Source organism: Ambystoma mexicanum, chromosome 2q, assembly GCF_040938575.1.
Source record: "Ambystoma mexicanum isolate Mex_15411 chromosome 2q, UKY_AmexF1_1, whole genome shotgun sequence".
Lineage (NCBI taxonomy): Eukaryota > Metazoa > Chordata > Amphibia > Caudata > Ambystomatidae > Ambystoma > Ambystoma mexicanum.
The window spans coordinates 621,018,608-621,595,323 of NC_090924.1; the positions used below are offsets into that span (position 1 = coordinate 621,018,608).

A 576,716-nucleotide genomic window follows, 5' to 3' on the forward strand; every position below is an offset into this window, starting at 1 on the left:
TAATTGCTGTAGGACAACCAACTGGTGATGGGAATTCCTCTCCATTTCTGAAAATCAACCTTCCTTCTAGGTTCAAGTTGCAGTCCACACTGGAAGGAAATACTCTGAAGTTCTATACGAATTTGCAATTGGAAAATCCCAACTCCATAGTCAAGAGTGATGAGACCAGCTCAAAGTTTAGCTGACATTCAGAAGAGTAGAGAACAGTTATTCATCCATATTCAGTGTTAAATGAGGGGAAGGAATCGGTTTTCGCCCGAGTGTGCGTGAACAGCGGTAAGAGCTTCATCAGCGAAGCCATGTTCCGAAAACTCCCAAAAGAGCCAGCCATTCTCACATTTAAATTGATTAATTAATGGGAAATGGGCCTGGAAACTCCCAATTCCAAACATCTCCTGCCTAGCAGGTGTATGCTCAAAATGTCTATAGGCAACAAAAGCATAGTACATAATTGTTGGGTTGTGCGAGATGTCCTGCTGCATTCTACTTAGGCAGTCACAGTCTCAATCGTTTTGCCATTCATTTGGACCTGATAAATTACAAAGTCTGGTCCCGCTTAGGGGGTAATCCCATGGACTTTGATGATTCAGAAAAAGCATTTTGGTCAGCCCAATTGCTGCCGTATGCAGTTGAAGTTAAAATTGGAGAGGAAGTCACCATCCCAGGATGGACCCGACTATTCCCACTTGAATTCAAAATTTAAGAGGACAGAAACTGCAAAAGCCTGACGCATATGTTCACCTCAATGCCCATCTCCAACAGCAAGGGTTGGGGTTAAACCCAACACCATTAGTCAATGTAGAACACAACACCATTCAAATATTGATGGATAACGGCGACTTTAGGATTATAACTCTGTGCGCAGGCATCATTATTGGAATGGCGGTTGATGACTGACATTTTTCCATAGATTTAGGTAATGAACTGATAGGACCAATCCCCAATGACTGTTTTCACAGTGATAACAACAATGACATAACACCAGACAGGATCTTCACCCGGCAAGGGGGGAATTTCCTGGTGTACTCTTCCTGCCCTTATGGTAAGGAAGAGGTGACCTGTGACTTCAGGAGGGATGAAGTGATCTTCCAGGTCCACGACTGCCTCCCCTGCCTGGAACCCTCTGTCCAGGTCAATACTTTAACCAGCGACCTCTCCACCGAGCTGGAGGAGGCCGCTGAAATAGCCAGAACAGAGGTCTTTCCGGGCTTCAGGCAAATGGTTGAAGAGAGAGTCAACCTAGCTGATGCCTGTGAGACTTTGGAGCAAAAGCAAAAGTTGAAACAAGTTTTATTAGATTTTCAGGATCTCTTTGCGGTGGACTCATGACTGGTCGCACCGAAATCCATACAACAATTCCCACGGACCCTGGTATGACTCCAGTGTTTGTAAAGCAATACCGCTTGCCTCTAGCATCCATGGATTCCCTCACAGAAATAATCAAAAACCTGGAGTCGCGTGTGATAATTCGTCCAGTCCACAGCACCTTCAATAATCCGGTGCTGGGGATTTTAAAACCCAACAGCCAGTGGAGACTCTGTGCTGACCTAAGGGAGCTAAACAAACGGGTCAACATGTCCCGATGGCATCTCCCCTACATTGACCAGGGGCTGGCCCAGATCCAGGGGTCAAAAGGTATACACTGCCATTGACATGACCAATGGGTGCTGGACCGTACCTGTCAGTAGGGAGGACCAATACAAGCTGGCCTTTACCATCGGGGGGCAGCAATACACTTGGACCTGGACCCCTTTCGGATCCATCGACTCTGGCAATGAATTTAACATATTCTTACATAAGGCCATGCCCGACTTGGGTAAAAGGGGTAACCTGGCCTATGTAGATGATGTTCTGATCAAAAGCTCAACTGTGAGCTTAAAGCTTAACAGCAGCATGCTACAAGCTCCGTGTTTTACGGCTGCTCTCTTGGTGACTTTTGCACTACATTACACAACCCCAACTACTTAAATCTCTCTAGTTCTTCCCTTAGCTCCTTCTGTCCAGTGGACTCCCCCAAAGTGTCTACAGCTGCCTGCAAGCACTGAATACACCCTTGACTATCTGGCAGTTCTTCCAGATTTGTTTCAATAACCCATAATCCTTCGAAATGCATTACCCCCCTCATCCCATTGAAAGGTTTCCCACAGTACTGACTAGGAGGTAATTGAGCCCACGTTTCCTCCAAAAATGTATCAATGACTTGTGTTATCCCAGAGCTAAACACCTCATCAGACAATCCCTCTCTTAAATACCCAGGTCGGTCTTCCACCCAGTCACACGGGTACCTCCAGACTCATCACTATTGGCATATGGTCTGATAGCGTGCGTGCCAAAATTGTGGGCTCAGCTACCCACCCCACTATCCTGTCCGAGATCAAGAAGAAATCCACTCGAGATGCTGATTGGTGGACCCTGGAACTGAATTTATAGCCCCTTTCCACCCCATGTCTGGTCCTGCAAATATCATTCAGCTCCCAAGACCAGCTAATTTCTTGCATCTTACAAGTCGACTTAGAACTGTAGGGGTCGATAGGCCACATTTGATCTAGTTCTGGTTCCATCAACGCATTAAAGTCACCCACCCAAATAAACACTCCCATGGAACTCCTATCAAGTTGGCGGGCTATCCACTCCATCGTGTCTAGTGCATCTTGATTAGGACCATAATAGTTACTGAGGGTAACCACTTGGCCATGAATAACCCCTGTCACCAACAGCATCTTTACATCTTGGTCTTTAACCATCCCAGCCAGGTGAAAACCAACAAGCTATGTATTAGTTTACACACCCCCCTGGAGTAATAAGAAAAATAACAAGGACAACCCCATCCACAGCCAAATTGTGCTTCCCCAGACAAGACCAAGTGTGTCTCCTGAATAAAGTCTATATCATCAATCTATAAATAAATATATCAATCTGGTGACGTTTCATATATAATTTAGCATAATGGGGTCTTGGGATATCAACTTAATGTGCTCTGCGCCCAATTTTCAAATGTGTCGCATAGCCGTGAGACTACGGAGACTTCCCCCTGCTCTGTGAAAATGAATAAAACTATGATTCTCGCAAGTGCGCTGCGCCACTTATGTAGGTAAACTTCAGCCACAAATGGTTTAGATCTTCGTACTCCTTTATTAAATCACAAAGCCCATTACTGAGACACTTGTTTCGGCACGTACTGTGCCTTTTTCAATCGGGGCTAGTTTCAAATAAGATTTTATGGTTAGACAGAAAAATCAAAAGTTTCCAAATTAGTGAAAATGAACAGTATTAACAGAACAAAGTGTATGGTCAAATGTCCACAATTTAAAAATTAAATTAAAAGCCAAAAGTCAGAGTTATAAAAAACGGTTTTTGAAAACAAATTGAACACAATATTGCACAGAGATTGAGGAATTTGGGGATGGCGGGTGGATATTTAAGGGATTATGGAAAAATATAAGCATTAAAACAAAAAAGACAGAACGAGAGAGAAGAAAAGAAAAAAATACACAATTAGCAATGTCGGATTAATAAGGTAATACAATAACTCTTACTTAACATTACTGCTGGTTCCTTACCAGTCTTGGTTCGTTTGTTCATTTACATATGACCTGAAAGGCCTACATTCTCTGGTCTCATTGATGTCAAGGGTTAAAGCCCATCCCTTATTAATCCAACATTGCTAATTGTGTATTTCTGTCTTTTCCTCTCTCTCTCTTTCTTGTTTTAATACTCATATTTTTCCATAATCCCTTAAATATCCACACGCCATCCCTGAATTCCTCAATCTCTGTGCAATATTGTGTTCAATTTGTTTTCACAAACTGTTTTTATAACTCTGACTTTCGGCTTTTAATTTAATTTTTAAATTGTGGGCATTTGACCATACACTTTGATTGTTCTGTTAATACTGTTAATTTTCACTAATTTGGAAACTTTTGGTTTTTCTGTCCAATCATAAAATCTTATTTGAAACTAGCCCTGATTGAAAAAGGCACGGTACGTGCCGAAACAAGTGGCTTAGTAATGGGGTTTGTGATTTAATAAAGGAGTACGAAGATATAAACCATTTGTGGCTGAAGTTTACATATTGAAGTGGCGCAGCACTCTTGTGAGAATCATAGTTTTCTACGTTTCATATATAGTATCACCTTACAAGATTTAGACTGACAGTTTAGACACCTAACATTCCATATCATACATTTAATACCTTTAGCCATGTTCATACAAGACATTCACATCAATTTCCAAGCATGTAGCTGTGTACCCAAGTCTGCAGCACCACCGTAGCCCATTGCAATGGGGAGTTCGAGATTGGACGAGGATGATCCCCCAAATCACTGCCACCCCTCTCTGGCATCTCTAAAATGCTAGTATATTCCACCCACCCAAAAACGATGCCGGTCATGTGCTTCCACTCGAGGGGGGTGTTCTAGCACCCAGCCATCTTGGCAAACCAAAAATAATATTGTGCTCCTCTCTCACCACCTCTAGCAGAAACAACACGGATTATCACTAGTCATCAATATATAAGCATAATTCACAGGGAGTTAACCCCTGAGAGTTCACTCATTATGCCCCCTGCACCTCAGAGCTCTGTGCAGCCTCTTAATACAAGTAGTGGCTTCATCTAGCATTTTGAAGAACAGCACTTGACCCTCATGCTCCACCCCGAGTCAAGCAGGAAATAGCATGGCATACTTCATGCCCCTCTCCCTGAGACTTTTCTTGACTTTGATGTATGTCCTCCTGCACGCCTGCACCTTATCAGAGAAATCTGGAAAAAGTCTGATGGAGTACCTTTTATACATCCGTGAACCTTTGTCCCTGGCCTTCCCAAGGTCAAGATCTGTCTCGTTAGTTCTACATGCAAGCTAGAATTCGTCTGGCTGGTGCCCCGGGAATTGGTCTCTTTCTAAGACTTGATGTGCTCTTTCCACAATGAAAACTGCCAAAAAGTCTTCACTGCCATTTGCCTCCCACAGGATGGATTCTACCAATGGTTCCATAAATCGTTAGTCCACTGATTCAGGGACACCCACTATCCTCAGGTTATTCCTCCTGGACAGCGACTAAAGGTCCTCCTGTTTATCAGCCAGTTCTTTAAGAGCTTTCTAACCTTGGACCAGCTCCTGTGATATGGCTGAGGATTCATTTTCAACTGTGGACACCCGCAATTCCACCTCATCCAATCTCTCTCTGTGCTTGTCTTTCACTTTATACGTTAGAGTATCCATCTTTCCATCCACTGATTTTATACCACCCAGTAACTGAATTAACCTTTCCTTGATATCATTAAATGCACCACTGGGATCCAGGGTCAAAGATTGAGAACTCCTTCCTGGAGAGTTCATAATTTGATTGCTGTTGGTCTGGCTGGGTGTCTCAAATTGTAGTTTTGATTGCTGCGTTCCTGCCTTGTTGGATTTAGATATGGTGCCACACATCAGATTACCACATCTGCTCTGTCCTGCCAGCACTCCCTGATCCCACTATCACAGTGATAACAATAAAGTCATGCAAAATGTGTCGTATTTCCTGCAATTGCTCTTACGTTGATCCAGCTCAACCCTCACCTGCAACCAATCCCACCCCTCTGAGCAATAGGGTTGCAGCAAGATCAAGGTCTCCCTAGCAACAGCCATCCCGTCCACCAATCACCGCCTCTACACAGTATTTCCTGGCAATTGACAGCGTTAACGCCACTTCCCCTATGGTCGGGGGATGTGGTTAGTCTCTCCTCCCACTCCTGAATGCTAGTCCAGCCAGGCGATCAGTCTCACATTTCAATACACTGATCATGGCTCCTATGCAGAACTTAGTCCAGCTTATTCAGGTACGTCACCCGCTGCACACATGACAGTAGTGTATTGACTGAGCAACCAGCTATGTCCCCCAACAAGATTTCAACAGCCACTCCCTCAGTACATGGGTGTCCGCATACAGTTCAGAAGTGTAGAGCACACCCACTTGTCATATGAAACCAAAATTGTCCTCCCTGTGCAAGCCGCAAACCATCCCTCAGGGGCCAATGTCACAGCGGAAAGCAAGCCACCATCAAGGGGCTAGCGCTGCCCTCCAACACCCCTTTCACCAGCTTGCCTCCAGTATCTCACAGAGCGATAACATATATGTCTCTGGATCCCACTGGCAGACTTCACCAGTACCACCAATGTTCTTCATGCAGCGGAGTGTCCCCACCAATGTGGTTGTTGCCTCCTTCCACACAGGAGCCAAAAGATATGGGGGGCACCTGACACAATGTGCTCACAGGCTTGACTTAGTGTCTTGCTGGTGCCTGGCAGCCTCCACTCTGCCCCTCATCACAGAATTGCACCACAGGGAATGTGGATCAGCACCACGTGTCTGCCGATGTGCGCTGGAACGCCGTAGGCCACTGCTGTATGCCTGTTCCCCAGCTGCTGGCCGAGAGCCTGTGTGCGCTCCACTGCTCCATGTAACCGCCACTGCAGGTAGGTTTCACACGCTGTGTCTCAGTGCAGATTTCACCACCTCTAACAGCTGTGTCTTCTCTAAAGTGTCACAGTGAGCAACCTCAGAGGGCTCGCGCTTCGATCCCTACATGTCGCCAGCAGGGGCTGAGGCCGAAACAGGCATGCAGTCTGCATGCCCTGAAGCAGGCCCTGAGGCTGTTGGGTGCACTTGCCTTCCCTTTTCCGCCACAGCGCGGGAGGTCCTAAAGTCGCATCTCTGTGCCGTATGCCATCAACACACAGGAACAGATCTTCAAACTCCCCAGAAGTGTGCCTGAGATATTCATACAACTGGTGCACTTCAAATTTTAGCGGTGGCCAGAGCAGCGGCATCAGTATCTGTTGGAGTGATCAGAGTGCTCGGAGATTATAGGCCCATTGCCATCATGGCTGGACTCGCTAGTACCCCCTTATTAGCATAATATCTAACAGAAGCAAAAAGCGGTTGAGACTTTGGCCCAAAAAAGCTCTTCAGCTTATTGGCTTGGTATCTGTGTTCAAGATCTTTTCAGGGAAGCAAAAAGCTGGTTTCTCTTAAAAGCAAGGCTGCAAAGCTGATGCAGTCTGCCAATACCCTTCACCTAAGTATACAGGCGGCTCGGCAACTGCAAGCTTCGCAGGATGTTCTGTAGTTCTTTCAATTATATGTATTTTCAGTTTTATTTACTATTACCGGCGTACTTGAAACACTTCCAAGAAAGTCAGGAATACACTCAGAGACTGGTGTTAAACCCGGGAATCCAAACCCAATGTTATTCTCAGCATTTAATTGTGAATCCTACTCTTTGCCTGAATGTATGAAATGCATTACATTAGTTGCCTATGTTAATGACTACATGGCTGATTATTACGCTTAGACAGAATACCCCAAACATGGTTAAACGTAAAACTACATAATAGAAGATCTATTTTGTGATGGTGGTTTAGAGCAACTCAGGAATTGAGAGAAATGGTGGCACATTGCCTAAACATGTTACTATACTTTAGCATGAAGGGTGAGCTAGCAGAGGTACTGCCTACATTCACTTCAGCCCCAAAAGCACATCCCTTAATGGCACGGTCAGATGGCACCCCAAAACACCTAGTCTCAATCCTGTGAAAAATGTCTAATGCACCTGGAGGGTAATGAAGGATGGCAAAGGGAAGATGGGAAAATGTTTGAACTTGGATCACACAGGGGACATGTGGCTAAAAGTATGTAAGCAGACAAAAAATATTCAAACGTTACGTACACAAGCTTTTCCATGTTGACTGATATATTTTACATCAATGAAAATTCACTCTTTTGATCCTACAAAATCAAACTTGACCCCAAAAGTGGCGGGTCACAGGCTGATTTTATCCATAGGTCCTGGACTTGCAGCAAAAAAAAGTGTAATTCTGGTTTTAGGTAACCACAAAGTAATCGACAATTGTCAAAATAGATTTCCCTTGCCCACCGAATACCTTGTTGGGGAATGTCAACAAGTTCCCCAAAAATACTCAGGTTCTTGGGCTTGAGTTCATTGCTTGCAAAAATTAAAATCCCTGTTAAATGGATGGACAAGACAGATCACAACATGCCTGCACGGTACAAAGACCTGGTCTGGTGCAATAAACAGGAACACACATACAGGGAGCTTATCGCAAATGGCTCCAAGGACTAATGGTCTGTATTTACTACCTATCTGCACAGGAAAGAGTGCCTCAAAATCCATTTTAATACCCTTGATGTGCTGTCGATTGCACCCCCACCCCCAATACACATCCATCGTCCTGGATTCAGCACTTTGTGGTGCATGGGTGTACTTGTTTACACGCTATTCTACTTACCTTTGTGCAATTTGTCATCCCTTATTGACCGGAGAAATGCCCAGACTATGTAGACCAGGTTTTAATAAAAATGGGCTGTGCATCTGTAGGTGAATGACCCAAAACCAGAACGATAAAAACAATCCCAAGTAAGGCCAAATAATCAATGCACCGTTTGCAAGGAATTAAATGGTTTATTACATGCAAATACATATCACAGTCCTGTAGAACTGAACTAATACAGAGTTCTTCCACTCAAAGAAGTTACAGCTTTTATAGCAGAAACCCACATATTAACATAACTATGCATAATAAGTATTACAACATGACCCTGCACGCCCCTTTGGCCAACACCTATATACATTTCTAAGTGTCGCAAATAGTCCATTACCCTATTGGTTACACATTATCTAAAACATATTCCCCCAAACAAATTACCTGTTAAATCGTCATTGGGAAACTTAGAAGCGGATTGACTACCAGGTACATTGTTGCCATAGTACATTGCTTTAATGAGTACATTTGCAGGACCATTTCCTGATGTGCACCCCTCTGTCGAAGCCTGATCAAAGTATGAATAACAGGCCAGCTCTGCTTGGCTCTCCTCATTTTACCAGACACTTGTACACACAGACAGATCCCTTGCCTTTGTAGATCAATAATCAGATGTATTGGCTTCACTGCTGCTTCTCCCATCCCAAATCACAGGGCAGCCACGCCTCCTCCCTTTTCTCTCTGGGAACCCAGGTGCCCATGAATGATGTGATCAGGACACCACTCTTATGTTTGAATTTTGCTTATGTATTTGTCCCTAGGGTGCAGCGCCTGCAGTTCAAATAGGATGACTGCTCTTCGGGTGAGGGCAGTAGATCTCCAAATCTTCACCAAGCCTTTTGGCATCAAAAGACCCCATGCCCTACTCACATGAATTCAGCCTTCAAAGGGTGCATCCCCACCCTTCCTTTCGGGACTTGGCATAACTTTCTCAGCTCTCCTGAGCTCTGCAGCTACACCAAATTAGCAGTTATTGGCACAGCATGGCTGTCTGTGACCTAGCCAGCATAACTACTCTCTGGGAGATGGAATGCGGACTAGTCTTTGAATAAACTGGACATAGCCGCAGCTATACGGTAGGCCTGTTTCTCCTACTTTTAAAAACACATCTTGTAATGTGCCCTCCTGCTACCTTGGCCCCTCGACCTTGCCTCTACCACAACACTTCTCTGACTCCATCTCACATGCCTACCTACGTCTGCTACCTACTAGCACATATCTTGAAATGTAGCATCGTACACTATTGCTAAATAAACCACAGGGTCTTTAACCTCTGCAACCGCAACGTGAATACATTCTTACTCTTTCTGTATTGCTATACAGTGCTTCTAATATGGGTCAAAGCCAACTACAATCAAATTTGTGCGCGTTCTGCCACGCCCAACAAGTACTGCAAGCACTAGGGCACATGCTAATGTGTCTTGCACAGCCTAAATCTCTTCACCTGCTTAGTATGTTGCACTTGCATCCAAACACTCTCCCCTTTAGTTAATACTCCATTAATTAGCCCAGCAGCTTCCCTTCTTCTATTATCACCATCTTTGGACACCCACACTTTGCACACATGATGTAAACTTTCACCCATGCAGGCATATTCTTCTGGGGTACAAGTCATAAAACAGACTCTCCTGCCAAACCTACCCACTGCTCCACATAATTCTCTGGATGCAGTGGCAGGGAAGGGACAGGGTCCCCAGGGGACCAACTGGTTGTTCTACTCTTGCCATCCTGTGCCTATTTCACCATTCCACTCATCAGTCTGAGTGTACACTTGTTTTGTGAGGGGAGCAGTTTTACCCGTTATAGACACTGACATCATAGCAATCTTAGGCAGTGTCTTGGAGCAGCACCATAGAATCATTTAACAGGAACAAAAAAATTACAAGAAAAAATACCACAATAGGAACCAGCACCTTTACAGCTATCCCAAACCAATACAGGGCCATGAAAACATTGAATCGAACCAGTCTTCAGCACTCACTCGAGCTTCCTTTTCCAGGGCAATACTTAAGTTGTGGAGGGTCCCCACGTCATGGATTAAAGATCCATTGTTCACATCATTTGGGGGTATGTATGTGCTTCAAGAAACTCCTATCTTTTTGCTCACTGGCCCTTCCATTGCTGTAAGAAAATCCAAAACATATCGGTTCTAGAGGGTCATGAGGCGAATAGCCCATAATTTCTTTTTTATTGAATTGAGAATCCTGCTCTGTCTGGTACGTTATCTGGAGCATCTCCCATCTGGTTATCTGCAACCACTTGGCTTCCATCTTTGATCTCTTGTCTTCAAATTCTTAGTGAGCAGTGACCACACTGATGGGGAGGGGGTTCAGTTGGGACTGGGGGTGGCACATTTATGCTAGTCCGAGACTACAAGGACAGGTGAATGCAAGGTGGTGAGCAAACAGACGCCCCTCCAGAATGGGGGGGGGGTGGAGAGAAGTGCATTGCCCACACACCCAGTAGAAATCCATTAATGCAGAGGTGCCATTAGTCAGGTCGGGAAGGAACAAAGTGTTATTGCACCTTTCATTTGTACCTACGAGTATAGTGCCATTTCCTCTGCGGCAAAAGGAAAAGTGTGCCAGTATTTGTACCTTGGCTGGCTTTTCATTCAATTTGATCCAGGTAAGTTTGGACACTAAGGTGCTCCAAGTTTTAGAACATTTCTTGTTGAAACGTGCCTCTACATCATTGGAAAACCCCAGTAGGCCCCCTACTGCACAGCTCACCAGTCATTTCTCCCATCTGTCATTCGAAAACAGCGCACCTTCCAATTTCAGTAATGGCAGTATTTGGCATTGCGCTCGCTCTTTCTTCTAGGCACACTCACTTCGATCTCTGTCCATTATGATTACCTGGACCAACTGCCCTTGAAAACACGCTTTGAATTCTGCAGAGGGCCAGATGCACTAAACGATTGGCTATAAGAGGTGACATTCTTTGCAGGATAAACAGTTTGCATGTGCCTGTGGCATGGGGGTATAACAATGCAAATGTAACAGCTCTCATTTGACTTCGCTCTTCCAACCTCCAACATGTGGTTGTACCAAATATTGTCTGTCTAGGTGGCCAGTAATATTGTCCACCAAAAAAAACCCTGATTAAAAAAATTAAGCGAAAAATAACATCGATTTTGGTGAATAAAGAGGGTATAAAATGTCAATATGCAGGTATGAATGTTGAATTACAGTGTTGATATGTATTAATTAGAAAATTATAAATTAATTTAAGGAAAACTATGTTTAAAAATGGGATTAGGAAATCGAAGCTTCAGGGATAGAAGAGGGAAGGAGATTCAGGAGGTATCCCCCAACCCCCGTTAGAGGTTATTTGTTAGGCTATTGGAGTCTAAATGTATTTTTGGTTAGGGGAATGTCAATTTACAAACATAAAACTTGTATTCGAAAGAGTGAAAGCGCCACTAGATGGCACTTTGACACTAAAGCCATTTCCGTTTCATTAAATATCCTTCTCGTTCCGACAGCAGTAAAATCGCATACAACCGTCTGTCTCAGGGTGGTGCACATCCGCAACTTTATCCAAGATGACCCCCCCTTATATTCATTGTACTCAATCTCATTTTCCATGTCGCTCTTATTTCTTGCCATTCCTATACTTAATGGTCAGTGTTCTTACTATACTCATATCCCACTTTTATATGCACAACCCGTATAAAATTACCTACAATAAAAGGAAAGAAAAAGACAGACCCTATACAATTGCATTACTTCTCAATTTTGAATGCTGTGGGAAAGAAGAAAAGTGTCATGGGGTGCAACTGTCACAGAAATGTCACTAGAAAAATGACTCCATTAATTTTAGCAATATCACCTAGCTTCAGTGTCTGCAGGAGGTGGTGCTGTACCCGCCGCTTTTCAGAAGTCGGATAGATGGATCCAATGTTTGAGCTCATTTACTCACGCTGCAGATGGGGTAGCGTGAACTTCCCTGTAAGGACCTTGGAGCTTACAGTTCTTCCATTTGCACACAAAAGAACACATAAATAAGACCTAGGGGGTAAAGCCAAGGTGCCTGTAGAGATGTTGGATCAACCATAGACATGGCAGCTAATTTCTTTTCTCCAACGGGCAAGCTGTTGGGAGAGTGAGAGATTTAACAAGATACATAAAAAAATATGCACCTGAAATGCCTCCCCCACAATCCCAGCTGCCCTGTGTGCATCTGATGCAGTGGGTGCAAGTGGTGTATGCAGCCCTTTCCTTGTCAGTATCTCATTCAGGGACTGGTGATCCTTTTCTGGCTGTTTCCTAAGATGAAATTGATCCAAAAGGAAGATGGTGCAGCCAGTTTCTCCGCAATGTGTGACAAAACTGACAGCCTTAGTCTCAAAGACTATTAAAAAGTTCTACAATGATCCACCAGGGGGCGCCGAGATGCACTGACGCATCCGCACTGGTCTCCTCCAAAGGGCGCCGTAAGTGGGACCTGAGCCCCCCCCAGACCATCAGGAGTGCAGTGTCGACCCCCCCGCGGATCATTGACACAGCGGAGCCCCCGCGGACCCCAACTCCGATCTTCCGGCGTGGAGATTTCGCTGAGATCGGACCCTTGGAAAGAGGGGGGAGAAGGAGCTCCGGCTTCCCCCGCGGCTCCGCAGGAAGTAACGGAGAGCCGCGGCTCGGGTAGGCCCCGCGGGTGCTGCCCCCTCCACACCGAACTTCTCTGGGGCGGATCCCGCCTCCCCCGGGCCCCGAGCGGGGCCACATAAGGCCTGGAGCAGAACACGGCTCAGAACCAGGAGGGAGAGTGAGCCCAGCCTTCCCCAGCACCGCGACCCCTTGCGCGGGGCGCCGGCGAGCCGTGGCCTACGTGAGGCCTACAACACAGCCGGACGGCGCGGAAGAGCGCCCCCCCGCTTCTCCCTGGACCCTGTAGCGGGGGCTTACGAGTCCTTCTGAATCCGGATGAGACCATGCAGTGCTCCGGGCTGCTCCCCGCTTCGCTAAGGAGCTGCGTGTTGGGCCCGGCGGATTGAGCTTCCCCCGAGCCCACCGCTGGACTGTGGAGCTGGCGCAGGAGCGCACTCAAGAGGCACGGCCTGCCCCCCCAAGATCTTCAACCCCATTGACGCCCGCGGGGCCAGTCCTCATCGGGGACTCCCAGAGGCGGAGGCCCCCGCAAAGGTGCCCACGACAACCCCTCCACCCCTCCCCCGGCGAGCCTTCCCTGGATCCCACACAGCTTGGGAGACGCACGACGAGAGCTCAGGGGCCCCCCACGGACGAGGGTGCCCCAAATCAACAACCAGCATCACGGATAAAGGGGTACCCCCCCGGGCCAACCACAGCAATTATTGTATGACCCCAAAATAGTGACCACAAAGACCGCCAGTACATAGGCAGCTTAATTCAATGCTGGGACGAGGAGTGATAGGCCCGTATCGGCTGTGCCTTGGAGACTCGGCCTGAGCAACCTCCCGCCCCAACAGTGAGTACAACGCCGAGGCCGTATACAGGGAAGACCCCCTGCTGCCCTCCCCCTGGCGTAGTCTGGTGACCCGGCGGTACTGCCCATAGGGCCTGGGGCATTAGGGAGAAGATCCCATGGAGATGGTCAGGGGAGGCCTATGAACTGGAAGGAATCCCTGCAGAGATTTCGACCCAAACCCTCAGGCTCGCCAACCCGCCCGGAGATGGCGGCCCCGGCACACCTGGACATGTCTGACACTAGCACGGTCACCAAAGGCATGGCGGCCCTCCTGGAGGAAATAAGAGGCTTAAGAGCTGACATAACGCTACGGCTGGATACCCTGGATAAAAAAGTGGACAACATAGACGACAGGGTCCAAGCGCTTGAAAACAACACAGCCTCGAATGACATTTTCGAGACGCAATTTGACATGCGCCTATCGGAACTCGAGAGGAGAGAAGAGAAATGCTCCCTAAAGCTGGATGACCTAGAAAACGCAACGTGAATACATTCTTACTCTTTCTGTATTGCTATACAGTGCTTCTAATATGGGTCAAAGCCAACTACAATCAAATTTGTGCGCGTTCTGCCACGCCCAACAAGTACTGCAAGCACTAGGGCACATGCTAATGTGTCTTGCACAGCCTAAATCTCTTCACCTGCTTAGTATGTTGCACTTGCATCCAAACACTCTCCCCTTTAGTTAATACTCCATTAATTAGCCCAGCAGCTTCCCTTCTTCTATTATCACCATCTTTGGACACCCACACTTTGCACACATGATGTAAACTTTCACCCATGCAGGCATATTCTTCTGGGGTACAAGTCATAAAACAGACTCTCCTGCCAAACCTACCCACTGCTCCACATAATTCTCTGGATGCAGTGGCAGGGAAGGGACAGGGTCCCCAGGGGACCAACTGGTTGTTCTACTCTTGCCATCCTGTGCCTATTTCACCATTCCACTCATCAGTCTGAGTGTACACTTGTTTTGTGAGGGGAGCAGTTTTACCCGTTATAGACACTGACATCATAGCAATCTTAGGCAGTGTCTTGGAGCAGCACCATAGAATCATTTAACAGGAACAAAAAAATTACAAGAAAAAATACCACAATAGGAACCAGCACCTTTACAGCTATCCCAAACCAATACAGGGCCATGAAAACATTGAATCGAACCAGTCTTCAGCACTCACTCGAGCTTCCTTTTCCAGGGCAATACTTAAGTTGTGGAGGGTCCCCACGTCATGGATTAAAGATCCATTGTTCACATCATTTGGGGGTATGTATGTGCTTCAAGAAACTCCTATCTTTTTGCTCACTGGCCCTTCCATTGCTGTAAGAAAATCCAAAACATATCGGTTCTAGAGGGTCATGAGGCGAATAGCCCATAATTTCTTTTTTATTGAATTGAGAATCCTGCTCTGTCTGGTACGTTATCTGGAGCATCTCCCATCTGGTTATCTGCAACCACTTGGCTTCCATCTTTGATCTCTTGTCTTCAAATTCTTAGTGAGCAGTGACCACACTGATGGGGAGGGGGTTCAGTTGGGACTGGGGGTGGCACATTTATGCTAGTCCGAGACTACAAGGACAGGTGAATGCAAGGTGGTGAGCAAACAGACGCCCCTCCAGAATGGGGGGGGGGGTGGAGAGAAGTGCATTGCCCACACACCCAGTAGAAATCCATTAATGCAGAGGTGCCATTAGTCAGGTCGGGAAGGAACAAAGTGTTATTGCACCTTTCATTTGTACCTACGAGTATAGTGCCATTTCCTCTGCGGCAAAAGGAAAAGTGTGCCAGTATTTGTACCTTGGCTGGCTTTTCATTCAATTTGATCCAGGTAAGTTTGGACACTAAGGTGCTCCAAGTTTTAGAACATTTCTTGTTGAAACGTGCCTCTACATCATTGGAAAACCCCAGTAGGCCCCCTACTGCACAGCTCACCAGTCATTTCTCCCATCTGTCATTCGAAAACAGCGCACCTTCCAATTTCAGTAATGGCAGTATTTGGCATTGCGCTCGCTCTTTCTTCTAGGCACACTCACTTCGATCTCTGTCCATTATGATTACCTGGACCAACTGCCCTTGAAAACACGCTTTGAATTCTGCAGAGGGCCAGATGCACTAAACGATTGGCTATAAGAGGTGACATTCTTTGCAGGATAAACAGTTTGCATGTGCCTGTGGCATGGGGGTATAACAATGCAAATGTAACAGCTCTCATTTGACTTCGCTCTTCCAACCTCCAACATGTGGTTGTACCAAATATTGTCTGTCTAGGTGGCCAGTAATATTGTCCACCAAAAAAAACCCTGATTAAAAAAATTAAGCGAAAAATAACATCGATTTTGGTGAATAAAGAGGGTATAAAATGTCAATATGCAGGTATGAATGTTGAATTACAGTGTTGATATGTATTAATTAGAAAATTATAAATTAATTTAAGGAAAACGATGTTTAAAAATGGGATTAGGAAATCGAAGCTTCAGGGATAGAAGAGGGAAGGAGATTCAGGAGGTATCCCCCAACCCCCGTTAGAGGTTATTTGTTAGGCTATTGGAGTCTAAATGTATTTTTGGTTAGGGGAATGTCAATTTACAAACATAAAACTTGTATTCGAAAGAGTGAAAGCGCCACTAGATGGCACTTTGACACTAAAGCCATTTCCGTTTCATTAAATATCCTTCTCGTTCCGACAGCAGTAAAATCGCATACAACCGTCTGTCTCAGGGTGGTGCACATCCGCAACTTTATCCAAGATGACCCCCCCTTATATTCATTGTACTCAATCTCATTTTCCATGTCGCTCTTATTTCTTGCCATTCCTATACTTAATGGTCAGTGTTCTTACTATACTCATATCCCACTTTTATATGCACAACCCGTATAAAATTACCTACAATAAAAGGAAAGAAAAAGACAGACCCTATACAATTGCATTACTTCTCAATTTTGAATGCTGTGGGAAAGAAGAAAAGTGTCATGGGGTGCAACTGTCACAGAAATGTCACTAGAAAAATGACTCCATTAATTTTGGCAATATCACCTAGCTTCAGTGTCTGCAGGAGGTGGTGCTGTACCCGCCGCTTTTCAGAAGTCGGATAGATGGATGGATCCAATGTTTGAGCTCATTTACTCACGCTGCAGATGGGGTAGCGTGAACTTCCCTGTAAGGACCTTGGAGCTTACAGTTCTTCCATTTGCACACAAAAGAACACATAAATAAGACCTAGGGGGTAAAGCCAAGGTGCCTGTAGAGATGTTGGATCAACCATAGACATGGCAGCTAATTTCTTTTCTCCAACGGGCAAGCTGTTGGGAGAGTGAGAGATTTAACAAGATACATAAAAAAATATGCACCTGAAATGCCTCCCCCACAATCCCAGCTGCCCTGTGTGCATCTGATGCAGTGGGTGCAAGTGGTGTATGCAGCCCTTTCCTTGTCAGTATCTCATTCAGGGACTGGTGATCCTTTTCTGGCTGTTTCCTAAGATGAAATTGATCCAAAAGGAAGATGGTGCAGCCAGTTTCTCCGCAATGTGTGACAAAACTGACAGCCTTAGTCTCAAAGACTATTAAAAAGTTCTACAATGATCCACCAGGGGGCGCCGAGATGCACTGACGCATCCGCACTGGTCTCCTCCAAAGGGCGCCGTAAGTGGGACCTGAGCCCCCCCCAGACCATCAGGAGTGCAGTGTCGACCCCCCCGCGGATCATTGACACAGCGGAGCCCCCGCGGACCCGAACTCCGATCTTCCGGCGTGGAGATTTCGCTGAGATCGGACCCTTGGAAAGAGGGGGGAGAAGGAGCTCCGGCTTCCCCCGCGGCTCCGCAGGAAGTAACGGAGAGCCGCGGCTCGGGTAGGCCCCGCGGGTGCTGCCCCCTCCACACCGAACTTCTCTGGGGCGGATCCCGCCTCCCCCGGGCCCCGAGCGGGGCCACATAAGGCCTGGAGCAGAACACGGCTCAGAACCAGGAGGGAGAGTGAGCCCAGCCTTCCCCAGCACCGCGACCCCTTGCGCGGGGCGCCGGCGAGCCGTGGCCTACGTGAGGCCTACAACACAGCCGGACGGCGCGGAAGAGCGCCCCCCCGCTTCTCCCTGGACCCTGTAGCGGGGGCTTACGAGTCCTTCTGAATCCGGATGAGACCATGCAGTGCTCCGGGCTGCTCCCCGCTTCGCTAAGGAGCTGCGTGTTGGGCCCGGCGGATTGAGCTTCCCCCGAGCCCACCGCTGGACTGTGGAGCTGGCGCAGGAGCGCACTCAAGAGGCACGGCCTGCCCCCCCAAGATCTTCAACCCCATTGACGCCCGCGGGGCCAGTCCTCATCGGGGACTCCCAGAGGCGGAGGCCCCCGCAAAGGTGCCCACGACAACCCCTCCACCCCTCCCCCGGCGAGCCTTCCCTGGATCCCACACAGCTTGGGAGACGCACGACGAGAGCTCAGGGGCCCCCCACGGACGAGGGTGCCCCAAATCAACAACCAGCATCACGGATAAAGGGGTACCCCCCCGGGCCAACCACAGCAATTATTGTATGACCCCAAAATAGTGACCACAAAGACCGCCAGTACAGAGGCAACTTGATTCAAAGCTGGGACGAGGAGTGATAGGCCCGTATCGGCTGTGCCTTGGAGACTCGGCCTGAGCAACCTCCCGCCCCAACAGTGAGTACAACGCCGAGGCCGTATACAGGGAAGACCCCCTGCTGCCCTCCCCCTGGCATAGTCTGGTGACCCGGCGGTACTGCCCATAGGGCCTGGGGCATTAGGGAGAAGATCCCATGGAGATGGTCAGGGGAGGCCTATGAACTGGAAGGAATCCCTGCAGAGATTTCGACCCAAACCCTCAGGCTCGCCAACCCGCCCGGAGATGGCGGCCCCAGCACACCTGGACATGTCTGACACTAGCACGGTCACCAAAGGCATGGCGGCCCTCCTGGAGGAAATAAGAGGCTTAAGAGCTGACATAACGCTACGGCTGGATACCCTGGATAAAAAAGTGGACAACATAGACGACAGGGTCCAAGCGCTTGAAAACAACACAGCCTCGAATGACATTTTCGAGACGCAATTTGACATGCGCCTATCGGAACTCGAGAGGAGAGAAGAGAAATGCTCCCTAAAGCTGGATGACCTAGAAAATAGGGAACGACGCTGTAATCTTCGCTTTTTGGGGTTCCCGGAGCGGGAAGGTGAAACGCAAATGGACATAATCAAAGCTGTGAACGCAGTGGTGGGATCTCTCTTTGAGGGGGCGAACACGAATGAACCCACTATTGATAGAGCTCACAGGGCGGGAGCGATCAACAGAGGCCCCAGGTCCATTCTCGTGCGTTTCCACTACTTCGCGGAGAAGAACAAAATACTGGAACTGGCACGTAAGAGGGGCCCGGTGGACTGGGAGGGAGCCCGGATTTTGGTGTACCAGGATCTGTCCGCCTTCACCCTGGCAAGACGTCGTCTCTGTTCCCCGCTGACGAAAATGCTCCAAACCAAGGGGGTCCGATACAGGTGGGGATACCCTTTTTCGCTTTCCTTTGAACTGGAAGGGTACAAATATGCCCTGGTCACGGAGGATGACATTCGCAGGGTGTCGGGCGAACTTCTTGGAGAACCAAACGTGGAAGGGGAAGACCAAGAGCGTGGAAGAGAGCCCGTCGGACCCGGGAGAATTAAGGCTTCTCAGGAGAGACGTAAAGTCCGAGGCCCCAGGAATTTCAGAAGAGTGGCTCCGACATCCCCTGGGCAACCTGACACCTGAAGAACCCCAGGAAGCTTCACGGTCTAGTTTGATTTCCATGTCATTGGGGGAAGCACTGTGATCATTTGTATTCTGAACATGATAGGGGGGGGGCTCAAGTTGGGGTTGTTGAAGAGTTTAAGAGCCCGGAGAAGGGAGACAATGGTGGCCTGGCTCAGCGACAGGATGAAGCCGCTGGTCTACCAGGCGTTCAGGGGGGAGGTGGAAGGGGGGAGGGAAAGGTCGGGGTTAGTTCGAGAGGATTCTAATGGGGCCAAGCCAAGTTTTCTGGTCTGTTTTGTAACTGTGGTTTTGATATTTGACTATAGCGGGGGGTGGAAGCACTGCGGGAGCGCTGGAATTAGTCGTCCCGAGAAGGGAGACATGAGCTCCTACCATTGCTATGATGGATGATTCCTTGCAATATTTGACAGTGGGTTCGCTAAATGTGCGGGGACTCAACTCTCCCACCAAAAGGTTGTTGCTGGTGAGGGAATTCACAAGGCTCCGGCTCCAATTCTTATTTGTACAAGAAACACATTGGGTTCGGGACAGGGAACCAAAGCTGAGACCTAAAGCTATTGAACAAGTCTATGCAGCGTCCTTCCAGGCCAAGAAACGGGGAGTGGCCCTATTGGTTTCCCCCGGGGCTCACTTCGTTCTCAAAGCCCAGAGGTCAGACCCGGAAGGACGATATATCATGGTTAAAGGGGAGGTGAGGGGTCGGCTGTTCACCCTGGTCTGTATTTATGCTCCGAATGAGGCGCAAGATGGCTTCTGGATGGGGATGAGAGAGAAAATTGTAGCTTTTTCCGAGGGTACTTTACTGGTCGGGGGGGACTTTAATATGGTTCTTTGCCCTGACAGAGACAGGAGCTCGCCCAATCCATGCCCTAATCAACGCCTCCAAAAAAAACTGGCCGAGACATTTCAATCAGTTGACGACGATCTGGGCTTGAGCGACACACACCACACAGAAAAAGATCGAGACCCCGACTTCACTTTTTTCTCGAGACCCCATGCTACTTTCTCCCGTATTGATTATATCTTGGTTGACGCCACGATCCGGGGCGAGGTCACGGAATCAGGGGTTGTGGTGGTTCCCTGGACAGACCACGACATGGTTAGAATAAAAATGGGTGTGCCCCCGGCCCCGCCACCTGGGTCCTTATGGAGGTGTAACGACCTCCTTCTGCATGACAAAGAGGTGCGACAATCCCTCCTTACAGCTATCACCGAATACTTCTCTATCAACGACAATGGGGAGGTCGGAGTTATGGGTGTTTGGGAGGCATTCAAGGCGATCATTAGAGGCATTCTCATCGAGACAGGTTCAAGAAAAAAGAGGGAGAGGGGCCAGGAGGAGACACGGTTGAGGAAAAAGATAGAGGCTATCCAACCGGGTGGGAAACTAAAAACACAAATGTTCCCCGGGAAGTGGGAGGAACTCCTAAGGTTGCGCTCAAGCCAGGCAGACCTCCAGGTGGGACAAACAGAAAAAAAGCTGTCCTTCCTGAAACAGAAGTACATGGAAAAGGGGGAAAAGGCTGATAAAATACTTGCTTGGAGGCTCCGGGAGCTCAGAAATAGTAGGAGGGTTAACTCCATCCGGCCACCGGGAGGGGAGCCAACTGTAAGAGATAGCAACATAGCTGAACACTTTCGGCACTATTATGAACGCTTATACAGCTCAGAATACGCTGGGGACGGAACCGAGATCGACAATTTCTTGGACTCTCTCCCGATTCCCAGCCTCTCACCTGAAAAAGCAGACATACTGGATCTCCCCGTATCTCCAGAGGAGATAATAGATACCATATCCTCCCTGAAGAGTGGAACAGCCCCAGTCGACGATGGGTTCACAGTCAAATTCTATAAGACCTACCGGTCATCGCTAGCCCCGTTTATGGCCAAAATGTTCAACTCGGCACTTGATCAGGGCACCCTCCCACCTTCGATGATGTCAGCACTGATAGTAGTAATCCCCAAAGAGGGGAAGGACCCTTCCCAGTGTCAATCATATCGCCCCATTTCCCTTCTTAACGTGGATGTCAAGATCCTGTCCAAACTTCTGGCGAACAGACTGGCGAAACTCCTCCCCTCACTTATACACGGAGATCAGGTAGGGTTCATCCTGGGACGCCAGGGGTCCGATAACATACGAAAGACCCTAGGCCTCATGTACGAGGCCTCGAGGCAGGGGAAAGAGGGCTACCTGCTAGCTTTAGATTCTGAAAAGGCCTTTGACCGAGTCGAGTGGCCTTATATGGGCAAAGTTCTCCAGAAAATGGGCCTAGGGGAGAATTTTTGTAGATGGGTCTCGACACTATACAATACTCCCACGGCAAGAGTTTTGGTTAACGGCGGCACGTCAGAACCCTTGCTCTATCTAGAGGAACCCGGCAAGGCTGTCCCCTTTCCCCCCTTCTATACGCTCTGGCAATGGAGCCCCTGGCCATAGCGATCAGAGCGGACCGTGAAATCACGGGGATACGCTGTGGCGACTTTGATTTTAAACTCTCACTATTTGCTGACAATATCTTGGGGTACCTAACCTGTAACGCTCACCTGGTTCCCACAGAGGCGCGGCGTCGAAAGCGCAGAACTCTGAAGATGGACAGGAAGGGCCCCTCTATTCTGGCTTCCCTGGCTCGTTGGATACCCTCCTGTGCGTGAAAAGGGAGTATTACCAACTGTGGAACAATGCTCAAGCCTCCCACTCCCTTCCAACCCTCCACGATGCCTCCTCCACGATTCCCCGTGAAGCCTCACCTTAGGGTTTGGAAGGATGAGCTCTCCATCCTGCTTCGGATGCAGGGGCGCGTTGAAACCCAGTTACTTCACTGGATTGAGGATTGATGGGAGTTCAGGTAAGCTTGACTGTTCAGGTAAGGCGATGTAAAAGTTCTGTTCAAAAGTTCAAGCTTAATAATAATGTTCGTTGTCTAATTGCAGCAAGCGCTAATGCTTATGTCTTTTTCCCCTTAGGGGCCGGGGTTCGGAGTGCCGGAGATATGGCGCCGACCCGAAGTGAAACAGTTCTGGATGAGCGCTCAGGTAATGTCTTTGCATTCGCTCATTCAATGTCTTTGTCTTTTTTCCCCATAGGGGCCGGGGTCCGGAGATGCCAGGAAGCGGCAGGACCCGAAATGCAGTGGGAATAATCCAACAGGTAAGACTTAAAAGGAAACTGAGCTTTCCTTATTCCTTTTCTCCCTCTCACCTTTGTTCTTGTCTTTTTTCCACTAGGCGCCGGGGCTTAGCTGAATCCGGAAGATCGCTGCTGAAGATGGAAGCGCCTTGCAAAGGTGAGTAAAATGCAGCGCTGCAGCGATCGAAACGAAATGCCTTTAAAATGATGTCTTCCTTTTCAGGGCCGTTGGAGAAATGACTCCGGGATGCAGATTTAGCAGGTAAGGGCTTTTCTTCTCCTATTCTCTTCCTTTCTCCCCTTGCAGGTGTTCCAGGGTGCTGGCAGGCGTGGCTGAAGTCAGGATGCAGGAGCTGACACGGTGAGCGTCCAGCTGCTAGGTGCAGAACGCCGCGAAGCATGTGTTGCTGTTCGGGTGGGGTTTAAATAGCCTTGGAAGAAGTTCCTGGTATGTATCCTTCCACCAATCAGGTATGTATCCTTCCCCGACCACACCCGGGTGGTGAAGTAGTCCTACAGGTTAAGTAGTCCCATTCAGGCCTCAAGGGGGCCTGGATGAAGCAGCAAGGTCTGCATCAGGTAAGTGTGCACCCAAGCACTTAAACACATATCCTCCTCTATGAGCCTGGCGCCTAAGGCGCCAGGACTGGGGTCCGCTATGACCCTGGCGCCTAAGGCGCCAGGACTGAGTCCAAAGGGCCCCGACTTGGGCCCGCTGAGACTTCCCTGGGGAAAATGATGTCTGCCTCTGGGGTTGCTGGGCCCGGCCTGGCTCCTTAGAGGTAGGCATCATGACAGTACCCCCCCCCCCGCCCCCAAGGCCCCTCCCAAGGTCTTTTCCTCCGGGGGTTTTGGTTTGTGCGGGAATCTTCGATGGAATCTTTGAATTAATCGTGGTGCGTGAACATAGTTACTGGGTTCCCAAGATCTTTCCTGAGGTCCATATCCTTTCCAATCAACAAGATAGAAGAGTTTCGACTTAACTATCTTGGAATCTAAAATGTCTTTCACTTCGAATTCTAATTCTCCATCAATTTGGACAGGGCCTGGGGGCTCAGACAGTCTGGTCCCAGGTTGTACTGGTTTTAGAAGAGATGCGTGAAAAACGGGATGAATCCGCATGTTGGATGGTAAATCGAGTTTAAAGGCCACTGGGTTGATAATAGCTTTGATGGGGTAAGGCCCAATGAATCTGGGATTAAAAGTTCGCTGACCCTTGAGGGGTAGATGTTTAGTTGCTAGCCATACCTGATCTCCTACTTGGTAAGGAGGAGTTTTACTTCGGTGCAAATCAGCGTTTTCTTTATACTTTTTCTTGGCTTGCTGTAAGTGGGTTGTAGCATCTTTGAAGGCTTGGGTTATTGTGGAATGTAGGTGATTTACTGCAGGCATCTCCAGGGTCAGAGGTGGATCTAGGTCAGAGGTCCGAGGATGGTGACCATACAGGGTAGAAAAAGGAGTCTGTCCGGTTCCAGAATGCACTGAATTGTTGTATGCATATTCTGCAATCCAAAGGATGTCCTTCCAATTCAACTCGGATTGGTGTAAAATGCACCGCAGATATTGCTCGAGAGTCTGATTGGTTCTCTCGGTTTGTCCGTCGGTCTGGGGGTGGTGGCTGGTGGATAACCGCACGTCTATTTGTGCTAGTTGGCAACATTTCTTCCAAAAGTGGGAGATAAATTGACTTCCACGGTCTGAGACTAATATGGAAGGGAAACCATGTAACCGCACTATATTTTCCATAAATTCCTTGGCCAAGGTGGAAGCTGACGGCAATCCTTTTAAAGGGATAAAATGGGCCATTTTGGAGAATAGATCCACTATTACGAGAATCGTGTTGTAACCACCACAAGGAGGCAGGTCAGTTATAAAGTCCATTGACAAGGTGTGCCAAGGTGCTGGTGAATGTCCAAAGGTTGAAGTAGGCCGGCTGGCCTTTTCTTTTGACTCTTATTTTGGGCACAGATTCCACAAGACAACACAAATGACTTTGTCTTTTCTCCAAGAAGGCCACCAGAAGTGGCGTTTGATCTTTTCTTCTGTTTTCGCGATACCGGGGTGTCCTTCCATTAATGATTCATGATGACGGGTAATGACAAGTTCCTGCAATTCTTTACTTGGCAGAAATAACCGCTCTTGGAAGTAGGGTAAATCATCCTTAACGGTGTAGTGAGGACCCTTTTGACTCCATTCCAGTAAGGCAGAAGAGTCAAAAAGCTGTTTTACTTGAGCTTGGATGTCCTCAACGGTTTGCAATGAAGTCAAGCCCAGAATTCTTTGTTCCGGTATGATTGGCACAGGTTCTAAACTCGAATTGGGTTCTTCCATGCCTATCCGGGATAAGGCATCTGCCTTACCATTCTTGCAGCCAGGGCGATAGGTAATTACAAAAGCAAATTCCGCAAAGAATAAAGCCCATCGGAGCTGTTGCGAAGATTGGGCTTTGGCCGTCTTTAAATACTGCAAATTTCTGTGGTCCGTAATTACGGTGATGGTGTGTCTTGCACCGAGAAGATAGCGACGCCAAGCCTTGAAAGCTGATTTAATAGCCAGTAGTTCTTTGTCGGTAATTGCGTAATTGAGTTCAGGTGGAGAGAATTTTCTGGACCAAAAGGCTACAGGGTGTAGTTGGTTAGTTTCTGGGTCTCTTTGCGACAGGACAGCTCCCATGGCCGAACTGGATGCATCGGTTTCCACGATGCAAGGGAGATCTGAGCATGGGTGCTTCAATACAGGTGCAGAGGTGAATTTGGTTTTCAGGTCCTGAAAGGCTTGTTCAGCCTCAAGAGTCCATTCAAAGCGTTTATTTTTCTTTAGGAGAGCTGTGATGGGTTGAACAGTTTGAGAAAATTCCGGGATGAACCTTCGATAGAAATTGGCAAAGCCAAGCATGCTTTGCACTCCCTTCACAGAGCTAGGAGATGGCCATTTGAGAATGGCGTCCACTTTCCGCGAGTCCATTCGGATTCCTTGAGGTGTCAGGATGAATCCGAGAAACTCCACTTCTGTGGTATGAAAAACGCATTTTTCGAGCTTGGCAAATAATTTGTGCTGGCGCAATTTCTCAAGAACTGCCCTAACATGGTTTCTGTGATCAGATTCTGAGGAGGAATACACCAGGATGTCGTCAATATAAACGATGACACAAACATCGATAAGTTCCCGAAGAACATCATTCATGAAGTACTGAAAGGCGGCAGGTGCGTTGCACAAACGGAAGGGCATTACTTGATATTCGAAGAGCCCAAATTTGGTGCGGAATGCAGTCTTCTACTCGTCACCCTCTTTTATACGTACCAGGTGGTAAGCTCCTCAGAGATCTAGCTTGGTGTACACACGAGCATCTTTTACTTGGTCGATAAGCTCAGGTATCAGGGGCAAAGGGTAACGATTCTTAATCGTTATCTGATTTAGGGCGCGGTAGTCAATACAGGCCCTAAGGTCTCCTTCCTTTTTAGGTACGAAGAACAAAGCGGAAGAGACTGGTGACTTTGATGGGCGAATGAAACCATTGGCCAGGTATTGATCCAAATACTGGCGCAAATGCAGGTTCTCCGGTTCAGTAAGAGCATAAATCCTACTACAAGGTAGTTGTGCATTGGGTACCAAGTCGATTTGGCAATCGTAAGATCGATGGGGAGGTAAGGTGTTAGCCTGCTCTTTCTGAAAAATGTCTTGGAATTCTTGGTATTCAGATGGTAGCTGTACAGGGGTGGAAGTTACAGAGGCTAGACCCATAGCTGGATTCCTTGGGTAACAGGCTGGTTCACAATCAGGAAAAGTTATCTTCTTTGCTCGCCAGTCTATTCTCGGATTATGTGTTTCTAACCAAGGGATTCCAAGAAGTACTTGAAATTGTGGGGCCTTGATCACATCAAACTCGATTGCTTCCCGATGTCCGTCCTGACCCACCAGAGTGATTTCAACTGTGGAATGCGTTACAGGCCCTGAGGCTATTTCGGTTCCATCAACTGTAGTAATTACATCTTGGGTTACTTTCGGGCGGAGAGGAAGCTTAATCCTGGAAGCCAATTCACGGTCTATGTAATTTCCAATAGCTCCACTGTCTATGTATGCTTTTATAGCATGCAACTGCTGAGGCTGTTTTGGGTTCACAAGCACCATTGGCATGACAAAATGCGAGGTCAAAGAGTTTGTTTTCAAGCTCGGCAAGTGGACCCCTACGCTTGTCGGGCTAGGTCGTTTCCCGAACCAGGTGTCAATAACTCGTTATCAGTGGCTCCAACCACCTTCTTGGGTAGTTTAACTGGACAACTTTGAAGAAAGTGACCGGAAGTTCTGCAATACAGACAAAGTTGCATTTGTCGCCTTCTCTCTCGTTCCTTCTGCGTTAATGGTCCTTTAATACTGCCAATTTGCATAGGTTCGGAAACGTCAGCACTCTTGGAGTTAACGTGGGTCTTGATAGGTACTCTGGTTTCATACTTGAGCCGATCTGCTTTTCTATTTTGAAGTCTGTGATCAAGTTGAACCACTAAGTCTATGTAGTCTGCGCAGGCCTGGGGTGGATCTACTACCTGAGCTATAACATCTTTAAGCTCTCCGCGCAGGCCTCGATGAAACAATGTGATCCTTTTATTTTCAGGCCATCCGGTTCCCACAACTAGTCTATTAAAGGTGGCGATATAGGACAAAAGATCCTGATTACCTTGTCATAAGGATAGCAGTTCGTTGTCAAGGGCCTGTCCCTGCGAGTGTCGAGCGAACAATCTTTCCATGCTGGCCTGGAAGCCCTGGAAATCCCGGAGATTGGGATCATCCTGATTTACCAATGGAATAGACCAATCGGCAGCACAGCCACTGAGGTAAGATAGTACAAAGGCTACTTTGGTCTGGTCGTTGGGGAAGGCCCCGGGCCTGCATAAAAAGTGTAAACGGCATTGGTTCATAAAAACGGCATATTTCTTGGGATCCCCCGCAAAACGTTCCGGCGGGGCCAAAGGCATGTGTCCAGGTAGATTGATTTGTACCGGGTTATTCGAACCCATTGTTGTAGAAATATCTCCGGAAACAGGTAAAGGAGTGTGCTCTGCCTGGCCCTGCAATAACCTTTTGGCCAGATCATCAGTTCTTTCCTTGGATAGGATTAGTTCCCTTCTGAGAGCATTAGTCTCCTGGCGGGCTGAGTGCACTTCTGCCTGTAATTCCCCTAAAAGATGGGCCAGCTGATCTGTCTCGGAAGTCTCCATAGCGCCCAGGTGGGAAATTGTGGTAAGGCTTCGCGTTCTGTAACGCTCACCTGGTTCCCACGGAGGCGCGGCATCAAAAGCGCAGAACTCTGAAGATGGACAGGAAGGGCCCCTCTATTCTGGCTTCCCTGGCTCGTTGGATACCCTCCTGTGCGTGAAAAGGGAGTATTACCAACTGTGGAACAATGCTCAAGCCTCCCACTCCCTTCCAACCCTCCACGATACCTCCTCCACGATTCCCCGTGAAGCCTCACCTTAGGGTTTGGAAGGATGAGCTCTCCATCCTGCTTCGGATGCAGGGGCGCGTTGAAACCCAGTTACTTCACTGTATAGAGGATTGATGGGAGTTCAGGTAAGCTTGACTGTTCAGGTAAGGCGCTGTAAAAGTTCTGTTCAAAAGTTCAAGCTTAATAATAATGTTCGTTGTCTAATTGCAGCAAGCGCTAATGCTTATGTCTTTTTCCCCTTAGGGGCCGGGGTTCGGAGTGCCGGAGATATGGCGCCGACCCGAAGTGAAACAGTTCTGGATGAGCGCTCAGGTAATGTCTTTGCATTCGCTCATTCAATGTCTTTGTCTTTTTTCCCCATAGGGGCCGGGGTCCGGAGATGCCAGGAAGCGGCAGGACCCGAAATGCAGTGGGAATAATCCAACAGGTAAGACTTAAAAGGAAACTGAGCTTTCTCCAGCATTGGATCTTTCATAGATTCAGATGCTTGAATATTCCCCGTCGTCAGACTGGGAATCCTCGGTGATAAATTAAATAATATATATATATATTTTTTTATCTGGATATCTTCTATATATGTCCAGTACGTCCTCATATCCTCTCGCATGTGCTCCATCATCACCCGGAGCTGAGCTGCTTTATAGTATAATCTGAAGTCGGGGAGGGCGAATCCACCGTGAGACTTCAGCAGGGTCAAGGTGGAAAATTTGACACTTGGTCTCCTCCCGTCCCATATAAACTGGAGGACTCGGGCCTGTAAAACCTCGAAGAAGGATTCAGGAATGACCACAGGGAGGGCTGCGAAGAGATACAGGAGGCGAGGTAATATATTTATTTTAATCGTCACCATACGGCCAAACCAGGAGAGTGTAAGGGGCGCCCAGCGTTTGAGATCGCTGCTGATTTTGGCCAAGATCTCCGGGAAGTTAAACTGATATAGTAGCGAAAGGTTCCTAGGAATGCAGGTGCCCAGATACTTGGTGGACACACGTTCTATCCTCACTCCCAAGAATTCCGAGCGATCCCCAATGTCTTTGTCCCCGGGACCCATTGGCATAATACTAGACTTGGAGGCGTTTATCTTAAGCCCCGAGAAGGCCCCGTAGAGGTTTATAAGATCAAATAATCTAGGTAGTGAGACCTGGAGGTTGGTTATGTCATGATGCCTACCTCTAAGGAGCCAGGCCGGGCCCAGCAACCCCAGAGGCAGACATCATTTTCCCCAGGGAAGTCTCAGCGGGCCCAAGTCGGGGCCCTTTGGACTCAGTCCTGGCACCTTAGGCGCCAGGCTCATAGCGGACCCCAGTCCTGGCGCCAGGCTCATAGAAGAGGATATGTGTTTAAGTGCTTGGGTGCACACTTACCTGATGCAGACCTTGCTGCTTCATCCAGGCCCTCTTGAGGCCTGAATGGGACTACTTAACCTGTAGGACTACTTCACCACCCGGGTGTGGTCGGGGAAGGATACATACCTGATTGGTGGAAGGATACATACCAGGAACTTCTTCCAAGGCTATTTAAACCCCACCCGAACAGCAACACATGCTTCGCGTTGTTCTGCACCTAGCAGCTGGACGCTCACCGTGTCAGCTCCTGCATCCTGACTTCAGCCACGCCTGCCAGCACCCTGGAACACCTGCAAGGGGAGAAAGGAAGAGAATAGGAGAAGAAAAGCCCTTACCTGCTAAATCTGCATCCCGGAGTCATTTCTCCAACGGCCCTGAAAAGGAAGACATCATTTTAAAGGCATTTCGTTTCGATCGCTGCAGCGCTGCATTTTACTCACCTTTGCAAGGCGCTTCCATCTTCAGCAGCGATCTTCCGGATTCAGCTACGCCCCGGCGCCTAGAGGAAAAAAGACAAGAACAAAGGTGAGAGGGAGAAAAGGAATAAGGAAGTCTTAGTTACTTACCTGTAACTGTATTTCTCCAGCATTGGTATCTTTCATAGATTCAGATGCTTGAATATTCCCCGTCGTCAGACTGGGAATCCTCGGTGATAAATTAAATAATAATATATTTTTAAAAAAAAAAAAAAATATATATATATATATATATATACACAGCCACCTAGCAGTGCATGTACATAGCCCATTATAGCCTATGAGCCACTTCATTGTGTAGTCCCTCCACCTCACTTTGGTCCTTTATGGCCCCAGCCAATGAGGTGGCAGGGCTTAAGCTCCGCCCCCGGCAGCCATCTTCAGATTTTTCACCGCAGTCTATCAGACACAGGGAATCCTCAAGCTCTCTGAGCTTTCTCAAATTCTTTCTACTTTTGTGTGGAATATATTTGTAAAATATATTCCATCTTGTTCCCCTTCTTAGGGGCTTTCTTTCCAATTAACCTTGGTGGCAAAACTTGTTGTTTTCCTCTCAAAATCGTCGACTGAACTTCTCTTCAGAAATGGAGGCACCTCAGGCTGTCAGGAAGCCTTCCCTGTTCAGGGACTGCATGAGGTGCAAGAAGAAATTGGTTTACTACAAGGACCCCCACGAGCATTGCATTTATTGTCTGTACCCACATGACATTAAAAAATGCGAGATTTGTAAAACCTTTTCCACTAAGACCCTTCATGACAGGCATAGAAGACTTCTTTCATACCTGGAATCCAGGGATCAATCTTCGGACGAAGAGTCTGTCAGAACAGCTCCTGTCCAATCCAGCATTCCATCTGAGAGGCAAACTTCAAAGAGAAGGGCCTCTTCAGTGGAAAGGAGTTCCTCTCCCAAATCCAAAAAGAGGAAGCTGGAATTGATACCCTTTCTGCCTCCAGTTGACCTATCAAGCCAGAAAAAGTCAGCAAAATCTGCCTCCAGAGGTAAGGAGGAGTTTGCAAAAAACGGGGGGGGGGGCAGTCGTCGGCGGGTAAACCGCCCACGAATGAAGGGAAAGGTAAAGGCCCGTCATCGGCCATACCGTCGACGAAACCAGCATCCACGACGACGACGCTTAAGACATCGTCGACAGTTAGATCATGGTCATCGGACATGTCGACCGCGAAGCAATCGTCGACGAGCAAGAAACACCACTCGTCCACGAAGCATTCCTCCATGACGCAGTCATCCACGGAACACACTCCACATTCGTCAACGAAGCCCTCGTCGACGGGAAAAGGTCAGTCGTCGACGACGAATCCCTCGTCGACGGGAAAAGCTCAGTCGACAGCGAAGCCTCCGTCGACGGGACAATCTCTGTCGTCGACGGGAAAAGCTCAGTCGACAGCGAAGCCTCCGTCGACGGTACAATCTCTGTCGTCGACGGCGAAGCCCTCGTCGACGGGAAAATCTCAGTCGTCGACGAGGATAACATCATCCATAACGCCTTCAGAGGCACCGCAAATTTCGGCAGTTACAGAGGAATTACTGCCTCTCACTCTTGAAGCTCCTGTCATTACAAGCAATATCATTGAGAAGAATACTGTAACTGAGCCTCTGGTACAGCAATTTTCACCTTTGGGGCACATGGCAGAACTTCCGGATATAATTCTTCAGGAAGAATTCTCCGATGCGGAAGTGGTGGAAGAGTCCATCGGTCCCTTACCGAAGCAATACAGCCCTCCTTGGCACCAGTCCACGGGAGAATCCGAATATCCTCATGACCCGGTGCTCATGTTATCCGTGCAGAGGATTGTAGAAGAATTTTACAAACGGCAAAGGGAGAAGCAAATTCCGATTAATCCCATTCCTAGAGAGTCATCCCCGATTCCAGGCACATCGGGTTGCTCTCCTTACAGGAGTAGACCACAAAAACGGATGAGATCACCTGCTCGAAGACCGAGGAGCAGCACCCACAGTGCTTCACCTACAAGAGTCCCGTCACCAACCGCGATCTCCGGACGTAGATCCCACCATGGTACCGTCCACCATCTCGGTATCAGACTGGCAGGAGGATCCTTTTGGTGAATTTTCAGAACCAGAAGAAGGAGAAATTACTCAGGAGCCAGACGATTGGGATGACTACGTCGTCGAGAAGCCCAGGAGGAGAGACTCGCCGGGCAAGGCCTCACCACCGGATGATCTCGTCTCTTTCCACACCATAATAGGTAAAGCCGCAGAACTGTTTAAAATTCAGGTTTCTTCGGAGGAAAGGCAATCAGTGCTCTACGAGCACAGGGACAAACGAAGGAGGACAGTGACCACAATTCCCCTCCTCGATACCATCTGGGATTCCGGATCCAAGATCCTATCTACGCCCTTATCGACTCCGGCGTTGGTGTCCAGGCCAGAAAAGAAATATAAAGCTCCGGATTCGGCACCGCTTTGTTTAAGGGGTCATACGAAACCGGACTCAGTTATTACAGTGGCGGCCAGAAAGAAACTCGCCAACCCCTCCTCACCGTTGTCGGCCCCACCGGATAAGGACGGACGTAAATTGGAAGCCATGGGCAGGAAAGTATCATCTTCTGCATCACTTACAATCAGAGCGGGTAATGCACTGGCCATGTCCGCAAGATTCGATCGCGAGCTTTGGCTCCGCATGTCTAACTTGGCGAAACAATTACCACCGGAGCTCCAGGAGGAGGCAAAATCCATAATCGCGGATGGTGAAGCAACATCGGATCACATGATCGACGCAGCAGTTGATGTGGCCGAATCAGGCTTCAGACAGATGGCGCACGGCACAGTGCTCAGAAGGCAGGCCTGGATGAAGGCTACTAACTTTAGACCTGAAGTTCAGGCGCAGATACTGGACATGCCATTTGACGGCCAAGATCTCTTTGGGAAAAAGATAGATGACCATTTGAAGGCAATCAAGACAGACACTGACACAGCCAGAGCCATCAGTTCATTAAAGGACAAAAGTAAGGACCATCGGTCTTTTCGTCCCTTTAGAGGTTCATCTTCCAAGTTCAGGGGATACAGTTGTTCCTCCTATGGTCAAAAAGCACAAGGCGGCACACGTACCAAGCCAATAAATATCAGTCATCCAACAGATACGCCCATAGAGGCAGACGTGGCTCCGCCCAAGGGAAGTCGCAAGGCAAGCAGAACTGACGACCAATCTCCCCCCCCCTTCGCCACGCCCCGGTGGGGGGAAGGGTGAGCCAGTTTTTCCAGCGCTGGCGGTCAATTACATCGGACAAATGGGTGTTACAGGTGATCCGAAAGGGTCACACCTTGGAATTTCTGGACCAACCTCCTTCCCTGCCTCCAACTCCCCGCAGAGTGCATATGCTAAGACAGGTCATGTCCGAAGTGCAAAAACTGCTCCAGAAGGCAGCAGTAGAGGCAGTACCCTATTCTCAGAGGGGAAAAGGTTTCTACTCCCGATTTTTCCTCGTCAGAAAGAAAAACGGTCAATGGAGGCCCATCTTGGACCTGAGGGCTCTCAACAAGTTCATCAAGCGCATAACTTTCAAGATGGTAGCTCTACAAGGGGTGCTACCTTGGTTAAACTAGCACGACTTCTTGGCCACTTTAGACTTGGAGGATGCATACTTCCACATTCCGATCCATCCAGCACACAGGCAGTTCCTCAGGTTCACAGTGGGAGGGCTCCACTTTCAGTTTCAAGTGCTTCCGTTCGGTCTAAAATCGGCGCCAAGAGTTTTCACGAAGTGCCTGGCACCGGTAGCGGCAAGTCTCAGGAGAGCAGGAACGGACGTTTTTCCATACCTGGACGATTGGCTGATAAAGGCAAGTTCAGCTGCAAAGGCTCGTTCGGCAGTGTCGAGGACGGTCAACCTTCTAAAAGAGTTAGGTTTCTCCATCAACCAGACGAAGTCCTGCCTCGTTCCCAGCAAGGTAGCTCTCTTCCTGGGAGCCGAGCTCGACTCCAGCATTCCCAGAGTGAGACCATCCACAGAGAGAATAGCAGCGATTCTACGCTCAACTTCGAACTTCCTACAGAAAGAGACAACATCTGTACGCTCTTACAAATCCCTATTGGGCATGATGTCATCATGCATATTCCTCATACCGAACTGCAGGCTTCGCATGAGGCCGGTTCAGGAAGCTCTGGACCACCAATGGAAACAAGCTTTCGGATGCTGGGAAGACATTGTCCAGATTCCATCGACATTGCACAAGGCCCTTCGATGGTGGAACGTTCTGAGGAATCTTCTACAGGGAATGCCGTTTCAAGCACCGACATCGACCCTCCTGCTGCGGACGGACGTTTCCTTATCAGGCTGGGGCGCTCATCTTGCGGACCTCCAAACCAAGGGATCTTGGTCGGCACAAGAGTCCCAGCTCCACATCAACGTGTTGGAGCTCAGGGCCGTAAGGTTGGCGCTGAAAGCCTTCCTACCGGTTATAGCTGGTCAAGTTCTTACGGTCCAGACAGACAACACAACCTCCATGCACTATACAAACAAGCAGGGAGGCACGAGGTCTCAGATTCTGTCGCAAGAAGCCCAACAGCTATGGGCATGGGCCTTGCGCTACAGGATACAGATCAGGGCAGAGCACCTTCCAGGAGTAGACAATGTCCTAGCGGACAGATTAAGCAGAGAATACACAGCGTCACACGAGTGGGAGTTGGACGACAGAGAAACCTGACGGATATTTGCCTTATGGGGCCATCCACAGATCGACCTTTTCGCCACCAGGAACAACAAAAAATGCAAGAGATTTGCGTCAAGATACCCCGAGCACCAATCGCTGGGAGACGCGTTCTCAGTGGATTGGTCGGGGAAGCTCCTCTACGCCTTCCGACCCATTCCCCTCATGTCGAGGGTACTTCGCAGGGTGAAAGAACAGGATTGTTCCTTGATTCTTATTGCACCCGATTGGGCACGGCAAGTCTGGTACCCGATGCTGAGACATCTATCCTGCAAAACCCCGATTCGTCTCAAATCACATCAATATCTGCTGACACAACAGAACTGCAAGGTCCTCCACCACGACCCGAGGAGCCTGTCCCTCAAAGCATGGTTCCTGAGCAGCGTAAACTAATGCACCTAAAGTTACCATCAGAATGCTGGGATATCATCAGGGCCGCTAGAGCCCCATCCACGCAACTCACCTACACCAGAAAATGGACCAGGTTTTCCAAATGGTGCGAGACCTCTGCGATCGATCCCCTCACGGCCTCGGTTGATCAAATTCTGCCTTACTTGTTGCACCTGGCTAAATCAGGGCTCTCACTGTCCTCTATCAAGGTCCATCTGTCAGCCATAGCGGCCTACACAGTAACCGCGGAGACGCAAGCCTTACTCTCCTTACCAGCGATCAAGATCTTCCTGAAAGGGCTGATGCGTACTTATCCGCCTACACCTACACCAGTTCCGGACTGGAGCCTCAACACCGTTTTAACAGCCCTCATGCAACCTCCCTTCGAGCCCATACATAGATGCGATATGAAATTCTTGTCCTGGAAGACATCCTTCCTGGTAGCCATCACATCGGCCAGAAGGATCAGTGAGTTGCAAGCTTTGTCTTCGGAACCTCCATTTACCTTGTTCCAGAAGGACCGCGTCATCTTAAGGCCTCACCCGAAGTTCCTCCCCAAGGTACTTTCGGAGATGTCGTTCACTGAGCGCATTGTTTTACCAACCTTCTTCCAGAATCACGCTTCGGAAGCGGAAAGGACATTACACTCTCTAGACGTTTCTAGGGTGTTGAAGTTTTACTTGCAAAGAACCAAGGAGTTCCGCTCCTCAAACCGGCTATTCATTTCCTTCTCTGGCCATACCAAGGGCCAACATATATCCAAACAAAGCCTGGCACGCTGGGTATCGTCCTGCATTACCCACTGTCATCAGTTGAAAGGCGACCCTTTAACTAGACCGCCGTCTGCGCACTCCACCAGAGGAAGGGCGGCGTCAACAGCATTCCACGCAGGGGTGGCCTTGAAAGACATATGCAGAGCTGCCACGTGGAGCACTCTCCATACTTTCGCGAAACACTACTGCCTGACTGAAGATACCAACAAAGAAACTGCAGTTGGACGGGCAGTGCTCCGCCATCTCTTTGTGTAAGGTAGGACCAGCCTCCTTTAGCACCTTTCCCGAAGTATGTAACCGTTGTGTTGCTGCATGGTAAAGGTTTGATCAGAAATATGTTTTTTCTGTAATTATGCATATCTGTTTATAATGGTGGCATGTTTTAACTGCTTGGTATTCTATTCAAGCATCTGAATCTATGAAAGATCCAATGCTGGAGAAGTCTTAGTTACTTACCTGTAACTGTATTTCTCCAGCATTGGTATCTTTCATAGATTCACATGCGCCCGCCCGCCTCCCCTGAGAGGCTGCTCCTATGCTCGGCATCCATCATACTGTAATCTCTACGGTTCAAAATCTGAAGATGGCTGCCGGGGGCGGAGCTTAAGCCCTGCCACCTCATTGGCTGGGGCCATAAAGGACCAAAGTGAGGTGGAGGGACTACACAATGAAGTGGCTCATAGGCTATAATGGGCTATGTACATGCACTGCTAGGTGGCAGTGTATATATATATATATATATATATATATATATATTTTTTTTTTTTTTTTTAAAATTATTATTATTTAATTTATCACCGAGGATTCCCAGTCTGACGACGGGGAATATTCAAGCATCTGAATCTATGAAAGATACCAATGCTGGAGAAATACAGTTACAGGTAAGTAACTAAGACTTCCTTATTCCTTTTCTCCCTCTCACCTTTGTTCTTGTCTTTTTTCCTCTAGGCGCCGGGGCGTAGCTGAATCCGGAAGATCGCTGCTGAAGATGGAAGCGCCTTGCAAAGGTGAGTAAAATGCAGCGCTGCAGCGATCGAAACGAAATGCCTTTAAAATGATGTCTTCCTTTTCAGGGCCGTTGGAGAAATGACTCCGGGATGCAGATTTAGCAGGTAAGGGCTTTTCTTCTCCTATTCTCTTCCTTTCTCCCCTTGCAGGTGTTCCAGGGTGCTGGCAGGCGTGGCTGAAGTCAGGATGCAGGAGCTGACACGGTGAGCGTCCAGCTGCTAGGTGCAGAACAACACGAAGCATGTGTTGCTGTTCGGGTGGGGTTTAAATAGCCTTGGAAGAAGTTCCTGGTATGTATCCTTCCACCAATCAGGTATGTATCCTTCCCCGACCACACCCGGGTGGTGAAGTAGTCCTACAGGTTAAGTAGTCCCATTCAGGCCTCAAGAGGGCCTGGATGAAGCAGCAAGGTCTGCATCAGGTAAGTGTGCACCCAAGCACTTAAACACATATCCTCTTCTATGAGCCTGGCGCCAGGACTGGGGTCCGCTATGAGCCTGGCGCCTAAGGCGCCAGGACTGAGTCCAAAGGGCCCCGACTTGGGCCCGCTGAGACTTCCCTGGGGAAAATGATGTCTGCCTCTGGGGTTGCTGGGCCCGGCCTGGCTCCTTAGAGGTAGGCATCATGACATAACCAACCTCTAGGTCTCACTACCTAGATTATTTGATCTTATAAACCTCTACGGGGCCTTCTCGGGGCTTAAGATAAACGCCTCCAAGTCTAGTATTATGCCAATGGGTCCCGGGGACAAAGACATTGGGGATCGCTCGGAATTCTTGGGAGTGAGGATAGAACGTGCGTCCACCAAGTACCTGGGCACCTGCATTCCTAGGAACCTTTCGCTACTATATCAGTTTAACTTCCCGGAGATCTTGGCCAAAATAAGCAGCGATCTCAAACGCTGGGCGCCCCTTACACTCTCCTGGTTTGGCCGTATGGTGACGGTTAAAATGAATATATTACCTCGCCTCCTGTATCTTTTCGCAGCCCTCCCTGTGGTCATTCCTGAATCCTTCTTCGAGGTTTTACAGGCCCGAGTCCTCCAGTTTATATGGGACAGGAGGAGACCAAGTGTCAAATTTTCCACCTTGACCCTGCTGAAGTCTCACGGTGGATTCGCCCTCCCCGACTTCAGATTATACTATAAAGCAGCTCAGCTCCGGGTGATGATGGAGCACATGCGAGAGGATATGAGGACGTACTGGACATATATAGAAGATATCCACACCCACCCTAAAAAAGTTAGAGATCTACTATGGGCCTCTCCTAAAACCATCCCCTCCTATCTTAGAGAACACCCCACACTGGCAGTCCTATGGGCACTCTGGAAACCGAATAAAGATAATAAAATGATGTCGTCCTGGCCGTCCCCTTTACCATCGCTATGGGGTCCCCCTATCAACCTAGACACCAGAGGCTTCCGCGACACGCAAGCTTGGTCAGACATGGGGTTGGAGAGAGTTTCCCAGCTCTCCCGCGAGGAGGGCTTCATAGATTACGAACAATTGACCGAAGCACTGGGTGATAAACCACCATCGATCTTTGAGTACTTGCGTTTGAAGGGAATTCTGACTCACCCTCGGTGGACTGACAACCTAACCCGCCCCCTCACCCCCTTTGAAGAAGTAATAGCTAAAAGTGTCTCTCGAAAGGGCTCCCTGTCCAAGTTCTATAGTACCTTGATAACGGCTTATTTGGAGGGTAGGCAACCCTTCAAACGTATATGGGAAGAAAGGCTGGGCATGGCGTTGGATGACCATACATGGAGGGCAGTTTTCAAAACCATATTTACCGGTACTCTGTACACCGCAGCCATGGAGCACAGCTTCAAGATTCTCCACTCCTGGCATCGCCCCCCAGCCACCCTCTCCAAAATGTTCGCAGAAGTATCCCCCTACTGTCCTAGGCTATGTCACCAAAGAGGCACATGGTTCCATATGTGGTGGGGATGCCCGGTTATTCAGGTGTACTGGTCGGAGCTTCTCAGCTGGATTAAGGATATAGAGGGATTCTGTCCATCGCTTCTCCCCTTAGAAATCCTCCTGGGTACTCCTATGCCGGAAACGGAAGAGAGTGCATTCCCGAGGGTCATCGGGGCCATGCTGAGGGCGGGGAGGCTAGCATTGGCCCAAAAATGGAAAAGCGCCTTAGCACCAACCAAGGAGGAATGGCTTTGTAAAGTAAGGGCCATATTTACTTATGAAAAACTTACGGCAGTGGAAAACGATAAAGTCTCGGAGATCTCACAGGAATGGACAGCAGTTCTCCTCCCCGACGAATGTGTCTCTATGCGACTATAAGGATAGGTCTCAATATGTATCCTCCGGGCTTACCCCAGCACCGGCCCTAGAACTGGAGACTGTCCATCATTTTGCTCCCACGATGTCAAATTGTATAACAAGTGCATATAACGATGTTCGAAAGTTCTCACTGCAGCTTCTGTAACCTGCAAAAACCTCAAAACTTGGTATGTTGCAACGTTGGGGGGGAGGGGATTTAAAGATATATAAAAAAAAAAAAACGTTGAAAAAACTTGCTATGTTGAAAAGTTGGGGGGTGGGGCAGGAGGGGGCAGGCGGGATGGGAGTAAAAAGTAAAAATACCGTCATCTATGTTTGTTTGATGTATTGCTGGCAGGGATTGCTCGCGCACCCTACCTTATGTGTATTATGTCAATAAAAACAAAGATTAAAAAAAAAAAAAAAGGTCTACAATTCCGTTGGCTTGAGCGTGGTAAATCAAGCACAATTTAGGTTTAATCCCATGTAAGGATGCAATCTCTTCAAATAATTTGTTGAAAAAGTGAGTCCCATCATCTGACTTTCGGACATCACATACCATATGTATTAAAAATGTAGCTGCCGATTTAGCATCTGGTTGTGTAGAGGGACCCGCCTCAATCCATCAGGAAAATGGACACAACTATAAGATAACGATAATTACTGCACCTGTTAATCATGTCCACAAGCTATGTGGAGTTCCCAAAATGGTCCTGTTGGACAGGGCAATGTGCCTTGCAACGTGCTGAGGGCATGTCCGATGCGGTTGAGGTGGCAGTGCAATTTGCCACAAATGTATTGACATATTCTTCAAGGTTGGGGACAAACCAGTCCTCCTGGATATCTGCTGAAACATACTGTAAACAGTATGCGTTGGGTAATGCAGCTTTTCCAGAACAACCGAAGGAAGTTCCCACGGCATTACTACTTTACCTGTAACATTTTGTCTCCAAATTAGATCCATCAGTGACAGTGAGCACATCCTTTTCACCCACAAATCCTTCTACTTCTTTGGGTGCCTCACTTTGCAATTCAATTATTTTAGTGAGTGGGACCGCTGTGTAAGGTACTGCTAGTTGAAACTGTTGCATTGCTCCCTCAGGATATGCTGTGACATCTGGCTCTTAGATACACCCCTTCTTTGGCAACCATATCTGCGACATTACGAAGTGAACCAAAGTCTTTGTCTCGGGTGTACACAGCGCATTTTACCACTGCTACTAATGATGGGCAGGATAAGGCATTTATTAATCTATCCAGTAATGCTTCACAGGTGTCCCATCGGCCCTCTTGAACACTCTCCTTCGCCATCTGGACAACCCTGCTACTTCGTACTCCCAGTCCATGAGGTACAGTACTGCAGCACCTGTATGCATTTGGCCAGTCTCCTGATCAATCATCAATGACCCACCAAAAAGAGCATCTCCCCCTTTTCAAGTGCATCTTCCATCACATGAATTAGGTCATCCTCGGGTGCCTCATATGCAACACACTCATGCAGCACTTCCCCTGGCTCAACGGGTATTGCCATCAATGTAGCAATGTTCACTGTGCGACACCTTACAATGTCAATGGAAGAATTTGATAGTAGGACCTCATGCCCTCTGGGTAGTGAGGGTTGATTTGGACCGTTCCAGAATGTCGAAAGCTGCATGCTCCACACAGGTCACCGAGCACCCCATAGTTATGGCGGATGATTTTTCAATCGCGAAAGCTACTTACGCTAGCACTTGCTCGCAAGGGAACTGACCTGCATTACTGAGTCCAGAATCCCACTGTAACAGGCCAACGGCTTGTGCTCCATAGATATTGCCCGAGTCAACACTGCTGTCATTACTTCCCCATTGGAATGTGAAAACAAAAATAATTGTTGTGTGTAATCAGGGGTTGCTAACACTGGAGCTTTACTTGTAGGATCCTTAGGTTCTTGGAAACATGTGATCATTTCTCCTGTCCATGTGAATGACCCTTTAACCTTCTGTGCTTCTTTAAGTCCTTGCAACAAGGGTTTAGAGTAGCTAGAGTAGTAATGAATCCAAGATGTACATTAAATAAAAATCCTAGAAACTGTTGCATTTCTTTAACAGTGGTAGATTGTGGTGCATTTTGTATTGAGGCTGCTCTCTGGGGTTACCCTTTCTTCTGCCAAGGATAGAATTTGCCCCAAGTATACCACTTCCTTCTGTCAATACTGGATCTTATTTTTGACCACTTAGTGGCACTATGGATATTGCTTGCAGAAAAGGGATACAGAGTCCTTTCTGCACACTTGGTTATCTACGTACTAAATGATAGTACTCTGAACCTGTATGTTGCCTAAATCCATATGTAAAACTCTGTTAAAGCTACTGGTGGACTCTCAGTACCCCTGAGGGAGCCTTGTGTGTTGAAATTGCTGCCCGCAATACATAAATGCAGTGAGGTACTGAGAATCGGGGTGCAAAAGGAAGGAGAAGGCAGGATTTTTCCAATCAATGACTGTAAAATGTGTGGCTTCAGTGAGTATGTTACATAGTATCATGACTGGATTTGGTACTACTGAGAACTCATCTGCCACAATATTGTTCAAAGGGCAGGTATCCTGCATCATTCTCCAACTTGAACCCTTTGCTTTTTTGACAAGATATGTCACCATGTTGCAAAGGGATTGTGATGGTACTATACTGCGTTGCTGCCATAATGCTATGATAGTGTGATAGAGCCCATCTGCCTGCCTGGATAATGGGTATTGTCATACTCTAGGTAACACGGTACCCAGCTTCAGCTTTATGTGGACAGCCCCTATGCTCTTCAAACCTACATGGTGGGGGTTACTGGTCCGCTAGGTGCTGGGTATTTTTGCTGTGTCTTCCTGTAAGTGAGTGTGTACTTCTCTAACAATAAGTGTTGTGTGTGGTCCTTCTATGTGCTGCACCATGACCCAACAAGAGATCGTCAAACTCCTCCTCTTGGATAATCCCCTTAATGGTTGTGTAGGATCTATACACAACTGTGCGCCACTCACCTCCTTTCTAGTTAGCCCCTACCATGATCACCTTATCCTTTTTGATTCGTGCCACCTCTAAATCCAGTGTAAGGTTGGTACCTGGAGCATACTCTTGAGGGACTGATCACCTAAACAAAAATTCCACTGGTACACTCCACATTTTGTCTTTCATTCCTGGCACCCATCCCACCAACACTGTTACTCCGTATAAGAACACATCTGGATGTATCAGCCCACCTCTGGTAGCGCCATGACTATAAAGTGCTCATATAATAACAGCAGCCCTAGCATAACAGATTTATGGGGTTGAGTTTACTACATCGTCCTCAGTAGTCATGGTTAACTTGCTCAGGAGGGCCCTATCAAGCAAGTTCACTGGGGTTTCTTTTGGCAATAATAACAGCTACCACCTTTTTGGGTACCTACCTTAATAGGCAAGTCTTCTGTAAAAAGAACCAATATTATTGCCCCAGTGAACACCTGCATGTCCATCGCTTTTCCTGATAAGGGAAAAGGCCCTTCCTTAATACAGGACTTCGTAGATCCCATGTGTACCATGAAGGTTAATGTTTTACTACCTATCCTCACAACTACCGGCGGACCCTTCTTCCGTTTCGGTAGTGACCAACAGGACTGGGCACATCAGGACTTTCTGTGGGCTCTCCTATTGGGGTTAGGTGTTCGACCCCAGGAGTGGAAAAATGCTCTCTCCTAGTACACTTGCTCCGGTGTAAGGGGTAACCGTACTCTGTCACGGGGATCTTGTTCCAGGACTGAGATTGGAGCTGTGGGGATTTCTGCTATATATACGCTGGTACCGTATTTAGACATGTGCTCTGTGCTTGCTGGCATGGAGGTGGCAGATACTCATACTGTGGTGGTTGTCTAAGGTCAGCTGCCATTGTGGGTCTCATCTTTGATGGTGGTGATATGCAAGAGCATACACGGGCCCATTGGGATAAATGCAGGGATCGTAAGAATATACTGGTCTGCTCCTACACTGTCATGTCTTGCAACAGGCCCAACACGGTCCACATTAACGCTATCTTCGCTTTCAGCTACCTGCACATCCTTGATCACTTTACAATCAATTCAAAACAGAATGTCACCTGCTCTCCATTCGTCTGCACCCATCGTCATTGTCCGTCCTTCCCCCTCCGATGCTCAAGCCAGCTCGGTCCTATGGAGTGCCATTTCTAATTATCTGTACCCTACTTTCTATTTCCAAAACCCATAAGTCTCTGGTAGCATTAGCCACTGGCAGCAGGAGCTCCCTGCCTTGGTGCAGGTTGGGGTGCATACTGGGGGTTGGTATAACCTGCTGCAGGTTATAAGGGGAAACACCCATATGGAGGCAGGCTGTGGGGACAACACTAGGTATAGGTATGACAGATTTGTTTTCCTTCAATTGCTCTAGGGCATCTTCTAAATCCTCGACCGTTCTCCAAAGTTCAATGATAACCTGCCGATTTTTCAACATTCTCCCTTTATACTTCGCAGCTAGATATGTATACATATGACCCAACACATCCTTGTTATTCGAACCGTCTTTGGGCCATGGCTTGTCCATTCCCCCTTTTGTATCCACAACCCACTCACGATAATTGAGGATATTTTCCTGGTACCATAGAAGTGTGCAGCACATATATTCAAGTGGAGTAGGGGGGTACTTATGCCTCTCCCACTTCTCCCGTTGACAAAAATTATTGTTCCTCAAATAGCTGTTCTACCACACTCTTCCAGTGCTGCGCACAGTTCCTGTGTCCCTTCAACCCAAACCACACACACCCTCCCGTTCACACTCACCACTATACACCCTTGTTCATACAGCTGGGCAACCATCACCCCATACCACAATAATTCTATATACACATCAAACTACAATATATACCAAAAACACTGTCACAAAAAAGAAAACTAGTTTATTTACTCAATGGTGTAGACCCTTCCTCCGTCTCCTTGCCTCAAGACTAGAGAATTTCCCCTCCTCACGCCCCCTTGTGCCAGGATCCCTGGCCCTCTACATAATGGACCACTACTCTACTTGCAGCACTGCCTTCCCTCTTGAATGAGGGAATCCCTTTTTCCTCTCTTCTCTTTTACACCACTTAGAACGTCCTCTTTCCTCAGAGGAGACCCCTCTGGCCCCTACTATACAACCAAAATATCGCCACATGGACTGCTCACTCCACACACATACACAAACATTCAACCTCACACTTCATCCAACCCCCATTTTCTTCCACAAAGGTGCACCTAGGTCTATGCATTCTCCTGAGCACCTCCAATGCGGGAGCAGCCTGCACCAAGGAACAGGCAGGTCTTCTGGCAATATGGCGCCTGCAAACCTCAAGTTGTGCATCTGGGACCTGTCACTGCAATCCAGGATGTGGGGGGGATTTGGGGGGGTTGCAGCCTCACAGAGTCTGGGATCCTGTCAGGGTCACCAGTTTTGTAGGTAAATGACACAAAACCTGAATAATAAAAACAATCCCAAGTAAGGTCAAATAATAAATGCACTGTTTGCAAAGAAAACAAAAGGTGTATTACATTAATTTCATTTATGGGATATTTGTAACAACAAATGTTTCAAGGCGGCACAAGACAAAAAAAAGGGGGGGGGGCAGGCGAGAAAGTTAGCAATAACGGTCCTACTAGGCCCTGTGACTTTTAGATTGTGCAAGTGCAGTAACAAGAAGTGGAAGGGGGGGGGGGGCAGGGTGGAGTGCTGGTTTTCACACAATGCGAAGTGCTAGGGTGGGAAGGGGGGTGCAGAGCAAGAGGAGAGAGTGCAAGTGAGAAGGTGTCCGGGGGGCATTCTCACAGAAATTCAAGGTCTCCAGAGCTCTGGTCCTCTCTAGGCTGGACTATTGCAACAGCCTCTTCCTTAATATTCCTTTATCCTCACTTCGCCCCCTTCAACTAATCCAGAATGGGACCGTGAGACTTATCCTTGGCCTCAAGCCTAGGGATTTCAGCTGTAAAATCTATCCACTGGCTCCCGGTTGCTGATAGGATCAGGTTCAAGACCCTCTGCATCAACCGCAAAGCTTTGTGGGGCTTAGGACCAGGCTAAATACAAATCCCACCCTAAATACCGCTGTGCTAGAGCCCTTCGGTCTTCTAGCTCTCCGCAGATCAGACGCTTCTAAGCAGATAATGGGTGTAGATGGGTGTTGAGTTTCTGGGAGAATGCCTCTGAGGAGGTGCAACTGATAGTGGGCCTTCTCTGCAAAGTCTGCGATCAGAGGAGAGAGAGTGGAGTCAAAGATGACACAAAGGTTCCCCCCCTCACAAGAGGGTGAGGGGACGAGACCCATTAAGGGCAGTCAGAGGGTAGTAGGGAGCTGGGGTGCCAATGAAAAGGAGCTCAGTCTTACTGGCATTAAGGCAGTGATCATTGGCAGCACACCATTCCTGAAAAGCAGTCGGGATGAGAGAGGAGGCAGAGGAGGGAAGCTCGGAGAGCTGCCATAACACTGGAAGTGAGGAGAGGAGGAGATCAGGTGGACCAGAGGGGTAAGGTAGATGTTGAAGAGCCACGGCGAGAATATAAGGCCTTGAGGGACACCGCAGGTGGGGTGTGAGATAGGGTCAAAAAAAGGGCCGTATTGAACCTGGCAAGGTCAGAGAGGTCAACCAGTTCAATGATGCCAAGGATGTCACGTAGCTGATTTGTCGGGTGGCATGATTGACTGTGTTGAAGGCAGATGAAAGATCCAGGAGGATAAGAAGGGATGGAGAGTTGGAATCGAGATTTGAGAGCAAGTCATCACGGGTGTTCAGGGGAGCAGTGTCCATGCCTCTGGCTGCTCTGAAGCCAGACTTGTGGTCCTTGAGACAGCCAACACATTCAGTGTGTTGCGTCAGTTGGGAGATGGGAGAAGCAGGGGAACACCTGTTTGGATCAGACTTTTATAGAGGAGGACTTCTCTAGAAACCTCATCTTGTGTTATGGCCGAGTAGAGAGTAGGAGGGAATAGAGTAGAGTGGGGGCCAAATGGGGCCTGGGAGCTGGGGTAGGAGGAAGGAGGGGAGTGAATACAGGATGTCCTGAGTTTGTTAGAAAGTGGGAGGCCATTGAAGTACAGATCATCAGGGATGGCAAGAGAGAAGTGGAGACTGCAGTAGGATTGGCGGGTTGTGGATTTTAAACACTTTACCTGTGTTGTTAGTGACCCCAGAGATGTGGGTTGGATATGGGTCCTCATCTTCGAGCAGATAGAGTCTGTATTGTCTTTGGAGCAGGCAGCAGGCCAGTCTGTCAGAGGATGTGCCTGAAGCTCGCCACTTCCACTCAGCACCTCTGCACTTACGTTTCAGAGTCAAACCAGGTGTTACGATTGGAGACAGGCTTCATGCAGATCCCGATGACAGGGGCAAGGATGTTCTAATGATTTGGTGATCGAGAGGAGAAGGTTAGCAAGGGAAGAGTCAGTGTAAGTCCATGGCAGGGGGAATGAAAGTGGTGGCAAAAGCAACAGACACTCCCTTCTACGGTTGAATGATGGAGAAGGAGACAGAGTGAATGCCGAGGCTTAGCGGAGGGGCCCAAGAGATCCAGGTGAGAGGACCTGAGCGCATGGTCAGACCAGAAGAGAGGTGTAGTAAGAGGGTTGGAGATGGGGATGTCTGCTGAGATGAGGGCCTCCAATGTGTCTCTGGCTTAGCATGTCGGAGTGGAGGGAAGAATGGTGTGGTAAAGAATGTCAGAGGCTGTGGAAGAGTCCAGTGACCGAATCAGGAGAGTCAAGGTGAATATTGAATTCTCGGAGGAGAAAAAACTTGGTGGTAGAGGCGAGAAGAGGTTAAGTCAGACCACTGCGAGAGGGAGACCAGACCAGGGGTCCTGGAGATGGTGGCAAAAGTCAACAAGAGGGTTGGAGAGATATCAAGCCTGCAGACGAGGCATTTGAGGGAAGAGTAGGTCTAAGTGGGAATGATGGTAGCAGGGACCCATTCAGGGATGATCAAGGGCACCCTGCCTCCAGACCGGTTAGCCCTGGGCTTAGAGAGGATCATGTAGCCCTCAGGGAGGAGTGTGTCAAAAGCAATCACAGAGCTGGCAGTGAACCACGTCTCAGTGAGAGCGAGAATGTCAAGGCCAAAGTCTTTCCTTTCCTTCCCCCAGAGGCTCACTGTCTCCAGAGCTCTGGTTCTCTAGGCTGGACTACTGCAACAGCCCCTTTCTAAATCTGCCCGCTTCTACTCTCCGCCCTCTGCAACTCATCCAGAAAAGGACTGCGTGACTTGTCCTTGGCCTCAAGCCCAAGGATCGTATCTCTCCAGGACTGAAATATATGCACTGGATCACAGTGGCTGTGAGGATTAAGTTCAAAACCCTCTGCATTGTCCACAAGGCCTTCTGGGGCCTGGGGCCTCAATACATCCAACTCTCTCTTCCTAAATATCTTACCTCTCGAGCCCTTCACTCATCCACCTCCAACTTCCTCAGGGTCAGTCTCTTCTCCAAGCAACTAGTTTGTGGTAGATCTCTTACTTCTCTTACCTGCCTCCCAGAAACGAGGAGAACCATCTCCGGTTCCGGAAACACCTTAAGACCTTCCTCTTTGCTTCTGCTTTCTCTCCTCTTCTCCCCTGCTGAACTCCTGACTGGTACTGCACTGGTTATCTGGCTACCCCCCGCCAGTTGCACACCTGCACTGCCTCCTGGGCAATTCCTGCACTTGGGGGAAGTTTCTGTATCCCTACAGTCCTCCCAGCTCATGACACTTAATGTCTGCACTGCCCCCTCCCACGCTCTTTCCCTCCCCCCCCCCCTCCCCTGCACTTGCACGATCTCAATGTCACCTGGCCTAGTAAGATAGTTGGCTTTGTCTTCCCTCTGTTCCCCCTCCCTTGCCTCGTCGCCCCTTGAAACACTTGTGTATAGGCAAGTTATAAATGCCATATCAAAGTCTTCAAGAAGGAGACATATCAGATGAGTGTTTAACAGCAGAGCCAGAATTGAGGGTAGCTAGGTGAAGCTGGTTGTCACCTTTGAAGGTCTTCCAAGAAGGTGTATAGATATGGGGTACGCCAGTCGGTGCTGGAGAAGGGGCAAGAAGGGTGGCGATGGAGGAGAGGGGGGGAGTTGATGAGAGACAGAAGACGCCTATCAAGAAGAAGGAGGAGGAGGAGGAGGGGGTTGGGCTGAGAGCCCTGGGCCATGACAGTGCTTTTCTGATGGACATTAATGATGCACCTAGTGGATGGAAAGCATGCAAAAAGTAAAAAAAGTATAAGACAGCCCCATAGAACAGAGCTCTCCCAACCAATGAAGTTACCAATTTTATAATGTAAAAACTGCATATTAACAACCATGCATAGTAAGGATTACAACATGACCCTGCACTCCCAATTGTCTAACACCCAATGCATTTCTAATTGCCCCCTATTGTCCACATCATGCAATGGTCAGGAATATTTACTCACTAAAGCAACATATTATGGCAACAATGTACCTGGTAGATAATGTGTGACCAATAGAGATTACCCTATTAGTCACACATTATCTACCAGATACATTGTTGCCATCATAAGTTGCTTTAATGAGTAAATATTCCTGACCATTGCATGATATGAACCCCTGTCAGTCGGAGCCTGATCCAAACATGAATAGCGAGGTCAACTCTGCTTGGAAAATACAATGGCTCTCCACATTATAACATACACTGTGGTATACACCGACAGCCCCCTGCCTTTGTAGCTAAATATATTGGCTTCACCTCTGCTTCTCCCATCCCAAATTACGGTTCAGCCCCGACATATCTCCTCCCTTATCTTTCTGGGAACCCAGGTTCCCATGAATGACGTGATCGGGGCACCACTCTTGTTTGCATTTCGCCTATTTATTGGTCCCTAGGGTGCAGCACCTTTAGTTCAAATAGGATGATCGCTCTTTGGGTGAGGGCAGTAGTGCTCCAAATCTTCACCAGGCCACTTGGAATCACAGGAGCCCATGCCCTACTCACATGAATTCAGCCTTCAAAGGACACATGCCCACCCTTCCTCCTGGGACCTAGCATTCTTTTTCCAGCTCTGCAGCTGCACCAAATTAGCAGTTATCCGCACAACACGGCTGTGACCTTGGCAACATAACCTCTCTCTCTGGTGGATGAAAGGGGAACTTGTATTTGAATCAGCTAGACAGACCCACAGCTCCACATTAGACCTGTTTCTTGTACTTTCAAACACATCCTGTAATGTGCCCTGAAATCCAACATGGCTGAACTTCTGCTACTTTAGACCCTGGACCGCGCCTCTACCACACTTCCCCAACGCCATCTCACATGCCTACCTTCATTCACTACCTACTAGCAGATCTCTAGAAATAGGACATTGTATACAATCGTTAAATACAAATTACATCACCCTGTCTTTTAACCTCTGCAACCCCAATGTGAATACCTTGCTGCTCTTTCTGTGTTGCTATATAGTGCTTCTGATATATGTCAAAGCTATCTACAACTGAATAGGTGTGTATTCTACCATGCCCAATAAGAACTACCAGCACTAGGCCGCATGCTAATATCTTGCACAGCCTAAATCTCTTCACCTGCCTAGGACGTTACTTGCATCCCAACACATCAAATAAATAAAAAAGGGAAATATAAATACCGGGCAGAATAAATGTTGAATCCCCATGCAGTGACATGGCAGCTGGTTAAGCATTCCATAGGATTGGCTGCCAAAAGAGAATTGCAAGATGAATCACTGCTTTTCTCAATGCTGTACACTAACCATCAGAGCCATAAGAGGATTATTGTATGCATTAACATAATAACACATTAGGAAATGATTTCTTGTGTGGGTGGAACGGTTCCAGTGAAAGCAGTAGAGAAGGCGGAAGAGCAGTGGAGAGCCTGGAGCATGGGTTCAAACATGATACTTATTAAATTACCTGTCCAAACCCTTATCACTATGAAGTGTTGTAACTTATACAATCTTGGCCACCATCCCAATAATAACCGTTCTAAAGATAAATAAGCCTAGCATTTAAATAAAGCGGTTATCTCCAAAACACAGAAACCCACACCTAATAATCCATTAAAGACTAAGGGCCTCATCACGAGTTGGGCGGTACTGCTGGCGGTATTACCGCTGGCGGTATTAGCCCTACCGCCAACCCCCCGGCGCTATTAGCGCCGGATCAAGGGTTTAGCGGTAATGGAATTCCCCATTCCCCACTGAGCCCATTCGGGAATGCCCCATTCCCCATTGGGCTCAATGGGGAATTTTCTCGCTGTTACCGCCGGCAGATTTCCCACCGGCGGTAATAGCGCAAATTTTCAGCAGATTTCCCCACCAGCTCAGAGCTGGGGAGAAATCCACCGAAGCCCTGATTTGACGGACCCTTAAATCCGGTGGTAATAGCACGACCCCCGGATTTAAGGGTTACCGCCAAACTCGTGATGAGGCCCTAAATCTAGTTCATCCATACATATGAACACCCAGAATCTCAATAACTTTACGAAAATCAACACTGCCCTAATAAATGCTAGATCTCCAGTGGCACATGCCTTGGAAATAGCTGACCCGATTACCATGAATAACCTTGACATCCTAGCAGTCACAGAGTCATGGCTACACGTAGCAGCTGGTCTGGCCCTTGCACTAGCAGTCCCTGAAAACTTCCAAATTCTCAGAGCTGACAGACCTGACGCTGGAAGAGGCGGCATCATCCTTATCGCTAAATCGCAGCTAGCAATTAGATTAGTACCTTCGCCATCAATTACATCCTGTGAAATTCTCACAGCCTAAGTACCAATCTCTAACTCTAGCACCCTAATGATCTATCTAGTATATAGACCTCCTGGACCTATTGGCTCCTTTGAAGAGGACATCTCAAGTATTCTTTCAAACAATACTAAAGAAACATCACAGGTACTATTGCTAGGAGACTTTAACCTAGGCTTTAACGAACAAGCAGACAAAAAAGCTCTAGCAATATCTAACATGCTCTCAGAACAGGGACTTACCCAAAAAGTGGCACAGCCGACCCATGCCGAAGGCAGGACTCTTGACTCGGTGGCTGATATGAACTGTGAACTATTTATTAACTCGTTAACACCACAACTATGGGCAGACCACCTTTGGATTGCCTTTACGGTGGCAATAAATAAGCAACCACAAACTGACAAGGACATAGCTCCTCCTCAGCCCACAAGGAATACAAATAAATATCACGGCAGACAGGTTACTACCACACATCCTCCCATCCTTGAACTCACTTCAGACTATTTCTGACCCTAAAATCCTAGTTGATGCTTACAACAACACTATGTCTAAAGCCTTAGACGCCATTGCACCCATCAAATTGTGGAAAAGCAAACAACGGGCACACTTGAATGCCTGGTTTACTCCACATCTAAAAGCCCTTTGACTAGAAAAAAGAAAACTAGAAGCTATATGGCGACATACCCCTTCAGGAGAAAATAAGACCATTCTGATTAACTTCTCTGATAATTATAAAAAAGCAATAATGGGGGGATGGCTCCATGGATCCTCCTGGTCAATCTCGCTGTCAAACTGAATTTTGGCAATTTGGAGACTACGATGGACTCTAGAAACTCCCCATCTGAAGCATGAACACCTGCCCCTCCATTTCGCTGGGTCGGGAGAGGAGTAATCGGCTTCCTGAATCAATATTTCTCTCCGAAAAGTGTGCCCGGTTGGCGAGAGAGAAACCAAGATGGCGATCGGCTGACTAGAACACCCGCAACCACGGAGGGGGAGGGGCTGTGCTCTCTCAGGCGGCCCGAACCTTCCCTAAACGGCCTAGACTGACTGAGTATCAAAGTGCAGGCTGCAGGGACTCTCGCCCTGACAGGAGGGGCCTATCAGTGGTGCCTTAAATACAGAGACTTCAGCAGACCCTGTCTCACCTCCATAGGGCATCCGCCTGCCGGTGGGTTTCCCGCTGCTGAGCTGTGCCGGCTGATGGGGCACTCCCGGGGCCGCAACACCGGCACCCCCTGACAGCACCATCTCATGCTGCCTCTCCGCCGGCTGGGGCACATCATCTGCGGGTGCGGCACCCCCCAGGCGCCTGATCAGCAGTGCAGGACATTCAAGTAAGCAGCACGCTGGGACGCATTTCCCCACTCCACGGGCTGCAGAAGCCGGGCATGCTGCCTGGTGAGACATGCTATGAAAAGTCTCCGGACAGACCGCAACGAGCGGGGACTCCCTGGGGCTCTGTCTGACCTTCCCACCTGCAACAAGTGCATGCCTGGAACAGCCGAAGCCAGACGGAAGCATGAGGAATTCGGCAGCACTAACTGGCCGTTCGGAGTGCCCTTACTGCCACGACACCGGCTCTAACAACCTGCATTGGGTCTGGGAGCGAACAACAGGCAGCTCCTCTCGACCCCAACGGAACTCGACCAGAGGCTGGTGGGCTAGGGTGCTGCAGGCACATGCATCCTTTGAGTGAAGGATTGAGGTATGGCACCATAACTCAGCCGTGCCTGTGACGCAGGGGCCTGCACAATCAACCCAGAGGAAGGCCAGAGAGGCTATGACTGAGCAGCAGCCCACACCCAGCTAGATTGGAGGGGGAACTGGTATAGTGCCAGATTGATACACACTGGACAACCTCCCAACATCATCACAGAATTGGCTTCTGCCTAGGGCATGCCACGACCACACTAGTACAAAGAGGGAACAACTTCGATCCACCACTAGTGGCGCCTGTGGACCTCTATCACCAAGAAGAACAAGTTACTCTCTTACCTGGTAACGTTCTTTCGATGGGATGGTCTGATGACGTATTCCATATCTATGACAGGTAATCACCCCAGCTGTACTGCTTCGGAAAATTTTCTGCATCAATGACGTCGATACACTGTCCTCGAGGGCCTCCATCGAGCCAACATCATCCGGATGTTATAAGTAGGACGCATGACGCCCGTAGCCTCAGTTGTAGTTTTTTTCCCCAGAACGTGTGGCACCAATCGTCTGCCAGTATGACCACAGAAAGCCTTGCGGAAACGTAAGCCGCAATCGTATAAGAAATTCTGTAGGGGGGCAGGTAGGGAGGGAGCGATATGGAATACGTCGTCGGACCATCCCATCGAAAGAACGTTACCAGGTAAGAGAGTAACTTGTTCTTCGAGGGGATTGGGTCCTCCGACGTATTCCATATCTATGGCAGACTCCCAAAGCAGTACCAACGTATGGAGGAGGGAAAAGAATTTAGAAATTTAGAATGTCCAATCAAATTGCAGAGTAAAGGACCGCCTTGCCAAAGGCCAGATCCTGCCCATGGATGGAATCTAGGGAGTAGTGTCGTAAAAAAGTATAGACCGAAGCCCAAGTGGCTGCTTCACAGATGTTTCGAATAGGAACGCCCCTCTGTATGGCAGTAGAGGCATCCATACCCCTAGTAGAATGGGCCCGTAAGCCAACCGGAGGGTCCTTACCCGCCAAGCGTTAACATTCAGAAATTGCCAAGATAATCCATCTAGACAAAGTCTGATTAGTAACAGCTTGTCCCAAACACCTTCCGGCGTAACCTATAAAGAGCTGATCATCCACTCTGACCCGGGACATCCGTGAAATGTAGAAACTTAAAGCTCTCCTAGGATCCAACCTATGGAGCCTCTCCTCTTCCTTACCAGGATGCGCAGGAGGATAAAATACCGGAAGAATGACCTTCTGGCTTAAATGAAATTCCGAGACAACTTTCGGAAGAAAAGAAGGACATATTCTAAGGACAACCCTGTCCTTATGAAACACAGTGAAGGGTGGCTTAACTGAAAGTGCCTGCAACTCACTCACTCTGCGAGCGGCAGTGACCGCAACTAAAAATACAGTTTTAAGGGTTAACAGTCTCAGAGGACAGGAATGTAAAGGCTCAAATGGAACACCCATTAGGAATTTTAGAACAAGGTTCAAATCCCAACCAGGCACCTGGAAAGGTGATGGCGGAAACACATTAGTGAGCCATCTGAGAAACTGAGAAATTAAAGGAATTTTGAAAACAAGAACACTCCTCCGATCAGCGCTTAAATATGGACAGCGCCGCCAGGTAACCTTTAATGGTACCCACTTGCAGGCCCTTGTGGGCTAAAGAAAGCAAAAAATACAGAAGCACAGCAATGTCACATGAAAAAGGATCCACATTCTTACCCCTGCACCAGTCGCAGAACTTTCTCCAACGGCAACGGTACAGGGGCTTGGTTGTAGGCCGCCTGGCCGAAAGCAACACCTCCATCACGTCTTCAGGGAGGTCCCAATCCTTATACCTCAACCTTTCAGAAGCCAAGCGTGAAGGTTGAGGGATCTGACCTCTGGATGGAGAACCTGACCCCCCCCCCTCCCGTGAGAGCAGATCGTCTCGGTAGGGAAGATGACGTGGAGGGCAGATGGACAAGTTGAGAAGGTCCGGGTCCCACTTTCTCCGGGCCCATGCCAGAGCAATGAGGATCATCCGGGAACCGAACCTCCGTAACCTCCGCAGCACTTGCGGGATGACAGGGCACAGAGGAAACGTGTACAGCAGTGGGAAGGACCACTCCACCACAAATGCGTCTCCTAAGGCTCCTCTTGGAGGAAATTCCCACAAGCAGAATCTTTCGCACTTCCGGTTGACACTAGAGGCAAAGAGATCCACTTGAGGGGTCCCCCAAAAGGCAAAGATCCCAGGGGAATCTCCTGAGCCACCTCTCACTCTTGAGAGATCATGCACTGCCTGCTCAGAGCGTCTGCCGTCTCGTTTTCGTCTCCGGCCAGATGAACCGCTGAGATTGAAATTTCCTGCTGGATGGCCCAGAACCAGAGCTGCATCGCCTCCCTGCACAGAGGCAGTGACCCTGCCACCCCCTTTTTGTTGAGGTAGTGCATGGCCACTGTGTTGTCCGTCAGAATCGGGACATTCTTTCCTCGCACAGTCGGCAGAAAAGCCTTCAGGGCAAGCCTGACGGCCCTCAGCTCAAACAGATTGATATGGAGTCTGGACTCCAACGACCACTGTCAACTCGTTGGCATGAGCTCCCTATCCCATGAGGGATGCATCCGTCACGATAGTCACCTCCGACCAGGGTAGCCAAAATGGAGCCCCCCGCATCAGATTGCCATTGACGGCCCACCACAGAATTTCTGGGCGACCGACAGCGGCACCTGAACGGGGTCCGACATCCTGCCAGAGGCTTCTGACCACTGCATCTTGAGAGCCCATTGCAGAGATCTCATCCGCAACCTGGCCTCTGGCACCAGAAGAATGCAGGATGCCATGAGGCCGAGCAACCTCAAGAACACGAACGCCGGGAGACTCTGGGCATGCTGAAACTTGTGCACCAACTGCTGAATGTGATGAGCCCTCACCTGGGGAGGAAAACACTGCCACAGGGACGTGTCAAGCACTGCTCCGATGTACTGGAGCTGCTGAGTTGGTGTCAAGTGGGACTTCTTTAAGTTGAGGGAGAAGCCCAGCTTGTGAAGGGAGTGGCAGGTGATGGACAGATGATCCAGGACTTGCTCGGGACAGCGCGCCCTGATCAACCAATCGTCCAGGTAGGGTTAGACTTGAATCCCCCCTTTCCTGAGATACACTGCCACCACCACCACCAGGAGCTTGGTGAAGACCCTCGGGCGGAGGTCAATCCAAATGGCAGGACCAGAAACTGAAAGTGCGAGTCACCAACCGCGAACCTCAGGTACTTCTTGTGCTTGGAATGGATCGGCACATGAAAGTAAGCGTCCTTGAGGTTGAGAGACACCAACCAGTCCTGAAGTTGAAGGGCCTGGAGGACTTGAGAAAGAGTAACCATCTTGAACTTGTCCTTCCTGAGGAGCTTGTTCAAACCGCGCAAGTCCATGATGGGTCTCAATCCCCAGTCTTTCTTCGAAATCAAAAAATAAGGGGAATACCATCCCTTGTTCCTCTCCGCTAGAGGCACCAGTTCTATGGCGCCTTTCTCCAGCAGGGATTCTATTTCCTGCGCAAGGAGCGGATCCGAACTCTTCAAAGAGAGATTCCCTGGTGGATTGTCGTGAGGCCTCTGCTGGAAAGGAAGACAGTAGATGTGGGCTATGATCTCCAGAACCCACACATCTGAAGTAATGGCACGCCACTCTACAAGATGCTGCACCAGCCTACCCCCAACCGGCAAACCATGGGACATGGCCTCATGACTGAGCTGAAGCGGCTGCGGCAGAGCCTGAGGGCAAAGGGGCAACTGCCCGAGCGGCTTTGGCACCTAGAGTACCCTGTTTCCACCTCTGGTACCCCTACGGTGGCCCCTTTGACCTGCAGCTCCTCTCGATTTACCAAAGGATGAGTAATATCGAAAGGAACCTCCAACCTCCTAGGACGAAAAGGCGGAGGTTGGTGAACTGCAGCACTCAACGACTTAGCTGCAGCTTTGGAGGCCTGCAACCTCTCAAGGCTCTCGTCAGCCTTGCTGCCAAAAAGATGATCACCATCAAAGGGCATGTTGAGGAGCCGGGCTTGCACATCCGGAGCATTATTACAGTGCTCGCCGCCATGGACCGGCTGACACAATCTGCCATGTCCAGACCCGACTGAACGGACTCACACATGGCATCCTTGCCATCCTGCACAATAGCAAGAAAATCATCCCGTTCCTCCCCTTTGTGAGCATGTTCAGCTGCTAACGAAATACAGTTTCACAGAGTGTGCGTGAAACGTGACAAGGCACACACGGAGTTGGCTGCCTGCAAAGCCATATCCCCCGAAGAAAACACTTTCTTCGCCCAGCCATCAAAACGTTTGTCGTTCCTATCAGGAGGAATGGTAGGGTACGACGCCTGCTTCGCTGGGGCCATAGCCGCCTGCACCACCAAACTCTCCGGAGTGGGGTGCGTGGTCAAGTAGCAGGGGTCGCTACCGGCTGGGCGGTATTTTCGCGCCAAAGACTTGCTCACTGCCAGGAGACTCTCTGGAGCAGTCCAAGCTGCTGCCACCCTTCTCTCCAAGGCCATATGGAATGGCAGTACCGGTTTAGTTGGTGGAACTTGATCGAGGATATCCGTCAGGTCATCCTGCAGAAAATCCACTGGTGGCGCCGACCACCCCAAGTATTCCGTGACCCTCGACATAAGGCGCCGGTACGAGGACTTGGCATGGGTGCCAGGCTCAGGCCTACAGAACTCCACCTCCGGAGAGGTGTCCAGACCACTGGCGTCGTGCAACGACTGACGCAGGTCTTTAATCTGGCTATGACCAGACAAAATCTCGTCAGTTACATCCTCAGGAACCATACCTTCCTCAGACCCTTCATCCACCTCAGAAATATAATGCAGAGGCTGGAATGAGGGCATAGAAAAAGGGACAAAGACATTCTTAAGCCTTGGCCAGAGCCTTTCTAGGGGGTTCCACCGTGCCACGGGTTACCTCCGACAAAGCAGCCTCGAAAGGTGTCGAGGGCGTCGATGGAATTGGCGTCGAGTGTGGCGCGGACGGCTTCGACACAGTCCTTGAAGGCGGAGCCTCGAGAGAGTCCCTCGACGACCTTGGCGCCAAAGGCGTCTATGTCTTCTTCAAAGACCTCACAGGCTCGGACGGTCTCAAGGGCATTGAGGACGGGGACCTGGAACGGGCATGTCTAGAGCGACCATCCTTGTCCGACCGGGACCTCGAAGGTGCCCGGTGATCACGACGACCGCTCCAGCCCCGAGGCATGCGAGCGGCGTCTCTAGCGTGGTCACGGCCGGCGTCTTTTGACAGCGTGGACGGACCCGAGCCCTGCGACTGAAAAATCGGCATCATCTCCTGCCGAAATGAATCCCATTCCGCAGGAGTGGAATGCTTGTTGGGACAAGCTACCCGCCGACGGGCGGAGTCCTCAGATGAGGACGGGGAAGGTGACCGATGCCGGTGCTTCCGCGAGTGCCTCGAAGAGGCAGAGGAATGGCAGGACCTACTCCTGGACCGAGACCCCCCCCGGACTTACGCCGACGATGCGGAGAGTCACCCCTCGAATAGTCAGTCGAAAGACCAGTGGATCTCGCCTTCCGGGGCTTGGCCACCTTACCTACAGAAAGCTTCTTCTTACGTTCCTGCAAGGTCTTCGATGTAAGCGACTGGCAGTCTACACAGTCATCCGTGTCGTGGGCCTCACGAGGCACCAGAGGCAGACTTTGTGCGAATCCGTCAACGACATCTTGGACCCGTAGTCCCGACACTTCTTAAAACCCAGCCACGGGGTGGAAGAACACGAAGACATCAAGGAAATCTCCACAACGAACAGGTTCAAAAAACCGAAAGAACAGAACTCAGAAGAACCGAGGCGCGCCGAGATCTCCGAAGCAAACACGTTCATGGAAAAAACGGAACTGATGCTACGGGCGCCGTGCGTCCTACTTACAACATCCGGTGACGTCGGCTCGACGGAGGCCCTCAAGGACAGCGTATCGATGTCATCAACACAGGATGCAGACGCCAACATTTTTCCAAAGCAGCACAGCTGTGGTCATTACCCGTCAGATATGGAATATGTTGGAGGACCCAATCCCCTCGAAGCAAAACGCAGAGTAAGTGGCCTCCACTGGGGTTAGTCGGAGCCCAGGGAGCAGTCCTCCGGAAAGGGCAGGAGCTCCCGGACCAAAGCCTGCACCCAGTGCAGACCCACGTCCGACAGCACTACCGGCCCTCTTGGTGGGCCAAAGACCCCAGGGGGTAATCAGCCCCTTTCCAGGAGTTGCAGTGCCAAAACCAGCGTGCACAGTGAGCAGCACCCACACACCCTTCCAAAGTCGGGCGGATCCAGCATGCGCAGAGGCCCCTGCCTTCCACCCTGAGACAGCCGGAGCATTATCGGAGGGTGAGCGGGAGAGCCCTACTGCAGGAGGTGCAACCAGTAGTGCCTGAGAATACACCTCGCCTAGGTGTCCCCGAGGCCTGAGCACAAATCGGGAGCCCTATCCAGTCACAGCTGCCTTTCTTCTCTCTTACTGGGAGCACCATGGCGAAAAGTGGTAAAGCTGCAAAGCAAGCGGACATTGCGACAATGAAACAATCCTACTCAGGGTAAAGCAGGAATGTCCAATCAAGCAGCGGGAACGGTGCCCAGGAGCATCACGCAGCACAGGAGCCGCAGGCTGGCCAATTTGCCACTAAATCGGATCTCAAAGACTTATTACTGCACTCAGCAAGGAGATCCAAATAGGCACGGATGAGGTAACCAGGAAAATCGTGACACTGGACAATCCAGTAGAGGAAGTGGAAAAGCGCACAGAGGGGGTCGAGAACAGCCTATGTGGCAACACATTTGAGCTGGAGAGCGGCCTGACCAGAACAGCGGCCTTAGAAGCCAGATGTGATGCACTCAAAACCAAGCAGAAGGATGCAGAGAATCGTTCACGCCAGAATAATATCCAACTTCGCGGGATCCCTACCACGATAACTGACCCCGAGCTGGAGGGCTTCACCAAAGACCTGTTCAGGTTCATAATAACACTACCGGATAGCGCCCCCTTAGAGATTGACAGAGTCCATATCACTGCACCGAGACAAGCAACAACTTCACCGCCGGACGTCCTTGCCCGAATTCATTTCTTTAAAGTCAAGGAGGAGATCATGAGGGAGGCTAGATCCTCGAAGCAAATCATTTTCAGAAGCACAACCATCTCCCTATATCAGGACTTAGCGAGTATAACTCTCCAGAAATGCAGAGCTCTCCGAAACCTAACATAATGGCTGCAAGAATAGAAAGTGCAATACAGATGGAGCTTCCCAACAGCCCTAAACTTCACATGGGAAGCAACCCGCAGGCATATCCGCAACCCAAAGGAGGCGGACTGCTTCCTGCGGAAAGGATCTATTGACGAGGGCTCCGAGCCAGACATTCAATCTCAGTTCCAGACGGGTCACCATCTTCCGGCCCTTGGCCACAAGCCAGACGATGCTGCAAGCTTCGTGGCCCTCGGAAGCGGCCTGACCCGAGCTGACTCGGCAGGACTTGTCGATCTTTCCTGGGTCGATATGGAAGGTCAGTGCCACACCTCTCTGCACACCCTTGGGACACACGAGTGCTTCTCCCACAGTGCCCAATTCCTGTCACAGTATGGGGGGGCTATCTTGTACCCAGGGGAGGGCCTCCACGTGTACAGCTGGGAGCATAAAACCACACTATTCTCAACCGAGCGCTCCCCAAGCCCAGGGCATTGAACAAATTGTCTCTCGCCCCTACTGGGGCCCCAGAGGTGATCTCCATTACTTTCAAACCGCAATTAGTCGACATCAGGGTTAACAAGCAACCCCGCGGATCAGCTTTGTGGTCTCATCCCGACAGTTTTTTGGGGAGTGATGGGGGAATAGTTAAGGGGGCCGGGGACAGTTCAGAGACGGGGATCTCCCAGTTAATAATTAGGTTTTACATACTGACATCAGTATGCACGGCACAACGACACATATACGGGAACCCCTTCAAGGTCCCTCTCCTACTGCACAGCGCTAACGCTCCGAATCAAGCGATTTCCTATAGCAAATAGGCCCGGACAACACTAGAGGTGGCCGCATCCTAACCTTGAACATCCAAGGTCTTAACTCCCCTAGGAAGCGCAAATTGGTGGAGAATAGGCTAGCGGCACTAAATGGGGACATAGTAATTCTTCAAGAAACTCACCTCCTGACGACGGATGAGCACCAAAACAAATTTAATCAATTTAAACAGGCTTTCTTCTCCTCCGGAGGCGAGAAAAAATGGGGGATGGCAATCCCCTTAAGCGATAAGTTCCCTCTGAGCAATCCCTCAGTCAAAAAAGATCCAACAGGCAGATATCTTCTCTTACGAGGGCAAATCAACGAACAACCAATTACGATTGCAGGGATTTTAGCCCCTAATACAAACCGGGACAAGTTCCTTCTGGGGCTACTCCCGACATTACTAACATTCACTACGGGATACCTTCTCATGGGGGGGGGATTTTAACACAGTTCCTGACCCCTTAAGGGATAAGACGCTGCCCCCATCTAATTCAGACTTCATCTGGGTGCTGGCCTTATCTAGACTATTGAGAGAATCGGGCACGGTTGACACCTGGAGAGTTGCTGACCCAGAGAGCCGCGATTACAACTACTACTCAAACGTACATGGGAGACACTCCCGGATTGATGATCTACTAGCCACAAGTGCATTATTTCCCTGCCTCAGTAAGGTCGAAAATTCCCACACGTATGGTATCTGACCATGCACCAGTCTCGGCTAACCTCTCGATCCTGGGAGGCCCCAACCCACCCCCTAGGTACTGGAAGCTTAGTGATTCCCTTCTGTTGGACCAGGTGATTAGGGGGAGGGGGGAGATGGAAGACGCTCTGTTCAACTATTTCAAGGATAACACCAACCCCGAAACTACAATAGGGATAGTATGGGAGGCTATGAAGCAGGTAATAAGGGGAGTGCTCATTAGCTCTGCCTCCGAACAATTTAGAATTTCTAAGCTCCACACACTTGCCATGTAATCTAAGGTTGCCACACTAGAAAACGAATGACTGCACTGCTAAGGCCCTCGCATACACGAAGCAATTCTATTATCACAAAAGCAGCAAGGCAAACCGAATACTGGCATATAAACTTCAGAAGACACACAACAGGAACAATATTGTCTGTTTCAAAGGGCTGGATGGGAAAGCCAAATACACCACCTCAGACATAACAGATTTTAGTAAGCCATCACAGATCCATTATGCAAGGACTGCCCTCTTCTCCAGACGAAATAGCCCTGCAGCGCCACCATCTTCAACCATTCTGCACCCCGGCTGTCACCACTCCCCCTCGACTCCCTGGAGGCCCCCATCTCCTCAGAGGAGATCCTAGAAGCGATAAAATCCTTAAAGATTACTGCCCCAGACCCGGACGGGCTGACAACTAAATTCTATAAAATGTTCACACATGTCCTAACCCCCCTCATCTAACATTGCTGTTCAACTCCTTCCCGATTACTGAGAAAGTAACAAAATCCATGGCCGAATCAACAACTATCCTACTTCAGAAACCAGGGAAGGACCCCGAACAGGCGGCCTCATACAGGCCAATAACGCTCATGAAAAACAGAGGGGAACATTTACTCCAAGCTGCCAGAAGCCAGACTGGGAGGCGTTCTCCCAGAACTAATATATAAAGATCAATCAGGCTTTATACCGGGCAGAGGCACACAATAATATCAGGAGAACACCAAATATTATAGAATCTGCCAATAGAATGGGGGTAGAGCTACTGAGCATTTCCTTAGACGCACATAAAGCGTTTGACTTGGTAAAGTGGGACTACATTCAAAATCCTCTTACACGCATGGGTCTGGGCCACAACTTTATAAAATGGACTATGGCGAATTACGCAATTCCATTGACACAGCTTCAAATTAATGGCACGAAATCAGAGCCCATTCCCATATCCAGAGGTACCCATCAGGGCTGCCAGCTGTCCCCCCCTGGTGTTCGCCCCGTCTATGGAGCCATTCGCGGAGAGGGTCCGGCAAAACCCAAATATCAAGGGGATTACCGTGGGAGGGATAGAATATAAAACCGCACTCTATGCGGACAATGTCCTCCTAACCATCACTAACCCGGACACATCTCTGCAACCCCTGTTAGAGGAGCTAGAAGCATTTGGGTCAGTCTCCGGTTTTAGGGTGAACTACGATAAGTCCTCAGCCTTGCCGATCAACCTAACAAAGCGACAGAGGGACTTCCTTAGCCCTGAACTCCCCATCCCATGGGCTGGGCCCACAATTGAATACCTCGGGGTCCACATCCCTAAAGCCAGTGCCCTGATCTACAAACACAATTTTCCACGACTAAGACTTCAGAGTAGACCTAAAGCGTTGGAATGATCAGGAAATCTCCTGGTTGGGCCGAGTAGCGGCAGTAAAGATTAACCTGCTCCCCAGGCTGCTTTATCAATGCCTAGCGCTCCCAACCCACATTTCAGATGGGGATCTCAACTATCTACAGCGGGAATTCATGAAGTTTATATGGAGGGGGAAAAGACCCCACATCGCAAAGAAAATTATGACCCGAAGCCATCTTCTGGGCGGACTGGGAGCCCCGGATATATCTGGATACAGGCAAGGGGCCCAACTATCAAACTATCACACGCCTTCGCCTGGTCCCGCACCGAAGACCACCCATGTTGGCCTCAACTAGAGGAAGTGTGGTGCAAGCCATCCCTGTCCGACCTACCACATATCCAATCGTGGAGAAGCCCCCCCTCCCCTAAACCCACTACCAGCAACATGTAATACGGTGGAAAATTGGAAAGCAGCCGCTAGGAAATGGGAAATTAAGAGTTCACGGGCCCACTGACACCAATATGGGACAACCCGGGATTCTCCTCAGGCCTTTATAACCGTAGCTTCACTATTTGGAAGGTGGGCGGCATCCGAAAGATCTCAGACTTCCTGGAGGGAGGCCAGCCCATTTCGTTCGAGGACTGCAAGGTGAAGTTCAAAGTCCCGGAGGGGGACATATTTAATTACTCACAGATCCGCCATTGGATCTCCCAGCGAAGCATTAAAGAGCGAGGCTCCAGGAACTTAGTACCCCCTAGAGCTCACACTGCCAACATCTTCTCCGCCCTCTACAAACTTCTGGAAAAAAAAATCAAATCAATCGAACCCAGAAGCAAATGAAAGTTACATGGCCAACTGGGAAAAAGACCTGGGGCGCCCTCTGGACCTAGCGGCATGGAATAGAATATGGACGAAGCTGCACAAAAGTACCCAGTGCATCACCAATAAGGAGGAGGATATAAGTTGTGCTACAGGTATTATATCACGCCGGCTCAGCTGCACAAATCCGGCTCCATCCCCTCCCCGAACTGCTGGAGAGGATGTCCCCAAGTGGGATCGCTATTCCATCTACTCTGGGAATGTCCAAAAGCGGCACACTACTGGAGAGGCGTACTGAGCCATATCCAAGCAATCACTGGTCTTTCTATACCATGGGACCCCTGAATTATCCTACTGGGGGACGTGGCGGACGGGGACATGCCCTTGATGGGCAACATGGCCAGTCTGTGTACTGTTAACAGCGGCCAAGATAGCCCTCGCCAGACTTGGAAACACCCAGAGGGACCTCCATACGGCTATGGTGGGCTAAGTGTTGGGACATTGTCACAGCTGAAAAGATCACAGCACTTTGCATGGGTAACCCAAGCCCTTTCCGGAATACACAGGCCCTTTCCATGGATTATGCAGAACACTTCCCAGTACTCAGAGGCCCCCAATCGTCTCAAAGGTCAGTCCAGCCAACGGGTGGAGAACTGCCGCCACGCAGGGACCACAGCGCCCCCAAGAGGGACATTACTCCTCCTCCAATCCCCAAATAATCCAAGCACCATGCTATGCAAAGATTGAATTGTGCTGTATTATGATTTTTTGTTAATGCTGACATTGATTATTTTCTTGTTAAAAAACTAATAAAACATCAATGTTGAAAGAAAAAAAAAGAAATAATCCAGACAAAAAAAGATTTATACAATGACAGGATTACCAAAGGAAGATCAAATACTAAAGAGTTATTCACAGTCCTACATGAAATGGAAGATCCGATCTCCCCGGCAGACATCGTAAGAGATAAACTTTGGTGTACTAACATACAGAACGCTTTGGCAAACAAAATAGTACTTCTCCAAAACAAGATTGCCAACAACAAATCCACTCTACCCAACCAGGACACGCAAGTCCTAATCCCTAAAGGATTGACTAATTTAAAAGATCAATTCAACTTCTTCAAAGTCTCCACTCTTGAAGTTGAGAAAATGATTTCCTCGCTGAAACCATCAAGGTGCCAGGGCGACAACTGCCTGGCACAAACAATTAAAGATGCAGCCAGAGACCTGGCATCATTCATTTCCAAATTTATCAACGCGTCCTTCTCAACCAACATTGTCCCAAGTAACTTAAAATAATCATGTGTCCTACCTTTGCGCAAAAAGCAAACATTGGACCCTTCCATTCCAACTAATTACAGGCCAATCACAACAGTGAATTTTTTACTTAAAATACTCGACAAAGTAGTGTATCTCCAAATACAGCAGTACATTGAAACTAACCACCTCCTCCACCAGGTGTTCGTCAATCAGATTTCAGGCCACAACATGGCACTGAAACAGCACTTATTGACTTAAAGACTCAAATTGAGGAGCTTAAAGACAAAAGGGAAAACAGCCATGCTACTCCTCCTTGACCGGTCAGCCGCCTTTGACTTGGTGGACCATGAAGTCTTACGTAAATACCTTACTTCGGCGGCTCACTTCTCCAAGGACGCAATAGCATGGGTCAAATCCTTCTTAAACATTAGGACTATGATATTCTTCTCCCCCTCAGCAGACCCCATCCCCATAATCTGTGGCGTACCACAAGGCTCTTGTGTTTCAACCACTATGTAAACATATGTACAAAGCCACTATTCGACAAATTGGATAATCTGGGTGTCACCTGCACTAACTATGCAAATGATACTCAGATCCTCATACCCCTTTCGGGCAATTACCTCAGAGACACAGCTCCTGTGAATAAAATCTACCTCCTCATTTAGGCATGGATGGCAACCCATGGCCTCTGCCTGAATGATGACAAAACCGAGCTCTTGATTCTCTGAACCACGGCCAACCTAAAAAAACGTAACACTGACTACTCTACTTTCCACATGATGTTAACACCATCAAGGTCGTAAAGGAAGTAAAAACCTTAGGCTTTAACTCGACTCTACCCTAACCTTGAGCAAACAAGTAAACTCAATGGCATCGGCAACAGCCTACACATGTAAATTAATTAGGGCTTGCAGGCCGTACCTATCGAAAACAAGCTGTATTACCTTAGCTAATGCACTCATACTTTCGAAACTGGACTACTGCAATGCCCTTTACACGGGAGCCAGCAAGTACATCCTAAACAAAATTCAAACCTTACAGAATAATGTTCTAAGAATGGCGCTAAATATTCCAAACAGAGAGCAGATATCCGAGCTAAGGAGAAAAAAAATCAATGGCTAACAATCAACGACAGAATCCTGCCCAAAACAGCATCTTTGACTTTCAAATGCCGCCCCACGATACCTTACTGAACGTATAGTCAGGCAAACCTCCAGCCGCCCCTCTAGGACTGCCAACTCCTTCTGTCTTAATATACCTAGATTTAATTTAACTAAGTCTGGTGGTAGCAGCTTCCCAGTTAAGGCTGCACAAACTTGGAACTCACTCCCTCTTGCACTAAGAGTTGAACAAACTTATTTCAGTTTCAGACGTAACATTGTGAACCAGCTGAGAACCAACGATTTTTAACATCACTGCTCCATATTACCGCATATCAATAGAGAATAACGTTACTGTTTGCCTCTACTTATTTAAGCAATATGACCCTCGCGGCGGGGGCATTACCAACTCAGGTAATGCCCCAGGGCCCATAGTTATAGGCCTGAGCGAAGCGAGGGCCTCAACGAAGGCCCCGGGGCATTACCTGAGTCGGTAATGCCCCTGCCGCGAGGGTCATATTGCTATTAGTACCCCGGCCTGCATTATGTGCATGACTGGGGCATTAAAAGCATTTTTTTTCTCTCCCGAAATGCCACAGCATTTCAAAAAAAAAAAGACCAAGAAAATGGCCGCCGGGAGCGGACGCACTGGGAAGTGTTCCCAGCGCGTCCGCTCCCGAAAAAAAAAAGAAGCAGAAGCCTCCAGTGTCTCTCCACACGGCTGGAGCCTGCTATCGTTCCCCAGCGGGGACGCAGCAGCAGCAAAAGGTAAGTGGGGCGGGGAGGCAGGGAGGGTAGGAAAAAAAAAAAAAGAAAAAGCTTACCCGAGTCCCCAGCGGCCTCTCAGCCGTGGGGAGGCTCGGAGCGCGGATGGCCCCGCTTCGAGCCTCCTCATTGGCTGAGGGGCTGCCATGCCCCCCGCCGGGGACAAAGGCCGTGGAATCCCGACAGACTCCCAGCCTGGTAATGACTCGGCGAGGGCCAATCAGAATGGCTCTTGCATTCTGATTGCGCCCTCGTCGGGTACTAATACATGTAAAAGACTCATTATCTAACGATAATCCTGCTGATTGTATTTGTGTACTTCTCATCTTGTCTACGTTACTTATTTTGACACATTCCTATCTTGTGAATACTGTGATACTGTGAATACTTACCTAGTAACTTGCACTATGCAAACCACCCTGGTAACTTGTATTATTTAAACTAAGCCTAAAGTTTTCTTGTACTGCTTGTACCCAGTTACCTTCGGGTTCAATGCACCATACAAATAATAAACAAACAAAACAAACAAGCACATTTCACAAATTGATGAGTGAGTGCCTGCTGCCAAACTGCACTGGTCCACATCATGCTACAGAGTCCTCTGCTGCCTGATTGCAAACTGTTACTTAGACGAAGACTGGGAAAGTGGCCGGCAGCACCTCTGCATACCTCACACTGAAGTGATGAGAGTACGGGGTGGAAGGGCACAGGCCTTATGAAAGAGCGCAGCTAGAGGAAGAGGGAGTGCTAACAACCCAAAGAAGACCAGCAGTGCGCTCATGCTCCAAAGAATGATGGGTCGAGTGCATGCAACTTCCACGTCCAACTGTCATGTGAAGTGACGAGAGGGAGGGAGAAATTGATAGAAACGAGAACCCTGTGACGTAAAGACAGACAGTGGTAACCAAGGGAGCACACAAGGAATAAGTAATTAGGGAAATGGTGTCAGACACTTTCTCTGCAAAAGCATCACCTGCAACTGGAACTTACAAAAAAAAACTAAAACTAAAAAAAAATGTGCAGAGCATGTGGAGAAGGAAATAAAGGAAAAACGACAGCGTTAAGCAGCAAGTTGGATAAGGTTCATTGTGCAAAATGTGCCAGGTCCCACTGTGTTCATGGCACACCCAGGACCATCCAAAGTTAAATGGGGCGCCTGTTAAAAGTAATTTCAACACCATTTAAAAGCCACACGGGGAGGAAATTTAGGGATGGACAAGGTTTCCCTAATGAGGCACTGTCTGAGCTCTGAGGAGCAACGTGTGTATTATACATTGCTTGAACTTGAAGATCTTGAAGCGGTGAATGAGTTGATTTATGCCTTTCCACCCCAAGATGAACACTATACTGGAACAATACAATGCACTAACAAACATCAAGTGAGTGTTCAGAGCTTTCAGAGAACTTGCAGTGACATGCAATTTTGGGGACAAGTTTGATGAGCACATCAGGGATCAGGTTATGGTGAAATGTAACCAGGACAAGATCAGAGAAGAGCTACGGCTCAAGGATGATCCATCTCTATACGGGGTGATTATGATAGCTAAGAAGATAGAACACTCCTTGAACAGTTTGGCAAAGCTAGCGAAAGGGAAAGTACCTGAGAGAGAGACAGTTATGGAGATGATGAAAATATGAGACCGGTGCACGTGCAAAAAAACATTAAAGAAGAAAGGATAGAAAAGAAACACAAGGAGAGTAGTTGGAAGGTAGATGAAGGTGTTGTGAATGACAAACATGCTAGAGATATGGTAGCAAGGTGCGCCAAATTGTCCTGGGAGCAAGGTGATCTGCCAGAAATGCAACCGTTGGGGACACTTTTCTTATTCACTTTGAAATTCTGACAATAATTCACAAAGTATTAACCTAGTGAATGAAGAAGCACAAATGGAATAGGATTCCAATGAGAGTGATAGTGTGGTAGGGGCTGACATATGCCCCTTAAGTGTTGTAGAGGAAGAATGTGACTGACAAGTATCCCATTACTGAGGTGGAAGTTAACGGTCTACACACATGATGGCCATCTAAGTGGCAAATATATCACTAATTTCTAAGGATGTTGGGGGGGTCAGGGGTGGGTCACCGTTGGGAGGGAGGACAAGCTGATGCCTTCGGGCATCACTCTGGGAGAGTACAACATGGATTCAAATAGGGAGGCAATGGGAAGGATTTATGTGACGAGGAAAGGAGCTGCGTTATTGAGCTGTAAAGAACAGAAAAAGAAAATTAAAGTTAGATCCTAACACGTGGAAAAGTGCTAGCAGTAGCGGACAATGTTGATGCTGCACCTGTATTCTTTTCGTATCCCAAAGTATTTTTTAGTGCTGTGGGAAAATTAAAAGGGATGGTGCACAAAATCATTTCATAGGAAAAGGATGTACCTGTAGCGGCGAAGTTGAGATCAGTAGCAATGGCATTAAGAGAAATAGTGAAGAATGAACAATACCGTGAGATAGTGGAATAATAGAACGTATAGGAGCAGTGGAATGGGTACCCCCATCAGTAGTTGCAAAGAAACCTAATGGCAATGTGCGGCTATATGTGTGGATTTGTGTCAGGTGAACAAATGCATGGTAGTAGAATGGCATCCGTTACGGAATATGGGAGCATTATTAAGTATAATTGGAGATGGAAGATATTCTCAAAACAAGATTTGACATCCATGCATCATCAAGTTGAGTTGCATTCTAAATCAAGGAAATATACAGTGTTCATATTTCATGAAGAGGTATTTTCAGTTTCAAAGCATGCCTTTTGGACTGCTGTCCGCTGCATCTGTGTTCAAAAAGTGATGTTCACATTATTTAGGGATGTTAGAAATGCTTTCTGCTTCCAGGACAATATTTTGGTTTGTGGACGAGATGTGAAAGAACATGAGATGCTGGCAGATGTTTTGAGGATATTGAATGAAAAGTCTCAAGGTGAAGAGGGAGAAGTGTATCCTTAGAAGGGAAGAAGTAGAGTATCTAGGACACATTATATCCAAGGAGGGTGTGAGGCCAAAGGAACAGTTTGAACACTAAAGGAGATTTCTTGGACTTTTAGTATTCTACCAGAAATTCATAAGGAATTTTGAGAGGAAAGTAGAAGGGATGGGGATGTGTTGAGAGGCAGAGGGCGAGATGATACCAGTTTAGGTGCTGTTTTGTCACAAATCAGGAAAGATGGCAAGGAAGTAGTTATTGCACACACATCAAGGGTTTCGAAGGGCACAGAGTGCAGGTATTCTGTGAGATAAGGAGGCTCTAGGTTGTGTTTAGGGAGTAGAGACATTTTGAAGTTTTGTGTGGGGTGAAAATGTCACTGAAAACAGAACATAAACAGCTGAAAGCAGTTTTTGAGAGCAAAGGTTTGGAAAAAGTTTCCAGGACACTGGCAGGGTGGTTGTCACCTATGCTAAATCACAATTTTAATGTAGAGGGTAATGCCTGGTAGGCAAAATATATTTGCTGACCACCTATCAAGGGTAAAAGCGGAAATGAAATGGAGATGATGGCGAGTGGAATGAACAGGTCTATGCCACACACAATGGAATTATAGGAAGACGTGAGTGGGAGGATGAATGTAAAAATTACATGTGTTAAAGAGGTAAATGAGTATGGGAAGGGAAAGTGGCCCAAAAAAGCTAGATTGCATGAAGAAGAAAAAAGTGAGAGATGGACTTAGTGTGGAGAACAACTTGTTATATAGATCTGGTAGGGTGGTGACTCTGAATGGGTAAAGGGAGAGATTGATCGAAATGAGTGGCTTATAGGAGTGACAAAAACCAAAGAGGTTTTGAAGGCAGATTAGTGGTGGGCAAGTTTGAACCAACATGTGGAGAATAGACTTAAATTGTGTGTGGAGTGTAATGATTCTGGAAAGAAGCTTGGGACTAGAGAGCAACCCTTTTGTGGGGACGAGATCTCGCGGACCCGTGCCCCGCGAGAGAACGTTGCCGCCAGAAGTTGGCGGAGTGCCAGACTAGCGGTCTGGTAACAGTGCTGCTCCTGATAAGGAGCCACCATAACTAGGGCCCAGAGGAGCCCATGCAGCCAGCTTCCAGGGCATAAGTCCAGTGCCACAGGAGGCCTCATGGGGGCCCTGGAAGCTTACAGTGTGCCATCCATGAGTACACCCTGTCTCCAGTGAAGTAACTGGGAGGCCATGACTGAACTGTGAGTAGTTGCCCCTGCCCTGCATATGGACGATTTATGCCCATCCTGTTATTTCCTTTAAATAAAGGTGGTTAGAAGCAACCCAAGCGTCCTGTCGTCCTTGAGGGCCACAACACCATTGTCATCCCAATGCACCCAAAGGGCTCATGGGAGGATCTTAGTTTAGGACCTGTAGGAAAAGGGTCTCAGAGTTTAGTGGATTTTTTTTCTTATTGGGTGGAAATCAAAGTTGTAAAGGAGACAACTGTGTGGGGGTGTGGAAAGGTTCCTAGAATTTGTGTTTGCAAAGGAAGGAATTCAGAGTAGTATCTTGTCCAACAACGAAGAGCAATTTGTTGGGGATGGGATGAGGGTGTACTTGGAGAGGAATGGAATTAAACACAAATGAAATGCTATGTATCACCCTCTGACTAATGGAGCAGTGGAAAGGACCAATGGGTGAGTCATGGAAGGGGTGCATACGGCGGAAGGAAGTGGTAACAGTTGGAAAGAAAAAATGTATGACAAGGGGTCAAGACCAGTGTTCCCTCTAATTTCAAGTACAGAAATGGTTGGCTTTCATGCACACATTAATTTCGATGTGCACAACTGACTAACAAGGTAAACCACTTTGTGAGTGTGTGTAGTAGGAATGTCCCCTTCCCAACCACTGCAATTCTTTACAAATCATCAGTTTAAGGGGTGTCCCTTGGAACACTTTCCAATGATACAAGCTAGAAATACAAACATTTTGTATGGGATTATAATGAGAGCACATCAACCAGTCCAAGACTTCAAGATCTGCCACAGTACCTAGAAAAAGTATTCCTGTGCAATGAAAAAACATTGTATGCTCAATATAAATAGGTTTAGTTTTAGCTATTCATTTGATGCCACTGCTCAGACTATACAGAAAGTATTGTATGCCACTGGAAAAGAATGCATTACAAAAAACAAATATTGCTTACCTTAATTGATATGGCTGGCAAATAATTCAGACAAGATACAGTTCTGTTTTTCCCTCCCAGTGTATCAGAAACACCCATAAATATGGGCAGGACATTACTCAGCCTTGTGGGAACGACAGCTGCAATAGCATGGGAAATTCTACAGAGGGGTAGGTTGGAGGGAACATCCTGAGCGTGAGAAGTATCCAGAGAGTAATGCCTAGTAAACGTGTGTATAGATGACCATGTTGCCTCAGGGATCCCTCTCTGCAGGGCAGCCGAGGTGGCCATGCCCCTGGTGGATGGGCATGCAAACCCTCAGGAGGGGTCGTTGCCCGCCAGCCTGTAGCATTCAGAAATAGTGCGGATGATCCACCTAGCCAGGGTCTGCTTGGAAACAGCATGGCCCAGTCTGTGTCTGGTATACCCTACAAAGAGCTGGTCGTCCACTATCAATTTGGACATCCTGGAAATATAAAATCTCAGCGCTCTCCTAGGGTCCAACCGATGTAGCCTTTCCTCCTCCTTACTAGGATGCAGAGGAGGGCAGAATGCCGGCAGCACAATTTTCTGCCGTAGGTGAAAGTCCAAAACCACCTTAGGCAAGAAGGAGGGTTTCACCCTCAAAACAACCCTGTCCTTGTAGAATATAGTAAAGGGTGGCTTGGAAGAAATCGCTTGCAACTCGCTCACTCTTCTTGCAGATGTAAGAGCAACTAACAATATAGTCTTAAAGGCCAAAAACCTCAATGGGCATGAGTGCAAGGGTTCAAAAGGAGCATCTATCAAATTTTAAAAACCAGGTTGAGGTCCTACACTGGAAACTGAAATGTAGAAGGTGGGAACTCATTTGCAAGCCCTTTTAGAAACTGAGTGACCAGAGGGATCTTAAAATAGGAAAATTCCTCTGAAGAGCACTTAAAAATTTAAAGTGCTGCCAGGTAACCCTTAATGGTACCAACCTGAAGACCTTTGTGTGCCAATGAGAGCAGAAAGGAGAAAACATCCGGTGTTGTACACTGAAAAGGATCAACATTCTTGTCTCTGCACCAATCACAAAACGTATTCCAAAGGCAACGGTACAGAGACTTCGTTGCTGGCCGTCTTGCCAAAAGCAACGCCTCCATCACTTCATCCGGGAGGTCCCAATCCTTGTACCTCAACCTTTCAGAAACCAAGTGTAAAGGTTGAGACATTTGACCTCTAGATGGAGAACCCGACCCTCATCTCGCGAGAGAAGATTCTCCCTTTGTAGAAGACGTATCGGAGGACAGATGGGCATGTCTACCACATGCTCCTGGCCCAATCTGGGGCAATGAGGATCATGCAGTTTCCCAACCTCCTTAGCCTCCTGATTACTTGAGGAATGACGGGGACTGGAGGAAACACGTACAGCAGTGGGAATTCCCAATCCACCACAAACGCATCTCCTAGAGTGCCTCTCTGAGGAAATTTCCTTGGGCAGTACAGTTCGCACTTCTGATTGACACTGGTCGCAAACCGATCCACTTGAGGGGTTTGCCAAAGGGGGAAGATCTCTTGAAGGACTTCCTGAGCTAGTTCCCACTCATGGGAGACTGTGCTCTGCCTGCTCAGAGAGTCTACCGCTGTGTTCTCCTCCCCAGCCAGGTGAACTGGCGAGAGGGAGAGTCCTTCTTGAATAGCCCAATACCAGAGCTGCATTGCCTCTCTGCACAGTGCTAGTCACCCTATGCCTCTCCTCTTGTTGAGTTAGTGCATGGCCACTGTATTGTCCGTCATTATGAGGACATTCTTTCCCCGTATAGATGGCAGAAAAGCCTTCGGCGCTAGTCTGATCGCTCTCAGCTCCAAAAGATTGTAGCTTGATGTGTAGCTTGGACACCGGAGACCAACGATCATGGACAGTCAACTCGTTGGCGTGAGCTCCCCACCCTGTGAGTGAGGCATCCATCACTACAGTGATCTCTGGCCATGCTTGCCAAAAGTGTTTGCCTTTCAGAACATTGTCCTCGCAGGCCCACCACAGAAGATCCTGTGAGACTCTGGGCGGAATCTGAAGGCAGTCCAACAACTGTCCGGAGAACTGGGACCATTGCAATCAGAGAGCCCATTGAAGTGATTGCATTTGCAAGCGGACCTCTGGCACCAAGAAAATGCAGGATGCCATGAGGCTGAGCAACCTCAAGAACTCAAAAGCCGGAAGATTCTGGGCATTCTGGAATTTCGTTACCATCTGGAGAATGTCTTGAGCCCTCACCTTGGGAGGCAAGCACTTTCCCAAGGAAGTATCTAAAACAGCCCCGATGTACAGGAGCTGTTGGGAAGGTGTCATTTGGGACTTCTTGAAATTGAGGAAGACACCCAGTCTGTGACGGGAATGGCAGGTAATGTTGAGATGATCCAAGGTTTGTTCAGGAGAACGGGCCCTGATCAGCCAATCGTCCAGGTAGGGGTAGACGTGAATCCCCCCTCTCCTGAGATGCGCTGCCACCACCACCATCAGTTCGGTGAATACCGTCGGGCCAGAGGTCAAACCAAATGGCAGGACTCAAAACTGATAGTGCGAGCCACCAAAGCGAACCTCAGGTATTTCCTGTGATTGAGATGGATCGGCACATGAAAATAAGCATCCTGAAGGTCCACTGACACCAACCAATCCTGATGTTGGAGGGCCTGAAGGATCTGAGAAAGAGTGAACAACTTGAATTTGTTTTTCCTGAGGAACTTGTTCAAGTATCTCAAGTTCAAGATGGGTCTCAGTCCCCCGTCCTTTTTGGGAATCAACAAATATGGGGAATACCAACCCTTGTTCCTCTTCGCCACAGGCACTGGTTCTATAGTACCTTTCTCCAGGAGGGTTAAAATCTTATGCACAAGGAGCAGATCCAGAATCCTCAAAGAGTATTTTTCCGGTGGATTGGTCTGAGGATTCTTTAGAAAGGGAAGGCAGTAGCCGTGGGCTATTGTTTACAGAGCCCACACATCTGAAGTAATGGCTTGCCACTTTGAGATGCTAAGACAGTCTGCCCCGCCCTGGAGAAATGTGACTAACGCCTTCAGAGTGGTTTGGATTTGTCTGTTGCAGGGGACGATGGTAAAGAGGCTGCTGTTGGAACGGACTTGGCACCTCTACCTTGTCCACAACGAGGGAACTTTCGCTGGCCTCTTTGACTGCCAATTCCTCTCGCCCTTCCAAATGAGTAGTAGCGAAAAGATCTAGCCCTCTACGGTTGTTCGATGGAACAAAAAGGCTGAGGTTGCTTAACAGCGGCACCTAAACGGCATGTTGAAAAGACGAGCCTGCACATCCGGTGCAAAACCCGACTTCCGCAACCACTCGAACCTGCGTATTACGGTGCTCATAGCCATGGATCTGCTGATACTATCTGCAGAATCCAATCCAGACTGGAGTGACCCGCACATGGCTTCCTTGCCGTCCTTAATAGCCGGAAAGCCGTCCCTCTCATCCCATTCTGGAATGTGCTCCGCCACCATTGATATGCACTCCTAGAGAGGGTACAAAAAGTTTGCAAGCACACAGGTGGAGTTGGCTGATTTCAATGACATACTCCCCACCGAAAATACCTTCCTCACCCATCCGCCTACGCACTCATCGTCCCCATCAGCAGGGATGGAAGGTTACACGGCCTGCTTTGAGGTAGCCATAGCTGCCTGGATCACCAGACTCTCGTGAGTGGGGTATTGGGACAGGTAGCCGGGGTCGCTACTGGAGGGGAGGTATTTTCTTGTAAGAGACTTGTCCACCCCTGGATTGGTCTCCAGGGTCTCCCAATTCCTGGCCACCCTCTTTTGAAGAGCCACATGGAACAGTAATACAGGATCCATAGGCGGACCCTTGTCCAAAATATCTGTAAAATCATCCTGATCATAATGCGCTGGAGGCCTGGACCAGCCCAAGTACTCCACCACCTTAGACATAAAGTGCCTATATGAAGAGTCGGCATGCTGCGCAGGTTCCAGCTTGCCGAACTCCCAACTGCGGAGAGGCATCAATACCACTTGCATTATGTTATGCAAAGTGTGACAGGTCCTGCATCCTGCTCTCCTGTGAAATGAGGCACTCCGGTACATTTGGAGTCCCTTACTGGAGCCCAAAGGGGGCATCCTCTCCCCTCCGAAAGTTGCTCCTCCTCAAAAATGAAGAGGTTCCTAAAAAAAAATCCTTTTTAGGAAGGGGGACAAAAGACTTCTGTGACAGCCCAGGGGCTTGGACGGCATCGACGATGTCAACTTAGACTAAGCCAGAGCCTTCCTTAGCAGGTCAACTGGACCAGAGGGCTGAGCCGGCAAACTAGGCTCCACCGGTGTCGACGGCTTCGGCATTGAAGGCACCGATGGCTTAACTGGCAAAGACCCAATGGGCACCAACGACAGCGTTGAGGGCTTCGAAGACTTTGATGGTGACGGAGATCTTGTTTTCTCCCTCCGTCACGAGGGATCCCTCGGGACCGCGAGGGCTCTCGATGTGGATCACGCTGTGAACCCAGGCTCGAGGGCGCGCGAGTATCAGGCCGAGACCGCTGCTTTCCTGGCTTCCTCAGAAGGTGCGGATGGAGCCTTGCCCTGCTTTTCAAAAAGCATAACCATCTCCAACTGGAAAGCTTCCCACTCCGCCAAGAAGTACCCCTGAGAAGGTGACATGCCTATCCAAAACATCAACGCTGGCAAAGAGGAAGGTGACAGGGTGGTGCCTTTGCTTCGAACACCTCAACGCGGAGGAAGAGTGGCGGGAACCACGACGGGACAGCGAGCGCTTGGATTTCTTCTGACTGGGAGAGTTGACCTTCAAGTCGTCAGTCGGAAGCCCAGCCAGTCAGGATTTTCGAGGCTTGGACACCTTGCCTACCTTTAACTTTGCCCGTCATTCTCGCAAGACCTTCCCCATCATGGACTGACATTTTGAGCAGTTATCCATCTTGTGGCCCTCACCCAGCCACCACAGACAGACCCGATACAGATCCGTTATCGACATCTTGGAGCCGCACTCCTTACATTTCTTAAACCTGGGGTTGGAGCAAGAGGAGTCGTCGGGGTAGAAGGCGAAAAGAGATGACAGCAGTTCTTCAGAGGTATGAGGTGCGCCGAGTTTCTCCAAGCAAGCACGGTCACCGTGCGTGCTACTTATAACATCGGATGACGTCTCCCTCGACGGAGAGACGACATTGACACAAAGCGCCATCTAATGAAAAAATTTACAAAGCAGCCGAAGCTGGACATTACATGTCAAAGATGAGGAATACATTGGAGGACACAATCCATTTGAATGACACTGCAAAGGCATTTTCACTATCTCTTATTTAAAGTAAAATAAGGCCCATCTTTCCCTATGTCTACGGAGTGTTCCCTACCCATTTTATTAACTAAGGTGCTCATCAGTCAGTGTGAATGTCCAAAACAAGTCCGTCCACATCTAACCTATCTGACCCCACCACCTATATAACTAACACCAGGAGAAAGACTGCCTTATCCTGGTGCTGTGTTTTCTCAAAGGGTTTTCTCGCTTCTATTGTTCCACTCAATAGAGCATACATAAACAGTCTCTGGTTATCATCTGGATTAAGTTCTGTAGTTTTTAGGGGACCAACATTTTACCCTTCCTCTTAGAGATTGTCTTAGTTCTGCTCAGTTATAAAGATAAGTTTGGGTTATTCAGGGAGATTCTCTCTGCGCCTGGGTTGTTAATCAGTGAAGCTGCTAGTAGTATAGGCTATGTCGCATCTGAAGTTTCAAAGGAGTGATCACCTTACTCCGTGTGTAAATAAAGAATTCAACTGACACTTGTTCCAGATGCGCCATACCATTTTAATTATTGATTGTGCCCTTCGGTTAACACGTTTTTCGTCCGTGAGGCCTTTTTCAAAACCAGCACATGCACTAAACAATAAGCAACAGATAAATGTGTGTGCGCAAGACAGACAAAAAGGGGGTTGGAGCAAGGTAGGATTGGGAGGTTTTGAGAAAAATATGAACAAAAAAAGGGAACAAAAAGAAAGGTCAGTTTAGAAATAACTGTAATAACAGTGTAAACATAACTTCTTGAAGTCTTCATGACCAGGCTCTGTCATGGTACAAATATAATTTTTTTTTTTTTATCTACCCACAAACTGGATTAGTAACGTCAGAGCACTCTTTAATCCAAGGATTGTATTCTACCCAAGAAGCTTTGAGCTTGCTTCTTGCAAGTACATGAGATAGATCTCAGCAAAGAATTGTTTGAAAAATTAACAAACATGTCCCAGTTTACATAAACATCAAAACAAATACATTTTTCGGCATTGAACATATACCTCAAACTTGTATCCAAGAATCTTGGCTTAACTAGAGTCCTGGATTCCAAAAAATTGTTAATACAAAATTGGTACTCACCCCAAAAAAGTATAAATTAACGTCATGCACATGGGTGAGACAATTCTCAGCGATGTCAGTTCTGGGTTTAATCCATGTAGTGTTCTGCTTAAGTTTACATGTTCCAGTTGCTTATACTTAGATGTAGCATGGTGTAATGTTCTCACTCATGTTATTTAAAGTGCTTAGAATTCGCCATTTCACTAAATGTGTCTTGTGAATTATCGCGGGTTACTCTTAGTGAACTTAAAAATTTGCTACAAGCCGCCATTGTTACAATATTCCATTTTTTCAGATATAGCTCACACTCAGTCTATTCAAAGATCGAATAGTAAATGCAAAGGCTATGACCTCTTAATCGATTATAATTATGTCATTAAGTATTTATCCTCCTCACCCAGAACTAGCTATGAACTCCCAATGTGTAAGTAAATATTTGATGGTGCATATTAAAGGTGAAAGATATTTCGGCACTCAAAGTGCAACACTATATTATGTCATGTTACTTATTAATTTCCATTATTGCACAGGACCGAGTAGTGTAAAAGTTCCATGAACTTACCAGTGTTCACGGAGCTTAGATATCCTTGCGGCCACGATCCATGTAAGAATCACGGCAGTTATTTGAACAGCGTTTATATCTAATTCCCAGAGCCTTAAACCCCTCCCACTAGTCGAACGTACCAACGGCTGGGGTAATTTATCATCCTCTGCACTCACAAGTTGTTTGTAGCATGAAACTTATGTCAGCTGTTTGTGCTCCTACCCCTACGTGCCTTGAATAGTTACTTGTTTGAATAAACTGGACTCAAGCAATACTATTGTAATACTATAATGCGAAGCAGTTCGCTTGTTGGCGTTATGATTTTTTTTAAATAATAACTAATGTAAAACTGGTTAAGTCCCTATGACTACATGCCCGATTAATTGCTTACATGCATAAACACATGCATAAACACAGCTAGAGAACGTGAATTTGGCAAATGTAAACTTTCTAGACCTGACTCCATCTTTACTAATATGAGTTGGATGTCAGAGTAGTGTAAAAGAAGTTGGGAGCACCATCTGAACGACATCCCATTACTCACTCAGTAAAAGAGTTCCGCTTGATCTGTTTTATTGAAGTATATCGAAGCAGACTGAAAAATATATAACATTCACATATGCGATAAGACATGAGCTATCTTATCAACTCCCCCCCCCCCCCCCCCCAAGTCAGTAAAGTGAATCAACTCTCCTGATAATTAGAAGAAATTTGGTATTCTTGCTAATCACGCACTTACATCAAGTACTAATCCTTACACCCAATGAAATGTTAATTGTTCCTATGTACATACAAGCTTTCCCCTTTAACTGAACCGTTAGGTTCCCAAGTAATGATTTGACATAGCGGTATCAATATAGCTGAACATCTGAACTGCACCAATTTCTAATTATGCATAGCAATGCCTGTTCCGAAATGTACCTAACAGAAATTAACTGAATTCATGGTCAGAATTCAAATCAGATTTCTGTTGCCCTAAAATGACAGATTATTCTTGCCTCCGTTTGTCTGATGAAACTTTCCTTGTTACCCCCTAGTTTACTGAATGTAATTCTTTTCAAACCTGTGAACCTGATGTTTTTGTCCTCCAGTTGATGATTCTTCTGCCAATGTATGGACAATGGGAGTTTAAGGTCCTGGCTGCTGATGGATGATAGGAGTTTCCTTATTCCAGTTCGGAGAGTTCGTATCGTGCTTCCTATATAGATCTTACCATGCACACAAGTAATTGCATGAACAAATGTTGACGGACAATTGATAAAGTCTGTCACTGGCCATGAAAGGCCTGTGGGGTCTGTGAATCGTTTTTTTAAAATCTTGTGCGTAGTTGCACATTGTACAATTCCGCATTTGGGAAAACCGTTTCTTTTAGGATTTAGCCAGGTGACACTTGATTCCGTCGTTGGACTCGATAGAAAAGATGGACTGAGTATTTCCCAATGTTTGAGCTTTCTTAAAAACCATTTGTGGCTTGTTGCCCAAATATCCTGCCAAGTCTTTGTCCAATCGTAGCAAATGCCAATGCTGAGTGATTATTTGTCTAATTTTGAAATGGATTTGGCAGTATTTGGTTATAAATTTAATTTCAAACGGTTGTGTATTTTGTTCTGTCTTCTTGCTTTGTTTTAGGGTATCCTCCCTTTTAATAACTTTGTCTTTGGCAATGCCTTTTGCCCACGAGTCTTTGCAAAACCTCTTTCATGAAATCAGTTTAATAGATCACATTCCTTGTCAAAGATCTGGTCTTGACAATTCCACCTGGCCCCAACAAATTCACCCACGGGTATATTCTGTATCACTGCGTCATGGTGACAACTTGAATTGACCTCCGTCGGTTCCCTGAATGTCCTACTTTTCAATTCGTTACCCGTTACATAAATCTGAAAATCTAGAAAACTGATCTCCTTTGGACTGTGTGTCCCCGTGAATGAGATACCAAAGTCATTGATGCTAATGTCCCTAATAATTTAATTGAGATGCTGATCATTTCCCTTCCAGATCAATTAGATATCAATGTATCTTGCCCACAGCATTACGGGTTTTGGATATTTAGTGTTTGTATAGATGACTGTCTTCAACTAGCCCCATGAAAAGGTTGGCCAAGGATGGGGCATACTTTGTGCCCATTGGCATGCCTTGAAATTGTTGGTAATAGCGGTCATTGAAGATGAACTTGTTGAAGTAGCGTGGCCTCCAACATCTCTAGTAGCATGTTGATATGGTGATAGTGTGAGGCTGATCTGTCTCTGGATATGTATTGGATTGTTCTGAGTGCCAGTTTGTGCCTGATGGATGTGTATAATGCTTGCACATCAAGTGTATCCAGCAGGTATTCTTCGTCCCAATGGTATTCTTTGATCATATTAAGTACACTGGTAGTGTCCTTTAAGTATGATCCAAGTAGGATAACATGGGTCTTAGCATAGTATTGATTTATTCCAATAGCGTTTCAATGGCTCACCCAATCCCACTCATAATAGGTCTTGCTTCTGGTATTGTTTCAAACTATGCATTTTAGGCAAAAAATACATCATAGGAAGTGTGGGTTCCTTAATGGCCAGAAACGCTTTTTCTGCATCGGTCAGAAGACCCTGCGCCTGTGCCAGTTGGTGATCGGTTCTGTTAGAAGGTGCACGCACCACTTCGGTCTTGGGATTTTCTTTAAGTATTTTGTAGCAGCCGGGGGTGTATAGATGTTGCATGGCAATTGATATATCTTTTTGCAAGACGTGCAATGGGAAAGGTTGCCCCTTTGGATGATTTAAGTTTGTCTTTTATAAAGTTATAGCATTCTTTGTTGATGTCATTGATAATTGCTTTCCAAAAAGTATCTATAATGTTGTCTTGCGCTAGTTGAAGTACAAATCTTGATTTCGTTAAAATGAATATTAGCTGGTTTAATTCTTAGCAGTTGGTACATTCGACTAGTGGGCGGGGCTTAAGGCTCTAGGAATTAGATATCAACAGTTCAAATGGCGGCCGTGATTCTTACATGAATCATGGCCACGAGGAGATCTAAGCTCTGTGAACTCGGGTAAGTTCATGTAACTTTTGCACTACTCGGTTCTGTTCATTATTGGAAATTAATAAGCAGCATGACATAACGTAGTATTGAACTGAGTGCTGAAATATTTTTCATCTTTAATATGCGCCATCACATTTTTACTTACCCTAGGGAGCTCTTAGCTAGCTCTGGGTGAAGAGGATAAATACTCAATGACCTAATTATAATCAATTAAGAGGTGTTAAAAAGATCAAATAGTAAAGGCAAAGTGTGAGTATGAGCTACATCTAAAAAACGTAATATTGTAACGGCCCTTGTAGCTAATTTTGAAATTCACTAAGAGGAACCCGTGTAATTCACTATGGGATACATTCAGTGAAATGGCGAATTCGAAGTCCTTTAAATAACATGAGTGAAGACATTACAACAGGCTACATCTAAGTATAAGCAACTCGTACATGATGTTCATCTCTGCAGAACACTACAGGGATTAAACGCAGAACTGACATCACTGAGAATTGTCTCACCCAAGTGCATGATGTAAATTTATACTTTTTTGGGGGTGAGTACCCATTTTCTATTAACGATCGTTTGGAATCCAGGACTCTAGTTAGGCCAAGATTCTTGGATAAAAGTTTGAGGTATATGTTCAATGACAAAAAAATGTATTAGTTTTGATATTTATGTGAACTATGACAACAGGTACATGATGTTGATGTTTCAGAAAATTCTTTGCTGAGATCTATTTCATATACTTGCAAGAAGCAAGCTCAATGCTTCTTGAGTAGAATACCATTTTTGGATTAATGAGTGCTTTGACGTTAATACTCCAGTTTGTGAATAGATATATAAAAATGTCAAAAAGTTATGATTATACTGGGTTATTCCAGTTATTTCAAAATGTTTTGTATTTTTTTCCGTTTTTTTGTTCATATTCTTCTCAAAATCTCACAATGCTAGCTTGCGCCAACCCCCTTTTTGTCCGTCTTGCACGCACACATGTTTCTGTTGCTTATCGTTTGATTATGTAGTGTATGTTAACACTTCTTATTTCTTAACTGTCCTCTTTGGTGTTTTCCCTTTTTTGTTCATATTTTTCTCAAAACCTCCCAATCCTACCTTGCTGCAACCCCCTTTTTGTCTGTCTTGCACACACACATTTATCTGTTGCTTATTGTTTAGTGCATGTCCGGTTTTGAAAAAGGCCTCAATGCCAAACAACTTGTTAACCGAAGGGCGCAATCAATAATTAGAAATGTATGGCACATCTGGAACAAGTGTCAATTGAATTCTTTATTAGTTCTGTTCAGGTTCCTTCTCTCTTGTGGGGAGAGAGACTTTTTCCAGGGTTCTGTTTCCTATATGAGGCTCACCATTCTGAGCTCAAGGGTCTTTATTCCCCAAATCTCTAAGTTTGTATAGTCCCTTTCTTATTGTCAGGATAAGAGTTAACCTTTCCCTTTTCCCTGGGTAACAAGTTTCCAACTTTGCTTCTCTCCCCCTTAATGGTTCTCATGTTTCACCTGATCTTGTTAAAACAGTTCTGGTTTATCAGATTATTTCCACTTCTTTATGCATTATTACTGGTTCGAGTTCAGTTTAACTTATAACTAGTCCCTGTTCACCTTCTGGTATTCCTGTTCCCCATATAACCCCTTTCCAGTGGTAACAGCACTGGTACCCATAGGAGGTTGGACTCTTGCTTTCTTCATATCTCTGCAGCGTACTTTCTGCTGTATCCCGCTCTCATCTTCCAGATAGCACCGATGCTGGGACTCAGATCGGGAGTTCCTTCCTTACGCTGGTGGGGTCGGCGTCGCTGTAGTGACTGTCTGCCCATCACGATTGCTTTGTGGTCACGCCATCACTGAACTCCCTCTTCCACCAAGTTCGTATTTCCTCCCTTTTCATACACCGGTTCTCCAGCGTTTTTAGCTCTGTGGCAGAGCTGCTCCAGTTAATGTGGGCTCTGCGTTCTGCGATAGTACCACCACATTCCGTTCTGCTACATACGGGGGCTACCTCTGGTTCTCTAGGCCTCTCGCTCTCAGCTATCTGCCCCTTCTCTCTGGTTCTTTGGCATGTCATCCCTCTTCAGTATCCTCGGCAGTCCATTGGAGACTGATTTAAAGGATAATTCATTATTTGTATTTATTTTTTGCATTTATATAGCGCACATTAGCCTCAGGTTCTTGTTGCTGATGGTGTAGGTTCTCTTTATCTTCATGAAAATTATAACATTCTGATGTATTACACAAATTCATACAAGCTATAACTTGGCGGGCAACAGGGAGTTCCTCACAAGAACAGGAGTCCTTGTCCCCAATGGGGGAAAGTCTCTCCTAGTGAGTTCCCACTTGCCTCAACCCTTAGGGATGGTGTTGCGAAGCGGGCTTAACTCCCTAGCCTCACAGAAGGGATGAATTCTCAATTCGTTACAACAAAACATATTTGCGGTTTATAACGTGTCAACTTGCAAGGCTCTCTTCACAGCTCTTATGTGGCATGTGTACAAAGAAAAGGAAGCATGGGATGGGTTGATGGGATTACACATCCAAGTAGCCTACGTACGTACTTAGTGTCAGATATTTGGGTGGGCAGCAAATGTGTCACCCATACTATGTAAACAAACTAAGACAATAGGAGTAACAGAAATTCTGGTACTTAATGGTTATTCATATTTCAATAAACAAAGCAAATGGATGTAGGTACACGCCTGGTATCCTTTCTCAGGACAAGGTTATCCAAGATACCATTCCATTGTTTAACCTTTCTCAAAGCCAAGGTAGGCAGAGTCAAGGTGGTCTGGTAATGTCCAAATGTGGCCTGGGGTGGAAGCTAGAATCATAAGGTACACGTGTGGTAGAGTCAAGTATAAGTCATGGGTGGGGAGGGCAAGTTTGGTTCCTGTGTGCAGCATATCTTAGATCTGTTAATGGAGCCACAACATTTGTTCTTAACCTCTTGAGGGTGTATTCGGATTTTAGGGTTAAAGGTCATGCTTCCATCATAGGGTAATGTAAATAGGTTCGACCAGAATATCAAAACTAGGTATTATAATCTAGCTTTATTAAAGTAACTGCTGTGGTAAGTGCCTTATTAATTCTTCAGAAGGTGGCATTTTTGGTGTGCATTGCTAAAACTCTTTTTAGCGGCACTCAGAATAAAGCTGGGAAAGCACACAGCTTAGATGTAACATAGGTCAAGACACAAACAAATACCACATGCTGTGGTGAGAATGGTGCCTTGAGTTAATGATGGGGAAAAGAAAGCAAACCCAAATGTCTGTCCTTTTTGGTTCAGAGGTCGGGGTCAAACGGCTGGATGAGAATGCGATGGAGAGGCGAACGGTGCATCTTAAGGAAATATCCAGGAAATTAATGACAAGATAAAATGTGTCAAGAGGATGTTGGTCAAAGAAGGAGATTCGGGGCGAGTGAAAAATTAGATGGGAGTAAAACATGGTATCCAAAAGCAAGTTAAAGTGGTGCATTCAGGTTGGAGACTGGACATGTCTAGAACTTGAGAAGGGTAGTGAAGGTGTGATGAAAACTGGTGATAGCCAAGAGTGAGCACGTATGAAAGGAACTCTCAATTAAAGAAACTAAAAAAGTTGAACTACAAGGTTACATACAAATAAAAAAATAGAATACTTGTATAAGGAATGTTGTTGTGTTGTAGCTCATATTGGGGGGTGCATGTTCATGCTCCATGGTTACATAGCATGTCATGTAAAATGTGTGGGTAGAAGGGTTCCAGTGAAAGCAGCTAAGGCGGCAGAAGAGCAGTGGACAGCTCATCCATGACAAACATTTGCCTGAACCCTCCTCTGTATCGTGTTGTGACTTCACGCAATTCAGTTTGCAGACTGGTGTTCCAGCCCCTGACGAAGTCCCAGTGATCTTTCTTTCACACTGCTCAATAGGAACGAAGCATGTAGGGCAGGCTCTGAGGAACTGTACACCTCTACTTTTCATACAATTGAATTTGTTGGTAAACCCATTTCTTAAAATAATTATCCTGGGTACGACATAGTGCCCAGCATATATTACATCAAAAATGATTTTTCTCCCTTCTGTTTATGCACTAGACATTGTCAGACTGAATGCATGTATGCACTAGACACTGCATGTGCGTGAGTGAAGTTTAGAAAGTTGATCTAGTAGCATAATTGCTGTTTGTACATGTCTGTTTTTGAATATGTAGTAAAAAACATTTTTATATGTTTGTTTATACACCTAGTTGTATCATATACAGGGTCTTTGACTTTCTATAATTTGATTATTTAATGAATAAGTACGTTACTAATAATAAAGTTGTGTGGTACTAACTTTGTGGTATTTAACACACTCATTGTTTTGTGGTTCATACAGTACTATAATCCACAGTCACCCACCTGTGTTAAACCTTGGGGTGGGGGGAGGGAGGTGGGTGGAGTGTGGTGTGTGTGTGTTAGACAATTTCCGGCATTACACCACACAATCTATTGAGGACATTCTTGGTGGGGTAGTGATGGACAAGGGAGTACACCACCAGCAGTCCATCCCGTTCCAACAAGTGACTCAAGGATAGGGTAGACTTTTAGTCCATGTTGTGTTATTTCAACGTTGGAGCACTAGCCACTCATTTCATCCAGGAGTCAACACTGAAGTGTTTTAACTTGAAAAGAAAAACAGCAAAAAAAGACGTGTAAAAGTTTAATTTCCCCTCCATAAGCTTCAGAAACACTGAATTGAAATGTACAGCATACCAAACTTGAATAGTCTTAAAACTAACCACTAGTTCCCTTTCTGGAGTAATCCAGTTTAGTCCATTTGAGAAATATCAGTGTCCAACATATTTGTGAGGCCGCATCTTCTCCTTTGTGACTTTAGGCAATTACTGTAGAAATGAAATCCCTCAAATGTGTCACCCAAGCGTAACCAAACGATATCCTCCCCTATATACAAACCAGGGAGTCCAAACAGCTGAAGGGGAAAGTCCAAAAAGTCATGCAAACCACTAGAATGTGCAGGCAGGGAAATTGAACAGTTGTCGGTAATTGCAACATCAAGAATCAACTGCATGCAGGCATTTTAAAATACTAAAATAGTCCCATATTTAACAAAAAAGCAATTTTGCTTTTCTAAAATAAAAAATCCTCACCTCTCCTTCAAATCCATATTTAAAAAACGACAGTAAAAGTGCATGATTCATTTGAAAGTACAATATGGGATTGAGATTCCAGTTATGGGTGTGTGGTAGGCCAGTACTTTGAGGCATTAAAAGGCCTACGTGTGGACTGTCCACAAATACTTTCCAAACTCCCTCAAATTAAATGTGCTCATTTTGTACTTTTTATAGAGTTAAAACAAAAAATACAACATTTTTTTGGGGGGTACAAAGGGCTGCGGATTAGATTTAGCTTGTAACGCTTATAATCTGTTATTGTTTGATCTAAAGGATCACATTTGCAGGTGGCTGTGCCTGGTTTTTCTGGTACCTTCATCCCAGGGCACAGATTTACGTATACGAGATAAAGCAGCGGTTTTTTCAAGGTCAACTTCAGCATATAACTGGTTTGTGGTGGACTGTGAAGCCGGACTTTGCGGTGTCTGGGGGTTGTCGGAGTCACAGCCACTTTCCAATTCTACCTGGATGTAGTTTAGCTGCTTGCCCTCAATGTCTGCTTGCCGGATGTCAAAGTTGAAGTATATGGGAGCACATGCCCGATTGATGAATGAATCTCGGCCAGAGGAATTCCTCTTTAGAGCATTGTGCCGTGAATTGTGGCAGTCATGTGCAGGTGAGGGGGGCTTCAGTACCAATTGGTGCTTTTCTTCAAATATAGATGGAGAAGAAGGTAGACTATCATCACTGAGCAGGGCAGACTGACGTTGAGCAAGGCTGTAACTTTGCGAGTCTGAGCTGCTGACAGAGGCCTTGCAGGTTCTTCTGGATCTTGAACCAGGAATGTTTTCATACCCCATCCTTTGGCTGTATGGTACCTCTCTGCGGTCATCACTGTCATAACCAGTGTCCCAAAATGTGCAACTTGAGTCTCTTTGGGTGGTTCTGCATTCAAGGGTCTCCCGTTCCTCCCTTTCAGGCTGGTGTCTTGGAGAACATGTCGGCCTAAGGTACTGCTCTTGAAATGACAGGTCTTCAGAAGGATATGCACCAGAATTGGATGATCTTTGCAGCACTGGTGTCAGTGTACCTTCTTTTCTTAGTGTCTGTACAGAAAATAAAGTGGAAAGAATAAACACGGATCAAACAAATTATTCATCGTTGCATGTACCAATTTTATTTTTTAAACTTTGTTTATTTCACTTGACAACGCACCAGAGACCAAAAGGAGCCACATGGCAACAGCAATAAAAAACAAGCAATATACATATTAAGCAGTACATCCTGAGTCAACTGAAGCATGCTGGGGGCAAGGCAGTAGACAAGGTATTAACTGTATCGAGGGGGACAACATTTACGGGGAACCTTCAGGGGAGGTCGAGAGAGAGTTTGACGGTGAAGCCATGGCAGACATATACTCCCGGAATTTCCACCAGATGTCTCTTGGCCTTGAATGTGGGTATTGCATTGCGTTCCAGGACTCCTCAGTATCATGAGCCCATGTGATTGTCCTGAGCTACTGTGTGTAGGTAGGCGCCCTAGGGCAGAGCCAACATAACAATATGCAGCGGACTGCCAACAGCATGCAGAGACCTAGCAGTTTCTTAGAGTCGCTGGCCAACTGAGGGAGGTCATGGAACAGGCAGTGCAGCGGGGTGGGGACAATAGTGTGTTCCAAAATGTCCAAAAGTGTGGAACAGATGTCCAACCAAAATTGGGTCAGGCGGGGACAGTACCATAGCATACGGATATAGGAAGCTTGATCCGTGCCACACCTGGGGCAACTGGGAGGGACGCTGCAGAACATGCAATGAAGTCTCATTGGTGTATGATGGTATCTGTGTAGCACCTTGAATTGGATTAATTTAAATTTAGTGTTGTAGGACACATCGTGGGTGCGGGCACACATTCGGGACCATCTCTCGTCAATGAGATTGACACCGAGATCATCCTCCCATTTGCTTTTCAGCTTGGTGAAGGGGGGGGCTGCTCTAGTCTGCAATAAGAAGTAAAGTCTTGACGCCTTACCCCTGAAGGAGAAGAAGGAGCAGAGCTCCGCAACTATAGGCTCGTCAGGCGGTAAGGCGGGGAAATCAGGGTATCTGGATTTGAGGTTCTCCCAGAGCGAGGCGTACTGTAGCCACACTGAGGGCCGGCGTTTGAGGGAGGGAGGGAGATCAGGCCACTCAATAGTTTCCCTGTACGTAGGCATCACGGAGTGTCAGAAAGACGGCATCCGCCCAGCACGATCCCACTGATTGTGGAATATGTGGGACATCAGGGAAGAAGTTCCATAATGGCAGGCCCCGTGGAATGGGTGAAGTGCGTCAACCATTGTCCAGAGTTTGGTCAAGGCTAAGGATGTACTAGCTACGGGGTCTGCGGAATCTGAGTCCGGGGGGATTGGCTTGATGATCAGGGAGCCAATCACTCGGTCACAGACCGTTAGGTTTCTCCAGGCAAACATGTGGGGGAGGGGGAATCAATGGTGTTAAAAACCAATGAGCGGTGAACTGAGATTGGGCTACCACCCAGTATCTGATGAAATCCGGGGCGCTGAACCCACCCAATTCCTTGGGGGCGGTAAGCGTAGACAGTTTGAGGCGGACTGCTCCTGAATATCAGAGGAAGGTTTTTCTTATACGGCATAGTGTTTGGAAAAAAGCGTCCCCAGGCCACACAGGCAGATTGGTGAATCGGTAAAGTAATTGAGGTAATACAACCATTTTAAGTATTCCAATTCTGCAAGCCAGTGAGATGGGGAGTCTGGCCCAGCTGGAGGTCTTTGCAGCCAGGTTAGTTAGGTAATTCTGGTAATTGTCCTCGCGCAGCTGCCCCTGTGACGGGCGACCACCACCCCCAGGTAAGTGACACTAGACGGAGACCGGTTGAACCCACATATGTCCAAGGGGGGTTGTGTGGAGTCTGTAAGTGGGAATAAGGCAGACTTGGAGCAGTTTACTTTCAAGCCAGATATGTCCCCAAAACGGGCAACATCTGCTAGTATAGCTAGTTTAGGGGCAAGGTTGGATTCAGGGGAATGGATGTACAGAAGGGCATCGTCAGCATAGAGGGAGATTATATCGGATTGGCCGGCTGTGCGCAATCCCCTATGCGAGTGTGACTGCCGTACCATGTCAGCGAAGGGCTCCATGGCTATGGTGAAAATGAGCGGGGAGAAGGGGCATCCTTGACGTGTGCCTCTGGATATCTGAAAGGCAGTGGAACACCTGTCCTCCGTGCGAACTCTGGCCGATGGAGCGGTGCAAAGCAGCTTTATCCAGGTTCAGAATTTAAGTCCGAACTTACATTTCTCGAGAACTCGCCATAGGTATTTCCACGAGACCGAGTCAAATGCCTTCTGCGTGTCCAGAGTGGCTGCTACCGCCTGTGTGGCCGGGCTGATCCTGTTGATCACATTGAAGAGCCTTCTTAAATTCAGGGATGTGGACCTACCCGGGACAAATCCCGCCTGGTCGGGGTGGATGATGTGGGGCATGTATGGGGCTAAGCGGTTGGCTAGCAGTTTAGCGTATATTTTAACATCACTGTTAATCAACGAGAGTGGTCGGTATGAGCCGCACTGAGTAGGGGGATTACCAGGTTTGAGGAGCACTCCCGGAGAGATGGGGGAAGTATCCCCCTATCGCATGATTCTTCCCATAGGGCCAGTAGGTGTGGGACCAGGTGAGACTTGTATCGTTTATAAAACTCCATGGTGAGCCCATCCGGACCAGGGGCCTTCCCTGACGCCAGCGACTCAATGGCCTCGATAAGTTCCTCCGAGGTGAAAGGCCTCTCCAGGAAGATGCTGGCGTCGGCTGACAGGACTGATAGGGGAATATTCTCTAAATAGGAGTCAATTTCTGGTATCTGGGGGCCATCGGCCTCAGAGTACAGGGAGGTGTAGAACGAGAGGAACTCAGAATTGATATCCTGTGGGGAGGTGGCGAGTGAGCCGTTCGGTCTCACTATGGCCGGAATATTGGGGGCTCTGAGTTCACGGCGCAGCAGTCTAGCTAGCATCCGACCGGGTCGCTCTCCCTCACCGACTGAGGGGAGTCCAGGAATTTAACCTCACGCTCGGCAAGGCCACGGAACCTGTCCAGCTCTGATCCCAGTGCCGCTAGAGTCGTTGGGGAGTGATCTTAAGCATATTGGGACTCGAGGACAGCCAGGGCGGATTCTCTAGTGGCAATATCTGCGCAGATTCCCTTCAGGATGCCACAACCTTTGGAAATGGCCATTCCTCTTGTGTGCGCCTTAAAGGATTCCCAGAGGACAGCTTTCGGTTGATACAGAGTTTGTGTTGATCTCAAAGAATTCCTCAATGGAGGATTCGAGTTCGGTCGTGAAGCCCTCGTCGAGAAGCGAATGAGGGCTCATCCTCCACTGCCTAGTTTTATTGACGTCCAGTCCCCAGTTTAAGGAAATAAGTACCGGTGAATGGTCTGATAGCGTCCTGGGGAGGATAGCCAGGTGAGACAGGCATCTGACCAGCATGTCCGTGTTCAGCCATCTGTCTATTCTAGAATGCAAATCGCGTACTGAAGAATAAAAGGAGTATGTACGAGAATCGGGGTTCATTAGACGCCAGGCATCCACTAGTGCCAGACGGGGAAGCGTAAGGACAGTATAGGCTGCTTTGGATAGTTGGCAAGGCCTAGAGCCCGATCTATCTAGGGTGACATCCAGTATTGTGTTAAAATCACCTCCCCATAAAATAGGAATAAGGGGGTAGCCTTCAAGTAGAGAGGCCAGGTGTAGGTAGAAATCGGGGTCGTCGACATTGGGGCCATATATATTCAGGATGGCTACCTCCTGGTGTTGCTATTTGCCAATGATCAGTACATGTCTGCCAAGAGGATCTATGTGGGAGTGATGACATGTGAACTTCAGGCTCTTGTGTTTTTAACGTGAGAGTGCCACGGCTTTGAGTGGAATAGTTGGTATAGTATCTCTGGGGTCCCCATTGCTTAGCAAAACGCTCACATTGCTCTGAGCGAGCATGGGTTTCTTGTAAACATAAGATTTTAACCCAGTGGTGTTCAGCATGCAGCTGTATCTGCCGCATCTTTTTGTAACTGCCCAACCCCCGGACATTCCTGCTCATAAAGGTCAGGTCGGTATTAGCCATACCTCTGAGGGTATTGATTGTATTTCTGCAAAGGGGCTATCAGCAAAGTTGAGCGAACTGGATGTATGTGGTCCCCTATCTATATGTACAAGATGTTCTGCTGTGGTGCATGTGGCACCTCCGGCGGCTGTCAATGCTTTTTTAACCATAACATCCCATCCCCCCTCCCTCACCCACATTCCTCCCCCAATCAGAGGGACGAAACCCAAACAGAACCATAACAACCACGAACTTCTAGGCATCAACGCCTGGGGGTCTGTTAGAAAGCCGGGCGATGGTGCACCAGACTGGGGAGAGTGTGAGGAGATTATGCAATACAATAGGATTAACCAGAGCATTCGAAGTAGGTACGAGGTGCAGAGGGGCCATGGCAGAAAGGAGGACAAGTGGGACCATAGGGATGTAGCCACGGACCCTGACGCACCATCGAGGACAAAATGTAGACCCAGGTCAGGATCCCGAGGTCTAGTCACCGGGGTCCCAGCTGTAGTAATAGTATAGTTACCAAACTGGGATCCCATCAGGAAGTCTTACGACTCTGAACACAATGAGACAGTGTGGCGAACAGGGCCACATTTGCGGAGGATTAATGGAGCAACATGAACAAAACAGCAACCAATGAACTTCATGTGATGGGTGGCCATCATAGGGGGGCCTCGCCAATGGTGGTCCCATATGTGGCTTAAGTGCAGCAATAACCATAGTAGACGTGAATCTCGTATTGACGGTGAGTGGATCAACCGGGAATGTGTTTGTCTATGAATTTTGAGGCCTCTTCTGGAATAGTGAAGAAGAAGGTTTGGTTGGAGTGTTCGATCCTTAGCTTTGCGGGAAAGAGCATGGAGTATTTAACTCCCAAGTCTCGAAGTCTTTACCGCCAGGAAGGTTTTGCGCTCTTGTTGCACAGCAACGGAAAAATCTGGGTACAGGTGTATCCTCGCTGCTCCAAGAAGTAGCTCCCCCTTGGCCCTGGCCACTCGTAGGAGGGCGTCCCGATTGCGGAAGTTTAGGATTCTGGCTATGATGGGATGAGGTGGTGCCCCAGGTCTGGGCTTCGCCGTCAGGGAGCGGTGAGCCCTTTCCACTGCAAATTGTGCCGAGAGCTTAGGGTTATCAAGGAGTGTTAGAAGGATGCGTTCCACATAATCCTCCATGGGCTCCTTGATGTTGTCCTCGGGTACGCCGACAATGCAGAGGTTATTCCGCCTAGAGCGAGATCGTCATTTTTCTTCTCCACTGCCGAGACCCGACTGGTGAGAGTAGTCACAGCGGCGTGTAGGGAACCCAGGTCATCCTCCGCAGTACCAACCCTTGTTTCGATCTCGGCAACCCTGCTGTCCGTTGTTTCGATATAAACTTTATAGATGAGATGGTGCCATTCATATCGTCCAATTTAGTATGCAGCGTGGTGAAGCCTTCGCGCATGTACTCCAGCATTTCCTGCAAGTCATCAGGGGTTAAGGATTTCGAGAAGGTTGGTGGTTCCTCTGGGGGCTCGGTCAGAGGCCTGGAGGGTGTTTTGGCGAACATGTTTAGTGAGCTTTGCTTCTTCCCATCCCCAGCTCTCTTGGTCATGGTGACGAATAGAGTATGATTCCCAGGATCCTAAAAGGAAACAGCGATCAGGGATATCAAGTTCCATGTTGATGGATGCCCTGGGAGGGGTTGACAAGGATAACGATAAGGTACGCTGGGTGCAGCGTTAGGGTGATCTCTCTCGTGGTCCAGTAAGGCCCAAGGCGTGCCACACGCAGCCGTAGGGGAGCTTCGGTGTGATGATGCCAAAGGGCGCTGCTTCACTAAAGTGGTACAGGAAGAAATGGCTCGGATCGATGGCAGATGGGGTCCACAAGAGTCAGCCCAATGAGGCACAAGGTATGGTCAACTCAGTCACTGTGGGGAGGGCAATACAGGTGCCAAGGGGGGACTCAACCCCTAGGTAGGAGGGTGTAGAGAGCTTATACAGTGCAGCGCAACCAGAGGATTGTGAGGTTGGGCCAGCGGATTTAATTAGGCACAGTGAGGCAGCGGGGACCCACAGGATCTAACTCAACAGTTCCTGGTGATTAGTACAGTGGCTGGTGAGGCCCCGCAAGTTAGCCCAGTCGTGTAACTGCCCAGCTGTGAGGGCAAGGAGAGCCAAATGTCCATAGCACATGAGTGGAGGCGTGCAGTAGGGTGTTTTTCCAGTGTGTCGCCCAGCGCAGGCTCGAGATCCACAGCAAATGTACTTGGGATCACCCAATATGCGTACAGGGGAGCGGGACGCCAGCAGGAGAGAACAATGGTGCCGTGTGGGCTAGGCACAATCAAAGTAGGCGCCCTCAAGGACCACGGGCGCGGATCTCTGCACCAGGGGCCCAGCGCCAGCCCGGACCGTCCAGATCAGGCCAAGGCACAGCCGTGACAGCAGGGGTGAAGGATGTGGGCTGCGAGGCACGCAAGCGGCAGACTAGGGTGGCCGCAAGGACCGCGGGAGCCGATCACACCCATCCCCCCGCTCCCCCTACCTTGCAGCAGTCCAGATCCAGCGTTCATGAGAAGGGGGCGGCAGGAGGAGAGGAGAGACCAGGTGCAGGCAGTAGGGTCAGCAGCGGCACACAGGCAAGCGGCGCAGGGAATCCGAAGCCTCTGGATGCCGCAGATGCAGGAGGCAGCGGCCTCACACGGAAGGGGCCAGAAGTCCAAGGTAGTCTGTAGTATGGTGGCGAGAGGAGCAGGGGGCAACCCCGTCAGCCACAGCAGCCCGGCGCCCCTCCCCCACAGCAGGCCACAGCGCCGCGCCCTCAGGTAGTCGAGAGAGCCGCGGTCTTTGGAGCCGCGGGGCAGGGAGAGCAGGCAGCAGCAGCCCCAGCTCGATCCGGAGGCACAGCTCGGCGCCCAGGGCGCGTTCAACCCCGAAATTTTGCAGGGATGCAGCAGAGAGGTTCCTGAAGAGGCACCAGCAGTGTTATAGGGATTAGGCGGAGTTGTAAGTGCACAAGCGAGGATTATTCGCTCTCCCCGTCCGGAGCGTTACACTTAGGCGGCCATCTTGCTTCGGTGCAACAGCGCCCCCCCGCATGTCCCATCTTTGATGAAGACAAACAAGGGATTACCCTTATATTTTAGCAAAGCTAAACAGATGGCTTGCAAGTAGGGGAAGATTGAGTAAGTAATGTATACAGTTATATTTAAGGTGCAAAGTAGGTGTTAGTAAACCTGTCAGCCCACTTTATATGTGGAAGGAATTATTTAGGCAATAATGCCACCTCCTGACTCAGTTGGTAGCACTTTAACAATTGCAACAGGATGTTCCTATCCCATTGTGGCATGGCACAGAAGGCATGAGCACCACAGGATGACTGCATATCGCATCCAGAGTAAAAAGCTCATCAGTCAAACCACCCCCTCTCCTTCCCTCCAACCACCATGAACATGGCACAATGGAAACAGACAAGGCAGTTGTATGAATAAGCCTTTCATCCAGGTCCATGAATAGTCCATGAGAAAATTCAAGAGACCGGCATATGCCAGAGGGCTGGCAAAGCAGACTGGTAATGACAAAGTTTAATTTAGGGATGGCAGTTGTGGTGCAGGGGATGTGGGTGAGTGTTGTTCTGGAAGCAGGGTGACAGCCGAGCAGTCAACCGCTTCCTCAGAATGTGGGCCTTGACTTGACGATATAGCCAGTGATCAGAGCAACAGGATTGTCTCCCCTCAACTTTTACCCCACCTTTTCCCCCTGCACCCACAGTTTCCAATTTAAAGAGCAAAAAAAGCACCACTGCTAGAATCAAACATGCAAAGCAAATTTGAACTATTGAAATTTGTAAGAGGTCTGAAATGAGAGCCGGACCCAAGGTTGCCATGTTTTCATAAAAAGATAAAACGTTACAAGGCAAATTGTTGGGACAATGCCTCCGACCCTATGTTAATGAGAGGTTTATCTGCCTATAAACCAAAACTAAGGATCTGTCCATCAGGATGTCAATAACTGCAAAACCATAATTGTGTCCAAAACATCCTAATCCCGACCATCGCGCTATAAACAAATGAAAATGTGCAGGGAAAATATCATTAGCTGGCCAAAAAATGTTCACAACTAAAATAAGTATAATTCCAACAAACATACTTTCCAAGGAGGCAGTCCTTGGTTCCAGAGGGTGGATTTCCTCCCCTGGATTCTCAATTGTAAGAAGAATAGTCACTTGCATAAAACAGTTCCTTGGTATCTCGCTTGGACTCCCACGAATGCTGTTTAGGCAACCAAGTCTTTAATGGCATCTTTAATGCAACTTTCTCTGTGGCCCCGATAGCAATGTCTTTTCTTTAAGATCAAAATTTCCAGGGTTGAATACAATCTTTTTTGGGGTTTGCAAGTTGCCCGGTTTACTCTCAGTTAGGAAATATTTCCTAATATGTGTAATTTTCCCTCCAGTTGTGCACACACCCCCCACCCCCCATCTTTTTGCTGTGGTCTGACCATCCGAGCCTGACTTTTTCCAGTGGAGACCAGCCTTCTGCTTGGCTTTTGCTCCTTTTGTTATGGGGAAACTGACATGCCCTTAAGACAGTCAGTACTAGGAGACTGTTTCCCTTAGTCTTTCACTTTGTTGCTATTCTTTAGCAACATTTTATCAGTGCACCAAGTACCTTACAGTACAAGTGTGCTGGGGTTCCTTTTTCATTCTTAAGGCCCTAGACACGCTCAAAGGATTTTTCAGTGAATGTGCCTTGGACAGCGCTGGTGGCAGCTGTTACTCTTCATGTATTTTTAACTTTTTTCTATGGTCCAAACCGTGTTTACCGCGTTTGGCCCAGGACAGTGGCAGTGCCTAAAATGGCCATACCACAAGGTCCTTTGTTTTGTCTTTTGGCCATCTTGTCACTTTGCATTCCCCAGGTCGAGCACACCTGGTAGATTCCTTATTTGGTAATGCAGTCCCCCAAACAAACCAAAGCTTGTGCGGGCTTCTGCATGCATTGTGTGTGCCTCCAGGATGTGGGCTGTACTGTCTAGTTCCAATACACATCCAGGGTGCCAGGATGTCTGGTGTGATGAGAATGACTGGGAACAATGGTCCGTGATTGGTCCACGTCTGGGATGGCTGTATGTGAGCAGCTCTCTCATTGGGTCCTCTTTGTTTTGGCGCAAAGGAGATTATGGATAAGAGAAAGCATCTTGTACCCATTCCAGGTCGATCTCTTCAGTTTACAATGAACTTAAGAAAGGAGCCAAGTATCCTGAAACCAAGAAGCAGAGCAGAGGAACCGCTGGTGACTGTGGGATATATTGAACCACTTAATGCATTGCCCCACATCACTGTGCTGCATTGGTGCAAGAAACAGCAAAATGGCTGCGCTGACTCCTGTGCGCGCCAGGATCTCAAAAGAGCGTTTTTACAACTATCAGAAAAATGGCTGCACCACCCTGCCACACACACACACTTCAGGCTGGGGGGGGACAGAGTACACACTGCAGGAATGTGCAGTGTGCTCTGCAACATTTAACATGGAATTAAGTAATAGGCATCATTGCCTTGCTGAAAACCCCCAAAATTCCATATTAAATGAAACTTTTTCACTCTTTGCAAAAGCTGCCTTGACGCTAATTCCATCCATTCATTCATTCACTTTGAAACCACTGTGATTAAAACGGCCATGTCATGCCCAGGATCATCCATTGTGTCTCAGCAAAACCGGGCCTAATTCCTGAATGACAGCCCCTGTCAAAAGTAACTTTGAAAAAGTAACCAAGAACTCTCATTTTACTTGCACGGGAAAGCGTGCATATTTCTCCACAATGTATCAAACATTAGCTGTCTTCAAAAGAATTTCAACTATCTGAGCCTAGTCAGTTTCATATACCAGTGTTCAGATAAAACTCATGCATTCAAAGAAAAATGACTTTAGCTGTAAGGACATTGTGGAAATCTGAGCGAGCTGCCCAAAACCGAATTAAAGAAAGAAATGTCAGTTTGCACCACGTGTGAAAATAGGCTACTTACAAAATAAGGAAAAATGAATGCTGTGTTTTAAAACAATACACTGGTAAATGCAAGTTTTACTCGTCTTTAAAAATGTAAAGGGATTTGTTACTGTTGAGACTATATAACAGGGATTATTTAATGCCATAGGCTTGTTTTAATTCTGGTTTTAAGAGCATAAGTGAAAGATGTCAGGGTGGCTTGAGTTACAAAGTTGAAAAACAGGTTTTCTGCTTGGAGGAGGGCTCTCTCTCTTAGCAACTCCCTGATAATTACAGGGTTGGACAGACTTCCGTCTCTATTGAGCCCATGGACAATGGATCTCCCAGGGCAAGGAAGTTGGAAGTGTGACAGGGTAATACAATCAAGCTGAAACCCCCCCATCCTGCTTTGAAGGAAATGGCAGCTGTCAGCTGACAAGAAAAAAATGGGCCAGCCCCTGCCATTTGCTTTTAAAGAGTATTTCATGAAGAAACTTTAAAGACTTCTATCGCTGCAGCAAGACTTTGAAAAATTTCAAAACTTGCCAGTTTAATATTGATCGTGTGTGCTTTATTTTGAATCTTGGTAGAATGTCTTGACACACTCTAGACAGCAATGGTGAAATAGTGAGGATTAAAAGAAAAGTATAAATGTTGCAAACATACATTTTTGTACATACATCACTCATGACAGTACCCACATATGTATAAAATTATGGAATTTTAGACTGAACTTTTCATGCCTAAAATGATGAAAAAGTAGTAGGTCTCACAAATTGCAGGATTTGACGGCTTTACTTTACATACAATATATGACCTGATTATGCAATTTATTAAGGTGCTAGCATTGTACAAGTGCCTAAATACTGATATGACAGATTTTTGGCACAAAGGTCTGTGGGAACTCTTACCTCATAAAAATACAACCTCCTAAACTGGGTACTGCCCAGGGGATGCAGTTAACATTGATTGCCCAATCCAGTTGTTTAAAGGTGTGCTTAGCTAAGCCAGCCCAGCAATAAAGGCAATGATGTCACTATGCTCTATATAAAGGGTCCCCGACATTCCCAATTTCCTGCACGGCGTCCTGTCTGTTCCTGTCTTCTTGCAACTATCCATCTAGAATTCAGAATCCTGGTTAATTTCAGGCAGGAATGAGCATTTTTGCAAAGTTTTACACGTGTTATTTTTACTATCAATTGTTTTAAACCTTCCATTCATTTTCGTATTGTATGCTTTTGCTCAATCTATTGCTTATAACTTTTCAGTGTTGCTCCAGTAAAGATGTGTACTGATTTAGGGATTTTTGCACACATTCATTGTTTTTTGTTCAGCCATTTCCGAGTGTCATTTTAACCTTGCAAGGGTTCAAATCCATTTTTCTCTCTTGTTTGGGTAGGGAAGGTTGGATTTGAATTTTGTTTCCTATTCCTCATTCCTGATTACCTGCTGCTTCCTTATATCTATTTAGAATAGATTATTTGTAGGTTGAGGAATATTGCAGGAGGAAATCCTAACTTGAGTGCTGGGCTTTCCAAAAGCCAAAAGTGTTTCTATTCTCGGGTGTTTTTTATCTGTGTTGTTAAAGGGTTAATTTAAGTGCCTTGTTCACATTCCTATTTGTTATTGTCACCCCATTGGTGATTGCTGCCCAATATTAAAAAGTATATGATTTCTTGAATTTTAAATAAATAAATATTGCCTTCATCAACTAGCCTGGTTCCTGGTCCATCGTGACACAGCTGGACAGATCAACACAGCTAAAGGATACCAGTATTGAATAACTAGATTATATTCTGTGGTGAAAAACTGTGTTCTTGTTTTGATTTATACATGTGACCAAGTGGTCTATTTTTAAATATGTTTTGTACTGAATAACTTGTGATATATTTTTGTTACACCCAACCATTTCATCTTTAATATATGTTGACTAAGATGATTTTCAAATCTTACCTGGGTTCAGGCTACCTCTACAACTTGTAGTGTAACATCAAACGGTAGCTTGTTGCGGAATCCCTCCTTTTTGCATTTGTTATATAGTCCTTTCCCAACAAGCACCCAACATAAACAAGAGGATATCTATAATTGTGCTCGTTGAGTATTTAACTGATACCCAAATGTTAGGGCTGATATCTCCGACAAGGAAGACTCCTACGAGGGGAGGGTCAGGGAATTAGATCCACTAAAATACCAACTTCCAAGGGACCAGTTTGTCAAATTTGGTGGGGAACTCAAGCAAATAAAGCCAAAAAAGAGTATTCTGAAGACCTCTACCCAGTTAGGGCAGTGGGGGGGATACTGCGCCAATCCTGGGAGCAGGGAAGAGTCCGAAGACTCTGAGCGCCCCAGGAGTAGGGAAACTAGGCCCCAACATTCTGCAAGCCCTTCTCAAGCTCGCAGAATCAAGGAGTGCCTAGAGGATCAAGAAGCCACCTCCAGTAGCAGCGCCTCTGAGTCTGAGGACGAGTGGCATCAGGTGACTAAAACAAAGAAGGCAAACAAACTTAAGAGAGCTATAAAAAAAGATCCAATTAGGCAGATCAAGGCCATTAGGAGTGTTATAACTCCATATCATAAAAATGCTAAGTACTCTGTCTGGGAACACCTACAATTATATGAGTAAATGATGGATACTTTTCATATGAAGGACAGCCAGAATCGCATAGAGTATGTGAAATGAACATTCTCCTGTGAATACTCCAGCTTATTTGCGGGACTGGAGGATCAGAACCACTCAAGATGGTCCACCTACAGGGCGGCCATCTTAAAACATTTCTCTGCCCACAGAAACCCCCAAGAGGCCCGCAAGGCGGCCTACAATCTGCAGTGCAGGGAAAATCAGGCCCCACAAGAATTTGTGCAGGAGCTCAAACACGCACAGATAGTCAGGAGTTCATCACCACCTTCATTCATGCCCTCCCAAAATATACAACGACCGAGCTGGTGAGGGACTTTCATGAGAAAAGATCACTGGACTGGGTCATAAAGCATGCAACCAGCATTTATGAGGTACAAAAACCGGCGGATAATAAAAATCCAAACGAAAACACTAAACAAGCCAACACCCCTGCTGCTGCTAAGGTGGCAGAGGTGAAGGTTGCCCCCATTCTAGATCTGGAGATGGGGGGCCTAAAAATATACCTGTACCAAATCCATCCAATCAAAGACCCAGAAGGCCCTCGGACCAATCCCAGACAGGTGGTAGTCAGGGAGGTAGTCCCACAAATGGGACCTCTAACTCCCCCGATTACATTAGTCCCCGATACAAGGGTAACAGACACATCCTGGGGTATGTATGGACTCCCCCAACCCAAGGGGGAGATCCAACCAGGTAGGTACTGCCCCAGGAAACTTCCCTCCTAACTTTCTCCAAGAGGGCAGCAATCCCCCAAATGCCGGGTTTAGTTTCTTTCCCCGGTACCCACAAAACCCCAACCTGCAGGACAACCCTCCTTTCCCCGCGTTCAGGAGCCCAGACAGCCCAATCCGGGAGAGGGGAGGCCAAGGGTGGAGGGTTACCAAAATTCTCCATACCATAACCCTGGGTACTATGGGAGAAGGGATAGTTACCCTTCCCGTGAGTCAACCAGGGTTGACCAGCCCAGGTCCAGAATCTGTCCCAAGATCTGGGTCGCATGTTGAGGGCTCAACAGAACCCTCAGACGAACATGGTGGCTCAGAACCCCACAAACCAAGGGTCTGGTACTCCAGAACAATGACGGGGAGAGCACCTCGACAAAGCAGCGATTCCAGGGGAGGTGGGACGGGGTAAGGGAGGTGTAAAGCCCTAGAGGAAGCTTCCTTCCTCACTCGTGGTAAACCCCTGGACACCCAGGAACCGGAACTAAACTCTCCTGCCCCAAAAGTCTGCAACCCAGGGAACAGAGGGTGGGTAGGAGAAATAAAGAACCCAAAAAGGCCCATTTTGTGGAGGAAATCAGTGTTCACCAATTTGAAGGGGAAGAATCCTTAGAGGATTCTGGGAAAAAAGATCTCCTTGAGGGATGGGGGGGGGAACTCCTCACTAAGAAAAATGGGTCCCAAGAGATCCAAATGAAGACTGGGTGAATGTGGGGACAGTCAGAATCGCCCATCATTGAACCCCAGAATGAGCATGAAGGAAACCACACTGTCCAAACCAAGTCTGGGGACTGCCTCCAAAAAAGGGGGGGGCGGCCCATAATCAGAAAAGGGGGAGCCCAAAACTCCCCACATATCCCAATGTCAAATTCTTCTTTCAGATCCCCAAACTCCAACACAGAATCATGACCAAACTACCCATGTATCGGTGTCGAAAATCAGGAAATTGACCAACCAACTTGCCCAAAATGCACATTCTCTTTGCCCCCTTGAGGAGAAGGAGGGAAGATTTTATGCCCCGGTCGAAGTACAAGGGCAGTGTACATTTTCGGCACTGGTGGGCACTGGATCCCAAGCCACTCTTCTGTCAAAGAGGGCCTTTGATCAGCTGAATTCAGGATTGGGGGGGGGGGGAGATACCAGATCCCTCTCACCCCTCTTCCTGGACAACTTCAGAACTTCGATGGGAATTAAATTCCTGTCGAGGGGATTTGGAAACAAAAATTGGGCGACATAAGGTGAAACACCACGTCATAGTCGTAACTCCAGAGGGCACACCCTGTCTACTAGGGAATGACATCCTGCGAAGGTTGTCCCCCTTAATAGACTGTGTGAACAAGGTCCTCTGGACCCAGACTAGCAGGCCGATAAAATTAAAACCGTGTCAACCAGGTTAGTTTAAATGGCACATGATTGAACAAAAACCTGATCACATTGAGTTTCATTTCTAGAATAACCAAGTACCTGACGTGACAGTAATTGCTGTAGGGTAACAAACTGGTGATGGGAACTCCTCTCCATTTCTGAAAATCAACCTTCCAGTTTCAAGTGGCATTCCACTTACTTTGAAATAATATACCAATTCACAATCTGAAAATCCCAATTCCATAGTCAAAAAGGATGAGAAACCAGCTCAAAGTTTAGCTGACATTCAGAAAATTAGAGAACAGTTATTCATCCTTATTCAGTTAAATGAGGGGAAGAAATCTGTTCTCGCCCGAGTGTGCGAGAACTACGGTAAGAGCTTCATAAGTGAAGCCATGTTCCGGAAACTCCCAAAAGATCCAGCCATTCCCACATTTAAATTGATTAATGGGAAATGGACCTGGAAACTCACAATTCCAAACATCTCCTGCCTAGCAGGGGTATGCTCAAAATTTCTATAGGCAACAGAAGCATGGTACATAATTGTTGGGTCGTGCGAGATGTCCCTGCTGCATTCTATTTAGGCAGTGTCATTCTCAATTATTTTGCCATTAATTTGGACCTGATAAATCACAGAGCCTGGTCCCGATTAGGGGGCAATCCCATGGACTTTGAGGTTTCAGAAAAAGCATTTTGGTGAGCCCAATTGCTGATGTATGCAGTTGAAGTTCAAATTGGAGGAGGTCACCATCCCAGGACGGACACGACTATTCCCACTTGAATTAAAAGAGGATAGAAACTGCAAAATCCTGATGCATATGTTCACCTCAACGCCCATCTCCAAAAGCAAGGGTTGAGGTTAAACCCAACACCATTAGTCAATGTAGAAAACAACACCATTCCAATATTGATAGATAACAGCGACCTTAGGAGTATCACTCTGGGCGCAGGCACCATTATTGGAATGCCGGCTGATGACAACATTTTGCCATAGATCAAGGTAATAAACTGATGGGACCAATCCCCAATGACTGTTTTGACAGTGATAGTGCCAATGACATATCACCAGAAAGGATCTTCACCCGGCAAGGGGGGGGGGGAATTTCCTGGTGTACTCTTCCTGCCCTTACGGTGAGGAAGAGGTGACCTGTGACATCAGGCAGAATGAAGTGATCTTCCAGGTCCACAAGGACCGCCTCCCTTGCCTAAAACCCCCTGTCCAGGTCAATACTTTAACCAAGGACCTCTCCACTCAGCTGGAGTAGCCCGCTGAAATAGCTAAACTGGAAGTCTTTCCAGGCTTCAGGCAAATGGTTGAAGAGCGAGTCAACCTAGCTGATGCCTGCAAGACCCCGGACCAAAAGCAAAAACACGTTTTCTTAGATTTTCAAGATCTCTTTGCGGTGGACTCATGACTGGTCGCACCGAAATCCATACAAAAACAATTCCCACGGACCCTGGTATGACTCCAGTGTTTGAAGCAATACCGCTTGCCTCTCGCATCCATGGAGTCCCTGAACGAAATAATCAAAAACCTTGAGTCCCGTGGGATAATCCGTCCAGTCCACAGCACCTTCAATAATCCGGTGGTCGGGATTTTAAAACCCAACGTCCAGTGGAGACTCTGTGCTGACCTAAGGGAGCTGAACAAACGGCTCCACATGTCCCAATGGCCTCTCCCCTACATTGACCAGGGGCTGGCCCAGATCCAAGGGTCAAAGGTATACACTGCCATTGACCTGACCAATGGGTACTGGACCGTACCCGTCAGTAGGGAGGACCAATACAAGCTGGTCTTTACCTTCGGGGGCAGCATTACACATGGACCCGGACTCCCTTCGGATACATCAACTCTGGCAACCAATTTAACATCTTCTTACATAAGGCCATGCTTGTCTTGGGTAAAAGGGGTAACCTGGCCTATGTAGATGATGTCCTGATCAAAAGCTCAATGTGGAGAAACACATAGCGGAAATCCGTTATGTTATGACACAGTTGAGGTTTCCCGGAGCAAAACTATCCTTCCAAAAGGCACAGTGGTGCAGGACCCGTGTCAATTTCCTGGGGCATGAGAACTCCCGAGGGTCTCTGTCCCCAGGAAAAGAAAGTGGAAGCACTCCTAAAACTGAAAGACCCCACAACTATGCATGAGCTTAGGAGCCTCCTTAGACTGACTAATTACATTAGGAAGCTCATTGAGGATGAGACAGAGATCACAAGACCCCTTATCCATCTGTTGAAGGGGGGGGGGTCAAGAACAAGCCGAGGCAGTAAAGCAACTCAAAAGAAGCCTCTCACAAGCGCCTTGTCTAGCTTATGCTGTCAAAAACAACAAGTTCTTCTTGGAGACAGGGTTCTCGAATACATGCTTGACAGCAGTATTATATCAAAAGCATGACAAGGTCAATAAAGTCATCTCATATGAAAGTAAGACTTTATTCTCTGTGGAGGAAAAATGCAACGATTGTGAGAAGGCACTCCTGGCAATGGTATGGGCATTGAAAAATTACCGACAAGTCATCCAGGGTAAACACATCATAGTGGAGACTCCACACCAGCGTTTGAAATATCTTCAAAGTGATAGAATCCGGGCTGGAAATGTGAGTAATTCCAGAATTACTTCCTGGATTCTGTCAATGCAAGGCTTTCCTGTGGAGGTCAGATATGGCCAAAACAAAAAGAGTCCCCTTGTGCAAGGTCTGGCTGACTTGCATGATTGTGCCAGAGAAAACTGTCTTGAAGACGAAAGTCTTAAATCCCAGGACAACATGGAGGCGTACCTCAATTCCCTGCACAAAGTCTATGAAGAAGAGAAGTGCGCGGGAATGCCAACAGTTTATGTGGACGGGTGCTCCTACCATTGGACAAAAACAGGGAAAAGGAACTGGTGGGCGGCATGGGGAATGCTTGAGTGAATGATGCCCTGCAACCCTCCGCTAGGTACAAAATAGGTCCCCGTAGTAGTCAGGTGGCAGAGTTGATGGCAGTTCATCAAGCCATCCTCACTGCTGTCCAACACCAACTCCATTGGAAAACTAGAGGCATGCTATGTGTTAATAATAAACCACTTAAACCTGGCAAACTGATCCAAAATATTGATGATCTGGTCACCTCTAGTGGGATGACCATCTATTGGAAAAAGATTAAGGGTCATTCCAGAATAGAGGGGCCAGATAAAACTGGAAACGACCTAGTTGATCAACTGGCCAAGAGCCATCCAGGGGGATCTCCTCGAGATCGAGTCCCTGTTGGGGGAAATCCAGGTCACTGCTATCACTAGGTCCCAGACTAATGCTCACAATGAACTCTCAATTGCCCAATGGCGTAAGGAGACCCCAGATGCGGATTTAATCACGGCACAAAAAGGGGAATCCAATTATTGGTAAATTTTATCAACACATTGAAAACCCTGAGAACTTTCCCGTGATGGGTACCGATTACATTGGGAAAGAGGACCTCAGGGTGTTGATGAAATGTCCAAAAAAGTTCAGAATCCAAGACAGTTTGTTGGTAAGGAGATCCATATCTGGCTGTGACCAGTGGGTGGTCCCTACCTCATTCCGAAGCCTGATGCTAAGTCACGCCCATGATGCGGCCATAGGCGGTGATCGGGGGTTTCACACTACTTTAGAAATCTTGCGAGAGTTTACCTACTGGCCACACATGGGGCCGGACCTCGACTGTTAGGCAGAAACCTGTGCAGTTCCCACTGGGACCACTGCAAAAGATTTAGGACTACAGGTGTTTGGCAGTAAACCGACTTGGTAGCAGTCTGTACCACACAGATTCACTTGGTAGCTGTGGCTGAGCAGTCAGACTTCCCTCAAGAAGAGTTAGGCAGTATACAGAGTATTCACAATAGGTCAAGAGAACACAATAGAACAAGTAAACACTGACCAGGGCTTGGTGTAAAAGAGATAAATATTTATTTAAAACCACATCTAGAAAAACGCACAGACACTAATAGTAAGCAATTCAAAAACACGGTCACTAAAAGATATACACTCCCTTAGAAGAATATTAGACAAGTCTTAAGTAAAGCCCCACTAATTTTCAGACAGCGGTGAGCGCTTAACGCAGATGGCACTGTAATAATTCGTTTTAAAAGGGAGGGAAAAAGCAGAGAATAAATTGAAACAGATCCCAACACTTTTTCATGAACACAACGAGAGAGGAAGGCAAAGTAACACCGTGAATTTAGAGTCAGTAGGCCGGATCCGCTTTAAGAGGATCAAAATGAAATGTGTCCAAGGTCAAACGGTTGCAGTGCACATAAGTCTTGTAACGGTTCAAAAAGGAGTTGGACCAAAGAAAGGGACCAGCTAGAGGGTCAAGGCAGCCAGCCCAGTAAAGAAGGTTAAGGGGTTATTATTACCTTGTAGCAATCTTTAGAAAGGGAGGCCTGGCGGACACGGTACCTTAAAGTGGTGAGAATACTCCAGCGGGGGCAGTTGTTCCTGGCAGCGGATGCAAGTCGGTGCTTCGTCCGGGGGAAGAGAGGATCTCGTCGGGGAGGAAGACAGGAGTCAGTTGCACTGCCAGGGAAGAAACCGGCCGCGGAGTTTCTCAGGTACAAGGAGCGGTCCGTTGATTTGCGGTCCAGTGTTAAGTGGCTATCCGGCTGCCGGGGTGCTTGGCACGGGCAATTCGACCACAAACCGGTCTGGAGTGCGAAGAGAAGAAGGTAAACTGGTTGTGCCCACCAGTCAGGGGAAGAAGCCTCTCCAGCCGGGAGATCTTCTCTGTCGTCGGGAAGTGGTGAGTCGGTTCCGCAGGGCTCCACCGGTGGTGTCGTTGCGATAGGTCAGCTCAGCTACTCCCTCGTCGGATTCTCAGGTCCTGTGGCGACTTCTGAAGTTCCAGTCCCCAAAGCCCTGCTTTTATGCAGCATACCCCCATTCACATAGCCTAGCTGTCAAACAAACATGCTAAGTGGTGAGGCGGCCGGCTCACCACTTGGGCCAATCACACAAGAGTGCGACTTGAGTTACCAAGGTAACTCGGTCCAGGGTGCCTAAATCCCTCCCACACCCCCTGTGGTACCCAGACAGAGTGGCACCACTTTTGGAGGCTTCTGTGGAGAAGCCCGCCAAAAAGTGGAACAAAGGGCTCGACTTGGGTTGGAGACACAGAAGAGAACACAAACGCCATTTTAGAATAGAGTCCTGGCAAAAAATACCAACCAGCGAATTAATATTAATTAAATAAACCGGCGGTATGTTCGAGGCTATGAGAATTAAATAATTAAAGTTGGTAGACTCGAACAATGGGAAAATCCCATAGGGATATATTCGCGGTTGAATATAAAAAGTAGTATCCACTGCCACCAGCCAAAACTCGATCAGGGGGGACGGAGACGTGCCCCTCGAGTAACAGACCCCGGGGCAATCGAATTGCCCCGACCAGTACGTCGACAATATGATGGTTTGTACCGGTTTCGGTTAATAATTTGGGACTAGTAAAGCCAATGGTGACTTTGCCCTGGGAGACAGTAGTCAGTCAGTCAGTCAGTCAGTCCCAGGGTATGGAGTCTATGGTGGGGTGTCACTATGACACCCCTGTGTCACTGCACGGAGGGTGCTTTGTAACACACATAGTAAAAACACATGAGACCCTATGGAGTAAAGGACCCCATAGCCCATAAAACACATTAACAGTCAAAGGAACACCATAAATCATGTCCAAGAGTGGGTGAAAAAGAGTCTCACTCTTGGCAGGAGAAAAAAACAAACTCCAGAAATCCAGCAAAGCTGCTGGGGACTCACTAGGTTAGGAAATTCAGCCTAAAGAGAATTCTCCCTAACATCAACCAATACTTCAAGGGGTGTCTTGTGTGTGCACAATTTCAGCCAGCTTCACTCACACACCGATCTCCCCTCCAGAAGAGGGGGGGGAGGACACTGCCTTGGTCAGATTTACAAGTAGATTTCATCAGGCCCGTGATTCGCTCCTCTAAGGGGAACAAGTACATGTTAACCGTAACATGCTTGTTTACCAAATGGGTGGAATGTCTCCCAGCCCCAAATATCAAGGCAGAAACAGCAGCTGCCTTGATGATCAATCACATCTTCTCGCGTTTTGGCCTACCCCAAAGGATTGAGTCAGACCGAGGTAGTCACTTCACCAGCGAAGTGATGTCTAAGATGTGGGAGACACCCACATCACTGTGCTGCATGGTGCAAGAAGAAGCAAAATGGCTGCGCTGACTCATGTGCGCACCAGGATCTCAAAATTGCGTTTTTTTCAACCACCAGAAAAATGGCTGCATCACCCTGCCACACATATTTCTGGCGGGGGGAACAGAGTACACACTGCAGGAATGTGCCAGTATACTCTGCAACATTTAACATGGAATTAAGTAAATAGGCAGCATTGGTTTGCTGAAAAACCCCAAAATTCCCTTTTAAAATGAAACTTTTTCACTCTTTGTAAAAGCTGCTTTGACGTCAATTCCATCCATTCATTTTGAAACCACTGTGATTAAAAAGGCCATGCCATGCCCAGAATCATCCACTGTGTCTAAGCAAAACCGGGCCTAATTCCTGAATAACAGCCCCTGTCAAAAGTAACTTTGAAAAAGTAACCAAGAACTCTGCTTTTACTCGCACAGGAAAGTGCGCATATTTCTCCACAATGCATCAAGCATTAGCGGTCTTCAAAACAATTTCAACTATCTGTGCCTAGTCAGTTTCATATGCCAGTGTTCAGATAAAACTCATGCATTCAGAGAAAAATTACTTTAGCTGCAAGGACATTGTGGAAATCTGAGTGAGCTGCCCAAAACCGAATTAAAGAAATGTCAGTATGCACCACGTGTGAAAGTAGGCGGTTTACAAAATTAGGAAAAATGAATGCTGTGTTTTAAAACAGTACACTGCTAAATAAAAGTTTTACTTGTCTTTAGAAATGTAAATGGATTTGTTACTGTTGAGACTATATAACAGGGATTATTTAATGCCATAGGCTGGATTTAAGAGCATAAGTGAAAGATGTTAAACCCAGGGTGGCTTCAGTTACCAAGTTGAAAAACAGGCTTTTGTCTTGGAGGGGGGCGCCCTCTCTCTGAGCAGCTCCTGGCAACTCCCTGATAATTACATGGTTGGACAGACTTTCGGCTCTAGTGAGCCCATGGACAATGGAGCTCCCAGGGCAAGGACGTTGGAAGTCTGAAAGGGCAATAAAATCTACAACCAAGCTGAAACCCCCCAATCCTGCTTTGAAGGTAATGCCAGTTGGGGTCAGCTGACAAGAAAAGAAAATGGTCCAGCCCCTGCCATTTGCTTTTAAAGAGTATTTCATGAAGAAACTTTAAAGACTTCTATCGCTGCAGCAAGACTTTGAAAAATTGTGAAAACTTCCCAGTTTAAAATTGATCGTGTGTGCTTTATTTTGAATCTTGGTAGAATGTCTTGACACACTCTAGACAGCAATGGTGAAATGGTGATGATTTAAAGAAAAGTATAAATGTTGCAAACATACATTTTTGTACATACATCCCTCATGACCGTACCCACATATGTATAAAATTATGGAATTTTAGACTGAACTTTTCATGCCTAAAATGAAAAAGTAGTAACCAGCCAAAATAAGGTCTCACAGATTGCAGGATTGGACGGCTGTACTTTACATACCATACATGACCTGACACAGCAATTTATTAAGGTGCCAGCATTGTACAAGTGCTTAAACACCGATATTCGATTTTTGGCAAAAAGGTCTGTGGGAAGTCTTACCTCATAAAAATACAACCTCCTAAACTGGAGAGGCCGCTAACATGGATTGCCCAATCCAGTTTTTTTTAAAGGCATGCTTAGCTAAGCCAGCCCAGCAATATAGTCAATGGTGTCACTATGCTCTATATGCTCTATATAAAGGGTCCCTGACAACAAACTCAGGACACACCGATTCCTGACCGATTCCTGATTTCCTGCCCGGCGTCCTGTCTGTTCCTGTCTTCTTGCAATTATCCATCTAGAATTCAGAATCCAACTACAAGGCCAAGCATTGCTGCTCCTACCTTAGGGTCCCCTGCAAAACAAGCAGTGCTGACACCATTCCAAGCAAGGCCTCAAATTCTGAAAACCACTAAATCTATCGGGAAAGGAGAAAACTAGTATTTTTGGCGTCCTGATCCAGCCTGGCTTGCTGCCACTCACTGCATGCTGCTGTTATCCTACCCTGATCTGTAGTATCCAGTAGCCAGAAGTGCTACCCAGTAACAAGTCTATACCCGCCGATTTTGTCCGGCTGTCTTGCGTTAGACCAGATCCATGTGGTGATCCAGAGCGCTGACTGTCCAAAATCCAAATTAACTGTGGACTGTGAGTATCAATAGGAACCATAGAACCATAGCATAACTTGCCTTGTCCTATCCCAATCTCTGAACCATCCTATCCTTACCTTAATAACTTGTAACATTGTCAGAATACTTATTGCAACCCTGTCATTGATTTATCTTGCTAAATGCCATTTCTTTAGTCATTTTTATCTTGTCTTGTAAATCCTAAACTATCAATCCTATTACAAGTGATCGGACTGGTTCCGCCAGGGCAGGCGCTGGGGAACTAGGGTTGAACTCATGAATCAACCCTGGAGCTTACTGTGTCCCTCTTTGGTATTCTAGCCTGAATGCTATAGTATAGAGTAAAACTATTTTTGTTCAAATTTATTTTCTTTCTGTTTTCACTACCCGATTTTTCCGAAAATGCCTCTTATTCTACATTGCACATCTCTCTCAGTTTAATAGCTTGAGACTTAATTTCACCTCAAGATTGTAACCCAGATCTATAGCTACACCCTGCCCCAACCATCAAATCAGTGTATTTCACCCGTTTTTATCAAAAACCGTTTGGTTAATTTCAGGCGGGAATGAGCGTTTTTGCAAAGTTTCACACGTGTTATTTTTACTATCAATTGTTTTAAACCTTCCATTCATTTTTTTAATTGTATGCTTTTGCTCAATCTATTGCTTATGATAGCTTGTAACTTTCCAGTGTTGCTCCAGTAAAGATGTGTACTGATTTAGGGATTTTTGCACACATTCATTGTTTTCTTCAGCCATTTCAGAGTGTCATTTTAACCTTGCAAAAGATTCAAATCCGTTTTCCTCTCTTGTTTGGGGAGGGAAGGTTGGATTTGAATTTTGTTTCTTATTCCTCACGCCTGATTACCTGCTGCTTCCTTATATCTATTTAGAATTGATTATTTGTGGGTTGAGGAATATTGCAGGGGGAAATCCTAACTTGAGTGCTATCTTTCCAAAAGCGTTTCTATTCTCGGGTGTTTTTTAACTGTGTTGCAAAATGGTTAATTTAAGTGCCTTGTTCACATTCCTATTTGTTATTGTTACCCCATTGGTGAACGCTGCCCCATAAGTAAATGATTCCTTGAATTTTAAATAAATAAATAAATATTGCCTTTATCAAGCAGCCTGGTTCATCGTGACCCGGGGTATTTGAAAAAGGGGTGCGATATGAGTGGTTTATCTCTCAAATATTGAATCTATATATATAACAAAATATGCATTTCAGTTGTGTGCTGCATACTAGGCTGAGACCAGAGTGTATCGCCTGATTGAAATACTTAAGATGACCCACTGTAAGGTTTGGCACCCTGCACCCGCTGTCTTCCCGTTGTACCCCCTGTTTCTGTTTGATCCTTGATGGTCTGCAAAGGCACTTCGACCCATTGGAATAGTGGGACTAACTATTCTCGGCACCTCCAATTTAACCTGTAAGCGAGCCTTCTCTAAGTGATCCTGGACCACCCAGTGAACTGACCAGCTTGCAGAGGACCTTTGTCCTGGAACCGCCGTTGTCTCAAGTTGACACTTGGCATTTGGAGACTGTAAGCTCTGGGTATAAGACACTCTCCCGCCGAGTTTCGTACACCTAGGATTCCTAGGTCTGGAATTAGGAGAGTACACCTGAACCAGAGCATACACGGTCATAGTGTCTCCCAGATGTGGTGACAAACTTCGTGGATACCTTGCTGCTGTGCCCCTCTGTGCCCGCAAAACCGCTGTTGTGGAATTGGCGTGATCCCTTCATCGGGAGTGGTGAAATAGCCACTGTACCACCACAGAATCATCCCTGAAACGCAGCCCCTGAAAGCCGCAGAACTGCAGGATTTGAACCTGCGACTGAAGTGGGCTCGACTGCCAAAGTTTGGTCCGTAGTGCGCCAAGCGTCGCTGAGTACTTGCAACCCTTACTAGTGGCCCCTGGCGCATCCATTCGTTTTTACACGAGTGTCCCCTGAGGGCCTCTTTTCTTTATCAAGGTAGCCTGTGCTACCAAGCTATTCCCAACTCTTGGATCCTGTTCTGCCCTCTTGGGGAGACCCTCCTTGAATAGTGGGAACCTATTCTTCACTGCCTCACCCACCTGCCCGAGTCACTACAGCCCCTGCAAGAGACACAGTTTTGGCTCAACCGCACGATCGCACACGAAAATACTTTTGAGCACAAGGCTCCACACATCTTGGGGATTGGAATGCCTCTCAGTTAGGGTTTGAACAGTGAAGGACTGTCTAAACGAGATTTGCACTGTATGCTCCCTTTCTCTGCAGGTTGTGGACCCTTACTGTGTACTATTCCTTTAGGCCATTAGTGACTGTATATATGTGTAATAGTAGTGTTGTGTTGGTTTAGTTATTACTGCTGAGATTGGCTTTGTGTATGATTTAAAAGGCCTTTGATAAATGTGTATATATTTTTGATATACAACTTACAGAGTAATTTGTAGTTTCATTTACGGTGTGTGCTCATTGTGGGCTTTTGATCACCCTCACCCCTCCTGAGACCTAGTCTTCACTGCCGTCAGTGCTACCTTGATTGGTCTGGCTTGTCCTGAAGGTTACCCTGTTGCAAGAAACTAGGCTGGCCTTCTGATCCTCTGTCCACCAGCTAAGAGTTCAGAAATCCATTTTAACAAATTGGTGTACAGCGGTGGGATAGGATCGAAGGTACCCAGTGTTGTGCAATGGTATATGTACTCAGATTACACCTACCCAGGACACCGCGATATTAGTAGTAATATAACAGTAAAGGCTAACGACCTATCTTAAAACATGGAAACAATAACCAACATAACCTTGAACTCTTCCAAGTCAAACATTGAGAATGATGTGTACTGAGAGAGGCTTGCCTGCTCATGCTACAAAGAGTGAAATGATCCAAATGCTCATGGATTGGCAAGAGGTGCAACTCAATGAAAATACCTCAGATTAAAGTGCACAAGGTGGTGGCGCTGCTCTCACTGACAGATCGGTCGCTGATCCATGGGGCCCAGGAGGACAGGGATGATGTGTTGTCCCAAGTTTCCTCTTCCAGCTCTGATGCCATGCTTGAATTCAAGAAGCAAGAACTGCTGTTTAAGCAGAAGGAGCTCCAGTTCAACATGGCAAAGCTGAAAGTTGAGCAGGCAGAAAAACAGAAGGACAGGGATCACCAGTTGGAACTGGTAGAGATTCAGGTTTAACAAATGCATCCTCCCAGGGATCTGGACATGGGTCTGGGTCCTCCTCTCAACCACAGTTTACTAAAGATATGCTCAGTGTATATGATGAGAAGAATGACATTATGGACTGGTTGACTGCATCTGAGTATGCATGCGAAGTTCAAGAGGTTGTGGATGCTGACAAGATTGCATGGTTGCTCAGTCGTTTCCCCCATTCTGGCTGCAGTGCCATTGTGGATAGGTCTAAGGCTGAAAGAGTAGACGTTGCGTAATTAAAGCAACATTTTAAAGTTTGGGAAGACTCCTGCCCAATACTTAAAAAGATTCAGAGAGTACAAAAAGAAAGTAGGTAACACTTGGGTGTCCTATGCTACAGATTCCTCGAACAACTTGACTGAATGGGTTGAAGGCTATGAGGTCTCCAGCTTTGAGGGTATGATATGTTTAGCCATTCTTGAACATATTTTTGCATCTTGTTCCCGAGCTTCAGCAGCACTTGGCTGATTCAAATGAGTTCGAGCCTAAGAAGCTGGCCATTGCAGCAGATTTATGGGTGTCACACAGTGTCCCATAAAGGACAAAACTACGCCTGGAAAGCAGGCGGAAGGGGAAAAAATACACACAAATATAAAGAGCATGGGGTATCTGATAAAAACTTCCCCCTAAAAGAGCCACAAAAAGAAATTCAAGGGTAAGTCTCAAGAACATGTTCAGGGTAGTGGGTGGTATACACCCAGACAGAACTCTGGTTATAGTAAACATCCCTATGCCCCAAGACCCAGTGGATCCTGTGTGGCTTGTGGAGCAAACGACCATGTGAAGGTAGACCCCAGATGTAAGGTCAAAACCTTGGGGGTCCACTCTGAATCTCTGCCTTCCCCTCCTATGAGGAAGAGATCACAGGGGGATCATTCTCCTCAGATGCCTTCCCCAGTGGGATAGAATCAGAGGTAATACTAGTTTCCCTGGGTTCCTGGGAGTTTAAAATCTCAGAGGCTTATGCTAGCATTCCAGGTAACACCAAGCACTACTTTAAGGACAGTGTGCTCTTCAATGGAGTAGATACTCCTGTCTTTAGGGATAGTTCGGCCAGCAGAACTGTGGTGGATTCCACATTGGTAAATCCAGAGGAACTTGCCAGAGATCCTTTGATGCCCACCGAGCTAGCTGATGACACCCTCTCAAGTTCCCAGTAATGCCTGTAAATCTTACTATTAATGGTATTATGGTTAGGATTCCAGTGAGCATACAGAGGCAAGTCCCAGGTAAGGTCTGGCTGGGGAACGATCTCAGAGACTTGGATCTTGTGGGGGACACAAAGGAGAAACCATGCACAGGGTCACAAACAAGGGCTGCATTGGCCAACACCAAAGCCAAGCCAAAGGGGAAACCCAAGGCTAAAGGAGTCAAGAAAGACAAGAGAGGGGGAAAAACATCCCCCTAACTCACCTACCACTGAGGTGGAGTTTGTTGGCCAAACACCTGAACCTGACGAGGAAGAGGTGTTGCATGAAATTCTTAATCCACATGACCATCCTTAACTCCAAAGTGTATTGGTGGAAAGTGTTCCTAATAGGGTTGAGTTCAGTAATGGCCAACTTGAGTGCCCATCTTTGGAAGGCCTAAGGAGACATGCCTGCTTCCAGCTTGAGGGGGAACCTCCTGGGATGCACAGGAGGTATTAGGAAGGTGGACCCCTCTACCATGAGCCAACAGAGTCTACAGAAGGAAACCATAGGAGGTTGGTGGTTCCCCTTCATGTAAGGCCCTTCCTCTTGACGCTGGCGCATGAAGTCCCCCTGGCTGGTTACCTGGGCATCAAGAGAACCAAGCAAAGGTTAGCCATGTACTTCTAATGGCCCAAGATGGGGGACCAAGTAGAAGGTACAGCAGGAGTTGTGCCACATGCCAGTTATCTGGAAAAGGTGGCACAACAATCCAAGCTCCTTTGGCACCACTCCCAGTTGTGGAGGTACCATTTCAAAGGGTAAGGATTGACATAGTTGGTCCCCTTGACCCTCAAACAATAGTTTTATCCTGGTGCTGGTCTACCATGCCACCAGGAATCCAGAGGCCATCCCATTGAAAACTAACTGCCAAGTAAGTTGCAAAAGATGTGTTTGGCATATTCACTAGGGTTGGCTTCTCTAAAGAAGTTGTGTCTGATGGGGGCAGCAACTTTATGTCCAAGTATTTGCAAGCCATGTGGAAGGAGTGTTGGGTTACCCATACGTTTTCCTCAGCATATCACCCCCAAACCAATGGCTTCAACAGAAGCCACAGAAGCATGATTGGGACTCTGGAAGGGCCCCAGAGGAGAACACTGGATCTCCTTTGACCAGGCTTGTTGTTTGGCTACAGAGAGGTACCTCAAGAGGGGGGTTGGCTTTATCGCCTATGAACTTCTTTTTGGTCACCCTGTAAGGGGACCCTTGGCTATAGTCAAGGAGAGCAGGAGATGCCTACTCCCCCCAGGCTATTGAGAAATTGAAGGCTGGGCAAGCTCTGGTCTGGTCAGGTGAAACACTGATTTGACCAAAAGGCATCCCTGATCAGCAAGTACTGATAATGTACCCTAGAAGACCGAGAGCTTTACAGGATAAATGGTCAGGCCCTTACACAGTGGTGGGAGTCACTGGGGGAGGTTAACTATTTAGTGAACCTTGGAAGGGCTGGACAGGTTTCAAAAGTGTTACATGTTAATAGGCTGAAGGCTTTCATCCCAAGAGCTGAAATAGCTGCACTGCTATTGGCTTCAGATGTAGAGGAGGAAGAGTCAGAACCTCTTCCTGATCTTTTCCAGGACAATTCGTCAGAAAGCTCCATTGAGGGTGTCAAAGGCGCCCCTCACCTGACTTCTGTTCAACAAGAGGTGAGAAGTTTGCTGAGGCAATTCTCCCCCTTGCTTTCCCTAGCTCCTGGTTTGACACTTGGTGCAAACATGATAATGACACAGGAGATAGCGTACCTACCAAACGTAGGGGATACAGGGTGTCAGATGAGGTGAGCTCTTGCACCAAGACAGAGGTCAACAAGTTATTAGATCTTGGGGTGATTGATCCCTCTAGTAGTCTTTGGTCCAGTCCTGTGGTTCCGGTTCAAAAAGCAGGTTCCTCTGAGTCGAGGTTCTGTGTGGATTACAGGGCTCTGAATGCTGTCGCCAAGACAGATGCACACCCCTTAGCTAGAACTGATGAGCTGGTGGATACTTTGAGTGCCTTCAAGTACCTCAGCACATTTGACCTCACTGCAGTCCATTGGCAAATAGCCCTAGCAGAACATGCCAAGGAGATGACCACATTCTCAACTCCAGAAGGCCTTTACTAATTCAGGATAATGCCATTTGGATTGAAAAATGCACCTGCCAATTTTCAGAGGCTTGTGAATCATGTCCTTAATGGGTTAGATGAATTCTGTCTAGCATATCTGGATTATATAGCAGATTTGAGTGCCACCTGGGAGGAACATGTGAAACACCTTAGAATTGTGTTGCAGGCTCTTCAGAAGGCCCACTTGACTATAAAGGCCAGTAAATGCCAGATTGGTCAAGGTTCAGTGGTCTACCTTGGGCATGAAGTAGGTGGGAGGAAGCAGCCTCTACCCAGTAAAGTACAAGCAGTACAACACTGGACTACCCCCAGTACACAGACCCAAGTGAGAGCCTTTTTAGGTCTTGCAGGGTACTCTAGAAACTGTATGGCAGACTATAGCACCATAGCTGCTCTCAACTCCAAAGAAGCCCAAGAAAGTCTCTTGGTGTGAGGATTGTGGGAAGGCATTCAATGGCTTAAATGACTCCTTGTGCAGGCCCCTGTTCTCAGGGCCCCGATTACCAAAGACCTTTTATTCAGTAGGAAACCTGTGTCTTTAAAGATCCAGGGTGCCATGCATTAGACTACATTGCCACTGTGGCAGGGAGAAACTCCTGCCACCCACTCAAGACCCTAAAGTAACCATGCCACTCACCCTACTTAAACAAGTAATAACAAACATGCCCAAAACCCTTCGGGAGATGCTACTCTAGATTTTATTCTGCATTCTGAAACTTTAATCTTGGAATTATAATGAAGAAATCCAGTACAGAAACAAAAGAAAAGAAAAAACCAGGTATGGACTTTTATTTCCCTAATGGAATGGAGCATTTTGGCATTTATGTAACATGATCACAGCTTCTCCACACTGTCTGGGAGGATTCCACATACTTGCCTCTTAACAAAAAGACTCCACGGTTTTCCTGAGCTAACTCCACCCTCCCCATTTGTGCTCATTCAGTTAACAGGAAACAGATTCCAAGCTTCTTGTCTTTAGTTTCTCTCTCCCAAGCTGCTCCTCCAGTACAGATTGAGGTTACTAAAGGGTGTGAACAAGTTTGGCAGAAGACAGGGCATGCTCCTTAGGAAGCTCTATTGTGCACCAAAGGGCGACAGTGATGAAACCGTACAGTTTCCGTTACACTAGGGAAACAATGGCCCATCAACTGGCGGTACTAACAGTTCAACTATTGCTAATCAACATCGCAATCTCTGGACATGGGGAAAACCCAGATAACCCAATTTTCAGCAATTGAGACCAGATTTAGTAGTGGTGATTGATGTTCACCTCGGTCATTAGGTTTCCTGGCCTGCGCCGACATCTCCTCACCCACTGAGATCATGAGATCATTACTGACAGTTCTTGATCATTTAAACAAACTATGAGCATTCAATTAAAGACCCCAGCAGTTGCTGGAAGATACAGTTAACGCATCAGCAATGTACCGTATAACTAAATTCATTCCAGATCTTTAACTCGCCAATGTCCCCAGGATTCAATAAAACAATGAAATCCTGCTGAATTTGTTGTGGCAGGGTTATTGGGAGAGGTGAACAAACCTTAGTATGCATTTGATGCATTTAGATCAAGTAGTACTGTGGCACACCAATTCCAAGAATCGGAGCATGCAAAAATAAACGCGGCATGAGATTTAGTAGCCATTGGACATCAATCTTGCTAACAGAGATATTGTGAAAGGACCTGCCAAATACTTATGTATTGGCAAAAATGTTTTCGTTTTTATAAATTTAAATACACGTAACTAGTCTCAGCTGAAGCAGTAGTTTATGCCAAATCAAAACTCACTGAACCAACTATCCCCCCAAACCCATATGTGGAAACAAAATTGAATCTAGGGGTTAATAGCAAATGGATGGATGTAGAACGGAGTCCTACTAGCTTTAGGAGACAAATCTAGACCAAGTAGTTTGGGGCATTGCAGAAAAAGTTTGGGTGTGCTAGATTAAGCTGGTGAGATAGCTCAGCGACTTAAGCACTCACCGCAGAGATTTGTGTATTATGTAGGTCACACAGACTTCTGGCAAGCCAGACCACATCTTTCCTTCTTCCGAGATTGATAAAAAAAAAAACTAAAAAAAAAATAAGTGTACCAATTTCAGGTGGATACTAAAATAGAAGATTGGTAGATTAAAGAGGATTCTGCCTCAGACAGGAGGCCAGTGTAATTCTGGCTCAGATAGGAGGCCAGTGTAATTAACCAGAATAGGCGAGGCATGCTCAATGGGGCCCGGGGCAGGGGGGTTGGCATACTACTATTCAGTAAAATGTTGAGACCATGGTCAGTGTTCTTGGGAGCACCAAATAGTGATCAGGCAGATATGTTCAACTGCTCCAATGAAGACCAGTTTTGATGCCAAACAAAGGATTGCATTGGCTAAAACATTACCTACGTGTTGGACGATGAAACAAGCGGAAGGAAATGGTCATATACATAAATATGGCATGTTTGAATGGGGAGCAAGCTGGCAGTTGGACTTGTGGGACATCAAAGCCTAACCAACAAACAGTAGAAATAAGTATTTGCTTACTTGTGAGATGGTGGACATCAGCGAGGAAGACGCAGAGCGATTCTCCCCTCCTATTGGTTCTGGCCTTCTTGAACAAGCCGCATTGGCAAAAGAAGGATACTGCCCAGAGCGATATGGTAATCTTGTTGCTAAAAGCGATACACCAGAAGACATAAGATTAGGGAGGTAATTTATTAAAACCATTTTGATTTGAGAAAATATATTTCAAATTCTACATGATAGCAATACATTTCATAACATGCTGTAAAAATACCAGTGTTTCTCTACACTTCCATCGTTGCAGCCCCATTACAAATCCTAGGTACATGCTCAGAGTGGGCAAACCCCAGCAGCTCGAACATTTTGCATGTAGGTGTTGCTCATGTAATGTGGAGAACCCGAAAAAAACAATTTTGGCGACTCCCCGCCCTGCTGATAGGCAGCTTGCGCCTCCACTACTGTAGCCACTAAATCCAAAGGACAAGCTCCTAAAAGCAGGAATGAAGAACAGAAGCGTAGTAGCACAAGCACTATTGCATCTCAACTCTCGTCATAAGAGTGTTGCGCATCAGTCACACCATCAGACAATTGGTAGACCCATTTGGTTGACAACTATAAACCCTATTAAACAATGGTGTGTGACTTGAAGACAACAAGTCCTCGTCAGAGATGGTGGATTGGCTGTGGCTGGATGTCTTGCAATTGTTTGCCTTAACGTGGAGCTGGTTCATTTTCAGTCGGCGCTCACAGAAGATGGGTCAGGCTGTGTAGGTGACAAGAGCAATGTATTCACTGTTGATGAAGAAAACTGAATTATATAAATGTCATCAGCAGTAAATGCTGCTATGTTCGAGACCAAGCAAACACTATGGCATACAATACTGGTACATTTATTGCATGAAAATAGTTTAATATGTTCAAAAGCATGAACTCAAGTGCAAAGATTTTTTATACAAATATAGTGTGTTTTTCCATTTCTGGACAAAAGCTAAAATAATGTGCCCAAAGGAGTGAAATTAAAATAAATCTAGCTCCACTTCCCCCGTGTGACTACTATTTACATCAATGCAACAGATCAGGTGAATGTATTGAAGATAGTCATGTACTGAAAATAACTAATTTACTCAATTATCCTTGGTGTAGGTGTCTAGATGTCCATCTAAGGACACCATGCAATATTTGTGATGAAGACTACGTTCTTGACAATTCTGGCGGTGGTGTGTTGAGCACAAGGGTTATTGCATTTTCTTCCTGGCTGTTGATCAGGCAATTTCATTTCCAACCACTGCATCAGTGCATTGTTGCACTCAACGTGCCTCATTCTGCTGGGTTCGCATTATTCCCACTCAGTTGAAAAGTATACATTTTTATCTTGAAATGTGGACCAGAAAACCATGCCAGCAGGTATTTGGCATCATTCATTTACGCTCCGCGTGGATGTACACAAAGTTGAGGAGCGCATTTGCGTTCTCCAAATTCAAACGTAAGTGATGCAAAATGGAAGGGGCCAGAGCATGCAGGGATACAAGAGGAAGGAGAGTTGGAGGCTGGTTGCGTTAGTTTGGATGGCATGCTAGCGGGGTGCCATCTGTTTATTCAGTTTGCAAACGTTTGGACTAAATGTCTCACTTTATTTATGTCCTTTCTTTATAATACTACTGAGTGTTTTATTTGATTATGAAATGTATAGGTGGTGGCTGCGAGTTGGATCCTGTAGCGTAACGCTGCAGCCCCCGGCTCCCAAGGACATACACCCCGACACCCCCATGAGCGCTCAAGACGATAAAGTCGGAGACCTACTTGCAAATCTCCATAGGGGGTTTACGGAGGAGGATATAAGTGAGGGTGCATGCGGGGGTTGTACCAAGGACCATGGGTACTGATTGGGCAGGTCAATTGGGGGTTGCAATTGCATCCCCTGGCAACTACTGAGTGACCCCCGACTCTGCCTCTGCGACCCCTGGGGTCTGCAGAGCCAGAGATCAACAGAATGTAAACAAGGATCTCAGACTGTCAAACTGGATATTAAATTATGCCTCCTATTGTAACGATTGTATGTATATTGGCCTACGCCAAGTTGCTTAAAACTGTACGCGAATAACTATACGGCAAGGTCTTGATCTTAGAAATTGATGCAAGCCGCCATCTTGAATCAAACCGCCATTTTAGGTTCTCTTGCTGTGTAAAAGTCACCCTGTACATCAAAATGGTGGACGATGCCATTCCGAACAGAATCTGGTCGACATGACCTCCGTACAGCTAATGTATAACTTGCCTGCAAGCCACTTGTTAGGGTCGTGAACTGAGACCTTGTCCTGCTGTTGACCTGCATGTAAATGGATTACCTGTATCAACGGAACTGATCTATGCGCATACTGATGTATGTATTAGAAGATTGACCTGGCAGAGACCCTAGACCAGTAATAAATTCATGGAATGGTTAACCCGCGAAGGGGTTGGACAACAGGCTGGAGAAATGTATAAAAGTCTGAATGTCCCAATGTACAGTCTCTCACTGAATACATCGAACCCCGTTGAAGTTTGTTGTGTTGTACTGAGGGCCGATAGCTATCTGACCTGTCATTGACTTTGTCATTGCGTGACCTTAAAATAAAGTACTTTGTATGTTCCTTTGTAAACAGTGTTTGGTGAGTTTCCTTTGGGTTTCCCGGCCTCATATTATTTTCCTCTTTTCACAGTTGGCGCCCGAATAGGTACCCTCAAGATTGATGCTGGACCATTGAAGGTTGACGCATGCCATCAGACCGGGATCGGACGGTGTGATACTACGGGCCCGACTGAACGAGACGCAACACCTCTACAGCGCTGCACGATCTGATCCTTGGACGATAGCCGTGCGGTCTGAGACGGCATCTTGACGAGGGTCCACTTTTGAGGCGGGCAGATTTGCCGAAATCACCAAACACAAGGTAAAAATTTGTTAGGTAAGTTCTTTGATAAACCGTACGGTCCTCCTTAGGTTTGGTCAGGTGAGTCGTGACCCGACTCTGACAATTTGAATTTGGCGCATTGTATCTGCAGACACAATTATTGACCAGGTAACACCAAGTTTTTGAGAAATGCCTGGGAAATTGTCTAGCTGCTTTAGGGCATTATTACGCAGCAATCGACAATCTTTGGAATTTAGCCGCCCGGCACCACAGCAGGGGTCGCCGGCGTTTACTATGTATTGTAAACATGGCATTGGAAGTGTAGTATTTAATGATATTTGGCACAGACAAACCAGACATGCCTCCGAACTTCAGTGGCCAATCAAAGGTAGTTTTGAGATCCCTCGTATTGAATGCTTAGAGTCGGTCTTGTTAAAGAAAAAAGCCAGACCCGCAGCATTTGATGTTCTACAGAATTGGAAAAAAGAAGTGTTGCAACAGCTTAAGAGTAGGGAAAAACATGCGCGCCGTCATAAAACGAACGCTGAAAAGGTGTTGTTATATGATCATGACAAACAGTCTGAGTCAGTTAAGAATACGGATAGGGCTTTCTCAGTCGGTATTCAGAAAAACTATCCTTCTAAAGACCTTCATGGTTCTGACGAGTTTCTCGACAAATTGTTAAACGAGCGAAGGTCTGGTGCATCTGCACCACCTCCGTACGATCCTCTTCCTGTTGCTTTGCCTCTTCCTGCTGTTATTCCTGCTCTCCCTGCTCAACCTGTTGCTCCTATTATTCCGGCTGTTCCTCCGCCTGCTCTACTACCTCTTGCCATTGCACCATTAATAACACCTCCATTGAATCTGCCTGCACCTCCACTCCCGAGTGGTTCTGTACCGACTAAAGTTGATCGGGGTGCGGGGTCGAAGGTCGTTACTCGTAATACTGTCCCTACAGATAAAAAGCAGGATTTGTTTGCATGGGCTAAGCATTGTATGGAGAGAGATGATCGAGCTAATGTTTTTGCCACACTGTCTAATATGGATAATTTTCCTGAGAACATTTTTTTTATTGAAGGTTTAGGGATTCATTTATGCGTAATGTGGGGTAAATTAAATAATGTGGATCTCCCACAGGGGCTGAGGGATCTGAATACTTTAGCACTATCAAGAGATACTGTGGAGAAAGTACATGAGCATGTCGAGAGGTTGTTTGAGTATAGGAGAGATTTGGAGAAGTTACGAAATGAGGATGACGAAGAGGAGAGTATGTATGTACAGAAACGATTTCTTCGGTGTCGTAAATGGGCATCTGAGGAAGCACAAATTTGTACAAAAGATGCGATTAGATGGATTTCGGATTTATCGATAACTCTGGTTGAGGTATATGACACATATAGTCAATATACGCCAGAAATGCAGAGGAAGGTGATTCAGGTAATGGTAGAGTACCTGCAGGATGAATGTGTGAGGAAGAAGGTTAGTTGTCCCACAGAGTTACTGGGTATTTATAAGAGAGCTTTTTCACTTGACACTTCTTCGACTGCTTTAGCGCTCGACTTAGCTCTGTTGCTTAGCAAGCGTTTGGAGTTGCCTATATCTCAGTTGCCTATGAGAGAGGTACCTCTGACATTTGTCCCAAAAGTTGAGATTGCCGCTAATGCTGCAGCAGGTATAGCTGCTGTGGACATTCCTGCACATTATGTATCACAGTTTGTTCACGTCCCGTTTTCGCGACAGGAAGTGAACACTATTAGGCAATCTATTCCCAACATTAGGAAAAATCAGACAGGATTCTATAAAGAGATAGAGTCCGTCTTGCAGTCCTCAGTGTTCACCCTAGGCGATATTGACTTGTTATTCCCTGTACTCCTGCCCGTAGATTTGTGGAAGCAGGTTAGAACAATAGATGATGCACCTGGGTTGGTAGATACGTGGGCTAATATAACTAGGCTTGACGGGGAAAGGATAGCTGGTGAGAGACCGCCTCAGGTGATACTCACTTTGCCTGACAGAATCATTGCGAAATTAAAAACCATAATTCCCGAAAAAAGAATTAGGGACAAGTTTACGGCCTGTGTCCAGGGAAAATCTGAGGGTGCCACCGAGTTCTTTAATCGGTTCGAACAAGTATTCTCGGACTTCAGTGGACAGGATTTAGGCACAGAATCTGGGAAAAGGTTATTTGTGGACAAATTTGTGCGTGGACTGCTGCCTGACATCCAGTCACAGATTATGTCTTCCGAGAGCGCTTGGCAGGCGAAATCCCAATCAGAAGTACTGCACATGGCTCAGTACTACAAGAACCATGTCAATAATGAAAAAGATAGAGTAGAAAAGAGAAAAGGAGACTTAAAGACTAAAGTATTGTTACAACAAATTGTTAGAGGCCCCAGAGGGGGTAGTTCGCAGATTAGAGGTCAGTATGTTCCACAAGGGAATGTGCCCTTGGGTCCTATGAACGTTAACCAGTGTGCCTATTGTCACCAGGAGGGTCATTGGCGTGTACAATGCCCAGTCCTTCGACAGAAGTCGAATAACACATTTGGGAGTATGGGTAGATGACCCAGAGGTTGCCCCAGGGTGGGGGCCCTGGTAGAGATCAGTTTTCGCAGGATCCTCAGCAACCTTTTTCACAGGACAATCAGACTTAGAGTGTGGATACTAGAAACATATTCGATCACCCTTCTGCTGCTTACCTCTCTGAGGAGCTTCCTTCTGATGATATTCTGTTTCGTTAGGATTGCCTGATGCAGGGTTTGGAACCTACACCTATTCCCGTTAGTCAGAAAGGTCCCTACGTTGAAATGGTAGTGGGAAATAGGAAACATCAGTTCTTGATAGACACTGGAGCACAGAAGTGCTCCATTGATCATTCTCGGGTTCCAAACATTCCACTGTCAAGGCAAACCAATGTCTCCGTAGGGTTTTCTGGCACACCAGTCATTTGTCCGGTTTCTTCGCCGGTACCCATTTCTTTGGGTCCCTTTACGGACCATTGTCCCTTTCTTTTGACTTTGAATTGTGGAGAGAATTTGTTGGGGTTGAATCTGAAGGAATTAAATGCGGTAATTCATTGTTCATCTGATGGAGTGCGTTTGACGATTTCACCACAGCAGTTTTCTGTTTCACAATTTTTGACTAGAACTTTGCCACCAGAATTCAGTAATGTCCCGGAGTGTTTGTGGGCGGCTGACAATGATGTTGTTGTTCTACAGATTGAGCCTGTTAGAATAGTCTTGAAACTTGGTATTAAGCTGCCACGTATTCCGCAGTATAACATCTCGGTTGAAGGTGAGCGAGCTTTGAAGAGCATTGTTTCCGATTTTGTGCATCGTGGAGTGATTGAGAAGATTACAGGAAGTTTGAGCAATAGTCCGATCCTACCCATGTACAAAAAAGGCGATAATGCTATTCCGTTTCGTTTTATAATTGATTTGCGTGCCATTAATAGAGTTGTCGCTCCACAATTTCCAATTGTGCCTGATGCGACGACGATATTAACTATGATTCCCGCTACGGCTACTTACTTTAGTGTTGTGGACCTGAAGAATGCTTTCTTCAGTATTCCTATACACAAAGACAGTAGATATTTGTTCGCGTTCACCTTAGGGGGACGCTCGTTCACATTTACTCGTGCACCTCAAGGTTACACCGAGTCCTAGCATTTATAGTAGGGCCTTGAAAGAACAGCTTGATACTCTTGAATTACACCCCACTTGATCGCTGCTTCAGTACGTTGACGACTTGCTTTTAGCAGCAGATTCTGAGAGCTCTTGTAAAAAGGGCACTGTATTGTTGCTCATCCATCTAGCTAAGCATGGTCACAAAGCTTTGCTTAAAAAGTTTCAATGTTGTTGCCAGGAGGTCGCCTATTTAGGCTACCGCCTGACAAAGGAGGGAAGAAGATTGACACCTGAAAGAATAAAACACATTTCTGGCATGTCTTTCCCAAATACACAGAAGGAAGTCAGAGCCTTAATAGGTATGGCTTCTTACTGTAGGTTATGGATCCCAAACTTTTCACTAGTGATAAAACCGATGTTGCTTTGACAAAGAAGGCCATTTCTTCGTCATTGCCATGGAAATCGGAACATCAACAATCATTTGAGCTTCTCAAGACTGCATTATGCTCTGCACCGGTTTTGGGTACACCAAATTACAGCAAGGCCTTTGTGTTGTTTACGCATGAATGTGATGGATGTGCTTTTGCTGTATTAACGCAGGAACATAGAGGGAAGAATAGGCCATGCAGTTACTACTCTTCCGCCCTTGATCCTGTCGCATGCGCTTTGCAAAGATGTTGGCGAGCTGTCGCTGATGCTGCCACGTCTGTAAAACAGAGTGAGGGAATGGTCCTAGGCCATGATCTAACCCTGATGGTGCCTCACTCTGTAGATGTTCTATTGAACAAAACTCAAACGCAACACCTCACTTTCGCAAGATTGACGAGATATGAATTAATTTTGTTTGCTCCCCACATACAAATTAGGAGGTGTTGTGTTCTTAATCCGGCTGAACTCCTACCTTTCCCGCAAAATATTGTTTGCGGTGATGAGTCACATGACTGCCTGTATACTACTGAACAAGAAACGAAGGACAGAATTGATCTTAAGGACACTCCTTTGGATAATGCGCAAGGGGAGCTATTTTGTGATGGCTCCTGTTTAAACTTCCGGATTGTACATCCACAGCTGCTTATGCAGTCACTAAATTGAGCACGGTTGTAGAGACCAAGCAAATTACACATAACTCTGCGCAGGCCGCAGAGATTATAGCATTAACCCCAGCTTGTGAGCTTTCCGAAGGGCTAAGAGTATATATATATACTGACAGTCAGTATGCTTTTGGGGTGGCTCACAACTTTGGGAGACTTTGGTCAGAGAGAGGGTTTCTAAATTCACATGGGAGCAATATTCAGCATGGCCCCCTGATAGTACAATTGCTCTCGGAGCCTGCGCTCCCTAGTCAGTTCGCGATCATGAAATGCGCAGCGCATCGAAAGATCACAGACGATGTAGGGAAAGGGAATGCTTTCGCTGATCAGATAGCCAGACAAACTGCCACAGATCTTTGCACAGAAATGTATGCTCTAAGAGAAACTAGGGATGTCTATGTAATGGACGAGGATATTGGGTCTGTGCGGGATATCCAAGCTGATGCCACAATGGAAGAATCTAAGAAATGGGCTGAAGGCTTGGGGAAATTAGATGACGGGTGTTGGGTGGACACAGTTGAAGGGAAATGGTTACTTCCTAATGCCTACATAGTCATGATGGTTACCATGGCACACGGTCCCACACGTGTGTGCTCAACAGATTACGAAAATATTAGAGAAAGTCTGGGTAAATGATAAGATTTCGAAAATTGCTCAGCATTATGTCCAGAATTGCATGATTTGCCTACAGCACAATGTGGGGAAGGGGACGTGAACTCCAAGGGGTAGCTTTGGGCCTCCTTCTGTCCCGTTTGAAGTGATTCATTTTGATTTTATTGAGATGGAGCGGTGCAATAATTTAAAATATGTCCTTGTGGTCATTTGTGCCTTCAGTAAATGGGTTGAGGCTTTCCCCGTCAAAGATGCTACAGCGATGACCACTGCAAAAATTATGATAAAGGAGTACTTCCCGCGGTTTGGGTTGCCAGAGTCATCTGGTCGGACAATGGTCCACATTTTGTTGCTGCTGTAATTTTACAGATATGTACGGCACTACGTATTGATAAGCGATTTCATTCGGCTAGACATCCTCAAAGTTCCGGGTTGGTGGAGAGACATAACGGTATCCTAAAGAACAAACTCGCTAAGACGTGTGCCGGTACCAAACTAAATTGGCTGGACGCCTTACCGATCATGTTATTAGCCATGCGCACTACCCCTCAAACTAAGACTGGGCTCTCTCCATTTTAGGTGGTGATGGGGTGGCCTGCCAATATTTGGGGTCTTCCGAAACCTAAAGCACTGAGAAATGTTGAGAATGTATTGCTTTCAGACTACTGTAACCGGTTGACTAAAAATCTGTATTTCATTTATCATCGGGTACCATCAGCTTTACCTATACGTTATGAGGGCCTAGGACACAACATCCGGCCTGGAAGCTGGGTCCTGGTGAGAGCATACGAGCAGTCTTCTTGCCTCGCACCTCGCTGGCGGGGACCATTCCAGGTCTTGTTGGTCATCCAAACGGCAGTGCGGGTGGCTGGAAAGAAGAACTGGATACATGCGACGCATGTCAAGAAACTTCCTCACCCGACGCCGCACATTACAGAAGAAACAGAACCCCTCGCTAACGCTGCAATCGATGATCCTGAAGCAGCAAATAGCACTGTGAGTGAGTCGGAGAATCTCTTTGAGCCCGTGGGGCTTGGGGAACTGTCCATTTTGTCTCCACACTCTTTGGAAAAGTCATTTCCGGAAACCATTGCTTCGAATTCTGCAACTTCCGTTGCCTCAGATACGTTGCTTCCCTCAGGGAGTGACGTTACCTTATTTCCGGATCAAACAGTACCAGGAACCACCAGATATAATCTTCGGCGGAGAAAATAGACCTACAGCACGGTTCGACTGTGCATTCAAAAGAAGGTAAGGATCATCAAGGGCTTGCTTTTTCCCAAATTTTGAGAAAGAGGGCTCTGTCGGCTAGGGTTGGGGAAGCACTCAGAAGCCGCGCGACCGGGGGGTCGTCAGCAATGAACATTGGGGTTTCCATCCAAAGACTACGATGCCTGCCACTGCTACTGCCCGTATTGGACTTGTAAATAAGGGGGTGACCAACTTGGACAATGAACAATGTGCCTGGTCCCCGAAAACGTATTGCTGTGTTTTGATGATAATAATTGGGGTTTTTATAGTAACTGCTTTAGGGTTCTGGTACGTTGAGGAGATTTATCCTCTAGAGCCTCTTTTGCCAACTGAAATTGTACCTACTGTTTTTACTCCTTTTGTACACCTGCATACTCTGTCACCCAGGGACACTCAGCATAGACAGAAGTATCACAATAATACTATGATGCTGATTATGAATTCAACACATGCCATTTTTAACAAAACCAATTGTTGGGTCTGCTCGCATTTACCGCAACATGGGGATAAGGGGCTAGGTTGGTAAATTCATCCTTTATCTTTGACAACTGCTTGCTATGCTTCTCTTAGAGTACTGTTCTTTGGCCGATGGAATGAGAGCATCTCGGGGAACTTTGATGGAACTAATTTGAATGATTTTGAGAAACGTGTTCTGACTCCCCTGGGATGCTCGCTTTTCGCAAATAGGAGCAAACTCAATGTTGCTTCAATTAGGCCTTCTGATAGACTATCCTGTCCTCTCCAATCTTTAGTTTCCTTTAAAATGGCTCCGATAAGGATGCCGTGCCTCCGTCTTACTCTGTTAACCATAGCCCCGATTCAGTTTCTTTCTGCGTACAGAGGAATGGTACCCGGTCAATGGGAGATTTTAAAGGCTGTGCCAAAGTTGCACATTTGACTGGGGAAAACAGACCTTTGTATGTGGGCGAACCTGTCTATTTCATTTGCGGTAATGTAGTATTTCCATGGTTGCCCAAGGATTGGCAGGGAACCTGTTATTTAGGGATCCTGTTACCTGGGCTATTCATAGCAAGCACTTTGGAAGTTTCAAAGGCTCGTCCACGGCGGGACGAGAATGGTGATACCCCCACACAAGTGATGGGAGATATCAGTTGTGCCATTTTGGGGGCAGATAGCAAATTCCGAAGACATCAGGAGACTAGCGAGAGTACTGGAGAGAACCATCAACCGGACCACAGATATACTCTATAGCATGACAGAGCAGAACGCGATAAGATTAGTAGCAGTCCAGAACCGGATGGCAGTAGATGTCATTCTGGCCGAACATGGTGGAGTATGTAAATTAGTGGGGTCCGCTTGCTGTGTTTTTGTACCAGACTCCTCCCCAACCATTTTCAAAGCAATTCAGAATATGCACGTTCTTAGTTCAGAAGTGCGTGTTCCCGAGGGGAACTGGAATCTTAGTGTTTGGTTTTGGGATTTCTTGCGATCTTGGGGTTGGAAGGTACTTTCGGTTTTGTTGATCATTTTGGGAGTTCTGCTATTCCCTTGTTGTTGTATCCAATGTCTGCCTAGTATATGTTCGATTCTAGGGGGATGTTGTGCTCAGGCAATAGGTACGATAGGACAAAAAGAATATGCCCCGGAAAAAACTTCCAAGGAGTATGTGTTAAAAGAGATCTTAGTGAATGACCTGATGGCCATAGATATCTGACGGCGATTCAGGGTGTATGGACGATGACGTATGGAGTTACTTGCAGGAGATCAGAAGTAGTCTTAGCACTTGGCATAGGCCAAAAGGAGGGTTTGTCAAACTGGATATTAAATTATGCCTCCTATTGTAACGATTGTATGTATATTGGCCTACGCCAAGTTGCTTAAAACTGCACGCGAATAACTCTACGGCAAGGTCTTGAACTTAGAAATTGATGTAAGCCGCCATCTTGAATCAAACCGCCATTTTAGGTTCTCTTGCTGTGTAAAAGTCACCCTGTATATCAAAATGGTAGACGATGCCATTCCGAACAGAATCTGGTCGACATGACCGCCGTACAGCTAATGTATAACTTGCCTGCAAGCCACTTGTTAGGGTCGTGAACTGAGACCTTGTCCTTCTGTTCACCTGCATGTAAATGGATTACCTTTATCAACGGAACTGATCTATGCGCATACTGATGTATGTATTAGAAGATTGACCTGGCAGAGACCCTAGACCAGTAATACATTCATGGAATGGTTAACCCGCGAAGGGGTTGGACAACAGGCTTGAGAAATGTATAAAAGCCTGAATGTCCCAATATACAGTCTCTCACTGAATACATCGAACCCAGTTGAAGTTTGTTGTGTTGTACTGAGGGCCGATAGCTATCTGACCTGTCATTGACTTCGTCATTGCTTGACCTTAAAATAACATACTTTGTATGTTCCTTTGTAACCGGTGTTTGGTGTGTTTCCTTTGGGTTTCCCGGCCTCATATTATTTTCCTCTTTTCACAAGACGAGAACCTGCTTTACATTTATTTCTTTTTTAAGTCAGTGTGACTTCAAAAAGACATTATTTCTGTGTTTTTAAATTTCTTTTTGAATTTGGACAGATGTTAAAAATAACCCCCTTCCCACACCCCCCACAAGAGATGGAGGGCTCAGTCTCCCATGCTATGCACAGGACAGGACCAGAGCAGATTCCTTTGTGTGTGGAGCGTGGGAGTGAGGCCTACCTGCAGAGGAGTTCCTTGGAGCAGTAATGGATTTGGAAAAGTTAATCAAGTTTTATTTTTGGTAAATGTGTGTGTGCGTGTGTGTGTGCATGAAATAGTGTGTATGCATATTATGTAATGTGTGTGAGTGCATGATGCATGGGTGGCTGGGAGTGTGAGTGAAGGCGGCAGTGTAAACAAGCATGTGAATGGTGTGCTTGTGTTCAATACCTAGATTACTTAGCAAATCCTACTTTTCCTCGTTCCAGTACTCGATAATGAAGCACCTTGTCTCAAAGCAAGTACCGGGACGAGGAAGAGGGACGTGGAGGTAATGCTGGGCCAAGGGGCTCAGTTTCCGGTTGGAGGAGGAGGATTGGAGGGATAGAGGATACGTCGGGAGGGTGTGGTAGTTGGCAAGTGCCCCCATCACGTAATGGGCATCCATGATAAAGCAGGCATATGTGTTATTAGTGTCTAGAATCACATTTCGTTACAGTGAGTCAAGTAATTTCTTAACGTGGCATGACATTTTTACATGGCATTTTTACAGGGCATCTATAATAAAGTACGCATGATGAGTGTCATTACCCGTCTAGACTGACATATGGGTGCAGCCAGCCTAGCCATTTCTTACTACGTCATACCATAATTTTCTAGGCATGGTGAAGGCATCATGAAGCAAGATACAGATAACAGATTCAAAGTTCAAAATAAAATGGTTTATTAACTCAAATGGCAGGATAGTTGAAGGCATAAAGTGGCATTTCCCTACCTGAACGGAATGAAGGAAATTCAGAGTCAGAAAGTTCAACTAAAAGTGTGTCCAAATCCTATCCTTGCCCTCACACCTAAAGCTAAACAATGTGCAGGGATGTCAGCAATAAACAAAATCGTGATCAAGTTCTGAGCTTCTTTCAGCTCCTAGCTTCCCTTTAAGCTTCCCTTCCCCAAGGTCAGGAAAGTTCCACAAAACTTTGGGGTCCCCTTCTCGAAGCTCAAGGAAACAGTTCCAAAGAAAAGGGTCTTGAGGGCTCCTTCCTCAAGACAGTATTAAAGTTAATCAAGTCTCATGGTGCCCTTCCCCAAGACTTCAACTTGCCAAATTATACTTGATTCCAGTCTTTCAGTGTTCAAACCAACTCAAGACCAATTTGAAACTCCTGAATTGGATCAACAGTTGACTTTAAATTGCTTATTCTTGGTTTACTTCAAAAATGTCTTGGGCTTTCATAATCACAGGTCACGCAACCAGACACCCTCTTCAGCCCACACAGTTTCTTATGTAACTGCCACGGTGTCTAGGTTTACATTCACTTGACTTGTCCTTGTCAGCTTCTTGGCTTTATCCGAAGATTCACACTCAACAGGCTTCTCCCGATTGGCCTCTTGGCATTGCCACAATGAGTTGTATATCCTTTTGCCAGTCTTTGGCCTTGCCGCACTCTAGTCATGCATAAAGTTCACTTCGGGGTGGTTTTATTTCTCCCACCATTCAGTCATGACCTTTCACAAATGTCCACAATTGCTCTCTTATTTCGTATTTTGCTTTCCGATGGGTAATTTCACATTTATCTCTTATCAGATCATAGCTTTGTCCATAAAGTTTTCATTCAGAGCGATATTGAACATATATTGTTTTTTCATTCAATTCAGTATTCAACATTAGTGTCTTTTTACTTCGTCGCTTAATTTTCATTTGACCTGTTGCTTTGGGTTTGCTTCAATTGGTACATGTTATTCTGGTCATTCGTCTTACTCTCACAAAGTCCCTAGGAGCTCCCCGGTTTCGAGTAATGTTCCCTTTCATTCACCAGTCCTCTGTGTTCCTTTCGGGCAGATGCGTGGTTCCCCTTCTGCTGCGCCTGCTGATTGACCTTGCACTGCAAGCCCTGTTTGCACTTCTGAAGCTTCTCTGCTCCCGCCGGCAGCTCTGCTTCCCTTCCGCAGCTGCTGGTGGCCATTTTGCTTTCTTTGATGTGTCCACAGCTCCGGCTGCGAATCTCTGACAATGGAGGCTCCCAAACATGTGAATTTCGTATGGTCTGCCTGCTCCTGGGTTCCACATTTCATCAGGATCGTCGGCCGCCATCCTGGTTTCCTTGCAGGACCCACCAGTGGCTGCGTCCTCACAAACAGGGCTATCTTTTGGTCTCCCTGTGGGGGTCTCTGTTGCTGGTTTCAACCCTTCTTCTACACCTGCAACTAATTGACAAGTTGCAGGTGTATGAGTTCTAAAATGGCATTGCCTAAAAGCAATTAAAGGCATATGCCTGACCTTTGCAGTAGTTTGCAGGCATCTTTTTAGTCTCCGTACTAGAGTGATAAAATGACCTACTGGCGTTAACTACTCCAAGTCGCTTCTTCCTCGTCCCAGTACTGTCATTGGTTGAATGAGGAAAATTGAGAGGAGCTGTTTTACAGTAGCCCATGAATGTCGGGGGAGGGTTATGTTGGTTGTCTTAAGAGAAAGGGGGATACCACGTCTCAACTTTTTCATCCTTAAACCTTCTCTTCTTCACCCTCTTTCTGGTGCTTCTATACTGGTATATCTCCTGGCATTTGCATGGTCAGTGGGACAGGGTTAGCAATACCCCATAACCGCATCTGCGATTGATGGTTCCTCCTGAAATGTAAATGAGGAGTACCGGGTCTAAACTGAGGACATCCCAGTCCCCACTTCCCAGATCAGCCCTCGCTTCTCCATCCCAGGATCGGTATCCAAAAGCAATAGCCTTTCCCTGGCCAGCTTAAAAGGTGACCCAGGAACCGCCAGGGGGCGCAGAGCATGCAAGTCGTGTGAGGCTCGCACTCCTCCTGCCTCGCGGGGCCTAGTGGGCCTTTCGAATCCCCGGCTGGGATTTTCGCATTGAAACCAGGGAGGACCAGCACCGGGGGCGATCTCCCCCCCCTCAAGCCCCCGATCATGGGCCCGGATTCAGCACCGCCCGAGGCCAAAGGGCCAGCCCCGCTGAAGACCGCCAAAGGCGACGAGCTACGAGTGGACTAGCGACGAGCGGGGCCCCACGCGCACACCATCTGGCTGCACTACCGCCTCCCCCTCCTGAGACCGGGGCGCGACCCGGACAGTGGGTGGCCCCCCCCTACACGCACGGTACACGCCAGGAGACCCGGAGCGGTTGGCGAGGCCCCGGTGCCCGTGGCGAGTGGCGTAGCAGGACAAGTGCCGCCCGTCGAAGGCCCGCGGGGGCCCGGCGACAGAGGGAGCGACCCCCCATGTACGAGGGTGCTCAGAAGACGTCGAGCGGAGAGGGAGTCCCCGCCACCCCGCGCACAGCCCTGAGAGCCCCCTGCAGAGGACTCGCGGGGACGTCGACATTTTGATTCGCCGATCGCGGGGAAGCCCCGCACTCCAGAACAGAGCCCTCGCCCACGATACAGCCCAGGCCCCATGCCTACGCTCCAAGGACTTGAGACTACGACACGAGGCGGACACCCATCTCCTCATGCCTAACCCGGGGCGAGGCGGCCCAACGAGACACAGCTTCGTGCCCACTTCAGCGGGAGGAGGAATATGGGCCCCGAGCCCCAGCCTGCCTAAGTACACGGAAAGGAGGTGAGGAGACGGAAGGGTGAAGGGGACATTTGAGGAAACTGTGCGGTCCCCCCCCCCTCGGCCTCCCGTGGCCCCTCCCTGGGACACAACCCCCCCTCCCAAAAACAGGCGGAAAAGAAAAGGAACGGAGCAGGGCGGCTCAAGCTCCGCCAGCGGCGCCGCCTTCCGCGCCACCTTCCTCCCTGCCACCACAGCAGAGGGCCCCCAAAACGAAGTGGGCCTAAGCCCTAAAACCTGAGGGCCCCGTAGGCCTTCCTCAGCACCAAGTCAAGGCCTACATACTCGACGCCCCGTCTCCATAGAACCTGACCACCACACGCTGAGGGCACCACGGGCTGGCCTCGTAGAGGCATCGCACCATAGGTCACCAACGAAGAGCGACACCCTGGAGAGGCCCTCGACCACTCGGGCAATCCTTTCCCTCCAACGCTTTCGCCGTCCACGAACAGCTTCAGCCCCAAGAGAGGACCGCAGTGCCACCATGCCTTCAGGCAGTGACGCGCCCCCCACACCATTAACGAAGAAGGACCTCAAGGACATCCTTCAGGAAATTAAGGCCATTCGCACTGACATACAGGCCTCTATAGTGGACCTCAGGGGAAGAGTGGAAACTTTGGAAGAAAAAATGGAGGGAATGGAAAATAACCACCTCCAAACAGACCTGTTGGACATGAAATATGAGGCGAGATTAACGGACCTTGAAATGAGAGATGAGGACATAACCTTGAAGATGGATGATTTGGAAAATAGGGAACGCCGAAATAACCTGCGTATAATGGGCGTCACCAAGCAAAGAGGGGAGACAGCGGCCGATGTGGGAAGGAAGGTTCAAGGACTGATCAACCAACTCTTTGCCTTGGAGGGGGGGGGGGAAAGGAGGTCCAGCTGGAGAGGGCGCATCGAGGTGGAGGGGGCGGAGGAGGGGCCCCGAGGTCTATAGTGGTGCGCTTCCTTCGGTACAGAGAAAAAATGGAGGTCCTGGAAAAGGCAAAAAGGCTCGAGAGCTTCATCTTTGAAAGGGACACAATTAGGATCTACCAAGATCTCTCGACCCGCACGCTCACCCGCAGGAGGGATTGTAGCCCGCTCACTCAGTGGCTCACCAGTCAGGACATAAGATATAGATGGTTGTTCCCGTTCGCCCTCTCTTTTGAGCGAGCTGGTGTAGACTACAGGGTGATCAGCAGCAAAGAAGCCACACAAGTCCTCCAAGTGCTCAAGAGCGATTCCCTGGAGGGAGGGAACGAAGGAGGTACACAAATGGAGCTTGATCCCCGGAGACAACCTTAGGGCCCTTGGTCCACGAAGAAGACGACAAAGGGCAGGAGAAAATTCAGAAAACCAAACACCCCCACGTCGGAAGCTGGGGAAGACCAGGTGAACAATGACTTTTGATCGGAAAATACAGGGACACCCGTTTGCAATCCCGGCCGGGGACACAGAGTTCATCGAGAATCCCGCGAGGTACGGACACTCTCTCACCCTGGTGGCTTGCCCGTTGGCAGGTGTCTTGTACTGGGAAGGGAGGGGGGAGGGGGAAGGGAGGGTGAGGTAGTTAGAGGCCCGCTGGCCCAGACCGAACCAATCTCAACAAGGGAACGGGACAATCTCCTCATGACCAGGGAAAAGATGAATGCAAGGCATAGAACTAATGACACAGAATGAGAGGAAGGGCCAGGCCGAGTCCCTCAGAATAGGCTCCCTCAACTTCAAGGGGCTCAACTCCCCGACAAAGCGCTCACTTCTGGGGAGGGAAATGAAAAATGCGAGAACTGATATCCTTTTTGTCCAGGAAACTAGAACGGTGAGGGGGAAGAGAGGGCGATCTTGGGATCCCACGTGGGCCAGACCTTCTGGGCATCCGGCCAGGTTAAGAAGGGGGGTGTCGGAATTATTCTGTATAGGAATCATAAACTGACAGAGGTATCCCGATGGGAGCGGGAAGACAGGAGAGCCATGGTAGTGTCGGGCAACTTGCATAACTCGAAAATCACCCTAGCAGCCATATATTGCCCCAACGTAGGGCAGCTGGGATTTATCCAAGAAGCCCGCAGAGGTGTTGACTAGAGCGGAAAGACTCCTCCTCTGGGGGGGTCTCAACATGTGGGCTGACAGGGAGTTGGACCATAGTGGTGAGGCCATCCCACCGGGTGGCGGGGGGGCACGACCCTATGGAGGGCTTCGGGACCTAATGTGGGAGAAGGGTCTGGTGGATATATGGCGAGAGCTCCACCCAACGGAGAGGGGATACACCTTCTACTCAGCCGCCCACGGTACGAGAACCAGGATTGATAACCTCTTTACGAGACACTAGCACATGAGCAGAATAGAGGCCTCAGAGATCCGTCCAGTCAGCTGGTCAGACCACAACCTCGTCTGGTCTGACATTAGCATCTCAGGCCTAAAGCCTAGGAACTCTCTGTGGAGATGTAATGACTTCCTCCTAAGGGATGCGGTCTTTAAAGCGGAGATGATAGAGGCGATTAGAGAATACTTCGAACTAAATGATACTGGAGAAGTTCACCAAGGGATAGTATGGGAGGCGGCAAAGGCAACCTGGAGGGGCAGGCTGATTAGCGAGGGGGCCTCCAAAAAAAGGGAGAGGATGCTTGTGGCTCATAGACTTAGGTCAGAGATCCTTATACTGGAAAGGTCCGAAGGGAAGGGGGAGAAGGAGAGGGCGGGAGACTTGGGCATTGCAAGAGGGAAAAGGCAGGACCCGAGGGAATTGGAGATGGGCAGGATTGTGGCAGGACTCCAACACTTACGCCAAAAATACTACAAAAAAGGAGCTAAGGCAGATGCTATGTTAGTGGCTAAACTCCGTGGCCAACGGGCAGAGAGGTGGGTGTCCAGAGTTGTGTGTGGGGAAGAGGAGGAAACTTCAGAGCCCGAAGGCATAGCCGAGAGCTTTGCCGGCTTCTATGAAACCCTGTATGGGAGCGACGGGGGGCAGAGAAGGAAATGCTTGACGCATACCTCGGTGGGGTCACCCTCCCCACCCTGCGAGCTCCAGAGGCGGAGGCCCCGGACGCCCCAATAACAGAGGGGGTGGTACTCAAGGCAATTTCAGGCCTCAAGCTTGGAAGGGCCCCGGGGGAGGGCGGGTACACGGTGGGCTTCTACAAGGCATTCTCAGGCCACCTAGCAGGATTCCTGGCAAGACTATTCTCCAACATCATGGCCACAGGGAGGACACCCCCATCATTTGGTAAAGCATTGATCACCGTGATCCCAAAGGAGGGGAAAGACCCAGCAGACTGTCGGTCCTACAGACCGATCTCTCTCCTTAATGTAGGATTATTGCCACGAGGATAGATGGCCACATGCCGGAGCTGATCCACTCGGACCAGGTGGGCTTCATACAGGGGAGGTAGGGGGCGGATACCCTCGCAAGACCCTCCACGTCATGAGGAAGCCGGCATGGAAGGGTGACAACCCGGTTCTGGTGTCCATCGACGCCGAAAAGGCTTTCGACCGGGTGGACTGGGGATTCCTGCACAGGGTTTTGGAGAAACTAGGCTTCGGGGTGGGTATTAGACAGGCCATTAAAGCCATATACATGGCCCCTTCTGCCAGAGTCACAGTGAATGGCCACCTGTCACGTACTTTCGCCCTACAGAGAGGGACAAGACAGGGCTGTCCCCTCTCCCCACTCCTGTTCGCAATGACCATGGAGATTTTGGCGGAAAGCATCAGAGGCTCCCAGATGGTGAGAGGTATAGAAATAGGAGGCCGCACGTTCAAACTGGGCCTTTACGCAGATGACATTTTGCTACACTTGAGGGAACCTACGAGATCGGTCCCGGCCGCCGTGCAGGTCATAGAACAATTTGGCCGCTTCTCGGGCTTCAGGGTAAACGTTAGCAAGTCCATGGTCTTCCCTTTTGCTCCTGATGCAGAGAGAAACCTAGCCGAATTGATCCCACTGGGCCTCCAGGTCTGCCCCGAGGGTATAAAGTATTTGGGGATCAATATAGTAAGACCAAACGAAGACTTGAACCAGGCAAACTACCCCCTTCTGTTCGACAAACTCTTCAGGGACATGGAGGGCTGGGCAAAGGGACAGATCTCATGGATGGGAAGAATTAATGGTATCAAAATGAACCTTCTACCCAGGGTGTTATACGTCTTCCAGATGCTCCCCTTGGAGGCCCCAGAATCCTACCGTAGCAAAGCCAAAAGACGAATAACTAAATTTATATGGCAGGGCCAGAGACCCAGAATAGGATACGAGACCCTCACACTCCCCAAGGATAGAGGGGGCTTAGCCCTCCCAGACCTGCGAACATACCATAGAGCTGCTCAGCTTCGGGCCCTGGCCCCACACCTTAGGGAGGACCCCAATAAACAATGGGTTTTTCTTGAAAATGTCTACCTAGACCCAGTCACCATGGGGGAATGGCTATGGGTCCCCCTGAAAAAACTACCCAAAAGAATCAGGGACCACCCCATCCTTGGAACTATGTGGAAAGCACTTGCAGGAAAGGGAATCATAGAAAAGGTGACCACCTGGCCCTCGCCGCTGAGCCACATCTGGTCCACACCAGTTCTAGAGCAAATCCCAGGTTCAAGGCTGGTCTGGCCAGAGGCGGTCAGCTGGTGCGGGAGGACTCCTTCATTCCTATTCAGGAACTTGAGGAGGCCCTGGCAATTGGCACCCTCTCCCCGCTCTTATATCTACGTCCCTAGGGTGTCCTAATGAAACCCAAACTAAAGCCCTGCATACAAAGAAAGCTCACCCCGGTCGAAAAAATCCTAGACTCTCACGTAGAAATGAAAGGACTCATCTCCCTCCTCTACGGAGCCCTTATGATTCCCCGGGAGGGAACGACCAAAAGCCTCAGAAGGAAATGGGAGAGGGACCTGGGTTGTGGAGTGGGGGACGGGCTATGGGGGCGTATTTGCAGCAGGGCGTTTAAGACATCCATCTCCTGCCAATATAAAACACATGCTGTAAAACTCCTTCATAGATGCCAGTACGACCCGATCACCCTCTCAAGGATGTTCCCGGACATTGACCCAGAGTGCTGGCACGGATGAGAGAAAAAAGCCGACTACTGGCATATGTGGTGGTCGTGCACGAAGGTTCAAGCCTTCTGGTCTGAGATCCTGAGCTGGTTAAGGGAGGCGGGAGAGGGGGTTTACCCACAAGATCCAATCCTGATAATGTTTGGCCTTCAGCTGAAGGATGAGCATTGGGAGAAACTTCCTGACCTGACACACTCGTTACTCCTGGCAGCTCGAGCAGCTCCGGCTAGAACATGGAAAAGGACCGGCCTTCCCACGAAAAGTGAGTGGGTAGCTGTGGTTAAGGATATCTACTTCATGGAAAGACTCACAGCGGCTACGCAGGGCTCGAGCGCCCAGATAGAGATGGACTGGCTACAATTTATGGAGGCTTTTGGCACACAGAGGAAACGCCCTGAGAATCACGGGGTCTCATGACCCGGCCCAAAACCATCCGTAGCATGTAACACTATGCCTTAGTTTTGGAGGAGTCGGTTTAACCACGGACGGCCATTAGCCCGGTCGGAGTTGTTCTAGGAGAAGAGTTACGGACGTTCCGTCCCGTGCCTTGAACTATGGGGTTTGGGGGGAGAATAGGGGGGGGGGGATTTTAAGGGATGTATGGTTGGATTGTAAAGTTGTGATGGGCATTTGCCCAAAAGTTGACACGCTGTAGAAGCCTCTTGTTACCATTAAATGCCAATAAAATTTGATTAAAAAAAAAAAAAAGATGACCCAAGGGGAGTAGATGCAAGGATGCCCTCAGGTTTCTCACAGCAATAAGCATCATAAGTGTTATTATGTGTCTAGACTAGCATTTTGCTGAAGCTTGATTAGCCATTTCTTACTGTGGCTTGACATTTTGTCCTGGGCATCTCTGATCACGCAATCAAAAGTGTAATTACCTGGCTAGACTAGCATTTGGGTGTAGTCAGTCCTTACTGTGGCATTGTATATTTTTCTGGCAGTTATGATAAAGTAAGCATGATAAAGGTTATTACATGGTTAGATTGGCATTTTGGTGCTGCCAGTCTAGGTACGTGGGTTGAGCATTTGCTGCTGTGATCTGTGTGGTCGCAGGTTCAAATACTAGCAAGGCCGACTCAGCCTTTCATTCTTCTGAGCTTGTTAAACGAGTACCAACTTTGGTTGGGATGATAATTGTATGGAAATATGAGCTATGTACAGCTCTTTGGCAAAAGCACTAAATAAAAAAGTAATTATCATAAAAGCATTCATGATAATAAAGAATGTGACTTGCATCTATTGGATTTTTGGATACCATTTTATCACAGCAACTGGCAATGCAGGGGATCTACTTTTCATATGATCACAATACCGAACATGCAGCTATAATTGGCATAATATGAAAGTAATTGGCAACACAATTCTGAAGTGGCATATCTATGGCAGTGCCTTGGCCCATTTGTGTTTATAGTTTATTAAAAACTAACACATTTCTAACCATATACTTCACAACTCTTGGTTCATTACAAATGGCAATAAATTACTTCAGGCACAACTTTCTAAACCAAACATTGCAGACATTAATTTATTCAACACAACAAAATATAAGGAACATGTAACTTACCTGTAACTCCTGTTCTCCAGCAAGGGTCTGGCATGGACTTGCATGCTCATGAAGATTCACTGTAGTCAGGATGGGAATTCTTGTTAAAAGAAACAGTTACGCTTTACCCTGAAAACTATTTTACTCTGTAACCAATCACTGTCCTTAGGGTCATACTGCCCCCATCCAATGACAGTCATCTCCGTAATCTCCACCCCTGGTGGCCATCTTCAGATTTCGTAAAGCATGTAAAGTGGCAGTATGAACCAAGAAGAGCCACAGAGGGAAATGAAGGATGGTTTGCATGTGAATCCATCCCAGACCCATGCTGGAGAACAGGAGTTACAGGCGAGTAACTTGTTCCTTCTCCAGCATGGGGTCTGGCATGGATTCACATGCTCATGAATACTATTACATAGCAGTACATGTACACAACCACAGGAAGTGGCAAGGCTCAAAAGAAGCAAGACGCTTACCCCTGGAACAGACTTGCCTCAAACAAACAAGTTGTGTAGCACCTATTCGCCGACCCGCGACTCCTCTGTGGGATCCCTGTTGATGCAGTAGAATCCCGTGACGTGTGGGTGGACCTCCAAGTAGCAGCCCTTAGTCAAAATGACTGAGCTCCCAAGCCGGAGCAAGAGCCTTCACTTGTGGAAAAGTCCTGAAGGGGCCTTTGAGGAACTCCTTGACAAACCATTGGGGCACAGGGTGTAACGGGATACGGCAGCCAGATATACCTTGATCGAAAAGTGGGCCAAGCCAGCCTTGGCCAGGGAAAACAGATATGGATAACTGCAGCCGCAGTGTATCCAGGAACTCCTGAAGAGGTCTCATCCGACGTCTGCACAGAGGGACAAGGTGAATGCTGGAGGATATTAAGCTCAACAACAACAATGGCTTGCACTGTTGCATTCTGCACCAACAGGCACTGTACTTTCCCCCAGGAAGGCTGTCGCCCTCTCCTCCGAGGGGGCGGGGGGTCGCCAAGCATGCAATCATATTGAGGTAGGTGCCAAGGAACAGAGCGTTCTGCGCTGGCTCCATGCAGGAATTCAGGTAGTTGGAGAATAGGAGGTCTGTCAGAAGGCGAATGGTCTCCGTGGTGTGCTGGAATGCCAGCGCATGGGAGCCGGAGTGGATCAGCCAGTCATCCAGATAAGGGTAGACGTGGATCCCCTTGAGGTGTCGATGCGCTGCCATTGGATCCAAACACTTCATGTACCACAAACCATAGGAACTTCGTATGTTTTGCATGAATGTGGATGTGAAAGTAGGCATCCTCCAGGTGTTGAGGCGACTTAAATCTAGGATTAGCCACTACCCTCCTGACTTCTTCCAAATCAGAAAATACCTTCAGTACACTACAGAATGCTGAGGTTCTGGGTGAAGGGCTCCACCACCCCCTTGCTTAACATGGCCTGAAACTCCTAAAGCAGCTCGGCCATATGTAGTTCTGGATGCGCCACATGAGGAATGTGAGGACACCAGTGTTGGAATTCCAAGGTGTGTCTCTGATGAAGAACGTCCAGCAACCATTTGTCTGTGGGGGTGTTCGACCTGCCGACAAAGTTTGCTAGCCAGCCGCCCACTGAGGTGCTAGAGTGGGCGCCCAGATTCCCTGGCCAGTTCAAGCCTACTTCGGCATCTGTGTCCTGGCCTGTGGTTGACGATGTTGCTGCCCTCCACTGCTGAAGGCTTGTGAGCACCCTCTGTAGACATCCTGGATGGTAGAACAGCAGGGCTGGCAATACGGTGCAAAGTACCCCTTGGTGGATCTGCCAGAGTGTCCTCGTGAGGAACGAAAAGTAAAAATGCCCTTTGCCTCAGCGTCCTCAGGGAACATGCAGTCTGTGTGTCAATCGATTGTAGCGTCTCATCCACTACCTTTGCGAACAAATTGTTCCCATCCAATAAAGCATGTCCATCCCCTTGGATTGCAAATCCACCCTTCAGTCCGTAGCCTTCAGCCAAACTTGGCATTGAAGGGCTACACCGTTGCCCATGTGGCGGAAATCAGAGTCTGCAACATCCAGTGCGACCATGTTAGCATGGTCAGGGGCCACCTCACCCTCTTGGAATAGGACCAGGCCATCAGCCTTCTTGTATTCTGGCAGGAAATCCAAGATTGGCCCGAGCTCGTGCCAGAGTTCCTGATCATACTGGGACAGGATGGTCAAGGGGTTGGCGGACTTGATGATGGAAGCTGCAGTGAAAATCATGTACTTCCCCACTGCATCCAGCTTCTTCCCTTCCTGGTCCAGGGCTACCATGGACGAGGATGGTGGATTCGCCAAGCGCTTCCTAGCAGTGGCAGACACTATGGAGTCTAGAGAAGGCTTTGATCTCAGGCACCTGAGGGCCGAGTCGGACACCCTATATTTCTTCTGCAGTCTCATTTGGGAGGAGCAGTATTTGGGGTCTTCGACAGCTCCAACCCTTCCTCCCAAACATCATCCAGCAGCAGCATTGAAATGATAGTCTTCCGTGAAGACTCCTGGTGTTCAAAAAGGAACCCTTCCACCTCCTTTTATTCTGGGACCAAGTTAAACAGGGTGGAGGCCCTTGACAGCATGCTACGAAAGGATCCCCCCCCCTCTTCAGGGGGTGAAGCTCTGGCGGGCTCATCCATGCCCAGAGGCTCACCATCAGCCAACATAATCATCAATGCTGTGCCTGTGTTGGTATGTGTAGTCACCTCCCTCACCAGGGTCAGCCTGTGGTAGTGGTCCTTCCTGGTCTTGGATGGAAAACTGCTGCACAACTCACATCCCTCCTCATCATGGTCCGGATACTGGCAATATAGGAACTTGAGGTGCTGTGTTCCGTAGTCCATACTTAGAGGAGTCACTTCAAGCTCTGCACCAACATCGAGGTGTGAACTAGGCCCAATCCTGGGCCTTTGAAAAACTTCAAAGAGAAGACCCGTGATGAAAGGTTATCTTCACTGAAAACAGGTCCCCACTGCCGGTAGTTGAGCGGCGGTTGAAGATGGAATAATAGTCAAGAAAGACTAATTTTATCAAGAAAGAAAATAAAAAATAAATAAATACAAATCAAAATATCAAAAAGCGATACGAGGTCTCATAACACCGAAATATGCAGTAAAAATAAAATCAATCTGAAGATGGCCACCAGGGGTGGAGTTTAGGGAGGAGACGGTCATTGGATGAGGACAGTGATTGGTTATAGAGCAAAATACAGTTTTCAGGCTAAAGCAAAACTTCAGGCCAGACTCCATGCTGGGGAATATCGTATACAATATACCTATCAGGGCCTCCCTTTCTAACCACCAAGGTAACATTTTCCACCCATCTGACAAATTATAGTAACAACTGTTACAGTTGTTGCCGGAAGGCTGTCTACTATAATTAGTCGTTGCAATTGCAATTTACATTAAGTCCTGGAATTGTACCATAGAATTAATCGTACTATTGATTATTCGCCTTTGACAAGCATCAACGCCTTTGAAGAAGAGCTCTGCTCGAAACACGTGTCAGGCTGTGGAATGGAATTGAAAATATAACTCAACTGATTGATGTATTATTGTAAATTGGCGCAGTTCACCGATTATATTGACCTTGTTTCTTACCGAGGGCACTTGGTTTAGGTACCCTCAAAAATTCATGTTGAACGCTGCCTTTCATATTTATAACTATTGGCATTAGCGCTGTTCGTTCTTAGTGGCCTTCTGGACCACCTTGTTCTACTGGCTACTAAGAATGTAGTTTGCCAAGTTTGAAATTCTAATTCACACGAGGCCATAGGCTCGAATGGTTTTTACATTAGGGTGTATAAGAGCACGTTGATATCTCACTGAGGAGTAGGTTCACAAATCGGGGGATGCAAGCGTAGAAGGCACTTGAAGTGCCTTTTAATGGCTTTGTTGGAACAAGAGAAGGACTTCTGTTCTCTATTCAGGTAAGCACCAATAGCTGATAAGTAATGGTTGCACGCGTCTACTTGGACACCAGTGGAAACTAGATAAGACATGAAGGACATGACATTATCAATACTCGCCTTTAGAGGGTTACGGTCTTAGTCCGAGGCCTAGTGACAGACCTGGAACCATTTGCTACAAAATTGTTTCTTAGTAGAAGCTTTTCTAGAAGCTGACATGATGGTTATATTTTGCTCTGACAAACGTAAGCAGGCGAAAGATAGATTTTCAGGAACCAAGCCTTCAAGTTCAGCAATTGAGGGGAGGACTGAAGGACCTGCCCTTTCTGTTGAGCCAAAAGAACTTTCAAAGATGGAAGATTAATTGGGAAGTTCACGCTAACTCCAGAAGATCTGGAAACCAGATCTGGCAAGGCCAGAACAGGGCCATTAGAATCATTAGTGTTAGGGAGAATTCTCAAGAATGTGCCAATTTCCCTTACCTTTTGAGACCACCAGGAACTTTGCTGGATTTGTAGGATTTGATTTTTTTTACCTGGGAAGAGTGTGTGCCTTCTTTTCCCACTCTTCCATCTATTTTGATGTGCGTTTTACTTTTGTGTTCTTTGGTTATGGAGTTCTAAAACAACTCCATAGGTATAATCTTTTTCTGTGCGTCACACAGCACCTTCAGTGCAGTGGCACAGGGAGGTCTTTCAGATTTCCCAAGGTATAAATACCTTCTCTGGGACCGACTACTGTCTCCCAGAGCATGTAAAGTTAAATTGACTTTACTAGTCCCTTTACATTTACTGACCCAGCACACACCATCTTCCTATAGAGTGCTGGAGGGGTTGCCTAGCATCCTCTGAGTCAAAACACTCAACAGTCAAAAGTTACCCTTTCCTACTTTAAATGGCTGGTGGTAGTGGTTTAGATCAAACTACCATGATTTCTGACCGCGAACAACTGTAGCTAAAAATCGGGTCAGCCATGTTTTTCAATATGGCGCCCAAGACCGATCTGTAAAAACAGACTCCAGTCGACTTTTTCGCCATTTTTTTTAGGAAAGGTCCTTCTTGTGTTTGTCTATGTGCGCCAAACAAGGTTTGGTCCCTTTGTTCGTTGGCCTTTGGCGGACTTCAGTGCTGAAGCCCTCCTCTGGCACCAGAGTGTCTGGGTTGGACAGGATGTGAGGGAGGAGCCTGAAACTCCCTGTGCTTAGTCTCCTAGGAGACCTGAATGCATTCTGGCGTGATTGGCCGGCTGGCTATCCGGCAAGGACAGCCACCCTGCTGTGTGAGTGACAGCCAGGCTGGAATAAATGGGGGGAAACTGTTTAAAAGCAGGTCTCTGGGACTTGGAAAGCAGAGTCGACCACTGGAACGAAAGAACCAAAGACGAGCTGAAGGAAGAGGACTGCTGCAACTCCTGGACAACCGGTGAAGCCCTGCTGTAGGTCCGAATTGCCTGAAACTCCATCGACAGAGAAGCCCTTCAAGGTTAACTTCTTCCCTTGAGTTTGGTGGGAACAACCAACTCGCAAGCTACCTGTACACCATCCCCATCTGGTCGAATTTTCATCAGAGTGCTGTTGAAAACCAGATAGCCAGAGGGAAGGAAACCAGCTTGTGGACTTTAAGGCACTCACACCTTTAACCAAAGTTTTGCGAAGCTTTTGGCCTCATCCCTGGGCAGTGCAGGAACCTCCCGACGTCCTCCTTGCCCCAATGACTGAAGCTCAGCAACAGCGAGATCTGCTCAAACTGCAGGAACAACTGCCTCATCTACAGCTCTTCTTCACTAATAAGGTACTGTGAAAACGCGGTCCGGAAATCTTTTCGGCCATCGCGAAAGTGCGTGAAACTTTCTCAACTTCAAAGGCTTGTCATTCCCTAAACATTCGTCAAACTTTTCGCCTAGCCAAATTCTTATAAACTCTGAGGTAAAGACTTAATCGTTATCTACCAGAACTGTGCTATCCTATACAAAGTCTCTGAACCATTGACTTTGGCCCAGGCCTAGTGAGAAGAATTGCTGGTTGTAGTTAACTGAAACCCTTTGCCCTGCCTATGAATGTATTTGGGCGGTCTATTCTTATAACCTTGTCTTTTTACCCCCCTTAAAAATATCTGAAGTGCCATTTTGCTCCCACTTCAGGGGAGCTGAGCTTGTTCAGTTACTTATTGGTTGTGTATTTGGTGCCATGTGTTAAAATCGTGGGAAAAATTGCTGTGGTTACAAAATATCGTAGGAAAAATGCTGTGGTTTTAACCCCACAATCCATGTAAAGGATGCGGGGGATACCCCTGCAACCCCTGGACCCAATATACCATTTAAGGAGAATGGGGGACACCCCCACAACCCCCACTCCCCTTAAATGGTATAACGGGTTCACCTTTACTGGGTCAAACCACAGCATTTTTGCCGCAATATTTTGTATAGGCAACATTTTTGCTACGATTTTATCACTGCATACCGTGTATTTGTGGTGTATTAAGTATATGATATTGAGCTGCTCTTGCTAGTGTAATGTTTTCAAACGGACTGTGTAAATAAATGTATATTCTTTTACCAAGAAACCGTAAGTGTATATTTGAATCACTGTATTTGTTGGTCCTTTGTGTACTGTTCTACTGCTCGCTCAACTCTTGAGATAAGTCTGGCTGCTCAGCCACTGCTATCACATAACTGTGTAGTACAGGCTTGTACCAAAGGTGAAGTTGTACTGACACTTTTAGTCTTAATTGCATATAGTGTTTCCAAATGGTACTACTGCATGTGATTCTGCCTAACAATTGTCAGATTCTGTGACATTTTGAATTTGAGTAATACTTTGTGTATTAATGGGGGAGGTGGGAAGGCATAAAGTCTTAGGTTCAACCAATCCAGAAGTAAAGCATCTCCAAAATACTCTGACCTTGCCTTGATGCAAACTATGTGTAGAGGAGGTCCCAGACATGGCCTGCACCCCTTCCTCTTATTTCGAGGTACCAGGAGCGTACTCGCCAAGGTATGTTGACGTATGAAGAGCAAATTAACCTACAAAGAGCTGCACTGGGACTCTGCCCAGTATACATCAGAAGATCCATACCGGTTGAAGCACCCATAACCAGACAACCCTGTGCAGCATGGTACCCTATTAGACAGCCATACCAGCCGTTGATATGAAATGAGGAGTACCTAAACACGGTCCACAAAGAGACCCCAAAAACCTTAATGGAAGGCCAGTGGAAAGGACACAAGGGCCTGAACAGACCTGTGAATGAATAAAAGTAGCCATTGAAGAAACACGCCAGTGTGAGTAACTACGAAAAGGAATGGAATAGACACAGAGGAGAGACAATGTTACAACGTGAGGAAACAGTGCTACGAGACAAGATGGAAGCAACCGTCCTGTTGAACGTGTGTAAATAGGGTTGAAACTCAAGATGCTAAGAAATCGATACTGCTTGCAATGCTTAGAAGATAGAGCAGCAAGCGCCAACCATATATCTACCTCAATAAGGCACATTATACAAGTGCAACTCCATTTTGTAAAGGCAGAAATGTACCCAGGCGGCCAGACGCCTGACAGGCCAAGTTTCGAAACCCAGCCAAAGGTAAGAGACGGAGAGGAATCGAAACTCAACAAAGAGCGGCTCATGCCTAGGAAATCGAGGTCAACCAGAGAAGGGGAGGAGAGTGTCAGCTCACAAGACTCCAACTTCAGAGAATACCAGCCTGCCTCATGAAGGTCAAGATAAGGGGGGCCCATGCAAGTGGCTAGGCTGACACAGAATGAAATGCACTAAAAGCTAGAAACTGAAGCAGATTCATGGTGAAGTAACATGTGACCAGCCAGGCGCAAAGAAGTACCATCGCCTGATGTCATCCAGGACTCAAGGATGCCATAACTTTTCCCGATAAGAGACTACAGTTTTGAGGCCACCCTTAGCCAACTAATTGACACGTCGCCCTAAAACACTGATTGATGGAAGGGAGGCAGGGTGAAACTTGGAACACCAGGCACAGGGGTGTCCATTCTGCATGCTGCTAATTAAAAGTGGAAATTTATGTCTTGGGGTGCAACCTGCCCAATCACAATGGACCAAGTTATCTGGAGTCTTATAGATATTGTAACCAATAGGACGTTGTAGTGACGTCTATCAAGCGTAATGTAGAGGGATGGGCGTAGACGCCCACCGATAAGAGTTATCCAATCCGCATGCCCTATTATCATACAGGTATAACACCTATACTTAAGTTACCCTTCCTAACCAATTATATTGCATGATTATTTTTATAGAAATTAGACATCAGTGATGACGAATTTTGCCTATAAGAATTGCTGTTCGACTGAAGTTCGAGGAAGTCAGAACGAGACTGGTGATCGCAATGCTGCTGATTTCCATTTGTTTCTCTGTTTGATGTAATTGTCATTAAACAGACTTCCCTTTGCCAACTTACTGAGTCCTCATTATTGAGTCGTGTTGGAGTAAGTGAATCCTGCACCCCCTGTCCTCACATGGTGCAGCTATCTTGTCTTACAAGTTCTGGAGGGTGAGCGCTGACCTATGGGCCCCTCAGTAACTTCTTCCCCTTGTGCTGGTTTGCGAAGAGGTCTACTGATGGATGGCCCCACTTCTGAAATATCATGTTTGCTACTGACCATTTCAGCTGCCATACTTGCGGAGCAGACTGCAATCTGCTTAGTTTGTCTGCTAGGACGTTCTTCTTTCCCTCCAGATGGGACGCCAACAAGAAAATGTGATTCTGAATTGCCCAATACCACATTTTCTCTGCTAGGAGACAGAGGAAGGGTACGAGTATCCCCCTCACCACCTTTCCTTGAAGTGAGGAAAGAAATGATTTCAGGTTGAAAAATATGGCTCTTCGTTTCAGGAGATTTATGTGGTCCTTTTCCTGAGAGAACCAAAAACCACGAGCTGTTACACTTAGACAATGGGCTCCCCAACATACTATGAAGAGTCTTTTATGACTATTTGGTAAGGAGGAGGGTGAAAGGGAAATCCTGATTAACAGGTTCTCTGGAGAGTGCCTCCAGAGTAGCAAGTCCTGAACTTGTAGTGGAATTCAAATTTATTTCCCGGGAATCCAAGAGCTGGTTCCAGTTGCAAGCAAGATGCCACTGGACCATTCTCATATGGAGCCTTGCAAAGGGAACAAGGTGTATGCAAGAGGCCATAAGTCCCAAGAGCCTTTGAAACCACCAGGCTGACAGTCTGGTGAGAATTGGACTTCACAATGGTTTGTTGAATAGCTTCCAACCTTTCCAGGGGTGGAAAAGCTCTGTGTAGAGTAGTACATATAACTGCTCCTAGGAATGGGATCCTTTGCAAAGGTTTGAGCTGGGATTTTGTCACATTTATGGAAAACCCTAGGTTGAAAAAAGTGTGGCATTTTATGGCATCTTCTGAACTAATTCCTCTGGAGACAGGGCATTGAGAAGCCAGTTGTGCAGGTAAGGTTATAGATGGGCTGTCCTTAACCGAAGATAGGCTGTCACTGATCCCAGAACTTGTGTGAAAACCCTGGGGGCAGAATTTAGCCCGAAGGGAAGACATGTGAACTGGTAATGAGACCTTCCTATTGCGACAGGAACTGACGGTGATCTTTGTAGATGGGGATGTGAAAATAAGCATCCTGAAGATCTACAGATGCCATGCAACGTTTGAATAAAGAGAAGCCAGAATCTGAGGAATGGTCACCATGGTGGAATGTTATGATTGATAGAAATTGGTTGCGGTCTGAAAGGTCCAGAATTGGATGGATCCCGCCCAATTTCTTTGGAATTAGAAAGTAACAAGAGTAAAATCCCCAACCTAATTCCTCTTGAGAAACCAACTATTGTTCGTAAGAAAAGGAGTTTTTGGATCTCTTAAAGGCGCTCTGGGGATGATTTCTGGAGTTTTGGAAGAGAGGAAGGCAGAATAGCCAGAAGGGGAAGGTGTCAACCATGGTGAATAATATTCAGAACCCAGTCCTCTTGCTTAATGGTTTTCCAAATGGGAAGGAAGTTGGAAAGCCTGCCTGCTACCGGGGAAGTATGCGCCTTGACGATAGTAGGAGCAGAAGGTATGTACATGCCCGGAAGGAAGTAAAATAGACTTCTTTTGCTCTCAAGCAGAATTTGAGAAAGGGGAAGGTCCCGATTTTGACTTGGGTCTATATCTTCTCTTTTTAGAAGTGTAATGAGACTTAGCAGAAGTGGCAGAAGCACTGTTTCCTTGAGTATGTGGTTTAAATGAATTCAAGTTTTGGTGATATGGCTCTTTCACCGAAATAGAGCTAATGGTTTTAGCTGCTGCAACACTGGCCTTACATTTCTGGAGGACCTCCTCTGTGGATGGATCAAACAGTGTTTTTCCATCAAATGGAAGGTCAAGCACTTTCTCCTGGATATCTTGGTGAAGGGAAGAGGCTCACATATATGCGTGCCAACAGATGCAGACTGCACTACTGACTGCTCTTGCTGTTGTATTAGTGAGGTCTTTGACCACTTTAAGCTGCTGTATAGCAGCTTCTCTACCCTCTGAAATCCAGAAGGAAAATGTGTCTGCGGCCTCCTGAGGGAGCATGTTGGCAAAGCATTGAAGATTCTCCCAATTAAGCATATTAAATCATGCCAAAACTATAGCAGTGTTTCTAAAACTATAGCAGTGTTAACCTGCCTAAGTTGTAAGGAAGAGTTAGTATAAGACTTCTTACCTTCAGTCTCCCATGCTTTTGCATTTTTATCCAGAACTGAAGCTGGAGAAGGGCCTTTACCCTTTGTGCCAAGGGCAGCTGAGACTACCGCAGATTGAGCCAGAAGATTGCCCATGAGTAAGAAGGGTTCATCCCTAGGCAGCTTGTATTTGTTATCTAGGGCCTTGGAGATTTGTGGATCGGAACAAGGCTTTCCCCAATGAGCTAGAGCTTGTTCTAGAACAGACAATTCTAAGGGAGGTGGGACTTCTGACTGCTGAGATGGCAGATTCCCAAAAACACCAGCCTTTTCAGGCTTATCCTTAGAGAGGATTTCTAGTGCCTGCATGGCTTTAGACACAATGTCATGAAACACCTTAGATGGTGACTCAGTGGTGGCGCCATCCAAGTCTGTCTCATTGGAAATGTTTTGTTTCTTGGCTGGAGGAGTAGAGTCCTCGTTGTCCACTGATACCGTGATTGGCTCAGGAATAGGATCGATGGATACCGAGGTACAATAGGCAGCATTTTGTCTTTGATGCGTTGAGCGAGGACAGAGGAAGAGCTCAGAAAGCATGGTTTCCAGCACAGTATTGGTGATGTTATTCGCCATTTGGGACGGGCTAGGTTGAAGGTCTTCTAGTCAGATAGAGGTTGAAGAGCAGCCCTGTTAGGCGGTTAGTTAGGATTATAGATATTAAAAACCATGTGTCTAGGCACCTGGATATTAGTTCGAACCAGCTGTGGTCCAGGTTGTGCTGGTACCCAAGTAGGTTGACCCAATTGTCCTCCGACTGAGGAAAAAATTGTGGCAAAATGTGAGGCAGCTGAACTCACAGGAGTGCTGAATAATTGTTCCGGTCTAACCGTAAAAAATTTGGAAGCGTCAAAGTCTTCCGAGCCAGAAATTAGAGTGGACTCTCTGGTACCGAGCCAGAGACAGAAGCCACGGGAGATTTCTTACATTTGTGCTTTTTTGAACAATGTGGTACTGGACTAGATCTCGAATGAGAGTGCTCATGCCTCTTTTGAGAGGACGTGTGATTTCCTCGGTACAGAGAAGCTTGAAAGCTCAACTCCGGTAGTGGAGTGTAAATCTTTCTTTCGGTGGTGCTGAAGTACCAGAAGTTTTACATGCAGAAGTAGTCTTGGTTTTATCCAGTAAAGGGGAATCGGAGTGAACCGAATCAACCCCAGAGGAGCGTGCCTCTTTGCGTGCACCCTTGCCTGTTTGGCTTACCAAGGCAATAGCGGGTTATCCTGGTAACCTCATTCTTTTGTCTGGTGTAAATAACTCTTCCGGTACCGGGTGGGTCTTCTCAGACACTTTCCCACCTGAAGGTACTAACACTTTCCCACCAGGAGGTACTAGTGCTTTCCCACCCAGAGATACTTTCAGGTGAATAGGCTGGGGGTTTCTGCCTGAACGGTCCCGCAAAGTTCCCGAAACGGAGGAGGCAGTCTTCCCCTGGGTACAGACAGCCGGTGCCGAAACTAGTAACTCACATGAAGGTACAGTCCCCCTCTTACGATGTCAGCCTTCCTCCTGTTCTGGCAAAGTCTTTGGTCGTCTTTGATACCGGTCCCAGCTGTGACATGGAGAGAAGGCTAGTCAGCAGATTCATCAGTTGAATCCCACAGCAAAAGACACAGGCACTCACTGGGTGGTGTATACCCAAACAGTGGAGGCAGGCATGATGGGGAAATCGGCCGCAGAGAAATGCTTCAGGCAATGGATGCACTGCTTGAATCCTGTTGCATATGGCAGGCGTAGAGGGAGGCACCGCTATTGAAGAAAATAAAAATGAACTAATCACTAAGTAAAAGGGATGGACCGCAAAAAAGAAACATCCCAAAAGGAGGGAGTTGCAGTGCAGCAAAAATTCCGACCCACCCAGTAGACGTAAAAACAGGAGCTAGGTGTGGAACGTTGGTGATGTAGGCCCCACCCCTTCAAAGTTCTTAAAGAGAGCGCTATCTTTTGCAGCCAGCATTTCTGGCCCACCTGTGGATGCAGGTGGCTCCCAACCAGCTGGGAAGGAGGGAGAGCCAGGACGAAAGAGAAATGCATAATGCAGTATTTTTAACAGGGTAACCGAAATCTCTAACGCAGGCCACAGTTAGTGTATGAAACATCTTTAGCTCAATTGACACAAGTACTAGTTATCTGTGGCGTTGCTGTATTAAAGAAGCCAAAAAACCACTGACCTGGGGAGGCATTCGCCGCCATTTACTCAGGAGCAAAATGCTGCTGGAGCAAAGCCTGAACATTAAATCATTGACCAGGATTTAGCATCAACATAATTCTCTGGTTATAAGGGTAGATACAAGTCAGCTACCACTATGATGGAAGAAACCTATTAGACTCGTCTGTGTGCACACAGGGGAGTGCACCTGATGAGATTATCTTTGCCCGAGTATAATACCTGGGAAAGGTTCTGTCAATATACCCAGTCCCCCCCCCATAGTTTTTATTATTCAATCATAATACTGGGTGCCAGAGGACTTAAAAGGCCCCCACCATTTAATGTAATATCATTGCTGCACACAAATCTGTGGGACCACACAGTTACTTTAAATTGAAAACACCCCCAAGTTGCTTCTCACTCAGGGCCTCACTGGCAAACTTCAAGGCAGGCACTGCACACTAGCCCCCTCTGTCAGACCCAGTGGAGCCCAATGGTGTAGCACAAAATGTGGTGCCCCCCCCTACACGCCACGCTGTGGGGATTCCCAGCGCCCCCCCACCACACCCAAAGCTCCTTAAAGCACAGGAAATGCGTACCCCGGACCACCACGTGTATGCAATGTCCATGATGATTATGCAATACTGCAAGTGAAAGAAGTAAATATGTTTTTTAAATAAAAGCTTAAATGTTTCACGTAGCGTAGAAAAAAAGGAGGTGGAGCCTGGTCCACAAATATACCAGCCACCAGTGGTGGCTGGGGAGTTTATTTTGGAGGGTGTAAATATTTGCCACAAGTATGCGATTGAGTGTAGCAAGGGAGCCCAAACTAACGAAAATGGGGTTGGGGAGGGCCAGGGGGCATTCTTCTCCCTCCCCTGGGAACATTTTTGGGAATAATTTGTTAAAATGGTGCATTAAACAGCACACTTTGTGAACATTTGAGCAAAAGAGCAACAATCTGTTTTGTAGGGTGTAGGGTAAATCATGAAAAAAGTACAATAGATGCAAGTCACCAAAGGTACACAGGACATGTCCCAATGCATTATCAGGCCGGTCCCTCCAATATATGCCAGTATAAAACACATTTTCATGCTTGCTCTGCCCATACATTTTCATGTTGGCTCCACCAACATATGCTGGTATTCCCATATAAGACCATACCCATGTTTGCTTTAAGATTACTGGCACTGGGCACAAAGCTGGCTCTGCTAATCTATGCCAGTAATCCTATGCAAGAACACACTCCCGTTGGTTTGGCCATTAAAAGTGACATTTCACAATATGCAAACCTGTCCAAACTGTTTCCACTGTAAGCCAGTCTAGACCCATAACACTTGTCATACTTGATTCATCATAGATGCTCAGTTAATAAAAAGTCAAGCTACAGTAATAGTTAAAAATATACAGGCTGATCCATCAAAACAGTCTAGCGAGGTAACACTGCTTGCTTTTTTTAAAGATGCTGAGTAATAAATGTCATGACACAGTAAGCAATGGCACTAGAATGCCTGTCTAGCCAGGTAATGATACACAAACTTGGCTCTGCCCGACAATACCAGTAAAACATGCCAAGTCAATAAAGGATGTGGTATAAATGCTCCAGTGATCCCCTGTCTCCGAGGGCCTTGCACACACATGCATCCCCTTTCACCCACTGGTCACTTACCCCATATATCCCCTCTCACATTCATTCACCCTGTATGCTCTAGACGGGCACACACCCTCCCAGAACATTCAAAAACACACCATCACAGTCATACTCATTCACCCACCTGTCACTCATACCTGCTCTTAAATCCACCCATTACATTCTCTACACAGGCACACACCCACCCAGAACATTCAAAAATGCACATCTCGTTCACCCAACATTCACATACATCTGACACGCACTTCACACATTTAAAAGAAAGGCCTTCTTACCTTTTTCTTGCAGCTTCAGTCTGTCCTTCCAGGCCACCCTCGGCTCCTCCGTGCTGCTCACAAACAAGAACCAGGAAGCTGCAAGAGCTTCCTGGTTCCTGTATGCGATCTGTGAGGAAGCCGAGGGAGAAGGGGTTGGAGCTGAACGTGGTATGTGACTTGTGCCAGAAGTCAGTCGGCTCCAATGCCAACCCCTACTGATGGGTGAGGACTGACACGGGGATCCACCAGACCTGCTGTGGTGGGGCCTCCAATACAGCAGGAAATTCAGTTTGGTCTTTTGTTTTTATTCGAGGTCGCAAGCAAGTCCCCAGGAGTCTGCCATTAAGGCCCCGATCAATTGTTTATACCAATGGGTGGAGCCTGGGTGATCAGGGCCTATTCCACATATCCTTTATTTGTTTTTCAGCTGCTGATACAGGCACAGGGTGCGCACCGTGGGGAGAGAGGGAAAGAATAGTCACAGCGGTTGCAGGGATATGCCCTAGAAAGACTGATTGGGCACAACAAAAATTGTCTAACTGCCAGACCCCCCCCTAACCCCACCCACATTATTCAGCAAACAAATCATCACTCACCGCTGACAATACTCTTGGGCAATCATGGTGAATTCTGGCGGACACCATGACTGTAACCAACATGACAAAAGCATGGAAAACATTATAAACCTGTAGCCTATTATAGTAATGAATTAGATCCGGTTACGGATCTAACCCTGGTGGTGGAGCACAGTGAAAATGTAGTGTTACGGTTGTCTTCAGATGTGGCCGTTCCACATGCCACAATGTCATTGCTGAAGAAAAAGACTCAGCATATGACTGTTTTGAGAGCAAGCATGTATGAGATACTCTTATTGAACTTGTATAATATCACACTGACAAGGTGTTCAGTTTCTGAATCCAGCATCATTGTTGGCTTCTCCCATCGATGCCCCACACTGATCTCTCTGATGTAGCATGGACCAATACGGACCTCTAATACTTTGTAGACAGATCCAGTTTCAGAAGGCATATGGTCTCAGGGTATGCAGTTTGCACTCCCGAGAACGTGGTGAAGAGTGGTAAATTACCTAAAGTCATGTCAGCCCAGGTAGCCAAGTTAGTGCCCCTTATGCGAGCATTCCAGCTGGGGGCTCAGTCAGTTAACATTTAAACAAATTTTAAAAAACACATTTGATGTAGCCCACAACTTTGGTCAACTCTATCGTCAAACGAGTGAGAGAAAAGTGGCCAGAGTTGGCACTATCAGAACAATCCGACATGACCATTGAAAATAGGGCTGTACCGAATAGCATATTTAGTATTCGGCCGAACACCAAATAGTTTGTCAACCATTCGGCCGAAGCCGAATATGAAGCCCTATAGTGGCTTTATTTAATAAATCATGTTCCGAACTTCAAAAAACACAATTAAAAAAAACATATAAAGCACCATTTTAAATGCATACTATACTTTTATTCCTCTTCATTGTAATTAATGTAGCATCTTTATTTAAAGTATAAAAGCCAGAAATAAAGCAGATTTAACCAAAATGAAGGGACCAAATGTACAGAAGATTGTTCCATATTCATTGCCAGGTAAAGTAGGAGGCTTCACAAATGCAAAAGGACTGCCTTTGTGAATCAGATGCTGAAATGCGTGAACTCCATCTCACACAACTATTCAGCCGACCAAAACAAATGCTGCTCACATTTCACCTATCCTAGCCACTCTTTCTCGCCAATACACAAACATATGCAACTTATAATTTCCTGATAAAATATACAGATGTTAAACACAGGACTCAAGTTCGTAAAAAAAGAAAAGTGGGGACTATGACATACGCAATAGGAAGTGACATGACAAGGAACTGAAAGTATCTATGCACATTTCTTTCAGTTTGTTTTTTCCAACTGAAAAAAGTGCAAATTGCATAACCAAAAGAAAAGATGTTCCTGTATTGTTGCAGGCTAAGTATAAAAAATGAGCATCTTTTTTGTCTAAGAATCTGTAACAAAACATGCCCTAAAGTGCAGATTACAATACAAGATATTTTTCAGCTTTGTGATAGCAATTTGTCTGGTCCAATTCTATTCAGTTTTGCAAACTGAAGTCTATATTTGCCTTTCTGAGTTCATGTTGCATTCTATTCAAATGAGAATGTCAAAGTATTCGGCAAGAGCCGAATAGCAAGAAATTATTCGGCCGGAGCCGAATAGCTTTTTTTCAGCCGGAAGTCAACCAAATACTTACTCGAAGCCGAAGTTCGGTACACCCCTAATTGAAACGATGTATGACATCTTGGAGGGCGTGCACGAAATATCCTGAATTTACGAGTTATTGATGTCTAGAGTGGGCAAGGAGCTGCTCCAGCTGAGGAAGGACTGGGAGGAGGAGGTGGGAGAACCTATGCAGGATGGGCAATGGGAGAGAGCCCAAACCCACAGGGCATACTTGACCCCCAGCAAAATTGCTAAATTTGGAAATACAGGGATACAGAAATGCCTTAAGTGCAGGGAGGTGGACGCCGGGATGGTACACATGTTTTGGGCGTTCCCGGAGGTGGGAAGATTCTGGGAGGAAGTCAAATTACGCCTGTCCCAGAAGGGGATCAAGTTAAGAGTAGATTCAGTATGGGCATGCATGCTGGGGGGATTTACTAGACCACATAACCTTAAGCATATCAGCAAATTGAAAGACCTGGCCTACATCCTGGCTAAACGGAGAATCGCTATGAGCTGGAAAGCTGCCCAGAGACCTAGATTAGAGGTTTGGTGGAATGACCTCTTGAAATGGGCAGAAGCGGAGACGGCGGCATGGTATGAAGCAGTCAGCAGGGGAGGGGAAGAGGAAGCGGGCCCCCTGATAGCTTGGAGAAAAATGGTGGCTAGGATGTCAGGACGCTCCCATGTCGAGCCTAGTGAAGGCGACATGTCTGATAGTAGTGAAGGAGAAACCATAGAAACGAAATTTGTGGCATTAAAGTGGGGGGGAGGACCGCAATGTGTAACACGTGGATGTAATAACGAGTAGCATGTACACGGAAATGTCCTATATGTTGGATTGTTTTGGAGTGTTTAAATAAAATTAAAAATTGTTTAAAAAAAAAAAAACTTTGGTCAACTCTGGAAGCAGAGGGGTTTCATGACATCAACTGGCACACCTATTAAAAACAGTCAATATGTGTTAGCAATCTGCTCAGGTAACATTAGGGCATCCAAAAAGGATATTTAATGCGCTGCTCACCAGGCATTGATGTATTGCCAGTTCAAAAAGTACAGGAAGAGACACCCCCATACAGAACCTTGGAAAAGATTGCATATACATAGGAAGGTGTACCGCCTAGTGAAAAGGCCAGTTTAAGAAAACCTTTAGGAAAGGTTGCATGTTGCATTAAGACTGTGGCAAGATGAACAGGGTTGTTAAGTGCCTCCATAGATTCTAGTATCCCATTTGGTTAGAATACATCATGGATCAGCGCATATAGGTAGGGATGGAATGACAATGTTGGTTAGAAAGTCATGGTGTGTGCCAGAATTCACCATGATGGCCCAAGAGTATTGCCAGCGGTGTGTGATTTGTTTGCAGAATAATGTGGGGGAAAGTGTGCCAGTTAAACAAGGGGCACACCCTCCCCCTTATGGCCCTTTTGTAGGATTACAATAATTGCCGAAGTGCAATCAATGGCAGTTTTTGCTAGTGATAGTGATGTGTTTTCCGGGTGGCTTAAAACATACCCCTGTACAAACGTTGACGTGTGATTATTGCAAAGAACAACTTACTTTCTCACCTGGTAACGTTCTTTCGATCGGATGTTCCTCCTACGTATTACACATCTTTGACAGTAATGACCACAGCTGTGCCGCTTTGGAAAACTTTTTCGGCGTATACGTCCTGCGTCGATGACGTTGATACACTGTCCCTCGAGGGCCTCTGTCGACGGTCGGCATCACCAGATGTTATATATAGGACGCACGGCGCCCGTAGCCTCAGTTGTAGTTTTTTCCCCAGAACGTGTGGCAACAATCTCCTGCCAGTATGACTACAGAGAGCCTTGTAGAAACATAAGCTGCAATCGCATAAGAAATTCTGTAGCAGGGCAGATAGGGAGGGTTTGATGTGGAATACATCAGAGGAACATCCCATCGAAAGAACATTACCAGGTAAGAAAGTAACTTGTTCTTCAAAGGGATTGTGTCCTCCGACGTATTCCACATCTCTGACAGACTCCCAAAGCAGTACCAACGTATGGAGGTGGGAAAAGAATTTAGAATTTTAGACTGCCCAATCAAATTGCTGAATATAGGTTTGCCTTACCAAAGGCCAAATCTTGCCCATGGATAGAGTCCAAGGAATAATGTTGCACAAAAGTATGGACAGAGGCCCATTTGGCTGCTTTGGAAATATTGCGAATCGGAACACCCCTCTGTAGGGCAGTGGAGGCAGCCATACCCCTAGTAGAATGAACCTGTAAGCCTACTGGAGGGTCCTTTCCCGCCAAACGATAACACTCAGATCATCAAAATGATCCATCTAGATATGGTCTGCTTGAACACAGCCTGACCTAAACGCCTTCCAGCTTAACCAATAAAGAGCTGATCGTCCACTCTGACCCGGGACATCCGTGAGAGATAGAAACTCAAAGCTAAGGTCCAACCTATGGCACCTCTCCTCTTCCTTACCAGGATGTGGAGGAGGATAGATTGCCAGAAAAATTACCTACTGGCTCAGATGGAATTCCGACACAACCTTCAGACGAAATGAAGGTCGCACCGTAAGGACAACTCTGTCCTTATGGAAGACAGTAAAGGGTGGTTTGGCGGAAAGTGCCTGCAAATCACTCACTCTGCCTGCGGAAGTAACCACAACTAAAAATACAGTTTTAAAGGACAATAGTCTCAATGGACAAGAATGTAAGGGCTCAAACGGAGCTCCCATTAGGAACTTTAAAACCAAATTCAAATCCCATCCCGGGACCTGGAAAGGAGACGGTGGAAACACATTAGTTAGCCCTCTTAGAAACTGAGAAATCAAAGGGATCTTAAAATAATAACATTCCTCAGACGAGCGCATATATATGGACAGCGCCGCCAGGTACCCTTTTTAATGGTACCTACTTGCAGGCCCTTGTGGGCTAAAGAAAGCAAAAAAGACAAAACCAAAGAAATGGAACATTGAAAAGGATCCACATTCTGTACCCTGCACCAATCACAGAACTTTCTCCAACGGCAATGGTACAGGGATTTCGTTGCGGGCCTTCTGGCCCAAAGCAACACCTCCATCACGCCTTCAAGGATGTCCCAATCCTTACACCTCAGCCTTTCAGAAACCAAGCCTGAAGGCTGAGAGACTTGACCTCTGGACCGAGAACTCGACCCCCGTCCCGTGAGAGCAGATTGTCTCGGTAGGGAAGACGACGTGGAGGGCAGATGGACATGTCTTGACGGTCCGGGTACCACGCTCTCCTGGCCCATGCCGGAGCAAGGAGGATCATTCGGGAACTGAACCTCCGCAACACCTGTGGAATGACAGGGACTGGAGGAAACGCGTACAGCAGTGGGAAGGACCACTCCACTACGAACGCGTCCCCTAATGCTCCTATTGGAGGAAGTTCACACAAGCAGAACCTCTCGCACTTCCAATTGACACTGGTGGCAAAGAGATCCACTTGTGGGGTGCCCCAAAGGGCGAAGATATCCAGAAATACTTCCTGAGCCAGCTCCCACTCGTGAGAGACCGTGCTCTGCCTGTTCATAGCATCCACCGCCGCGTTTTCGTCTCCGGTCAGATGAACTGGCCCAGAACCAGAGCTGCATTGCCTCCCTGCACAGTGGGAGTGACCCTGCCCCCCTCCCTTTTTGTTGAGTTAGTGCATGGCCACTGTATTGTCATAATCGGGACATTCTTCCCCCGCAAGGACGGCAGAAAAGCCTTCAGGGCTACCCTGACAGCCTGCAGCTCTAAGACTGATGTGGAGTCTGGACTCCGATGGAGATTAACCACCGCTGGCTGTCAGCTCGTTGGTATGAGCTCCCCAACTGGTGAGGGATGCGTCCGTCCCGATAGTCACCTCTGGCAACGGTTGCCAAAACGGAGCCCCTTTCAACAGATTTCCTTCGACGGCCCACCACCGGAGGTCCTGGGTGACCGAGGGCAGAATCTGAACGGAATCCAACATCCTGCCAGAGAACTGTGACCACTGCATCATGAGCGCCCACTGCAGAGATCTCATCCGCAACCTGGCCGCTGGCACAAGTAAAATGCAGGATGCCATGAGGCCGAGTAATCTCAAGAACTCGAAAGCTGGGAGACTCTGGGCACGTTGAAACTTGTCCACCATCTGCAGAATGTGATGAGCCCTCACCTGGGGAGGCGAACACAGCCACAGGGATGTGTCGAGCACTGCTCCGATGTACTGGAGCCGCTGGGTAGGTGTCACACGAGACTTCAAGTTGAGGGAGAAGCCCAGCTTGTGAAGGGAGTGGCAGGTGACGTACAGATGATCAAGGACTTTCTGGGGAGAGCGCGCCCTGATCAACCAATCGTCCAGGTAGGGGTAGACGTGAAACCCCCCTTTCCTGAGATGCGCTGCCACCACCACCATCAGCTTGGTGAAGACCCCAGGGGCGGAGGTCAATCCGAACGGCAAGACCCAAAACTGAAAATGAGAGTCGCCAACCGCAAACCTCAGGTACTTCCTGTGCTTGGGATGAATCGGCACATGAAAGTAAGCATCCTTGAGGTTGAGAGACACCAACCAATCCTGAAGCTGAAGGGCCTGGAAGACTTGAGAAAAAGTAACCATCTTGAACTTGTCCTTCCTGAGAAGCTTGTTCAAACCACGCAAGTCCATGATGGGTCTCAATCCTGTGTCTTTTTTCGGAATCAAAAAATATGGGGAATACCATCCCTTGTTCCTCTCCGCTACAGGCACCAGTTCTATGGTGCCTTTCTCCAGCAGGGATAGGATTTCCTGTGCAAGGAGCGGATCCGGACGCTTCAAAGAGAGCTTCCTTGGTGGATTGTCGTGAGGCCTCTGCCGGAAAGTAAGACAGTAGCCATGGGCTATGATCTCCAGAACCCACACATCTGAATTAATGGCACGCCATTCTACAAGATGCTGTGCCGGTCTTCCCTCAACCGTCGAACCATGGGACATTGTTTCATGACCGAGCTGACGCGGCTGCGGCAGTGCCTGAGGGCAAAGAGGCAACTGCCCGAGCGGCTTTGGCACCTCGAGTACCTTGTTTTCCACCTCTGGTACTCCTACGTTGGCCCCTTTGACTGGCAGCTCCCCTCGATCTACCAAAGGAAGAGTAGTATCGAAAGGAACCTCCCCTCCACTGCTGTCCCTTAGGACGAAAAAGGCAGAGGTTGACATACTGCAGCGCTCAAGGGCTTCGCTGCAGCTTTGGAGGTCTGCAACCTCTCAAGGCTCTCGTCAGCCTTGCTGCCAAAAAGATGGATACCATCAAGGGGCATGTTGAGAAGCCGGGACTGTACATCAGGAGCAAACCCAGACTTCGGCAACCACGCAAACCTGCGCATCACAGTGCTCGTCGCCATGGACGGGCTGACACAGTCTGCCACCTCCAGACCCGACTGAACGGATTCACACATGGCATCCTTGCCATCTTGAACGAGGGCTAGAAAACCATCCCATTCCTCCCCTTCGGGAATATGTTCAGCCGCCAAAGAAACAATTCCACAGAGTGTGATTGAATATTGCCAAGGCACAAACAGAGTTGGCTGCCTTTAAAGCCATACCGACAGATGAAAATACTTTCTTCGCTCAACCCGCAAAGCTTTTGTCGTCCCCATCAGGAGGGATGGTAGGGTACATAGCCTGCTTCGCTGGGGCCGTAGCCGCCTGCACCACCAAACTCTCCGGAGTGGGGTGCGTAGGCAAGTAGCAGGGGTCATCACTGGCTGGACGGTATTTTTTCGGAAGCGACTTATTCACTGCCGGGAGACTCTCCAGAGCAGTCCAAGCCGCTGCCACCCTTCTTTGTAAGGCCATATGAAATGGCAACACCGGATCAGTTGGTGGACCTTGGTCCAATATATCTGTCAGGTTATCCTGCAGAAAATCTACAGGTGGCGCAGACCACCCCAAGTACTCAGTCCCCCATGACATGAGACACCTGTACGAGGACTCGGCATGTGTACCAGGCTCCGGCCTGCCAAACTCAACCTCCGGAGAGGTATCAAGACCACTGGCGTCATGTAAAGATTGACAAAGGTCTTCCAGTTGGCGATGACCAGACAACAGGTCATCAGGAACCTCAGGAGGCACAACCCCCTCATCTGACCCTTCCTCCACCTCTGAAATGTACTCCAAGAGTTGGAACAATTCCACCCTGGGAGGAGGAACAGAGTATGGGTCAAACATAGGCTTCACAGACTTGCTGAGAGCCTTTCTCAGAGTTTCCGCAGCTCTCCGGGGCACCTCCGTCAAATTCTCCACAAAAGGCATCGAGGGTGCCGATGGAAGAGATGTCGACCGAGGCACCAACGACTTCGACAACGGCTTTCAGGCCGGAGTCCCGAACGTGTCCCTCGACGGCCTTGGCGCCGATGCCGTTGACGACTTCCTCATAGCCTCAAGAGAGTCCCTCGACAGACATGGTGCCGATGGCGTTGATGCCTTCTTAGAAGGCCTCACAGGCTCCAACAGTCTCGACGGCTTTGAGGACCGGGACCTGGACCGGGCACGGTGGCGATCATCCTTGTCAGATCGGGACCGCAACGGTTCCCGATGATCGCGCCAACCACCCAAGCCCAAAGGTGCGCGAGCAGTGGCTCTAGCGCGTTCCTTGCCGGCTTCTCTCGAAGGAGCGGACGGAACAGTGCCCTGCAATTCGAAAATCGCCATCATCTGCCGGCGGAATTCATCCCATTCAGCCGAAGACTAGTGTTTCGTGGGACAAGCCACCCGCCATCTGGCGGAGTCATCCGACGAGGACGGGGAAGGCGACCATTGACAGCGCTTCGGAGAATGCCTAGAAGAGGCAGAGGAATGGCGGGAACCACTCCGAGGCCCCCTGGATTTACGCTGATAAGGAGAGTTGCCCCTCGAGTATTCGGTTGACAGTCCAGCAGATTTCGGCTTACGGGTTTTAGAAACCCTACCTACCATTAACAACTTCTTCCACTCCCGCAAGGCCTTCGAAGTCAGGGACTGGCATTCATCGCAATCGTCGGTGGCGTGGCTTTCACCAAGGCAACACAGACAAACGTTGTGCGGGTCCGTAATGGACATTTTGGAATCGCAGTCCCGACACTTTTTGAAGCTCGACTTCGGGGTAGAAGAAGAGGACATTTTCTCACTTTAGCAAACGAAGTAGAAGAATCGAGGCACGCCGAGATTCCGAAGCAAACAATTTTGGAAAAAACGGAACTGAGGCTACGGGCGCTGTGTGTCCTATATATAACATCCGGTGACGTTGACCGTCAACGGAGGCCCTCGAGGGACAGCGTATTGACGTCATTGATGCAGGACGCCTACCCCGAAAAAGTTTGCCGAAGCAGCACAGCTGTGGTAATTACTATCAAAGATGTGGAATACGTCGGAGGACACAATCCTCGAAAATATAATTTGTGCCTCGATTTGGAATAACCAGTGTATAAAAACTGTGACCAAGGGACTCATCTTGAAAAGATCAAAGTGTTGTTACCCACATTGAAAATTAAGCATAATTTACATTGCCCCCACTATCCCCAGTCAGCAGGGGAGAGATGGAATGGGGTTTTAAAGAATGTGTTAGGTAAATTGTGTCAGGAGACTGGAATGAAGTGGCCAGAAGCCCTTCCACTGGTTCCATTTAAGTACTCCTGTTAAGAAAATTGGTTTGAGTCCATATGAAGTTCTTCATGGAAGACCTATGAGAAAACATGTTGCCCCACCGGTGAAAACTATGCCCAATAGCTTGCAATCGTCAGCCAATTGACTGTTGGAATATGTCGAGACATTAATGTCTTCTGTCAATCTCATCCATAATCCGGTTCAAGCGGCTCTGCCACGGGAACTAGACTCTCCAGGTCATTCCCTACAGCCCAGTGACAGTGTACTGAAAATGGTCCACCACAGAAGGACAGGACTGGCCCAAGATGGAAAGGGCTGATCACCATGCTTCTCATCTCAAACTCAGCTGTAAAGGTTCCTGGGCACCAGACCTGGGTGCATACAAGTCAGTGCAAAAGGGCAGTAAATCCTGCAGTGAAGATCCTATTGCTGTGCTGATTTGCTAATTTCTGCTGGCTTCGCTATTGCAGTTAGAGGAGAATCTGACTATCAATTGTGCAGACTATACTGGCTATGAAAAACGTACTAACATAGTAACTGCTAGTGATGTTAAGGCCTGGCATGGTAAAAGAAACAATGGATAGTACAATGGCAAGGAGAACCCTGTGATTTAAATGGAGACTGGGAATGTGGGGTGGATAATTGGATGGGGTTTACAACACAGCTAGCGGAATGCCCAGTGGGAGTAGCGCCATCTCCCCGTGAGGCTCTACCCAATTGGATGAATGATGAAGATTATCTGAAAGTACTAAGCTCCGAATTGGAAGAGCCCACAGCAAGGCCCAAACCTAACTTGAGAGAAATGAGTCCAACTACTAATATACCTGCAACTGTGACTACTACTCCAACTGTGTTGTATCTGGAACTCTCACATGCCTTTGATCTAATCTATTAGTGTCAATCTGTTCTTTTCACCAGGAGGAGAAATAAGGTGATGCCTCAAGTTGATCTACTGGTATAGAAAGTGGTCCGGAACTACGGGTGACAATGCAGAGAGAACTTGGTGGTAATGTTGGAGCAGCTCCAGACTTGGTTAACCTGCCTATGGCTATGCACAGAGTGGTGGTACCAGTATCATGTGAATTGGCAGATCTCAGTGTAGGGATAGGTAAAGGAAAGCAACATCCAGTAAATCTCGAATACCATTTATTAACTATGGTAGATAGACGGAACAGAACTAGAGCAGTGAATATTTGTTCTAACTCTACGTGTACTCCGATTCAGCATTTACAGTCCTCAGTGATGGAGATGGAAGACTTCATTTGATATACTCTGGTGTACAATCAACGATTATGATATAATTGTCCATCAAATCTAGGGACAACTGGTTATAGGTAAATAGTGTTGAATGCAACAGTAGCTACATGGTTTACTGTTCCTTTGTCTGTATTTCAGGTGATTACTTATTACTGTAATTGTACCGGGGGGGCTGGAATCCTGTTGGTGCAACTGCAGGAGGAATTACTGGAAGGACGGCAGAAAAGGGAAGTACTAGATAAAGTATGAAGTGGGGCTAATGCAGCACTTGCAAGGTGGGTAATATATAAAAAAAAAGGTACACATTTAGAGGGTCAGGTTGACAGATTAGAAAAAGCAAATGGGGTCATATCTGGGGCAGAGTTGACAGTAAAGGAGGCACGCATTGGTGAGTTACATGTCATTGACACCCTCAGTCAGCTTACTAAGGGTGCTCTGCAAAGATTGATGGGTGTGATGAAAGCTGGAATGGGATATGGCGTTTGAAGAGGTACATGATTACTTGAATGCCCAGCTGGTGTTGATCCGAGAAGATGTGTGGCTTAATTGGCCTATGCTCTTGAATGACTCTGGAATACTAGAAGAATTGTGGCTGTGGAGGAATCTACTGTGGAGAAAAGGAATGCTCATACACAGCATATGGACCAAAACCGGGTTACAATGAGCACTGGCCAGAAGAAAACTGCCCAGAACGTCAGCAAGGTGTAACAGAGGGGGGGACTGAAGCTGCACAATAATGCCAATGCCAGAATTCCGGTTCGTGTGAAAAGCAAAGTGCTAGTTAGAAGAGGAGTGCAGAGCAAGAGGTGAGAGTGCCAGTTAGGGTAGAGGTGGGGGATCAAGAGGGTTACAGGGGCTAGGTGAGTGCTATGGGGAGGCTAGGTGGGCAAGTGTCAGGGATTGCAAAGGGTGCAGAGGGTAAGGTTCCACATGCTAAGTGTGAAACAAGGGGGTGGACTGGGTGGGGGTGGCTTGTGCCCTGTAGAACTCGGAGCGAAACCAGGCAGCCAGTCACTGCAGCAGACGAGGGTGTTAGCAGAGGAGAGGGAAGGAAGAAGAGCAAAGGAGGGCCTTGAGGAGCTTCCGGAACTTAAGGAGATCTGGCTCAAGCCTGAGAGGGGCAGGAAGACCATTCCAGAGGGAGGCTGCTGCAGAGGAGAGAGAGAGAGAGATCCACTCCCCCACTCTACTTCGAGAAGCGTCTGATCTGAAGAGGGTTTGAGCTAGAAGACCAAAGGGCTCCAGCAGGGAGGTATTTCGGTAGAAAGTTGGATGTAGCGGGGTCCCAGGCCCCATAAAGCCTTATGGCTGATGTAAAGGGTCTTGAACTTGATCCAAGCAGCAACCGGGAGCCAGTGAAATGATGGTTTAGTCTTGGGTCTAATTGGGAATTATTATGGCCTTTACAGCCCCCTCCGCTGCAGTCGTAAGCTAGGGCATGAACAGATAATATTAGTGGGAAATAGAGTGGTGGGAAGGTGAAGGGATTGGATATAATTTAGTGGGAAGAAGGTTGTTTCAAGGACTGTTGTGTAGAATTGATTGCTTCACCAGTGGCAGATGTACCTTTTACTAAGCAATTGACTGTTTTTTGGTCGGCGACCGAGGAGGACAGTAAAAGGTACATGTCCAGTTTTGGAAGAGTTGACCTAAATTGGTAGCCCATAAGCGTGAGGATTTACAGAAGGTGGAAGAGGTAGTGAGACATGTAACTGATGTCACTAGGAGTTTGCAGGTTTTAGAAACAAATTAGAATAAGGAGAAACAAATTAGAATAAGGAGAAAAGCATTTGAAGAAGCTCATCGATCATTTGAGATGTATGGTGCAGGGGATGTCTGTCATATATGCAGTGAATCAGGAAGTGACTGAACAACCTTACATTACCACCACAATATGTCTCATTGTATTTTCTCTCATACTGGCAGGAGTGAGGCGCTGCTGTATGAAATGGTGCCGTTCGGGAACAGTGGTGATCAACAGACCCTCCAGCTTGCATCCTCTTCGGTCAGCCTCCATCTATCCATATAGCGAGGCACAGTGACACAAAAAGATGATGGATACCAGAAAACATGCCGAGAGTCGGAAAGGGAGAGAGTAAAGCTATTAGTTTAGTTTATTGATTTGTAAAGCGCACCTAACCCTTGGGTAACTGGGCACATAGACTTGATACATAGTTACAAAAGCAATCAGCTATTAGTTTGAACATTCTGCTCATTCTGCATTAAGACTCGGATCCCAGCCCCTCCTCTGCCCTGCTAGAAATACAGCAGCAAACTAATGTTTCAGAAAGAGCTGGGGCACAGCTGTTGAACTCCTGATGAGGACTGTATTTCTTGCAAATGATGTTGGTAGTGATAGATGGTTTACCTGCGCAAATGACAAACAGGATTGGCCCATAGAATAGAACTGGATAGAATTCCCTGTGCAAAGAAAAAAAACGGTGAATTGGCGACTAGATTAGGGAATACATTTAGTCAGAACAGTGGCGCAATAAGCACTAAAGGGAGGTCTGTGAATGTTCAGGACCCACAGGGCGGAGGGGAAATGATTTGTGTTGTGACCTCCACCATGGTGGCGCAATGACAACGAGCATGTACAAAAGGTAGATGAAACTATAGGAGGAGATGAGGAAATATTTGAATACCCGAGACGTCGTGTCACGTGAATAAGGTACGAGCGTTTATTATTTTTCTTTAATCCAGCAGACATTGCATAGGGAGAACCCACCTATTGGGGTTTTGTAGTAGCTGCCCTAACCCGAGAACTCCACTGTTCAAGCATGTGGTTTAGGCCTGCTGAGACAGCGAATTCAGGGGTACTAGGTAGAGGCCACTTGCATCTCCATCTTGAAATCCAACCAGTTCAGACTAGACAAAACAATAGGTTCTTATTAAATCACCGGAAATAGGTTGGGGTGGTGGCCCAAAGCCCATCATCTGAGGAGATGGATACCAGATAGACTGTCCAGAGTGACCAACCCAGAAGAGGAAGATCACTCGAGGAGGAGTAGGATGAGGATCCAGAAGGAAACCGATGCAACCAATACAAAAAAAAATATTGTGACATCAGGGGGTGTGTGGGAAAGTCAAACGGAAGGGATGTAAAACTGAAGGAGCAAGACCATGTGGGGAAACAAGGGAAAAGCGAGTCAGAGGTTGGTTGGGTTAGATTGAGTGGCGTGCAAATTGGGTGCGGTCAATTTATTCAATTTGCAAATGTTTGGAATAAAGGTCTCACTGTCTTTGTCCATTTGATTGAGCATTAATATGGTCATTACAAGATGAAATGTGGTGAAGGATATGGGCAAAGAAAGGAACATACATGATCTTGCCAGTTCTGAGGGCAGCAAACACGCGCGACACATTGTCGCCCGCAACAAAACCCAGCTGTAGGTGTGTGGTCATCTCAGCCACTGTGCCACCACCTCCTCCACAGTCTCCCAGATGTGAACTCCCTGTGGCCTCTGCCTTCAAATTCTTGCATGCACAAACTGACATGGTGCCATTACTGTGCCCCTCATATTAAGGAGCAGGATCCCCCTCAGATGGCAGAGGAGGCAAAGGTCACTGTAAGGGTGCAGAAGAAGGAGACAAACACAGGTGACAGTGGTTGCTATAAGCTTTTATCGTTTAAGAAAATAAAGAGAAAATCTAACTTTACCTAACTCCAAGAGGGGTTTCCCTACCTCAACTAAAAGACTAATGGCTTAGTCAGAATGTCCGTGTAAATCAATAGTCCACTGTCCTGTGTCAAAAAGTCTTACTTCTGTCCCTTACACTTAATACTAAACTAAAGATAAAGTAGGTCTTCTTGGTCCAGAAGAATGACTCCCTTCTTCTGGGCTGAGAGAAGAAGTACTGTCTCCTCCCTGGGGGAATGACTCCCTTCCCCAAGTCTTTTCTCACAGTTCACCACACCAGTGGGGAAGGACTACCTTCCTGTGGCCTTTGTTACCAGGAAAATGACTCCATTCACCCGGTATCTTGGCTTTAGAGTTCATACAACCGGTTACTAGGATAATGCCTCCCTTCCCATAGTATCTTGACAGTTCTACACAACCAGGGGGAATGTCTCCCTTCCCCTGGCCTTCTCTCAGGCTTAACAGTTTCACACAACCGGGTGAAGTACCCCCCTTCCCCTGGTCTTGGTAACGAGGAGAATGACTCCCTTCTCATGGCATCTTTTACCTGGCTAGGACAGTTCCAGATCACCAGGGGGAATGGTTCCCTTCTCCTGATCTATGTCTCTTGAAGCTTCAACTACGACCCTGGCTTCCCTCTGTTCGATTGGTTCCACTTGGTTCACTTTCCTACCAAGTATGACCCTGAGGAAGATGCCTCACTTCCTGTTTTGGGTCCCAGACTCTTGTTTCTCTCACTCTTCCGTTCAGCTCTCTTGGCTCACACAGTCGGCAAGTAATTTTACAAGGAAGATGCCTTGCTCCTTGCTGGGGGTCCCCAACCCCTGTGTGTCTCAATCTCTGGTGGTCGGTGGTTTTCGTTAGACCACTGGGACGAGGAAGTCTTCTTCTGATGCAGTACCACGTTGGCCTCCCAAACTTCCCTGTACCTGCCTATGGGATTGGGTAGCTCTCTGGTTCTTCCTGTGATCAGGTGTCCTTGCGGCAGCACCAGCGTTCCTTCTCTATTGGCTCATCGGCTGCTCAGGTGTGCGATCTGCTTCTCACAGCCTCGCCACCACATGGTTCTTCAGGACCGGTGGGGAGGTTGCTTCCTACTCTGCCTCTGCTGGACTTGCATGGCTGCTCACCTGCATCCACTGCTCTGCATGGTTCTTGTCTGAATTTGAATCAAAACTCATGGGTTCACCTGGGCTGAAGACAAGTCCTCCTTCGGTTTCCCTTTTGTTCTACATGCTCCACCCGGACGCAAAGTCAACAACTGCAGTAGTGGCTGTCATGTCAGTCCTTATTCCTCCTATGGGCCACCTCATCCCAGTTCTTAGGTCAGGTAAACCCTCAGAGCTCTCAATGATCTTCATCCCAGTACATTTGGTTAGGTTAACCTCACAGATGTTACAGAAGTACATGGGTCTATTCTTTCTATGGGAGTCTATGTTGGAAGAGGGGTCTAAGGACTGTTGGGGTGTATAGGGCATGGGTGGAGGGTGGGTATACTGCATGCTCCAGAGATTTTCTCCCCTGTCCCCAGAAGGGAGGTCTATTCCCATGAGATACTACCCCTGACAACAACTGCGGATTAATCACATCACCCAGACTGATCACAACCATGTAACCAATGTTTTGTCAACTGGTCCACATGTGAACGGGGAAATCGACTTTCTGGCCCTTGGACTGAACATATAGTGCCTGCCCCACTGAGCAAAGTACCAGTCAAAGAACTCTGGTAAAGCCTTCAGTGAAAAGTAACATTGGCTAGTAATTTTCCAGCAGTGATCAATGTTATTCAGGAACTTCAAGAATATGGGATTTGACAAAAGAATATTGCAAGACATCTACAAACATTACCACTAGGTTGGAGGTAAGCAAACATTTTGTCATGCAACCTAGAATGTTTTTCTCCATGCTCAAAAGCCTCCATCACACTCATCTGGTGCTTAGAGGATCAATGCAGGAAACCAAGATGAGGCTTAGTGCCCGAACCAATGCTTGTACATGAGCAATCTTTTCTGGAGTGATATTACAGGCTGGGATGGTATGGAGAGACGCTGCTGTCGAAGGACTTCAGTTGAAATTATTTACTTGACTGGGTGTAGAAAATGGTACCCAACTTAGTCCCATGCTACCCATGTTTTATTTTGCACAGCATGCAGTTGAAATATTTTTAAATCTTTGTCCTTAATGAAAACAAATGCACACTTTGGATTTTCATGGTGGACTAAGACATAGCCTATCAAACTTAATCCCTGTCAAAGTGAAAGTTTGAGCATTCACCTCCTTCATGTAATTCGCAAAAATGTCTATAATTGTAATGTCTGGTAATTGATCTGTGAAATACTGTAGGAATAATGTCAAGCAGATTGTGCGCCAAGTGCCAAAGAAAAGCTATTCTGGGTACAAAAAACAGCCTCCAAACATGGAGGTTGTGCATGAAAAATACTGGGACTACAATTGAGTGCATGCTCTTATTTAGATTGCCTCAAAAATAAGTGAATAATCCAGATTCTGGAAAGGGGATAAACAAAAAAAAGAAAGGAAGGAAACTACTATGGTGAGCTAAAGCAATTATTAAAATACTCACCAAAAGTGATCCCTTTGTGAACCTTAAACTAGATAGGCTAAATCGAACTACTAGAACAGGACGCTGGTACGCTGTAACGCGGCGGCGCCATTTGTGAATACTGTATCTGTAACAGTGCAGATAATGCAGCTAGTGTTTAATGAGATTAGAATTGCTTAGATATCCTGATTGAAACTTTCAACCCTCCATGGGTACATGCTGAACTGAACCGCCGAACTGACAACGATTTAGTACTTCTGTGCGTGTGTGTTGGAGGATCTTTTAAACTCCAGCACACGATTTGTAGTGCTTTCACAGAAACGCAACTACACAGATGATTATATCCGCCGTAACTTACAACTATTGTAATCTCCCTGTAAAACTTACCCACTCACTGAAAGGGGCTGATACGATCTCCTTGGCCAGCAAGCTTTGATCTTCCAGCAAGCTCGCACACAGTTGAACAAGCGATTTTGACTAAGGGAAACTACATTTCCCAGCAGCACTGGCATGGCATTTGAAGAAAAGTCAGGCGCTTCAGTGGGGAGTAACTTTTTGTATTTCTAGCTGGATTACCCCTAGAATGAATAAATGCATCCAAAAATAAGAGGGTGATGAGTGCCCCCCTCCCAGAAGTCATAGGGACCAAAACCAAAGCTATTTTTGGTATGGGGTGGAATGAGAGGGATGAAATGGGTACACACAGTCAAAGGTTTCTTTAAGCATAGTGCACTTGAGTTGTTCTTTGTAAGCACTCATTGAGCAGATGCAAAAACACAGTTTTTGCCAAGTAGGGGGGGCTGGGATTAGAACTCAAACCTTCATATGCTTATGTTTGTAACATTTCCATTAAACTAATTTCCCTGTTTGTTTTTCCTTACCATGCCCTCTTCTTTCTCTGATTTTCATCTCCTCCCCCAGACTTGTGGTCCATGTGGGGATGTTTGGAGATGGAAGACAGGTGTCTGTGGCAATAGAGATTAAGGAAGCACAATTTCTCAGCAGATTGGATGGCAGGGAATGTTTTTTGGGTCCATGTCATTTTGATTTTTGTAGGTCGCCTAACCAAGAGACTGGTTTTTTTTCAGTCGATTTTAGGCTACCTACAAAAATCCAAATGATGAAATTATTTCGACTCCGGACCCCTCTTCCTGGATTTACTCCAAATAGGGGGATTCACCCCCAAACTTCCCTCCCTCTTCCCTAGCGACCTCCCTCCCAACATCCCCCCCACCAAAATGCACACAAACACGAACACCCAACACACGCACATATCCACTTACCCGCTTGCCATCAAGGCTGCCTCCGGGTCCTAGCGTGCCAGTCAGCCCCTGTGCGCACTCGTGTTCGTTGCAGGGGCTGACAGATTTAGAAAAACCGCTCTGTGAAAACACAAATTATTGCCTTACCATCCTGGGTGTGAGAAACTTAAGGTTATTCGACCCAAGTAGACCTCGAGAATCCCTTAATCAGGTGACCAGGGAAGGCCTTGCGCTCTCCGATCTCAACCCTCAGGGCAGCCAAGCGAGAAAGGATCACATGTGTAGGAGAGCCCGGGGTTATGCTCGGGGAAATATCCCAAGTGAGACACTGTATTATACCAGGGGCAAAGGTGAGATGTCCCCGAGGCCTTTGTAGGTTCTACATCTACCTCCCTTCCACCCAAAGAATCTCCCTTACCTATATCCAACGACCCTTCCAGATTTGTTACATCCCCTGGAAACCCAAACCCTTTGGCATTCGGAAACCGCATCTCCCAGAAACCCTGTTTTCCTGTTTCCCACCCAAACACTTCCAGTCATTCTTATCCACGTCCCTCTGATTATTATTTGCTGAACTCCCAGTCTGCTTTGACGAAACACTACCATTCCCACAATCCACCCTGATCATTTCACGCTAACAATCAGTTGGCCCCATTTGTTTCACCAACCTTACAAAACCATACCCTTTTAAGATTACCAAAACCCCTAATACGAGGGCTGAAATTCCATACAACAACTTTTCCCCATTCTTCCTCGTAGGATGTTTCGAAACTCTAAACCCCCCCCCCCCCATTTCCAACATGAAAGCTTTCTCACACCGTGACAGACAACGGACTAACAGCAAAGCCTTTCATCTGACACGTCCCACTCAAGGGTCACGTAGAGTCAGGCAATTGACAGTAACCACGCACACCAGACAAACCTTTACTTTCCCCACAGGGATAAAAGGCGGAGTACGAGAGCACACTACAGCAAGGCCGAGCGCACGAGAACACAGCTATACCGACCAGCAGTTCAAACGGAGGCAAAAGGCAGCTAGACCTGTAAGGACTACGAAGGGTGATCTGCCTTTGCCCTTTTCAACTCAAACCCGAGAAGCCTCCGAGAGGGAAATCATAAGACCGGGAGTTACAGCTGGCGTGTGGAGGAACATATGTCAACGTTGCATGAGGGTTTCCTGCATTAATAGAACAGGTGCAGAATCATGCTGGCTACCAAGGTACCGTCCTTAACTCCAGAGGCAAGACAAGCCAACGGGTTCCACACAGCTGGTTGGAGAAAGCAGATATAAAACCGACATGTGTTGAGCCCAAGGTTGTAAGTGGCAACATTAGATGAATGCAGGAAATTGGAACAAAGAAGTTGTGTGTTTGAACTTTTGTGAAAGCCCAGAGAAGGGCCAGCTGCAGAGTGGTCAGTTGTTGAAAATTGCAAGTACCAGAAGGCTCTTCGAAAGGCCGATGCAAGATATCAGACTGGCCCTACAAAGGTCATGTCAAATCCTTTGTACAATCGAAAGTCTCTGACCGATGGGCGAGAGAAAGCTAGGGGAAGGGAACCCACGCTTTCTGATGAAATTGAGCAAATCACTAGGTTGTGGAGAACGGAGTTGGATTGGAGGATGATGTCTTAATCTTACCCTCGATCAGAGGATTTTGTCAACCAACCAACATGACTTGTCTGGAGATTTGGAAACATCACCAAAGGCAACATCAAAGGCCCCAACATCACAGGAAAGTGACATAGTCGGTGCTTCGTCTTCCGCCATCATGTGTGACAATTGTGCTCCGGGGAGCTTAGAAAATACGTCAAGCCTTCCGACACCCGTGAACAGGGATGTGGTCTGTGAAACCGTGAAAACAACTGAAAAATAAGAAACGAGAAAATCGTTAGAAGTAGTCAATAAACTGCTACATGACCTCACAAAAATTAACATGATGAGAAGTCCTAATAACAAAGAAGAACTCGAAGGAAATATGAAGAATGAGTGGCAAAATGGAGTGGATAGATCTATAACGCCTGATAGACCACGTGTGAACAGATTGCAAAGTGGGGTCCTAAAACGAAGGATTGAAGAAAGTAACTCTCCCAGCATACAATGCTCTCAAAAGAGAAACAAGAAATCTCAAAAAGAATCTGTGGATGCATTGCATCGAAAGCCACTAAATGCCCTACTGTAGGGCGACATGGTCTGACCACTTGTGAAAATGCATCTTCCTCTGATGATTCCTCAGAGGACTGGTCACAGATGGAATGCAAATTTCCAAAAATAAGGCGTACCCAACCACAGGGTCAACGGAAGAAGGGTTGAGCTTGAACCTGGACGAGGAGATATAATCGAGAAAGTTCTCCAGGATTTCCAGCCAATCCGGATGTCTTCAATGTCATTAACTATCTCCCCGTTCATAAAGCTGTATGAACATATGAACAATAGCATCAAAGATCTGACTACGCTGGTCGCTGTAATTAATTCTAAACTAATAAGCATGGAATGTGACAACACCATGTTCAAACAAACGTATCATGAAATTAACAAAAGAATTGATCAATCCTTGAAAGCACTGGGAGATCAAAAACGAAACAGTGAAGAGAAAAAGCTGCTCGCTGAAGTCGCCAAAGAAGCGCTGGGGCTGTTGAAACAAACAACTTACCGTCCCGTTGGAAATGTGCAGGTCTGGAAAAGACCCTAGTCCTCGTTCCCTTTCGGAAACGTCTCAAGTAGGTCAAACTGGAAGTAATAAAGAAATCACCAGAGAGTCCTACATCAAAGGAGTGTCTGGAACCACGGATCTCCGCACTCGATGATGGGGACTGCAGATACTGGTCTGAATCTCCCTGTGGACCCCGTCGACTGTGCATGCTGAGATGCGTCGACTGAGGCAAAAGGGAAGCAATATAGAATCGAACGCAAAGTGAAATACTGCACTCAGAGGAGCATCTGGAAACAATAAAACTTTGAATGCAACTGTCCTGGAGGCAGTGGATCCTAGTTCGAACATTTCTGTATGCCTCGTGAATTCTGCGGAAGTGACAGAGATGATTTCATCATGTGCTGGAGCAGTTAAAAGCATCTTGCAAAGTGAAATCCCGCCAGCTAAGACCTTCAAAAACCATCTACCTCAGCGGATGCTGGGTGTACTTTAGATAAATCGGACGAGGCAATGTGTGTCAGTGTGAATAAAACCAGCAGCATTGATGGGATGTTTGCTATCTTTAACGCTAAGAACAAACAAATCAGCAATAAGGAGGCAAACAATTCCTCAAATGAAAAAACAAAATGAAAGCAAAAAGGAAATCACAAATTTGGAATAATTCAAGAAAGTTCTTACGTAAACTTAAAACCCGAAAATGTCACTGTGAACACCGATAAAATTGGTGACATCATTAAGAACTCAAAAGTAATTTGTCAGAGTTCACAGTAGCGTTTGCAGTTTTCAAAGTTGCTGACACAATTGACAAATCAAGGGCAAATATTCCTATTGATCAAACAAGTCCGCAGAGGAATTTGGTGGTACATAAACCATGATCGATCTGCTTAATCCATCTACATATGAAAATGCAGAGGACTTTGAGGATAAATAAGTTCAGCTTATTGAACCAGAATCACACAACAAAAGTGCGCCAATGGAAGACGCGCTCTTGGGTCGTGTAGAATTGTTGAATGATGCAAGTTCACAGAGAGTCTGCACGTTGCTATTACCAACTGCATTACCTCCAACAAAAAAGCATAAAGCATCAAGCCCTACTTTTATCACGCTAGGAGAAAAATGGAAAAAATGTCCAATGCTTTGATGAAGGAAAAGCCAAACACTGGGCCTTTAGATTCCCCTCATCCTAAAAACAATTTACGGGGATTAAACGAAAAAAGTCGCCAGTGTCGAATTACCTACTAAGCTTCAGTACCAAGTGTAAACGCACAATACCTTACAGAAAGTTCAGGAGACGGAAGCCCAAGAGTGTAGAAATAAAAGCCTCAAGGGTGCTCAAATAAAGCCTTCCAAAAAACCACATTCAGCTGACATTACTCCTCCTCCTCCTCCTCCTCCTCCTCCTCCTCCTCACCTGACAGACTCAAGTCTGGAGTTGCAGATGAAAGGGGTCTTCGGGCTCTGTAAGCCTTCTTTCTTCTTTTTTTTCTCATAGAATGCGTCTCTCTCTCGGAACAACCTGCGACTCCTCTCCAGAGAGGGACCGATTGGGGAAAAAGCCTTTTCAGGCACAAAAAACCCCAGGCAGCAGAGTAGCCGATGTCGAAGATCCGACCTCTCCAATGCAGAGTGGAAGATGAGCTCTGCAGACTCCAAGGAGATGAAGATAAAGTGTGTACCCAAGGTAATTTACCCGAGTACGGTAACAAACTACTTGTCCAGAGTATAGTGAGAATCCGCAAAGATGTGGAATCAGGAATGCGACACAAACAGAAGTTAAAACAGGAGGGAGATGAAAGAATGGTAAGAGCGAAGGAGAGAAACAAAAAGGAGCGCAAAAATTCAAAGAAAACAACCCTCTGCGAAGAAAGGCAGAGCGGGGAGGAGAGACCGGTGCCCCCGGGGGGAACACAGCACAGCCCAGCAGATCGGTGCACCCGGAGGAGCGCCGGGAGCGGAAAGTGAGGGGATAGACGTCCCAAGTGGAAAAACAGAGCAAAAGCGAAAGAAAACTAGCGTTGTGGCAACAGAGAAAAAGCACAGCCGCAGCAAGGCTGACCAAGCAGGGTTGCAACGCACAGCACCCAGAGAGGGAGTGGCTAACATGCCTCCCTGGAGGTTGTAGCCGCAACACTAGACCGCTGAAACGCTACATGGAAAAAATGTGGTCGAGTCTCTAATGGCCACGATATACCCATTCACGGGACCACAGGCTCCATGGCATGCAGCGCATGACAGCCAATGGCTTGAATATCCTAACATATCATTTCTTGAACACTTTTCTTTTGTATAACATTTTCCACACTATTTGTATTTAGAAGTAAGGCCTTTTATTTTGATAGACTTGACTAGAACTGCATTATTTGATGGTCATAGCTTGCTCCCATATTTAGATTTAGGATTAGATGGGCGTTTTTCAAACCCCAAATTGAAGTTCAATAAACACCCTTGAACTGTGATCACTTGTGTCTGTCCTACTATTTGATTCCATGCCTTCCTTACAACAAACAGAATTAAAGCGAGCCCAATGTAGACATACCAAGAATGCGGAGTGAAGGAAACAAGCATGACAAAAAAAAGGAGCAGACACCAGTCGGAAGGCATCAAGTAAGATGGGTCAAGTGGCACAAGCTGAGGAGGCAGGGGTATTATTACCATCCCCAGACGATTAGAACCACGCCAGAGAGCATCTCTGGAAGGAGGGAGGGCATAGCAAAGATTAAACAAGGCGGGTGCGGGTTGGGAGCGTTCTGTGGAAGCACAGGGGAATGAGTTAATGGGTGAAGGCTGCAACAGGCGAGGCGAGGAACAGAAAGGAGGAGGGGAGCAGGAGGATAGAAAGGAAAGGGAGGAGGCATAAGTAGATGCAATGGGCACTAAGGAGATACTTGGGGAGCTGGGAGGGGGCAAGCTGCAGGAGCCAAATGAAGGGCCAGCTGGCAGGGAGGAGAGAAAAAGAAGTGGGGGTGCAGCAAGGCTCGGGAGAGGCTATCAATGTTTACCTTGCGAAAGAGGTTGAGCTGAAGAGAACGGACAGAAGAAGGAAATGCTGGATACAAATGGACCGGCAACAGAGAAGGCAGAGAGGAAGGAGCAGAAAGGTGGGGTGGGGGGCCTGCGGCACTGCACTCTGGCAACAGCCAGACAGGAACACAGGCCTTTGTGTGGTCCTTGGGCGAAGCCGGCTCCCCACTGTGGCTGAGCACATAAATCTAAGCCACATGGGCCCTGTATAGCCATCCTGCTACATGCATCTGAGGGAAGTCATTCCGAAAATGGTGTCTAGCCCAGATCAGAGCTTAGACTATATTTCTGCATCGAAGGAGCAGGTACACAAGTGGCAAAACAAAAGCAACTAGTACAAGCAAACAAATCCAACCAGCAGTTCAATAATTATGAACACCTGAACAAAGTTAAGAGGGGGCAGTACCCCGTGGCAAGGAAAGTCCACTTTAAAAACCATGGGATTTTTCCTGAGGGTGTTACAAGGCAGGGGAAAGGCAGTGTTGGAGAGTGTTTGAGATGAAAGGAAAGCAAAGGTAAACATAGCTGGAGCACAGATGAGGCTGGAGAGAGGAGACCAACGGGCAGGCAAGGAGGTTGAAAGAGGTGTGGAAAGCAAGGTGGTGGTAAAGAGCAAGAAGGAGACTAGAGATAAGTGGTAAAAGGAGGAAAATGAGAATGAGTGAGGTCTTTGAACGGAGAGTCAAAAGAGGGTGAAAAATAAATCTTGCAGGTTGGGAGTACCATTTGGAGGATGGAGGGGAGGAAATCTGACAAGATTGTAGGAGAGGCCAGTAGGTGAGAGGAGAAAAGTAGTGAGGAGAGAGAAGCAGGTAAGTAGGAGAAGCAGGTCCGCTATAGGCAAAACAGGAGGGAGTTAAAAAAGGTGGAGGTTTGAGCACATGGCAGAACTTTGAGGCGGTACAAGAGTAATTGAAGGCGGATTGTAGTGGAAATGAGAATGCAGAGATGGTCCTTTAGGTAGAAGTCTGTTGCGACTTGTCACAGAGTTATACAAGAATAGGGCCTAGACAGGAGGCAAGAGGCCAGCCACATCCAGACTTTAGTGAACCTACGTGGCCAGCCTCCTGGTAGAAGCTTTGGGGCTTAACTTAGAAATATTCAGCCTCGTCTCCCTCCATCGTCCTTGCTCAACATACAGGTACACTTGGGGCCCTCGACAACCAGGTGAAAATGTCATCCATAACAAGAACCAGCAGGACGAGAATACACGAAAAGTGGAACACACAAACTCCAAGACTGAGTGACTGGGAAGTCGAGATTTATCCTTGAAAGAGATCTCCAGGTTGTGGATTACATGGTCCAGAGACCTTTTGTTAGGGATCTCGTTCACAGTGGAGACATCCTACTGTTGAGTTGTAGTTTCATTATGGGACCTCGTGTAAATACACAAACAAATATTCGTTTTACAGAGCGTGTCATGCATCAGTATGTCTCTCTCTCCATAGCTTTGAGACTTAGTTTGGGAGAGAGATGTGTAGTCAGCTGTGCGTTTGCAAGAGCCACCTGAGATTTTGACATTGGTTGGGTTTTTTGGGGCAAAGCAGCTACTAGTTTACAATGTTGATGCAATGAAATAATTTTCGGTTTCTTTTTAAAATGCCATGTTTAATGCTAATGATTACTTTCAATATACCTTGTACTCCCGATAAGAACATTATATGCACCTTAAGTGCAAATCAAAACCTAGAATAACCAGAACAATAATTTTTTGATAAGACATCATTCCCAGATGGACATCCTGGTAAACTCCTATTGTACTATTGAAATTCCCCTAAGAGAAATAGCAAGGGGATAAATAGAATGAATGAGGGTTCCAGCCAGCAGTGCTCAAAAATTTCGGAACCTATGAATGACCATAGATCTTTATGATTTGACAAATCTGTGATAAAAGGGTTGCATACTTGAATCACCACATACGTAATGAACACTAGGTTTGGTGCTCATTTAATTTTTCACACATCCCAAAATTAAAATGATATATATATATATATATATATATATATATATATATCTCACTAGTTATGGTTAAGTTGTTCATCTCATAGGAAGAGCACTTTTTGGGTGGCTTATAACTTCGCTCTTCCTGGACGAATCTTCACCAAACGTTGCAAAAAAAAAGTATATGGGCCACTCTGATTTTTTTTTTTGCAAAGTTTGGTGAGGTTTGGTCCGGGGGGAGGAGTTATGGGGTGGGGTCCCAAAATTTATTTTTTTCCCCCCACAGAGTGAATGGGAAAAAAAAAACTTTGCTCACGCCTATAGCTCAAACCGCTGTATGGATTTTCACCATATTTGCACAGGAGCAGCGGCTTGGTCTAGAAAGCATGCTTTTGTAAATTTATTGGAAATCTGTCCAGTCGTTTTAAAACGACCAAAAAGTAGGTCTAAAAAAATTAGTGATATCTATATCCGTTCTGCAGACACTTCCCTGTTCGCTCCGCGGACAGGACACCGATTGGTTAATCTACTTGTGTCATGTGATGTGTTACCTGATTGGCTGGGGTGAGGCGTGAGATCCATCACATTAATTTGATGTGCCCACCATCTTGGATCCACGGACATCCGCGGACGGCGCGGCCTTGAACAGGGGGAAAAATACAATTTCAGGGAGTGTGTTGGTTTGTAGGAGTGCTTGGGGAGGGTGGGGGGTTGGTAAGAGGTGTCAAATGCTGCATTTGTTTAGGTGGCAGGCGCCCCTGATGTGTTTGTGAAATCCACGTCACCACGGCTGTCCGCGGACATACTAAATGCTGGGCGCACTACTAGCTATTTTACGTTAGTATGATGTTGGTTTTGGGTTGTTAGTAGAGCATCGATTGTAATTAATGTCCCCTATAAGTAGCCCACATACAACAGTCATAATGTTTGGTAGCATGGGTGTGTTATGCTGCGGTGGTTGGGGTCATGGCCTAGAGTCTTGGGTGCATGGCGTAAGCCTTCGGCCATGCACCCAAGAGTCTAGGCCCTGGCCACAACTACCGCAGCATAACACACCCATCGAATCAAACATCCATCAAATATCCACAACCCAAAAGTTTGTGTACCGTTTGATTTGTAGAGTTTGTATTTGAAGTTTTGGCTAGGCCATGCAATTAAGATTGTAGAGTTTGGTAACAAGCACTGCAATATAACATACCCATGGAAGTAAACATATTGGATTGTGTTTTATGGTTAGATGTTTGCTTGCATGGTTGGGTTATGCAGCAGTATTTGTGAGTCGATTTATTATATACTTACCGTTTGACTTTTTGTGATTGGATATAGTTTTTTCATGACATGGGTAGTGGAGCAGATATTCTTTTTCAATCTCTGTGATAAAAGAAAAGATCATATGTTAGTGTAGTTAGTACATAATGAGTTATTGCATAATAGACATTTCTGCATTTTTTCGACCCTCATATTTAGTACTTTAGAAGCACTATATTTCAAAGCAGTGTACTGTGCAATTTGCTCAGTTTCTGTGTTTGTTTATTCAATCATTGGGTCTGTGGGGGAAAAAAATCCATGCTGGATTAAAAAAAAAAAACTTTGTTATGGTACAATATATTTCTTTCAATGTTTTCAGTGTTTATTTCTTCTTTGTTGCTAATGTTCTAGCTGTTGGCTTGTTGCAGATTTTTGGGGCAGTTTGAAACTTGTTGGTGTATTCAAATTGTTTATTTCTTGTTACAATTTAGTGGTGTTGATTTATTTGTTTGGTTGTTGCAGAATCTTGGGGAAGTTAGATACTTGTTGGCGTATTCTAACGGTTTATAGTTTTGCAATTGAAGTTTTAATGTTTATGCAGAGATTAGTTATAAAATTTTGGTTTTAAGAATATTAAATAAGCGTTTACAAGATTTGTTGGTAATCTTTAAGAGTAATGGTAGCATCATTTCATTCAAACCATCCACATTTCTTTTTTATATATACAGTGTAGTGACCTGCATTGGATGTGGCTCCTGTGTGGTAGATTCCCCCCATTGTTGTGAAGGTTTTCTTACTAAGTGATACTTGATCATGTGTGAATCCAGTCAGCTTGTAGTTGTTTTTGGTACCATCTGCATTGTAACATAAAAGCATTACTATTACGTATTTGCTATGTGTCTGTATTTGTAAGGTGGAGCGATTATCTGAATTGCAGGTTATACATAATCTGCCATGGTTTGCATTTTGTACAAGTTGCTGAAATGGAGTCACAGTTAGGTATGGATACATACACAAAGCGTTCTTTAGGGATTTGTTCCTGTGCCACATTGTTGCAGAGAGTGCATGCATGTTTCCACATGTATGAAATCTAGACGATTTCATTTATAGGTATGCGTTTGTTTTCCAGTACTTGTAGTAAGTACATTAGACATTCTTGTGGATCTTGTAAGTTTATAGTGAATTTGACCATTCTAGCACAGTAGTCCAATTCTTGCCTTATTCCAGAAACACTGTAGGTGTTGTCAGGATTGTTGGTTGCATTTCTATGAAGGACTAACATTTGCAAACACAATTGGTCTGTATTGTGTAAGTAAATGTTGTCAACTGGTGGCAATTGGAATAGAATATTAATTGCTACGCAAATGTAGCAATATACACCAGTTGTATTTGAAAATTTGAATGGACCCGACAGTTCTGCGTCCAAGTCATTTGTTCGCAGTGTGGGTTGCTTCTTTGAAGAAGTACTTGAGTTACTTTGTGCAGTAAATTATTCTTTGGTTGTGGTACTTGATGAAGTATTAGCTTCTTTTACTTTCTTTGGAGGAATTGCAGTGAGATCCTGTATCGTTTCTGTTTGAAGTAGTTTTCTTTTAAAACGTTCTGCTTTTTGTGGAACAGGATAGGTTTTTAGATGGGGGTGTACAGTGAAATTAGCCTATTGTATTCTAGAATAGAAGGAATATCAGCATTTACTTTACTTGCATCAAAGTTGATCAGGAATAGTCTGTCAAGTGTACATAAGCGTGATAGTGCTACATAGCTCATGCCTTCTTTAAAGACTGTGCTCCCAATATCTATCAATGCTTTATCCAGGGTAAGACCTTGTGATTTTTGAATGGTGACTGCGTATGCTAGAGTTAGAGAAAATTGTTCTTTGTGTACATAAACGTCTTTGAAAAGAAGTAAGCGGGATGTTGAGCATCCTATCCTTTTAACTTCGGATAGTTTGTCAAAGGGAATATTGACAAATTGAATGTTGCTACGTGGGTATGTTTGAAAGCCAACAACTGTACCAAGTGCTCCATTAACTAGTCCTTGCTCCACGTCAAGGTTACTTTTAAGCATTACTCTTTTCTCCAAACCAGCTGTGTTGGAAATAGAGTTTTCTAAGGTATTTAGTCTTATTGTGGCTTGTTGACACATGGGTAGTGTCATACCATGTACGTCCAGTTTGTCTGTGGGGCAAATTTCAATTATTGGTTGCATTTCTTTTTTCAACATTGTTTCATTGAATGTTGAACAGCTTGCAAGAGTTGGCATCAAGGAAATACAATTGACATTTTTGTGTGCTAATTGTTCCATGACATCAGTAGCACATGATTTGTGGTCATAGAGTGCATGGATGTGCCTGGTTTTTAATATCGATTGTGCTTCTTGAGATAGTACACCAACTCTAATACTTTTTAAAATGCTGCTGTATTTATTTTAAAATGTTTTTATTGGCATTTTCAATAACATCGGTTACATATTTCCATGTTGTGCCTTATTCGTGTTCAAGTAAAATACATTTTAATTTTAACTTTAACAAACAGTAACAACTGTCTCCTTACTATGTTCACATAGTTCAGCTTCTCTCATCCCCAGGGGGTGGGGGTGTTCGGGAGGGGGCAATCGGGTTGCTCGCAGGGTGTGGGGGGATGCTTCCCAGGGGCCCGTAGCGTCTCTCATTAGCTCTCATCGGGTCTCCCTGTATGGCTTACGGGTATGTTTGTTCCAGGCCGTTAGTTCAGGGGGGCTTGTCGTCGGAGGGGAGAAACATATGTCTAGTGAGTTCTTTCCATGCTTCCAGGGCTCTGCTGGACTCATCGGTTGATCTGGCCACGCTTTCTTCCCAGGCCTTGGTCTCAGCCAGGAGCCATCGTTCAGTTTCTCCATGCCATGCTTTATATTGTGGTCCGGCTGTTTTTTTCCAGGACATGGCTATGGTTCGTTTGGCTAATATGCACGTTATGTCCATAAGTCTGACTATGTGCTTTATCTTGGCTAATCTGGGGTAGGTTCCTAGCAAGCACTCCTCCAGTGTCCATTTGTATTTGGTCATACCTGCTTTCTCAAATGTCTGTTTCACCTTTTCCCAAAGTGTCTTCGTTTTGGGGCATTCCCACATGTGGATTAGGTCTGCTTCCTCCTTCTTGCACCAGGTGCAGTTTGACTGCATTTGCTTGCTAAATTTGGCTATCCGTTTCGGGGTTAGGTAGGTTCAGTGCAGTACATTCATCTGTATTTGCCGGAACCGGTGGTTTCTCGATACCTCCTTGGGGAATGTAAGCGCTCTGTTCCACTCCCCCTCTGTCATTTCCCTGCCTATATCTATTTCCCATTTTCTTTTCATGTCCATGCTTCGGGGGTTAGGTGCATCGCTCAGTTGCCTAATTATTTGGGATATTGGTCTGCAACCCTCCCCCATGTTGTATAGCAGCGTTAATAGTGGTTCAGTGTCCGGTTCTTCGGGCCATGTTTCCCATTTGCTTCGTGCCATGGCGCGGACCTTCTGGTACCAGAGGAAGTGGCCCGGGTGTATGCCTTCTCTGTCCTGCAGCGTGACAAATTCCTTAAAGGTACCTTCCTCGTATAAATCTCCCCAAGTGTAGACCCCTTCCCTTTCCCATGATCTGATTTGTTTCAGGTCAGTGGCCGCTGTGTATAGGTCTGCAATCAGTGGGACCTCTGGTGAGTAGGCCCTCTGCGCATGAGCGAGTGTCCTCGCTCTGCGCCAGACGTCCCTCCCCAGGGTGACTATGTGAGGTGTTTCTTCCAGCAACTTCGATGGTACCCAGACCAGTTCTTTCAGGTGGTGAGGGAGGCTCATAGTCTGTAGTAGGGGGTTTTCATCGGTAGGTTCGTCTGAAAGCCATTTAGTTATAAAGCTGAATTGGGCTGCTAGGTAATATTTTTCTAAATTAGGAAGCTGAATGCCGCCCCTCGCATATGGCAGGGTTAGTGTCGACAGTGCTATTTTGTGTCTATTTTCTCCCCATATGAACTCTTTTATTAGCGACTCCAGTAGTCGAAAAAAGTTTTTTTTTATATAATAGTGTACGTTTTGGAACCCATACAGGAATCGCGGTAAAACAATCATCTTAACTATTGAGGCCCTTCCCATCATCAACAGGGGGAGTCGCGACCAGAAGTTCATGGACCTGCGTAGAGTCGGAAGTGCTGCCTTTGTGTTGTGTTCATGCATCAGTGTGGGGGTGTGCATTATCTGGATTCCTAGGTATCTGAATTTGGTGGTTTGCCATTTTATCCCTACCTTCGGAAGTGCCTCCGTTTCTATGTGTTTCAGGGCCGCCAGGGGGAACATGAAGGATTTCGACTTATTGAATTGGATCCCAGATACTCTGGAGTAGTTGTCCAGGACTTCCAGCATGATGGGTATGTTATATATAAGGACATCATCCGCGTAAAGCGAAATGATGTGGTCTACCCCTCCTAGTCTTATGCCCGCATCAAAGAACTGCTTCCTAAAATAGATCGCTATGGGTTCCAGCCCCAGTATGTACAGCATTGGGGATAGCGGACAGCCCTGCCTGGTCCCTCTTTGTATGTCCCAGGCTTCTGATATGTGTTTCCCGGACCTCACTCTAGCCCTTGGTCCGGTGTACAATATCTGAACACATCTAATGAACCCGGGTCCGAAGCCGAATTCTTTGAGTACTGCCACCAGCCACTCCCAATAGATAGAGTCGAACGCCTTTATGGCATCTAGGGACATTAATGCATATAAGCTCCTGTCTTCATTAGTTTGGGTTATGATGTGTTGTAGCCTGCGCAGATTTATTGATGTGTTTCGGCCCGGTATAAAGCTGCACTGGTCGCTGTGTATTATGTCCCCTATTATTCTGGACAGTCGCTTGGCTAGTATTGTTGTTAAAATTTTTGCATCATAATTTAGCATTGCTAGCGGGCGGTAGGAATCGCACAGATCTGCCGGTTAACCTGGTTTAAGGACCGGGACCACCAATGTTTCCCTCATGCTTTCGGGCAGCACTCCCCTCTCATATGCCTCTTGGTACACCCCATGTAACAGAGGTGTGAGGGAGGGTTCATATGCTTTGTAGAACTCCGAAGGCAGGCCGTCCGTGCCAGGCGCCTTGCACGTGGCCAGGGACCGGATGGCTTCTGTTATATCGTCAAGCGTGATTTCAGCGTCTAATATCAGAGCTTGTTCGAGTGGTATCTTATGGAGTCCTATCTCATCAAGGGTGTCTGTAATCTGTTCTGGAGGGGCCTGTTCCCCATATGAGTAGAGTTGTGCGTAGAAACGTTTAAAGGTGTCGTTTATGTTCTGCTGCGTGTGATGTGTGTTCCCTTCCTCGTCTCGCAGTGTGGTGGTAGGGTGTCTAGGGTGTTCCCTTCTGCATAGCCAGGCCAACAGCCTGCTGGTCTGTCCGCCTCTGTGTGTGCCCTGTTCGTTTTGGCCGTGTGGTCGAGCTTTTCTAGCCTATTCCACGCTGAATCATTTTCTCCCCTGAGTTTCCGAAGTTCCGTTTCCCTGTTCTGGTCACCTATGGGAGCTGCCTCTAACCTTTCTATCTTCTTCTCCAGCTGGTCTAATTCTTTCCTGAGCTGTCTCCCGATTCCCCCGGCCTTTGCAATGATTTCCCCCCTCATCACCGTTTTCAGGGCGTCCCATACCGTGCTGCTGTGTTCCACACTTCCCACATTGTTTTCTATGTAGCTATCTATGGAGTCTTGTAGCTCCTCTCTAAAGTCTGGGTCTTTGAGTGCTTCCGCTGGCAATTTCCACATGGGGATCGGGGGTCCGGGGCCATTGTGGTTCCATGTTACCAAGAGTGGGGAGTGGTCAGATATGGTTCTTCCCAAATACTGCGCTCCTTCCACTTGGGGTAAGTGTTCTCTGCCTATGAGGATGTGGTCCAATCTCGTGTATAGTTTGTGCGGGGATGAGTAGTATGAGTATCCTCTTTGTGTTGGGTGTGTTTCACGCCACACATCTGCCAGGTGCAGTCAGGGCCATTGACGCTGCTGATGGACCCTTCGGGTGGGGGATGGATCTGTCTATTGCCGGATCACATACACAGTTGAGGTCATCCCCCCCAGAGGAGCAGGCTATCTCTGTATTGCACGATTTTGGGGTATAGTGAGTCCAGGTGGCCCGGTATATTGCTGTTGGGAAAGTAGGAGTTCATTATGCATATTTCTGTCTGCTCTATGTGCCCCCATAGTATCACAAATCTACCCTCCGGGTCAACCTCTGATTTTCTCAGGCGGAAAGGGAGCTGTGGGTGTATCCAGGTGTACACTCCTCTGGCATATTTGGAGTATGCAGTGCCAAATCCCTGCCCCCCCCAGTGTGTTTGGAGTTTGGCCAATGAGTCAGTCGTGCAGTGGGTCTCCTGTAGTAACGCTATCATCACCCCTTTTCTATGCAGGTAGGTCTTAATTCTGTTTCTGCGGATGTATGTCCCCAAACCTCGCACATTCCATGTCAATATTTTAATTGCTGTTGTGGTCATGGTGGTTCAAAGTGGGCATAGTGTCCATTCTGTTCCTCTCTTTTTGGTGTCCGTGTGCATGGTACTGGCGTTAATAGCCCCTTCCCTGTGTGGGACAAGATGCAAGTTTCCTCCTCCCTCAGTTCAGTCCCTCTCCCCCTTCTTTTCATTTTTGGAGACTTACCAACAGTAGTAACTTCCATTCTTTTGAATGGGAACAGCAAACCGTGTAACTTTGAACTGCCCCCAGCAGTTGCTTCCAACTTGCAACGCTCGGGGGGTCCCGAGCCTTCCAGGCCACTCCTGGCCTTCCGGATCAGGATGCGTGTAGGTAGATTGCCTACACAGTTTCCGTGGGGGTGGGTCGTTTTTTCGTGCTCGTGTAATCCTTCGAGCTCCCGTCCGATCCGGCAATCAATTTAGTGGTATTCCGCTGAGATCTCATTGTCTGCTTTGGTGGCCTTGCATGGGGAGGTCTCACCTTTCCTCTTATAACGGTGGGTGGGTTGTCATCCCATATCCGATCTTGGTAGATCATCCTTGCCGTCGGCCAGGTTGTTATGTTCCAGCCATAAATTTGCTGCAGCTGGAGTCTCTAGGAATGTCGCTCTTCCTTTGTAGAGGACCTTGAGGCGTGACGGGTAGAGCAACATATACTTTAGGTTGTGTTTCCGTAATTGTGCTTTTATTGGGATGAAGGAGTTCCTTGCTCGTTGCACAGTGGGTGTGTAGTCCGGATATATGACTATCGTTGAGTTTTTCCGTTTGATTTCTCCTCCTTCTCTTGAATATCGTAGTATGGGTTCACGGTCACGGAAATTCAGAATTTTAGCTATAATTGGTCGTGGGTGTGAGCCTGGCGGTGGGCGTTTTTGAAGGGATCTGTGGGCTCTTTCCACTGAGAACCCCTGGGAGAGCTTCCCTGGGCCTATCTCCTGCAGCAGCAGCGTCTCGACGAAGTCGGTCGGGTCTGGGCCCTCCATGTCCTCGGGAACCCCTAGTATGCGAATATTATTTCGGCGGGCTCGGCCCTCGGCATCTTCGGAGCGCGCCTCCAACCTTGCCACCTTCTGCTCAAGTTCCTGGACTTTCGTTTTCAATTCTTGGGTGTCCTCCGCAGTGTCTTGTAATGTATTTTCCGCCGCTGTGACCCTCTCAGTGAGGTTGCGGGCGTCCTGACGCATGAGCTGCATGTCCGATTTCACCTCCTCTATCTTCCCCTCCACCGATGTGCGGAGGGCAGATATTGCCTGTAGGACCTGCGCATGTTTGAGGTCTTCTTCCTTCTGGGGGGGTTCCCCCAAGGTTTCCTGGTCCTGTTGTGGTTGTCTCTGGGGTTTGGCCGTTGTGAATGAGTCCATTGTGACCAGTTTCAGTTTGCTCTTGGGGGGTGACATCTCCCTCCCAAGGTCCCTCCTATGTCCTGTTCCAGGTCTTGACCCGCAAGTTGTGTGGCCCTGGTTTACTGCCTTTAGGTAGTGCTGTAGTTCCGGTGTTACTCGATGGGACCCCTGGGCGGGGCTCCGTGTCCAGCCAGTGTCTAGCAGCCCAAATAGTTATGTGGGCCTTCCCGCCTCACTTTCCTGCTTGCCGATTTGTGGCTCAAGCTGGTCCTCCTACTTGTTTTGGCCTGGTCCTGCCTTCCTCAGTGCCCCGTCCGCTTGTGTCTTGGGTTTGCGTTGGGGCTTGTTTCGGTGGGGAGTATCCCTGTGGCAGTTTCGTCAGGCAGTAGTGATTGCCCCTTGTCGGTCTTGCTGCTGCCTTCGTCCCGGGTATTAACCTGCCAGTTGGGCCCAATGTGTGGTTGGGGGTGCCCCTGGCTTCCGATAGTTGGCGGACCTCAGCCGCTTTCAGTGCAGTCTCCCTGGGGGTACGCTCTTGTGCCCCCCAGCGGCCTGGGTGATGCGGATGCCGTGGTGCCAGACGGGCTGTATTTATTGATGTGGGCCCCCCACGTTATCCAGCCATCCGGGGGCCCAGATGAGGTTGGCCTTCCTCTCGCTCCCGGGTGTTGGGAGGTCGTACAGGGCGAGGTCGGGTGCCCCCTTAAAGGGTGTCCTTAAGGGGTCTTCGCCCCGTGCACTGCGTCGTGCGGGGGCCCGTCGCCTCCCGCTATGTGCCCTGTGGCTCCCCTCAGTTGTGGTCCTGCCCGGCCTCACCTGTCTGCGAGCGGGTCAGCGTTGCAGGCACAGCTCTGTCCCCTGCTTCACCGTCCCGGCGGGCGAGTCTTCGTCAGGCCGTGCCCGCGCACCAGTTCTTCCTTGATGCGCCGCGGCTGCAGCAGTCCTCAGCCCCGGTTCTCCCCTCTCGGTCTTCCGCTCGCATGGGCCAGGATGCGGTCGACGGAGCAGTCGGCAGGCTCGTCAGTAGCAGCGTCCTCAGCTGCTGCGGTCTGCGGAATGGTCCGGTGTTGAGGCCGTTTCAGTTCTGCTTCGTGGCGGGCGCCGCCATCTTGCGAATCGGAGGGGCTCGACTTCTGGCTTCCCGTTTTCGGGCTTCTGGTCTCCGATTCAGCCCAGGGTCGCTGTCGAGTGTCAGCAGTCGGTTCCCCTGCGCTGTTACTCCTTTGTCTCGTGTTGCAGACTGAATCTCAGCGACATTTATTCCTTTAAGGAAGGATCACAGACTGAGCTCTATGGAAGCCTGTCCTCACGGCATGCGTGCTGGCCACGCCCCTAAAATGCTGCTGTATATGAGGTCTGCAGACTGGCACATGTTTTCAGTTAATTCTCTGTATAGGAAATGTTGCCAAAGGCTGACATTTCCTATGCTGCCAAGAGTTTTACGGCACAGTTTGTGCCCTAAGGTTTTAAAAATAGGTTCACCTTTCACTGGTATGTCAAGATTGTCAGTTATATCATGAGATTCCTCAGAACTAGAACTGTCTTCTTCCTGAACCCACTCCTCCTCACCTGATTCTTCTGCAGTTAGTTCGTGTCTTCGCCCCTTTCTCCTTGATGTTTTCCTTTTAGTGAAGAGAAATGGCCTTCTGCGGTTAGAAGCCACCCTGTCCCCCTGATAGAATAGGGGTGAAAGGGGCCCCCTTCCCGAAGAAGCCGCGAAGAGGAAAAAAGCGGGTGCTTAAAAATACCTCGCTTAAGAGTCTTGTTGCAGGATTGCAGGTTTACAGACAAGGGTTGATTCCAGAAGTTAGTGGCTCCAGGTAAATAGATGGAACTCGTAACCACTTGGGATCACGTGGGAACAACGCTGGATGCGGCGGAAGAGGGACACCGCAAGATCGGGGTTCCAGATGGGAAGCAAAACCCCGATTCAGAGTTGAACGGCAACAGATGCTGGAGAAAGCAGACGGAAAGAACAACAAGGAAACAGGAAGAGAAAAAGGAGAGGTGGAAGACCCGAGAGTAGGTCGTAGTACAGGGTAGGCAAGCAAAAGGAGGAGGAGCCGAATCGAGTGGAAAGAGCAGTTGGAGGAAACGGAGTCAAAGGAAGGCAGCTAACGGCAGAATGGAAGGATGCGGGAACTTCCAGCCGCGGCAGTAACGGGAAAGAGGAAACAAGGTAAGAAAGGGAAGAACGGCACCGGGCTGTGACCGGCAAGGCTACAAAGAGCAGCGAAGGGAAAAAGGCACCGAGCGGTATACGGAGCGTAAATGCAAAAAGTTGCAACGCGCCGAACTAAACAAGGAGGCGTGATTAAATACGGAAACAAGGAGGTAGATGGGAAAAGAATAGAGCGGAAGAACAGGCAGTAGGAAAGTAAATTGGAACATTTCAATGGCGTTGAAGTTGCCATTGATTCCCTAGTCGCCAGGGAGATCTTCTTGTAAACGGCATGACAGTAAATTGAAGATGATCTTTGAAAACAATGTGTTTTCCTCCAAAGAGCTCTTCATAGTTTGTTTTGAGTACCTCTTGTAATCTGAGGTGAATCAAAGCCAGAATTAGGCTGGAGACTATGCTCACCTGATCTATTAGTAGCATTTTCATTTGTTTCAAAACTCTGCATAGTTCCATTGCAGCTTCTGTAGAAAGTTTGTAATCTAATTTGTTTTGGTGTTCTACTGGAAGGAGAGGTAATCATTGTAAAGTGACACTGCCTATGTTGTAGGCAGCTAAACCTGTGGGGGCAGTTACAACAGCTGACAGTTTGTTGTTTGTCAGTTTTTGAAGGAACTTGCTGATGATTTTGATTAAGAATGTTTTGCCTGAACCAGCTTGACCACTGACGTATAGCAGTATAGGTTTGTAGTTTTGGCAGGTACAGTTTATATTTTTAAGTTGTACACCATGTTCAATTTGTTTTGTTACTTCTTGGAAAATGCTACGCTGCTCATTGTTTAGTTTTGATTTCAGTACAGTGAAGTTTTCTGTAGCTTGTTCATACTGACACATGGTGTTTTCTATTTCTGTCATAGCTAATTCTGCCTCATTTGCTACCAGTGGTTCTTGGCTGCCTGTTACAGAAGGTTGACTACTGTCGGGAGTGTCCTCATCTAGTTGGGCCTGGAGTAGTTCTTCGTGTTGCTATTCATTGTGCAACATTGTTTTGTACTGTGTAAAGTTTACATCCGTTATAGTACTTTCATTAGCTTTGAAAGCGTCTTCATAGGAGTCATAGGTATCTAGTAACTCTTCTTTTCTCCATTGTTTAAAAAGTAGTAGCAGCGACATGTAATATAGTTCTTTATGTTGAGGAGTTTTTAATGACAATTTGATATGATTAATGAAGCTTCGTTTGGTAAGTTTCACTAAGATGTCTTCACAATTTGCCACTCTGTATCAACCTTTATTTTCATCTGGTGTTATATTATTTTTCTATGTGAAGTTTTGGGCTATGTGGTATAGACACATGGTTTCCAAAGTGGTACGCCTGTTTGGGTAGTATGTGTCTCGTAAATTGTTTTTCAAAATGTCTTAGCTGTTGGGATAATTTTTGGCTATCGTTTCTATGTCGTCGTATGATTTGAGAACTCTTTTTCTAGATTTAGCAGGACCAAGACTTAGCCATACTATATTTTCAGATTTTTCATACAAGGCAGTACCGGTTAAATGGTCTGCAGCTTCATAGCAGCCACATTCTCTATGAGAGAGCATTTGTATCCCTAAACTGTACAATTTCTGTGACTGTTTCGTCAGATAAGTCATCCCAGAGGTCTTGAAGCTCTGTTTTTTCTGCTTTGGTTAAGTAGGCTGTGACATATCGTGCAACTGCAGTGGAATTGTCTGCAATGTACTGCACATCTATGTTTGCATTCCATAAGAGGGCAATGATTGCATTGTAATCATTGATATATTTTGCTTGTTCTGTCCTTTTTTATGTAATATGTGTTCTTAGGTGATTTACCTTTGGCACTATATGCCTAACTGAAGACATGAAGTTGTTTACTTGACCTGTTGTAACTGGTCTAGGGAAATCAAAGCAGCATTTGGTATAGTATTTCCCTTTGTTTTTATATTTGCGATGACAATATTTGCCACATTTGTTTCTTTAAAATTGTAAAATTTGTGCATGAAGGTATTTCACAAGTGACATTTTTCGATAAACTGTAAAACAGTGGCATCACTGTCTTGACCAAATTTAGGGGCATCTTTAATCCATAAAAGCATGTGGATATGTGGTGCTCCTCTGGCTTGGTATTCTTTTATCCAAAAGAAGTGTTGCACTTCTCCGAGGGGAGGAACAGTTTTATTACAAATAAAGTGTATCATAGCAATGAAGCGATGATGGAAATATCTTGAAACATTAACAGGATCTAGACAGATCTAGCATGTTTGCTAAAAGATTTGTAATGCTCGACTGTAGAACCTCATCTTTTTCTTGCACTTTTTGTAGTAATTGCATAGCTGACATATTTTGAAAATGGGTACCTGATTTCAATGTGTGTGCAACTCCGTAGCATAGAGTTGCTAGTTCACTCAAAGAGAAGGTGCAATATGTATTCCACATTTTGTCTAAATCAGGGGTCTTCAGAATACATTCATAAAGATCGGTATTCTGATGCTGTTATTTGTGTGGGTCTATCATCGTACCTTCCTCCTTTTCCAGTAGGAAAGAGTAGAGGTAAGGCCCATGCTTCTATACTTTTATCCCATATGCTGATTGGAGATCCTTTGGCTGGTCGCATTTGGTACATTTCCAGTGCATTATCTATGGTGTCTTTAGAGTGTAATGGATGAATTGTATAAATGGTCTAAAATATTGGATACTGTAGCAGGATCTAGAAGTTAAAATTGACTAGTTTCTGGTGACTCTTGAATTATTTCAATGGTTTCTCTCAGGTTTTCTTCAATATTAATTTCCTGGTAGTATTCATTGTTGTCTTTTAGATATTGCAAGGCTTGTCTAACTTTATGTAAGTCCACAAGTTTTTGCCAAATTTATTTGTCTTTTGTAGGTACGCCATTTACTAAGACAATTAAAGATTGATCTATTGGACTTGCACTCCCAGAGTGTGTACATTTGCTTTCAGATCTAATGGTAAATAAACTACTTTGCCACCAATGCCTTTCACTAATTCAGAGGGAGGTATTGTTGCTGTTTTTGGTTCAAGGCGTATTATTGCTTGAAATGGGTGCACTGTTTGAATTATGATGCTCTCATGTAAATAGAGTTGTTGCAGGGGTTTTGATAGTGGGAATAATTCCAAGTTATTTGTGATAGCACGTGAACGAATTTGGTTGTTGTCACGTTTTGCAATGCAGTAACTGCAAAGTATTAAGGGATCAGTAATTTCGTATTTGTTTTCTGCTATAAAGTAGAGCGCTAATTCAAACCATTTGGAATCTTCATTGTCTTCTATTTTGTACGTTATGTCTACAGTTTTTGTGCTACTTTCATAAAAAGTTCTGCGGCAACACACACAGACATGGTTTGGTACTTCAGCGGTTGTACTTAAAATTTTAGTATTTCTTTTTTGTATGTGTGTAGTAGACTGTTGCCATCTGTGCAGTTGTTGCTAGTCTGTTGTAAAGCTATTGTATTTTGTAAGTGGCTTTCACTTCCAAAATATTTTCTCTGGATATGCTCTTTCTTCGAGTAGTTTGTCTGTATCATGTAGAAGATTATTTAAATTGGCTAGTGCTAAAGCAGGACTTTTAGCATAGTATAGTTTATGGACCAAATTTCTTATAGTTGAATGATGTGTTGATATCATTTTGATATGATGGAAGATGCTTTTGCAATTATGTCCTAAAATGCAGGCTAATGAATGTCCTTATAGTCCTGTGTATTTGCGCACTGGACAGGCATCCATATTTTGTAGTAGTTTCACTTTGACTTTGTCTTTGCTTTTTACATACTGATTGAGGAACTAGAGTAAAGATTTGAAAGATTTTTTGGCAATGTTACACATTGACGTGCGCGGCCATTTGTACACTGGACGTTTTGGTTCAGTGGAATGGAGAGGTGATAGAGTTTTCTGGGGATATTTTTGTTGTAAGCAGCATTTCTTCTCCCATTATGGTATCAAGTTTTTCACACCCTCATCCACTGCTATGTATGGCAATTGGGTTTGTTTGCTTTTGTTTGTATGCTTCTTCATTGAAATACGTTTCTGTGCTCGCAGTGCGAGTCCATTCACTTCCACAGATATTTAAAGAAGTTATTTTTGTTGACATTCTGTTTATTGAGAAGTCTTTTTTGTAGCTTTGTAGTTAGTTTTGTTAGTGGTTTCATTCTGTTTAAAACTAAATTAAATAACTTCCTTTTGAGAAGGATTGCACTGTCTATGAGAGCTTCTAAGATTAATTTTCTACGGTAGATTTTAAGGGTTGTGCATGATTTCTCTCCTGTTTTTATAAGGTTCTGAAGGACTCTGTGGTGGAACATTTTTTGTAAAAAAATGTTTTGGTTTGGTTACTTTCCACTACATCAATATTCATAGGTGCAGCGTTAGCAGTGGTTGTAGCTGAATTCTTGTTAATCTCTTTGTTTCATTTTACATTTTGAAAGAGGAGGCAAAGTTTCTGTACTGGAAGCTTGTTTTGTTTCGCTTAATGACTGTATTAGCTGTTTGTTTGAACTTTTTGTACACATTCTGCTCGAGATGGATGCTTATTTTGGACACTTGTTTTGATTTGCTCTACTTCTGTGTTGCTTTTTGGTAGGCATTCTTTGGGAAAGAAAGTGTGGGTTGGGCTGTTGTGCAATGTATGTGTGCTTTGTGCATGAGTGTCTGAGTATGATGGTAAGGATGATTGTGGAGGTGTGTGATTGTGCAACGGGCAGCTACAACAAGTTGGGAAGGCTACACTTGTATTTGTGTGTTACTATAATGGGGTTCAGATGACAATACAAAATATGCTAGTGGTGAGTGGAAGCACCAATGCCAAATCTAATGGTATAAAGTTAAAACAGTTGTTTGTTCTGCAATACTAACATTCTACTGTGTGAGTAACAGGACATTATGGTAGTATTGTACTTACTTTTTTGTATGGAAAGAGTAGGTTTCTTCTGGGTTCTTGTTCGTACTTCAGATGCTGCTGCTTTTCAGGAGAGCGGTCTTTACTGCAATTGCAAAAGAAATATGTTAATGAATTTGTGTGTTTATAGCACTGTTAATTTAGACATTGACTTTTTTGTTTTTGTAGTAGTAGTGTTTTTTGATAACTGAACATAGTGTGTACATGCAGTTTCCTTTGCCTATGTGCAGCCTGTTTATTTTACTTAGAATCGGTTAGTTGAACATGCTTTACAAATGAGTATAATAGTAAGTGTATAAAGCTCACTTGGCTTCTTAAGGCTGTGTTATTGGATGCTAGGAGGTAGAAGAAATAATCATACTTATTTTGCTATTTTTATAGGGTAAATGGGAGGAACCGTATAGAAAAGCATGGAATGTATGAATTTGTGAAGGTGTGGGAAATAAAGCAGAAGGATTTGATGTAGAGGCAGTGGTATTGTTTCAGCTGGGAGCCTTTCTAATGATAGTGTCAATCTGCGTGCATGAATAAAGATGCATGTACTCATCCTAGCTGCATGTCATTTTGTAATACACTACAAAGTCTTTTTCCACAATTATACTGTTATTTCTCCATATTTTAATATGAAATTACACTTTTTTAGATAGCTGTGTGTGTAAACAGAAATTTGGAGAGCAGACAGGTTTGCAAGTGACAGTTGATCATGGCAGATGGGAGAAATGACAGTAAGTTCATTTTACAGGTTAAGCGGAAGTTACCCTGTTTATATGCATTTATACAAGAGCTTTACATGTACTGTGCAGAAAATATGCATACCTGTAGTTTGTGTTCATGCATGTGGATATGCATTAAGCTGAAAGCAGAAATCATGGTGAGTTGAACAGTAGTTTGTGTAGTAGGTACTTTCCAATGACATGAGACTTGTACTCAGAGTGATCAACAGTACATCTGTAGTGCTGAACTATGATGATGGAGTTAGATGTAGAGTTCTTGGATGTGATTAGTGGATGGTAGTGTGACTGCTTAACAGTAGCCAATGAGGGAATGGTGCAGAGAGTGAAGTGGAAAGGGTAGAAGGGCTGCCCAAGAGTTACGCGCTCCGCGGACACCGCGGCTGTCCTCGGACAGGACATGCCACATATGGGACTTGTGAACATATTTGGCATGGAAATAGGATTGTAGGGATCAGCCAATCAGGTGTTGAGGTTGTGGTTTGTGTTGAAAGAGGCTATGTGTAGTGAAGATGGCAGAGGTAGAAAAAGTCAGGCTGTTGGTGGTTGGAGATATGTTTGTGCATGGTTTGGAGCAGAATGTTAAAAGCAATAATGTGAAAAACAGTTTTGAGGTTAAAGGAGTGGAGGTGGTGTGGAGCACTGTGGCTGGCTTCAATGTGCAGGGAATTGCACACGTTTGTGAAGATATGGGCAGGGTGAACAGTCCCCATGTGGTAGTTTTGCACTGTGGTGCTTTGCATTTGGGCTATGTCAGTGCCACTACTTTGTTGGTAGATTTGGAACACTTGGTTCAAGCAGTAATGAAAGTCCTTCCAAATTCCAAGGTTATTTTTTCTGGTTTAGTACCTAGGGCAATATGGGACAATAGCTCTGTTTTTTGTTCTTAGGGAAATATTGCTAGGTGTGCAATCAACCAAGGCATGTTTGCTTCCTTGCTTAGAGCTGGTATGTTCTTTTGTAATAATGAGAACATCAATTCTGGTAATCTTGTTTATTTTAAAGAAGATGGCATGTCTTATCTTTTATGGGAACTGCCATGCTGTTTTGGAACATAAGGGTTGCTTTGGAGAACCTAATGTGAAGACTTTTGGAGTAAAATAAGAAAAAGAAAATACAAAATAAAAAGGTGTCTCGCAAGCATCTGCAAAAAAAACCAAATACGGCTCTTTTCAGACCCAACCTCAAAGGGGAATTGGGGCACGCTATTTAAATTTTCATTCCCCACTCGCAGACAGCACGTATTACATACAGGAATCTTGGTGTGGAGAGGCATGCAAATGAGACTGAGCAAGGGATTGGTCAATAAGGTTTACTGGCTGTGATGTGTAAGGAGAGAATTTGTCAGAAAGTATTTTTTCTGAGAGGAGAGCAGATAGCTATGGCTGTGTGTTTCAGAAAGCAGATTATCTGGATTTTGGGAGACTCATGGATAAATTGGTTGGAGGTGCATGCAGATTCCTGTGGAGTGGCTGCACATCTTGGATTTCCCTCATGTGGAAGTACACTGGCATGGAGTGCATGGAATGAAGTGGCTGGATTTGGTACCTATCTGTGCTACTTTGGTGACACAGCGTCATCCAGACATCATTATTATTCATCGTAGAGGGAACAGTTTAGGACATGTGTCTGGAATTTCTTCGCAATTTGCAATGAAAGAAGGACTTGGGAAGGTCATGGACATGTTTCCAAATTCCCATGCAATGTTTTCCCATATTGTGCAGACACAAATGTGTCTGCGTTGTTCTTCATTTGGTCCACAAATGGAGAAAGTGAGACGCAAATTCAATAAGGCTGTTTGTGCCTTTTTGAGAGATGTTGGCATGTCCTCTTTTCACAGTGAAAATATGTTTCGTAGCACATACATTTTTTGCAGAGATGGAGTACATTTTATTTATGCTGGCAATCAGATTTTTCTGCAAAATACACAAAATGTATTGCAACCTTTTTGGGAATTTCAGCAATCACTTGTGCAGTAGGTGTTAATCATTTGAAGTTTTTGAAACACAAAAACACACCACCAAAAGGCTCTTTTCAGAGCCACCACTTCCTCCCAGAGAAAAGTGCAATGGTGCTAATAGGGCAGCCCCTCAAAAAAATGTAAATGTCTTCTAAAAAAAATGCACAGGGGCCTACACTATTTATTTGGCACTTCTATTTTTAGACTGTGAAAGGCTTTTTGTTTTTTTGTTTGTTGTTTTATACTTTTTTTGTTTTTTTAAACACGACCCACAAGGAAAGGAGGGTAGGGAAGGGACACCAACCACATGGATAAGAAAGGGCAGGTGGAGAGAGGAAGATGTGGGGTGGGCCTTATTCAGGTGGTGGGCAGTTCTCGTGCTGCTTGACCGCAGTCTCAAAAGCACTCTGAAGGTTCTCCCCCTGCAGAGTACTGCGTCACAGTACATGCACAATATTGAGACCCTCGAAAGATAAGGGTCAACAGCATCATGAATGGCCTGTGAGGCAGCTGGAGGGATGCGCTGTCCCACAAGAGTGTCTCTTGTGGTGGCAGGAGCAGAAACGGAGGATGCTGCAGGGGAACTCAACCTACGTTTATCTCAAGGTACAACCTTACAAATAGCCCCACTGTGGAACGACCTCAGGTGTCGCTTCATTGATGTCGTACCAAAGCTATACGAACCAGACTTTCCATGACTCAGTACCATGCGTCACCAAGTGCAGATCACCTTATTCGCACAAGCTTTTGGCACCCCATCAAGAGTGGTAAATAACCGCCACACCCAAGACTCACGATGAGTGCTGTTAGTAGGGACTTCCACTACCTCATCCTCATCCTCTTCATCCTCACACCTGTACCCCTCTGCAGGCCCTTGGGGAGGTGGTGGTGGTGGTGGTGATGATGAAGCTGAAGCAGCCATGGTTGCCATCTGGATAACAGCAGGCAGAAGTCACCAGCAATGCAGTCAATGCAGGTCCGAAGCAATGTTCTGTCAGGTAGTCAGAAGCACATTGAATATGATCTCTGGGGTGTGGTCTTTTATTTGGGTGCAGGTGCGCTCTTCACGGACACCCACGCTGTCTGTGGACACACGAAACACCAAAAAAGGGCTAAAAAAGTATGTAGATCGTCAGGGACATTGTCTGCGACATGTGCAGTGATGAACTTTTACTGTGAAATACCTTCGATTGCCTAAAAAAGCACTTTTTTAAATGTTCAGGGGCCCCGACAGTGTCCGCAAATAAGGACACATGCTCAGTGTGGGTGCGGTCACATGATGACATCGCGGACATGTTTCGCAAATGGGACGGCTGTCCATAGGACACCAAATGTGCAGGGTCAGTTGTGCAAATGCGTGCCAGTGTTCTACGGACAGTTTTCTAGTCCCGGAATAATTAAAAGTGTGACCCATGTGCGGTGGACAGTTACGGACAGGCGCGATGTTCGTAGGACCCAAGGGTGTGGTGCGCATGTGTTCTAGGGACAGTGTCGAAGTCCCCGAATAAAATAAAATGTGCGTCATAACTTTGAGGACAGGTGGACGGAATAAGTGTTCTACGGACATATCCATTCTGGTTGCGGACATTGCGAACAGGGGGATGTTCTTAGGGCACCTTAATTTAACTCATGCCAATAGAAGTAGTGACACTCGCACTCCCACTCCCGGGGATTCTCCGACCCGTAGCACCGCTAGGTTCCCTAAGGTACATCCAGTTCCTCGTAAAATCACGTTACCTGTGGTGCGAGGGAGGCGTGAGCAGTCCTTGTTTCGAGGCAGGGGCAGAGAGCGACTTCATTGGCTCCCTCGTTTGCAGTGGCAAATACCATGGAGGTTGCAAGCGGGCAGGAGCAACAGATTGCGATCACTTCCTGGTTTCGGGACGCTTCCCCGATCACGTGCTCTAACCTCCGCTCATGTGATCGGGAGCCGGGCATAAAAGCTGGTTGCTTCGAACCACTCATTGCTTCACAGCTGTTTCTCACGTAACACTGTCCAGTGTTTTGATTCAAGAATTCCACGAATTACGGATTGTTATCTCTTACTCCCTGGTACGTTCACTTGTTGCTGCACGGATACCCAGACTTTGAACTTTGGATAACGAATTACGGACTGCCTCTGAAATACTCCCTTGGTTTCTCGTCTTTGCACCATTACCCGGATTCGACGTTTGGACCGTTCTTGACCTGCCTTCGTTTCTCTCCCTGAACTGTTACGTTGCTTTCAAGTGGCCCACGTCTCAAGTACTACGACCTTCAAGAGCCATCCAGGTGTGTGTAGCCGGTACTTACCATCTGGTGCCAGGCTTCAGGGATTGTTGACGCACTCCTTGCACCACAGCTCCCGAGTCCCAAGCCCCTCCCTATTGGGTTTAGGTAAGCTTTTCCTTGGTAGAGAGTTAACGTTTGTGACCATATTACTGTGCCTGTTTGTGTTAATACCTGGCTTCCTTCCAACAGCCTTGGGGTCCTCGGCGGCGTCTGATCCTGTGAACAACCACCACACCTGTGGCCTCAAGGCTCGCACAGAGCATTCTTGTATCTCTCTGTGGGGAACTTGGGGACAGAGGCCCTTATACTCTTCACGACACGGCAAGATTTGACAACATCTCTATATTCAGTAAAAAATACTTTATTAAAATGGACGTTATGGTTAAGTTGCACTACTAAATACCTATGAAATACATTGAAAAAAACGTTGTTAAAGAGACGTTATGGTTCGAAGTAAAACCGAAAAACCCCTGAAATTCCCCAGTTATGGTAAGCTAAACAACCATAACTAGTATCACTGCCGTGCACTGCTAAGGCTAACACTCAGGACATCAGTGATGACATCACATGTGCGTTTACTTTTCATGAAAAGTCTGTATAAGGGATTTTTAATTGTAATGTTAATAAAAAAGTCATTGGAAAAAATATCGGGAGGTATGTAGTGCATTAAGCAATGTATTAATCCAAATAGCATTGCAATATGAAGTTTTTTTCAAATATACTAAGGTACTCATGTACTAACATAGGCATAGTGTGCAGCAAACATGTTGGAGATTCAATATTAATAATCTTCATATCTTAAATACTAAAATTATAAATGCTTTATTAGAGTTTTGCATACTGTGAAACATTTAATAAGTACGTAATAAAACCCACTTACTACATTATTGCACACAAAACACAAACACCACATACAAATATGAGCATATACAGGGAAAGTGAAGTAAACAAAAAACAGCAGTATTACCCAACAATCTTCATAACCTAACTGATGTTAATGCACAGAAATGATTGCTCTGCTTGAAAGCTGCCACTTCTCCCATGTATAACTATCCATTGATGTGACTGGACCCTAAGGAAAGTAGTGGGAGGACAATGTATACAAATATGAGCATATCCAGGGAAAGTACAGTCATAAAAAAACAGCAGAACTATAAGAATGTGTTCATAACCTTACTGATTATCTTCATACACACAAAGCATTGCTGTCTTTCAAGTTTGTGTTTTCTCTTATGTATATGTTTCATATGCTTTGAGTTGACCCTAAATGAATTACTGTAAGAACATATTTGAAGTATAAGTGTACAAATATAGTTTTTTGAATTTTTATTTCCTGACTGTTACGTTACTGGCCTACACATATCAGGTACACATATCAGTAAAGGAAAAAAAAGAGTGAGCCAGACATGTGATGTCATCAATGACATTTGTGATGTGATCTTTGATGTCCTGAGTGTTAGTCTTAGCAGTGCACAGTGGTGGCATGAGTTATGGTTGCTTAGCTTACCATAACTGGGGAATTTCAGGGGTCTTTCGGTTTTACTTGGAACCATAACGTCCCTTTAAGTTTTTTTTTACTGATATATAGATATATAGATAGATAGATATAGATATATAGATATTTTACACAGCCACAGTAGTGGCTGTGTAGTTATGGTGAAGTTGCTAATCCCATAGGAAGAGCACTTTTTGGGCGGCTCTCTCTTTGGACTTCACTCTCCCTGGACGAATCCTCACCAAACTTTGCAAAATAAGTATATGGCCCACTCTGTTTTTTTTGGCAAAGTTTGGTGAGTTTTGGTACGGGGAGGGCAAAGTTATAGGGGGGTGTCCCAAAATGTCTTTTTCCCATAGACTGAATGGGGGAAAAAACTTTGCTCACGCCTACAGCCCAAACCGCTGGATGGATTTCCACCAAATTTGCAGCAGGAGCAGCGGCTTGGTCCCGAAAGTGTGCTTTTGTAAATTTGGTGAAAATCCGTCCATTATTTTTTTTGTTAAAATGACCAAAAAGTAGGTCACAAAAAATTTGTGATATCTATGTCCACTCTGCGGACACACTTCCCTGTTTGCTCCGTGGACAGTGTCCTGATTGGCTAATCGGCTTGCGTCATGTCCGCGGACATGCAAAGTGTTCACTGATTGGATGGTGAAAAGCGTGAAGTGCGTCAGATTTTTAGAAACGCCCGCCACCTTGGATTCGTGGACATCTGCCGGTTTCCACGAACATCACGCTAAAAACATGTTAAGCACAACATAGCACTTGACAAACTTATCAAATAATCTCTGGGGAGGTGAGGGGTGAAGAGGTTGGGATGGGATATGGCTGCAAGAAGCAGTTTTTTGGCCGCGACAGTCTGCAAACAGTTTGTAAACTTCTCAGGACTGTTTGCGAACATCTGGACACCTCAGCATTACAGTTCTTGGATGGCTTATAACTTTGGCGCCACTTAATGGAACTGCATTACATTTTGCATGTATATTTCTAAGATGATTCTGAGTGAGTATGCAATGTTTGGTGGGATTCTGTCATGAGGGGGCAAAATTAGAGTGGGGGTCCCAAAATAATGTAAAGGCTTATAAATGAGGTGCGATTTGACGAATCTACACAAAGGTTTGCAAAAAGATTATGGATCTAGATGTTTTTGTAAAATCTGAATGCATTTTGTCAAGTGTGGGCTAGGTTATATGATGATTGTATGTGCATACATTTGACACTTTTGAAAAAATAAAAAATGGGTGGACTCCCAGCAAACTTGCGTAAGGAGCATTGGCAAGGACCTACAAGCATGGTTTTGCAAATGTGCCAGTTTTATTATTTGACAAGTGTCAATGTAGCTACAAAAAAATAGCATTATACCTTTAGTGACTGAGCGGTAGCCTGTGGCCATGGACAATGGCCGATTGTCCGGGTCATGAAATAAGGTCATGATCCAGACAATCTGGCTACTGGCCATGACCACAAGGGACAAAACATAGGATTAAAGTGGCCATGTCCACTTGGGACTGGCTTTGTGGTAAAGTTATTTGAAATTAGGCTAGCTCTGAAAGGGAAGAAAAATGTGCTTGTGGTAATATGGTCATAGGGTTCTCTTTTTGCAAAGAGGGGCCCTGTATGGAACCCTCGCCTTCCCTTTCCATGGTGGCCACCTTGGAAAAGGATTTTCCTTCCTACACCGGTGTAGGAAGAAAAATCCCCTTTTTTAGCACCTCGGGTTCCCGCTTTGGGAACCTAGGGTGCCAATGGCCTTCATCCCCCATTTCAGGGGCTGGAATGGGGGGGGGGGAACGGTCCAGAGTCCTTGTTATCAACCCTCGCTTCGCTTGGGCTGATAACTTGGGCTGCTGGGCCAGTATCCACCGTTCCAGTTCCTGGAACGGAGGATGAACGCCACAATATTCCCATTAGCATAACACAAAATGCAAATGGAAATGTTGGAAAATCTTATTGAGTCTATGTACTTTACTGAGAAATATAAAGTAGATGGAGTCTATACATGTTTTTTCAGTTCTATTTTTTTACCGTGAAAGGTGGTTCCTAAAGGAATATATGTCTTTTGTTGTTTTCGGATGCATTTTTTTTGGCAGGAGATCTGAGAATGAAAGGTGGGGAGGGAAATGAGGGAAGAGGAACCAAACAATAATATGGAGGGGTAGGTGTACAAGGGAAAATGTTGCGCGTGTGTTATTTCTAAGTTAGGGGGCAGTGTTTCTCATGCTCCTTGATTACAGCAGTGGTGGTGGTTCTTGGGGAGGAGGGATGGCATTAGCTGATATCATTTTAAGATAAATAGCAGTTTTACTAAAAGCATGTACTGTGTAATAGATTGTTAATGGATAATGAGTAGGATTAGGTGTTGGAGCCGTGCAAGGGAAATTTTGAAGTTGAAAGTTCATAGATCAGGAGAAAATGCAATGGTTGCTTAGCTTACCATAACTGGCGAATTTCAGGTGTTTTTTCGATTTTACTTGTAACCATAACGTCCTTTTAACAATGTTTTAACAAAGTTTTTTCATTGAATATATATATATATATATATATATATATATATATATATATATATATATATATATATATATATATATATATATATATATATATATATATATTTCACTGAAAAAAACTTTGTTAAAAGGGACGTCATGGTTAAGTTGGACTAATAAAAACCTATGAAATTCAAAGAAAAAACTTTGTTAAACGGACGTTATGGTTCCAAGTAAAACCGAAAAACCCCTGGAATTTGCCAGTTATGGTAAGCTAAGCAATCATAACTCGCGCCCCCACCATGCACTGCTAAGACTAACACCTAGGACATCAAAGATGACATCACATATCTGGGCCACTTGTTTTTGTTCCTTGACATATATAGGCCAGGTGGTTTTGTTCACTGGCAGTCAGAATAACATTTTAAAAGGTGCTATATATCTAGATGTTAACCTTGTCATATGTTCTTTTAGTACTTTCCTTAGTGTTTGGTCTCAGGTCATGGTGCACATACATGGGGAAATGAGCAGGCCTCAAACACACAATTCATTTGTATACATGAAGATAAACTTTAATGTCATTAACACTTTCTGATGATGCAGTTTCTTTCTTCCTTCCTTACTTTAGTTTCCCTGTATGTGCCTCTGATTTGTATGCATTGTGGTGCTTCATACGTATTGTTGTACCAGCACAAGTGCTGTAAGTCTTGAATTGTTAGCTAGTTATTACATGTTTAACATTACTCAAAACGCTGCTAAGGGAACATTCATTATTGTACTATCCAAAATTACAATATTATAAATAGTGTACTTCTATGGCGCATGCTGCAGTCATTGCCTATGTTTATATATGATTAGGTTTCTGTATTAACAACAACACTCCAATACAATGATATTAGACAAGTACATTCTTTAATAGATTAAGTAGTTCATGATAGGTCTCCCGATCACTCATGACATGTTAACAATATAAACACAGCTCCTTGTAGAGACTTCATCAAAATGTATTTCACGTGTGATGTCATCAGTGATGTCATCAATGATATTTGTGATGTCATCTTTGATGTCCTGGGTGTTCGTCTTAGCAGTGCACGGTGGTGGCGCGAGTTATGGTTGCTTAGCTTACCATAACTGGCGAATTTCAGGTTTTTTTTGGTTTTACTTGGAACCATAACGTCCGTTTAACAAAGTTTTTTCTTTGAATTTCATGGGTTTTTATTAGTCTAACTTAACCATGACGTCCCTTTAACAAAGTCTTTTCACTGAATTTCATAGGTTTTTACCAGTGCATGCTATTTTCCTACAACTTACTAATATCATACTTACCCAATATACCAATATTTGTGTCCAATTTCCAAAGTTTCACCTTAAAACTCTGCCATTTCCCACCATCTGGAATAATTTTTAACACTTCTATACACTTCTTGCAACTATTTCAACTAGTTTTGCATCCGTAGACGTCTACGAACATCTGACTTCATAGCAGACCTTCCGGACAGTGCCACATGACCATACGCTGGCGCGCGGCATGACGACGTGTCTGAGAATCTGTCCGCACTTCACGATAAGATCTCCGCTTGGCGGACAGTTCGGAATTGCATTTTCTACTGATCTAGGAACTTCCAATTTCAAAATTTCCCTTGCACAGCTCTAACACCTATTCCTACTCATTATCCATTAACAATCTAGTACACAGTACATACTTTTAGCAAAACTGATATTTATCTTAAAATGGCATCAGCTAATGCCATCCCTCCTCCCCAAGAGCCACCACCACTGCTGTAGTCAAGGAGCATGAGAAACAGTGCCCCCTAACTTAGAAATAACACACGTGCAACCTTTTCCCTTGTCCACTTACCCCTCCATATTAGTGTTTGGTTGCTCTTCCCTCATTTCCCTCCCCACCTTTCGTTCTCAGCTCTCCTGCCAAAACAAATACATCCAAAAACAACAAACGACATTCTTTTAGGAACCACCTTTCACAGTTTAAAAAAAAAAATAGAACTAAAAAAATAAAGATATAGACTCCATGTACTTATTTCTCAGTAAAGTACATAGAATAAGGCGTTCATCCTCTGTTCCAGGGACTGGAACGGTGGATACCGGCCCAGCAGCCCAAGTTATCAGCCCAAGCGAAGCGAGGGTGGATAACTAGGTCTCTGGACCATTATCCCCCCCCATTCCAGCCCCTGAAATGGGGGATGAAGGTCATTAGCACCCTAGGTTCCCAAAGTGGGAAAAATAGGATTTATTTCCAACACCGGAAGGAAAATCCTTTTCCAGGATGGCCACCATGGAAAGGGAAGGTGAGGGTTCCATACAGGGCCCCTCTTCGCTTTCCACAGCAGCCTGCAGAAGGCAAGAAGAGAACCCTATGACCATATCACCACAAGCACATTTTTCTCCCCTTTCAAATCTATCCTAATTTCAAATAACTTTACCACAAAGCCAGTCCCAGGTGGACATGGCCACTTTAATCCTATGTTTTGTCCCGTGTGGTCATGGCCAGTAGCCAGATTGTCCAGATCATGACCTTATTCCATGACCCGGACAATCTGGCCACTGCCCATGGCCAAGGCTACCCCTCAGTCACTAAAGGTATACCGCTATTTTTTGTAGCTACATTATGACACTTGTCAAATAATAAAACACTGGCACATTTGCAAAACCATGCTTGTAGGTCCTTGCCAATGCTCCTTACGCAAGTTTGCTGGAAATCAATCCATGTTTTATTTTTTCAAAAGTGTCAAATGTATGCACATACAATCGTCATATAACCTAGCCCCCACTTGACAAAATCCATTCAGACTTTACGAAAACATCTAAATCTAGAGCTATAATCTTTTTGCAAACCTTTGTGTAGATTTTAGGACCCCCCCACTCTAATTTTGCTCCCTCTTGACAGAATCCCACCAAACTTCAGAAAAACATGTATATCTTGGTCTATTATCAGTTTGCCCAATGAAGAGTAGATTTGTCAAATGGCACCTCTTTTATAATCCTTTACATTATTTTGGGACCCCCCTCTAATTTTGCCCCCTCATGACAGAATCCCACCAGACTTTGCATACTCACTCAGAATCAGCCCAGGAATGCACATGCAAAATGTCATGCAGTTCCATTAAGTGGCGCCAAAGTTATAAGCCATCCAAGAACTTCATTTCACCAACCCTGTAATGCTGAGGTGTTCGCAAACTCCTCAGGACTGTTCGCGAACATCCGAACTGTTTGCAGACTTTCGTGGCCAAAAAACACAAGTTTTTGTTGCTTCTTGCAGCCATATCCCATCCCATCCTCATCACCCCTCTCCTCCCGAGAGATTATTTGATAAGTTTGACAAGTGGAATGCTGTGTTTTTTCATATGTTTTTACCGCAATGTCCGCGGACATCGGCCGCTGTCCGTGAATCCAAGATTCTGGGCGTTTCCAAAAATCTGACGCACTTCACACTCCTCATCATCCAATCAGCCAACACGTTGCATGTCTGCGGCCATGACGCAAGCTGATTAGCCAATCAGGACACTGTCCACGGAGCGAACAGGGAAGTGTGTCCGTGGACCGGACATAGATATCACTAATTTTTTGGACTACTTTTTGGTCATTTATAAAAAAACTACTGGACTGATTGTCACCAAATTTACAAAAGCACGCTTTTGGGACCAAGCCGCTGCTCCTGCCGCACATTTGGTGAAAATCCGTCCTGCGGTTTGGGCTGTAGGCGTGAGCAAAGTTTTTTCCCCATTCAGTCTATGGGAAAAAATACATTTTGGGACCCACCCTATAACTTTGCCCCCCGTTGGACCAAACCTCACCAACTTTTAAAACATTTTTTTGAGTGGGCCATATACGTTTTTTGCAAAGTTTGGTGATGGTTCGTCCAGGGAGAGTGAAGTTATAAGCCGCCCAAAAAGTGCTCTTCCTATGGGATTAGCAATTTAACCATAGCTACACTTTTGTGATGTCATCTTTGATGTCCTGGGTGTTAGTGTTAGCAGTGCAAAATGGTGCGGCCAGTTATGGTTGCTTAGCCTACCATAACTGGCGAATTTCAGGGGTTTTTTGGTTTTACTTTGAACCATAATGGCACATTTGAATAGGTTTTGTAGTGGAGGGTACAGGTTTTTAGTAGGGCAACTTAAACATAACGTCCCTTTAACAAAATTTGTATTGTGACTGAATTTCGCAGATTTACTGAAGGGGAACCTAATCATAACAGCACTGTAATGACGTTTTTATGCTGAATATACACTATCAGCATGTGATCTTGCAGATATGTAGTATAGTTTGATTACTTTACAAACATCACGTAGACCATACAGAACCTCCTCGCCAGCAATATTATGAAGGCACGGACTGAGCACCTGTCTGCAGACAGGGGCGGACGAGGTCATCACTACCAAAACAGTCAGGGGCCATCTGAAATTGTACTAATGTGTCACACAAAAAAGTTCAACTTTGAGAAAAGACACAGAAAGACATTATAATTACTAGTAAATAAATAGAGAAACCTACGCGTCTGAAACAAAAACCATGCATTTAATGACCATGTAGAATGAAATGGATTGTACCGTAAAAAAAAAGGATCACTCCATAGCAAGTACCTCACAGACACTCTGTAGGCAGGACCGACAGTAGACGCACGCACTTCAAGGAAGACAAATTACAGCAAAAAAGTGTGTACTTTTTTTGGTATAAGGCGCAGAAGAAATAATTTCTTTCTGTTCTTTTCGTACAGAAATGTGCAGTACTTTAGAGTGGCTGGAGGAGAATTTTCTGCATGGGGAAATGTCCGAAGACAGCAACAGTAATGGTACACAGTGCTCTGCATAAGCAAAATAATGTTCACTATTTTATGGCCATTTAACATATATATATTTATTTGTAGCAGACCAGGAGAAAAAAGAAGAAGCCATCAAAGGACACAGAGGAAGACAGGCTGAAAAGGATAGAACGTAAAATGGAGACAATGAATGACAATTTCAATAGTTTAAGGGAATTTGTGGAAGAATTTGTTCGAGGAAAAGTATGTTACCACTGTCCCACCTGTACCTGCCCTCCTCCATTCCCCAGTGAACCGTCCCCAAACCTTCAAGAAGAAAATAGACGTTTTCAAGAAACATCTATCCCTTCTTCCCCATACAAATCATCTCCTCACAATCAGCCCGTGATGAACCCTAATTGCCCTAAATTCGTGTCAGTGTCCGCATCCCCCTGTGTTTCTGTTGATTAAAGTGCGTGTAATTTTTTAGAATGTTTTTGTATAGTTGTTGAATACGGGTTAGAGAAAAAAACTTTTTTTTAAAAAGGACTTAAAATGTTCGCGAACAGCGCGCCTGTTCGAGTTAGCCGTAAGAAATACAATCTGGATGTTCTAACGGCAATACACTCCGTACCAATGACAACCAAGATGGAACTGATCTTAGAAGGCACCATCTGTGCATGTTGTGTGTAAAGTAACCGAATGGGGCGTGCTAAGGACATTATACCTCTCCGTACGGCTCAAAAACGAGATAAAACATGTTCCTAGAATATAGTAGGTAGGCAGGATGTATATAAATGAGGCAAATTGGAAGTGTTCTAAGGACACTACATCTGTCCGTATCATCCGCAGCAAGATGGAACCGTCTGTAGAACAGGCACGGTGGCTGGCATGTTCGTTATCAAACAAAATGGAGGTGTCCTAAGGAGAATGGACCTGTCCTTACAGTTATCAGATCAGGTACGCACATGCGCAGTACACCCATAAGTACTGCAAACATCCCCCTGTCCCTAACTGTCCATCTCACTTGTGTCGCACTTTTAATTAGTTGCAGGACCTGAACACTGTCCATACAACAGCGGCGCGCATGCGCACGTGCGTTAGTCTGCATTTGCTGTTGTGCGGGCATGTTTTTCCCTCGCGGATGTGTACAGGACATCATCATGTGACCACACCCACGCTGAGCAGGTGGACTAATTTGCACACTTTGTTTCCGCAACACTGCAAAATAACTGACACATAAATGGGAAAGTATTTTTCAGTAGAACATCACCATTTGACATTTCCCATACAATAGCTCCACCTGTGAATGTGTCGTTTACAATTTTTGGAGCGTTTTACAGCGAGCAATGTGGTCACGAGACACATCCTTCGACCCCTAGAATTGGCCACACCCCAGAGGTCATCTTCATTGTGCTTCTGGCTATAGCAGTTAGAGTTGTGCTGCCTTTAGTACTGTAGCGACCATTTGGCAAAAAATCCTTATGGCATCCATGGCTGCTACTGCTGCATTAGCCACAGCACCACCCCCAAGCCCACTACCTCCACTACCTCCACCACCTCCCCAAGGGCCTGCAGAGGGATCTACGGGTGAGGATGTAGAGATCGAGGAAGAAGAGAATAAGGTGGAAGAACTCTGCACTACAAACACTCGGCGGGAGTTGTGGGTGTGGCGGTTGTTTTCCGTTTATGGGAACGTACCGAAGGCACGTGCGAACCTGGTCAAGTGCAACCAGTGCCAGTTGGTGCAGAGTCGTGGCAGACCTGGTGCGTACAGCTTTGGTACGACAACCATGAAGCAACACCTAACGTCGTCCCACAGTGCGGACATGCGAAAGGTGGTGCCATGTGAAGAACGTAGTAGATTGAGTTCCTCCACAGCATCCTCTGTGTCCGATCCTCTCACCACAAGAGACACTCCTGTGGGGGAGCGCATTCCTCCAGCTGCGTCGCAAGCCATTCACGATGCTGTTGACCCTTACCTTCCGAGGGTCACAATATTGTGTATGTACTGTGACGCAGTACTCTGCAGGGGGGAAGAGTCTTCTAAGTGCTTTTGAGGCTACAGTCACTGAGCACGAGAAGAACTGCGCCCTACCTAAGTGAAAGCCACCCTATATCTTTCTCTCTCCACCTGGGCCTTCTTATCCCCGTGGTTGGTGGCCCTTCCTTACCCTCCCGTGCCCTCCTCTCCTAGTGTATCATGTCCATAAAAGCAGTGAACTGAAAAGTTATACAAATTCAAACAAGGCTCTTTTCAGAGCCGTCTTTCTCAGTTTAACAATAGAGCTTTGAAGTGACCGTTGTAGGCCCCCCTCGGTTTTTTTTTTTTTATAAGTCCGTGGACAGTCATGGGACACACAAAAATAGAGGGTGCAAGCAAAGCGCAAAGCAAAACCAATGTACTTTTCGCTGGGAGTAAGGGTGGCTCTAAAAAGAGCCTTTCGGTGGTGTTGAATATGCTTCAAAAACTGTAGGGTGGAAAAATGGATTGCCAAATAGGGGACTATGATTCCAAAAAAAGTTGCAATGCATGTTGCACATTGCAAAGAAAAATTTGATTGCCAGCATATGTGAGATGGACTCCATCTCTGCGAAATATGAAAGAGCTGCAAAACAAAATGTATTCATTGTGGAATGAGGACATGCCAACATCTCTTAGAAATGCACAAACAGCCTTATTCACATTGCGCTGCGCTTTCTCCAATTGTGGGCCAAATGCAGATGAACACAGCCACTTTTGTCTTTGAGCAATACAGGAAAAAACTATTTGGCAATTTGGAAACATGGCCATGACTTGCACAAGTCCTTCCTTCATTGCAAATTGCAAAGAAATGCCAGAAACATAGCCTAAAATATTGCCTCCGCAATGAATGATAAGTATATCAGGATGACGCTCTGTCTGTAAAGTAATGCAGAGAGGTACCAAGTTCAAACACCTCATTCCGCGCACGCCATGCCAGTGCACTTCAACAGGAGGAAATCCAAGATCTGCAGATAGACCGCAACTTTCTGCATGCACCTTCAGCCAATGTATCCACGAGTCTCCCAAAATCCAGATAATCTGTTTGAGCACACAGAGCCATGGCGGTCTGGTCTCCTGTCAGGGAAAAGACATTCTGACTAAATATCTCCGTACAGAACACACCCACTGACCTTTAGTGGCCAATCCCTACCTTCGCACATTCTCATCTGCATGCGTCTCCACCCCAAAATCTCCGTAGGTAAAAGACGGCGCCTGCAAACTACCGCTATGTTCGCGGACACATACAGGAGCAGAGCGTGACGACTGTACATTTAAATACTATTCCCCTTTTCCCCTTGATGGTGGGCTCTGAAAGGAGCCGTTGTCTTTTTTTTTTTTGTTGGCAGATGCCTTACAGACACCTGTTTTTTAATTTTTTTTGCGATATTTTTTGTTCTTACTTTACTCCTACAACCATTACAGAACCTTCTCCAAAGCAAGCCTCACATTCCAAAAGAACGTGTAATTTCCCTAAGATGATAACGCAACACCACCTGCTTCAAAATAAGCCGCATTACTGGGAACACTGTTCTCGTGGCTGCAGAAAAACATACCAGCACCTAACATAAAAGCACACATGCCGCGATTAATGTTACACCTCCCAATACGTTGATCGGGACAGAAAACAGAACTATTGCCCCATTATCCTCTAGGCAGTAACCCAGAAATTATTTTCGCAGTTGGAAAGATGTTCATGACTGCCTCAACCAACTGTTCCAAATCTTTCAACAAAGTATGTGAACTCACGTAGCCCAAATGGCAAGCACCGTAGTGCAAAAGTATCACATGAGGAGTGGTCATCGTTCGCATCTCGGTGCAAACTTGGAGAAGTGCCGCAACATTGCGATTAGTCTCAGCGCTCCACACCACCTCCACTCCTCAAATGATGTGCCACATGCCTACTTTCGGCATACAGCTGTAAACCTTGGACAAAAATGTCTCCAAGGACCAAAACCCTGACCCTCTGTGCCTCTGCCATCTTCAGTATACGCACCGTCTTTCGCCACAAAGGAACAATGTGAACATCTGATTGGCTGATGCCCACAGTCCCCTTTCCATGCTCGATTTGCTGTAGATACCCGTATGTGACACGCCCTACCCGCGGACAAGCGGTGCCTACGTGCGGCACGTAACTCTTAGCCAGTCCATCTACCATTTCAACATCACGCGCAATTCCATTTCCTCATTGGACACAGCTACGCAGTCACACAACCATCCACCAATCACATTAACCATCCCTACATCTAACTCCGTCATCAAAATTTTGCACTTCAAATGTACTATTGATCACTGTGAATGCAAGTCGCATATCAACGCCAAAGCACCAACATCAAAAACTACTGTGCAAGTGTTGCAGATTTCTATGTACAGCTCCATCCATGCGCATATGCATGCGTATAAACTACAGGTATGCATATTTTACTCAGAGAACATGTGCAACCCTTAGGATTTCATTTAAAGAAATTATTACCACTAAATCTGCAGAGGCAATACATACCAACGGTCGTCTTTAAGTACAAGATGTCCGATTTTTCATTAACAAACAGCACTACTTCTTACTGTCTCCCGCATAACTTACACATACATTAGAACCCTCCCTTTTTAGTGAGAAACTCGATTTTCTATTAGAAAATGGCACCATTTTTCACTGTGTAGCGTCTACATAAATGCTACTGCCAATGCGATCGTATGAGAAAAAGTAAACGCCCCCGATTGCTGTGGTAACATCTCCCTTCGAGGGTCTCCGGATTTTTCGAAATCATACTTCTAATGTGAAAGTACCGATTTTTTCCTCATTTACTATACTGACCTATCGCTTACAAACCTCTCTGCCACAGACAACACAGCTTAAAAGAAGCAAGACATTTTCGTAACCTAAAAAGTGTACGCATTTCTGAAGAACGTGCAACTGACATACTGCAAGTAACATAGAAAGGCAGCACATAGTGCAGTGAAAAGCACACATGCACTGTGTACAAATGCCAAAGAAGAATACTGCGACGAAAAATACAACATTAACATGTACTGTAACATCACAGCTTTAAACACACACAGTTACTAACGTCTTTTTACAATCGCAGTGAAGACTACTCTCCTGAAAATCAACAGCATCTACACTACAAACGACATATCTGAAGAAACCTGGTCATTCTGCAAAAAAAGTAAGTAGAGTACGACCTTTATTATTCCTCAAACAGACTGTGTGGGTTATGTATTTAATTTGTGCACCAAAGCAAACAGTGATTTTTGAACCATTCTACACACAAATCGTCATTTACTGAACAAAGAATAACAGGCAGAATGACTCAAATCCCCGTATGTTTGGAACTCAAATAACATACAAATCCCTTAGAATGTTACTACTAGAAAACAAATAGCTGGTTCAATTTGATGCCAGTACGTTCACTATTAATGCTTCTCCTCACCACTAGCCCACTTTCTACTCTCATCTGAAGCACATAGGAGTAGTATGCAAAACAGAAAAGTAGACTTCCCAAATCATTGTAAGAGGCCAATGCACATTCACACACCACCACAAAGTGCTTACCCATCAAACTCATGCACGCAAGCACACAGCACACATACATTGTACAACAGACCAAACCATGCCTTTTTTTCCAACAGACCCCAAAAAATGCAAGTTCGTAGAAAGGAACGCAGAGGTAGAGCAAATAAAAATAAAAGTTTCCAACCTAAGCATCCATCTGTACCAGAGTTTGTAGAGAACGTTGGAACAAAATGGCTAATACATTCGTTTACCAAAACAAAGCAAGCCTCAACTACCGAAACTTTACCTCCTCCAACAGAATGTGGCACGAATACACAAAACTCTTCACAAAAAAAAAAATCAACTACCAGTACCGCTAATAATGCTCCTAATAATCCTGATATAGCAACAAGAACCTATAGTAAAAAAAAATATTTTAGCAAAAATGTTTTGCCACGCAGTCCTTCAGAATCTAATAAGAAGAGGACCGAAATCATCCTCACCCCTTAAAACCTAGCCTAAAAAAATAATCCTACAAGCTCTCGTGGACAGTGCAATCATTCTCAAAAGGAAGTTGTTTATATTGGTGTTAAATAGAATGAAACCACTAACAAAACTAAGTACCAAACTGCAAAAGAAACTCATCAATAAACGGAATGTGAACAAAAATAACTTCTTACATGTTTGTGGAGGTGAATGGAGTCCCACTACAACCACAGAACCATATTTTAATGAAGAAGCATACAAACAAAATCAAACAAACAATTGCCATCGATAGCAGTGGAAGAGGATATGAAAAAAATCAATAATACCATCATGGAACAAGAAACACTGCTTAGAAAAGTACCCCCTGAAAACTCAGAATTACCTCTCGATTCGACCGAATCAGACAGTCCAGTATACAAATCTCTGTGCACGTCAATGTGTGCCATTCCTAACAAATCTTTCAAATCTTTACGTCAGTTCCTCAATCAGTATGTGAAAGGTAAAGACAAAAATAAATCAAAGTGCTGCAAAATATGGATACCTGTCCAGCGTGCAAATATACAGGACTGCAAGGACATTCATTAGCCTGCATTTCTGGACCTATTTGCAAAAGGACCTTCCATGTTATCAAACGGATATCAATACATCATTCAAATGTAAGAAATCTAGTGTATAAAATATACTATGCTAAAAGTCCAGCTTCAGAATTAGCCAATTTAAATAACACTCTTCTGCATGGTACACCCAAGTATCTACAAGAAGAAATTGACCATATCCAGAGAAAATATTTTGGAAGTGAAAGTCACTTACAAAATGCAATAGTTTTAGAACAGACTACCAACATTTCTGCACATAGCAACCTTCTATTACACACATACAAAAAAGAAATACTAAAATTTAAAAGTGCATCGGCTGAAATACCAAACCATGTGTGTGTGTTGCCGCAGAACGTTTTACAAAAGGAACACAAACAATGTAGACATAGCATACAAAGTAGAAGACAATGAAGATGCCAAGTGGTTTGAATTAGCTCTGTACCTTATAGCCGAAAACAAATATGAAATAAGGGAACCCCTAATATGTTGTAGTTACTGCACTACAAAACTAGACCACAACCAAAGTCCTTCACGTGTTATCACAAATAATTTGCAACTGTTCCCACTACCAAAAACCTTGCAACAACTCAATTTGTACGAGAGCATCATAATTCAAACAGTTCATCCATTTCAAGCAATTATACGCCTTCACCCAAAAACAGCAAAATTACCTCCCTCTGAATTGGTGAAAGGCATTCATGGCAAAGTAGTTTATTTGCCATTAGATCTTACAGAAAATGTGCACACTCTAGGAGTGCAACGTTCAATAGAGCATTCTTTAATTGTGTTGGTAAATGGTGTACCAACCAAAGACAAAAAAAATTGGCAACAACTGGTGGACTTACATAAAGTTAGAAAAGCCTTGCAATATCTAAAAGACAATAACGAATACTACAAGGAAATAAATATTGAAGAAAGCTTAAGGGAAACAACTTCAATAATTGAACAGTCACCAGAAACTGGACCATTTGAACTTCTGGATCCTGCTGCAGTATCCACTCTTTTGGACCAGGACACAATTCATCCATTGCATTCCAATGAAAGCATAGATGATGCACTAGAAACTTACCAAATGCGACAAACCAAAGGTTCACCAATGAGCATATGGGAAAAAAGTATAGAAGCACGTGCTGTTCCACTGCTATTTCCTACTGGCAAAGGTGGAAGGTATGATAGACCCACTCAAATTACGGCATCAGAATACCGCTCATTACGAATGTATTCACAAGATCCCAGGTTTAGACAAAATGTGGAATACATATTCCACCTACTCTTTGAAAGTGAATTAGCATCCCTATGTTACGGAGTTGCACACATTTTCAAATCTGGAACCCACTCAAAATATGTCAGCTACACAATTAATACAAAAAGTACAAGAAAAAGATGAAGGTTTACAGTCAAGTATAACAAATTTGTTTGCAAACATGCGTGGTACAAAAGAATAGTGGTTCCGATGGCACAGAGACGTACGTTGTATGATCAGAAACCTTGGCCCACCGACTTGGTTTGTTACACTAAGTTGTGCAGAATATGAATGGGAAGATTTACATGAGTTCCTAAGCATATATCAAACAACAACAAAACCAACGTACATTTATTAACACCTGGAGAACTTTGCTCTCTACATCCAGTTAATGTGTCAAGATATTTCCATCATTGTTTTATTGCTATGCTACACTTTATTTGCAATAAAACTGTTCTTCCCCTCAAAGAAGTGCAGCACTTATTTTGGAGAAAAGAATACCAAGCGAGAAGGGCACCACATATTCACATGCTTTTATGGATCATAGGTGCACCTAAATTTGGTCAGGACACCGATTCCATTGTTTTGCAGTTCATCCAAAAATATGTCACTTGTGAAATCCCTTCACAACCAACATAGTGACCTGCACGGGCAAATTTTACAATTTCAGACACACAAATGTGGCAAATATTGTCGCCGCAAATACAAAAACAAAGGGAAATACCACACCAAATGCCGGTTTGGTTTCCCTAGACCAGTTACAGAAACAGGTGAAGTGAACAACTTCATGTCTTCAGTTTGACATAGTGTGAAAAGTAAATCACCTAAGAACACGTACTACATAAAAAGAACCGAAGAATGTAAATATATCAATGATTACAATGCAATCATTGCCCTCTTATGGAATGCACACATAAATGTGCAGTACATTGCAGACAATTCCACTGCTGTTGCACTATCGGTTACAGCCTACTTAACAAAAGCTGAAAAAACAGCTTCAAGACCTCTTGGATGACTAATCAGACAAAACACTATCTCAGAAATTGTACAGCCTAGGCATAAAAATGATTTGTCAGAATGTGGTGTCTATGAAGCAGCAGATCGTTTAACTGGTACTGCTTTGTACGGAAAATCAGACAACATAGTATGGCTAAGTCTTGATCCTGCTAAATCTAGAAAAAGAGTTCTGAAATCATATGAGGACATAGAAACAATTGCCAGAAATGATCCCAACAGCCAAGACATACTAAAAAACAATTTACTGGACACATACTATCCGAACAGGAGTAGCACTTTGGAGAGCATGTGTCTATACCACATCGCTCAAAACTTTGCATACAAAAATAATATAAAACCCGATGAAAGCAAAGGCAGATATACAGTCACAGATTGTGAAGGCAGCTTAGTGAAACTTACAAAACGAAGCTTAATCATGTTAAATTGTCATTAAAAAGTCCTCAACAGAAAGAACTGTAGCACATGTCTCCACTAAAACTTTTTAAACCATGGAGAAAAGAGGAAGAGATACTAGATAACTATGACTGCTATGAAGAGGCTTTCAAAGCAAATGAAAGTACTATCACTTCACGCAGTACAAAGCAATGTTGCACAATGAACAGCAACAAGAAGAGGTACTTCAGGCCCAACTAGATAAGGATTCTTCCGACAGTAGTCAACCTTCTGTAACAGGAAGTCAAGAACCACTAGGACAGCCACTAATAGCACATGAGGCAGAATTAGCTATAACAGAAGTGGAAAACACCAGGTGTCACTATCAAGAAAATATAGAAGACTTAACTGTACAACAAGCAAAACTTAAAGAGCAGCACACCATTTTTGACGACGTAACAAAACAGATTGCAAATGGTGTACAACACGAAAATAAAGAATGTACCTGCCAAAATTACAAACCAATACTGCTGTACATCAGTGGTGAAGATGGGTCAGGAAAAACATTCTTAATCAAAATCATCAGCAAGTTGCTTCAGCAATTGACAAACAAACTGTCAGCTGTTTTAACTGCCCCCACAGGTTTAGCTGCCTACAACATAGGCAGTGTCACTTTACACTGAATACTACTTCTTCCAGTAGAACACCAAAACAAATTAGACTATTACAAACTTTCTGCAGAAGCTGCAATGGCACTACGCAGAGTATTAAAGCAAATGAAAATGCTAATAGATTAAGTGAGCATGGTCTCCAACCTAATGTTGGCTTTGATTCACCTCCGATTGCAATAAGTACTTAAAACAAACTACGAAGAACTCTTTGCAGGGAAACACATTATTGTTTTCGGAGATCTTCTACAATTGACACCAGTGAAAGGGGAACCTATTTTTAAAACCGTAGGACACAAACTCTGCCGTAAAACTGTTGGCAGTATAGGAAATGTCAACCTTTGGCAACATTTCCAATACAGAGAATTAACAGAAAACATGCGGCTATCTGCAGATCCCACTTATGCCAACATCCTAAAAAGTATTAGATTTGGTGTACTATCTCTGGAAGCACAAGCAATATTGAAAAAGCGGCACATTCATGCACTTTACAGCGATATATGGAACAATTAGCGGACAAAAATGTCAATTGTATGGCCTTGATGCCAACTCTTGCAAGCTGTGTCAAGTTCAATGAAACAATAAAGAAATGCAACCAATAATTTAAATTTGCACCACAGACAAACTAGACATACATGGTATGACACTACCCATGTGTGAGCAAGCCACAACAAGACTAAGTAGTTTAGAAAATTCAATATCCAACACAGCTGGGTTGGAAAAAATATTAAAATTATCCTTAAATTGTAGAGTAATGCTGAAACATAACCTTGACGTGGAGCAAGGGCTAGTTAATGGGGGACTGGGTACAGTTGTTGGCTTTCAATCATACCCACATGACAGCAACATTCAGTTTGTCAATATTCCCTTTGACAAACTTTCAGAAGTGAAAAGGATAGGGTGCTCAACTGCTCGATTCCTTCTGTTCAAGACATGTATGTACGCAGAGAACAATTTTCTCTAACTCTTGCATATGCAGTCACCATTCATAAATGCCAAGGTCTTACCCTAGGCAAAGCATTAATAGATATAGGAAACTGTCTTTAAAGAAGGCATGAGCTACATAGCAGTATCACGCTTACGTACAATTGACGGTCTATTTCTAATCACTTTGATGCAAATGAAGTGACCGCTAATATTCCTTGCATCTTGGAATACAATAGACTGCGGTCACTGTACACCCGCCATCTGAAACAATATCCTGTTCCAGAAAAATTAAAACGTGGTAAGAGAAAAGTAATTCTATCAGAAATGCAACAGAATCTGATTGCAAATCCTTCAAAGAAAAGAAAAGGAAAAGGTTCATTAATTACCACAAGCAAAGAAGAACCTATTAGGGAAGGTAAACCATGTACTTCTTCAGAGAAGGAAGAGAAACTCCGAAAAAAGCACTCTGAAATGGAACTAGCTGGTCCATTCAAATTTTCAAATGAAAGTGGTGCAAGTTGCTATGCAAATGTAGCAATGAATATTCTATTTCAATTGCCACCAATGGTTAACAATATTTACTTACACAGTACAGACCAATTGTGTTCGCAAATGTTAGTCCTTCATAGAAACGCAACAAACAATCCTGACAACATGTACAGTGTTCATGGAATAAGACAAGAATTGGACTACTGTGCTGGAATGGCGAGATTCACTATAAACACACAGGAAGATCCACAAGAATTTCTAATGTACTTAGTACAAGTACTGGAAAACAAATACATACCTACAAATAAAATCTTCCAGATTTCATACATGTGGAAACATACATGCACTCTCTGTAGCAATGTCATACAGGAACAAATCCCAAATGAGCGATTTGTGCAGGTATCCATACCCAATTGTGAATCCATTCCATTTCAGCAACTAGTACAGAATGCAAACCATGCCAGATTATGTACTACGTGCAAGACAATCGCTCCACCTAAGTGATACAAACTCTTAGTAAGTACATAATACTTCTGCTGCTACGTTATAATGCAGATGGTACCAAAAACAACTGCAAGCTCACCGGATTCACACACTGTCAAGTGTCACTGGGAAAGAAAACCTTTACAACAGTAGGTATAAACTACCATGCAGAAGTACAACCAATGCAGGTCACTACACTACATACATTAAGAAGAAATATGGATGATGGAATGTAATGATAGCACCATTACTCTGAAGCAGAGATTGCCAGCTCATCTTACAAATGCGTATTTAATCTTCTTAAAGCCAAAATTGAATGGCTAATGTCTACTTCAACATTACCAAAAAATGAAGGGAAAGCCTACATACAGTTAGAATACGCCAACAGGTATCTAACTGCTGTTAAAAATAGCAACAAGGCTACAAGCATAACATAAATCAGAAAGAACAAGGAAACACTCAAAGAAAGCAAAGAAATAGTTTGTAGCATAGCAAATGAAGTTTTTTTTAATCCGACAAGGATTTTTTCCTCCCAGACCCAAGGATTTCAAAAACAAACACAGAAACTGAGCACAATGCACAGTACACTGGTTTGTAAACTAAGTATAGCCGTGCGCAAAGTTTTTCCCCCCATTCAGTCTATGGGGAAAAAAGATGTTTTGGGACCCCCCCCTATAACTTGCCCCCACCCCCTGGACCAAATATCACCAAACTCAGAGTGGCCCATATACTTTTTTTTGCAAAGTTTGGTGAGTATTCGTCCAGGGGGAGCGGAGTTATAGGCCGCCCAAAAAGTGCTCTTCCTATGGAAACAGCAACTTAACCGCTTCACGATTTGGAAGAAGGGATCAAATGGATGAGAGTCACTCGACTGGGTTCAAGGACTGACTGAAGAAGTTTCCCTCCCCTTGTAGAACTTTAGCAGGGTCTTTGGGCAAGGATGGCTGTGCACATGCTTAGTACTCAATCCAACAGTATTGTATTTTATATATATTTATATATTTTAAAACCCCACTTCCTTGTGCGCCATAGATGCTGCCTGGCTGGACACGGGTGTGGTGCTGTCCCAGTGTGTGGATTAGGAGTGGGAAATTGCTTGTAGAAGATATGTAAGAATATGTGCATGGGTAATTGTGTGCATCAAGTAAGGAAAGGAGCATGTGGGGCTGTGTTTGGGGTTTGCAGGTAAGCTTTTGATGGGAGTGGCAGGATATTTTTGTACAGACAAGGGTTGGAATAACTGGTAATACGACATCTAAGCTGCTTGATGTACAATTCAGAATAATCCTTCTTGTGATGATCACACCTAATCCAGTTTGATTGCCTTAGGTAATAATACTGCATACAATCAATTATTTGCCCATTATCATTGCTACCCCTTGCCTTCTGGTCAAAATTTTCATTTCTGCTACGAGAATTTTACTCCCAACTCCATCTACTAATCATTCTTGCCAATCTGTCTGACAGTATTCCTCTGCATGGAGCAGTGATGTGGGTCATACTGGCTGATCTTCTCATAAATGTGCTTGTAATTTAGGGTGGACACGTTAAAAAGAAACCTTGGTCAACAAATTCCCTTTAATTGCCTTGAAAAGAGTTGGGCGTGCTTGCTTGGCGACCCCATGCTTTGTACAACAGTGAGAAATACTTTGCAATGATCCATGATTTGTGGTAAATGTCCTGTTTGGTGAAAGCTTCTCCAGGGCTGGTGTGGGGGTAATCTCCAAGGAGCTCAAAAAAATGATGAAATGGCCAAATGCAAAGGAGTGTCGGCATTCTAAAATTTGAGGTACATTTTAACGCGATTCACATTAAGAGTCATTTTTGACTGGGCTCAAAAGTAAACAAAAGAAAAGGGAACATATGGACTATGCTTTTCTGGGATGACTCATACAGTTGTTACGCCACGGATGCAGCTCTGAACAGTGGTATGATGTGGGCCCCATTACAATATGGTGGCAACCGCAATATGTACGGTGCCCATCCCGTCCGAAAGCGCTCTAATGCCAAGACATGCCTGGTGCGTTGCAACGCTCTGGATGGTGTTTTCTCTGCCCGGCTCACCTCCAGTTTCCTCCTGCTGCCCTCTGCCACCTCCTGCTGCTCACTTCTGCCCTTTTTCTTAGGCCAGTCTGCACTCCTCATTTGCCTGGCCTCTCCTTGTTCCACTAGCTCTGCAGATCTACTCCGGCATTTCCTACTAGTGTACACCTTTACCACCGGCAGTGTCCAGGATTTTTTGTCTTTGGGTCTTTGTACTTTTTCCCCCAGGGACTCACTGTACCCTAGGTCACCTCAGTGATAGTTTCTACCAACACCAAGGTGGCTTCTGGGAAGGGCCACTGTGAGGATGTGAGCAGGGTGGCTGCCGGAATGTGGGACGCCCGGGCAGAGGAGCCCGCTGTACCGCGGGCGTGTGTGGCGCGGGCGTGTGCGGCGCAAACGCTGCCAGGAGTCGCGCTGATGGGGGGGCGCCGGGGAGGTGTCCCTGTCGACGGGAAAGCCTTGTCGGCGTTCTGCTGCGGTGCCGGCGTTGCAGCCGCAGCGCCGCGTACGCCCACAAGGACCCGGGCCACTAGCGCTGCGGCTGAGCAACCCGGGAACACGGCGTACATCGGCAGCCTCCGGCGGCGAGCGGCGGCGGGGCTTGGGAAGTCGAGAGCCTGGCTCGTGCTGACCGCTCGGCATAGGAGGAGCGCCGTACACGTGGTCAGGAACCAGACCGGGGGGGCAAACCAGAACCCCCTCCTTACCTCGAGCAGGGCAGACCCCTAGCAGCAACATAGGGCCTCGAGCAGGACGAGCCTCCGGGGAGCATGCCTCAAGGGAGACACCATGTTGGGGGGGCGGGGCCTATGGAGAGGGCGTGTGTCAGACATGACCCAGGTGGGATAGCGACCAGGGAGTGGCTGACAACAGGGAGGGGGAGCCGGGACCAGGCAGCCAAGGGAAAGGAGGAGGAGGGGAGGGGGCAGCTCTACTCATAGAGGGTGGGTGCCTAGGGTCCCCACCAATCGGAGAGGGGGGGAGGGAAGTTGTCCCTGATTGGCCCTCTTTCCCTCCAAGCACCGGGTATAAAGGGGACTGGCCTAGTGGCAGTGTTGTTGCTTTTTGCAGGGAGAAGGAGAGGAGAGTGAGAGCAACTGGTGGGCCTATCCGGGTCCGTGAGAACAGGAGACACTTCAAAGGGAGAGGAACTTCTGGTGCCTTTTACTCACAGTGAAGTAACTGTGGGACATCCTGGAGTCCAACAACCGTGGTTAAGACATTACATTTAACCAGTGTGTAATAAAGGTCTGCAAAAACTCCACATCAGCTACTGTCCTGATTTCCACAGCCACCTTCATCTTCGCAGAAGCAGCAGCCTGAAAAAGAAGGCAAGTGACAAATTGCAACCCACCATTATCAGGCTGCATTTTTGGTTCGAAAGGTAGATTGACCAGCATTTGCATGTCCCTTCTATGCTACTGCAGATATGGGGTCATGCTGCTAGTAATTTCCCTGCCCCATGTAAGGAAGGCATGGTATCAACAGTAAGACAGACACAAGTGACCAAAGTTCAAGGGTGTTTGAACTTAAAGGGTTTGAAAAATGGCCATCTAATCCTAAATCTAAAGATGGGAGCAAGCTACGACCATCAAATAATAACGCAGTCCTATTGGTGTCTTGTAAAAACAAAAGGGCCTATACTAAAAAATAATCTATTGCCAATCCGTACCTCAAAATACAAATAGTGTGGGAAACAATGTTATGTAAAAGAAAGAAGTGTTCAAGAAATTATATGTCAGGATATTAAGGCTGTTGGCCTCCCTTGCCCACGTTTTCAGCGTGGGACAAGGTGGCACACTGGAGCTTAGCACATTATCTGGCTCCTCTAGCACGAGGTGTTAGGAAAGATTTCCATTTATTGGTGATTTTTCCTCCAGTTGTGAACCCCCAACCCCAACTTTTTGCTTTAATCTGGCCATCCTAGACTGACATTTTCCAGTGGAGCCCAGCCTTCTGCCGTACTTGGCTGGGCTTTTGCTAATTTTGTTACGGGGAAAATGGCATGCCCTTCAGACTGTCAGTACTGGGAGACTTGGTTTCCCTTAGTCCTTCACTTTGTTGGCATTTGCTGGTTTCATTTTATCAGTGCACAATGTACCTTACACTACAGTGCGCTGGGGGTCTCTTTTTAATTGGAAGGACCTAGACACCCTCGAAGGATTTTTGATGGTGTGTCCAGGACAGAGCCCATGGCAGCAGTTAATTATAAAGCATTTTTGACTCTTTTTTTCTATGGTCCAACCCGTGTTTACCCCAGGACACCGGCCAGTGCCTAAAATGACCATGCCATGAGGTCCTTTGTTCTGTCCTTTGGCCATTTTGTCCCTTTGCCTTACATAGGTCGATCAGACCCCAGGAAAATCTTTATTTGGTCATGCAGACCCCTGCGCAAAACCAAAGCTTTCACAGGCTTCTGCATGCATTGTGTGTGTTTTTGTGCACCTAGCTTGTGGGCTGGATCTGTCTAGTTCCAATACACATCCTTGGTGCCAGGATGTCTGGTTTGCTGGAATAACTGGTCCATGTCTGGGATGGTTGAATGTGAGCACGTCTCATATTGGTTTCTGTTTGTTTTGGCGCGGAGGAGATTCTGGATAAGAGAAGGCACACTAAACCTATTCCAGGTTGATCTTCTGAGTTCACACCGAACTTAGTAAAGGAGCCAAGTATTCTGAACCGAAGAAGCAGATCCGTGGAGCCGCTGTGACCAGCTAGAAGGTTTGTCACCCTGACCCCATTGTTGTCCCATCAGAGCCCCTGGATCTCATCGATCACCGAAGGCCTGCAAGGGCGCTTCGACCTGTTGGAGTAGTGGGACAAACTACTCTCAGCACCTCCTGCTTTACCAGCAAACAAGCCTTTTCAGACGTGTTCCTGACCGCCCAGTGAACTGAACAGCTTACATCAGACCTTTGCCTTGGAACCGCTGCCTCCTCGAGTTCCGACCTGAGCCTTTGGGAACCGTAAGCTCTTGGTAGAAGGCACTTTCCCATTGAGTTTCGTGCACCTAGCATTCCTAGGTTTGGAATTAGGAGTGTCTGCCTGAACCTGAGCCTACGCAGTACCTATGTCGCCCGTTGGGTTGATGAGCTCTGTAGATTCCTTGGTGCCGTGCCCCCCTGTGCCCTAAGATGAGCTGCAGTGGAACTGGCCCGATCCCTTCACCAGAAGCACAGAAATCGCAACTGTCCTGCCACGGACTGAGGTCCCGGAACGCAACCCCCAAGAGCCTAAGAGACGCGCAACTGCTGGACTCGAACCTGCAAGCAAACTGGACTTGACTGGCGAAGTTTGGTCCGGAGTGCGTCAAAGGTCCACGATTACTTGCATCACTTACCGGTGGCCCCTGATGCATCCATAGACTTATGCACGAGTATCCCCTAAGGGCCACTATCCTTTGTTAGGGTAGCAGCCTGTGCTACCATCCTATTCCCCGATTCCTGGAAACAGCTCTTCACCCTTGTGGAGACCCTCCTTAAATAGTGGAACTCTATTCTTCATCGCCTTACCCCACTTCCTGTGACACTAAAGCCCCTTGAAGAGACCCCTTGTGTACTTTAACACACGATCGAGTGCTGCCGCGCTGAATGTACTTTTGAGCACAAGGCTTCACACTTTGTAGTGACTGGACTACCTATTAGTTAGGGTTGAGACTCCTGAAAAATTGCCTAAAGTATATTTGCACTGTCTGACCCTCTTCTGTTACAGGTTGCGGATCTGCTCTTGTTTAATATTCTTTTAGGCCAATATTTACTGTTTATATGTTTCCTAATATAGTGTTGTGTTGGTATTGTTAATAATGCTGTGGTTTCACTTTGTGTTGGATTTAAAAAAGGCCTTTAACAAATGTATTTGTATGTTTGATATATACACCTGGCTGAGAGTAATTTGTGGAGTTGTTTGCTTGTGTGCTCATTGTGGACTTTCAATCACCCCCACCCCATCTGAGACCTAGTCTTGACCGCCGCCAACGCTACCTTGTGTAGAAGGTTAACCTGTTCCAAGAAACTTGACTGCCTTCTGAACCTCTGTCCACCAGGTCAGAGTTCAGAAATCCATTTTAACACGAGGGTGCAGTTCAAACATTAGCAGCAGGGCACACGTACTCAATTTCTTAGGTGATTCACTATTCACCTTGGATCCCCTCAGCCGGGCTCTGATCCCCTTTAACACAATGTTCAATCAGTCTCCGTCCGCCGGGCTCAGACCAATTTAATTCACTCTAACACAAACTTGCTTTAACACAAAGCTTTCAACTGATCTCCCTAGTTCGGGCTTGGACCAACTTTTATCTACTTTGTTATTAAATTTTCTTAGCAGTATCAACATCGAAAACTTGACTGTGAACAGGATTTTGCTTGACCCGTTGCAGGACCACTTCGATGCATAGTTCTTTGCCACTCCTTCACCTTTGTCAACTCTCAGTTGGATACCTTATAGAGATGTTCCAATGTGCATGCATGCAGTGCCGGACCACAGTCAAAAGGTATCATATCTTGGTTTCAAAGTACAATCACTCATCTGTTTTTCCATTTCACTCACATTGGTTATCACAGGCATTTCATACACTGTTCACTTCAGCGCTCACCATAAAATGTTGCTGCTTGCAACCTTGGCTTCAACTCAGCAGACCAGTTTGGTATTGGACTCTCCAACTCATGTGTTGATTTCACTAGCGCTGCTTTGTTATAGGAGCCAAGGACAGTACCACGGCAGCAGGTGATTATTCCCGCCTTGATTATCGATGCGGGAGGGCCCCGCGTACCTCCGACACACAATGCAGGATTCTTCAGCCTGGTTTCCTGATCTAGCGCTTTCTATCCTCAAGGTTTCGTGAAAGTAACTGTTCCTCATCGAAAGAGTCAAGGACACTTCCCTCCTTGCGATCCACTTCTGTTTAACTGTCTTTCTCCTCGTGTTAAACCTGCCATCTTGGAACTGCTGCTTTCTCATGTGCTTTGCCCTACTCAGAGTGTGCTCTCGTGCTCTGCCTTTTATCCGTGTAGGGAAGTGTAATGGAAATCAGGTGTGCGTGATGGTCAATAATTGCCTAACCCTTGTATTGGGACATGTCAGGTATACAGCTCGGGTGTTAGTATGTTTTCACTCATAGTGAGCTGTCCGTGAGAGTGTTAATGTTGTGAAAGGGTGGGGGGGGGGTTGAGTTTCTAAGTATCCTGGGGTAAAGGTGTTCCAGTGAAGGGGATACCACTATCCGTGTCCCACTCCCCGAAGACCCCTCACACAGGTGATCCTCCCGCACTGGTCCACCCCCAGGAACTGGATCAAAAAGCGATGGCAATGTCCTGGTCGCCTAGATGACAGATTCCTGGGGACTAGCGGGCGAGACACCTTCAGGTTTCTCACACCCCCTACCCAAATGCATTTTAACTTTAGTTTCACACCTGCTTTCGGAGGGAATGCAGTTTTGAGATCAGGAGAGGGTGGTTGTTGGTCAAGTAGAGAAATGTTTGAAGTGAAAATCGTCAAAATGTAAAATAAATGCTGCCGTTAGAGACCAAGGTAGACTTGCATACCTTCATACCAGACACTACGTTCAGCAGCTGGGTTTCAAAATGGCAGCATGCAGATACTTAAGTTCTGATATTGCATTGGTTGGTACCTAAGTAGAGGGCATTGCAATAGCTGAGGAGACTGCATTGGTTTGTCTAGTTAAGGAGAGTGTGGAGTCGAGGTACATGCCTAATGTCTTGGTGTCCTTGGTCACTTTGATGGCGTTGCCATCGATAGTGAAGACTTTGAAGGAAGGGACAAGTTTACTGAGTTTATGAGGTGAGCCTAAGATGAGTAGCTCGGTTTTTTCGTTGTTTAGGCACAGTTCGTGCTGCGCCATCCAGGCCTGGATGACTTGATAGATAGAGTTGATAGCTAGTGAGTCTGTGTTATAATCGCCTGTAATGGGAATAAGGATTTGGGTATCGTCGGCGTAATTAGTGTACGTGACGCCCATGCGATCCAGTATGTCAAATAAGGTTTTTGTGAAGACATTGTAAAGTGTCAGGGACACACATGAACCTTGGGGGACTCCATATGTGGCAGGTGAGGGTTTTGCAGGGGCAGTAGGGGAGAAGACCCTCATGGATCTGTTGTCCAAGAAGGAGGTGATCCAGGCTGTGGCTTTCTTGGAGAAGTTGGCAGCAGTTTTGAGGTGGCGACAGAGGATTTGATGGTTGACTAGGTCAAATGCTGCAGAGAGGTCTAATAAAATGTAGGAGGGCCAATTTTACCTTGTCTTTTAAATCTTCTATTTGCGTTTTTAAGTCTAGCAGCGCAGTTTCTGTGCCGTGGTGAGGGCGGAAGCCCGATTGACTTAGCCCCAGGAGGTTGTTTGTTTCGAGATAATCTTGGATCTGCAGATATGCTGCGCAATCATACATTTTTAGAAGGAAAGGTACAGTGGTGATTGGCCTATAATTAGTGGGAATGTTGGCATCCAGTGTTTTTTTTAGATGGGGGAATGACCCAGGCATCCTTGAGGTTGTCCGGGACGATCCCCGTCCTGAAGGAGGAGTTTATGAGTGAGGTGATAAAAAGGCGCCAGGTTGTGAGAGGCCTCTTTGATAATAGTGGCAGGGCAGGAGTCTCCCTGACAATTAGTTGACTTGAGGCTGTTGATGATGTGTTCAACTTCAGAGGTGGAGAGGGGTGAGAAGCAGAATGGTTGCACAGGGGCAGTATTAAGTTTTTGGTTAACTTGAGGAGCAAGCTGTGCTATGAGAGAATGCAGACTGTTTTTTTCCCCATTCATTTTAGTTTGGAGCATAGTAATTTTACCCAGAACGGCCTATTGGATGTTAGTGCACCAAGAGCTGTCTTTAGTGCAGATGTCTGGAGGAGGGGCGGGAGATTCCAAATCCTTTAGGATTCTGAAGAGCTCCTTGGTGTTAGATTGGGCAAGTTCGATACGTTTATTATAGGTCTCTTTTTTTGCAGATAGTATGGCTTCTTTGTAGTTTAGTGTAGCTAATGCCATGCTTGCTTTATTAAGTTCGGTCGGGTGGCTTCTCCAGCGAGTTTCAAGGGTCCTTTTTTCCTTGCATAGGGTTCTCAGCTGGGGCGTGAACCAGGAATTCAGGTGGGCCCTAGGTTTTGGTTTGCGTAATTTGGCTGGGGTGACGAGATCGAATGCTTTTAACATAGTTTGGTTGTAGGAGTCTACCAAAACAGTGGGGTCCAAGCAAACTGAGGCAAGGTCGTTGAGGGCAGGGATGATGAGTGGGATATGTTTGGCATAAGTTATGTTGCGCTTATTCCTAGTGAGTGTGGCAGGTGCTAAGTTAGGGGTGGAATGGGTAGTTTTAGTGGGGATGCTGAAAGTAATAAGGTAATGGTCCATCCAAGCACATGGTAGGTTGGAGTTGACCTTGGCGTCGCAATTAATGTCAACAATCCAATCTAGGATTCTACCCTTGGAGTGGGTGGGTGCGGTCACACATTGTGTGAAGCCTAGATTAAGTAGTAAACTATTAACATCGTGGGCAGGAGCATCGTTGGGGTCGAGAAGGCCTAAGTTGAAATCACCTAATACGATGATTAGTGAGGTAGTCTTGGTGTTTTCAGAGAGTGTGGGTGAGATCCTCGGTGAAGGTAGATAGGGGGCCAGGAGGTCTGTAGATAATGTGTACAGTAATAGTCTGGTTTGGTGAAATAGCGAGATTAGCTGAGAGGGATTCTGTGGCTTTGAATTGGACAGGGGTGGAGAGACGGATATTTATAGCTGTTTTGTGAATGATGGCTATTCCTCCTCCTTTAGTTTGAGCGGTGTTGCAGTCACTTCTGATGATAGTGTAGCCGTCGGGGATCGCAAGGGAGAGCAAGGGTCTTGGGGCCGCATGGAGCCAGGTTTCGGTGACTGCTATGAAGTCCAAGTCATGAGTGGTGATAAAATCAGCCATGTCGAGGGCATGGGCAGTAAGAGACCTAGAGTTGATCAGTGCTGCTTTGATACTTGTTGGAGGTTGTGTACTGGGCAATACGGTGTGAGAATCAGGGGAGGGATCAAGCGAGGAGGAGTCCATGAACAGGTAGGGTGAAAACTATGTGATTGATGTTAGTGGGTTTGGTGGATTGGGTGCTGGTAGAGCGATGGTAGGCGATGTGTGACAGTCTGGATCCTAGTCTGAGGTTTCTCACTGAAGTAGAGCATGGCTGGTTAGGTGTGGGTTTCCTGGTGAAATGTTGTAGCCAGAGCGTTGGATTGTTAAGGTAGGGGTTAGCCAGTAGGGTGTCCATAGTGGAGTAGGAAGGGAGTTGTTGGTGTGCGTTGTCACAGGTGCTGCTAATGCATTGTGCGTGTCCAGGAGGATCCGCGTTCAGTATTTGATGTGATACACAGCGGGGTGACAGGGAGGTGTGTTTGTAGATCTGTGTTGGTGCATCGGTGGGGGTGTTCAGGCAAGGTAGTGCTGAGTTTAGATGGGCTATGAGATTAACAGGCAGAATGCAAGTTGTGGGGAGGTATGTGCTACACGTTGTAAATGCATAGTAGCGGGAGAGAGGGGAGCGAGTTGTCGGTTACGCAATACACATGCATGGTAGGTAAACAAGGCAGTGGTCAGTAAAGCAGAATATGGGCAATCAAGCAATACTGGCAAGTGGCTGTGCAGTACAATTAGGGTTCACAGATAGTGCAGAGCAAGTGACTGCAACTCGCAATACAGAATGGGGATTGCAGGTAGTGGCACGGGTCTCGGAAATACAGTGCAGTGCAGGTTTCATAGAGTGGTACTGGGATGCAGTGGGTAACGCTAGAATATGAAATAGCACGGTTAGGTGCAGTATAAAGGATGGCAGCTAGGTTTGAGATACAGCAGAGCGACAGGCAACAATACAATAAATGCGCAATAATCTGGGCAGTATCAGCAATACAATGAGCAGTAAGGCAGTCACATTTAGGATTCAAACAAAATCTGGGCATCAGCAGTAATGCGATGGTCGACAATACCCAACAGTGGTGCAATGAATGCGCAATAATCTGGGCAGCATCAGCAGTGCAATGATTGGTGAAGCAATCACGTTATGCACTAAATGGCAAATTTCTCTATATGGCAACAATAAAGCAGTGAACAGCAGAGTTATGAGAGGAGGATTGCTTTAGGATGGGTGCGAGGCTCGTTTCCCACAGGGTGCGTGTCCATGGGATGAGGCGAGGCAGCCAAGGCTATTGGCGTGGTAATTGCGGTAACAGGTTGCGATGCACTATTCAGTTGGCATACTATACATAGCATGCAACAAAGTTCCAGGCGGGCAGCGGTGCGGGCAGCGGCCGGTGGTCGCACAGTATAATGCGCACTCTGTGGGCGGTTCGGATGTGGCAGGGCCAAGCTAAGAGACTAGAATGTGGGCGTAGCAGCGAGGGGTGGAGTTTACAGTGAGCCGCTAGAACAGGTGTTGTTTCGTAGAAGGTGCAGGTCAGTTTGGTGGCAGTGAGGTAGTGTAGCGTTACCTTAGGGGTGGAGTAGGGCCGATTTGGGCAGCATTTCTGGCGATAGGCGATCAGGCTCGTAACAGGTTCAGGACACGGCAGCTTTGTTAGGCAGCCTTAGAAGGCGGGCCGGCGTTCGCCTGCCGGCAAATGTGATTGGCTGAAGTAGATGCAGAGAGCCAATCACTGGAAGAGCAGCCTACAGGAGGCTGTAGTTGCACACAAGAAGTTACAGGCGGCCATCATGGAAAGGAAAGTGCCTCGTGGAAGCTAATGGAGTCAGGATGCCAAAAAGCAGTTTTCACAGGCATCGGATATATATTTTGTAGAACGCGGTCTTCATGCAGCGTACAACGAATTCTGGAGGGCAATGCAGATTTCAAATCTGCTCAGGATGAAAAGTGTCCATGAAGGTGCAAAGGGAAGAGGGACTAGCAGATGTACTTCTAGTCCCTCTTCCCTCATGACCATGGTTTGAATGAGAAGCCTGTTGCTTAGTACCACTGTACAGATGCGTTTTGCCTTCTTGTGTGTTAAAACTTAATCATTAGGGCAAACCTTGTTTACTTGAATATCAGATTTCGCCCCCCCCCTTGTGTTACTTGTGCCTGCATGAATGCCCTTCTGCACGATTGGCTGACTGAGCCTGGGTCAGCCAGAGTGGATGGGGAACAGATGCATATTTGGGCACCTCTCACCAATTTAAGTAGCTGAAGTTGAAGTTGAAGCAAGAAGAGGCTGTTCCTTGAAGCCCAGCTGGAGGAGAGGTCTGCTGCTACATTTTCCTCATGTAATCCGAAAGCTGTTTTCTTCCAAGGACTAATCCAGAGAGGACATGCAAAGGAGACCGCTCTCGAGCTACGAGGCACCATTGTGCAACCTGCTATTCTACACCCGAAGTGCACTGGAAGACAGTCCTGTGTGCCTGCCGTCCGGAGAAGGGGTCTTAGTGAGTCCTGAAGAGGGTGCCCGGACATCTCGAGTCAAAGAAGACCATTGTTGTCACCAAGGGTCCTGAGGTGCGTTTTGTGACCGATGGAAGCCATTGCTGTCTACCACCCAGAAGAGGGGTACCCTGGCATAGTGCTGCTGGACACCCGCAGCAGTGAAAGTTCCTAATTGCCTAAGAACATTTCAAATGACATCCTGCCATCATCACTGACCACTTTTTACCACCGGAGAGAGTCCAGAGTCACTGGGTACCGAGGAAGGTCCATTGGTGGGTTTCCCACCACCAGAAACTAACAAAGACGCCAGAGTACCCAGACTTGGTGTGGGTCCGAGGTCCACGCCAGTGGTCGGTCCAGATTGCCGGAAGCCATCCAGAGGTCTGTGCTGTAGCACCAAAGAATCAAAAGTCAAACAACCGCATAAATCTGAAACCAGACACCAAAAGTGACCTAGGCACCCATCACCGCCAGACATCAAAGGGTCCCAGGGGTCTTTCTCCCATCTGCCATGCCTTTACAGAGCCCACAGCAAGTTTCATCTTCCTAGGACTTCCAGTGTCAGAAATCGTCGACCAAAGGAGAGCACCACAAAGACACAAACTGCTGCACTTCCGAAAGTCTTTGGTTCCATCTCTGACGTCTCTAAAAAGTCAAACTTCCTACTGCACCTCCTTAGAGTTACTCTGCCTTTCCTCTCCTTCCCAGAGAAGTTCACTGTCTCCCAAGCTCTGGTTCTCTCTAGGTTGGACTACTATAACAGCCTCTTTCTAAAACTACCTGCCTCCACTCTCCGCCCTTTACAACTTATCCAGAAGAGGACTACAAGACTTGTCCTTGGCCTCAAGCCCTGGGATCGTATCTCTCCAGCTCTGAAATCCCTTCATTGGCTCCCAGTGGATGCAAGGATTACATTGAAAACACTCTGTATTGTCCACAAGGCTTTCTGGGCCTGGGTCCAAAATACCTTCAACTATTCCTCCGTAAATACTCCTCTACTTCCAACTCCCTCAGGGTCAGTTTTTCAAAGAAACAAGCTGTGGGCAGACTCCCCGTTACTGGCACTTTCCCCCCTTTTCTATGCACTTGCGCATTCTTAATGTCACTGGGCCTAGTAAGACAGTTTTTTTTAATTCTCCCTTGTTCCCCTTCCGTTGCTTGGTCGCGCTCTGAAACACTTGTGTATGAGCGCGATATAAATCAAATACCATAATTATCTTTCTTGGACTAAGCATTCCAGTGTCTTCTTCCAAGGGGGGGGGTCCATCCTTGGAGGGAATTTTCGCGAGAAAGCAAGAAACTCTGCCACTTTACCTGCCAAGGCACCAAAGGTACTGTGATACTAGTCTCAGGAGTCATCCAGGGGTCCCAAATTCTTCTTGGATCCAGTTCTCCTGTGGCCTCTCAGGTACTTTGGGATGGCAGAACCTTTTAGAAGTACAAGGTTATTGAACATTATTGGACTGGGCTGTAAAATACAAGAGAAGAACAAGTTACTCCCTTACCTGGTAACGTTCTTTCAATGGGATGGTCCGACGACGTATTCCATATCTATGACAGGTAATCACCACAGCTGTGTTGCCTTGTGAAAATCTTTCTGCGTCCTGCGTCGATGACGTTGATACACTGTCCTCGAGGGCCTCCATCGAGCCGACATCACCGGATGTTATAAGTAGGACGCATGACACCCGTAGCCTCAGTTGTAGTTTTTTCCCCCAGAACGTGTGGCACCAACCTACTGCCAGAATGACTACAGAAAGCCTTGCGGAAACGTAAGCTGTAATCGCATAAGAAATTCTGTAGCAGGGCAGGTAGGGAGGGAGCGATATGGAATAAGTCGTCGGACCATCCCATCGAAAGAACGTTACCAGGTAAGAGAGTAACTTGTTCTTCGAGGGGATTGGGTCCTCCGACATATTCCATATCTATGACAGACTCCCAAAACAGTACCAACGTAAGGAGGAGGGAAAAGAATTTAGAATATAGGAATTTAGAATGCCCAATCAAATTGCAGAGTAAAGGACCGCCTTGCCAAAGGCCAGATCCTGCCCATGGATAGAGTCAAGGGAGTAGTGTCGTACAAATGTATGGACTGAAGACAAGTGGCTGCTTCACAGACGTTACGAATAGGAACACCCCTCTGCAGGGCAGTAGAGGCAGCCATACCCCTAGTAGAATAGGCTCATAGCCCTACCAGAGGGTCCTTAGCCGCTAAGCGGTAACATTCAGAAATTGCCAAGATAATCTATCTAGACAAAGTCTACTTAGTAACCCCTTGTCCCAAACGCCTTCCAGCGAAAACCTATAAAGAGCTGATCGTCCTCTCTGACCCGGGACATGCGTGAAATGTAGAAACTTAAAGCTCTCCTAGGATCCACCCTATGGAGCCTCTCCTCTTCCTTACCAGGATGCGGAGGAGGATAAAACCCCGGAAGAATGACCTTCTGGCTAAATTAAATTCCGAGACAACTTTCAGAAGAAAGGAAGGACTAACTCCAAGGACAACCCTGTCCTTAAGAAACATCGTGAAGGGTGGCTTAACAGAAAGTGCCTGCAACTCATTCACTCTGCGAGCAGAAGTGACTGAAACTAAAAACACAGTTTTAAGGGTTAACAGTCTCAAAGGACAAGAATGTAAAGGCTCAAATGGAGCACCCATTAGGAATTTGAGAAACAAGTTCAAATCCCAACCGGGCACCTGGAAAGGTGACGGTGGGAACAGATTAGTGAGCCCTTTGAGAAACTGAGAAATCAAAAGGAATTTTGAAATAAGAACACTCCTCAGACGAGCGCTTAAATATGGACAGCGCCGCCAGGTAACCTTTAATGGTACCCACTTGCAGGCCCTTGTGGGCTAACGAAAGCAAAAGAGACAGAACCACAGGAATGTCACATGAAAAAGGATCCACATTCTTAACCCTGCACCAGTCGCAGAACTTTCACCAACGGCAGCGGTACAGGGACTTTGTTACAGGCCGTCTGGCTGAAAGCCACACCTCCATCACATCTTCAGGGAGGGACCAATCCTTATACCTCAACCTTTCAGAAGCCAAGCGTGAAGTTTGAGGGATCTGACCTCTGGATGGAGAACCTGACCCCCCCTCCCGTGAGAGCAGATCATTTCGGTAGGGAAGACGGCATGGAGGGCAGATGGACAAGCCGAGAAGGTCCGGGTACCACGCTCTCCGGGTCCATGCCGGAGTAATGAGGATCATCCGGGAACCAAACCTCCGTAACCTCCGCAGCACTTGCGGTATGACGGGGACTGGAGGAAATGCGTACAGTAGTGGGAAGGACCACTCCACCACGAACGCGTCTCCTAAGGCTCCTCTTGGAGGAAATTCCCGTGAGCAGAACCTTCCGCACTTCCTGTTGACACTGGAGGCAAAGAGATCCACTTGTGGGTTCCCCTAAAGGGTGAAGATCTCAAGGAGAATCTCCTGAGCCAGCTCCCACTCGTGAGAGTAGGCGCTCTGCCTGCTCAGAGTGTCCGCCGTCTTGTTTTAGTCTGCGGCCAGATGAACTGCCGAGATCAAAGTTTCCTGCTGGATGGCACAGAACCAGAGCTGCATCACCTCCCTGCACAGAGGAAGTGACCCTGCCTCCCCCTTTTTTTGAGGTAGTGCATGGCCACTGTGCTGTCCGTTAGAATCAGGACATTCTTCCCTCGCACAGTCGGCAGAAAAGCCTTCAGGGCAAGCCTGACGGCCCTCAGCTCCAACAGATTGATATGGAGTCTGGACTCCGACGGAGACCAACGACTGCTGACTGTCAACTAGTTCACGTGAATCAAACCATTGAATCAATCAACCGAATGAAATGCTCATTGAATAGGCGCTGGATGGGTGGATAGACCAGGTCAAGGCGAATAAAAATATATCAATTAATCTTTAATAGACACATATTCAATTCTATTACACATAATACAAAAATCACGATAAAAACAGCATAAAAACACACAATCAATATTACGCATATCCAATTAAAGTGCATATAGGTTTAGTAGACATCCTAAAGTGTAAAATGGACACACTGTGCATAAGATGAGTCAAAAACATATTACATCAGAGGACAGCTTGAATCTCTAATTAATGCCCAATCTATATTCAAAGTCAAAATTACATAACTAGAGTAAGGCAAAGAAGAGAGAAAAAAGTGTAAATATAAAGAAGAAAAATAAGTAAAGAAAAATAAACAAAAAATCATATATATGTATATGACGGGCACCATCCCACATCGGTCAAGACAATCAAGGTTTCCTGTAGGATAAATAGGTTGTCCCCAAACAATAAATCAATTGTATTATACAAAGACAAATAGAGATGCATCAGTATATACCAAACCGGATGTAAAACTTGTCTCCAATCTGACCATAGTAGTAGAACTACTATGGTCAGATTGGAGACAAGTTTTGCATATGTGTCTATTAAAGATTAATTGATAAATATTTTTATTCGCCTTGACCTGGTCTATCCACCCATCCAGCGCCTATTCAATGAGCATTTCATTCGGTTGATTCAATGGTTTGATTCACGTGAGCCCCCTCTCTTTCTTGTGCCTATTGTTCTGTGCTTCCCCTGGGTTCACGTTGTCGGGGACGCCTATCCTGGTTTATATGACTGTCAACTAGTTGGCATGTGCTCCCCATCCCGTGAGGGATTAGTCTGTCACGATCGTCACCAGGGTAGCCAAAATGGAGCCCCCCTCATCAGATTGCCTTCGACGGCCCACCACAGAAGGCCCTGGACGACCGAGGGCGGCACCTGAACGGGATCCGACATCCTGCCGAAGGACTGTGACCACTGCATCTTGAGAGCCCATCGCAGAGATCCCATCCGCAACCTGGCCTCTGGCACCAGAAGAATGCAGGATGCCAGGAGGCCGAGCAACCTCAAGAATTCCAACGCCGGGAGACTCTCGGCATGTTGAAACGTGTGCACCATCTGCTGAATGTGATGAGCCCTCACCTGGGGAGGGAAACACTGCCCCAGGGACGTGTCGAGCACAGCTCCGATGTACTTGAGCCGCTGAGTTGGTGTCAAGTGGGACTTCTTTAAGGTGAGGGAGAAGCCCAGCCTGTGAAGGGGGTGGCAGGTGACGGACAGATGTTCCAGGACTTGCTCGGGAGAGCGCACCCTGATCAACCAATCATCCAGGTTGGGGTAGAGGCAAATCCCCCCCCCCTTTCCTGAGATACGCTGCCTCCACCATGAGCTTGGTGAAGACCCTTGGGGCGGAGGTCAATCCGAACGGCAGGACCCGAAACAAAGTGTGAGTCGCCAACCGCAAACCTCGGGTACTTCTTGTGCTTGGGATGGATTGGCACATGAAAGTAAGCGTCCTTGAGGTCGAGAGACACCAACAAGTCCTGCAGTTGAAGGGCTTGGATGACTTGAGAAAGAGTAACCATCTTGAACTTGTCCTTCCTGAGGAGCTTGTTCAAACCGTGCAAGTCTATGATGCAAGTCAATCTTCCGTCCTTCTTGGAAATAAAAAAATAAGGGGAATACCATCCCTTGTTCCTCTCCGCTACAGGCACCAGTTCTATGGCGTCTTCAGCAGGGATTGCATTTCTTGCGCAAGGAGCGGATGCAGACTCTTCAAAGAGGGATTCTCTGGTGGATTGTTGTGAGGCCTGTGCCGGAAAGGAAGACAGTAGCCAGTACCCACACATCTGAAGTAATGGCCCGCCATTCTACAAGATGCTGCGCCAGCCTTCCCCCAACCGGCGAACCCTGGGACATGGCCTCATGGCTGAGCTGAAGCGGCTGCGGCATTGCCTGAGGGTAAAGAGGCAACGGCCCGTGCGGCCATGGCACCTCGAGTACCTTGTTTTCCACCTCTGGTACTCCGACATTTGCCCCTTTGACTTGCACCTCCCCTCGATCTACCAAAAGATGAGTAATATCGAAAGGAACCTCCCCTCCATTGTTGTCCCTTAGGATGAAAAGGCGGAGGTTGGCGAACTGCAGCGCTCAACGACTTCGCTGCAGCTTTGGAGGTCTGCAACCTCTCAAGGCTCTCGTCAGCCTTGCTGCCAAAAAGATGTTCACCATCAAAGGGCATGTTGAGGAGCCGGGCTTGTACATCAGGAGCAAACCCAGACTTCTGCAACCACGCAAATCTGTGCATTACGGTGCTCGCCGCCATGGACCGGCTGACACAATCTGCCACGTCTAGACCCGACCAAACGGATTCACACATGGCATCCTTGCCATCCTGAACAAGAGCAAGAAAGCCATCCTGTTCCTCCCCTTTGGGAATGTGTTCAGCCGCCAACGAGACAATTCCACAGAGTATGAGTGAAACGTGCTAAGGCACACACGGAGCTGGTTGCCTGTAAAGCCATACCCCCTGAAGAAAACACTTTCTTCGCCCAGCCATCAAAGCGTTTGTCGTCGCTATCAGGAGGGATGGTAGGGTACGACGCCTGTTTTGCTGGGGTCGTAGACGCCTGCACCACCAAACTCTCCTGAGTGGGATGCGTAGTCAAGTAGTTGGGGTCGCTACTGGCTGGACGATATTTCTTCAGCAAAGTCTTGCTCACTGCCGGGAGACTCTCCGGAGCAGTCCAAGCGGCCGCCACCCTTCTCTGCAAGGCCATTTAGAATGGCAGTACCAGGTCAGTTGGTGGACCTTGGTGAAGGATAACCGTCAGGTCATCCTGCAGAAAATCCACTGGTGGTGCAGACCACCCAAGTATTCCGTTACCCTCGACATAAGGCGCCGGTACGAGGACTCGGCGTGGGTGCCAGGCACAGGCCTACCGAACTCCACCTCCGGAGAGGTGTCCAAACCACTGGCATCGTGCAACGACTGACACGGGTCTTCAAGCTGGCTATGAAGCGACAATCTCGTCCGGTACCTCAACAGGAACCAAACCACCTTCCTCAGACCCTTCTTCCACCTCAGAGATATAATCTAGAGGCTGGAATGGGGGCACAGAAAAAGGGACAGACATTTTTAGACTTGGCCAGAGCCTTTCTAGGGGGTTCCACCGTGCCACGGGGTACCTCTGACAAAGTAGCCTCGAAAGGCATTGATGGCGTCGACGTCGAGCGGGGCACCGACGGCTTCGACACAGTTCTCGAGGGCAGAGCCCCAAGCGTGTCCATCGACCGCCTGGGCGCCAATGGCATTGACGGCTCCCTCAGAGGCGAAGCCTCAAAAGAGTCCCTTGGCGCTGAAGGCGTCTATGTCTTCTTCGAAGACATCACAGGCGCCGACGGTCTCGAGGGCATCGAGGACTGGGACCCTCGAGTGGGCATGTCTAGAGCGTTCCACCTTGTCCGATCGAGACCTCGAAGGTGCTCGATGATCGCGCCGAACACCCGAGCCCGAAGGTGTGCGAGTGGCGGCTTTAGCACGGTCACGGCCGGCGTCTTTCAACGGCGCAGACAGAACGGAGCCCTGCAACTGAAAAATCGCCATCATATCCTGCCGAAATTAATCCATTCCGCAGGAGTGGAAAGCTTGTTGGGACAAGCAACCCGCCGATGGGCAGAGCCCTCGGATGAGGACAGGGAAGGGGAGGGGACAGGTGACGGCGCTTCCGTGAGTGCCTCGAAGAGGCAGAGAAATGGCAGGACCTACTCTGGGACCGAGACCCCCCCAGATTGACGGCGACGATGCAGAGTTGCCACTCGAATCATCAGTCGAAAGCCCTGTGGATCTCGACTTCCGAGGCTTGGCCACCTTACTGACAGAAAGCTTCTTGCGCTCCCACAAAGCCTCCAACGTAAGCGACTGGCAGTCTACACAATCATCCGTGTCGTGGCCCTCACCAAGGCACCAGAGGCAGGCATTGTGCGAGTCCGTCAATGACATTTTCAACCCGCAATCCCGACACTTCTTAAAACCCGGCCGCGGGGTGGAAGCCGCCGAAGACATCATGGAAATCTTCACAACGAACAGGTTCGAAGAATCGAAAGAACAGAACTCAGAAGAACCGAGGTACACCGAGATCTCCGAAGCAAACACGTTCGGGGAAAAAACGGAACTGAGGCTACGGGCGTCGTGCGTCCTACTTATAACATCCGGTGACGTCGGCTCGACGGAGGCCCTCGAGGACAGCGTATCGACATCGACGCAGGAAGGTTTTCCGAAACAGCACAGCTGTGGTGATTACCTGTCATAGATCTGGAATACGTCGGAGGACCCAATCCCCTCTAAGTTACTCCCTAACATTTCCATTACAGGCTGCCCAGGTAGGGGATCCTCACTCAGAATTACTTATCTAGCCTAAAGGAAGCATTCTGCCACTGTTGAGAACTAACCTGCCTTTCTTCCCTGCTCGATGCTGTTACACCTCACTAAGAATTGGCATGCCTTTTTAAAACTGTCTGCAGTTAGTCCATCTATTACTGAATTTAAGTATTGTGGGGTACCACAGAGTATGTATTTGCCATTCTTTGAATAAGTGTTCCAAGTACAAAGTATTATTATTAAAATGTATATATACACTCCTGAACATTATGTTATATAAAGAAGCTTTGTTATCACACAACATAGTGTGTGGACATTCCTTTGTGGGAATTGTGGACTCACTGTACTTAAGAACCAGCCTGCATCACCTCGTGAAAGCTTAAGCCTTGACTGCTCATCCATTGCGAGCCTTGGCTGGGGTGTTGTATGCCTTTACCCTACCATATAGATGGCAGAAGTACAGATACCCCCTCCACTCTTTACACCTATTTGAGCTTTTGATTTAACCACAGAGGACTATGGAGAGAGTAAAAACCTGCGTTGCAGTGGTAGGTCAATTCTTGGTTACGGTAGAGTCCCTTTCCGTTGCCCGTTGTTACAGGTGTAGGAGAATGAATTGGCACCAATGAGGATCTATGGAGCAGAGATGTGTGCAGATCCCAGCAATCACGAATGATGCAGCTCAATCTCAGTGAGTTGAGGTTTTCAAAAACGTAAGCAGAAAAGCACAAAGATCAATAAGACCATGAGGATTTCCCACTAGCTAAACATCGTAAACTAAAAGGTGGCCACTAACATTCGAGGGCTTTTGGAGATGGCAGAGAAAGAAAGATATGAAGACAAGCTGATCAAAGAGTAGTGAACAATAGCACAATTGGGGTTGTTTTAGGGGTAGTTTAGAATAGGGACACAGCCAGGTTCAATTCCTTAACACCAACATTGCCAAAAACATGAAAACAAAAGTGAGAATGGGAGATTGCAGTTTTAGGGTGCAATTTCTCCATTTCAATGATGGCAAATATGTATAGACCTTTGTTTTTCGACCACTACTAGAAAAATGATACTGCATAGTTACTGCAATTTTTGTTAACCTTTCCAACAAACATAAAAACGATCATCTTCGTTTCACCAAGCCATCATTTGCAATGACTCACAGACATCTAATACTCGGCCAAATCAGGTACCTACCTATGGGTGAATCTGATCCACTGCTTTCAGACTCTGTGTTCTGTACCACACTGATTCGATTCTTTAGCATATAGGTTTGCAACAGATCAAATAGCTCTTCTGCACGGTCACATCGAAAGGCAAATATCCCTGAAGTTAAAGGGGAAATAAAACACCATTTGTATCGATTAAAAACATTGACAGTCCATTTGGACAGTGTTCAGTTGCAATCTCGGATACAAACGAAATGACAGAGGCCAACCAAACACATTCTCCATATGAATACCCTTAATAAAAGGGGTCCCCTCCAGTCACATGGGTAAAAGCTGCAAATGTTTTGATTAATTATTTGCTTGCCAGCATGGCCCGATTTCTTCATCCTTCTCTTGATCCAATTCATATTGTTCAATTCACCATTTACTAGAGGTGCATGCCTGCGACCACTTGTATACACCCCCTCTCCATTAACCCAGATAGTCACAATTTGCTGCAGTGGTGATGCGCACCGTATTACTTATTAAACATGGTTTCTCTACTTGGCTCTACTAAAGAAAACCAGTTGATTGGGGTTAGGGGAGATGGGTGTGCAGTGCATCTACTCAGGTCTACTGCAACAGCCTCTATCTCAACCTGCCTTCCTCTTCTTCCCTCTGTAACTATACCAGAACAGAACAGGACAGGACTGCAAGAATTGTCCTTGGCCTAAAGCCCAGGGATCGTATCTCTCCAGCCTCAAAATCTATCCACTGGCTCCGGTGGCTGCAAGGATCAAGTTCAAGACCCTCTGCATTGTCCACAAGGCAGTCTGGGGCCGGGGCCCAAATTACATCCAACTCTCTCTTCCTAAACATCTTCCTTCTCAAGGCCTTCGCTCAGCTACCTCTAACTCGCCGATGGTCAGATGCTTCTCCCAGCAGAGAGTTGGAGGTAGATATCACTCCTCTGCAGGGGCCTCCCTCTGGAATTGCCTCTGAGAAACCTGAGGGTATTCTCCCAGTAAGACCTCGGAAATCCCTAATTCAGGTGGCCAGGACACGGCCATCGCTGTTGGATCCAATTCCTGGGGGTGGACCAGTGGGGGAGGATCACCTGGGCAGGAGAGCCTGTGGTTGTACTCTGGGAAATACCCCAGGTGAGACACGGTACTATACCGGAGAAAGGTACCAGGAGGACGAGGTCGCCGAGGTTTCTATAGGCTGTAATAAATCCAGCTCCCTTCCTCCAGAAGAAACAATCTCTCAGAATCCTTGCTTTTCTGTTCCCTAACCAAATGCTTCCCATCGATCTCCTTCACGTCGCTCCAATTATTCTTTCCCGAAACACCAGTATACTGCATTGACAAAACCTTACTGATACGGTCCTTCTGATTATCATTTTCAGAAATCCCGATCTACTAGGACAGAGTATTACCATTCCCACAATCCTCTATGTTTTGTTTTACATCCCGGTCAATCTCGTCCATTTCTCAAACCTTCACCATCATATCCAGTCTGACAATCGGACAATACCCTTTTTCCATCCTACCCCGTAGGACACTCAGGAACTCTACCACCCTCCTTTCCACCACGAGCACTTTCACATAACACAAAGGACAACGGACTAACACCAGAGCCGTTTACCTGACATATCCCAATACAAGGGTCAAGCAAAGTCAAGCAATTGATCAGAATCACACACACCTGGCGGTCCTTTCCCTTTCTCTCCCCCACAGGGATAAAAGGTGGAGACAGAGCACAATACGAGCAAGGCAAGCACAGCAGGCAACCGTCTCGCTGTGCTAACATGCAGCAGTTCAAGAGAAGGAGAAAGGCACCAGAAAGCGAGAGGGTGGCAAGGAGATAAGTGACCTTGCCCTTTTCGTCCCAGACCCACAGAGCCTTTGTGGAAGAGAGCCTAAGACTGCGAACAATAGCACAAGTGTCCTGCAGTTGGTACACAGGGCAAACCTATGCCGATAAGCAAAAGCGACCCGCCCGTGGTACTGCCCTTGACTTCAGAAAGTCAACAATCAAGCGGTTCATCACAGCCGGTGAGTCGAGGGGAGAACCGATAAGAACCAGGTTGTGTTGAGTAGAAATCGCAAAGTGGCAAGTTTTGAACTAAAGCTGACAAACTTTGAATGAACTGTAAAAATATGTGAAGGGGAGACCAGCAGCAGAGGGATACTGGCAGCATGTGGGTGCCAACTGAAGAGACTCTGGTCGAGCCCCATATGATATGGCATTTATAATGCACCTATACACAAGTGTTTCAAGGCATGACGAGGCAAGGGAGGGGAAACAGAGGGAAGACAAAGAGAACGATCTTACTAGGCCAGGTGACATGCAATACATAGGATCAACAGAAGAATAAATAAAAGAAATAAAAACAATAGATAAAAGTGCAGCCAACTTGTGGCAAGTGCAGGGGTAAGTGCAGACATCAGGTGTCAAGAGCTGGGGGGGAACTGTAGGGATACAGAGACAACCCCCCCTCCGCCCCAAGTGCAGGGGTTGCCCGGGAGGCAGTGCAGGTGTGCAGCTGGGGGGTGGAGGGGCCCGGGCCACCAACTTGTTGCCTGTAGAAGCGACTGACCCAGAGGGAGATAGAGGTGGATGAGCAAAACACTTGAGAAGGAAGATATTTAGGGAGAGAGAGAGTTGGTGGTATTGAGGCCCCAGAAGGCCTTGTGGACAATGCAGAGGGTTTTGAACTTAATCCTCGCAGCCACTGGGAACCAGTGTAGAGATTTCAGTCCTGGAGAGATACGATCCCTGGGCTTGAGGCCAAGGACAAGTCTTGCAGTCCTGTTCTGGATGAATTGCAGAGGGCGGAGAGTAGATGCAGGCAGATTTAGAAAGAGGCTGTTCCAGTAGTCCAGCCTGAAGTGGAGATGGTTGAGCAGGATGGCATAGTTGACTGTGTCAAAGGCAGAAGAGAGATCAAGTAAGATGAGGACACAGGGGGTGAGCAGGTCTTCACAGATGTTGAGGAGAGCAGTTTCCGTGCTTCTGGCAGCTCTGAAGCCGGACTGACAGTCATGGAGACAACCAACCAATTTAGTGTGAAGATTAAGCTGGGAGACTGCCAGCTTTTCCAGGAGTCTGCCCAGGAAAGGAGTGATGGAGATTGGGTGGTAGTTAGCAGGGCGGGAGGGGCGGCTGAGGGTTTAAGAAGAGGGTACACAAGAGTGCTTCAGGGGGGAAGGGAAGACTCCAGTGGCAAAGGAGTGGTTGCAGAAGTCAGCCAAAGCAGGAGCCAGGGTATCAATGTGGTCCTTGATGGTTTTAGAGGAACAGAGGAGACCTGTTTTGACGAGACTTTCATGGATTGGACTTGTCTAGAACCCTTGTCTGGGGAGAACAGGGGAAAGGGGAAAGGCAGAGATTGGGGGTGGGGAGGAGAGGTGGCCGCAGAAGGGCCAGAGGAAGAGAGGGGAGTAGAGCAGAGGGAGGAGGGGAGGAAGAGAGAGGAAAGGATGTACTAAGTTTTAGAGAGGAAATGAGAAGCCAGGGCCATGCAGAGGACCTGGGAAATAACAGGACCAGTAGAGACTGCAGCAGGATTGGCCAGCTCGTTGCAGATTTTAAAGAGTTTGGCCGAGTTGTTGGATGCCACAGAGATGCAGGCATGGATGAGGGCTCTCTTCGTGGTGCGGAAAGAGAGCAGGTATTGCCTTTGCAGAAGGCGGCAGGCCAGTTTGTCAGAGGATGTACAGGAATCCTGCCATTTCCTCTGAGCCATCCTGCACTTGCATTTAAGAGTGACGAGGTCTGAGTCGTACCAGGAGTTGCACTTAGCTTTGGGCTTTAAGCGGATCCTCATGAAAGGGGCAAGAACATCATGAATATCAGATATAGCAGAGTGGAGCAAAGAAAGGGCTGTTTCAGGGTGTGAGTCAGGCGAAGGAGGAGGGGGAGAAAGTGGCGGCAAAAGCCTCAACTGACACCCGCTTCATGGGCCGGATAACCGAGAAGGTAGATGGCAGTGCTGGATTTGGCTTGGCCTGAGGGGTGGAGTGTGAGCTGGGAGGAAAGGGAGGAAAGGAAAAGTGATCACTCGAGGATAGAGGAGTGGTGAGAAGGATAGAAAGGGGAAAGTTTGTAGAGATCAGAACATCCAGAGTGTGACCTGCAGAGTGAGTCGGGCCAGAGACGAGGATAGAGAGAGAAAGTCACAGAGGTCGCGAAAGAGTCCAGAGGAAGAACAGGAAGTATCCAGGTGGATGTTGAAGTCTCCAAGAAGGCGAGTTGAGTGGTCGAGACCAGGAGGGAAGAGGAGAGGTCCGCCCACTCGGAGAGGAAGGAGGCGATCTGACCAGGTGGCCGATAGATAGCCACAGTGAGGGAATGGCTAGGAGATCGAGACAGAGAGCCTGCAGACGAGACACTCGAAAGAGGAGTGGGCCTGCGTAGGAATGACAGAGGCAGGAATCCACTCAGAGAAGATCAGGGCTACACCCCCTTTGGAACAATTGGACCTGGGCACGGAGAGGATCTTGTAGCAGTCAGGGAGGAGTGCGTCAAAGCTTGCGACAGAGCTGGCAGTGAACCATGTCTCAGTGAGATGGAGGACATCGAGATCAAGTTCTTCAAGGAGGCGGTAGATGCCAGAGGAGTGTTCGACAGCTGAGCGAGAGTGGAGAGTGACAATATGGAAAAGGTTGCCGTCCTTGAAAGACTTCCACGGAGGGGTACAGATCAGAGGTAAGCCCTGCAGAGGTGTAGAAGAAGCACAAGGGGGGGCAGAAGAGGAAGGAGGAGAGGGCAAGGTGGCCAAGGAGGAGACAGGAAGCTGTGGAGGGAAAAGAAGGGACAGCAAGAGAAGAAAGAAAGGAAAGGAAGAGTCTATCAAAGAGGGGAAGGTTAGCCTGAGGGCCATGAACCAAGACGGTACCATTCAGGTAGACATTTAATGATGACCTTAGAAGAGTGGAAGGAGGACAGGAGGGCTTCAAACTGGGTGCCACCATTAAAGGGAGAAGAAGAGAAAGGAGAAAGCACAGAAACCATATGGCGAGTCCATAGGTCTTGTGAGGGAACGACACAGTATGTTGGTGAGGGTTTGCCTGGGGGAAGCACTGGTATAGTTGTCAGCAATAGGGAGGCCTGGTTTGGAGACTAGGAGGTCCCTTTTAAATGTCTTCCTATCATAATTAGTGAGGAGAGCAGGACAGTCGACAGAGAAGCAGTTAGAAACAGAGAGCACCATAGAGTAGGTAGGGAGAGGAGAGAAGAGGAAAGGGGTGGGGAGAACACTAGAGAAGTACAAAAGGGAGGGGCGCAAGCAGACGAGACAAGGAGAGACTAGACAATGGTAGACAACTGAACAAGACAAAAGGAGTTCAGACAATAGTAGAACAGTTTGCTAGATAAATGTTTTGCTAAGAAGGCAAAAAGAACAGCACTACTTTCACAATGTAGTTTAAACACCGGAGACAACACACCTAAGTCGGAGAGTTCCGCATAGTGGGAAAAAGTCCAAAGTTTCAGAGTGCAATTTAAATACTGCAGACAAAAAACACACACCTATGTCTGAGGGTCCTGTAAAGTGGGGAAAAGGCCTAGGTTTCACAATGCAATTTAAATACTTTCACAATGGAATTAAAATACAGCAGAAAAACAAACCTAGGTCTGAGGGTCCTGTATAGTGGGGAAAAAAGGCCTAGGTTTCACAATACAATTTAAATATGTTCACAATGGAATTAAAATACAGCAGAAAAACACACCTAGGTCTGACGGTCGTGTATAGTGGGGAAAAAAGGCCTAGGTTTCACAATACAATTTAAAAACGTTCACAAATGTCAGTGCTATCACAGCGTGGCACAGGCTATTAATCACAGTATTATTCTAGTGTAGGTAAGGTTGCTATGTGGCACCCTTTATCAGGGTAGAGTGATGGCTTTGTACCTCACCCAGGTCACTTCTACGTTACTAGTCGCTGCTGGTTGATGGCTGGCCACTGGCTTCCCCTGCTGACACCTGCAGACACTAGCTGGAGCCGCCTCAGTAGAAGCCACCCTTTGCCTTGCGGCCCTTTGCTATGGGAACTGCCAGGCAGAGGGCGGCACTGGGAAGGTCAGTAATGACCGGTGATCTGGCCCATCGGGGGAGGGAAATTAGACGAAGGAGAGGGTCAGGGGAAAGCTGGACTGAACGCAGGCCTAGGGCTCAAACAAATCTTTTAAAAGCAGAAAAAGGCCCCAAGAGGGTCCTGGCAACACAACACTAACCTGGGACACCTGAGATAATCTACAAGTACCAGACAGCCGTAGGATGGCCAGTGAAATAGGTCAAAGTGTTCATACAGAGGGTCGAGCAAAATCCCTCTACAAATCAGACTTTGATCTACAAGCACTTTGAAAACAAGGGAAGTGAATCCCACATTGAGAGAAAGCAAGGGAAGTGAATCCTGCATCGAAAGAAAGCAAGGAAAGTGAATCCTGTAACACTTGAGAGTAAGGTGAATGCTAAGCAAACAGGGGTCAGAGCCCAGAACAGTGGGAGCCAGGGGTGAACCCATCACCCAGGGAATATTGGCAACAAACGTTCATTTGTTAATGGAACTTTTGTTTTTGTTATGTGACCACATTAGGCCACCAAGGTAAGAGACTCTCAGAGCAAATAAGACTTAGCCATCAACGGTCCTGTGAACGGCCATTGGAACTGTCGTCTCGTGCTGGAGAAGCCAGAGACTGTATTGTGCTCCAAGCTCCCATCTTGTCCCGTGTCTAAAATGTGGGGAAGGGAGACCCAGGCTAACGCCTCCTTAATTGTTATTTGAGAACGCTGCTTTCTTTCTTGAAACTTAACACCACATGCTTTGTATTTAGCGTAAGGAATTGGCAATAGTTTTTTTTTTAGTATAGGTGCCTTTATTTGACTTGACCCCACTAGGACTGCCTTATTTTCATTTAATGGTCGACACCTGTCCCCATCTTAGATTTAGGTTTAGATTAGGCATTTTTCCAACCCGCATACCACTTTCATTGTTCGATAAACACCCTTGAACTGTGATCACTTGTGTCTGCCTTACTTGTTGTCACCATGAGTTCCTCACACCTCCCTGGCCCTCCCAAACTTGAGCAGGACTACCTCAGGTTCCGGAAGCAGTTCAAGACCTTCCTTTTCGCTTCTGCTTTCTACCTTGCTGGCCACCAGTCTGCCACGCTAGCTGGTCACCTGGCTACCCTCTGTACTCAACGGGCACGTGAAGAGATGCACAAAAAAAGTCAGTATTAGTTTCAACTGAGTGTTAAGTGCAATTTGCGGTGATGGGGTAAGTGCTTCTTTTTCAACTGTCCAATGACACCGCCTAATATTCTGGATGGCTAGTGGCACTGGACTCTGAGAAGATACAATGTTGCCAGACAAGAATGCACAAGCATTTTCTTTAGGAAACTGCACACATAGAAACCCTAGGATACTGTTGCTGGTAGAGCAACGTCACCAGAGCGCAAGGGGGGTGGGGGGGAGGAGGAGGAGGATTAGTGGGGTATGTTATTTATTGCAAAGCAAAAATGTTTTACTCACTTGGCTATACAAATAGTTGAATATGTTAATTATTACTGTAGGCATCAGCCTTAATACAGATCATTTACTTCATTCATCATTGAAGTGGGCCTTTGTTTACATATGGTTTCACGCTTTTAAGCAATATTCAGGATTCACTTACATTGCTCGGTCTAAGAGGCATTCAAGTAAGTGGATGCTGCCTAGGCTGGCCAGCAAGGCGGCTGTTGAGTCAGCGTGGCCTTCCTTGGTGCACCATTAATATTTGATATCCCTAGAACGCTTGAAAGATACTGCCCACCCTGGCGCTTCCTCACTCTTGCAGGGGTGTGCCTAGAAAGGAGGGGTTGTGGCTATCAAGATTACCCCCTCCTCCCCCCCCCCCCCGAGCATTGATGCTAGCTGCTCTGTGGTTGAAGCCAGTTTGTGTACCCTCTGGTTGTGCAGCAGATCATCATCCGGCTACCATCACCGTTACCTGTAGCTGCAGTGCACACTATAGAACAGGGATAATGCACTTAGGCTTTGTAGCACACCTTAAGGAATAACTCCACCTTATAGCTTTTCCATCCTGCATTTCATCAATATCCCCATGAAGAACCACCTGCAAGGTTTCCAAAGTATTATGGGCATCTCTGCTAAAGAGCATCTTCCGTGCACAATCAACTGAAGCCTTTGGCAGCCTTCACAAGCCTTGAAATCTGCCTGTAGTGATGCACAGCCGTTTTGTACATTTGTGAACACTACAAGAGGCATAGGGAGATGGACGGGCGTGCATATTCATCCCCCACCACATGCCAGGAAACAGGTTTAAGTCGACGTGAAGTGACATGTGGTGCTGGTGTGAGCCTTCCAAAGTCGAGCAACAAAGTAAGGAGGCAGGAGAAATGAATGGCATTGAAGTGTGTAGAGGTCTATTTCATGTTGATGCAAGGGAGGGGTGGAGACAAATGGGCTACTGATGTGAGTGATGTGTGGGGGTGCATCACATGTGTGAGGGAATGATACAGTAGGTGGGAAGGGACCAGGCCAAACTGGCATTTTCCATATCCCAGGGCTCTGTCAAACAAGTTCATGCTTCACATAACCCCTAGTTCCTTATTCGTGTTGAACATGGTGTACAATGAACCCAAGAAGGAAAGACTCACAAACTGACTGACAGCCAGAGACAGATTGACAGAAAATCGAGAGCAACCTGCAGAAGCCAATGGGACAAGAGTAGGGAGGAAGCCATAGTGTGCCTAGTCAAGCTTTACTAAAAAGTGATGTTACATTGGGTCACGCCATGGGATGGTAGGGTGCAAACTAAATGCTCTCAGTTGTGAGTCAATTAGCTGGTACCCCCGCTTCCAACTACCCACCAACACCACAAACATGTATTTATTTTTTTTAGCATTTGTATGGTGCCTATCCATCAAATGTGTTTCAGGGGGTGGGGGGATAAGGGGAAAACAATTACAGTAACGGCCCTACTAGGTCTTGTGACATTCGGACCATGCAAGTGCAATAACCTGAAGTGCAGGGAGAGGGCAAGAGGGATAAGTGCAAGGGGTAGTGGGGCAAAGGGGCTGGGCAAGTGCTAAGGGAGGCCCAGGAGGGCAAGTGCTCAGGCAAGGGGATAGGGGCCAAATAGTGTGAGGAACCAGACTCAGTAGGCTAGTCAGGGAAGGGTGCCCAAGGGCAAGGGCTTGTAAGGGGAAGGGGGGGGAGACCGAGGCAGGGAATTCCATTCTTTAGCCACAATCACAGGGAAGCTACAGCCTCCAGCTTTTTGGAGCCTGCATCTGGGGATGGCTAGACAGCACAAGTATGCAGATCGGGTAGGTCTATTGGATTGGGCCTTGGAGAATTGTCTAGATAGATTGGGGTGCTGTTTGACAGGTATGTGTGTGTCAGAGATAAGGTTTTGAATGTGATTCGTGCCAGGTCCGGGAGCCAGTGGATATTTCCTCTAGATAAGATGTGATCTTTTTTGGGGATGTTGAGTGCAGCTTACAGAGATATTCTGGATGATTTGTAATTTGTTAATGTGGCGGGAATAAGATGCTGCAAAGAGGGAGTTACAGTAGTCAATCCTAGACAGTATGAGGGGTCTGGCGAGGGTGATACAGTTGTCGGTGGTCTTGAATGGTCTGCAGGCATTGATCAGTTTGGTGGTGCAGGCAGTGGCCGAAGCGATTGAGTTTACCTGCCTTTTTAGGGAGAGCGAGGAGTTAAGATTAACTCCCAAGATTTTTACCTCTTTTGCTACAGTGATAATGTTTCCATCAATGGTAAAGGATTTATAGGAGTCAGATTTAGCTGAGTTTGGGTGCCAATGTGGAGTAGTTCAGTTTTCTCATCATTTAGGCATAGCTTGTATTGCGCCATCCAGGCTTGAATGGTTAGGTATATTTCGCTCAGTACATTAGAGTCCGTGTCAGTTGCCAGTGATGAGTAGGAATATTTGGGCGTCATCCGCGCAGTTAGTGTATGTAACCCCCAGTCAGGTCGAAAAGTGGCTTGGTGAAAATGTTGTAGAGTGTTGATGAGATGCAGGAGCCTTGGGGCACTCCCACTAGTAACTAGGGCTGGGGAGGGCTGCCGCAGTGGTTGAGAGAGTGGTTGGACAAGAAGGTTTGTATCCATTTTATTGTATTGGCCGAGAAGTGGGCAGCTAGGGCGGAGTATATTGCGATTCACCAAGTCAAAGGCTGCTGAGAGTTAGAGTATGAGATGGATGGCTAAATTGTCCTTGTTTTTAATCTCATCCATTTGGATTTTGAGGTCCAAAAGGGCGGTTTCCATTCTGTGACAAGGGCGGAAGCCTAACTAGTGGAGGCCAAGGAGGTTGTGAATTTCCAGATAGGCCACTGTCATGTATTTTCACGAGGAAAGGTACCGTCGTGACGGGGCGGTAGTTGGTGGGGACATTGGGGTCTAGTGTAGGTTTTTTGGGAAGTGGTACTAACCATGTTTCTTTAAGATTTTCTGGTACATTGCTAGAAGAAAAGGAGTGGTTGATCAGGGCCGTGATGAAGGGGGCAAGCTCTTCAGCTAGGCAGATGTCTCATTGACATCTGGAGGGTTTCAGGCCATTGATAATTTTTGTGGTTTCAGTGATGATTAACAGGGGCGAATTCGAACCTGGCCGTTGGGCTAGAGGGTGTGGGTCGCTGGTCAGGGGTCTGGTCAGCTGGGGCAAGTTTGGTTTTCTTAATAGTGATTTTGTTTTGGAGTAGGGATATTTTGCCTAAGGGGGGCATTTTGAATGTTTTTGCACCAGGGTAGATCTTTGTTACGGTGGTCAGGTGAGGTGGCTGGTGTTTGAGTTCACGTATTATGGTAAAACGCCCTCTTGTGCCAGAGTTTGCTTTTACGATGCTCTCGTTGTAGGAGTTGCCTTTGGATTGGAGAATGGCTTGCTTGGATGGCATGGGTATTGAAGTGCAGTTTGTTCGCAAGTGAGGGTGTTTTTTTCTAGACACTCAACAATACTTTGAGGAGGTGTAAGGCTTTGAGACTATGGTTGTACCAGGAATTTAGGTGGGCTATTGGTTTGGGTTTACAGTTGCCCATAGGAGCTACTTTGTTAATGGCATCTAGGAGAGTTTGGTTATAGAGAGTGACCATGGTAGTGGGATTGGCGTTGGTCTGAGGGTAGATTGTCAGTGGTAGTAGCAAGGGGAGTATGTTGTCTGTTGTGATGTTATGTGAGTTTCTTGAGAGGGCAGCCGAGGCTGGTTATTGAGCTGGGCTATATCGTTAATAGAGAATAGGATGATATTGTGGTCTGTCCCTGGGAACGGATTGTTGGCTAATATATTGGTGTGGCAATTGTGGTCTGCTAGCCAGTCTAGTGCGCAGCCTTTATCATGAGTGGGGTTTCATATTCAGTGGAAAAAGCCTTGAACTTCAATGATGTTTGCAAGGGCAAGCGCCTGGGAGTCTGATGGGTCATTGAGACCTAGATTGAAATCTTCCATAATGATGATTTTAGAGGAAGGCTTGGTGTTGGTTGAGAGGAGTTGTGCGATATCTTCCTCAAAGGAGAGCAGGGGGTCTGGAAATCTGTAGATAAGGTGGATTGTGAGGGTGGTTATAGCACATACGGAGATTTTGAGCAAGACCAGTTCTCCCGACGGGATAAATTGGTTGGGAATTTCTCTGAGGGGAAGGTCATTTTTTTGACGGCTACTCCACCTCCTTTAGATATCAATCTATCTTTCCTGAAGATGGTATATCCCTCTGGGATAGCCAAAGACAGGACAGGAGCAGCGGCTGGGTGTATCCAAGTTTCTGCGATTGCTAGGAATTATAGGTTGTTGGAAGTGAGAAGATCTGCAATGTCACGGTCATGTGTCAGGATGGATCTGAGGGCTCTCTTACGGTGAGTTGTGGTATCTATATTCAGGTCGTCCGGTGTGGTGACCTTTTTAGTTTTAAGTTCTAGAGGGGTGTCATTTTTTGTAGCATATTCTACAGCGGTGAGAGGATTGCGCCTTGTTGCCGCAATTGCTTTTGTATGAGAGTCTGGAATTCAAAATGTGTTTACACTGAAATATGTAAAAACTGATGATACAAACCAAATGCTTTTTTTAAAATAAAAAAAAAACAATTAGCCAATGCAAAGGTGCTGCTTTTTATATACAGACTTGTGAAAAACAGGAATATATAAAAATACTTGAATTTTAAGATGCTGCAAAGAAATGCAATATACATTGTACATTTCATGTTTAGTATATTCAGGAACAGAACAATTTGTGATTATAAACGAGAAGGTAAATAGATCATTTCTGTTACATGAGACAATATATCTCATGTAGCGCTTATGTACAGGGAACCGAAAATGGTTAACTTCATTTTACCTCAACTTTATTTCTGCAGAGCTCCACTCTCTTGAGACAGGGAAGGCCCAGTCTTATGAATCAATGACACGCACATTATAGAGGTTAATGAACACAACAGTGATTACCCAGAACAAAGGCTGTGTAAAAAATTAAAAGAAGTCCAAATGCATTACAAAACCAGGATGTTAATGGTCCTATTTCTTAAGCCGACAAGGTCAATGTGTGCTGGATTAGTAAGTGTATTCGCAAAACCAGAAGTCTATCTATTACATTAAAGCAGACTTTGAAAAGTATTCCTTTGCTTCACAGAATCAGGCTCAGCCGATGGATAAATGTATAATTTAGGCATACATTTGAATATTTTAATGCCCCTTATGGATGCAGTCAAAAACACAAATGAGGTCTCACAGATTTGCAAGAATATTTGGAGCTTAGTGTGCATTTCTTATTAATAGCACTAGTCCATTTAGGGGAAACAATATTTCAGTTCAATTTTCAGTTCAAATTCCTAAGGAGTGGGCTACCTTCTAGCAAACATATCCTCTTATGACAAAATTCAGTAGGCCAACCAAAGCAACCTAATCGGTGTGAATATGTGAAGGGAAACTATCACAGCCTCTGTTCAATCTAAACTTTCTTTGTCAAATGGTGCCGTATGTGTGGAGTTTCCTGGGTATTTACACTTCGAGGGGAGAGATTTCTGGGCAAGCTGCAAAGGAAAAGAGTATACAGACAAAAGAAAATGCGATTGTGGTTCCAACTGGAAGTAGCTAATGCAAACAATAGTTAATGGGGCTTTTAAAAGGTGGGAATTAAATGCAGAAGCCTTTACCCATTGCAGAACCTGATTGCCCGAGAGTGACGGAGCAGGTGGACAAACTGAAAGGAAGAGCTTAACTGGCAAATTTGCCTAGAACTGGTTGAGGTTCCCACCTGTCTCGTCTTTGAAAGACACACCAGAACTGAGTAGAAACATGTCAAAGTATTCAAACAAATGTTCCAAGAATTAATTAAATCTCAGATTGTAATGAATATTATTTTGGGGAACCCGGTTTATAAGCTAGATCACAAAGGGGGGGGAATTTAGCAGAAGAGATATGTCTTCTGCAATTGATCATTAACATTGAAACCCTTAACAGTTTCACCTTAAGTGTTTCTCCAACAACTTGGCATCGCTGGAGGCCTTTGCCATCCCAAATTAAAATGTGGAATGCCCAGCCTTTGCGATTGGGGTCTACAATTGTCAATAAAGTATTTTAAATCTATAGCTTAATGAAAATATTGAACTAGGCTGTGGATGATGGACATGATTTCTAGAGAAAATTGAGGAGTTTGACATTATGGTCCCATCACTCTAAAAAGAAAGAATTCATGAACTGAAACATTTACAATAAATGATAACCAAATCAGCCCCACAAACCATTTTTATATTCAAGCTAGAAACCAATAGAGTGCCACAGATCATGACCAACATTTTTGTATTGAATCAGTGCTAAAATAAAAAAATGATATGTTAATCCAATATGTTGCGAACACTCGTTGAGGGTCTTAAAGAAAATTATGAATTTTTGCATTTTAAGAAAGAAGGAATTTAGCTCTTGAATGAAATAACCAATGTCTGTAGCGCTGATATTTAACACAAACCAGACAAGATAGCAATGAAGTGCTGTACTATAAAAAGAAGTGGCACAAGGATCAGCTCGATCTAAGGTCCTCATTTGTTGAAGTGTTCCATGGAAACCAGAGGGAGTACTCCGGTCATAAAAGGGAGGTAACCAGTATGATGTACGCAGGAAGGTATTTGCAGAGCATGGGAGTATAGCAGGAGAAGTTTCCGGGTCTTCTTGTACTTCTTGGATTCTAGTCTGGCTCTCTCCTGGTGTTGCATTGAGCTCCTGAGATGGTGATCTTTTCACCCAAGTATGTTGGCATTTTGGACTGTAGAGCTACGTAGGTGATGCATTCTGTCTTGAAGGTGATGTGAGCTTTGAAGGGCAACCAGTGACATTCCTTGATGGGAGCGTGGTGGATGTGCTCGAATTTCTTCAATCCTGCGTGGAGGTGTTGTTCTGCTTGCAAGTCAGCTTTCAGGGGGGCCAGAGTAGTGGTTGGCAAACCTGCAAGGAGGGCATTGCCTCTGTACAAGTAGGAGAGCTCAAGGGACTGGACGACAGATCTGAGAGGTAAGGATGAAGGGTTTGATTTGGAGCAGGAGTAAGAGCTAGTAACATGCACTTTATTTCTTGTGCACACTTTAAAGGAGAGGCCGCAATCAATGGTCAAGCCGCGGGACTTTGCACTTGGCGAGTTGAGTCGAGATGCATCTGTGTCAGCCAGTTTTGAACTTTGATGAATTTGGTGGCACAGACCCGCCTCCTTCACTCCTTTTAAAGAAGATGTACTCAGTTTTGTTGAGGCTAAGTTTCAGTTAGGTACTCAACATCCAGGCTTGAATGGTGAGAGGCAGTATTTCATTTGGTGAATGTCAACCAGGTAGTTCACCATCAGGTATAGCGGTGTGTCATCAGCATGCTGTTGAATTCGGACACTGCATTGGGTCGAGAGTGCACCTAGTGGTTCCATTTAGAAGTTGAACATGACAGAGGATATGGAGGAGGCTTCTGGGTTTAACAGGTCATCAGGCATATTTCGGATCTGCATGTGCCCATCTGGATCAGCTGTTATCTGTTGGTGAGGTAGGAGCCAAACCACTGAAGGACTGTAGAATTGAATCCCCTGCAGGAAGACAGGGTGTGGATTAGCACTATGTGGTGTACATTGTCCAATGCAGCAGAGATCAAGCAAGACCAGGAGGCCTGGGTCGTACTTGTCCATAAGCAGTGCCACAATCTGGATGGAGGCGGTCTTGCTGTTGCAGCTTGTCAGAAGCCAGACTGGTATTCTTGACGTAAGTTGTGTTGGAAAACCTTTGTGAAGCTGGAGCAGGACAGTCTGCAGATCTTGCAAATTAAGCGACATTGGGTGATGGTGCAGTTGTTTGCTAGATCGGAGTATTTTGTGGGCTTCTTAAGTAGGGGTAGGATATAGCTAGTTTTCAAAGCATCCGGGAAGATACCTTGCATGAGAGGAATTGATCATGTGGAGGATTGAGAGCCTTTCCTTTGGTGTTCTGCAGGATGGAGTGCTGGGATGAGGTTATCCTCAGAGGAAGTGGTTTTGAGTGTCGCAAGGATGTCCTGGTTCTTCCAGTGACAAGGTCTTCAATTCTGACCATCATTGGTCATGGTGTGGTGGCATAGTAAGGGGGTCAATGGGGAGCACATGTTCATCAATGTGGCAATGCGCTTTGAGGATTGTGTCTGTGATGATCAGCTTGATTGCATCATCTCCTGCAGTGCCCAAATCCACAGACATATGCAGATGCAGTGCAGAGTTTGACTACCTTGAAGAGGGCTCTGATATTATTGGAGGCTTCTGCTATTGAGGCATAGAAATGTGCTTTGGCTGAGGTGATTAGCATCCTGCGGGCTAAGCAGAGGCTTTTCAAGGTGGTGAGATATTCTTGCAGTTTAGGTTTTTCTCCAGCTCTTTTCTGGTTTGTGAATGGCTATTTACTGTTAGTGAGTGCTTGCAACTACTCCGATGTGTGTGTGTGTGTGTGTGTGGTTTGCAGTTTCAATGGAGCAAGGGTGTTGTCAGCCTCTGAGTGCAGTTGAGCCGGTTAAGAAGGATGTTGACATTGGATGGAGTGAGCATGGAAGCCAAGATGGTGAGGTATTTTTCCAGGGATTCAGGGGCAACTATTTTAAATGAGTGCTGCGTGGTCTTTCATGGTTTCAGTTGCCTTCGATGTGAGGGCTTGGAGTGATGCAGGTGGAGAGTGTGCTTCTTTTGCCTAGAATAGTAATTCATAGTTGCCTTTATATGTATGGAGGTTTGTGTGCATTGTGAATGTGAGCCAACAAGCAGGTTGCGTTTTCTTTTCTCTAGACAAAGCAGCCATATTTATGCAGAATATTGTAGGCGACATCCCCAGCATTGAAAGTTAGGGAGCCACCTTTAATTTCTTGAATTATTTTAATTAAACAGATTATTCCAATGATAAAAAAGCCCGTTTCTTGCTCCAGATGGTGGGGTGGGATGGTCATGGTGGTGGCTGTTGGATCTTGGATATTTAGCCACAAAACAAATACAAGATAATATTGCACATATAGAAGTCATTACACACATGGAGGGTCATGCAATGCAGGATTCAGGTCACTGATTTCAACAGAGAAATGCATTTTGGAACAGATTGTACACAAGACCATAGATATTTGAGGTTGCATTGTTGTCCTGAATAAGATGATCTCTGCTGAAAAATCCCACACAGGACACTGTTTTTTTTAAATGAGGCAGAGCAGTACATTTAGAAAAGTGTTGTATTTTTGCAGAATTATAGTTTTATAAAATATTGATTTTGGAACTGAAAATATATCATTCATGTAGATTTGATTATTGATTATTTATCAGTAGTTATCGATTATGATTTTATCACGTATCTAGTCTAACAATGTCTTGGAAGTAGTTGATTTGAAAATGGGCAAGGATCATGCACAGACTAGGTATTTTCTACATATGCAATGTTGTGGCACAAGTTCTCGAGTCATGGAAAGAAAAAATGGAGGGAAATCATTGAGAAGGTATGAGCACCTTTTTAGGATCAGTCATTGCAGACGAAACAATTATGCGTGTGAGCCTTTCAGCTGATCTCTTTCCACCTGAAGTTGGTGAAGACAGACTAGATAAAAGGGAAACTTGCATGTACACAACACAAATATTATTAAAATGCATTCATCAAGGTAGTTATCAGCAAGATTAAAGTGGTCTTGGATAACCAGGCTGAAATACAAAAAACAATCTATTTGAGGCAGTAAAGGATTAATTGAAAGTGTGCAGCAAAGCCAAACAATGCTTACAAAGAGAAACAGAATTTTAATGACACTCCTAGTCCGTGTTTACAGAGACATGATGATTTAAAGGGTATGGCAAATTACATTAGACCATTGATAAAAGTGCTAGACTATACAAATGCAAATCAAACAAAGCCAAGAATCAGCTGCAAAACTCACATTAAGGATGTGGCTATGCAAGCAGACGTAACCATTTACAAAAAAATATAAAAATCAAACTCAGCTAGCCCAAGAGAAAAAGATACCGACATCCAATAAATACACCAACTTGCCTTTTAATTGACTCAAGAACAAGGAGATCAGAGTAAGGCACCTTCACAAGAACCAGTGAGAAGAGAAGATAATGCGACATTGAGAGAGAAATCAGAAAAGGTTATGTTAAATGTTAAAGGTATTTGTACCGCGCACAGTCACCAATGGAGTTGGTCCCCAGGCGCTCTGGCGGATCTGCAAATGAGAAGGTGGGATGGGTTAGTAGGTGAAGCGGGAGTAGGATAGTGAGGAGTGGTGTTCTGTTGGCAGTTTCAACTCGGTTTACACCGGGTGCTGAGCTTCGGTGCGAGCATTGGATCCATGTCAGTCCTCGTGTGCTGTTGGTGTTGCTTATGTGTTGCGGTGTTGTGAAGTGCGTGCGGGTTGTTGTGCGAGATACTGAGTGAGATAAGTCTGCAGAAATGCTGAGTTTTTTGTTAGTCGGTTGTATGAAGGTTAACAGAAGTTCAGAAATCTGTCCAAGTGTGGCACTCGCCAATCCTCCCAATTTCATCGGGGTGGGCAAATGGGCTACGCCTGGCAGGGTTTTGGTTTGTGTGGGGCGCTCACTGTGCTGTTCTAACGCGCTTTGTAAGTGTTATGATTGCTCCTCACCGTTCTATTCTAGTCAGCTCTGTAAGTGTTCTAATGCCGATGGATTGATTAATGTGGTTGGGTGTCTATTCTCCTACTTGGTTGCTGGGCTGGTGAGGCGGACTCCTCTCAAACTTTCTATCTAAATGTGTCTGCCGGTTTGGATAGGGTACGTCCGGGGGGAGTGGGCGAATCATTTAGGGCTTTCGTCTGAGTATGTGATCAGTCTCTGCTGGAGGCCTCCTTTTGTGGCCATTTCCCATGATATCTTATGGTCTGTCGTGTGGTCGGTTCTTTGGGTTCAGTGTTTATCCATTTGAGAGGGGCTGAGGTTGGTGTTATTTTCGTTATTTTAATGGGGTGGGCATTCTAGTGCGTCGCTGTTGTGGTTACGCTGTGAAGAGCCATGATTTGAGGAGTTTCCTGAATGCTAGTTGGTTTGTTGTAAACAAAAACAGAGAATTCAAAACATGCTGGTCAGCAAGAAAAACAATTCCTTACTAAAGTAGTTACTAAACAAGGGAATCACTGTGAAGAACTAAAGCTTTAATCTAGAAAGACAGGCCAGTCTGACTAAGGAGCAGCTAGGAGCAATGTAAACACATGAATAATATTACCATACTAAGATAAGATTAATTAAAATCAACGAGTTCTGCCACAGAAGGGCCCAGGGGACGCCCCCAGACCCACCCCTCAACCTGGTGTAGGAAGCCCATCAGGGCAATGCCAGGGCCAGACCTATCCCCCACACCCCTGCCCTCGAGCTGGTGTAAGGGAATTGGAGGGACGAACATTCCTGACCCCCACAGTGTGTGTAGCCTTGCATGTGCGCCGGTGCCTCTTACTGTCCCGACGCCCATCGGCCTCTATCCTGGCAGGTCTCTATTTTAAGCTTTCAGCTTTTACCCCAAAGCAATGGGGTGCAGATACACCTGGTATATTGTTGCAAGACACATACTACAGCTATGTGCATGCACCAGACATGGGAATGACTAGTGAACCCCAGGGAGAAGCACCTTCCAGAGAACAACAACCACCACAGGAGGTCCAAGACTCAAAAACAAATACCAGAGAAAGGGTTGCCCTGATGAAAATGGGCTTTGCACACCTCCATCCTCTCCTCTCTGAAGAGAAATGAAACCCAAACTCATGCCACATGGTCCTCTGACCTACTACTGGGGAACAGTGGAGTGGCAGAGTTAAAGCCAGCAGAGGTACTACACAACAGCAGTGACCAGGGAACACACTCCCCAATTCCCTTTGGTCAGTGACTTACTTGGTACAGAAGGGGAGCAGAGAACAACTAAACTCAATGGCCAGCATGGAAGAAAATGGAGGCTGAAAAGAAGTCAAGACTAAACACCCTTGTGATAACTCCGAGGGAAGATGGATTTGCACAGGGGGAGGAGATAGGAGTTTGGTCTGCTGTTTCACAGGGCAAATCTGTGTCTACCCCAAGAGCGTGCACCGGGAGTTTAAGGAACTTTCTAGACTGGATGAGAATGCCTATAATAAAGCCAGGAGACCGTCTTGAGCGAGGGGCATTCATGAGAGGTCAAAGGAGGTGAAGGAAGACCAAGGGACCAGAGAGGAGTGTTCATCAGGTGGAGGAGTTGAAGGGGAGTACTGGCATGTTTCGAGCGAGTGAAGGAATATTATAGGGATTGAGAGAATGGTGCCAATTTTGCTGTATTTCTGTGCGAGAGGGGGAGGAGGGATTAGACTAGAAGACAGCAGAAAAGTAGAGAAGGGGAGAGGTGGAGGGAAGAGTGACAATAACACTACAAAGACAATAGAGGAAGGGTACGACAATAAGATCAGGTTATCACGGTTTAGGTCCCCTAGAAAGAGTGAAAGAAAGCTGCAGCCTTTAGTTCTCCACAGAGATGGGCAAGCTTGGACAGTAGGGAAACCCTGTAGCTAGTAAACTAATACTGCATTAAATCTTTTGGGTTAGGAAGGTAGCATCCCCCATAAAGGTTAAAAGGTACGCGTACAGGGATCCTATTGCTTTTTTGAATGTCTTAACTTCATATAAATGGAAATAAATACTGATACTGTCAGATTAGTTATGGACAAACCCCATCACTTTTCTGAATCAGTAGCTAAAGTTCACAGGCAAATCCATTTAATGGAATGGAGAAACTCCCAGCCTTGACACTCCCTCTGCTGCCCAGATAAGTCCTGGGAAATACCAATGAATCTGGTACACCTGGTCATAGCCAAGACACAAGGAGTGCCAGATACACCATTTCCAAACACACCCAGAGCGACCAGGGTTGTGTTCTCGGTTAGATACAGAGGAATATCTAGATCTTCAGGTGAGGGGAGGGTTGAGTAGCCTGCTTAGGAGTGGACAGGAGAGGAAATGAGAGTACTCAAACAGCAAATCAAAAGGAGTTTAGAGAACAAGACTTAAAATGTATGGTCCAACATAGATAATTTAGCCTGTCTGGCTAACATTGTCTAACAAGGATTACACGTAAGAAGGGCATTCTAAAAAAAACAGTTTTACACTAGCGACTATGAGGAAAACGCAGAACCTCTAGGTAGACTGGGAAACAATGTTTGAGCAACAGGAAAAACACCATATTGTCAAACTGCGACAAGATGAAGTCCTTGACCTTATCAAAGGGGATTAACTACCCCACTCTAGCTCCGTGGGAGGGGATGAGAAGAGGGGTCCAAACTGTAAGGGTGTTGAAGGACGCTGACACAAAGGTGGGATATTGGTCGCTATAGAAACTTATAGTGACAATACAACGACCATCCCCATCTCTAAGAGGGGTTTCCATGCCTCAAACGAATACTAAAGGATCTGTTGGAATGTCTGTTGAAATCAGAAGTCCACCATCCTATGTCACAACCTACTTCTATCCCTTACACTACAACTAAAGAATAATATAATCCAACAGATTGTTTCTTCTCCAGGAGAAGAACTTCCTTCTCCTGTTATAGGGGTGGTGTTCCCACAATGCCCTTGTGTAAACGGATGCCGGGGTGAATGACTCCCTTCCCCTGGTTTGTAGTTCCAACACCTTGCACAGTCAACTTTCTGGTCCAGGAGAAGGACTCCCTTCTCCTGGTAGTGGTCTGCACTCTCTGATATAGTTCACAAGACAGCCAGGGGGGGGGGGCGACTCCCTTCCCCTGGTGTTTGAGAGTTCTCTTTTCAACTTGGGTTTGATCTGGGCTCATCTGTTGGGGTCCCAGATCCTTCTCTGAGGATCAGTGGTCTCATCTCTGCCACTGGTATGATAAAAGATTTCCTCTGATGCACTCTATGCCTCGTTTAGGATCCCTGGTCCTTGGTGGCCCTCTATGAGGCCTTAACCTTGCCTCAGCATGAAGTGGAGACCTCTCTACTCCCCCCGCCCCCCACATCCCCATCGGTTCACCCGTGCTTCCCGTTACCTTCTGGGATTTGCTTGCACGGCACTGGTCTCTGTCTCATTCCTGCAGCAGTCTGCTCCATTACTGCTTCTGTGGCGGTGATACATGTTGTGGCTCCTTGCAGTCTCAGCACTGTTAAGCGGCCATCGCCTCCTGGAAGTCATTCCACTGCCTCACCTGCTTTACGCTGGGCTCGGTTCTGCTGACACAGTACCCATCACGGGTGCCCTCAGCCACTCACCGGCGTCCTAGGCAGAGCCCTCTTCGGGTCCAGTGTGGACTCCAAATCTTCCCAAGAAGTCCTCCTGCATTAAACGACCTCTAGGTGGCTATTGGGCAGCAGCCGCACCTCCCTAGCCTCATGGGAAAGGGCTTCCCATGGAATAGAAGTGACGATATATGGCGAATTGTCACAAAACACAGTCCTAAACCTAAAAGAAACCCCAAGCCCTACCTTCCCCTAGTGTGCCCCCTTACGTCCATGGTGGTCCAGTGGATTGTGTTTCATTGCAGAATAACCCACAGGCATAGTCAGACCCATTCATTATGCAGCCACTCAGTGCAGCTGAAGACCGCGTCTGTAATGTGATCGGGTCGCTGGAGCTTCTTTCATGCCAGTAATTGCTTAAAATGTATCCGGCTTCCCTCCTCACGTCTTGGCGCTCTGCAAGCTCTCTTCCCTCATGTTCCAGCAATTGGTAAAAGAATACTGGCGAGCACAGGCACTCTGAGGCAAAGGTGAAGTCATGGTTCTGCATTTATACTTCTCTTGCAGGGCTTTCTGGGCATTGTAATCTTGCAGATTTGACTGTGGGTGCGGTCCGGGGGGCGGAGGGGGTGGCGGCAGGAAGAGCAGACCTGTGAGATCCCTCATCCACCCACTGGGGGGCATATAGTGTAGCAGCTGGACAAGCCCACTTCTTAGCAGCTTCCATCACCCACACACAGGTATGTGGAGTTCCAACAACTTAACATTTGGCATTACTGCATTGATGGGGAAGGGTCCATCAGCCTTCTAGAACCCCTGGAAGCTCCTAAAGTGCCTCAGAGGTCTGTGTTAACATATAGGTGCCCTTTAGGTCTATAATTGGATCCCATAGGTACTTTGAGTGGTTTCACATGAGCTCATGAATATCAGGTTAGCACCGTTAAGCTTGATGGGGTGGAGGGGTGCAAGACACGTACGGCATCCGTCTGTCATGATTCCTGCCCCTCATGTCCCCAGCCCTCCAAGATGTCAGGCTGGAACCAGGCCAAGATCACCTACATGGCCCTCAAGGGCCTCTCCATCCCTCCAAACACCCACTTGGAGTCAGACTTGGCGCTTGTGGCACCAGACTCACTCACTCCCATAGGATAACATTGGGGATTGGACTTGTAGTGCATTGATGGGGACAAGATTGATGGGGACAAGATGGATGCCCCCACATATTTCGGTACAAGTTGGTTGATTTATTGTGTTACTTAGGACCAACTTTCTCAGTAAAAAAATGCCCTGACAAAAGAGCAGAATGAAGGATAAGATAGGGGCGTGCATTTCCTTGATGAAATCCATTAAGCACAGGTTGTGTGCTTTTTCTCTACCTCCCTTAGTTGAATTCTATCGAGGGAAGGTATTAATGATGGGACAGAGTGGATTCCATTTAAAAGATTAACACATTTTGACATCATTGAAGGCCTTGTATGGAGACATGTCCTTGGCTTGCCCAAATCTATACCAATCGGCACCATAAGATTAGAGCTTGGGCTACAATCATGGTGGTCACAGTACATCAAAAAATTATCACCATTTCAGAAGGTGCCGAGTTTGGAAAGCCTAGTTTAGGCTTCATTTTGGGTGAAATATTGAGAGTGCGCGCCAACTTGTATCCTCTGAATTCCAAACATTTTAAAGAGATTTATGGAAATAACAGAGGCAAATGAAGATGTTTCGCTTTGGATTGTGAAAGGAAAAAAAAAAGTTTGTAAGGTTGGCCAAAATTGTCAACAGTGAAGATTTATTAAGACTGAACTTATATAGTAATAGATCCCTTTGGAACATTACCATGCCTAATACTAAATTATATCTAATAATATTTCCATCCCAGATACAAAGACCCTGGTTTATGAAATTTGGGCTAATCTGCCTGCCAACATTGGAGGTTATGGGTCCACGTTGAAGAACACAGACTATGCACTGTAGGATGCACAGAAACTCTTTCATGTTGAAATGTAATACGAGGCAATTGTAGTCATTAGAATAAAGCACTTTGGTCCCTTTGTCAATTGTACTTCCAGAGTAAACAACTGACCCCTGGAATTGATTGATGAATGGAACACAGCTGTCCTTAGTACTTGCGGTAGTGAGATTTTTAATGGTTATTTTTACAAAATTGAAGCCAGTTGAGAGTGAAGGGGAGGAAATGTTACAACAAATATGTGGGAACGTCCAATGCATTAAGAAGAGTCGCTTCTTTCTGATATGCCTCCATTTACTTTACTTCGTATTATGGAAGGAAATGATTTGTACTTTTTCTTTCCTCCTGGTGCTTCTTAAAGATTAGATTGTAATTATAATATATTTCACTTTTTTATTTCTCCTTTTAAAGATGAAGTAGAATTATTGTAGGCGTTTCCTGTAGAACAAATGAAATAGTTGTTTTTTTAATTCTACGTTTTTTAATGAAGATGTGTTTCCTTCTTTTTTCTTAATGTTTTCCTTTTTTTAATAAAATTATTAAAATATAGCTTCTGTAACGTATTGTACCATAAACATGTTTTTTGTGTGTTTTTTTAAAGTCCACTGCCCTGTGTCAAACGCACTACTCCCGTCTCTCACACTAAACTAAACTCAGAAGAAGGACTCCCTTCTTCCGGACCGGGGATAAAAGTTCACTTCCAGGTTTTGGTTTCTTCTTATATAGATGACTCTTCATTCAAGTTCTCAGCATTGCTCTTCCTTGTTCCACACCTCCTCCTCGCTGTCCCAGTTCTTGTTAAGTAGGTCTCCCTTAGGTAGCCACTGCTCTTCCTCGTCTCGGTAGTCATTACGTTTTTGTGTTTACAGACATGTATTGGATATGGCGTTAGGTTCTATGGGATATGAAGGTGTATAGGGCGTGTGTGTGTATGTGTGTCTGGAAGGTTGGCATACCGAGCTCTCCCAAGAGGTTCTCCTTTGTCCCCGTATGAGATCCTCCCGCTGAGTACCACCCCCAGGGGGACTATAGAGTAGCGGCCTCGCCACCCAGACCTTATGGGAAGGGGCTCGCCCTCGGGGAGAAGTGATGACATCTCTGGATTTGTCACAATATCCACTAAACAGGAAAGACCTCCTGATGTAAACACCCTGAGCTGCAGATGGGTGACAGAGGGAGTAAAATATCAGGGGGTCGGAATTGCAGCCAACCAGAGGGTGCTATATATGCTCAACTATAAACTACTGCTGGAATACATTTAAAAGAGATACCAAGATGGGTCATACTGCGGCTCTCCATGGCAGGCAGAATCACAAAAATGCTGCTGCCACCTACATTTCTTTTTTGTACGTATTCTCGGCCCTGTCACTAAGAATTTAAGGAACTGGATGAACTCTTGGCCAGACTCGTATGGGTGGGCAAAATACCATTAAATACAGCGGAAGACATTGACTAATACGTGCGAGGGTTGGGGGGGGGCGGGTGAGGAGGGTGGATGGGGTTCAAACTAGCTATTCCGAACCTTAAAGAGCACTTCTGGGTAGCACAGGCACATTTTGCGATGTAACATACAACAAGCCTGTAGCCCTGAACACAATGGTTACAAATGCAGCCATTAAAGACCCGAGGGGGGTTAACTCGGAGCGCACATGGTGGTATGGGAAAGAAGTCCGAGATCATAGCCTTTTCCCTCCCCAGTTCCAATCACTCCGACAGCCGAAACCGAGGTTTGGAAATTCCGGAAGAGAAACGATATCATGAAGCGGGAGCAGCTACTGGGCGCTGGGTTCAAAGCAATTGAGTAAAAGTCCCAGGGAAGATAAGTCAAATACTATGTGGCAATACCACAGGCTTTGTACCACGATAAGGAAGTGCTAGTTCGACTTTCCAAGAGACGAATGAAAGGGTGCATTTACTATCAACTGAGGGCAATAGGTTGCAGGGCAATATCAAAAACTGCAAGCCAGCAAATACACACAACGTCTTTAGTAGAATGGCCCAGGGCCAGGACCTGTAGGTTGAACTCACAACAGAGCAATGGTACGAGATATGCAGGTTGACTAGCAACATAGATCAGCACCCCTGCCCCCCACCCCCGACTCAGAGATATGTTACACAAAAATATGATGTTACAGAATAAATATTTGCATTATGCATAGCACACGCCCCACAGACTACACAAAAAGGGATGCAGCGAAGAGCGATAACTGTCCCAGATGTTGGGAGGCACACATCTTGAACATTTACAGCAGTGAGTAAAATACTGGCAAGAGGTCTGAAATGGCCCAGGTGACATGTTGAACGTAGAGGCGCCCTCTTAATCATCAGGAACCAGACTGGGCTTCTATGTGGCTGCCCAGAGGTTTAACAGCACATGTGTTTGATTGGCACTGCTACTAGTCAGACACAGGTGTTCCATTAAATGGAAAAGCAAAGAGGCGCCTAATGGAAGCGATTGGCTATTGGATGTGTTTCAGATGCACGATTTAGAGCGCGAAATCTGTGGCACATACAATGCGAAAAGCAGCACCGCAGACATACATCTTCCAACATTAAATTAATCTAAACGACGCTGGTCCCGATGCAACCAGGGGACGCGATGAGTCCAACATGATGGGCAGAAGACTAGGCTCGAACAGAGACCGGCATAGGCAGAGGTTCACCTGGGGGAGGGCGGGGTGGGTGTTTAAACGGTTATCAGATCAAGATGGATGTCGAATATGACTCGTAAGTATGATGGTAAGTAATTGCTGGATTAATCAAAATACACTTTAAAAAAGTTTAAAAATATATAAAGTCTGCAGGAGAATGACCTAAGCTACAGTCAAGGTGCAGGTACGCCCACCTTTATTCAGGCCCCCACCCCATTATGTCTGATTTGGCAGCCTGAGAACCGGAATTCCAGTCACGCGAAGGCCGGGCCTGGTTTTGTGCTGCTAGTTGTAATGGACATCTTCTGCAAAAGAGGTAGTATTATTATCACGGGGGGTGGGCCAAGCAGTGCTGCATCGACCTTGATTGTTCCTGTAAAGCCATGTCTCCCCTGTATGTACCTTTAGGAGGTCCCCTATTAACATAGCAGACTAAATGCATTATACTGACTTTTCTGTATGAAGCTCATGATGTAAAAAACTGTATTAAAACCCCGAGTGTGTTGAGGGGATACTATTTTAGGACATGCTTTCAATGCTGGTTTCCTGATTGATTTCTGCCCAGCCTTTGCTGACCGACTCCTTTTCTGATCATTTGGCAATAAGCTGCAGGTTTCTACATTGGCCTAAAATTAGTCTGATTTTGAAGGCTGGCCCTTCAAGAGTACATAATGGTGCACACACTGGCAAGAAGCAGTACCTTGTGGGTCATTCCCTGCACATAGAGTATGTCAACATGGTGATTGGTAATGATTGTGGGGGAAAGGGGGGCGCTAGAGAGCTCGTCCAGCAATGGCAGACTCGGCCCCGGAATGGCAGACTCGTTAAGCTCCACAAGTCGGCTCCTTAAAATCCTGTCAAATAGCAGCTTAGAAGGCAGCCCGGTGCGTTTTGCCAGTGAATTTGGAGTGTGGAAAGTGACACGCCAGAACGGTGTGCCTTTACTACCTGGCAGGGCCAGTGCGACCACCTTGGTGGTGCTCCTGGAGCGAGGTGGCCGCTGCAGTGCTGGGCCTTTCTGTGGGAGATCAGGATTGGAGACTGGCCCGTTTGGCACCAAAATATGTGTTGGTGCCGGGCTGAGTGGCAGAAAGCACTCTGCGCCCCCCACCCCTGTGCCATCGGGGGCAGACGGCCTGAGTTGTGGGAGCCAGGCTGCGGGCTGGACGAGAGCAGAGGTCAGCAAGGAGACCCCTGGTGGGGCACAGCTGTGCATGGCTTCTCAGGGCCAGCACCAGTGTGGAGCAACGGCATCCCGAAGGCGGAGGCAGTTGGAGCACGCCAACGGCATTGGCAGTGTGCAGTGAGCCCATGCACTACCCCCAGACTGACTTGTGCTGGTGACGCATGGCGGCCTGCTGCACACTGCAAGGCCTGGAGCACTGGCCCACCTGGTGGCATTCTTCTGGCAATGGTTCCTGCTGGGGTGCTGTGGGTACCGACCATAGTTAGCGGGAGGGAGGCCTGGCTGGAGCGGTCCAGGAGTGGCTGGATTTTGGCGGTGGGGAGGGGAGGAGGCAGGAGTCCTGGACTGTGTGGTTGCACCTGCTTGAGCTAGGTGGAGCAGTGTCCCCCTGATTTGGTGCACGGACTGCCTTTCAAAGGATCGCCCCTGGTGGAACAGATTTGGTGGACTGCAGGGCCGGGCGATGAGGTGCTGTGAGGCCCTGTGTGGTGGCATGATCCTGCGAGGCTGGAGATTTGACTATTGAGCGGTGGGGATGAAGGAGAGAGAAGCTTGAGCCTGCCACCGATCGCCTTTTTCTACCAGCCTTCTTGAACCCATCGTTTGTTCTTTCCCTTGCTGGTCCCCTTGATAGGAGGTGACCTGGGCCTGGTGGTTCCACCATGGGGAAAACAGACAAGCTGCAGAGGAAGTCCACATTTGAGGGGAGGGGCCCTTCCTCCAGGACCCCTCCACCCCCGGACTCAGTCTGGAGGGGCTGGCCCAGCACCAGAGGTTGGATATCAGGGAGATACTGCTGGACATTAAGGTGGGCATTGGTGGGCTGGACTTGCTCTCCAAGGTGAATATGCTACAGCAACGGCTGGACAAGCACAGCGACTGCCTGGACGAGGTGGAGCACATGGTATGTGGTCTGGAGGATGGGTAGGCATCGCTCACAGCCCTGGAGGTGCAGCTGAAGTCGGTGACCGCCAGGAATGAGGATTTGGAGGGCAGGGCCTGCAGGAACAATATCAGCCTGGTCCCCTGCAGATCAAGATGGAGTTTGGCGCTCTATCCAGGGAAGTCTTTGGAGGGACAGAGCTTTTCCCCCTGGTTGGTGGTTGAGCGGGCTCACCAGATCAGCTAGCGCGGCCAATACTGGGTGCGGCCCCCTGTCCCATCATTGGCTACCTTTTCAACTATAGGGACCGGGACTCTATTCTTCACTTGGCTAGGCAGAAGGGGGAACTTCAATACAATGGCAATACATTTCAGGTTTCCCTGAGTTTTCGGCGGCAGAACAGGCACAGAGGAGCTCCTTCACAGGGGTTAAACATTGTCTTGGAGACGAACATCCCATATTCCATTTTGGTCGCCGTGTAGCTTTGTATTCAGCATGATGGAAAAACAATTCTTCATGCCCCCGAAAGCGGCAACCTACTTCCTGGATGAGATCGGCAGACTACATCACCCAAACAACATGAGACCCCAGAATGGGGCCAGGAATTCGGGCCTAATAGCTAACTATAAGACACAGGCATTTCCATCTGGTGGTTTGGTCTGCCTTGAAAATGTGTTCTGGCTAGCCGCGAGTGGCTGAGCTGACATGCCTGGATGGGCACTAGCGCCCAAAGTGCAGAATTGTTTATGTTTTGTAGTTGGGTGGGTCTTTGGGGCTGGTTGCCCGTGGTGGGTTGGAAGCAGTGCTGGATGGGGGGCTGGAGGGGCATGATGAATGGGGGGGGAATAGCACAATTGGGGGTGGGGGGTTTGTACTGATGCATTTGTCTGGAGAGACTGGCTGGTAATGATCAGCAGAGGCTGTACAAGTGGTTTGGGGGGTGGGGAGGTTGGGTCCCGCCACACCAGTGTCGATGTGCGAGGATGGCCATTGCGGTAGGCACCTCGAACATTAGGTGGGGGACATTAAAAAAAAAAAAAAAAAAAAATACAAACACAGTCGCCCCACCTAAGTCAGGAAGGTAGCACAGCATCTCAGTAGACACCCGGTGGAGGTAGCTTTTCTTCAGGAGACCCACCTTGCCCCCTCTTCGGGAAATAAGATGGAGATCACACTGGGGCTGCCACCGGTACTTTTCATCTCATTCACCCTACACAGGGGCTATCCTGGTAGGTAAGGGAGTTATGTTACGTTTTACCTGGTTTCAGTGGCGAGGGATGACAAGGGGAGGGCCCTGTTGGTTTGCAGTGTCTTGGCGGGAGTGAATGAGGCACTGGTGAACACATACGGGCCAAATGTTGACAATGGTAAAGCCTTTTATTGGGCGATTGTTCAGCTGGCTGGGCATCAGGATGCCACCATAGTGTGGGGTGGGGATCTGAACACAGTGATGGGCCCGCCTGTCTAAGGCGAATCTACAACTGCAGGAAATATGCAAGAGACACAATCTTGTGGATGGTTGGCAGAGGTAGCACAGGGATACACGCGATTACACCTTCCATTCCTGGGTTCATGTAACCAGCTCTAGGCTTGACAGCATTTTGGTGTCCCATGCTGGGGGTTTCACGTGGTGCGATTGCTGGATTCTCTGCCAGACCTTGTCGGACCACTCGCCTGTGATTCTCGAGTGCTTGTTGGGCAGGGAGCCCACTGTTGGCACTTTAAATACGCTGCGCTGCAGGTTAAGTGTTCTGGCAGGAAATGCACGACTAGATCAAGACCTTCTTTGAACAAAATGGGGGCTGCCTCTCCTCGCAATGTGTACACTGGGAGTGTTTTCATTGCTACATGAGAGGGGTGTGCATGGCCAAGGAAAATGGGATCCTCTGGCAAATCAGAGGAGACCTTGCGGCAGTCAAGGCGCAGTTAAAGCAGCTGGAGAGCGAATATGCATCCACAGCGGATCCCAAGATCCTGGCAGAGCTCCGGAGGGAGCTTGATGGGTTCAGGACGAATGCTGACCGGGAGATCTGATTTCTGAGCAGGGGCCCTCAGGTGCATCAGTATGGGGAGGGGCAGAAGCCGGGGGCATTGCTAGCTTGGCTGTTGGCGGTTGATAGAACACCTCCGCAGGTGGAGTGAACTAGGCAACCCCAGCGTAGCCCCCCCGTATCTGTAGGAAGATATTGTGGCTGAATTTCATGCTTTCTATTAGGTGCCTGCATGGGTTCAGATACTCGCAGGACTAAGAGAGCCTGTAGTGATATTTAGAGGATGTGGAACCCCAACTAGGCAAGGCTCTTAAACAGATCTCTCTGGAGTTGGTCATGGCAGTGATTAGGGAACTACCGGGATCTAGGTCCCTGGAGCGCGACGGCTTGTTGGGAGAATTTTATAAAAGGCATATGCCCCATCCTCACCCCCATCCTGTTGCAGTTGTATGCGGAGTTGCTTGCCTCGGGACGCATCCCCCCCCGCTACATGAGGTGAATATCATCCTTCTACATAAGAAGAGGAAGCTGGCAGAGGACTGCGCATCATACTGGCCAATCCCTTGAGTAAACGTGGCCAACAAGATCCTGGCTAAGGTGCTCGATAATGGGCTGCTTTGTTTGATGCCTGGCCTGGTGCTGGCGGATCAGGCAGAGTTTTTCCCCCGGGAGGAACACAACACATGGGTTGTGCCATTTGTTTGGGGGTCTTGGCAGGACTCGAACCAGAGTCATAGGCTTACACAGTTTTTTTAGATGCAGAAAAGGCATTGGACTCATTTGAATGGCCATCGCAGCACTTCAAAAACTCGGAGTTGGCGCTCTTTTAGCTCTGGTGCCTCACCTGTATGTTAACCCGATGCCGATGATTGTGGTGGGACGCGCGAGATCCGAAATTTCGATATGGGGAGGGAACACAGCAAAGTTGCCTGCTTTTCCCTCTCCTCTTTGCTCTAGCGATGGAGCCACTGACAGCAATTCTGAGAGAGAGAGAGCGCGAGCGAGCGAGCGAGAGAGAGAGGCACCTTCAGCGGTGTTGAGACTGGGGCTGCATAGGTTCATTATCTCCTTGTAAGCAGCAGATGTGGCCCTCTTCATCAGCGACCCGGTGTGGATCTGGGCCCAGTGCTGCAGGATGTGCTAACATTTGGAGGTTCTCCGGTTTGAGGATCAACTATAGTAACAGAAGAGATGAGTTTGAGGACGAGTTCGGCCTCAAGTGGGAGTATTCTGGGGTCTGGTTCCTGGGGTGGAGGTGTTGTGCAGTCACAAAGAGTTCTTTCAGGATAATTATGGGCAGCTGGTTAGGTCTCTCCAAGAGGCGATGGTGGAGGCTTACGCTGCTGGGACGAATCTTGATTGAGGAAAAGACATAGGAATTTGGGGAGCACAATTTTTTACAATGTCCCCCTGTTTCTATCTGGTGGCTTTTTCTTACGATTACGAGGGCTCATTCTTGATTTGCTCTGGGTGGGGCAGCCAGTGAGGGTGGCGTATACCACACTGAGAACAGTTTGACACATTGGTATGCCACCCACTTTGTTCGACCTCCTGTGCAGGTGGAGAGTGCGCTTGCCACCCCAGACCTGTTCGTTCCATGGTCCTCAGGGTTGGGGGGAGGGAGGGTAATCGCCTGGCTCCCTGAACGTTATCAAGATAACTTCTGCGTTCTGGAAGTTGGTTGCGGACGAGATGGTTGTAGGCACATTATACTCACCCCTTCTCCCTGTACAGTATTTGGCAGGGCTTGCCATAACAGGAGAGCGAGCCCATCTTCGGTGAGTGTAAAAGCTGGGCATTGTCACCTTCGGGGACTTTATTGATGAGTTTCTGTCTTTAAAGCAGGCAAGAGGGGGGCAGGTGAGACACAGCTTTGGATATTGTCTTGTACTTCTGAGTACAGTACAAGCTCAATGCACTACTCTACTCATTTCCCAAACAACCTCCCATGTGGGCATAATTAAAGGGGGTGATTCAATCTCGAGGAGAGGGCCGCCTGGTTTCATGAATATATAGTAGTCTCATGGCAGATATACCGTGGGAGGCGGCGCCAAGACAGTGTTGGGAAAGGGCCTTTGGGCAGGTATATAATGGATGATGATTTGACATATGTGCTAGGTCAACCCCATAGCACGTCATTAAAATCCAACTTCAAGCCAATACACTTAAATTTCCTAAATCAGGTCTGTCATACCCCGGCCACGCTCCACAGGAATTTTTCTTCTACCCCAGGCTCATGTGTCAGGTGTGGGGTTGCTCCGGCAGGGTTTCTTCATCTTGCTGGGAGTGCATGCAGGTTTCCCTTTTTTTGGCACGGGTTCCGGAGAAAGTCTCTTTGGTTATTGGGGAACAATTGGAGCCGGATCCTGTGCTCATGCTCCTGGGATGCACAAGGTCTGTGCCGAGGGGGATGAAGCATCTTGTAGGACTGCAATGGTTGGTGCCGGGTCACAGAACATGGCCTGGGGGTGGGAGGGGAGGCTCACCCTCAGTGTGCAGGGGTGTGGCATACTGTCAGGACATGGAGATTGCATGTATTTGAACTTTGCTGCTTCATGCACAGCCGCCGGAGGTGTGGGCTCCATATGTACAATACTTGATCACTGCGGTCATTTAAGAATGCGATATGGAATAGTAGGCAAATTATATGCAATATGCATTGCAGATATACATTGTATTATGTTCATGGTGGGTTGGACACCTTGTGTCCACCTTGTGTTTATTTTTAATGTTGCATCAACAACAAAGTATTTTTTTTAAAAAAAGAATAATTATTGTGCTTTATGATCAATTTCTCAAGGAAAAGCAAACACTTGTGCAGCACGTTGGAAAAATCATCAATTTGTCAATACAGCAGATATTACTAAGGGCACAGATCCATCAACATACAAACCTTCGCCAGTCTGACACCTTGCTCCACAAATGAAAGAGAAGACATTTGAATTATAACCATAGCGAATTAGAGAATAGTAGGGCCATTTTACAAAGCCACCTCTCTTCAGGTGGAAGACGAGATCAGCATCTGTAAGGAGCATTATGCCTGGACACCGCTTCTTGCCATCATCATCCACATTGGTGACCTTTGAAACGAAAAGAAAGCAGCTTTGTGAATATACAGTGGTGTAGCTGTGGGCCATTTACAGATGTCAGCCGGCCTTCCTATTAGTCTAAAGAACATACATTGCTCCAGTAGTTTAATCAATTGCTATTAAAGGGAATTGTGTACCCTGAATCTTGGCGCTGGTCAGCCACTTGGCACAGGATAACAGTTTGAAGGCGCCTGCAACAGTAAGAGGCGGTTTCCCGACTACTCATTTAGAAGTGTGTCAACAATGACAAAAATATATACACTTCGAAGCCCCTTCTGGGACATTTCATGCACATAATCAAGCAAACAATATTTCTTGATGCTGTAGCGGGTCAGAAGAAGCACACAGACACTATGAGGTCATTTCCACCATATATTTATTAAAGAATAAAGGCTTAACGTTCCCTATCGCTATGGTTATTCCCCAACTATTTTACTAAGGTGCTCGTCAGTTATCAGAAAATGTCCTTAGGAATATGTTTATTATAAAGATGTAATACTTCACAAATATGTTTAGTTCCTTTTAATAGCAATAAAGCTAAAAAAAGTACTGCTTAGAATTGCCCCGTTTATACATGCAGTTACAAAAAAAATTGTAGAAATCGTAAGACATGTTGAACCCTAATTATTTTCACTATTTTCTAAAGGACATGAGAAGGGCTTAAAAACAATTAACCATGTATTAAGAAATATTTTAAGATTTTCATACATGGGTAAATGATTACTAGTCTAAATTTATATATTTATAGAAAAGAAATGAATTTTTAAAATTCAACATGTGCTTGAAAACATGTACATAGATAATTAACATTTTATTATGATATAGTCAAAACATTAGACTTTTCATAACAAATCAAATCCAAATCATACATAACATTTTATGGAATTTGTTAAAAAGAAAACATCATAAAAATAAAGATTCAGATTTCTTTCTCTATAAAGCCCCAAATGTGCAGGATTTTCATTACCTGTATAGCCGAGAGCCTAACCCAGAAAAAAAACTGAAGACAACCAAACTATCATTCACGAATCTGGACAGAAAGGCATAGTGCCATTGTTGCTGAACATACAGGTCAATATGTGTTTTAGTTTGCACTTCCCGACCATTACACAATGAGCAGAAATGAGGTGCAATGCCTGTATTTCACCAGTGCAAACCAGGTTCAGTCGGAATCTTAAAAATTCTGTTCTCAACATGGCGTCTGGAAATTGAATCAAGTACCTAGGTAAATAACCCCACGGTTTATCACAAATGGACATGGATTTAGATAGTACAAGGTTTCTGTCAAGGAGTTCCCCCCCCCCCCCCTTCTCACCTGAGTTCGATCCTTGCTGTATTTCTTGATCGATGCCTTCTTGCGGACGGATCGAGTCTTGAATAAGGCTGCATGAGTCTCTTCCGACTCCAGCGTGCGTTCAAAGTTCCGGGATGCAAGGATCCAGGAATCCGGGAAATTTACAGAGTGCACTACTAGCACACGAGTCCAGGAATCAAGAAAGGAAGGAAGGAAAGGGACTAGGAATGGGATTGGCTGGAAGAAGCAAGGAAAACAATACCGCGAGCTATGGAGCACACGTCTGGTCGCTACTTCGCAAAAGCATTGAGACGCACGGAGCAGCGGGAGGCGTGGTCTATTAATAGAACACGCTACGTCCAAGGTATAGAGCGAGGAAGGTGTTTCACAGTGGACGGCCATGTTGGAAGTACAAGGGAGTGTAAGCCCCGTTGAGACAAGAACCAGGAAGTCCAAAAGGGGCGTGTTCTGTAGTTCATGACAGTTTCGCATTTACGTTCTGGTTTCAATCCAGTCAAACCACCTCAAAGCTGCCTTTACTCTATTTGGGTCTCAAATCATCAAACATGCAATTACAATTCAAAGAAGTTTACCCACGTAGACATCCAGCTGACCCAACATTGGACAGGAGCCTCTTTAATTCGTTGCTAGTGTTCTCGAACAGAAACCAATGGTGGATCTATTATTTCTCTAAACAGACTATCCTCCAATCCATACATGCCTTCAAGAACTGGAGACCGAGCTCATAAAAAAGGCTTGTCATTTAAAGACTCTGGGGGAGATTTAGGACCTTTTTCAAATCTTACCTTTTAATTTAGACCAATTTAATATTTGCGAGTGAGCATGCGTCTCCAGCCCATAGGGTAATATCTAATTGCCTTTTAAAAAAAAAAAAATCAGAGAACCTGTAGTATGTGTAATATAACTTCATCTGTGCTGGCAAAGGAGCCCACTGGATCTCAATATCTGTTTTCAGGTGGTTTAAATATTGGCTGGAACGCTTGAGACCCAAATAGGTAATTTCTTTCGCTATGGGCACTGACTAAGTGCCACTTAAAACTTGGAGCATGCTTTTGAGTTCTTGTAAAGATTACTATATTTGATTTAGCAGGATTTACCATTAAATCCTTGATATGTGCATACCTGCCAAAGGCATTTAATTTATTCCTATTGGCGCATAATCTAAAAGCACTATATCGGTGTACGCAATACAATGAATGGACTGCGTGCCGATTTTCAGGCTTGCATGGACAAGTCGGCTAGATAATTTGCCAGATCCGCCAAGTAGAGGTTCAACAGGAAGGGAGCAAGAATGCATCCCTGCCTGACCCATCTATCAGCATATATAGGGCATGATAGGTCACCCTTGAAGTTTAACCTTAACCTGAAATCCGTGCCCTCATGCATGGTTATCAGTAGCTCCAGCAGAGGTTTCGGCAGGCCCCACAAATCCAGACAGATTCATCCATAACCATTCCCAGTTTACAGTATCGAATGTCTTGGATAAATCTAAACAGGCCCTGGACAGTATCAGACAATTTTCCTCCATGAGTTACTCGATGCGATTGACATTACCAAGCCTGAGTGATGTGGAAAGACCTTGCCTAAAAACGGTCTGCAGTTTGGAAAGAATATTCTTTTCCCTAACCCAAGCTTCCAGTTCCCTCCAACACCAAGTGAGCAAAGATTTTAGCATCCGCATCAAGAAGGGCAATCGGGCAGTAATTAATCGGATCCACCCTGCTGCTAAATCAGAACAATAATCGTTGATTTCCAAGAGGCGGGTAGATGCAACTTTCTCAATATGTTACTAAACAGCAACAAAAGAATCCTAGTTCAGAGCTGCATTTCAGATTGAAGTATGAAGTTTAAGCCGTTGGGACTGGCAGCTCTTGAAGAAGAAGACTTTTTAAATGCATAAGTTCCTCTCTTATAGTAAGGTTCCATCCAACAGCATATCTCACTACCTGAACAGAGGACATGGGTTTCTCATGTTAAGTATTTCAATCAGGCGATACAACCTGGTCTCAGCCTAGTATGCAGCGCACAAATGAAATACTTATTTTATTATGTCTATAGGTTCAATATTCTGAGTGATGTACCACTCATATAACATCCCTTCTCAAAATACCCCCAGGTAACAATGGACCAGGACTCAGGCTGGTTGGTAAATTAATTAATTTAAAATTCAAATCATATACTTTTGAATAGGGAGCAGCAATCACCAATGTGGTGAAAATAACAAATAAAAAGGTATGTAAGGCACTTAAATTCACTATTTAGCACACACAAGGAAAACACCAGAGAAAGAACACTTTTGGCTTGTTTGGAAGAATAGCAAGTAAGTTAGGATTTCCGCCGGTAATATTCCTCAACCCACAAATAAGCAATTCTAGTTGGATATAAGGAAGCAGCAGGTAGTCAGGAATAAAGAACAGTAATCTTGCACTTTTTAAAATGACATTCGAAAATGGCTGTGTAAAACAATGAATGTGTGCAAAAATCCTTAAATCAATACAAATTTCTATAGGAGCGAAAGTGACAAGATGCCAACAAGCATGGGCTACAGTTTGGGCAAAAGTAAACACTTTGATTCCTGAAAATAATTTAAAACAAAAATCACACGTGTAAAACTTTGCAGATTCCCGGCTAAAATTAACCAAATGGTTTTTAAGAAAAATGGGTGAAATACACTGAGGTTTTTAGGGTGGGATGTGGATATAGGTCTTAAGTATGATCCAGAGTTCAAATGAAGTCTCTAGCTATTAAATTAAGTGAGTTATGCAATGTTGAATGAGAGGCGTTTTTGAAAAATAAAGGCGCAAACAAGAAAACAGAAATCTACTTTTACAAGGATAGTTATGCCCTACACTAGGGCCTTCAGGCTAGTTTACCAGATTGAAACACAGTAAGCTCTAGAGTTGATCCGCGGAACCAACCACAGCACCTCCGTGCCCACCCTGGTGGACCCAATCCGATTAGCCGAAGGAGGATTGAGGGTTTAGGATTTCACAAGACACAATTATTTAAAGAAGTTATCACTAGCGCAAAGAATCAAAGACAGGGTTTCAAGAATGGTTGTGACAATATTACAAGTTCTTAAGGTAAGGATAGGATGGTTTAGAGATTGGGATGGAACAAAACAAGGCAAGGTATGCTATGATTTTCCACGCTTCATATGAATACTTACAGTCCACTTTAATTTAGGATTTTGGACCATCAAGGGTTCTGGTCATCACACGGATCGGGTGTAACCAAGGACAACAGGGCACATCTGGCAGGATAGGGTCAGCTGGGCGGTTCTGGTCACCTGGACGGCACTTGACTGGCCTTTCTGGTTTACTGGAGATCAGTGGGATGGCGAGTTTGCAGGCAGGCATCCAGTAGTAGTAAGCCAAACTGGATCAAAATGTTTCCCCCTCAGGTTTTTTGGATTTTTTTAGAATTTGACCTAGCTGAATATGGAGTCAGCAATGCCTAGGCCTTGATTTTGTAATGAAATCAGGAATCGGGAACAAAGATGAAGAAATCAGGAACAAGACGCCGCACAGAAAATCAGGAAGAAGTCAGGAATCAGTCCTTTCTGTGTGTGTCAGGTTCCCTTATTTATCATGCCAAACAATGTCACTAAATTATATGGCAAGGGCAGGCTTACTGCCCACACCCCTAATGCTAGGATTGGGCAGGAGCAGTTTCCGCCTTGCTTTTCGCTGATTGGATGACAGAAAAGGATGTTACGTTTATGGTGTTATTTACAATGTCCAGACACCTCCCCTAGCCACTGTAACCAAAATCTAACTTTTCCACAAATACATATTTATGCATTTAGAACCTCTGAGAAAATCAGATACACAGGTTACATATTTTGTGGGTCACATTTCAATCCAAATCCCAAGTCTGTGGGACTTGGTTTAGAATTTCTGCTACATTTTGGCAATTTTAACCATGAAAGATTTGGCCTAACATTTCCCAATTTTGTACATAGATGCACATTTACCCCAGGGATAGGTGTACACAATGTTATGTTTGCAACACTAATACTTTCCGCGCAATTGGTCATTCTTTATAACTTCTGTTCCTTACACAGTACTGACAAGTTTTCAAATGAATAGCATCAAATTAGGTTTAAAACTACCAACTTTCAGATTTTTCCTCATTCTTGTGGCAAAGTTAAATGTCTTGAAAGTTCAGTTGCAAAATAGGCATTTTAAAACCAAATGTCACTTAATCCTTTTTTTATTCTTTTCCAAATGTAAGCAAATGTCAATTCCTTTGAAACAGAATGAGGGGCCTCTCCCCTTGACTGAATTTTCCTTCCCCTCCCACTTAAAAGGTGAGAGTCTTAGCCTGCAATTGTTTTAGCCTGGGGCAAAGATGAATGTCTGATGCAACTTGGAAAACCCCATTGTCCTGGGTATTCAAAGCCTCCAAGCTAGCACCTAGCCTTTCCTGTGGCAGCAGTTTGAGAGGTCACCCTTTCTCTTCAATGTCAATTCCTTTGAAACAGAATGAGGGGCCTCTCCCTTGACTGAATTTTCCTTCCCCTCCCACTTAAAAGGTGAGAGTCTTAGCCTGCAATTGTTTTAGCCTGGGGCAAAGATGAATGTCTGATGCAACTTGGAAAACCCCATTGTCCTGGGTATTCAAAGCCTCCAAGCTAGCACTTAGCCTTTCCTGTGGCAGCAGTTTGAGAGGTCACCCTTTCTCAGGGCTAGCAACATGCATAGCAGGTTTTGTTTAAAATAGTTTACCAACTCAGCCTGAGTTTTAACTTTGATTTCCTTTTAAATCTTTACTTTAAACCTATGGCATGAAAACAGTTTGTAGGTGGATTTTTAACAGTAGCAAATCCTTTTACATTTCTTAAATAATCAAGCCTTTACACAATAATATACTTTAAAAATATGCGATTTTGCTCTTCATTCAGGCAAAAGCACATTTAATTTATTTCTTTAAATTCGGTTTTCCTCTGCAGCAAATACACACTTTGGGCACCTCTATTTCTTTCCTTGAGTGTTGGAGTTGTTTGCAGCATGGCTATATGTATCGTGCAACTTTTTGGAGTCTTTCTCTGGACAGCTGATTCTTGATACTTGTTGCAAAAAAATAGCGGTTTCTCCCGTGGAAAATGAAAACAGTCCCTGGTGTACTTTTCCAAAGATACCTTTGATAGGGGCGGTCCTTCAAATGAGGCCCGGTTCCTCCGAGACTCAAGAATTATCCTGGGTAATGCAGGGCCTTTTTGATCATAGTGGTACAGGAGGAATTGATGAATTTAGCGCCAAACAGCACTTTGAAGGTTGAACAGATGACATTTTAAAAGAGGCATTTTGGGTTTACAGCAAAGTAATGCTGCTTCTTTCCTTTGCTCCATTTAAAATGTTGCAGAGCACAGTTGCACATTCCTGCAGTGAGTACTCCGTTTTACCCCACCTGAAATGAGGTTGGTAGGGTAGTGCAGCCATTTTCTGGTTGTTACAAAATGCAGTTTAAAGATCTTGGTGCGCACAGGGTTCAGCGTGGCCATTTTGTGCCGTTTCTTGCACCAATGCAGCAAAGTGATGCAGTGAAGCATAGCTGAGTGGGTCAAAATATCCCACACTCATGCATTTTATCCAGGTACTCACACCACGCAGCTTCCGAGATGATATTTTCTAAATTATTCTGGCCACCTTTGAAATTATCAAAGACCAAAACGATCATGTATTGCTTCGAGTCAGAGCCTCCAGCATCTGCTCTCCATCATGTTGTTGGCGCAGATGTACGAGACCATGATCTATAATTATTACGCAAAAGCCTTACCCCTTCTTTAGAAGAAATGGGCAAGCTGGCTGTTGCAAATGGCTATTTTGAGCTCTTTTCCTCCGCCATGTATCAGCTTAGGCAAAGAGAGACGTTCAGGAGGATCCAGGTCCCAAAGGAAATCCAAGTCCTTAGAAATGCATGTTGAAATTGAAATAAAACACATTGTACAAACTAAAAGTAAACTTTAGATAGTATCCATTTTTTAATACATTGACTTTTGTGTATGTCATAGATGTCAGCCGTGATGTTGAGGCCATTGGGTGCGCAACTGGGGGGCGAAATGAGGGTGGCTTTTAGCTAAATTTCAGGGGTTTTAGTTCTCACCTTAACGTCCCTACATCTAATGTTTTTCCCATGGCCACTGTATATTTTACAACACTACCAGACCAGTAGCCATTGCCTTTGGCCATGCCCTTCATCCATCATCCATGGCCACTGTATATTTTAGAACACTACCAGACCTTTTGTTAAACCATCAATTTCTTTCTTGGCTTTTGGCCTTGCCCTCTGAATTTCTTTTTTTTTTTAAAAACACTATCACGCGACTCGCCATGGCCGCTCCAGACCAGCATGGCCACTGGGCACATCCTTTGGCTGTGCACACTGTTTTATCACGCCGAGTTCCATCCCCACTGTTTACTTTAAAACAAAACCGATGGACAGTGATTTTTCACCCCCAATCTCACTGTGTATGGCCCAATTACATTTTTTCATATCATTGTATTCCCCATACCCACGGTTATACCCCACATTCATTGTATGGACTACATATAACAGAAGCTATCTTTAGCACAGAGGAGGAAAAAAATAAATAAAAATAAAGGCCGTTTCATTTATAAACACCTGCATACCTAATGTGATAAAGATTTAGCTATTTATTTTAGAGAAGGGGACACCACCTTCTCCACCACATTTTTTATTTAAAAAGCACTGCCCAGTTTACCAAATTACAAAAGGATTGCGAGTCAAAGCTTTGTTCAAACCTGGTCTAAATGTGTTCAGCGGTTTTGGCTGTACAGTCTAACAAAAATGTACCTTTTTTGTCGATGGGAAAAAAAAATGGGGAGTATGCCGAAAGTACTTTTTTTGTTTTCTTAATAACTTTATTTTGTAAAGGATCTTTCCCAAACGTTCCAATCTGTGGGGGCTTGGGGAGTATGTAATTACCCAAAGGGCACTGAAGATACAGTGAACAGGGTGAAGCCCTAACAGGCTAAATGTCTAACACAGTAAAGGAGGGCATCACACAACTGTATGTTATTAGTAAAGGCAGTATGGGAATCCCATTACGAACATACAAGAGGCGCTACACGAAAAATTGTGGCTGAGGAGATGCAGGGTCAATTTCGAAAGACAGCAGGATAGGGGGAGGAATAGCCGATCCAAGAAAGGATACAACTGGCCTTCATCCAAGATCCAGTTTCTATCCGCATAACATCGCGGCAGAATCAATCCCTTTCGAGAAGGCGATCCTTAAGAAATTGGAAGTAATTGAAGCAAAAGAAGAAACTTATTTCCAGAACATCTCTAAGGAAGAACGCCAAGTACTCCGGGACCTAAGCTTGAATCAAGCGATCACGATAAAACCAGCAGACAAGGGGGGCTCGATTGTCATTCTTAATAGCACTGATTACAGACAGATGGTGGATAAATTATTAGACCACAGAACCCACTACCAGGTCCTTTCCCGGGACCCCACTGAGGAATTGCGCATTTTGATTACAGGGATTGTAGAAGAGGCAGCCTGTGAAGGCCAAATTAGCTCACAAGAAGCAGCATTTTTGTGCCCCAGATTTCCTATTCTTCCAGCTTTCTATGCATTACCCAAGGTGCATAAAGGGATATCACCTCCACCAGGCCGCCCCATCGTGGCAGGAATACAATCCATCCTTGAACCCCTTTCTGAATTTGTGGATTTCTTTTTAAGACCAGAAATTCCCAAGATGAGGTCCTATCTCAAGGACACTACCAGCATTCTGAAATTGGTGGATGACTTACCATTTGATCCTGCCACACAATACTTGGTGACCCTCGACAGAGGCATTGTATACCAACATTCCACAGATGGAGACCCTGCATATTGTGGAAAAAATCTTACAAGAAATGGGGTCCAATCTAGATACGCCGGTCGAGTTCATTTTACAACTGACAGAAATCGCACTAACAAGGAATTTTTTCCTTTATGGGGAAACATTTTTCCAACAATTCTCAGGAACTGCTATGGGAGCGACTTTTGCCCCGTCCCTGGCCAATTTATATGTGGCCGATTATGAGGAAACACACATACCTCATACAAACCCATACTTGAATAACATCACAGTGTGGGCTCGTTATATAGATGACCTTTTTTTAGTCTTCACAGGGGATGAAGCAACTCTCCATGGTTTTATGGAGTGGATTAATTCTAAAAATAGATACCTGAAATTCACTTATAGTTCAGCCAAAAAGACCACCCAATTCCTCGATGTGGAAATAAATGCGAATCTGGGATATTTGACCACCAGTGTGTTTAGCAAACCGACAGACCGTAACTCTGTTACAATATTCAAGCTTCCACCCGAAAAGCCTGCGAGACAATTTGCCCTTTGGGCAGTTTCTCAGATATAGGAGGAACTGCTCCAGTGTACAAGAGTATGACACCCAATCAACAGAGGTGATCAGAAACATACATGGAGTCAGACCTGGCCTTTGGCGCTAGGCTCATTATCAGGAATAAACCAATACCAGTTTTGGACCTTAATCCAACATGGAGGCCTATTACACAGCTCAGTTCTTTAGAACCAAGCCATGCGGTCTAGTGTTTTGGGTGTGGCTGGGCCTGGAACTACTTGGCCTAGAACTATTTTACCTGGGCTATTTATACCACACCCAAACAGCAGAATATGCTTTGCATTATTCTGCACTCCTGCAGCGTAACGCTCACCGTGTCCAGCTCCTGCTCATATGCTTCTCCGGCGGCACGATTCTGAAGCCCTAGGTCCAGATTCCATTAACCTGGAAGAACAAGAACAGCATTAGCGAGCAAGAACACTTAACTGTGAAGAAAATGGCCTTGAATCCATCCTGCGCTTCTCTTACCTCGCCCATCTCTGGCGTTCGCCGCAATCTGCAAAGGTAAAGAAACTAGGACAGCATTAATAACAATTCTTACCTGGGCAAGCAGCGGGTTCTGGCAGCACCCTGCGCTTCTCTTACCTCGCCCATCTCCGGGTTTCACCGCAAACTGCAAGGGAGAAGGAACAAGGTCAGCATTAACAAAGCACTTAGCTGGGCAAGCAGCGCTTCGATCGCTCACCACTCCGGAACATCACCGCAACCTGTACACAAAGAAGAGAAGAGAAAACAGGTTAGCAATTAACACCAATAAACAGTGCAGCGCTCTGCTCATAAATAACCCACCGTGGCCTTCGCCATCGGCGCGGCAACTCCGAGATCACAACCATCCCTGTGAAAACAAAGAGACATTGATAGGGAACAGCATAGTGGAGCAAGACACCGAGAAGACAGAGAAAAGGGAGAGAGATAAAGACGGAAAATACATTATAACTCACCTGGAAGACAGCAAGCAGAGTCGGAGACACAGCCGGTCTGGACCCGACATAAGGGCACACAGACCAGTGAAGCAACTAGGTCCACGGAACGCCCCCGCACCAACCAGGCGCCCCTGCACAGAGACGCAGGACGGAGAGTTCCACGCACAAAAACCTAAGGTGAGCAATAACCCCAAGGGAGGGTATTTGGACCAGAGGGAGGTGGGAGGCCACCCATCACGGAACCAGTATCTTCACCCTCCATTCTCCCGTTAAAGGTGCTACCCAACGTCCGGCACATAACCAGGCAGAGAGGAGTCTGGGATAGCGCTTAGACCTCCATCCAGTATCATGTGGCACCCCTGTGGATACCTTGTGAGCGTAACACCGGGAGGCAGGGCAAGGGTGACTAGTGAGTGTAGCCAAGCAACCAGTCAGTACAGCAGACAGGTAGGTTAGCCGGGGAGAGAGAGAAAAAGCAGAAGAACATTTTGAGCTGCTTCCAGAATGTCAGGTGGTCCAGCTCAAGCTTGAGAGGGGCAGGGAGGCCATTCCAGAGCTGCGATTATATATAGTCATCCACTAGGTGTGATTATCAAGGAAAAACAGTGAAAACAATTGTTGCCCTGGAACCCCTACTCACTCACCAAGTGCCCCTCCCCTAATGGCACAGTACCCCACTCCCACATACTCATTTGCTTTCCTAGCCCCATCCCATGTCCACTCAAACATTCATCGTTCGTGTAATGCACTTTCAATTCCCATACATTTTTCTCCAATAACCGCAGCTATACCTGCGAATATTCACAGCTACAGGAAAATGTTTGTGCTGCAAACTCGGCCCCTAGCCCAACTCCATCTCCCAAATGTCATAGTGGCCTCTAGCCTGCCCCCCCACCTGTACCCTGATGCCATTTCACCTTCCCCGTCAAATAATTAAGAACTACTGGACAGAATACTCAATCCTTTTGTGGTTTGGGGTTAAATGCTTCATGCCCAAGTTTTTCAGACCTGTCCAAATCCATCCATCGGTTTTCGCTGTAGCAAACATGGACCTTTTTGGTCTATGGGATAAATGACTGGTAGTAGGCCAAAAGTGCTTTTTTTGGTTTTCTAATAACGTTCATGTTTTTTGACAAATGAATCTCAGAATTTCCAGTCTGGGGTAGGATTCACAAGTTATGGTAAGCTATGCAACCATAACTCACGCTACTGCCATACTACATTGAAACCATGATACACATTCTGTAAAAATGTATTGTGCATTTTAACAAACCGGAAGGTATTCTCAATCCCCAACCCCTTGGATCTTCTACACAGGTGGCCAGGGAAAGGCCATCCCAATTGGATCCCAACCCTGGGGATGAGAAGAGAGGAAGGATCACCTGGGTGCAGGGTCCCTGGGGACTAAGAATGGGGTACCCTAGGGCGAGACATGGTATACCCTTTTCCTATGACAAGAAACCCTGCCCCAACCTTTATAGGCCATTATAATTCAGCTCCCTTCATTTCTCCACCATTGACATTTAACAGTACTCGGACGAAGAAGGGGCAACTAAGAGCAATGTAGACTATGCTCTTTTACCACTCTATTACTGGGACGAGGAAGATGCCTGCTAAGAGAAGTGAAGGTCAGGCATAAATCTTTAATTGTGGTCAGTCAAGGCTGGACAATCATCCACACCTGCAGCCAGTTAAAAGACTGCAGGTGTATAAATTGAGCACAACCCTTTGGGGAAAGGGAACGACAGGAGAAGGACCAGGCGGCCGGTGCAGGAAGCAGAGGACCATCCAACGTGGCATGGGAATAGGGACTTCCTGGAGCAGAGTGGGAAAGCTGAAGGAAGCCGTGCTGGAAGGCTGACCCTTTCTTTTCAATCAAACATGCTGGTTCCCCTTTGGTGGAAGACCACCCCAGGAGAGTGTCTGGGGCAGGAAATGGAGCCCCGACACCGAAGATAGAAGACAGTGATCTGCACTGCAGACTCAACTTTCAAAGCAACCATCGAGTTCCTGGAAATGGAAAAACCCAGTGCGCGTGTGTGAGCTTGAACGTTTCTTGAAATACTTTGTATCAGAGTGGTCGCATGTGGAGAGATGCACATTTTTGGAGGTCTTCAAACATTGAATGGCTCAACTAAAGGAAAACAAATCAATTATTTAAAAGAAGGAAATACTTTATATCGCAATGGTCGTGTGTGGCAAAGCACACGTTTTCGAAGTCTCCAAACATTGAACTATTTAAAGTGAAACAAATAATTATTGAATCATAAAATGAAGGGGAAACAAACCCTAAAGATTTCATTATTGAATACCGAATTGAATTTAAACTTTACAACTAAACCGATGAAGGACAAAAAGGAAAGCAAGCTTAACGCCCTCATACATTTAAGTGCACACTGAAGCATAATTTAAAGTGAGATTGTGAACGTGTGTGAAAGCTACAAAATTACCCAAACTGTTTATTCACAACATTTAACTAATCTGTGGAAGAACATTTTGTGTTTCCTTTTTTAAGTGCAGCACTTGGAGCTTGGGGAAAGGAACCCAGAGTTCTGAATAGGAACATTTCACTTCAAAGCCGTTTGACTTATGTGATTTGGTGCTTGTGGAAGTAGATCCCGCGACCTGAATAGACTATTGCTTTCTAACTTCCAGAAAGGGAACTTTACTTTGTTGAACTCTTATCCTTGGAGAAAGGCGCTGAAGAAAGCTGCGAGCTAGAAGAAGCTCAACACTGGTTTTCTTTTTTGGTTGCAGATATCCCTATGCATTGCATGGTTAGATTTGTGAGGGCAAGCATAGTTTTGGACACAGATTTCCAAGTTGAACTGTTTGACTCAGACTTTCCTTAGTTTTATTTAGGTAGGGAAATCCCACCTTAGCATAGGGCAAGTTGGGCCTGTCTCTATCCTGACATTTAAAGTTAATAAAGTTGATTACTTTGAATTTGGAATCTGTTGTGTGTCCTTCATGATGGCTTCACAGTATGTAGATCTTGACCTCGTGCTATATTCTGAAGTTCTTTTCCCTACGGTTTACCATGAGGTCATAATTCACATTCACAAAACAAGAAGCAGGTCCCATGCAGATAATACATTTAACAAGAATGTGATATGCTTCGACGCATCTTTGTACTACCTAAATACTTTAGTTCTATGATCCATACTGCATTCATCGTTTCTCTTTAATATTGGATTACTATATTCACAAAAAAGTCACTACTAAGTAAACACCTTTTATGTGACATGGAGTAGTTGAGCATTGTTACGCAGTAGTAATATCATATGTGATGTCATCAGTGTGTCATCTTTGATGTCCCGGATGTTAAGGCACGATATGCCATCACCATGCACAGCTAACACTATCTGGTGAGGTTCTTGGGTTTTTCAATTTTACTTGCAACCATAAAGTCCCTTTAACAAGGTTTTTTGAGTGAATTTCATGGGTTTTTAAGGAGTGAAACTGTTTCATGATGTTACATCACTGTGTATAAGTTATTAATAATTCCTCTTAACATATTAAAAAACTATAAACTTCGTTTAACAAACATTTTTTGCAACGCATCCCGATATGGCTCATTATTAGCAGTGCATGCTGGGGATGCAAGTCATGGTTGAATTGGTTAGGGCATGAGTCCCACACATGACCCCAACCTCACCAAACCACCCCCGTCATCCACTGCAGCAACCCTGCATCCTAGTTCAGTGTCCACTATACCCTCATAATGGAACCAATGACCATTCTCCACAATCCATGGGGCATGGGCTTCGGCCATGCCACATGCCTAAATGGATAAATCAGAGTAGACATTCATCCTTGCCGTGGGCCAGGCCCACTGACCAGGCACCAAAGTTACATCACTATTTTTTGTACTTACATCGACACTTCAAAAAAATAACAGGACACATTTGCAAAACCATACTTTGAGGTCCTTGCTGATGCTCTGCAGCAGTCCCATCCACCACTTCGGGCTGCAGCCACAAGCAGATTTATTTTTCCCCCTTCAAACCTATCCCGAGAAAAACTACCACATAGCCGGTGCCTGTGGCTATGCCCACTTTAACCCCATTGCTGGTCCCTAATGGTCATGACAATGTCCGGACAATCTGGCCATTGGCCATGGGAACAGGCTATACCTTAGTCACCGAAGGTATACCACCATTTATTGTACCTACATAACACTTTTCAAATTAACATTTGCTAAACCATGCTTTTGGGTCCTTGCCAATGCTCCTTGCATGAGTTTGCTGCAAACCCATCCATGTTTTATTTTTTGAAAAGTGTCAAAATAAGCGTAGAAAAAAAAACGGTCATATACCTTAGGCCACACTTGACAAAATGCATTCAGACTTTGCACAAACATTCAGGGTTGGGTCTATAATCTTCTTGCACACTTTTGTGCAAACGACATCAAAGTTATAAGCCATCTTAAAATGTTGAGACCCACACCTCTAATATTGCGCCCTCTTGACAAAATCCCACCAATCTTTGCAAAAACAGCCAAATATGGGTCTACAATGATTTTGCAAACTTTTGTGCAGATTCGTCAAATGGCACATTTATAAGCCTTTCATTTATTTTGGGAACCCCCCTGTCCAATTTTACCCCCTATGGGCAAATGGCACCAAACTTTGCAAAACCATTCCATGTTGCGTCTAAAATAATGTGAGTTCAAACTTTCATGCAGTTTCGTGGAGTAGCGCCAAAGTTATAAGACATCAAAAAAACAGCCCGGAGATCTGAGATGCTTGCGTACATCAAAATTCTGGTGGGTTAATTCCCACTTTTTATGGCCATATCCGATCCCATCACCCCTCACCTACCCAGACATTGTTAAAATTAGTTTGACAAGTGTGATTTTGTGTTTAATTTGTTTTAATGCAATGTTCGCAGACTACAGGCGCAGTTTGCGAATCCAACATGGCGTCCGTTTCAAAAGCTTTGGTGCACCTCAGGTTTTTAATTGACCAATCGGCGGGCGTGTAAGACGTCGGCAAACGTCATGTGGCTGATTGGTCCAGAAGTGTCAGCGGGCCAGACACACCCATCTCAAATTGTGTACCTACTAAATGGCCGTTAAATCTAATAAATAAAAAGCTACTGGACTGATTTACACCAAATTTGCAAAAGCAAGCTTTTGGGAGCAAGCCACTGCTCCTCGCGAACGTTTGGTGCAAATCCATCCAGCGGTTTGGGCAATAGGCGGGAGCAAAATATTTGTTCCATTAGGTCTATGAAGATTTCAAAAGTTTTGGGACACCCCTACAACTTCGGCCCCCTTTGACAAAACTACACCAAACTTTGCAGAATCATTTGGTGGTGGCCCTATACTTTTTCACATTTTGTTGAGGATTCGTCAAACGGCGCCAAAATTATAAGCCGCCCAAAAAGTACTCTTCCTATAATAAAGTTCTCAACTTCTGAAAGAGACTCTAAAAATCTTCTGTTTATGTAGTCACTTCTATGAGAGCACTAATTGTTTTGAACCACAGGGCTTAGATGTCCTGGCTGTAGACGCTGTATAAATACCAATAGCAATCACATCAGGCTACAGATTGGGGGTGGGAAAGAAAACACCACGTGAAGTTGGCGATGGATTGGGGAGCCAGTTACAGGTAGAAAATGGTTGGTTTATCAGGGGAAGACCACAGAACTCTCATGAGATTACAGTGGCAATGCTGCAAGACACACCCAGAATTCTTTTTTTTTGCATCACATGATTTGATGAGTGATAGGGAGGGGGGAAAAGCAATTCAGTGGAGTGAGGAGACCTAGGGGAAAAAAAAAAAACGATATGTTGAGTGGCTGTGGAAGACTCATTCCGAGCAATGTTTCCAGTTTTCGCGGGAATCAACAAACCGCTATTTTACCACAGGAATTTCTGTTATTGGAAATTAAATTATCGCGGAATTAAGTAGTTCGGGGGTGCAGAGGGAGGTTTAACAACTGCAGTGCCTACATCTACTCAGAAGGGGGCAATGGGTATTTGTTAAAGTAATGTTTGACATGGTCAGTAGGCCCTGAGGAAACTAGGGTATAGAAAAACCCTTGAAATTCAGTGAAAAACCATTTGTTAAGAGAATTAAAGTGATCAGATTTAATGCAACAAAACACCTGAAATTCAGTACTCGCATTTCAATCAAGTCCACCTCTGATTAATGCATCACACGGACCAACAGTGATAGGGGGCAATGGCCACGGAAGAAAACCAATTGAGTGGAGGGACCATGGAAAGAGAAGGGAGGCACTTGGCGAGTGCCAGTGAGGAAATGAGTTTGGGATTTGAGCATTAATCGGGGGGAAAACCAAGGAAATCCAGCATGCATGGGTAGTTCAATACCGCTGTAAGTGTAGTTCATTGCCATTAATCGGGGAATCCCACGGGAATGGGGAGAGTACACAAAAAAAAAAGAAAAAAAAAAAAAAAAGGTAATTTTACACCTACTGTGATCACAGCTCCTAGGCAGGGGATAATGGATCTCTGTGCCCAAGGACAAGGCTAGTGGGCCACATAGAAACCTACTGGTGCAACATGTACAGTTCCATGGGCCAAATGACGTGGCCACTGTCCATTGCCAAAGGCCATGGCTAGTGGGGCTTTAAGAAACCTATTTGGTGCAACAACTACAGTGGCCATGGCCAGTGGGCCCCAAAGAAACTATAGTATAACAAAACCCTTGAATTTCAGTGAAAAAAAACCTTGGTTAAGACAGTGTTAAAGGTGATCAGATTTAACGCAATGAAATACCTAAAATTCAGCAATTGCATTTCCAGCAAGACTACCTTAATTATACTCCCCCTGTTGCGCAGCGCATACAACAATGACATCAGAAGTGACATCACTAGTTACATCTTGCACAGCATCACTGATGTCACTGGTTTGATCAATTACATTTTGAAATATGACAAGTGTAACATAACGTATATGTACATATTTCATACTTACACAGTACAATGTGTTCTGCCGTATTTCTCCAAGTGTAACGCACAGTATACAATTATGTAGCTAAGTAACTGATTTTTAGTGTGCATATTAACCAAATTCAAATTCTTCGATTATGGGCATGTGCTTCGTTTCATCTTTTTTTTCAACTTTGTTTGGTATTTTTTAAACTCTGGGGGGTCATCTTCGACTCTACTCTCTCCTTCTCTACTCACATCTCGGACATGTCCAAAAAGTCCCACTACCAACTGCACCTCCTCAAAGGTATTCTACCTTTCCTTACCCCCCCCTCTCTCCCTGTGGCTCACTCTCTCCAGAACCCTGGTTCTCTCCAGACTGGACTACTGCAACAATCTCTTTCTCAATCTTCCCACCTCTATTCTTCGACCTCTTCAACTTATCTAGAACAGAACCACAAAACTTATCCTTGGTCTCAAGCCCAGGAACCATATCTCTCCATCGCTGAAATCCCTCCACTGGCTCCCCATGGCTGAAAGAATCAAGTTCAAGTCCCTCTGTGTAATCCACACAGCTTTCTGGGCCAGAGCCCCCACTATCTACAACGCTCTCTTACCAAGTACTCTCCTTCCAGAGCCCTCTTCTCGGCCTTCTCCAACTCTCTGCGGGCGAGACGCTTTTCCCAACAGAGATTTGGGGGTAGGTTCTTATCCTCTTTAGGTGCCTCCCTCTGGAACAGCCTACCTGCCTCTCTCTGTCTTGAGCCGGACTTCCTCAAGTTGTGAAAAAAAACACAAGACATTCCTCTTCTCCTCTTTCTCTTCCCTGCTAACCTACTTTCTCTTCTCTCCTGCTGCCCTCCTTCGTTCTCATCCCCAACATGTTCAGTCAGCTGATTGGTCACCTGGTGCAAGTTCTCAGGCGGTCCAGCACCGTCCTCTGCACTGCCTGAATTCACTCACTCGGAATGTGTTCCATGAGAGTGGCACCCACTCTGCACTTCACCCTGGACCCTGCTAGATGGGGCACACGTGTCCCCCTCCCTAGCAATTCTGTCTGCTCACTTGCACAACCTTGAATGTACTAGGCCCTGAGGAGAGAAGGGCTGTGGATTCCTGCTGTTGGGCTGTGGTGAGTGCTTTATCCAAACAGACTAGCTTTCCTTCACTTTGCAACTTCAAGTCGGAGGTGCGTGTGCCTTTAATTTCTGCAGCTGCCGGTCTTGCTGGTCAGCTGGTTTATAAGGCCGCCTCCGCCGCCCTTGCGGCACTAAGCCCTGAGGAGAGAAGGGCTGTGGATTCCTGCTGTTGGGCTGTTTGGCGAGTGGTGCCATGGCAGCCCATTTGTGCGGGTGTCTCCAAACAAATATTGCTACGGATCACACTGATCTACAACCAAAACACATGGCAGCGAAAACGCGTGCACAGAAGAAACGCGAACACATTGATGACTGCAATGGAAGTCCAGTGTCTCAACACGTGCGGCTACATAAAGTCAGTCAATACTATTCCTGTACTTCTACAAGTGATGTCAAGCGTGAGCCCACAGCTTTACAATCTGAAGTGCAAGACACTTACTTCACCGCCGCCACTTGTGAATATTAATGATGTTTTTTCTGAAGAGAGCGCGACTACTATGGCCCAACAAACACCCACGAATAAAATACATTTGTGCGCCAAATATAATGAAGTGCTGCCGCTCGAGGCACCCTCGGCATACAAGTCACCCTCATCTTTGCACTCGCCGTCGGCAAAGAACAAAGCGAATCAAAGAAAGCCAGCAACGGACTTTCATAACATTCAAATTATAGTGTCAGCTAACTCACTAGCTCCAACACATGACATATTACCTCTGGTGGCTGACGGTGATTCTGAGTTTTCTGAAGGAGTGGCGCAGCCCGCTTCGCTCAGAGTGTGGGCATGGCGGGCGAGTCGGCGGCGGGCTGACCGTGCTGGACGCGAGAGGCTGCCTTACGAGAACAGTGGAATAGAGTGCTGCGCGATCGATGGTGGCTTGACTGTGCTGCACCTGATTGGATCCAGCTCACCGGACGCTCGGTCTTGCACACCCGCCTTGCAGCCTGCTGCTGCTGGGTCACTCATGGGTGTAACAGAGGGATTGAATGAGTCTGGTCCGAACGAAGCAATACTCCGTGGCTGGTCTGAAGATCAAGACCTTGCCCTAATTGACAAAAATCCGGCGTGGCAACATATAATGTTGAATGACACAGGCAACTTGGTCGACCCTTCCTTGTTAGCAGTTACAACAAAGCATAAGGCTTGACGTGACTCGCTGGAGGTTGTTAATAATGTTCTGCAGAACTTACTCTCAATGAATAAAGCTTGTAAGAGCAAATTACAAGACACAATGCAGGCAAATGTAAATGGTGGAGCAAAAAAATGCTGAAGAGTAATAACACTGAAATGACTGACCTATGTGAAGATACAACGCCCAGTGTGCCCTACAAAAGTGCAAAGATGTTTGAAAAAGGCGAGTTCAAGGACCTTTCCCACGACTTATCCTGCTTACCGATTCCGTCTCAAAACAGGTTGAGTACCAGTAGGAAATGTGAGGTAAAATGCAGCTCCTTAAAAACACAAAGATTACAATTATCTAGCACTGACGACTGATTCAGATGAAACGGTCGATTCCTCTTTTATAGAGCAACCTTTCCCAAAGTTAGGAGAAATAGAGTCAGTGCTACTAGGGTGTTTCATTGTTCTAAGGATCAGTCACATGGTCCGGACTCGAGTACGGCGGCTCCAACAATAGAACTACAAGCGATATTATTGTCATCCTTAACCATCTCACTAGCACCGTTCATGAAGCTGTATGAAAACTTAAATGAAGCGACAAAAGATTTGTCAACTCTTGTGGCCTTGTTGGAATTCTAAAGTTGTTAACAAATATGTGGACAAACAAATATTAAACAAGATGAGGGCTTCAAAAGGCTGGATGTCTCATACAAGCTACTTCATGAGAAAAGAAAAAATGATACAATAGGCAAAACATTTTTTGCTGAAGTTGCTAAGGAAGCACTTGCATTATTCAAACAGGATGGTACAAGGTCACAATTTGTAGATCATAGTGGTAAACTAGACGATTGCTCACGGTCGTCAATAAAGGCAAATGTATATGGTATCGATGAAACAGACAAATTCAAACCCAGCTGGCCTGCGCATAAAAATGGCGAATAATAAATTGCAGGGTTCTTTAACATCCACTGCTGCTGAGAATACACACTTGCAGCTGCCCATCATTGTATCATTGTATCCTCGGCCCTGTGCTCCAATAACAACCAGCCTTTGCGCATCTTATCTAATGTAGCTAGTAAGATGCAGAGTACTGATTACCAACGCCAAGTGTTGGTACCGGCAGATGAAATTGTAGATGTGTCTTTTCACACTGCGTTTGAGCAAGCGTGAAGTGCAGCAAACTTGGCTCACGGTGATATGCAATTACAATCCACGTCAAATACGAATCTACAAGTTAAGCGAGTAGGGCATTGCGACAAATCAACCACTGTAACTCCAGCTCCAACGAGGTTTCCCATTTTTAATAAAGAGGCAGACACATCCAAAATTACAGTCCCCTCTAAACATCATAAAATTCAACAAAGTAAAAAACTGAAAAATCTAACACTAAATAAAGGAAACAAACTGGAGCGCACAAATTCCTTTGAAATATTAAAGTGGTGCACGTACTAGCCAAAGAAGGTAATAACCAACTCCCTAGTACACTGAAAATCCCATTGCCTGTAATACCGCCTGTAACAGCAACCAGAAGTGGATTAATCGATAATGGGTTTAATGAACATGAAATTCCGATTGAATTGTTAAACATGTCAACTTACGACGACCCTGAACACGAGGATGTCGCTGAACCCACTACTTTAATTGCAGACCCACAAGCCACTAGTGCTGTCGCACTCGTGGCCTCTAACGCTTCAAGAGATCAGGCGGTGGGTAGGCTTGTTGTCATTGAGAAGGAAGTGCCAATACAAAATCCTACTGTCTTAGGTCAGGCAGCCCCAGAGCTTCCTCTTGTAAGATCGATTACCATTAGTGATTAGGCAGTTGAAACAGCTTCATGCCAGGCAGCTCTAGAGCCTCCACTTCAAAGATCGATCAGCATTACTGACAAGGCAGTTAAAATGGCGTCTGTGGCAGTACAACCGATGAGTTCCGCATTTATGACAATGCATGAAAAACGAGACATAATAAACAGAAGTGGTCATGAACAACTCGCAAGGAAGGTTGCCAACGGTCAAAACGGAATGGATCAGTGTGAGAAACGAGACATGGTACGGAAGGAAAACGACGTACAACATAGTTCAATGCAACATGACAAACAAAATAATGATCAACTAAAAGGAAACTTTAAACATGCCCCCCTAAACACAATGAACAACACAATTAGGGGACCAGTGCGAGGAACCCAAGTTAAATTACTGGTTGAGAGGCTAAATACTTCTGATAATCTGATTTTAAATCGCAATAATATTAAATTACTACATCATGTGCCGGGATTACGTGAAATCACCTCCGATGACTTGAAGATTGTTTAATTTCCAGACGAACGCCGAAATGACAAAGTTGTGCTTCATGTGACCTCTACCTTAATATAACTTTGGTAAGACGCTCCTCAGGGTTTGGCATTATTAACTCTGTAAACCACTCGCAATTCATCCAAGAAACAACAATTGCTACAATGTACATGAAGACTCAAATCATGGACCAAATATCAATAATAAATTTGTATTGGAACCATGGTAGAGCCGGTAAACAGGAGTTCATCGATGAAGTCTCAGATATCATAGACTGTCTTCTTGAAGATCGAAAAGGGTTGAATATCATAATTTGTGGTGACTTGAATATAGACCATTTCAACCCAAAGACGCCCAAGAAAAAAGCCCTAGCCACACATTGGATGGAGGAAATGTGTGTAAGAAACTTACAGATGTTGAACGGATGTACATTAGGTGACATACCGCCGGCCCCCACGTGGAACCGGGCGAACCAGGGTTCAACGATTGACTACTTATTTGTATCGGCAGCTCGTCATCATCGAGTGACATTGTTAAAAGTGGTCCAAAAAGAATGTAGCGATCACGACATGTTGACCATGGAACTAGTGAACACTTCAATAAAGGTTAAAACAAAATGGACACATAAGATTGCTGTAGAAGCAAGGAGGGTGAGGCTAAAACTTGCTGAAGATGAAGTAGAACAGCTGTCAAACCAGTATTGTGTCATGGGTTCCTCGTTAGAATATGCACACCTACTGGTCAACTTCAAAACAATCAATGAAGGTTCTAAACACAAGAACCTGAAACGCACACATTGTTTTTATCTGGACATATTTAAACAGAAACGACTAATGAGATGTGCAATTCGTCAGGCCCGGGCGGCTGATAAAGTGACATGTACCATGAAAACAAGGGCTGCTAGACAAAGATACAAAAACTGTCTCAAGGCCCACAAAGGTGTAATGCTACAAAGGGATTCTGAACGGATGATGGAAAGCCTCCAAAATAAGAATACTGGAGATTTCTGGAAAATGATCAACGACACACAAGCTCCCCAGGAGTCTTTACAAGCCTCTATGTTTCGGAAGCAGCCTGGACACCCCATTTCAAAGAGTTATATAAAGAAAGCCCATTACCACTTAACACAGACAAGTCTATCACGTCAAAATGGGCACTAACATTTCCCAAGGATGACATTGCGAGAATAATCAAAGCAAAAAACTCAAGAGCTCCTGGCCCGGATGGCCTGACAAACTTTACGGAAAAGCTACATCCGCAGCGATGGGCAGATATTTGCGTGGCTCTCTTTGAAAGAGTAAATACCCTGTGTCAGACGCCCCAATCCTGGAAATCCGCCGTGATTATTCCTGTGTTTAAAAAGGGGGACAGAACATGGCCGAAAAATTATCGTCCAGTGGCGTTATTCGACGTTTTAGGTAAAATATATGCAACCATGCTACAGCACAAAATTAGTAAAGTGGGCAACGCTTTTGAAGCATGTAGATGTTGGTTGTTCCCTAAACCTATTGTTGCTGAACTTACTTAAGATGGAGGCAGTAAAATCAAAAACGGTATATCTTGCCTTCATCGCATTTCTCCTATGCCTTTGATACAATCAATCGGGCACTTCTATGGAAAAAGATGCAAGCATGGGGTTGCCCAGAAGATCTATTGGCTGCCATAAAAGAACTGCATACCGGAACATCGATTAGAGTACGCCTGGACCAAACGGGCTTTCTGTTTATCACCAAATAAAACCTTCAAGGGAGTCAAACAGGGTTGTCCTTTGGCCGCGGCAATATTTAGTTTGTTTATATCGGACATTGGGGGTACCATAGAGGCAGTAAACTCCTTCCCGCCAAAGACGCATAGATCGGATTTAAGTTGGCTCATATACGCAGGCAACCTTATCTTGTTGGATTTAACACCAATTGGCCTGCAAATGAAACTCAATGCAATTGAACAATATGTAACTGACACAATATGTAACAGACATTCAGCTGCTTATTAAATTAAATACGAAGAAATGCGAAATCCTTGTACTTAAAAATCTTAAAGGTGGTAGAACCAGACTTTCTAAAAGAATATCATGGTCTATGGGACAAGAAAAGCTGCAGATTTCATCTTGCGTAAAATATCTTGAAATGACAGTAAGCTCCAGTATTAATGATGGTCCGTGGATAACTGCGACAAAACGCAAATGCAAGCAATTGGCAAGTCAGGCACTGGCGATAAAAAAATAGATTTGGGAAATTTTCACTCAAACGGTCTTGCAATTCTATCAACAAAAGGTAATAACAGTACTAACATACAGGGCTGAAAATGCATTGGGCTGCTCATGGGAAGTGTGGCCAATGTTTGAGAACATCTTTTGGACCAAAGTACTGGGCCTACCTAAAGGAATCGCAACGTCTTCCATACGTTATGAACTATCGCTAATATTGATTCATGCGCAAGTTTGTTGGAGCCTGCCATCACTGTATCGCAAAACAAAATCATGCCATCCCGCAATTTGAAATTTTAAATAGTGCCACATCGTCTGAATCAGGGGTCATGTCAATATGGCTGCAAGAATGCAAAGCCATGATGGCGGAGTTTGACATCAAGTCTGACCTGCTCCACGATAATCCGAATGCAGCGAAGACAAAATTTGGCGTGCGGATTGGGAGCAGACATGTTCCAAAAGAGCGGCTTCTAAAATGATGAGCAAGGTTCCACTGGAAGCCCGGGCCTTTAATACCATGCACAAATACATTGAGTTATTCCCTGACCCTAATGCCAGAAGGCTGTTTATGAGACTTCGGCAAAACGCGTTCAAAATGAAAGAACGAGCATGTTCGGCTAATGCTAACTTAGACCCCAGGTGTCGCTGCTGTACAAAAGAAATCGAAACTCTAAAGCATTTGGTGCTGTTCTGTAGGGATTTACAAACAGAAAGAACAAGATATCTGGGATCCTGGAGCGATACACATCTGTCCCTTTGTGCAGAAGAGTGGTGGCAACAAATGTTCTACGGAAGAGATATGAAATTAGTATTGCCTTTAACACACTTTTTGGCGACAATTGAAACGCGACTGCTGGTGTCTGGATCGATGTGAACCCATATCATAATCCTTTGTACTACGAGACTATGTGATAGTAGAGCAGAATAATACATAGAAAATGCAAGTGTTGGGCCTTGTAAGGGGATGGATTGTAAAGTGATGAACAAAATGGAAAGGAATGTATTATTTTAAAAGTTTATATTTAAACCAATAAAATGATAAAAAAAATATAAAATATAAAAATGTACTAGGCTTAGCATTTTTATCTGCCCTGTCTTCCTCCATTTCCCCTCCTCAGCTTTGCTGTGCCTGCTGGCATAGGTGCATTGATGAACACCTTTTGTCTTGTATGTTCCTCTCCCCCCTACTCTGTCTCGCACTTATACTAGCAGAAATGCCCTGGCCTAGTATGCTAGTTATTGCTGGTGGATCATTGGGAATCTTCAAGGACTATGAACGACGACGATATTCCCTTGTTCCCTTGCCACCTTAAAGCTCTTTGAAGGACTTCACTTATGTACACACGCTTTACAAATAAACTATTACAATTAAGAAAAAAAATGTTCATGTAATGTTATTACAGTAAGGAGAATTGCAAATTTAACGCCATTTCTACTTCCATCTATTGTTTTTACTACATGGATACTTATTTTAAAGTTCAGAAGTACTACAAATGAAGGCTCCAGATGCAATCCTATCATACTTCTGTATCAGTGTATTTTTCAATGTAATGTTATTGTCCAGTGTAATAAAATGCATATAAAAAAGGTCAACAAAAATAACAAATCAGTAATGCCACAGTTGATGTAATTATTGAGGTGTTGTATGATGTAATTAGAGAGGCCACCACTGATGACATCATTGTGGTTATACGCTGCACAACAGAGGGTGCATAGTTAAGGTGGACTTGTTTGAATTGAGATTGCTGAATTTCCGGGTTTTTTTGCTTCCCCCCGGCAATCGCTGCACTATAGTAAAGGAGAGTTCAATTTGGCTGAAGTTCTGCAGGCAATTTGTATGCACGGGGCCCCCAGACCGGACTTTTTGTGAAAGAGCTGTAAAAGAAAAAAAATAAAATAAGACTTCAGCCTAGTCCCCATTAATTTCTGAATAGGCAATAAAGGTCAATTTTGGGAAGACCACACAGTGAAAACCACGGACTGATTTGGACCAGGTCTGAAACAACTTGGGCACGAAGCATCGACTCACCATCCTTTTGTGGTTTGTGGTCATTTTGTCCAGTTTTTTTTTATTGTTTATTTATAAAACAACACACAGGAGCTTATACATACATATTACCTAAACATATAAAGCACAGAATCCCCTACCCCCACCCCCAATGTTCCACGGTGGGCACCATTCTCGAGTCTCATTCGGCCTGGTCCGGCGGCGGCGACGGATCACCCATAGAATTAAGGGCTCTGGCAATCAGGCGTGGTTTAAATGTCAGGGCCGATAAGTTCTGATCATAATCTAGCACCGGTGCCCAAATATCCATAAGTCGATGAAGCAGTCCTGCTTAAGCTGCCGTGACCTTCTCAGGTATCAGAATATCCCACAGCTTGACCCAGCAGAAGGTCATCAAGGGTTCTTCCATGGATTTCCAAGTGCGGGCCACTGTGATTTTGGCTGCCAGCAAGAATTGGGATATTAGGGGCGCTCTCCTCCCTGATCTCGGGTATATGTCTGGCAGCGGGATCCCCAGGAGGACTTGCTCAGGCGTTAGCGGAATGGTCACCTGAGTGACGTCCTTTATAGTGGCTATGCAGTGAGACCAGAACTCCTGTACTCTGGGGCAGGTCCACCACAAATGGAAGTATGATCCGGGGAGGCCGCAGAGATGCCAGCATTGAGGATCCAGGGCCTGTTTGAAGTGATGGAGCCGCAGGGAGGGGGTAATACAATTGCAGAAGCAGTTTATGGGTGCACTCCCGGTTGGTGATGCAGCGGGATGCTGTGCGCGTTCTAGACCAGATGTCACCCACGTGTGATCTTCTATGGCAGGCCCAAGGTCCATCTCCCATTGGGACATATAGGAGGGCCTGGAATGGAAAGGGTCATCTTGTAGCAGTTTATAAAGGGCTGAGATCTTCCCCCGGGCCGGCAGGTCGTTCACCGTTACTCCACTGGAGCTAAGGGGTCTCGTGGCCGCTGCTCGGGTCTGGGGGTGGGAGCACCAGTGCCTGAGTTGGGCATAGGAGTATCTGTCTGTCTCTGCTAGCTGGAATGCCAATTTACATTGTTCTAAGGTTAGGGGGGAGTCCCCATCAAAGAGTTGCCCCAGTCTTTCAAGGCCTCCTGCGACCCAGTTCCTGAAGTTCCTTGGATGGGCTCCGGGGGAGAAAGCTGGGTTGAGTAAGATTGGAGAGAGTGCACTGAGGTCTCCTGGAACGCCACAATGCCTGTGGGGACACTCCAAAGCCTTTATCGATTGTTTCGTGGCAGTCAGTACTCCTGGCCAGCTCTGGCATAAGGGAGAAACAGGAGGAAGCAGAGGGGGAGAGGGAGGCAGGATTGCTGTGCTGCCATATGCTATTTTCGGAGGTCGGGGAACCCCAGTCCACCCAGTCTCGTGCTCATCATCGATCTTCGCGGGATACGTGCTTTCTTCCCTTTCCAGATGAAGTCAACCATATTCCTTTGGAGCCGCTGTAGAGGGGGGGAGCGGAATTTGGGCTGGGAGGGAGGGGCAGGCATAGAGGAAGCGAGGGAGCAGGTTCATTTTACATGTCGTGATGCGGCCTAGCAGGGAGATTTCTTGCGATTGCCAGCGGGTCAGGTCCTTCTCCAGTTCCTCGAAGAGCGGCGGAAAGTTAGCCTGATAGACCTTTGTTTGGTGAGCGGGGATCCGGACCCCCAGGTACGGGATCGAGTGGGTGCTCCAATGGAACGGCCTCATTCCTCTAAGGCTTCACGTTCGGCTGGGGTCAGGCCCACTCCGAGTGCCGCTGACTTTTGGAAATTAATGGCGAATCCCGATACCCTCCCTAAGTCGTGGATTTCAGCCAGGGCGGTCCTCATGGACCCTTCGATGTTCGTGATGGTTAGCAGAACATAACTTTATGTTGCTCAGAGCCAATCTTAAAGCCACTGATCCGGGGGTTTCTGCAAATTCGCCGAGCCAGCGGCTCGATGGCCAGAGCAAAGAGCAGCGGGGATAATGGGCATCCCTGCATCATCCTGCATGTGAGATGATTGGGTCCGATAGGCGGCCGTTGACTCTTAGCCTGGTTTTAGGGGCTTGGTAGTTTGCGAACACCATCTTCCCGAAGGTCAGGCCAAAGCCGAAAGCCTCTAGGGTGAGGCGCAGGTAAGACCAGTCCACCCTATCGAAGGCTTTAGTGGCGTCTCGCTCCAGTAGGGCCAGTTGTTGGGAATCCCGATTGGCGATCTCTATTAGGTCCAGTGCCCTGCAGATGTTATCTTTTGTTGACCTGTAGTTTATAAACCCTTTTGATCTGGGTCTATGATGCTCGGAAGGATGGGTGCAAGACGGTTGCCCAAGATCTTAGAGTATATATTGGCGTCCAAATTCAACAGAGAGATGGGTCTATACGAGCTGATATCTTGGGGGTCCTTTCCCGGCATGAGGATGAGGACAGTGATGGATTCCTGCATCGTTGGGGTGATCGTCCCGGTGGCCACAAATGAGTTTAAGAGGCGGGCCAGGGGGGCCGCTAGTTGGGGCCGGAAGAGTTTGTAGAAGCGGGTGGAGAATCCGTCCGGGCCTGGGGCACTGGTTTTCCAACTTTTGATGGCTGCCTCCACTTCCTCGGTTGTAATGGGTGCTTCGAGTTCTTCTCTTGCCGCCGGGGTCAGATGCGGGGGGGGTCGCCTCTTGGATGTATGCGCGCTGCTCACCCGGGACCTTCGGGGCTGCCGTCATTATTTCTGAGTGGTGGGCTTCCGCCAGGCGTAGTTTCTCGTTGTCTGTGTAGTGGATAGCCCCTCGCGGGTCGCGGAGGCCCAGGATGGTATTTCTGCTCTTCTCCTTGGCCAGCTTGTTAACCAGCAGTTTGTTGGCCTTATTGTTATGGACATACCACCATTGCTTGGTTCCAGTTAGTAGGCTCGCTGTGACGTCAACGTAGTGCGCTTCGAGCCTCTTCCTTGCCATTTGCAGGACCCTGTAGGATTTAGGGGCCCAACCCTTTCTTTTGCGAGTGGCTTCAGCTTCACAGACTTCGCATTTCAGGGTGGCCCGGGTCGCCGGCTTTCTTTTGTGAAACGCGGCACCTTGGGCGATCAATTCCCCTCTGAGCACTGCTTTCATGGCGTCCCAAGTGTTGGCCGGGGAAGTATCCTCGTCACGGTTTTCTGCAAAGACGTTTTTTTATTGCTCTGGCGATTGAGTCTCTCGCTGCCATGTCCCCCAGAATAGGGTCATATAGGCTCCACTGTCAGTGAGGAGGGGGTTCCGGGTCATGGGACCGCAGGGTTAGTGTGACTGGAGCGTGATCCGAGAGGATCCGGGGGCCAATCGCCACATCGTCCGTGAAGGTCAGGATCTGCGGGGAGGTCAGGAGCAGGTCAATCCTGGAGAAGGTGCTATGCACGTACGAGTAGAAAGTGAAATCTTTCTCATCTGGGAACAATACCCTCCAGGAGTCCACAACGTTCAGCGTGCGGAACAGGTGGAGCAGGCCAGTGGCCAACTTCAGATCTCTAGATGTCGGGGGATGGGATCTGTCCTTGAGGGGATCCGGGACCCCGTTGAAGTCCCCTCCCATGACGACCTGCCCCTCAATGAATGGGAGGAGAGAGTCTTCCAGGTCTTGGTAGAAGCCTTCTTGGTGTTCGTTCGGAGCATAGGCCGAAAAGAGGGTGTAAAGATGACCAAGGACAATGCATTTTATCGTGATGAAATGACCATCCTGACATCGTAGCGAGTCCAGGATCTGGGGCCTCAGATCTTTCACGAATAAGATAGCAGTGCCTCCCTTCTTAGTTCCATTGGAAGCGAAGAATTGTAGCAGAAAGTCTATTTTGCAAGCGAGAGAAGTCTGATGGGATTAAGTGAGTTTCTTGCAGGAAAGCGATCGAGGTCCTGTCGTTCTGTAGCCTTTGCAAAATGGATTTTCTCTTCGGGGTGGGAGGGGGCGGGGGGGTGAGGGGTGAGTTCAAGCCCCTAACGTTCAGGGTGGTGAACTTAAGTTTTAGATGTGGCAGCTGGCTCAAGGGATCCGCTTGATGTGGGGGGGAATCTTGGGGGTGTGGCGGTCAAATCAAGTCAGCCATGGCTGCGAGCATAGCTATTTCAAGTTCTCCTGTGGTTGAGGGTTTTAAAACTTGTCTCCAATGGGAGATATGAGCATTCAACAACTGCCTCCAACGGGAGGCCCAGGCTGTCGTCCGACAGAACCAACATGGTCGAAAGATTCTCCAAGGGTAAGGTGGTGGCATCCGCCTTGGAGGAGGGTGTGGACCGAATTGGGTCTGCGCGAGCTCAAAAGGTTTAGGTGGTTCCAATGATACGTGTTCTGTGAGGGCGTCCTTGCACGTCACTTGGGTTTGCGGTTTCTCTGTACTCTGGACCAGGGGGCCCGATGCGGCTTTGGGTAGGTAGTGTTCAGGGCTGGGCTCGTGCGGCCTGGGAAGGATTGGTCTGAGGTCCCGGGGGAATCCGGACAGAGTATCGATGCTGCGTCGTTGAGGTGGCTGATGGTGCCTTTATACGAGAATTGTAGCGCCGTGGGGAAGAGCCACCGGTAGCGGATCTGCTGGTCTCGGAGGAAGAGCGAGAGTGGACAAGGCATCCTGTGCTTCTGGAGAGTTAGAGGGGAGAGGTCCTGGAAGCTCTGTAGAGGGACGCCCTGGAAAGAGAGCTCATCCTTTGATCAGCCCATTGCTGCGATGGCCTCCTTAGTGGTGTAGAAGTGGACTCTTGTGATTACGTCCGGAGGGGGGTCTGTGTTCACTGTCCGGCGGGGTCGCAATCTATGGGTTCGATCAAGTAGAAGTTGGGCCTCGTCCAGATCAGGCAATAGAGACTGGAAGAAGGTGCTTACATATTCAGGGAGCGCCTTTCAAGGATTGATGAAGGCACCCCTCGGATGCGCAGGTTGTTGTGACGGGAGCAGTTTTCCATGTCTTCCTGTTAAATTCGAGAATTTTGGTTCTCTCCATAAACGTCTGGACGGTGCGCTGCATCTCCGTTAGTGAGTTGGAGTGATCTATGGCCAGGTCCTCGGCCTCCCCCATCCTCTGCTCAATGCTACCGACCCTCTGGTCAGTTTGTTCCAATTTAGCAGCGAGTTCCGTCATGCAGGTTCTGAATTCTGATTTGATGTCCGACATGAAGGCCTGGAGGTCCTCTTTGGTTGCAAGTGTCCCTTTGTTGTCGGACGCCTTCTGAGGTGTGAGTTTAGGGGGATCCGTTTTCTTTCCTTTTTCCGAAGCCTGCAGCATGGTGGAAAGGTCAGCCAATTTAGAGGACTTCGATGCTTTGGACATGGCTTCGGAGTGAGGGGGCACGCTCCAGGAGCCTGGGCTGGGATCCACGTGCCACAGGGACCAGGAAAGGCGGAAGCCGAGGCAAGCGGGGATGGAGTGGGCCGGAGCGCCCCAGGATGTTGAGTAGCTAGGAAGGCCTTCAGGAGGCGGCGTAGGTCGCCACGGGTCTCCAGGCGGCCCTCTGCGGCAGAGACATGGATGCAGTTGGCAGTAGCAGGCTCTCCCCAGCTGGCAAAGAAGGGAAGTGGGCATGGGCGCCCCAGGAAGGCAAGGGAGGTGTCACGGCCCCACAAGGAGGGGGCAGCGTAGATCTACGTGGGTTAGCAGGCCGCTGGGGGGGCAGATGTTGTGGGCCTCAGAAGGCTAGGCCACCCCCAGCAGGGGAGACCTCCAAAGGACAGCTGAAGGCAAATGGAGCCAGCAGGGAAAAAAGGAGAGTCTCTCCAAAGCCCTCGATGCAGGAGAAAGCAGGGCCTGCCACGTCTGTTGGAGGGAAACAGGGCTCACCTGGGTGGCGTGTGGTCCCCACGCGAGGGCCGCGCTATGAATGGTAGGCGGGGGGGCACTTTTACCAGGAGGGCGTACAGCAAATTCAGCTCCTCGGCTCAGGCTCCCGGAGGCCCGGTGGGTGGATTACGCTGGTGGCGGGCTCACTGAGGCATCGGGTGGGGTCCAATGATGGGCAGTAGGCTGGGTCCCCGGGCGGGTGGGGTCAGGGGCCATCAGCGCCCCCCTAAAGCGCGTCAGAGAGGCTCTGATTTCCAATATCTGCCGCGCGCCGGGGAAGAGGAGTTGGCAGGGTGCCAAAGCACGGGCTCAGGGGAGCGGCCGCCATCTTGGTTCTGGTGCCGGCCGCCAGAGGAGCGTTTCTTTCGTCGCGTTTACAGCAATCCTGGGGGCGTTAAGCTTCGAAGTTGCAGGCAATGGTGCTGGGGATGTTCTGCTGCATTAGTGTATATCAGTGGTCATGGCGGGCATAGCAGGAACCAGGAGAAAATAGCTTTTAGCCGCGGGCCCATGCGGAGCCTATTAGTGGAGCTGCCTCATCGCTGGCGCTCCAGGCCACGCCCCCGTCCAGTTGTTTTTTTTAATGTTTCACATAGAAGGGGGTGTCACCCCCCCACCGACCCCCACAAAAATTGGGATTATCTATCATGGTGCTTTGCAGCAGAGAGTCTAGGAGGCATTTCAGAAAAGAAAAAGCAGCCCTTTTCTCCCAAAATTCTATTGCTAAGAACTTGCTTGCTGGATCGATCAGAATGACAGAAAAGTTTGTCAAGTGCCCCACCAAATCTGCAAATTTTGCCAACAAAACGTTATAAAATAAAAGCAAAACACCACAATTTTCAGCCTATTGATTTTCCCATACAGACAAAGTGCAGTTTCTGAACAGCCATAAGGCATAAACTGCTAGGCAGATTTAAACCAAATAAACAACTTTCGCACAAAGCATGGACTTAAATTGCTCGACTGGTTTGAGACAAATGCATCCAGGAGTTTTTAAAATATTCGACAGAGAACAGGGTGCCCACTGTGCTTAAAACCATTAGATCGGTCTTGGTGCTTTGCAGCAGAGGGTTTCAAAGAGGCTAGTACCATTTGACTTGCTGGATAGATTTGGACAACATTTTCAAAATCAAAAGGTGCGTAAAGGACCCCCGCCCCCAAACAGGAAATGTTGGGAACTATTTATTAAAAAATGAAAAAGTTGTCTAAAACACTGTTTTCAGCCTACTCCCATTAATTTCCCATAGAGAAAAAGTGCAGTTTCTGAACAGCCGTAGTGAGAAAACTGCTGGCCAGATTTGGATCACAGAAGAAACTATTTGGGCACAAAGCATATTACTTTGACTAGTTTGGGGTAAATCCATCCAGTAGTTTTTGATCATTTTTACAGGCATGGGGGTTCCCCCCCCGTTTCTTAAAACTATATATACCTTGGGCTTTGCAACAGAGAAGCGGAGAGGCTTTTCAGAAACAAAAAGCAGTCTTTTTTCTGCTCATTGAGAGGGCTTTCCACAATATTACCGGAGAAGCTGCAAATGAAAGAACTCAAAACGCTATTTGGAAGAAGGAAAAGGATGCCATCAGACTTTGGAATGAACTCCCCCTCAACGCTAGAGTCTAATAACATTCTTGACTTCAAAAAGACTCAAAACTCTGTTTATGGTGTCACTCCTATGGAAACACATTGTTTTGAACCACAGAGCTTCGATAGCCTGGCTGTAGGCGCTACGTAAACACCAATAGCAATCATATCAGGCTAGAGGTTGGGATTAGGAAAGAAGACACTATGTGAAGTGTGGATTTGCGGGTGGGTGGGGGAGCCAGTCACTGGTAGAAAAAGTTTGGTTGATCAGGGGGAAGACCGAGGCAATCTCACGAGGTTACAGCGGCAACACCTCACGACACGGTGAGAAAGAAAGTGCATAACACAAAGCAAAGAGTGATATGGGGTAATAGGAGATGGTTAGGGAGAGGGGAAAAGCAATTGAATGAAGTGAGGGTACATGGAAAAATGAAGAGGGCACCATGTGGAGTGCCTGTGAAGACATGGAAGACTTTCCTGAACAATTTTTCCCGTTATTGCAGGAATTTCCAAACCGCTACTCTACCAAAGGAATTTGTCATTAATTATTGAGGGAATAAGGAGTTAGAAGAATAAGGAGTTAGAAGAAAATAAAAAGAAAGTTTTAACATTTGCAGTGCCTATATATACTGTGCAGGGGGCAATGGTTGTTTGGTAACAAATTAATTGTTTGACATGACCAGCGGCAATGGATAGTGGGCCCAAAAGAAAGCTATTGATGCAATGTGCACAGAGGCCACGGCCGAGGTCTCACATAGCTAGTAAGGAGGAGCATGGCAAGAGGGTGGCATTTGGTGAGGAGCGCTTTGACGGTAGGCAATTGTTTTGGATTTTGCATGCTTTTTACGGACAACCGGGGTTATTTGCAGTTCATTGTAAACATAACCATGGGTTATAGGAAAAAAGTTTTTTTTTTAAAATGAGAATACAAAAAGTGGAATTTTACAGATACAGTGGTGGGGGCCAATGGGTGTGGTCGAAGCATATGGCTACTGAGTTACTTTAAAGGGACCAAATGGTGCAATATGGAAAGTGGGCACGGCTGAAGTCCATAGCTAGTTGGCCCAAACGAAACCCTTTGGGGCACTATGGCCACCTAGTGGGTCAAAAAGAAACATATTGGGGGAACATGTACAATATAAGGGTATGGCTAGTGACCCGGTAGTGTTTAATAAATATACAGTGGGCACGGCCGAGGGCCTTTGCTAGTGGCCCTTAAAGACATGTATATTGGTCATGTCCAAAGGCTGTGGCCACCTAGTGGGTCCAATAGACATATTGGGGGAACATGTACAGTGGACACGGCTAAAGTGGCTCGTAAAGAAACTATGGTATAACAAAAATCGTGAAATTCACTAAACCAACTTTCTTTAAGGTGCAGTTAGGTTGCACAAATTTAACCCAACAAAACCTTTTAAATTCAGTGGATGGGATTCCAAGATGGACACCGCAATCTGAAAATGTGTAGTGGAGTGCTCCGTTAGATCCTGAAGTTTTAAAAGCATCAGTTTGCAATTGATCAGGGTGATATCCGGCCAAGGGACCTCCCACCCCCCCCACCCCCCAAGGCTAGTAGGAATGTTGCGGAGCTCCAGAGGCAAAACCTAGTGTGGCGGCGAGATTAAAGCCAGAAGAACGCTTCAGGCTGGGCGTGGCTCATAGGACCCAGCAGCCAGCTAGGCAATCGCACAACAAGCCCAGATTCGCCCCCGTGGTGTGGGTCACCACGTTGGCAAGGCGCACCCCTGAAAGGGGTCAGGAGCGGGCGCTTTGGTGCAATTGAAGGGGAGGTCCCGCTCCAGAAGGGGCACGGCATGCAGAGCTAGAGATCCACAGTCCAAGAGACGACATCTTCAAAATAGTTTCCGCCCGGCAAATACTAGTGGACTAACAATCAGAGCGTTAGATCAAGAAAAAGAGGCTCAACCCTAAGGACTCTAGATCTTGGCTTTGCTCGCCCTATGCAAGAGTGGGACTCTTAATGCAAGCGCTTTCTAAACTGACAGGGCGGACCCAGCAAAATCATTGGGGGCCTTCTCAAATGAGGTAATTAGAGGCTGTTAGCTTGCCACAGATCTGTTGAAAACAAGATTGAACATCCCAAACTTCATAAGTACACAAGCGCGATTCACTACTCCGGCACCCAGGGCAAATTGTAAAGGTTCACTACCGAGATTCCGCTGAGGAGAATCAAAGGTTTAGCCAGCCTGAAGCAGCCTTCTGAGTCACAATAGAGGAATGTGTTTTATTTTACCGGGGAGCAGAAACTTAGCAATTTGAATATGTGTCAGAAGGTAATACGCCAATAACATCACATGCCGCGGAGGAAAAACAAGCCTGGACTTTCTACAGAGTATCTGACTAAATTGAACCCGCTACAAAAACTGTGGGTGCTGGGCCAGGTGACACCTACAGTATGAAATGCTTCGATACGTACCTTTGAAGAGGAGTCCAGCAGTCACGATTCAGGAATGGCGGCCTCTAAAGAAGAATTTGCAGTGAGTTTTTCAGAGGTTCAGGACAAATTCTTGGCCTCTTTTCAACAGTTTTCCACTTTCACTCTGGAAATCAGACAGTCGCTGTCAGACTTCAGCATGGACATTGCATCCCTTGGGGAATGTGTGGATAGTAACAAGAAGGCTGTACAGGAACGAACGCGAGAGAGCAAACAAGCAAACTTGGCTCTGGAAGATCTTGCCAGGTTAACATTACTTGGAGGTACAGTGTGAAGATCTTGAAAATAGATCACGAAGATCTAATAAATCACATAAGAAATTTACCGGAATCCATTAATGATGCTGATTTGAAAGACACCAACTCACATTTTTACAGATGTAATTGTAGGCGAGGAGACTGTTGTGGTCTCGTTAGGCCGTCTTCATAGAACAGACCCGAAAACAACCGATGTGGGGTCATACCCACGGGTTGCTTTGGAAGCATGTTCCTCACATTCAGCAAAGGGCGGGAATCATTTGCAATTACTTACAACGGGTCTGAGATCCAACTGTTTCAAGATCTCTAGCAGATCATCCTGCAAAAAAAGGCACGACATGCAGCCGGTAGTCAGGACACTTCAAACAAGAGGAATTCAGTATAAATGGAAATTCCCCTTTGGCCTGACTTTTCCTTTAGAGGGCAGATAACACCACAAGAAGCTTTTATGGCCTTACTCCAAATCAAAGATCAAGAACGGAAGGTTCCACGGAGACCGAGGAAATGAGAGTAGTCCAACCACGCAAGCCATGGGAGTGGTGAACAGTAACTAGTCACAGGAGGAAGGAAAGGGCAGAAAAAAATGAAGATTGGAAATCCAGACTTAAGAGGCCCGATTACCAAACCTCCATCAGAATAGAGGGCTTTCAAGTAAGTTTGCGTCTACGAGGAGGGATCAAGGATGGTCACAAGGATTACCAAGAGATGGGACTCCAAGCACACCATCTTGGAATGTATCTGTTCAGGGAGGGGGGGGGGGGGTGTACTAGGTTGCCCCGCACGGTGCTGACTCATGGCTGGGGGCTTGCACCCTGGAATTTGTTAGTAACCGTGGTTCACACCAGGGGACTTTGTTTGGGGACTCACTAGGAAATGTCAGGCGGAGGGGGGGGGGGGGAATACTTCTGAAGAATGCCAGGTTTTATTGCTCTCCCGAGGGTATGATTTATTTTCTTTTTGATTTCTATGCAAGTGTTTAACGCTTAACATTCGGGGCCTGAATGCCCAGGCAAAACATAGGAAGCTAGATGCACTTTTGGGGCGTTACCAACCTGACTTGATGGCGCTCCAAGAGACACATATTCGTCTGGCAGACAGAATTAAGCTCCGGCTGCGACGATACCCCATGGTGATACAGGCAAATGCAGATGGCAAGGTGGCTGGGGTGTCGACATCAATAAGGACAGCTCCACATATCAAGGTGCTCCGTACGAAGATACACATGGAGGGTCACTTTGGTATCGTCGTTATGGCTATAGGCCCTATGAAGGCAACAGTGGCTTCAATATACGCTCCTAGCACTGTCTGGAAGCTTTTTGAAAAGTCAACCATCACATTACTGGAAGCCTTTGCGGAAGGGGGGAAATAAGCCTTATGGGGGATCTAAACTTAGCGTGGGACCAGACCCGAGACTGCAGTGCGGCTACCTATTCTCCGCAACTGGTGCCATCAAAGACTTTAAAACAAAAATGTGCAAGTTTAACTTTGGTAGATGTATGGCCATCCATTAACGGGCAGGACAGAGCATACACATTATTTTTTCACATGTTCACAGACCTTTCTCCGAATAGACTATATATGCGTCTCAAAGTCACTTCTGGGACTGGTTACACAAGTCTCTTGCCTAGCGATCTCACTCTCGGAACCATGCGCCTCTTACTATAGATCTACAGTTGGCTGGGGCAAGTCACAGGGTTTGGGCATGGCGTTTCCCATCTGAACTCTTGGGGGGGATGCTGTAGTGGAAGATAAAATAGAAGGCAAGATTACTGAATTCTTTGAGTTTAATTCGCTATGAGATACCTCAGAAAACATAACGTGGGATGGGTTTAAAGCGACGATTCGCAGAGATCTTATAGCAGAAGCAGCATACAGATGCAAACAAAAACAGCCGTAGAGACAGTATTGGAGGTGGAGTTAAAACAAATAATGGGTAAAATGGAATCAAATATCGGCCCCTTGATCCAAAAAGCATATAGAATGGTGGCGAGCAAGAAGAGCTGAAAAGTCCTTATACCTCAGACAAAAACATTATGTTAAAGCTAACTGGGCTGACCGTTTTCTAGCCAGACGGCTACGCCCATAAATAGCTTCTCAAACTATTCAATTCATTCAAACCCCTCAGTGGAATTAGTCACGGAAACAGTACAAAATGAAAACTCACAATTTCTCATTTATAGCGGTCAAAACGCCCAGACCAAGAAAATCAAGTGGCATATATACAAGTAATAACCTTCCCCAAATAACACTGAAAGATCGAGAGAGCCTAGAGGGGGACATCACCTCAGAAGAAGTACTCTGGGTTCTAAACTCCCTCCCTGCGAATACATCTCCAGGCCCACTACTGGAGGGTACTAACCCCGAAATTACTAAATGTATACAATTCGTTTGCAAAATCAGGTCATATCTCCTCCACAATGGAATTTTTCCAAAACCTGTGAAAGACCCTGGCATATATGGATCCTATCGTCCGATAGGCCTTATAAATACTGATGCAAAAATGTACTTCAAGATATTGGCTAATGGGCTCGAGGGCTTGCTACCTGCAATTATACACCCAGATCAATCCGGTTTCATAAAGCACAGACAGGCCCATGATACAATCAGAAGAACTTGTCACATTTTGTAAAAGGTAGAGAAAAAGGGCACCCTGCGGTCTTACTCTCCCTCTATGTCAAAAAGGCTTTTGACCGGGTGGAGTGGGGGATTTATTTTTCTAACGCTAATGATGCGCTTCGGCCCAAAATTTATAGGGAAACAAAGTAAATTATAAAAAACTGATGGCCCGCCTGTTGATGTAAATGTTGCTTTACGCTATCTGTCTTGAGCCGCTTTTAGCTAAGGTCCGTCAAGCTAATGCTATATATGGGATAATGTTTGGTGGGATACCGTTTAAAATGATGGCCCACGTGGACGATATTTTGTTTATAATGGATCCGGAAAGAACTTTGACCTGACTTGAACATGAACATGAATTAAAGAATTACGGCTCTGTAGCAGGCTTAAAAACCAATCGTACTAAATCTGAAATCTTTCTCTTTACACAGCGGAAGTACAGGCACTTTCAAAGCAAACACAATTTAGGTGCAATAGTAATCGCCGAAATATCAGGGATGTACGAAGCCAGTTACCGTCCATGGTTGAAAGAAATAGCGGGCCAAATGAGTAAATGGAGCATGTTGACGACCTCTTGGCTTGGTCACATCAATACAATAAAAATGGTAATCCTTCCTAAAATGTTATTTTTTTTCAAGTTCTCCAAACCGTATTCCAGCCCCCCACATTTCAAGAAAAAAAAAAAAAAGACTGACATTTTCTTTTGTCTGGAATAATAACTCCAAGGGTAGCATACAAGGTTTTAACTACACCTACGAACAATGGAGAACTAGGTCTCCCGAATATACAAAAATGTTATCAAGCCACACAACTTTGAATAGTAAAGGAATGGTGGGGGAAGGAGTCAGAAAAGGTGGGTGCAAATGGATCAAGAAATTGGTGGACCGCAACTAGGAGATAACATATGGCTCCCCAAAAGGCATCAACCCCTTACTACCCACCAGAGTTTTGTATATAGCGGCTAAAAAATACCAGTTCACAACATTCCCTTCACCTTTAACGCTGCCGTTTCATAACCCTCAATTCCCTCTGGACCAAGAACCACATGCATTTAGTAAGTGGAAACAGGAAGATTGCATGAAACTGCAAGATATGTTTCTGGGCACAGATGCTAAGCCCTTTAATTTATTTATTCATTTATATGGCGCACCTAACCCTCCGCTATCTGGGCGCATTATGTATGGTTAGACATTGAATAAATGACAGACGGGTAAAAAAAAGAAAAAAGGAAGAGTGCATGGGTATGTTACGAGTACAACGCAAATTTACATGTACCAGATATATACAGGTTAACAGGATAAGGAACATATTTATAGTGCCTCCTAAGTAAGGAGACCATTTTAAAAAAAAAATGTTTGCTTTAGGAAAAATGTGAAGAAGGTTCTGTTCTTAGGGCTATGGGCAGGTTATTCAATAGTTTTGCCGCTAGTACAGGGAAGCTACTGTCCCCTGCTTCCTGTAACTTAAATCTAGGAATATTGAGGCAGTGTAGTTGAGAAGACCTAGTGGGTCGGTCGGTTAGGATTCTTGTGAATTTGCAAGCCAAATAATTGGGAGCCGAGTTAGACTGGCATTTATAGGTGAGTGTTAAGGTTTTGAATGCGATTCGGTCTTTGACTGGTAGCCACTGGGCATCAAGTCTTGCTGCCAGTATGTGATGAGTTCTAGGAATGTTTAAGATGGCTCTAAGCGCATTATTTCTGAGTATTTGCAGTTTTTTTAGGTTTCGCTTATTAGTTCCTAGGTACAGGGCATTACAATAGTCTCATTTAGATAGAATGAGCGCTCTAGCCAGGCAGGTGCAGCTTGCTGTTGACAGTAGGGCATGTATTAGTTTGCACGTATAGGCTGTGGCAGAGGCTGTCGCATTGACTTGTCTAGTCAGAGTTTGTGAGGAGTCAAGGTAGATTCCAAGTGTTTTCACTTACTTGGACACATTTATGTTGATGCCATCTATATTAAATGATTTAAACTGGCTATCTAGTTTATTTAATCTGGTCTGGGATCCAATGAGAAGTAACTCTGTCGTGTCATCATTAAAACTAAGGCTGTGTGTGGCCATCCATGCTTGAATGATTAGGTAAATTTTGTTGAGCAGTTTCATGTCGGCGATGTAGTCCCCCATGACAGGTATAAGGATTTGGGTGTCATCTGCATAATAAGTGTAGGTGACACCCAAATGGCCAAGGTCATCGAAAAGGGGCCTAGTAAATCTATTATAACTAGTCAGGGAGACGCATGAGCCCTGTGGTACTCCGCAAGTGACTGGTGCCGGATCAGCTGCAGCAGTTGGTGCGAACAACCTCATGGTTCTGTTGTCCAGGAAGGATTGTATCCAAGCGCTGGCTTTAGCTGTAAAGTGAGCTGCTAATGAAAGGTGTTTGCACAAGACTTTGACTAAAGCAAAGGCAGCCGATAAGTCTACTAGTAGAAAGAGGACGATATTACCTTTATCTTTTAGATCGTCCATCTGAGTTTTTAAGTCTAACAAGACCGTTTTGGTGCCATATCTTGGTCTAAAGGCAGATTGTCGCAGGCCCAGAAGATTAGTACAAGATGATCCTGTATCTGTAAGTATGCTGCTCTGTCTAAGATTTTCAGCAGGAACGGTACTGTGGGTATTGGTCTGTAGTTAGTGGTAATATCAGGATCAAGACTTTTTTTTTTAGTAGTGGGAGGACCCAGGCATCTTTCAGGTTAGATGAAACTGCACTGGTTTCAAAGGATGTGTTTATTAGGTAGCCAGTCTTTCCAATGAAAAATGTTCAAATCGAAATAAAATCCATTGAACTTTTTTCATAGAAATGCATTTCCCTCGAAATGCACTTCCATTGAATAAATTGATGGATTTTGAATGGACATCTTTGAAATAAAATGCTTTACTTTTAACAGTGAATATTTGATATGTTTATTTAAAAGTATAGTTTCACAACTGTAATACTTTTACAATTTTTTTTAACTGTCATGAATAACTAAATTTATAAAATTTGCAAACATTTAATAATTAATAAATGTACTGTAATAACTATTAGTATTTAAAGTATTCAAATAATTGACCAGTGGATGTCGCAGTATCTCAAATAAAAACTGCACTAGTATTTAAAGTAATGAAAGAATAGATATATTTTTTTGGCCACTAGATGTTGCTTTTTTGCTTTCATACCTCATTGGAATCAATGGTTTTCCATGTGTTCATTGTATCCAAGACTGTTTGCCATTTCTGAAGTTCCTCCTGGTGTTAGTGTCCCTTTTGGATTTTTTTTTGTTTTTTCCAAATCTTTTTTCAGTTTTTTTCCTTCAGAATTCATGGATTCATCATGGTTCTGGGCTGTTTTTAGTGTGGATTACCTGATTAATTTTGGCTTTTCTTTCATTTTTCCTGCATTTTGTTTGCTTTTTTTGGATGATTTGGTTTTACCTTTTTGGATCTGGTGAGTTCTTACATTAATTTCAACATTTAATATTGAAGGCTACACAGTTTAGGTATGTTAATTTGTCCACTTTTTCGAAATTTAGTATGCATTGTTTTAGCCTTTCCTCTGTATATCTGTATTTTTTACGTTGATGATGTGTTTGTTCTTAGGATATTGTCTGTGCTATCAGCATTTCTTGATTGGATTGTTCTATTTTCAGCCGTTTTAAAAAGCTCCACAGGGTTGAAGTTAATGTTTTAAATGATTGACTCAGGCCATTGTGCCACCCTTCCATTTTGTTGTTGGATCTGGCATGACCCTCCATTACAGAACTGAAGCAGTTCCACACATTTGTATTGCATCTTGGTCTCCTTCTTGTACCATTTAGTGTTAATTGTCCAATCCATGTGCTGTCAAAGTAATCTAAAAGGGATTTGAGGTACTGTTCATGGTCTCTGAAAAACTGATTGTTATTTGTTCATAATGTTTTTCTGCATGATCAATATGTACAAAAGCAAGTGAAAATAATTTTACATTATGTTGAAATTCTAAATCACTAATGTATCTTGATTGCATTCCTAGGTGTTGCAATTTTCTCCATACTGCCTGCGTAACATGAAAAAAAATCCTTGTATTCTGCACGATTGAAAAGTCCCTGAAAATGCTTTCATTTGTTCTAGTACCAAGTACCGTGATTTGTGGGGAATTAGGAGAAATGTTGTCTCAAATTAATTTGAAACTATGTTTATACAGGTCTTCTGTTTTATTTGGCATCAGCACATAGATTAAAGATACAAGAGAATCTTCTATCATTACGTGGATGCTATAAAAATTGTCCGAATGGTTTTGGGCATACCTTAAATGTAGCATCCCCATGCCAGATTGTTGAATATTTTAGGTACTCCATGTTACGTGTAGTACGGAATATCAGCAGTTTTTGTTCATTTACACTTTTATTTAACAGCATAAAATTGTCATTTTTTTCAGTAACTTCAAATTCCAGTGGTATATCAATTTTGTTATATGTTTCAGGCACCTTTGGAAACTTGTTTATTAATTGCCTTTGTTTTTTTATTTGCCCTTGGTGTTATTAGTGGCATTTGTGCGGCGACATGAAACAGCAGTTTGGTGAACACGTGTTTTATGACAGATCCATTTGCTCTTCCTCGTTTTCATTTGCTCTTTTTTTGATGTTGCTGATTTTTTTTTTAAATCATAATGATGGTGCCATCCGGTAAATGATTGTGCTCAATTTGGTGAATTACTTTTTCCCTGTGACGGATAGCTCTTCCTTTGCATTTATTTTTATAATACTCTGTACATTTCCAGTACACACGTTCATTGACCTGCTTTTCCTGGTTGTATGTGTATGCCAAGTAAGCAAGTTGCTTTCTCCCCCCCCCCATTTGAGAGGTAATTCCATACATTGTGCCATTTTTAGCGACTGGAGAACGAAAGAAACTTATATTAATAACTACATTTTAAGTATTGCTACTGTGTTATTTATCGATATTTATGCATTAATTTGGTGAATCAAAATGCTTACCAATGTTTGGGAATAACGATGTTCACCGAGTTTGCTTCTATAATATGTGTGATGCTCCCAACACGAAATCGGTAATGCAACGTTATAATCAACTGTCACTTTCCATTACATTTTAACATTAGGTGCTTTACTCTTAGATTAGCTATTTCCATCAAACCTCTCGACATTGTCGATGTGCAGGAGATGGATAAGCTCTTTTAATTTAAAACATGTTTCGAGGAATTATCTTTCGTTGGTTATATTTCGATGGATTTTATTTGCAATGGTACATTTTCGATGAAAAGACTACTAACCGTTTATTAATGTTTTAATTAAAGGTGCAAGATCCTTCACTGCCTCTTTGATGATAGTAGCAGGACAGATGTCCCACTGGAAACTTGATGGTTTAAGGCTGGTTACTATGCCCTCTACATCCTTGATAGTGAGAGGGGAGAACGAAAATAGGTTACAAGGTTTTGAGGAGGAAGGCTGGGGGTCATATGGATACGAGTCAACGGTAAGACTACGTTTTTGGGTTTCAATATTTCTTGTAGAAGCGCTATTTTGTCAAGCAGGGCTTTTGTATGTTGGTGTGCCAGGTCGCACCTTTAGTGTAGGTTTCTGGTGGTGGTATAGGGGACTTTAATTCTATAAGGATGGAGAATAGTTCTCTAGTACCCGATTTAGCTTTATTGATTCTGTCATTTTAGGCATCACTTTTGGCCTGGTGAATGGCAGTTTTGTAACTATTAGCACCGAACAAAGAAGCATTCCTAAAAGGTTCTGAGGGGTGATTTTTCCATAAAGATTCAGCATTTCCTTTGGTATTGCATAGGGTTTTGAGGCTGGGAGTAAACCAGGAGTTTAGGTGAGCTCATGGTTTGGCTTTACGCATTTTCAGTGGCGCTACTGTGTCGATGGCTCAGTGTATCGTTTGGTTGTATAGTTGTACTAACAATGAGGGGGTCTGTGTTAAGGGTAGGATGATCAATGATGGGTTGTGATAGAGGCAATAGTTTCTCTACTGTAATATTACGGTAGTTTCTGTTGAAGGTTGGTGGTGCCGAAGAGTTGCAGTGGTTTTGTCGGGTGCTGTTCTGCAGCGTTAATGAGATGGCACAAGGTACATTAGAAAGGATATTGATGTCACAATTGAGGTCTGCAATCCAATTTCGGGTTCTCTCTTTATTGTTTGTAGGCTTGGTAATATGATGTGAGAATCCTTGTTCTATGATCAGGTTAGCCAAGGCATGGTCATCATTTATAACGTGGGGTTTGAAGTTAAAGTCTCTGAGCAGCAATATTTGGGATCCTGGTTTGGTATTTGCAGTGATGAGTTGTGTAATATCTTACTCGAAGGTAGATATTGGGCCTGGGGGTCTGTACATGAGGTGGATTGTTACTGTCGCTGTAAGTGGTAATTTAATGGACAAGAGTTCTCCTGAGGGGAAAGGTACATTAGGTATAGCCCTTAGGCCAAGTTGAGTTTTGGCAATAAAGGTGACTCCGCCACCTCTAGTGGCTTCTCCGTCTAGCCTAATGATAGTATAACTGTCAGGTATGGCTAGTGAGAGTGCTTGACCTGCAGCGGCATGGAGCCACGTCTCTGTTATAGGCAAGAAGTCAAGCTTGTTCAATATTATGAGGTTAGCAAGGTCTAGAGCATGTGCTGTCAAGGATCTTGTGTTTATGAGTGCTCCCTTGATAATTGGGGTGTTACTGTTAAGACTGTTTGATGGTAGGATGGTGTTTGTTGATGAGGTTGAGTCATTATTTCTGCTGTTGATCGTTTGGTCATATTACTCCTCATAGGCAGGGTCTTGGTGTTAATTTTGCTTCTTTGGTTCATAGGTGGTATTTGTGCAATCTTGAGTCTAGATCCTAAACTAAAGTTCCACATTTTTGTGGGGCAGGGTTGGCTAGGTGTGGGTCGAGTGGCATATCATTGGATCCATTGGAGAGGTGTTAATAAGTGGGAGTTATTTACTGGTGACATAATATTGGAGATGTGTTTGGATGTCTCTAGTTGGAAGGCTGGTACACATTTAGTGGATGTTATATTGTCAAAATGTGGTAGTGTAGTGGACATAGTAAGTGAAATGCTAGGTTTACTGTTAGAGGTGTAAAGGACAGTGGAAGGTTGCTGGGTGTCATGGCAGATGAGGCGTGGGGTAACATTGTGAGCAAGGAGAAGGTTGTAAGTGCAAGCAATATGCACTTGGTAGATACCTTGTTTAGGATCAGGACTTTGAATAGGCTTAAGCTATTAGAGGTTGTAGGCAGGATGTTAGTTTTTACACTTAGGTAGGCTATTGTAGATTAGGATGACCTTGTGCTAGGGAGAGGGAGTTAGTTGTGGCCCTTTGTTTCGACTATTCATTTACCACCAAACGAATAGTCAAATTAAAAAACATATGATTAAATAGTTGGCTGAATCTGAAGCCTGAATCTATAGCCTGGTGATGGCACGACTCAGTGTCGCTAGTATCGAGTGTCAGAGGGACCGAGTCGTAAGGATATCAGATCTCTAGATCCATGTCTGGTGCAGATGTATGGTTAGGATAAGGCATGCATTGTGTGCTCTCCAGGCACTTGAGGAGCATAGCCGTGTAATGCTAGATTATTTAAAGTAGCTGAATAGTTTTAGGAATTACTACGATGGACTCTAGGAACAGGCAGTTGCTTAGATGCCTAGGAGAAGGTATCGAGCAGAGGTCAGTTTAGCCGTAGGGGAGAGAGGCTAGATGGAGTCAATTTTGAATTTCAGGTAAGGATAGAAAGCAAATTCGCATTGTCAAAAGTGGCACGCAGCATTAGTTTGTTAGCATGGTATTGTGAGCTGGCATAAAAACATTGTATAGCTAGAAGGTGGGGGAAATAGTGGGGTATCATCAACAATGGAACGCAATTAAGTCAGACATTTTGCATTTCAGGTAGGTAAGCAGCAGAAGCATAAAGTTAAAAAAAAAAGTCACAGCCCTAGAGCAACTGATGGCGAGTCCCTTTATTTATATGCTTTATTTTTTGTGTTATAATTTCTAGTTGTGTTCCAAATAGGCTGCCAAATCCAGATTCACTATTATTGAGGATGTCCAATAATCATAAGTTCTTTAGGGAAACCTAGAACATGCACAAAATAAGGTACCATCCTTAAACGGGAAAGGAGGCGAATATAGAAACGAACGCCCTCCCATGAATTTGGACACCATTAAGATATCACGCAACAATTTATCAAAATTAAGTCAGTCATTCTTGCGCTCCTGATGAACCACCAGACTAAAAAGGTGGGGAAACACGTGTAGAGCGAAGCAAAATATTTCTTGAGGGATCAATTTTGCATATACAAGACAATCAGAAAGAACTCTTTTTCAATTGAAGTACAAATAAATAATTTTGTTTTTGGTGCAAACGTACGGATTCCACACTTTCTTCTTTATCAAGCAGCAGAAGCATATTTGCATTACCAGGTGGCTAACAGTGAATAGTATCAACATGGGATCATAGGCTAAATAAGCAAAATCCTAATGTCAGAAGGTGGGAGTAGTGATCATTTAGCAACAGGAGATCGTAACTATGTTTAACAATTTTACATTTCAGGTAAGGTAACGATCGATTGGCAATTTTCACAAAATAGCACGGAGGGATTGCAGCTAGTGTCGGTCTAGAAAAACGGACACCTCTCATGATTGATGGCAAACGTATTTTGGTGGCCGAAGGCCAACCGTCTCATGTACGAAACAATAGAAATACAGGTTTCCGTGTTGACCAAAGAACGGCCATTTTGATGCAACAAGGATCGCCATTTTGTTTTCTAACAATTGCTCATTGCTTTCTGTCCAAATTGCTTCGCAGTACATTTTCTGCTTACACTGCTCGACTGTTAACATTGTTGTCTGAACGTGAAAGGACAAGGCCACAAGGCTAATAAGAGTTTGTTGAAACACAACATAGGCAGCTCCGGGGAGGAATGCCCGGCTCCCTCCCGAATGTAGCCTTGAAGCAGAGCCGCAGGGCATTTAATCATTTCACAGCTGCCAGCCAGTCTCGTTATATGCTAGAATATGTTATAATAAAGCAGCTAAAGGCTTGAATTATGCTCTTCTTATGGCCCCCCTTTTCCGAGCCCTGTAGAGTGTCGGCTCCCAGGACACGAATAGCACCTCATAGATAACAAGGTCTGGAATGTGACTCTTCCCCCGTATGTAGCTCGCTTACGAGAACAGAAGCACTGTGTTCTGTTCAACAAAGAAAAGATGTCTCTGCACTTGCAAGGTTGTATTTTGTTACTAGAATAGATATTTGAGGGTGTCCTATTCGTCGGAAGTGTCCATCATCAAACCAAGTTCAAACAAACCCAATAAGGGGGGTGTTAAACATGTCACAGCTGATTGCATGATATGCATTTTGTATATATGTAACTGATGTACGTAATTCGCTCTCTTGCGTCCCTCGAGGTCTAGAGATACACGTCGCGGGGCGTGAGACCGAGTTGGCCAACTGAGACAATTTGCTTTGCAATAAACCCTAGCTTTGGGAATACAACCTCGTGTCTGGCGTATCTATCGTGTGTGGTGACTTGCCTTTTTTCCATAACGCAAGGGACCCCTAGGGGCCCCTTTCACGGCTGAACAATATTACATTTCAAATAAAGGTAACTAGTATTCAGCAATTTTGACAAGTGCAACACTAGAGATGCTGCGTGATAAATAAGGTTTAATGCAACAAGTGTCAATAAGCATTACAAAAGGGGATGCTTTTGCGCAGCCGAGGAATGGCCAGCTGATTATGTTGCTCTGTCCTGGGCGACATCCTGAATGCTAATTAATCCTTGTTGGTGGAACTTCCCACTTCAGAAAGCAGCGAGTCCAATTACAGGGGACCCAGAGGGGGAACTGTCCCACTGCTGACAGCCTCGCAGTCCAGAGGCAGAGAAAACAATGTGTCCAGTGTACGGGTGGGAATCAAACCCGCAATCTGCCTCAGTCTTCCTAGGGAGACAGTGTGCCTGCGCAGTGGAGACTGAGGCTTCAGAAGCCGAAGAGGGATAGGAGCCACAGGCTCACCGCCGTGCAGTAGAAGGTGGCATTCTCCCAGATATCCCTCGCCTGCAGGACCAGCGCTGGTGAGATCAGAGGGGTCCTGGTTGTTGTACGACCCCCATTTCCTGACACCAACTACAGCGCCTTCCCTCTGAACGGCGGCACAGGCCACTGCGAACTGCGGGACCCCAGAACTGGCTGTGGGGACTTCGGGGTGTGGCCAGCCTTACTTGCTCTACCCCGATTGATGGTCGGCAGGTCCCGGTTCCAGAAGGAGATGAGTCCACAGAGGCGTGGGCCGACACAGTTATGAAAGCCCTGCTACACGGGACCCGCGATAGCACTGCTATTCCATTCTAACAGCGGATCAAAGCCGTGGGGGTGGGAGGCTTGAGGCTCTTGTCCGATCCAGTCCGCAGGTATTCAAACCCCCTACCCCCACAGCTCACTCTAGGCACGAGGCGCTCACACACCATTTGGCCGCAGGGGGATGGGACCTAAACATACAGAGGATTACTATACTACGGGGGGAGGATACAACCCATTCTTTCCCATGCAGGGTACTGCAGCGCCGACATCACAGTGAGAGGATCCTGGACTACCGGGCTCGGCCCTGGGTAGTGACAGAACATCAATAGTACGCACATCTGCTTAGCTGGTGGCCCCCATCTCATCATAAAACCACCCTGCCAGACCATATTGGCTGTGTACCTACTGTGCCCTGCGGATTACTGACCGCCTACTTCTAGGCCCATTTTTTAAAACAGATCCCACCGGACCGTACCCGCGGGACTTAGCCCAGCTGAGACAGATTTCTAACTATTGCACCAGACTGTGAATAGAAGTGGGACCACCCTCCTTCCTACCTCTTTGACCTTCAAGTCACTCGGTCTGTGGACCACAACGTCAGCCAGACTCTATGCTCCCCTGCCATACTCTATTCCTCCACATCCCTCCCGTAGTACTGCCTTCCCTGCGTCATCTACAGTCTCTGCTCTGTTGGCTGGTGATTCTCAGTTGGCCCACAGAGGAACTGACTACCAACCTCGCCTCTCGACTACAAGTCCCTTCCGCTGCTCCACATTTCTCCTGTGCAGTCATGACTACACGGGGCAGTAGGAAACAGAGTTCTATCAACAGATTTACGAAACCAGCACCCAAGCCAAATCAGGCTCAGCCGAAAGCCACCGCCCTCCCTGAGGTGTCTACTGAACCCACCGAACTACAAAAAATTATAGAATACATGCAGGAGGGATTTACTCTTCTCCACACAATACTTGACAATATGAGTGGGACCATCAGCTCTATCGAAGCCCGGATGGAGAAGACTGATACCCGAGTGACTGAGGTGGAGTCCTGAGTTGGCCTAGCAGAAGGTAACATCGCCACACTTAAATTGGAGGTACCTCACTGTCCAGGCAAATCCATGTTGTTAATAAAATGAATGAAGACCTGGAGTTGAGGTCCAGACGCAATAACCTGCGCATTATTGGCGTCCCTGAAGATTCTACGGTCCCTTGGAGGACTATGTGGAGCACATCCTTCTATCCTTGTTTGATTCCGCCAAAGCTCTCATCACAGTTTGCGAATTAACGGGCCCACAGATCCCTGGCCGCAAACCCAAGCCCGGTGCTCCCCTCCCCCCCGTCCAATCATAGCCAGAGTATTAAACTACTGCATCAGACGCCCTGCTGCGTGTGGCCAGATCAAAAGGCAAACTCCTACTCGGCTACACCAGGATCCATTTATATACAGATTTTTCTGTGGCCAGCCAACAGGAGCGCAAAACATTTCTGGCTGCCAAGAAGCACCTTCAAGAGCTAGGCGTCAAGTACTCCATGTTGTACCCTGCCAAATTGAGGATTGAACATGAGGACATCAAGAACCACTTTCCTGGATAGCGGCTCTTTCCCATTATCCTGATGTAACTTTTGGTTCTCCCTTCAGCATCACACCATGTTGCAACGGTGCCCTACCGCTCTGGTGTCCTCTGCAACTCTCCCGTGACTAGGATCCCCCATACATACCGACGAGATCAACATTGCAACTGCCTGGTCGAACTCCTTTCTATGATGAATCGATAAGGTTGGGAGTCGATAAGGTTGGGAGGGGTCGAGGTCAGACATGGCACCGGCCACGACCCCTACTATCCACTTGCGTTTGATCTCCAATTGTGCACCACACTATTTGTTTTTGATGCCCAGCATCAGACTAACAGCCGTTCTTGGCTCACACACAGCCCCCCAGGCAGAGATGTATTGTTGCTGTTGTGGTTCTATGTTCTCTTGGGGTTTCACCCTTCCGATTTAGAGGGAGACTAGGAGTGGGATGGGAGGGTGGATCAAATGTTTGAAAAATTGCTTGACGTGCGACTGAGGAGATGGGTAGCTAATTATTCCGTGGTCGAGTACACCACATTACGACTCTTCCTAGTCTGGTTTGAGTTCAGCAAAGCATGCACCTGCCTAGATATACTTCCTTTGATACGAGCATACCGTCTTGATGGTGGATGAATGCATTGTATGTATGAGCTGGAACATTAGAGGATTGGGTAACCCTGTAAAAATGCCTAAATTACAGCTATATGTTGAACGTCACAAAGTCAAGGTTCTCTTTTTACAAGAAACCCACACATTGCCCAAAGGGTGTGATGTGTTTGCCAGGTCATGGGGTCCCCGGCTGTACTATACCACCTACTCTACCCAAAGCCTTGGAGTTATGATCCAAATTCACTAGACTCAAGTTCGTCCACAAGATGACACACAGCCCCCTGGGGCGCTATATTTTACTGTTCGGTCCTCTCCTTGGTCGGGCGGTAGTCCTACTCAATGTTTATGGTCCCAACATCAATGATCTCGATTTTTATTACCATCTCTCTTCCCTGCTGGCTGGGTTCCCCCTCATCCCCATACTTTGGGGAGGTGACTTCAATACCATCGTTGACACCGACCTAGACCGGTCTAGCATAAAGACAGGCCAGCTCTCAAAGGCTGCTAAAACCATTATCGAGTTACAGCCCAAGCTGAGGGTTGACGACGCGTGGAGACTGATGCATCCTGGCTCCTGCGTTTTCTCTTTCTACTCATCGGTACACGACTCGCACACCGACAGAGGGCTAGTTTCCGACATACTCAGTGCAGACGACCATCATGCCCAGAACCTTTTCAGATCACTCTCGGGTCACGGTCTAGTTGAGGTGGGGCGAGAGCAATGTGGGGTCACGCTCGTGGAGACTGAAACCGCACACCTTATTAGACACAGTATTTTAATCTGAACTAGGAGCTAGTATTGACGACTTTGATACGCTTAATGCCGGGTCTGTAAAATCTCAGGCCACTCTGTGGGTAACATTTAAGGTCTACATTTTAGGTGTTGCAAGGAGGCGGGGTTCCTTAAAGTGATTCGGAAATCCATTGAGGAGAGGAAATCCCTTTTTACCAGACTTGAAACCCAATACTCTGTGTCCCCGACTGCTGCCACTCTCAACGAGATAGAGACAACACTAGATGCTTTCCGGGCCCAGGCCGACCGTGAACGTACATTTCTGGATGATCCCCAAACTGCCCGGAGGTATGGAGAGGGGGGGGAGCATCCCCGGCCATCTGTGGCCAGACTGATCCGCACCCCATATCCCAGCAGCTGAGAGAGAGGATGGTACCCTGGCCCTCTCATCTCAAGAAATCAATGAGTTTCGCTCCTCCTACGAATCGCTCTACACTAATATGGATACCGCCCCTATCGCAGATATTGAATCATTTGACAGCCTGCCACTCTTGACTCTGTCCACAGAGATTAGGGAGGCTCTGGACCGCCCAGTGTTGGTGGAGGAGTTGTCCAGGGCAATCAAACTATCATCAGGGAGGGCGCCATGAGCCGATGGACTCACTACTGAATTTTTAAATGTTCTAAGGTCCGCTTGGTTCCCCGGTTGGCAGTGGTGTGGGAGGTGGCATGCATGGTCGGTACAATCCCCCTCTCTCCTTGAGGCGGTTATCTCTGTTATTAAAACCAGGAAAGCCACCCACACAGTGCAGCTCCCATCAGCCCCCCTCTCTCTCTCTCTCATCAAGGTATTTGCCAAAGTGCTGTCCCTCCGGCTAGCACCGAATATGTTGTTCATTATCCACCCTGATCAGTCGGATTTCATTCTGGGGCACTCCACCTCTCTTAATCTGCATCGCCTATTTGACATCCTGGCCCGAATCGACCCAGAGGCGCAGGCTGTGGCAGCCATATTGGATATGCAAAAGGCGTTTGACAATCTCCTTGTGGTTTCTGTGGTCAGTACTGGAGAAGGGCGGTTTCATCCCCCTGCTCCTATCCTAGGTGAAACTTCTATATATTGCCCCTGTGGCCAGGGTCCGCACCGAAGACCGCTGCTCTACCCAATTTGAGATAGCTAGGGACACCAGACAGAGCTGTCCTTTTTCGCCATTAATATTAGCATTGGCCATCGAACCCTTGGCAGATAGGATCTGTCATGTCCCGAGGGGTGTAAGACTTTCTGGGGAATCCCAAAATTATTTCACTCTATGCAGAGGATGTCTTACTCTTCATTTGCCTTCCTGATGAGAACCTGGTCCCAATATTGGATGATGTTATTCTCTTTGCCGAATTATCTTGCTTAAAGGTTAATTGTACTAAACCCATACTGTTCCCGTTGACCAATGCCACTGCGGCTCCTCAAGATCTTCGCAGGTTTGCTTGGTCTCAGTCGGAGATTACATATCTTGGGGTAGTGGTGGCACGCCACCGGACCCCACTATATGATCACATACGGGAACTACCTTGCCTCTCTTACACGAAAGACTGCAGATTGGGCCAAATTACCGATTTCATTAGCCAGGAGGGTGACTATCCTTAAAATGATAGTCCTACCACAACTCCTATATAGATTCCAGAATGTCCCGCCATGGCCTGGTGGTGAATTTTTCAGGTCACTGACCCGGACTATCAATGCCTTCCTGTGGCACTCTGGAGCTGTCCACCTGAAATTTGACACATTGGCCACTACAGTTGCGCAGGGTGGGTTTGATGCCCCAAACTTGCTGCGCAGGCCCATTCTGCTGCCTTTTGGTTTGAATCCAGCGGATTCTCCCCACCCCGGTCAAACTCTAGCAACTAGCAGCCAGCAATCTGGATATTCGCCCTTCAGTTCTCCCCTCTTTGAACCTCAAACTAGACCCCACCGAGGTTACGGGGTCAGCATGCCGCAGACTTTGGAAACAGATAAGACACCCCACAGCCATTCCATTGACACTTCCCCCCTGTGGAACTGTCTTCCTGAATCTCCCAGAGTGGATGCCGCAATGGGTCACCACTGGTCCGAGAAGAGCCTCGACACTTTACATGATGTTTTCACTATGGAAACCTTTACAAAATGGTCAGACCTGCCGGAATCCCCGAGTGTGGCCATCCAGTTGGCTACAGTACGCTGGCTTGCGTTGAACACTTAAGAGTAAGTTGCCTGAATTCCCCCTCGATCCCCTTGAAGATGCACTACTATCTGAGATCATGATGGGCACCACCACGAGGGGCACGGTCTCCAGGCTATTAAGCCTTCTTCAGGGAAGGATAGGCCACTCATGGGACAGGCTTAAGAGGGCATGGAGCAGTGACTATTGAAATAACTGATCAAACATGGGAATCTATGTTCGCCCGCACCCAAGAAGTCGCCTTTAACTCTAAATTCAAACTGATCCAATTTAAAGTACTCCACAGAAACCACTACACCCCAGCCAGACTACATCATACGTCAGGGGAATCGGACCTACGAGTGACCCAGATGCAGAACAGATAATGCTGACTACATACATATGCTCTGGTCCTGCCCAAAACTTTCTTCATTCTGGGAGGCAGTATGTGAGGTTGTGTCTCAGATACTGGACTGTACCATTACACCATCCCCATCAACTTGCCTCTACCATGAATTCCCCTGTGCCGGCCGCGACCTCAATAGGTTGGCTGGATTATGTACATTACTTGCGACCTGCTGTGAATTGGTACTCTGGTTGCGTCCTAATGCCCCCACTTAAAACCAACGGCTTCAGGCTGTTACTTGGGCCTCCGACATGAAGGAGCGCTTGTCTGCCATGCAGCCAACAATGAGTAGACCCAGAAATATTTGGACCCCCTTTCGATCATATTTATTCTCCTTAACTAAAGAAAGTGAACATGACATTGAAGACCCGCAATCTCCTGACCGCTATTCTGGTCAATATTCTGGTTAATGTAACAGTGTATATAATGGGTGCTTGCCTTACGTGATGCAATGCCAGCAATCTCCTCTATTATGGCCCTGCGTGGCCAAGTTGGCAGACTACGTACTTTCTTTATAAGATGCTGATGGCTCTCACTATTCTCGTTCTTTGTTGTAATGTCAAGCAAATGAAATCAAGTTTAAAAAAATAAATAAGCGTTACAAAAGACAGCGGAAAGGTAGCGACTGTGCTGGCGATATAGTATTAGTGGTGCGTTTTGCTTAAAACGCATATACATAGTGTATCCTTGTGGGTCGTAAGCAGCAGTTCTGTGGAAGCAAGGTCAGAAATGTTTCTCCAATGTTTCAGCCAGTCAGGCTGATATTATTAATAGCTGTAGCATTGTGACTTCTCAAGACTGCGCCAAATAAGGATTAGCACAATAACTTAATTGGTCAGCATAGTTTCATTTTTATTTTATGATGCCTTTAAGCGGACACGTGTTTCAGCTGATTCCAGCCTTTTTCAAAACCGGGCATAGTCTAGGATTTTTCAGTTTTTCCGCACATGTACATAAGCACATATTATGCATCCATAACACATCAATAAAACATAATAAGCATGTGTTGCAAAAGATGAGATTACAAAGGACAATATGGTTTGATATGTACAGTTCATAATAACCATGGATCAACCATAACAGATGGACAGAAAAAGTGGGGTTTGTATGGGGGAGGATTGTTGGGAGAAAGAAAAAAGGAAAGAAACGTGTATTGAGACGTCAGTTGATTAATTGCGCTCACAATGATAATGTCATTGGAAAAACCTAAAAACGGTTTTCAGGTGAAATATAAGGAGTGTGCTTACCAAGATTTTTCAGCATCACATATCATGGGTTAGATCCCTCATTTCCTGTAAATAATAATAAGCTACCCATTAATGCGAATGGAGAATACATTTGGCGGTTAAGTGAAGAAACCGCCTTGTTTTTACAGTACAATGTTGTGTGCAATGCAAATAAATCATATTGTATTGAGCAGTATGCGCTCTTTGCGATAATTTCAGGCTGCATACATGCATGGGTGCGTTTTCCTTCCAATACTGGCAGTGTAGCCACTGGAGCCTCGGTTGATTTAAAGCCACTCCTTCGAGAAGCATTTATCTGTGGCTTAGTTACCTTGCTTGCTAACGCTGTGTTATACTAATATCATTAGAAGTGGATTTGATGTCAACTGTTTAGCAATAGCAGCTTACCATGCTTCTGGTGCATTCTCTGATGAGCGTCGGCTCTTTCTGTTCGGGAGTCCAGCACCATAGTTAAAATTGTATTGTTCGGTTACCCTGGTAATCGAACATAATGCTGCCACATTGCCAGCGCAACGCGTCATGTTGGCAGTAGTCGTCCTTCGTTTGTGCTAGCTAAGTTCATCAAGGCCGCCATCTTAGAGCGGAGTATGAGTGCATGTAAATGCACTTAATTATGTCACGTGATTAAATCTACCTTGGAATTACTTTGATTGTGAAGCGGTCCAGTAATATTATTTTAAAATAAAGAATCCTGGTACGGTTTGAATGATTGTACATTCAGATCGCCCTTGTTTGAAGTGAAGGTTGCAAATTGAGATGGGCATACATCCCCCCCTTGTTTTCTAACGGTTCTATGTGAGAAAGCTGGTAGTTCTTTGACTGGGCTTATATAAATACTGGCTGGCTGAAATTGTGGCAATACTTACATCTAGTTCCATGATCAGATATGTAGGTGTGCACTGTGTGTGCGGATTGGCTGAAAAATAAGCAGATTGGACAGGGAGATGGCAAGTAAAATGTAAACAATACAGTTAGAATGTGCTTCTTTTATAGATGCGTTATCACAGTTGTTATATTCTGAATTTGACTCGTTACATAATCTTACATATAGCTGATGCTTTCAAAGGAAAGAGATCATCTCATTGTCCGAGTTCAACCCTGTCACAGTGGTATTCAAAAAACAAATGGTTCTTGCTTCAGCTTGTTGTAGTCTCAAAAGTCTTTCCCCCCCTCTTCTAGCTTGAGGAATTTGTTGCAATCCTATGAATCTCATTGATGTTTTTTCTTCCCTCTGGTGATGTGTCTGCCAATGGTGAGATAAAGGAAACCTTTGGTCCTGGCTCCCAATTGTTGCCATGTGCTCCAGAATCCTTGTGCGGAGCTCTCTTGGTGTTCCAATGTATATTTTGTGGCAAATGCAAATGATCCCATATACCACGAATTTGGTTCTGCAATTTATTTCTTGCTTGATCTTAACAGTGCATATACTGCATTTTCTGAATTCAATATGATCCACTTTCAACCAAGTCTTGCTTCTTTTGTGTTTCATGTCTGGTAGTAGTGATGGGCTCACAATCTTTCTCAAAGCGTCTGCTCGTTTGAATATCAATGTAGGTTTTTTTATCTATTTATTTAGTGATATGCTCGTCCAATCTAAGGAAATACCAATGTTTTAGCAGGACTTTGCGCAGGACATGGTGGTTCTGGCTGTATTTAGTGATGAATCTCACTGGTATTATTTTGGTTGCACTCTCCTGTCTATTCAAGAGGGTGTCTGATTGCTTCTTGCCCTTTGTAACATTGTAGGCTTTCTCTATGTTAGTTTTGCTGTATCCTCATTGTTTAAATTGAATCTGATCCTCAGAAGACTGCATTCTTCCTCAAATTTGTCATCTTTCTGGCAGTTGCGTCTTGCTCGCGTGTACTCCCCAATTGGGATGTTGGCTTGAAATGGCAGCTTTTGGCATGTAATGTGGAATTGACTTCCGTTTCCTTTCTGCAAGTCCATGTCTCCAACTTATGACCTTCTGCATGAATAGTAAGAACTAAAAAATGAATGCGTGTCTTGCTGCATAGACCTGTAAATTCAATTCCAAATCCATTTGCGTTTAATCGATTCATGAATCTGTGAAAATCTTCTGTTCCTTCCCAAATGAGAAGGACATTGGCAATGTATCACGTCCAAAGTTTGACCGTGTTCTTGTAATCGGGGTCCTTATACACAACGTGCTCCTCAAACATACCCATGAATAGGTTGGCCATGGGTGGGGTGTATCTGGTGCCCATGGCCACTCCCTTGCTCTGTTTATTAAAGCCAGCCTTCGCTATTTTTGATATTAGTAATAGTCTTAGGTGGGTTTGCGACACTAAGTCGGACACCCGATTGCCGTCGGTTGTAGCAGGACTAATAGAAAGTAAGTTGAAAGCAGCGTTTGCTTACCGCGAATTACTAACGCGCTAGTCGGTAGTGCCATGCAGGAAGGGCAGCATGACTGGCCCAACGGTTCCGGGGGCACGGACAGGCCTTGATGAAAACTGGTCTTTGTGAATGTGATCCGGCTTCTGCCTACCGCCCAATGCTATTGGCTAATATAGGGGAAGCTGGCCAATCAGTGGGAGCAGCAGTGGGCTCAAGGCTGCACCTAGCAAGGTGCACAGAACGCGGTGGCCATTTTGTAATGGCGAAGGTGAGCTCTAGAATCAGAGAGTTAGCAGGTTGCAAACGAGATTGCAAGATAATACAAAGCGCTACAGCTTAAATAAATACTGCGGTAATGTGCTCTAGCATAAGCACAAATTATGGGCGATGTCGGGATCGGTTGGAAGACCCACCCCGCCCCAAAATTCCCAACAATAATTCTTGCAGGGTTGCTGTGGTGTTCCTTCATCAATGTAAATTAGAATTAGGATTAAACAAATCGGCCCGCTTCAAACACTTCCAGGTCTGCCACTGGATACTGGCCCCTCGGAATAAACAGGCAACTAGAAAGCTCACTGGTTTCCAAACAAATGTGCTAGTTCCAATCTGGGGAATAAGGGCCTAACACCGACTATAAATAAAATTATGGCAGAGGTTCCTCCCGCTACTCCTCCATGCTATAGAACTCTATGGCAACAGACTCTGGGACAACAAATAACGCAAGCAGAATGGGAGGGGCTGTGGACAGATATTCCCAAACTTACTCGCTCAATTCAAGTAAGGGAATTTCGGTACAAGCTTCTAGTTCAGTGGTATTACACACCGGCTCGCTTGCACAAAATGAGACCAATTATTTTGTTACAATGGTGGAGGCAATGTGGGTTACTAGGAGATTGCGGCATATCTGGTGGAGCGGTCTGAGATTTAGGGGATATTGGGCAGAAATAGATGACAGGATGGCGCAAATACTTGGTGTATTGAAACCTAGTTTCCTTAAATCTAATCTCTTGATGAATCTGGAATCAAAAATGAAAAAAAACTTGAAACAAAAATGTAAAGACGTATGCAATACTGCAACTGGCTGGATATTGTATTGAACTGTAAACACCCTTCACATTTTTAGAATGGATCTCCAGAGTAAGGAACTTTGTTTTTTACTTGAATGGATTATCTATTCAAGGAGATCAGTCAGAATTTTCATACGACTAGACAGACGTACTCACATTTTTACGAAGTGACTATAACATAACATTTGATACTGTCCACAGCACCTTAGAATCCTGGGTATTTATTGACATTCCTTTTGTTTGGATTTTGTTTTTTCTTATTATGTACCATGCAAAGACACTAGGGGAAGGGGTGCTATGGTTGAATTGGCGGGGTGAGGGGTAAATTACTGTTTGTTATACAAGAAATGCCAATAAAATATTCAGCAGATGAGGGAAGTCAAGAGCAGCTAAACTCGGCACGCTCCAGTTGCAACGACATACGACGACATACAAAATGATATTATGGGGGCCATAGCATTAAGGTGGACATCAGTGGCAGCGGAGCATGCAGAGTGAAGCTGGTCATGACTTCCCAAACCCGCTTAAAGGGTTGTGTTGCATTAAATCTGTGCAACGTAACTTCACCTTAACTAGTAAGTCAGCACCCTTGGGATTTATGACCAAAAGAGAAGGAATTTTCTTGCAAACAATCTTACCAGCACAGCTGATTAAGTTGTATTCTTGACAGAGATTTAAATTGGAACCTGTTCTATTTGTTTAAATAAACTTTAATCCATCAGCCGCCAATAGCCAGTGCCTACCTGCAGAGACGGGCTCCCCTTTTTCCTTCAGCGCAAGGACGAGACACATGGCTGCATGCTGAGCTTCTTGAAGGGACTAAAAGTAGCAGCATGGCATAAACATTTTCAATGTTCTCAGTCAGTTCTGTCGCGTTTGGGCCACAGATTAGGAATGTTGAATGCCGTGCTGATCCATCCTATAGCTCAAATGTCATTAGCCATAGAATTTTCCCATTTCCTACGGATGATGGGTTTCACCTTAGCTTAGCTATGTAGCCGCCCTATAGTTAAGGTGACATCTTATCCATAGGAAATGCGAATATTCTATGGCCAATAACTTTTACAATGAAATTTCAACACCCAGTGTCGTGAAAATCGGTGTTATGTTCAAAACAGGTGTGTTTCTCACTTTTCATTCATTTTCTCATAGGGAAAAGTCAATTTTTTTGCTCAAGCACGCAGTGCAACCGCTGGTCTTATTTACTCCAAATAAGAAACAAGTCGGGCACAAAGCACTCTAAGGAAATCTTTCCTTAGTTTGCTGTGAGTCCGTCCAGTTTTTAATTTTTATTTGGCATAGTGCAGTGCAGAGTTCCCCTCTACCCAAAAATGTAGTTCTATCTCCCATGATGCACTGCTGGTACCAAGCTTTTTCCATTTCTGAAAATCCGCCATTAATCGATTTGAGAATCAAGTTCTTGAATCGATATTGGGTAGTGCCCAAAACGATATAAGGAGGGAAGTTGAGGCCATTGAGCAAATGGGCATGGTAAGAAAAGATTTGTGAAGTTTTGTGGGCTGGTGTATTTTCTTTTTTTTTTCCCAAAGCCTTTTTCCAAGTTCAAGAATCAGCACAAACGGCAAAAGAAAAACTGTAATGAATTCAAAACTATAATATATTGAGATGTGGCAATCACTATGGTTGCTAGTTAGGGGAAGGAGTATTTTAAGTTAATTTAGGAAGCAATCTTTTTTTATGTACAAATAATTATAGGGATGCTTTCTAAATTAAGTAAATAATGCGTGGGAGGGTATTATTATGGGGGGTCATTCGTGTTTTGGGGTGTTAATGTGATGGAAAAGCTAATTGCTTAATTAGTTGAATTAAAAGTGAACAATGAAACACCAGAGGGAGATAATCCTTGGTTACCATATCTTTGGCTTTGATTGTACAAGATTTTCACGTGACTTGACAGTGCAGATCTCGATTCACACCTGGCGTAGGAAAGGAAGACATCATGCCTCCCTATTCATCACAGTACCTAGTAAGGATACTACCTGAACTCTGACATCCCTCTTCCAAGTTCTGATTAGTAAGCTTACCTATATACCCTCACACCACTCCTCCTCCTCCTCCTCCTCCTCCTCCTCCTCCTCCTCCTCTTTCTCCTCCTAGTCGTCGTCCTCCTCATCATCATCATAGTCCCCCAGTAACTCTGCCTCACTTCTTCGTCGCTTTTCCACCACCCAACCTCTGCACCCTGGAACTGCTTGTTGCACACAGCGTTTCTATTATTTATTGCACCGTGTTGCCACCGCCATTGTAGGCATCTGTGCCTGTGGGTTTCCCCGTGCTCCTCCCTTCCCACGCCCACCCTCTCCCGGATAGGCTGGTGCTCCCGGAAGTACAGCATTTAGTCATGAACCCAACGGAAGACGTGAAAGAGAACCTTTCTAGGGCACCTCCAGCTCCCGTTTCCCCTGGGTGTCCAGCAAAGACCTTCTACTGAAACAATCATGTAAGATGGCAGGATCCTGTAGAACATCCAGTGCAGGATTTCTGAAATCATGCTGCAACTACATTATTTTGACAATTCAACTCAACTGTGGTGAAACCATTTTTTTGAATCCAGATCTCTGAAGTTTTTCACTACTTTAGATCTTGCTGCACTACGAAGTTATCCTTCGTGTTGAATGTAGGTGCCCTCTGCAATATTTTTTTTAAATGTAGCCGTGCATTAAACTATAGCTTTTGTTCTGAATTTAGCTGGATGTGTGTCTTCCACCATTACCCATTTTAGCTATGTAGTAGATCATAGCCTATGTTTGGAAAGCAGCTGGATATCTGTGTTAGCCACGAGCCAGCCACTTGTTTTAAATTTTAACTGTACAGTATAATATACCAAGAAACAACCAGTCAAGTGAACACAGGTACTTATCATACTCCATGCTTATGGAAGATAGCCAAAGGCAAGGACACCCGCACACATGTGCAACCATGCACCACTCCCAATGACACATCGCACCGTACCTCTGCCATTAGAATGATGCCATCCCCCCACAGCCATACCAAAGAGATAAAAGCGTTATACAAATGACATGGCAGTTCCCCACTAACTCCACCATCCCAAACTACCTCTCTTCCTCGTCACAGTCCCCCCCCCACCTGGCTCTTCCACTTCACAGCCCTCCGCTATGTCACTTTTACATCTCATAATTCCTTGTCACAATACGCCATCTTAGATAGTGTACACAAAAAAAGATGAAATACTTGATAAACCTGATGTTGCATAGAACAGATAGATAAACAATGATATGACAGTTATGTTATCAGGGGCGGGGGGGAGACAATTACAGGTCGTGGGAGGTATAGCATAACAAAACCCTTAAGTCAGTGAAAAAAAATAATACTTAGTTGTGACGTTAAGATGCCATTTTAATAAACAAAAGCCCTGAAATTCGACACTTGTGCAACCCTTAAGCACCGAGATATTAATCACCTCTGCCATCACGAGTGACTAGTACAGCAGATAGAGATGCAACATTTAAAAAGGCATGTTTCTGCATCTAAGGGTGCTGGATTTGGCTTTTCAAAATACTGTCCCTATGATATGGAGAAGTAGTTGGGTAAGCTGCCTGCACATTTACATTTCCCAGCATGTCGCATTTATCATTCACATTGCACTTGCATGGGACCATGTGACTTCACCCACAGGCCACATTCTCATGCACACACTCCGACATTTACATGCGCAGTGATTCTAAGCAAGCATCAAATGTAGGCCAAGATGTGTCCACACTTGACAATACTACCAAACATTTACAGCCCTTACACTTAACCATAATACCTAGCCATTAAGGACACGTCCGATGCCATCATTTATTATATCATAAGAAATCAGGCAGGATATCACCTGTGACACTACTGCAAAGTTCAAACCACGGGGAAGCATTTTTTACTGTATTTAAACATAGCACAGATGCAATATACCCTGTCTTTTATGAAAGTCGGAAATTATTTGTCAAGCATTGTAAAGAATGGTTGGAGGAGGGGGGGTACTCTTGCACATAGAAAACGTGGTCGTTAACCCTCGCGAGTGGGAGAAAAATTCCACAGAACAGGATATTCGACCCTTGTTACCTCTCAGTAGAGGGGTTCCCACACCCTTGTTTAATTTACAGGACTAGTTTGATTACTCAAAGCAAGGCAAAGTGCTGAGGACTGCCTAAAACCTCCAGTTTGTAATTAGGATTTGTGAACAGAACTAAATAGCAGCTAAACGACAGGAGTCGGCAAAAGCCCCTCTCCTGCAGTTTTCTTCAAAAGGTACGTTGTTTCCCTTGAAACACCAATAGCCGTGCAGAAACACTAATGTTCTGTGAGTGTATTATGCGGTTGAGGATACATTGCATATAGTACAAATATTAATCTATGGTGCACCTTCAAGACAGTCAGCATGATGGATCATTTTGCTGGATGTGCTGTTACAACAAAGCTCACCTTGGAAGAATGCGTGTAATGGAGAATTCAACCCAACCTTCCCAATGTCTGCAAGATCAAATCTGCCAATTGAGCCTGGCTTTAGGTCCTTTAACCAGATTCAAATTCTCAATAGACAAGCAGGACCCAGGTTGGCAGTGGTGGGGTGGCGAGGAATGGAGGCATCCAAAACTAACAGGGGCATTTGTTAGAGTGGTGCGGCCCAGGTGCCCCAAGCAGGGAAGTGGAATGTAGAGTTGGAAAAGGTGCTAGAGTGATGCAGAATTTTGTCCAGCAGTTTTTTTGCTAGGTTGGGCCCCATGCACTTTGGATGTGGCAACTTTGTGATGTTGGGTGCCGGCAGTTGGTGGTGATAACAGATTAAGCACATTAAGCGATGTGACAAGTCACAGGATTCAGTCACTTCTCCCCGAGGGAAGGGGGCATTCTCCTGGGAGAGGCAAGGGAGGTGAGCACGCAATGCAATACCCTCTCTAGTGGTACAGGCAAGTAGAACCTCACCGGAAGAGATTACTCCTGTGCCTCCATGGGGACAAGGACTCCAGTTCCAATGAGGAACTCCCGAACCAACCCACCTATAACACATGACTACTAACACCTACCAGAAAACATGAAGAAGCAGAGATGCGTTACTGTCATGTAGAACCCTGGAGTAGATCTGAAAAGGGATACCTACTACGTACCAAGATAAAGAAAACCACTTCAGTAATACAGAGTGTGAACAGGACAGAGACGAAGGAGTTTTGACGCTCCACTGAGGAAGTCCGACGTCCACATCATACGTCAGAGGAGGAGACCTGGGAGGGCAGAGCTGAAGGAGGCAGCGATGCACGGCTTCAGGTGCAGAGAGGAAGATGGCGCGTGAGGCCTGGTATCTTGCACTAAGAAGAATCCGAGATCGGAGAAGCCGAAGGTCCAAGGAGTGACCAAGTGGGAAATGTTGGAGTGAGCGAAGTTAGGTGGAGTTCCTAAACACCAAACACCAAACAACCACTTACCTGAAGGCACTGCAGAGTGTGCTGAACGAAGAAGAAACAAGCCGACAAGCCAACCTAACATCCACAGACGAAGGCCTCATGCAGACTGCAAGCCCGTTGACGCGATCCCTGAGGCAGAAAGGTAATAGGGAGAGCAGAAGACCCTGGTGGGGAACCAAAAATAACAAGGGGAACATTCATACTAGTCCCACTAAGGATAAAGTATGGGAAGTACCCCATGAGAGTGGCAATCATACTCGGCCCAGAAAAAGACAGGTAGTGAAAAAAAGAGTGAGAATCACTACTGAGACACTTGCCCCGGTAAGAACCAAGTGAAGAAGAAGAGTTAGAGGTATCACTGGAACCGTCATACTCGTCCCAGTAACCACCAAGTGTTGGAAAAAAAAGAGTGGGAATCATTACTGGAACAGTCCTACTTGGCCAAGCCAGGGAAATGATTGGACATTGAGTAGAGATAAAGTCAAGTTTAATGAACAAGGCAAGAATGGAATTGCACTAGGGAAGAGGGGAATAGAAACAACAAAGGTCACAAAGAAGAATAAAACAGAGGTGGATCCAACATGTAAAGGGCACTGTTGAAAAGTTGTACAGCCCAATATCTGTACTATATGACTTGATAAAAGTAGTTACCAAGAACTACCTACAAATACTTTACTAAAATGAACTTGCTGAGAAGCAGCCTACAGCAGAAGGGAGTCATTCTCTTTGCTTTAGTTGTTTTGATAGTAGCAGGGACAGGTTAGATTAGTTTGGATAGAGGACAGATATTTCTTTTGGACTCACCGACAACTCAAAAGCACGAGAGTCAGTTTTTGTTAGGTAGGGTAAACCCACAGTTTAGGGAAAGTCAGGAGACATCAATGCTCTTTTAATAAAGCTCATCTAAACATGGAAGACCCAAGTCCTTTTCCTTCTTCTGAACCGCCACAGTGCCTGCAGGAAGTTTCTTGGTCTCCTTGTCTGGCGGGTGTAGGTCACAGGCAGCATTCAGAGTCGGAGGTAAGCTGTTGCTCTATCTAGGAGGACCTCCTTGTGAGACTGGTTGGCATGAAGAAAGGATTTCTCCAGGGAAAACAAGAATGAGGAGAGAAGAGTACCTTTTCAAGGCCCCATTTTAGACACAGAAAGGTGTAAACTGATGGTGCTGCGGGCAGTGTGTGGTGCTGGAGACAAGTTGCTGTTTGAAACTGAATGCTGGTTTAGCTGAAAAAGAAATATTCGTTGAGGCATGAGACTATTCATCCATTTCCCATAAAACTGGAACCCCACATTTACGCCTCATGGATCACAGAGGAGTGCACCAACAAGAAGCCATAGCAGGTACCAAGTAGATAAGCTAGCAATGAGGCGCAAAAGGTGCCAGAGATCCCAGAACAGGTTGGCAGTCTCCCAAACACCCCCCGCCCCCAAACCAGAGGAGTGAGGTAAGAGTGGCCTACCTGGAGGCCACTCACAACTGTGAAACCAGCCCATGGAAGGTAGTCCATGAAGGAGTACGAGAGGAGCCAGGCAGAAAACAGGAGTTGGAGAGGATAGGCATTGGCTAAGAAGTGTAGACTGAAGCAGGCAACATGTTTACTCTGTGCAGTGTTCGAGGAAAGATGGGGGTGTAAGTGGGGGGAGGTTGACCAGGTCCTCAAGAAGACCTCAAGGAATGGTGCAGTTAGCTCTTCCACAGCAGGATCCCACACAGGTGGAATGCAGCTGGAGGGGGGGGGGGGAGGAAGTACACCTGGCTAGGAGCAGTGGACAAAGAGCTTAGGAAGAGCAGCTCAGGACAGTTAATTGCAGAGAGGGTAAGATAAATGAAGTAGTTTGTGGGTTTGCAAAGGTTCTCAGAGAGCTGGGGGAAGTGCTCAATAGGGTACATGGGCAAGGCAGGAATTTGGTTGGGTAACTATCCATTGGGATTGGACCAGCTATGGATATTATGGCTAAGAGGGTGCATGTGTTGGGGAAGCAGGGAGGACTGGAGTAGGTTTGGGGGGTTAGGGGGGTGGGGGGTGAGGGGAGGATGGAGGCCAGGGATAGGTTCCATAGTAGGAAATGTAGGTTTATGAGGAAAAAGGAAGAAGATTTGTGAATCCCACCTAGCACCTTACCAATTCTCTGTCTCCTGGAACAACACCACCTCTCAACTCACTGTTGGTGATCCACAAGGCTCTATCTTGAGTCATCTCATCTTTACACTCGACATCCCTGCTCTTGAGGCACTAATCTCCTCCTTTAGGTTCTCATACCAACTCTTCGTGGACAACACCCATATCAACTACTCTCCTCTGATCGCGCTATCAAAATGTCCAACTCTCTCTCTGCCATTAAATATTGCATGGCTTTGCCATTAAATATTGGATGGCTTTGCACACTCTAAACTACCAAACCAGATGTACTCTTCTTCCCATTGCTTTGCCCACCTATACAGTTCCCACCTCGACAAGATCATTAACATTGCTACCATGCATTTGTAGTTTATTTTGATTTTAATAGCACCTACCACATAAGTGCTGTACATAGTTAAAGGTTACATAAACAAGTACATATAATACAAATGTAATTATGCATAAGAAAGAAAATAGATTGGAGTATGAAACAGAGAACAATAAATGAAAGGATGTAAAAGAACTCTGAACTCCATCCTCTTGTATATAGCTCCTGACAGTTTGAAGGAAGCTGGTATATTACACATGAAATGCATCAGGATAGCCTTCCCATGGCACAAAATAAGAACTGGGTTTTCCACATCTACTGAACTCCGCCTTGAAGATCCATGTGGTTAGCCTGTTTTCAGTCAAAAGATTTATGCCGATCTCCGATAAGTGCACTCGCAAGATATTTGAAATTGTAATATGTTTGAGGACGACAGCCAGTCCATTGTGGTTAGACGATGCATTAGCCCAACATGTTCTATTGCACCTAGAGTAAACACTGCCTTTTACAGGTGACCTTAGCACTCCACTGCTTCGAAGACCAGGCACCGTCCGAGCCTCAAGGTGCGTATGCACGCACTCTTCAGTGAACCTCGGCTACAGACATGGTTACCCACCACCAGGCATTAGAATGCAGCAACGACCTATGACAAAAATTCAGGTCTAGCTGGACACAACAGTCCTCCAGGCTTAAACACAGCGCACAACACCTCTTCCATCAGAATGCAGCAACGACCATCGACAAAATTTGGTCTAGCTGTACACTTAACGAATCTTTGACATCACATATATTCCTCCACCCATCCATGTGCCCGACTTCATGAGCGGGTTTACGGAGCCTGGCCAGTCCTCTTAACCTTAGCCAAAAAATGTACATACGCATTCTAGCCTTCACACTACTTCCCACACCTTGGACTTCAGTCACACGAGGGCGTTCCCATCTCAAGCACGCTGGGGCGATATTAAATGTGATAAAGGCGCTATACAAAGGACTACAAATACTTCACCTATACTTTCTCGTTGTGTCTCTTGGCTGGATGGCCAACAATGTAAAACAGGGCTAGATTTCAATCCCTTTTCCTGGTTCACAAATCTATTCACAGTAAGGCACTGCCGCATCTATCCTCTACCCAAATCGACAAGCCTTCTCGTAATCTCTGTTCTGCCTTCGACTACCCTCGTGGTACCGGGACCTCCCTGTGCTTCCTCTCACTTCCACTCCTCTTCCTGCTCCACTTGACTGGACTTCATCTTCCCCCGGGCATCCAAGAAACCATCAAAACACTGATTTGTATTAAAAAAAAAAAAAAGATTTAAATTAAAATACAAAACTAAAAGCCTACCTCCACGCCTCAGAGTTGCCCTTTTAACCTCCCTCTCATCTGCCTTCTAGCTAACATTTTCCCTCACCTTTAAACTGCCCCCTCACTTTCTCTGCCTTCCTTCTAGCACTTCATCCATCATGATCACCCCCACCCCCTCCTTACAGCTGGCTGTGCTACTACATGCACTTAGAAAGGTCCAATGTGGTTGTCCTTTATGTATGTCCACCCATGTATTGTCCCCGGTGACTGTTCCATTTACTCCCCCTCCATAACCTGGTCTGAACATCACTCAAACTCGCTGTATATTTTTTAACACAAAAGTATTGTTCCACATAAAAAATATAAAAGTGCAATAAAACCAAAAAAGGAGTCACATTTGATGAAAGCTACAGCAGAAAGGAATATGGAAAGGGGAGTCAAGAAATTGAAAGTTGTGGGAGGACCGGTGCATGGAGCACCATGTAGGAGGTGTTGGAAACGTGGTTGTACATATTCCCGATACAGTCACCAGCAGCCTCAACCTCTTCCCGAATAAAATAAAATATACGTAGGTTTTATGGATTTAGGCTTCAGCCAGTTAAAGCCTACTGAAATTAAGCGTTTGCTTTCCCGTGTAAAGCCAGGCTCTATTCTCATGCCTTTTGCCTGCAATTTATTGGCTTTGGCATTTGAAGCAGTTTTAACCAGGAGAAGCCCGAGACACCTTTTTAAGAAACCGGATGCTACTAGGTGCACCCAGCTGAACGCATATGGCAAAACCTTTGGCTGACAATCGGGTCTGTAGGGGCTTTGGGATCGGATGTGAGGTGTCCAATAGTGATCAGAGTTAGCAACTTGGTCACTTGTCAGCGTGGAAAGGTCCTTTTCGCAGAGTTACATGGAATGAAAAGGGCCAGGATGAGCACTCGATCACTGAGCAAGTGCTGTATCGTTTGCTACAAGTTTGCGTGTACTGTGCCAAGGCAATCCTCTTCATGTGCCCGAAAAGTATCCACAGCCTATTTATTTGAAAAGGAATACATTTTTTGAGGGGTTTAATGCAAATGCACCTTAAATGCACCCCAGGAAATGATTCTCAATTTCAACAAAGACATGGCTCTATTGCCCAAGTTAAGCACGCTCAATTTGACCCATAAGGGCACTGCGGCACACATTTCCCAGCACTGCCCGATTGTCACTCTTATTGACCCCAGAGCTACCCACTGTCACATCCCACTATGCTGGCATTTGCTCCATGTAATTCATTGGCCCCAGAACTTCCCTCGACCCATGTCTCACAGACCCAATCATCAGGCCACTTAACTACTTGCCCCACGAAACTCATTGCTCTACAGCGGATCTTCCCCACCCACTAATCTCCAAATAAGCCCCATGTGATGCATTACCCCTGTATAACCACTTCATTTACCCTAGATTACTGCTGTTGCCCTCTACGCTGCCCCATGGCAAGTCTCCCTGACGTTCTTCACCCCAATCCTCCTCCCACACACACACACACACAAACAAACCTCAGGGCGTACAGTCCCAGGCTGCAATTCATGGTCCTTGGCAACAAAGATTGCATGTTAGACTGAGAAATTATTTTGGGATTTGGTTACAAGAAGGGCCGAATTAAATGTTGTACTCGGAGGCATAGCTAGAATTGTCTAACAATTGGGGCATAAAGCTAAGGTAGTTGGGCCAACCGCAGTGACATTAACATCTGTAAATGCCTACACAGAGCCGAGTGGCATTTACAGATTTTGGGTGGGACTTGCCTGCTCGGACCCTACCAAGTCTCCCCTTCTGGTTGTACTCCTGCAGATCAGTAGTCATTTCATCACAAATATGAGTGGTGGCTAAATCACCAACGCAGCCCTTGCACTACAACAAAACCTGATTCCAATCAAAGGTGAAACAGGTAGGGTCAAGAGATATGCCTTGGCCTTTTGCGTCAATTAAGAGAGCTCTGAACAAACGCAACAATAAAAACTGTCCAAAATAAAGGGATTGCTTAATAAAGGTTTAAAACTATATTATAGTACAGCGACCGCCGCACTATAGTTATAGAGTCCATAGGAAACCCAAAAAATTAATTGTTAATAACTTGAGTCGTCTAACAGATTTGGCTGATATTTTAGAAACAAAATTGTGGTCACGGGCCCACAGACTACAAAAATAAATTTAAAAAAAAATCATCATTTCAGCCAAGTCCCTATTAATTTTCCCATAGAGAGAAAAAAAAAGAAAAAAAATCTAATGTTTTGCTCTAGTGCACACCGAAAACCGCTTGACAGTATTGGACCAGGTACAAAACAACTTGGGCACAACGCGTTGCCTCGATTTCTGGGAAGGATTTGGGGTTATAGCGTCCAGTAGTTTGTAAAATATTAGACGGAGAAGGGGTGCTCCCTTCTCCCAAAATGATTGCTATACCTCCCAAGGTGCTTTGAAGCGGAGAGGCTGACAGGATTTTCAGAAATGAAAAAGCAGCCATATTTTCAAAGAATTCTATTGCTAATAACTTGACTTACTGGTTGGATTTGGATGAAATTATCACAACAGAATGTTTGTGGAGGGCGAAGGCCCACCCCCTTAACTGCCACTCCCCCCCACACGACTCCTCCCCCCTTAACGACCTTACAAACATTTCTTTTATCAGAAGCAGAGCCTTTGATATGCACGAAAGGACATTTCCAGCTGAAAGACTTTAAAGAACCAGTTACCTTGAAAATCTAGGATAGTTAAAGTGAGCAACACAAAGCGCCCTTTTAAAGATGTCTTTGTATCCATGAGGTCTACAAGCTTGACATGCAAAAAATGTTTTCAACATCATTAGAAACAACGAGATGGAGGCTTGTAATGAAGAATCTATATCAGGAGTTTATTACACAACTTCTTTTATTGCGGGTCTTAAATCAGTGGAAGTACGGTGGGGTTAAATTGATTTTTTTTAGGTTTGCATTGTGGGATGTATCGGTTACCATTCAGGATGAAAAAGCCACAACGATATTCTTTTGGCTTAACATTTTGCTATAAGGATTACATGTGGTCTTGAGTTTTGTATTATTGTAGGCCTTGGAACCCAAAACCTATTTGTATAAAGTAAAGCTTGGAAGGTATGCGGTCAAATTTGCAGAGTGGGTTAAAATCCCAGCATCACTGTTTAGCCAAAGTGTGTGAACCTGGTCAATTATTTAATCCCACTCTGACTTACCTGCCAAACATTGGAGTCCTTATTTCAAATAGTGCAAACTTAATCACACTATTTGGAGAAAAAAAAAACTGACACCCTTGCAATGGGGCATATTTAATGAGCAGGAAGAAAATCGTGTACACTCGTGATTCTCTGTAAATGGACCCCAAACCCTCACCTAGAATTTCACAATTGGTGCACTTGTCCTCCCTCAGTCCTAGATCACTTGACTTGACAGGTAAATGGGTAGTCACAGCAGTCTGCTACACTAGAATCTACACTAGAATCTTTGGTACACCAACTCTGTCAGAGCAAACATTAATGTTCTCCCCTTCTGCTGCCAGTCACAGAAGATGCTTGGCCCATGCAGGGTACTACTGCACACGAGAAAGTGAAAACCTCTTTGCTATGTGCTGTTATGCCATTTTATTGCATCTTTTATAGCAGACCTGCTGCCATGGTCTCACTGTGTAGAAGCCTCTTGATATGCAAGAAGTGCGGTAGGAGACTAATGCAGTAGTAGAGGACCAGTGAACGATTGCTCTACTATGTTGATGCTTGCATATTCGAAGATGTGACTCTATGCGTGTAAACTGTAGATATTCTGTGAGATGTCTTGTTCAACAGTTAACGAGCACTCCAGGCTACTAAGTTACTGGTTTGTGTGGTTGTCCATCGGTCTGTTAGCGTTGTGTTTAAGTAGTGTGGGGGAGTTGCGTTGGTGTATATGTGGTAGATACATTTGGTTTTACGAGAAATGTAGTGAATATACGCATGTCCAGATTATCTATGTTCCATTTTGTAAACTGTTTTTTGGTGCACAGATTGTGTGCTACAATGCATTTTCAGTTCGGGTGGAAAGTACAGTTGTTTTGAAGGGGTTATCGTACCCTATCCGGTCTCAAATCAACAGCAAACCTAACTGCATTGACACATCATGCAAGACTGGGAAGTTGAAGCTTTCAAAGTGCACTTTAAACAGAAACAGCACACAGAAAATTGAATCCTTTTGCTTCAGTTTGTTTTTGACAAAATTTCACCAGGGACTCAAGAACCAGTCAAGGGTGGACCAGAGGAGCAACCCCTAACGAAGCCAAGTACCAGTGTCGAGTGAGTCACAAGAACAGCCAAGGAGCAGAGGGGCAAAGACCAGAGAGACACCCTTGCACGGTAGTTTTAACAGTCCATTTTTTGTTTTGGTTATGACGTGGTGCTTGTATTGCACTTGAGTAAAGCTAGGAATGAGAGCACGTGTGAGGAGTGATAATTTTAGTTTGTGATTTACTTATTTACCAACCCGACTGCACACGCCCATTTTGGTCACCATGGCCATTCACACCCATTACCGGCTCGTCCTCCTACCGCACCCCGCCAAGCCCCCCTCAAAACCCATCCTACTGGGATGTCTGAGCTAGCTATTTCAAGCATCAACATCAAACTTTGGCCCACAGTGATATTTTTAAGTAGTCAGCTGAGAGTAGAGTAAATGGCTTAAATGCAGCTGCAAAAGTGCTACAAGTTTTTATTAAGCACCTTAAACAAGTGTGCCTTCAACCAATTGATTTATATATGTCCCTTGCGTGGAGGGCCTGCCTAAACAAATATTGACAAAGGCAACCGTTTTGGCTTCTGTATGGGTATTAGGCACATGCCAGAAACGCATGTCTAGCTAAGCACATCATGTTGCAGTGGTTGCATTTTATGGTCAGGTGTTGCCAGTGTGACATTGGCTGGCAAATCCCTATCCCACGCCTACACAAAAGCCACGTCTGTGGTCTTTGCCAATGTTTGGATTCAATTAAAGTAACTACAGCTAGATGATAACTACCAACTACAAAGTGTATCGCGTTTAAGGTATGGGTCTGCTCAAAATACTGAATTTCTGTTTTGCTCAATTACTATTACTTCCCAAAACAAGTACGATAAAGGATACAGTAATATAAAATGAACATTAAGCCGTCGCCTGTCATAGATGGATGAACGTCCTATACTATTTATGTAGGAATATGTGTACCTACTGAAAATGAATGGAATCCTACACAGTTATTTTTATTGACAATCAAAATATGTTTAAACTAGATTTGTACTAGTGTGTTGTAGATAACATTAAAAAACAAAGAGTATCGAATAGCATCTTGCTTCATTTGCATGCACAGTTACATCAAAGATTTCGATTTATTAAATATATTGTTTTGATATTTCTGTCAGGGATGATTCTAGTGCCATTAGTTTATTATTCCAGCCAATGCCAAGTCTGGCCACAATATAAAACGGGCCATTAAAACAGCGCGAAAGCTCTGTTCCTTGGACTGGCCCCCTCATCTCACTTCCACCACTGCCTAATAGCCCAAACTAAAATCAGAAATACCTTTTTTTTTAAGTTGCACCTGGAGCCCCATTGCTTTAACTGTGCCTCTTGGTTCCTGTTTGGAGTGGTGGCTTTGTTACCCTCATCACTTCCTTCCTCGTTGATCTCCGGGATTTCGACTATTTGCCTGCTGTTGGAAACCAGTTAATGGATTGCCGTTCAGTCTGCCATAGCCAACTCTTTGACCCATTGCCTGTCACTGGAACCATTTTCTTTTCAGAAGCCCTGCTTACTTGTTTTCTTCTTACTCAGAACCATTGGTCGCTAATCGACCCAATTTGTGAATTACCTTGCCATTTGTTTTACGACCATCCCTAACCCTTGCTTACAACTGGACCTTTTTGCTGAACAGAATTAACACTGGTCTTACATTGCACATGTTCGCTACAGGATAGGCTTTTCCCTCATTGGCTAATCACCTGAGACGTGTACCTCCAACCAGACCCACATTTTTGGATTAACCTCTTTTTTGGTACAGAATATCTCATCTCTAATTCTCTGTGAACTCTACAACTTTGATCTCCATTCCTAGTGCCTCTTGGATATACAGGTGTATGGGTTCCCTAGCAACGCTTTCCTTAATTTCCATCCTCGTGCCATTTGGATCAGACGGATGAAATGTGTGGCGTGAACTCTTGACAAGGTGGTGAACTCAGATATGCACTCAGGCCTTGCAAGTGAGGAAGGCCCACTTAAGTACCCTGCTCTACTGTGCAACAAGAGACGGGGAGGCACAGCGGAGGGAAATAAACCTTTGTATAACTGCTGGGTAATTACTAAGTTGGTACTTTTCTCCACAGTAGCCTGGGAGAGCGCTGTGCCACTTACCTCAAGTTTTCTTTTTTTCGACCAATTTGATTGTCCTTACATCCCATGCTACACTGTTGGGGACAACGTCTTGCTACGTTCGTGGGTTATATTAATGGCCCCAAGGCTGGCCCATGGGACAGGTTGTATGCAGCAGTCTACATCTAAAAGGGCAACGCAAGCCAGCATTCCAGAATCACATTACGACACTTCTCCTCCCCCACCCCTTAGCAACATACCAAAAATAGCCCATAGCAAACCAGGAGAAAATGCAACAGCTTTATAAAAATAAACACACATCTGTGAGATGCTGAATGGATTAGAAAGGATGCTCCCTGGTGACCAGAAACACCACTGAATTATGAACACTCAATGGAATGTAACATACTGTGAGGGCACCCTCACAATAAGAACAAGGTGCATAGACAAAATGCCATGCAATACCGTAAGGAACAATGCAATAAAAGAACTCTCATGCACCACTCCCACACATGCACTACCGACAACCGCCCTCCCAGACATCCTTCATTCTAACAGGAGGTACCTGAATCCTCAATGGACACCTCCCCCATCACTAACACCCGATGCACGAAGAACACACTCCTCAAGCGTCACACTCACTCCATCCCCACAACTGTCACCAGCCAGCACTTCGCTGCATCCCGGTTCCAACTCCCCAGCGGACCCAACCACACACTGTTCAACGGAAAAAGCACTTTAAGGTGGTTCCAAAGCTGACCTCTCTTGAACCGATGGTGCCACAGTAGCACCCCTCAACACAATTGCCCTTCTCTTGCTTCACCTTGTCCCATCATCCAGAATCACGCATCCTGTCCCCCACCCTCACCACCACACGCAGGGATATGAATGCACTCCTCCCCTTTGGAACAAACCTGGGGTTTTTCACACAAATGCGATCCCCCAACCTCGACTTCAATGGGATTGTTCACGCTCTGCTGTGCCCTCAGGCAATCCTGGTGTACCCGCACCCTTTCCAACTCCTCTGACATGTTCACCTCCATGATAACTCCCCCACCAAGGGCAGCCATCCTCAACCTTGACCCAGCTTTTCCACCCTCATGAGCCGAAATGGTGACTTGCCCATAAACGTCGAGGGTGTCTGCCTATATGCAGTCAAGGCCTCAGAAACCACCTCCTTCCAACACAAACCATTGGCGATGGCCAACTGAATGGCCCCCTTCACAAAGCCATTAATCCTTTCCACCAACCCATTGGCATACAGATTATATAAAGCTGTCCTATGATGCCAGATACCACGGTTTCTCAGGAACTCCTGCATCCGATGGGACATAAACTGCACCCCATTGTTGGTGACCATACTCACGGGCACACCTTCCCTGTCAAATATTCTTTTGGAGGAAACCAATCACCTTATCCGTGGTACTGTTTCAAAACTGCAGCAGCCTCGACCCACCGCAAAGTATAGTCGGCCAACACCACAAATTTCAAACCACCCTCTAGACACTCCATGGGACCCATAATGTCCAATGCCACCTTGGACTATACCTCATTTGGAACATCAAATGGGTACACCGGTTGCGGGCGCACCTCTCTGCCCTCATAACTCGTGGCACATGTCGCACACCCCTTCACCACAACCTCTACCTCATCCATAGCCGGTCACCAATATGCCTCCCGCAACCTCCTTTTTGTTAGGGACCTACCCAAATGCCCCTGGTGTGCCAGCTTGACAAGCCTTGCCCTCAACTCACAGGAGGCACCAGCCTATCTCCTCTGACACCCCATGGTCCCTCCGCCAGCTCACTCAAATCATGCATGTATTCCCTCCCCCCTACCATTGACTGCCTCCCAACCACCACGCAGACCATGTCTGATCCACACTAACTCTGCATCGTTGGATAATTCTCTCCCCCACTCGTTCTCACCCACAGCAGGGAGCCCACACGCCACCCGAGTGCCTACATCACACTCCCCCCTGCACCTCCGGCGCCTCCATATACAAGTGGTTTGTGGTCCGTCCTAATAAACATACGGAATTCCCCATAAGTGTCCTAGAATGCTTTGAAGCCCAAGAAGCAGCAAACACCTCCCACTCAATAACTGCATACCGCTTCCCGGCGTCCCCAAGCACCCTGAATGCAAACGCAATCGGCTTGCACACTCCATCCTGCCATTGCTCCAAAACTGTGCCTAAGCCGACCTCACTGGCATCCATTGTGAGCACCGTTTTATTCTTTGGGTCAAACAAAGTTAAAGATGGTGCCCTATCCACCTCTTCTTTCAATTGTGCAAATTCTGTCTGACACTCCCGAGACCATTAAAACATAGCATTCTTCTTCAATAAGGCATGTATGCACATGGTCTTCTCCGCATACAAAAAGGTATGAAGTTGACATAATACTCGTCATTCCCAAAAATAACCCGAGTTGTTCCTTATTCACTGGGGAAGGAGCCTCCCTCATAACTCTAACCAACCCTTCCTTAGGTTGTATGCCACTAGCATCAAGTGTGTGCCCTAGATAAGTCACACTGGACACCCCCACCTGGCACTTCAATGATTTTACCGTCAAACCACTCTCCTGTAAAATTAGCATGACCCGATGTACCCTCTCGTCATGTTCCCTTTTATTCTTACCCTACACTAAAATGTCATCTTCAAAGTAGCTCACACAAGGCACGCCCCCAAACAATTCCTGAATCAAACACTGAAAAACTGCAGACGCAGATGACAAACCGAATGGCATATGACAAAACCTGTTTGCGCCAAAAGGAATCACAAATGAAGTTAAAGGCTGCGACTCCTGATACAGATTAATCAGGTGATACGCTGATGAAAGATCAGAAGTGGAAAACCACTCCGCGTCTCGCACTGTCAGCAATAATTCATTGATGTTGGGGAGGGGATGGCGATCAACCCAAATATGGGAGTTAAGCACCCTAAGGTCCACACATCTTAATACACCATCCTGTTTCTGCGCTAACATCACAGGAGGCAACAACTCAGAGCTCTCAATTTACTCTATGATCCCCACCTCCTTCAACTTTTCCAATTCCAACTTCAACTCTTCCCTGGCCAAGACGAGAACACCGCCCCCCCCCCTTTTTAAAACAATCTTGTGTGAGAATCCCTGCAACATACCTAGTCGCTCCACAAACAGTGTGGGAAACTTGTTACATAAATATTGTGCAGACACAACGTCACCAGCCACTTCCTCCACACTCAGCACAGGCACACTCTTCCCAGGACATATCTCTATGTCCAAGGCTGCTTGCTCATCCCACCCCAAAACGCTTGCACCTTTATGTGCCACATACAATTTTCCTTCCATGCTGCGTCCTTTGAATTCAATTCTCCCCCATTCATAACCCAACACTTTTATGGACACTTGACCATATGCACTGGGATTAGTGTTGTACCTTTCAGCGCAGACTCCTTCCCAAAGCTCTCTCTGTACACTTCTGGAGAGATCATATTATAAGGGGTACCAGAGTCCACCAACATTTCCAGACACACTCCATTCATCGACAACATGTCCCACGACCCCTTCTTGACCCCCCTGCCTCTTCAACATGCAGCATCACCCCTTCTTGCATCACCCTGCTGTCAAAGGTTCCAGCACTCCCCAAAACACTGTCAGCCTCAATCATCCTGACATTGTCTTTTTTTTTTGGCCACTACCATCATCCCCATTCATCCTGGCGTAATGCCCTTTAGTCTTCCAACGTCTACAGTCCACTGTCCAGGCCGGGCATTCCTTTGCCCCGGTGGGATGACACGACCAACTGCACTTCTTGCATGCCTCTCGCCCCACTGCCATAGTTCACTCTACTCAGTTTGTTAGGCTGCCCCTCAAACTTCTGACTTTTTCCTGACATCACTGCCACCCTTCTTGAATGGTGGCAACGCCGCCTGGATTGATTCTCCTTGGCCATTTCTGTCCTTCGCAGTGATAACCTGAACACTGGCACCTGACTCTTTGGCCCTTGCAATCTTTTACTTTGTCCAAAGGTTGGTCCCTCTCTATCCATAACCTTTCCCGGACCTTGGAATTCCTCTTTTTCATCATGATCTGGTCTCTTATGTACTCCTCCTGCACACCTGTAAATTTGCATGTGGCCATAAAGGTCTGCAATGCCCTAACATAGGAATATATCCCTTCACAGACTCCTTGCGCCCTGAAGAAAGAAGGGAAGAGAAAAAAAAAAAAAAAAAAAAAAAAAAATTGTACTGCTCAACTATCACATTGGGTCTCTTCCCAAATCGTCCTAATTTCCAGAGAGCCGTTTCATAGGTGCTCACTACTCTTCCCCCCGCCCCTTCTACGCTACCTAGGGCATACACCTCTTCAACCGGAAGATGCCTGAAGATTCTAAGTACTTCAGTTCCAAGTCAATTCAATAATGCTGCCTCCTTTTCGTCATTGCTGTACTTCACTCCTCAAGCCGCTCTCATGTTTACCTTGTATGCTTCCACCTATAAATCCAGAGACACTGTGTGCATGATTGGTTGAGGTCACTCCAGTTGCTATGCGCATCCAAGTTGCACAAAAGGTGCACTGTACGTCTAGCTGCTCACTGGCTTTAATGCCCCTTTGTTTCTTGTGCCCCCCCTGCAGTACAGCTTATGGGTCATTAAAGTGATGTCTTTCCCTTATCACAGTACCTTCCCTTGCCACATCTGGTCTAGCAAACTCCAATACTGGTCACTCAAGGCTTCCAGTAATCATATTATTTACCTTCTCCTGCTGTGCTCTGTGCAACTGCTGTTGAAATGCTATAAAGAGCATTGCCTGGCAACCAAAAATGGCAAACGGGTACCTCTACGTTGCTAGGTCCTTTCCTCTAGCATAGTCTTATCAGTTTCCTAGTCAGTTTACCAGCTCCGATGGTGGGTGCTTGATGTTGCCCAAATTTTGGGCAGCCGCCGTCCATGGTCGCAACCTTGTAGGCCGCAGCTCCTACTCCCTCTGCCTACGCCATCACCAAGGAAGCAGAGGGACAACTGCAGAGTCTTTATTGAACAGACAGACTCTGTGGCCACACTGCCATTAAGCCACCTTCCAACCGACAATATAAGGCCTGGAATGCTGACTCTCTAGCAATGCGAGCCAGCATTCCAGAATCAAATTCGATACACTCCTATTGTGATCAGTGCACTATGGGCCTGAACACAGTCCTGACCACCCCCTTTACAGACACAGACTTCTGTCCTGTAGGTATACAGTTAGTAATGGATACCAAAAGGAGTGCGAGTCAAAATACTCGGTTTATACGTAAAAAAAGAAGGAAAAACCAAAGAAAAGAGTTTGATCATTCGGCTCCAAAAGCATACACTGGTCTCAACAATATTTCTGGCCATTAACATTGGTTCACTCCAAGAAATGTTCAGTCATTCTGGGTAAAGGCCTGCTTAAGTTTATTCAGCCACCATTCCCAGGCAAATGCTGTGGGCCCCTCAACCACCCCCGCCACCTACCCCCTCCCCAACAAAAAAAAGAAAAGAAAAACACACCCACACAACTTTACTCCTTATATTCGTGCATCTGAAATGGCAGCTTGATTGAGTCAGTCTGGTGATCTGGCAGGTCCACAATTAGCATAATGTCTTCTACTGGCTAAGTAGCTTCTAGTGAAACCTCCCTCACGCCTAATCCCCGTTATGGACTTGGATCCAAATCTTACTGTATCCTTCACCACCACCCTGCTCACAGTATTGTATCCCAACAGTCAATCAATCCAGCTCCATTCGCCTCGCAGGTTCGCCGGAGCCTTCCGGGTCAGACTGGCACTATAAAATGTATACATTGTCCCATTGTCAATTTGCGCTTTGGTACCACAAACATTTAGAGTACCACCTAGGGGTTCAGGTTTGTAAAAGGTGCAGCAAATGCTGCCTTTGAAACTTCTTGGGTCAATAACAGTGGCCAAAACTACCAACGTCACTCCTAGACCAACATACCACTCATACCCAGTTCATAAAAGGCACTGTTACGCTCACCTGGCTCCCACAGAGGCGTCGATCGGAACTGGACAGCTGCGGTCTCCACCAATGTGACGCGTAGGGCTGAGATGGCGGACTGGACTGGCCCACCTAGCTTCGTTTGCTTGGCCCGTAGGAATATTTTTCTGCAAATGGAGAAAGGGAATCAACCACCCGTGGAGTTGGGCGTAAATCCCCCTCACCCCCGCTGTTCTCCCCACAGATCACCTTTGATGTCCCCTCTTATAGTCTCACCTCATGGTTTGAAAAGAGGAGCTCTCCATCCTGCATTGAGTGCAGGGGCGCGTTGAAAACCAGTTGCTTCACTGGCTCGAAGGAATTGGTGAGTTCCAGAACAATATTGACTCTGAGATTCCCGGCAAGACGCCGTAGGTATAAAGTTCGTAAGAGTTCAAATGCCTGACTTTCACTCTTGTCCGATTCCTTGCAGGTGCAACTTGACCCTAATGAAGAGTTCCTCGTGGCAACCGGTAGTATTCTGGTAAGGATTTGTATTTTCCAACACAGTTCGATAAAATAATGTCAATATGTAACCTGTTGCTTTCTCCCTTATTCAGGCACTGAGAGAAAGTATGAAGTCTTGGGGAATAATACCTCCGGCGGTAAAATCAGGCAAGTCTATTGTGGTGAGGAGGGTTCCCCTTGTTAGTTCCTTTGTTTCACCTTGCTGTCCTTTTGTTTCCCCTTAGGGGCCCGGGTTCGGCGAAGATGCAGTGGAAGCTGCGCCGACCCGAGAAGAGGAATAGTACCCCCGGTGGTAAAATCAGGTAAGCCTATGGGAGGGTAACTAATACTCCTCTGTGTATTCCCTTGGCTCACCTTGCTGTTCTTGTCTTCTCCTTAGGTGCCGGAGTGCGGCGGGAACATATAGGAGGTTGCGGTGGAATGTGAAGATGCTGCGAAGGCCGGTGAGTTCAGCGCGGCGCTGCAGCAGGCGAGGCAACGCGCATAAAATAACTTCTTTCGTCCAGCTCGAAGGCGCGATGGATCTCTCCTTCTTTCTCCCTTTTCTAGGAGCTCCACACTCGAGGCGGGCGTGGCAGAAAGCTGGATGCAGACTTGCAGGCACGGTGAGCGTTACGCTGCTGGATGCAGAATAACGCAAAGCGTGTGCTGCTCTTCGGGCGTGGTTTAAATAGCCTCCAAAGTAGTCCCAGGTAAGTATTCCTCCCCAGCCCCGCCCGAGTAAAAAATAGTCCCCAAGTAAAGTAGTCCTTTCCAAGCCTCTTTTGGCTTGGAGCTCTTGCAGTATGGTCTGCATCAGGTAAGTTTTAATCTATGAGCCTGGCGCCATAGGCACCAGGACTGGACCCAAATAGCCCCTAGCAGGGGTTGTTGGGGTTGCTTAGGATAACTTGATGCCTGCTTCCGGGGTTGCTGGACGTGGTCTGGGTCCCCGGGGGTAGGCATCATGACAGGCACTATCATTTAAATAACAGAACTATCTCAAAGCCACAGACAAACCATAAAGGACTTATTCCTCCCAAATCTAGATTCACATTACACAAACTGCTATAACAGTGGGTTTTAAAGTATGACAAGGCCAGTGCCCTGGGCTTATCAAGCAGCAACTGAAAGTACTCTCAGCAGGAGCTTTGGAGGGATCCCGAGCTAGCCTCAACCCAGAGGGCAGGATAGCCCAGCTACTCCTCCCCCCCCTTCCCATTGTGCCAGTATTTTTTATGCAGTCAACCATTGTCTCAACCAGCAAACGCTCACCAGTCTTTCTGTTCATTTTAGGTGCAGACACTGCCATGGAAGAAGAGCCACAACAGAAATGAGAATTACCCTTTTTCAGTGGCATCCACAATTCCAAAGGAGCAGGAAACAGGATGAAAAGATATCAGCCACCCACCCGAAACACAGAGTGACTACTTCCCTGATCAGCCCACCATTATTGTTCTGCAGAGAAACATTGTGCAAAGAGTGGGTAGGGATAAGCCCCATTTTTATAACCTTGAAAAAAGAATACCATCTACCTTGGGCATGTAAAACAGAGCCAGCCAGGCGGGAGTGAGATTAAAAAGAAGCCATGGGTTGTTCGGGTGAGGTCAGAGGAGGTGAACCAAGAGATCAGCAGGTGGATCGGAAGGAGCAGCGGATTCTGGAGGCGAATTCCGGAATAGATGACATACTGGATAGTGAGTGCAAGTGGTACTGCAGTGTGCGCAGATGTAGAAAGGCATATAAAAAAGGAACTCAGATTTCCCGGTAAGACTATGCACCCCTGGACCTCTTGTGTATGCTAACCTATTTTATTTCCACATTTCATGATAGGAAAAGGGTTGGCCGTGCTGAAAATGTGTAATTTGGAGGGACTTTGAACATATTTCAAGGGCTTCTTTTGGGTCCCAGTACACCCTGAGGGGGAGTGTGGGTGTTAGTGTATCAAATGTGGTTAAAGTAAACAATGTAAGGAGCAACTGTGAAGTAGATGTTGGAGTGAAAGGAGCAGTAGAGGGGAAGTAACAAAGGGAGCAGGCAAAAAGCCTAGGAGCAGTCGACATCAGAGGGACAGAGTACATGGAGGGGAGAAGAGGTGGGTGGTGTTGGAGGAGTATAAGAGGTATGGAAAGAAGAATGGAAAGAAGAGCACGAGTTTGATAGGCTTAAGAGGGAAAAAGCTGCAGGGCACATTCCCTACCCCTGTGGTACACTAGTCATGGGATAGAGCAAGGACAGTCTTAGGAAGTCCCTTAGGGAGTACAGTTAAGAGTTAGAAAGGGAAAGTAAGAAAATAGACAGGTGTTAACAATCATTATCCACTAACCCAGGGCCAGGGGCGAGGTGCGTGTCACATGGCTGATCCCAAGGCCTTGTCAAGCAGACAGAAGAAACCCTTTGGGCAGGAGGCGAGAAACATCCACTCCCGAAAGGGATGATGACCACACACACACACTCCTTTTTGCCAGTCTACTTTTCATTGTCGCAGGACCTGCATGCGACCAGGTGAGGACCAGAAAGCAGCAAACGAAAAAAGAAACTGGTGAGGAGAGTAACCAGAGGCGAACCTGGTATGCAGCTGACATTCCTCGAACCAATTCAAATAGAGGGATGGGGTGACAGGGGGGGGATAAATCAAAGAAACCTTTCCCACACAGCGAGTTCACCCAACTGGCCCCCTAAACCACTGGGGATCAGAACAAGAGGCAGACCTACCCCTTTGCATAGGGGCCAGAGAACGCAAATATGAGCATTAGCCTTCCCAGGCCACCATTCTCAATACGTAACAAAACCGAACAGATAAAGTGGGAGGTGCTTAGCCCTCTCCCCACCACCCTTCTAACTTTTGATCACACATACACATCCTGGATGGGGAAGGCAGGACCTGCAAGGCAAAAAATAAAATGTGTCAATTGCTATGTGATTCTGTAGTTTTGCTAATCAAATGAACACTTGTGTAGCAAAGTAAGCTATTTAAGTTGCCCTCTTCAATGAAAGCACAGCTTGCCCTACATTCTTCTCTTGCCTTCTGTGCTTTCTTCACCCTCTTTTCTCGGTTCACTTCAAGTGCTAATGGAGGGAAAGTGCAGCAATAATCCTCTTCCCCCTTTCCTAAGTGCCAAATGCATGTATAGGTATTTTTTCAAATAATTGAAAATCAGAAGTAAACGGGATGATACTTTTATTACGCTTTTTATATCCTGTCTGGCAAAGACCAGTATGTGTCAACTTTATATCTTTTAAAAAGACAGTCATGCAATTTCATTACACAAATGTAAGTTGTTAATACATAATTACAGCATTGAGACTGCATTGATCCATGCTTTACAGTAAACTTTAGGTTAGTGTATCTGAATTTCATAGTGTGAACTATATTTCATTTTGGGCAAGATGCATCATGTTGACTAGTGAACATTTGAAAATGTACATGATCAAATGTTTTTGATGGCAAACCTTGTTCTGTAACCTGCAGGTTGCATACATCTTGCAACTGGTGCTCAACCCATGATCTAACCCATACTCCTTGGCATTCTATATTAGCACCTTGTTGCTTTATACCCGGTACCCTGAAAGTGAGATGACCAAACAACAATATTCCACCTGGTTCTGCTTAGTCTCTTTCTTTCCCATTACATAATAAATACACGAAGAAAGCTCAATCCTTACACAAAGTAGTGATCAATAGTTCCATCCAGTCTGTACATCTACTGCAATACCAAAACTATAATTAGCCTCTAGAGCTTGCTTTGCTTTAGGATTGTATTATATATTACCACCTGCAGGAGACAGCTGGCCAAACTTTTTTAGAGCCTTTGTTATCATACCTATTTATTTGTCTCCATTCATGCAGCTAACCTGGCTCGCAAAGTCGTTTTGCCCACTCAGTCGAGTAGCTTTTATGAAGGCCGAGTAGCATTTACAAGAGATGTTTGAATCTTTTACATCTACTTTGTTTGCGGGAAATATCAAATAAAAGTTTCACTGTGCATGGCTGGACTCTGGGTGGTGGCAGCAGTGTGCCAAACACAAAATGGGTTTGTAGTGACATGCACCATTTTATAGAAATTGCATTATAAATGTGTTGTCCTCTGTTGCTATGGGTCGAGTGCATTTCTCTCAGGTTGAATAGGTAAACTAAGTTACCCGACCTGCAGGTCTAGCTGAAGTTTAAAGAATTTGCAAGGCCTGACTCCTCTCACAAATGTCTTATTTCAGCGGTAAGCAAAACTGCTGTATTGTTGCTCATTTCATGTCTGGTACAAACAACATCCGGTGACATTAACAATATTAGTACAAAAATGCTAATCAAATGGGTGTGTTTGCGAATCAAAAACATTTTAATTAGGAAAACTCTGCCAAACCATTTTTGAAGACTAATTTATGGCTTGGACCTGATTGGCCAGGGAAAGCCAACCAATCTCAGGAGGGGGCGGGGGGCAGGACATTTTAACTACAAGCAGGAAGTGTGCGTTTTTGGTTTATATCAGAGATGGAGGTCGAGGATGACCAAGAGACCAGCAGTAATTGAGCATGAGAGGTATTGGTTTGGGTGCGATAGTGGTTCTACAGTGCGAGTGAGACAGGCGAGTAGAAGAGCTTAGTATAAGTAGTCAATGTTACATGGATGGTTTAAAGTGAAAGGACAGAGTAGTTGGTGGGACGAGAGTCTGGAGGAGGGGAGCTAAAGGGGAGGCAGAGGAAAAGTAATATCAACTGAATGAGGAGAGAACTGTGCAAAGTGTAACATAGGGACAGAAGATTGCTGGGAGGAGGAGGGGGGTTCAGTAGTAAGATTAGAAGACGCGACAGTGTGCGCTTTCGAATCGTACAGACTATATGCAAGGCACCTTCTCTGTTCCCTGTAGAACACCAGCAATTGGCTAAGGAAGGGACCAGACTAGATGGACAGAATTTAGAGAAGACTTCCCTAGACGCTAGAGATTAGACAGTAGGGGTTATCATTCTGTGGCGCCAACAGAGGTTATGGATTCCTGGGCTAGGGAGGAACCAATGAAACAAGAGGGACAGCCCTAGGACACAAAAATATAAACTCTTGCTGTTCTTGAGACAAAGTGTTTTCTGTGCCATGGGTTTCATGACGGATAAAAAAGGAGGGTCAGCCAGAGTGTCCATGGAAACAAACAGTTGTCAGAGTCTTTGAGTGATTCATGTGCCATCTGCGACAATAGTCAGCAACTCCGGAATGACCCAGAGGTCATATGGCACATAAACAGCAGTAATGTGGACTGCACCATGCTGCTCTGAAATGTATGTGGGGCGACCAAGAGAGAACACACCAAACTCCATTGACATGGAGTCATTCAGGTAAAATGTCCAAATGGAATAGCTTTATTACTCCCAGGTTTACATGCAGTGGTACAGTAGGGCCCATGAGGGTGCCCCTTCCTACCCCCAAACATTCCTTCCACCCAGAGTTAACCAAGTCTCCTTGGGCGAAGTGGCCATTGCCTGAAGAGTGCCTTAGCACCCTTCCTTGCCCACCCCCACCACAGAGCCTGCAACAGCGCAGGTTACCCTGAAGCCCCTGGTAATACGATCTGTGTGGACTATCAATTTGTTACTCGGTCTTTTAAGAATAATCTGTTTCAATAGAAACTTGGGCAGGTAGGAGTCATAGGGCTAGAGGTAAAGTACATTGAGCACTACACCAAACCGGTATCCACAGAAAAAGGTCAAAAATCAAATGCTGAATGTGCATTCGGCTGGGTCTGAAAAATGCCAAATCCCATAAAACCGAACGGGAGCAGTGGTATTCCCCCACTCCCTTTGTGCGGTAAAATGGGTGCAGGGATGGCGGGGTGAACCCTGCAATCATTAGATGGATCATGGGATAATATAAATATATTTTTTTTAAAAGGCAGCAGTGGTGGAAGTTGAGAAGGAGGAGCCTATTCATTACAAACAAATACTGGCAGAGACCGACAGCTCTACGTGTTGCAACTTTGTTGCTTTTACACGGTAGTTCGCCACATGTTCTACTTGCTTACTGCCCACTACGATTCCTCAGAGCTCCTCCTCCTTTTGATTCTTCTGTTCGTGCCTTATCCCCCTTCCTCGGACTCGGACACCCACGCCGGCTCTGCCTTGGGTTCCTTGCCTTGCATCTCTAATGCTCTCCTTGGATCCGGTCTCCAGTCCTTCGTTATGTTATTTGGCATTTATATAGTGCCTTATGTATCATTGGTATGATCTGAAAGCGCTGGTAGGTTGAACGCCGTGGGTGCACCGGATGTGTGCAGCTGGTGAGGCAGTTGCATGAAGGCTGCTTCTTACCGGTAGGTGTGGTGGTGGGGAGGTCAGTTCTATGTGTTCATTCTGGAGGGTGGACACCCAGACTGATTTCTGGCTGCGTTAGGCCCGAGTAGACGCTTAAGCTAGCAGTGTGTGCTCAGCTAGCTGTGTTTACTTAGGATGATGAGGAGTTTGTGGCGGGTGTTAATATGAGAACAGCTATACCGAATGTGTCATAGTATTGTTGTGTTCTAGTTGAGTGGTGGTGTATAGGAGAGAGTAAGCGTGGTAGTGTGAAATGATGGTTATCAGTAAAAGCGGTTGACATCGAGCATTCATCTATAGCATCTATTCTATCTGTTTTATTTACTCTGACCGTTCATTCTATAAAATTTGTTACATCTATTTAATCTACTAGACCTTCTATCCATTCCATCCACTCGACCCTTCATCTACGTGATCTACTCCAATAATTCCGTAGACCCATTTCATCCTTTGTTTCATCAACTCTTTAATGTGTTCTAGCCGTTCCCTCCTTCCTATTCATTCGATTTACGCCATGTGTTCTACGCACTCCATTTGTTCCATCCATTCATTTAATGTGTCATATCCGTTCCATCTGTTCCATCCACTCCATGTGTTTCATTCCCTCCGTGCCTTACACTCCATATGTTCTATCTGTTCATCTCCTCCATCTGTTAATTTGCTCAACGCGTTTCATCCACTCCATCTTTTTCGTCCACTCCATCAGTTCCATCCCTTCCACCAGTTCCATCCAATTCACCCATTCCTTCCATTCTTTCTGTTCCATCGACTCCATTTGTTTTTTCATTCCGGCTGTTCTGTCTACTGTATCCGTTTCATCTACTGCGTCCGTTCCGTCCACTCAATTAGTTCCATCTATTCCATTGTTTTCTTCTGTTATGGTCATTAGATATAGTCCTTTCTATCTGCTCGTTCGTCTCATCCGTTCAGTCTACTCATCTGTTCTATCCGTTCCATCCCTAGCATCTACTCTGTCTGTTTCTTCTACTGTGTGTGTTCCATCCACTCCATTTGTTCCATCTAGTCCATCTGTTCTAACCACTCATCTACTTCACTCGTTCCATCCACTCATCCATTCCGTCCATTTTATCCAATCCATCTACTCTATCTATTCGAACCACTCAATCCCCTCCATCTCTTCCACCCACTCTGTCCTTTCCACCCACTCCGTTCCATCCGTTTCATCCACTGCATCCATTCCTTCTGTTTGTCCACTCCATCCGTTTCATCCACTCACTCCATCCGTTCCATCCACTCACTCCATCCGTTCCATCCACTCACTCCATTCCATCCGTTCCATCCACTCCATCTGTTCCATCCACTCCATTATTCTGCTTGGAGTCCTGCTGCTACTCCCATCTGTCTTACACCAGCATAACCTACAGCTGAAACATCACAAGGCATATAAGAAGTTTTTTAACCCTTGGAAGGGGCTTTTTTCACCCGATGGGACTGGCCTCTCGCGCCCAGTTCACCCTGTATCACCTTAGGGAGTCCTGGCAGCCAGAGATACAAAGAGCAAGACTGACAGAAAACAACAGGTGAGAAAAATGCCTAAAAGATTGCAAAACCAAGAAGAGTTGATGGCTCATTTACAGGAGAGTGGTGGCTGTGCAAAACTTCACCTTAGAAGTGCAAAACATTAAGGTGGAAAATGCTAACCTCAGATAGTCCTCACAAGCCCAAGATGCTTTACCTGCAGGCCTTCCCAGGACCTTGACTTCTCTTGAGAAAAAATAAATGGGGAATTCCAAAACACTTAATTCTTAGATGCATGTGCCATTCAGTTTTCCTTCAGAGAAGTCTCATTCCATAATGACTGGGCAAAAGTGTGATTCATGGTTACTCATATGACAGGCAGTGCCTTAGCCTGGGCCACTACCCTGGTTTATTTAAACAACCCCATTCTTGATTTCTATGCAGGTTTTATTGCCGCCTTGAATAGATTGCCCATCCTGATTTGACTTATTCAGCTCAAGAAGACCTGTTGGAGAAAGGGTTAATGGACATCTTGACATACATTGCCAAATTCAAACAGCTGCCTTTACAAGCAGATTGGATGGATCAGGCATGGTTCATCTTATACCGAAAAGGACTATCATAAGATGTTACAAAAAGGACTTGCAATCACAGTAGTTCTAACAAACACTTAGTCAAGGTTTCTTGGTAAAAGAATATACATTTATTTACACATTTAGTTGGAAAACATCCCACTAGTAAGAAGCAGCTCAATATCACACTATAATATACTACAGTACACAACCAATAAGTTTCTGAACAAGTTATGCTCCCTTGAAGTGGGTGCAAAATGGCACTTCAGTAACTGTCAAAAGGGGTAGAAAGACAAAAGGTTATAAGTATTAAAACACAATTACTTTCAGAGGCAGGGCAAATAGTTTCAGTTCACTACAAGAGGCAATTCAATTCAATAGGCCTGGGCCAAAGTCAATGGTTCAGTGTCTTGGATTGGATAGCACAGTTCTGCTAGTAAACGGTTAAGTCTTTGCCAATGTTCTTAGAAGTAGTTTGCCAGAAAAAGAGTTACATGTCGCTGTAGGAGTGAACAAGACTCCGAAGTTGGGAAAGTTTCACAAACTTTCACCGCGGCAGAAAGGGTTTCCACACCGCGTTTGAGCAGTACCTTATGGATGAAGAAAAGCTGTAGCTGAGGGAGTTGTTCCTGGCAGTTCCTGCAGAGCTCGCTGTTCCTGAGCTTCAGTCGTGGGGACAAGAAGGAGGACGTCGGGAGGTTCCTGCACTGCCCAGGGAAGAAGCCATAAGCTTGGCTAAAGGTTGGTTTTAAGGCAAGTGCCTTAAAGTCAACAAACTGGCATCCTTCTCACTGGCTATCCAGTTTTGAAGAAAATCCGACCCGTATGGCGACGGTGTCCAGGTGGCTTGCGAGTTGGTTGTTCCCACCAGCTCAAGAGAAGAAGTTGTCCTTGAAGGGGCTTCTCTGTCAAGGGAGTTTCAGGCAATTCGGACCTGCAGCAGGGCTTCACCGGGTAAAACAACGGTCCAGGAGTTGCAGCAGTCGTCTTCCTTCAGCTCCTCTTCGGTTCTTTCGTTCCAGTGGTCCAAGTCCCAGAGACCTGCTTTTAACAGTTTTCTCCCATTCATTCCAGCCTAGCTGTCACTCACCCAGCAGGGTGGCTGTCCTTGCCGGACAGTCAGCCAGCCAGCCAGCCACGGCAGAGTGCATTCAGGTCACCTAGGAGACTAAACATGGGGAGTTTCGGGCACCTCCCTCACATCCCGTCCACCCAAGACACTCAGGTGCCAGAGGAGGACTTCAGCAATGAAGCCTGCCAAAGGCCATCGAACAGAGGGATGAAACCTGGTTTGAAGGACCTTTCCTAAATGAAACAGCAAAAAAAGATGACCAGAGTCTGTTTTTACAACGGGTCTTGGGCGCCATATTGAAAAACATGGCGCACCCGATTTTTTGCTACCGGTGTTTACGGTTGGGAAAAATCATGGTAGTTTGTTCTAAAACCACTGCCACCAGCCATTTCAAGAGGAAAGGGTAACATTTGACTGTTACGTGAGTGTTCAGACATAGGGGATGCTAGGCAACCCCTGCAGCACTCTATAGGAAGATAGTGTGTGATGGGTCTATGAATTTAAAAAGACTAGCAAAGTCAATTTAATTTTACATGCATTGGGAGACGGTGGTCAGTCCCAGATAAGGTATTTAAACCTTGGGAAGTCTGAAAGACATCCCTGTCACTGCACTGAAGGTGCTGTGTGACACACAAGAAAAACATGATGCCTATGGAGTATGTCTAAAAACTCCATATCCACAGAACACAAAAGTAAAACTCACATCAAAATACATGAGAGTGGGAAAAAACGCTCACTCTTTCCAGGTAAAAATTAAAATCCTAGAAATCCAGCAAAGTTGCTGGAGGTCTCAAAAGGTAAGGGAAATTAGCACATTCTTGAGAATTCTCCCAAACACTGACCAAACCCCTGGAATCTATCAAAGCAAGCAGGGCCCTGCTAGAAAGATTCAGGGAGGTATCGGGCCTGCGAATCAACTCGGCAAGTCCGAGCTACTGAATCTTGCTCAGAGGGAGGAGGACCACAATATACTAAGAACAGCAAGACCATTTGTGTGTAGCCCAGGAGGGATCAGGTACCTGGGGGGGGGTGGTGGTGGGGGGGAAGAGTGAGATCCCGCCGACCCCTTCAGGATGGTACCCAGCTAATTACCCTCCCCTCCTGAAGGGAATAAAGCAGGATTTTCACAAGTGGAGGAACCTTCGGGTCTCTGGAAGTGGGAGGCTAGCCGCGGTGAAAATGGCAACACTTCCGCACTTGCTGCATCTATTCCAGGCAATCCCACCGGCAGTGCCAGCAAGCTCTTTTTAGGGAAATACGGGTCCTGACCAATGAATTCATCTGGAAGGGTAGGAGGACAAGTATTACTCATGGCCCAAGGAGAGAGGGAGGACTGGCCCTGCCCAACTTCCAGCAGTACTATGAGGCTGTGCAATTAAGGGTGATCAGGGAATGGCTCCAGGATGGAGAGGGAGCACAATGAAAGCAATGGGTTAGGATGGACAGGGAAGTGACACAACATGCACTGAAAAAAGAAGTGCTGTGGCTACCGAAAAAGCACAGACCGAAGCACATGTATGAGAGCAGTATTACGAAACGCGTAGTGGACAACTGGGACAAGTTAGTGGAAACTAGAGCAATCACTACCTTCCCGTCACCCTTCACACCTATATTCCACAACAGGGACTTTATGCCCGGGACAGAGAAGGGGGGCTTTAAACAATGGCGAGAAGGAGGGTGCTTGAAATTGCAGGATATGATCCGGGGGAGGAGATACTCATTTGTGGAATGTAAAAGGGAATTTACAGTGGGGGAAAGGGAGAGGTTGAGGTTGAGGTACGCCCAACTAAGACATTGGGTGCTGAACCCTGAAATTAAGGAGGCAGCCACCAGAGGAGTCACGCTGTTCAAAGAGTTCTTGCTGTCAAATGATGGGGCTAAAGGGCTGATATCTTACCTGTACGGGATTTTGGACGACACTACCCCTAAACAACACTGGCCATATATGCACAGATAGGAACAAATACTGGGGAGAGACATAGAAAGGGAGGAATGGGGGAGACTATGGGAGAAGATTCCCAAGCTGGCAAAGGAATCCCAATTGCAAGGAGCATGGTATAAAATACTTTTTGGTTGGCATTACATGCCAGCCCCTCTTGCACAAAATATACCCGGGCACATCGAGGGGGTGTGGGAAGGAGGGCACAGCAGAACATATTTGGTGGAAATTCCCGAAAATCTAACCTTTCTGGAGGGAGGTACAGCAGGTGCAGGATCAGTCCTACGGGCCGGGGAGGAAGCAGACCACCGGAACAGATCTTGGTAGGGATCAGGGAGGAGAGGGGGAGGTGGCGAGATAACCCAGACCTCGAGAAAAAGCCAGAGTGTTGCTGACACTGGCAGCAATGACGATAGTCGCACAGAGATGGAGGAGCAGAAACATACCCACGATACAGGACTGGCTGCGCAAAGTGTGGGAAATTGTGGCCCTGTAATGGGCGACATAAGCCAAGAATGGTAATGTGCACAACTTTGCAAAAGATTGGGGAGAACCTCTGCCCTTCCTCAAAGAAGACTTCGGACAGTTTGGTGCCCCCAGAGCATCAGACTCTTAGAATTACAGTGAACTATATGGTTCCTCCCATAACGAAACTGACCAGAGAAGGACTCAAACTTTCTGCTCGGGGGAGGGGGCACAGTTTGGGGATATGTTTAATACGTTGTAAAACCAACATTAAGAGTTTAAATAAATAAATAAATAAAGACCACAAGAAGCAATTAGCAGTTCGCACAAGTATACCGGACATAGTTTCCCCGCACAGCCCACCCCCATAGTCGATATCCTATAGGTCATGGTACTCACTTGGATGATGGCTGCAAAGAACACTGTGTGCACTGCTATGACTGTACTGTATCCTTTTACAATTCACCGGAGAAGGTGGGGGTTTCCTGGCACAATGTTGATGCCTGCTTGTTTTGTTTATGGAAACTCAAAAATAAAGTTAAAATGAAGAAAAAAAAAATTGCCCTTGAAGTGAACAGAGAAAAGAGTGAAGAGAGACCCGGGGGCATAAGAGGAATGTAGGGCTAGCTGTGCTTTTGATTGAACATGGCAACTTAAATAGCTAGTTTTGCTACACAAGGGTCAATTTGATTAGCAAAACGTACAGAATTGCATTGCAAATTGCTATGCAACACTGCTTATTTTAGACCTTGCTATGATTCAGCCATGGCAGAATTTCCCCGAAACTCCACACCAGAGTACCTCCCTTGGCTCGGTATGCCATGGTTTCTCCACATTGGCGATTAGGATGTTTCTGGGGTCCATGAATAGCCCAATTAGACTTGGATCATTTATCTTCAGCACTAGAGATTTTCTGACGAGATTGTCAGTTAGCAATGAAACACCCGGAGTGGGGTTTAGGTTGCCCCTAGGCCAATATCAGGACATGTTGGCACTACCTGAAATAGAGCAGATTCCACAGTTCCCAAGAATAGGGATTGAATTTCACAGTGTTGATCAACCCCATCAAGGCTTTAGTCAGTTTGGAAAACCTTGTTGGCCCCATCAGCATGTGGCCAGGTTACCCTCATATCCAGGGAATCAACCCATGAGCAAAACTGACATTTGTACATAAATGAAAAAGATCACAAATGATAAGCTCCTTAATTTGTGGCCATCTCTCGGCTTTAGTCAAATCATCTTCCATTCCAGATGGGACCAGAAAAGCTTCTCCAATGCGGCGTGGTAGGGCAGTAATCCAGCAAGAGGAGGCAGCGTCGGGTGAAATGGTAACGCACCATGTCAGGTTGCTCCTGCCTTGTAACACGCAACAGCCTAAGCAACCCAGCAAGACAAATCAGCTCGACACGTCCATCAGCTGCTGACAACCACACCGCCAACAAGCCGCACCAGAGCACGTCCGGAGACGTGCGCTTGACCAACCAGTTCCGTCAACTTCGCATGTTGGGGGCCTTGCAACAAGATCTGCTGAAAGGGTTTTCAACACTCCTATGTGGATGCAGAGAGGTGTATCAATAGAGCAAAGGCATTAGTTATGGGTGGGAGTTCCGCAGAAGGAAAAAAAATAATAATAATACCATGCCTCGCCAATGATGCAATGACACTTCCACGGAGGCTGTCTCTTCCCCCGCCCCCTCCATGTGATCCTCCCTCATATACCCACCCCTAGTGTCAGGTAGCACCTGCCGTCTGCTGGCCACATAAGAGGCGGTCACTGCCAGGAAAGGAGTGATGACACCATCAGATTCACAGTTTGTGATATTTAATCAAAATGAAGCAAAACACAATCTAGAATTAGTATTGGTTAGAAAATGAAGGTCATGTGCTGGTAATCAAATGAGTATTTCTGATTTAAACTCGTCATGCATCAAGGAATTTAATTACAGAATACATTTCAATACCAAATCGAATACATATCACATATTTCAATGTAGTACTAATACTCAACTGGGTATAACCTCTGTACAGTTAACTAAAAATAATGAGCAATCATATCAGAAGTAGACCAAAAAAACAAAAAAAAAATAAGTAGCACCGATAATGAGCAGAAGCCCTCCTACCATTAAGTGGGAATATCACAGGTAATGGTATAATCAGAAAACGCAATTTAGGGGGCGCTGTTGAGCAACCAGCACAAAGCAACCAGCAAAATGGCTGCTTAGCCCATTAGCTCCGTGTGGACCTGGCACGTATCAGCCACCATCAGCAGTTTGCCTGCATCTCTCCACCCGAAATCAGCATCAGAGTGTGTCCAACACCACCCTCACCATTTGGTGGCCTTTCCAGGAAAAAACGTGGCCCGAGACACCAGCCACGACTGACAACAGTCCGCGGCCTGGCTCTGTGTGAGGCACCATTCTGTATCGTGCCCCCTCCCCCGTGTGGAGCCTGGTGCCTGCGGCCAAGAAGGGCGCCACTCACTGCTCGATAACTGGGGGCTTGCCTCCCTGGGCCCTGCGTCACGTCATCGAGGCCGGCGCTGCCGGGGCTGGTGCCGCCAGGACTCGGCCGAGGCCGGCTGGTGGCCGCATTGTGGCCCAGGGGTGGAGCCGCTTCTCAGCTCGCCATCGGAGGCTCGCCACTGCCGCCCGTCATCTCTGCCCTGCCCCGCGCTCGCCAGCCAGGCGGCCCTCTGGACAGCCTGAGTCGGGCTCGGGACCCGGGGGCGGACTGCTGGAGCCTCCCAACGCGCCCTCCACTCTGTGCCTCCGGTGTGCAGTGGCCTGGGCTGCGGCCCAGGAGGCATCCACACCTGCTGCAACTGGTGCAGCGGTGAAACTAGGATTGATCCCCGCGAGCTGGACTGGACGTGCTCGCGGGGCAGGTGAGGAGCTGGGGGGGCCTGCATTTGTTTATTTTTGCCTTGTTCTGCCGGCCCCTAGTGGATCTCATCACCGCTGCAGCTCCCATCAGACCACAGCCCCAGCACTGTTTAGAACTACTGCTCAGTGCTGGGAGCAGGTAGTAGGCGCTTCCATCCGCCCAGTTAGCATTATTGTTTTGGCCCCTTGGCGGGGTCTGGCCCACTGGAGGAGCCTCCTCACATGGACAATTTGTGCCCACATTCACGCTAGCGCACTACTGTGCTGGCAGGACCCCGGGGCCCACCCCACCGGGGCCCACCCCCCCCCTGGACTAAGTGGTCGGACACTTCTGAACAGTCATTTGCTCCACTGGACACCCTAATCAGCATTGCCACGTAGGACTGGGGTACCACACAGACACCCTTCTTATATCCAGCCCTGGATGCACTGTGGGTGGCAGCTACCCACCGAGACTTATCTGTACCCACTGCCACCCCTTCTGCCTCCTGGTGCTCCTGCTTTCCCCCTCACTGCCACGGTTTCTGCTTTCTGGGCACCACCAAGCTGATACACACCCTTGGCCACCCATATCGCCTCACGCATTACTGGCACAGACACTACCGCGCCCTGACCTGCACTAGACATTTCTAATCTGCCAAGAGGGACTGGCAAGGGGGGTGCTATTGATAAGTTCACAAAAGCTGTGCCAAGGGCTGAGGCCAGAAACACGCCACCCACTCAGGAGCAACCCGAGGCCGAACCACATCCAGGCACACTGCTCCCAAATCGCACCACGATGATGGAATCCATGGCCAAGAATTTCACCTCTGTCCATGCGAAGCTGGACGATATCAATGCTAACGTCGCCTCACTCAAATCTCGAGTTGACCAAGCCGGGACTAGGATCACTGAAGGGGAAAATAGGATAGGCACAAATGAAGACGCAATACACACACTCCAGGAAACGGTCGCCACCCTATCCCGTGACATGAAGGGCGTGAAGGCAAAATGCGATGAATTGAAGTCCCGCTCCTGTAGGAACAACCTACGCATGGTCGTGGTCCCAGAAAACGCCCTTAAGAGGCGCATGGAGGATGCAGTGGAGAATCTACTTAAGGAGCTGCTGGGCAATCCCGCCTTATCCCCATACTTCACGGTTGAGCGTGCCCATCGGGCCCTATCACCACGTCCCAAACCAGGCAACTTTCCCAGGCTCATCATCGCCAGAATTCCCAATTATAGGGACAGGGATCTCATTCTTCGCCCATCACGTGAGAAAGGGGACTTGCGCCTCGATGCCCACACCATCAGGATTTCCGACTTTTCTGTGGGGGTGCAACAGGAAAGGCGTCAGTTTCTTGGCATCAAAAAACTACTCAGAGAGCGCAACATCCCCTATGCAATACTGTTCCCAGCACGACTCAAGATCACATACGAAGAAAAACTGTACTTTTTCACGGTCCCAGATGAGGCGGTGAAGTTCGAGTCGCAGATACCTCTCCAAAACCCCCGAGACGCCCATGCAGACAATGACTGAGCACAATCTGGCGCTATTCCTTGGTGCCCATATCTGTTTGATAATGTTTGGTCCCTATGTGCTGATGGCAATAACGGTCATTTACCTATTCATGCATGGTTCCCTGATACACACAACTAGGCACTTAGTCGGCTCACACCCCACTGTCTCTACGCACTCATTATCCTAGTTCCTGGAGCCGACTATGCGTGCGGTTTCATCCTTCAGCCAACCTCTGGCCTGTCCTGCTTACTGGTATCGGGCATCGAGTGATTAATGCAGGTACCGCAGACACTCACACGGCCTTAGTGCGCGCTATCTCCTCCTTCGCTCAAACGCCAACCATACGGCAACAGCACCCCCCCACTGCAGTTGCAATGGTTACCTTTATCTGGTTCTAGGTGGTTGTTGGCCCCTGTTGGTCCTGTAATGAGGTGACCCCCCCAGCTTAAGGGAGGTGAGGGTTTATTGGGGTGGGGCGGGAACACTGCCTGTTGGGGGGAAGTTGGTGAGGGAGGGAGGAGGAGTTGGTTGGGGGAGTTATGTTAATAATGGCAGAGGTAGACAGGCACACCGCACTACACCGAGGCACCCTTGGATCTACAGCACTGACGGGCCGCCTTCAAGGCCTTCATTAGAGGTATGTCCATACCCAAAGAGGCAGGGGTACTGAAGACAATTAGAGCGGCCCTCAGCTGCTCCGAGGCCAGATTGCAGGAACTGGAGCGGGAGTGTGCAACATCTGACAACTCATCCACACTCGCCCTAATCAGTGATGAACTCCAGGCATTCAACACACACACAACCAGAGAAGTTCTATATTTTAGCCGCCCTCTTGCTGCACAGAAGTATGGGGAGGGCGATCGGCCCGGTAGAACACTAGCTGCCCTGGCGAGGGGGGGTGGGAGCAGGCCCAGATCACTTGCATCAAAGACGGACAGGGCGCCACTCAATGGGCGGACCAGCAGATACTCAACGTCTTCGCAGAGTTCTACACGAACCTCTAAGCCCAACCCCCCCGGAACATAGCAAACATAGCGAACAGCACATGAAGGATCTCCTTGACTAAATTCCCACAACAAGTATCTCCCCTGCCACTAGGGACCTACTAGATGCCCCGCTCTGCCTAGACGAGATAGTTACCGCCATCTCCGATCTCCCCAGGGCTAAGGCCCCCCGAGCCCAACTGACTCGCGTCTGAATTCTATCAGGAACACATTGCCATATTGGCCTCCAAGTGACTGGAGGTGTGGGAGGAATCGCTCAGAGTATCAGCCCTCCCACCCCCACCATGCACAAAGCCGTCATTATGGTGCTACTTAAACCAGGCAAGCCCAGCGAGGAATGCGGTTCCTACAGGTCCCTTTCACTTATGAACCTGGACACTAAAATCCCAGTTGTGACATACATGGTCCATGAGGATCAGACAGGCTTCGTGCACGGGAGATCCACCTCTCATAACATCAGGCGGCTATTTGACATGTCATGGATAGACCAGGGCTCAGATGCGGTTCCTTTCACACTGGATGCCCAAAAGGCATTCAACATGGTCTCTTGGAAATACATGTAGGGGGTGCTGAAGATAATGGGCATTGGACCCAATATTATGATTAAATTCATCCAACTCCTGTACACCTCCCCAGTGGCCAGGGTACGGGTCAACTTCCTAACGTTCGCTCTGATCCCGCTCTCTAGAGGGACCCACCAGGGCTGCCCATTCTCCCTTATCCTGTTTGCCTTGGCGATAGAGGCCATGGCGGACAACATCAGAACACGCCACTCCCACAGAGGGATTCGACTAAAAGACACTCCCGAAATTATATCTCTTTATGCGTATGACGTCAGGAATCCCTCTGTCCACCTAGATCCAATGTTGCGGGACATCACTCGTATTGGCACTCACTCGGGGTTCACAATTAACTATACTAAGTCTGAGATCTTCCCACTCACTAGCTCTACCCAGCGACCGGCCACCGAATAAACACTCTGCTGGTCGCCCACTGGCATTAGATACCTGGGGGTCCACATGTCCCTCACTACGGACACATTGCTGGCCGACAACCATCAAGCAGTGGTGAATCAAGCCGAAACCAAATTGGCACGCTGGCGCCTTCTCCCTTTGTCACTCGCCGGGAGGCTTTCAGTGATCAAGATGGTGCTTCTCCCCAAGTTTTTGTACACATTTTGCAATGTACCCATCTGGACAGGGGGGACATACTTTGTGAACCTACACAAGATGTTTGCGCAGTTCCTGTGGCATTCCGGGGCGGTACGCAAGAAATGGATGGCCATGACCCTACCATATATGAGAGGGGATTTACTGCCCCCGACCTAACATATTGGCTAGCAGCTCAGTGTTGCACTCACCTGGCTCCCACAGGGGCGTCGGTCGGACCCGGACAGCTGCGGTCTCCACCCACGTGATGCGTAGTGCAGCGATGACTGACTGGATCTGCCCTCCTAATCTTGTCTGCTTAACCCGTACAAATATTCTCCTGCAAGTGGAGAGATGGATTTAGCCACTTGTGGATTCAAGTGATGGCACCCCCACAGTCCTCCCCAACTAATCACCTCCGAAATGCCCTCACAGCAATCTCACGTTATATTCTTGAAAGATGAGCTCTCCATCCTGTGTGGATTTGCAGGGGCGCGTCAATTCGTTACTTCACTGGTTTGAAGGCTCGGGAGAGTTCCGGAGAGTATTGACTCAATATGTTCGATGTTCACTCTTGTTCCCCCCTTCCTTTCTTGTCTTGCAGCTGGCTCGTGAAAAGATGCTCTTGTGGCAGCTGGTGGCGCTCAGGTAAGAGTCTGTATTACCCGGCGCTGTCCGGTAAATGTTGCACGAGGAAAACGTGTTGGTTTGTCTCCCTTTACAGATGCGGCACATGAAAATATGGAGTGTCACAAAAGGATGCCTCCGGTGGTAAATCAGATAAGTCTATGGTGGTCTATGGTGGTAAGAATTATATTTGTTGGTTCCCTCGGCTCACCTTGTGGTTTTCTTTTGTCTCCTAGGTGCCGAAGTTCGGCGAAAAAATGATGGAAGCAGCGCCGACCCGAAGGATGCTGTGAAGACTGGTGAGTATGGCGCGGCACTGCAGCTGGAGGTGCGGCGCGTGCAGAAATGATGTTCTTTACAGGTCCGGAGACAAGATGGATCCAGAATCAGGTGTGGAATAGAAATAAGTTTTTTTCCTAACCTTGTCCCTTTCTTTCCTCTTTGTTGTAGGAGCTCCGGATTCGAGGCGGGCGTGGCAGAAAACTGGATGCAGGCTGCAGGCACAGTGAGTGTTACGCTGCTGGATGCAGAATAACGCGAAGCGTGTGTTGCTGGTCGGGCGTGGTTTAAATAGCCTCAAAAGTAGTCCCAGGCAAGAAGTCCCTAGAACCACACGCGAGTAAAAACATAGTCCCTGTAGAAAAATAGTCCCTTTCAGGCTTCATGTTGGATTGGAGTCATTTGCAGCATTGTCTGCCTGAGGTAAGTAATGACTATGAGCCTGGCGCCTTAGGCTCTAGCCGGGGCTGCTGAGGTTTTACTAAAGGTCTAGATGCCTGCTCCCGGGGCTGATGGGCTTGGTCCAGACGCCTGGGGGTAGGCATCATGACACTCGGACCCAATACGCCTCTCACTGGTATCCGAGCACCCCCCCGCCCACACGTCAAGTTGGAATCCCTTGCAGCGGATGGCATTAATGTAATGATACTCATATTGCTTCGACAGTACATACCTGACACGCCCATAGACCCAGTCGCCACCACCATATATGCATGGGGTAGGTTATTCAGAATGACAGCAGAACAGTACCCTTACTACAAGTGGCTCCCCGTCTGGGGATTCCCAGGGCTAGAGCCTACGCATGATGCAGCCCTTTCGCAACGCTGGAGCTCCCTGGGGCACCAGGCATTAACTGATTTCTACCCGGACGGGCAGTTAATAAATCCACAAACATGGAGCCGGGCCACTCCGGGTCGGCACTAGAACTGCTGCAATACTACAGGCTGCGCGCTGCTTTCCGTGCCGCATGGCCCAACTTCCCTGATGAGCCCGCCGAGTCCCCTGGGATCTCATTCATCGCCAACTCTGAAGGTGCCTGAGGCGTTGTCTCCTCATTGTATAAGCTGCTGCTGGCAAGCACCCCAGCTCAGCCTTCCAGGGCGCGGGACGAGTGGGCGGAGGAGCTGGACTTCGAGGTCTCCGACCATGTATGGGGGAAGATGTGCTCACACACCAATAGAGTGTCCCTTAACTTCCGCTACCGCGCCATGCAGTTCGAGCCATTGCATAGGCTGTACTACACCCCACTCAGGATCTCCAGGTTCACGCATATTGGTCCACATTCATGCCCCCGGTGCAATATGGAAAGAGCTGATCACCTACACCGGTTGTGGACATGCCAGAAACTGGGGGAATTTTGGGAAAGAATACTTGCGACATTGTCAGAGATCACTGAAAGTGTTGTTGACCTGGACCCCCTGGGGGTGCTGTTTGGGGTGTGGAAAGCTGGGAGGGCTGAGTGCATGACATTTTTAAACATAAGTTGTATTCTGGCCAAGAAATGCATTCTCCAGAACTGGAAGAATCCCTCTTACCCCACATTTCAGAAATGGTTGAACTTGCTTACCTGGTCCTGGAATTGTGAGGACTACCTTGACATGCTCCCCAATCGCTCACGCCCCAAGAATATATGGACTACATTTAACAGCTATCACAACAACCAGGAGGAGAGCATGCCTGAGAGTGGCTCCTCCCAGGTATTTTCTCTCGGAAATTTGACTAGAACCTACTTAAGGATTTCTGCTCACATTTTGACTTATCAGTATAGGTGTGCAGAGGACGAGAGTATCCTGCAGTATAGGACACTTTGTTTGCTTCCCGTACCAACCATTGTGCCAGAGTTCTATTAACTCCCCAGCATCCTGACCTTTAAAATTCTTTAAGCACACAATGTATAAAAACATTAAACCAGAAGAGCTGGATTCCAATCATGGCTAATAAGTCCTAAGCTTGGCAGTTCCTGCATTTTCCTTTGCCTAAAGAGTTTGTTGGCAGAGTATCAAAAGAGTCCCTGCGTTTCCCTTGCCCGATTTAACCAGTGTTATAACTCGTTCTTTTATGCACACTCGTATCTCGGGATGGAGGGTGGATGTTATGGGGAGCCAGGCGAGTATCCTTATCTGCCAGGCTGTATGCAGTGGCACTTCTTTGTGGGGAGCGCAGCCTGGATGCAGTCTAACTTGGTTCTGGCAAGTGCAGATTTGGAGATTTGAATGTGGCCATGTGTTGTCAGGCCTCTAGTGGCAGAGTTGGCCAGGGCAAATTCTATCCATTGCATCAGTGCAGTCTAAAATAAGTGTGAATCCACAAAGGTTTCCGGACTGGGCAGGTCCTTTTGAAAAAGCTTGCAGCGCATAAAAGTGGCTACTGTGCTTATTGATCAGATCAGCAGTATGGGTGTTTGAATGAATACACGCATTGGGGCCAGAGACACCCACCTTGCCACCAATTGCCCATAAGCAGTGGAGGACTGCTTGAAGTCACTGAAAAGACGGATGATTTCTCAACTCAAGGTTGAGACCAACGATCTAATAAAATCACCTTCCTTCTCGACAAGACCATATGAGAATAGTTTCAGCAGTGGGACAGCTTCCCTACTAGCCAGTCCAGTCAGCATGTCATGCCCTAGGGCGATGCCTGGAGCCCAGGAGCTGAGATGACAGCAACTTGACCGGCAAGACTTGGGATCTTCTTTTAGTGTGTTGTGTCTTTAGGGTTCAGTTTATTCCGACTGTGCAACTGTTCATTGGACTGAACATGCAGTCGATCACACAGGTTAAATGTAGCAAAGTCTATTTCGTGCAAATCCATATTATGGTTCAAAAGGGTATGACAAAAAAAATTCAAAAGGATGCGTTTTCCACTTTTCCATTCATTTTCCCATAGGGAAACCGTCAAAGTTGTGCTCATGCACACAACCCAAACTACTGGATGGACTTGTGCCACATAAGTCGGCACAACACGCTCTAAAGAAACCCTTTATTGTTTTGGCGCAAACCGTATTTGGCACTGAGCGGGATGCCCCTGTAGCCAAAATGTAAAAAGTTTATTTTTAAGATAGTTTGATTTCTTTGAAGGGTTGATGCAAGGAGTATAAAAATGAGGTACAGTAGTGTTGTCAGTTTTGGGAAAGAGGCCGTGGGCACAGAGATGCATCCACAGTATTTCGCAGTTGTTGATTCGCAAGAATTGACTAACAAGTATACAATGTAAAAAGAAAAAGAAAAAAAAAGAAAAAAGGTGAATTATCGATGGAGATCTTTTTTTATAAAAGTTTGTTCCAAAAGTAAAGTTAGCTCGAGAACTGGGATTCTAGATTAAGGATTGTATATTAGAAGTAGTTGGTGTTGTGTTAACTTTATGTTTATACGATTAGAGTTCAGGTAAGTGGGTGCTAGCCAAGCAGAATGCGGGCTGCATCCTCTGATATAAGCCTGTGTTACAAGCAGCCCAAGTACGGCTGGCTAGTACTGCTGGCTAGTACCCCAGTCACCTGTGCATCCTTCCCTTCCCTCCACCCCTTAGCACCTCTGTAGTTTCCTATGTGGGTGGTAAGGGTGTTAAGCTAAGAAACATAACTAGTGCCTCCACCATGCACTGCTAAGACTAACGACCAGGAATCGGGTGACTCCACAAATGGCCACGACATCATATCCTGGGAAGTTATTTTCCTTCAGTGACAGTAATCATTTTAAGCATCTTAAGTCCACGACTATTTCTTACAGAGAGCCGACACAGTGGCACATACCACTATACAACGTGTTTTAACAGTCATTGGGTATCTGCTCAATATTATTGAATACTATAACAAAGGAAGTTGGACTTTGTCAAGTTTTCTTTTATGGAATTTAAACAGCTACTTTGTAATCACAATTAAAATATCTCCATCTCATTAGTGGTCCATTCTGAGTATTTGCCACTGTTAACTGGCACAATGCAAGGATTGACTATTCATCCTCCCCACCCATTTTCAGCAACTGCAGGAGAACCTCCAATTCCATGGAATGAGTGGAAGAAATATTGGGGAAATTATATGGACACAATAGATAATGAAAATGTCACAGCAGTTAAAAAGAAGAAGCTGCTTCTACACTCTTTAGGTCCCGATGGGCACATGATCTACAGGGAGCTACCTCCCTTAAGAGTGGCAGCTGGGGATGGAATGGAAGAATATGAGCTGGTGCTGAAGGCTTTGGACACCTATCATCCCAAAAAAAATGGCTGTGAATAGATACTATTCCTTAACACAAGTAAACAGGAAGTTAGTGCAACAGTGGATGAATATGTCCATGCTCCTAAAACTTAGAATTTTGGCAGAGGTGTGACACAAGACAAGTTGATTTGAGGTCTAATAATTCACACCAACACTGTGTTCCAAGAAAGACTATGGATGTGTGGTGATCCCTCCTTGGATGAAGCAGTGGCCATTGTCAAAAAGGTAGAGCACACAGTAACTTGCAGCAAAGCAATTAAGGAGCGAGAGAAGTATTTGATGACTAACCTAATGAAGAATTGACAACCACCAGGAACATCCTGGAAGAGTAAAGAATCAACTGGGCCTATTGTCACCACAGAAAAAGGTAAAATAGTTTATTCTTGGAAAGAGTTTCCGATGAAGGGGGCACTATGAAAACTCGATTTGCAGTATGCAGGAACAGGAAACCCAATCCAAACGTTCAATGTGTACACGATGGGGATGATGAAGGGGAGGAACAGGAGGTCGAAGTGGTCACTATGGGGAGAAGTAATTGCAAAATGAGCGCCCCCAAAAGTACATTTTGCATAGATTGTATTAATTCTGAATTAATGTTGATGTGGGTTCACTGTACACTATAGTAACAAAGGAAAAATGGCAAGAGTTATGTAGAAGGGTTTATAATCCCAGAAACCAGATCTTAGGAATCCTGGTGCTTTTGTGGGTTCAGTAACCAAAATATGGGGCTACAAACTTGCTTTAATGGAATATAAATATAAAAGGCAGATTAGCTGATGTTAAAGTATATGTGGCATCTAAAAAGTGAGAATGTTTTAGGATGGCAAGACCAGGTTAAACTTCAAATTGCACATAATCTTTGTCAGGAACCTGTTTCCATGATCATGGCCAACAATATAGGTGACAGGATCAGATATATCAGGGGAAAGGAGAAATAATTGTTTCCTAATGTGTTTAAAGGAGAGCATTGGTAAACTTCAAGACTATAAACATAAAATCCAGTTAAAAGCTGGTGTGGAACAAATGTCGCATGCAGTGAGGCACATACCTATAGCCTTAGAGGATGTGAAGGCGTTGAATAATGGAGTGATTGAGGAGGTCAATGCTTCCTATTGTGGTGGCTTGGAAACCAAAAGGCAAAGTGAGAAATGTATGGATTCAAGGGTATTAAATAAGGCTATTATAGTTGAAAGGTATCCTCTACCTGTGATCTCTGAAATCAGAAATGTAATTGCTGGAGCTACAATTGACCTTTCTGCCGCATATCATCAAATACAGTTGCACCAAGATTCAAAGTAGTATACAACTTTTGTTACACCATTTGGCATATATCTGTAGGTTAAAATGTCTTTTAGATTAGCTTCAGCTGCCGCTCTATTTCAAAGGATTATGATGCATTTGTTGGATGGGAGGTCTGGTGTATACATTTTCCAAGATTATATTTTGGTGTGTGGGCGAGGAACTGAAGAACATGAGAGGTTGTGCAGAGAGGTAAATTAAATTGGATGAAAAAGGATTAACTGTGAAATATAACAAATGTACGTTTGGGAGCTATGAAGTGGATTAGCTGGGACACACGTTGTCTAAAGGTGGATATAGACCTAAATTTAAAGCCATGGAAGCTATTGAAAAAGCTCCTTATCCTTGCAACAAGGAAGACCTATGCTCTTTTTTAGGGTTAGCCGAGCATTAAAATACATTTGGGGAAGGTTTTTCTGAAATTACCCAACCCTTGAGAGGAATCTGAAAAAGAATGTGAAATATATTTGGAACAATGATCTTGAAAGAATTGCAGATACTAAAAACAAATGTTATTGTTGAAGGACCATTACTGGGAGGTTTTGTATCAGGAAGGAAGTCTGTTATTACTGTAAATGCAAGTGGTAAAGGATTAGGTGCTGTTTTATCTCAAGTTGAAGGGGCCCATGAAAGTCAATGTTTGCCTCTAGAGCCTTAACTGAGATACTCAGAGAGAACTATTGGCATGTGGTTGGGCATTTCAGGCAGTATGTATGGGGAGAGAAATGCATTATCAAAACTGATCTGAAATTTTTGGTTGAGGTTTTAACCGTGAAAGGAACGTCCAGGGCCACTCCAAGAATTGCCAGGTTAATTCTTAGGTTATTGGAATAGGATTGTTAGTTTGAATACTTTCCCGGAGGAATTGCATTGCAGATTTTCTATCCAGAATGTCCTGTGAAGGAGGTGTTGAGGAAGTTAATGCTGATACAGATTTGATGAACAGGTCAGCGGAGTTTTATATGCCTTGAGTCAGAAAGAGTGGAAGGAGACTATTGTGGAAGATTACGTTTTGATCCAAGTGAGAGAGTGGATTGTTGTAGGATGGCCTGAGAAAGATAAAATGGAGGACAAGTACAGTGGTTACAACATGGTTAAGGATGAATTGACAATTGAGGGGCGATTGGATTCTGAGAGGTACTAAAGCAATATCTCCTGAGGTATCCAAGGAGGAAATTATGTTGGATCATGAAGGTCATCCAGACCTGTGGATAACGAAAGGAAAGTTAGGGAGAGCTTGTGGTGGCCTGCTATGAATGCTCAGGGCGAGAGGCTTTTGCAAGTATTTTCAGCATGTAATAATTGTGATAAAAAAATAGTTACCCTGGATTGAGTTGGCTATTGGTACTGGTCGACAGGTACACAAAATGGCTGTAAGTTGCAGTCATGATTTATTTTGCTTCTAAAAGAGTTCTTGAATTTTGGGAATTTATTTTTAGAACAGAAGTAGCTCCGAGTGCGATTTTGAGTGGTAATGCTTCCCAATTTAGAAGTAAGGAAAGAAGTGATTTTACCAGTAAGATGGGTTTTCAGTGGAGGTTTTCATCGGTGTACCATCCAGAGACTAACGGCATGGTGGAAAGTCTCAATAGGGTCATTGTTCGATTGGCCTTAGCTAGCAGGTTGGACCGGAAAGAGAATCTTTGCTATTTATTGTGGAGCATAAGAATAAGGCCACATAGTATGACCAGAGTATCACCTTTCAGGTTGATGAGAGGTAGGGAACCGAATTGCAAATTGTTCCCTTTTAGGTTGAATACCTTAGGTATTCCTGTGGTGGATAAGGATTTTGTGGCCAATACAATGTTAAGTTTAAGGAGTATCATGATAAGAAATATGAATGTAGCACTGTCTGGAACCGGGATGGATTCCAAGTTGGCGATCTTGTGATTGAAAAAGGGCAAGATGGGCGGTAAAGGAGCTTCTAAATAGTCAAGAGTCATTGAGTGTTTCAAAAAGGCGATTAGAGTGGAATATGTGCGATAACGTACATATTCAGGTTAGCCTTAAGATACTCCATTTTGTTAACAATCCACATTCCATGTACTCTTGCACGCTTAGCCTTTAAGCACGAAGCAAAGTTATTTCATAAAAACATTGTGTTCCCAAGACATGCTTTTTTCTGCAAAACGCATGTTTGTTTAAACTTTGTCAGCATAGCCGAAGTCCGGGGACACGAGACAGGACAGAATAAACATCTTACCGTCTGAAGTTGCTCATCGCGTGAGATGCAGTTTATGTATATGTATCAAGGATTTATGTCTGAAATCCTCTGCAGGTTGTGTGAAAGATTCACAATTAAATCCCCTTTATTCTTTGAAACAGTTCTGTGAGCAGACAGGAAAGGCTAATCTTAAACTATAGCTCCAGCTGTAGAGTAACTTTCAGTTTCACAAACAAAGATAGGATGAGTGGGAACATCTCCTTTTCTGAAAATCGGCAAGGTCAGGATGTTTGTGCGAACAACTGCTGACAAAACGTAGGTTTCTCAGAAACTGTGTACATTACAGGAAACCATAAAATGTCTACGCTACTGACAGCTTCAGTAAACCGATATGTATAAAAAGAGGAGATTTCTCTTCTGTAAATTGCTCACTTGCTACTTTCCCTGAAAGACGGGTTATGTTTGTACCGGAGCCCATTCAAGTGAAAATAAACGTTTGCTTTGTCTGTGTCATGATCTCTGCTTCCAAGAGGTCAGGGCTTGCCCAACTCCCTTGGAAGCAGATCCATAACCCAGGTTCCGAGCGCCAGCCGGTCCCAATTGGGACCTTTTGGACTCTGTCCTGGCGCCGGTGGCGCCAGGCTCATAAATGTGCCCAGTCCCAGCGCTGGAAGCGCCGAGCTCATAATGATTGGGTGGACTTACCTGCGGCAGACCATGCTGCTTACTTACCTGCCAGTTGAGCCTCTGATCCTCTTCTGTTTGGGACTACTTTTCCTGTTGGGTGGGGCAGGAGCCACTCCCTAGGTTCAGAACCCTGGAACTCTTCTGGAAAGCAGGGACTCTTTTCTTTCCTAGGCGTGGCTGTGGAAGGAGACACCTAAGCACTACAGGAGGCTATTTAAACCCCACCCGATGGATGAATCTTGCTTTGCGTTATTCTGCATCCTCTGCAGCAGAACGCTCATCGTGTCTTCTGCATCTGATCCTGGGCCTAAGGAAAAAGGCTTACCATCCTGAATCCAGTCTTCAGCAACACCTAGAAAGACAAGAAAGAACAGGTTAGCATTACAGTCTTCAGTGACAGCGCTCCTTTTACCTGATCCATCGGCTGTCATCAACGCCTCGTGCTGCATTCCGGCATCTGAAAGACAAAAGCTTACCAATTCTGCGCACGCTCCGGAGGCCTTCGGCGCTGCATCCCGCATCTGAAAGATAAAACAAGGTGCGTTTAAAGACTTTGGGGAACTTAAATACTCACGAGCCATTACTCCTTTCACATCTAACCCAGTGGGTATTCCGGCACCCTGCAGCCACTCCGAACTTATACCTGCAAAGGAAAAAGACAGTTAGAGCGCGCCGTGAAGCAGGCAGCAAGCGCTTACTTACGTGCTTCAAGGCGCTTCTATTCATCACACGGGCTCCATCTTCGCCATCGCCGGACCCTGCAAAAAACAAGATACAACAGTACTAAAGACTTTTAAAGACATTTGAATTACTCGAAACTTACCGTGCGTGAAGAAAACGACGGACAGCAGTCCTCTGAAGTCAAGAGGCCTGCTTCCCTTATCCAGTGAGGAAACTGGTTTCAGCACCCTGGCCGAAGCAGATGGAGAGCACAGCGTTCACTTACCTAAGGTGAGCGCGTTAACCTTTGGGGTCCTACAGGAGAAAAGAAAGGGAAGAAGAGAGAGACATTCAATAACCCAGTTCATTAATCCCATATTTTCTATCTGCAGACACCTTACCCTTCAAGTCAGACATACAGTGCACAGGGGTCCAGCCCAAAGAGCCAGCCGTGTGTTACACATCACCTTAGAAGATACGGTATACGCCCAGTCAAGACCGGCGCCTCTACGGGAATCAGGTGAGCGTTACAGTCTGATGATCTCATTTGATTTACAAATGTAGTTGGGAACTTTCAAAATGACGCCTGAACAGGGACCCTCTCGTGGATGATCCATCGGATTTTGAGGAATGAGTGACCGAGTGTTGGGACCACAGAGTACCGGGGAACACTGCCAAAAGGAGCTGAAAATTCTTGCAGCTGCTACTAGTGATCCATGGCCGCCTCGCCCAGTGATCATCCCGACAAGGGTCCTGAACAGTTGTAGCTGTGACTTCGTTTTGCCTCTTTGGAGACCACAATCCACAGACTGTTTTTCGTTTGATGGGAGATATTGGACTTTGTTGGAATCGGGTGACCTTGTTTCTAGTTGGTTGTTAAAAATATTTGCAAAGATTTTCCCAGGTGAGATGCCACTTTTGGTTTAGAAATGCCTGGTTTTAGTAAAATGCACATTTGTTGGGTAGGATTTTGTTGTTGTAGGTCAGCCTGCCCCACCTGATTGTTCCCCCGCTCATGAAAAGTATATTAAAAAAATAATAAATAATTAAACCACATGTTAAGGGCAATTGTTTTTAACAGCACAAGACCAGATACGTACCCGATTTAAGGTGGCCCGGAACAGTTGTTTTGAATTAGCAAGAACACAAAATTTGGAGTCAGTAAACCTGCTGCTTTTGATGCAGTTTGGGATTGGCGCAAGGAAGCAACCCAGCACCTCAAAAGCAGGTAAAAGCATGCTTGCAGACATATGACTCTGGCAGAGAAGGCTTTAATACATGACCACAACCGCAACCCAAACCACAGCCAATGGCTCCCGACAGACTCTTGGCCCAATGCACCTTCCACACCAGAGACACCTAAACCAATGCTACCTAGTTCACCCGCCGCTTCCAATACTATTGCAATATGTACATTCCCTCAGTGATCAGTGGCAGGGCTTTGCAGCACACTGACGAAGAGCGAGAAGCAAAGTTAGAATCAACAGTGGAAGCCTATATGGTGGAAGGCACCGAAATGGCTGCATGCTGTTCTATGAATGACTAAACTCCTCTGGAACGGAAATATGTGTTAGAACACATGGGAAAAACCCTTGCCCGAGTATGGAGTGAACTCACCAATACTGCGGTACTCCAACACTTATAGCAATTAAACTGTTCAGCATGCACCAGCTATATACTAGGGGAGGAACGTCAGCACCCATTAAGCCTGTTCTCTCATAAGGAGGAACTACATAAACTGCATCTAAGCAGGTTAACAGCTCTTGGAATATCTTATCCCATAATAACCCCAGCATGCATTCAAAAAGAGTACCCTCCCCAATCAATGTGCACATACAAAAGAAACGCACATCATCACTAGAGACACTCTTGGATTAATTTCTTATGCCTCGCTCCCCCCTATAGAAATACACGGCACTTCGCACAATACTTCCCATTGATTCAGAAAAAGGTATTACAGATAATGGCCGAATACTTACAAGAGGAATGTCTTAAAAGAAATGTGTGTTGTTCGGTTGACAAAACTTTGCAGAGGATATTCTGCCGACTTTACCATCTCTCGATTTAGCATTACACCTAAACCACAGATTGAGAACCCCACTGCCCAATAACCCATGAAAAAAGTACCCCCTACACTCGTAGCACCGAAAGAGTAACTAGCCTATGGCGACTAGCCTGCTAGCACTATTGCTACACACACTATTGAACAATTTGTATATGTCCCCTTCTCAAGACAAAAAGTTAACATCCTTAAACAATCTATCCTTGACATCAGAAGCAACCCCACAGAATTTTTAAAGAAGTACGATCAGTGTTGGCTTCTTCTGTATTTAAAGGACATACTTGTGGTTTTCTGTAATCTTGCCAGCCAATCTATGGAAACAAATAACGTAGATAATGATGCATTTTGCGGCAGATGGCCTGAACTCAAGGCCAAAGACATGCAGAGAAAAGCAGACGAGAAGCCACCACAATCCATACTAGCGTAATGCTATTCTGATCAAATTTAAGACTTTGGTACCTGAGAAAAAGATTAACTGGACAAACTAACTGCATGTATGCAAGAGAAAACTGAGGGGGCAAATGAGTACTTTAATACATTTGAACAGGTATTTTCTGATTATAGCTGACAGGATTGGAGTACTGAACCAGGAAAAAGATTGTTAAGTTTGTACGTGCACTTTTGCCTGACATTCAGTCTCAGATCATGGCTTCGGAAAGTGCCTGGCAAACCAAAGACACCATCCAAAATCCTACATATGGCTCTGTATTATGAAAACAGAGTTAATAATGTGATGGAAAAGAAAAAGTGGATTTAAAGACTAGGGTGCTGTTACAACAGGTAGCTAGGGGACAGAGGAGGATATGCCCAGAATAGGGGACAGGTTATGCAACCCTCTGGGATGCTGAATGAAAACCAGTGCACCTACTGTAAACAGGAAGGCCATTGGAGGGGGCAGTGTCCAGTACTCCAGCAGAAGGGAAACAGTATGTTCACAAGAAGGGGAAAATGATGTAATAATGGCATGCAGGCACCAAAATTAGTTTTCCCCAACTCCACAGTTTCAAAATAATGCAGGGAATACGGATGCACAGCAGACTACTAGAACTGCCAACATTTTTGACAACCCATCTCAGAATTATTTTTTCCGAAGACTACACATCAGATGACATCGTTTCTCTAGGACAGCCAGGGGCAGGGGCAGGGACAGGAACCCACTCCTATCCCAGATCAAAAAGGGCCCTACGTGACAATAAAAGTAGGAGATGGGCCATACACCTTTTTATTAGACACTGGTACACAGACATTCTCAATTAAATCACTCATCGGTTCCAGACATCCCCCGTCGGGGCAATATAACGTTTACGAGGGGTTTGCTGGCACACATGTAATAAGTCAGGTCTTGCAACCAGTACCTATTTTCCTATTTTGCTTGGACCATTTACAGATACATGCCCTTTCCTGTTAACGACTAACTGTGGTGAGAACTTGTTGGGACTGAATTCATTTAAACTACATGCCGTTATTGATTGCTCTGATGGTGTATATAAGACTATTTTACCCCAACACACTTCTACCTCTCCATTGTTAGCATTGCCACTACCGAGTGAATTACAAAACGTACCTACTCATTTATTGGCCCTTATCGAGAACGACATAGGGAATCCCAATGTTGAACCTGGATGCATCATGTTAAAACCAAATGTTACATTACCTCGTATACCTCAATACAAGATCTCAGTAGTGGAAGAAGCAGCACCGAAAATAATCTCAGATCTCGTACATCAAATAGTCAAAGACGACATTTCTGGTAGTCTGTGCAACAGTCCCATTCTTCCTGTATATATGTATACCTGTATGTATGAAAGGGGACAATGCTGTGCCTTACCGTTTTGTAATTGACCTACAAGCTATTAATACGAGTTTCTCCTCAATGTCCCATTGTTCCCGACATCACTACCATTCTGACAATGATCCCTGCCCAAGCTACTAATTTCTCTGTAATTGATTTGAAGAATGCATTTTTTTAGTATACCCATACACCCAGAAGCAAAAACTTTGTTCGCATTCACTCTTGGTGGCTGATCATTCACCCTCACTAGAATACCACAAGGGTACATTGAAATCCTTTGTTTTTAGAGTAGGGCCCTCAAGGAACAACTGGATACACTAGAATTGCCTTCCTCTTGCACACTGATACAGTACATCGATGACCTACTTATTGCTGCAGACTCTGAAAAGTGTTGTCAATGGATTCTGAATATTTCCCTTATTAATAAGCCTTTGCTAGAACAAAAAAAGATGTGGTTTTGCCATTACAATGGAACAGACCTTGCCAAGATGCTATTGCTATGCTTAAGACTGCTTTATGTTCCTCTCCAGTGTTGGGCAAATCAAATTATTTGAAGGACTTCGTTTTATCTGTACATGAGAAAGATGGCTGTGCTTTGGCAGTTTTAATGAAAGAACATGGAGGAAAGAATAGACTGTGCAGATATTTATCCTCCACGTTGGATCCCGTTGCATGCGCTTTGCAAAATGCATCAAAGCCGTGGTTGCTGCCTCAGTAAAACAGAGTGAAGGCATGGTCTGGGGTCACCCTTCAACTATGATGGTGCCTCAGTAGATGTATATTTAACAGAACATAAACCCAACATCTCACATCTGCTCGCCTTACTAGATACAAGCTCATTTTGTTTGTACCCCACATCAAAATTAGGAGCTGCAATTCCCTAAACCCGGCTTAACTATTACCTCCTCTTGAGGAGAATAGCATTCAGTATACCAACCATGATTGCATCCATCACTAAGCAAGAAACAAAAGTCAGGATTGATTTAATTGATACACCCCTGCCCATTTCCAGATGGAGAAATATAGTGTGACGGTTCTTGTTTTAAACTAACAGACAGCCCTTGCTGTGAATGCGATCACCACACTAAATACAGTAGTTTAAACTAGAAGAATACCCTACCATTCCGCCCAAGCAGCAGAGATCATTGCCCCAACTCGAGCTTGTTAGATATCCCAAGGGCTCAAAGTAAATGTTTATATGGACAGTCATCCCACCATTGGTGTAGCTCACAACTTGACAAACTATGGCTAAAAGGGGATTTTTACGGTACCAAGTTTCAACATGGCCCCCCATTACAGTGCAGCTTTTGTCAGAATTAGCATTACCCGAACAACTGGCGAGAATGAAATGCGCAGCCCACCAGCAAATTGTTGACAAAAGGAAAGGGTAACTCGCTGGCAGACAGAATAGCGAAACAAAAACAGATTTTCAGGGTTGTATGTACCAGGCCCCGCCAGATGGATACCTGAAACAGGGATGATGGAGGAAGGAATTAGCAGAGATCCAGGCCAAGGCCACAGCAGAAGGAATTAAAGCATGGGGATCATGATCAGCCCGACTGGATGAGGAAGGATGTTGGGTTGACCATGAAAAAACAGTGATGGACGTTACCAAAGGCTTATTACAGGCTGTAATAACTATGGCCCATGGCCCAGCTCACACTAGTGCAGAAGGCATTTGTAACCATTTAAAAAGATCCAGTATGGATAAATGATAACATTCCCAAAGTAGCTGAACGATTAGTAAAAAATTACACGGTTTGTTTGCAACTGAACATTGGGAAAGGGACATTAGTACCTAGGGGCAGTTTTGGCCCACCTTCCATGCCCTTTGAGGTGATATATTTTGATTTCATGGAGATGGAGCAATGTCAAAATCTTAAATATGTCTTAATGGTGATTTGTGGGTTTAGCAAATGGGTTGAAGCTTTTCCTGAAAAAAGGACAAAACAGCCATCTCCATTGTAAAAGCCATATAAAGAGTACTTGGATTACCAAGGGTGATCTGGTCCAATAATGGGACGCATTTCACCTCTTCAGTTATACAGCATGTGTGTGTGAAGGGTTAAAGATAAGTAAGAAATTCCATGCAGTAAATCACACACAATCGGCTGGTTTGGTAAAGATAGAACTGTACCTTAAAAAATAAATTGGCAAAAATAAGTGCACAGAGTTAACTAAGATGGCCCAATGCTCTCCCATTGGCCTTAATGTCCACGAGAACAGCAGCCCAAGTAAAAAAAGGACTTTCCCCATATGAGATGGTGAAGGGGAGACCTGCCAATGTGTGGAATGTACCGAGACCAAAAAAGTTGTCAAGAGATTACAATAATCAACCAATGATAGATGTTCAAACAGTGGACTCAAAACGTGCGTTTTATTCACCACCAGGTTCGCAAAGCACTGCCCGATAAATATGTGGGTCTTGGTCAAACCATTTGACCGGGAGACTATGTTTTTTGTGAAAGACTTCGAACGGAAATCCAGCCTTGAAGCTCGTTGGAAGGGACCCTACCAGGTTTTGCTGGGTTCTCAACCTGCTATGCATGTGGAAGGGAAGAAAGATTTCATACACTGGAAAATACTATCTCTCAGCTAGGGTTCAAGCGCAGGGTCACAGCCCCAACACATAACAAAGGCAGAACCTTGGATTGGTTGGCGGATCACAACTGCTCCACCTCCATTCTTAAAAATGAAGAAATTGGCTGGTCAGACCACCACATCTCCTCCATTCAAGGGAAGGTGCAGCCGAACACCTTACAAGCCACCATCCCGCAAACCCTCTCCAGGAATAACCGCAACATTACTTTGCAAAGCCTTCACCCTCTAATCCACAATATCCTTGCTCCTGCAAACTATTCCAACTTAGATGTGGATAAACGTGTTGACTTCTATAACAAAACACTTGAATCAGCAGTAGATATCATCGCACCCATCAAAGTTAAACCGGCAGCCCACATGAACAAATGTTTCACTCCTGAGCTTAAAATCCTTCCGAACGCCAAACGAGCGGCGGAAGCCGCCTGGAGAAAAACACCTAACCCGGCCAACAAAGCACTATTCACGGGAGCGGCCACCACCTACAAAACCTCCATCCTCAGGGCTAAAAAAAAAAAAAAAGTTTTTAAAAAAAGAGACCTATGACAACAGAATTGACAATGCCAAATCAAGAACAATAGAGCTCTTCATTATCCTCAGGCAACTTGAGTCCCCCTCCACACCTACAGAAACCTGCGTGAAAGATGCAGACTGGTGTGAGAGAATCCAAAAAGCGTTGGCAGACAAAATTGCCATGCTACAATCTAAAATCGAACAGAAAAAGACCAGCCTAGCCAAAAAAGCAAACTCTCCACTACCATCCACTTTTAAAACTCCAACCTGCCATCCCTTCTCCTTCACCCGTCACAACAAAAGAAGTGGAAAGCATCATCAAAGACCTCAAGCCTTCCAGATGCCAAGGGGACTCCTGCCCAGCCTCCATCATTCAGGAAGGCGCCAGCGATCTGGCCCCTTTCATAACAGCCCTAATCAACTCCTCCTTCAAAACAAGCTCAGTCCCTAGTAGCCTAACAAAACAAAAAAAAAAAACAAAAAAAAACACAAACACCCTAGACCCTAACAAACCCACCAATTACAGACCAATCACCATTGGCCCCCTACATCCTAAAGATCGAGTGGCCTACTTGCAAATCCAGAAGCACCTGGAAGAGAACAACCTTTTGGGCCTCAGACAATCTGGCTTCAGGCCAAGGCACAGAACAGAGACAGCCCTTCTGGACTTAAAAATTCAGATGGACGAGCCGAAGGGCAAACTAGCCATGTTCCTGCTGGTTGACCTCTCGGCAGCCTTCAACCTCGTTGACCACCAGATCCTCACGGAACATCCAACGGCTTCAGCTTCTTTCTCCAGTCAGGCGACCGCCTGGGTCCAATCCTTCCTAGCCAACCAAACCACCCAGGTCTTTTCGCCGGGGGTTGCAGCCCACCCCATCCCCATCCTTTGTTGCATCACCCAAGGTTTGTGCGTCGCCAACCTTATACAATATCTTCACAAAGCTATTGTTTGACCACCTAGATAACCTGGGTGTCACATACACAAACTATGCTGACGATACCCAGGTTGTCATCACCCTATCAGGTTGCTATGAAGAGGACTCCATACGAATTAACAACCTCTACCTGGATATCCAAGCCTGGATGGCAGAACACGGCTTATGCCTTAACAATGAGAAAACTGAGCTCCTTCTCATCGGCTCCCAACCACGGCTAAACAAACTGGACCCCCGTTACGCATCTATCAACATAGATGGTAACCTCATCACAGTGGCCAAAGAAATCAAAACCCTAGGGATTTATTTGGATTACACACTCTCGCTCAAAAAACAAAGTAAACGCCACAGCCTCCTCCACGGCTTACACAAATAAGCTCATCAATGCTTGCAAAGCTTTCCTCTTGCCATCCAGTTGCATTACCCTAGCCAGAGCGGTAGTGCTCTCAAAAATCTACTACTGCAATACTCTTCCTTGGCACCTCAGAGCACAACTTGAGAAAACTACAGGTGCTGCAGAATAATGCCCTCAGAGCGGCTCGGAGTATCCGGCGGCACTCTCACATCTCCAGCTTCAGACAAGATGCCCATTGGCTCCCTGAATGAGACAATCACCCTTAGATCACTCGTCATCATCCACAAGTGCCTCTCTAATGACACCCCCCCCCCAGTACTTGGCAGACAAGTTTAACAAACACATATCAGCTAGATCAACCAGAATGTTGTATGAAGACCCTCGGGGCGGAGGTCAATCCTAACGGCAGGACCGAGAATGTTGTATTCTCACTGCCTATCCATCCCCAAATTCACCCTAAAAAAAAAAAAGCAGGCGGCTCCAGCTCCTAGCTGCCAAACAATGGAACGCTGTACCTGGGAACCTTAGAGCAGAACCATCCTTTTGGACCTTCAGAGCAAAAACTAAGTCCTGGTTCACCAACAAGAATTTTCCCACCATCTGACTTGCTAACAATTGTCTCACCACTGTATTTTTCCGGTGTTAGGCAGAATCCTGCACAGTGCCCTTAGGGACTACTACACACAATTAAGACTACAAGTGGTAGTACAATTTCACATTTGGTATAAGCCTGTAAAAAGTGGTAGTAATGGCCGAGCAGCCAGACTTATCTCAAGAGCAAATGAGCAGTAGTAGAGATTACACAAAGGACTGCAATTACTGTGACTCAAGCAAACATTGACACAAGGTTTCTAGTTAAAAACAACAAGTTACTTTCTTACCTGGTAACTCTTTCGATGGGATGTTCCTCCGACGTATTCCAAATCTATGACAGTAATCACCACAGATGTGCTGCTTCGGAAATGTTTTCTGCGTCAATGACGTAGATACGCCCCTTCAAGGACCTCCTCCGTCGGCCAACGTCACCGTAGCCTCAGTTGTAGTTTTTTTCCCAGAACTTGTGGCACCAATCTTCTGCCAGTAGGACTACAGAAAGTTTTGCGGAAATGGAAGCTGCAATCGCATAAGAAATTCTGTAGAGAGGCAGGCTGGGAGGGTGCGATTTGGAATACGTCGGAGGAACATCCCATCGACCAGGAAAGAAAGTAACTTGTTCTTCGAAGGGATTATGTCCTCCGATGTATTCCACATCTATGACAGACTCCCAAAGCAGTACCAAGGTAAGGAGGTGGGAAAATAATTTAGAATTTTAGAATGCCCAATCAAATTGCAGAATAGGAGGACCGCCTTACCAAAGGCTAAATCTTGACCATGGATAGAATCCAGGGAGTAGTGTGTTACAAAAGTATGGACAGAGGCCCATGTAGCTGCTTCACAGATATTACGAATGGGAACACCCCTCTGCAGAGCAGTAGAGGCTGCCACACTCCTAGTAGAATGGGCCGTAAGCCTACCGGAAGGTCCTTACCCTCCAGACGGTAGCATTCAGAGATTGTCAAGATGATCCAACGGGACAAGGTCTGCTTAGAAAAAGCTGGACCTAAACGCCTTCCAGCGTATCCAACAAAGAGCTGATCATCCACTCTGACCTGGGACCGGGACATGCATGAGATGTAGAAACTTAAAGCTCTCCTAGGATCCAGTCTATGGAGCCTCTCCTCATCCTTACCAGGAAGCGGAGGAGGATAGAATGCCTCTCCTCATCCTTACCAGGATGCGGAGGAGGATAGAACACCAGAAGAACTACCATCTGGCTCAAATTAAATTCTGACACAACCTTCGGAAGAAAAGAAGGACGAACCCTAAGGACAAACCTGTCCTTATGGAACACTGTGAAAGGTGGCTTGGCGGATAGTGCCTGCAACTCACTCACTCTGGGAGCGTAGGTAACCGCAACTAAAAATAAAAGGACAACAGTCTCAATGGACAAGGATGTAAGGGCTCAAACGGAGCTCCCATCAGGAACTTTAAAACTAATTTCAAATCCCAACCGGGCACCTGGAAAGGTGACGGAGGAAACACATTAGTTAGCCCTTTCAGAAACTGAGAAATCAAAAAGGAATCTTAAAATAAGAACACTCCTCAGACGAGCGCTTAAATATGGACATAGCCGCCAGGTCACCCTTAATGGTACCCACTTGCAGGCCCTTGTGGGCTAACGAAAGCAAAAAAGACAGAACCAAGGGAATGGCACATGAAAAGGGATCCACATTCTGTACCCTGCACCAGTCGCAGAACTTTCTACAATGGCAACGGTACAGGGACTTTGTTGCGGGCCTTCTGGCCGAAAGCAACACCTCCATCAAGTCTTCAGGGAGGTCCCAATCCTTATACCTCAACCTTTCAGATACCAAGCATGAAGGCTGAGAGACTTGACCTCTGGATGGAGAACCCAACCCCCCCCCCCTCCCGTGAGAGCAGATTGTCTCGGTAGAGAAGACGGCGTGGAGGGCAGATGTACATGTCTAGAAGGTCTGGGTACCACGCTCTCCTGGCCCATGCCGGAGCAATGAGGATTATTCGGGAACCGAACCTCTGTAGCCTCCGCAGCACTTGCGGAATGACAGGGACTGGAGGAAACACGTACAGCAGCGGGAAGGACCACTCCACTACGAATGCGTCCCCTTAGGATCCTCTTAGAGGAAATTCCCGCGAGCAGAATCTCTTGCACTTCCGGTTGACACTGGTGGCGAAGAGATCCACTTGTGGGGTCCCCCAAAGGGCAAAGATCTCCAAAAGAACTTCCCGAGCCAGCTCCCGCTCGTGAGAGACCATGCTCTGCCTGCTCAGAGCGTTCGCCGCCTCGTTTTTGTCTCCGGCCAGATGAACTGCCGAGATCGAAATTTCCTGCTGGATGGCCGAGAGCTGCATCGCCTCTCTGCACAGTGGGAGAGCCTGCGCCCCCCCCCTTTTTGTTGAGGTAGTGCATGGCCACAGTATTGTCCGTCAGAATCGGGACATTCTTCCCCCGCACAGACGACAGAAAAGCCTTCAGGGCTACCCTGACGGTCCTCAGCTCCAATAGATTGATATGGAGTCTGGACTGTCAACTCGTTGGCATGAGCTCCCCATCCCGTGAGGGATGCGTCCGTCAAAATCGTTACAACCGGCCAGGGTAGCCAAAATTGAGCCCCCTTCATCAGATTGCCTTCGACGGCCCACCACAGAAGATCCTGGATGACCGAGGGCGGCACCTGAATGGGATCCGACATCCTGCCAGATGACTGCAACCACTGCATCTTGAGAGCCCATTGCAGAGATCTCATCCACAACCTGGCCTCTGGCACCAGTACAATGCAGGATGCCATGAGGCCGAGCAACCTCAAGAACTCGAACGCCGGGAGACTCTCAGCATGTTGAAACTTGTGCACCATCTGCAGAATGTGACGAGCCCTCACCTGGGGAGGCGAACACAGCCACAGGGATGTGTCGAGCACTGCTCCGATGTACTGGAGCCGCTGGGTAGGTGTCAAGTGGGACTTCTTTAAGTTGAGGGAGAAGCCCAGCCTGTGAAGGGAGTGGCAGGTGACTGACAGATGATCCAGGACTTGCTCAGGAGAGCGCGCCTTGATCAACCAATCGTCCAGGTAGGGCTAGACGTGAATCCACCCTTTCCCGAGATACGCTGCCACCACCACCACCACCACCATGAGCTTGGTGAAGACCCTCGGGCGGAGGTCAATCCCAACGGCAGGACCCGAAACTAAAAATGCGAGTCGACAACCACGAACCTAAGGTAATTGTGCTTGGGATGAATCGGCACATGAAAGTAAGCATCCTTGAGGTTGAGAGACACCAACCAGTCCTGAAGTTGAAGGGCCTGGAGGACTTGAGAGAGAGTAACCATCTTGAACTTGTCCTTCCTGAGGAGCTTGTTCATACCACCCAAGTCCATGATGGGTCTCAATCCCCAGTCTTTTTTCGGGCTCAAAAAATATGGGGAATACCATCCCTTGTTCCTCTCCGCTACAGACACCAGTTCTATGGTGCCTTTCTCCAGCAGGGATTTTATTTCCTGCGCAAGGCACGGATCCGGACTCTTCAAAGAGAGCTTCCCCGGTGGATTGTCAGGAGGCCTCTGCCGGAAAGGAAGACAGTAGCCGTGGGCTATGATCTCCAGAACCCACACATCTGAAGTAATGTTACGCCATTCTACAAGATGCCGGGTCAGCCTTCCCCCAACCGGCGAACCATGGAACATGGCCTCATGACTGAGCTGAAGCGGCTGCGGCAGTGCCTGAGGGCAAAGAGGCAACTGCCCGAGAGGCTTTGGCACCTCAAGAACCTTGTTTTCCACCTCTGATACTCCTACGTTGGCCCCTTTGACTGGCAGCTCCCCTCGATCTACCAAAAGAAGAGTAGTATCGAAAGGAACCTCCCCTCCATTGCTGTCCCCTAAGACGAAAAGGCAGAAGATAACGTACTGCAGCGCCCAACGACTTCGCTGCAGCTTTGGAGGTCTGCAACCTCTCAAGGCTCTCGTCAGCCTTGCTGCCAAAAAGATGGTCACCATCAAAGGGCATGTTGAGAAGCCGGGACTGTACATCAGGAGCAAACCCTGACTTCCGCAACCACGCAAACCTGCGTATCACGGTGCTCACCGCCATGGACCGGCTGACACAGTCTGCCACGTCCAGACCCGACTGAACGGATTCACACATGGCATCCTTGCCATCCTGAACGAGGGCAAGAAAACCATCCCATTCCTCCCCTTCGGGAATATTTTCAGTCGCCAAAGATAGACAATTCCACAGAGTGTGAGTGAATCTTCCCAAGGCACAAACAGAGTTGGCTGCCTTTAAAGACATACCCCCAGATGAAAACACTTTCTTCGCCCAACCGTCAAAGGGCTTGTTGTGCCTATCTGGAGAGATGGTAGGGTACGCAGCCTGCTTTGCTGGGGCCATAGCCGCCTGCACCACCAAACTCTTTGGAGTGGGGTGCACAGACAAGTAGCCGGGGTCACCACTAGGTGGACAGTATTTTTTCGGTAGCGACTTATTCACTGCCGGGAGACTCTCCGGAGCAGTCCAAGCCGTCGCCACCCTTCTTTGTAAGGCCATATGAAATGGCAGCACCGGGTCAGTGGGTGGACCTTGGTCCAAAATATCCTTCAGGTCATCCTGCAGAAAATCCACAGGTGGAGCAGACCACCCCCAAGTACTCCGTCACCCTCGACATGGGAAGCCTGTATGAAGACTCGGCGTGTGTACCAGGCTCAGGCCTGCCAAACTCCACCTCCAGGGAGGTGTCCGGACCACTGGCGTCATGCAAGGATTGACGCAGGTCTTCCATCTGGCTATGACCAGACAACAGTTTGTCAGGAACCTCATGAGGAACAAACCCCCTGACCCTTCATCCACCTCTGAGATATAATCCAAAGGCTGGAATAAATCCCTGGATGAGGGCACAGAAAAAGGCTCAAACACAGGCCTCACTGATTTACTCAGGGCCTTCCTCAGAGTTTCCACCATCCTCTGGGGTACCTCTGGTAAAGCCTCCACAAAAGGCGTTGAGGGCGTCGACAGAATCGGCGTCGAGCAAGGCGCCAATGACTTCGACAATGGCAGCCGGAGCCCCGAGCGTGTCCTTCTACGGACATGGTGTCGATGCCTTCTTAGAAGGCCTCACAGGCTCCAACTGTCTCGAGGGCGTCGAGGACCGGGACCTGGAAAGGGCATGGCTAGAGCGATCTGCCTTGTCCGATCAGGACTTTGACGGCTCCCGATGATCGCGATGACCACCCGAGCCCGAAGGCGTGCGAGCGGTGGCCCTAGCGCGTTCCTTGCTAGCTTCTCTTGAAAGCACGGATCGAAAATCGCCATCATCTCCTTACGAAATGCATCCCATTCGGCCGGAGATTAATGCTTGTTGGGACAAGCTACCCGCCGTCTGGCAGAGTCCTCGGACGAGGACGGGGAAATCGACCGATGATGGCACTTCCGTGAGTGCCTAGAAGAGGCAGAGGAATGGTGGGAACCACTCCGGGACAGAGACCCCCTGGACTTGTTCGTTTATTCACTTTATTAAGACTTACGCCGACGCGGAGAGTCGCCCCTCGAATCATTGGTCGAAAGCCAAGTGGATTTCGACTTACTGGGTTTGGAAACCCTACCTACAGATAGCTCCTGCAAGGCCTTCGACGTCAAAGACTTGCATTTAGCATGGTCCTCGCCAAGGCACCACAGGCAGACGTCGTGCGAGTCCGTAAGCGAGATCTTGGAACTGCAGTCGCTGCACTTCTTGAAGCCCGACCTCGGGGTAGAAGAAGACGAAGACATGATTCTCACAAGAAACCAAGAACGAAGAACCGATTCAACAGAAGAACCGAGGCGCGCCGAGATTCCAAAGCGAACATGTTTGCGGAAAAAACTGAACTGAGGCTACGGACGTCATGTGTCCTACATAGAACATCCGGTGACGTCGAAGGGGCAGATCAACGTCATCGATGCAGGAGCAGCACAGCTGTGGTGATTACTGTCATAGATGTGGAATACATCGGAGGACACAATCCCTTCGAAATATAAGTACATTTATGTTTAAACCATCTGTTCACAAAACACTTCACCTCTATTAAAATAAAACCACACTTCAAATGTTCTACACACAACCAATTCCCCCTGTGCAGAACAATTCAAGGTAAGTACTTTGCGATTTGACAGACCGGCGTTCTGAAACAAAGATGTTACCGGGAGTACATATGCAATCACTTTTTGACAGTAATGACAGTTCGGTCTTACTAAATATAAGCGTACCCGCGGGAAGAAATGTAACCATAGTCAAACACACTTAGCTCATGAATTCACACAAGAAAATTGGGGATAAAAATCATAGGCAATACTTTTGTCAAGGCAGATACAAAGGACACTTTCTAACAAGAGTCCATAGGCCTGCGCCAGTGCCAGTGTCTTTGAAGAAAGCTGGTGCCACTGCAGTTGTTCCTGGTAGTTCCTGCAGACTCACGGTTCCTGGAGCTTCAGTCGTGGAGACAAGAAGGATGACGTCTGGAGCGATCTGCACTACCCAGGGATGAGGCCAGCAGCAGCGAAACGACAGTGAATAAAAGGTGCGCCTCTTTAAAACAGGAGAGGTTCTTCAGATGGCTATCCGGACCACTACAGCAGTGTGCAGTGATTTCGACCACAAAGAGGATCCTCTGGCTGTGGAAGATGAGCTGGTTGATCCCACCAGGCTCAAGGGAAGATGACTCTGGACTGGATCTTCTCTTTTCGTTGATGGGTAGGTAGCTCCGGACTGCAGCAGGGCTTCACCGGGACTCGGGAGTTGCAGCAGCCGTCTTCTTCTCCGCTTCTCTTCTGTTCTTTGCAGTTCCAGTGGCGACTCTGACTTCCAGCCCAAGAGTCCTGCTTTTTATGCCAAAATCCCCCATTCACACAGCATGGCTGTCAATCACTCAGCAGGGGGGGGGGGTTGTCCGGCCCTGAGAACCACCTCAGTCAATCGACACAAAGTGCGACTTGGGTCTCCAAGGAGACCCTGTGCAGGGGGTGACTAAACCCCTCCCCACATTCAGCCCACCTAGACACCCAGACGCCAAAAGGAGGGCTTCTGGACAGAAGCCCGCCAAAGGTCGGCGAACAAAGGCGGCAAACCTGGTTTGGCGCGAAAAGTAAAACACAAGAAGGACTTTAAAAAGAAATGGCGACTAAACCCAACCGGAGCCAAAATAAAAAGGTGTTTTGTCAAGCGGGTTTAAGTTCGAGGTGTTAGGGAGAATTCTCTTATAAGGCTAATTTCCCAAACCTAGTGAGTCCCCCAGCAGTTTTGCTGGATTTTTGGGGTTTGTTTCTTTCTCCTGCTAAGAGCGAGACTCTTTTCCTCCCACTCTTAGGCATGATTTGAGGTATGTCTTTGACTTTGTGTGCTTATGGGCTATGGGGTTTCTTTCTCCATAGGGTATCATCTGTTTTTGTGTATGTGTTACACAGCACCCTCAGTGCAGTCACACAGGGGTGTGAGTGACCCCCAAACAGACTCCATACCCTGGGGCCGACTACTGTCTCCCAGGGCATGTAAAGTCACCATTGACTTTACTAGTCCAAAATTGTGAACAGAACCAGTACAAACCATCATATTGTGGAAGTACTGGAAGGGGTTAATTATCTTGCCCCTGAGTCTGTTTTCAAGGGGGCACTGTCCAGTCCCCCCCTTGTCGAGTTTCTAGCTGGTGGCAGTGGTTACCACGCGAAATAGTCCACCAGAATATTCTCTATGGGATTTTCCCATTGATTTTAAACGCACCACTTTTTGGTGCAATGTTAAAGATACCACCATTTAATATTAAATTAATGGTTGGGTCTTTTTGCCAGAACTCTTTTCTAAAATGGCGTTCGTGTCCGTCTCTGTAACTCTGACCAAGGTCGAGCCCTTTGTTCCACTTTTTGGCAGGCTTCTCCACAGAAGCCCTCCAAATGGTGCCACTCTGTCTGGGTTCCACAGGATGGGTGGGGAGGGGAATTGGCACCCTGGACTGCGTTGCCTTAGCAACTCAAGTCGCACTCTGTTCCGATTGGGCCAGTGGTGAGCCGCCCGGCTCACCACTTCGCATGTTTGAGTGACAGCTAGGCTGTTGAATGGGGGGTTTTCTGCATAAAAGCAGGGCCTTTGGGACTGGAACTTCAGAAGTCGCCACAGGACCTAAGAAACCGAAGAGGGAAGAAGCTGAGCCATCTGCAACGACGACACCACCGGTGAAGCCCTGCTGCAACTACCTCAGCACTTTCCCGACGACAAGAGAAGATCTTCTGCTGGACGAGTCTTCTTCCTCTGAGCTGGTGGGACCAACCAGTTCACCCCTTTTGCCTTCCAAAGACGTCTCGTGGTCGAATCACCCGTGCCAAGCACCCCAGCGGCCGGATAGCCAAGCTTCACCACTTGACCGCGAATAAAAGGAACGCACCTTTTACCGACGAAACTCTGCGGCTGGTTCCATCCTTGTGCAGTGCAACAACTCCACGTTTCCTCCTTGACGAGATCCTCTCTTCCCCTGGTCGAAACAACGAACTGCAACCACTGCCAGGAACAACTGCCACCGCTGGAGTTTCCCCTCTCTTTAAGGTACTGTGTCCTGCCTGGCCTCCCTTTCTTCGGTTTGTCCAAGGTGACCCTTAAATCCTTGGCTTTCCAACTGGGTTGGCCCCAGACCTCTAACTTTACCTTCTTGAATTGCCCCAACCTCTTCTGAACATTCTGCAAAGACTTTTAGTGCATTTTAAACCGTGTGATCCTGAGCACATTTCGCTTTGCTCCATTTAAAGTGGGCCTGGCCTATGAACTTTGGCTCTACAGTATATACTGCCTTTATTCCCTTGCTGAGAACTCCTAAGTGTTGGGACCTGTTTTATTTCTATGCTCTGCCTTTTCCTCTCCCTTTAACTGAACTATTGGCATGCCATCAGGTTACGCGCTCACATCTGTTTTAACAAATCGTGGTGTTTTAACTCTGACTCGTCCGATAGTTATCAAGGGAGTTGTGTATACTTTACCTGACTGTGTTTTACCTTGCTTTTGATTTAGAGTGCTAGTATATTGCCTAAAGTGTGTTTTAAATAAATAATTATATACTTTTTATACAAAGCTCTGGTCAGTGTTTGTTTGCTCTGTGTTTTTAGCCCTATTATGTATACTCTATATACTGCCCTACTCTTCTTGAGAGAAGTCTGACTGCTCGGCCACAGCTACCAGGTAAATCTGGGTGGTGCAGACTGCTACCAATTGGGTTTACTGCTTACTCCTGTAGTCTTAATCTTTTTGCAGTGTTCCCCAAGGGAACTGCACAGGATTCTGCCTAACACAAGGCTAATACAATAGCCTAAACCAGTACCACGTTTATATAGTATAATCACGGTAGAAAAGTTAGGGTAGATAACATTTATACTTGGCTGGTGGCAGTGGTAAGACAGCAAAACAAAGCTCCAAGAGGCACAAACAAAAAGGGGTAGGAATTAACCCTTTCCAATAGTCCATGTAAGATGGGGTGTACTGGGTCTGTAGTTTAAAGTGACTATATAAAGTTAAAACGGCAACTTTACCTGTTTCTGGGGGACAATAGTCAGCCCCATAAAAATGGAGTCAGTGGGCAGTCTCAAAGACAAACCTGTGTCACTGCACTGAAGGTGCTGTGTAACACACAAAAGTGGGGCTCCTGGAGTGGTGTGGCTCCAGAGCCCAAGATCACAAAAAAAGTAGAAATACACATGGCAAAACACATGTAAGAGTGGGAGAAAGGCTCACACTCTTACCAGGTGGAAATAATAAACCCCAGAAATCCAGCAAAGCTGCGAAGGGACTCACTAGGTGAGAGAAAATAGCCATAAATGAGAATTCTCCCCAACATCCGGTGTCTGCCCTCTGACCACCATGTAACCCGGTCATTTGCACTTATTTTTATGAACATGTATGTCTATAATGTGTTGTAACCTGCTTTAAGTCTCTGGCGCCCAGTTACCTCAGGTTTCGGTGCGCGGTATAAATAAAGAAACTAAACTAAACAAAGCACATCTGAAGCTAGTACCCTTGCCTTTACCCTATGACAAATGGTTAGAGGAGGGGGGAAGGTGATTGTGAGTAAATCCCTCAGTACGTACCCCTGAGTGATGGAAAATATACCAACCCTGATTTTAAACAGCCAGACCTAAACCCCTACAGACACAAACGCAATGTTTGAGGATCATTCTGTGCTTGGAGTGTTCAGGTATAATCATCATCCTAGGAAAGGGGTATGGAAGGAATTAAGTGCAGCTGTCAGTTGAACCCACAAGGAGCCAATGGTGTTCCCTCCATACTTCCCAAAGACGCCTGGAGGTGGGGGGGGCAGGGAACAGAAGACTCCAATCAAGGTAGGCCACGTGGTCCGGTGCCACCAAAGGATGAACTTATAAGCCTCCATCAGTGAGGCGTCTTAAGGGACACTGAGAAACTATGCCCCTTTTTGGACTACACAGGTGTGAGGAAATGGAGGGGTTTACCACAGGAATGGTCCGGTCCAAACTGCGGTGTGTCATGATAATATTGATAACTCTTGTGGGTCCTTGAGAGCGGACACCCACTCGGACTAATGCTACCCAAGTCTACTTTATCTACCATGTCTCCTTTCCAGGTACATACAAACACACACACACATACCTTGATCTTGAGCACCGAGAGGGGCATCTAAACACATTCCCAAGAATAATCAATAATACACATGCAGTACTAAACCAGCAATTGTTGGGTGTGTTCCCATCTTCCACAATACAGAGATGGAGTTAGGATGGTATGTACATCCTCTTCCCTGGTCTACTGCTTGCAAAGCACCCTTTAGGGCCATGTGTTAGCACCAAAGGAATCTTTGATGGGACAAATGTTAATGATTTTGACCAACAAGTGTTGCTACCTTTGTGATGATCAGAGTTTGCTAATAAAAGCCCTACAAACACTGCCTCTACCAAATGCACAAAAAGTAATTACAGGCCATACCAATCAAAAATATCCTTCAGAATGGCCCCAGTTTGAAATAAAGGAGCCATCCCTCCAACATATACCATTAATAATAATCCTACTACAACTCCTTTATGTTTAAGTAAGGAAGGATCAAGGTACGTATGATGCAGGTATAAATACCATTGTCTTAAGGTCTTTCAGGTTGAACCGTTTGGAGTTACAAAAGAGGGATTAAGCTGTTGAAAGGTAGGGTGTAAGATCACAATGAAGATTGCAATGACATTGTTGAGACAAGGGGATCATTGGGATTACCCAGTATTACAAACAAACAGTGATTCTTCTAAATAGTACAGGAGTGAGACTGCAGAACTGGATGTACGCACTGTCCATAATGAGGTTAGGAAAAGTTCCAGACTGTAATTTCTATATTTAATGTGTATACCTCAAATCCTTCTCCCCTACTCTAGAGTAAGCCAAACCTCCACAAACAGTATTGCTAGTCCGCGGATGTAGCTGGGGACAGGCAAGATCTATATTACCCAAAATCACAGGGGACAATATATTCTTCTCCCCCCCCCCCCATTTTCATACAACAAATATACATAAAGCAACTCTACAAACAATAGAACCCAGATGTAGAGCTATATAAAATTATATACCTTTCACTGGCTGATATACCCAGCGTTGCTTATTGGTACAGGCAACTCTGCAAGTTGGTGCAAAGTTTGGTGCAGATTTGTGAAGCAGCATGGTATTATATATACCAAAGCATCGCCAAGCCATAAACAATTGTTGACATTTGCCGACATCCAGGGAAAGGGGTGGGGTGTCCAAATGTCATGTAGCCAATAATGTCTGGAGTATCCTAACAGCTGACTGTGCACATTTTGGTGCAGATTGGTGAAACTGTGTGGAATTTTATAGGAACATACGCTTTGCTACAAACTCAAATATTACACGGCCCATAGGAAGAGCACTTTTTGGCGGCTTATAACTTTGCTCCCCTGGAGGAATCCTCACCAATCTTTTGCACAAAAAAAGTATATGGCTGGCTCTGAATTTTTTCGCCAAGTTGGGTGAGGTTTTGTGCGGGGGGGGGCAAAGTTATAAGGGGGGTCCCACATTTTTTTCCCCATAGAGCGAATGGGGAAAAGCTTTGCGCACGGCTACATGGATTTTCACCAAAGTTGTGGCAGGGGCTTGGGTCAGAAAGCGTGCTTTTGTGTGTGGTGGAAATCCGACCAGTACTTTTGTTGCAATTACTGCAATCCCTGTTCGCTCCGCGGACCGAAGTGTCATTGGTCTGCCATACGCCATGTCGGCGAACGTTGGAAGTGGCCGGTGGTTGGGTGGAGGGAAGCATGCTGTGCGTCAAAGTGTTTGGGAAACGCCGCCATGGTGTATCTGAGGACAGTGCGGCGGCGGAAGGTTCTCAAAAATGTACCGAACGCCATGTATTGGTGGCAAGAAAGGAGGGAACAGGTGGGGGAGTGAGGAGTGGTTCATGTGACATATGTAGGTAAGTGGAAGAAGACGGAGGAGGGCCTGTAGTTTTCGCACGTACTGCGTCAATTTGAGGGTAACTAGACAGGCGAGTACTTTGTGTGATGATTGGAGGCAGGTGTCGTAACGGCCCAATAGCATCTGCCGCAACAGGTTTGCGGCAACCTCTTTCCGTGGTGAGTGGTTTTAGATCAACTTTAGAAGGGGAATTAATTGCATATGACATACGTTGGATGGGAACATGCGGTAGTTGGGCACATGGTGGCATGTATGGGTGGAGGAAGTTGCGTTGGTCAGTGGAAGGATTAGACTATTGGGTGCGTGGGCGAAGGCCATACACCATAGGGCATGCACTAAAGAGCGTAGGGCTTTAGCATACCCACTGCAGTAACGCAAGAGTGGGTGTGTATCCGGTACAGGGTGGTGCTTGCATAGTGTGGTGTGTGCACATTGGTTGCAGTAGCCCAGTGTTGCGAATCAAATGTGGGTAGTTTGGCAGTGACAATACTTTGGGAATGGAAGTGGGGACGGCCATAGTATGTTAATGAAAGTGCACAGTGGTGCAAGTGAGAGTGCTTTCTTTCTACATTATCGTAACTGGTGCAATTTGTTGCTGCTTAGTTCCATGGCGGTGCGTAGGTTGGATAGGAGTGCTGGTGGTAGTGCTGTGTATGTGGATAGTCGAAGTTGGTGACATGGTGAAATGGATGATGCCATTATGTAGCAGTGAGAGTGTTCAAGGCCTAGACTGTTGGGTGCATGGCCGAAGGCAGTAGGCCGTAGGCCATGCACTCAAGAGGCTAGGACCTTAGGAGACACGGCACTTTGGATTCTTCAGCCGTTAGAGGGTGGTGACCTGTAAAGAATGGGTGTGGAGAACATTTCAGATGCAATAGAGCAGGAGAAGTGAGCTGCCATGCGTGCATGTTTTGTTTCGCAGTGGAGGACACCGTTAAAAGATGGTAAAGTTTTTGATGTGTACTTGGCGATGGGGAGGTGAAAAGTTATGCAGTTTGGGCACTGGGTGCTGGGTTTACATACTGTCAGTATGGAAGAGGATATGGTAGAAGTGCACCTTAAATGTGCTTGGTTACTATGGAGTGTGCCGATTTGTTGAAGTAGGGCCAATGTTGTGAAAAGGTGTAGGTTCGTAGTGACACAATACTTTGTGAATGGGTGTGGTTAGGGGTGGTGGAGGCTCTGGTACGTTTGTGGATTCACAGAAGAACGGTACTGGAGAAAACATATATATACGTACAAAGCATATCGTTTGTTCTGTATACTTATACCACACACATACTCTCCCTATTCAGAAGAACACCCTATCCCTAGAAGGCAGAAAACTGTTCCAAGGCGCCGGGTGTTGTGCCGCCTATCTAAAAGGGATAGATGAGAAAACTGTCCCTACCTATCCTTCATTCGTACATAACAAACCGTAAAAACAGATTAAGGTCTACAAATGGATAACGTGGCTCACAGAAAACAACAATTTAAATAGATCTTGTGTCTCCAACTCGGTAACCATGGCCTAAACCCACTACTGGGTTTGCAATCTGTGTTTTCATGACCAGCTAGTGGGAAACATGGGACAATGGCTTTAGACCTTATTCTCGTGGAGGTAATAAATGGAGTCTGCTGTCAGAGTACCACATACTAAAAGCGAATTTAGCAACTTCTTTCTTAAAAATTGAGTAAGTGTCCTCATATATAGTTTATGGACATCTTCTTCAGCACAAAATGCCTCATGCCGCGAGGGGTCAACCGGTTTCGACGATCAAGGTCGACGTGATAGTCTTCTTCAGGACCAGTTCTTTTGTTTGTGAATATTGATTCTGTCTGGAGACCATAACTGGTGTTCCCCACAAGTGAAACACCTCTGGGTTTAGATGGGGCAGTTGGCGCAGGCTGGACACTAGTGCTGTTATTTCAGAAGTTCTGTTCATGCCGAGAATCTGCGTGCCTTAGTATCGGAGCATGCCGCCTGCTTAGTGCTGGTTGGGAACACCTATAAATGAGGCAGTGTCATGGTCATCGGGCCAAGGACACAGACCTTACAGGGTCACACACACAGGGGGCCCGGATACACAGTCTTTGGCGCCTTTTGCGCCAGGCTCAAAAGGAACAATAAGTGAGCACAAAAGTGATGGGTGGAAGGTTTTGAATGAATCTGAACCACTGGCATTGCTCTGGGCAACCTTCCACACCACCGTTTTTAGCCCGTCTGCGCCATTGCAAAAGGGGTCCAGCCATATGCAAATCAGTCAGCTGCTGCCGCCACTGGTAGCAGCCCAGTCCGAACTGCTAGGCCAGGTCCCCTCTGCACAGAAACACAAGCAACCCCAGACATGTTTCGGCCTTGTTGGACCTCCTCAGTGAGGTGCAGCTTGGTTCCCTATGGCGCAGAGAGCAAGGGACCCACGTCTGGGCATAGCCTCTCTCACATGGTGAGAAAAACTGTGACCACAAAAGTGTTGGGTGGAAATTGTGACCTAGCAGTTCGGGCTGGACTGCCCCTTTTGGGATGGGGCCAAGCCTGATTTGCATATGGTCTTTCCCCTTCTGTAATGGCTTGGCAGGCAACGAACGATGGTCTGGAGGGCTGCCCAGAGCAATGCCAGTGGTTAGGATTCATTCTAAACCTTCCAGCCATCACCTCTTTGTTTTTTCATAAGGAACAATAAACAAGACATTCATTTGGGTCAAAAAACACCTTTTTTATGGACATAGCACTTCATTTTGAGTGCACCGTGTATTTAACATTGGAAAGTTCCCCTTTAAAGCAGCCCCCACATACACACTTGGGTGGGTCTACTTGCTATTGGGTTGCCCGACACGCGCTGACTCACTAGGAGTGGCAGGGTGTGGCAGGCAAGCCAAGCCTAGTGGGGGTGCCCACGAGCACAGCTATATCAGCTGCTCTGATCCCTGAGGCAGACGCTTTGCATTATTCTGCATTTACACGCAGTGTAACGCTCACCACCACCTGGGATTCCACTTCCCTTTAGAAGTCCAGTCATCTGCCTCCATACTTACCACCTGGGGGATCCTTCTCTCACCTGTGCGCATCTTCATGGTCATCTCTGCACATCATCTTTGCATCGCGGCTCACCGTCATCTCCCGGAGCGTAGGCATCATCATCATCTGGCACCACGGCTCATCTTCCATTCTTTATGGACGCGGGAATCTTCATCCAGATTCCACAGCATGACGTGCTCCACCTGCGACCGAAGCACCTGCAAATTAAACGAAAGGCAAGGTTAGACACTTAACAGGCATTAAGTGCAAGGTCGCACTACCATCAAACCTCGCACTTTCCCTTAAACCTTCACTTACCAGTTGTCGAGCATTGCTTTTTCATCCATCTTCACCTCGGCCGCATTCTGCCTCTCCACAGCTGCTGTTGGGCTGCAATTCCACCAATCTGGAAGAAAGCTGAAGAGAAAACGTTAAGGATTAACAACATTACGAGCAACAATACCAAGACAGAAAATAGAAAGAGTAAAAGACAAGAGACATTAAGAGACACTTACCACCAACTGGGAGGAGCATAGTCGCAGCTGGACTGGACTATACCCATCAGGGATCAGTGAAGCAACTCGATTCCATCCACAAGCGCACCTGCCAGAAGTAGAAGGAAGGAAAGCTCATCCTCCATACTTACCAGGTGAGCCTTATGGGCCGGTACGTGCCCACAGAAATCGCACCTAAGGTCGAAGGGTTTGGGAGGTACAACAGTCACCAATCAGCGCACTCACATTTTCTCATATCCACGCAGGAGCAATGCCACCAATTGTCGCCGCCCGCAGCTTGTCCGCAGGGGGAGAAACCTGAAGGGGGTGATCCAACCACTGGGAGGGCTGCAACCGTGCCCCAATGCCTCCGCAGAGACCAGGTGAGCGTAACAGAATGCAAAGCCTCTACAACTCTCTGCCTGGGTGTTATGGAAACTTCAGAGACAGATCTTTCGGCCCAACTACTGGGGGAAATTACAGACTGAAGTACATGCTTCAAGACAGGAGACCAGTGCATTAAGGATAGATCTTATTGTAACTCGAGAAAGAACTGATGACTTGGCAAGACAGATACTACAGGCACAAGCAGGACAGGTTCCATATCCTGGGATAGCCCACGCTTCTCCGCCACACCAATCAACACCGGTTCAGGTTGTTCTTCCAGGGGCAGTGCCTTGAGCCCTGCCCGAACGCTTCAACGGCGATCCAAACAAGTTTGCCATATTCATGAGCCAATGTCGCTTGCATTTCTTATGCAGACCAGGAGCCTTTCCTAATGATCAAGCCAAAGTTGCATTCATACTCTCATACCTAGGAGGCAACGTGGCGGACTGGTCAATACCGTTAGTAACCCAAGATGATCCTTTGCTTCGGAACTTTGGGGATTTCCAACAGGAGATGGAGAAATTGTTTACCCGACATACGCGAGGACAAACTCTGGACAATGAGTTCTTGTCACTCAGACAGGGGAATCAATATCTATTAACCTACATTGCAACCTTCAACCGCCTCGTAGCCCAAACAAACTGGCCAGAAGAGAAAAGAACTACGCTCTTTTCGAGGGTTACATGGGGAACTTAAAGTTGTGTTGGCTCAAATTGTGAACCCACCGAAGGGGTGTGCGGACTACATAGACCTAACAGTGCAACTCGATCATAGGTTGCAGAATACGAAGATGGACCGAGCCAGAACAGATGGAAGGACAGTGTTTGTACAATCCCGCGAGACCCACACTAAACCATATGAACAAACCGAACCAATATAAATCGGTGGGTTATGGAGCCCTCTGACCAAGGCGGAAAGAGGGAAAAGAAGACAGCAACAACTCTGCTTGTATTGTGGTAAAGCAGGTCATTTCCTCCACGATTGTCTGGTGATACCTCCCAAGAAAATGGTTGGGGCAACGGACAAAAACAACAAGGAAGAAGTAGTACAGGACTCGGGGAAACTCCAATGCCCGGCAAGCGTAGGGGTCCACTTGTGGAGCGAGAAAAAGTAATGCATACAGACCTCGCACCTAGTCCTTCCGGTACTTTTGGTGAATCACAAGCATCCATCAAAGATACATGACCTGGAGGCATACATTGACAGTGGGGCAGTGGGAAACTACATTGACCAAGATCTGGTGATCCGAATAGGCCCTCCTCTTCAACAAAAGCAGAAATCGGAAAATGTCATTGCAGTGGATGGATCTCAGTTATCATCCGGCCAGGTAACAGTACACTGAGAAAGTCAAGCTTCAGTTGCAGAACAGGCATCAAGAGGACATTACCTTTGATCTCATTGGTGCTCCTCAGTTGCAGAAGATATTGGGAATGCCTTGGCTGGAGACCCATAACCCTAGGATCGACTGGCAAAAGAGTTCTGACCTTTTCTCAAAACTGTGCCGACACCTGTTACAACAAAGACGCCATCAACCTGAAACCCAAGAAAGGTATCGTGCTGGGCCTCACGGGTTCTTTACCACCTGACTATTTAGATTACCAGGATGCCTTTCAAAAAGAACAATCCAACGTTTTGCCCCCGCATAGACCCTACCATTGCCAAATTGACCTCGTGCCCGGAGCCCAAATTCCCTGCAGCAGGATTTACGCTCCAACGGAGCAAGAAAACCAACATCTTAAAACCTACCTGGACCATTATCTGGCAAATGACTTTATCCGCCCATCCACGTCCCCTGCTTCCTCGCCCCTCTCCTTCGTGCCCAAGAAGGAGGGGGACTTAAGGACCTGTATTGACTACAGAGCAATCAATCAGATCACAGTAAAGAACCGATACCCCTTACCACTCATACTAGAGCTCTTGGATCAGGTGAAACATGCTCACATTTATACAAAGTTGGATTTGCGAGGGGCCTACCATCTTGTGAGAGTCAAAAAAGGAGACAAGTGGAAGACAGCTGTTCGCACAAAATATGGCCTCTTCGAATACCAGGTCATGCCTTTTGGGTTATGTAACGCCCCTGCAGCATTCCAATTCTTTATGAATGATGTGCACCGCGAGTTATTGGACGTTTGCGCACTGGTCTACATAAATGACACTCATCTACTCAAATTCCAAGGAAGACCATGTCAGTCATAGCCAAGCAATCTTAGAGAAACTTCGACAACACAAGTTGTATGCCATTTTTTTCCATGTGACTGAAGTCGAGTTTCTCGGTTTCATGCTCACTCCACAAGGCGTACATATGAACACACAGAAGGTGGACGTAATCCTCCAATGGCCCTCACCAACATCCACGAAAGGAGTACAAAGTGTGCTCGGCTTCGCTAATTTCCATCGCCGATTTATACCTGGGTTCTCACAAATTGTTCACCCAATCACTTCCTTGCTGAGGAAGAACAAGAAATTCCATTGGTCCACAGAAGCTGAAGAAACCTTTCAGAAGCTGAAACTCACATTTACCACAGCACCAGTTCTCCGACACCCTCGACCAGACCTACCATACGTGGTTGAAAGAGATGCTTCAAACATAGCCATGGGAGCGGTGTTGTCCCAAAGGGACCTAGAAACAGGACAGTTACATCCAGTCGCATTCTGGTCCCGCAAATGTTCTGCCCCTGAATTGAACCTACGCGATCACGCACAAAGAACTATTGGCGATCAAGGCAGCATTCAAGGCATGGAGACACTATCTTCTTGGGGCAAGACAAACAGTCACTGTTATGACGGACCACTGTAACTTACAATACTTGAAGACTGCCAATGCATAATCCTCGTGCCAAATTCGTTGGGCACTCTTTTTTGCAGAATACGACTTTTTTATCGCCTATAGACCAGGAGTACGGAATGGGAAAGCAGACGGACTATCACGTATGAGTAAAGAAAAAGAGGCCTTTACAACTTCCGATCCCATGGCCATCATTCCCGAAGAACAAATCCAAACCACGATTGCTACCACCACGTCTATTGAGGACTTAAAAACCAGTTTGCAATCCCAGATGGATCAGACAACACGACCGGAATGGCTTTTAAAGGGGACCGGTATACCATCGAAAACAACTTACCATATTTTCAAGGACTATTATATATCCCGGACAAGAAATTACAAACTCAAATCATCACAAACTATCATGATTCACTAGTGGAAGGACATCACGGAACAGCCAAGATTCAGGCCAAGATAAAGCAAAACTACTGGTGGCCCACTTGTAGAAACGATATTGCCCAATTTGTTACAACCCGTGGTGTCTGCGCACAACACAAATCTTGGAAGAGAAACACTGCTGGGTTACTCCCTCCATTGAAGGTACCACCAGCACCTTGGCATATACTATCAATGAACTTTATCACAGATCTTCCTCCCTGCAATGGTTACAACACCATCTTAGTCGTCGTGGATTTATTTTCTAAAATGGCCTACTTCATCCCTCTCAAAGGACTTCCAACTGCACCGACTCTCGCTACTGTGTTCTTAGAACAAATTGTCCAGTTACATGGATTTGCATCAATATTGATATCGGATCTAGGGGGACTCAATTTGTTTCTGCTTTTTGGAGAAGGTGTTGTACAATTGCCAAAATTGACCTAGGTTGTCCACTAGCCATCACCCTCAAACCGATGGACAAACCAAACAAACTAAATCCGACGTTAGAGCAGTATTTAAGGTGCACGCTACAGCACTCCAAAGACTCCTGGAAAAACACTCTGGATAGCCGAATATGCATACAACTCGGTTCACTCGAGTACTGGGCAAAACCCACTCTATACTCTACACGGAAGACATCCACGAACATCAGTGTTTGATCCACCCGATACTTGGAAATGCCAGCAATAAAAACCTTGCATGAAACCATCACTCTGGTTCTTGAGGAAGCAACGGGACACTTGACTAAGGTCCAAGAAGACAAAAATTGTTTGCTGTCCGGCACTGAAAAGAAGCTCTCGATTGCCAGATTGGGGATAAAGTCTGGTTAGCATCCAGACACATACCACTGAAGGGACCACGGGCCTTCTGCCCCAGGTATTTGGGTCCCTATACTATCAAAGCAATAATCCACCCTGCCGCCATGAAATTGGAGTTACCATCTCACATGAAGATTCACCCAGTATTTCATGTCTCAAACCAATGAAACCGAATACACGGATTAGTCCTCCACCAGAGCCAGAATTACTAGACGGGGAAACAGAGTATGAAGTCAAGTCCATCTTGGACTCCAAGGTAGTTCGCTCCAAATTGTATTACCTTATAGACTGGAAAGGTTACGGACCTCAAGACCGAACATGGGAACCCAGCGAACACGTCCATGCTCCTCGTTTAATCAAGCAATTCCATCACGATAATTCCACCAAGCCAGGACCAGAAGGAAGACCATCCTTGAGAGGGGCCTTGAGGGGAGTGCTGTCATGGTCATCGGGCCAAGGACAGACCTTACAGGATCACACACGCACACAGGGGGCCCAGATGGACACAATCCTGGCGCCTTTGGCACCAGGCTCATCAGGAACAATAAACAAGACATTTGTTTGGGTCAAAAAATACCTTTATTATGGACATAGCACTTCATTTTGGGTGCACCGTGTATTTAACATTGGAGCTTTCCTCTTTAAAGCAGCCCCACGTGCACACTTGGGTGGGGCTACTTGCTATTGGTTTGCCTGACACGTGCTGACTCACTAGGAGTGGCAGGGTGTGGCAGGCAAACCAAGACTAGTGGGCGTGCTCACAAGCACAGCTATATAAGCTGCTCTGATCCCCGAGGCAGACTCTTCGTGTTATTCTACATTTACACGCAGCGTAACGCTCACCTCCGCCTGGGATTCCACTTACCTTTAGAAGTCTAGTCATCTGCCTCCATACTTACCACCTGGGGGTCCTTCTCTCACCTGTGCGCGTCTTCATGGTCATCTCTGCACATCATCTTCTTTGCACCGCGGCTCACCATCTTCCGCAGCGCAGGCATTGTCATTTGGACATCGGGGCTCATCTGCCATTCTTCAGGGACGCTGGAATCTTCATCCGGATACCACAGCACGACGCGCTCCACACGCGACCGCAACACCTGCAAATAAAACGAAAGGCAAGGTTAGACACTTAACAGACATTAAGTTTAAGGTTGCGCTACCATCAAACCTCACGCTTTCCCTTAAACCATCACTTACCAGTTGTTGGACATTGCGTTTTCATCCATCTTCATCTCGGCCACATTCTGCGTCTCCAGAGCTGCTGTTGGGATGTTGTCGCCACCCGCAGCTTGTCCGCAGGGGGAGAAACCTGAAGGGGGTGATCGAACCACTGGGAGGTCTGCAACCGTGCCCCAATGCCTCCGCAGAGACCAGGTGAGCGTAACAGGCATCTATTAGGCACATATTGTTGCGGTAGAGTCTTTGCTACTAAGGCATGCAGATTCTCGGCACAAACAGAACTTCTGAAATAACGGCACTAGTGTCCAGCCTGCGGCTAATAGGCATACACCAACTGCCCCATCTAAATCTTTTTGGCAAGGAAGCGGAGGTGTTTCACTTGGGGGGGGGGCACTAGTTAAGGTCTCCAGACAGAATCAATATTAAACAAAACAACTGGTCCTGAAGAAGACGATCACATGGACCTTGATCGTCAAAACCGGTTGACCCCTCACGGCACGAGGCATCTCGTGCTGAAGATGTCCCTAAACTATATGTGGATTCTCCTGATAGCAACCTGTTTTGTGAATGGGTGCAATGCAGAGGTTCAGTATGTGATTGGTGGATGCGTGTGCAGGTTAGGTAGGAGTTCTGGTCGCAGTGGTGTGTATGTGGCTTGGCGTAATTGCTGATATGGTCACATGCATGGTGGCATTATGTTGCAGTGCCTGTGTTCAAGGCCTAGCCTATTGGGTGCATGGCCGAAGGCTGTAGGCTATTCATTTAAGAGCGTAGAACTTGAGGAAACCCATGCCACTAATGCAATTTTGACTGTGTATCTTGTAGAGGGTGGTGACCTGTAAAGAATGATTGTGGAGTACATTTCAGACGCCACAGAGCAGCAGAAGTGAGCTGTCAGGTGTGCACGTTTGGTTCCGCAGGTGAGGTCGCTGGTAGAACATGGTAACGTTTTGGATGTGTGATTGGACATGGTGCAATAAAAAGTCACGCAGTGTGGGCACTAGGTGCTGTATGTGCATACTGGCAGTATGGCAGAGGGTATGGTTGAAGTGTAGCTTGTATGGGTTCTTTACTATGCTCTGTGCAGATTTGTTGAAGTAGGGCCAATGTTGTGAAAATGTTGTGGTTAGGTTGGTAGTGACAATACTTTGTGAATGACAGTGGGTAGGGGTGATTGATGGAGTCTGTGAATGCTGCTTATTGCAACCTGTTTTCGTGAATGGGAGTTTTATGGTGTGAGGGAGTTGGGTTGGAGTGCCGCTACGTATGTTACGTTTGTGCACAATGTTAGCTGCCCACATGAATCGATTCATAGTGTTGTGCTGGATGTGGGCAAGGGTGGACTGTTGTGTGCATGGCGATAGGAGTGCGGGGTGTGCCGCAGGATTATGTGGATGCAGAAATAGGGCATCCTGTAGGAAAAGGTTGTGGAGGAGGGGCTTTGGAAGCAAAGGGAATGTGTTCTCCGAGTGTTTAACAGGAAATATGGAGTTGTGTACAGAAATGATAGTGTGCAATGCCGAGGTTCAGTATGCGATTGGTGCAGGCATTTTTTAAATGTTATACTTGCCAATAGGCACCACTAAGGGAGTGTTGGAAAATTTGAGTGCAAAGGGAAGAAGTATTGCGTCTGCTTTACTATGGGCGTGGCCCTAGCTGTAGCTGGGAAAGCAAATGTCACAATTTCTTTCTGCACATGGAGCCTTCGCAAATGGAACTATGGGGATTCTCCAATGAGGATTGGAGGGTGTGGTTCACTGGAAGGGGCAGTGACATATTTATCCAAAGTTCGATGCAGGGAGGTTGGCAGAGATGGACAGACGGAGAGTGCTTATAGTCAGTGATACCTTTGTGCACGATCTGCACAGGTAGCCGTGGAAAGAGGGTTCGATACCAACTTTCAGTTGGAAGGAGTACAGGCTTTTTGGGGAACAGTTTATGAGTGGGGTTTCGGATGCATGGATCTCCTTTGCAAATGTGTGGCCTCTGTTGGTACTGTAGATGTGGTGGTCGTGCATTTTGGATAACTGCATTTGGGGCACAGGACGTGCTCACGTTTGATTGCTTACTGAAAGAAGTTGATGACAGCGGGGATGCAGATATCCTCCTGCAAAGGTGATTTTCTCATCGATGACACCAAGAGGACAATGGGAGCATGCCGGTGTAATTTGTCCACAGCCAGAGGTCAGGAGATGTTGGATAAACAGAAGCATGTGCGACTTTATGTGCAGTGCTGGGATGTTCTGCACAGACTATGAAAGCATTAATAACCGCAAGATTTCCAGTGGTTTTAAGGAAATGGCATTTTTTGTACCTCCATTGGCAATGCTGTTGTGTTAGCCACTCTGCACAAAGCGTTGCAGAGAATTCTGTAGAAATGTGAAGATAAGCGTTCATCTTCAGTCGCGAAAAACGTCAGGAGGAGAAGCAAACATACAATGAGCAAAAGAGAAAAACAATGTATGAATGCACGTACATACATAACAAAAACACAACAAAATTATAGAATAGTGTTTTTAGAGACAATCCTAAAGACACATTCCCCACCCCCGTTTCACATTTCCACCGCCCTCCCCCCAAACACCCCCTCAACTCCCTCCCCCTCCAGTTTCTAGCACGGTAATGCTGCGGATTCCGTGGGACTTTGAGGATTAGACGTGGCTCTTTTTTAAGATGGCAGATGTGGCATTGGCTCTGTGGAGGCTAAGCCATTGGGCAATGTGGTTGCTGGTTGTGGTGTGTACACAAACACTACGACAGAAGGTCTGTTTGTACTGATAAATGTAGGAGGCTATGGTGAAAGTGTGGAAGGTAAGGGGCATGCATCCTGTTTGTATGCATGCACTTGATTAATGTTGCTAATATACATTCCCTTCTGCATTTGTGGGATCACCTTTCCAACATTTATAGTACATGCATTACAGTGGGAAGACCATATTGTGAAGTGTACAAGGTACGTGGTAGGCATTATGTTATTAATGCAGTGTGTGTATCATATGATATGATGTGCTATGGTATTTTGTGCCATTTGTATCGCGCCTACATAAACGTGTGTGAAGGCTCGCAGAGGAAAGGGAGGCGGAACGGAGGCCACACAGAGACATTGATTCCTCTAGGCCAGCTGACATTGAGAGTGTGCAAGTGAAAAGGGAGGGCAAAGTGCAGTGCACAGGAACAATAAAAAATAGAATACCAAGCAACTACGGCCGGTGCTTGCAAGTACCAGGATAAGTATAGACATGAAGTGGTGGCTGGACTGTTAGGGTTATAGAATACAGTCCCCAAGTGCGGGGGTTGGTAGAAAGCCAGTGCAGGGGTGGAACTATAGGGAGGGAGGAAGGAAGGGAGGGAGGGAGGGAGGTGGCCTGGGGCACAGATTATAGGGTGGGTAGGAAACTAGTGCACAATACTTTTTAGCCAGGAAGTGAGTAGGGGAGAGGAGGGGAAAAAGAAGAAGCACATGGAAAGGTTTTCAGGTGCTTTCAGACCCTACGATGCTTCTCGTGAAGGTCCAGTGAGACAGAGTGCGTGTTCCACAATGAGGCCCCAGCAGAAGAAATACATCTACCACCATCTGGTTGCGTGCAGAAGCAACTGACCCAGAGAGAGTACGAGGCGGACGAGGGAAGAGCTAGAGCAAGCAGATATTTAGAAAGTGAGAGTGGAAGGTATTGAGATCCCAGGGACTAGAAGGCCTTCTGCATAATGCACAGGACTTTTATTTTATTGTTCGCAGCCACTCTGAGCTATTGCAGACATTTTAGTGCAGCAGAGATACGATGCCTGCCGTTCAGGCCAAGGATAGGTTGCGCACTCGTCTTATGGATGAGTTGCTGAGGGCGCAGAGTAGAAGCTGGAAGATTTAAAAAGAGCCTGCGGCAACAGTGCAGCGTACAAAGCACGACAGCCGTGCAGACACTGCCCTTTTGGAAAGTGACTGTAGGTTGCTAAGATACATTTAGTGGTGCCTTTTGTGCCTTCTTTTTACGAGTTATGTAGTAGGTGGGTTAGTGGGGAACAATTTTCGTAGCATTGTTGGAAGGAAAGAACAGAATTCCTGTTTCGCTAATCTAGTGTAGGATATGGGTGAATGAAAACGTTGCAAGCACATACCAACAAATTGCCAGTTTATGGTAGGAGAGGGAGGACCATCAGTATGGTTTTTAAACACAGAGTGGACACTTAGAGGCAGATATCGGTTGCAGAGGCGTTGTGAACATTCTGCAACAACAAAAAAAGAAATGCTCGTAACTTTCTTTTGTGGTGATGGGTACTTATGTGGATGAATATTCGTGCATTTATAACTCATGCAATGTTTCACTGAACTTTCCACTGGACGTGCTTTCCAATAACAGCACACGTGCAGGCCGATTTTGTAATGGTACATATGAAGTCTTGTGGAGAACTGACATTTTAAGATGCTGAAGTCTTGGAGGGCATTGGTGGATGTGTGTGTGCGTACTTGGCAATACCTAATAAGAGCTTGGTGGGAAGAGGATAGCGGAAAGGGAAGAAGGACGGTTCATGATTTACTGGTGCACAGTCCTTAAGATACTTTGCAAGGCGCATGTGCTATAGTCTGCTCTTTTGAACATGCTGGCCAATGGAAATGCGATTGTTGCAATTGTCCAATCAGGTGGTTAGTGTGCGCGTCACAGGAAAGGGCGGTCATATTTTGTTACATTACTCTGTGTAGTGAGGCTGGCAGAGATGGCGAAATGCACAGTTTTCATAGTGGGTGATCAGTTTCTGCTAGATCTGCTCCAGTATGCCGTGGAAAGAGGCCTTAACGTCAATTTGAATTTGGACGACGTGGAGACTTTGTGGTGCGGTGTCGCTGTCCATACATTCGACCATTTGCTTGCAAGATGTCGACATGTGGCCAATTTAGGTACTGTCCACGTTGTGGTACTGCACTATGGAGCATTGCTTTTGGGTTCCATAGCTTGGGCAAGTCTGTACCGTCAACTCAAAAACATGATGAAAGAAGTGCAGCGCTTTTTTGCCATTGTGAAGGTGCTTTTCTCATGTATACCACCAGGTCCAGTATATAACTATCCCAATGAATGTTGTTGGCAGCTAGAGGTTGAAAGTATCAACAGAAGCATGTGTAACCTTTTGCGTGCTACTGGGAGGTACTCCTGTGACAATGACATTTGTTTTTCCAATCTACAGGCTGCACTGAAGACGCTATTGTAAGAATGTGAGATGCAGTGCAACTAATAAAAACAATTATAAAAGCCCCAAAAAAAATACAAAAAAAAATAAATTAAAAAAAGTGTTATTACTGTGGAAGCGGTTTTAAAAAAAGAAACACTGTTTAAGAGCCACCACTACAAAGGACATCCCCTACCCTGGTTGACATTTATTCCCCTACTCCCGCGCACGCACACCTGGAAAAGTCAGCAAACATAGTGATAGTTGCAGGGTTGTACGTGTAACATACACCCCTCATGCACATGGCCACCTTTTATTTGTGGACTGTGGATGACACGGAATTGTGAAATAAACTTTCTGGGTGTGGAGTGCACGCACAGTCTTTGGTATACGGTATATTTGTTGACCTAAATGAAGAGAGTGAGCTTATGGCTGTGTGTTGTACGAGCCATAGTGTATGCTTTGTGGGTAAATTGCACATACATTACATTACTTGACAGTGAATGGAATCAGATGCGAGGTTGTGTGGAGTGTATCATGTGGGTTTGTATGCGTATGGAGCACCTACAATGAAGCGATTGCTTTTGGTTTGTCCGTGTGAGACTTTGGTGACGTTCAATCACGACGATATTATTGTTGTTGCTTGTGGAGGGACAAATGAACACCATGTAACATGATTTTCAGTGCGGTTTGTGCTGAGGGAAGCAGTAGGCCAGGTAATGCTTCCGTTTCCGATCTCCTGCACAATTGTGTATCCCATTATGCAGACACCCACGTAGGTGTGTTATTTTTTTTTTTTTATTTGGTTCGGAAATGGAGAAAGCGCTGTACATTGTGAAGAATTGCATTTGTGTCTTTTTACGTGTGCAATTGTCGTACTGTACAAATGGGAATCTATCATTTCATAGCAAGAACAGCTATTTTCCCCACAAATGGCGTTCCTATTCATATTACTGCATTTCCGAATTCTGCACGCTCTACAGACATAGCCTTGCTGCCCTTTTTGGAAGTATATTAATAATGTTTGTGCTTGCTGTTGCGCACTTGCACTCTTGAAAACACACTGCAACACGCACAACCATCTGTTTCAACAGCCATCAATTTCTACCCGTTTCCACTGCAGTTTTTTTCCACAGTACCACAGTACCTTCCATTTAGCATACAATTGCGTGAGGGTAAGCAATGCGCATCGCACTGCCTCCCTTCGCTGCCACTTACATTGACACTCTCAAAAGGAGCTTTATATTATAATCAGCCGCAAAAAATATTGCTAAAGGAACGTTATGGTGAAGGTGCGCTACTACAAACATAGCATCATTTCTACATACACTATGCTAAAGCAATGTTATGTTTACAGTGCCCTAATAAAAATCTAACAAATTCACTAACAAAAAATGTTGTTAAACGGATGTTATGATTAAGTTGCACTAGCAAAAACCTATGAAATTCAATGGAAAAATGTTCTTACGGGCACGTTATGGTTACAGGTCAAACCGAAACACCCCACAAATTCGCCAGTTATGGCAAGCTAAGCAACCATAACTCACACCAGCACTGTGCTCTGCTAAGACTAACTCCCATAACATCAAAGATGACATCACAAATGTCATTGATGGCATCACTGATGACATCACATGTGTAGTAACTTTTCATTAAAAGCCTGCACAAGGGATTCTCAATGTAATGTTCGCAGAAAACTATCAGCGGCCATAGGGAGAATTATCCTAAAATAATCAGTATTAGTTTGACTAAAGAGGGAGAAGAAGGCAGAGAATGATGGTAGAGTAAAGAGTGTAAAACGAAGGAGCGAGTGCGAGTAAGGTCAGGAGAGAGTCTCTGATTTTGATAATTCTTGCAGCGGTTAGCCTCTTGGATTTTTGTTATATTCTCCTGAGTGAGTGGGAACCTTTTACTCTGTTCTCGGGAACCCTATTTACCACGTGTTGGTATATTGTCTTGGAGTCATGCTTTCCTCCATCTTTTCTGGCATCAACATTTAGCACACAGCACTTCTGTGCAGCGTTACTGAAAGCTCCTAGAACTTCCAGTGTAATGTTTGCTCATTTCCCCTTGGTTAACAACCTGTTACCAAGGCAGGGGGATGCTTTTAAATCCTACCTGTACTTTATTGTGTGAGATCAGCACACCCCACCATATGTGGAGTGCTGAGGGGAAACATTGTATCCCTTTTCTCACTTCTCCAGTACCTTTTGGTTACTGGGACAAGTCCCTCTTTTCAGGCTGGTGGCAGTGCACCTTTTACATGACTTTTTCTGAACTTTCCATCGCAGTCTGTCATCGCGGCTGCAGTAGGGGACACAGGGGCCACCATAAACCCAAAATGGTGTGGTCTGATGGCTTACCCTTTCTTAGGTCTTCTTCTACCTGCCTGGGTGGGGAAGAATCCACCAATTCCTTTGACTGCGCCAGGCTTCCGTTGTAAAGCCAGTGAAGGGTCAAAGTGACAAGTAGGACAGGAAGTGGGGAGGGTCATCCAAAGACCTTTGTCCTGCAGAGTGCCCGAGAGAGACCAGTTCTGACTGGGTGAAAATTTTGTGGGCTCGGCTAGTGTTCAAGCGTAAATTCTGAGGTCCTAGAGCAGAAAGAGTGGACCACTGAACAGAAGAATCTAAAGAAGCCTGAAGGAAGAAGATGCCAGACATTTCTAGCGACGGTCAGAGCACGTTGAGTAACCGCTGCCATCCCAACCTCCACATTTGAGCATCAGGGAAGATCCTCAAGACCACTTCCTCCCTTGGACTGGTGAGCCTAACCAGTCCCAAGACAAACTGCATTTAGCACCCTCCATGGAAGAGCTGTGACCCCCCCCATGGCATGCAATTCACCAAGGTCCTGTGCCACTGTGCTGTACATCGTTGCCCGAAGAACGAATCCACCTGGAACTTTGCAGGCATCTTTCTTTTTTTTTTTTTAATCAAAACAATGAGTTTTATATGAACACACAATACATTTACTCACTAAATAAAAGAAAAGAAAGGTGGGCCGCAGCCTCTTGGTCCATCAAGCATTAAAAGGATGACATAGAAGACAGAACTACTAGCAACACAGATTTATGCACCTGACATGCAAGCTTGAGTACCAGTCTCTTTTGGGAGTGTAGTTTTAAGGGGGGGCCTTAAATCGGTCAGTGGGCGTCTTCCCATTTTCACCATATTTTGTGTGCCTTCTCAGGGCACCCTCTTGCAGTGTATACTCTGTGTTCCATTATAGCACATATATCCACATCCGTGGTCCATTGTTCATAGCTCAGCTCTGCAATGTTCTTCCCGATTATTGCCGTGCCAGTCAACAAGAATAACTTCTCATATCTTGATAGGTCGCTTTCGATATCTGCCCCCAGTAGCAGTTGTTTCGGATCTCTTGATGCTGGCTTGCCCAAGACTTTGATTAGCTCATTGCAACACCTCTGCCAGTACTGTTGTATGTTGCCACACTCCCATATTATATGGAAGAAGGTACCTTCTTCACGTTTGCATCACAAGTCTGAAGTTCTACCCCATCTAAAGAGTGCTACCATCGGACAGTAAGTGCGGTGTAGGATCTTGAGCTGGACTAGACTTAGCCTGGACAAGATGGTTACCTCACGGGGGCACATCAGCGCGTTTACCCATTCCTCTGGCAGTAGTGTTCCCACGTCCCGCTCTCATTTTGCCTTTAGGCTGGCTAGTTCCGGTGTGGCAAAGGATGTGATTGCGTTGTACATGGTTGAGGTGACTGTGTTTGATTTGTTCCAGGACTAGATTGCGTTCCACCGGGGTACAATTGGGCATATCACATATATTCTGCGGGTGGTGTCCTAGTGCGCGTTTCATTTGTGTATAGTGATATCGTTCTGTGGGCATGAGGGAGAAGGTAGATTGCAGTGTTTCAAACTGGACTATCTTGCCCTCTTCCACCACATCTCCCATCTTTGTTATACCTTGCGATTTCCAGGCAGGCCATCTGGGAAGCTTACCTATCTCCGGGAGGAGTCTATTGTTCCACAGCAGTTGTACAGGAGTCCGTTGTTATCCCACCCCATGTATTCATGGTAGTTATGGTAGTTGCTTCAAGCAAGACGTGGCAAGTATGATGAACAAGGAAGGCACGAGTCCATGGAAACAACAAGAACAAAACAGAACACTAAAGAAGGTCCAGGAGCAAGGCAACAAAAGAGCGAACAGTAGGACAAGGAAGCAGGAGGAGGCAGAATTAAGAAAACAAACAAGGAATCAAGGGAGAGAGCGAGTACTATGGAAGCACTGAGCTAGAGTTTACCTAGCGTTGAAACACGGTGAGAGAAGGATCTGCAGAGGTTGTATAGCGGGAAACGAGGAAGTGCTGGAAAGATGCCAAGCACTCCACTTCCAGGTCAGCGTCCCGGACACCATCTTGGAGAGGAGCGCTGCATGCAGCAAACTGAGGTGGGGAGGTGAAAGAGAGGGGCCAGTCGGACCAACAGACCAGGGGCAATACCCCATGACAGAAGCAGAGACAGTGAAGTTATACACATTCACGAGAGCAGTTTCCGTGGAGTGACAGGAGCGAAAGCCTGCTTGTAGGGGGGTCTCGAAGGTTGTGGATTTCTAAGAAATTGGTAAAAGACAGTTGAACACAACCCTTTCCAGAACTTGTAGTGCGGAAGAAGAGACACAGGGCGAAAGTTAACCTGTAAGTTCGGGTCAGCCCCTTGCTTTTTTTAAATATTTTTATTTTTGTTTTTGGGAGAGAGATGACCGTGGCCCTTTAGAAAACAGAAGGAAAGCACGTAGAGTCGAAGGATAGTTTGAAGAATTCAGCGAGGTTACAGACCACTATAGGGGCAATAGGCTTAACTAGCCAAGGAGCAAGAGGGTCTGATGGGGCACATGAGGGGTTACCCTCCATCACCTAGCTGAACACTTTGCTGTCAGTGTTCAGCTAGGTAATTAGCTACGAGAGTGAGCTGATGGTCAGACTTGTGAGGAGTGAGTTTAGGGTGCCTATAGCCGGCAGGGATGGTTGGAGTAAGAGTAATGAGGATTAGGTAGAATTCCCTTTTAACTTCATCAAGAGTGGATCTGGGCACATTCAGGGCAGAGAGGTAGCGTTGCAGGTCCTCATGTGAGTGGGTATGCCTCCATTTGCACAGCAGACCATGCAGGTCTGTGTGGGAAGCGCATATGAATGGGGTGACCCATGGTTGAGGATGCAGAGACTTAGGGGTGAAAGTAAGCAGTGAGAGGAGAACGAGTCATAGTACAGATTGGATGCTGGAGAAGGCAGTGTTGTTGGAAGTGGTATCTGGTGTGAAGGAGGAGAATGAGAACTGTAGGCCGGAGAGAAAGGGGGAATGGCAGAAGGTTTAAATTACCTTCTAGCAAGAGGTGAAGAAAGTGGTGAGGTAAGGTCTGAGGGTAGAAAGGAGATGTGGTGGAAACAATTGAGTGATCAGATATGGATGGTGTGACAGTAGTATTAGTGGCTGAGAGAGGTGGAGAGTGTGGTCACTAAGAAAAAACTAAAGTTATGATTTCTGGGAAGTGGTTGGAGAGGCATGTTTAAAGTCACCTACGAGAATGAGGTAATATTTACTAGAAAGAGAATCAAGAAGTTGCCCAAGGTTACCAAAGAATGGCCCAGTGGGACCAGGAGGGCGGTCGATGGAGATGTGAACAGAGTGAGGCATAGTAAAGATGGTGAATTCAAAAGAGGTAGGAGAGGGCGTGGCATTGGGCATTTGTGAGGCAGGAAGATAGTAGGTGTCCAGCACCTCCGCCTCTGCTAGTCAGGTCGAGGAGGGTGAACGCAGGAGTCATCAAGGGCTGCCAGAGTGGCAGTGCCATATGGAGAAATCCAGGTTTCAGTGATAGCAAGACGGTCCCTGGGAGGAGAGCTGGAGTGAAAGTAGTCTGTGATAAAGGAAGCTTTGTTGCATACAGACTGAGCATTCCAGAGTGCAATGTTGAGTTGATTAGGTAAGGGAGAGGAGTCTCGGAGGAGAGAGGCAAGGTGGACAAGTGATAGAGGAGGTATGGTTAGCTCATCAGTTTTGTTTGTTGGAAGGAGGTGAAGAGAAATGGAGTAGTGAGAGATCTGAGTAGTCAGTTTTATTATAGGGATAGGAAAGGAGGAAGTTGTTGCGGGATGGAAAGGAGGAAGTTGTTGCGGGATTGAAGAAAGCTTAAGGACAGACGAGTAGGAGGAGCACGAATTAATGCTTTATAGGTTAGTAGCACAGCGCACAGAAACATGTAAAGAAGGCATGGTATCAAACAATAAGACAGACACAAGTGATATGATCACAGTTCAAGGGTGTTTATTGAACTTCAATTGGGTTTGAAGAACTCATGTAATCCTAAATCTAAAGATGGGAGCAAGCTATGACCATCAAAAAATAACATACAGTCCTAGTGGAGTGTCAAAATAAAAGAGCCTATGCTAATAAACCTATTGCCAATCCTTACTTTTAAATACAAAAAGTGTGGGAAACAATGTTATGCAAAAGAAAAGTGTTCAAGAAATGATGTGTCGGAATATTCAAGCCATTGGCTTCTCTTCCCCATGTTTCTCTAGCACGAGGATGCAGTTCAAAACCTTAACATCAGGGCCTTCTGTGCCAAAGTCTCTTTGCCATTCAAAGTCTCTTCAGCGTGCGTGATGCAACACAAACAATTAAAAGTTCCTTTCTTCTTAGGGTTTCACATATACAACTTCTCGGGTGATTTACTGTTCACCCTGGTTCCCCCTCTGCTGGGCTCAGACCAAACATATCTACTGATCCAAACTTATTTCATCAAAATAGAAGACTTTCGACTGTGCAGGGGATTTTGCTCAACCTGTCGCAGGACCACTTCAATTCACAATTACTCATTGATATAATCTTTTCCTTACTTTCGCTTTTGCCACTCAGCTGGATTTAATTTAATTGTTCTTTTATAACACGTCCAATACCGTACCAGAGTTCAGTTTCTAAGCACGGATCCGAGATTCGAACCTATGTTGCTGTGCGTGGTCTTGCTACCAAGAACAGCGTGTTGCCCCAGTGCTATTCCTTACCTTACAGAGACCTTCGATGGAGCAACCACGGAGTGCTGGACCAATCTGTCAAAGGTATTCTATCTTACTTTTAACATTCAATCCCTCATCAGCAATTCAACTTTACTTGCGTCTCTTATCGCACGCGTTTTAACAATGTTCGTTCCAGCGCTCGCCATACAAGGTTGCTGCTTGCTTAAACACAGACCAGTCTTGTATCGGTCTCCCGAACTCCCCCGCTGTGTTTTCACTAACGCTGCTTTGTTCTTGGCGTCAAGGACAGTACTACGGTGGCTGGCATTTCTCCTCGCCTTAATTGACACGGGATGGCCCCGGGTATCTCCGACACACAATGCAGGATTCTTCAGCCTGGCTTCCTGGTCTTACGCTTTCTATTCGAGGTGTCTGGAAAGTAACGGTTTCTTTTTGCCGCCTTTCTTCTCTCGTTCAGCTGCTGTCTCGACACTGCTGTTTCCTTGTGTGCTTTGCCTCGCTCAGGGTGTGCGCTTGTTCTCTGCATTTTATCCATGTGGGGAAGCTTAATGGAAGTCAAGTGTGTGTGTGAGATGGTCAATAAATGCCGGACCTCACCCGACCATTGCATTAGGACACGTCCGGTATACTCCTTGCGGTTTGTCTGTTTTCTCTCATAGCAGGCTGTCCGTCTGAAAGCGTTTGTATTGTAAGAAATGGGGGAGGGATAGAGTTCCTAAATATCCTACCTGGTAGGATGGGTTAAAGGCATTACAGGGAAGGGGATACCACATCTCACCATCCAGTGTCCCACTCGCTGAAGACCCCCCCCCCCCCCTCCCACCCTGGGTGATATTCCCGCACTGTTCCACCCCCCCAGGAACTGGGTCCAAAAGCGATGGCCGTGTCCCGACTACCTGGATGACAAATCCCTGGGGACTGGCGGGCGAGACACTTTCTGGTTTCTCACAGACAGCACAGTAATTGGGAAGCTTCAGGTACTCGCAGGTGGAACCGGGAGAAAGGCAAAGGCTCATAGGAAAAGAGGCTGTTCAAGGGCTTGACTTCATCTGTAACTATACCACCCTTAACTGGGACGCCCCTAGGAAGGGATGACACGCGCTCTGGTCACCTGATAGCAGAGGTGTTGCTAGGGGTGGGGGGGCTAAGGGGGCTATAGCCCCGGGTCTTTTGGTTGTAGCCCTGGATAGAATCTCAGGGGTTACAACCAAAAAGCTAGATAGCCCAGAGTCCTGACAGTCCAGACATTAGCGTAGCCCCCGGATCTTTTCCGGGCCTAGCAACACCCCTGCCTAATAGCCTACTACATCAGTGGTTGGCCTCTCCGATATTGTCCCCGCCGTTGCTGGGTTCAGACCATTTCTTCCCGATTGGTGTTGCAAGAGGAAGTCTACCAAAATGATAAGAGCCTCACTACTAGAAGCCTTGACTTTATTTAGTCTGGTGGGTATCAATGGCTCCTGAAGTAGCAGGGGTTCTCAAGACCCACTTGATACAAAGAGAAACACTTATTGTGGGGGCTCATTCAGAACTCGCTCTCGATAAGCACATAAGCAGGGACTACCACCAGTGGCGTCAAGTTAGCAAAAACCAATGACTAGTATTAAGATTGCACCCTTGTGCTGGAGGACACGAGCTAACAGGTTCAACATTCGTCAGAAAGAACATTTGAAAAAATGAAACTAAAGAAGAAATTTCAAACATTTAAAAAGTTGTTCAGAGGGCCCTGGAGGCCAAGGTTCAAAAGGGCCAATAAAAATAATACAAAAAAATGGAAGGAATGGGGGGGTGGGACAAGCATGCTGGTAAACTGCAGAAGTCCCTTCACAAATACAGATCCAAAACACAGATCATGAAACAGAACACATTTTCATCCAACAGGTGTGTTTAAAATGCGGTGGAGGCACATAAAGACAGATTGCCACAGAAACATGTAAAAACCCGACTGATCCGGCAGAAAAACACAAGTTAGAACTTGCGATTCTTACATTATGGGGGAGAAATTTCAGTTGTTTGCAAAGTATAGAACATCCGGATTGTACACTGAAAGAACAAAATATAGTTGTCCTCTCTTCCTCAACACACTGCTTGCGGAGGCAGGGCCAAGAAACTAGTTTTGATCAAATGCATCAAGAATCTCTGGAACAAGGCAATAGGACAAGTACCCAAAGGATTGGAAGGGCAGGCATTATACTACAAAATTGTGTGGTCCCCAAATAGTCACGAAAACAAACTTGTGGTAGATTTAAGAGCTGAACAAATCTATTTCCGCTCATAAATTCAAAACAGAGAGCCTTCCAAAAAAAATTCTGCTGATCACCAAGGGAAATTACCTCACCTCCATAGCAGATTTAGAGGATGCCTAATTCATGGGGGAAACAGATTACAGAGCAATTAAGACACCACGAAACAAGGACCTGCAAGACCCTCCTGAAATTGAAAAGTAATCACTAGAACCCATCCAAGATGTAATGTTCACTGGGGTTCATTTCCAGACAACCAAGGTTAGAGTGTGCATCCTGGAAGACAGAGAAACCCAACTAAGATCTATTATGGAGAAAACACTGTGATGGAGTAGGCCTCCGCCCTGCCCAGGCTGCAGGCACATGGCTGCTGGTATTCTTGTAGTGCCTTGGGTAAGACTACACCAGATTCCATTCATCACTTTCACAGACATTGGAAAACAGAATCAAAGAATTGATGTAATAACAGAACTAAGAGACAAGTAATGGTAGCTGAGGGAAGAAAAACCCACAGCCTCGCAGATCACTATTACAACAGACGCCCAATAGCTCGGGGTGACAAAGAGCCCTGAAAGAAATCTCACGCCAGACGAAGGTAAGCAAGCAAAAGGCTATTTGTTCCTCAAACTGGAAAGATTTGAAGCAAGATCCAGAACTTGTGACATTTGCCACCAAGATTCAGGGGAAGGCTTTATTAAAATCAGGACAGAAAACAAAACATCCATGTCTCAAAACAATCAGTAGAAGGGCAACCAGATCAAGAACCCTGGATTAGCTGATGAACGACACTGGAGGATGGAGAGAAGCCCATTAGATACCAATGAAAGAATCCCAAATGAAGAGGGCGTGAGGGGGAGGGGGGTATGAACAATACAGTGACAGATGAACTCAGCAGAGTAGTTCTGACATCAGCTACAGGCAAAGTCGGTCATCACACTGGCATGCCCAAGAGGGCTTCTATCAAGGTTAGAAGTGGGGGGGGGGGAAATAGAATAAAGCATGACCCCCATAAGCACTCCGCCATAGTAGAACAGTATATTCTGCTTGCCTCATGCCATGTCGAGCCACTGCTATTAGCCACAGTATGCAATTTGCTGAAACTCACTGTGCACGTCACTGATCAAGAAATGCCTCACTCATTATACTCTCCTTCTCTTTTAACGCTTCCAACGTACATATCAGTTTTGGCATAGCTAAGCAGGTTTTGTGCACTCGCCTTTTAGTGCGTGTGGATGTCATCCTATTTCAAGGCCCCTCGCCTGCTTTGAGGCAAGATGTGAAACTGAAGGGAGTATAGCTGCTTTGAAGAAATTAGTTGCGCTGTGCGGCTTACGAATAACACTAATGTTCGCTGCCGAATGCAGTGGTCATCAAAACACAGTACGAGGGCTGTGTCTCAGTCAGCAATAAAGTTAATGGTGCGACCTTGCCAAAGGGTACCACTACCCCCTTCCATTGGCACCCATGTCATCCTGGGAGCATAGGATTCCTGAACCCACAACAATCGGATACCCGCTGCTCTGCTGCCCCACAGGAGGGCCGCCTGGCGCACCTCCCAGTGATTCTCAGGGCCCAACAAGGATGATTTCATCGAAGGGGAGCTGGCCAGATCACCAAGACATGCAATGGGGGGGCAGACAGAGCAGACACAAATGAAGCCGATCGAAAATCGTGGGTTGATGACACAGGTAACGGCAACAATGTAGAGTGAGGTCATATGTTGTACAGTCTGGAACGTATCAAATGTCTGTAGTTGATTTGAATGGATAGAATCTGTCCGTAGTAATAGGAGGGAAGGTACCCTGCCTAACAGAAACTGGTTATCTGAAGCAAAAGAGCAAAGCGTTCGGCCACCACAGTTGTAAAAGCAGCGCATCCATGCTCCCTACTGATTTAGCAGAGACAGGAAACCTTCCTGATCCATACCCGGTGTAGGAACAAAGAAGGTGCTCTGTATGAATGCGTGGTTGAGAACCTTGCAATTGTCTCGTCTCAACCCAGATCTTTCTGCTTGAAACTCTCAATGTGCAATTGAAGTTACAAATCTACTTTATATTTCACACTCTCCTCTATCCTTATACAGGCGCTTTAATCGGCTGCATTTCTGGCAATTGTGTCTTTTCTTTGGCCCTTACATACCTACATCACTGAAGAACCGCTGCTCTGCCTGGTGGGTACAGTAAAGGGGGAAATAAACTTGTAACAGCAGTTATCTGAATCTGACAAATGCCTGTAGGCGTTTCTGAAATTTCTGTAACAGAGGAGGAACAGGGCCAATTTGATACCTGAGCCACAAACTACACATGGCAGAGCCGTTGAGTTCATGAGCTGTACCCACACCACCAGCCATGGGACAAGCTAGTGTGCAGTTTGTAGAATGTTTATTAGATGTTTTCCAGGATACTGGGTGGCCAATCATTGTGCGTCGTGCGTTGCGCGGCGTCCTTCACATCATGTCGGCGCGAGAGGTAGGTGTGTTGTTACTGACTGATATTAATTAGTTGTACTTCGAACTTAGTACTCCTCTTATATAAATCTGTGATATCCCGAGTGGAGGTCCCGTTTTCAGCTTACCATGGCTACTAACCTTCTCTGGTAATGCAGGTTTGGCATTCTGGTGGTCGGACATGCGAAAATGCATCACTATGGTGCGGTTTATCGAATGGAATTGCAGGGGGCGTTGGAATGCTAAAAGCCTGCTTATGATTATGGCAGAGTTCGGACTCTCTCAACGAGAGTATGGCACTATGTGCTTCGGGTTCCCTTACCCCTTGGAGGAGAAAGTATCAGGATACTTTGGATCTCGCTATGAGGATCGTTCAGGTTAGTATGAGAATGGAATGCAAACTCGTGCGAGGCTGGGTTCAATTATGCTGCAGATCTCTGTGTGGATTTTGTGTTAACTGCCTCTTTCCATTAGTCAAGTTTAGAGATCCTTTTCGTAAGTCTATTCCAGGACTGTGTGGAATAGAGAGAGGGCTGTGATCCAGTCCATTTTCTCATTCAGACCTGTGTTCATGCTCTTGGTCAAAAAGATAAACTCTTGTTCTTTTTTGGAAAGTAAGAGTCTGTTCAAGTTGGTGTCTTTGCCCAGCTTAAGTCTATATATTATTGACCATGTCAGGTCTTGAATTTGGTGGACATGTTCTATCCAGTGGTCCGCAAGGGGGGCATTCTGGGTTCGATTCTTTATGCAGCTTCGGTGTTCGCCTATGCGTAATTTTACTTTTCTTTCTGGTTTGCCTATGTATATTTTATTACAGGGGCACCAGATGGCGTAGATCACTCAACTAGTGTTGCAGTTTGTTTGGATTTTCTGTAGCCAGGGTGTTCGTAGTCCGATATTTATTGCAGAGCTTTTTTTCATAAAGGCACAGCAAGTACAATGGCCACAAGGAAAATGGCCAACTACTTCTTGTAAACCCCATTGTTGTGTAAGAGTTGGGGGGATTTCTGGTTTGAGTGTCACATCATTCCGAGTGATTTGTTCTTTGATGTTCCGGCTCCGTTTGAAGGCTATAATGGGTCTCTGGGTTGGTTGTGAGCCATTTTCCAAGATGTTCCAATTCTTGCAGACTAGTTTCTTAATCATGTTTGACATGTGGCTATGGGTGTTAAACACTATCCGGTCTGTTTTTGTCTTACCAGATCTCTGTTTATATTCTTATATTCTAGGGGTGATTCTCTGTTATTCGCTGCCATTTTCCGAGCGGTTTTAACAATTTTGTTCGGGTATCCTCTTTTTAGTAAATGTTCTTGCATTTTGTTGGCCTCTGTTTTAAAATCTGATCTTCTGGAACTGTTCCTTTTTAACCTTAGGAACTGCCCCAGTGGGAGGTTGTCTCGTACATGTTTAGGATGAAAACTGGAGTAATGTAAAACCGAGTTCTTATCAGTAGGTTTGTTAAAGGGTTTTACAAATAGGATCTTCAGACTAGTATCCGACATGATTGAGATGTCCAGGAAGTCGACCGAGTTGGTGCTGGAATTGGAAGTGAAAGAATCTATTTTGTAGATTGATCCAGCCTAGAAATTCATCTAGGTCTATCGAGGAGCCTTTCCAGATGACAAAAACGTCATCGATATAGCATCGCCACATCCTGATGAATATACACCTAGACATTTTCCTCAGGAAATAACATTTGACCTAGATATCGCGTTCGAGAAAAAGGGCTCACCTGTAACACCAGTGGGACAGCTACCACAATTGGTAGACTGAAGCCACTAATCGAATAACAATCCTAGACCCAGGCATTGAAAGACTCTGAGATCAAGCTCGGTTGTTAAGTCCATGTAGAAGGAGTGCACAAACCTGGAGTTCTGAACCCACAAAGCCAGATGCAAGCTGTTATATCCAGTCCTACAAGGAGAGTCCCACCAAAAGAAAGCCCCGAAGATTCAGAACTTGGCGATTTTAAACAACCCGCCAAATCAGAAAGCCATTAGTCCAAATCCCACACAGCCACCTACCTACCTACCACCAATCCATACCCAGACAACCAGTAGAGGGCCCGTTCATCCCTGAAATGAGAGCTCAAATTTCTAGGCTATTTTTAACAGCCTCAGGCACATTTAAAGGCTTCCCAGACTCTACCGCAAACTTCAGCACTGGTCCATTTCCACTCAGACAGCTCCCAAGGAGGCAACACTATAGTCACGGTGCAGACCCCTTGGAGCGCCACCAACTTATTTGACATGGTCCATAGATTCCCCAGAATACGAGTTCCAGGAGAGTTCCAAGTAACAGACTGCTACCACCCCACCTCAGTTGATCTGAAAATCGGTTGCTGCGTGCAGAATTACCCACAGACACATTTGCTTTGCTCAATGTACGGACACACTGGCCAACCGAAGAACCTGCTACAAACAAGGATTTGAAAGCTTTCACCGATAGACGGTACAAACTATTCTTGCAATTGGGCCAAAATCAATTCCTACAAGCAGGCCAAGGTAGAATACTGGGCAAAATATTTGGAATGACTAAAATGATATTTTTAAACAACATTCAGGGATTGAGGATGCTGCAGTAGTGGCACAATTTGTTATGTGTTGCAGCCCAAGGTAGCAGAAGGAATTAAGGCTGAAATGATCAGACAGGAAGGAAATGGGTTGGTTAAGGTTTTGTTAGCGGCACTGCATTTTCATGAGAAATCTGAAAGGCACGACAGAAGCCAAGCTCATAATCGCTACAAATAAAAGGGGAAGAGGAGGTTTCTGTGGGTGGGGGGGGTGTGTCTTCCTTGCCCCGCAGTCGGCTCCGGCAGTCCAAGTGTCCAAAGGTTACTACCCAACCACTATGACCAGTGCAATTATTGCTAACAGACCGGACACTGGAAAGTAGAATACCCAAATTGGCCTCAGTACACCGGTCGGGCGGACAAGCACCCGCCCCAGGAGTGTCGGCGGGAGGCTATACCTACAGTCGTTAGTCATGACCGATGTATAGTATTGCCAAGGGGTCCCAGAGCTTGTTGCACTGCTTACATCGATTGATCCTGCTACCTCCTATGTTTAATGTAAAGTAGCCAGACAGAAAGCGTCATGTCTAGTAGTACTCAGATACCTCATCCTTTGTCCATCCCTACGATGGTAACACAAGGCCCCATTTCCGAACAGCATTCCTTTTTTTTTTTTACTAAGCTCTTGTTCCCCTGTGAATCTCTTTGGATTGAATTTTGCACCATTTATTATTTGCCCGATGAAGTGTATTTGGATATCCCCTCTCAGAGAGCATGGGGTGCTAGCTGTGCTACAAGAAGTAGCGTGCTCAAAACTGAAAGACTGGACCAATATGCCATGTCCGTGGCATGAGATATTAGACAAAGTCCCGACCTGCTTATGGTCGACAATGCAAATGATACATGGTACATGTTGAGTGCTGACCCAGTCAAAATTACACTGAATCCCGCATAACAATTATTGAGTGTGCCCTAGAACCCCCATTACCACGACAAGCTGAAGAAGGTATCCGCCTTGTGATAGAGTCCCTGCTCCGAAAAGGTAACATTGTGCCAACCAGCAACCCTTTTAAACACTCGGATACTGACTACGAAAAAAACAGGGAAAGTGGTATATCATTTTATTCCAGGCTTGGCTGCTGTGCATCGTTCTGCCATCCTTTCCCGTGGTACCAAACCCTGCGACAATTTTGTCATGAATTCCTTACACTGCCAAATATTTCACGGTTGTTGATTTGTGTTCGGCATTCTTCTCTATACCCATACACCTGGCGAGTCAGTGGGCCTCATTACAAGTTTGCCGGTCCGGAAACAACACTGTTGGTAACTGATGTGCCTGACAGGGCAGACCCTGCCGGACACAGCGGCCACAGTAAGCAGACCGGAACGGAGGCACAGGCACCATTATTAACGGTGCCGGTGCCTACGTGTTCCCCATTGAGTCCTGCGAGTCCTGTGGGACTCAATGGGAATGGGCAATTACAATTTACTGGCATGCCGGCATTGTAATACCCCGGTGTTACTGGCAAGCCAGATGCCGGACTTGTAATGAGGCCCAGTATCTCAGCATTCACAAATAAAATGACCCAGTATTCGTTCAAACTCTGCTCTATGGAATATGTAGCAAGCCTCACACTGTTATCCAAAATTTGAAGCAAGACCTGGATTCTGTGCAGCTTCCAGGAGTGTCAACGCTGGTGCAGTATTTAAACAATCTGCTCACCCTCCTTGGAAGCATTTGAGGAAGACACAATGGTTCTTTTGAAAGCACTTGCTGAAAAGGGTCACAAGGCATCGAAAGACAGATTCAAATTATGTCTGGCCAGTGTGCGATTCCTGGGCCATGAGATTTCCACTGTGGAAAGACATCTACCCCAAGATCGGATTTCCTTGATCCAGAAAGTACCCAAGCCCTGAACCAAGAAGCAGATGAGAGAGGAGGTGGTAATTCGGGATGGTTAGTAACTGTAGGCAATGGGTCTCTGGGTTTGTATCAATTATGAAGCCTCTTCAGAACCTCACTCATCATCAACCCATGAACTCCTGCCATGGTCCCAGGAAGCTGAAGACGCCTTTGTCACCATTAAACAAGCACTTGCAACGGCTTCATATCTGCTGGATTATAGCAAGCCCTTGGTCTTATTTTGCGATGTGCACCACAGGTTGACTCAGTTACAGCACCGACCCATATCCTACCACAGTACAGCTCTGGAGCCAGTGGCGGCAGGGCTCTCACCGCAGCTGCCCTGTTGATAGAAAAAACCGACTCACTAATTCAAGGGTATCACATCAGGATTTCTGTCAAAAGGCAATATCCAACATGTGTCCAATTCCCGTCTTACTAGGTATGAAAAGCTGTTTATTACTGCTGCAAATGTGAAAGTTGTTGCCCTGTCCTGATCCCTGCGTCATTTAACGACCCGACAGGAGGGGAGCCACATGACTTTCAAGTAGTGGTAGTCACACTATTGTCCACCCGCATCCCGATTTGGTGGAGATGCCCCCGTTGAACCCAGACTCATCCTCTTCACAGATGGCGTGTGCATCTGTGTCCCTGCCACTGGATAATTGGTCTCAGTTATGCTGTATTACACCAGATACCGTTTTAGAAGCAAACAGACAGCCAAGTCGCACAAGTAGACAAGCTTGTGGCCCTCACGAGGGCCTGCACTCTGGCCTGGGTAGATGCACAACTATCTACACCGACTCCAGTACGCCCACGGGCGGCGTGTCATGGTAACAGCATGGATACTTGACATCCACAGGTACCCCAATCCAGAATGGCAAACATGTGGCAGTTCTATTCATTATAATTGTTCTTTTATAAACACAATTAATACCAATGAGTGGTTTCTTTTTTTTTTTTTTAATCACTTTATTTAAAGATTCTAACAACAAACAAAGAAAAACAATCTCCAGTACATTGCATCGTGTTCAGATTGTAAAATCTAAAAGTAACTTAGAAATAAACAAAATGATACTGAATATATGAACATCGATAATAGTTACAAAAACAAATACAATTTGAACAAAAATTCCTGACACTCAACCATTAAGACAAGACAACAAGAAACCAAAACACACAACTAACACCCAACGGAACAGCTCCCCAACTCCAGAAGTATCAAAGTATCCCCATCCCAAGGCGGGGATTATCCCCCCAGACTAGGGGGGTGGTTTCTAATCCTTCTGTTATTGAGTTACAGGTGGTGGTATCCCATAGAGCTCGGCATACCTCAGCAGTCTGCCATTTTTCAAAATAGAAAGGAAAAATAATAAAAAAGCGCAACACTACAACTAATAGGGTAAACTCAGCGTTTTTTCTTCCAGAGAATAGCTCCCATCGCCTCCTGCTGGGATAGGTCCAAAAGAATGTTCTCTCGCAACAGAAATACCAGATGTAATGACTCCCTACCTCTGGCTTGCAGGTTTCACACAGCCTTTATACAATTCCATGCCCAGGTGGCTCCCTTCTCCTGGTGTAGACCTATACAGTTTCCGATAAAACCAGGACGGAGGGGTTCGGGGGAGGCAACTTCCCCTGCCGTCTCCAGCCCAACTTCCAGTTCAGGACCCAGAGAATGACTCCCTTCTCTTGGTATTGCTTGCCACAGTTCTGTCTCACAATCTTCAGCATGATGTGCACTTTGCCACTCTGGTTTGTGGTTAGCAAAGTCCCTAATCCTTCTTCATTCATCACTGAGTTTCCTGCGATGAGCAAGTTCTCCTCGTTTGCTCAGTTCCCTTTTGTTAGGATCTCAGACCCTTCTCTGGTGGTCAGTGGGCTTATTGTTGCTACTACAACGAGGAAGCTCTCCACCTAAACCTGGCTTCCAATGGTTAGGGTCTCTGACCAATCTCTGGTGGTCAGTGGGCTTGTCGCAACTCTAATGGGGAAGATTTACTCCATACACTCAGTATAGTATTTGCTTTTGGTGGGCTGCCCATGACTGAGGTGAGAGCTTCATGAACCAGCCTCCCTTCGATCCTCATGTCCCCTCCGTCTCCTGTACATCCCAAACCTTGTATGGGATTGTGGTACGTCACCGGGTGTTAGGGAGAATTCTCTGTTTAGGCTGAATTTCCTAACCTAGTGAGTCCCCCAGCAGCTTTGCTGGATTTTTGGGGTTTATTTTTTCTCCTGCCAAGAGTGAGACTCTTTTACCCTCACTCTTGGACATGACTTGAGAGTGTTTCTGTGACTTGCTATGTGCTTATGGGCTATGGGGTATTTTTTTCCCCATAGGCTATCATTGGTTTTTGAATGTGTGTTACACAGCACCCTCAGTGCAGTAACACAGGGGTGTCATAGTGACCCCCAAACATAGACTCCACACCCGGGGACTGACTACTGTCTCCCTGGGTCTGTAAAGTCACCATTGACTTTACTAGTCTTAACTTAGGAACTTAACCAGTACAAACCATCATACTGTGGAAGTACTGGTAGGGGCAATTAGATTGCCCCTGGGTCTGTTGTCGAGGGGGTACTGTCCCGTCCCCCCTCGCTGAGTTTCTGGCTGGTGGCAGTGGATACCACAGAAATATTCCACCGGAATATTTCCCAATGGGATTTCCCATTGATTTTAATGCACCACTTTTTGGTGCAATGTTAAAGATACCGCCGGTTTATTTATTTAATATAAATTCACCAGTTGGGATTTTTTGCCAGAACTCGCCGCCAAAATGGCATCTAGGTTCACTTCAGTAACCCTGAACCCGAGTCGAGCCTTTGTTCCACTTTTGGCGGGCTTCTGCACAGAAGCCCTCCAAAGTGGTGCCATTCTGTCTGGGTACCACAGGGGCTGTGGGAGGGGGTTTAGGCACCCTGGACTGAGTTGCCTTGCCAACTCATGTCGCACTCTGGTGTGATTGGCCCAAGTGGTGAGCCGCCCCGCTCACCACTTAGCATGTTTGAGTGACAGCTAGGCTGTATGAATGGGGGTTTGCTGCATAAAAGCAGGGTTTTTGGGACTGGTTCTTCAGAAGTCACCCCAGGACCTAAGAAGCCGAAGAGGGAGAAGCCGAGCCGACCTGCCAAGACGACACCACCGGTGGAGCCCTGCGGAACTGTCTCACCACTTTTCCCAACGACAGAGGAGATCTCCAGCCGGGAGAGTCTCCTTCCCTTGACTGGTGGGGACAACCAGTTTCTGCCTTCTTTTCACCTCCCTGAAGCATCTCGTGGCCGCCTTGCCTGTGCCAAGCACCCCGGAAACCGGGATACCACTTTTTTCTCACCCGCGAAAGAGGGGTAACATCCTTTTAACCGGAAAAATCCACGGCTGGTTTCTTCCCTGGTAGTGCAACGATCTTCAGCTTTCCTCCACGTCGAGATCTTCTCTTCCTCTGGACGACGCCGCGACTTGCACCCACTACCAGGAACAACTGCCACCGCTGGAGGATCCTTTCCATTTTAAAAAAGGTACCGTGTTCCGCCCGGCTTCCCTTGCCACCGATTGTACGGGGTAGATTTAGCCCTCGGCTCTCGAACCTGGGTAAACCTGGGACACCCTAACTAAACTTTTCTAAACTTGGTAAAACCTTTTCTACTCACCTGTAAAGACTTGTGACATTATGTGATCTTGGGCATCTTTTCGCCTGGCTTTCCCTAGAGTGGGCCTGGCAACCGAACTTCCTTGCTCCGCAATAGACTGCCTTTCTAAACTTACTGTGAATCTCTGAAAAGTGTTTTACCTTGCTGTTTTCATTACTTCTGCCTTTTCCCTCCCTTTTTAACTAACTTGTTGGAGTGCCATCTAACGTTAAGCGCTCACCTCTGTTTGGAAATAAGTGGTGTTAACTTAGACTTGTCCAACAAATAACTAGGGATGTACATATAAGTAATAGTGACTGTGTTTTGACTTACTTACCTTTTCTGTGCTAGTGTAATTTATGAGTGTGTCTTTTAAATAAATAATTATATACTTTTACACCTAGCTCTGGTCAGTGTTTGCTTGTACTACTGTGCCTCTGTACCTATTATGTATGCTCTATATACTGCCTAACTCTTCTTGAGGGAAGTCTGACTGCTCAGCCACAGCTACCAGATACCTCTGGGTGGTACAGACTGCTACCAAGTGGGTTTACTGCCAAACACCTGTAGTCTTAAATCTTTTGCAGTGTTCCCAGAGGGAACTGCACAGGTTTCTGCCTAACACCGGGACTTCCTGGGACCACAGGTTCTCCCCAGCTCTGGTTCACTGCCGTTGCTCCATTGGCTGTGCGATACGTCTCCAGCCTGTTCCACTCTCCTACTCTGACTTCTGTCCGGGTTCGTTCCTTCAGAACCAGTAGAGGACTCCCACGGTGTACTCTTCCCTCCGGTCTTTCTGCAGCGCCTGGACCTCTTGCGCTGGTTTGCCTCCACATCTACTGCCAGACTCGGCAGGCTTTGACAAGGCCGTGCTCGACACATTGGATGGTCCTTTGTTACTTTGTATACCTTTTATCCAGTTCCTCTCATGCGGACTGTAAAAGTCGGGCCACCTCATACCAGTACCAGCACAGTCAATGACCTTCAGGTCTCCTGTGTTCTTCGAACTTTCGGCGTTAGTTATCTCCTGTGTTACAGCAATACACATAGGTGTACTTGAGGAGGGTTATGGAATGTTGGAGTGACAACATTCAATGGGCTTCACCCCAGATGATCGTCCTTGCCCCCAAAGGGATAGTTCCTCCCTATGAGGTCCCCCGCATTAAACCACCCTAGGGAGATTATTGGGTAGTGGCCGCACCTCCCTAGCCTCATTGAATAAGGCTCCCCCCTGGTGAGAAGGGACGACACCTTGCGAATCATCACAGCTACTATGCTTCACAAATCAAGGGCCTCTGCACATGGGAACTAGCAACTGTCAGCATTGTGGTAATCAAGAATACCACCTTTGCATTTGAACCCAGGTTCACATTCACTGAATGCAGGTACGCAACATACTCCGAAACCCATTTCAGGCTAAGGGATAAGGCTTACACCTGCTTGTCCATCGACTGGTGAGGGAGTGGTTATTTGGGCTTTATCTTGCAGTGCACCACCTCCCCCCCTTGATCAAAGAGACTAGGACTGGGATTAGTTTGTAGCAGGCCTAGGGTACCCGGCGCCAGCCCTTGGGGTCAAAATAAACTTGGCCAGATTAACCAAGCTAATGCCACTACTGCTTCCCTGTCATTGTTGTCCCTTGAACAACTGTCCATTTGGATGGTGGTACTCGAGAACTGTATGGCCCTAGACATCATACTCTCCTCCAAAGGGGGCTCCTGCAGATTCGTAAAAAGTTAGTGCTGTACTTTTATACCAGATATGAATATCACCAACATTCACGATACTGTAACCAGTTTACACAGTGGCGAGGAGTCTGGATGGTCCTTTGGTAAGTATGGTGTGGGCAGGGAGTGCAGCATTACTGCACTCCAGTAAAGACCCACCACTCTTACTACCCAATATCTTACACCTAGCCTAAATTATCTAACTGGTATTCATTGCACTTCAAAATTGAAAGTTATCGTAGGTATTTTTCCTCATTGCGCTGCCAAATTTGATTTTAGGTGGTTTTGTATTTCTGCGCCAAAGTTAAATCTAGGCGTTTCCATTGCACTGCCCAAGTTTATTCCAGATGGTTCTTCACTGGTCCTTCCGCCCCCTATTGTATAGTTAGCCACTGTGTTTAGCCTCATAGTTAACTTTTGTTGAACTGTGCTGCACCCTAGGAGTTAGCCATTGTAATCAATTCCATAGTTCACTCGTGTTGAACTGTGCTGTGCTTTCCCATTGTGTTGAACTGTGCGGCGCTCTATAGTTTGCCAATGCATTGAACTGTGCAATGCCCTGTAGTTGGTCACTGGGCTGCTCTGCGCCTTATAGTTAGCCGCTGCGTTTTACCCCATAAATATCCTCTGCTAAACTACATCCTGCTGCATAATTAACTTTTGAACTGGGCTGCACCCTATAACTAGCCACTGTGTTGAAATGCACTGCACCACTGTGGTTAGGCCACTGTGCTGAACAGTGCTGTACCCCATAGTTGGCTTGTGTTGAACGCTGCCATGCCTTACAGTTAGCCATCGTAAAGTCATACAGGTGGAGAGGACAGCCATTACTGTACTCCAGAAAAGTCGTCCACTCTCACACTACTACTGCTATCATGAACTGTTCTGAGCTCCATCGTTAGCCATCGTGTTAAAATGTGCTACCCTAGATAGTGAGCCATTGTGCAGCGCTTCATAGTAGGCAGTGTACTGAATTGTGGAAGTAAATGTGTTGCATTTAGATGTATATTACGGGCCAAGCGTTGGGTTGGATTTAGATGGATTTTGCAGGAAAGGAAATGTGTTGCAGAAAGGGTGTTATATTACAACTATTGGGAAGAATAGCCAGGTTTTATATCAGATATATCTGCAAGGTTAGCCTTGTCTCATATTTAGACAGAATTGTGAAGATTAACCTACTCCTCTTGGGTCCTCTGCACAGGTAGCCAAGGAAAGGCCATTGCTCTTGGATCCTGGCACTGGGGGTGGAGAAGCTAGGGAGATCACCTGGGTGGAGGGTCCTTGAGGATTGGGAATGGGGTGCCCTCAAGTGAAATATGGTAGCCACTTTCCCTATTGTTGATCGACCCAACTCTCCCCTGACCTTTATGGGCTTATAAACCAGTTCCCCCATTTTCCCCACATGGGTCACTTGACAGTACTGAGACGAGAAAGAGGAGACAGTAATGAACACCACACACTCTCACTACTTGTACTGGGACAAGGAAGACGCCTATAGAAAGTTACAAGGGTCAGACATGTCCCTTTAATTGTGGTCAGGCAAGTCTTATTGAAGATCCACACACACCAGCAGCCTATCAGGGCGTCGATCAGGGGGCTGCAGGTGTATAAAAAGAGACTAGTTCAGCAGAGATAGGTAGCTGGGAGACCGTTGTTTAAGAAATCAACAGGAGACCCTGCTACAGAGGAGGCAGCCTTGGTGCGACCGGACGAGGACCAAGACGCCGGCAACCTTTCCAGAAAACTTACACGGCCCATTGCCAGCAGGCAGCGTTAAGTGTGTGCACCCTGGTGCCTCCGCGAGTCATGCTCAGCATTAGGAGCTGCAGGTGAGCACCAAGAAGGAGGGACGCTTTCTGCATCCAGAAAACGCAACGCTGGGAGCTAGCATGCAGAGAAGACACCCAGCAGGCAAAGGAGTGTGAGAGAAGGAGACGCCACAAGGAGGACTCGTGAATGCCAGGTGCTCCTTCAATGTTATTGAATCCTGAACTAAATGGAACTTCGGAATACACGAAGCAAGGTTCCTTGAATGCAGACTAAATAGAAGTTTGAAAATTAAGCAAAGCACAGCCTTTTGAATACCAAACTAAATTAAACTTAAAAACCAAACGAGATTAATGCTTGTGTAATACAGTGAAACCAATGCATATGGCAAACTGCACAAAAGAGAACTTTATGATTAAGCGGCACGAATACGGATTGAACACCAAATGGAATACTGAAATTAAGCATTCTAAGGGAGGAATGGGAGAAACAATAGCAATTAAAGTGCATCACTCGAATGCCCAAGTGAAGTCAGTTACAGCAGAGGGCACAAGGGTGACAAAGAAACATAAGAAGGTGGGAGTGAGTAAAACCCCCTCAACTAACCTTTTATGACTAAATGAGGAGCCAAAAGTCTGAAAGGATGTGTAACAAGTGTTGGTAGAGCCAAGAGGCTGAGGAGAATAAGCTAGAAGTCATCGGCTCCGACAACTGCACCTAGACCAACGAGCCCTGTACATTGAAAACTCAGACATTGTTATAACGAAGATAGTCTTGGGGAAGGGAACACAAGACAGGAGCTACATCGCGTGGTCTTGGGAACAAAGACTCAAGCTCTTGTTTTCTGTGAACACTAGTGCTGGAAACATGGGGCAAGGGAACCAAAATGATTAAAACAAGATTGAATTATATTACTGTGAACTGGAGAAAGGTCATCTGGAGACTTTTTCGTGGAACTTTGTTATACTTGGTGAAGGGGAGCTGAGAGAAAGCTGTGAGCTGGAAGAGGCTCAGAACGAGTTAAGCACTATTGTTGTTGGTTTTGACATCCCTACACATTGGTTAGCTTTAGTTGCGAGGACATGCATAGGTTTGGGACACAAATGGACTTAAGTTCTTTGACTCTGGCTTTCCTTAGTTTAGTTCAGGTAGGGAAAACCAACCCAGTCCACTTTCTTGCAGAGCAACAGTAGCAGGTGCAGACTGCCTCTGTGGTGGTAACAGTGCATGGTATAAGGCAACATAACATCATGTATCATGGAGCTGTTGGGACTGCTAGAAGTGTCCATTGGGCAGATTCTACTCAGATGTGGTTATACTCCTGGGTCTGTCCAGGGTATGCAAATGCTTCTGCCAACATAGGATCAACACCTGTTCAAATGATTTATAAACTGCCCAGGTGATGTGCTGCCAGGTGACTGAAGATACGATTTGTTATGACATGCTTGGATGCGGCATATGCACTATTAGCAATGTGTGGAATGAGACTCAGGCGATGGTCTCATAGGAGGGAACTCTGGGGAATAATGCATGACCCACCCATAAGTACTCCCCATGTACTCCACCATTCTGCTTGCCTCACGCCATGTTGAGCCACTGCTATTAGTCCGCCATGCAATTTTTCGCTGATCAAGAAACTTATCACTCATACTCCCCTTCACTGTACACGCTTCTAATGTCTATCCATTTTGGTATACCTAAGCGTGTTTTGTGCTCTCGCCTTTTAGTCTGAGGCAGCTTTAGCGGGTGGATGTCATCAGATTACAAGACCCCTTACCTGCTTCGAGGCGAGATGTGAAACTTAAAGGGCGTATAGTTGCCTTGAAGAAATGCATTACACTGTCCTGCTTTTTGATTAAACAACCAGTTACTGATAGCGCAGCGAGTGCTGCCGAATGCAGAGATCATCAAAACACTGTACAAGATGGGCTTTGTCTCAGTCAGCAATAAGGAGCAAAGATGTGACCTTGTCAAAGACAAACACGATCCCCTTCCATTTTCTGGAACTATAAGATACCTGAACCCAAGTAGGGGTGGGAGGGATCATTTGTTTGCTTACCGCTTTGAATAATGAAGTGTTCATCAATACACGAGAATTGAGCAGTTTTACACAAAAGAAGATTCCCAAGGATTTCCAAAATGTAGGCTTGATCTTACAAGTCCTCTACTGACCAAGGTGGTCATGGTGCCTTCTTTTCTTAGAACCGACATGTCCTCAGTTTTACACCTACCATAAAGCCCGATTTCCTTCATCCCACTCCGGCAGCCCCCATCGAACTATGACAACAGCAGCATCTTCCACTGATTACCAGGAAAAGTGGAGAGGGAGGGCCTAAAAAAACAGCAATGCTGCATTTGGCTCTATTTCAACAATCAAGGAGACCAAAAACAACACTAACATGTACAATGAGCTTTGGAAGAACGGTAACCGGTGTGAAAAGAATTCTGGTCAAACGCTCCAATTAAAATGTGTTCAATTCTACAGTTCCTACCGGATGGCTTTTCAACAGGCCTTACAGTGTAAACACAGAGCGGACAATGGTAACAGCCTTTCAGGAAATGAAGAATAATGGCTCGGTGGGCAAAAATCTGGTAAACCAGTTCCTTAAAGGTTTCTTCTGTCAAGTTCACTCCATGTTTGAGGAGGCGGCGTGTGGGGGCCAGGAAACCCTAGTGTGTACTTTGCAAGGACATAAAACTACACTTCCCAGCAAACCTTGAGGGAAGTCAGTAGTTTCATTTGTGTGCCGTTACACAGCTGAACTAATTATTCAGGACTACTTTTATGCTGGCCGCCCGTGCCCAGGTCCGGATTATTGCAGCGTTCGGCACAGGCGGACGCAGCTCCTCACAGGAAGAATTCTCGCCACGTTTACAACGCCGAAGGACTGGTGGCGAGCTACCCGACTTTAAAACAGCGTTCCAGCCTTACGATGGTGAGTCTGAAGCATGTCTATTTCGGCCTCGCCATCAAGCACAGATGCTGCTTGATGGCCTTCAGCACCTGAAGCCTGTCATGATCACCAGGGAAGCTGGTAGTGACCATGCTTATTTTGAGAAAACCATCCCATATAGGAAAACCCAGTTTGCAAATAATGTGCTATGAAGCCATACTTTCTTCACCTCTTCTTTACTCTATTATCATTTTCCTGGATATTAACCCGAGTTTAGGCAAGAACATCTATATTCACCCAAAGGAGGCAACGTGGAAATTGTTTAAAATTTGCGATCTGCTTAGCAAGGTTTTATTGCAGGCTAAAAATCTCAGCTGCCTACTATTGGGTGATCATAAAGCCAATCTAGGGGTAAAGGAAGAAGAACCTGACGAGGATCAGGCTGCCTTGGCAAAAATGTGCGGTTCCAAGGCGTAGCCCCTTCATCCCAAAATACGATGCCACAGGACACCTGCTCAATGATTTTGAAAATGGAAGATGTCCGCCGAGAACCACGTTTAGATCAGGGGTGTGGTCTTCAGTGATAGATTACGGGCTGATAAATAATTATTATTTCACATATAAAACCATTCTTGATTTTAGGGTTGTTAAATCAGTGACCATAACCCTTCAGTGGTTAAGTGGTAGACTCTAACAGATGGGCCTGGTGAAATGACTAGAGAATCAGTTCAAACCAAAGCCAACCTTAACCAAGAGTTGGATACAAACAGTCTTAAATAGCCCAAATATTGGCCTTTCAAAATCATTCAGCTATTCTAAACCCCAACTTGGAAGACCAATTGACAATTTTGAACTCCTAATGCAGGAAATAGTGAACCCTTTTGATAAAAGACAAATTGAAACACTGAATACCCGAACCAGAAGGAGAGTGGATGCACCATGGTTCGATTCAGAGTGCAGGAAGGCAGTGGAGATTGTGTGAAGAATCTAGAACTGGGGTTCTCCGTGCGGGAGAACTCCACATTTTAAAATTGGGTTATAAAAGCTTACATAAAAGAAATAAAGACCATTTAGAAAAACAATGGGATCACTTGGACCAAATGGTATGAGAAAATAACACGCAGGGTTTCCGGAGGCTGGTGGCTAAAGAGACAACATTGAGGGATAACAATGAAGCTAACATAATTAAGCCTGAAGTATGGTGCTTGCATTTCTCAGTATTTTATTTAGCTCAACTGAGGTTGGGATACCTGGGACAGGACTGGGCGTTCCGGTCGTTGATTGTGTACAATTTGTAGAAGAGATCATTGCTTCATTGGTGAAGTTTTTAATGCAATGGCTACTTCCTGTCTCTTGGGAGGGGAAAAAAAAATAAAGCAAAAAAAATAAATAAAGCAAAAAAGAAGGGGAGCTTAATCGTGTCGATTTTCCAAAAAGGATCAAGTAACGAGCCCCACTGTTATCAGCCTATTTCTTTGTTTGATAGTATTAGCGAAATGAATATTGATAAGATTAGAAAAATGGGCAGATATTAAAGGAATGGTTCGCCCAAAATGTTTTATTTCAATATATATTTTTTTCGAAGTCCCTATGTAAAATTTTGAGCAATTCAAGCTCAAAGATAGCACATGGGGGCATCCATTTTGTGAAATGGATGCCCGCCGCTGTGCTCGCTTTGGCGGCACTAATGAAGGAAAAGCCAGCCAGCTGTAGTAAACGAAAGCTACCACTGGGTGGCTTTTCTTTCATTGGTGCTGTACACGGAGGACGGGGACCGGAGACTACAGGCAGAAAAGCTGCAGTTGCATCTCGGTAAGTGCTATTTTTTTAATAAAAATAAACACTAGCTGCGGTTTTATTTCTAAGTTCTCCGTGCTGGAGGAGCCCGGAAAACTTAGAAATAAAACCGCAGCTTTACAAACGTTGTATTTATGTTTGTGGTTGCTTTTGAAGCGACCGCAAACATAAATACAACGTTATTGTGTTTGAAAACGCTGCGGTTTTTCTTTCTAAGTTTCTCAGGCTCCTCCGGCTCGGAAAGAAAAACCGCAGCGTTTTCAAACACAATAACGTTGTGTTTCTGCCTGCCGTGGCTATCACTTTGGGTCTCCGGTGCTCCCCCACGGAGGCCGTGGTGTTTCTGCCTACAGCCGATTTCCCATTTGGGGCTCTCGGGCTCCCAATGGGCCCCCCGCCCCCCCCCCCCGCGAGCCCCAAATGGGAAATGCTAAATGCTGCAGTGTTTCTGCCTAAATCTGCTTTCCCATTTGGGGCTCTAGGGCTCCCGGAGACCCAAAGTGATAGCTTTTCGTAGGAGCCTGAGAAACTCAGAAAGAAAAACCGCAGCGTTTTCAAACACAACCGCATTGTGTTTCTGCCTGCCGTGGCTATCACTTTGGGTCTCCGGTGCTCCCCCAGAGTGAAAGCAAAGGCAGGCAGAACACACAACACGGTTGTGTTTACATGCCGCAGTGTTTCTGCCGTGGGGAGCCCTAAAGCCCCAAATGGGGAAGCAGATTTAGGCAGAAACACAACGCGGTTTTCAAACACAATATCATTGTATTTATGTTTGCGGTCGCTTCAAAAGCTACCGCAAACATAAATACAATGTTTTTAAAGCTGCCGTTTTATTTCTAAGTTTTCCGGGCTCCTCCAGCCAGGAAAACAAAAAAAAAAAAAAAACGCAGCTAGTGCTGATTTTAAAAAATCAATAAATAGCACTTACCGAGATGCAGCTGCAGCTTTTCTGCCTGTAGTCTTCGGTCCACGTCCTCAGAGTCCCGGCAGCAATGAAGGAAAAGCCACCCAGGTAGCTTTTGTTTACTACAGCTGGCTGGCTTTTCCTTCATTAGTGCCGCAAAAGCAAAAGCCAGCACAGGCGGGCATCCATTTCACAAAATGGATGCGCCCATCTGCTTGCTTTTGCACATTTTTGAGCTTGAATTGCTCAAAATTTTACATAGGGACTTTGAATAAAAAAAATGGCAATCGTTTTTTTTTATATTGCCTATCTATTTTTTAAATAAAAGTTTTTGGGCGAACCATTCCTTTAATTAAAATGCTGCTCGAAAAGCCAGATAGGGTTCAGAAAAGGATATACTACATTGGATCACTGTTTCCGGTCGAATAGGATCATTGAAAAATATACTAAGATTAGGTCAGGATGTCTTTATGTTGCTTTCCTGGATTATCGAAAGCTTTTGATTCTCTAGATAGGGCAATTTTGTGGATAGGCTAGGAGTTCCTGCGGATTTACTTAGCGCCACCTCATTGATGAGTCCCAACAAGACTGAAGGACGTGTCTGGGGTTGCTGTTTGGTACTCTTGTTCAAAGGAGGTTTGCCTGGCATTTCTGTGCTAGACTGCCCTTGTGGGTGCACACAGACTGATATGCAAATGGGTATTCCTCCTTTGTGAAAAGTACAGTGAGAAAAAAAAAGTGATGGCTGCGGACTCTCAAAGTGGGAATAAAAACACAGAACAGGTTATCATGCCATGTTTTTTCTAGAGAGGGGCGCTTGTTACCTTTTCTGTATAAATGCCCATGTTTGGCAACCTACTCTAGGGAGTTCACTGCTAACAAAAAGGGGTCAAACAAGATGCCCCTTGGCCCCATTATTGTTTATTTTGTTTCTGCCGGACTTTGACCCATATACTTAATTAGCAAAGACTACCCCCCCACCCCCGAATATGTTTGTTGTAACACAGGGGTCTTCAAGGGTCTTGAAATTATGCAGCCAAGTTTAAGGAGCATAGTCTCGAATTGAACTTGGAAAAAACTAAAATAGTTCAATTTGGTAACGCCAAAAAGAAGTTTGCACGAGCAATAAATAATGTAAATATTGCAGTGATCAAGACTTACAATTATTTAGGAATTCTCTTCCATCAGAGTGGCTCCTGGTCCCACCATATTAAAAGAATGCTAAAGGAGCTCAAACGGGTCTTCGAGGGTTGACACGTGTAGGATATATTTACCCACTCAGCAGTACTTCCCCCACATCACTAAGCTGCACTTCAGCAGCACCAGCAAAATGGCTGCGCTGGCTCCTGTGAGCACCATTGCACCCAAACTGCGTTTTGCAGCAACAAAACGATGGCTGCACGGTTTTGCCAAGCGCCATTGGGCAGGATGGAACGGGGAGCACCCCGAGAAAGGCTACTAGGGTGTGTTCTTGTTTGTCTTAAAGAAATGGAGTGAAAAAGCAGCGCTGCTTTGCTGCAAGCCCAAAATTCCTATTAAAAAAGGGAATATTTCACCTTTAAAATGATGCTGCTCTGATGCTATTTTTCCCTGTTTTCATCAAACGGCTTTTATTTAAAAGAGCCTTATTCCTAAATGACAGGCTGTGCCAGCCAAACCTGAGAACATCAATAAAAGATTTCCTTCAGCTACACGGGAAACGCTTACATTTTGATACAAAGTGTAAAAAAAAAAAAGAAATCACTGCTTGAAAACAAAAATCATAGCTTTCTGTGCACATGTCAATTTCATGAAGACTTTTGCCTTGTACAGACTGTTGTGTAAAACAAGCTGACTACAGCTACAAAACAATGTGTGGGAAGTCAGAGGGAAGAGCAAAACCAAAATCGAAAGGAATATGCCAGTCTTCACCACATGGGTCAAAATGGCCTTTTACAAAACAGAGGGAAACAAAACGCCAGTTTTAAAAAAGTATAATGTTAAATGAAAGCTTGTCCATGCCTAGCAATGTAAAGGGGTTTGTTGCTGGGGAAGACATATATAGGCTGTTTTAATTCAGGACAAAATAAAATAAAAATAAAACTGTTAAACTGCCTCGGCTGGATTTTGCAAGCTCCCAAAACAGGTTATTCCTGTTGGCAGAGCTAAGGTTTCCCCCAAAAGGGAACCACCATAAACTTCCAAGACACCTGGCTGATAATTGCTAGGTTGGAAAACTTTGACTGACCAAGGCAAAGAAACTTCACATACTCATCAGACTTGGGTCTGGGCTGAGCCATGTTACAATGGCACTTCTAGGACATGTGTAAAGTGAAAAATCACAATTCCTCGTGACTTTTACCAGAAGCTTCAAAGGAAACCTCAGTGACAACCCTGGGTTGAGGGGGTAGCCTTGGAAAGGCATGCCCATATATGGGGAACAGACTGAACAGTTGCCTGCAAAGACAATTTACTAATAAAAATGTTAAGACTTATCTCTGCAGCAGGACTTTGCAAAAATGTGAAAAGTTAACTGTTTAAATGTGACTTTATGGGTTTTCATTTAAGACGTCACTGACACATGGGGAATCGAAATGACAGAGAATTGGGTATAATAAGAAAAGTATCCATGATGCCATTAAAAATGTTAATACTTACATGCCGGACGATAATCCAGACACACATGTAACGTTACAGAATTTTAGGCTGAATATTTAATACTCAAAATAACTAAAAAGTATTAGAAGGGCGAAACAATGTCTTACAGATTGCAGAGTTGGACTGGTATATTCTGCATAAAATATGTAACCTGCTTATATAATTTGTTAAAATGCTTCAACTGTACAAATGGATCATATCTGGCAAAAACTGAATTTTAGCTAAAGTAACTGTGGGAGGTTTTGAACAGTGTAAAACTCACATCATTAATCTGACATCCTGCCCTTGAAATCCAACCAGTTGAGAGCAAGGCGGGGACCATCATCCTTGACCAATCCAGTGGTTTAGAGGCGTGCTTAGCTAAGCCTGCCCCACCATATAATTCTAAGATGTCACTATCCATTATAAATAAGAGTCCCTGACAGGACACTACACACACACACACACTCTCCTGAATTTCCTGCGCAGGCGTTCCTGATCTGTTCCAATCATTTTGCTGATTCCAGATTTCACTACAAGGCCAAAGCATTGCTGACCCTACTCCAGCAAGGCCAAAGCATTGCTGATCCTGTCCCAGCAAGGCCATTGATCCAGAAACAAAAAAACCACTAAAATCCCATTAAGAAAGGGAAAAGCTGTGGTACCTTTGGCATCCTGAAATCAGACCGGCTTGCTGCCCACTAAATGCATGCCCGCTGCAACCCTGCCATCCAGCTGTCCTTTTCATATTGACATTTTATTTCTATCACACTCGTACACAAGTGTTTCAGATAAAAAAGGCAACAAACAGTGGTAGTGCAGCCAGCAATTTGCAAGTTCCAGCTTTAAGGCAGCAGACAGGGTAGGTCTGATAAGTGCAGGAAGAAAAAGGGGGAGCTGTATAGCCTGGTAACTTTTTAAAAACTGTTCGAAATCAAGGACAGGGGGCACAGAGTATTCTAAGAGCTAGCGCCATCTCTTGTTTCATTTCTGTCTGGTGTAAATCCTAAACCCTTAGTTATATTTTGAGTAATCAAACTAATTTCCAGTTAAAGTTGAGCACTGGGGTAATAAGGTTGACCTCGCGAATCAACCTTGGCGCTTACTGTTTTCCTCTTTCACAATATAATCTTGATAATTTAGTTTAAGTAACAATTGCATCTCTTTCAAAACCGAAGTTTTCATTTTAACTGCTCTATTCTTTCTTAAAACTGAACCCCATTCCACCCCGAAAATCTCATTCAAATCTTCAGCTACCACCATTCTTTCACTTTGATATTGTCCCTGTGATATACATCTGTCCCCCAGACCAAAAACCGCATTGCGATTTTCAGTATTTCACCCGTTTTTATAAAATAAAAATAAAAATTGGGTCATTTTAAACAGGAATTGAAAGGAAATGCAATTTTCCCACGTGTCATTTGGCTGCAGCATGTTTAAACTTTCCACTCGTTTTCAAATTGTATGCTCTTGGTGATCCATTGCCTTGTGATGTGCTTATATTACTGCTTTTGTGAGAAATCATATTCACCTCAAAGTTGTAACCGCACATTATTTATTTTCCATTTCCGAGTGTCATTTCATGCTATTCCAAAGGGATTTAAACTCTTTTCCACTTATTTTGTGAGGGAAGGTCGGATTTTGATTCTGTTTGCTGCCTCTTATTTCTGACTACCTAAGAATCTGATTAATTGTGGGTTGAGGAAAACCGTGCAAGGGGATATTCTAACTTGGGTACTTTCTATCCCAATTCAGAAAGTGCTCATATTCACTTGTGCTTTGTATATGTTCTACCTAAAGGTTAACCAAGTACATTGCAATTATCACCCCATTGTTGATTGCTGCCCCATATTAAAAATCGTAGATTTCTTTTGAATTTTAAAAATAAATAAATATTGCAATTTCACCAACCGGCCTGGTTCATGGTCCATTGTGACCCGAAGTATTTGAAAAAAGGGGGGTGTGAGACGAGTTGTGTACCATCTCAAATTGAATCTGCATAAAATCAAGAGAAAAGGCATCTCAGTTGTGCGCTACATACTAGACTGAGACCAAGGTGTGTGTCACCTGAATGAAATCCTTAACATATTTTTCTACTAGAATTATGGGGGCAAGAGACTGGATAAATGCTTATGGGTCATGGAAACCAAAATACAAACATCAGTTTTGTATGGGTGTGAAATATGGGGCCACTCAAACTGCACAAGGCTGGATGTGGTGCAGAATGAATTTTAGGGATTGGCCCTAGTGCACCAGGGGACACTCTATGAACAGAGCTTGGCATTAATAGTATAGCAGTTCTAGTGGAGAGCAAGTTTTTGGAATTGTATCCTAAGACCAATACATTTGATAGCTCAAACCCTATTAGGCAAAATGTAGCTCAGGAAATGCACTCGTCGCCACAGTGATGCTGGAAATGCATTGGTGGGACAGGGCCTCCATGTCCTTGTCCCGTGTTGCCGTCTGTGTGTTCTCTGTTCTTTTCTGCACAGGAGTCCATATGGGACCCCTGGCAGTGCAGTTCTTCCTCTTTTTGGTTGTGGTGAACAGAGACCCTCGAGATACCTTTATGGCACCCATGGGTGGGGGTAAAACCCCTGTGCCCCAAGTGTATGTTTTTGTGATTTATGTCTATGTTTCTTCTGTGATTTATTTCTATGTTATCACTGGTTGCTTCTAAGCTTTGAATAAATAGCCGTATAAGTGCTCATTGTTCTCTAAGAGTGTGTGGTTGCAAGTTATTGCGTCCTTCTGCGTTCAGAGTATTGGCTCTGTAATTGCATTGGTGATTTATGATTTTCCGTGCACTCTGGGAGAGCAATACAGTGACCAATATGCATTCCATGTTATGGGTGTCTGGTTTCTATGTGTGACACAATGAATTGCGACAACCCTGCCCGAAACGAACATGAATGAAGTGTGGTTTGCTGAAAGGCTGGATGCTTGCCCCAATCCACCCGTGTTATGGGTGTCTGGATGGAAGTGAATGGCCTAAATGAGCCTGATTGGCTGCCTGCATGAATGCCCTTCGGTCCGATTGGCTGACTGAGCATGGCTCAGTAGTGTGAATGAGGGAGAGATGTGTATATCTGGGGACCTCCCACTTCCCAATTTGTTCAGAAGCTGAAGTTAAAACTTGAAGCTGCTGATCCATGAAGCCCAGCTGAAAGAAGAGTTGCTGCCGCTTTCCTTTGACCTAATCTAAACGTTGTTGAGTCTGTCGAGGACTGATCCAAAAGAGGACCTGGCTAGGAGACCTCTGCCCGAGCTACGTATTCGATCCTCATGGTGGCACACTGGAAGTCAGTCCCGAAACGCTGTCGACCGGAGACGGGGGTTCGCCGAGAAATCTTGAAGTACAGCACAAGGACATGGAGACCATCGAAATCGCCGTCGACCAGGGTTTGGAGGATTTCCGTAACCGCTGTGAGCCTGTCGAGTGGTGTTGCCCATAAACGGGGACAGCTTGACGCCGACGCTTGACGCTGTGCTGCTCGACAACCGGAGCCGCAACCCTCCACCTTGACTAAGAACATTAAACGAAGGGCTCCCTTGCCATCACCGTCAACCACTTTGTCCCGCCGGAGAAAGTCAAGGTTGTCGATGACCAAGGAAAGTCCGCTGGTGGGTTTCCTGCCACCCGAAGTCCACAAAGATGCTGACAAGTGAAGAACCGAAATCCAGCCGGGCCTACATTCACCGAGTCTTTTGCGAAACCGAACTCTTTGCATCGAGGTGCACTGCATGCCTCATCTTCCCAGGACTTCCTCGAATTATCATTGAAGAGCACCAAGAAGATCGAAGCTGCTGTCTTGACGCCAGTGTTCACATTTTCTTCGAGGAATCTCGACGCCCGATGGCTCCTGCTTTAAAGGGAGTCCACTCCGTAGGGATCCGTCGAAGAAACTCTTCTAACTCAGGTACATTGGGATAGTTTTAACCAGGAAACAAGACTATTTAAAAATATATGGACTGGGCCTGTTAATACAGGTTACCTAGGTGGGTGGGGGGGGGAGGGGAGGGAAATCCTCACTCAGAACTGCCTAGGTAGAGGGGGACAGCATTCTGCCATTGTTAAACCTAACTTGCCTTCCTTCCTATGATATATGCTGACACCCACTGCTGCATGATGTGTATGCCATTATAACTGTCAGCAGTTGATGTATTTTAAAAAAGGAGTTAATAGCTAAGTGCGGTACCGCATAGACATTTTATATAATGGCCATATTAGAATTGCCAGAGTACAAAGTGTGTTATTTGATGTATATATCTTGAACCTTATTTTTATATAAAGAACTGTGTTAGCACATTATGTGGACATTCCTTTGTGGGAGGCCTCGGGACTACACTGTACTTAAGAACCAGCATGCATCACCTTCTGAGAGCTTAAGCCTTGGTTGCTCGTCCATAGCTGCCCTATACAGAACCTTGGCTGGGGTGCTCTGTGGTTCTACTCTGCCATATAGAGGGCAGGAGTACAGATACCCCCTCCAGTCTTTACAGCTAGCCAAAGAAAAATACACATGGTACAATTTTGGAAATAGTTTGATAAAAAAGTGGGACATAATTAACTGCCTAACCAAATTGAAGATCAACCATAGGGACAAAGCTCGAGCATTTTAGTATGACGAACCGCTTATACTCTTCCCTCATTGATGCCATTTTATGTCACCTTGAGTCAGCGCATCTATGAGAGAGGTGCTGTAAACTCCTTGAAATTTCCAAAGCATAGAAAAATAATGTTAATGGTCCGATTAAACATTCTACCATTGACAGCTACAATGTCTTGGCTGGACGACCATAAAGTATGTTCCTGTGGAATAGAATGGCATACGAGGAGACTATAATCCACTTTTTTATTAATATGCCCCCTCCTGGCTACCCTGAAGTCAATGTTTTAAAAATTATTTTGTTAACTTCGGTATTCGTGATATTTTGAAAGCGAGGTCTCCATTTATGAATTGGAATTATTGAATTGTATATCTGATGTCCATTTATGTAAAGGAAGGACTCAAAATGTATGGCAGACCATTTTTAAAACAAGGTTTATGTTTTAAATTAATATTTATAGCAATTTAGTGATGTTTAATGATAGTTAATGGCTAACGTCGAATAAGCCTTTACTACTACTCTCCTTGTTTTTAATTCTCCCCTTTTGTTTTTTCAATAGTTTAGTTTCTTTAATTATTTTGTGAGCAAAAAGTACCCACATTTGGTTTTAAATTCAACCCGAACATTAATACATCAATATAGGATATCACTCACAAACGTCGGTCATACTACTACAATCAAAGATAATTATCCAAAAAAAGTCACACAGGGTCTCATGTTAAAGTAACTGTCTTCTACTACGAGCACCAGCATGCAATATGCAAAACCAGGATTGTCCTAAAGTGGGACCTAGTAGGCACCCATTATCCATTTTACAGTATATACATCCTTTATGCAACCTTAAAAACATGACAATTTCCAAGGGTATGCATGAGTAGGGCCAAGCCTGCAGGGGCGTTGCTAGGGGGGGCTAAGGGGGCTATAGCCCCTGATCTTTTGGTTGTAGCCCCGGATAGAATCTCAGGAGCTACAGCCAAAAGACTAGCTAGCCCCCAGTCCCAACAGTTCCGACATCAGCTTAGCCCCGGGTCTTTTCCAGACCTAGCAACTCCCCTGGGCCAAGGGTTTGGGTGTTAGAAATGTTGGACAAGACCTTACACAGTCAGTTGATGCGGGAGACACAGTTGTGAATGGTAGGTCCCTTTTTAGGTATTAATCATGCATAAAAATGTGTTGTTAAATTGACATATACAAGTGGCATTCAGAAGTCTTTCAGATTCAAGACATACATACATACATACCTGTGCGAGTTAAGGGATCGTGGAGAAGACTGGGGGCTGGGGAACAAGAACCATGAAAAGGCGAAACTCACAGAGTTGAGTTGATCTTGTACAAATGTATTTTCAAACAGAATTGTACAAACAGGGAGTGCTGACAAAAGAATTTTAACTCTATGGAGTCAAAGTTGATGATCACATTGTTATTTACTGTTTTCTTTATGTGATGGTATCTCAGCGGAAAAACTGATTTTTCAATTAATGTGATCAGTTATTATATTTGTTTTCATTGTCTTGTGTTCCTGTCAAACATTGTACCCATTTATCAATATGTACAGTCATTCTTATTGTTAATATTAAAAGTTAGCTTTCCAATGGTATGGGCCTATAGAACATATTATTTTGCTTTAGTATACATCCTTTGGACAGGAGTCCCCAATTTACTTTCAGCAAGCCCAACATATGTCAACTTTCTAACACACAGATACTACATGTTCTAACAACTAGAACTACATGCACCAATACTAGTCCAAGCGGGCGGGAGAAGTGCTGCTCTACTTTATAAATTAAGTTTTACTGTTCCTATACTTTTTTTTTTTTTAAAGAAACCGTTCCGGAATGATTTTGGTTTTAAAATAAAAGCGTAGGAAGAAGTTGAAACTTGCACTCCAGTGCAATGCACTCAAAATTCACTTAAGCAGCTGGCACATTTGTTTAGGGGTTTGGATTGCGCGGAGTGGGTGTGGTGATGGGGTCTGTGGGGAGCAGCGACAGGCTAGCAGAGAACATAGTTCCACTACTTCTTTTCAAACACTTCGACCACTGAATAAGACATATTTAGTGACTGTTACCGTGTTCATATCATGCACGAAATTAGTCTTTTTAAAAAACATTTATTATAAGCCTTTAAAATCATGTATGGGGGACAACGTGGCCACAAGAAAAGAGTAGGACGACACCCCCTAAATTCACAACCCCGCAATGGTGTTACACCTTTTCAAATTGCTTAGAGCTGCCAGTGCGCTTTGAAACATAGGTGCCTTGCAAATACTCAAATAAAATAAAGGTAATCGACAGACTCAAGCACCAATGCAGTCAATAACCAGTCAGCTGTACACCGGAACAAACAAAAAAAAAATGTATATATCATAACGTTTGCCACCCGGCGGCGTACAGGGCTGAATCTGCACCGTACAGTCCGAATCACAGCTCGTGTCCCGCCCAACCTGGTGTAGTGGCAGCTGAGAGGGGGGGGGGATGCTTCAACCAGCCACCAGCAGAATACAGAGACCAATTGGAGAAGTTTTTGTTTTGCTTGGATAACGTCATATCCTTACAGGCACGGGCATGGGCTGGCCTATAGGCAAAAGACGGAAGTGCAGGTCTAGTGTGCTGGTGTGGTGCTATGCCACTTAGATGAGTTACCACTGTACAGCTAGTTGTTTTGACCATTGTTACTGAACAATATATGTTGCAAAATGTAGACTCCCCTTTTGTGCTACTCAGCCAGTGTGGAAGAAAACAAATTGCCATTTCTGACTATGGGCCACTTTTTCCATTGGTGCCCAAGACAATTTTATGCCTCAGTCCGACCCTGTATCCTTATAGACTGGGATCTGGACATGCCATTTTTGGCACAAGCATGTGAAGGCTGCAGTATGCACGTCGTTGAGCAAGTGCATGGCCTACGTTGCGTTTTCAATAGTGGAAAAAACACATTTTGGTGGTCACGAAGCTGACATCAAAAGACATTTTACAACTATTTTTAAACAATGGGCGTATAGTCCTCCACAAATCACAGGATCGGCACAGCTTTGCAACATGCACATAAGACTAGTACGATTTTAACTTGCAATACTTCTGTTGAAAGATTAAAAGCAAGGCAGAAAGGACATACATACCTGGAACTTGTTTTCATAGTTCATGAGATCCTTTCCATACCTCGGGCAACAACAGGCGAGACCCATGACTAAAGACAAAATGAGAGTAGATATTCTCACGTTAACTAGAATAGGCTTTAGTCGTCGATTTCCCTAAACTACATAAACACACATTGCTTTTGCCCAGCCAGGCATGAAAGTCACTTCATAGCAGAGGGGTCTGGCCCGACTAGCAGTGCGAAGAAAGAAACACGCAACCCAGGTCTCCCTCTTCCGGGTAAAGTATGGAACCCCAAACACCGACCCCCAAAAGAACCTAGACACACACTCCCTCCCGTGGCCCACCCTAAAGATTGTAAGGTACGGTGGGCTAGAGAAATTAGGTCAGATTCGCCTGAGTGGTCTCTAAAGCACCTTTGCCCAGATAGCAAAGCCGTCCGCAGGTCAAGTTACAGATCAACTTCGCATTTTTAAAATGTAACCTACCTGGCTAGGTCCATGATTCTCCGAAAAGGAGAGGACGAGATCGCAGAAGTGGGCAGGGCCATGGTAGAAGGGACACACGTAATGCCAACCTCATAGCAGAGCAAGAGGCTCGATTGTGGCGGTTCAGGCTCAATCAGCTGAGGTTCAAATACACAGCCTTTAAGGAATAAAGTTTACTTCGTGTCACCAGGCAACCCGTTTCCAGCTGTGTGCTTGTTTGTCAAACATGCATTCTGGGAGATGTTGTCGTGGGCTGGCCAGGAGCATCTTTTTGCCAGTCAGCAGACCACAATGATGTGTAAAAGGAAGGGCAAGATTAGAATATTGGTGCCACTGTGACACGCACTCACCGCCTCCTACATTAAAACAAAATATCATGTTGCAACTCTCACATCAGGCGCTTCCAATAGTGTAAGAGGAGACAGATGATCCTCGGAGGAGCAAACTGTCCTTAAAGAAGTAAGCCATCAATATTCTGCCAAACGTGTGCCCCATTCCATCTGGTAGTTTTTGTATTCTGGTATTTGTACCCATGTATCCTCCACCCCATTATGTACCTGGACTTCAAGACCCAGGATACAAAGAATAAGAACACGACAGACATGTAAAAGTCGATACCTCCAGTGCCCTTGAGGCTTAGGCCTTAAAGGGGCGCTGATTGCGAGAAGAGAGAAAACCCTTCCCACGGCTCGTTAGTAGTCTGTATAGTGCCACTGGACACAACAAACACTGCCACGCCAAAGGTAGGTCCACGCCCACCGTTGCTTCCCCCTTCTTATCTTACAACTCCAGCACTTTAGTGCACAAATTCCAAAAGAACAGATCCATGCCTGCTATCGACAAATGCACGCCGTCCCTCTAATAGTAATCAGGTGATTTAAGTTGATCAGACCATGCCTGACCTGCGTGAAACCTCTGCCCCTTGCAGAACTTTGCCATTGCCCCATTTAACTTACTCCTTGATTTCTCCACTGCAGAATGACTTTCTGCTCCTCTCCATGCCTGTTTTGGGATGATCTCGGACCAGATGATCTCGGCATCACCCAACTGAGAAGACTACTTCCTTCAAGATGCACATCATTTCCCTCATCAATGACCCTCTGCCCAAGTTTGTCAGGTCGTTGCCGCCTAGGTGGATGTTAATTACGGCGGGCCTGTGATGCCTGCCCAACATTTGTCAATGTGCCCTTGTAACTGCGCCCAACTCATCACGGGCACACCATACCACTAGACCCAATACTCGCCAGCGGTCATCCTCTCCCTTTCCGTCATCCAATTAGCCCTGCCCCTTGTCACAAAAGAAGGGCCCACCACCCAAACGGACCGTCTCTCTCCTTCGGGCTGCTGTCAATTGGAGGGAGATGAGAAGGTGGTACATTACTACTACATTTTGTCTGGCCTTCTACATCTCCTAAAACACCTAGACTTCCAACACCCAATTCTCATAATTGCCTCAGGCCCCATGCCCAGCTCGGCTGCGGATGTAGCCGCCTGATTCTAAATGAGTGTGTTCCGAACACCCCTGCTGTCACTTCCATGCCTCTCAAGGCCATGTCCATCACGTTCTTGAATTGGAAACTGCTCAGAGCCGACCCATCCCTGTGCAAAAATAGAGGTTACCCAGCCCCCGCCTGCTGCCTCTCTCAAATGTAAGTGGTCAGTCCAGTGACTGGACACACTGTGCTCCCCTGGATGCTATAGAGGGTGACTGTTCTCCCTTTTCCTTTTTGATCCATCTTAGACCTCTTTAGATAAATGTGCACCCGCTCTTCTGACAATTGCACATCTTCCAGCCTTTAAAACCCAGAGCCCCATCCCTCTCTATTCTCAGGAACCAGTTCGCTCACTCTGAAAGCTCCAAAAGAAGGCCAAGGTGAAAGCGACTGAACAAAACCCTCACTATGGCAAGTCTTAGGCAGAGTTTCTATTAAACTGTGGTAGCAACATCCATGGGATGCCTCGCATCAGGCTTGCTCTCCGTTTGCTTCTCCCAACCTTATATGTCCATTAAAATGCAATGTGCTTTCGTGGATCAGGCTCCCTAGTTTGGTAAATGGTAAGACAAACCGCCATCCCCATACGACAAAAGCACGTGCTGGCAATCCCTTTTGGTGCTCTGTCAAAGATTGTTCCTTCAAAGTCAAGAATTGCTCCCAGCATACGTTGTTCCTCCTTGCTGTGCCCAGTGCCAAAGCTGTGTAGATCAGTGAGCTAAGATTTCCCCAATCATGCCCCACCACTGAACCTTGAAGGGAGAGTGAGAGGGAGAGGGCGTTCTTCACCCATGGAACGTGTTGTGCTCTTTGAACTTGAGCAGGCTTGTTGTCAGCTCACTCAGCAACCCAAGTACCCTTAAGTTACTGGACATCGCTGATTAATGATTTGAACCACCGCCAGGTTATCTGACCAGAGAATCACCCTTCTATTCACCAATGACTCTTCCCATAGCCTGAAAGCCACTACAATAGGAAAAGGTTCCAGAAAAGTGAGGTCTATGGTAATGCCATCCTGTGCCATGCCGCATGCCAAACCAGCCCGCACCACTCGTTCCCTAGAGCTAGCCCCCAAATCCGTGGGAGCCTAAATCATCAGTAAAAAGTCTCTGTTTCTCGCTACTAGCCCACTGCTCCTGCCAAAGTAGTACTCCATTGAAATCATCCCACATCTTCCGCCCCCGACGCACGTGTTTGGAAGCGTGTTGCAGCCCTACAGTCTTTGAGTTCAATGCTCCTGGCAAATACCTTTCCAGCCAGGATCACCTTACCAGCAAAGTTCACATTTTCCACCAATGACTGCATCTACCTCAACGTGGCCTTACTCCTGCCCCTCAATTCCTTGATCGTTTCTTTAAGTTTCACCACGTTGTTCCTCTGCAGTCTTGACTTCCCCTCCACCGAGGGACTCTCTATTTCCAGGAATGTCAACCTTGTGAGTGGACCTACCGTTTTCCCCTAAGCCAAGGGGACCCCTCATCTCCTGCATCAATGACTGGAACCTGTTCATTAGCGTGCCACATTCATCTGTCCCTTCCTTCCCAATGAACAAGAAGTCATCAAGGTAGTGCATTACTATCCCGCCCGGGCCATCTGCTTCAGTGCATACTCCAAAAAAGTGCTTAATTTTTCTAAATAAGTGCATGAAATAGCGCACACCCCATTGGTAAGCATCTGTCGTAACAGTACGAACCCTTCACCTTGAAACCCAGCAAATGATAGCTTTCTTTGCTAATTGGCAGTAGCCTAAAGGCCGATTCAATATAGGCATTCCCCATCAGAGCGCCTCTCCCTGTGGCACTCACTAGCTCCACTGCATCATCAAAGGAAGCATAATGAACCCTACAACTCTCCTTAGCTATGCCACCAATGACCCCGCCACCCTACCCAGCCTAATCTCTAGCAATTTTCTGCTCCACTACCTCTGGCATTTTCAATGCTGACTTTAGATGGTCTGCTTCCCTGCTCCCACTGGCACCATTGTAACAGATTACAAACCCCAACCTGAAACTTTCCCAAAGCAGTTTTTCATCGGCGCTATTGTGGTACGTATTCAAGAATGGGATCAATTTGGCCAGGAGTATGGTCAAGGGGGTGTCAATTGTACTTAGCATTCTATTTTGGTTTCAAGCTATTGCTCTTCTTTCCACCATTGAATGAAAAAGTGCTGCGATTCCCTGCACACTTGCCACATACATGCTTGAATTTGCAGATTGTGCCAAAGGGGCAATACCCTTGCTCACTTTTCCAGCAATGTGCTTGCTCCCCCTGCTGATAACTGGGTCTACTATTCCAGGAGGCGCGCCCGCGAAAGGATCCCCTCCTCCTGTCCCCATAAGACCATCTCTCCTTAGAACAAGGCTTCTCGCCCTGAGCCTTATCCCCCCCAAACCCCCCCCCATTTCCCTTGCTGATACCATTTTCTCAATATAACCCATCACATCAAACTCATCCCATGACATTGCCGGCCAAATGTGCATCTTTAGCCTAAAACCCCCATCATATTTCAATCAAGCTTTGCTGCCATATGTCAGATATGCAGTATGGATGTATTGTTCATATGCAAATAATGCCCTGGCATCCTCATGGATGCCAACATCCTGAAAGCCGCCAACCAATTGTGAATAGTCTCTTCTTTCTTGACCCTCTCCCTGTCTTTTTCCCTTCCCTTCTCTGATATCTGGCGTAGATCAAGCCCCACTGGTTCCATATCTAGCAAGGTAAAAATGTCTAAGTACTCCTTCTGCCAAATCCTCTCCTTGTATGCCACAGGGATGTACCAAACTAAAGCGTTCCCCGCCGCCTGCACTGGTGCAAAGCCTGGCATCACTCTCCCATAGTGCGCCCCATTACCCCACACCATACCTTGCCCCCGACTGCCTGACGGCATTACACTCACCTGCTGCAGCTGGCTGACCACCCCTAGAGACATTTCCCTAGGCACTGCGGCAGTTTGGCTCAGGATGCAGGGGCATGTGGCCCCCTCCAAGCCACTCAGCCTCTGCACTTGCTTGTGCACAACTGCTGTCTCCAACCTTTGGTCTGGCGTGGTCTGGCTGCGAAGATCATGCTGCCAGTCCACCGGCTGCTTATAAGCCCCCAGGCACGCCCACCTCCATTATTAATTATTCACGGGCATTCAGGGCCATTTGGCGGGCTTCCGCCCCTCTTGCATTTTCCCGCGGCTTGCTTTCTCCTTACCTGGCTTTTCTCCCCAAAACTCCTCCCCCTTAACCAGGGGGGGGGGGGAGGAAGGAGGACGCTGCCACATTATCTGGGTACCCCCTCAAGGTTCCACCATGTCGTCACCTCCAGAACTGTCCACAACACGAGTTTGCGCCACTTTGCACTGACAAATGGACATAGGGTGGATACCACATCGGTATGGGATACTAAATATTACATAACACCGGCCTTAGAAGCTGCAGCGCCCCAGGCAGAAAAACAACAATTTGGTGCCTCCACCCGCACACCCCTAGTCATGGGGCAGGGAGGGGGTGGGAGCGTCAAATCTTCATTAGGCATGGCAGGCGCCCAATTTCTTATTAGATATGCTTTGCAGAGCACATTTAATTTCAATTGAGCGCATGCAGTGCCTTCTCCCACCACGCCAGGTCGGAAGGAGGCGGGGGGGGGAGGGGGAGACCTTGAAAGACTCCCCTGAACTGGAATGGCGGGGGTCTAATGGCAGGGCGCCCCAGGCGGCCGCCCGGCCCGCCCTGCCCTAAAACCGGCTCCGGCCCCGGCCCGCTGTCAAGCGTGCAACACTCAGTCCTGGGGTTCCCTGTTACAATTCACTGGTATCGGAAGTGTTCAAGTCAAGCAAGTGCACAACTTCCATTGTCAACATACTATTGTTTTGTGGACGGGCAGGATTGGAGACGAGTGTCCCAATAATGCCAGCTCGAAGGGAGCGGGTGCCCTAATTTTATAGAACTGTCCTTTGCTTTAGCTGCGTCCATACAACTGTTTAATTTAAGCGTGATTGCACCTAGAATAAGGGAGGAGGGCATGCTATGCTTTTTCCAGACCTAAATTTCCAGTTGCGGGCAATCCACAAATTGAAAATAAATAAATACATACATAAAGACCATCAAATTTGGATGGACTGGGAAGCAAACGTGGCCCCATACTACACCCTGTGAACAAACCCAACATCTTCAAGAAGGTTTTGGGGCCGGGGGATCCGTTCTCTCACAAGAATATTTGTTGTGGGGGAGGCAAAATTCAAGACCGAAAAGGCTGGATAGCCTGCCTTTGCACAATATGGGGCAAACTGCGAACTCTGCACAGTGCACACGTTCTCCAATAACAGGTTTAACGTTTAAGTAGTACCAACACACATGGCCTTGGTGTTTGTCTTAATTCAACACTACCCGTGCGCCTAAGTAAAACACACATACATGCCAACATGACCCATTCCAATCGGGTGATACCAGGAAACTCCTTTTTTTTTTAACAGAAGCAATTTCATGCAAAATTCACCGAATAATTTGTATTGGAAAGGGGGGGGCTGGCTGGCTCACCTCTCCCCTGCCCACGCCCCTCCAGGTATATATATTTTTTAAAAAATAACAATTTAATTAGGTAAAAAAATGCCTCGAATAAAAAGTATTTGGTAAAATCTATGGATACCTTTTTTTACGCCTTCCAACAATCGTAGTCATGCATGTGCAACATGAAAATACAAGTCCCAGAATGCACAGACAATAACTGGATGCGCATGACCCTAAAGGAATGGGACATACATGAGATACGATTCGTGAATATCAAAGCCGAACTCCTTCAGATGGCATATGCAAGATGAAAGAAACATATTCCATGGTTGGAGTCACTGCCTCAACTGAGGTGCCATATACTTCCGACCCCCGCAGCCAGTCGCAAAAGCCTACACTTACACCATAAAATGTCTGAGAGATTATTACAGCAAACCATATTGTTTGAAACCAATAAAATGAAAAGGGCCACTTCAAGAAAATAATTCATTGACTGAATTCACGCTTGGTTCTTCAGTAAAAGTCAGTTACTGTTACCTACCATCAGCGTTTCCTCGGGAGAGCACTAAGCGATCGCGCGGCTTCCGGGTCAAGTTAGGCGGAGTCTGAAACCGTTTCTCCGTCATCCGGTTCGAAGACATTAAGCGCCTGCTGATTCAATTAAGTAGAGGCAAGTGGGTTTATTTGATAGACAATCATTGCCAAGAGCGAGAAAATACTGTCCCTGTAGCATGAAGTCTCCTTGCAATAATAGCACAGGTCTTAAGTTTTCCCATGCGCTGGTTGCACATCTTTCCGGGCCAAGTGTGTCCCTTGCATTCGAGAGGAGCTGAAGTATGGGACAGCACGCAAGAGGTTTGGGGGCCCTATTTATGGTCTGCAAATTGGTCGTTGTGTTCTGCTAATTGAAATCAATTTGGAGGCGAGTGAGAAAATGAGACTGAATTAACACTGGTGCTATGGACACCGAACACTCAGCATTGACACCTGTTTGGCTTCAGACTAATTAAAACACGTGCCTAATTATTACACTTCCAAATGTATAGGATGCGGTTTGAGCAAATTTGATAATGACAGAGTTACAAGCTCACAATGGGCGCACGTTGGAGGCAGTCTCAGCAAAAGTGCTACTCTGCTTACTTACAAGTAATCTTCATTGCACCTAGTTCTGCTCTTTCTCAGAGCAAGCCTAACCGATAAAGGTCCTCTGCCTTCCAACAAACACTCCTTCAAAACATCCTCTTTTTTTAAAAAAACTGCCAATGCTCAGCGTGGCGTCTGCTGCAGATAGAACATGAGACCTAGGAAGAAGGAGAGGGGGGCATTTCATAACAAAAGGAGGCAGGTAACCACATTCTCTGAGCCCAAAGAACGTGAGCCCTGCTGAATCTGATACTTTTCAGGACCCTGGGGTTCAAAGGACCTTGGGGGGTGGAAGGGGCAGGGAGGGACAAGTCGAGGAACATCAATGGCCAATGGACACAGAGAGCATCATGTGTTCAAGCCTTGTGGTTGAGCACTCTGGCCAACATGACCACCACTGGAGGTGCAAAGGTCCTCATGACACTTCAAATACCGCCAGACTAGGAACATGGAACATTCCTTCAGAAGTAGCCGGCAAGAGTTCTGTGGACCACTCTGATGTGGGATGCTGCCAGAGACAACAAGTTCTTCTGTGCTCACCAACACAACTGCAGAGAGATCTGAGCCAGGGGAAGGAAGCCCACTCCCTCTTCTCGGTTTACATAGGCCACTGGCATTGGGTTGTCAATCAAGATCCTGACAGCACATGCTTGAAGTAGAGATTAGAAGGCCAAGAGAGCCCATTGTCTGGCCTCCAGTTCCCTCTAGTTGGAGGATCAGAGGTATTCCTGGGGGACCACTGAACCTGCATAGTTGTGGTCCCATCAATGCACCCCATCCTCTGGTGCGTTTGCATTAGTGCTGATGGCGGATGGCAAAGGAGAACTGCGAGTGAAACCTTTTGAGGCGATTAACCAGATTCAGCCAGCACTATATGGCTGATTTTATCTGTGCTAAACCAGGGAGGGAGATCTTGATGTTCATCGAGCTTGGAGTCCAATTCTGATGGGGATGTAGGAGGAGTAAGTGAAGATGCACCCAGCAGGTGACAAATACAAAACCCAATGTCAGACCTTGAATCCGCAACCATCTTGGTGCTGCGGCACACTGTAGGTGACAAAGCCATGTAACCTCCAGGATGATCCGATCTGCCATTGTCTCTGTGAGACACACTCACAACTTCACCATTACAAATCGGGTCCCCATGAACAAAAGGACCTGAGAGGAAGCCAGGTGAGACCTCTTGGTGTTGAGAAAAATGCCATGAGTAGCCTCCTGGTATTGCCAATATCACCTCTTGGTTGACTGTCCCCTATATTAGCAGGTTGTCCAAATAGGGATTCACAGCAGGCCCTCCCTATCAACTTTCCCAATCAATATGCCAGAATTTTCAAACACTCTCAGCACTGATTGAAGACCAAAAGGAAGAACCGGGAATTGAAAATAGATATCCTACTGTGTACCTGAGGAGTCAATTGTTGGATGATCTTAATTATACCTAGGAGGAATGCGTATCTGAGATCCCAGAACACTAGTCAGTCTCCTGCTGAAGCCAGAATGATATTGGGGTGCCTGTCCAGTCTGGAGTGAACATCTCTGGGGGAGATATCACCATGAAGCACCTTCTAGGATCCCAAATGACTTCCCATGTACTAGGCCTGCCACAAGTTGGCATGGCTGTTGTACCACAGTAAGTGGAATAGTGGTTGGAATCACAAGACTTCTAATTCCATCTGAGGATGCCTGGATACTTCTCATCCTTATGGACATGGTACAATTTCTCCTCCAGTTGCTTCCCAAATGCCTGGCACCCTGAAAGGGCAGGTAAAGGGCCACAGACTTTTAAGAAGGGATTGGCCACTGACATGGACCTGTCTCCCGACTACCACAGAGGAGCACATGGTCAAGGCAGCTGCTGGACCCCATCAACCGCAAAGTCTGAAAGGAGGTCGGCGTGGTGGTGCATGGTGCCCCTCAATGTGGGGCATTCTGCCCCTTCCTCAGTTCAGGCATGTACGTCCTCAAACAGCAATTGTGTTATTTAAGAAATGGAAGAGCAAGCCTGATTGGTAAGATGTGTCCCGTCATAATTTCTTATTGCCTCAGCTGCCTCCTTGTCAATGGGATCGCCTACAGCCACTTCCCCAGCAGACACGGAAGTGTGTCCCAAACCTGACTGCAATGAGTTAAACTTCAGTGTAGTAGGGGGGACTTCTGCTCTGCCCTCAGGGGGTAAAGTGAACTCATGAATCTGAGCATGGACATAAGATCCAGGTTCTTCCACACGTTTAGGATCTAACTCCTACTATCTGGCGTCAAAGGGAGGCCTTTTAGGTTTAGGAATTGCCTAACAGAGGGCTAGGTTTTGGGGCCTGCATTGACCTCAAAGGAGCAATACAGCCATTAAGAGATGTGTCCAAACATCTTGCTCACAGTCGCCGTCCATATAAGTCCCTCCTTTCGACTCCTTGGTAGAGGAAAGCAGGAAGGAGGAGGGGAGAATGATGATGAGGATAAGGAGAAGGCAGGGAAGCATTTCTGTCCCTGTGAGTCTTGGATCCATCTCTGCTTCTGGTTTTCTGTCAAGTGTCTCCCAGAAGGAAGATCGGAGCCTCTGTACGGAGGAACTTGTCTAAAGTAGCTGTGAGGCATAGAAAAGGAGAAGGAGCCAGAATTGGATGACATTTCCTTATATGTACCTTTCTCTGTATGCTTGCATGGACCAATAAGGCAAATAGAAGAAGCCACAACAGTAGCAGATTAAGGCTGCTCCTTTGAAGTAAGCCACACAGAGACCCAAGATCACCACCTGCACTGCACACATCTGACCTGAATTCCCAGCACCTGAGCCACAACAACTCGTTCACCCTAGAAAGATTGCATGCCATAACATGCATCACAGCAATAAGGAAGGAGTCCGGAGGGCCGGTAACCTGATCCACTCTCCACGACCCACCAGGGGCCAGATTACAGAAACTTTGCACCGGTGCAAGTGCAAAGTTGCACGATATAAACCCTAGGGTAAAGTTTGCCCTATTTTCAAAAACACTGGGACATTTTTTCCTTGGTGCTTATACCATGCTTGTCATGGTGCAATGGTATTCTAATATGGTCCAGTGTTTTTAGAAAAAGGGCAATCTTTGCTTTAGTGCTAATATGGTGCAACTTTGTACTTGCACCAGTGCAGAGTTTATGTAATCTGGCCCCAGATGTCTCAGCCGGGTAGTGGCACCTTGCTTCTGGGCCTGAACACTAGTTTGCAGTTGAGTCCCACCAAATTCATTCGCCTGCCAAACGGTGCAGGACCCAGCCAATGGCCCAGATTGGATAATCCGAACCCTGTGAAAAACCACAGGGTGTTTCACAACCTAGTCCCCGGGATTCCTGTACTCAGGTGGCCAAGGAAAGGCCATCGCCTTTGGATCCCGACCCTAGGGGTGTACAAGCGAGGGAGGATCACCTGGGTACGGGGTCCTCAGGGAGTGGGGGGGAGCACCTGATGGTGAGACATGGTATTCCCCTTTTTCCACAACCCATGCAACTCCTGTCCCTACCTATTTTATTGGAAACTTCAGCTTTCATTATTCCTCCGCACTTTACACTAACAACACTACTGAGCCAAGGAAGATGAGGAATGAGACCAGGAAGATTACCTCTAATGACTTGCAATGGCCCTGTCCCTTTAATAAGATCAGGCATAGTCAGGCACGTAATCCTAATTACATACACCTGCCACTTGTTAACACTCCCTGTCAGGAAAAAGGTGACATGCACAGGCACACTCTGAGTGAGGCTGGGTACGAGAAGGAGCAGCTTTTCCGGGGCTGATGCGAACTAGGCTATCGAAGTTGAAAGGCCAAGGGGCTGATCGGCACATGCGGAGAACGAGAGCGAGCCAGGCGAGAATTCCATACTTTCGGAAAGCCGTAAGCTCTCCAAGACTGAAACCGATTGAGAAGAGAGGATATATCTTCAGAGTGCTTCAAGGCGGCCTGCTCCCCTCCCAGGTGAACAACGAGGTCAGGGAGGAGCAGAGGAGGTATTGGTAACAGCCTTGATTGCTACATTAAAGGCGTTGAAGAAAGAAGCCCAATTATCATGACCAGTGAGTAATTGAAGGCAACAAAGACCCGGTTTCTGTTAAAGGCAAATTAAACTGTAACAAGAGTTGAAGGCTGCGCATGTAAACGCGTAATGGAAAAGACAACTGTTGAACTGTTATGAGAGTATACAGAGTGGTCCCCCGAGGCGGAATCGCACATTTGAAAGTCTCTGTAAAGTGTTTGAAGTTGGGATAAACGGGAAACGAAGGAGTCAAAGTGACCGCAATCTTGAATAAAAGTGTTGAGTGGAAAAGCGAAGTATATGAACTTTGAAAATGCCAAGTGGGCAAAATAAAGAAATTATCAATCCAAGGAACCACAAGTACCAAGAAGCATTGGTGTTGAGTTTTGATGAAGATAGTCAAATTGTTTAAAGTGAGGTTGAAGAGGTCCTGCACAGGTCTATGTAAAATCCTTGCAGTTTCGAAAGTCTTCAGCAGTAAAAGTAAAGTAAGATAAAAGTTGTATGGAATAAAACTTGGGAAGGGGAACCCTACAAAGAGAAAAGAGTGTTTGATTCCGGTGGAGGGAGACCCATGTGAGAAGTGAAATTGTAAAAGTATGAAAAAAAAGACATGCTGGAGCACGGCAGAGGGAAGCCTGTGTTGAACTGTGGTTAAGTAAAAGAAAAAGTATGAAAAGAAAGACAGGCTCGAGCAAGCCTGTGTTGAACTGTGGTAAAGTAAAAGTCAAGTGTGAAAAGAGAGACAGGCTCAAGCAGAGGTTATTTCAGTCACTGGCAGTCGACACAAGACTTTTGAGTCAATTTTCACTTTCTATTGCTGTCGGAGGCAAAAAACCTCGAACAACTCGCGAAGCGGATTGCAGAGGTTATTGTAGTCACTAGCAGTCTACACAAGACTTTTGAGTCTATTTTCATTTCTATATCTGTGGGAGGCACAAAACCGCGAACAACTCATAGAGAGATCGCAGAGCTGATAGCAGAGGTTATTGCAGTCACTGGCAGTCAACAGCAGACGGGCAGCCTGGCTGAAACCAGCTCTACATTCTACTCACTCACTAGTACGTGACTAGCCTTGAGTAACTACTGCTCCCCTCAAACTATTGACTTACTTTATTTCCCTTGTCAAATCTGCATGTAAAATCAATGCAATGGAAACTTGTATACACTGCTCCTCCATTAATGGCTAGCCACCTGGGATTTGAGAAATCAGAAAGCGGAGATTGAGGTTGAGAGGGAAACATCCTGTGGATAGGATGGCTACAAAAACACAGGCGATATGATAATTCCACAAACTGCATGAATTTATCTTCCCCTAGCAGTAGGCACAGCAGCCTTCTCGCTCGTTTAGCTTGAAATCCCCAGAGCAACCAAGAGATCGTATCAATCTGGCCCATGTGAGGACTTAATTGAACTTGGAGAATACATATAAATACAGAGGGGCTGTGAAGAACTCCTAAAAATACATCAAGCAAAGGATTCCAAATCTCGTATTCATTGGAAACGAAAGAACGTTGCCCTCCATACATCGCCCATAGCTGGCTTGCGCATCACAGATTTCTTCCCTGCAACTCTTGCCAGCACGGAAATAAAAGGCCTATCGGCTATGCGAGCTATGGCCACTATCGATCGTACACACGTATGATCGACTTCACAAACACTATCGTAGCAAATGCGGCTGACGCTGATCAACCTAATGCAGAAAGTGGGCAAAGTGTCATTCAGCAGACTTGTGATGCCTCATTTATGGGGTCACCTTCTGATTTAACCGAAATAATTGATGCAGACATAAAGATCCCGGACCGCCACGATGGCCTCTCGTTTGAAACTATATCGCCTCGCAATTCTGACTCTGATCTTCATTACACCTTGCGAGATGTAGACGATAGAATAAGGTTGACATCCCCTACTGTCTAAGCCCTGAACGCTGTCCTGAGTTCTTTTGTCAACCTCAATGACATTATTTGGGAAGAAGTTAGAACTCACACAGACTGCATGTACGAAATCAACCGGAAATTGGAGTTGTTAAACATAGAGCTTCCATTTCTTCAGTGGCCCGTGCAGCACTTGACAGGTGGCCTCCTTTAAAGTTACTACAAGGTCAGGCAAGCATGACAGATCTATATGGTCCTGGTCACAACAGCATGGATGCCATTGGAACCTCTATAAAAACAGGGAACAACTGAGACCCCTCAGCCCAAAATGCCTAGAAGGTGAAGGGGAAGTACACCTCCAACCTACAACGTTTGTCTGGATCAGCTATGCTGAAACTAGCCAAAGCCCGAGTCGAAAGGAAACTCAATCTTTCTAAAAAAAAAAGCACAGAAAGGCACACAGAGGTTCTTAGATGGTTTACATTCAACTGAGCAAGCAGCACTGGTAGCTAAGAAAGTGAAAGCCTCCAGCTTCCCAAAATCTTGCTTGAGTAAAAACAAGATTCTGCAACCTAAAGGACCATTACCAGTTCCCCTTGCAACGTACTCACTAAGGTCAGTCGCTCTCAACAATCAGATCGCAATGAAGCCCCAGGAACAGCAAAAAGCCCCCAAAAAAAGATGGAAAATAAGGATGCTAAGATGCAGACGCCATATGTGGAAATCATTGACCTAACATCTCCTGAGAGGACAATAAACTGGTCGACTCCTCTTATATTACCTACCTGGCAAACAGGTTGGAACTCTGATCAAACAAAGCAAGAAACCAAACAGCAGCAAGCTTCTCTGCAAGGAAGTCAGAAAGTCCAAGTCAGTGCCTCTAACGGAACCCTGCAGGCCACTCATCTATCAACACAAGTGAGAGAGAGTGGCTTACTTTATCAATGCCAACAACTTGAGTGCCCAAATTATGCCTCCCAGTATAATTGTTAACTTCTCAGGGGTGGTCATTGGTTGGGAGCAAACCCCATGTGTGGATTAGATGGGAAGCTGTTGCTGTTATCCAAGGAAGAGGGGTGCATAGAGGATTGCAGGAGACCCGAAGCCTGGTCACATTTGACAGACCGACAATTAATCCACCTGCCACAAGTTCTGTCTCTAACTATGAGTAGGGCTTGGAGAATGAAGATAAATACGCTTTTCTCAACAACTTTAAACCTCTTGGGGTCAAAATATGTGACGATGGAGAAAACCTGCAACTCATAATTGGAGCAGCAAGCGCAACGCATCAGGTTCACGGCCACCAATGGGAATCCATCCCTACAAGGAATGTGACTGCACCCGAGCACAAGTTCACTTTACAAGGCCCACTGCTTCACAATCCGCCTAAAACGGAGGCTGTTGCATCTACTTATTTAAAGTTAGAATTTGTTCTTGACCCCAGCTTGTGTCCCGGTCTAGTTTTGAACCACAGCAACACCTTAATTTTATTTAAGGAAATCTCTGCGTTGTGCTTGATATCAACTAAATATATCACCCAAGTGAAACTCCCTGACTATAATAGATTGAACGCGGCAGTGATAAATGTTCCATCACTAATAGTTTATCACATGCTGCTAAAGAAGAGTGTTTCACTTGAAGAGCTGGGATTTAAAATTACTCTGTGCTCAGAGGATCGGGACAAACCATGGAGACCGATGGATAGGGCAGTAGTAGCCGGGCGCTTAGAGGGAACGTTGTGGCTCCCAAGGGAGTATAGACCTCCCCAGATGTATAGTAGTCGAATCACCTCAACCATAGGGGAAGCCTGGGACGTGGCAGTCAAACGGGCCCACATCACTACCTTTCCCTCCCCATACACACCTCTGTTCAAGAACCCACAATTCTCCCCAGGCTGTAAGAACCCGGCATTTGATGATTGGTATTCGGGGGGATGTCGGATGGTGCGGGACATGTATGGGGATGGCAAGGTTAAAGAATTCGAACAGTGCAAAACAGAGTTTGGGTAGAAGGAGACCCACAGATATCGATATATACAACTGAGACATTGGCTATCCCACCCAGAGCTGAGACAGGCAGGTACACGTCCCCTGACCCCGTTCGAAAAGTACTTAGACACACATGAGGGGGACAGGGGTATCATGGCGTCCATATATATACATATTAAAGGAATGGTTCGGTCAAAAATTTTTATTGCCCCTACGGGTCGGCCATGTGTTTTTAAGCCTAAATCGCTCGATTTTAGAAAGATTTCCTATGGACCTTACCCGAGTTTTCGTCCATTAAACGCACGCGAAAACAGGCACCAGGGAGCTGCCATTTTGTGATAATCCTATCATTTCCCCCATCGCCCTGGCTGACCTGCTTTTGCGGCACTAAATTATATCCCCCGCCCCTGAGCCTGTCATCAGCAGACACGTACCGCCCATTTCACAACGCCAAAGCACGTCTCGTGTCAACAATCGCTGCGCTTCAGCTAATGACGTGTCACCATGGAAATGGCAGGACGCCTCTTTCCTGAATAAGTATAAACAGACCTTTTCACAACACACAGCAGCAGATTTTCGATTTCATTCCTCTCTCTGTGTTACTTTGAGTATTCTGTGACTCGTTTCTGTGCTCTGGTCAGCTACCTTCGTTGCTTGTAGCCCGTGTGAACAGATACCAGTACCACCGCTATCAATTATTTTAGTTTGTTTAACACACAATGGATACAATAATGCCCTACATGTACGAGCCCGAGTATACCGAGGAGGAACTACTGGAAAGGGAAACACGCGAAAACGATGGGTCTTCGGACGGCAATTGGGAGGACGATTCAACAGCTGAAGAGCTTGGACCTCGTCGCATTGACGGTGTTTCCACCTGGTGCACATGCAATCGGTGCAAGAAATGCAAACCGAGGACGAGAACTGCTGCTGCTGTGAAAACTCGGGATGCGTGGCCTACATTTCGGAAGGTGAGCCACGACCGCAATGCATCACCGAGCTGCCAGACTTCAGGGCAGCCTGCCTCACACAGTCCGTGTTGAGGATAATGATTGTGCTTATGCACGAACTTCGTGCAGCTGTTCGTCCTCGTAATCCGAGTAAAGAGTAAGTATACTCTGCTTGTCATGCCACTCCCCTTTCATGGTCTTCTACTATATCCAAAATTACATATACATATCATTGTAACGCATGAAAGTCGTTCAATAGTGTGCAGTGTCTAGATAGCATTTGTCCGAGCAGAATGCCATTAGTTACAAGAATTGTCATTGACAACAAACGTTTATTAAACTTATCTTGGTCATTTAAAAACAGTTTGTTTCATTCCTTTTCACAGGTAGTACAGGCTGGTGGCCTATCGTTCCTTTACATGGTGGCTTCACAGGATGCTTGGACACCGCGTTCGAAGAGTGATACCCGCCTGTGCCGTTCGTGCCATAAGAGAAACGTCCCCGAGTGACAGCCGTCAGTACAGGGGATTTTCTCTCGCTGTGCTGCAACCTGAACTGTACAATGTGTAAAGTTTTGTATTTTTGTGTCAAAATAAGCTACAAAATAAAATACCACATATATTTTAACAACGGTTGTTTCAATTTTTTAAATCAATCAAGTGTGTCTTCATTCAAGGATGGACGTCAGACACCTGTGCTCGGAATGGGTGAAGTTCAGGTTGCTGTAAAGCGGGGTGGTCACTATCTAAGCTAACATAATATATTATCAATAATGCATGCACTAAATAACACTTGTTCAAAGTCTTTCAGTCGGTTATGTCTCTATAAAAGTCACACATATATCTATACTATCAATTAACATTGGATTATACAGGCCTTAGGTCAAGGGTCTTGACCACTATAATACACTGTTTGAAGTGTCAGTCTGTGCACACAAGAATCTCCGGTATGTGGCATTTGTTATTGATAGGCAACGATATACTGCAGTAGGGGTCTAATGTTAGTTGGGGATCTGCTAGGTGGGCATCATGGCGTGGTCAGTGGTCTGGCACATGAAGAGAATACCTTGCAGGGACACAGGGTCATAATGGCAGTAAGTTTCCACTGGCGAGGGTGCATGGACAAGGACACGTTTGTGGAGATGAATGAGCCATGTGCTTAGTTCAGGCCGGTTCACATGCAGGACCGTGATCTCAGAGATTGATGTGTTACATTTATTAGCTGTTGCAAATACCTCTGGAGTTTTCCAGCCAGAGTGGGAACGAGGCTGTAGGCCATGTGCTCTGCGCGCTGTACTATCGCAGTGAGGCCTGGTCACCAAATTGGAGTGGAAAGGAGGTACAAAAATGGATGCCCAGTGTCCTGCTCAGTGTTCCCATCTACGCAAATGTCATCCAAAGTTAACATCACAAAAGGGCAAGGGGCGAACCCACTACTGGAGGCACTTGGTACGAGTTTCTACTGAGAAGTAAAGGATGAGAGGGGCCTTATGGCCCCTCGCTCCCACACACTTGCCTGCACGCCAAAAGGCGATTCGCACCCGTGGATGAGTGCTGGCATGGGGGGCTGTGACGGGCGCAAACGGCCAAGGTGCCAAACAGCATGTACACTTCAAAAGGTATCCCACGCCCAGGGGCCATCGCTCACATGGCCTCCTCAGACCCCGTGTCTCCAGGCAGGCCTCCTCTGAGGCAGGCCGCCTCCCTGCAATCCACATAAGTGTGTCTTCATTCAGCAGTCTTCCTGTGCCTTATCTGCAAGCCCGAGGCCCATCCATCCCACCCCCTCTATCAAAGGCGGTTCGCACCCGGGGATGAGCGCTGGCATGGGGGGGCTGTGACGGGCGCAAACGGCCAAGGTGCCAAACAGCATGTACACTTCAAAAGGTATCCCACGCCCAGGGGCCATCGCTCACATGGCCTCCTCAGACCCCGTGTCTCCAGGCAGGCCTCCCCTGAGGCAGGCCACCCCCCTGCAATAAACATAATACCACGACATACACACGTCATTCATTCACAAACACACCCCTGTTTCTAATACCTTATAAACCACTTGATATGTCTCATGAGAACATATTTGTGCTTTGGAAGTCAACTCCTGAACCTTCTACCTGAGAAGCACTGAGATCTATGCTAATCTGCTTGTCGCCGTGCTATCTGTGACCGCTTCGAGCAAACTCGTCAGTGTGCTACCTGTGGCCATCTACCTGTTCTCCTGCAACATACTGCTCGGCCTGCTGAATCCAACTGTTTGTTGGTCAAGGTAAGGCCATGTTTCCTAGTCATATTTCGGTAATCTTTACATTTCAATCTATTTGCTATTACAGTATCCAATAGAGCTATGGTCATTGGTCTCATTGCTATTGACTTGAGTTTCAATTGTTATGCTATCAATAGATCTATTTATATTCATCTGTGTCAATTGTCATCGAATTGCATCCTTCGGGGGTCCAGTCTATAATGTAAGCATGGTTCCTTTTTGTGCAAGACAGAACATCCAAGGGACGAGTCACATGTTCAGAGTTTAGTCACATAATTTAAAACATTTCTGTAACTTATGCAAATACTAAGCCGCACATGATGAACTGGTATAGTTCCGGCGACCAAAACAAACCTTGCATTGAGCATGGTATGGTTCATTTACTTTTTTGTGACATTTTTAATCATCAAGGTTTTATAATAATCTTGATCTTTACTTTTCAGAATTTTCAACAATGCCTGCCTGTTCGATTAGCGGTTGCCCTTCGAAGACCCATGCTAAATCTGAAGGCACTACAATGCATGTGTTCCCAAAAACTGTTGATCGAATAAGAGAATGGGTCAGACATTGCGGATATCCACTGGATGAGCTGGAAAGTAGAGTCCAACAAGTCGATACCGCATCTGCAGCCGGCACTTTCCCTCAAACATGTACACCACATCTTGGGTAACAAAGAAGAATAAACGGCGATCAACACGAAAATTGCTCGCAAACGCTATTCCCACTCTATTCATCCACAATCCGCCACTGGTGAGTCAAGTGTCCGTTTTTAGCTTTAGGCCTTGCGGTAGTGTGTAGGTAGCCGAATGGATTCATTGATATTTTAGGTGTTGTTTCCAATTTGTAATACTTTCGACATTGATATGAGTGTATAGCTTTTTGAATAATGACATTTATCAATATATTATTTTTAGATTTCATAACCCACAAACGAAATCTATATATGGGCGCAGGGAACTGTGCTATATTGCGCATTACTCAAGTATTCTGTCTCCTTACATGGCAATTTTAAATATTGCCATTTCATTATCAAACAATAATTTACCTTTACAACTTCTTGACTATCCCTTGAATCTGAAGCAAGAACATTCTACTTCCGTCACGTGCTCGCAGTTATCAACCACTTCTAGTGCGTATCAGGTAATCATACTTGGCTATTCCGCTACAGACTTGTTTTATGCATGTCAAGTAATAGTTTGTATATATCGTGTGATTATTTTACCAAGTGCTTTCCAATTGATATACACCTTAGTTGTCGTCCCCTGGTGTTTGTTTTCAGTTATAATTAGTGTTATCCATACTAATGCAAGTACTGTCTTTCAGGGAGATGCTGAAGCGTCCACCACATTGACAACAGCCCTAGATGTTCTTCAGCAGCCCGAGGTATGGATACTGACAGCTCAACTGACCGTGATCATCAGGACTGGAACACTTGTCGTTTGATTGTTCTACACCATGTTTCATTTGTGGTTAGCCGTTGATATGTACCTGTGCGGTCGACCCCAAGCGTGTGTTGTGTTTTCAATATTGTAATCCTTACTAATGAAAATACTATGTTTCACGCAGTTGTTGAATTGTCAACCCACGCACTTGATGCGGAGCCTGACATTCAAGTAATTTCGGTGGAAGCAGGACCATGCGGATACGAATCGGCGCAACAGCTTTCGGAAGTGCGCACCACATTGACAACAGCCCTAGATATTCTTCAGCAGCATGAGGTATGGATACTGACAGCTCCATCGAGCGTGATCATATAACGTGATTCCATTTGCTATACTTTCTTCCCTATTAACGCAAGTACTGTGTTTCAGGGTGATGATGGAGCGTCCACTACAATCACAAGATCCCATTTAGATGATGCAGATGTAAAGAAATCGGAGAAATAAGTCGATTAAATCTGATCATTTTTAAATATTCCTTGATTCTTTTAGACAATGCAACATTTGTGGTTATCTCTTCATATGTACCTGTGCTGTCGATCCCAAGTGTGTGTTATGTTTACGATATTGAAAACCATACTAACGCAAGTACTGTGTTTCAGGGAGTTGCTGATGCCTCCTCTTCAATACAATCATTCGTGGCAGTCCATGCAGAGCCAGAGGTATGGATACTGACAGCTCCATCGAACTAGGTCATCAGAGCTCGAATACTTGTCGTTTGATTGTTCCACACAATGTTTAAATCGTGTTTGGCTATTGAGATGTACATGTGTGTTCGTCCTCACGTGCGTTTTATGCTAACAATATTTTGATACACAGTAATGAAAATACTATGTTTCAGGAAGTCGATGGAGCCTCATTCCATGCTGTCTATGCGGATACAGAAAATATAGTCGTTGCAGCGCAAGAGGAAGGGGAGACATGCGGATACGTATCGGAGCAACAGCGTGCAGATGTTGAAGGTCGAGTCAAAAAAGTTGCAAAGAAAAGAAACAAAAATAAGGTTAGTTACAAACAGTTCATAACTTTAGAAATTTTTTTGTGCTGGCCACTATTTTATGTTTTTTTACAGTCAATTGTACTATCTTGTTTTTAAACTGAACATCCCTTTTCCAATCTGTCCTCTAGTTACCCGTGGGTCTACGAACTATACATACATAAACAGTGAAGCGAATGAGAGATGTTGCTTGCCAGGCCATTTACACTATGGAGGCTATGGAGGAACTATTAATTCAGACGCGGCGTGTTAGGACTCGGGATGCTCATGTCCAATGTACAGAAAATGAAATGAATGTGTCCGGAGAATCCAGCAAAGTTGTATTGGACCATTGCTACAGTACGACCGCACCACCGCAACAACATGATACTGGATGTATTGAAGATAGCTCTGAAGTAGTCGCAGATCAATTTCCACAATCTACACCCGCCAAAAAATTGCCACCAAAAAAGCTATCGACATTGTTGTGTTCTCCCATCAATGTTGAAGTGGCAGATGTTGAAATGACAGAGAATGAACCAGCAGCAGCATTCACTGACGCATCAGAACTTGATAGCAGCGATATTTCTTTCAAATGTGGTGATATGTCCTCAACGTCACAGGCCAAAACAACTTTGATGCAGGATGACAGTCTAATGTAAGAGGACAAATACATAGTATTCGACAGTTGTTTGATGGATATTATAAGTATGCTGAAATGTGGGCATTCCGTCAGAGGGAAAGTATGTGGGAAGCCATTGATTCATGTGACTCGTCAAAAACAAGGCAGTAACGTCACAATACATGCCGCCTGTAGATTACATCATACGTTCTCATGGTCTGCACAACCGATGCTGGGGAAACTGCCAGCAGGCAATCTACTGTGTGCAGCTGCATCACTTTTTAGTGGCTCCAGTTTTAGAAAGTTAAAGGGCCTCATTACGAGTCCGGTGGTAACGAGGCGGTAAAACCCTGGATTTTCTGCCAAGTACTGCACCTACCACTTTCAGGACATGGATAGTAAGAAAATTGTGAGTTTGGTGGTCGTGCAGGTAACACAATGTACATCCTCAGTGGCCATGGAGAAACTAGGATTTATAAAATCAGTGGAATATCTGCAATCAAGTGGAATGCACATCGACCTAATAGCCACGGACAGACACGTTTCAATTGCCAAGACAATGAGAGAGCAGTTTCCACATATTAAACATCAATTTGACGTATGGCATCTTGCTAAATCAATCAATAAGAAAATCTCGGCTGCAGGGAAAAAAAAGGTTTGGAAAGTATTTCAGAGTGGTCCCAGTCTATCACCAACCATCTTTGGTGGAGCTCCAAAACTTGTGAAGGGTCAGTGGAAATACTACTTGAAAAATGGCGGTCACTGATGCACCACTGTACCAACGTGCACTGCTGGTCAGAAAACATACATTTCCACCAATGTGAACATGGCCCTTTATCCCCAGTGGAGGCACGGAAGAAGAAGTGGTTGAATCCATCTTCACTGACACACAAAGCCATTGAGAAGATTGTTTTCGATAAAACTCTATCAAGAGATTTGAGGGGACTGACAGAATTCTGTCACACTGGAGGTTTGGAGGTGTTCCACAATATGTGCCTAAAGTACAGGCCAAAGCGCTTGCATTTCAGCATACAGGGCATGAGACATAGGACTCTACTTGCCGTCTTGGCCCATAACGAGAATCTCGGCCGTGAACAATCTAGGTCTAAGGGTAATGTAAGGATGCCTCGCTACACTAAGGCCTTTTCAAAAAGAAGTAAGCAATGGGTGATCAAACCAGTCTATGAGGAAATGGAGTTCGACTTTGTCAAAAGCCTTATTGTTGCTGTATTAGAGAAGCACAGATATGGAATTTTGAACGTTTCTGTGCAGAGCACTGATCTATTGCCACCCAACATTGCCACTGTGCCATGTCCACCCAAAGGAGAGCTGGTTGTGAAGTACAAATCCCGGTTTAAATAATTGCAATACGATTGTCTTTTTGTAAATACATTTTATTGTACAGTGTGCATACAAAGTACGCTAACCCTAACCCCTACCTTCACCATCCTGGGTGCCGAACTACCTGGGTGTCATTTTTGAATTCTCTCTCTATTAACCTCATATTGCTGACCTTGTCTATATGTGTATGTATATATTTTTGTTGATGTAACTAATTTTCGCAATCTCTTATAAATGCTGGGCACTGTTAACCGAGGAGAGGCTTGCGTATTGCAAATAATAAAACAAACAAACAATAAATCTCACTTTCAACTCAACTCCTCGAGTACTTTATACTTTCCCTGACTTTCTCCAAAAAATTAAAAGTCTCAATAGTTATGGTTCTTTGGGGCTTCAAAGCTCGCAGACAACGAGGACAAAATTGGGGGCCTTAGAACGCGCCAAGCGAGCCATTGCAGATGGGAGAGAAGCCAGTTCGCATTTGCACATTGAGGCGCAGTACATAGATGGATTCGAAACTTCAAGTTCTCACAGATGGCTTTACTACGGGATGTTGCAAAGAAAGAATGTATGCTCATTTCTAGTGAAGGTCAGCGGCTTTGATTTTCAGCTCGCGCCTTGAAGAGGCCCACAACTCGCACTGGCAGTATAAGGTTCTATTGTTTTTTTACCTTGAGAGACAGGGACCATGGCGAAAGAACTTCATTTGAAGGGGGGGTTGGGGGGTGCAATAACCTAAGAGACGATAAGGCAGAACATTCTTAAACTAGACCGAGTTTCATGTTAGTTCAGTATACGAAAAATCATTGTCAAGAGCACAGTGGGATTTACGGACTGCATTACGCAGAGACACAATGGAAATTGCAAATATAATGTAAGTAACTCTTAAGACGCTTTTATACCGGAATGAAGAATTAATGAATGGATGCATGAATAAATGAATGAATGAAGAGCTTTGAAAACGTTTGTGGGATCGTCCTTGTAGCGGGCACATGGGCATGCAGGTCCACATTCCACACGCATGTAGACAAAAAGTTGTTTCTCATTGTGTACTAACCTCGATTTATTTCGTTAGTTTTCGCATTGATTTTAGAGCTGAACATACTCGATTGCACTATCCGTGAAAGCAAATAGTTTCAGCTCGGCCGTGATAAATAAAATGAATAATATTAATAAAGACTGGCTGGCGAGACTAATTATACATTTTATGTTTTCAAAACAGGTATATACTTCCATTTTGCCACTGCCACCAGTTTCAGACACCGGAAGACGGTTTCTTCAGCCGCCAGCTGCAGCTTAATGTAAACAACTGCACCATTCTGATGATCTTATGGGACGATCACCAAGGGCCCATATGCCCTTACGCGGTACTAGCGGCTAGAAGAAACATATCAACCTTTACGCTGGCCTAGTGCCTACTTGATGGAACAGCCTTGCGGTTCAACGTGCGACAAAAGTGCTTCTTTGAACGAAAACCAACACCCTGTGTACCATAAAGGAACAGCGCGTGACTCACGATAACATTTTACGGATTTGCGGATAGAGATAAAAGAAAATAAATGACTTTCGGAGTTCATATGGTAATTGCTGAATATTCTATAAACATTTAATGTCAAATAAATGTACTTTACCACATTTACTGAGTTGCTGTTTGATTTTAAAGTACAGTTTCATATTCCGAATTGTGGCGCGCTGTGTTGTGAGCTGATCTGTGTTGGTTTCCGGGTTCTGTGTAAAGTCGCGTAGAAGACGACTGGGCGCGTTTGCCTACGCAGCACAGAAACGTCACAGAGAGAGGCGGGGAATATGAATGTTTTGATAATGTCAGGCTCAGGGGCGGGGGATATGATTTAGTGCCGCAAAAGCAGGTCAGCCAGGGCGATGCGGCGAGTGATAGGATTATCACAAAATGGCAGCTCCCTGGTGCCTGTTTTCGCATGCGTTTAATGGACTAAAATCGAGCGACTTAGGCTTAAAAACACATGGCCGACCCGTAGGGGCAATAAAACAGTTTGACCGAACCATTCCTTTAAGGAGGGGGAATTACATGAGGAAATGGGAAGTTGACACTGGCACTGAAATAAAGGAGAGTGAGTGGCAAGAATTGTGGTCTCAGATACCGAAACTCACCAGGTCCCTCTAGATCTGGGAGATCTGGCTAAAGCTTATGTACCAGTGGCACCTAACTCCGGTCAGAATCAACAAGATGTATGCTCGTGCCTCCCAACTTTGCTGGAGGGACTGCGGAGGGGAAGGGCTCATGGGCTCACATTTGTTGGGAGTGCCCGAAACTGAACACATTTTGGGGCAACATTCAGCAGGCCATCGACCAGGTTCTGGGTGTCAGGTGGGGTGGGAACAAGGGGCTCAATATGTTAGGCCTAAATCGGGCGCTGGCGGACATTCCTACGAAAGCGGCCCGCACAGTGTACGTCATTATGATGATGTCTGCAGCAATGGTACTGGCGCGCAAATGGAAGTCAAAAGACACCCCCCCCAAGAGCATGAGTGGGTAGCAAAAATCTGGTCGTCGTGGCTATGGAATGGCTCACATACTCCATACAAGGACATCACATGAAATTTGCATCTGACTGGGCTGCCCTTTTAACATTCCTGAAGGAGGGCGCGCGCAGTGCATGGTGCCCCAAAAGCATGTCACTACTTGGAATTATACTCCCTCAGGAAGAATCCGATCCATGAATGTGAGAAATGCTGAAATGTCTAAGGGCAGTCCCAGACAAGGACATACGGACTTAAAACTCTTCGCTGCCAGTATGATTTTCACGAGAGGGGGTAAAGCTCATCACACTGCTCCTGGAATACAAGGGGAGAGGGGACTTGGGAGGAGGGAGGGTTTTTATGTTTTTTCCTTTTTTTGGTCTTTCTGTCTTGATTGATCATTATTTAAAGTAAAATGTTAATAAAAACAAGTTGAAAAAAATACTCTGTGCTCAAACCCAAATATGGGTCTTTATCTGAACTGGAAAATGATTTACTAGGCAAACTAAGCAATAGGGGGCGGAATGGAGGGCCCTGATCTGGATATAAGGAAGGGCAAAAGATAGCCCCGCGTATTGGAGTCAGCCCTCATACCCACTCATGACCAGCCAACCTTTCTGATAACCTGCCAGGAGGCTTCAAGGAACTTGCCAACTCTATATGTCAAAATATTCCATTAGCAGACCATTCTGGTAACCTGTTGGGAGGCTCCAAGGAGTTTGCTAACCCTATCTGTCAAAAGATTATATAAGCATCATGGGACATAAGAGGGTTTTGCAAGCCTCATTCACACTCCTTGGACTCCCTAAGGATGTATGACATAGTCTGTATGCAAGAGACAAACGCAATGAAGCGGGTGATTTGGGATAGATATACAACTATTTGTCAGGAAGCCATGAGCTCTAATCGAGGCAGACCTTCTTGTGGCCTCTGCATTGCTTTGAAACATGGTCTGGGACTTGAAGAGGTCCTGTTTAACGATACCACTAGAGGGTTACTTGCGGTTGACATTACATCTGAACTTGGGCAAAATGCTAGACACATTCTATTAAATAAAAGTTATTGGAATCCAGCACACTCTATGTTGACGATATGTCTGCAAGCTCTACAACCTACTACTGAAATGTATAAATTGAAATATCCCATTTCTGAAATGATCTTGGTGGGCGAACTCCCTTTGTCTGGACATATGTGTAAAACCAGTCATGGAATAGGGGAAACAGAGAGAGTATTGTTAAGTAGTCAGCCGGAGACAAACAAGGTTTTTCTTTCAAAGTTGTTTGTTTTCACAACTAACACTTCATTATTGAATTCAGACAAACTGATGCCGGTTCCTTTCACCTCGCCGGCATTGGTGCTGCAACTTGCTTTACTTGCAGTTCAGCGGTTATGCTTTTATAAGTCCCAAACAGTCTCTTATATCTCCCCGGCGCGTATAGGCTTTCACCCCTCAACCTGCTCGCCTGCCGGGCCAACAAAATAAAATAAAATAGCAATTGTCCACAATTCACACCTCGTAATACTTTTCCTCCGGTTGCCGCTTTTCTTCTCTGGAATGCTGTCTTGAGCCTCGGACCTGGTACGGCGTCAATCTGTGGGTTTTCCGCTTCTTGCTAGTAAGCCCACTCGTACTCTCCGCTGGTCTCACTCCAATCGGGTGCGGCGCCCATCGCCACGCGCTGTTCCTGCAAGAGAAGACCCTGTCTGAGTCTCTTGTAGTTGCTTTTAACCCTTGCCCTGCTCCTTACCCGTAATCAGCCTCGGGTGTTCCCAGCAACAGTTTTATCACACCTGACCCTGATTCCCCACCTCCTCCCTGCTCTGCCCGATGTGGGTTAACCCTGTACTTCGTGTCTGTTCTGGTGGGTCTGATACGATAAGGAACCCCGGTTTTCCCTTTCCTTAGTTTCCTTTCTTTTCCCTTCGGTGGGCCCCCTCCCTGATGCAGTATTCCGTGGGGTATCCTGGGATCTGTAGTCTTTTTCCTGTTTTCCTTTGCCTTAAAGGCCAGCATTGGCACCCGGCTGATCTCTTCCGCAACCCCCTCCTTTCTCCCGTGATCCAGGGCGGCCGTTACTGCTTCCACATCACATACTCCCGCCGAGGACCCATGCCGTTCGGGCAAGTCCATGACACGTGATAAGTAATCAGCCACCATCTGATATTTTCCTGCTTTATGAACAGTCACAAACTGGTAAGGCTGTAGTGTCAAAAACCATCGCAGAACCCTATGGTTTGAGTCTTTTTGTGTGGCTAACCGTTTCAGGGTTGCATGATCGGTAAAAATGGTAAACCATCTTCCCAGCAGGTAATACCGGAGAGACTCCACCGCCCACTTTATTGCCAGGCATTCTTTCTCCAGCGTTGAGTACGGAATCTCGTGTGGAAGTAATTTCCTACTAATGAAGGCTATTGGGCAAAGGTTTTGCTACGTACCCTGTGACAACACCGCTCCTAAACCACATCCCGAGGCATCCGCCTGTAAATAGAATTCCTTCGAGAAATCAGGACAATGGAGAGCAGGTTTTGTGGAAATCATCCGTATCAGTTTCTGAAAAGCTTGCACGGCCTCCGGGGTGATCTGTAGGTGATGGTTTGTTTTCAGCGCATCCGTAAGGGGTGCAGCTATGGTGGAGAAGTGTGGTAAGAATCTCCTGTAATACCCCACAAATCCCAGGAAGGCTCGCATTTCTTTTCTATTTTCAGGAGGCCGCAGCTTCTGTAGGGCTTCAATTTTGTCCAACAGTGGGGTTATCACTCCACCTCCCACTGCATACCCCAGATATTTGGTGGTGTGTGCTGCCAGTTTGGACTTTTTGGGGTTAATGTGCAGACCAGCGCTTTTAATGCTTGTATCACTTGGGTCAAGTGTGCCAGACGTTCGTTCCATGTATGGCTGAAGATTACTATGTCGTCTAAGTAAGCCGCGGCATATTCTTTGTGCGGTCTCAGGATTTTATCCATTAAGGCTTGGAATGTAGCAGGTGCCCCATGCAACCCAAAGGGTAAGACCGTGAACTGAAACAAACCTTGAGGGGTCGAAAAGGCGGTTTTCTCTTGGTCTGCTTGTTTGAGGGGAATCTGCCAATACTCTTTTGTTAAATCCAGGGTGCTCAGGAATGCTGCGGACCCCAGCTTTTCCATCAGTTCATCAATTCTGGGCATTGGTAGGCTTCATATTGGGATATGGCGTTCACCTGTCTAAAATCCATACAGAACCTGGTAGTACCATCAGGTTTAGGTACTAGGACCACAGGCGAACACCATGCGCTTTTAGATGGCACATTGGTCCCCAATTCGAGCATGTTATCTATTTATTTGGCTACTTCCCCAAGTTTTGACTACAGAATTCTGTAAGGCCTGAGACGTACAATCCATTCTTCCGTGGGTATTGAATGAGCAGCCATTTGTGTTCGTTCTGATATTCCTGAAAAAATCTCAGCCCACGGTTTCAAGGTATCCAATAATTCGGTCTTTTGGGTCTCACTCAACTGTTCGCCCATTTCCACCTCTTGCAGGCTACTATGGCTATTAGGGACCATTTGCTCTGAGACTACATGTTTGAGAGTGTTGCACATAATACGCCGGGTGTTTCTTCTTTCCACAACTTGAGCAGGTTAATGTGGTAATTCTGAAATTGATTTTTTCGGTCAGGTTGTTCCACCTCATAGTTCACCGGGCCCAGGTTTTTGGTTATCTGATACGGGCCCTTTCACTGGGCCAACATTTTGTTTGTGTGGGTAGGCAGTAAAACCAGCACCTTATCCCCTACCTTAAAAGATCGAGGTCGGCTCCCTTGATCATAATACTTCTCTTGTCTTTCTTGGGCCCTCCCCAGGTTTTCATGAGCAAAATCTCTCAGTTTACCTAGATGTTCTCTTAGTTCATTAACATAGTCTGTGAGCGTGGTTTCCTCCTGTTGTTCCCAGGTGTCTTTTAGTAATCCCAGTATGGATTTGGACTGTCTTCCAAATAACAATTCAAAAGGGGAGTATCCGGTTGAGGATTGCGGGTTATCCCCTAGTACCATCAACACCCACGGTAAAGCTTGATCCCATCCCAATCCTGTGGGACTGGTGGCTCTTCTTATCATCTGTTTAATAGTTTTATTATATCGTTCCACCAGCCCATCCGTTTGGGGATGGTACACTGAGGTTTTCAAGTTTTCAAGTGTTGAATTCCTAAGGTTTTGCACACCTCCTTCATAACCACTGACATGAAATTACTCCCCTGATCTGTTACTATTTCCATGGGTATTCCCACTCGAGCAAAGAACGGCATAAGCACACCGCATACCTGTCTTGCTGAGATTCCTCTTAAAGGGAAAGCTTCGGGATACCGAGTGGCATAGTCCACAATCACTAAGAGGAAACGGAACCCTCTACTGGTGGGCTCCAATGGCCCTACAATGTCCATTCCTATTCTCTGGAAGGGCTCCTTAACCAGAGGCATTCTTTGAAGAGGTGCTCGAGCCGGTGTATGAGGACTCGTTTTTTGACATATGGCACACTCCTGACAATATTTGGCTATTTCCGCATACACTCCAGGCCAGTAAAAATTCTGCAACACCCTTTTCACTGTCATGTTTTCTGCTAAATGGCCCCCTGTTGTGTGATCATGTGCTAGTTGAATCAGAGTTTTTCGGTATGACTGGGGAACCAGCAATTGCTCCCTCTCTTGGTTGTCTGAGTCTTGGGTCACTCTATATATTAGCCCTTGATTTTCCTTGAAGTAGGGAGTGGTAACTGGGGTCCCTCTCCTTGCTTGTGCTTGCTCCCTGGCCCTTTTTAGGGTTTCATCCAGTCCGGTTTCGGTCCGGAACAAGGGAAGATGGTCCCCCACTCGCCAGTCTATGAGGGCAATATCCATTCCTTTTTCCCTGTTCTTTTCCATACTCCTTCTCTGGCTCTTTGTGGTTTTCATTCTTCTTGCCGGTACCCCGATCTCTGTAGTGGCAAAAGGAGCTTCCTTTAACCATTTGTCAAACTCTGGAATATCTGTCCCTATTAGTACCGGAGCTGGGATGGTGAGAATAATGGCTACTTTAACTGGTATCTCGTGTCCCTGTAGCCCCAACACATTTCCCTGTTTTCCTTGGTGGCTTCGACACACTAGGCCCAAATCTGTATGTTGTCCACATGAGCAAAATCTGCTCTGCCGAAAGGTTTGGGGTTACTTGTGCCCCTAGCCTTTTCCATTTGCGCCCAGGTATGTGCACCCACACATGTGAGGTACCGTTTTTGTCGGGACACCTGTGGGAACGCAGGATGGTAGGACATGTGTTGTTGGCGGCGTGTTTCATTGGGTGGCCAGAGTGAAATGTCTGAAAATTGTGTTTTTTTCCACCAAATTTCAGAGACATTTCCCTCTGCCCACCCACTGAAACACGCTGCCAACAACAGATGTCCTACCTTCCCGCATTCCCACAGGTTTCCCGACAAAAACAGTACCTCACATGTGTGGATGCACCTACTCGGGGAAAAGGCTAACCCACTGATAACCCCAAGCCTTTTGGAAAAGCAGATTTTGCTCATGTGGACAACCTACAGATTTGGGCCCATGGTGTCAAAGCCACCAAGGAAAACAGAGAACCCCATGCATTTCTGAAAATAAGACACCTGTGGGCACCCCCTTTCCACTAAAACATCCATGGTGGTTTAGTGACCCCCACACCCACCCAAAACAAGTTATCATTTTCTTTATTTTTGTTTTTGTTTTGCCTCTTTCCTAGGGGCGGATTGTGCTAGCAATCTGCCTCCAGGGAGGGTTTGCATGAGATGACCCCATCCATTTGGGGTGGGGGAGAGGGCCACTCCCCTTTCCACTAAAAACATCCATGGTGGTTCAGTGGCCCCCGCACACCCACCCAAAACAAGTTATAATTTGTTTTATTTTTGTTTTGCCCCTTTCCTAGGGGCAGATGGGCACATGTGTGTGGCCATCTGCCCCTAGGGGGGGGCAAAACGTACTGCCCCAGGCTTGGGGTTGGCTCTGACAGTATTTGCAGTGGCCTCCCCCCACCCCAAATGGATGGGGGCATCTCATGTACCCCTTCCTAGGGGCAGAAATCTGCCCCCACGGAAGGCTACATAAGGTGCCCCCATCCACTTAGGGTGGGGGAGAGGGCCACCCCCCCTTTCAAACACATAAAAAATCCTGGTGGTCTAGTGGGCCCCCCGACCCCCACCCAAAACAAGTTATAATATATATATATATATATATATATATATATTTGTTTCGCCCTTCCCTAGGGGCAAGATGGGCACATGTGTGTGGCCATCTGCCCCTGGGGGGGTCAAAATGTACTTGCCCAGGCTTGGGAGGGGTGGCTCTGCCAATATTTGCACTGGCCTCTCCCCCCACCCCAAATGGATGGGGGCATCTCATGTACCCCTTCCTAGGGGCAGAAATCTGACCCCAGGGAGGGCTACATAAGTGCCACCCATCCACTTAGAGTGGGGTAGAGGGCCACACCCTTGGAAAAATCCCTGGTGGCTAGTGGTCCCACTTGCACCCACCCCACCCAAACTACGTTTGAAACAAAAATAATCTTTTTTTTGTTTGCCCCTCTTCCCTGGGGGCAGATGATCACCCATCTGCCCCCAGGGTATTGACCCATTCTTTGGGGGTCAGGGGAAGAGGGCAGCTTACATAGTACGCGGCCCCTCCCCCCACCTCAAAAACAGATCCCTGCACGACACACCAAACACATATTCTGGGGAGGATAAATTACATTACATCCCCCCCTTTAAATTGTGGGGGGGATTTTTCCCCCCTGTCCCTCCCCATGTCCTACGCCCATGGCCCCATTCCCCACATTCAAAGCATTGGGGTGCCTGTCCTTTTAGGACGCTGGTTCCGTTGGTGGGCTTAGGGTCTGGTCTATTCTGTGGTTCCTGGGTGGCTCCCCGGTAATTGCTGCGCATGATAGGAGTTTCATTGTGGGGCCTCGCTGGTAGTGCCATGAAGGTGCGGGGTGTTCCGGCTTTTTGATAGGCGGTGGCCACATCTATGGCTTCAGACAGAGTAAGGTGGTGATGTTGCCTTACCCACCGTTGGATGGGACTAGGCAGGGCGTCAATGAATTGTTCCAACATCACCTTTTCCTAAATCTGTCCAATCGTGGCTGTGTTGGGTTGTAGCCATTTCTCCGCTAAATCTTGAACGCGGTACAACAATTGCCTGGGGCTCTCGCCGGGTTTGAGTCTGGTTTCTCAAAACGGGAGCCTATAGGACTCCTCATCCATCCCCAGTCTTTCCAACACTGATTTCTTGATGTCCGCATATGGGGTGTCCCCTGTGGGATTAGCCGCCTGATATGCGCCCTGCATCACTCCAGTAAGCAGGGGCGCCAAAAAGAAAGCCCATCGGTCCTGTGGCCATTGTGCTGCTCGGGCTATTCTTTCAAAGTTTACAAAGAAATAACTGGGGTCATCCCACACCTGGTATTTTTGAAGTACGGTAGGTGGAATGGCCGGATGTGCTCGTTATGTCGCCACTGATTCACCCAGAATCCTCAATGCTTCTCTGCCCTGTTCCTGAGCTGCTGTTTCCACTTGCAGAGCATGTTGTAGGGCCTGTTGATCTGCTTGTGCTTGATGCCCTTCTACTTGCACTAACTGTTGCAGCTGCTGTTGGCCTTCAGGCAGTGCTTTTAACACAGCTTCCATGCTGATGGGGAGTTGCGTTCCTCTTAAATCCCACCCCTGCCACCATTGTTAAGTAGTCAGCCGGAGACAAACAAGGTTTTTCTTTCAAATTTGTTTATTTTCACAACTAACACTTCACGGGTTATTGAATTCAGACAAACTGATGACGGTTCCTTTCACCTCGCCGGCATTGGTGCTGCGATTTGCTTTACTTGCAATTCAGCAGTTATGCTTTTATAAGTCCCAAACAGTCTCTTATATCTCCCCGGCGCGTATAGGCTTTCACCCCTCAACCTGCTCGCCTGCTGGGCCAACGAAATAAAATAAAATAGCAATTGTCCACAATTCACACCTCATAATACTTTTCCGCCGGTTGCCGCTTTTCTTCTCTGGAATGCTGTCTTGAGCGTCAGACCTGGTACGGCGTCAATCTGTGGGTTTTCCACTTCTTCCTAGTAAGCCCACTCGTACTCTCTGCTGGTCTCACTCCAATCGGGTGCGGTGCCCATCGCCACGTGCTGTTCCTGCAAGAGAAGACCCTGTCTGAGTCTCTTGGAGTTGCTTTTAACTCTTGCCCCACTCCTCCCCCATAATCAGCCTTGGGTGTTCCCAGCAACGGTTTTATCACACCTGACCCTGATTCCCCACCTCTTCCCTGCTCCGCCCGCTGTGAGTTAACCCTGTACTTCGTGTCTGTTCTGGTGGGTCTGATACGATAAGGAACCCTGGTTTTCCCTTTCCTTAGTTTCCTTTCTTTTCCCATCGGTGGGCCCCCTCCCTGATGCAGTATTCCGTGGGGTATCCTGGGATCTGTAGTCTTTTTCCTGTTTTCCTTTGCCTTAAAGGCCAGCATTGGCACCCGGCTGATCTCTTCCGCAACCCCCTCCTTTCTCCCGTGATCCAGGGTGGCCGCTACTGCTTCCACATAACAAGTATCAATTTCAACTTCATGCACAAGGTTGAAAATGGATGGAATTCTGGGAGGGTTGGGGGTTATATGTTTTGAATGATCAGACTCTTGAGAATGTTCCTCCCTGGCCTACCTGGCACAGGGATGAATCTACAACCTGGATCGACTACATTTTAGCCTCAGAGGCAATCTTTAAAGAATCATCCACTTACTTTAAGATTAAACACTGAGACTGTAGTGACCATGATATTTTGGTCCTAAACCTTGACCTCTTAGTCCAATCCCGAACAAAGCCACTTTGCAAAAACATAGTGGCGAATGTCGGTAAAAATATGCATGGCTGGAACCCTAAGAGTCTTAATTGTTTTAGTAATTATATCAATCGTTTTCGGTCTGCCTCCACCCTACTAGATAAGTTGGAAGCTCTCACTATTGAGAATATTCACTTTCTACTCGACAAAGGTATTTCTGAATACTCTCCAAGCAACCCCAATATACGTAGGTCTAGTCGCTGCTACCCCTGCGAAAGGGAGTTTCAGGCAAGGAAGAACTCTATGCGAAAGATGCTAAGGAAAATTAAATCCCTCTGGTTAAGTGACCAAGCATAAATAACATTGATTAAAAATGAGAAGCAGAGTTACAAGAACTGGACATAAACACCTTTTAGTTCAGAAAGAGGGAGAAACTATGCTGAAAGAAATATTAAACCAGTCAAGTCAAAACCTTTGGTCTATAGTAAACATGCAATCAGGTTCCATTGTCCAAGAGATGATTAATCCAATTGCGGAGGCCAATTGGGAACACTATTTGAAGACCTATTTAAAAAGCCCCAAGGTGCACCCTTCAACTTTGGATATAGCGGGAAATGGGAATTGGATATCTCCCTGGAAACACTCTTTACTATAATAAAATCTGGGTCAAATTCCTGAGCTGCCGCACCCAATGGACTTTGTAATGCTAGTATGAAACGAGATCCAGATCTCTGGCCGGTCATGTTGCACACTTTGTTTCAGGCCATCTTGAATGGGAAAACACTCCCAGAATCATGGGGAAACAGCTATCATTATTCCCATTTTCAAAAAGGGTAGAATGGACCCGGGGAATTATCGGCCTATAGCGTTATTAGATGTTGAGAGCAAAATCTTCGCAAAATGTGTCCTAAAAAAGCTGGATTAATGGATTCTCCTCACAGAGCGACTCTCTAAATTCCAGACAGGCTTCAGGAAAGCAATTGGCACCAATGCAACCGGCTTACTGATTCAGTCTCTCATTGATCTATCCTGCTGCAAAAGGAGGCACCCCATCTATATGGCTTGTGTAGATCTGTCCCAAGCCTTTCATATGCTCGATAGAGAGATTATGGTTGAAACTATTAGAATGGGGCATTCCCAAAGGCCTACTAGACATACCTATTCAGTTACATGCCAACTCCACATTAAAAGTGAGACTGAGTAACAAGGATGATGTGAGCAATCCAATTAAGACGGCCCGTGGTCTAAGGCAGTTATGCTCCCTTGCAGTATGTTTATTTGATCTTTACTTTGTTGACTTGGGGGACTTCTTAGATTACACTGGTTTGGTTGCCTGAGGATAGAGGGTGACCCCTGTTCTTGGGTGGTATATGCAGACAATGTTATCCTCTTGGACAGGACGCTGGTGGGGCTACAGAAACTCTTAACCCAATTGACACATATGTGGTTCTAAACAGGCTAGCAATCAATCCATCTAAATCCATGGTAATGTCCTTCAAAGGTGGAGGGTAAAAGCTCACAAATTGTATTTGGTGACTAGGCTAAACTGAGTTAAAAGTCTCTCAGTCAACAAAATATTTGACCATAACCTTAGTAAGGCCTATAGACTTAAAGATCAGGAGAGAGGCCCCATGGGCCAGAGGAATACAATTTGCAGCCCAAATGAAACACCTAAAGAATAAATATTGCCGCTTCAGCATCTCCCTGTCATGCCTGCTGGACATATCTCTGGACCGGGAACAATCTCTCCACATAAAATGAGTTACGCCCATAGAACCGCTAGACCGTTCTATTCGAAATGGAGGTTGTTCGATGGATTGCCAGGAAAACGACGTCTGCATCTTTCACGTCGTTAAATTCACATGACTTAGTTCCGTCACGTGTGTCACGGCAGTACGTACATAAGCAGCGTGGAAACGTCGATCGCTGCTTCTGATTAATTTATTTTTGGTGTTTTGTAGCTGAACTCTGGACCTGCGTCCTCGCATTCCCTTCAGCAACTTCTTTGGTCTTTTGTAGCGTGTTTTCCTCCACATGCTAATTCCTGGAGCCTTGTATCCTGGTCGCGTGCCAAACCTCCACGCGGACGCTGTCTTCAAGCGCGGCTGTCCTGAGCTGCGTGTATCCTGTTTGCGTGCCAAATCTCCACGTGGACGCTGTCTTCAAGCGCGGCTGTCCTGGGCTGCGTGTATCCTGTTCGCGTGCCAAATCAGTCATCAGTCAGAGAGTTGTATCATTTGGAAGGTCTAATTTGACTTACCTACAATCAAGTCGTGTGAAAAAGGATCCGGGAGAACCCTACCAATTGTATCCTTTTTTGGTTACCGTATCCTTTTCAATTGATACATTGGTGATTTTTGACAGAATCAGAAGCCCTGGAGGGTACGGATCCTTTAACTGTTTTGACTCAGTTAATCACTGACTTGAGAAATGAAATGATTACGGCACAGAACATGCTACGACATCGTATGGATGTTATGCAAGATGCCATGCATGCCACTCCTCAGGGAGCACAGGTTCCAGTAGCCACTGCATCTGGATCTGGGACTACGGCACCATCATTATCACAGGAAACTCTTAAAGTGGTTATGCCAGCACAGTTTCCCTTGGCTCCCTCGGAAAGGTTCACAGGTGATCCTAAAACCTATAGAACTTTTGTTAATCAGTGCCGACTCCATTTCCTTTGCCGGCCCAATTCGTTTCCCGACCTAACTACTAAAGCAGCATTTGTGCTTTCCCATTTGGTTGATACAGCTGCTGCTTGGGCTAATCCTTTATTGGAATCAAATAGCCCCTTGTTGTACAATTGCGATGATCTTCTGGCTGCTATGAGTAAAGTCTTTGATATGCGCTACGCTACTCAAGCCACAGATCTGGAGTTGCTGAATCTACAACAAGGCAGTCAACCTCTGTTGGCTTACATCGCCCGATTCAACCAATTAACAGCCGAAACCTAATGGCCTGAAGACAAGAAGATGGCTGTTTTCTACAAGGGTCTTTCAGAAGAACTCAAAGATGCCTTGTCCACGGTCCCAGTGGTTCCTACAGGTTTCTCAGAATTCTTTGATTTGATTCTACAAATTGATGCCCGAAGAAATGCTCGCAAAGGAGAGAGAAAACCTTTCCTGCATGCACCGGTTCATTCTGAGACACCGGCAGCTTCTTCGAATGATCCTGAACCAATGCAAATTGGTGCGGTGAGAGGCCGTTGTCTAGAGCAGAAATAGAGAACCGAAGAAAAAACAATTTATGTATGTATTGCGGTTCATCTGAGCATTTACTGGAGGCATGTCCTAAAAAACAGTTAAGCCTTCGGGAAACGCCAAAACTCGACAGTAGCAGGAGTCCCTGTGTCGAGTGTTACATCGGACTCCATTAGATTTCCAGCGCATGCACCTATAGCTGTTGAGATGACTTTACGTTTTGATGATCAAGAATTGGTTTCCAAGGCTATAGTTGATTCTGGAGCTATTAATAATTACATCGATATCACATATGCCAAGAAATGTTCTATACCCCTTGTGGACAAGAACAAACCTGAAACTGTTAATACTGTGGTGGATCGGTCTTGATTTCCGGTATGGTAACTCAGGAGACTGTACCTATTCAGATGACTTTATTAAATGGTCATTCGGAGGAAATAGTAATTGCGGCTCCTCAGTACAAAATATTACTTGGACTTGCTTGGTTGACTCTTCATAATCCCGCCATTGACTGGGTTACGGGATTGATCCAATATCCTTCAGTTTTTTGCAATGAACATTGCTTTACCAGTCAGGAGGTGTCAAATAAATCACATATTTTGGCCTCTATGGAGGGAAGTTCCACTATTAGTGTGGTACATCAGAGTGGTACACATATACCAAGCGAATATACAGATTTTGCTGATGTGTTTGACAAAGGCCAGGCAGAACAGCTGCCTCCACATAGGCAGTATGATTGTCCAATTGAACTAATTCCTGGAGCTAAAATCCCTACTGGTCGAGTCTATTCTTTAACTCCCAAAGAAGATGTTGTCTTGAAAGAATACATCGATAAAGCTCTTGATATGGGATTTATACGGCCATCTCAATCGCCTGCTGCCTCCCCTTTATTCTTTGTTCCGAAGAAAGAAGGAAATCTAAGGCCTTGCATTGATTACAGGGCTCTTAACGACATCACCATAAAGAATCAGTACCCTTTACCACTGATAAATGTTCTGTTAGATCAATTAGGAATTTCCAAGTACTTCTCTAAATTGGACTTGCGCGGTGCTTACAATCTGGTTCGCATTCGTGAAGGAGATGAATGGAAGAATGCTTTTAAGACGCGGTACGGCCTTTATGAATATTTAGTGATGCCTTTTGGTCTTTGTAACGCTCCCGCCACATTTCAGTTCTTCATGAACGATATCTTCAGAGATATGATGGACCAATTCGTGGTGATTTACTTGGATGACATTTTGATATATTCATCATCTTTTCCAGAACATGTTAAACACGTGTTAGCTGTCTTACAAAGACTGAGAGAGAACAGGCTTTTTGTTAAAGCCGAGAAATGTGTCTTTCATACACAAGAAGTGGAATTTCTGGGTTACGACATTACCAATCAAGGTGTTCGAATGAGTCGTTCCAAAGTGAAGGCCATATTGAATTGGCCCGTTCCACACAATGTCAAGTCATTACAGTCATTCCTAGGTTTTGCGAATTTTTATCGCAGATTTATTCGTTCTTTCTCCAAAACAGTGGCCCCATTTACAGCTTTAACTAGTTCCAAAGTTCCATTCTGTTGGAACCAGAATGCCCAAGCATCTTTTGAGATGTTAAAGGAGGCATTTACCACTGCACCTGTACTTCAACATCCTGATCCGGATTGTCAGTTTATCGTTGAAGCAGATGCTTCCAGTGTCGCTACAGGAGCTGTACTTTCGCAAGTTTGTGCAGAAACCATGGAGGAGCATCCAGTTGCTTTCTTCTCACGTAAGCTTACCTCATACAAACAGAACTATACTGTCACTGAGCGGGAATTACTTGCAATCAAGGTTGCTTTCCGAGAATGGCGACATCATCTTCTTGGGGCCAAACATCAGGTGATAGTGTACTCGGATCATAGAAATCTTCAGGCATTCAAAACTATGAAATGTCTTACAGCTAGACAGGCCAGATGGCATGTCTTTTTTGCTCAATACAATTTCCAGATTACTTATCGCCCTGCCAGACAACATGTCAAGTCGGATGCTTTGTCTCACAACGGTGAAGAGGTGAAGGAAGAACCATCGGTGCAAAATAAGTTGTTGGCAGATAACGTGATATGTAGTTGTTCTGCACAACCTTCGCTAAAAAACGAGTTACAGGAGTGGGTGAAACTAAATCCACAATTGATTCAGGGATTAAATCTTGATATATACAATGGTTTGCCTTTCAAACAAGGAGTACTCTATCTACCAACTGCTACCACTCGGAACAAGGCCCTCAGTTGGGGTCATGATTCCTTGATTGCAGCCCATCCTGGACAAAAGAAGACCCTAGAGTTGCTTATAAGATGGTGTTGGTGGCCGTCCATAACACAAGATGTTATAAATTATGTTTCAACATGTTCTGTACGCATTCAATGCAAGAACCCTCCTGGCAAAGAAAACTCCTGGGTTTACTCCAGTCCCTACCTGTTCCTCAAAAACCATGGGATATGATATCAATGGATTTTGTGGTAGAACTTCCAAGAAATAATGGCTACGATACCATATGGGTTGTGGTGGACTACTTTACAAAATTGGCGCTTTTTATCCTCTGTATTGGTTTACCAACAGCTGCTGGTCTGGCTGATTTATTCATCCGGCATATATTCTGGTTTTTTGGCCTACCTTCAGTGATAATCACTGACATGGGCTCACAATTTGCGTCACGTTTTTGGAGAGCACTAAATTCGGCATTACTAATTGATGACAGGTTGTCTAGTGCTTATCACCCTCAAACGGATGGACAGACTGAGAGAGTCAATAGCACTATGGAACAATATCTGCGATGTTTGTGCCTGCAGTTTTAGTCAGATTGGCTCAATGTCCTGCTGGCAGCAGAGTTTGCCTATAATAATTCTTACCATAGTGCCATAGGTACTTCGCCTTTCTATGCTCTGTGTGGGCAACACCCCTGATCCATTCCTTTGGATTCCAGTTTGTCTTTGGATACTACTGCAGCAGGACGTAATATTAGAGATCTAAAGAGTCTACAGACGAAAGTTAAGCAGCAATGGGAGCAAGCTAAAAAACGAGATAAGACCAATGCCGATGGTCATAGAATTGCTGCACCTGTCTACAAAGCAGGTATGAAGGTATGGCTGTCCACTAAAAACTCGAGGATACCCGGTAAAAAGAAATTGTTGCCTAAATACATCTGGCCATATGAAGTGCTCCACGTTATAAATCCGGCTGCTGTCCGTCTGGCATTGCCACAACGGTGGCGAGTGCATCCTGTATTCCACGTGTCACTCATCAAACCATGCTCTGATGCTACTAGATTGCCTATACGACCTGTTGCTATTTATGTGAAAGGTTCAGACGAATATGAGGTACAGGACATACTGGACATGAGGCTACGGTCTGGGAAGCCATATTATCTGGTGGATTGGAAAGGATATGGTCCCGAGGACAGATCCTGGGAACCTCTGTCTAACATTCATGCTTGTCATGAGCTCTGCTTCCAAAAGATCAGGACTTGCCCGACTCCCTTGGAAGCAGACCCATAACCCCGGTTCCGAGTGCCAGCCAGTCCCAATTGGGACCTTTTGGACCTTGTCCTGGTGCCAGTGGCACCAGGCTCATAAAGATGCCCAGTCCCAGCGCTGGAAGCGCCGGGCTCATAATGCTTGGGTGGATTTACCTGCAGCAGACCATGCTGCTTACTTACCTGCCAGTTGAACCCCTGATCCTCTTCTGTTTGGGACTACTTTTCCTGTTGGGTGGGGCAGGAGCCACTCCCTAGGTTCAGAACACTGGAACTCTTCTGGAAAGCAGGAACTATTTTCTTATCTAGGCATGTCTGTGGAAGGAGACACCTAAGCACTACAGGAGGCTATTTAAACCACACCCGATGGATGAATCTTGCTTTGCGTTATTCTGCATTCTCTGCAGCAGAACGCTCATTGTGTCTTCTGCTTCTGATCCTGGGCCTAAGGGAACAAAGGCTTACCATCCTGGAATCCAGTCTTCAGCAGCACCTGTAAAGACAAGGAAAGAACAGGTTAGCACTATGGTCTTCAGTGGCAGCGCATCTCTTACCTGGTCCATCGGCTGTCACCAACGCCTCGCGCTGCATTCCGGCATCTGAAAGACAAAAGCTTACCAGCTCTTCGCACGCTCCGGAGGCCTTCGGCGCTGCATCCCGCATCGGAAAGACAAAAGAAGGTGCGTTTAAAAACATTGGGCAACTTTATTACTCACGTGCCATTACTCCTTCCCACGCCGAATCCAGTGGGTATTCCAGCACCCTTCAGCTTCTCTAAAGCTCCGAACTTGTACCTGCAAGATAAAAGGGACAGTTAGTGCGCATCGTGAAGCACTCTACAAGCGCTTACTTACGTGCTTCCAGGCGCTTCTATTCCTCACGCGGGTTCGATCCTCAACTCTCATCAGCCCGCCATCCGCCTTCGCCGGAACCCTGCAAAACAAGAGATATCATTACAAAAGACTTTTAAGACATTTGAAGTGCCCAGAACTTACCGTTCGTGCAGTTAACGACGGACAGCAGTCCTCTGAGGTCAAGAGGCCTGCACCCTTATCCAGTGAAGAAACTGGTTACGGCACCCTGCTCCGAGGCAGATGGAGAGCTCGGCGTTCACTTACCTAAGGTGAGGGTGTTAATCTTTGGGGTTCTACAGGAGAAGAGAAAGGGAAGAGGAGAGAGGCACCCAATAACCCCAGTTCATTAATCCCATATTTTCTATCTGCAGACATCTTACTCTTCGAGTCAGACATACAGTGCACAGAGGTCCAGCCCAAAGAGCCAACCGTGTGTTACACATCACCTTTGAAGATACAGCATTCACCCAGTCAAGACCGGCGCCTCTGCGGGAATCAGGTGAGCGTTACAGAACGCAAAGCCTATCGCAAAACTCCCACCCAGGCGCTATGGAAACCTCGGATACCGACCAGCTAGCCCAGATACTTGGGGAACTAAGAGCAGAAGTGCATGCAGCCCGTCAGGAAACGAATGCTCTAAGAAGGGAACTGATTATTTCCAAGGAGCGAACAGACGATCTCGCTAGACAATTGCTACAGTCACAAGCCGGACAAACTCTGTTACCTGCATCAGGGGCAAATCTTCCTTCAACATCCTCTACGAACCCAGTGCAGATCAACCTACCTGGGAATGTACCTCTGGCTCCGCCCGAACGATTTTCTGGTGACCCAACGAGGTTTGCAGTATTTATTAATCAGTGCCGGTTGCACTTCTTATGCCGGCCAGCAGCCTTTCCAACTGATCAAGCTAAGGTAGCTTTCGTGCTTTCGTACCTTAGTGGCAATGCGGCAGACTGGTCGATCCCTCTAGTTAATCAAGATGATCCGGTTCTCCATGATTTTCAAGCTTTTCAGCTCAGTATGGAAAAACTCTTTGCAAGACATTCACAGGGGCAGGCCTTGGACAATGAGCTCCTTTTATTGCGACAGGGTAATCAAGACCTTTTGGCTTATATTGCGTCTTTCAACAGACTGATAGTGGAAACTCGATGGCCTGAGGACAAAAGGATTACGCTGTTTTATAGAGGTCTACGTGGAGAGCTCAAAGATGTGTTAGCCCAAGTAGTGAATCCCCCGCAAGACTGTTCGGGCTATATTGACTTAGTCGTTCAAATTGACCACAGACTGCAGAACAGGAAGGCCGATCGTTCCAAGTTTGATGCTCGAGTATTTTCCAAACCACCAACTCCTACCAAAGGAGTAGACTCCGGGGAACCCATGCAAATAGGGGGCCTGGAAGGACCACTAACACAAAAGGAGCGGGAAAGGAGAAAACAGCTGCAATTATGCCTCTATTGCGGAAACTCGGGGCACTTTCTTCGAGACTGTCCGGTGAAACCAGCCAAGAAGGCAGTAGGAGCTGCAGTTACCAGGGTCACAAACTCTGAGCAGGGAAACGACCTCGCCCGACAAGAATAGAGGTCCTCTTGCCGAGCGTTAAAACCAGTTCCGTGACCTTGCATTTCGTGATACCTATGGTCCTCATTAGCCCTGAACATCCGGATCTATTACATGCGATTGAAGCTTACGTCGACAGCGGTGCCATCGGCAATTATGTGGATCATGAAATGGTTTTGAGGATGAATCTGACTCTTTGTCCAAAGGCTGTAAAGGACGTCATTACTACGGTGGATGGTACGGAGATAGCCTCCGGACCAGTAACGCATACCACCCAAGAAGTGACGCTAGTAAGTCAAGATGGACACCATGAGAAGATCGTGTTCGATGTGATCAAGGCCCCTCAGTTCCAGATTATTCTAGGAATTCCTTGGTTAGAGAAGCACAATCCTCAGATCGATTGGCGAGCAAGAACGGTTCAGTTTCCAGAATGTGTCTCTACTTGTCACCATCGACCTGGTGTTGCACTGGCAGCAATTTCCTCGGAGGCTCCCCAGTTACCTCCTGAATACCTAGAATTCCAAGATGTTTTCCGGAAGGATCAGGTTAACTCTCTACCTCCTCATAGGTCTTATGACTGCCAGATAGACCTGATACCTGGATCTACTCCTCATTGTAGTAGAATTTATGCCCTCACCGAGCCTGAGAATCTTCACCTCCGACAATACCTGGATCAATACCTAGCGAATGGGTTTATTCGTCCTTCCAAGTCCGCTGCTTCCTCAGCTTTGTTCTTCGTTCCAAAAAAAGAAGGGGACCTTAGAACTTGTATAGATTATCGCACCCTGAACCAGATCACCGTTAAGAATAGATATCCGTTACCTTTGATCCCTGAACTCCTGGACCAAGTCAGAAAAGCATGCATATATACAAAGCTGGATCTTAGAGGAGCCTACCACTTGGTACGAGTAAAAGAGGGCGATGAATGGAAGACGGCCCTCCGCACCAAGTATGGGCTATTTGAATATCAGGTCATGCCCTTCGGACTTTGCAATGCCCCGGCCGCCTTTCAATATTTTATGAACGATGTCCTCAGAGAGCTCATAGATGTGTGTGTTGTTGTTTACATTGACGACATCCTCGTTTATTCTTCATCGGAAACTGAACATCCGAAACATGTGAAAATGGTCCTCGAGAGATTGCGTCAACACAAACTTTTCGCTAAGTTGGAAAAATGTGTTTTCAACGTGACTGAAGTTGAATTCTTGGGATTCATATTATCACGTAGCGGAGTGCGTATGGATTCAAAGAAGGTCGATGCAATTCTCAAATGGCCATCGCCATCCTCCGTAAAAGGTGTTCAAAGCATGTTAGGCTTCGCTAACTTTTACCGCAGGTTTATCCCCTAATTCTCTCGAATAGTCCAGCCCATCACCGCCTTGTTAAAGAAAAACAAACGTTTTGAATGGTCTACCGAGGCGGAACAAGCTTTCCAGAATTTGGAGACTAGATTTATCTCTGCACCGATCTTAAAACATCCTCGCCCAGAACTCCCCTACATCGTTGAAACTGATGCTTCGAGCCTTGCCATGGGGGAAGTTCTATCACAAAAGGATCCAGTAACCAATCAGTTGCATCCCATGGCATTTTGGTCCCGCAAATTCTCGCCTCCTGAAATCAATTACACTATTACTGATAAGGAACTTCTAGCTATCAAGTCCGCCTTTAAGGCTTGGCGGCATTATCTTCTGGGGGCCCGACACACCGTTACTGTGATTACAGATCACCGAAACCTGCAATATTTGAAAACCGCAAAAGCTCAATCCTCTAGGCAACTCCGTTGGGCACTATTCTTTGCCGAGTTTGACTTCATAATTACCTATCGACCTGGTACAAAAAACGGTAAAGCTGATGCCCTTTCTCGGATGGGAGTGGAAGAACATTTGATCAATCCTAAACCTGTACCTATCATTCCCGAACAAAGAATTCTAGGTGTAATCGCCACACAATCCATAGAGGAAGTTAAGGATAAAGCCAGGCTACTGGTAACTCCAGCAGACATACAGAATTGGCATCTGCAGGGAAAGGACTTTACGGTGAAGGACAACCTATTATATTTCCAAGAACGGTTATACCTGCCCAGCACAGATTTACAGAAAAAGGTAATCTCTTGTTATCACGATTCTTTAATGGAAGGACATCCCGGTATGACAAAGACCTCGGAAAAGATCAAGCGCTACTTCTGGTGGCCGTCTTGGAAAAAAGATATCAGAGACTTTATAATGTCCTGTGGAGTATGCGCCCAAAACAAGAGTCAAAAGGAAAAACCAGCCGGCCTCTTACGCCCTATTGACATCCCGCCTCGCCCTTGGCATATGCTTTCTATGGACTTCATCACCGATCTACCTCCATGCTCCGGATACAATACGATCCTAGTAATCGTGGACCTATTCTCCAAGATGGCGCATTTCATTCCACTCAAAGGCTTACAAACAGCAGCAACTCTGGCCCGAGAATTTCTCGAAAACATCGTCCGACTGCACGGTTTTCCTTCAGTTCTAATTTCGGATCGAGGTAGTCAATTTATTTCTCATTTTTGGCGAAGTTGCTGTCGGTCGGCTCAAATTGATGTGAGACTTTCGACCAGCCACCACCCTCAAACCGATGGACAAACCGAGAGGACCAATCAAACTCTGGAACAGTATTTGCGCTGCATGCTACAACAAACTGAAAAAACTTGGAAAGATATCCTTTGGATAGCCGAATATGCCTACAATAACTCTGTCCACTCGGGAACTGGGAAGACCCCGTTTTTTCTTTTATACGGTAGTCACCCTCGAACCTCGGAGTTGGATCCACTCCAAGATCTTGGAACACCAGCAGTAGACCACCTGCATTCTACAATCACCCAAGCCTTTAAGGAAGCCGTTTCTCACCTTCAAAGGGCTAAAGAACAATACAAGAAAGGAGCAGACCAACATCGGAAGGAAGCCCCCCAATATCAAGTAGGAGATCAAGTCTGGTTATCCACCAAATATCTACCTCTAAAAGGACCAGGCACATTCAACCCAAGATACCTTGGTCCCTATTCCATCACTACCATAGTAAATCCAGTAGCGGTCAAGTTGGACTTGCCCCCTCACATGAAGATACATCCGGTCTTCCACGTCTCTCTATTAAAACCCGTGCAACCTCAAACCCGACTAACTACATCTCCAAAACCTATTCTAGTTGATGGAGAACTCGAGTTTGAAGTCAAAAGCATCCTGGATTCCAAGATCTCCAAATCTAAACTATTTTACCTGATTGACTGGAAAGGCTACGGTCCCCAAGAAAGATCCTGGGAACCTGCAGAATATGTCCACGCGCCTCGTCTAATCAAAAGATTTCATCAAACATTTCCTAACAAGCCCAAACCCCCGGAGAAGCCCGGTTTGGGAGGGGCCTTGAGGGGGGGTGCTGTCATGATCTCTGCTTCCAAAAGATCAGGACTTGCCCGACTCCCTTGGAAGCAGACCCATAACCCCGGTTCTGAGTGCCAGCCAGTCCCAATTGGGACCTTTTGGACCCTGTCCTGGCGCCAGTGGCACCAGGCTCATAAAGATGCCCAGTCCCAGCGCTGGAAGCGCCGGGCTCATAATGCTTGGGTGGACTTACCTGCAGCAGACCATGCTGCTTACTTACCTGCCAGTTGAACCCCTGATCCTCTTCTGTTTGGGACTACTTTTCCTGTTGGGTGGGGCAGGAGCCACTCCCTATGTTCAGAACACTGGAACTCTTCTGGAAAGCAGGAACTCTTTTCTTACCTAGGCGTGGCTGTGGAAGGAGACACCTAAGCACTACAGGAGGCTATTTAAACCACACCCGATGGATGAATCTTGCTTTGCGTTATTCTGCATTCTCTGCAGCAGAACGCTCATTGTGTCTTCTGCTTCTGATCCTGGGCCTAAGGGAACAAAGGCTTACCATCCTGGAATCCAGTCTTCAGCAGCACCTGTAAAGACAAAGAAAGAACAGGTTAGCACTACGGTTTTCAGTGGCAGCGCATCTCTTACCTGGTCCATCGGCTGTCACCAACGCCTCGCGCTGCATTCCGGCATCTGAAAGACAAAGGCTTACCTACTCTTCGCATGCTCCGGAGGTCTTCGGCATCTGAAAGACAAAAGCTTACCAGCTCTTCGCACGCTCCGGAGGCCTTCGGCGCTGCATCCCGCATCTGAAAGACAAAAGAAGGTGCGTTTAAAGACATTGGGCAACTTTATTACTCACGTGCCATTACTCCTTCCCACGCCGAATCCAGTGGGTATTCCAGCACCCTTCAGCTTCTCTAAAGCTCCGAACTTGTACCTGCAAGATAAAAGGGACAGTTAGTGCGCATCGTGAAGCAGGCTACAAGCGCTTACTTACGTGCTTCCAGGCGCTTCTATTCCTCACGCGGGTTCGATCCTCAACTCTCATCAGCCCGCCATCCGCCTTCGCCGGAACCCTGCAAAACAAGAGATATCATTACAAAAGACTTTTAAGACATTTGAAGTGCCCAGAACTTACCGTTCGTGCAGTTAACGACGGACAGCAGTCCTCTGAGGTCAAGAGGCCTGCACCCTTATCCAGTGAAGAAACTGGTTACGGCACCCTGCCCCGAGGCAGATGGAGAGCTCGGCGTTCACTTACCTAAGGTGAGGGTGTTAATCTTTGGGGTTCTACAGGAGAAGAGAAAGGGAAGAGGAGAGAGGCACCCAATAACCCCAGTTCATTAATCCCATATTTTCTATCTGCAGACATCTTACTCTTCGAGTCAGACATACAGTGCACAGAGGTCCAGCCCAAAGAGCCAACCGTGTGTTACACATCACCTTTGAAGATACGGCATTCACCCAGTCAAGACCGGCGCCTCTGCGGGAATCAGGTGAGCGTTACATACTCCTGCTTTATTAAGGCGATTCCTCTCAAAAAGGGGAGAGGTTGCTCCTTTGGGGGGTGGCACTGTCATGCCTGCTGGACATATCTCTGGACCGGGAACAATCTCTCCACACAAAATGAGTTACGCCCATAGAACCGCTAGACCGTTCTATTCAAAATGGAGGTTGTTCGATGCATTGCCAGGAAAACGACGTCTGCATTTTTCACGTCGTTAAATTCACGTGACTTAGTTCCATCACGTGTGTCACGGCAGTACGTACATAAGCAGCGTGGAAACGTCAATCGCTGCTTCTGATTAATTTATTTTTGGTGTTTTGTAGCTGAACTCTGGACCTGCGTCCTCGCATTCCCTTCAGCAACTTCTCTGGTCTTTTGTAGTGTGTTTTCCTCCACACGCTAATTCCTGGAGCTGTGTATCCTGTTCACGTGCCAAACCTCAACGCGGACGCTGTCTCCAAGCGCGTTTGTCCTGAGCTGCGTGTATCCTGTTTGCGTGCCAAATCTCCATGCGGACGCTGTCTTCAAGCGCGGCTGTCCTGGGCTGCGTGTATCCTGTTCGCGTGCCAAATCTCCACCCAGACGCTGTCTTCAAGCGCAGCTGTCCTGGGCTGCGTGTATCCTGTTCACGTGCCAAATCTCCACGCGGAAGCTGTCTTCAAGCGCAGCTGTTCTGGGCTGCGTGTATCCTGTTCGCGTGCCAAATCTCCATGCGGTCTCCAAGCACGGCTGTCCTGGGCTGCGTGTATCCTGTGCGCGTGCCAAATCTCCACGCTGACGCTGTCATCAAGCGCGGCTGTCCTGGGCTGCGTGTATCCTGTTCGCGTGCCAAATCTCCACGCGGACGCTGTCTTCAAGCGCGGCTGTGCTGGGCTGCGTGTATCGTGTTTGCGTGCCAAATCTCCAAGCTGACGCAGTCTTCAAGCGCGGCTGTCCTGGGCTGCGTGTATCCTGTTCGCGTGCCAAATCTCCACGCGGACGCTGTCTTCAAGCGCAGCTGTCCTGGGCTGCGTGTATCTTGTTCGCATGCCAAATCTCCACACGGAAACGCTGTCTCCAAGCGCGGCTGTCCTGGCTGCGTGTACGCTGTCACGTGCAATCCTGCATGTGGTTTTCTGAACTACTTTGAACTTTTGGTACCTGTGATAGCTAACAGTTGAACTTCTATTTTTTGTTCTTCGTGGGAAAGGAAGTATTTCATGAACTATTGGAAGGTGATTGTGCACAGTACTTTGGACGCTATCCTGTGGTGCACCAACCCGGTATCTAGCGTGAGCCTCGTGCCGTTCGGGATAAGTCTCCCTTACTAATCTTCCCCTCCTTTGTCGTTGGTTCAACTCCTGGTTATCTTCAAGAGACTTTCGTTGAATACTTCAGTTTTTGCCATAAGGTCAGTGTTTTGAATTAATGCTAATACTGTGCTATCATAGTGAGTTGAGTTTGGAACAGTTTCTTATGATACTTTATCCTAGGCTGACTTCCGATACAATACCCACGCCCTTTCCAGTGATCCATCTCTCTGCCTGTTTCATCAGTCAGAGAGTTGATTCATTTGGAAGGTCTAATTTGACTTACCTACAATCAAGTCGTGTGAAAAAGGATCCGGAAGAACCCTACCAATTGTATCCTTTTTTGGTTACCGTATCCTTTTCAATTGATACATTGGTGATTTTTGACAGAATCAGAAGCGCTGGATTCTTTAACTGTTTTGACTCAGTTAATCACTGACTTGAGAAATGAAATGATTAAGGCACAGGACATGCTACGTCATTGTATGGATATTATGCAAGATGCCATGAATGCCACTCCTCAGGGAGCACAGGTTCCAGTAGCCACTGCATCTGGATCTGGGACTACGGCACCATCATTATCACAGCAAACTCTTAAAGTGGTTATGCCAACACAGTTTCCCTTGGCTACCCCGGAAAGGTTCACAGGTGATCCTAAAACCTATAGAACTTTTGTTAATCAGTGCCAACCCCATTTCCTTTGCCGGCCCAATTCGTTTCCCGACCTAACTACTAAAGCAGCATTGTTAAAAAATGTTAAGAGCAAGGTAGTGCCAGCCCTCCTTTACGATTTGGAAACAGGGGTAGAAAATGAAAGATTATATTTGAGTAAATAAGAAGGGCTGATCTGGCGAAGAGCATTCGGTCTCCCTAACTGCGTTCCCACCGGTATACAGTCTTTTCATTGAAAAAAGTTTCATACACTCTTTTTTTATCAAAATTTGTTTATTGAAATATTTCTTTTATCTAAAAGAATATTGATTGAATTTTATTTAATTGAATTTCTAACTTTCAAACATACCATAAAATCAAAACATGTTTTTTTCTTTCATTGAATTTTAAACTTTCAAATATCAAATATTACATATGGTGTAAATGTATTATTTATAACTTTTTTAGTCATTTAACTTATGATTTCCTAATATTTCCTTTTATTAACATATTAATAAGTAATTGGAAATAATTTGTGTAGATATCTTTTTTTTGCCACTTGGTGTCACTGTGCAGTCCTTTTTTTCCAATATGTTTCAATACTTTTCCATTGACGTTAATACGTCGCTGCCATTTTGGATCTTGCACTTTTCCAGATAGGATGTTTCCCTTGGAATTCCTGTTTTGGTTTTTCTTTGTTTTTTTTAGAATGAATTTTTTTTCTGTGGATGCTGTTTTTTGGATCTGTTTTTTTGTCTGTGGATGCTGGAATGGTCCTTTTTCCAGGATTCTATGTTTTTTTTCTTCTTCGTGGACTTTCGTTTTTGTTCCTGCTTTGCTGCTTTGTTTGTGGATTTTGGACATGTTTTCCTTGTTCTATTTTCCTTTTTTGAGTTCCTTTGTGGATTTTTCCTGGATTTACGTGTCGCTGCTTTCTGGTCGGATGCTTTGCTGTTTTTTGGGTTCTTTTTTCTTGGTTTATCCTGTGGATATTTTTGTTTTTGGGTTCTTTTCCTTGGTTTTTCCTGTGGATTTCTTTAGATTTGTGGATTGTGGATTTCGTACATGATTCTTGGTATCCTGAGTGCAGTGGTATATTTTTTTTCAGATCATTTAACATTTTATATTAAATGCAATACAGTTTAAATAGTTCAATTTGTCCTGTTTTTCGAATTCCATAACGCATTGTTTTAATCTTGCTTGCGTGTCTCTATTTTTTTCTCTGTGTTTGTGTTTTTTCTTTTGATATCACTTGTGCTATTTGCATTTCTTGGTATGCTTGTTCTAATTTTAGACCATAAGATTGGATTATTTGTTTTGAATCATTGAAGTACTCCATTGTGCCATCCTTCTATTTTATTGTTCGTTTTTGCACGTCCTTTCACCACTGATTCATAACAAATCCATAATTTCTTATCAAATCTTGCTCTCCTTCTTGATCCACTTCTAGTTAACTGTCCTTCCAAGTAGTATCAACATAATCTAGCAGTGATTTGTCATGCGCCGCATTAGATCCTGGCGCATGTTGCCCGGGTTCGTTTAAGTAACTGTTGAAGACCCGGCACGTCCATTCCTATGTACATCCAGCGGTCTAGTTCTTTTCCGCTCTCGGATGTACGTGGGTGCTCATAAGCTACGCCCCCTTCCGCGCGTCGCATTGCAGCCTTCTCGGTCAGCTACGTTCCTTCGCTGCCACTGTTGCTCTAACGCTTGTGTTTTTTCCTCTCTCTTGCTCCTGACCTTTATTGGAGCGCTTTATTATCTGTGTTTCCTTTACTATTTTTTCGCACTTTCACTGCAGCTATTATCCGTACGGTGCTCTGCCTGTTTGGATCCTCTCGCTCTTCCGTTTCCTCCCTGTTTACGTGCGTGGCTCCTCCCTCTTTCTTCTCCCTTCGCTGTCTTTGCTCCCATTCAGCTTGCTTTCATCCCTCCTCGTTTTCCATGCCTTTGTGGGATCTATTGATGTGGCATTGCTTATTGGGACACTGGATTATAAACCCTTCTCGAGGACTATTCTTCACAACGGAGCCCAGTTTCCAGGAAGACACCTGTTGCTGTCATTACAAAAGGGATTTTTTATGCCTTAACCAGCTTTTTCCCCTTATTTTGTCCCTCCCGGGAAAGAGGCCATGGTGGGGTGCTCTTTACTAAGCCTTCATTGAGGCTTCCTCCCATGCGAGACACAGACACCAGACCAAGAAAGAAAAAGATTACAGAGCCAGAAGAACACTCAGCCCGGAGGACAAACACTTCAACAAGACAGGTGAGGAGGGGGAGGAGGGAAGTTGCGACATTAAGGACACACAGAACACAGAGTCTGACATGATTCTCAATATTGTTCATTGACTTTATAAAATTCAGATTCGGTTATATGTTCATGGTATTCTTAAACATGATTAATCGGGACAAAGGCTAATGAAAAGGGCAATTTTATGTTGTGTTGGAATTCTAAATCATCAATGTACCTTGATTGCATCCCAATCTGTTGTAATTTTCACTAAATTGATTGTGTGAAATGAAAAAAAATCCCTGGATTTTGAATGATTGAAAAATGTCATTAATTGCTTTAATTTGTTGTATTTCGTAATCAAGAACAATGATTTAGGGTGATTTGGGGGTAATGGTCTCATGAAGGAATCTAAAAATATGTTTATATAGCTCTTCTGATTTGTTTGGCATAAGTACATATATGAACGGTATTAGTGAGTCTTCAGTCATTGCATGTATGCTGTAAAACTGTGAAAAAGCCTTAGGACAAACTTTCAAGGTTGCATCCACATGCCATATTTGCACGTTTTTTAAGTATTCCATATTTTTAGAGGTTCCAAACATCAATAAACTTTGGTTGTTTATTTATTTATTTAATAAGAATATTTTTTCTGTTTTTTCCGTTACTGTCATTTCTGGTGGTAATTCGATCTTTTGGAAGTTTTCAGGTGTTTTCGGAAATTTTGTTTGCACTTGTCTACATATTTGCTGTTGCAATGTTTTCATCTGAGGCATCTGACCAGCAACATGGAATGGGAGCTTTGTGCACACACATTTAATTACAGATCCACTTGGTTCGTCCACATTTTCTTTTGCTGTTTTTTTCATTTGCGTTATGTTTTTTTAAAATCAGAATCTATGCACTATCTGGTAAGTGGTTGTGTTCCACATTGTGAATTACGTTGTCTCCATGCATTTCAGCCCTGCCTTTACATTTGTTTATGAAATAATTGGTACATTTCCAGTAAATGTTTTCATTCATCTCTTTTTCCCTGTTGTATGTATATCCCTTATGTAATAGTTGCTTTTTTTCACATTTTTGAAAACACAAATTCAATCCTTTCGGTCATTTTAACGCACTGGACAGAACTCTTTCAAAAGCTCCTACCACACCTGGACAAAACTATGCTGCTCTTGGACAGCACACATCGACTCCGAAACCATCTGGGGACATATCCCCCAGATGTCATCACACAGGTCCACTTTTTCACAGTGAAGAAGGAAATCATGTTGGCGAGTCGCACTCAGGGTGAATTAACCTTCCTGGGGGCCTCCTTGCAAATTTTCTAGGACCTTGCCACCACGACAATACAGAAGAGGCAAGCACTCAGGCCACTGACATCATTCTTACAAGATCAAAAGATCAAATATCGCTGGCTGTTGCCTGCTGCAATGCAGTTCACAAAGGAAGGTACAACGCGGACCGTCAGTTCCCTGGAGGAGGCCGAAGAGATCCTGACAGATTCTCACTCGTAGAAAGATGGGGGCTCACTGACGAGACCACACACACCAGTAAAAAGGGATGCCCCTAAACCAAAACGCAACAGCTGGGTGAAAGTGGCCAGAGTGTGGAAGCCCAAGTCGTCCCAGCGTTAGGCTGGACCCTTTGTCTCCAGGCAAAGATCTTTCTACACTCAGCCCTTAACACGGCAGCAATGTTCTTCTTCAAGCACACAGAAGGGCTCTGACTTCACACGGCCTATGCTGGGCCATAAGTGCAAGGTTACTTGGATGCTAGTGGGACATGTTGCCCCTTTTTTGCTACGTTTTTTGATTACGTTTTATAGTTTGGGTCACTTAGTTAAAAGTCCCGGTTGCGGCATGGAGCCATGGTGACAGTGAAGCTGATTGACAAGTGCGGCTCACCTGGTCCGCCCTCCCACCCTGGGAGACCCCGACGGGGCACCCCTACCCCATCAGAAGTTGAACTTTGTCTCACTCAACGTGAAAGGCTTGAATGCCCCAGCAAAGCAGAAATCCATTTTAGGACGTCTGAAAGACTTAAAGGGTTTGGTAATATTCTGTAAGTAACTCATGGTGGCAACAGTAAAGACAGACACAAGTGATCACTTTTCAAGGGTCTTTATTAAATTGCAAAAGTGGGTGAGATAAACACCTAATCTAAACCTAAATCTAACATGGGAGTAAGCTTCATCAAATGAAAATAAGGCAGTCCTAATGGCATTGTGTCAAATAAAAGGGCCTATACTAAGAAAAACGTGTTGCCAAACCTTATGCTAATTACAAAAAGAGTGTGGGATAGGATTCATAAGAAAGTAAGAAGTGTTCACAAATAATGTGTCAGAATGCAGTAGTCGGGGTCTCCCTTCTCCAAATTTTGAGCACGGGATAAGATGGAACCTCTGAGCACAGCACACATCTCGGGCTTCCCCAGCACTAGACAACAGTTCTGTTCTCAACCTTCAAGAACCTCGATGTCCAAGTCTCTTCCTGCAAAATGTCTCTTGCCTTCGAGGGTCGGAAAATAACAAACCAAAAAGTTCCTTTTATACAGTAGTTAGAGTGATGATGGATCACCCCTCGGTCCCCCTCTTCCGGGCGCAGATCCTTCTCAATGTTCAGCCTCCCGCTTTTGGGTTCACTATGGGTTTTCTTTGGTTCACAAATCTTAATGTCTTTTTAAACAATTCCTCAGGGTTTGCCCTGATTTGTTGGCCTCCCTCTTCCAGGTTAAATCTGGCCACCTTTTGCAAAACAGTTTACTGTGGACTTCCTTTGGTCGGGTTCACTCCTGTCAACACACTGTTCCTAGGGACTTCAGGCCTCCCCCCTTTTTGTCGGCCTCCCTCTGCCGAGTTCACTCTGGCCACCTTTTGCTAAACAGTTCACTGTCGACATCCCTCGGTCAGGTTCACTCCTGTCAACCCACTGTTCCTAGGGACCTCAAGCATCGCCCCTTTTTGTCAGAAGCCCTCTGCCAGGTTCACTGTTGCCAACTTTAAAAAATCATGCCTTTCTCAATCACCTGTCGGTCAAAGACTTTCGACTGTACAGAGGATTTTGCAAGACCCCTGTATGACCCCTTTGACCGTTCCTTTGCGGCCTTCCCAATACCTTCTGGTATTAACAGTTTCAACAAACACGGGTTAGACCAGAGTCTCTCGAGTAAGAACCCACGTGATGCCGGATCCCTCTGCAGCTGGTCTCCCCTTTATTTTTACAGTTCTTTGAACTTCCTTTAAGTAGCTACTTTGCGGCTTTTGTTCAACACAATTCGGTTTTCTTATCAGTTCGCCTCTCGACTCACCGGCTGTGACTAACTGCTCGTCTTTTCAGAATAGCTGGAGTCAAGACCAGTACCACGGTAGCAGGTGCCTCCCTCGGTCCTGCTTCTCAGCAAAGGCATGCTCTGTGTACCGTTGACATCTGCTGCAACACACTTGAGCTATTATCCGCAGTCTTACGATTCCTTCTGCAGAGGCTTCGTGGGTCTGGGTGTAAAAGGGTAAGGTTGTGTCTCTCCTTGTCAGCCTCTCGATATTCCTCGCCTTTCTCCTCCTCTTGAACTGCTCTGCCTAGATAGCTGTCTCGTCGTGCGGTCTGCCTTGCTCGTAGTGTGCTTTCGTGCTCCACCTTTTATCCCTGTGGGGAAGGGAAAGGGCCGTCAGGTGTGCGTGATTCTGGTCAATTGCCTAGCCATGCTTGACCCTTGTATTGGGGCATGTTAGGTAAATGGCTCGGGTGTTAGTCCGTTGCTTGTGGTGTGCAAAAGTGTATGTCAGAAAAGGGGGGAGCAGTGTTTCAGAATATCCTACGTGGTAGGAGGGGGGAAAAGGTGTTGAAAGAAGGGGGATACCACGTCCCACCCATTGGTGTCCCACTTCCACTGCCCAAGGACCCCCCCCATCCAGGTGATCCCCCTCACTGCTCCATCACCAGGAACTGGATCCAATAGCTTTGACCGTGTCCTGGCCACCTGGATGACAGATCCCTGGGGACTAGCTAGGGAGACAACTTGAGGTTTCTCACAATTCTTACAAGAGACTCACCTAACCGCATCTGACGTTGTCTGTCCACGAAACATGGAATTCCTGAAGCAATTCTTCGCCTACAGTGGTTCAAAAAGAGGGGGAACAGCAGTTCTCCTGCTGAAGGGAATTACATTCACAGAATTGGAAACATTATATGGTTGAGAAGGACGCTACACAGGGGTGAAAGGTATGTTATGGGGCCGGCTCTATACCTTGATTTCGGAATACGCACCTAATTAGGGCCAAGAAACCTTCTTTCAGGAATTGGAATCGGAATTGCTCCCCTTCCTTGATGGACAAGTAATGATTGGGGGAGACATTAAGGGGGTATCTGGCCCCCTCATTGACAAAATGCACCAGCCTACCTCCAGAGACTTTGAAATTGCCCTGGCCTTGCTACACCTGTTTAGGACTCTGGGGGTGGTTGACACTTGAAGAGTGTTGCATCCGGGTGAGAAGGACTTCTTATTCATTTCCCACATACACTGCACTTCCTTCCGAATTGACCTACTCCTGGCCACCCCTCACCGTATGTCGTATGTTGATTAGGTATTCATAGAACCGAGAGCGCTTTCAGATCATGCCCCTGTTCTGCTAACGGCTCGAATCCTTAACCCTTGCCCACCCCCCTCAGACCCCAGTGGAGTTAGTATGATCCCATTTTAAATGACATGGCACTTAGGGATGGGATTGCCAAGGCCATTCAGAACTATTTCAGAGAGAACCCCAGAGAGCTGCCATCCTCAGCAGTCACCTCAGAGGCCATGAAGGCGGTACTTAGGGGTGAGTTTATAGCCCATTCGGCCACGTATTGGAAACGTAAACTAGAGACATGCACCTAGTTAGAGAAGGAATTAGCAAAAGCAGAAGGAAAGCACAAGAAGGTTTGGTCTCCTAAAAGTCACTGTGCAGTACAGATTGCCAGAATAAATTAGAAGCTCTTTATGTCAAAGTAAAAGCTCAGTCCTTGCTTACTACGACGCAGGAATATTACGCCAAGGCTAACAAAGCCAATAAGATCTTGGTCAGAAAGCTGGTGAACGCTAAACAGCTGAACTTGATAATTGGTCTTCGTGATGCACAGGGGGGGGGGTTCAATATGCAGAAGACTCCAGGTTACAGTTAGCAGCATCCCATTTGGTTGAAATCATGTCGACATCCCTCGAGTGCTGACGGAACAGAAACAGTACATAGATGAATCCAAACTCCCTCCCCTTACAATGGCCGATAGTGAGGTCCTAGAAGCTCCATTAACAATGGAGGAAGTAGATGTTGTGATAAAAGCACTGAAGACAATGGCCTCAGGCACTGATGGGTTTTCGACATGGTTTTACAAACTGTTCCAGGCCCAACTTCTACCCCACCGCCCTCACAGCCCTCTTTAATTCTTTCCATTAGATGGGCTGTACTACACCCTCTATGCAAATCTCTATGACTATCCCATTATTGAAGCTGGGAACAGACCCAAGAGATTGTGCCTCCTATAAGCCTATCTCCTTGCTCAATATAGATGCTAACATCTACTCTGAAGTATTAGCTAACCGATTGGCCGTGGTTCTTCCCAAACGTATTAATCTAGATGAAATGGGTTTCATCTTGGGTAGAACAACTGGGGATAATATTTGTCGGTCACTGAACGTGGTGGAATTGGCTACCAAGGAACGCAGTAAATTGGCCCTATTAGCGCTGGAAGCTACCAAGGAATTCGACAAGGTGGATTGGGCCTTTATGGAAGCTACCCTTGAGGCTTTTCAATTTGGCCCCATTTTTTGGAAAATTATATTTAGCCAACTATAGTGCCCCAAAACCTTGTTGCGGGTCAACCTAGGTCAAACAGCCCCCATACCACTTACATGCAGATCTAAACAGGGTTGCCCCATGTCTCCCCTATTGTTTGCACTGATAATGGAACCCCTCACCCACAGGATACGTAATAACCCCCTGATTGCAAGAATTGAAATATGCCAAATGCAGAATAAAGTAGGCCTGTATGCAGACAATGTGCTACTCACTTTGACTGACGTCCAATCTTCCCATAGATACTCTCGACTAGAATTAAACTCTTTTGGGTGGGTAGCAGGTTTTGAGATAAATTAGGTAAATCTCCAGCTTTGGGGGTGGGACTCACTACAGAGGAGGTACTCAATCTTCAACCGCTTTGCCCCGTTAAGTGGAATAGGAAGTCCATACAATACCTAGGGGTCCGTATTACAGCCTCCCCGGGGGAGTTATATACAGCTAATTTTCCCATCCCTTTTTAAGGAACTGGAAGTGGACCTGAAAAGGTGGTCATCCCAGGAGATTTTGCTGATGGGGCAGATCACAGCCTGTAAAATTAATCTCCTCCCCGGTTCCTTTATTACTGTATGACTCTACCTGTGGAAATTCCACAGAAAAACCCTCTCCCGATTGCAACAAAAATGGTTTCGGTTTATATGGCAGAGGATGAAAGCCAGGAGACCCAAGAAGGTAATGATGGGAAATGCCCGGTTGGGAGGAATGGGGGTTCCAAATAAGTGCAAATATAATGTGGCAGCGCAAACGGCGCACTTCCGTGCTTGGCACACTCCTGAGGCCCCCCCTTGATGGGTTGATATAAAAAAAGAAAAGAAAAACAAATTGCTGCTCCCTCTCCGCTCCCTACCATATATCCTCCCGTTAGCCCATAAACATTGGCCCACGCTACTCTCTTCCACAAAACTCACAATACAAATATGGGACTGGGCAATGAAGCTAAAGGGGATCTCTAAGGGCATGGGCCCATTTTCTCTGACTTTCCACAATCCTCCGATTGTGCCGGAGGAATTTGGGAACTGGACACATGGGGGTTTACAATTTCTGTCACAATTGTTCGTGGATGGTTGACCACGCACCTTTAAAGACTGTAAGGGGGAGTTTCAGCTGACTGAGAGGGATAGATTCTCCTGTACCCAACTTCGCCATTGGATCATGCACCCAATGACTAGGCAAGGGACCACACATGATCTCTGTCCTATTGAACACACTTAGCATGAGGAATCAACGGGGACGGGGACATTTCCCGAATATACCGGCTTCTGCAGGACGACATGCTTTCTAACAAACTTAAGTACATGTCCCTATGGGAAAAGGATCTTGGTCACCCGGTTGAGGAACAAACATGGGTGGATATTTGGACAAGGAACTGATGTGTCACAAATAACAAATGTGCTCTCAAAGGGGACGTGGCTTGGCGCCGATGGCGAGCGGTAGCTGATCTGCCGAGCTCGGGCCGAGACGCCGTTTCCTGATCCTTTTTCTCCGGCTCACGTGCGGCCCCAGCCCGTGCAGAGGGATGTGCGGTTGGGGGAAGCGGTTCTGCATCTGAATAACTATTGGGCCCGCCGAATTGGACCCCGAGACGCAGCTGCGGCCCCAAAACGGCTCTTCCCCCTCCCGCTCTAGTCGGATCCAAGATGGCGCCTCGCATTGCATAGCGGAGCCTACGAGGGGTATCCCTTCCCCAGCGGACTTCCAGGCCTGATGGGGAGAAGCGGAAGCACGAGAAAATAAAACGACTCCCCCCGGTGCCGCCTGTCTGACAGAGGACTGGCCCGGCTCGGGTCACTCTGCCGATCCAGCCCCACAAGAAAAGGCGCGCGGCTTCCCGCCCACCATTACTCTTCTGAAACTCGCCTCTGTGGGCCGCACAACCAGACACGGGGGCAAAACACAGCTCACGGCCCGAAATTCGGCTAAGCAGAGGGCCCCACTAGCAACTCAGCAAGCGATCTATCCTTTGAGGCCTAGGACATCCGCAACCATCACCTCAAGATGGCCGCCAAGAATAAGTCCAGAGCCGCCACCATGGACTCCTTTGTTTCCGCTAAGGTGAAGACCCCCGCTCTGGCCGGGGCCGGCTCCTCTGAAGCCACCCGGACGAGCGAGGGGGTGGCCGCCGATAACCACTCGCAGATACTTGATGCCATAGCCTCATTAAAAACGCACATTGACTCTAAGATCGACGAATTCAAAGTTGAAATTCAACTGATCCGCCAAGACGCTCGCAACTTAGCGGAGAGGGTTGCGACCGTCGAACAGTCGACGGAGGAAACATCCACAGCCACCACAGCCATGAATTCAGAAGTTGCCCTCCTGAAGAGGAAAGTTGCCTTCCTGGAGGAAAAGGTGGAGGAGGCCGAAGGTCGGGCCAGACGGAGCAACATCAGGATCCTGGGTGTCCCGGAGGGGAACGAGGGGGCAAATACCACATCCTTCGTTGAAACCCTTCTGCTGCAAGAAATAGGGGCCGGCAAACTGACCCAGGGATTCTCAGTCGAGAGGGCCCACAGATCCCTCCAGAGGCGCCCTCCCCCTGGATCGCACCCCAGACCTATAATCACTAAGATACTGAACTTTCAGGATAGAGAAACTATCTTACGGTGATCCACGGAGGGGGGCCCCATCGAAAGAGGGGACTCCAAAATCTCTATCTATCCGGACTACACGCAGAAGGTTCAGAGAGAGCGGAATTCATTTGTCCCGATAAAAGCTAGGCTCCGACAACTGAACCTAAAATACAGATTGCTATATCCATCACGCCTCAGGGTCGTCTACAAAGAGCGGCTGGTATTCCTTGATAATCCAGAGGCAGCCAACATGTGGCTAGAGGATAATAACCTGGCGGATGGCATGGACAACTCACGGAATGAGGCCTAACCCCCCCTGATCCCACAAGCGACCCCCAAGTAACAGTAAGAATCATCGTACATGACGCTGGAACACAGAAGGTAATCTAACTTCAGTTTTTCACTCGGAAACGGCCTCGCTCGGCTCTGCCGCCAGGCCCTCGCCCCACCCCCAGCGTAGAATTCACCCGGTCTAGGCACCCGCCTGACCCAGCTCGCGCCCGACTCCCGGATGGGCTCCGACGGCTCGAGAGCGCCTGAGCACCACGACAATGTTGTAGTCGCTGGGCGCACCAGTTTGAGTTCTGTTATTAGTTTTATTAGTTGTACAGTCTTCATGCTTCTTTCGCCAACAAAGACCGAGATGGGTCCAGGACGTGACCCCGACGACTGGAACTTAGTGTTGTTCCCCCCGCAGCCCACCTACGGAGGACTAAAGCAGAGCCGGACTCCGGAGACCGAGTCCCGCATTAAATCCGAAACTCAGACCCGATGGCGGCACAGTTCACTGTGATGACATGGAATGTGAGGGGTATGGGCTCATACCTCAGACGCAATCGTATACAATCCTATCTCAAGAGGAAGAAAGTTTCGATTGCACTCCTTCAAGAGACTCACCTCACGACGGAGGCCATGTCCAAGATTGCAGACCGATGGGCTGGGACTGTGAGAGGGTCCCCCTACTCCAAATATGCCAGAGGGGTGCTAATATGGATAAGCCCGGATGTGCCCTTCCAGATGGAGGGGAGTGAACAAGATAAAGAAGGGAGATACGTAGTGATTTGGGGCACAATGGAACAGACCCCAGTCTGCTTGGTCAACTCCTACTTCCCACACCACGGAATACCGGCGTACCTCGCCACAATGATTACAAAGCTGATTCGGCACCGGGACCGCACCTTCATATGGGGAGGGGACTTCAATTGTGTTGCTGACGCAAGCGCGGACAGATCGCTGCCCCCCCCACACCCGACCAACCTTGCTTCCCGTGCCCTCAGGGAAACTCTGGAGCAGCTCAATCTAGTGGACATCTGGAGGGAACATCATCCGGCTGACAGGATTTACTCCCACTACTCAGCCCCTCACGGAGTCCATACAAGAATTGACTACCTGTTCATCAACAAGGAGCTCGCCCCACATGCTGCAGCTACATAGTACCTGGGGCGAACGATCTCCGACCACTCCCCATTGACCATGCTATGGCAGTTGAGGGGCCCCAGACCCCCGATCCCCATGTGGAGGATGCCGACTGCAGCACTTGAAGATCTCGAGTTCAGGGAAGACCTTGCCGAAAAATTGGAAGATTACCTGGAAATCAACATAGGGTCGGTATCCTCCTGGGGCACATTATGGGAAGCTATGAAGGTGGTGACCAGAGGTGAAATTATATCGAGAGCCGGTGGTACTCGCAGGCAATTGCAGAGAACGCTTGAAGCACGAGAAGCTGAGATCTCCCGGCTAGAGTCTGCTCACGACAACTCCACAGAAGCCGAGAATAAATTGAAGGAAGCCCGCGCAGAATGTCAACAAGCATGGGAAAGACTAGAGAAATTTGATTTCACCACACACACCACCCGATCCCACAAAGAATCGGATAAACCAGGGAGATTACTGGCCTGGCTCTGCAAGCGGGAACACCCCAAACACCTCCCAGTGGAGATACGGGACGCCGATGGGACATCCCACACGACTCAGCTGGGGATCAATGAAGCCTTTGCCAAATTTTACACCGAACTGTATGCTCACAAGACGCAAATTCCTACCGAAGACATTATAGACACACTTGAGGAGATAGAACTTCCCCGCATCTCACTCGAGCAGAGAGAGGAACTGGAGATGGAGATCACTCTTGAGGACGTACAAGGGGCGATCAGCTCCCTCTCTAACAACAAAGCCCCTGGCAGCGACGGCCTCCCACCTGAGTTTTACAAGGCGTATGAGTCTATCCTCACCCCAGTTCTCCACGAGGTCTACAAGGAGGCATACACGAATGGGATTCTCCCCAACACCATGAAAGAAACCATAATCGTCCCTATGCTCAAGCCGCACAAATCGCCCACCGATTGTGAGTCCTACCGCCCTCTGGCCATGCTAAACTACGATGCCAAGATCCTCACATCCATATTGGCTCGCAAGCTGGCCAGAGTGGTGGGATCCATCGTCCATGAAGACCAGAATGGATTTGTGCCTGGGCGCAACACCACTGCTAACCTCAGGAGGCTACAGCATGTGATGGCTGAAACATACGAGAGGGACGAGGACCTGGCGGTGTTGTCGCTCGATGCTATCAAGGCCTTCGACTTCATATACTGGGAATGGATCAGGGAGGTCCTGAGAGGATTTGGCTTCGGAGGGGGCTTCATCAGGTGGATCGAGGTCCTCTATAATTCCCCAATGGCGAGAGTGAAAACAGGAAGAACGGTATCAGCAGCCTGGGAAATACAAAGGGGAACGAGACAGGGGTGTCCGCTATCGCCCATGCTGTACATACTGGGCCTGGAACCGATTGCATTGTACTTCAGGCAGCAGCTTTTCGACGCTGGTATCAAGGTGGGCACTGTACACCACATAATATCTCTATACGCAGACGACGTCCTCCTTTACCTAAGCACTCCCGAGGTTAACGCACCGGCAGCACTGGAGGTACTGGATAATTACGCGAAGTACTCGGGGATCCGATTCAGCAGAAGAAAGTCCTCTACCTTCCCCCTGGCGGGCCTACGCAACATTCCAGAAAGCAAACTTCCAGTGATAGGAATAGGTTGGCAACTGGTCAAGTTCCGTTATCTGGGGATCAACGTAAGCCATAACCCGCTACTCACGCACGAACACAACACTGAGGTCGCCATCATGAGTCTTCGACGCTCTATAAAATTCTGGTCCAAGCTCCCATTGCCATGGTGGGCAGGGCAGCGATAGTCAAGATGATCGTACTCCCCCGATTCCTATATTTCTTCGTGAACATTTGCCATTACGTTCGACCGCCCTTCTTCAAGAAGCTGGAGGCTATCATCAGGGACTTCCTTTGGGGCCCCCACAGGCACAAACTGTCACTATCTGTTCTCTCCCTGCCACATAAAGAGGGTGGAATAAAGCTGCCGGATCTCCAGTTATACTACCTGGCCGCCCAGCTGAGTCACATAACGAAATGGCTCTCAGACGAATCTTCGGCTGAGACGGAACTACTGAGGCAATCCTCGAACAATGTGATCCCCAAGGAGACCCTGTGGCATCCTACACGGCAATCCCTGGTCACCTTACAACTGATTGACCTGGGAAGGAAGATATGGGCCAGGTCCTGCTACATCAGGAGAGTACAACACCCATATTCTCCGGATAATCCCATCTTAGCAGACACCTGCCGAACGGATGCAGACCTCTCCACGGCAAGGAGGTGGGAAGAAGCCGGCATATACACGTGGGGCGACATGTACGAGGAAGGGGAATTCAGGGACTTTGAATCTCTTAAGGCAGCCGAAGGAATACCACCGGGCCAGTTCCTCTGGTACCACCGCCTAAAACAGACTGCCAAGAAACAGTGGACCGGCTGGCCGGAGGAACCCTCCCCTGACCCTCTACTTCAGGAAATGCATGACCTCTCGGATGGCTGGAGACCAGTCTCCAGGCTCTACAGCAGACTATGCGACAAACCTAACCCTAAAGGCAAAGATCTGAGAGCGAAATGGGAAGCAGACTTTGGGACCCCGATCACGGATAAAGAATGGGAGAGAGCGCTAATATTTCCCAAAAAAGTGTCCAGGAATACCAGATTCGGTCAGATTCAACTGAACGTCCTGTACAGGACATACATGACCCCTCATAGGGTCGCCTCCTTCAATAAGACATCCTCCCCTGCATGCCCATGGTGTGGGAACGATAAAGCGGACATGATCCACATGTTCTGGACTTGCACTAAGGCGATGACACTATGGTCCAAAGCCAAACAGACTTGCATGGACGCCGGAATGACGAGGTACAAATGGACCCCCGGCGAGTGCCTCCTGGGGAATTACCCCAGACCTAGCAAGTCCAAGCATGCTGTCAGGCTAATGGACATCTCATGCATCCTGGCTAAGAGAACAATTGCAATGGCCTGGAAGACGCCGTCGGACCCCAGGCATGAACGATGGCTCAGCGCCGACTACAAACCCCCCTGAAATCTCGCAGCATCACACTGACACTATCCCCTGATGCCAGCACTGGAGGGACAGCCCTCATATGCAACCCCCCCTGCATCCTGAAACTCTGGGTCGCAGGCCCTAACCCATCCATCCACTGTAAGTTCGCTGTAACATGAAGACTATTGTTGATTTGTTTGTTCCCTCCCCCTCCCCTGTCCCCCTTGCACCGTCCCCTCCTTTGTTTGAACCACCATTTGATTTCTCGTTGTATTGCACGTTTTTTTCCACCAAAATCAATAAAATACGTTTTAAAAAAAAAAACAAATGTGCTCTCAAACCTATGCTGCATTGGTATTATCCTTCGGTGCAAATACACCATATTCAGAACTCATAGGACCCAAATTGTTGGCGGAAATGTGGGGTGCAGTGGACATATATACATATGTGGTGGCACTGCCCATTAGTCCAGGCTTTCTGGGAGGAGATGCTTACCTTGATTGAAATCATTACTCGAAGCAGACTCCCGCTGCGACTTGAAATAATCTTGCTAGGCACTTCGGTCCAAGGAATTTATCTAAGGTCAGGGGCGTTGGCCAAGTTTATTACCCTGCTTCTCTTGGCAGCCAGAATCACGATTGCTTGCACTTGGAAGTCCACTGTAGTCCTTTGTTGTGTAAGGAAGGCATGGTATCAAACAGTGAAGAAAGACAGAAGTGATCAAAGTTCAAGGGTGTTTATTAAACTTCAATGGGTTGGTTGAATGCCTATCTACCCCTAAATATAAGGATGGGAGCAAGCTACGACCATTGAACAATTATAACGCATTCCTAGTGGAGTCTCTGTAAAAAATAAAAGGGCCTATACTAATAAACCTTTGTAGAGCCTGTACCCCGTCTTAAAGGCGGTCTTCCACCCGTCGCCTTCTCTGATGCAAACAAGATTATACGCCCCCTGTAGGTCTAGTTTGGTGAACATTGCATATTAATCCAACTGGTCCAGGAGCACAGATATCAGAGGCAAGGGGTACTGATTTTTCACTGTTATTGCATTGAGAACCCTGTAATCAATACAGGGCCTCAGGTCCCCTTCTTTTTTGGGAACAAAGAATAATGGCGTGGCTACAGGTGAGCGAGACGGGGGTATGAACCCCAATTATAAGGCCTTATCAATGTAATCCTTGAGGACTAAATCCTCTTGACGAGTAAGAGAGTAGAACTGGCCCGTAGGGATTTTTGATGCGGGGAGGAGCTCAATGGGACAGTCGCATGGTCTGTGATGTGGTATTTGCTCAGCCATGCCTTTGTCAAATACATCGGAGAAAGACGAGTATTCAGTAGGCACAGGAGTGTGTTTGATCGAAACAGAATCGATAGAGCGGACCAGATCAAGGAACGCCAGACAAGAAGAACCCTGTGTGACCCCTTGGGACTGAAAACAGTGATTGTTGCAATAGGCTGAAGGAAACTGCAGTTGCCGGGTTACCCAGTCCATGAATTTCAGGGGATCCTAAACATTTTAGGACCTTTTTGAATCTAGATCAACTACACTTCTTGTGCCGGCCTGGTTCCTTTCTGGATTCTACTACTAAAGCAGCATTTTTGTTGTCTCAGCTCGGTGGAACGACTGCAGCATGGGCCAATCTGCTTCTGGAAAGTGGGAGCCCTCTACTGTTTGATTGTGATGCGTTAATAGAGGCTATGAGTACGTTTTTCGACACTCGCTACAACACCCAGTCTATGGAGCTGGAGTTGTTGAGTCTACAACAAGGTGACCTCACACTTCTAGCCTATCTTGGCAAATTTAATCAATTAGTTGCTGAAACCGAATGGCCAGATGACAAAAAAGCCTCAGTATTCTATAAAGGATTATCTGAGTAATTAACGGATGCTCTTGCTATGGTACCTGTTGTTCCAGGTACTTTTCCAGAATTATTGGATTTGGTCCTACAAATAGATGCTCAGAAAGCCACCCGGAAGGGTGAAAAACATGGATTGTTCCCTGCCACTCCAGTAGTTCCAGGTCAAGATTTGAACACCCCTGAACCCATGCAGATAGGGGCCGCCATCTGGGGCCCTTTGTCTCCAGAAGAAAGGGAACACAAGAAGAAGAATAACTTGTGCTTCTATTGCGGTTCCTTAGAACATTTATTAAAGTTATGCCTGAAAAAAACCTACTAAGAGGCAGGGAAACTTGAAAGCTCGGCAATAAGAAGAGTCCACTTTCCGGGCTATACTAATACTATGGACTCACAGATTACGTTACCTTTCACTAAGTCAGTTGCATTTATTGGGCCATTAGGTAGTCCTGCTGCTGTTAAAGCAGTACTGGATTCGGGTGCTACTGGAAATTATATTGTCGCTCGGTATGCAAAGGAATTGGCTTTGTCCGTCATTTCAAAAAAAGAACTGGTGGTTGTTAATGCTGTTGATGGCACCACTTTGTTATCTGGTTTGGTGACTGAACAGACTGCCAAGTTAATTATGGAAACTCCACACGGTCACAGTGAGCGAATAACTTTTGATCTCATTCCAGCCCCACAGTTCAAGCTCATACTCAGTATTCCTTGGCTCAGGGTGCATAATCCTATAATAGATTGGCATGCAGGCAGTATCGCATTTTTGTCCGAGTACTGTGAAAAGAATTGCTGGAGTATGGAGTCTCCATTTAAGAATCCTTGTTGTCCTTTATTGGATTCTGCTCCTACCATTGGAGCAGTGATCACGAGGGTTCTACCTACGGAATACTTGGCTTATCAAGATGTCTTCGATAAGGGTGGAGCGGAGGTATTACCACCTCATCGTCCCTACGATTGCCCTATAGATCTTGTCCCTGGAGATAAAGTTCCTACTGGAAGGGTATATTCCCTTACACAAAATGAAGATGTTATTTTGAAGGAATACATTGATAAAGCTGTTGACTCGGCGTTCATTCGGCCATCACGTTCTCCCGCAGCCTCCCCATTGTTATTTGTTCCAAAGAGAGCGGGGGATCTATGTCGGGGATATATGTCCCTGTATTGATTATAGGGCTCTCAATGCCGTTACTATTCAGAACCAATATCCTCTACGCCTTATTTCAGTCTTGTTGGACCAATTGGGCTCATCAGTTATATTTACCAAATTGGATCTTAGGGGTGCCTATAACCTAGTCTGAATACGTAGCGGTAACGAATGAAAACAGCATTTAAAACCAAGTATGGTTTATATGAATATCTTATAATACCATTCGGACTATGTAATGCACCTGCAACATTTCAATACTTCATTAACAATGTTTTCCATGATATGATGGATCAGTTCCTTGTAGTTTATTTGGATCACATCTTGATTTATTCCCCTTCATATGAGACACATGTGCTTCATGTTACCAAGATACTACAAAGATTACGAGATACCAATCTGTTTGCCAAATTGGAGAAATGTGGTTTTCATACCAGTGAAGTGGGATTTCTTGGTTATAAGATTACAAATAGAGGAGTCCAAATGAGTAAGTCCAAGGTTAAGGCAGTTTTGGAATGGCCCCTGCCTACCTCTTTGAAATCCCTCCAATCATTCCTGGCTTTGCAAACTTTTATGGAAGGTTCATCAAGGACTTCTCTGCTGTGGTTGCACCTCTTACTACCCTCACAAGTAGTAAAAAAAAACTTTTCGGTGGAAAGAGGATGCCAGTCAAGCATTTAGTACCCTGAAGACTGCTTTTACTACAGCCCCCGCGTTGCAGCATCCCAACCCTGCTCTTCCTTTTGTGGTGGAAGCTGATGCCTTTGACATTGCTCTAGGAGGTATATTGTCACAAGAATGTTTGGAAGGTAGTGGTTTGCATCCAGTTGCTTACCATCCCAGAAAATTGTCTTTATATGAGAAAAATTATAACATCACGGAAAAGGAGCTGTTGTTGGTAAGGTATGCTTTTAAGACTTGGAGACATCATTTGCTGGGCACTGCTTTCCGGTCCAAGTATTCACCGATCACAGAAATCTGTTGGCATTACAATCAGTGAAATGTACAACTGTAGCCATGCTAGGTGGCACAAGTTTTTCTCTATGTTTAATTTCATCATCACATATAGACCACGTTCTCTTCACACTAAGGCCAATGCCTTATCTCGAATCCATGCGGGGTCTTGTCCCAAAGATAATGGGGGTCCTCTCCTGTTATCACATCAAGTCATTTGTAGCTGTACTCTGCAGCCAAACCTACGTACCACCATTCAAGATTGGGTAGTATAAAACCCAGCAGAAGTCGACCGCCTCAAGTTGGAGGTAATTCAATCTCTACCATATGTCCATAGGTTATTGTTCATCCCAGACAGCGGCTCATGACTTAAAGTCATACAATGGTGCCATGATTCCAGGATAGCTGCTAATCCTGGAGCTAAGAAAACCTTTGATCTCTTCCATCGTTGGTTTTGGTGGCAGACTATGCAAAAAGATGTTTCTAACTATGTCACGGCCTGCTTTTTTTGTGCCCAATGCAAAAACACTCATGTAAAACCAGTTGGATTATTACAAGCCATGCCAATCCCTGATTGGCCATGGGGGATGATTTCTATGGACTTCGGAGTGGAGTTACCTGCGGTTTCTGATTATGATACCATATGGGTTGTCATTGATTATCTGACCAAAATGACATTGTTCGTGCCATGTCAGGGCTTACCCTATGCTCCTATGCTGGCAGATCTGTTCTCTAAGAAGTTGGTCCGTTTCTTTGGTCTTCCCTCAATTATCATTTCTGATAGGGGGTTACAATTCACCTCACGTTTCTGGAAATTTCTCACCTCTTCGTTTGGTATTGATGATAGGTACTCTAGTTGCTATCATCCTCAGATGGATGGGCAGACGGAACATTTAAATGCTACTATGGAACAATGTCTTAGATGTTTGACGCTTCAGTATCAAGAAACTTGGCTTTCTGTCCTTTTTATGGTGAAATATGCATATAACAATTCCATTCATTCCTCCACTGGAGTCTCGCCATTTTTCGCCCTATATGGACGTCATCCTAGGTCTTTGCCCTTGTCTCCAGTGTTACCTACAAAAAGTCCAGCTGCAGTTTCTTGTGTAAATCATTTGCTATCCATCCAACAAGGGGTTAGGGTACATTTGGAATAGGCACAAGAGCGTGCCAAACATTATGCTGACACCCTGCATTCCGGTGCCTGCTTATACTGTGGGCATGAAAGTCTGGTTATCAACAAAGAACTTGCACATTCCGGGCTGTAGGGCTTTATTGCCTAGATTTGTTAGTCCTTACGAAAGTTACCAACTTAAAAATAGGAGATAATGAATGTCTCACCAGGAATGAATTAGAGACCTCTGGCCGATGTATTCAGTACCTCACTTGCCCTGGTGCGAAGAAGAGTCGGACTCCAGAACAGTCCGTATCTCTTAAATCAAAAAAGACCTTTCCAATGATGCACCTCACTAGCTACTAACCATTTTATTATTTTTTTATTTTATAATTTTATTGGTTTACATACAAACCTTTAAAATAGAGCCATTCATTATTATTCATTACATCTATTTGTGGTGTATCCATTTCTCAACTCACAGTTTTTTAATCCTATATTATTATTAAGATCTCAATTAAACAATACTCTGATGCACACATTAGCGTTCCTACAACAATCATGAATGTCTTAGGCCAGTAGTTGCTTTTCAATTAACACCAAGAAGTTTGTCAGTGGCAATATCAGTTTCATGTCTGTTCCATTGAACATTTGTTGCTACCAATCTTCTGCATTAAGAGACGGGTGAGGCTCGCTCCAAGGGCCCAGGTATCAAGTTCTATCTGCTCGTAAATTAGTACAAAATAACACTAAATGTTTTAAAGTTTCAGTTTCTTGTGTACCCCAACGACACATCGGATCCAAATTCTCGTTGGCCGACCATGCTCTTAAGCGTTCCTTCGTTTTGAACATGTTAAGTTGAAGACACATGAATAACCGTCTGGCATTTGGATCTGGAAATAATTCAACATATCTTTGCAAACTGTTGAAAGCATGGGCCTCAGGTGGAACCTCGCTCAATGATTTAGGAGCCCCCCTTTTAGAACAGGTCAGCTCCCAATCCATCCGCCAGATTTTTATTTTTGCTGTGTCTGGGTTACCATGAAGCAACTCTGGAGAAATGTTGTATTCTTCCATCAGATTTTCACATCGTTTCAACCACATTGACATTACACCTGGAGCTGATGAAGTGGCATTATGGAAGATTTCAAATTGTGGAATTTGTTCACATGCTTTAGTTTTCCGATATAACGATAGCAGGCTCCAACAAACTCCTGCATGGATGGATATTAACAATAGTTCATATCGAATGGAAGCTGTCGATATTCCTTTTGGTAAACCTAATACCTTGGTCAAATAGATGTTCTCAAGCGTGGACCACATCTCCCACGAGCAGCCTAGGGTGTTTTCAGCCCCGTACGTGAGTACTGGTATTACCTTTTGTTGATAAAATCGTAATACGGATTTCAGGGAGAATTTACCAAATCTCTTTTTTAGCACTAATGCCTGAAACGCCAGTTGTTTGCATTTGCATTTTGTCGCCATTATCCATGGGTCATCATTGAGACTGGAACTAATGGTCATGCCAAGGTATTTTACACTGGATGTTATCTGCAATTTTCGATGCCCCATAGACCAGGATAGACTCTTTGACCGTCATACCCTGCCCCTTTTGAGGTTTTTAAGGACAAGAATTTCGCATTTCTTTGTGTTGATGAGCAAACGATTTTCAATCACATATTGATGAACTGCGTCAATTTTTCTTTGCAAACCAATGGGCGTCAAGTCCAACAATATAAGATCGTCAGCGTAAAGGAGCCAAGTAAGAGGAGATCTGTGCATTTTTGGGGGAAAAGATTTTACCTCCTCGATGGTGATTCCAATGTCTGATATAAACAGACTAAATATCGCTGCTGCCAGGGGACAACCCTGCTTCATTCCCTTAAATGTTTTGATTGGTGGTGACAGGGTGCCAGATTGATCCCAACGTATCCTAATAGAGGTAGTGTGCAGTTCTTTTATAGCCGCCATTAGATCTTCCGGGCAACCCTGCGCACGCATTTTATTCCCTAACAATCCCCGATCAATCGTATCAAAAGCATAAGAGAAGTCAATGAAGGCAAGATATATCATTTTTTCAGATCTTATAGCCTCCATTTTCATTAAATTCAGCAGCAGCAGATTCAGCGAACAACCAACCTGTTTGACGAATCAAGTCTGTCTAACATCTACGTGTTTAGATATGGTGGCCCATTTTACTAGTTCAAATTGTATCATGGTTGCATAAATCTTCCCCAAAACGTTGAGTAAAGCAACCGGTCGATAGTTTTTCGGGCAAGATCTGCCCCCCTTTTTAAACACCGGCACAATCACAGCAGATTTCCAAGAGTTTGGTGTCTGACACTGATCATTTACTCTTTGAAAGAGAGTCACACAGACGTCTGCCCATAACTCTCGCTGTTGCTTAATCGTAAAGTTTGTTAAGCCGTCTGGACCAGGTGCACGTGAATTATTTGCTCTCATAATTATTCTTACAATCTCGTCTTTGGGGAAAATTAAAGCCCATTTTTTAGTAGTTGGAACATGCGAATTTATAGGGCTTACATTTCCTTTATATAGCTCACTCAAGTGAGCTATCCATGCTGTTTCTGATACCATGGATCATTGTAAGGCCGCTTGTGGGGCTTGTATATCATTAATGATATTCCAGAAATCCCCAGTGTTCTTGTTTTGAAGACATTCTAGCATTCGCTCAGAGTCTTTTTGTAGCATTAAGCTTTTATGTGATCTGATCCAATTTTTGTATCTTTGTTTGGCTGCCTTTATCTTCAGTCCACATGTGTCTTTATCGTTAGATCGAGCATGGCGAATTGACCGTCTCATCAGTTGTTTTTGAATTAATATATCTGAATCAAAGCAGTGAAGACGTTTCATATTTGCATGTTTTGAACCACCATTCTTTACTTTAAAGTCAGCCAATAAGTGTGCATATTCAAGCGTAGTTCCGCCACCACAATATTGGTTCGATATCTGAACTACCTCATCTTCAGCTAACCTTAGCCTCACTCTGCTTGCTCCTACTTCAACATTCTGTGACCATTTTTCTTTAACGTTTGCCGCATTATTTATAAATTCCATGATCAACATATCAAGGTCACTGTTTTCTTTTTGGCACACTTTTAGTGTTTTCACGCGTTGATGGAAGTCCGCCGATACAGATATATAGTCAATTGTGAAGCCATGATTCTCACGGCTCCATGTCAGAGCCGGTGGTATGTCTCCTAATGTGCATCCATTCAGCATTTGTATATTTCTCACCCTCATTTCCTTCATCCATTGTGACGAAAGGTTATTAATCTGCGGTGTCCTCAAATTAAAATGGTCAATGTTCAAGTCCCCACAAAGTATTATGTTGGAACCCTTTTGTTCTACAAGTAAGCGATCGATGATAGTTGAAACTGCATCGATAAACACTTGTTTCCCCACTCTTCCGTGGTTCCAATACACATTTATTATAGTCATTTGTTCTATTATTTGGGACCTAGTGTCCATTTTTGCAATCGTTGACTCTTGGATGAATGGAGAGTGATTTACTGAGTTGAGGATGTCAAAACCTGATGAGTTTCTTACCAGAGTGATCAAACCCACCATAGGACGCCCCTTTTCATGGTGTATGGCCGGATTCACAGCAATCTGAAAATCCAGTGCCAGTAGGATAGTACTTAGCCAAGTCTCCTGTAAACAAGCAATGGACAAATCTCCAGCCACTCTCTGTTAAACAAATGACCAAAGCCTTGCGTGTTCCAAGAACCTAAAGTAAGATACTGCGGGGCCTGTTCCTTCTGGCATTATTGCGGTTGATTACTGTTTAGCGTTGTGGCTAGCCTTTGCCAGTTTTGAGCTGTTTCTTGATTGATGTTGTTTGATTGGAGATTATCCACAGATCCATCTGTTTGCATTTGGCCTTGTATAGTTATTTTAATTTTTTCGTGCTTGTCTACAGATTCTAGACGTCGATCTTCAGAAAAAGAAACTTGTTTCTTTTCAGTAGACACCATTCTTTTCTTGAGCGCATCATCTCTAAGATTGTTACAGGATGACGTTGTTGGTCCTATAAACCGATTTGTGGCGGCTTTGACCGGTCTCGTTGCTGATAAATGTGAGGTGAGTGCACGCTCTGAGGAATAGGATGTCATCTCTCGTTTGTTTATTTGTTCTGTTGACTTGACATCTTGTAACTTATAAACGTCAAAACCCAAAGATAAAAGAGAGACATTAGCATCCAGAATTGATGTAGCTATCAAAGGCGAAGCTATATGAAGCACCAATTTCTCATTACGCCTCTCTTCTGGAAATTCGACACTCTGCAGATATTCAGTATTGATTGTGCGTAATCCTGGAACATGGTGTAATAATTTAATGATGTTGCTACGATTTAAGATCAGGTTATCGAGCGATTGTAACCTCTCAATCATTAGTCTGACCAGGAATTGTTGCGCTGACCCCCTAGTTAGATTCCTCCTAGGCAGTGAGGGATCAACTTTATAGTCTCTTATTAGTTGGCCCTTATCCTGTTTGTCAAACGACTGGTGGTGTAGAGTAATCCATTCCTCACGACCTTGGTCTTGATCCCCCCACGGATCCCTCTCGCGCTGATCATTTATCGCTTTCTTTGTAAGTTTGTGCACAGTCGCTTCTGAGAATCTTTTCTTGTTTATCCTGCATTGTCTGAAAAGTAGGACTCTTCATTTGCAGATTCACAGGTGGAATTCCAGTTCTTATCTCCTTACTAATGCTGGGTGTTTCCATTAGGGGTTGTGGTACGGCCGGGCAAGAGACTACTATGTCTCGTGTAGAGGCTTCATTTCCAATCACTACAAGTCTTCCCCCAGGCAATTCACTCACAACTTTTTTTCCCATGGGTGTATCTGTGCCGGATTGTTGAGTTTCATCAGTCATTTTAGAGGACTCCTCAACGTCCTCGTATTCAGTATCATCATAAGTTGACATATTGAGCAGTTCAGATGGTATTTCATCTACCACACTTCCGTTATCATTCACAACATCTCTAGTTTCAAGGATTGACGGGATTGTGGGAACTTGATCTTTAGGTGCATTGCACAATTGATTATTTTTCTCGCTAGCTAACACATGCACTATTTTAATATTGCGGAGAAATGTATGCGCTCCATTTAGTTTGTTCCCTTTCCTTGCTGGCAAATTTTTAGATTTCTTACTTAGTGGTGCTTTATGTTGTTTTCCTGTGGCCGTACTTAGAGGTATTCTTTCCTCCTTATTGAAAATAGGGAACAATATAGGAGCTGTGTTTACGGTGGATGTTTCCGAAGTGCAACTTATAAGCACCTCCTGGGGAATCGTCTTTGAAGTGGATCCACCTGAGTGCCACCATGAGCCAGGTTTGCTGAACTCCTTGCTTGTTCAAAGGCAGTATGGAAAGACACGTCCACAATTTCGATGGTCGGTGCTATTGATTGGCTTGGTATGTCAATACACAGTGGTGTGTTAAATTCTCCGGTTGACTGGATTTTTGTCACGCTGTTATTCGAATTCAAGGTCATGGGCACTACGAACAGGGTTTGTATGTGTGGTGTCGCAGTGGAGGATTTCAAGACGTTCTGGGATTGGTTATCTTTTGTTAAAATCTTACAACCAGGTGACCTTACGCCATTGCCATTGTTTACTGTGGCATGGGCTTCTCCACCCATGGTCGCGCAAATACGATCCTTAGGTCGACTACTTTGCTCAACATGTAATGTTCTTGCTCCTTCTTGTTTAAATAGCGCAAGTGCTTCTTTAGCAACTTCGGCAAACAGCTTTTTGTCCGTCACGTCATTAGACCTTTGTTCACATAACAGCTTATGTAATTCCTCTAACTTTTTCGAACGCTCAAGTTGCTTGTTGTTAGTTTGGCCACATATTTGTTCCAAATTAACTACTTTGGAGTTTAGTAGAGCGACAAATGTTGTTAAGTCTCTAGATGCCTCATGTAGACTTTCATACAATTTCGTGAATGGAGACAGAGAGATGGATAATGTAGATAATAATAGTTCTTGTAATTCCCTTATCGGAAATGCCGTTCTTAAGTTTGAACCATGTTTCAAGGCTTTGGGACAATTAGGCACTCTATCAATGTTGCCTCTAAGCTTCCTGATTTTAGGAAAAGGACGTTCCATAAGAGAAGAGTCGATTGTCTCATCTGAATCAGGAACACTCTCAGAATAATCAGAACTCGACATTTGAGGCATTTTTGTTTTTGAGACACTGCCAGTAGTCGCACATTTCCTATTAGAGCAGAGCCTTTTCTGGGACAAAGTAAGTGCACCGGATAGGTCAAGGAGAGGGCGAAGGTACTCGCCTTTTTCAGACAATTTAGCGCGTTTGTAGGGAACACTCGATAATGACTCTTCACAGGGGTCAGTTATCCTCGTGTTATTACGTTTATATACCTTCAACCCACCAATAGTATTTGTCGGTGTTACATCACAGACATTAGTCTTACAAGCTTTGTTCATTGCAAGTAAGTTCTGGAGCACATTGTTTGCAATTTCTAATGAATCACGTCGCACTTTATGATTATTGGCTATAGCCAACGTTATGGGGTCTAGCAACAAACCTGTTTTTGGGCCAAGTTCTTGATCCTCGGGCCATCCCCAAGTACTGCTTCTACCAGCTTTGACTCATTGGAGCCTGCTGTGCCGCTCGCAATTTCATCTGGTGCATCTAGAGGAGTTGGAAAAGTGCCATCACAGTACACGCCAGGTGAGCTGGCTCTCAATGGATGCGAGGTACAGGAACGTGCATCGATCGTGCAGCGCTCAACTGCATCAGTCTTGCACGTTGTGCACGCTAGCTCTTCCCGTCTACCGGGACGTCCATCGGAGCACACAGCCGAGACCTCCAGCACCTCAGTCAGCGGCTCTGTGCCCTCACACGCCGTGGTGCTGCAGCGCCCGCTCCCGTCCACCACGGCAACTTCCTCGGTGTCGCTCAGCACAGGTAATGATCTCTGAATTTTGATACGGACCATTTTTGGAATTGTATTTAGCGCCTCGTATGTTACAAATGTGTCTGTGGCTTCATTTGCTTCAGTTATAAGTTGACAGGGCGCCACCAAATCCACAGATCGAATTTTTGGCGTTAAATCATTTAAAGCAGAGATTTTAACTGCAAACACCTCAGGAAATACCTCATCCGAGACATTTACAACATTAACGTGTGGTGTTCACACAATAGTGTTAACTAACATTTGAATTTGTGTAAGTGCATCAATAACCTCACTTGTCAAGGCACATGAGTAATAATGGCTTACTTTAATTGGCCGGTCTTGGTGAGGGGCTTCGTTTCCCCTAGATTCCACAATGCACTCACGTTTTTTCTGTGCGCGTGTTCTCAGCGTAGCTGTAGTTGTGATTGTAGACAGATGACTTGGTTTCAGCCTGTTAGACATGATTTCTCTCGTGGCCACAACGCCACTCGCCAAACAGCCCAACAGCAGTGTCCTCAGCCCTTTGCACCTCAGGGCTTAGCGCTGCAAGGGCGTAGGAGGCGGCCTTTTGTACCAGATGACCCATTAACTAGGTCCAGTGGTTAAAGGTACAGGCACACGCACCTCCTTGTTCCTCCAAGCCAGAAGGTCAGTGTTCTCCCCAGCACACTCGCCACAGCCCAACAGCAGTGTCCTCAGCCCTTTGCACCTCAGGGCTTAGCTAACAATAGGAAAAGCTAGAGGGTTAAATCGTTTGAAAGGGCGAGGAATCCATAACAACCGGAAAACACCAGGCTGGAATATAGAGAGGCACAGATGAGGAATGATCCTTAAGGAGACAATAAGTAGACCCTTAGTTATGCTTGACTAACCTGGGCGTAAGGGGATCCAGACCTTCCAGGGTGATAGTGTATCTCCTTCTTGGCTCTCCCTAGTAAGGCAAGTTGAGTAATGAGAATAGTGAGATGCCACCCCAACTCCCTCCTCCCCCCTTCCCTTTCCCCTGGATTTGGAAATGCACCTTCACTAATAGTTCTCTTACTGTAAGGGAGGTTTGATGGTCTTGGTACTTGTCCAGAAGGCGGTGGCAAGGGGCAGGATGATAACGAGGAAGGAAGGGTTAGTAAGGGACTAGGACCCGGGTGGCACGAGGTACGCACTAGTGATGGGTTGGTGCACACGTGAGAACTGCAGCAGAGCGTCCAGAATGTTCAGTGCACTTGTTAACAAGGGGTTAACGGAGTCCGGGTGCTTAGGTGAAAGGAATGAGGTAGGAGTTCAGAAGGAAATGGATCCTCAAGGAGCACCGTTACTTTTAAGGCAAGGTAGAATGCTCAGTGATGAGATCGGTGCTCAGGGGCTATGCGTGGCACGTAAAGTTCCTAAGAAGCCGCTGAACGTATTCCGAACACAGTTTAAATATTGCAGCCCTGCAGCGGGAAATGAGAAAAAGAAATCTGTGGGGCAATCCAGTCTGCAACGTGCGGGCAAAGACATGACAATTCCGAAGTAGAAAGCAGTCCGAGTTCAAGCCGTAGTCAGTAAGAGTTCAGAAAGTAAACAGGTACCGTGGGTGGAGACAGATGACAAGTTCGTTCAACAAACCATATTGACAACAGAAGATCACACGAAGCTGCCAAGCAGCGTAGCATAACAAGGACAGAGCTTGGGGCTGAACAAACAATCAGAAGCAACTGAGTGCCGAACAATACCAGCTTTAATAGTTTCTAGGATGCAGCTCTTACGTGATACGCAGCGTTCCATGTCATGTGACTGTGATGAGCCTTGGAGCAGGGCGTTACTGCTCAGCATCCTGGTGTTACCCAGCACTCCACGAGTTAAAGGCACTTGGCCCCCTCCGTTGGGGAGGCGGAGTGTTAGTGTGACGTGGGAGCGGGGAAGTGGGGGTTTGTGGGAAAAGGCGCGTATGGCGCCAGTTACTGCGTAGTTGTTAGAAGAATAAAGAAGCTTCCTTTATGCCTCCGTGTGTGCGTCCTTTCTTTGTGCCGCGACCTCGGCAACATTGGCGACGAGGCTGTTCCTCGCACACCGGAGTCCTCCAGCGGCAGTCCGCCGCGTCCCGGCTCGCGTGCAGGGAATCACGCGGAGCCTCCTCCTCCTGCTCCTCCTTCCGTGGCGCTGGGCCCAGAAACCCGCCAGTGCTCGCGCGGGCGGCCGCTGACCCGCCGCGCCTCCTTCTCCTCCGCATACAAGGCTGCAGCTGAGGAAAAAAAAAAAAAAAAGGAAAAAAAATAAAAAAATTTTTTTTTTTCTTTTCTCGTTTATTTAAAACGACGCGCGTGAACCGCATCCTCCACTCCAGGCGGTCCCTGCTGTTCACGCATGCCGGCAAACCCGCCCTCTCATAAGGCGGTTGCTCCAGTCCCCTGTCACGGACCACGCCAGCGACGACGTCTGGGTGCCACCTCTCACCGTTAATGGTCCATAGCCGGACCTGCCTTCGCACGCTTGGGTGAGTGCGCGGGTGCACGCCAGTGCCTCCATAACCACACACCGCCCGAAGATCGCAGAGGTCTCATCTCCTGACGACATGAGCGCCCAGGGATCCAATCCTGGGTCCCCCCAGCCTGTGCGCGCAGCAAAATCAATACAGCTGAGGCTGCCCCCGCCATTCACCATGACGCCACAGGCGACGAAAGGACCCAGGTGGACTGACTGGATGGAAGACTTCCACCATTTTGTGCGGGGGTCCGGCGATGGTGATTCCCCCAACATCAGGGACATTTTTCTCAACCTCGTGGGGGGTGAAATCAAGACGGTAGTAAAAACAATCCCGACGGCAGAACAAGACTCCTTCCCCAACCTGATTAAGGCCCTGGACAAGCTACTCATCATCGAAGTCAACCGAGACTATGAGAGATATCTATTCAACAAATGCACCCAGCTGCCACACGAGACTGTTGATGAGTTCATAACTCGCCTAAGAGTGAAAGGTGCTAACTGCCAGTTCGACGCTTTCTCCCTGGAAGAAGCAATACGGCTGAGAGTGATAGAAGGTTGTCTCTCTCCTGCGCTCAAGAAACAACTTTTGAAAAAGCCTCTCACCATCCCCGAAGTGAGCGAACTCGCTCGCATACACGAGAGAGTTGATGCACAAGCTTCATCCATGAGCAACACAAATAACCCCAAACAAGACACCAATGAACTCATAGGCGCCATACAGCCGTCTCGACAAGGCGACAGAGGACCACAACAATATAGAGCACCAGGGGCACCAACCCCGCGCCAGCAAAGACAGTGCTATCGGTGCGGGATGTCCTTCCCACACTCCGGGTCGTGCCCAGCATTATCCCAACGGTGCACGAACTGCGGAAGAGAGGGGCACTTCCACTCTGTATGTAGGGAGGGCATACCATTTCCCCTGATGCGTCCACAAGCACCCGCCAGAACGCCGTTTCGGCCGCCACCCCCACAATACAATCAACCGAGGCAGTACCAACAAGGGCAAAACCAGAGACGATATGTCAGAGCAATTGATGAGTACCAAATGCAGGGATACTACGTGCAACCAGACCAGGTGGACCAGCCCAGGCATCTCGTGGATGAATACGAAAACCCCCCCATGGAACAAAGGCCTGAGGCATTCTATCATGAAGATCAAGAGGCGGCCTACAATGCGCCGCATGATCCATATGACCAGGACGAGTTTGTCAATCTCATTCTTGATAACGAAGAGGCGCGGGAAGCCCCAAAAATCCCGATCAAGATGGGAAATTACCAATTCCAGTTCATGATCGACTCTGGCGCCACTGTGAACATCATGGGCGAGCAGGACTACGGCAGGATGTCAGACCCACCACAGCTTGCCCCGTCACATTCAAGAATCTTCCAGTGGGGCGCTGCTACCCCTTTGCAGACGGTGGGTCAATTCGCTCGACGGTTTCTCCTGAATGGACGACAGGTGGCCACCACCATCCATGTCATTCGCTCGCTCACCAGGAGTAGATGCCTTATCAGCTACCACACAGCATCCCGCCTGGGTCTGATCGAGATCCACGTGAAAGCAGGTGATACCATTACCGCAACTTCAGACAACCCGAAGGACTTAATCAGCACAATGGCATGCGTTCGAAACCAGAACCTAATCACACAAGACGACATAATGGAGAGATTCCCAAAGCTGTGTACCGGATTGGGAAAACTCATAGCCCCTCCCATCAAGCTACACATCGACCCGTTGGTACGCCCAGTGCCGCAACACCCCAGACGGGTCGGGTTTCACCTCCAAGAGGCAGTGTCCGAGGCTCTCCAGCAATTGCTCTCCGACGGCATTATTGAGCCAGCAACGGGCCCAACCCCATGGGTTTCCCCCCTGGTGGTCGTACCCAAAGAAGGTGGAAAAATCCGTCTATGTGTGGACATGAGGGTGGCCAACACGGCTATCCAGCGGGAGAGGCACCCGGGTCCGTGCATAGAAGACATGATCGTGCAGTTGAACAACGCCCAGATGTTTTCCAAGCTCGACCTGGTTCAGGGCTATCATCAGCTGGAGCTACACCCTGACTCTCGAGTCATAACAACATTTGCGACACATGATGGCATATTCCGGTACCGCAGACTGAATTTCGGTATCTCGTCCGCTGCGGAGATTTTTCAGGAAGCCATACGTCAAATTATCAGACCCGTTAAGGGTGCTCTGAATTACAGCGACGACATACTTGTGTTCGGCGCCTCCAAGGAGTCCCACGACACAGCGCTGCACGCCACGTGTGAAGCCCTTCAAGCTGCTGGTCTCACGCTCAACATCTCCAAGTGCAGATTCAGCAAGACGAAACTTAAATTTTTCGGCCACATCTTCTCCGGGGAAGGGATGATGCCGGATCCCGACAAAGTTGCCACAATCACTGGCCTTGGCGAACCGCTGCAGGTTGCAGACGTCCGCTCCTTCCTTGGCATGGCGGGGTACTGTGCGAGATACATTCCCCACTTTGCCTCCCTCACCGACCCGTTGAGGAGGCTCCTGCAGAAGGAGACAGTGTTCGAGTGGACTCCCGCATGCCAGCAGGCATTCACTGCCATCAAGCAGGCCCTCACGGAGGCTCACCGCCTGGCCTACTTCAACCCCGCGTGGCACACCGAGGTGGTGGTGGACGCAAGCCCAGTCGGCCTCGGGGCCATACTAGCTCAAACCAGTGGGGCGGACATCAACCCGAGACATGTGGTCGCTTATGCGAGCAGAGCGCTATCCACGCCGGAGCTGGCTTATTCGCAAGCCGAGAAGGAGAGTTTGGCCGCAGTATGGGCATGTGAACACTTCCACAATTTCCTCATCGGGAAGAAGTTCACGCTGATTACCGACCACCAGGCACTCCTATCCCTGTTCGGGAACCCGCACACCAAGATGCCACCAAGGATTGAGCGGTGGGGCATCCGGCTTCAAGAGTACAACTACGACATCATCCATCGCCCCGGAGGTGAGCTAAACCCAGCCGATTATCTGTCACGACACCCTGTGGGGCCCCCGCTGACGCGGAAAGGAGATGTGGCCTATGTGCAGTATATAGCAGATCGATCGCTACCACCGGCGTTGTCCCTCGAAAGGGTGGCCGCCGCATCTGCCGCTGACCCGACGACAGCCCTTGCAATCAGTTTGACTTTAACCAACAAATGGAAAGACCACCACAGGGCAATGCTAGCCCATCCGGGCGTCAACAAACAGGAAATCGCGAGACTGGCCAGAGTGCAGGGTGAACTGGCTGTGAAGGACAACAACATTCTTCTACGAGGCTGCAGGATTGTTATTCCCGCCACACTACGAAACGAGGTGGTCCGCTCGGCCCACGAAGGTCACCGAGGGGCGGAGAACACCAAGAAACAGTTGAGATGCTACGTCTGGTTTCCCTTCCTAGATGTGGCGGTCGATGAATGGGTGAAAAACTGTCACGCGTGCCAGTGCACCGCCTCAATGTAACGTCCACCCCCGCTGCAACACACACAGATACCAGATCGCCCCTGGGAACGAGTAGCCGTGGACTTCTACGGACCGACCGAAACTGGCGACTACCTCCTGCTGCTAATAGATGAACATTCAAGGTTCCCCATAGTCAAGTCGGTCTCCACCACAGCGTTTCCTCAGGTGGCAGAGGTGCTAGAGGAAGTATTCAGCGAGTGGGGGGTTCCCAAAACCATCAAGTCTGACAATGGACCACCATTCTGCGGGCACGAGTTCGGAGAACTAGCGATGCATTTGGGTTTCAAGCACATGAAGATAACCCCTCGACACCCGCAAGCGAATGGGATGGCGGAACGCTTCATGGCCTCCATCAAGAAAGCGATACAAAGAGCCAAGGTGGAGGCAGTCCACCCGCATCAAGCACTGTGCCGCCTCCTGAGAGCTTACAGGAATACCCCGCATGAAGTAACGAATAAGACTCCTGCTGAACTAATGTTTCGCTATGAGGTGCGAACCCGCATCCCACGCAACCCGTCAAGTGAAGAACCGCTTGACACTGAGACGCTCCAACGTGATGCTGAAGCAAAGGAGAAGGCAAGACGTGACACTGATGTGAGGCGCCACGCTGAAACAAAAGATTTCCAGGTAGGAGACGACGTCCTTGTGCAACAACAAATAACCAGGAAGACAGATCCGCGATTTGCCCCAAGTCCCATGAGGGTAGTCGCAGTAAAAGGTACTATGGTGACGGCTGAAGATCAAAATAGAGCCGTCACCCGGAACTGTCAACAATTTAGACACTATATCAAGAGAGAGGGCTCGGAAGAGCCGAGGAGGTCTGTTTCCCCAGAACCTCGCATGCAGAGAGATGACCTGTGGACCCCTCCGGTCGGGGATCCGGGAGGGACGAGACAGGGAGTGAACAATCCATTTGTCCTAGAGGCGACAGCTCAAGATGAGAGGCCCCTACGAGTGATCAAGAAACCAATGAGACTTGTTGAGGAATGTTGAGCTGATGTCAGGATATAATGTTCGGGGGTAGTGTTACCCAGCACTCCACGAGTTAAAGGCACTTGGCCCCCTCCGTTGGGGAGGCGGAGTGTTAGTGTGACGTGGGAGCGGGGAAGTGGGGGTTTGTGGGAAAAGGCGCGCAGGGCGCCAGTTACTGCGTAGTTGTTAGAAGAATAAAGAAGCTTCCTTTATGCCTCCGTGTGTGCGTCCTTTCTTTGTGCCGCGACCTCGGCAACACCTGGAGACTTGCATTTTCGCCTGGTAGCTGCTCTATATGCAGGAGAACCGTTTTCTCTGTGGAGTGAGAGGAGGCTTGGCTCTGGTGAGGACAGGGGATCCAGCAGGCATGACACTGTGCTGCACTTGCACCTTCCACATATGGTTCGTCTTTATACAACAGAAAATATCTTGGCTGAAGGATACAGTTTGTTTTGGCTCACTTGTACAAGTTCCTTCCCCAAAGTTCCATTCACTTTGAGAGACAAGTACACACTAGGGTCACTTGCTTTGAGAAAGTTCTATTTCTTTTCAAGTTCAATATATGTTGATTTCTTTAATTCAAAGTGACTTGATTTATGAATTCAATATATGTATTAGTTTCACTTTTGAATTGTTATACGGGATGGATTCATTTATATTATAAAGCTTCAAATCTTCATATGTAACAGTTTTCCTTAATGTGGTATTTAATACCTAAGAAGATAGCTTTGTATTCAGTTCGGCATTCAAAAAAATGAAAGCTATTTTTGTGTTCAGTTCTGCGTTCAAAATTGAATGCTGGTTTTCATGTAGATTATTTTGGTGTTCTATTTAGTTTGTTCTGTAGAAATTTGCCATTGTAATTTACTTTCAAGCATGGACTTTCGATAACGTGCTTTCATGTGTACGTGAACACTCCGTAACAAAGTATTCTCGGGTATTTAGAGATTAACAAGTTCTATTTTTCACTTTATTAGCATGGATAACTTCAACAATGTGAATCGTTGCACGCGAACACTCTGATACAAAGTAACGTTGCACGGGAGATCTAACACCTGCGTACTGGGTTTCTAACTTCATGGAAACTCACCAGTTGCTTTGTTGTGACTTCCAGCAGCACAGATCTCTTGGCCTTTTGCTCTCTGCCTCTGGGCTTCACCTCCTGTCCCTTAGGCACTCCACGGTTGACTTCTCCCCAGGAGAATGAGCACTTCGGATCCCAGAACAAGGGGCAGCCTCCCTGCACGGCTCCCCTGTTATTGCCCTTTTGGTTCCACAAAGCCCTGGTCTACTGGCCACTCTCTCCTGAACCGCCAGCATGCTCCAGACATACAGCACCTTGCTGTTTCCCTTGGCCTCTCTGTTGCTGTTCCTCCCTCGCTTTCAGTGCTTCTCTCACCACTGGATTTGCGGCCACCGCTTCTCTCTTCAGGCAATCCTGATGAGGCTTTATATAGACCTGCAGCCCTTTAACAGGCTGCAGGTGGGGATTTGTAATTAGCCCTGCCTGAGCATCATTAAGGGGACATGCCTGACCTCTACTGCTCTCACTGGGCCTCTGCCTCGTCCCAGTACCAGATTGGTAAAAACACCAAAGGGGTCATTCCGAGTTTGGAGGTAAGTAACGGTCCTTACCGGCATGGCGTAAATAGCGTGTCCGGGCAGTCATTAGTCCGCTAATAGAGGACTATTACGACTTCGCGGGCACGAGCTTTGCGCCAAACCGGTATGGTCATTACCGCCATGCCATTAAAGGCACGAAAAATGCCCTTAGCGGCATCATGCATAGCGCAGATAGCACTACCGGCATGGCCCAATGCGGCATTAGCGGTGACCGTTATTTGCGGTCACCGCTAATAACGGTGACCGCCAATAAGCGGAACCGGAAGTAGAGTCATCGCACAGGAACAGGGAGGAACACGGCGGCCATCTTTAAAAACACAATCCATTGCTCACCACACAGGACCTGTTGGACTCTGCTGTTGTTCTGAAAACATTCTCCTATCACACCACTATGCCCAAGGCCCTTAAGAAGGGAGCTGCCCGCTAGCGCAAGGAGAGATTTAATGAGGATGAGCTGGAGATGCTGGTCGGGACACTGCAGGAGCATGCTGGGATAGTCTTTTCCAGCAACATGAAGAGGGAGGCAATTCTGAAAAAAAAGGAGATCTGGGCACTTGTTGCTCAGAATGTCAGTGCTGTTGGGAACACCCCACGCACCATCAAAGACTGCCGTAAGCGCTGGGACGACCTGCGACTCAGAGTTAGAAATATACTCTCAATGAACAGGAGCCAGGCAATGGGAACAGGTCCTAGCTTAACAATCAAGCTGACCCCATGGGAGGACATCTGCGCCAGCATGATCGGAATGAGGGAGTCGAAGGTGTTGGCGAGATGGAGTGTGGGTCCACAACATTGGGCGATGGAGGCGAGTGTCCTAAGAAAACATTGTAATGCCGAGTCTGATGAAAGTCAACCAACATGTCAGTCCAGCAAAGTAGGCAGACGCATCACAGATGCCTGCTGCAAGGCAATGCCATACCTGACACATACCACACAAAGATGTAAATGCCACGAGTCACACAGCGGGCAGGCCCCAAATAATATGCATGTTAGATAGATTAGCTCTTGCCCAACATGAGTGACGCTGACGTATGCCTGCATAACCCACCCATGGAACAAACAACGTGCTCATCCAAACACAAATGCCTATTACCCCCAATTGTGTGGATGATCAATAGTCGAAATGTATGTATGATGCCTTTCAAAACATCACTAATGCCGTCCCTCTCTTCGACCCCCACAGGCTCTGACCATGACAGCGATGGGCAGGACGCAACCCTTGCAGAGACCACACCCTGGAAGAGGTTCTGGGATGACGCCAACCGCCCTTCGACCTCGAGGGGACAACCCAAGGGCCGCCGTGCACCAACAGGCAAGACACCCAAGGTTGCCAAGACACTGGTGCCGCCAAGGGGCGAAGAGGCTGAAGCACCACCACCCATTGGCCATCCTGAGGAATCAGGCGAGGCACCACATTCTGAGGAGTCCAGTTTGGCTGGTGAGGTGGCAGCCACAGCACCCCTGGCTGTGGTGGACCCACAGGATGACATATGGGTGCCCGTTGAGGACGATGCATCGGAAGTGGTCCGTACGCCCAGTCCACCGGCATCCCTCCAAATATCGTCCCTCGAAACTGACCACGCCACCACCCTGCAGCAGTCTGGTCAGGAGCAAATGGAAGGGCACTTCAGTCCCATTTTGACAAGTATAGAGGCTGAGCAGGACAGCCAGGGACCATCAGCCTCCACAGGTGCGCCCGCAGGGCCGCAGCGGTCAGAACAGCTGACTGCCCTTGTGCGGCAGTTTGTTGAGGACAACACACTGGCCAGACAGTAGTGGCGTGAGAACTTCGCCTCTCTAGGCAGGTCCATCACGGAGAACACCGCCTCCATGGCCAAAACCTTTGCAGATCACACCAGCCGTCTCTGCGAGAAGGTTTCGGCCCTCCGCCAGGTCTTAGGCCGCATAGCCGATGACATGGAGGCAGGGCATCCGTCTACCCAATCCCAGCAGGCGGACACACCCCCATCATCTAGTTTGACCCAAACGAGCCCGCCCCGCAGGTCAGCACGTACCCTGCACCGGCAAGACATGCTGCCACCTGGACCAGGGAGTGGCAATTAATAGTCTGGGCAGCCTCATGTAGGCATTGGAGACTTGATGGTACATGTGTGGGGGAGTTGTGGGGGAGGGATAGGGTGTGTGGGGGAGTTGTGGAGGAAGTGGGAGGGGGTGAGGGTGTGTGGGGGAGTTGTGGGGGGAGGGGGAGGGAGGTGAGGGTGTGTGGGGAAGTTGTGGGGGTTGGGGGTGAGGGTGGAGGGTTTTTGCACTTTCATTATCATTGTTATATTTAATACACCCGTTGTGTGAAAAGCAAGACCTGAGTGGACATTCATCATTGCGCATGTGTCATTTATTATATACAGTGCATAGTGTACAAGTACCCCCACACCCAGTTCCCTCTGTCCAACTAGCATGTCACCCTCTGCTGCCATGTGTGTCAGAAATATTGTGCAATCACTGACTGGCGCACAGCACGTCCCTCCTGTGCATCGGCACCGCGACAATGTCCAACCACATCTTCTTCATCCCCTTCATCCTCACCAGGTAGTAGCAGTTCATTGTCAGGGGGCCAGGGGCACGTTCCGGCGGATACACAAAGTGTGCAGCATGACACATGCCATGATGATCTTGGCCACCTTCTCATGCCTGTAGAGGAGTGCCCCACCCGACCGGCTGAGGCAGCGAAATCGTGCCTTCAACAGGCCAAAGGTCTGCTCGATGACCACACGGGTACGGGTATGGGAACGATTGTAGTCCTCCTCATGCCTGTTCTGTGGGTTTCGGACAGGGGTGAGGAGCCACGGCTTCAAGGGCTAGCCCCAATCACCTGCATGAGAGGCAATAAAAGGTAAATGTTAGTCGATTTATGATGGACAGCTGTACTATTCACACATGCCTACAGATTATCATTGGCCACATGCACATGTCCCTGGATGTTTTTACGCCATTTTCAGTCACTCAATGTGTCCTGTGACATGGACTAATGGTGTGGGTTGCATCTTCAAGATGATACATGGTGATGTCTTGTTGCCCATGCATCGTGTACGCATACAGCTGTGTTCGTGTAAAATGTGTGATGTGTTGTGTTCTGTGAGAGGGAGCGTTGGCAGTAGCCTGTGCAATATTGGCCAATCAGCACTGATCATTCCCATGGTGACATGCAGCACTCGTGTGGGTGCGACGGGCCTGTGACAGACAGTGGATTCCCTAGTTGGTTCAGTTCAATGCACTCCCAGGGATGCTTGTCCTGTGTGGTGATTTGCTGGAGACAGCAACATAGTGCATGTGGACTGCATGGTGCTGGATGGCGTTACGGAGGGTGGGGGCCCCTGATGAGTGGTGCACGTGTTGTGGGATGTGGGGTGGTTTCCTGTTAGTCATGTAGTGATAGGTGTCGACCCTACTTCATTCCTATGGAATTTGGGTGTCCTGTACCGTTTGTGATGCTTTGGGGCACAGTGTTCGGTGATCTGCACACCGTGCAGTCACATCAACATTGGCAGCATGGTGGTGTGTGCATCCCCCCCATTTCAATGCCATGTGCCAGTCATGCAACTTACCAAGCAGCCAGGTACGTCGTCCAGCATGTCGCTCCATGAAGCGTGGTAGCGTGGAGTTCCGCGGGACCATAGAGTCATGAGTTGATCCAGGATATCAGGCACAACAACGTGTGATGATCTTGCTGGCGTCGCATACCATCTGCACATTGATGGAGTGGTATTGCTTGCGGTTGTGGTCCACCACCTCCATGGCATGCAGGACCACCAACTCAACATTGCCTGCCAGTGCATGGAAGCCAACTTTTGTATCAAATATCTCTTGGGGAGTCCGTGGTAGGGATATGTAGTCCCGTGTGTGCTTGAGGAGGGCATCCAGCACTTGGTTCAGAATCCGAGATAATAAGGGTTGTGATATGCCATGCATGTGCCCCACTGTGTGCTGGTAGGTACCTGTGGCAAGGAAGTGGAGCATGGACACTATATTCAGTAGAGGGGGGATGTCGGTGCGTATTTCAATGAGGCTGACAATGTCGTTGTGTATCATGTCCACAATGGTGGTGATGGTGTCCCGGTCCAGACGGTACAGAGTGTGGATCTGCTCAGGGGCTAGGTTGAAAGGACTGGCTCTGATGCAAGGGATTGGGGGCTGCCTGCTTGGTAATGTTGGCTGCATTGGTGGGGCATGCTGGGCCTGTCTCACCCTCCTTCTCCTCCTGCGTCTCCTCTGTGGTGCCAGCTGTTGTTGTTGATGTTGCAATGCAAGCATGTCCTCCAGCTCCAGTAATGCTACTATTATTGGAATCATCTTGGTGTGGGAGGGGGTGTGGTTTGTGGGTGTGCTCCTTTTGTACTGGGCCAGACTCCATTGCCTCCACCTGTGCTGATTGTGTGCACCTGTGGCAGTTGGGAACATTGCACAAGGCATTTTACGGTTGGTCAGAGATGCCGGTATTTACGGCATGCCGGTAACCACTTTTAACGTCTTCATGATGCTGGTATTTGCATGTCCACTTCACTTATGATCTCCTCCAGTTCACGGCATGCCGCAATTTCCGGCATGATGGCCCGCGTGCCTGCGCCCATGCCGCTATTAGAGGCACTGTACTTTACGATGCCGCTAATAGCGGTCGGCTGGTCAGAATAGCCCGTAGTAGTAAGTGATGCCATTGTTTTCCCCTTACCTCCAAACTCGGAATGACCCCCTCTCAGTTGCTTCTTCTTTCTCCCATTACTTTTAGTAGTCATATAAGAGGAAGTCAGGGGAGTTGACTCAAAATACCCCATCAAGGTGGGAGAAGGTTTGCATTGGTCATTATTAGGAAAAGATCGATACCATGTGTTTCCCAAGCGCATCCCACTCCCAGTCCCCAAAGACCCTCCACCCAGGTGATCCTCCCTTGCTTGTCCACTGTAAGGAAGGCATGGTATCCAACAGTTAACATAGACACAAGTGATCATAGTTCAAGGGTGTTTATTGAACTTCAATGGGTTGGATGAATGCCCATCTAACCCTAAATCTAAGGATGGGAGCAAGCTACAACCATCAAAGTAAAAATAGCACAGTCCTAGTGGAGTTTTGGCAAAATAAAAAGGGCCTATATTAATAAACCTATTTCCAATCCGTACTTCTAAATACAAATGGTGTGGTAAAATGATGTATGCAAAAGAAAACGTGTTCAAAAACAAGATGTCAGGACAGCTGGATAATTAGCTTCCCTTTCCTGCGTTTTCAACACTGGGCAAGGTGGCACACTCAAGCTTAGCACAGACTCTAGCTTCTCCAGCATGAGGATGCAGTTCAGGATACAAATATCCGGGCCTTCTGTCTCTTTCCCTTCAAAAGTCTCTTATTTGCAAAATAGCCAGAGTAACAAACAAAATATCACAGTTCTCTTCAAGATTTCCTCCTTCACAAAGTCCTTGGGTGTGCTGTTCAACACAGTTCTCCCTTAGTCAGCTTTGACCCCCTTTTTCCATTTCACAACGGGTCTCCCACAGCCGGGCTCGGACCCACTTTTATACACTTTTGCCGTTGGTTTCCCCCAGTCGGGTTCGTGCCACACATTATTACTTTTCCTTTATTCTCATGGATTCAAAGACTTTTGACAGTGCGAAGAATTTTGCCATAGACCCTTTCATGACCACTTCAAATCTCTTGCTTCCCAATTTCCTCTACTTTACTTTACTTTACTTTGATTCCAGCCACTTCTATGTGGCTTAAACCCCCGCTACAGACTTTCAATTGAGCACCTTTGCGGTGCCAGACCACTCTGTTGTCTGGGGCTTTACTGCAACAATTCACATCAAAGTTCAAACAGTCATCAGCAATTAAGCTTTACTCGTGTCTTTCATTACACGTGCTAAGCTTCATCTCTTTGTATACAATGTTGCTGCTTGCAACCTTTGCTTAAAACACAGTCCGGTCTGGAATTGGTTTCTCCAACTCACCGGTGGTGTTGATTTCTTTGATCCTGGAGCCAAGGATGATACAACAGCGGCATCTGCTCCTCCCTGACTCGGCCAGTACTGTAGGAGGGCCCCGGTATCTTTGGCACACAATGCAGGATTCTTCAGTCGTATTTCCTTGCTTCATGAAAATGGCTTTGAAGTCCTCTGGAGAATAACACTTTCTCTGCGAAAGGGTCAAGAGCCTTTCCCTCCTCGATTTCCCTTCTCGGTCTCCCGTATTTCACCTCTGACTAAGCTGCTGCCTGGAAAATACTGCTCTTCCATGTGCTTTGCCTCACTCAGAGTTTGCTCTCGTGCTCCGCTTTTTATCTGTGTGGGGAAGCTTAATGGAAGTCAGGTGCGAGTTGTCAAAAGTAATTGCCTGACTTTGCTTGGCCATATGAGTCTGTTCTGTCCCAGAGTGGGCTGTCTGTGTGAAAGTGTCTGTGTAGGGAATGGGGTGAGGGGTAATGTTCCTAGGTATCCTACCTGGTATGATGGGGTGAAGGTGTTACAGGGGGGAATACTGCATCTCGCCATCCGGTTTCCCACTCCCTGAAGGCCCCTCACCCAGGGGATCCTCCCGCACTGGTCAACCTGCAGGGTCTGGATCCAACAGCGATGGCCCTGCACTGTCCACCTGAGAGAGAGATCCCCGGTGACTAGCGGGTGAGACACCCTCTGGTTTCTCACACCACCTCCAGGTTCAGGATCCAAGAGCGATGGCCTTTCCCTGGCCACCTGCACAGAGAATCCGTGGGGAATAGGAGTGAGAATACCCTTAGGTTTCTTACAACATTCTCACACAGATGATCCTTAGTTTTCTTTAGGTAGGGAAATCCCACCTTAGCATAGGGTAAGCTAGACCTTACTCCATCCTGCATTTTAAGTTAAATAAAACTTTTGAGTACATATTTCAATCTGTTGTCTGTAACTACATCATGATGCCTTCAGAAGGCATGGCATGATATGGAGCTCTTTGGCATGTTTTGCCTTTCATTAATCACATTAGCTGCCACGTCTGTGCTGTATTCATGCCACAATTTTAGCCTTTTCTAGCCTTTGCCATACTTATAACAGTAAAACGGAAACTACAGGGCCCCAAATGCCAAGTGATGTTTGTTAAAAGGTACTGACCTAAACTGTCCCAATGAACATAACCAGGTGACTGTTATGAATCATACTTGTGTACCAAGTTCAGCACCACAGCACTTAAAAAATAAATGCCAACCTCCCCAAGTTCCATTTGTAATGAGGTCTCTGCCTAAGGTAGACTGCCTGTCACATTGTCAAGCAACTCGTCTTGCTTACCTGATCACTCACAGTTGTCCACAATGACTGCCCCACTTGCTCCTTTCTGATGCGCCGTATAATGCAGGGAATCACCCCTCAACAATCTGAGAAGGAAACGCCAAACCAGAGAGGTAGCAAACTCCCTGCACCATGGTGTGCCGCACCCTTCTATTTACATGATGTAGAAACAGTGCACACATTGAAGAGGGGTACTCAGATGATGCAGTGAAGACGGCTCCCTGAGATGATGTTGCAGACCTGAAGGAAGGGAGAGAGGGCAAGTCCCAGGGGACCAGGGGAAAATTTAGGGCTGAAATTGTCAGGCAGGGAGAGAAGGAAAAAGAAAGAGACCACAGATAGAGGTACAGAAGTAGCACAAAAAGGCCAAAGTAAACAAGGAACACAGAAGCAGGCTGACAGGCTGGGAACCCACCAATTGGGTAGGAAAATAGGCAGGGGAAACAAGGCCAAGAAAGAACAGAAAGCAGATAAGAATGGGGAAAAGATTGACATGGGGCAAGGAAGAGAACTGGCTAACCAAGAGTGTTAAGACTCTCTGAACGGGTGGAGAGAGCCTCTTTTATAGCATAAAACTACAGGGAAACAGTGCAGGCTACTGGCATCCGTGTTGTTACGAGGACGCCTAAGGCCCAGGCCTACTACGCATGGGTGGAATGCCGGTGCATGACCCTCCTTCATCTAGATAGTGGCAGTGGTAATCCTTCACCACAGTTGCCGAGCGGGGTGGGCTGCCCCAGTGTGGAGGATGAGAGACCAGCCACCGCCTCCACCGCAGGTACAGCCACCAGGTAGGGTCCCGCGGGTAATGCTGGTGTCAGTGCACCACTCATGAGGCCATTAGGAGTCCTCACTGGGAAGCCTGACAGCCAGAGAAGCCACCATGTAAGGATAGGTCCATAGGGTTGAGAGAGCTGGAAAATCCCTCTAGCCAAACCCAGTCTTTTGAGGTTATTAAGAACTCTGTTAGCTTTAAGCAAATAAAAGTTAAACATTGAAGCAACCCAGACAATAGGGTTTTTACTTTGTTTTCACTGGCAAATATGAATGCCTGCGCATCTGTTACTCACCACTCGATCAGCTTGGGGCGTTGATCAAACGTACTCGAGTCAAGCGAGCAGAACAGTGAGACGACACCCTCTGGGTCACCAGTCGTCAGCCTGAATTCTCCAATAACTCAGGCCTCCTCAACATGAGGGAACTCTTCTTTATGATACACCCCTCTGCTGTTCTAGCAATAGACAGACAGAGATGTTGATCACACAAGAGTGGGGAACACACACGCACTGTCAACCAAGGCTGCAAGAAAATCACAGGAAATAGGTTAATGCAAGGTTGCTTCAATACCATACAAACAAGGGCCTAACTGATTTCCGTAATACCTGGTAAAGGAGGCGTCTAGAGCGTGTGGAATCTTAACCTATATGGAAAACCAAGTATACAATCAACCCACCGAACCTGAGAAACTAATATCAGGAAGCACACTATAAGGAGTAAGGTGAATTGGCTTACCAGAATGGAAGAGATGGGTATGAACTACTGACACTAGTCCAGAATACAACGTAGGGAAAAAATAACATACAGGGAGGTTAGTACAGGAAGTGTAACCCGGGTGGCACGAGGGACGCACTAGTGACGCACTAGTGACGGATTGGTGCACTAAGCAGCAAAGCGTTCGTGAGTGCACTAGGTGTAATCCTGCAGAAAGTTCAGAGTCTTGGTGCAAGGTAGGTGTGAAAAGAGGCAACACTGATGGCTCAGACTGGAGCAAGAACGTACGTGCAATATCCAAGAATAAAGTACACTTGAATGTTAACCCGCTGATGTCTTGGTTGTCTGTCTGCGGTACTGCTGGAACGTACACTCAGAAAGAGGAGGTACAGAGATTACCCATAGTTCAAGAGTTGCTGCGAGTAGCAGAACACTGGCAGTAGGAATCCAAATATGCAGGCTGGGTCGGCAACGGCTGATCAGGTTGAAGCAAAATTGTGAGGAAAAGAAGTCCGGGAGGCGGTCCAAGTCGTCACAGATGGTCGTAGAGATTACCAAGGGGATAAGCGGAAAGGAGTCCGTTTAACAAAGTCGTAATCAAAATACTATGGTAAGGTCAAAGTAATGCTGCAATTAGAAGCACTGCAGCACGCTGAACGCCAATTTTAAATGGCAGGAAGAAGGCGGAGCCCGTGCCTACTCGTTGCGGGCGAGAGCAGCTCATGTGTCACATGACATGGACGACACATCTTCTCTATAGACCAGGGTTGTCCAACATGCGGCCCTCCAAGCCATTCAATGTGGCCCTTGAAGCCCAAGAGCACAGACAAAGTATTAGGGTTACTTTTGTACATTTTGTGTTTATTTTATATGCAGCGAGCGGTGTGGCTGCAGTTTCAGGGTAGGAATTGTAGTCCACACACATTACGATTTCCATTGGCTGAGAAACAGCCAATGGAAATACTGTTACCATGCATGGCATGTTGTAGTAGTGGAAATAAATAAAATAAATGACTGTCTTGCATGGTAACAGTATTTCCATTGGCTGTTTCACAGCCAATGGAAATCATAATCACGTAATGTGTGTGGGGGGGAGTGACGGGCACACAGCGCCACCTTCACACATCAGCATTGCCGAGCCCAGGGCAGAGCCTGCATGAGCCAGCAGCTCAGCCCAGACCTGGTTCACAGTGCTACATGCGGTGAACACCGAGGCCTACCTCTCCTTGCCTCCAGCAGTGGGAAGTATTGCCTGCCATATTTTCTGACATATGTTTGCGGCATGCCGTGCTTTTGAGCCTCCAAGATACTGCTTGCCAGATACACTGAAACACAAGTATCTGGCCAGCAGCATCTCGAAGGCTCAAAGGCTCAAAAGCAGCGTGGGCTGCCTTAATGTTTGAACATTCCGCATCCGGAGGGAGGGTACAATTTGCATCACTTTTTGAAAAAAAACTCCCCCTTGGGTACTGTTCAAAATGCGTCACAAAAGGAAGGAATTCCCACATGATTTTACCACATGTGGGAATTAATTATTTGCCAAAATGGCTAGGCAACACAAACGTACCATCCACACCCGGAAAAGCAGCACAGCGGGTAAAATGCCTGGGTCTCTATCCAGTTTTTGTTTTTGCAACTGACAAGTGCTAACCTGGATGAGGCAAAACAGCCCTTGGGAGGTGTCCGTGCCTCTGTCGGAGGAAGGCCAGCTGCGGGAGTGAACTTTCAGAGCGCATAACACCATAGCCCACCAGATCCAAGACACTGTGGGCTTTATAGCAGACACCATGAGGTCAATTCCCTCCCCGGTTCCTACAACATGGCCCTCAGCTCAGCTGGAGTGATCCGGGTACCAGTGCACCGGCCACCTCGGGTCTCAGGAGAGTAGGGTGCCCGGCCATGTCTAGTTCTTCATACTTAAAGATTGTGCTCACATTGCGTTTCTTCAATTAGGTTCACCTTTGGGTGATCACTTTTCCCCATTTTATCTGTTGAATTGAATTATGTTTCTTTCATTAACACAGAAGTAATGAATGTGTATTACAGAGCTAAGTTGGCAAATGTATTGGGCAAAATGCACAGGCAGCATCAATCATTACCACAGAAGTAATGAATGTATATTACAGAGGTAAGCTGGCATATGTACTGGGCACACTGCATATGCTCAGGCAGCATCAATCATGCTTTGTAAAGGACAATGTTGGCCTAAATTGGGAACAGCGAGAATAGACATGTTGCTACAGAGGCATATTTTGGCAATGTGTTACATCAGTGACAGTGCTGTCTTACACTGTGGACACATTGATCATTAAAACGTTTTGTGCTGTAAAATGTTCTTGTCTGCTGTTGGTGACATGGAATGTTCATGTCCCCTTTAGAACTGATTACAAACTTATGCCTTTTTGTTCAGTTTTTCTGCTGTAAAATGCACCATTTCAACCCCATATTTGAAAAAAGATTCTTGGAGGGGGAACCCCCCAAACCCTCACTAGATCCTTATGGCTCCCTCGCTACACTCGGTCTACCCACACTATTTCAGGAAAATATGAACGCATACACACTGAAAAGAAATCACAAGCAACTGACCTTGGATCATTTATGGAGGGGCTCCCTTAGATACTCACTGCCCCTGACACCAAAAGCTATCCTTGGGACTGCAAGGCACATCACTGCCTGTGATGCTATTGTGTCAAAGGTCCCTCAATATCGCTTTCTAATATACTGCTTTGGGTGAGGTTGTTGACTTTTGGCTCGCCGGCCCACTGGGTGACAAAACGTTAATGCTTCCGCCCCACATTCAAAAAGGTTGGACAAGCCTGCTATAGACGGTGAAGTAGTTGAGCGTTTCCGTGGCAACTTCCACTTGTGCCTTCAGGTGAAAGGCACGCCTGTCAGCATGTGGTGTAAGCGGATACATCTTCATATGTGTAACAGCAACTCACGGGAATACAACATATCAGTTTCTTCCTCTGCCAGGAGAAAGAAAACAAACTAGCATCTCCCGCGAAAAATGTTCAAATGTATCATTGTTCTCTCTCTTCCGAAAGTATGGGAGATAAAATGTTACAATTTCTCCATCCCAAACATCTGTCAGATGAAATAAATGTAACAAAAACCTCCCCAAGCTTACCAGAGAGTTTTTTTTAATTAGACAAGCACACACTAGGCACAGAGGCAGAGAAAGGGGAGCAGGCAGCCTCAGGAAAGATCCCTGTGCGGGTGGAGGTGAAACCATACACAACACATAATCCAAAATGGTGTGCCCTATTATTACTTTGGGACAGGCACTCCGAGACACAACCTGACCACGTGCACATGGCCCAATCAAGGAAAAGCACAACCCACAGGTGCAGTCCCTCACCTTGAAACCCATCTAACAGAAGGAGCCACAACCCTTTAAAACTCAGCTATCCCAGCCAGAGCTTGTCAGCATTGGGAATAACCTGTAGGAAGGAAGCTCTTAGGAGAGCCAAAGTCACGGGATTTGGCAGCTAATGGTCAGTCCTGGGAAGAATGTGGATGGTCAGTGTCGTAATGTGGAGTTGTGTGTTTGTGCATGATGTAAGGGAAGGAGATGTGTTGTAAGGTGCTTGTCATTGTATGCATGAGCTGAGAGAATGTTGGAGTGCTAATGTGGAATGTTAGTGGGTAAGTGTATGTTAAGATTCCGCCCAGTGTCAGTTGAAGTGAAGGCAGCCTGGGTGAAGGGACCCAGTGAGTTCCTCTATTGTAACAGCTTAATGTAACTTATAATAAAGCTTATGTGAAGAAGCTACAGAAGTGTACAGAAGCAGCCTAGTTCATTGGTGACGAGGAATTTAAAGATGAAGAGCCTGCGTGCAGAAAAAGTAAAGAAAAGATGTCTGCTGAGGTGGGAGCTGCTGAGAAGAAGAGGAACCACTGCCCCCCAAAAGAAGTAAGTCCCATCACCCAGGGCAAAAGAAGTGGAGGAAAAGCCCAGCGGAGCGGTGAAAGTTGCACTCAGGGCAGAAAGGAAGTAGGAGCCCCAAGTAACCCAGAGAAAAAGGATTGAGGAGATTAAATTCCAGCGAAAGTCCAGGGGAGAAGAAAGGAAAGCCCCTGCGTCACATCCAAGGGTCAGAGAGACAGTAAAGTAAAATAAATTGGTGCAAGCCCCAGTGGTAAAGTGAAGAAAAGCCCAGAGCAGGGAAGAGAAGATAAGCGCTAGTCAAAAGGAAAATTATGCGTAATCCAGCGCTCTCATGGGAATCTGGGTAATGAAGTTATGCGGCGAAGAGAAGACCAGCCCAGCACTGGTGCCCGTGAAAATGAGAAATGAAGTCAGAGCAGTATACGCGTGGGAATAGAAATGAAGTATAGCCTTGTAAGGTTTTTATGGACTGTGCAGAAAGGTGTGTTAAGAAGCTGTACAAAAACGTCTGTTTAGCACTTATTTGAAGTGAAGTAGTGCAATTTAAGCAAAAAGGGCGTGTGACGCTACTCCATTACAGATGAGGTGATCCGTTCAACACATGTTATTTATTTTTTTATTTTACATTTTTAAAGCGCTCACACAGCGGGCATCGAGGCGCTGTTACAGGATTTTTTTTTTTCAGTTGCGTAATTGTTTTTTTATGTCTTAGTTGCGTATTTATAACGCGCTTAAACACCCAGAGGTTTCTAAGCGCGGACCCGGGGATCGCACCTGTGTTGCTTCGTGTTGTCTTGCTTCCAAGGCGCACACGTTGCAGTTAAGCTATCCTCCCGGGACGTAGTGAAGTAAACAACGTACATACCCATTTATGGGCTGGTGGTGCTACATCATTGAGTCTGATTAGGTAGTAGGAGCTGTGGAGCTCAGTGCTACTTTGATTACTTACTGGTAATCTTCTTTACTCCTAGTCCTACTCTTCTTCGTCACAGCACTTACCTCATGAGGCCCCTGCCTCCGACACAGGATCTTCTTTTATTTTTACTATCCCCTATAACTCCTCCCCTCCAACCACATCATCCAGTTTATATAACCAAGCCGGAGCATGGGCCCTTCCCCGCAGGGAAGGACAGGAGGGCCGTCAGTACTGTGACGAGGAAGAGTAGGACTAGGAGTAATGAAGATTACAGGTAAGTAATCAGAGCTTTAGCTCCACATCCACTCTTCCTCGTCCCAGTACTTATCGCATGAGATATACCAAAGCAGCAATGGGGAAAAGGTCCCAATCAGACAGAGCCAAAAACAGTGCAGAAAAACACACACCTTTAATAACTCCAAATTCACATCCCGACAGACAAAACTCCAACCCGGAAAGAACCAACCCCAGAGTGGGAGACATTGAACCTACAGTGGTTGATGAAAGTGCTTTGATCAGCCCAGGTGGCAGCCCTACAAATCTCCTGCAGAGAAACCCCCCTTGCATCCGCCCAGGAAGACGCCTGAGAAGGCTCCAGCTGAGACTTATGCCAGTTCACCAGGAATCCCCAGTCCTGTAAAGCTTGGCAGACTAATTGGGGATGAGCCAGGACTGTCGGTCGGCAGGATGCCTTGATCAACCAATCGTCTAGGTAGGGAAAAATCTGAACGCCCCTCAGATGCAAATACACCACCAGGGGAGCCACCATCTTGGTGAACACTCTGGGGGCTGATAGCAACCCGAACTGGAGCACTCTGAATTGCAAATGTTGGAACCCCACTGCAAACCGGAAGAACTTCATCTGGCAGGGCCGGAGAGCCACGTGGTAATATGCATCCTGGAGATCCAGAGAAACCATCCAATCCCCTCCGTACAACATTGGAAGAATGTTCTGCAAAGTCTCCATTTTGAAGTGTTCCTTCCGGACAAAACAGTTCAGGGCCTTGAGGTCCAGAACTAGGCAAAACATCCCTAATGGTTTGGGGACCAGGAACACCCTCAAGTAGAAACCCTGACCCTGAACAGGGAGAGGAATGGGCATGATGGCCGACTTCAACAACAAGTCGGAGAGAGCGGTTTTCATAGCCAAACTCTTGGTCCGAGACCTGGGAACCACAGTCCGAACCATGCAACCCTGGACAGGAGGAGACAGGAGGAGACAGGAAAAACACTCAATAACCCCTCTGAACTGTGTCCAGAAGCCAGGAATCTGAATACCACTGGTCCCATACTGGAAAAAACAACCAGAGACGCCCGCCTACCGGCATGTCCAAACCGCCAGGACTTCTGTACCGGACCAGGACGTGAGGAGCGTGGAGGACCCTGCCATCCCCTTGATCTCCGAAAAGAACGAGATGAGGAGCCAGGGAAAACCTTGCCAGTCAAGGCACCAGCACCAAAGGGCGACTTCCGGGGCGTCGAAGCAGGCTTGCTCCGCAATTTATCAGCATGTTTGTCAGTCCTAAACACTTTATGCACTTTATACTCAAGTGAATCCCCAAAAAGTTTGGACCCTTCAAAAGGAATTTTCAGGGCAGCCGCCTTCTGCGAACCTTCCGTCTTCCAATCCCGCAGATGCACATGCATCCGAGCAGATACACCAGCCCCCATGGCCATAGTAGAACCGTGCACTCCATCAAAAGCCAGGTCAGACAACAGTTCAACCTGTCTCTGAATCTCAGATAGCAATGGGGCAGAATCAGAACTCCCAACGACAGCCTTTTTCAAATTCCCAAACCCAGCGAGCACAGTTTCAGCTGTGTAGAAACCGTAGACATTTGGCACAAGGGCCAGATGTGTCCCCGCATGAACCTTCTTAATGCTGGAATTAACCCCGCGGTCCACTGCGTCCCGGACAGCCGCCTCATCGGCTGACATAGAGGAGCGACCCACAAGGCTGGCGAGGATATCGTCCACCTCAACCGGATCAGACAGTAAAGTTTCACCCCCTTTCAATGGTTAAAGTTTGGTCATTAAAAGGGGCTTTGCAATCTTCTCTGGGTCTCGCCATTCCCGAAGCATTTTATCCCGGATATCAGATACCAATGGCAACCCCCTCCTAGAGGTATGCTTATACTGACAAATTGAAGGGTCAGCACCCTCCACTGGTATCAGGGGCTCAGAGAGCCCCATGCAGTCGGAAACTTGAGGAAGCACCTCCTTTACTCAATCCCTTTCCAGATATTTTCCTTCTGCATCAGCCGATGAGCAACAGGAAGAGGCCAAGGCCTCAGAGCCAGAAGAAGAGGATGATGAGGGAGATAGATGCCGGCGCTTGTGTCCATGAGCATGGCTGTGACCCCCTCCATGATGCTTAAGCAGCTTCTTCAACTCATTTCTGGTCAGGGAAAAACATTTTGCCGCCCCTTCTTTCTCCTCCTGTATAACTCAGATGAAGAGGAAGATGAAGATGAAGAAGGGGGCAGGACAAGATGCCTGCGTTTTGCAGAATGTTTATCCATGGTGCGTATTCTGGAAAAACAGAGATCGAAGGAAGCCTGTTCACCACTGCAGCCCTCTGTACAGTGGGAACATAGACAACCAACAGAATGCTGCTAACCGCCATTTAGAAGAGAGGCCCGAAGTTACAACCGATAGGAAACCCCAAACAATCAGTATCCTAGGTAACCTCCACCGGAGCAACGTCGGGCTGAAACTACAAAAGAATCTGGAAGCTGCCAGAGAACGCTCGGCCCCACCGGCAGACAAACAGGAAAATCACATTTACCATGCTGTGCCTGTTGGGCCCATGCTCTACCCTGTTGAGCATTGGGATCCCCCATTCCCCGAGCTCCTTACCTCGCCCCGGGCCTGCTGGACCCGGGCTGAGATGCCCCACGCCAGCCTGCAGGCCCACAACAAGACTGGACAAGGCAATCCTGCTCAATAGGGCTCCAAACCCGGCAGGGAGCCTAGAAGCACTGCCGCACCTGCTGGAGCAGAAGGCCCCGCCACAAAGCCCCACCAGGGGGCCAGCAATCGTTGCTCTCTGGCGCCCCGCACCAGGAACAAAGTCCAACCTGCCAGAGGCAGGCAAATTAAAACTGGATGACGTGGTTGGAGGGGAGGAGTTATAGGGGATAGTAAAAATAAAAGAAGGTCCTGTGTCGGAGGCAAGGGCCTCATGAGGTAAGTACTGTGATGAGGAAGAGTGGACATGGAGGTAATGAACCCCGATGAGAGATGAAGTGATGACGCCATAAGTGGGTGAATGGGAGTCGGTGATCAAATAGAACATTGATCAGCAAGTGTTCCCCATACAAAAATATTGGTGTTTCATGATTTTAGTTACGCAGCTCTGTACTAAGAGGTGAAAACAAGTGAAAACTTTAGAAGAAGGGACCTTAAGGACATGCTTGAACGTCAGGAGGAAGTCCCAACTAGAGTTAAATGAGAAAAAGATCTGCTTAATGTCGGGTGCATTTGTATTAAGTAGAAACTGTGTGTGGTGAAGCTCTTCCGTGATGGAGATGTTAAGGGAAAACGATACGCCGACAGCTGGAAGGAGCTGCAGAGTGCCGGATAAGTGGTGGATTATCTGAAAAGGAAGTAATGGAATGAAGATTCTGTTTGAGACATTGCAATCTTACTTGAAAAGGAGGTAACGGAAGGGAGATTCTGTTTCAGATGTTGAATTACTGACATGAGACCAGTTTTGGTAAATTAGTCAGAGTACAACGAAAATGGAATGGAAACGAGGAGCAATGATTCCGTTCATGATGGTGATTTACGGGAGATGCGTATCCTTTAACGTTATTATGATACACAATGAATATATCCATTGTATTACAGAAATATGTCAAGAGATGCAGGGACTGCCGGTGCAAGTGTAAAGAAGATATCAGTATGGTGATGTGAAGATTAGTGAGAAAATGCATGTCTGGTTGGTGCATTTGTGGAATTTTAAGTACTTTAAGGAAGTAAAGTTTAACCCCTTTTGAGGATTTCCAGGTACCTATGGACTCTTATGGACGTTACAGGTATACAGTTATTGTCGTAAGAGTGACAATTGGAAGTGCATGATGTGAGCCTGTAACGGCAAGAAGCTAGAGCCTGAGTGAGTGGGCTAGAGAAAACTTATTGAGGAGTTTTAGGGTTAATTTGCAAGGAGCAACATGGACTTTTAGCAAGTTGATTATTTATAGCATTTATTCTGTCTTATGTTGTATGTGCTATGAGATGTTAAGTAAGTGGGAACATATGCTATGGGAGTGTCACAGGGTGAGGAATTTCTGGTCGGATGTGACAAGTATGATGAACAAGGTTTTCAATGCAGATTTGGAATTTGACTTTGAGACTCTAATACCGGGGTAATCCACCATGCTAGACAACTTGGGGAAATATCAGATTACATGGATTTTACGTGGGGCCATGATGGCGAAAAAACGGATCCTCAGAAATTGGAAATCAGATGTTCACCTGACGTTGAACGTGTGGATGGAGGAGATGTATCGCACAAGCAATATTGAAAATGTGATATATTCTGTCAAAGGGGAAGGACGTATGTTTGATAAAATATGGAAGGCCTTTTTGGATAAGGGCTAGTCAGTCGTTGGAGCTTCCTGTGTCGATTTAACCTGTATTCATATAAGTAGACATGCATGTTTCCATTTACTCATTATATTGTTCATGTCTTTTGCTTCTTGGTTTGTTGCTATGCCAAAGTTTTCTAGAAGGTTGTTTTCGGGTCAATGTTTTGAATTGCTATTGCTTTTTTACTTTTGCATCACACCATTTCTGCCCCCCCCCCCTTTTTTCAATTTTTTTCATTATTATTGTATGGATAATTGTCTATTGTGTCTCTTTGTTACATTGATTTCTTCTGTTAATATTTAATACATTGGTTTATACAATATGAGATGTTAAGTACAACAAAGAATTGAAGAGTAACATAATAATATTGCTGATGTTAAATAGAGTTTGAAGTGACAATGTCTGATGAAAATGTCACTTCAGTAATAAATTAGTATGGAGACCCTGGTATGTTGAGAAGAGGTCATACATTATGCCAGTGGTAGAGGAAGGGTAAGCCTTCCACAAGAAATTAGAGGATGGGGGTTGTTAAATCCCATAGTGATAAATGGGACCCCACAGGAGAACATGGGGGTGGTCACACCTTCCCTTAGTGGAAATGGGGAGGTCATGCCTGCCGCCATTAGAAGAGGGAATAGTCATTTGCCATGGGAATAGTATTTTCCCATAGAGGCAACATGTGTAAAAGGAAGGAAATGCCTCTAGCCCACAGGGAGGTCATGCCTGCCGCCGCTGATAAGAAGATAAGAAGATTGGGAATCAAATTTTCCCATGGGAATAGTATTTTCCCATGAAGGCAATAGTGTCTGCTACCATTATTGAGTAGAGGGAATAGTATTTTCCATTTGAGGTAGATGGGAAGTGGTGGAACCCATTGATGCATATGGACGGTCATGGCTCCCGGCGAGATGGTTCCACTTCCTGCAAATGATAATGGTGAGGTTGTGCCTGCAACTATTTAAAAGAAGTGGGAATAGTATTTCCCAGTTGATAAAAGGGGTCAACCCCACACGTTTTACAGAGTAGCACACCATCTCCAAAGGTGCTGTGTTGTGAGAATGTGATTGTTGTGTATCCACATGAAAGGGAGATGTGTTGTAATGTGCAGTTGTGTGTGTGTGTGTGCTTGATGTAAGGGAAGGCGATGTGTTGTAATGTGCTTGGCAGTGTATTCATGAGCTGAGAGAATGTTGGAGTGCTAATGTGGAATGTTAGTGTGTGATTGTATGTTAAGATTCCGCCCAGTTTCAGTGGAAATGAAGACAGCCTGGGGGATGGGACCCAGTGAGTTCCTCTATTGTAACAGCTTAATGTAACTTATAATAAAGCTTATGTGAAGAAGCTACAGAAGTGTACAGAAGCAGCCTATTTCAGTCAGTCCTGGGAAGAATGTGGAGAATGGCACTGCAGATCCTGGGAGACCCAAAGTCAAGGGACTTGTCAGTTGAAAGTTACTCCATGGGAGAACTGGCAGCAGAAAGGTAGGAATACCAGAGAGCACCCCATAGTCAGAAGAGTAAACGTCTAGGAAGAGCGTGGAAGAATGCTGATGCTGGAGACCACAAGTGAGGAGGCTTAGGAACTGAAGGACAGATTTGGAGGGATCTGGCCAGAGGATAGCAGCAGATCCTCGGGGATATGGACTAAGGAGGGTACTGTGGCGAACCAGAAGAAGGAGTCAGACACAAGTAGGACATTTCAAGTGTGTTTATTAAACTAAAAAGGAAAATGCCTAAATATCCCTACTTCTAAGAGGGATTTCCCCACCTAAAAAACTAAGTTAAAGGTGCCTGTCTATTGTCAAAATAAAAAGTAGTCCTCAGAGCCAGATAAAGGTTAGGTTTTTGGAATAACACTGTGGAAAAAGAACATAAATTAAAACGGATCACTATGCTTCTGGCTTAGGCTTTGTCCATCTCACATTTTGGGTAATATCTCTCACGATATTATTCTCAGTTCCAAATAAAATGTCCAGTTTCAGTTCATCAAATAAGACTCTTCAACTCCCCATTTAACTTCCTTAGGAAAAGTTGCATATATACTTTTAATAAAGGGATGTTTCCTTCATCCCTTTTCCACCAGTTTGGTTGGTCCCCTCTTGGCTTTTGTTTTACTCCTTTGAACCCTCCATGTTTGCTTCTATTCAGATAATGTACAATGCCACTTGTTTCAAAAGAGTTCTACAGACTCCTCTGATCCTCTAGCTTGGATGACCTCTTTGGCTGTGGCCAATGCCCAGGACTCAGGTTTCTAGCTAACCTGTTCTGGCTTCCTGCTCCCTTCCATTAACCTTCCATTATCCTCCCTCTGCCCTGGGTAACCCTGTTACAGTCGGGTCTGCTCCAGTGTGATAGCCTCTGAGTTTGGTGATTTTCATTCGTTCTCCTCTCCGGCTTCTCCGGTATGTCAGTTTGTACTCTCTGAACTCGGCATGTCTCAGTGGTCTGATTCCTCATATTCGGAATGGAGGATTCATTTCTCCATGTTACTCTGATTTCGGCATCACTCTGCGGGCCTCAGACCCACCGCAGCTGCAGCGTGATCACGCCATCAGGAGAGATGGTACATCTGTCCCCATCTCGGTCATGGCTTGCTTGCCACTCTCGGTGTCAGCCTTCCAGTGTCCTTCCTGGGTCTCTCTCTTCCTCCACGTTACAGCTGGCTCCGCTGTGCAGCACGCCCTCACCCCTCCAGGACATTCTCATGTCAGAGGCCCGCCTCTGTGTAGGATTCTCTCTTTCGTTCAAGGTTCCTCATCTCTTTATTTCTGTCGCCGTATTTGAAAGGTGCGTGTCATTCCTCTTTATTGAGTTCAAGGAGAATCCACCATTACCTGAAGTCAAATAGGTTGAAGCAACGTCATTGTTTGTCGGATTCAAAATAGAAGTAACATCAGTCTTTTCTATCCCCATATATGCAGACAGTGTATTCTTGATAAGGAGTTCCTTATAGGAATGGGAGTCCTTGTCCCCTAGAGGGGAGTCACTCCTAGTCAGGTCAGACTTTTCCAGACACCTAGGGAGCCTCATGCTTAGCGGGCTTACCTCCCTAGCCTCAAAGTGGGTGGTGTTATGACTTGAGGTCCTCGTGGATTATAATGCCTCCGTCCCCAAGCACCAGTCAGAGATGTGTAAGGTACTCGCTGACTAGTTATTGGGGCCGCAGGAGATAGGCAGGAACAGGAAGCACCGGGTCCCCGGGTGGCTGAAAAGAAAAGCAAAGTAAGAATGCAAGTCTAAGAATACCACAATGAATAATGGTGAAGAGGAAAATAATAAACACCTACCCCAAGGATAACAGGTGCTAGCGTGGGACCTAACTGTTCCTGTCTGAAGGAACGGAGGGCAGGATGCTGGCATTCAAGGTTGTAGAGGTTGGGCTGAATACTTGAATCTAGGAAGGCAGTAGTACCAGAAATGTTCCAAGAAGATGGAAAAACCCACAACTAAATGTCCAGGGCAAACAAATCCAAAGGATAATCCAGGTAGTAGTCCAATTAAGCAGTCCAGTGGTCAGCACAGTTCCGGAATACAAGGGTCAATGGGAAAATCCAAAGCAATCCAGGTAAGCAAAAAACAAAGTAAAAAATCTGTGAATCCAACAAGAAAAGGTCCAGATAGCGACTCCCCGGTGAAAACAGCTGAGAAGCAATGAGGAAACGGACCAACGCTCTTTTTAAGCGTCTCTTCCGGGTCACATAACTGCCCACCTAGTCACGTGACTGAATGTTACTTTTCTTCCGGGTCACGTGACCGCTAATCGGTTCACGTGACCATGTGCTGCGGGGCGCTGGATTCCTGGGGTGCCCGTGTCGTCGGAGGGCACCCCTGCACGCCCGCAAGTGCCAAGGCAAGCCCCAGGACAGGCAGGTACAGAGGCGCCAAGGACGCCACAAGGGGCGACGTGCCGCCAAAGGCCGAGCGGAAGGGATCCGCAGCCCGTGAGATCGCTGAGGCACCGGCCAGGTAGGTAAGGAGGAAGGGGCCGAGGGGGCGGAAGATGACAAGGGAGGCGTGACAGAGCCCCACCCCAAGGGCACACGTCCTCGTGGGCTGAGAGGATTATCCTTGTGGAACCGAGCAACCAGCAAAGGGGCATTAACCTGACTAGCGGGCTCCCAGGACCTTTCCTCCAGGCCATACCCCAACCAGTCTATCAAATAGTATAGACAACCTCGAATGACACGGTATCCCAGAATAGCATTAACCTTGTATTCGACTGAGGTTCCTTTCAGGACTGGGGAAGGAGGTAGAACTACCAGCATACTGTCTGGACATGGTTTAAGAAGGGAAGTGTGAAATACCGGGTGGATGCGCCAAGAGACGGGCAGTGAGAGTCGGTAGGCTACTGGATTGATTACTTGGATTATTCGGTATGGACCAATGAAACGGGGCAGGAGCTTGCGGCAGCCCGGTAACGGAAGATGCCTAGTGGAAAGCCAAACTTTGTCCCCTATAGTGTAGAGAGGCACCTCAGCACGCCCCTTGTCAGCTGCTTAACACATCTTTGATAATTCGACTGTTATTTCAATACCGCTTCCCGCAATAATTAAGAAAGTGTGAATAATCTCACCTTGACAGATCGAGTAGACCGCCAGAGAACAACCAAGTGCAGCAGTGAAAGCTCCCCTAGGAAGGCCCTGTCCTCTCTGACCCGGAGTGGGAGTAACCAGGGGAAAGAACAGGGTCGCCAGGGAAACCCTCGATAGGGAAGAAAACCCTGGTAGAATCTGGAAGTGTCGTGGATCCGAATGGCTGATGAATGTCTTCTATTAGTGGCAGTGGAAGGCAGGCAGGAAGGCTTCGTCTGGATGCACAAAGGAAAATGGTCAGAGTAAGTTCGTAAAGAAGGGAATGGGAGTGGTAATTAAACGACACAGTAAAGATGTCTCACCATCAGAGGCAGGAGTGAAGGATAGGATGATTGATCTAGGGCCTCGAGGGAGAAGTGAATGGGAGACAAGAGCTCTAAAAGAAATAATAATAAGGTCAGAATCAGAATCGGGAGAGAAGGAAAGGAATTCTGGTAGAAGGGCACTTACGGCTATCGGGTATCTCAGAAGAGACGAAATCAGGGTTGGCGTATTTGTGACGCCGATGGATATCTGGGCTCGGCGAGAAATCCCGAGAGAAGGGAAGACCGGAATGGAAGGGGGAGTCCGGAGACGAGAGCTTGAGAGACAAAAGGTTACAGAGTTAGTCAGAGAAGTCAGTTTGGGGAGGCAGAGATATTGGAATTCCTAGAAGCGAACTCACAGAGCGTCTGTTGAAACAGAAGCGACGCAAGGAGTTGTCGGCTTCCGTGTTTGATAAAGGATCACGTGAGCAGGCAAGAGCGTCTCGGAGAGACGTGAAAAGACTAGACCGCTACCTTCAGCACAGAGAAGGATTCTCAGGAGTCGCGTAGTGAAGAGTACCACACAACCGGTTGTGAGCCCACAGAGACCACCTCCCACAATGTGTAACAATCTTAACCTGTGACTCCTGGAGGTGTAGTAAGGTCTGTGCGTGTATTTCCCTTAGGTTGTTAACACATGAAGAAACAGAGGGAGGTAGTGTGGGTGGTAGATCAGGAACAGGAAATACACAAGGATGTTGGCCATATAGGGAATAGAAAGATGTGTAACCTGTGGATGAATGGGGTGCATAATTGTATGCAAATTTGCCCACATGGAGTAACTGGTACCAGGACTGTTGATGTTGTAAAGAAAGGCAACACAGATATTGTTCCATGGATTGGTTGACACGTTCGGTCTGCCCGTCTGTCTCAGGATGGTAGGAGGATGAAAAACGTGTCAATTCCGAGTAACTTGGTGAATAACCTGAAAAAGCAGATTGTGAACTATGACCGCCAATCGGAAATCAGAATGGAAGGTAACCCAAAAGAACAGAAGATGTGACAAAAAAAAGGCTAGCCAGGGCAGGGGCTGTGGGTATTCCAATGCAGGGAATTAATCGTGCCATCTTCGTGAAGGAATCCACCACCACCCATATTGTGTCATAGTCTTTTACTCGGGGCATGTCTGTTACAAAGTCCATGGTGACAGTGTTTCAGGGTCTCAATGGTATGGGTAATGGTTGCAATAGTCAGAGGAGTTGACCCTTTCTATTCTTACACAGAGCGCAGACTGAACACGAGGCCATGTAGGGCACTGTCTCTCTACTCATTGAGGGCCACCAGCACCAACGCTGGAGCAAGGCCAAGGTACGTATTTGGCCGGGATGACCATTGACAGCTGCATCATGGGACCATTCCAATGCTAATGTGCGTGTGTCTGGGGTAGGCAAGTACAGTTTGTCTTGTATGAATGGCAACCTGTCATGTATGTCCAATTCCCACTTGCGTAAATGGTCTGGATGCGTGGTAACCCAGTGGCAGAGTGTAGTTAATACATCCGCTGGTGGTGTGCATACACAGATTACGTGTTTGCTGTCCAGAAGGGTTTCAGGAAAGATGGGGAGTGATGTGCCCCTGGGAATGCGTGACAGGGCATCCGCTTTCCCATGTGTGATGCCTGGATGGTGTTTTATGATGGGCATAGGCAGAAAAAAACAAATGCCAATGGACTTGTCGACTGTTAGTGCATTTAAAGGTTGCCAAATCTTGGAGGTTACGATGATCAGTCTAAACTGGCACCTGGTTTTTAGCCCCCAATAAATGGTGTTGCAACACACCTGAAAAGCGTCCTTAAACGCTAAGAGTTCTTTTTCTGTGACCGTGTAGTGACTTTCGGTTGGAGTAAATGTACGCGAATGGAAAGCGACGGGGTGTAATAGACCAGTGGTAGGACACATCTGGGGCAAGACGGCACCCATGGCATAAGAGGAAGCGTCGGCCTCTAGGACATAGGGTAGTTCCGGGTTGGGGTGTTGTAGAACGGGGGCAGTAGTGAAGGCCGTCTTGAGGTTTAATGAATGCGTTCTGGTGCAAGGAGGTCCATATAAACGGGGTGTTTGGACTTGTAAACTGGGTTAATGGTGCAACAATAGAGGAGAAACCCGCGATAAAGCGGCTGTAAAAATTGGCGAAACCAAGAAATGACTGTAGTTCTTTCACAGTTTTTGGTACGTGCCAATCCACCACCGCTTGGACCTTGGTGGTGTTCATAGCTAGCCCACCAGAGGCAATATGGAACCCCAAAAAGTCTACTTCATGGACATGGAACTGACATTTCTCTGGTTTGGCATAAAGATGGTGTGTACGGAGTCGGTTTAGGACCTCCCGTATATGTAGAATGTGTTCTTGATTTGTCTGTGGGAATATCAAAATATCATCCAGGTAAACGACCATGAAGGTGTCAATGATATTGTGGAAAATGGCATTCATGAATCTTTGAAATGTTGCTGGTGCATTACAGAGCCCAAAGGGCATAACAGTGTATTCGAAAAGACTACTTGGTGCAAAAAGCTGTTTTCCATTCATCACCCTTACGGATGTGTATGAGGTTATAGGCTCCGCGTAAATCAAGTTTAGTAAAGACTGTAGCATTGGCAAGGCGATCCAGTAAAGGAGTGATGAGGGGAATGGGATAGCGATCTTTGACAGTAACATGGTTAAGTCGACGATAATCAATACATGGGCGGAGGTCACCTTCTTCTTTAGGGACGAAGAATATTGGGCTTGCAGCAGGGGATTGAGACGGCCGAATATGCCCTACTTGAAGAGATTGGTGTATGTACTCCCTTAGGATGCAATCCTCTGGAGGGGAGAGGGAGTATATCCGGCCACAAGGTACTGCAGCCGCAGGAACCAAATCTATGGGGCAGTCGTAAGACCAGTGAGGTGGCAAATGTTCTGAGGCTTTTTTGTCAAAAACTTCTAAATACTCATGGTATTCGAGAGGTATATTGGCGGTAACGAGACCGACTACATGTTCTGAGACGTCCAGCTCCATCGGTTGTGGGTTATGTATGGACATCTGGGCCATGGCGCCCAGTACTTGGGTGGGCGTGGTCACTGGATCCAGAAGGGTAAGACAATGTTCTTGTCAGCATATTGACTCAAAAAACACTAAACCTTGGGACCAGTTAATGACAGGGTTGTGTGTACTTAGCCATGGGATGCCAAGGATCAAACCATATTGCGGGGTAGTAATCAGGTCAGAAGTAAGGACTTCTTGATGTGTGTCTTGCATGAGAAGGGTCATGGGTGCTGTTTGTTGTCTGATAGGACCCGAAAGCAATGGAGACCCATCCACAGCCTGCACGGGTTCAGGTTTTAGTTTGTTCTGTAAAGGCAGGTTAAGTGACGCTGCTAGTGAAATGTCAACATAGTTACCCATGGCTCTGGAATCTATGACCAATTGAACCTGATGTTTGATGTTATCAGCAGAAATCAGAACAGCTGAGAGAGACAAAGGTTGCGTGACTTGCGACAAGGGAGGGGGCATAGGATGCTGTGATGGCGGGCTTGTCCATGCCCCCTGCTCTAGGGACGAGCCTTCAGAAAACCTATAGA

General features: G+C 46.3%; 1 protein-coding gene across 3 annotated transcripts; it reads right to left on the minus strand.

Moving 5' to 3' along the window:
- Positions 1 to 86,402: 86,402 nt before the first annotated feature.
- On the minus strand, positions 86,403 to 471,546 carry LOC138569637 (fibroblast growth factor receptor substrate 2-like). Of its 3 annotated transcripts, none has more exons than XM_069647780.1 (6): positions 471,265 to 471,546; positions 464,270 to 464,337; positions 279,776 to 279,863; positions 246,446 to 246,574; positions 119,959 to 120,086; positions 86,403 to 87,933 (listed from the first exon to the last, which is right to left on the minus strand). In XM_069647780.1, exons 1-6 carry the CDS (start codon positions 471,362 to 471,364, stop codon positions 87,163 to 87,165), a joined length of 1,284 nt encoding a protein of 427 aa, XP_069503881.1. In that variant the 5' UTR covers positions 471,365 to 471,546; the 3' UTR covers positions 86,403 to 87,162. The 3 variants fall into 3 exon arrangements, with proteins under 3 accessions (XP_069503881.1, XP_069503880.1, XP_069503883.1); XM_069647779.1 differs by having other exon boundaries at positions 279,677 to 279,863; XM_069647782.1 differs by lacking the exon at positions 471,265 to 471,546 and adding an exon at positions 469,127 to 469,293 and having other exon boundaries at positions 279,677 to 279,863.
- Positions 471,547 to 576,716: the final 105,170 nt, after the last annotated feature.

Bases quoted from the DNA above. Each gene is read 5' to 3' on its own strand.
- LOC138569637 (XM_069647779.1), bottom strand. From the start codon at position 471,364: ATGTCTTCGAACCGGATGACGGAGAAACGGTTTCAGACTCCGCCTAAC. The intron at 464,338-471,264 runs GTAGGTAACAGT...TTTTGTCTTTAG, and splicing joins CTCCCGAGGAAACGCTGATG to TCATGGGTCTCGCCTGTTGT. The intron at 246,575-279,676 runs GTTTGTATGTTG...CTTTAACTTCAG, and splicing joins AAGGTGTCAGACTGGCGAAG to GGATATTTGCCTTTCGATGT.